This window comes from Delphinus delphis, chromosome 10 (assembly GCF_949987515.2).
Source record: "Delphinus delphis chromosome 10, mDelDel1.2, whole genome shotgun sequence".
NCBI lineage: Eukaryota > Metazoa > Chordata > Mammalia > Artiodactyla > Delphinidae > Delphinus > Delphinus delphis.
This window is the reverse complement of record NC_082692.2, coordinates 67,774,381-68,269,800: the sequence shown is the minus strand read 5'-3', so window position 1 is coordinate 68,269,800 and position 495,420 is coordinate 67,774,381. Positions and strand designations below refer to the sequence as shown.

Genomic DNA, 495,420 nt, shown 5'->3' with positions numbered 1-495,420 from the left:
CCCAGCAGGGAGGAGTTCAAGAAGGGTCCATTGTTCCAGCTTTGAATTTCTCCCAGAGTGGCGGGTGTGGGGAGGGGAGCCGTTTGCCTTCTCCACGTCCCTCTTCTGGGGTGGGTCCCAGAGCCATGGGTGTGGGGACCCATGGCACTGCTTGAGAAAAGACTGCATGTGTCAACTTTTCCAAAACTGGAGTTTTCGATAAACTGTACAATTTCCCCACGAGATTAGGACCACCTGGACCTCTTCATCCTCCTCATCTTCCTTATCCACCCCACCGTACGCCCTGGAGACCAACGCCACCAGACGTGATGCCACGTAAGCCGCTTTCTGACCCTCTGAGGGCCTAGTTTCCTCAAGATGAACCTGCCCATAGAGTTGGATAAGATAGAGCACCAAGCACAGGGCTAGGCACAGACCAGGGAGAGTTGCTGTAAGGTATGACATTACATAACGTGTCCTTTATATTTACTTAATTGGATTCATCACACTCTGGAGGCTGGCTCAGGATGGAACGTTCTAGAAAGGGAAGATTTCCTCCATTCCCAAAGCCAGGAGTAGTCCCTTGAGCTGTTTCTGATCTCCAAATCTGGACTCAGACACAGCCGCAGGGCCCGGCTGGACCCTGTCTCCTCAGCGTTTTCCCTAAAAGCATGCTCTTCTGGTTGAAAAATCTCTTTGCAAAGGCTCGTCCAGATTGGGTGTAGGTGTGGCAGGGGTTGTGGTATTGGAGCTTGGTGGGTGGCAGGTGGCAGTGATGGCTGGAGGGCTTGCCGATTGCTTTGAATCCTGACTGCCTTCTCCCTTTCTGTTCCTGGCTGTTCCTGCACTAATGCCTGCGTCAGGGCTATCAGCTACCTCATTTCTTGATGAACATGACATGGACTTAAGAATCAAAGGTACCTCCAGGCAGCAATAGATTCTGGCCCTATAGCAGGGAGAGCCTGGGAGGGGAGAGCCCGGGGAGCTCTGCCACCTGTCGCGTGGGCTTCTCGATGGAGAGGGAGCCCTGCCACACCCATCTGCTACTCCATTCCTCAGCCCACCCCTCCCCAGGAAGGGGCTGCCTAAACCCAGACTTTTTCTTCTTTCAGAAACAACCACGGCATCCTCACACCACGGTAAGTGCCAGCTCCCCTCAGCCCCCCTCACCGTCCTCACCCCCAGCCTGCTCTACCTGCCCCCAGAACCACACCTGCTGTCCCAGCCCCCATCCAGCCTCCTTCTGTCATCCTGCCGCTGCCTGGGCGGAGCGTGGACCGGCTCTGTGTGGACCTCAAGCGCTCTCAGGGACCGACAAACCTGCTCTCAGACCCTGGCCAAGGTGAGAGGTGCACACCCAGTCATACACCCAGAGAGACCCGGGCACCATGCACCCCCAACTTCCCACCCCAGAAAAAACGGTGGGAAACCTGCCCACAGAGACTCACGGGCAGTCCTCGTCCCAGGTAGTAACATGGCCAAGCCCCTGAGCACCGACACTTGTGCTCATACGTCTTCCCCACACACCTTTCACTGGTCACCACATATGCAGGTCTGAGTGGCCTGCACCCCAGGATGACCAGATGTGGGCTTACCCCCAGGCACTGCCATACTTCAGGGTTGGGGAGACAGGCCTGGGCACAGAGCAGCGCGGGGGCCTGTCGTCCGTGCCCAGAGCGCCGTGGAGACAAGCCCAGAGGAGGAGATGAGAGCTGTCCTAGGGTCAGGGGAGGCTGCACAAGGTCATATGGGGGTGACTGGGCCTTGGCAGAGAAATGGGGGGTCCACAAGGTAGAGGAAGGGGTAGGCAGAAGCACAGAGCCCTGAAGGAAGCTGGTGGGGCTGTAGGGGGTGTGGAGGAAACAAATGGGGGGAGGAGGTAGGTGCGCTGGCCAGACCTGCCCCCGAGTCCCCAGAAGGGTGGAGCTGAGCTGTCAGGTCAGACGTGGGGACACACAGCACTCGGGATGCTCAAATGCACACCTGCAGAGCCACTCACAGTCAACGAACATTTACGGCCCCCTCGTTTCCCCCAGACCTCACACACTGTCTCCCGCTTCATCACGCCAGGCCCAGAGTCTGTTTGCTCCCTGAGGCTAGGGAGCACTGATTTTCCCTCCCACTCTTGGCCACGGTGCCCAGCTCAGTGTCAGGTACTGCAGGGGCTTCACGCGCGTTTACCGACTTCACACGAGACCTCCCTCCTCAGAGGGCTCGTCTGAAGATGGCTGTCACCCAAGACTTGGGGGCCCCTCCAAAGCTATAGGGAACCAAGGGATGAGTGGAAAGACTGTGGGAAGCAGGCCCGTGGTGTGAGGGGAGGCTGGGGAAGGGGACCGGAGGTGAGTGGGTGAAGAGCGGCTCGGGGGGTTGTAGCCGGAGGGACCACCTGTTCAGGCCAGTGCCCAGCTGGGACCACAGCTTCGACCTCTCTGCTCCCGGCCCTCTCAGGGATTGAGGTGACTGGCCACTATGAGACAGAGAAGGGCCACTTCTCGTGGATTGAGGTGACCTTCGAGAAACCCCAGCTGCAGGTTCGTGCATCCCCTGAGCACGTGGTAGTGACTCGGAACCGAAGAAGCTCTGCATACAAGTGGAAGAAAACTCTGTACTCGATGATGCCAGGGTAAGCCACAGGCTGGGGCCCGGCGGTGACCCCTCACCCCATGTTAGCTGGTGATGGGACGCCACAGGCCTGGGGAGGGAGTGGCTGGGCATGAGTCCTCTGCAGTGGGCCGCACCCACAGGAGGGGCAGAGATGCACAGAGCCCTGTACCTACCCCTCCTGCTCTGGAGGGTGCCAAGGGGTTGTCCCGGGGGCCTGGCTACCCTCACACCTAACCCAGGTCACTGTCCTGTGCAGGGGATGGTGTGGTTTGGAGCTGCTCTGCTGAGTGACCCTAGGCAGGCTGCCTAGCCCCTCTCACTTCTAACTAGGGATAATCATCTGGCCCTGAGTCGGAGGGCTGAGGGGATGGTCCAGTGAGAGAATGTGGTCGGGGAGCACTTTGCCCACAGACAGTACGGTGCCCACTGGGCATGCGGGATGGTGCGCTCTCTATGTGGTGAGGTAACCCTGACAACGAGAGGTTGGAGAGCGCTGTCCATCAGGGGAGGTTATAATTGTCATCCTTAACTTTGAAGCTCTATTGAGGAGAGACAGGTCCCTCTGACATCAACACCGGGCAGCTGGGGGGTACTGGAGAAGGATGGCGACCTCTTCTTGTGGGGCTTCCCCTGTGTGGAGCCTTGCAGAGGTAGCTCTCCTGCTCTGGGAGTCACGAGGGGCCTGGGAGAGAGGCCAAGGACCCTGGCCCTCTTCGAGCCGTGTTCTCTGAGCCCCCAGCCTGTGCTGAGTATGTTGTCCGCTCCCTCTCACCCAGCCCCTCCGAAGAGACTGGTTCCCACTTGATACATGAGTGCACACCTGGCAAATCTGAGGGCCTCACCTGAAAAGCTCCCAGTTTCATAAAAGATCTTAGTTTCCTGCTATCTGGTAGACACACAAAGATCAATAGCATTTCTGTGCCTTGGACATACACACTAGAAGATGGAATAAAGGATTCCTATCAATCGTGGTGATTGAACGTCCACATACTTTCATGAGCTGCAGAAGATGCACATAAAGAAAAATAGACCACGGCTTGTACACTGAACTCTGTCAACAAGACGGTGTAAGTTTAGCGCGTTTCCATTGAAAATAACCTCCGAGTCACAGCAGGGTCTTACTCAACATGCTTAAAGGAATCTAACGTTCCTAAGAAAACAAAAGTGGTAATAATCTCAAAGATTATTTTACGTTAAAAAGGAAGGCATTCGAGAAGGACTTGCCCTTCTAGACCTTAAAACACATGATTAAACACTGATCATCAGAAGAAAGTGGCACTAGCCATAAAAACAAAAGGGACAGAGGAAATGTATCCTTGAACCCCTAAGTCATATTATTCATGAGAAACCAAATCTAAGAAAACCAGAGGGAGAGGAACCGTTATCTCATGTTATAAATAATCCTGGGATAGGGGACTTCCCTGGCAGTCCAGTGGTTAAGACTCCGCGCTGCCACTGCAGGGGGCATGGGTTTGATCCTTGGTCAGGGAACTAAGGTCCCGCATGCCGTGCAGCACGGCAAAAAAAAAAAAAAAAATATATATATATATATATATATAATGCTGGGATAACCAGGTATCAGTAAGTTAACCTTGGTCCCAGTTGACTGAGGAAACTGAAGCCCAGAAGACTGAAGGGACCTTCCACCAAAGGCCACACTAGGAGATCCTGAGGACAGGAGGGCAGCCCCTGCCCACTGCCATGCTGCTGCCCACGCCCCTGCGGGCACCTCCTTGCCTCCCTTCCTGCTCAGGACACAGGTTTCCCCACAGTCTCAAGATGACCATGGACAAGGCGGGGCTTCTGCTGCTCAGCAGCCCTGACAGAGTGACCATCGGCCTGCTGTCCTGGGACGGCCCTGGGGCGGGGCTCCGGCTCCTTCTGCGGGACACTGACCGCTTCTCCAGCCACATCAATGGGACCCTTGGTACGTGGCTCGGGACGTCATCAAAAACTGCCTCTGCCTGTGAACAGGCAATGCCATCACCTCTGCACGTCCCCCAGCCTCCCTCCGTCTTTATTCCTCGCTGACCCGCCCTTTGTGTCTCAGGCCAGTTTTACCAGGACGTGCTCTGGGAGCCCCTGGCAGCAGCAGATGACAGCAAGCGAACACTGAAGGTCCAGGGGCATAACCACTCTGCCACCAGGTGACTCAGCACAACAGGCCACTGAGCCCGGCCAGGGGTGGGGCTGGGAGCCGGGCTCTGAGACCCCCACTCCTCCTCTGTCCCTGCCTGGGAACTAGACAGTCAGGTGTCAGGTTAGACAAGTCTGACCCAGCTTTCAGTGGCCCCACAAAGGATGGTCAACTCAGACCCACAGAAAACATACCAGCCCAGAGATCACTAGAGTGAGTTGGGAGCAGTAGGAAACTCCCCCTGAATTCCTAGAGCCCTGGCCCCTGGAGACCACACACAGCTGGGTGCCCTTGGGTGGCCAGGCCTTGTCAGCCTGTGCTGGAGGGAACTCTGAGGGACCCCAAGACCCTCCACCTTCCACATTCCTATCCCTAGCTGTCTCCCTCTCTTCCCACCCAACCTGAGACATGCTGACCACCTGTCTGTCTGTCCATCCCAGAGAGCTCAAGCTGGACTACCAAGAGGGGCCCCCGGGAACAGAGATTTCCTGCTGGTCTGTGGAGCTGTAGTTCTGATGCAAGGAGTTATGCCCACCCGCCGTGCCGCCTGCTGGGTGCAGATGGCTGCCACCCTGCGACCACAGGGCCACCTGTGGGTCCTGTAACATCATGGGGAGAGGTATTTGTGCTCATTAAAATAAAGAGAGGTGGTGTGAACCCAGGGAGTGGGCATCTCTGGTCCCATCTGGCCAAATCCCAGAGCCTCAGGATCACGTCCTGCACGCGTAGAGTGTGTAACATTAGAATCATCCGCCATCAACCCTTCAAAGACCTGAGGCCAGTAAGGCCCATGGAGAGCTTTCAGTCTGGTCCCTTCATTTCTCAGGCAGGGAAACTAAGATTTAGAGAGATTTAAACCACCCAGTCAAAACGTTGCTCTTGCTGGGGGCCTAGGGCAGGAGAACACTCCTGGGAGCAGCGTTCACTCTGCTTTATGGTGACATGGTCCATGAAAACCAGTTTTGACTCAAAAGAAGAAAAGTGACCTGGGTAGAAGTTCGTCATTCTCAGCAAACTTTTGGGCCCTTTTGCAGTGGGATTTGCCAGACATAATTTGATTTTCACACCTGTGCTCAGGAACAGGCCTGTCTTACCACCTTGCAGAGAAGCTGGCAGTGGAAGACAGAGGAGACAGAGATGAGGCCCCAGTCCCAGGAGGGAAGCAAGGGTCTGTTCCCAGGAGCTTGGGCTGTTGAGGGTCTCCTCTCCTGTTTGTGCCCCAGGGTTAGGCACCCCAAAGATTGCATCCAATTCTTGCACAGGCAAAGCATACTTTCAAAACATTTATAATTATTTCACCTACTTCTTCAAAAATGACACAAGTCTTTGGCTTGCAAATAAAAAACATAAAGAGAATAAAACCAAAAAACAAGAGAATGAAAATAATAGAAAAGAGCCAAGCAGGAGGAGAGTTAAATCAGAGACACCAGGGTAGGGGAAGCTGTAGCAGCAAAAAAGCTTTGCTCTGAGCTTCCTGGTAGCCAGGGTAAAGCAGAAAACGAGTTCATTTGCTTGCTGAGAGGGAGCAAGCCAGAGCAGGGAGAACATTCTTTTCCCAGCTCTTGAGCTATACAGGGTGTTTGCTGAGTAAGTCTTTCTAGAAGGGTAGAAGAGAGGCCGGTGGGAGGGAGGGGTCTTCAGCAGCAAGTTTGCCCAACACTCAGGAACACTCTTTCCTGCACTACTGCCTCCCCATCAAGCCTGGGTGGCAGGCAGGGGTCTCAGGCAGAGTCACTTTGTGAAGGTCACTCAGAGGGGCTCAGACAAGAGCTCAGCGAGACAAGGGAGCAGCTTCGGGGGCTCCGCTGGACTTGCTGTGGGGCTGGCCCTGACATAGCGGAGCGAGACGCCGCCACCTGGGCTGGGCTGTGGCATTTGTGCCACAACAGCGGGGTCCTGGGTGACTTTCTGGCCCAACCAGCACCTGAAGTGCGTGAGTTCTCTGTGAGCAATTGGAAGCAGGTCCATGCATGTCACCGTTTTGTTCACTGCATGCTTTCCAGCACCTGCTTGGTCCAGGCCCTGGGCCGAGTGCTGCAGGTACATTGGGCACCTGACAGACACAGCTGCCACCCAGAGGACAACCAGGTGCCACAAGGAGCCCAGAGGGAGGCATCTTGCCCAACCTGAGGAATATCAGGGGAGGCTTCCTGGTAGTGTCATGGTTGGGATTGGACTGGAGTTGAGTTTTGAAGAATAAAGAAAAGTTAGCCCAGTGGAAAAGGAGGGCAGGGACACCAGGGCCAGAGCCAGGACACTGCACTGAGTCCAGGAAGGTAAAGGGAAGCGGTGCTGTGGGGTGAGGTGGAAGGGATGCTGGCGAGGTGGGGAAGCAGCCCCAGGCCAGCACCAGTTGCGTACACCTTGCCATGGAGCTTGGCTTCTATCCTGAAAGCCCAGGGAGCCTTCACAGGCTGTAGGCAGGGACAGGCACAGCCAGGACGAGGTGGGACTGGGCAGAGGACAGACCTCCCTGACCGTGTGTTGGGGGAGGGGGCAGCATTTGGGCTGGGCACATCCTGCTGCCCCTCTCCCAGCCCGCTGGGTTTGGTTGCTAGCTGGAGTAGCAGGACCTTTAGATAGGCACCTCAGGAGGACCAGAAACCACCATGCCGATGCCTTTCACACGCTCCATCTGGCAGGATCCTTCTCCCCGTTTCATAAGTGTCAAAACTGACCTCAAGATGACTGGTTTAAAGCTACATGGCTCCTCAGCCGACCTGGGACTGCCCACTTTAGGGTGTCCCATCCCAGGCCCGGGCCCTTTCTGCCCGCCCAGCCTGGACCTCTGCCGCTTTCAGTCCAGGGCACTGTCTCATGTGGCCCTCTCTCTAGAGCGGTAACAGCGCCTCGGGGGCTCTTCTGGTGACAGATGTTCCCTCCTGGATTGCCCTTCTCCAGCCCTCTCCAGGCCCCCAAGCCAGTGTGGGCCCTGGGCAACCCTGTCCTGGCTCAGACAGAGGGGCCCCTCGAGTGGGAGGTAGCAGAACTTCCTGGTGAGCCATGGCCAGACCCCACTCCACCCCACCCCGCTGGCATTCGAGACCCTTCCCAATCTGACTGCAACCTCCTCCGGTCTTACTGTGTCCCCCGCTCTGCCATAAGCGAAGCCACCCAATACTTCCTTCAGCCGGGTACCTTCCGCCCAGCGTGCCGTCAGCCCCTGAGGCAGAGAGAACAGCAGAGGCAAAGGATCTGGGGAAGGAGGGGTTGTGTTTGCAGAACTGGAAGCAGTTTGTGTGCCTGGAACGCAGACAGTGAGAGGGAGAGACCGCAGGAAGGACTTTTGTCTTTGTCCCAAGAACCCTGGGTGGGAGATGTCATTTATAGGGTTTCAGACAGGGAATGATGACCAGGTCTGCACAGCAAAAAAGCTGTCTCTGGAAGCAGGAGGGCTGGGGAGGGGCAGTTGCTGTTGTCCGGGTGGGAGAGGGTTGTCCAGGCTGAGAGCCCTCAGAGCCCCTTCCCTAGGAACCTCTGGCTGACCCCCACCCCACCCAGGAATTACTGAGTGTGCAGCAGGTGGTCACCGTGAGGAGTGATTGGAGGATCCCAGGGGTCCCCAGCCCAGCTGAAGGGAAACTTGGGTACCCAAGCAAGCAGGACCTGGGTTATTAAACTATGTGCTCCCAGATCCTACCCCCGAATGTTGGGTTTACCTGCTGAATAGATGGGTTGTTGGGGGGAGCGGGGGATGGGCGGGCAGATGGATGGCGAGATGATTAGAGTGGAAGGGTGGGTGGCGTGCACAATTAGCTGCAGGCTGGGTCTGCCCTGGAGCACTCTTTGCTCCTGCGTCATAGAAGGAGCTTCAGGCCTAAAGGTCCTGGTAAGAGCTTGTGAGCCACGACCCTGACTTTTCCTCTGACCCTCCTGAACTCTGAAATGTAGTCAGTCCTTCCCGACTTCTCAGAGCCTCTTTGCTCTCGAGTCAATTCTTGATTTTTTCCTTCCCCAACCATCACGTGTTTAACTCCCCATAGTACCACCCCAACCAACTGTGTCTTTCAGCCGCATCGGTGGAGAGGCCCAGGAAGTTGCCTTCCTAGCAGCCAGCCCTTCCTTCGAGCTGCCTGTCCCCTGGAGCAGGGGCTCATGGAAGCATGCAGACACTGGTAGCCATCCGGTTTCTCCTTGGCCTTTACTGTCACAGCCCTCCATCAGGCCCCACTCTGTGCCTCTGTTCCAGATGCCATGCAAGCCCTGCCAGCCGCCTCAGTAGGAGCTGGCATGTCCACTCAGAACAGGCTGGGGACAATGTAGTCGCTGTGGACGCCGTCAATCAGCCCTTGCCCATTGTTGTGGACGAACCAGCAGGCAACTTTTGTGCCAACGCTGACATCCTTCCTGTAGTCCTTCTGGGAGCCCCTGGGAGAAAGGAGAGAGATGCTGTGATACACGGGGTAGGCAAGATGGCTGCTGCGCCCAAGGACCTAAGGTTGAAAAGGGGTGTGAAGTTGCCAATTCTAGGAGTCCAGACTCCGGTCAAGAATGAGGCCTTGTGGTCACTCCTTCTAGGGGGTCAGATTTGGCCTTTTCCCAGTTAGAGGGGGCCAAGACCCCAGAGGGAAACAAGGATGCCCCACAGACGACAAGAGCCAGCTGGGCTGATGTGCGTGGGCAGAGAGAGCTCCTTCCTCCTGTCTTGTGACAGGGCAGGGTGAGGACGTCAGTAGAGTCTCCTCACCGGGTAACTGTCAGCCGATGGTTCTTCACCACCATTGTGGCATCTGGCTTTGTGGGGTCAGAGCCTGGGTGGACGTCAGACACTTTAAAGTCAAAGGGGTGGAAGAATTGTCCTGGGAATAAAAACATTCACACTGTCAGCCTGCCACCACCATATGTGACATGGCCACTGGTCTTCCAAGGTAGATGCAAAGGCTGGATGAGGTGTTGAGCCCTGGGTCCAGGGTGGTTAGGCTGGCCCTTTGCATGGCTTTTTCCCTCCACCATGTGGCCTGAACAACCTGAGGCTTGAACATTCCGTACCCAGCAGCCCATGTGTCTGTGCTGACATCCGATGACTGTCCACCACATAGAAGCCCAGGAAGTCATGGTGGATGGGCTGTTTCTTCCACACCTGATGCAAGACAACCACAAAAGTAACCCCATCTCCAAAGGAGACCACCATGTTCTTCCTGTCGATCGTCACAGACAGTCTAGGAGAGAAGAGGAGGTCAGCAGTGAGGCCCAGTGGCCATGACACCAGGCATCTGAATCAAGGGTATCTCAGCAGGAGACATGACACCTGAGAGCACACAGACTCCAGAAACTATGTCAGGGGTGCTGGAGAGAAGACGCTTATGCATGTTGACTGTGCACTCCACTGAGTGGGTCCCTGCTCCTCTGTAAGCAGGAGAAGGGGCTGTCCTGGGCGTCTGGAGGCCCGGGATCGAACCCCAGCTCCACCACTGGCTTCCTGTGCGACATTGGGCAGGTTCTGCCCCTCTCTGAGCCTCTGTGGAACTAACACTGCTGCCCTGCCCACCCAGCTTGGGGTGATCTGAAGACACACGAGAGGCCGAGGAGTTTGAGAACAAGCGAGTTCAGCCAGACACGATGCATGTAGGGATCTTGGTCACTCTCAGCTTGCTTGCCAGGTCCACCTAATGCTTTCGTCCACACAGCCCTTCCCTCAAGGTCAGTCCTGTGAACTGTCTAGCTACCAATACTGCCTCTGATGGGGGCCCCAGGGGTTGGTGGGGGGCCACCATGGTCACCCTCCCCTAGGCAGGGGCTGAACTCTGAGGCCACTGGTCTTTCCTGTGAGCCCTGTGGATCTTCTGTCCTGCGATTTGTTCAAATCCCTCCTTAGACCCTTGCACTATAGCGCCTCTCAGAGACCCAGTCGTGGGGCTTTACCCATCCTGTGTGACCGTGACCGTGTCCAGCCAGCTGAACGTGCTCTGTGCAGCCCCATGCCACAGGGTGATCCTCTCCGGCGTCACCTCAATCTGGAAGTCCATCTGAGCATTGGCAATGCCCAGCTTGCCAAAGTAAGTCTTTCTGGTCTGGGAGTCCAGGCTGCTTCTCTTCTCACCAATGATCTGCCCGTTAACTGTGAGGCCTGCCAGAGGGGCGGGGTAGCAAGAGACCAGCAAGACCTGAGTCCAGGCTGGTCTTTAGGGACACACCTTCCCCTTCAGCCAGACCTACTGAGGGGTAGCCCAGTGGGGGCCCCATTGAGAGACCAGGACTTCAGAGCCAACCCTGTCTGTTGTTAGACACATGGGGGTCACACTACTGGCTGAGGGCCCACACTGTGGATCTGCCCCTTGCCTGGGCCAGTGTTGTTCAGACAAAAATGATTCCCTACACACAGGCCGGGTCCTGCCTGCATGCCCAGGCTGCACTTAATTCTAACCATCTCCCCAACACCACTGGCCCCCGGGGGCACTAGGTGAGCCTGTGGCTCTGGTGGAATCTGTAATCCCTACAGGATGTAATCTGCGTATAAGATGGGTGACTTATAGGCAGAGTGAGGAGCTAGTCCATGTGCCTATCCTAGGGACTCCAGGCCCTCCCAGGAAGAGACCCTGGCCCCAGCCCGCAGTCCCCACCTGTGACAGGGTCCTGAATGAGGCGCAGCACTGTGCCTGGGTCTTCGTCGATGTTGAAGCAGATGGCATCGTCCTTCTCTGGAACTTGGATGATGAAGTGGGGGTCCCCATCCACTGAGTGCACATAGAGAAAGGGCTGGCTTCCAGGGTCTCTCACTGTTCCGGGGCCCTCCCCTTGCCTCCTAGTCCCCGTGGGATGGACTCCTAGACAGGTAGGAGGCGCTTGGCCCTGGGCCCTGGGCCACGCCCCAGGAGCTGGGGAACTCACCGTAGTAGGGTGTCTGGGGAGGCTGGTAGTTGGCTGTGGACGCAAAGGGAGAGAGGGCTGAGCTAAACAAGCAGGCGGGGAGGGTCCAGGACCCCCACCCAGAGTTCGGTTCATGCCTCTCCCCTTCCCGCTCCCTAATGCTCTTAAACCCTCGTCTCCTCAGGACCCCCCAGCCATCTGCCTGACCCAGAGAGCTGATTCAGGAAAGACTCCGGAGGGGGATGGCACAGGGCCACGCTCTGCGGCAGCGGGCACATACTCACTCAGGTAAGCCATGGAGGGGATCACTGAAAAAAGAAGCCCAAGGGCAGGCGTGAGCAAGGTCTAGGGGTTCCCTCCACCCAACCCCATGCCTTCTACCTGTCTCGGAGCTGCTGGTCCCCAGTGGGGCCCCAACGCTGACAGATAGAGGGTGGGAATATGACCCCCTAAGTTTAGGCTTTAGAAATGGGACATGCCTAGGGAACTCCTTTCTAGGGCTGGTGGATAATATGGGTGTAGTGTTAATACCGCGGCTCAGCGCTTCCACGCAGCTAAAATGCAAGCCGTCAGTCAGTTTCTGTGTCAGGAGCAATGCCGTCCCCGACCCCTGAACTCCCACCCCCAGGGTGGGATGAGGCTCACAGGTGATTGTTGTCTTTGGTAGTAAAACACCCACCCAGACGCAGGCGGGCGCGCGCGCACACACACACACACACACACACACACGCACAGTGACTACATTTCACAGGGCTGTTCAGAGGGCAAAGCCATGACCCATTCCAAATATACTGCTTGGTTAGGACAGCCTGTATGGATAGAGACAAGGCAGGCCGGTAGGGGCTGGGGAGGCCCTGACTGGTGGTGCTGGGCTTGTGGGGCGGGTGATGGTCAAATTTTACAATGAGAGAAACGCAAAGTGCTGTGAATTCCAGCGCAGGCGCTGGAACCAGGCTGCCTGGGCCAAAGTCCCGGCTTGGCCTCCTGTTGACTGAGTCATTGAGCAAATAGATTTAACCTCTCTGTGCCTCAGTTTCCTCACTGTAAAATGGAACCATGAGAGGACTCCCTTAAAGGATTGCTGTGGGATTAGTCGACTGCTAATTGAGTTGCTAAGTTTTTGTAGGTCACAGAATACTTTCATACTGATTGTCCTTCCTTGGGCAGGGGAAGCTACCGTCAGTCAACTGACAAGAACCCTTAGGCTCAGAGTGGAACAGAGCCCAGCCCCAGGCCCCTGGTGAGTTCACAGCAGAGCTGGGAGCTGAGCCCAGGTGTCCTGAGGGCCCCTCCCCAGGCAGTACATCCCCAGCATGATTGAAAAGGCCTCCTTGGTCCTCTCTTGTCGTCCTCCTGGGACACCCACCCAGCTGTGGCTAAAGCTCACCTTCTGCATCCACAGGCCCTGGGAGGGAGGAAGAGGAGAAATGCATTAGAGGCCCCAGACTCCTGGTGTCAGGGCCAATGTGACCGGCTTACTGCCTGGCCAGCCAGCCCCAGGCCTCGTGTGGCCCCTGCAGGAACCAAGAGCTCCTGGAGGCAGAGGCCTGGCCCAGACCGGCTCTTTACCTCCCAGCCCCAACCCCCATGGCCTGTGCCAGTTGCAGGGACACTCAGGACCCCCCTCTTGGGGTCTGGTTGAGCAGGCCTGGTCCCAGCCTCCAGCTCTCAGGGCCGCTTCCTCTCACAGTCCCCAGGCACCTGCTCCAGGCCTAACTTTTAGGTCAGAAGTGCTTCTTCTTGTCTAACTGAACCCTTCCATGCTGCAGCCTAAGTCCTTTTCCTGGAAATGACCCTGGGCACTGTGCCCTTTTAGAAACTTCGAGGCTCCTATTCACACTAATGGCTTCGCTCCCTCTACAACACCCTCCCCATCCCTTGGCCAGTTTTCCTTCGATGCCCCCAGGACCTGCGCTTCTCAGAAGGTCTGGTCTCCTCAGCCTGGCCCTCTTCTCTTCAGGGCACCTAAGGCCAGGGGCCTGGAAGAAGGCCTCTGAGTTCCGGCCCCTACCCTCCGTGCCCACCTTCCCCAGGCTTGTCGGCAATGGCTGTCTTGTTCTCGTTGTCCTCAGGCTTGGTCACCACCATGGAGGTCAGTGGAGTCACGAAGTGGTACTTGAGGGACAGGTCCAAGGCCTGGGCTGTGAGGTTCTCCTTCTCCTCGCCATGGGCATTCTTGCTGTGGGGAGGGGCGGGGTGGGAGGGTCAGCCCAGGACCCTCCTCCACCCTTCCCAGTGGGGTCCCCCAGGATAGAGCCCACTAGCACTCAGAAAAAAACTGGTTCACCAGCTCCCTGGGACAGACGGACATGCCCTGATTCCTCTCTGGACCTCAGTTTCCCCACCTGAAAAATACAAGGGGCTCGAGATGGCCACTGCAACCATCAGTCATGATAGTGTTCACATGTTGAGCGCCAGCGGCTTTCCTGGCCGAGCCCACTTAACAGAAGGCTGACACGGCCCTCTCGCATGGGCCCGAGCTCTGCTCCCTGTGGCTGAGGGCTGGGGTCCCAGCCTTTGGTTGTGTTCAGCATCAACATCTCTGTGGGCCCATGCTGGGTGCTTGGAACAGGATGCTAAGGCCCACCCCTGCCCTCGAGGTGCTCCCAGCCTGCTGCTTGAGCCCCAGATGATGGACCCGGCTCTACTCCAGGGAAAACGGGCCATGGGGCCTGGCCAAGAAGAGGGCAGGGCAGCTGGAGTGGGCGTGGAGGTGCACTTCCTGGGGTGTAAGTTTCCTCCTCGTGGGCTCCCCCCGGAGCATAGCCAGCACAGGGGGCTTCACAGGTAGGTGCTGGGGCAGTGCCAGGGGCTGAGTGTGGGGCCCGGCCGTGTGAGAGGTGGGCCAGGGTCACCATTTCTCCAGCAGCTGCTCGATAGTGAGGTAGGCCCAGAGCCGCTCAATGTAGTTCCCAAAAATGTAGTCCCGCTCCTTCAGGGCCTTCTCCATCTCCTTCATGTCCAGCTCCTCAGTGAATGTCAGGTCGTTGATGGCCTGGGGCAGGGGTGGGAGAAGGTGAGAGGCTGGAGGCCTGGAGCCAGGAGCCAGGTGGGCCTTGTTCAGGAGCTGCTACTGCTGGGCCGTCAGCCAGGAGGCTGGAGCCCTATCCGTGCGGATCCCCCATCCCCAGCGCACAGCCGGGCCCCGGCCCAGCTTACCCCGTGGCCCTTCACGTCCGCCTTAAAGCTGTTCATGTCCTCATCTGCCAGGCGCCCAGCCACCACAATCTCAGAGCCGTCGTAGAAGTGCTGGTAACTGTTCTGGGTGAGGTCCAGGATGGCGTTCTCAGGGTACTCCATCTCCACATCTGTCAGCAGCGGGTTGGCCACCTCCTCATAGAAGCCCTGGAGTCCAGATAGGGGACCTGCTCATCTCAGGCCACCAGGGCGGGCAGAGAGAGGACAGGGTGGGCAGGCTCCCACTGGCGCCTCCGCGGGTTGTTGAGTCTCCCGGGCTGGGCCAGTCCTGGCTCCTGATCTCTACTTCCATGTGGCCCTGACTGTGCCCTTCAGTTTGGGGGTGCCCTTCCTCACCGTGTTCCCCCCTCCCCCCAGGTAGAGACTGGGAGGAATAGAAAAGGAAAGGACAGAGTTCTTGGCACATAGAAAGGACTCAAGAAATGTTTGTTGGAACGAAAGTAAGAAGGAAGGGTGGAAGCCGACTAAAGAAGGCGATGTGGGGTGAGAGCATGGAGACCCGGAGACTGACAGGAGGAAGGCCGGGGGTGTCCACTGCAGAGGTGGAGAAGCAGTCACCTGTGCCAGGGAGGAGGGGGAGGGTACCAGATTTAGCAAATGAAAATACAGGACATGAGTTAAACTTGAATATCAGGTAAATGACAAGTGACTTTTTAGTATAAATACAGCTGTCATGGGATGAATTGTGTACCCTCAAAATACATAGGTTAAAATCCTTACCCCCAGTACCTCAGGGCATGACCTTATTTGGGGAAAGGGCCTTTACAGAGGTAATCAAGTTAAAATGAAGTGTTCAGGATGGACTCCAATCCAATCCGACTGGTGTCCCTATGAAAGGGGGAAATTTGGACCCAGAGACAGACATGCACACAGAGAAGATGATGTGAAGATACAGGGAGAAAATGGCCATCTACAGGCCAAGGAGAGAGGCCTGGAACAGATCCTTCCCTCGCAGCTCTCAGAAGGAGCCAGCCCTGCCGACACCTTGATTTTGGAGTTCTAGCCTCCAGAACTGTGAGACGATAAATTTCTGTTGTGGAAGCCACCCAGTTTATGGTAATTTGTTAAGGCAGCACTAGTAAACTAATACAGTGTCCTATGCAATATCTGGAGCATGCTTGCTAAAAAATTATTTGCTGTTTATGAGAAATTCATATTTAACTGGATGTCTTGTATTTGATCTGGCAATCCTACAGAGGAAGCAGGTCTGTTCTGTGTAGCCCACAGACAAAATCAGAACCAGTATGGATGGGTAAGAGATAACCAGAGGTAGATTTCAACCCAAGAGGAAGTTCTTTCTAATAACCGAAATTGTCACACAGTGGAACAGTTTCCTGAGGAAGTAGTGAGCTCCTTATTCCCAGAGGTGTGCAAGACAAGGCATACCTGCAACTGCACGTTGGCATCGGAATCCTCATAAATGCGGCGGGCAAGCCCGTGGTTCTCCAGGGCCATACGCTCCAGGAAGTTATAATTCAGATTGTTGCCAAAGCCCAGGTTATATAAGGGGAACTTGCCACCAATGGCATTCCTCACATTCTCTTGGATTTTTTCAGGTCTGCTTTCACCTACAGGAGAAGGAGGTGTTCACGCTCCAGCCACAGCCCCGGCGGCTGTCAGGAGAAGCTGTCTGGACAGATCTGACTCCTACACGTGCAGTTGGCGGAGTCATGGCCACCAGCCCTTGTAGAGGCAGACGTGGGAAGGCCTGGCAGGGAGGCAGGGCCCTGCCCTTGAGGGGCTCACAGACCATGGGGGACCCTGGAGAGAGCTGCCCAAGGTCTTGCAGCACGCCAGCTACAGAGCCAGGAGCGGCAGCCAGAGTTACACCCGCTGCCTCACCCACATTGGCGTCCCCGTCGGTCAACATGATGACGATGGAGGTGCTCCTCTCCAGGACTCTGTACTCCTCCCGGGCCTTGTTCAGCATACTGATGCCCTTCAGCAGCGCGTCGTTGATGTTGGTCACTGGCACACAGACAGACAGACGGCACCGTGGGAGCGTGTCCTCAGGGTGTCAGGGTGGAGGAGGTCGAGACAGCAGGCCCTGCTCACGTGCCCAGGGACCCTGCCTGCCCATATGTGGTGGTACTCAGTAAATATCGACTGAATGACTCAGTGAGTGATGAATGAATGACTTAGTCTTTCAAATGAGTAAAAAGACCAGCCTCTCAGGGCTGCCGGAAGGATAGATGCACACAGTGATTGTAAGAGCATTTGGAGAACAGTCAAATGGACTCCCAGCCCCTCTCACAGGGAGGAGTGGGGAACAGTATAGACATCACTTGTCATCTTTCATACAAAACTGCCATGGATAAGGGTATCTTGCTGGGGCTAGTGGGGCACCAGGATCACAGGTTAGAAACAGAAAGAATGGCTTTCCCTAGACCACAAAGAAGACACCCCAGTATCTAGCCTCAGGACTCCCCACCCCCACCTCTACCCCCAGCCAGGGTCTGCCGGGCCTGGACCAGCAGAGACTCTGCCCCAAGGCAGGAGGGAGATAGGCTGCTCAGGCAGACAGGAGTGGCAGGATGTGGCTCCCTCCCCTCTGTTCTTACTTCCTTGGTCACGAATATTCATCACAAATTTCCTGGCCTCCTGGATGTTCTCAGGAGTGGCTTGAACTAAAGTGTCTTTCCAAGTGGTCACACCTCCACTGAACAGGATGAAATTCAGGTAGTCATCCTCTTTCACATCCTGCAGAATTTTGAGGAGGGCATCCTTTGTCTGGGAAGGAGAAAGACAAGCAGACAAGAAGATGTCTTCCCAGCCTGGGCTGGCGGTGAGGCCCATGCCATCTGCAAGAAAAGGGGCAGATGATTTGTGCCTTTTTAGAATCCTGTCCCCCTTTCCCATCTTTCACTGGAAATATTGGCTTCGTCCACTTTTTAAAAATCTCTCTCTCCCTCCCACACGTCCCACCCCCACCCCCTTTGCCCCAAGGAGAGTACCTGCTCCATTTTCCGACCGTGCATGGAGCCACTGACGTCAATCACGAAGACCACGTTCTTGGGCACCACCGGAAGGCCTTGAGGTGCAAAGAAGTGCACGAAGTAGCCATTGACGATCTGGAAAGGGGAGAGAGAGAGAGGAGGCCAGTATCCCTTCAGCAACCTCACGTTGGCTGCCCTTGCAAATAGGACGCAGCCGTTAACCAGCCCAAAATAAAGATGTCCTTTCCACCCCTCCAGGGGTGCCACACGAAGGCTCTGGACTACCTATCGTCCCCACACCTTGCAGGAAACTCATCCTTGGGCTGAGGATCAAGGGTGTCTCACTAGATGAAGCTGCAGCCCCTCCCCGCATCAGCCCTCACTCCACCATGGTGGGGAATCTACCAGCCTGGCAGAGCCAGTCGGCGGGCACCTACCTGCACATTGGCTGGAGACTCTCTGTTCACGTCATAGGTGATGATAAAATCTCCTTTGAGGAGGGAGTCCGTGCAGGTTGGGCATGAACGTTGTTGATCCAAGCTGGGCTTGAAGGACACGTGGCCCTGAGGGAGGGTGATGGCCAGCCTTGCTCAGCTTGGCCAGGGCCTGCCCTCTGCAGACCTCAGCCCGGGGCTGCCCTGGGGAGCACGGTGCAGTCCTCATGGCGAGGAGCCTGTAGGTAGGTGCCTGGGCAGTCCTGCCACCCTCTGGCGTGCTCAGCCTTTCTGAGCACCTCTCTTCCCTTCGGAGATCTGGAGCTCCTTGCAGGCCAGGGGCCTTATCTGAGCCAGCCTTTCACTCTTCCTGCTCACTGGGCCCACAAGTCCCTCAGCTCTGCCTGCACTAAGGAGCCACTTTGGGAGGGGAATTCTGCACCATGAAAAGGAATTTCATGTTGGGTGGTATTGTGTGTGTTGTTGCCAAGAGGAGGGGGAAGGGAGCAGAGTAGGGAATGGGGAGGGGGCCCTGGGTGAGGGCACCGCCTGCAGAGGCCAGCAGCCCTCTGAGCGTATGCTCCTTGGGCCTCACCCTGGGAGTCCTGACTGAGGTTTGCTGTCCATATAAACATTTATTCATCCACTGCCCATGATCAGCAAGGCCCCTGGAATTGCTGGGGACCTTGGGGACCAGAGCCAACCACCAGTACCAAGAATAAAGTTCCCTTTTTTCTTTCACCCCTCATGTGGAATCAGATCTAAAAAACTCCCTCTGGCCTCGGTCTCCTTATCTGTAAAACAGGGACCAGTAACCTGCCCTGCCTGCTTCCCAAAGTAGAATGGGACCAGGCTATATAAATGGCTTCCCTGTCCCCCAGTGCAGTTGAGACCCCAGTTCCTCCGGCAGGTCATCATCAGCAAGCAGCCCCCTGCCTCCAGCATCCTCACTCCTGACCCAGGGGGCCTAGGAGAAAGGGGATGTTGCAGACTTAGCCCCCCGCCACACACACACATGCACTCTCTCTCTCTCTCTCTCTCTCTCTCTCTCCCTCCCTCTCTCTCTCTCTCTCTGTCTCTATCTCTCTCCCTTGCATCAGTCAATCCCCGGGTTCAGACTCGCCCTGCTAGGGTCAGTGTTCCTGCACCTGCCCCCAGGCCCGAGGGGCATCTACACCACCTTTTTCCCTGAGAAGGACTTGGTGAGAGCGCTGCTCAAGAGGTCATTGGTGATGAATGAGGCTTCAGCATCCAGCGTACTGATGCCCTGGGGCTCGAAGATGTCTGCTGTGATCTGAAATGGCGAAAGGTAAGGAGATGTCACTCAGTGACAGTGCAGAGCCCAGCCTCCAGGACAACAAGGGCAAGGAGATGGGTCAGTGATGTACAAGGAGCAGCCTCTAGGACAACTCTGTGACAGCCAAGCCTGCTGTCTCCCACCAAGAAAATGACCACAAGGGCTTTTAAGTGGGTACTCTGACCCCAGAACTCTTCTACTACCTGCCATATGGTGCCCCAGATTCTACCACTAAAGCATTTCCTTTGACTTTCCACTCTGATGTAGGTAAAATGCCCATGTAAGCAGTTAGAAGCATTACAGAGACACTTTGTGATGTTGCCCCCAAGGGCCCAGCACCCAACCTGGATCTGCCAGGTGCCGCCTAGCCTCCTCCCCTTGGCCCAGGTGCTGTAGCCAGCGCCACTGTAATTCCCCCACGCCTCCTCAACCAAGTGGTGGGGGCTGGGTTTCTGTGTTCTTGACCCTGCTGTGAGGTCTGCCCAGGGACCCTTCCCAGCACCCTGCCCCCAGCAGTTTCAGCAGGGGCTGCAGGAGAGCAGCTGATTACCTCAAAGTGCTTGACCAGTTGCTTGGGCTGGACCTTGAGGTACATCTCGTACTTGCCCTTGTGCCTCTTCAGCAGCTCCTCGTAGGTTAGCTCAAAGGTGACCTTGCTGCCTGCAGCCACATTGACTGAGACGGTGAATTTCTCCAGCTTCCTCCCAGAGGCCCTGGATGGGGGTGCAAGACAATGACTGCCCCAAAGACAGCACCAGCCCATCCTTCCTGGGCTTTGGGTTCAAGTCCCTTACCCTTGGGGGAGACCCCTACCCACTCTGAGCCTCGGTTGCCTCAAATTCAAAATGAGATAACGTTGTAAGAATAACGGCGCATTTTGCCAAATAATGATAATAATAGCTGCTGTTCTGTTGTTTGTGTCTCTGAGGGCCCTTACAGCCCTGAGTTCTCCCCAAGGCCTGGGGGCCCACACTTACTTGACCAAGCCAGCTGTCTTGCCCTGGGACACGGCCTTTTCATACTGCTTCTTGGCAACTTCCTTCTCTTTGACATTCCCAGGGTAGGTAACACCATCAATGGTCCTGCAGGGATAGAGAGCTGCTGGGGGACTCATGCTGAGCCAGACTCCGCTCCCAGCCCAGAGCCAGCAGTCGTGATGACACCCACAAGGTGAAGTTGGTGATGAAGGCTGTCTTGGGCAGCTCCACATTGAAAGAAACCTCCTTGGCAGTGTCTGCGTGGTTGACGGCCCTGGTGGTGACGACATTGTGAGCGAAGCGGGAGGTCACCTTGCAGTGGACCTTGGTGCCGTAGACTTCGATGCCATCGACCACCTGCGGGAGAGGAACAGTGTTCAGCAGATGGTGACCAGCCAGCCTGAGGCACCCGGAAACCAGGACTTCCTCCTGGCCTCTCCCCTTCAAGCTCCCCTTTGTGGGCTCCAAAGCTCCTGCCTGGTAAGTGGCCCCTCCAGTCTCCCAGTCACCCATGTCAGAAGCCTGGGCAGCATCCTTGGTTGCCACCTTTAATTGGCCACCACTGTTCTGATGGTCACTCTGCATCCTTAGCTCTATCATCTGTTTACATACAGCTGTAGCCAGTGAGATGGTATAAAAACCCAAATCTGACCCTGTCCTTCTGCCACTTGAAGCGCTCCCGTTCTCACCACTGCCCTCAGGACAGTCTTCCCCCTGGCTCTGGGGGCCTCCAGGCAGGTGCTGCCTCTGCTCATCCCGTGCTCCAGCCATGCCAGGTCCTAGCTCTTCCTGCTCATCTTCCACACCTCAGCTTGGAAAGAGCGTGTCCACACACACACCCCAGCCCGCCCCCTGTGTCCTTTGGTAATTGCCTGCTTCTGTCTCCCAAATAGGCCCTTGTTTCCTATCTGAGGGCAGTGCATGGGGATGGCCTTCGTGCCCCCCAAAACCCTCTTTCCAACGGGGTGATGGACCAAGGGACGCTCTACGGAGACGTCTGGGTTAAACATGGATATAAAGATGCTTCGTGAAGGTGTGACGGGGCCATTCACTGTGTGTCTCCTGCCCTGTGCATGGGGCCTGACAAGTGCTCGGTAAGTGTTTGTGGGAAGATGGGCTCGTGGAAGGGTGGTCCTCTGCTCTATCAGCGGGTCCGAGGGCCATGGTTCCGTGGTGCTCTTTCCCAGGGCTCTGGAGTCACGGCGGGGGTCTGCGAGGGCAGGGGGCCATAGGCTGTTTGCCAGCTGGAGGGACCAGCCATTGTGGCCCACTCCTTCTGCTGTTGGGCAACTAGCTCCGTCCTGCCCTGCCCTGCCCCATCCCTGGTGAAAGTTCTCACCCCTTCCGGGAGGCTCCGTTTCTGCAAAAACAGACAAACACAGGGGTCAGGCCAAGTCCAAGGCCACAGTGGCTTGGCAATAGGCTCTGGGCTGAGGCCAAGGTTCAGCAGTGACCCCCACACACACACCTCGAGGGGCCTCTGGACATGGACCCACCCAGAGCCACATGTCGGAGTAGGAAGGGCTCTGAACAGATGGGGAAACTGAGGTGCAGGGAGGGAAGATCTCCAGTTCACCGGGGGGATCAGGGCAAGGAGGACCAAAGCCAGAGCTCTTCCCCTGCCCCATATACCCTGACTCACTCTGCCCTTCCCTGGGCCCCAGGCCCCTGAGGCCTCATCCAGACCCCACCACCACTGTACCCCACACGGCTCAGCTCGGCCATTCCTAGAGGCCTCTACCCTTGTCTCAGACGTGGACCTTCACAGCCCCTCAGTGAGGTGAGCTGATCGTGCAGCATCACCCACCTGACGGGTAGGGAAACAGAGGCCCAGGAGATTTAAGAGCCTTGCCCAGGATTAGGGAGCAGGTCTGGAGCCCAGTTCCCCGCATACCAGCTCTGTTCCCTGCAGCTCACCGCCCAGCCTCTGCCTCCTCCGCACCCTACACACAGGACTGCCGGCCTGGCCCCTCTGCCTGCCAGATGGTGAAGAGGGGGCAGATTTACCCCGAGTAGCCGGCATAATCTTCTAGGGAAGCCAGAGACCGCCACACCGGAGAGCAGAGCCAAGATGAGGCAGGGCCACCGAGCAGACGCCATCGCTGAGCACACTGGCGGCACCTGGTCTCCTTATATGAGCAAGCCTAGTGTTTCCCAAGTGGGGTCATCGACCTGCAGTGTGGGCGGGAGGAGCGGGAGGCGGGAGGATCCCCCAGGAAGCTGGACACGGGTGGAGTAATGGGCCTGGATCTGACTGTACCAAGGAGGCCCGGTGGGTATCGTCAGCAGTGTTAGGACTTCACTCCCGGGGGCTGTGGGACAAGGAGGCCCCCGGAGAAAGCAGAAGCTCTGTGTTGGCAAATGGGCCCCGAGACCCCCTGGGAGGGGGCAATGGGAGTCACAAACGGCATCTCGGCATTGTCGCCGCACCGCAGACGTGCCTCCTGGCCTCCTGGATCACAGTCACCCCCCTCTTCTTGAGGCAGCCAGGGCACCAAACCAGACCCATCCCTCTAAGGCTCAGATCTCCATGGCTGACCCCTTGCTCATTACTCTCTCTGTCTCCCGCGACCCCTTGAAAAGGACAACTCCCAAGTCCTGTGGTCCAGCTCCAACTTGCTTTCTGAACTTAACTCTCTTCTCACTGGCGTACCTCCCCCTTCTCTGCACATCACATCTCTTATCTCTGCCAGCCTGTGTCCCTCCTTCAGAAGTCTTCCTCTTTTGTCCCCTAGCTGACCACAGACAGCCCTGCTGCAGGCTCCAAGCTCCCGAAGGGCCTACATTCTGTCATTACCTTTGGTTGAGGTTCTCAGGTTTGGATCTGATCACTCTCTCTAGACTCTGAGCACCTGGAGGGCCAGGCCACGTGTCACATTCATCCCTGTGTTCCCAGTCTGGCCAGGAACTCAGCTGCCCTCGGCCTCTTGGAGAGTCGTTCTCCTGAAAGTCTCCAGTGAGCCTGGAATTCTGCTATCCAGGACAATGGGAGCCTCAGAGGCAGGGTCTTATCCCCTCCTAGTGGGGGCTGGGTCCTTCTGGGCCATCCCAGGGCCCTGCCAGCCCCTAGACCTTCCAGAGTGGCTACCATGTGCCGGCCATACCCATGTTCTTCTGAGCAAAGTGACCCAGTGACCCTCCTACTCGGCCACTAGTGAACAGTGTTGATGAGGATGCCTGAGCACAGGACAGCTAATTTATGGATCGTACCATGGTCTTGACTGAAAGCCACGAGTGTACTTGACTGTGAGATGTACAGAGAGAGTTGACTGCTGAGGGCAGAGAAACAGAGTGAGAAGACAGAAAGCAGAAGCTCTGAGGCAGCAGAAGCCACAAGGAAGGAGTGGACTAGTGACTGGAAGTCGCAGGAGCCACAGAAGTAATGACAGAGAGCTGCAAAGTCAGCAAAACAATACTGAATCAACAAAGGGAGCTGCTGAGGCCCGGCTGGGGGTCCCTGCTCTCCTCAGGCCTCCTGAACCCTGACCCACACTGCTGGCGGGCACCGAGTTCAGGGCTGACACCTGGGAGCAGAGAGAAGGGCCCTGCAGTCTAGCTCCCAGGACGTCTAGTTCATGAGGTCATCTTCAGCGTCGATGGTCGCTGACCACTGGGCTCTTGGGGCTGTGGCAGGGGTAGCAGAACTATTGTCCTGCCAGCATTGCCCAGTGGCTCCTGCTCACGGCCCTGCAGCCGCCTGAGGAGCTTTCCCCAGCCCCTCTCCTCCAGGCTACCGCCTCATCCCCCAATACTTGGAGTTTTGTGGGAGGGACAACTCAAAGTACGAAATTCTGAGGTTGCTCAAGAGGCCCCTGAGGGACAGCTGGGGACTTGGAGGGACCCAGAGTCATCATACAGAATTTCGAATTAAAGGAATCTAGGAAATCTTCAGGTCCACCCCATTTCCACTCTAGAGGGCGGGAAAAGGAGGCCCCAGTTGGGCAGACTTTGCTGAGGGTGACCAGCCAGCTGGCAGCCCGTGACTCTCCCTTGAGAAGCCCAGGATACGTCAGACGGTGGGCTGGGCTCTGAAATTCCACTGGCTGCCCCTCAGGGCTCTGTGTCCCTGGGCTTGGGGCAGCTCTGGACCTCAGCATTCGTGTTGTTGATCTGAGCCCCCATGGGCCTCATCTGGAATGGGAACTGGACAGACGCCAGAAAAAGCAGAAACCCTTTGGAAAGGAGTGGGTGGAGGCCCATCAACCTTCGCCAAAAGGGCCAGTGTCTCCCCAAAGTACAAGTTCATCTCCACACACCCTGTAACGTCACATTTTAACTGGGCCCCTAGACAAGGCCCAGGGAAGGCATTCTGAAGGGATATCAGGCATCAGTGTGAGGAGTCAGTGGACTGCTATTCCTGGCCCCTGAAATCACAGCTTCTGGGCAGTGGCCGTCTCTGCTTTGGGGAAATATGCCTGCCCTCAGAGGTTCCAAATCCCCAGCTGGGAAATCAGTGGAGGATGGAGGCCTGGGAACTGCCTCCTGAGGCCCTGACCCCAATAGGTGACCCTCAGCTCCTGGCAGGACTTCTTCAGGACCCCAAGTCCATATATATTTCATGTATTTCTTTCACATGTTCGTGTTAAGTGATACTTTGGGATATCCAGAACCAAATCCCAGCAGGCTTTGGCCATCAGCCACCCAGCCTGATGGGAATATTTACATGGGGTGGTTAAGCACATAGATGCTGACTCCAGATAGCATGGGTTCAAATCCCAGCTCCGCCACTTAAAAGATGAGTGATTTTGGACAAATTACCTAACCTCAGCTGAAAGTAGTCATGATAAAAGTATCCCCCAGGGCTGTTGAGAGTATACAGTTAATTAATTCAACAAAGGCACTTAGAACAGTTCCTGGCTACAGGAAGCACTGGGGCAGCTGCAGCTGTTACGGGTTGTTCCTATACGTGCTGCCAGAGTGTCCTTTGGTCTCTGGACCTGTAGGGGAGGCTGTGTGCATGGGACACCCAGGACACTCAGAGGGCACGGGGCCAGGCAGCTGCAGAGAACAGGGTGGGGTGGGGGCAGAGTTGGTGCCGGCTCCCGCCCAGCCTCCTGGTCTGCTGTGACTCCTGAGCCCTTCTGAGAAGCAACATCTTGGGTTGCCTCCCTGCCACACCCCCCTCCCGCAAAGCAGCCAACCTGGGCTGGACATAGCCTCTCTTTAATGGAAGTCATGAGTGCTTCGACATAGGAGACCAGCTTGGACAGGGAGGTGTGGCCTGGGCAGCGGGTCAGGCTCCTCCTCTGCCATGGTCCCAAGGGAGGATTGGTGTGCTGGCTGGGGGCTCAGAAGATGTCGGGGACGATATAGTCAGTGTGAACACCGTCGATCAGCCCATCCCCGTTGTTGTGGATGAACCAGCAGGTCACCTCAGCCCCATGCCGGGGGTCTTTGCTGTAGTCTTTTTGCAAGCCCCTGAGGAGACACAAGCCAGCTGGGGTCACCTTTTGGAGCTGGCAGGGCTGCACCGCCCCAGGAAGCCCACCTCAACCCTGTGACACCTGGAGGAAGGCCTGGCGCAACGATGGGGAAGACCAAGGGCAGAGATGCTGGGAGAGCAGCCCACCCACCTGGTGACCGTCAGCCGGCGTTTCTTCACCACCATTGTGGCGTCTGTCTTTGTGGGGTCAGAGCCTGGGTGGAGGTCGAACACTTTATAATCAAAGGGGTGGAAGAATTGTCCTGGAAAGGCATATGGGAGACAGCAGTTACCATCGGGGGCCTTGCTGCCTTGTACTCAGTAGGTGCTCACTGGAGGCTTAGAGAGTTGCCTAAACAATTGTTTTTCAAGGGGTTGACTGTTTCTATAAATGTTGGCATCAAAAGCCACCTTTAGTTCACTTGCTATAAAGAAGCAGATATATTGCCTGGTGGTTGTACCTCCTGTCTTTTTGGACCAATTCCAAAGGAATCTGGCTGGGGAGAGAGGGTTGAGGGGTAGCAAACAGGGTCTGCAGGAAGGCCACAAGGAGAAGCAGTGTGGTCGATGACCCATCCCACTCAGGAGGTCTCTGGGTGTCCACTGGACCTTTCCATTTGCTAATCGGACCTCTCCTTACTCGCTCCCAGGCTCACTTAACCTTTAAATTCATTGCGTTTGATTGCAGCCTTTTTGTGGGACAAGCCTTCACCGGGACCCTCTTTGGAACTCTGAGCCTTGTAGGCCACGTTGGAGGTGGGCCTATCCTGGTGACCCGCTGCAAAGCTCACCCAGGGTAAGTCCTCTGGTTTCAACACCCCACCCCACAGCTCTGCCCGCCTAGCCAGCCGTACCCAGCAGCCCGTGTGTCCGTGCCGACATCCGGTGACTATCCAGCACGTAGAAGCCCAGGAAGTCCTGGCAGATGGCACTCCCCTTCCATACCCGGTGCAGGACGACCTCGAAGGTGCCCCCATCCTCCACGGACACCACTAGGTTCCTCTTCCTGTTGATGGTCACCACCACCCTGTGGGGCCAGGTGCCATGAGGGCAGGTGAGGCTGCACTGCACCCCCTCCATTCAGCTGCTCTTGTCCTTGAGACCCAGCTCTTATGAACCCCTCTCCCCGCAGGGGGTTGACGGTTACGTGCTCCATGCTCCTTCCCACTTGTTGCTATTGTGTATGGGGCCCTTACAATGTGCTAGGCTCTGTGCTAAGCCCTCCACGCAAACTGCGTCATTCAGTTCCCACTCTGATCCTGTGAGGACTGAGGCTCAGAGAGGTTAAAAAACTTGCTCAAGGTCACACAGCTGGCGAGTGGCAGAGCCAGGACTTGGACTCCAGCCTGTCTGTTATGAGTCTGTGTTCTTTGACTCCCACTTATCATCTGTGTCCTCCATACCGGACTCTGCCCACCTCTTCCTATAGCTCTGCTGCCCAGCATTGGGCTCTGGTGCTCAGCAGTTTATTGAACGAATGAATGAGTGAAGGAAGGAACAAACACTAAACAAGGCATACTAAGACAGGGGCTGAAAGAGAAACGTAGAGAACGCTGGAGTTCAGCAGAGGAAGGGACTAGGATGGCTTCAGGGAAGAGGTGGCCAATGCGCTGGGCCTGGGAGGAAGAGTTGGCTTGGTTTGGTGGAGACAGGGGTGGACTGCAGGGTGAGGGTGCCACGGGAGCACAGGCATCCAGGCAGCTGAGCCCGGAGCACGTGTCCAGCAATCCAGGGAAATTGGGAGTCAGGGGTGGGGAATGGTCCACGGGGCCTGACATGTCTGCACAGCCTACGCGGAGGCCACATGGATGTCACTCACTGACACAGCTCGGGGAATGAGGGCCCAGCAGGCTCGGACAGCAGAGCTGGCTCTGGGGCTTCGTGCCTTGGTCTTCACCACACCCACCCCCGCCTCCCCTCCCAGGCCCCGGCCCCAGCCCGGTTACTCATTCTGCCGCAGTGAGGCCTGGTCCCTCCAGGAGAATATGGATCCGCCAGAGCCAGGGTTCAGCGTAATGTTCTGAGGAGTCACTTCCAGCTGGAAGCCTGTTGCGGGGTTTGCGATCCCCAGCCGCCCGAAGTACGTGCCCTCGTGCTTCCCAGGGCCACTGGCCTCGTTGCCGATGAGCTGGCCATTCACTGAGAAGCCTGCAGTGGGGTGAGGGGCCATCCGGGTCAGGGCGGCCCAGCTCTCCCTAGAACCCCACCAGCCGGTCCTTGCTCCTGCCGCCCCCAATGCCCACCCTCTTTGGGCTCTGAGGGCCTCACCACCCAAGGGGAGGGGCCTTCAGGACAGGTGCAGGCCGCTCGCAGCACCGCCTCCCTTCCCTCCCGCCACACTAACTCTCTGAGACTTAGCCCTCGGTTCTGGGCCCTGAAGGAGGTGTCACCTCCCCGAGGACAGGCCTTGGGCCTGCTCCTTCTCTGTGGACCCAGGCCCTGACACAGGGCAGGTCACAGTAGGTGCTGCAGGTGGGCCTCTCCACAGAAGCCTCCTCTGAACTGAGCAGCCAAAAGCCCCCTCCCCGTCTTCACTATCCCAACACAGCACGTCTCATGCTCGGAAATTGTCAGCTAAGAATTTGTTCACCTGTTTATCTCCCTTCCCTAAACTCCACGAGAGCAAGGACTTTGTTTCGGTTCCCACTGTGTCCCCAGACCTTAGGATGTGCTCAACAAATATTAGCAGATGGCCTGACTGGACTGGGAGGGTGGGAGAAGTGGCCAATAGATGGAGAGGGCATTGTTCCCATCACCTGAGCCCTGCTGGGGAGGTGGGCTCCAAGACCCCTGCAGCCATGCGGGGGATGGGGGAGGGGGGTGTGGCAGGGCCACTGCATCATTTATAGGATTCAGTACAAAATGAAAACGAGGGGCCCCTCATTCAAAACTTGTTAAGAATTTCAAGATGCAACAGCAGAACATTCAATCAAGCATGGAGTCCTTCCAAGGGCAGGGTCCTGTGCACCTGCACAGGTCACATGCCCATGAAGCAGGCCCTGTATAGGGCCCAGGCAGGCGGATGGGGCATGAAGGAGGCCGGCTGAGCCCAGCCAGGTGGCGGGTACACAGGGTGAGGGGAGTGGAGGCCACAGCCACTGTCCTTCCTGTTCATGGCTGAACGTTGAGGACAGAGGAGCCCAGTCCCCACCCTCTCTGGCAGAGGGCGTAATGTCACCCGTACCTGTGTCAGGGTCCTGCACCAGGCTCAGGACCACACCAGGCTCCTCGTTGATATTGAAGCACAGAGTGTCCTCTTTCTGGGGCACGTGGATGAGGAAGTGGGGGTCAGTGTCCACTGGGGGCACAGCATGGAGTCTATTAGATTGAGTATTAGGCACATGGGGCCGGCTGGGGAGAAGGGTTCAGTCAGGCAGGTGTGTCCCTCAGACCCTCCCAAGGACTCACCGCCAGTCACTTGGTTTGGCAACTGCTGGACCCCGGAGCTAGGGCGCGTCGGAGAAGGCTGCGAGGCCAGCAGCACGAAGGCTGACGGGCAAAAGTAAACAGCGCTTAGAAGGGAAGCAGCTGCGCCTTCCCTGGAGCTGCTGCCTCCTTTTCTGAGGCCCCTCCCACCCAGGCGGGCTGGCCTGAGGCCACAGGGGCCGGAGTGGACACAGAGCCTTTGACCCCCCTCGGGATGTGGGAATGGAAATTTGGCCCAGCACAGTGGCGTGGCCCCCTCTCGGTCTCCTTTCCTGGGAACTGGGAGGTGCTGGTGGCATAGGGGTGGGGAGGCCAGGCCAGGTCAGGGGGAGCGTTCTGACGGTTCCCAGTGAGAGGCAGCGAGGAACGCTGGAGCAGAGGAAGAAAACCTTAGGCTATCATTTCCTCATCAGGCAGATAGGTGATGACCCAGGCTTTGCTCAGGACTGAACTCACAGCCTGAGAGGTGGCCATGTGTGGAGTAGAGGGTAGAGACCTGCGTCATCAGGATGGCTGCCACTTACTCTTTCTGGGCCCCACCATCTCTGTAGAGGACAACAGTAGAGGACAGCGTCACTCTCCCCACTCCACACGACAGGCACGCGCCTCATTCCCCAAGTGCAGCTGGGCCCGGAGGTCAATCAGGCCTGGGCCCACCCTCCTCCCGGGGGTCCCAGCCCTCTTCCTGGGGGTCCCAGCCCTCCTGGTAGATGGATGCTCACACGTAGGGCCCCTAAGGAGTCCGGGGAGTGGAGGGGTTCAGGCTGAGCGAGAGCTCCCCGAGCACACAGGAGGCAGCAACTAGTTTGCAGCAAAGTAGGGAAGGGCATCTTGGGGAAGGAAAAGACCAAGAAAGGGTGGAGCAGAGCAGGGGGAGCGGGTGCTGTGTCCCTGGCGGCTGGAGCATGTGCCACTTGCCCAGCCACCCGGAGCCCCTTGCGGAAATCAACGTGATTTAAAAACTCACCCAAGGGCAGAGAATCTGGAAAGGAGAGAAAGGAAAGAGAATTAGCGCCCAGGAGATTTTTGGCTCTCAGAAGCCTCCCCATGCCCACAGCCTCCCCTCTGCCAGCCCATACCCTCCAGGGCCTTGTCAATGAGGGGCTCCAGGCCGTCTTGGTCCGCCATGCCCCTGACGGTCATGGAGGTCAGCGGGGTCACAAACTGATAGGCCAGCGACATCTTCAGGGCCTCGGCTGACACGTTGGCCTTCTCTGCCCCCTCCAACTTCATCCTGCCAGACAGACACCGGCTCTAAGCCCACAGCTTGGATGACAATGGACTTGCACTCCCTCGTCCTTTCCTTCCTTTGTTCACTCTTTCAGCAAATGTTTACAAGGCCCCTGCAGTGCCCCTGCCCAGGGGCTGTCTTCAAGGACCTCATGATTTAAAGGCCTCCCTCAGAGAAAACCTGGAGGTCTGGCAGGGCTGGGGGACGTGCCTCAGAAACACACGGAGAATTCAATAGCTGTGAGATCCTGGCAAGTGGTCTAACCTCTCTGAACCTCGGTTTGCTCGGCACGTTGTGAGGATTAAATGAGTGTGTCTGGACACAGCAGCCCCGCAGTAAAGGGAAGCCTCCCCCGCAGCAGCTCAGTGGGGGCAAAAGGGGCTGCCCTGTGCCCCCAGCGGGCCCTGACCACACTACTGACTGCCTGGTTGATATTAACTCAGCGAGCAAAGTCAGAGGCCAGTAAATCTGACCTGCTTGCAACCTCCAAGGCCTAGAACCGCCCCTCTGTAGTCCAAAGGCCCAGGGCGGGGGGCGTGCTCTGGGGTGGTCATGCCCCTCCACCCCCCAGGCAGCCGCAGGGCTGGTACTACTTGGCCAGCAGCTCCTGGATGGTGAGGTAGGCCCACAGGCGTTCGACGTGGTTCTCCAGCATGTGGCCCCGCTCTCGGAGCAGTTTCTTCATCTCTTCCTCGTCCACCAGGCAGGTCGTCTTGAATTCTTGGCCCTCCTGAGGGAGGCGAGGGAGAGAGAGGTTGTGCGCCATGAGGGGTTCTGGGGGAGCCTGATGTTGTCTGGTCTCTGCAGCTCCGTTCTGAGCATGCTACCCCCTGCCTTTCCTGAGCCTGCTCTCCTCGTCCTCTTCCATCCGTTCCTTCCACAAAAGTTGCTAAGCACCCTCTGTTAGCCAAGTTGGGCCAGGCCCTGGGGATCCCAGGGATGGAGGATCAGGCCCTGCCCTCATGGAGCTACTCTCTCTGGGGGATGCCAGCAGGCACCCAGCCGATCCACCATGTAGCTGTTTCCACCACGCCCCGCTCCTCCGGATGCCCACCGCGGCCCCGTGCACCATTCAGCTTGCCACAGCTCACAAATGCGCCTTCTCTCCTCAGCTACAGTAACGGGGGCACCTCTTCCCAAGGGCATCCCATGTACCAGGCACTGTATAAGCCTATCATGTGGATTATTTCGTTTACTCCACACAACTCTCTAGTACATTGTTACCCCCACGGTACAGAAAGGCCTAGAGAACTGGACCCATTTGATCAACGTCACCCAGCTGCAGCCAGGGTCTAGCTCAGCTTTCCTCACTCTAAGCCCGAGTCCTGAACCCTCAACTACACTGCACGGCTAGAGTCCAGGTCTCTGTGACACCCCCCCCCCCCACACGCACCGCAGTGTGCACATACACACAGGCACTGCACCGTGGTGCAAACCTGCATGTGCAGTCGGTGCTCAGGAAATAGTGGTCACTTGAGAAGAAGGAGGCTGGCCTCTCACACTCTCACGCCTTGGGAGGAATGATGTGAGGAATAACAGGTGGACCAGTTGGATACAAGGGACTACAGCTAATCAAGGCCATGTTGGCCCCACTCTAGCCTGCCCTCTGGATGCCTTCATTGGAAGAATGCTCAGCCCTGGGGTGTGTGTGGCCCGCTGGGGTGAGGCACCGCTCTGGGGAAAGAGAGGCTGCTGGGGGCATAGGGGTGGGGAGCAGTGTAGGCTTGGAGTCTCTGGGTGCCTCTCCACCCTCCGCAGCCCTCTGTTTACACCATAGGCTTGCACATCCGCCTTGAAGCTGCTCCGTTTGTGGTCAGCGATGCGCCCGGCCACTATGATCTCCGAGCCTTCGTAGTACTGTTTATGGTGGTGCTGGGTCAGGGCCGAGACGGCATCCCTGGGGTACAGCAACTCCACATCCCTCAGCAGAGGGTTGGCTACCTGCTCGTAGAAGCCCTGTGGGGATGGGGGGTGCAGCCTCAGAGCTGGTGGGTCGTCCTAGGCATCCAACAGGAAACCCACTCACAAAGTGGGGTGTCGGGATCCCTACTTTATAGAAGGAATTGAAGGCTCAGGGCTTAAGTAACTGGTTTGAGGTCACACAGCTAATTCGAACCCCACACCAGAGCTTTATCTGCTCTGGGCTGATGAGTACGTGGCTGCCAAGGCCATGCTCCCCATGGCGTGACTTTGGGAGCAGGGGGAGGAGGAGACCTGCAGCTGCTGGGTGGCATCGTGGTCCTCGTAGATTCTCTGGACACGTCCGTTGTTCTCCAGGGACATGACCTCCAGGAATTTCAAGTCCACATCATGGCCGAAGCCCAAGTTGTAGAGTGGGAACTTGCCCCTGATGGCATCTCGGACGTTCTTGAGGATTTGGGTATGATCCGTCACCCCTGCAGCCACACAGCCAGGTAGGGACGGGATGCTGGCTCACAGGTGTGTGGGGCACGAGGGGACTTTGGGGCACCCTCCCTGGGGGCCAAGACTCCCATCTCAGACCATCTCCAGTCCCCACTGGCATCTTGAGGCAACGCCTCTTGCTGGCTCACCTGGGTGACTGCAACAGCTACTCACAGAGCTCCTCGAAGACGTTGCCCATCTACATGGATCCGCCATGAGCAGATCTGATTCTGCTGTAAACTCACGGCTCCTCGCGTGGCCTGTGAGGTCCTGCTGACCCTTCCACCCTGTTTCACCTACTCTGCATATGCCTACGCTTCCCAGGCAGGCCCTGCCGGTGCACAAACCTTGTTTTGCTCAAGCTGCCCCTTCTGCCAGGGATCCCTTCCTGCTTCTCCTCCCCTCCTTCCAGATTGAGCTCGGGGGTCACCTCTTCCAAGACGCCTTCTGAGACCCTGCCTGGGCCAGGTGCCCCTTGTCTGTGCTCCTTCGGCCTTCTGGCACCCTTCAGGTCCCTTGACAGAGCATCTGCTCCTGGGGCTGCCTCCCCCAGTGGACCCTGGGCTCCTTAAGGGCAAAGATGTGTCTTGTTCTCTTAGTGTCTCTCCTTGGTCCCTAGTCCTGTGCTTGGCACTCAGTGCTGAATCCATAGTTCATTAAACTCAGCCTAGGGTCCTGCCCATCCTCCTGGGCCCTGTGCAACCCCGTGTCATGCAGAAACTTCCCCAGCTTCCCAATTCAGGACAGAACACCTTGGAGCTCCTTCAGACTCTGTGATCTGAACTCTGCTTTTAAACCAGTGCTTGGCTTTGCCCTTAGCCTTTCTGCCCCCTGACAGCATCCCCATTGGTTGTATTTCCAAGTTCAGCTTGAATGCCTTTGGTAATGAAGGTAACCCTCGGGGCGTTTACCCTCTGTGGGCTCGCCATCTGTCAGCATGATGAGAATAGAGGCATGGTTGCTGAGCTCTGGGAGGCTTCCCTGAGCTTTGTTCAAAATCTCAATTCCCTGGAGCAAACCTCCGTTCAGGTTTGTAGCTGCAAAAAAGAGAAAGCAGATCAGTGTATGCTCTGAATCTGAGGGGACAGAGGTGACATCGAGGTGGCCCCAGACCCCTGCCCTTACACCCGGCCAGAGAGAAGTGCTGCACAAAGTTCCGAGCTGCGTCCAGATTGGCGGCAGATGCCTGCACCAGCGAGCCCCTCCAGGACTGCACTGCAGACCCAAAGAGGACCAGGTCGAAGTAGTCCCCTGGCCGCAAGTCCCCCAGGATTTTAAGGAGCGCCTCCTTGGTCTGTAAGGACAGGACAGTCAGTGGAGGGGCAGGGCCCCAGGATAGTGCCTTCTGTCATCTCCAGATACCCAGTTCAGAGATCCACAGGGTAGAAGTACATGGTGGGCAAGCAGAAGGGGATGGACAGGACAGCCAGGTGGTGCCAGGAGAGGAGCATCCTACTGAGCTCTGGGATGTCTTGAGGGGGGTGGAGAAGACAAAGGGACCCAGTATGGGGAGGGGAAATGACCAGGAGTTCAAGGGGGTCAGGATTAAGACAGAGGACCCCAGGGGGCTGAGTTTCTAAAACTCTGATTGTCCAGCCATGCTTTCACTGCGCTATGGAGAGGACACCCAGAGCGCGGTGGGAGTGGGCTGTGCCCTGCTGCAAGCCATCTCCCGGGAGCACTGTAATCATCCCTGCACACCTAAGGTACAGGTCTCATCTTCCAAGCATCCCCCATTGGTAAACCCCACAACCGTATGGGCGCTGCATTTTATTCCCATTTTTGCCATTGAGGAGAAGTGAATGCACTTGCCCACGGTTGCACAGTGAGAAAGTGGCTGATTCCAGAGCCCCTGACCACTGGCATATCCTGTTAAATTACCCTGCCTCTGACCAGGAGCAGAAGTCCCAAACCCAGACTCTGGAGGCAAAACCAGGGTGGGATGGGTGATGGGGCTAAAGAAGCTCCTGCTGGCCAGCTGGTTAGAGCCACAGTTTACCTGCTTCACTTTCTGGCCTTCCATGGAGAAGCTGATGTCAGTCACAAAAACCACATTCTTGTTCAGTTTTGTCAGGTTTTGGGGAGCAAAGAAGTGGGCAAAGTGGTTATCAGCAACCTGAGACACAAAGGGACAAGTGAGGCCTCTCTCTCAAGCACCCTGCCCACCCTCTGAGTCTTGGGCAAGAAGCTTCCAGCTCACCAGGAGGTCACAGGCCTTGTCCCGATTGACATCGTAGGTCACCTTGAAGTCCCCATTCAGCAAGGTCGTAGAGCATGTGGGGCAGGATTGCTGCTGGCCCACCGTGGGACGGAAAAGCACATGACCCTGGAACCGTTGAAGGTGTGAGGCATTACTGGTTTACAACGACAACGTAAGGTGTGTGTGTGTGTGTGAGTGCGTGTGTGGTGCACAGGCATAGGAATGAGTCTAGTGGGCCCCTCGCCCTGCTGCTGAGAATACACACCTCTGGGTGGTAGGAGAGAAGACCTGTTTCTTTGCTCACATGCTTCTGAATCATTGGGATTTTCTACAAGTATCGTCACTTTGGATACACAATAAAAACAAAATAATAGCAGCATGAGAGGCACCGGTCAACTCACACTATCTAGTGAAAAAAGCAACACTGTGCTGGAAAATGAAACCTGCCTGGATAGACAAAGAGAAGGAAGAGCTCCCAGAGTGGGAGCTGCGGTCTGTTTGGACTTGGTGCTGGTGTTCCGGGAAATTGGTGGTGGTTTCTACTCGATACATTTCTACACTTTTGTACTTTCCACATTTTCTTTAAAGATGCTTTTCTTTTTACTTTTTGTTTGTTTGTTATAAAAGCAAAATATGCTTATTAAAATTTTTTTTGAAAATTATTAGGAAGACAAAGACCATCCCCTTGGTCCCCTGCTGAAAGCAAGCATGTTTGCTAACACTCTGGGATATCATATTTTGTTTCAAAGGAACCCCTTCAAAACTGTAGGAAACATTTCTTTTAAGTGAATTGTTATGGGCTCACTACCAAAGGTGGGTGGGGAATAAACAGTTTGCTCCTGGCTCCAGTTGAGGGCAAGTTAGGAAGCAGGGCACTAGTTGGGTATCACCCACTCATATGCCACACTCCTCAGGACCTGGGGTAGGGGCAAGCAGGGGGCTTCTGGGATTCCCACAGACGGGTGGGAAGTGACAAGTGGCAAGTGGCTGGGTAGGCCAAAGGCCTTTCCAAACTTCATCCTGTTTCCAAGAACACTGGGGCTTGGAATCCTGAGGTTTGCACATGTGCCCTATATTTCCATGAATGCTTTCCTGTTGGGATGAGACAGGCAAAGAGGAAACTGAGGCTTAAGCAAGCCAGCAACTCACCCCAGACCAGGCAGCCGTTGTAGGCACCCTCCCCAGCCTCAGCACACAGGCTTTTGCCAAGCGGCTCTGAGAATCAGGAGTGCAAAGTTCCTCTCTCTCTCTCCCCTAGGGTGGCCTGCAGCCCTTGTCTGCAGCCACGCTGAGAAGTCTCTGAGGGCTCAGCCATGCCACGCACCTCTTTTCCTGAGAAGGACTTCTTGATGAGTTGGGCGGCCCGTTCCTTGGGGAGGAAGGAGGCCTGGGCATCCAGCTTGCTGATCCCCCGAGGCTCAAAGATGTCCACGTCGATCTGTGGCATTGAAGCAGTTCCTGTACCAAGGCTCCCACTGGGGAGCCTTCATCAAGCCCCAGCCAAGAGCCAGCGTATATCCTGACCACCTACTGTGTGCAGCACCCGCCCAGCTCTCAGCACAGGGCCTGGCATGTTGTAGGCACTCCAAAAATAGTGGCCAAATGAAAGTGTGCATGCCTGAGCCCCTCAACTCGGCCACCACTAAGGTGCCAGTGACAATTACAGCCCCTCAGGCTGCCCAGGACTAACTGGTTTACAGACTCCCTGGGCATTCAATATCTCTCATGATCCTTGCGGCAGTTCTGGGACACACAAAACCCCCATTGGACAGATGAGCAAGCCAAGGCTCAGAAGAAGGAGGAGGTTGGAGGGTTCAGGGAGCTCCCTGCCCACGAACAGCCATCAGAGCCCACCCTGAGGAGTGAGTCCCCTCCCTGTGTGCTCAGGCCCAGGGCTGCACGTGGTGGGTGCCGAACCAGCGCTCAGAGCCGCAGAGAGGGAGAGGCAGGATCCCAGCTCTTGAGACCTTGCCCCTGCACGTGGTCACCAGCGATCTACCTCAAAATGCTGCACCAGCTGCTTGGGCTTGACCTTGATGACAATGTCATACTGCATAAGCTTTCGCCTCAGCACCTCCTCGTAGGTCAGCCGGAACGTGGCCTTGCTCCGGGGACCAATGGTGACCTGGATGGCAAACTGCTCCATCGTTCTCCCTGAGGCCCTGGATGTGCCACCAGTGGCAACAACAAACAGACAAATGGTAAGTGATGTGGAGGTCCTTGTCACCTAAAGCATGGCCCTCAGAGTCAGTTTCTCTTATTTTCGTGCTGCTCCCAGCTTTCCTTGACCCTCACTCTTAGCTGGCTGGCCAGGGTCAGAGCCCCACTTCTCCAGAGGCCTCGTCCAGTGCACCTGTGCCAGCAGTGGATCTGGGCAGTTTGCTCCCTTCCCATCAGCCTGGGCTGCCCTCCACCCAAGGCATGCATCCTGGCAGGGGAGGGCAGCACCAGGGCAGCACCCAGAGCTCACCTGACAAGGCCGGCGTTCTCTCCTGAGATGGCCGCTTTCCGGTACTGCTTCCATGCAGTCACTTTGTCCTTTATGTTCCCGAGGAATGCATTTTCACCTGCTGTGCTACAGGGAGGAAGATGCCCTCAGGGAGGTGCCCCTCTCCAACCACACAGGGCCTCCGTATTGGAGGTGCTCCCAGCCCAGGCACTAAGGAGGCCCTGTCCAGGTGAGCACTTGTGAGAAGGCATCTCCTGCTGGCCTCCCACTGCCCCCAGAGCTGCTCAAGGAGGTGGGCAGCCACGGCCACAGAGTCCAGCAAGAAACTGTGGGTGCCAGCCTGTGCTCCTTGGGCCCTAGGCTGAAAACACACTGTCAGAGGCTCTAGTTTGCTGTCTAAGATGGGAGCCCAGAGCAGACCTAAAGGGCTTTTCAGTCCTTCAGAGCTGGGGCTGGCCTGGGGCCCTTGGGGACGAGGGGATGGGCTGCACTGTTGGGCCACTCAGAGCCATGGTTTTGGGCTGGGCCTCGTGAACCAGGCGGGCACGCACATGGCAAAGTCGCTGATGAAGGCCCTCCTGGGGATTTCCACATCAAAGGCCACCTCCTTGGCTTCGTCGGCATTGTTGACCACTTGGCTGGTGATGACACAGTGGGAAAAGCGAGAGGTGACTTTGCAGTTGACTTTCAAACTCTGGATGACCACGCCATCGACAGCCTAAAGTGGGACGTGCGGGAGGTGGCTGGGATGGGGGCTCAGCCACGGGAGACCTCGGCACCCAGCTCTGACACAGGTGCTGTTCTCTATGCCTGAGGCCATGCCGTGGGGCATGAGGGGGGTGAGCGAGCCCTTATTTGGAGGAGACGGGAGTCCCTCTGCCCAGGGGCACACCTCGAAGCCCAGGGGAAACAGACTGTAATAAAGGCCCACCACAGACCCCTGTGCTGAGATCCTCACTCACTGTGTGCAAAGCCAGTCGCTTCTGTAAAACAAAACCGGCACAAGTGTGAGTGCGAGCACTCAGGGGACCAGGGCCTATCTGTTAACGGACGGGAGTAGGACACAGCCTGTGTCCTCGACGCCTTGGCCTCACTTCCCCCGTGCTGCTGGGAGGTCCTCTCCATTCAGAGGAGGTCGAGGTGGGTGGGGAGAGCCCTGGTCTCTGTAGCCCCTTCCAGGTTCAGCTGCCTGTTTCTGGCCCAGGGGTTTACTCACATACCTTGCCGCCTTCGGGACTGCGTGCGGGTGAACCCTGAGCGGGCATGGCCTGCAGGGTGAGCAGGGACGCCAGGCACACACAGAGCAGCCCCCGAAGCCCCATCGTGCCGCGCATGGTCTCAAGGCTCCTGCTGCCTGTCACTTCACTCAGACCACTAATCAATAAAATGCTGGATAAACATGGATTAAACATTAGACAAGGTGAAAGCTAATATTACAATTTGAGGGATGAAAAATAAACAGTGAAAGCTTTCTCCTTAGGGGGACTCCCAGCTGTGCAAACTCCTGACCAGACTCAGACTGTGCCCCTTGGTTAGAGCTACACTCAGCTGGCGTGAATTGTGAAGACCCAGACAGCTCATTTAATCCAGGCTCCGTGGACAGGGCCAGCATCAGCGATACTGGGGCAGGTATCAAGAAGCCACAGTTAAAAATGAATTTCTCAACTTCATTAGGTGTTCCTTTCAAAATTCTTTAAGCATCAACAAACTTTTCAGACAGTCCCGCTTTGGCCAGGGAGGCAGGTACGGTGGCTTACAAAGCGTCTGCCCATGTCCTTGTTTCTGACGGCACCACCTCTAGCAGCTCTGCCAGAGGTGGTCTGGACAGTTCTGGGGATACGTAATGGGTGACACACCCTTTAGGCCAGTCAGCTTTGTAAAGAAGAGCAGAAGTAAGCCTCATCGTTCCAGGATATAGTGGAGACAAAAGATGAAAGCCATGCTTTCACGATGAAGGACAGACTACAAGCCATGCGTCGCTCTCAGCCCTTTATGATCTAATTTTATCCTCAGGGTGTCCCTGGGACGTTGGTCCCACAGCAAATGAAAGAGCATGTATTCAAACCCAAATCTTTCAGACTCCAAAGCCCAGGCCTATCATGTAATGATAGAAATGTCCTCTGCGTTATTAGGAAGAAAGAAGCAGCAGTCAAAGATCCCAGAGACCCATCTTGTAGCTGCAGTTTCTTAAGTTTTATGCACAAACCCTGTCTGTCCCCCACAAGCCACACACACTGGAGAGACATGGCCCCTGGTCAACCTACTCCATGGCCCTGGTTGGGAGGTACTGGCTGCTGTGACCCTGATATGGTGAGGGGGCCCAGAGGCTTCTTTGATCTCTGTTTGCTTGTCCTGGACTTTGTCTCACAGAGCAGCTTCTGGGAAAGGGCTTATTGTCCCCAGGCCAGAATACACTTCTTGCCTGTCTTCTGGCCTTTGCGGGAGATGAGATGGATCTACGTGAAACTGTACATTACGGATTCTGTTGATTTTCTGCACCAGTATCAACCAAGCCCTATGTTGGGTTGGGTACAGTGCCAGGCACTAGGACACCACAGTGATGAAGCCTATGTGCCTTCCTGTGTTCAGTGAGCTGATGCCTTGGGAAAAGGAGTCAGACAAGTCAAAGGAAGCCCAGTGAATCCCAAGAGTGGCCAGAAGCTAAAGAGGAGCCTGAGGAAGCTGTAGAAATCTGGAAGGGGTGGAGCTCATCCCCTGCAGGGCCTTGGAGAAGCCTCCCAGAGGAGGTGCCTAGCAAATAGAGCGGCACTTGGGAAGGACAGGTGGGAAGGGGAGAAAGAGAAAAGCAGATGGGTAAGTGTGTAACATGATTGGGGAAGGTGCAGGTGTCTGTGATGGGAGCAGCACCTGATGAAGAGGGTGGGGAAAGAGGCTGGGAAATGGCTTGGGACAAGCTGGCACAGGGGTCCCGTCTTTTGAGTAGGAAACACTAACAATATTTTGAGCAGGTGCATGGCAAGATCAAGACTGGGCTGTTGGGAGATGGCTAGTTCCAAGCCTGTGCCGTAGAGGTGATAGAAATGCACTTGTGTTGCATGGCCGGGAGAAAGGGCATGGGCGGTGCTAACAGTGACTAGCACCTGGCCCACTTCTCAGCATCTTTTGTGCCTTAGTTTGCTTACTGCTTACAGCTACCCCCAGGAAATGGATACTGTTTTTGTCCCATATGACAGATGAAGAAGATTGGTTGACTCACTCTGTGGATGTGTGTGTGTGTGGAGGGGGAGGGTGATGGTGGACAGGAAGCAGCTGAAGTTGCTAAAGATTGAGCCTGGGGTGCTTCCCTAGTGGCGCAGTGGTTGAGAGTCCGCCTGCCGATGCAGGTGACACGGGTTTGTGCCCCGATCCGGGAAGATCCCACATGCCGCGGAGCGGCTGGGCCCGTGAGCCATGGCCGCTGAGCCTGCGCATCCGGAGCCTGTGCTCTGCAACGGGAGAGGCCACAACAGTGAGAGGCTTGCGTACCGCAAAAAAAAAAAAAAAAAGATTGAGCCTGGGGGTTTGAGAGGGTGGCCATGCTGCTGGTGCCTGTGGGACAGCAGGTAGGCCCAGACCTGCTCAGACCCCTCGATCTGATATGTCCAAACTGAATTCATGACCTTTCTTGCCCCCCACCCCAAGCCTGGTCTTCTTCTTGTTGTCCATCCCAGTGAAGGCCACCACCATCCATCCATGCATCCAAGCCAGAAAGCTGGGTGGCATCCTGGGTGGCTCCCTCCCCTACACTCTCAACCTCCTCCCCACCCCATCTCCAACCCTCGAAATATCTTTTTGGTCCATTCACTTTTCTCCAAATCCCCAGTCACCACCGAGTCTACCACCCTCATCTCTCACCTAGATGGCTGCTTCCCCTACTTCTACTCCGCTCCCACAGTCTACCCTCTGGCAGCAGCCAGAGTCATTATTTTAAAAGACTGATCCGCTCTAGGCCTTTCCCTGTCTAACATACTTCCAGGTTTTGAGTGGTCTGACCCCTGCTGACCTCCATCTCACCCAGCCCATGGCCCTTTGGGTCTCACAGCTTCAACTATAGATACTGTTTCCTGATCCATGCCACAACCAATCCACTTTTTGCTAGTATAACTTCCTTGTTCCTGCTCCCTTCAGCCTATAAACATCTTTCGTTTTGTACAGCTCCTTGGAGCTCCTTTCTGTCAGCTAGATGGGATATGTTGCCCAATTCGTGAATCATTGAATGAAGCCAGTAAGATCTTTAAAATTTACTCAGTTGAAATTTGTTTTTTAACAGATTTGGTGGCAGTGGTGGGATCCAGAGGAAACTTCTGAGGGCTTTGAGGACAAGAAACACAAGCACTGGTACCCTCAAATCCTTTGAGTTCTCTTTCTCGCCACTTCCAAAGGCCATGGGTAAGTTCCTCCTGATTCTGAGCTCCATTCTCTTTGTGTCAAACTTCTGATTTAATTGGCTTTCCAGTCCGGGGCAGGTCAGCTTTAGCTAGCAGCTGGTTCCACCCAGAACCCAAGCCTCTAGCTCTTGGTTTCGTCCACTGTTGTTTATTTGATTGGAATCCCAGTCCATAGTCCCCTTTGTTGGGGGGTCTTCTGGTTCAGTCCTTTCCCTAGTCCCCAGTTCCACATTGGGAATTGCTGGTGGTGCACACAAGGCCTTCTCTTGGCCAGGTTACTGTTAGTTTCTGTTAATGTGCACATGAGGTCAAGGCTGTTGCTAATAGGAATCTTGGAAGCCAAAAGCCACAAAACTGGTGGGCACAGGTGGAGCACTTAAAAGCTGTTAGAGCACTCACCACCTAACTCTAAGACCCTAGTAATTATAATAAATTGGTCTCGGAAAGGGTTAGGTTGACACTAGGTCACCTGCCAACCGCAAGAAAATTTCTGTGCAACAAGATCCACTGTAAAACACCACACGAACTCCAACCTGGCAGCACATCCCTCTCAGGTATTAATTTGGCTCCAAGAGACCCAAGACAGCTAAAGAAATGGGATTGAGTTTCAAATAATTGAGTGTGTCGCCTTCTGGCACAACTGCTTATTTTATAGCCAAGAACTGTGGTCCTGGAAGCTGTAAATATCTACAAAAATGGCAAAATCTTACAAAGACAATCTAGACTTACAATAGCTGTTATGAGAAAGGTTCCAGTTAGACAAGAGCATTTATTTAAGAAGTGCATTTGAAAGCAAGGGTTCCCAAATCAAACACACAGAATGGAACACCTATTTTTTTTTTTTGCGGTACGCGGGCCTCTCACTGCTGTGGCCTCTCCCACTGCGGAGCACAGGCTCCGGACGCGCAGGCTCAGTGGCCATGGTTCACAGGCCCAGCCGCTCCGCGGCATGTGGGATCTTCCCAGACCGGGGCACGAACCCATGTGCCCTGCATCAGCAGGCGAACTCTCAACCACTGTGCCACCAGGGAAGCCCCTGGGACACCTATTTTAATTGGCATACAGAAACCTCCAAAAGCCTTCAGAATTCCATAATAGCTTCATTGAGCGATTCATTGCAAAAGGCTAATGAAAAATTAAAGACACACAGGCATGTAAAAGAAAAGACTATATGAGACTGATGCAACTCCTATTGCTCCCCTCTATCCTCCTTTACTTGAGTGCTCATTCTAGTAATCCTCTGTCTAAATTGTCTTTCCACTCTGAAGAGACTACAAGACCATAAACAAAAGTCCACCAAGTTAGTGGCCTTACAGATGTCCCCATATCTACCCTCAAAGGAGGGCCCTGATGTGGGCCCCTCCCAGTGTTGACGGCCTCCTGAAGGATTTTCTGGTAAACAGCTATTTTATTTCCTTAAGCAGCCTAGGGAAATTAAAATTAAAATTAATGAATAACCTTGAGCAATTCTGGTAGATATTAGAGCCTGAATATGGGATCCTCGGAAAACTGATAAAGTCAGTGAAGAGTGAGAATTCTAACCAGCTTCAGCTCTCCTGAATCTATGTCTGTAGTGCCCAGTCAAGAGGAGAATAAAACTTGTTATTGTACCTACCTTTACTGTTTGTCCTGGCTGAAAATTAACAAGATTTTTTTGAAAGGACTTTTTTTTTTTCCCCCAAGGTAGCTCTTTGGCCAGAAATTGGCCAAATTGTAAGCTGATATTCAGAGCCTGGTAAGAATTTTTTTTTAGGCCTTCTCTAAGCTAAATGTACCCAGAGGGAAAGAAAAAAACAAACAAGCAAAAAAACCTTCTGAAGCCTTTGTGGAAGGATTTACTAAAACATTTCAAAGACATATAGCTCTAAATCTAGAACATAGGACTCTTTTAGATTTCCATCTTAGTTGAAGATCTTCTCCCTGTTACAAAGAAGCAAATTGAGAAAAATGTAGTTGGATGGGTGGATCAATCTATAATGTCATTTAAGTTGCAACCTAATCCCCTGAGGAATTAAAAGCAACTGTCCTTACCTTACAAATCTTTGCAAAGCCAGAAATGCAGCTCCAGAAACAATTCAAAGTCCACCTGTCCTTTTTACCAACCCCCAAACCTCCCCTATTTATCTTAAAAGGCTTGTGAGTATTGTAAAAATTCTGGCCTTAGAAAACAAAAGTCCTTGGAGGAATTTGCCTTTTTTCCCTGTGCCTTTGAGATGTAAATATTCTTACTTGGTCTTCTCCAGAATTCTTATCTAGGTCATCTCTTTGAAATGCAAACTTCAGAGAGACCATTCTTATCCGAAGGAAAACAAAAGGGGGAAAGGTTGTTTGGAACTTAGACAAGTAAAAGTCTTAAATGTCTTCTCCACAAATATTAGTAAAAAGTTTTAGCCATCTGAGCAGGTAACCTTAACTTATTCCATCTGCCAAAACCATTTGGATCCAGCTTATTCTACAGCTAGTTAATTTTGTACCGAATTCATGGCTAAAATTTTAGAACAAAAGCTATGAGCTCTTGGGACTTCCCTGGTGGCGCAGTGGTTAAGAATCTGCCTGCCAATGCAGGGGACACGGGTTCGAGCCCTGCTCTGGGAAGATCCCACAGGCCGCGGAGCAACTAAGCCTGTGCACCACAACTACTGAGCCTGTGCTCTAGAGCCTGCGAGCCACAACTACTGAGCTCACATGTCACAACTACTGAAGCCTGCGCGCCTAGAGCCCATGCTCCGCAACGAGAAAAGCCACCGCAGTGAGAAACCCACGCACCACAACAAAGAGTAGCCCCCGCTCACCGAGAAAGCACACACAGCAACGAAGACCCAATGCAACCAAAAACAAAAAAAAAAGCTATGAGTTCTCTGTTTGCATCAGTCTGTATGTTTATATGTGTCTACATACATATGTTGTAGATGTGTGGTATTTTTCTACCTTAAGGAGGTATTGCCAAAATTAATTTGTAAAAAAATTCTATTTAATTGGCTTAAAGAAACTTAAGCACATTGAAGAAAAATGCACAACCTGGACCTTCGTTGCAGGCTTTCTCTAGTTGCGGCGAGCAGGGCCTACTCTTTGTTGTGGAGCGAGGGCTTCTCATTGTGGTGGCTTCTCTTGTTGAGGAGCATGGGCTCTAGGCACGCAGCCTTCAGCAGTTGTGGCATGCAGGCTCAGTAGTTGTGGCTTGCGGGCTTAAGTTGTTCCATGGCATCTGGGATCTTCTCAGACTAGAGATCGAACCCGTGTCCCCTGCATTGGCAGGCGGATTCTTAACCACTGCGCCAGCAGGGAAGTGCTTTGGTTTAAGATTTATTTGAGGAATCTTATTGAGGACCATAGCCTGGGAGACAGCCTCTCAGCTCTGAGGAACTGTTCTGAAGAGGTAAGGGAGGAGCCAGGATACACTGACATATTCTGCTGGAAAAAAGACATGTAGTCGAACTGATCTCTGGTGGCCTCGGCCAGCAGCGGCTTGAAGCAGGGTCTTGGTTCCCCAGCCAGAGATTGAAGTCAGGCCACGGCAGTGAAAGAGCTGAATCCTAGCCACTAGACCATGAGGTCCAGTGGCCAGTGAAAATGCCCTGGCCCACTGGCTTTGTAGAAATGAATTTCCACAAGGAGATGGAAAGTAGTGAAACAAGTAGTGTTTATTAGGAGGAAAAAGAGCACATGTGAATAGACACACATGGGCAGGCTCAGAGAGGGAGAGTCCTGCCCCCATGGTAGTTTGGGGCATTTCTTCCAGGTTTCCTCTGGTCAATCATCTTGCTTTGCCCCGCTCTGAGTCCATATTTGGTTTATCTCAGGATCCTCCCCTGTGTGCGTTTGCATCTCTTAGCCAAGATGGAGTCTAGTGAAGAGGTAGGTTGACATCGTAACAGGGAAGAGCAAATCCTGACTCCATGTTGCATCTGTTTCTTTTACTTTAACCTTTGCTTTTTGTTACTTTACTTCCTCACCTCTTCCCCTTCTCTGTTCTATAACAGAACCTGGCATCCAGACCCAGATAAGATGGTTTTTTTGGGTACACTTGTCTGCCATCTTCTCAGTCCTCCAGCTTTCCGAATAAAGTCGCTATTCCTTGCCTCAACACCTCATCTCCCGATTTATTGGCCTGTTGTCTGGTGAGCAGAGCGAGCTTGGACTCAGTAACAACATCATCTACTATGGGGCGGTGCCCCCTCCCTTTTTTTTTTTTTTTTCTTTGCACTACACAGGCCTCTTACTGTTGTGGCCTCTCCCGTTGCGGAGCACAGGCTCCGGATGTGCAGGCTCAGCGGCCATGGCTCACGGGCCTAGCTGCTCTGCGGCACGTGGGATCTTCCCGGACCGGGACACGAACCCGTGTTCCCCACATCAGCAGGCGGACTCTCAACCACTGCGCCACCAGGGAAGCCCCCCCCACCACCCTGTCCCTTTTTAATCCCTGAGGAGCCTTTCTGCGCATGTGTAGTCAGGGAGGTCTCCTTGACCTTGAGAATGAGAAATATGTGGACTTTTTTTTTTTTTATTTTGGCTGCGCTGGGTCTTAGTTGTGGTGCAGGATCTTTGTTGAGTTCTGAGGGATCTTTAGTTGTGGCACGTGGACTCTTAGTTGTGGCATGCAGGCTTCTTAGTTGCAGCATGTGGACTTCTTAGTTGCCACATGTGAACTCTCAGTAGCGGCATGTATGCGGGATCTAGTTCCCGGACCAGGGATTGAACCCAGGCCCCCGGCATTGGGAGTGCAGAGTCTTACCCACTGGACCACCAGGGAAGTCCCTCTTTATCTTTTATCTGGGCAAGACTCACTCTTCTCTGGCCCTGCCATTACTGTTTTGTTTTGTTTTTTAATTTTTATTGGAGTATAGTTGATTTACAATGTTGTGTTAGTTTCAGGTGTACAGCAAAGAGCAAAATGAATCAGTTATACATATGCATATATGAACTCTTTTTTTTTTTTTTACATTCTTTTCCCGTATAGGCCATTACAGAGTATTGAGTAGAGTTCTCTGTGCTATACAGCAGGTTCTTATTAATTATCTATTTTATATATAGTAGTGTGTATATGTCAGTCCCAATCTCTAAATTTATCCCTCCCCTCCCCCCTTATCCCCTGGTAACCATAAGTTTGTTTTCTACATCCATGACTCTGCTTCTGTTTTGTAAGTAAGTTCATTTATACCCTTTTTTTTTAGATTCCACATATAAGCAATATCATATGATATTTGTCTTTCTGTGTCTGACTTACTTCACTCAGCATGACAATCTCTAGGTCACTAGAGGCAAAGTCCAGCTATTTACCCTGTTCCTGTTGTTATTTCTATCTGGAAGTGTAAACAGGAGGCTGGCTGTAAATGTCTAACCTGGAGCCCATCTATCTCCTGCCTCAGAACATCAAAAGATTATTGCTAATCACAAGGAACAGATGCCTCAGGTCAATGATTGGAGTGCTTTCCTACGTATGGGAAGGTGCAAGAATCTGGGTTCATAGAAATTATGTCTTAGAAATGCACCTTAACTATCTAATGCCAATATCCAAAGTGCAGAATGCCTCCTGTTTTTCCCCATCCTGAATTACCCTCAGGGAGCACTGTGGGCTGCTGTAGCTAACGGCTGGATCCTTGTAGAACTGGGATGGTGGGCAACATTGTTCACTGGAATGGCAGGCAAAATTCCCTGTCCACAAGCACTTATATGAATTAAGGATTCCTAAAACTCTCAGAAATATAAAAACTAAACCAAATGTTTTTCAAGTTCATGTGATCTGAGGTAATCTTTGGTAAATAAAAGCTAGTTTAAGTTTGTTGGTTTAATTAAAATAGGTATGTCTTCAGAGTTATCATTAAAAATAATGCAGACATACAACTTTTCTTTTTTTTTTTTGCGGTACGCGGGCCTCCCACCGCTGTGGCCCCTCCCGCCGTGGAGCACAGGCTCGGGACACGCAGGCTCAGCGGCCATGGCCCACGGGCCCAGCCACTCCGTGGCACGTGGGATCCTCCCGAACCGGGGCACGAACCCGCGTCCCCCCCATCGGCAGGCGGACTCCCAACCACTGCGCCACGAGGGAAGCCCAAGACATACAACTTTTATTCCACCTGAGTACACTAGCTAAATAAGTTCATGTTGTTTCTGTTACCAAATTTGTTAGCAAGAAAAACAACTTGGTATGATGACATTTTCATGTTAAGAACAAGTGAATTGGGACTTCCCTGGTGGTCCAGTGGTTAAGAATCTGTCTTGCAATGCAGGGGATGCTGGTTCGATCCCTGGTTGGAGAACTAAGATCCCACATGCCGCGGGGCAACTAAGCCTGCGTGCTGCAACTACAGAGCCTGTGTGCTCTGGAGCCTGTGCGCCACAAGTAGAGAGAAGCCTGCACCCCACAATGAAAGATCCCATTTGCCGCAACTAAGATCCAACGCAGCCAAATAAATAAATAGTTTTTTTTTAAAAAAAAGAACAAGTGAATTAAATAGACGTAAATGGGATAGGAGTGTTTAGGTAGGGCTTCCCTGGTGGCGCAGTGGTTGAGAGTTCGCCTGCCGATGCAGGGGACACGGGTTCGTGCCCCGGTCTGCGAAGATCCCACATGCCGCGGAGTGGCTGGGCCTGTGCGCCATGGCCGCTGAGCCTGCGCGTACGGAGCCTGTGCTCTGCAACGGGAGAGGCCACAACAGTGAGAGGCCCGCGTATCACACACACACACAAAAGAGTCTTTAGGTAAAACACTTCAGCAATTATTTTATTTTATGGCATGTCTACTTAAATAGTTTCCATTATTTAACTTAAATAAGTTAAAGTTAATAATGGACATTTATTAAATATTTAGATCATATAAATATTTTATTTTATTTCAAATAAAATAAAATACTGAAACATTAATCACTGAACATAAGTTAATCCACTTTTGGTTTCCTTATACAAAAAAAAAAAAAGACCCTAAATATATTTAGGTCTATTAGTAAAAATCTTTTCTGCTACATTGGAAAATTTACTATGAGGAAGATGTACTCCTAGAAATTATGGAATGTATTTATCTCTGCCAATCCATAGAATGCTAGTGTAAGAGACTGTCCACGATTACTCACTTCTTAGTTTTCACTAGAAATTAAGGATTCTAAGGGTTAAGAATTCTAATTTAGATATGTAATTGAAACTACTTAGAAATAATAAGGGTGAAAGGAAACAACTGTGTATGAAAAGTAGGTAGAGAAAGTAGATGGATTTCCCTGGTGGTGCAGTGGTTAAGAATCCACCTGCCACTGCAGGGGACACAGGTTCGATCCCTGGTCTGGTAAGATCCCACATGCCGCAGAGCAACTAAGCCCATGTGCCACAGCTACTGAGCCTGCACTCTAGACCCCGTGAGCCACAGTGACTGAGCCCGTGTGCCACAAGTACTGAAGCCCACGCACCTAGAGCCCGTGCTCCGCAACAAGAGAAGCTACTACAATGAGAAGCCCCTGCTTGCCGTAACTAGAGAAAGCCCGCGTAGCAACAAAGACCCAATGCAGCCAAAAATAAATAAATAAAAATAAATTTATATTTAAAAAACCCCAATAGTATGCTCTATATTATGCATTCTCAACAGGGGCAATATCAACTCCACCCCCCCCCCCAAACTGGGCAAAAATTGGTTCTTGGATATAGGCCAAGAAACCTTACATTTCAATGGGATGGATTTCATGACCTTAAGAAAGACATTCTGGGGTTGTAGGAATACAACCCCCCCAACCCCGTCCCATTGGATTTATAATTTTAAGCTTTTTAGGTATATGTCCTAGGAAAGGGAGGTGTTGGCTGGATCAAACGATAAATCTTTTGGCAGTTTTGAGCTTTCACAGGCAGGCCATTTAAGGTGGGCAGGTTCTCCGGGGACACTGCCTTAAGCTGTTAAAAACCATGCCAAAATTTGGTCAAGTCACTTAGTGCAGGGGTTTGAATGGAGTCCTTCTGAGAGTTTTTGCAGTTCTCAATATGCAAGCTGAATTGTTTAGGGGTGAAGGGCACTGATATCTTCAGTTCGTCTTGCAATGCATGAAAAATAAGATGGATTGCTGCATGCATACATTAACCACCATATGATAAAGTAAATATAACAAATGTTACTTGTAGAATCTAGTCTGTCCCCAGTCCCCCATTAGAATGTGAGCTCCCGGAGGGCAGGGACTTTTTCGGCCAGGCACAGGGTAAGCAGTCAGTAAATATTTGGGAAGCGAATACGTGCGAAGCACTAAGAACAAGTAAGCGCTCAGTAAGTGGAAGCGTTCATTAGTCTATTGTTGCGGGAAACCCGCAAGTTCCGGCCTTGGAAGTGAGGCCGAGGGTGCGCGCGCAGGCCCGGCGTGGTCGCTCTGGCCGCCTGTCGCCTCGGCTCTGTGGTGGGTCCTCCGGACCACGGAGCATGCGCAGGGCAGCCCCTGTGGGGATCGCTATGGCAGCGGCGTCGCTCTGGGTCGGGCCTCTGCGCTGGCGCCGTGGCAGGGCCGCCTCAGCCGCCGCCGGCACCACTTCCTCTCTGGAATGAGCGGGGTCTCCCGCCGCCGCTCGCCGCGGCCCCCGCCGCTGCCGCCGCATCCCGACTGTGGGCCTGCTCCGGGATCATGCCCCTGACCGCCTACTGCTACCTGCGTGTCGTGGGCAGGGGCAGCTACGGGGAGGTGACGCTCGTGAGGCACCGACGGGACGGCAGGCAGGTCGGCGGAGCTGGGGCCCGGCAGGGGATGGGAGCAGGCAGGGGTTCGCCGAGGGCGCCGTCCAAGGGCTGGGCCCAGATATTCTGAAGGGGACGCGCCTCAGATGGCACTTCTTCTGGGAAATCGTCCCAGACCATCAAGACTAGGCCAGGCCTTCCTGTCATATGCGCCCAGAACTCCCTGGCATTCTCTTTGTAGTCGTAATCGGTGTGCTTAATCTGCACACTTTCCCCCAACTCTCGACCGTTCCATGAGAGCGTACACTCCCAGGACCTAACGGCGGCGCCTGGCAAGTATTCCTCCTTCAGTGAAGGGCCCCATACCCCGTCTGACCTGGAGACCTCTGGAGTCGCTCAAAACTCAGCTCGTCACCTTCCCTCCAAACCTCCTCTCACGGTCCCCATTTCAGGGAGTAGCACCACCAACCAGCCAGTTGCCCAAGCTGGACACCTGGGAGTCGTTCTGGGCTCCCCCCCTTACCTTCCCCCACTCCCACCCCTTTATTCGTCTGTCCACTAAGCCAACTGGCCTCTTCTTCATCTCCATGGGTACCTCCCCCATCCAGGACACCATTGTCTCTAGCTAAGCTGTGGCCATGGCCTCCCGCTTGTCCTCCCTGCCACATGACTTGCCCTTCTCCAATTCATCACTTTCATTGCAGTCTCAGTGATCTTTCTAAAACGTGCCTCTAATGTTGCACTTTATCCCATTAGCCTCAGGATAATGAACCATTTCGTAAATATGGTTTATAAACCATATAATGTACAAACTGGGACAATTTGGAAACTGAAAGGAGACACTATTTATAATTACACCAGGACAATGGGACTGCCCCAGACAAACTGAGAGGAGATGGCCCCATAAGTATAAGGTCCTCTCGCCTCTTCTGCCTTGTCTCAGGTGCTGGTCACTGCCTGGAACACAAGCTCAGACATAAGAGATTTATTCAGTGGTCAATGGGGAGGGGGGATTTTTTTGAGCTGAGGATGGGGTACTCGCTGTAATAATAACCCCTCACATTTCAGCAGTAGTTTGTTTACATTTTACAAAGCACATTTATGCTTTGTTACAAAATACATTTATGATTGTGTTTGTTGAATAATGAATTGTTTGGTGTGTCAGTTGATTGAGGGCAATGTATTAGGTGTTGGAGGACGTTGTTTTGTTTTTCTTTTAAGTGAGAATAATTTTGGATGTTGAGGATAGGTGATGTTTAGCCTTATTGGGCCTTGGATCCCTTTGAGTATGTAATGGAATCCACAGACCCATTCTGTCTGCAGATGTATATTCAAGTCATATTGTATGCACCTTTGTAGGGGGAGCTTAGAGGTTAAAGAATTTCTACCACAGATTTTTTGGTTAATTCAGTGGTATGTTAACATTGACTCATTTTTAGCCATTAATGAAATTGTAAAATGCAGATGGAAAGTATAATTTTTTTGTGACCCCCTACCCTGCTATAAATCTAACTTGTAAAAAGTATCATTAGTGGTAACAAGTCTTTTTCCCAGTTTTGTGCTTTGTGAATAACAAAATGAATAGGTTATGTGGCAGTCTCCAGAAGGTTGGTTTTGAGGACACTCAGGATAATCCTTAAATACTTTTGGATCTATAATACTGTATGTTTGTTTGCATATTGTAAAAACATGTGTTTTTTTTGTAGTATGTCATCAAAAAGCTGAACCTCCGAAATGCCTCCAGCCGAGAGCGGCAAGCTGCTGAACAGGAAGCTCAGCTCTTGTCTCAGTTGAAGCATCCCAATATTGTCACCTACAAGGAGTCGTGGGAGGGAGGGGATGGTCTGCTGTACATCGTCATGGGCTTCTGCGAAGGAGGTGATCTGTACCGAAAGCTCAAAGAGCAGAAGGGGAGGCTTCTGTCTGAGAGTCAGGTGGTGGAATGGTTTGTTCAGATCGCTATGGCTCTGCAGGTACTGTCAGGACTCCTAGCATCCCACTTGCTCCAAGGTGACAGAGAGATGCTTGGTGGATTTTAGGAAAATGCTTCCCCAAATGCTTAATGAAAAGAAAAATTCTTTTAAAAATCCATTTATGAAGTGGACCTAGTTCCTCTTGCTGTAGCACTGAAGTGTTTCTGAATGAGTGATATCTGTATTGAAGCAGACATGGATTTTGTCTGATTGCTGGGAAAGACAATTCTCTATTCATTTAATATTTATAGCAAAATCCATTTTAAGGGCCCTGAATTGACAAAGAGCAAAGAATGTCCACGTTTGTTATCAGTTGGTCAGCTGCATCATACTGAAAGGTGGTTGGGCTAATTAATCTGCCTAAACTGTGGGGCTTTGGGCTTTAACGCTGCTGTGGCAGAGTGAGTAGAAATGTGAAACATGTTTGTGTTTTAATATACACATATTCAAAAGTGAGACTGTTTATGGAATATCACTCTGATATTAGAGAATGTATCTTAGGATTTAAACAATAAAAGTGATATTGTTATAGTTGAAAATATTATTAAGCTGAAGATTTCATGAGTCTGAGAGGAATGTGCATCTGACCTTGTATAAGTTGTCTTTCTACCTTCAGTGAAAGTTTGTAAGCACATTTTTTAACTGGGTCCATATAATTCTAGACGGTATGATTGTCAAGTCACCAGGGAACAATTGTGAAGGAAGCTGGGCAAATTAATGCATGGAACTTCATTTCTTACTTTGGAAAGTTGTAAATTAGACTTTTTATTTAGAGATTATAAAACAATAGTGTTTTGATGTGTAGGTAAGGCTCATCTAAGAGTATAAGGCTCTTTAACTTATACAGTTGTTGATGGTATATAAGAAGTCAGGTATAAATAAGTCAGGTATTAAATATTTATATTTAATAAAATTTTATTTCTCTTCAGTATTTACATGAAAAACACATCCTTCACCGAGATCTAAAAACTCAAAATGTCTTCCTAACAAGAAAAAACATCATCAAAGTGGGTGACCTAGGAATTGCCCGAGTCCTTGAGAACCACTGTGACATGGCTAGCACCCTCATTGGCACACCCTATTACATGAGCCCTGAATTGTTCTCAAACAAACCCTACAACTATAAGGTAGGATTCGGCTGTGTTTGCCAGCTCACCTTGTCTCTACAGCAATATAATTTTAGAACCCATTAGAATAGTAAGTTAGAAGAATTCTCTGTGAATTGGTTTAAGGAAAATGTTTTTTTTTTTTAAGAGGAAAACTAAATAAGGCATTCTGACATTTAACCATTTACTATTTTTTTTTCCTAGTCTGATGTTTGGGCTCTGGGATGCTGTGTTTATGAAATGGCCACCCTGAAGCATGCTTTCAATGCAAAAGACATGAATTCTTTAGTTTATCGGATTATTGAAGGAAAGGTAAAGAATATTCTGGAATTAATTGTTTTTAATATTTGGAGTAAGGTTACTTTAGTGCAGCTTTGAAAGTAGCTACTGAGAAAAGGGAGTAATCATATTGGGTGGATAGTTAAGAATGGTGGGTCCTGTCTGTGGGGAGGGTTGAACTGGAGGAGAAGGGATTGATCGTTTCTTAATATTAATTTATAAGGGTGGCTTAATGGCTCTGAAGAACTGGCTTCTTGAAAACCAGTACCTTATAGACACAGGATGTGCAGGTGCCCTGAGGCTACTGGTAGCTTCACCTAAGCGGTTAAATGAGCCCTGTTTAAAAGGAGTCTACTCTGTTTGGGCTTCCCTGGTGGCGCAGTGGTTAAGAATCCGCCTGTCAATGCAAGGGACACGGGTTTGAGCCCTGGTCTGGGAAGATCCCACATGCCACGGAGCAACTAAGCCCGTGCGCCACAACTACTGAGCCTGTGCTCTAGAGCCCGCGAGCCACAGCTACTGAGGCCCGCGCACCTAGAGCCCGTGCTCTGCAACAAGAGAAGCCACAACAGAGAAGCCCGCGCACCACAACGAAGAGTAGCCCCCACTCACTGCAACTAGAGAAGGCCCACGTGCAGCAACGAAGACCCAACACAGCCAAAAATAAATAAATAAAATAAATTAAAGATTTATTTTAAAAAAAAGAGTCTACTCTGTTTGAACTTCTTGCTCCTTTGATAATCATCACAATCACTAGTAACCAGTTAAAAATTGCAGAAAGCATTATGTATGATAGATGCTAGAGTGACCAACTTTATGTGTCAATTTCATGAGGCTAGTTACCCCCTGCAGTGTCAGGCATCCTCACACCTTTAAGTTTTAAGGCTGTAAATCACCTACTGATTTTAACATTATACCAAGACTCATTTATTTTTTTAATTTGAAAAAAACACAGAAAAAGTAAAATTTGCTCATAATTCCACTTCTTAAAGAATCAAACAAGAAAGAGGTGAAATTCCCCTGTTTCCATACATTTCCATCCCTTGGAGATAACCATTGGTAATGATTTGGTGCATAGCCTTCCTGGCTTTTCCCTGTCTTTATAACTCTGGGTGTGTATGTTAAAAAAGTAACTGAAATGGAATCAGGCTATACACACTGGTACACAACGTGCTTTTTTGACTTAATAAATGAGGGACATCTTTCCAGGTCAGTACCTGTAAGTCTTGTATTTTTTTAAAGGCTGCCTGGTATTTTATTAGAAGGGTATACCATACTCTATTCCACAAGTACCCTATGAATGGCCATTTACATTGTTTCCAGTTGTTCACTATTATAAGAAAAATACTGCAGTGAATATCCTGATACATAAATCTTTAGGAACTCATGCTCTTATTTATGAAGGAGAGGGTCCTCAAATGGGACTGCTGGTTTGAAGGATATATTTTATAATTTTACAACTTGCTATTATAACCAGGATGCCAGATATGCTTCCTGTAGACTAATATGCTGGTTATTTTCTGCTGTGGATAATGATTTAAAAAATATATCTTGGGAAACCTCTACCTTCTTTTACTTTTCACAAGACTGTTAGTCATACTTATGGTATAATTTCTCTTTGTAGCTGCCACCAATGCCGAAAGATTACAGCCCAGAGCTGGCAGAAATAATAAGAACCATGCTGAGCAAAAGGCCTGAAGAAAGACCTTCTGTGAGGAGCATCCTAAGGCAGCCTTACATAAAGCGCCAAATATCCTTGTTTTTGGAGGCCACGAAGGCGTAAGATATTTCCCTTGCAAATAGGTCAGCTAAATAGATGGAATAAAAGAGGGTGACTTTTATAATTTTCGTGTATGAGAGTTTATGGTGAGTTTTTTAAAAACACGAAGTAGAATTGCATGATTAGAACAAGTGTTGAGATTTGTTTAATTGCTAAAATCAAAAATCTAGAGAACCATTGGAGTAATCACTTTCACATTCCTCTGGGAGTTCCAAGACATATTGAGTACGATCCTTTTAAAAGGATGTATGCTTTATTATTTATTTATTTATTTATTTGCGGTACGCGGGCCTCTCACTGTTGTGGCCGCTCCCGTTGCGGAGCACAGGCTCTGGACGCGCAGGGTTAGCGGCCGTGGCTCACGGGCCTAGCCACTCTGCAGCATGTGGGATCTTCCCGGACCGGGGCATGAACCCCTGTCCCCTGCATCAGCAGGCGAACTCTCAACCACTGTGCCACCAGGGAAGCCCAAGGATGTAGGTTTTAGAAATCATATTAAAATGAGAGATCATCTAAGAAGCCTATTATTACATTATGTACTATGTAAGATAATAGTCACATTTAAAAAATAAAGAGGTTCCTTCTTTACTCATATAACTTCTCAAGGGGATAGAATTCCTTCTTTGACTTTCAGGTCCTACCTTCATAAATAGCTGTTCTAGGATCTGAGACTTAGAGCTGGACAAGACCTTCACAGTCCTTGTCTTTGGCATGTTAAATTTGGGAGGCAATGCTAGAGAGGCCCTGGGGGATAAAGAAGGGTCGTATTTTTGTTTACATTGCTTATAATTTCCTACCTACAGACCTTTGGCTTTCTGCAGCTCTGGTCTTCATGCTCCCCTTGAATTCTCCAGAGGTTTAGCTCCTTTGGAAAATGTCACACTTAAACAGTTGGGGATATTATTCCTGTATACATTTATTCTACAAGTCAAGGCCAAGTATACCAATCATTTTTACTTTCAAATTTGGCAAAGCAGTTGTGGTATTATTACAAATGTGAAATTTGAAGATGAAAATTATCCTGGCACTTCTAATTGTGAGGCAAGTTTTCATAGCTTTTAAATTTTAGAATAATATTGTATTTACAGAAGAGTTGCAGAGATAGAACAGAGTTTCTGTATAACCCTCACCCAGTTTCTCCTATCAGCATCTTATGTTACCATGGTACATTTGTCAGAGCTAAGAAAACAACATCAGTATCTTATGTTGACTGAATCCAGACTTCACTTGGCTTACACCAGTTTTTCTACTAGTGTCCTTTTTCTGCTTCAGGATCCAGTCCAGCATACCATATTACTCCTCATTTCTCCTTAGTCAACTTGGGTCTCTGACAGTTTCTCACTTTCTTTGTTTTTCATGACCTTGATTGTTTTTGGAGATTACTGGTCAAATGTTTTGTAGAACACCCACTGGTTTTTAGAAGACTCCTATCTATAAAAGGAGCAGTTCTATGGGAATTCCCTGGCAGTCCAGTGGTTAGGACTCCACGCTTCCACTGCAGGGGACCCGGGTTCAATCCCTGGTCAGGGAACTAAGATCCCACAAGCCACATGGCACAGCCAAAAAAGAAAAAAAAAAAGAAAAGAAAAGAAAGAAAGAAATAAAACAAGCCGTTCTAAGAGGGAGTGTAACATGTATGCACATTTCCTCATATATATAGAAACCTTTAACCTTCACTGTACTGATAATAACTTTTTCTTCTTTTCTTCCTCATAAAGAAAAAACTCCAAAAATAATATTAAAAATGACGACTCTAAATCCAAGCCTGTGGCTACAGTGGTTTCTGGAAAGGCTGAATTAAGTCATGAAGCCGTTCCCCCTCAACCACACTCTTCTGAGGGCTCCAAGACATATGTAATGGTATGTCTCATTCTAAAGGATATGTGTTCTAGAAACTGTATTAAAATGATAGGTTACCTAAGCTAGTTATTCTATGTGAAATGACTAAGCTTCATTAGATTTCTGTTGTGTAAGTAGTTTTGTATTGTAAAGAAGGAATACTGGTGAAGTATTCAAAGTGCCTATTAAAATGTTCATGAAGTCAGTGCTGTAATAACTTTAAGAAGTTTTTTTTAATTGAGGTGGAATTTATATAACATAAAGTTAACCATTTTAAAGTGAACAATTAATTGCATTTAGTATATTCACAGTATTGTGCGACTGTCACCTCTATCTCATTCCAAAACATTTTCATCACCCCAAAAGGAAACCTCATACCCATTAGGTCGTCACTCCTCCTCCATCCAGCCCCTGTAAAACACCAGTGTTCTCTGTTTGTATGGGTTTGCCTATTCTGAATATTTGATATAAATGGAATCATACAATATGTAACCTTTTGTGTCTGGCTTCTTTCACTTAGCATGTTCTTGAGGTTCATCCAGGTAGTATATATCAATACTTCATTTATTTTTATGTCTAAATAATACTCCATTGTATGTATATACCACAGTTTGTTTATCCATTCATTCATTGGTAGATATTGGGTTGTTTTCACCTTTTGGCTTTTGCTATGAACATTTATGTACAATGTTTGAGTATCTGTCTTCAGTTTTCTTGGGTATAATATCTAGGAGAGTAATTGCTGAGTCATATGGTAATTCTATGTTTAACTTTTTGAGGAATGACCACATTGTTTTTCCTTTGTGGTTGCACCATTTCATGTTTTTATCAGCAATCCCTGAGAATTCCAGTTTCTCTACAACTTCACCAACTCTTGTTATTTTCTGTTTTTCTGATTCTAGCCATCCTAGTGGATGTGCAGTGGTATGTTATTGTAGTTCTGATTTGCATTTGACTAATGACAGAACTTGTTGGCCATTTGAATGCCTTCTTTGGAGAAATATCTATTAAGCCTGTTGCCCATTTTTTAATTGGGTTTTTTATTTTTTATTATTGAGTTCTAAGAGTTCTTTCTATATTATAGATACTAGACCCTCATCAGATATATTACTTACAAATATTTCCTCCTGTTCTTTAGGTTGTCCTTTCACTTTCTTGATAACGTCCTTTTATGCACAAATGTTTTTAATTTTGATGAAGTGTAATTTATTTGTTTTTTACTTTTGTTGCCCATGCTCATATCTAAGAATCCCTTGCCAAATCCAAGATCATGAAGATGTATGCCTATGTTTTCTCCTAGGATTTTTATAGTTTTAGCTCTTATATTTAGGTTATTGATCATTAAAAAAATTTTGTTATGGTAAAATATAAGTAATATAAAATTTGCCATTTTGTACCATTTTTAAATTAATTAATTAATTATTTATTTTCATTTTGTACCGTTTTTAAGCATACAATTCAGTGGTCTTAATTACATTCACAATGTTGTGCAGCCATCACCATATCTTCCAAAACCTTTTCATCATTCCAAACAGAAACTCTGTACCCATTAAGGTCTAACTCCCCATTGCCTCTACTCCCAGACCCTGGTAACCTCTGATCTACTTTCTCTGAATTTTCCTGTTCTAGATACCTCATATAAATGGAATCATACAACATTTGTTCTTTTGTGTCTAGCTTATTTCACTTAGCAAGTTTTCAAACGTTATCCATATTGTAGCATGTATCAGAATTTCATTCCTTTCTATGGCTTTATAATATTCCGCTGTATGTATATACCACATTTTGTTTATCCATTCATCTGCTGATGGACATTTGGGTTGTTTCCATCCTCTGGCCGTTGTGAATAATGCTGCTATAAACATTAGTGTACAAATATCTGAGTCCCTACTTTTAGTTCTTGGGACAAATACCTGGGAGTGGGATTGTTGGGTCTTATGATTATTCCATGTTTAACTTTCTGAGGAAACTGCTATTCCATTTTGAGTTGGTTTTTTTTTTTTTTTTTTTGCGGTATGCGGGCCTCTCACTGCTGTGGCCTCTCCCGTTGCTGAGCACAGGCTCCGGACGCACAGGCTCAGCGGCCATGGCTCATGGGCCTAGCCGCTCTGCGGCATGTGGGATCCTTCCGGACCGGGGCACGAACCCATGTCCCCTGCATCGGCAGGCGGACTCCCAACCACTGCGCCACCAGGGAAGCCCCTTGAGTTAATTTTCTAATATGGTGTGAGGAGTGCTATAATAACTTGGAAGCATGTTTTCATTCAGGGTGAAGACAAATATTTGTCCCAGGAGAAACCCATAGTCATTGGCCCCTTGAAGACACCCCCACGTCTGAAAGGCCACACCTACAAACCAGACATAAGCAATACTGCAGAATCGCTAGCCACGATCAGTAGGGTGAATATTGACATCTTACCTGCAGAAAGGAGGAACTCAGTGAACAACAGCTTGGTTCAAGAGAATCAACGAAGACACTTAGATGCCTCTAATGAGCTAGAAGGTAAATGTATTATTTCTCAAGTGAAAGAGAGGCTGCAGGATAACACTAAATCCAGTGCTCAACCTGGAAACCGAATTTCCACATGGTCCATTGACTATGTCACTGGAGAAAGGAATGACCCAGTGAAGCCTCTGCAGCCCCTAAACAAAGACCAAAATTTATCGAAGGACCAGGTGAGTGATATTGGTTTCAGAAAGAAGACTGGAAAGTGTGGTTACAAAGGTGTGGGTTGTGCTCTTTGGTTGTGCTTTTAGTTGTGGTTTTAGGAAAATCAGTTGTTCCCATATAACAGTTTAAACATGACAGAACCAAAGGATAGGACCCAAGGAATTCTTAGATCCTTTCTGTGCCCTGGTGTAGGGTACTTGCCATTTGCCATTAGTGTGTTTTTTCCTATTTCTACATCATTCTTTTGTAAGTTCTCCAAGTCAATGGACAGTTCCAACAATTAGGTAATATCACATTCCTTCTTGCTTTTAAAAGTTAGTGGATTTGTCTGATTTTTTAAGTTAAGGAATTAAAAAAACATATTTTATGTGTTGGAACCAAAGGAGAAGGAAGAAGAGAAGAAAAGGAACAGAACAAAAGGATTTTGATACTGAGAGACTATTCTGAGTAAATTTAAAGGGTATCTTCTACTTGAACATGGAAAGAAGCCTAAATTAGATGAAGCATGGTAATAGCTAAGGATTAGAAAGAAAGCCAGAACATTTGATTAACTTCACATTTTTATTTGTAAAATATTTAAAGAATATATTTAATGTATATATTGACTATATTTTTATAATCTATATATATTTAAACTTTATATATTACATACATTTTCATATTTAACACTTTTATATAAATGTATATAACTATTTTATATGTCTATAGTCAAATGTTCTTATCTATTTTATTTATGGCTGTTTGGGTCTTTGTTGCTGCGTGTGGGCTTTCTCTAGTTGCAGTGAGCAGGGGCTACTCTTCATTGTGTTGCACAGGCTTCTCATTGTGGTGGCTTCTCTTGTTGCGGAGCACGGGCTCTAGGCATGTAGGTTTCAGTAGTTGTGGTACGTGGGCTCAGTAGTTGTGGCTCGTGGGCTCTAGTGCACAGGCTCAGTAGTTGTGGCACACGGGCTTAGTTGCTCCACGGCGTGTGGGATCTTCTCAGACCAGGGCTCGAACCTGTGTCCCCTGCATTGGCAGGCGGATTCTTAACCACTGTGCCACCAGGGAAGTCCCTCAAGTGTTTTTAATAAGGTTTTGTTTTTATAGAAAAGTACAAGTATGATGCTCTTTTCATTTAAACTCATTGAATTGAAACCAAAATTTAGTCTTAAACATTCTCTGGACACTGGAATCCTTAGTACTTTATAGATAAAATTATATATGTCCTGCTTGTTCTGCTTGACTGTCAAATTATATTCAAGTTCGCTTCTTTTATTTTTTCCATAATTATTTAAAAAATTTTTAAAGTGCCAATTCAGTGGTTTTTAGTATATTTATAAAGTTGTACATTCACTGCTATTATCTGTTTCCAGAACATTTCCATCACCTCAAAAAGAAACCCCATACTCAATACTAGTCACTCTCCATTCCTCCTTGTCTCTAGCCCTTGGCAACCATTGTCTGTATGAATTTGCCTATTCTCAATATTTCATATAAATGGAATCATACAGATATGGCCTTTTGTATCTGGCTTCTTTTATTTAGCATAATGCTTTCAAGGTTATATCCATGTTGTAGCCTGTACCAGTATTTCATTTCTTTTTATTGCCAAATAAATTCTACCATATGTATATTTCATATTTTATTTATCTATTCATCAGTTGATGAACATTTGAGTTTTTTTCACTTTTCACTGTGGATAAAGTTGCTTTGAACATTCGTACAAGTTTTTGTGTGGACATATGTTTTCAGTTCTCTTGGGTATATACCTAGGAGTGGAATTGCTGGATCATATGGTGACTCTATGTTTAACTTTTTTTTTTTTTTTTTTTTTTTGCGGTATGCAGGCCTTTCACTGTTGTGGCCTCTCCCGTTGCGGAGCACAGGCTCCGGACGCGCAGGCTCAGCAGCCATGGCTCACTGGCCCAGCCGCTCCACGGCATGTGGGATGTTCCTAGACCAGGGCACGAACCCGTGTCCCCTGCATCGGCAGGCGGACTCTCAACCACTGCGCCACCAGGGAAGCCCTATGTTTAACTTTCTGAGGAACTGCAGAACTGTTTTCCAAAGCAACTATATCATTTTACTTCCCATCAGCAATGTATGAGAGTTGTAATTTCTCCACATCCTCACCAACACTTATTTTCTGTGTTTTTTGTTTTGTTTTGTTTAGCCATCCTGGAAGTGGTATCTTATTGTGGTTTTGGTTTGCACCTCCCTAATGACTAATGTTGTTGAGCATCTTTTCATGGCTTATTGGCCATTTTTATACCTACTTTGGAGAAATATCTATTCAAATCCTTTGCCCATTTTTAAATTGGTTTATTTATCTTTTTATTGTTGAGTAGTAGGAGTTCTTTATCAGTTATAAATGTCAGTCCCCTATCAGATATAAGATTCAAAAATATTGTCTCCCATTCTGTGGATTGTCTTCACTTTCTTTTTAAAGTATATTTTATTTTATTTTATTTTGACTGCGCCATGCAGCATGTGGGATCTTAGTTCCCTGACCAGGGATCAAACCTGTGCCCCCTGCAGTGGAAGTGCAGAGTCTTAACCACTGGACCACCAGGGAAGTCCCATCTTCACTTTCATTTTTTTTATTATTTATTTATTTTTTCTTTATTACTTTTTTGGCTGCGTTGGGTCTTAGTTGCAGCATGCGGGGCTTTCGTTGAGGCGTGCGGCATCTTTCGTTGTGGCGCGCAGTCTTCTCTCTAGTTGTGGCACATGGGCTTCAGGGTGTGTAGGCTCCAGAAAGCGTGGGCTCTGTAGTTTGCAGCATGTGGGCTCTCTCGTTGAGGCGTGCGAGCTCAGTAGTTGTGGCGCGCAGGTGTAGTTGCGCCACAGCATGTGGGATCTTAGTTCCCCAACCAGGGATTGAACCTGCGTCCCCTGCATTGGAAGGCGGATTCTTTACCACTGGACCCCCAGGGAAGTCCCCCATCTTCACTTTCTTGATGGTGTCCTTTGGAGCATAAAAGTTTTAAAATTTGATGAAATCTAGTTTTGTCTATTTTTTCTTTTGTTGCTTCTGCTTTTAGTATCATGAAGATTTCTCCCATAATTTCTTTTAAGAGTTCATAATTTTAACTCTTACATTTAGGTCTGAGATCTATTTTGAATTAATTTTTGTGTGTGATGTGAAGAAAGGGTTCTACTTCATTCTTTTGTATGTAGATATCCACTTGTCCCAGTACCATTTGTTAAAAGATTATTCTTTTCCCATTGAATTTTCTTGGGACCCTCATTGAAAATCAGTAGACCCTAAATATGATCATTTAATTTTATACTCTCAATTCTGTACCACTGATTTTTCTATCTGTATGTCAGTAACACAATTACTGTAGGTTTATAGTAAGTGTTTTTTTTTTTTTTTTGGCCATGCTGCGCGGCTTACAGGATCTCAGTTCCCTGACTAGGGATTGCATCCGGGCCACAGCAGTGAAAATCCGAAATCCTAACCACTAGGCCACCAGGGAATTCACTGTAGTAAGTTTTGAAATTGGAAAGGTTAAGTCTTCCAACTTTATTCTTAATTTTCAATACTGTTTTGGCTATATGGGGTCCTTTGCATTTCCATATGAATTTTAAGATTAGCTTGTCAATTTCTGCAAAAAAGCCTGGGGTTTTGACATGGATTTTATTGAATCTGTAGATTATTTGCAGATTATTGCTATCTCAATATGTATCTTCCAACTCATGAACATAGGATATCTTTCTATTTTCTTTAGGTCTTCTTCAGTTTCTTACAATGATGTTTTGTTGTTTTAAGTGTATAAGTCTTGCACTTCTTTTGTTAAATTCATTTCTAAGCATTTTGTTCCATTGGCTTCCCTTGTGGCGCAGTGGTTAAGAATCCGCCTACCAGTGCAGGGGACATGGGTTTGAGCCCTGGGCAGGGAAGGTCCCACATGCCGTGGAGCAACTAAGCCCGTGCACCACAGCTACGGAAGCCTGCGTGCCTAGAACCCATGCTCCACAACAAAAGAAGCCACTGCAGTGAGAAGCCTGCACACTGCAACAAAGAGTAGCCCCTGCTCGCCACAACAAGAGAAAGTGTGCGCAGCAACGAAGACCGAACGCAGCCAAAAGTAAAGAAATAAATTTAAGTATTTTGTTCTGATACTATTGTAAATGGAATGATTTTCATAGTGTTCATTGCTTGTGTATAGAAATACAATTAATTTTTATATATTGTCTTTATATCCTACAGCCTTACTTAACTCATTTATTGGTCCTAATAACTTTTTAATAATGGACTCCTTAGAATTTTCTGAATACAGTATCACATCATCTGCAAATAGAGATTTTTCCTTTTCAATCTGGATTTCTTTTATTTATTTATTTTTTCTTGTCTGATTGCCCTGGCTAGAACCTCTAGTACAGTGTTGAATAGGAGTGATAAGAATGGACATCCCTGTCTTGTACCTGATCAAATATGTTTCTTACATCAGGCTTTTAGAGTAGATTTTTTTGTTTTTTTGATAGAATTTCATGTCCAGCATTTCTTTGTTGTTGTTGTCGTTATTTTGTTGTTGATAAAAGTGGAAGAACTTTTTTTAGGACCAATTGGATTTCATGGAGAAACTCCTTAAGTCATTTGTTCAGGTACTCTTATATGTATAAGCTTTATTTTGAATATTCTATACTTAATACCAGCAGAGAAACATTTATTTCACTCTTCAGAATTAAATCAGTTACTGTTTATTATCTGGGTATCCTTGCATAGCTAGCATATGACACTGTTCCTTTTTCTAAAATGTACCACATAGTGGGCTCTTGATAAAAATGTGTTGATTGGGCTTCCCTGGTGGCGCAGTGGTTGAGAGTCCACCTGCCGATGCAGGGGACACAGGTTCGTGCCCTGGTCTGGAAGATCCCACATGCTGCGGAGCGGCTGGGCCTGTGAGCCATGGCTGCTGAGCCTGCGCGTCCGGAGCCTGTGCTCCGCAACGGGAGAGGCTACAACAGTGAGAGGCCTGCGTACCGCAAAAAAAAAAAAAAAAAAAAAAAAAAAAATTAATGTAAGAAGCTATTTTATTTTAATGTTTGGTGTGCATTAGTTTCTAAAACCAGTTATCCAAATAAAACACTAAGTCCTTGGTGATCTTCATAATTTAAAAGTTAACTTATTTTATCTTTACTACTGCTAGTAATAGCTCCTGGTTTCTGAGCATCTAATATGTGTTAGATGTGATCTTAAGTACTATAGTGCACAATCTCCTCTAATCCTCCAGTAGTCACATGATGTGTGTGACGCATTATACCCATTTATAGATAAGGAAACAGAGGTTCAGGGAGATATGACTCCATCTGAATCCAAGCTCGTGATCTTTTCATGGTGCTTTTTAGAGGGCATCCAAATAACTAATGTTTACTTGGGAAGTATGTGTATATTAAATTGGATTTCATTTAAAACATTTGTTAGTTTTCTGAATTGCAAACCTATTAAAAGTTATAAAAAGATTTTTAAAAAACTAAATGAACATTGGTAGTTTCAGGTTAATAACAATCTGAGTAATTTAATTAAAATAATTATTTTTATTTGGGAAAAGAGAAGAAAACCCAGAATATGTAGATAACTGATGCCATCATTCTGTCTTTGCCTGTCAACACTGAAAATAAGCATTCATTTTGAAAAAGACAGCTCCTCCTTCTTTCATTTATAATTTTAGAAGTAGATATGGCAGGTTTGGCTATTTGGAAGTTCAAAAGACTGTTTCATTATTCTATTTTGTTTTTTTGTTTGTTTCATTTTATTATTTTTAAGGATCAAGTTGCTGGTGAATGTGTTATAGAAAAACAGGACAGAATCCACCCAACTTTACAGCCACACAGCTCTGGGTCTGAACCTTTCCTGTCTCAACAGCGGCGGCAGAAGAAAAGAGAACATACTGAGCATAGTGAGGAAGAGAGACAGGTCAGCAGAGATCTCTTTGGAATAAGTCATTGTGCTGCTGCTTGGGAAACAGACTTTAGGAAACTTCATTTCTATTTAGAATGATGTGCTAAAAAGGCACATACATAATGCAAGGAACATATAAGGAAGGGTAGAAGTGCTAAATATTGGTTATCAAATGTCAGTGAGTTGGAAGCAGAGTAAGGATTTTATCTTCTCCAGCAAGGATGGACAGCTTATTTTGAGAGTTAAAGGAACAGGCCAAAAAAGGTAAATCTCTGATTCCTCTTATGTCATATTAATGAACAGTTTCTCCCTCAACTTCTGCATAAGATCGTGGCAACCCCTCATTTCTGGAAGTAACTTTCACAGGCACCCTCTCTATAAGCTTCTTAAGTGGTCATTCACTTTTGGCAGAGTTTCTTCCCCTCTGCCCCCTGCCCCCCCCCAAATGCAATGTTTTAAAGTTTTTGGGAGGGAATCACTGACAAATACATAGATTTACCGATGGGGGACCTTTGGAGGTAGATGTATATGACACTGATAATCTCCCTCTCTTTGTTAATTATGGAAGTTCCAAGAGACTCCTCCTCGTCTTTTGCCTTCTCTTTCTACTGTTGGAAAAGTGGATGTCACATCAACACAAAAAGATGCTGAAAACCAAAGTAGAGTGATCACTGGGTCTGTGAGCAGGTCGAGGAACAGTGAGATATCATCATCAAAGGTTTGTAGGAGTCTATGTTGGATTTTTTTAAGCTTTATTATAAAACTTTTTGGTTGTAAATCCTGCATATATTGTGAAGTTTTATATTAAAACATCTTAGCCCTGCTTTTTGCCAAACACTGGAAAGCGCAAATTTGTGATTCTCAACAGAAGCTTTGATTGAAATGGACAGATTCTGTTGTTTCAGGGCTGGTCACTTCCAGTTAATTAAGGAGACCAAGTGGATTCTGAATGTAGGAAATGCAGAAATACCTATTTGCCCTTCCAAAGATGAGCTCTTCCTAGAAATGAGGGCTGTGATCATCCTAGCTAGGAGTTGTAAGCCTGATGTGAACTGGTTTCAAATGGACACTCCCTTAAAGACCTGTGCAGGGCCTTTCCTGTAGTGCTGGATGATATGTCATGCATTGTAGGTATTGTAAGAACAGTGAATAGGAATGGAAGTAACTGACTTTCTTTAAAAGGACCGCCCATTATCAGCAAGAGAGAGGAGGCGACTAAAGCAGTCACAGGAAGAGATCTTCCCCTCAGGTAAAGTTTTTCTCTTTCCTTCATCTATTGGAGGTTATTGGTATGGCTCATGGACATAGCATTGGTACTGATTGTGAGGTGTTAAGAATTTCCAGCATCAGTAATCCATTTGGGAAACCAATTTAGAAGAATTTTTGAAATTTCCTAGTTAAGCCTTTTAAAAAATTGGCATAGTATTGGATCTGGAACTTGTGTTATTAGAGAAAGAGGACTCTAAAAAGAGAGCAAGAGAGCTTTGAGTGACAGTAACTCCTGGGAGATTTCAGACAGGAAAGCAGTCAGGCGAGTGTTTACTTTGTTTCCATGTTCAGAGTCTGTTGGTCAGAGAAGTGCTCTCTTCTCAGGAACAGAGAGAGGAAGCCAGGAGAATGGTACTGCCCTGGGCTGAGGGCTGTGATCATTCCTATTACTATTATCTAAAGACAACATATTCTAGCAGTTTCCATTTGTTGAATGCTGACAATGTCTCAAACATTATGCTAAGTATTTTAAGGGCATTATCTCATTTCATATTTTGCAGCGGAGGAGACTGAGGGTCTGAGGGGTTAAGTAACTTACCCAAGGTCACAGGGCTGGTAGACCTAGACCTGAGATTTGAACTGAGGTGTCAGACACCAGAGTGATGATGAATATGCTGTCTGAGTTCCTTCTAGGCTGGCCCTTGCTGGGGTATCTTCCATAAACAGTGCAAAGCCCTCTTCTATCGAGGCCAGCCCACCATAAACAACTGCTGGGGGTTGTCACTTTTTCAGGCCCTTCAGTGAGGAGAGTTTCTCTGAGTCCAGCGGGGTCAGAGAAACCACAAGAGGAAGGCCACCCTACCCCTGCTCAATGGTTGTCTTCTGACTACAGCGTTGCTCAGGTACATTACATAGTCCTAAGGTAAAAGGTAGACATGTCTACATCTGGCAAGCCTAATAACGGTAAACCTCATAAATGCCAGCTCTATTTATTCCTGGGACAGTGCTGACTTAAGTTACACTTTTCACACTTCTCTGATAAGAAAAAGAACTGGTCAATAATAATTAAAAGGATTTTGTTTCCTTCATTAAGGGAATGGACTTTTCAGGCGCTCTTGTAAACAACTGGCAGCCTAGTTAATAACTTTCTTAGGCAGTCTTTTAAACAAGACTTCCAAAGGGCTTCCACTAGGCAACACTTTGCTTATTCTGCTGTGTTAATAATATAACAAACGACCTGGCCAGATTTTAGTCTCACTTGCTGATCCTTCCTTTGTTTCCTGTTTGTGTCAAAGTACCTTACCTTTCCACCCAGGGATAATGTAGGGGCACCATTTGGTGGCTAAATGGATAATTGCAAGTTTTTAACCACGTTCACTTTTTTGTGTAATAATACCCTGGGAATGATTATTCAGTTTTCTGTATTCCAGATTTTGACATCATTTCTAGGAGCACATAATTACTTTTTTTAAAAAAGAAACTTCCTGCCCTTGAAAGTAATGAAGAGTTTTTTCCTTTAACAATAGTGTGTGATTTAGTTGCTTCACTAATTAAAATGATCCTCTTTATTTTCAAAAGTTGTAACATTTGTGTGTAATTATATCAGGTAATCCTTTAAAGCATTTAACAATGAGTATCATGGGTGAGCAAACTGAGGTTACTTTTTATTTAGGTGGCATTCTGTCTAGTTTAAAATGCCAACATTCCTTATGGTACCAGCCCTCTGCTTAGAAGTTCAAACACCAGAACTGTTTGTCTGCTCTCCTCTGGAAAGGAAATTTCTTCATAGCTGAGACTTTCCAGGACCTTATAAAACTTCACCTTGGTGTTCCTCAGGCTTCACTTATGAACTTCATGGGTGAACTGGGACATTATTTGGTAAAGTAACTTCAATTTTTATATCCATAGTTCTCCTGTTAAATTGGACCTAGGTGCACATTGTGTCTAGGCATTGCATCTAAGATTGTTTCATGTATTACATTCTGGTTGTGTTGTCATGTGGAATTTTGTATTTCCAAACATTAATAGGAAAGGAAACTCACCCATTGTCTCTCTGAGGATGAGTTAAGTTCTTCTACAAGTTCAACTGATAAATCAAATGGGGATTCCAAGGAAGGGTAAGTTCTTATTTTTCTATCTCCTTTCATAAGCTATTTCTGTTTGAATTAATTTTATTCTAATTTAATTTTATTTTTTTACTTTAAAAAATTTTATTGAAGTATAGTTGATTTACAATGTTGTATTAATTTCTGCTGTACAGCAAACTGACTCAGTTATACATATATTCTTTTTCATATTCTCTTCCATTATGGTTTATCACAGGATATTGAATAGAGTTCTCTGTGCTATACAGTTAAGACCTTGCTGTTTATCTGTCATATAAATAATAGTTTGCATCTGCTGATCCCACACTCCCAGTTACTTCCCTCCCCCACCCCCAACCCCCTTGGAAACCACAAGTCTGTTCCCATGTCTTTGAGTCTCTTTCTGTTTCACAGATATGTTTGTTTGTGTCATACTTTAGATTTCACAAATAAGTGGTATCATATGGTATTTGTCTTTCTCTTTCTGACTTACTTTGCTTAGTATGATAACCTCTGGGTCCATCCATGTTGCTGCGAATGGCATGATTTCATTTTTTTTAGTGGCTGAGTAATAGTCCATTGTATGTATGTGTATATATATGTATGTGTGTGTATGTGTATCTATCTATCTGTCTATCTCACATCTTTATCCATTCATCTGTCAATGGACATTTAGGTTGTTTCCATGTCTTAGTTATTGTAGATAGTGCTGCTATGAACATAGGGGTGCATGTATCTTTTCGAATTATAGTTTTGTCTGGGTATATGCCTAGGAGTGGAATTGCTGGATCACATGGCAACTCTGTTTTTAGTTTTCTGAGGAACCTCCATACTGTTTTCCATAATGGCTGCACCAATTTACATTCCCACCAACAGTGTAAGAGGGTTCCCTTTTCTCCACATCCTCTCCAGCATTTTTTTTTTTTTTTTGCTGTTTCTCCATTTATGTTGCTAACACAATTTTCCTTTTTTTTTTTTTAAATCTTTATTGGAGTATAATTACTTTACATTGGTGTGTTAGTTTCTGCTTTCACACACACTAACGTTGGTGTGTTAGTTCCCCCGCTCCCTGTCCCACCCCTGTAGGTGGTCACAAAGCACCAAGCTGATCTCCCTGTGCTATGCGGCTGCTTCCCACTAGCTATCTGTTTTACGTTTGGTAGTGTATATATGTCCATGCCACTCTCTTGCTTTGTCACAGCTTACCCTTCCCCCTCCCCATATCCTCAAGTCCATTCTCTAGTAGGTCTGTGTCTTTATTCCTGTCTTACCCGAAGGTTCTTCATGACATTTTTTTTTCTTAAATTCCATATATATGTGTTAGCATACGGTATTTGTCTTTCTCTTTCTGACTTACTTCACTCTGTATGACAGACTCTAGGTCCATCCACCTCATTACAAATAGCTCAATTTTGTTTCTTTTTATGGCTGAGGAATATTCCATTGTATATATGTGCCACATCTTCTTTATCCATTCATCCGATGATGGATGCTTAGGTTGTTTCCATCTCCTGGCTATTGTAAATAGAGCCGCAATAAACATTTTGGTACATGACTCTTTTTGAATTATGGTTTTCTCAGGGTGTATGCCCAGTAGTGGGATTGCTGGGTCATATAGTAGTTCTATTTTTAGTTTTTTAAGGAACCTCCATACTGTTCTCCATAGTGGCTGTACCAATTCACATTCCCACCAGCAGTGCAAGAGTGTTCCCTTTTCTCCACACCCTCTCCAGCATTAATTGTTTCTAGATTGTTTGATGATGGCCATTCTGACTGGTGTGAGATGATATCTCATTGTAGTTTTGATTTGCATTTCTCTAATGATTAATGATGTTGAGCGTTCTTTCATGTGTTTGTTGGCAGTCTGTATATCTTCTTTGGAGAAATGTCTGTTTAGGTCTTCTGCCCACTTTTGGATTGGGTTGTTTGTTTTTCTGTTATTGAGCTGCATGAGCTGCTTGTAAATTTTGGAGATTAATCCTTTGTCAGTTGCTTCATTTGCAAATATTTTCTCCCATTCTGAGGGTTGTCTGTTGGTCTTGTTTATGGTTTCCTTTGCTGTGCAAAAGCTTTTGAGTTTCATTAGGTCCCATTTGTTTATTTTTGTTTTTATTTCCATTTCTCTAGGAGGTGGGTCAAAAAGGATCTTGCTGTGATTTATGTCATAGAGTGTTCTGCCTGTGTTTTCCTCTAAGAGTTTGATAGTTTCTGGCCTTACATTTAGGTCTTTAATGCATTTTGAGCTTATTTTTGTGTATGGTGTTAGGGAGTGATCTAATCTCATACTTTTACATGTACCTGTCCAGTTTTCCCAGCACCACTTATTGAAGAGGCTGTCCTTTTTCCACTGTACATTCCTGCCTCCTTTATCAAAGATAAGGTGACCATATGTGTGTGGGTTTATCTCTGGGCTTTCTATCCTGTTCCATTGATCTATCTTTCTGTTTTTGTGCCAGTACCATACTGTCTTGATTACTGTAGCTTTGTGGTATAGTCTGAAGTCAGGGAGCCTGATTCCTCCAGCTCCGTTTTTCATTCTCAAGATTGCTTTGGCCAGGGCTTCCCTGGTGGCACACTGGTTGAGAGTCCGCCTGCTGATGCAGGGGACACGGGTTCGTGCCCCAGTCCAGGAAGATCCCACATGCCACGGAGCGGCTGGGCCCGTGAGCCATGACCACTGAGCCTGCGCGTCCAGAGCCTGCGCGTCTGGAGCCTGTGCTCCGCAATGGGAGAGGCCACAACAGTGAGAGGCCCGCATACCGCAAAAAAAAAAAAAAAAAAAAAAAAGATTGCTTTGGCTATTCGGGGTCTTTTGTGTTTCCATACAAATTGTGAAATTTTTTGTTATAGTTCTGTGAAAAATGCCATTGGTAGTTTGATAGGGGTTGCATTGAATCTGTAGATTGCTTTGGGTAGCAGAGTCATTTTCACAATGTTGATTTTTCCAATTCAAGAACATGGTATATCTCTCCATCTATTTGTATCATCTTTAATTTCTTTCATCAGTGTCTTATAGTTTTCTGCATACAGGTCTTTTGTCTCCTTAGGTAGGTTTATTCCTAGATATTTTATTCTTTTTGTTGCAACGGTAAATGGGAGTGTTGTCTTGATTTCACTTTCAGATTTTTCATCGTTAGTGTATAGGAATGCCAGAGATCTCTGTGCATTAATTTTGTATCCTGCTACTTTACCAAATTCATTGATTGGCTCTAGTAGTTTTCTGGTGGCATCTTTAGGATTCTCTGTGTATAGTATCATGTCATCTGCAAACAGTGACAGCTTTACTTCTTTTCCGATTTGTATTCCTTTTATTTCCTTTTCTTCTCTGATTGCTGTGGCTAAAACTTCCAAAACTATGTTGAATAAGAGTGGTGAGAGTGGGCAACCTTGTCTTGTTCCTGATCTTAGTGGAAATGCTTTCAGTTTTTCACCATTGAGGACGATGTTGGCTGTGGGTTTGTCATATATGGCCTTTATTATGTTGAGGAAAGTTCCCTCTATGCCTACTTTCTTCAGGGTTTTTATCATAAATGGGTGTTGAATTTTGTCAAAAGCTTTCTCTGCATCTGTTGAGGTGATCATATGGTTTTTCTCCTTTAGTTTGTTAATATGGTGTATCACGTTGATTGATTTGCATATATTGAAGAATCCTTGCATTCCTGGAATAAACCCCACTTTATCATGGTGTATGATCCTTTTACTATGCTGTTGGATTCTGTTTGCTAGTATTTTGTTGAGGATTTTTGCATCTATGTTCATCAGTGATATTGGCCTGCAGTTTTCTTTCTTTGTGACATCCTTGTCTGGTTTTGGTATCAGGGTGATGGTGGCCTTGTAGAATGAGTTTGGGAGTGTTCCTCCCTCTGCTATATTTTGGAAGAGTTTGAGAAGGATAGGTGTTAGCTCTTCTCTAAATGTTTGATAGAATTCGCCTGTGAAGCCATCTGGTCCTGGGCTTTTGTTTGTTGGAAGATTTTTAATCACAGTTTCAATTTCAGTGCTTGTGATTGGTCTGTTCATATTTTCTATTTCTTCCTGATTCAGTCTTGGCAGGTTGTGCATTTCTAAAGATTTGTCCATTTCTTCCAGGTTGTCCATTTTATTGGCATAGAGTTGCTTGTAGTAATCTCTCATGAACTTTTGTATTTCTGCAGTGTCAGTTGTTACTTCTCCTTTTTCATTTCTAATTCTATTGATTTGAGTCTTCTCCCTTTTTTTCTTGATGGGTCTGGCTAATGGTGTATCAATTTTGTTTATCTTCTCAAAGAACCAACTTTTAGTTTTATTGATCTTTGCTATCGTTTCCTTCATTTCATTTTCATTTATTTCTGATCTGATTTTTATGATTTCTTTCCTTCTGCTAACTTTGGGGTTTTTTTGTTCTTCTTTCTCTGATTGCTTTAGGTGCAAGGTTAGGTTGTTTATTCGAGATGTTTCCTGTTTCTTAAGGTAGGATTGTATTGCTATAAACTTCCCTCTTAGAACTGCTTTTATTGCATCCCATAGGTTTTGGGTCGTCGTGTCTCCATTGTCATTTGTTTCTAGGTATTTTTTAATTTCCTCTTTGATTTCTTCAGTGATCACTTCGTTATTAAGTAGTGTATTGTTTAGCCTCCATGTGTTTGTATTTTTTACAGGTCTTTTCCTGTAATTGATATCTAGTCTCATAGCATTGTGGTCGGAAAAGATACTTGATACAATTTCAATTTTCTTAAATTTACCAAGGCTTGATCTGTGACCCAAGATATGATCTATCCTGGAGAATGTTCCATGAGCACTTGAGAAAAATGTGTATTCTGTTGTTTTTGGATGGAATGTCCTATAAATATCAATTAAGTCCATCTTGTTTAATGTATCATTTAAAGCTTGTGTTTCCTTATGTATTTTCATTTTGGATGATCTGTCCATTGGTGAAAGTGGGGTGTTAAAGTCCCCTACTATGAATGTGTTACTGTCGATTTCCTCTTTTATAGTTGTTAGCAGTTGCCTTATGTATTGAGGTGCTCCTAGGTTGGGTGCATAAATATTTACAATTGTTATATCTTCTTCTTAGATGGATCCGTTGATCATTATGTGTAGTGTCCTTCTTTGTCTCTTGTAATAGTCTTTATTTTAAAGTCTATTTTGTCTGATATGAGAATTGCTACTCCAGCCTTCTTTTGATTTCCATTTGCATGGAATATGTTTTTACATCCCCTCACTTTCAGTCTGTATGTGTCCCTAGGTCTGAAGTGGGTCTCTTGTAGACAGCATATATATGGGTCTTGTTTTTGTATCCATTCAGCGAGCCTGTGTCTTTTGGTTGGAGCATTTAATCCATTTATGTTTAAGGTAATTATCGATATGTATGTTCCTATGACCATTTTCTTAATTGTTTTGGGTTTGTTATTGTCAGTCTTTTCCTTCTCTTGTGTTTCTTGCCTAGAGAAGATCCTTTAGCATTTGTTGTAAAGCTGGTTTGGTGGTGCTGAACTCTCTCAGCTTTTGCTTGTCTGTAAAGGTTTTAATTTCTCCATCAAATCTGAATGAGATCCTTGCTGGGTAGAGTAATCTTGGTTGTAGGTTTTTCTCCTTCATCACTTTAAATATGTCCTGCCATTCCCTTCTGGCTTGCAGAGTTTCTGCTGAAAGATCAGCTGTTAACCTTATGGGGATTCCCTTGTGTGTTATTTGTTGTTTTTCCCTTGCTGCTTTTAATATGTTTTCTTTGTATTTAATTTTTGACAGTTTGATTAATATGTGTCTTGGCGTGTTTCTCTTTGGATTTCCAGCATTTATTATTTGTAGACTTTTTAATGATGGCCATTCTGACCCGTGTGAGGTGGTACCTCATTGTAGTTTTGATTTGCATTTCTCTAATAATTAGTGATGTTGAACATCTTTTCTTGTGCCTATTGGCCATCTTTATGTCTTCTTTGGAGAAATGTCTATTTAGGTCTTCTGCCCATTTTTTGATTGGGTTGTTTGTTGTTGTTGTTATTGAATTGTATGAGCTGTTTTTATACTTTGGAAATTAATCCCTTGTCAGTTGCATTGTTTGCAAATATTTTCTCCCAGTCTGTAGGTTATCTTTTCATTTTTTTTTATGGTTTCTGTTGCTGTGCAAAAGCTTATAAGCTTGATTAGGTCCCATTTGTTTATGAATTAATTTTAAATGTACATTTATCGTACCATTCAGACCTGTAGTACTGTCATTGATAACATTGTAAATGGTTTTTGGTATATGCAAGAGCTAAAATTCTCTTTTAATGGACACATCTGATTTTCATTCAGAATTCTTATAAAATGTCTTCTTAGATCTGTGGGTTTATAGTTTTCATTGGTGGAAACAGTTTCGCCATTATTTCTTCAAGTATTTTTTTGGACCCCCTCCTGCCCTCCTAAGGATTCTGATTACATGTATATTAGATTGCTTAAAGTTATCCCACAGGTCACTAATCATATTCTATTTTTTCTTTAGTCTTTTTTTCTCTGTTCCTTTTTTTTTTTTTCTGGCCACACGTTGTGGCTTGTGGGATCTTAGTTCCCTGACCAGGGATTGAACCCATGCCCTCGGCAGTGAAAGCATGGAGTCCTAACCACAAGACTGCCAGGGAATTCCCATCTGTTCCATTTTTTGTAGATTCTATTGCTGTATCTTTGAGTTCACTAATCTTTTCTCCTGCAGTATCTAATTTGTTAATCCCATCCCACATATTCAACACATTGTACTTATCATTTGTAGTTCAATTTGGGTCCTTTTTATATCTTCATTGCCTCTCCTTAACATGTTGGTGTTTCCCCTACCTTGGTCATTGGAATATATGTTTAATAACCATTTTAATGTCCTTATTTACTAATTCTGTCACTTGTATTGCTTCTGGATCTATTTCTATTAACTTATTTTTTTCTCTTCATAATTGTGTGCTATTTTCCTGCTTTGCATGTCTGGTATTTTTTTTTTTTTTTTTACGGTACGCGGGCCTCTCACTGTTATGGCCTCTCCCGTTGCGGAGTACAGGCTCCGGACGCGCAGGCCCAGCAGCCATGGCTCACGGGCCCAGCCGCTCCGTGGCATGTGGGATCTTCCCGGACCGGGTCACGAACCCGCGCCCCTGCATCAGCAGGCGGACTCTCAACCACTGCGCCACCAGGGAAGCCCTCATGTCTGGTATTTTTGACATGATGCCAGACATTGTCAATTTTATCCCATTAATTGCTGATATTTTTATATTTCTTTAAATATTCTTGAACTTTGTACTTGGATATAGTTAAGTTACTTAGAAATAGTTGGGTGGAATTTATACGCAAAATCTGGGACCTTGTCTTTCTCACTCTCTCCTTTCCAAGATTCTTCTCTCACTTTCTAGTGGCAGTGGTGGTCTCGAACTCTGTCCTTTGGTTTTGCAGGCAAGAAAGACTGGGTTTTCTGTTGTACTTTAGCTGCCTATGGCTTGCCTTTAGGCTAAAGGTGTTGACTCTCCTCCAGAATCTGCTTGCAAATTTTGTACATTCTTCATTGCCCTCACATAGTTGATTTTTGTATTTTGTCCAAAGTTTATACTTATTTGTGGAAGGGTTCTGTCTGTCGGAACTTACTTGCTTACTAGAAAGCAGAACCCTAAAGGTTGTTTTGTATCTAATTTCTAATGAAAAATTTTCATGAAGCCAATTAATAACAAGAGAATTTTTTCTTTTCCAGGAAAGGTCATACAAATGAAATGAGTGACTTGGTACAATTGATGACACAGACCCTGAATTTGGACTCTAAAGAGAGCTATGAAGATCTCCCGGTACCAGAGCCAGTGTCAGAATTTAAACTTCTTCGGAAGTATCGGGACACACTGATACTTCATGGGAAAGTTGCAGAGGAGGCGGAGGAACTCCGTTTTAAAGAGCTACCTTCAGGTGGTCAGTTTATTGTTTTACACCAAGCTGGAGAGCATATGTTTACTGGAGAAATGTATCAAACTAAGGAGCTTAATGCTTGCAAATATTTTTGGTTTTTTAAATTATTTCATTTGGATATCTTCATAAAAAAATATATCTTATTTTATGTAACAGTTGTATTCCTGAAAAGTTGAATGAAAATTGATTTTTAAAAATAAATGTAAATAAATACATGTTTGGAATTTTTCACGTGGACTTTCTTCAAATTAGACAATTTGTAGTTTTTAGATTTAGGAGATGGTGATGAGACATGAAGCGTAAGTTCATATATACATTTTAGTCATCAAAAATACATGAACTCTTGGGCTTCCCTGATGGCACAGTGGTTGAAAGTCTGCCTGCCGATGCAGGGGACACGGGTTCGTGCCCCGGTCCGGGAAGATCCCACATGCCGCGGAGTGGCTGGGCCCGTGAGCCATGGCTGCTGAGCCTGCGCGTCTGGAGCCTGTGCTCTGCAACGGGAGAGACCACAGCAGTGAGAGGCCCGCGTACCGCAAAAAAAAAAAAAAAAAACATGAACTCTTAAACTAAACTCTTGTCAAAGTGAAAAGAATCTTAACATGACAAGATTACCAGGAAAAAAAAAAGAAAAAAAAATGTGTTCTTGCTGCAGTGGTGAAAGTGTTTACTTTTTCCCTGTTGTTGTTATTGCTTTTTAGCTATCGTGCCAGGTTCTGAAAAAATCAGAAGAATAGTTGAAGTCTTGAGAGCTGATGTAATTCGGGGCCTGGGGATTCAGCTTTTAGAGCAGGTGTATGATATTTTGGAAGAGGAGGATGAATTGGAAAGAGAGGTGAGTGTCCTATTAGCTGTGTCAGCTGCTTATGCTATGGAATTTTTTTAATGGCCTTTTGAAATATAATTAACATACCATACATTTTACCCATTTTAAGTATACAATTCAGTGGTTTTTAATATGTTCACAGAGTTGTACAACCATCACCACATCGATGTTAGAACATTTAATTATCCCCAAAAGAAACCCTGTACTCACTGTCACTCCCCATTGTCCTATAGGCCTTTCACCCCTAAGCAACCACTAATAGTTCTGTCTCTATATCTGCCTATTCTGAACATTTCATTTAAATAGAGTTGTACAGAACTATGTGGTCTTTTGTGACTGATATCTTTCATTTAGCGTATGTTTTCAAGATTCATCCATGTTGTAGGGCACGTCATGTACTTCATTCTTTTATTAGACTGAATAGTATTCCATTGTATGGCTATACCACATATTGTTTATCTATTCACCACCTGATAGGTTGTTTCTACTTTTTAAAAAATTTATTTATTTATTTATTTTTGGCCGCATTGGGTGTTCATTGCTGCGCGCGGGCTTTCTCTAGTTGCGGAGAGCGGGGGCTACTCTTCGTTGCAGTGCACAGGCTTCTCATTGCGGTGGCTTCTCTTATTGTGGGGCGTGGGCTCTAGGCACGCAGGCTTCAGTAGGTGTGGCGTGTGGACTCAGTAGTTGTGGCTCGCGGGCTCTAGAGCGCAGGCTCAGTAGTTGTGGTACACACGCTTAGTTGCTCTGTGGCTTGTGGGATCTTCCTGGATCAGGGCTCAAACCTGTGTCCCCTGCATTGACAGGCGGATTCTTAAGCACTGCGCCAGCAGGGAAGCCCTGCTAAGTGTTCTTATCATGAAAAGGTGTTGGGTTTGTCAAATGCTTTATATTTAGATGATCATGTAGTTTTCGTTTTTTATTCTGTGGATATGGTGTGTTGCATTAATTGGTTTTTGGATGTTAAATCATCCTTGTATTCCTGAGATAAATCCCACTTGGTCATGGTGTTTACTGCATCTTATATGTTGCTAGAGTCATGTTTCTAGTATTTTGTTGAGCGTTTTTGTGTCTGTGTTCACATGAGATATTGGTCTTCAGTTTTCTTTTCTTGTGATACTTTTATTGGTTTTGTTATCAGGGTAATACTGGCCTCAGAATGAGTTGGGGAGTTTCCCTCATCTTTCTTGGGAAGAATTAGTGAAGAACTGGTGTTAATTCTTCTTGAAATGTTTGCTAGAATTCACCAATGAAGGCATCTGGGTGGGCCTTAGCTTTTCTTTGTGGGTAGTTTTTTGATAATAAATTCCGTGTCTTTACTTACTATATTCAGATTATTTGTTCTTCTCTTTCTAAAATTTCTGTCTTTCTAGGAATTGTCCTTTTCAACTAAGTTATCTAATTGGCATATAATTTTTTTTAAATTTTTTAATTTTATTTTATTTTTGTAATACAGCATGTTCTTATTAGTCATCAATTTTATACACATCAGAGTATACATGTCAATCCCAATCACCCAATTCATCACACCACCACCCCCACCCCCCTGCCGCTTTCCCCCCTTGGTGTCCATACGTTTGTTCTCTACATCTATATCTCAATTTCTGCCCTGCAAACCAGTTCATCTGTACCATTTTTCTAGGTTCCACATATATGCGTTAATATACAATATTTGTTTTTCTCTTTCTGACTTACTTCACTCTGTATGACAGTCTCTAGATCCATCCATGGCTCAACAAATTACCCAGTTTTGTTCCTTTTTATGGCTGAGTAATATTCCATTGTATATATATACCACATCTTCTTTATCCATTCGTCTGTCGATGGGCATTTAGGTTGCTTCCATGACCTGGCTATTGTAAATAGTGCTGCAATGAACACTGAGGTGCATGTGTCTTTTTGAATTATGGTTTTCCCTGGGTATATGCCCAGTAGTGGGATTGCTGGATAATATGGTAATTCTATTTTTAGTTTTTTTTTTTTTTTTTTTTTTTTTGCGGTATGCGGGCCTCTCACTGTTGTGGCCTCTCCTGTTGTGGAGCACAGGCTCCAGACGCGCAGGCTTAGCGGCCATGGCTCATGGGCCTAGCCGCTCCACGGCATGTGGGATCTTCCCAGACCGGGGCACGAACCCGTGTCCCCTGCATCGGCAGGCGGACTCTCAACCATTGCACCACCAGGGAAGCCCTGTTTATATATTTTGGAGATTAATCCTTTGTCCGTTGGTTTGTTTGCAAATATTTTCTCCCATTCTGAAGGCTGTCTTTTTGTCTTGTTTACGGTTTCCTTTGCTGTGCAAAAACTTTGTAGTATCATTAGGTTCCATTTGTTTATTTTTATTTTTATATCCATTACTCTAGGAGGTGGATCAAAAAAGATCTTGCTGTGATTTATGTCAAAGAGTGTTCTTCCTGTGTTTTCCTCTAAGAGTTTTATAGTGTCCGGTCTTACATTTAGGTCTCTAATCCATTTTGAGTTTATTTTTGTGCATGGTGTTAGGGAGTGTTCTAATTTCATTCTTTTACATGTAGCTGTCCAGTTTTCCCAGCACCACTTATTGAAGAGGCTGTCTTTTCTCCATTGTATATCCTTGCCTCCTTTGTCATAGATTAGTTGACTATAGGTGTGTGGGTTTCTCTCTGGGCTTTCTATCTTGTTCCATTGATCTGTATTTCTGATTTTGTGCCAGTACCATATTGTCTTGATTACTGTAGCTTTGTAGTGTAGTCTGAAGTCAGGGAGTCTGATTCCTCCAGCTCCGTTTTTTTCCCTCAAGACTGCTTTGGCTATTTGGAGTCTTTTGTGTCTCCATACAAATTTTAAGATATTTTTGTTCTAGTTCCATAAAAAATGCCATTGGTAATTTGATAGGGATTGCATTGAACCTGCAGATTGCTTTGGGTAATATAGTCATTTTCACAATGTTGATTCTTCCAATCCAAGAACATGGTATATCTCTCCATCTGTTGGTATCATCTTTAATTTCTTTCATCAGTGTCTAATAGTTTTCTGCATAGAGGTCTTTTGTCTCCCTAGGTAGGTTTATTCCTAGGTGTTTTATGCTTTTTGTTGCAGTGGTAAATGGGAGTGTTTCCTTAATTTCTCTTTCAGATTTTTCATCATTAGTGTATAGGAATGCAAAAGATTTCTGTGCATTAATTTTGTATCCTGCAACTTTACCAAATTCATTGATTAGCTCTAGTAGTTTTCTGGTGGCATCTTTAGGATTCTCTATGTATAGTATCGTGTCATCTGCAAACAGTAACAGTTTTACTTCTTCTTTTCCAATTTGTATTCCTTTTATTTCTTTTTCTTCTCTGATTGCCGACACTAGGACTTCCAAAACTATGTTGAATAATAGCGGTGAGAGTGGACATCCTCGTCTTGTTCCTGATCTTAGAGGAAATGCTTTCAGTTTTTCACCATTGAGAATGATGTTTGCTGTGGGTTTGTCGTATATGGCCTTTATTATGTTGAAGTAGGTTCCCTCTGTGCCCATTTTCTGGAGAGTTTTTATCACAGATGAGTGTTGAATTTTGTCAAAAGCTTTTTCTGCATCTATTGAGGTGATCATATGGTTTTTCTCCTTCAATTTGTTAATATGGTGTATCACATTGACTGATTTACATATATTGAAGAATCCTTGCATCCCTGGGATAAATCCCACTTGAACATGGTGTATGATCCTTTTAATGTGTTGTTGGATTCTGTTTGCTGGTATTTTGTTGAGGATTTTTGCATCTATATTCATCAGTGATATTGGTCTGTAATTTTCTTTTTTTTGTAGTATCTTTGTCTGGTTTTGGTATCAGGGTGATGGTGGCCTCATAGAATGAATTTAGGAGTGTTCCTTCCTCTGCAACTTTTTGGAAGAGTTTGAGAAGGATGGGTGTTAGCTCTTCTCTAAATGTTTGATAGAATTCACCTGTGAAGCCATCTGGTCCTGGACTTTTGCTTGTTGGAAGATTTTTAATCACAGTTTCAATTTCAGTGCCTGTGATTGGTCTGTTTATATTTTCTATTTCTTCTTGGTTCAGTCTTGGAAGGTTATACCTTTCTAAGAATTTGCCCATTTCTTCCAGGTTGTCCATGTTATTGTCATAGAGTTGCTTGTAGTAGTCTCTTAGGATGCTTTGTATTTCTTTGGTGTCTGTTGTAACTTCTCCTTTTTCATTTCTAATTTTATTGATTTGAGTTCTCTCCCTCTTTTTCTTGATGAGTCTGGCTAATGGTTTATCAATTTTGTTTATCTTCTCAAAGAACCAGCTTTTAGTTTTATTGATCTTTGCTATTGTTTTCTTTGTTTCTATTTCATTTATTTCTGATCTGATTTTTATGATTTCTTTCCTTCTGCTAACTTTGGGTTTTGTTTGTTCTTCTTTCTCTAGTTTCTTTAGGTGTAAGGTTAGATTGTTTATTTGAGATTTTTCTTGTTTCTTGAGGTAGGCTTTAGCTATAAACTTCCCTCTTAGAACTGCTTTTGCTGCATCCCATAGGTTTTGGATCATTGTGTTTTCATTATCATTTGTCTCTAGGTATTTTTTGATTTCCTTTTTGATTTCTTCAGTGATCTGTTGGTTATTTAGTAACGTATTGTTCAGCCTCCATGTTTGTGTTTTTTACGACTTTTTCCCTGTAATTCATTTCTAATCTCATAGCGTTGTGGTCAGAAAAGATGCTTGATATGATTTCAATTTTCTTAAATTTACTGAGGCTTTATTTGTGACCCAAGATGTGATCTATCCTGGAGAATGTTCTATGCACACTTGAGAAGAAAGTGTAATCTGCTGTTTTTGGATGGAATGTCCTATAAATAGCAATTAAATCTATCTGGTCTATTGTGTCATTTAAAGCATGTGTTTCCTTATTTATTTTCATTTTGGATGATCTGTCCATTGGTTTAAGTGAGGTGTTAAAGTCCCCCACTATTATTGTGTTACTGTCGATTTCCTCTTTTATAGTTGTTAGCAGTTGCCTTATGTATTGAGGTGCTCCTATGTTGGGTGCATGTATACTTATAATTGTTATATCTTCTTCTTGGATTGATCCCTTGGTCATTATGTAGTGTCTTTCCTTGTCTCTTGTAACATTCTTTATTTTAAAGTCTATTTTATCTGATATGAGTATTGCTACTCCAGCCTTCTTTTGATTTCCATTTGCATGGAATATGTTTTTACATCCCCTCACTTTCAGTCTGTATGTGTCCCTAGGTCTGAAGTGGGTCTCTTGTAGACAGCATATATATGGGTCTTGTTTTTGTATCCATTCAGCGAGCCTGTGTCTTTTGGTTGGAGCATTTAATCCATTTATGTTTAAGGTAATTATCGATATGTATGTTCCTATGACCATTTTCTTAATTGTTTTGGGTTTGTTTTTGTAGGTCCTTTTCTTCTCTTGTGTTTCCCACTTAGAGAAGTTCCTTTAGCATTTGCTGTAGAGCTGGTTTGGTGGTGCAGAATTCTCTTAGCTTTTGCTTGTCTTGTCTGTAAAACTTTTGATTTCTTGTCTGTAAAACTTTTGATTTCTCCATCGAATCTGAATGAGATCCTTGCCAGGTAGAGTAATCTTGGTTGTAGATTCTTCCCTTTCATCTCTTTAAGTATATCATGCCACTCCCTTCTGGCTTGTAGAGTTTCTGCTGAGAAATCAGCTGTTAACCATATGGGAGTTCCCTTGTATGTTATTTGTCATTTTTCCCTTGTTGCTTTCAATAATTTTTCTTTGTCTTTAATTTTTGCCAATTTGATTACTATGTGTCTCAGTGTTTCTCCTTGGGTTTATCCTTTATGGGACTCTCTGTGCTTCCTGGACTTGGGTGACTATTTCCTTTCCCATGTTAGGGAAGTTTCTGACTGTAATCTCTTCAAATATTTTCTCAGGTCCTTTCTCTCTCTCTTCTCCTTCTGGGACCCCTATAATTCAAATCTTGTTGCATTTAATGTTGTCCCAGAGGTCTCTTAGGCTGTCTTTATTTCTTTTCATTCTTTTCTCTTGTTTTTTTTTTTTTTTGCAGTATGCGGGCCTCTCACTGTTGTGGCCTCTCCCGTTGTGGAGCACAGGCTCCAGACGCGCAGGCCCAGCAGCTGTGGCTCACGGGCCCAGCCACTCCGCGGCATGTGGGATCCTCCCGGACCAGGGCACGAACCCGTGTCCCCTGCATCGGCAGGCGGACTCACAATCACTGCACCGCCAGGGAAGCCCTCATTCTTTTTTCTTTATTCAGTTCCGCTGCAGTGAATTCCATCATTCTGTCTTCCAGGTCACTTATGTGTTCTGCCTCAGTTATTCTGCTATTGATTCCTTCTAGTGTATTTTTCATTTCAGATATTATGTTGTTAATCTCTGTTTGTTTGTTCTTTAATTCTTCTTGCTTATTGTTAAACATTTCTTGCATCTTCTTGATCTTTGCCTCCATTCTTTTTCCGAGGTCCTGGATCATCTTCACTGTCATTATTCTGAATTCTTTTTCTGGAAGGTTGCCTATCTCCACTTCATTTAGTTGTTTTTCTGGGGTTTTATCTTGTTCCTTCATGTGGTACATAGCCCTCTGCCTTTTCATCTTGTCTGTCTTTCTGTGAATGTGGTTTTTGTTCCACAGGCTGCAGCATTGTAGTTCTTCTTGCTTCTGCTGTCTGCCCTCTGGTGGATGAGGCTATCTAAGAGGCTTGTGCAAGTTTCCTGATGGGAGGGACTTGTGCTGGGTAGAGCTGGCTGTTGCTTTTGTGGGAAGAGGTCAGTAAAACTTTAATTCACTTGTCTGCTCATGGGTGGGGCTGGGTTCCCTCCCAGTTCGTTGTTTGGCCTGAGGCGACCCAAGACTGGAACCTATCTGGGCTCTTCGGTGGGGCTAATGGCAGACTCTGGGAGGGCTCATGCCAAGGAGTACTTCCCAGAACTTCTGCTGCCAGTGTCCTTGTCCTCACAGTGAGACACAGCCACCCCCTGCCTCTGCAGGAGACCCTCCAACACTAGCAGGTAGGTCTGGTTCAGTCTCCTATGGGGTCACTGCTCCTTCCCCTGTGTCCCGATGCACACACTACTTTGTGTGTGCCCTCCAAGAGTGGAGGCTCTGTTTCCCCCAGTGCTGTCGAAGTCCTGCAATCAATTCCCAGTAGCCTTCAAAGTCTGATTCTCTAGGAATTCCTCCTCCCAGTGCCGGACCCCCATGTTGGGAAGCCTGACGTGGGGTTCAGAACCTTCACTCCAGTGGGTGGACTTCTGTGGTATAAGTGTTCTCCTGTTTGTGAGTCACCCACCCAGCAGTTATGGGATTTGATTTTACTGTGATTGCGCCCCTCCTACCATCTCACTGTGTCTTCTCCTTTGTCTTTGGATGTGGGGTATCTTTTTTGGTGAGTTCCAGTGTCTTCCTGTCAATGATTGTCCAGCAGCTAGTTGTGATTCTGGTGTTCTCACAAGAGGGAGTGAGAGCACGGCCTTCTACTCAGCCATCTTGGTTCAGGGCCCACACACCGGCATACAATTATTAATAAAAATTCTTTTTAATATTTTTTATTTCTGTAAGGTTGGTTGTTTAGGAGTGTATTGTTTAATTTCCACATATATTTGCACAAATATATTACATTTTTCTATTTTATAGGTTCAACAGTGTATTATATACATGCTGGATTTTTAAATTATAGTAAAATACACATAACTTCAAATTTAGCATTTTAACCATTTTTAAGTATTTGGTTCAGTGGCCTTAAGTATGTTTACATTATTGTGCAAACATCACCACCATCCATCTCCAGAACTTTTTGCATTTTGCAAAACTGAAACTCTGTACCAATTAAACAAAAACTCCCCACTTACCCCTCCTACCAGCTCCTGGCAACTACCATTCTAATTTCTGTGTCTATGAATTTAACTACACTAAGCCTTGATATAAAGCCTAAACACAGCATCTAGAAAAAGTAAAACTCGCCTGTAAAGAAAACTTCAGGCCCAGATGGCTTTGCTGTGAATTCTTCCAATCATCTAAGGAAGAAATAACACAAATCCTACACAAATTCTTTAGAAAACAGAAAAAGAAGGGACATTTCCCATTTCTCCCCATAAGCCCAGAACAACTGTGATACCAAAACCCAACAAGGACACTACATGAAAAAAACATGAGACCAGTATCTCTCATGAACATCTTAATCATCTAGTATTTTGCTGAAGATTTTTGCATCAGTGGTCAAAAGGGATATTAGTGTATATTTTTCTTTTCCTATAGTGTCCCTGTTTGGCCCTAGCACCAGGGCAATGCTGGCCTCATAAATGAGCCAGGAAGTGCTCCTTCCTCATTAACTCTCTGAAGAGTTTGAGAAGGATTGGTATCAGTTCCTGTCCAAATGTTTGGCAGAATTCACCAGCAAAGGTCCAGGGCCTTTCCTTGTTAGGAGGTTTAGGTTACTGATTCAGTCTCCTTGCTAGTTATGGGGTATTCAGATTTTCTATTTCTTCATGATTCAGTTTTGGTAGGTTTTATGTTTCTTGGAATTTGTCCATTTATGCAACTTGTTGGTGTACAATTGTTCATAGTACTTTCTTTCTTTTTCTTTCTTTTTTTTTTTTTTTTTTGCGTACGCGGGCCTCTCACTGCTGTGGCCTCTCCCGTTGCGGAGCACAGGCTCCAGATGCGCAGGCTCAGCGGCCATGGCTCACGGGCCCAGCCGCTCCGCGGCATGTGGGATCCTCCGAGACCGGGGCACGAACCCGCGTCCCCTGCATCGGCAGGTGGACTCTCAACCACTGCGCCACCAGGGAAGCCCCATTGTACTTTCTTAGAATCCTTTTTATTTCTTTTTATTAGAGTGGTAGTAACGTCCCAAATCCATTTCAGATTTTAGTAATTTGAGTCTTTTTTTTCTAAGTATAGCTAAAGGTTTGTCAATTTTGTTCATCTTTCTGAAGAACCAACTTTTGCTTATTTTGATTTTTTTCTATTTTTCTGTTCTCAATTATATTCATCTCAGCTCTAATCTTATTATTTCCTTCCTTCTGCTACTTTTAGGTTTAATTTGTTCTTTTTTCTATTTCTTTAGGCTGCAAAGTTAGGTTGTTGACTTGAAATCTTTTTTTTTTTTTTAAATATTTATTTATTTATTTGGTTGTATCAGGTCTTAGCTGCCTGCTGGTGGGATATTCACTGCCACATGTGGAATCTTTCTTGTGGCATGCGGGATATTTAGCTGCAGCATGTGAACACTTAGTTGCAACATGTGAGATCTAGTTTCCTGACCAGGGATTGAACCCAGGCCCCCTGCATTGGGAGCGCGGAGTCTTAGCCACTGGACTACCAGGGAAGTCCCCAAATCTTTTTTCTTTTTTAACATAAGCATTTACAGCTATAAATTACCCCCTTAGCACTGCTTTTGCTGCATCTCATAAGTTTTGGTTATATTGTTCTCATTTTCATTTGTCTCTCAATATCTTAAATTTCCCTTGTGATTTCTTCTTTGGTGCATTGGAGTGTGTTATTTAATTTCCGTAAATGTGTGAATATTCTAGTTTCCTTCTGTCATTGATTTCTAACTTCATCCTGTTGTGGTCAGAGAAGATACTTTATATGTTCTTTTTAATCTATTGAGACTTAGTTTGTGGCCTAACATATATATCTCTTCTGGAAAATGTTTCATGTACACTTGAGAAGGGTGTGTATCCTATTATTGTTGGGTAGAGTATTCCCTATATGTCTGTTAGATCTAGTTAGTTTTTGCATTGTTCAACTCCTCTGTTTTCGTATCTTCTGTCTGGTTGTCTTATCCATTATTGGGAGTGTGAAGTTTCCAACTATTATTTGTAGAACTATTTTTTCCTTTAATTCTGTCAAATTTGGCGTCAAATATTTTGATGGTCTGTTATTAGGTGCATAAACGTTTATAATTATTATATCTTCCTGCCGTATTGATCCTTTTGTTAATGTATGTCATTGTGTCTTGTAACCTTTTTTGTCTTCAAGTCTGTTTTGTCTGATATTAGTATAGTCACCCCTGCTCTCTTTTGGTTACTATTTGCATGGGATATCTTTTTCAGTCCTTTCATTTTCAATCTGTTTTGGATCTAAAGTCTCTTGTAGAAAGCATATAGTTCTTTAAAAAATTAATTAATTAATTAATTATATTTTTGGCTGCATTGGGTCTTCGTTGCTATGCACGAGCTTTCTCTAGTTGCGACGAGTGGGGGCTGCTCTTCGTTGCGGTGCGTGGGCTTCTCATTGTGGTGGCTTTTCTTGTTGTGGAGCACAGGCTTTAGGTGCGTGGGCTTCAGTAGTTGTGGCACACGGGCTCAGTAGTTGCAGCTCACAGGCTCTAGAGCCCCGGCTCAGTAGTTGTGGCACACAGGCTTTGTTGCTCCGCAGCATGTGGGATCTGCCCAGACCAGGGCTCGAACCATGTCCCCTGCATTGGCAGGCGGATTCTTAACTACTGCGCCACCAGGGAAGCCCCAGAAAGCATATAGTTTTGTTAACAATTCTGCCAATTTCCGTCTTTGTGATTGGAGAGTTTAATTCATTTACACTTAAGCAATTACTGATAAGGAGGAACTTCCATTATTTTGCTGTTTGTTTTCTATATGCTTTATAGCTTTTTCTGTCCCTAATGCCCTGTATTACTGCCTTCTTTTATGTTTAGTACTTCTTTTTTTTTGTAGTGAAACATTTTAATTCCCTTTTCATTTCCTTTAGTGTATATTCTATAACTATTTTCTTTGAGGTTATCATGGAGATTACATTTAACATCCTAGTTTTAATACTCAAATCTGAATTTATACCAGCTTAACTTAAAAAATCTGCTGCTTTAAAGCTCTGTCTTCACCCCTTTTGGCTATTGATGTCACAGAATTACATCTTTATGTATTGTGTAACCAAAAACATAAACTAGTAATTGGTTTTTTTTTTAATGCATTAGTCTCTTAAATTTTGAAGAAAACAAAATGTGGAACAAACCAAAGTTATATTAGTATTAGACTAATAACTTTTTAGACTAATAATTTTTTTTAGTGTATTAGTGTCTTAAATCATGTAGAAAATAAAAAATGGAATTACAAACCATTGTTATAACACCAGCTTTGATAATTGCCCATGTATTTACCTTTACTGAGATCTTTATTTCTTCATACAGCTTTGAGTTACTGTCTAGTATGCTTTCATATCTGCCTGCATGACTTCCTTTGGTATTTCTTGCAGGGCAGGTCTAGTGGTAATAAACTTCTTCATCATTTATCTGGAAATGTCTTAAGTTCTCCCCCACACAGTTTTATTGAGAAATAATTGATATGTAACACTGTGTTAGTTTAAGGTATACAGCATAATGATTTGGTATATGTATATACTTTGAAATGATTACCACAATAAGTTTAGTTAGCATCTATCATCTGTCATAAATTTTTTTTCTTGTGATGAGAACTTTTAAGATCTACTATTAGCAACTTCCAAATGTACAATAAAGTACAATTAACTATAGTTACCATGCTGTATATTATATCCCCAAAACTCACCAGAAGTTTCTACGTTTTCACCACCTTTACCCATTTCCTTCACCCCCACTCCCCGCCTCTGGCAACCACCAGTCTGTTGTCTCTTTCTATGAGTTTGGTTTTTTTCAGATTCTGCATGTAAATGAGCTCATACAGTATTTGGCTTTCTCTTTCTGACTTATTTCACTTAGCATAATATCTTCAAGGTCCATCCATGTTGTTGCAGATGGCAAGATTTCCTTCTTTTTTATTTCACTTTTGCAGGACATTTTTGCCAGATACAGGATTCTTGGTTGACAGTTTTTTTCACTTTGAAAATATCATCCAACTGCCTTTTGGCTTCCAAAGTTTCTCATAAGAAATCTGCTTATTATCTTACGTGAGGAATCCCTTGCATGTGAAGAGTTGCTCCTTTCTTGTTGCTTTCAAGATTGTCTTTGGCATTTGACAGTTTGATTATAATGTGTCTGAATGTGAACTCTTTGTGTTCATCCTACTTGGAGTTTGTTGAGATTCTTTGATGTTTATATTCATGTCTTTCATCAAACTTGGGAAGTTTCTGGCTATTATTTCTTTAAATAATTTCAGTTCCTCTTTCTGTCTTCTTCTGGGACTCCCACAATACCTGTTAGTCCCTTTAAATCCCTTGGAAGTTGCTTCAGCTGAAGGCTGTGGTGTTTGTAACAATGTCAATGAGCGTTGCAGCAGTGGTTGCCTGCCTCTGTGTCTGCCCCTCTGTGATGAGAAGCAGCAATCAGCTGTCAGTACAGAGATCCCTAGTACTTGGAAGACAAGATTCTTATTGCCTACCCTGGCTCCTACAAGCTATCTACAGGCTGCTCCAGGAATGTTGGACAGCTACCTGCTCTTGGTGGAGGGGGTGCTAAGAGCTGAAATTGACTGGAATTAACCAAAATTTACCATCCAAGCCTTCCCCTGAATGTTTCAAGCCTTTAATAGACTCCAGAGTTCCAAAATAGTTACATCTGGCAGATTCTGACAGTGCAATTTTTGTCCATGTGAGGAGATAGATTCCTGGTGCTTCTTCCTCCTCCAGCATCTTCTATACATATTGTATTATACAATTGCTTTTTTTTTTTTTGCGTTACGCGGGCCTCTCACTGTTGTGGCCTCTCCCGTTGCGGAGCACAGGCTCCGGACGCGCAGGCTCAGCGGCCACGGCCCACGGGCCCAGCCATTCCGCAGCACGTGGGATCCTCCGGGACCGGGGCACGAACCCGCGTCCCCTGCATTGGCAGGCGGACTCTCAACCACTGCGCCACCAGGGAAGCCCTATACAATTGCTTTTTAAATCAGTTCAGAGAAGAAAAGGAGAAGCAATTTGTATTTATATTGTTTTTATTTACATAATTACCTTCATCAGTGCTTTTCCTGTTTTCATGTAAATTGAAATTATTGCCTGGGGTCTCTTGCTTTCAGCCTGATGAGATTCCTCTGGTAGTTCTTGCAAGGCAAGTCTGCTAGTCACAAATTCTGTTTTTGTTTATCTGGGAATATCTTTATTTTGCCTTCTTTTTTTTTTTTTTTTGCGGTACGAGGGCCTCTCACTGCTGTGGCCTCTCCGGTTGCGGAGCACAGGCGTTGGACTCGCAGGCTCAGCGGCCATGGCTCACGGGCCCAGCCGCTACACAGCATGTGGGATCTTCCCGGACCAGGGCACAAACCTGTGTCCCCTGCACCGGCAGGTGGACTCTCAACCACTGCGCCACCAGGGAAGCCCCTTGCCTTCATTTTTGAAAGATAGCCTTACTGGATATGCGATTCTTAGTTGACAGTTTTTTCTTTGAGTTCTTTGAATATGTTATCCCACTGCCTTCTGGCCTTCATTGTTTATGATAAGTCAGCTGTTAATGTTATTGGGGTTCTCTTGTAAGTACTGAGTCATTTTTCTCTTGCTGCTTTCAAGATTTTCTTCTTGCCTTTGGCTTTCAGCACTTTTACTTTGTTGTTGTAATATTGCTTTTTGTTATTTTTTTAAATTTATTTTTTCTTATTGAGATAACATTGGTTTATAACATTATATAAGTTGCATGTGTACAACCTTACATTTTGACTTCTGTATACATTACAGCATCAGGACTTTTACTTTAATGTGTCCATGTGTGGATCTCTTTGAGATGATCCTGCTTAGAGTTCATTGAGATTCCTGGATGTGTAGATTGTTTTTTTAAAAATTTGGGAAATTTTCAGCCAATATTCTTCAAATATTTTTTCTGCTCCTTTTCTCTCTCCTCTTCTTCTGGTACTCCCATTATACATGTGCTGTTGTGCTTAATGGTGTCTTACATTTCTCTGAAACTGTTCATTTTTCTTCATTTTCTTTTCTCTCTGTTCTTTGGATTGCATAATCTCTGTTGATCTATCTCCAAGCTCACTTATTCTCTCTGCCAGTTCAAATATACTGTTTAGCCTCCCAGGTGAATTTTTTCATTTGTTATTGCACTTTTCAACTCCAGAATTTCAATTTGGTTTTTTAAATGCCTTCTTTCTCTTGTCAGTATTCTCTGTTTGATGTGTCATTGTCATCATACCTTTCTTTACTTCTGTAATCATGATTTCCTTTAGTTCTGTGAACATGCTCATAATCCCTACTTTGATGTTTTTGTATGTTAAATCCAACATCTGGTTGCTCTCACAGGCAGTTTATCTTGCCTGCTTTTATTCTAGTGTATGTGTCATACTATTCTGTTTCTTTGCATGTCTCATAACTTTTTGTTGGAAACTAGACATTTTAGATAATAAATGGTTACAAGTCTGAGTATTGGCCTCCAGTGGTGGGGGGTTGTTATTGTTATTTGCTTGTTTATTTGTTTAGTGATTGGCTGGATTATATTAGTAAAGTCTATGAACCCCTTACCCTAGTCCCCACAATGTAAAGCCTCTGATATTGCCCCTTAGGGTACAGCCTTGGGTATGTTCACAGCTACCTTGGAATGACAGTGGGTTTGGCAGAGCGCTCTTTCTTTATTTAGTTATTTATTTTGGCTGCACTGGGTCTTAGTTGCAGCATGCGGGATCTTTTAGTTGCAGCATGTGGACTTCTTAGTTGCGGCATGCGAATTCTTATTTGCGGCACGCATGCGGGATCTAGTTCCGGACCCCGGGGATCAAACCCAGACCCCCTGCCTTGGGAGCATGGAGTCTTACCCACCGGACCATCAAGGAAGTCCCTGGCAGAGCTCTCTTGATGCTCCCTTTCCCAGACTTCACCCAGATGTTTTTTGGTTGCCAGCTGATGGCTTTTATTGTTCTCAGTAATGCCCTGGGGCTACATTGCTCCAAAGGCAGATCCAATCAAAGCTGAGCTCCTTTGAAGAGGTAGTTCCCAAACTTAGTGTTTGAGATTTTTTTCTGAACCCAGGGCCCCTCCAGCTTCTTGGTTCTTTTAAAGTAGCTGGCGTACAGTTTAGCCTATATCCAATGTACCTAGTACTAATCTCCTGCCAGTTGCCTTTCACCACTACCTCCAGTTTTTGAGAGCACCCTTAGGCTTGAATTCTCCACACTCTGTTCCAAATGAAGTCAGTTCATTAAAGACTTGGTGCTTATTTTATGTCTTGCTTCTACCCCCAGGCAAAATCTGGGAGCACAGCTCCGGAGCTGAGAGTGGGAACAGTAGCTTGCTTGTCTCTCTGAGTGATACCCCCACTTTGGAAGCTCAGAGAAGGTGAGAGGCAGTAGCATCTGGTCTTCTTGGCATGCTTCACCCAGCATGGAAACTTCACTTTATGGTCTGGGGCAAAGGTGATTGGGGTCCCCGTATTTTCAGTGGCCCTGTACCCAAGATAGAGCCTCTATCCTACATGTCTGAGCTGGGCATAAAAAGGAAGCTCCCACCTCTTGGCTGCACTCTCCCAAAGCTTACTGTCACCATCAGGTATTGGGGGCAGGATGAAATATGCTGATGTCCTGCCCCTCCCAGGAAGATTGCCTTCCAACTAGGAGTTAGGGGGAAAGAAGTTTCTTGACTTCACCAGTGTAGTGAAGTTTTTGTCTCACCGAGCTGGAGTGGGGAAGGAGACATTTCATTTTAATTCAGTTCACTGACCCTCATTGTTCTTAGTAGCTTTACTGTTTTTAACTGAGTTTTAGTAGATTTTCTTGAAAAAAAAAAAGGGTCCCTATTTGCTGTATGCCCTAATGACCATTTCCAGAGACTTTAAATGGTTGGTTTTTTAAATATTTTCACCAGTTTCACTGAAGAGGGGTCTGCAGAGCTTCTCACGCTGTCATGCTGGATGTGGAACCAATTAGGATTACATTTTATTTTTATTTATTATTATTTTAAAATTTATTTATTTTATTTATTTATTTTTGGCTGCATGGGGTCTTCATTGCTGTGTGCGGACTTTCTCTAGTTGCAGTGAGCAGGGGCTATTCTTCGTTGTGGTGCGTGGGCTTCTCATTGTGGTGGCTTCTCTTGTTGTGGAGCACGGGCTCTAGGTGCACAGTCTTCAGTAGTTGTGGCTCACAGGCTCTAGAGTGCAGGTTCAGTAGTTGTGGCACATGGGCTTAGTTGCTCCACGGCATGTGGGATCTTCCCGGACCAGGGCTCGAACCTGTGTCCCCTGTATTGGCAAGCGGATTCTTAACCACTGTGCCACCAGGGAAGCCCCAGGATTACATTTTAGGTTTAGTTGTTATGTCTCCTTTAATCTGGAACAGTTACTGAGTCTGTTTTTCTTGACCTTGACGTTTTTGAAGAGTATAGGCCATGTGTTTTATAAAATGCCCCTCAGATTGGGTGTGTTTGATGTTTCCTCATGAATAGATCCAGATTATGCATTTTTGGTAGGAATACCACAAAGGTGATGTTGTGTCCTTCTCAGTTCATTGTATCAGGAAGTGCATGACATCTGTTTAACATATTATTAAATGTTATTTCAATTTCAGGCATTTCTTTCAACAGACATACTTTGAGTATCAAATAGTCCGTTTTTTTTTTATTACTAGTCAGTTTGAATTTTATGTTAATTGGTTGTATTATTTTTTAAATGCCTTTACTGAGTTATCTATGGGATTGATTTTGTTTTATCAATTCTAATATTCTGTTTTTTTCCCCTTTAATTAATTTATTTTCTCCATTTCATGTGTGTGATATGAAACGGAATGTCTAGGTTTCTAATAAGGATAACAAGTGTTTGGTGGCTTTTTTTTTAATTACTTTTTATTAGAGTATAGTTACTTTACAATCTAATATTGCTGTGTTTTATTGATTTTAAGAGCTCTTTATACATTAATGGTATTAATTCTTTGGCATGTAGCAAATATTTTCCTTAGTTTATTGTTTGCTCTTTAATTTCTTATGACTATTTTTTGGTATGTTGACATTTAAAATTTTTATGTAAACAGAACTATTAGTATTGTCCCATAAGGTTTCTGCTCTTGGTATCATGCTTAGAATAGCCCTTTTAAGGTTACAGAAATATTTTTTTCTACTATATACTGATTTTTTTTTTTTTTATGTTTCCCAAATAGGTACGTTTGCGGGAGCACATGGGTGAAAAGTATGTGACTTACAATGTGAAAGCTCACCAGTTAAAATTTTTTGAAGATAATGTAAAATTTTGAGAATTTACCTAATCTGCTGCCAGAATGAAACTATTTTCAAACGTTTTTGGCTTAAACAAAAACAAACAAACCTGTAATAATGACTGGAGTCCATTCACCATCCTTATATTTTGTTGGGCCTTTTTTTACTAGAAAAAAATTGGACAGAGTAATATGAAGCAAGCTTATTACAAAAGAAAAAAACCTTTGGCTATCTTATTCTCTTTATGAGGGAAAATCTGTTGTACGACGTTTATTTGGTTACTGTTTACTGAGCCTTAAACCAACTTGATATCTAGAACTATTTTTTTTAAGGTACTTATTAGCTTGAATACAGGGATATAACATACTGGATTGGAAGTTTTATATTATACTAGAGTGACGAAAGCAATAGGAGAAATAAATGACATATATCCAGTGACACTACTTTTTACTGTTAATAACCTTAAGTAGAAGTTGATAAATTATTTTTTTTATTATTCTGGGAGTAGATTTAAAGATATGGCATTATATATAGTACTTGAGCATTGAATTCCTTTTTTTGCATATTGATGGATGTTTTAACATTTTATTTCCATTTAATATGGACCTCATTCAGGGTATACAAGAAATGAAACTAGGAGTTATTTTGGGCTAGTAAATCAATATGTTTTTACATACTGGATTTTTTTTTTTCTTTTTAAGATTTATTTTTCCATCAGCAAAAACATTCCTTAAACGCTAATTCCTTTTCTAATTCAGCAGGTGTTAAGTAAAGTCCAGATCCTTTTAGTTATGTTGGACATATTTGTCTCCTGAAATTTGTTTTCTTATACATCAAGATATTGTCTTCCCATGTTTTAAATGTAGAATTGTATATCACATATTTTATTAGTTGTTTAATAAGGGGCAACACCCATCTAGCAAATAGTTTTTAAAAAATAAAAGTTTTGATTAGTAAATTTTAACTTCTGCATTTGAGGGACTCTAAACATGAATATGACTCCAGAAATATTTTCATTTTTTACAGTTAAAAATGTCTTACCTTTTATGAAAATTATACACACACATAAAATAATAAAATGTTCTCTTTCTAGTCCACATAAAAGACTTTTATTTAGTTTTTACTATGTGCCAGGTGCTAGGCCTGGGTTCATGGCCTAATTTCTGAAATTTCTTTATTTTGAAGGGTTTTTAACAACTTAACTCTAAAAACATCTAGTCCTAGTGCTCAGCTGAGGACAAATTTTTGGCAAACCATCGGTCTTCCTGAGCTATTTACCATTTCTTGCATGTTTTATAAATCCACATCTTTCCGCAAAGTCATCAGTTCTACTAAAGTTTTCTAACTTACTGGTATAAAGTTATACATATTATTTTCTTAGAATAAAAAAAAAATCTCCTCCATACCTTTTTTATTAACATTCTGTGTGTATATATATATATATATATATATATATATATATATATATATATATATATATATATTTTTTTTTTTTTTTTTTGCGGTACGCGGGCTTCTCACTGTTGTGGCCTCTCCCGTTGTGGAGCACAGGCTCTGGACGTGCAGGCTCAGCGGCCGTGTCTCACGGGCCCAGCCGCTCCGCGGCATGTGGGATCTTCCCAGACCGGGGCACGAACCCGTGTCGCCTGCATCGGCAGGCGGACTCTCAACAACTGCGCCACCAGGGAAGCCCATTGGGGTGTCATTTTGAGAACATGAGATGACATGATTTTTAACCCTATTGGGAGCTCTTAACTTTATAATCACATTTATTATACTTATTGATATGCTTGTTCTTGTTTCTGCCATCTTTTATTTTTCTTCCCCTTTTTTAAGAATCCTTTCCTGACTTTTGCTATATTAAGGTCTTTGCTCCCTTTTTTTTAAACTCATAGTTTGGAAGTCCTATATCCTGGTATTGAGAAACAGAATATTACCTGTAATAACCCTTCCACTCCCATCCCTCCCACAAGGCCTTTAGAACATTTTTCTCTTCGGCCCTCTGGAAAATTTTAAAGGAATTTACAGTTTTATGGTTTCCACTTTGAACCACCTTAGGTAAAGCCTGGATTAAATGTTTTCTGCTTGGCAATAGCCTTATTTTAGTGGTACCAAGATACTACTTTACCACAAATTTACATTTGTGGTAAATTTCACAGCTGTAAGATATCACATATGAATCATGCATTGAATAAGATGTTAAATGTATAAAGCAAAAGTTTTTTTATAGGTGCTTTTGCTGTTGTTAAAGAAAAAAAAAAAAGTATGTTAGGAACTTGTAGCTTCAGAAAAGAGAAATGGTTCTTACACTTTCAGAACCACAAACTTCTAACTTTGGCTTTTACTAGTAGTCATGCTGCAGAACAATAAACAAAAGACTCTTTAGACATTGAGTTGCACTGTGAGTTTTATTTGAAAACATTAAAACAGCCTGATGACTCATAATGAATTATAAAACTTTGATAGTTAAACTGTACTATCATTTATGAGGCTTTTATTCTTCATTATTTTGTAGACCTGAAAGAAACTTTGCATACTTGTGTTTTCTGTTCTCCATTTCAGAGGAAGATTGTGAAGAGAAGGTCTAAAATATTTATAAATCAAAACCCAACATAAAAGTGAAATATAGAGAGAACAAAATCTGTACACAGCTGAGCACAGGTGTTTTTAGCTCATGTTTTGGATATGAAAACAATTTAGCTCATGTCACACGAAACAAAAGCAGGTGCAGTAGTAAAGCTCAATCATGAAAACCCCAATCAATTATTTTTAGCATGCCTCTTAATTTTTCTTTCCCCTGGTTTCTTGTCTTCTGTGCCTGAGTCTTGAACAGGTAACCACTTGAGGGGGTGCCGGCGATAAATGGGCCACGGAGGAAGTGTCAGCTGGGTCAGAACAGAGAAAATGCATCATTTATGGCCATTAAAAGTTTAAAAGAGCATTATGGATAATGCCTGGTTCCCAAATGACTCCTATGCTAAAGGTAAAAAAAATGAAACTGACATTCCTATGAAAACTATGTGCCACCACCCAGACAAGATACTGTAAGTGAGAACAAGCCTCATTGTTTACACATGGCTTTAAGAGCTAAAAGAAAGGTGAGGAGGGAGCAGTATGAAGACCGTAAGGTCTTAAGGTCTAGTGTGACTTTAAGATTACTGCTTGGATCGCCTGCCAGAAGAAATGAGCTTTATGTAACTTAACCTTATCTGATGCTATTTGGCATTTACTTTTCCAGTGATAGCAAGGGAAGGACGAGGTAAACGATGGTGCCGGTTCTCACTACTAGGGCCAACCAAAACAACCCAATTCAGAAAACCTAAGTTGCCACCAACATCCAAGCACCCATAAATTTCTTACCAAACACGAAAAGGCAAATCCCGCCATAACTATATAGACAGTCCACCCGAACTGTTCAGCCACGTACCCGTAGATAAATCCAACTATCTAGAGACAAAGCAAGTATATTAAATACAGTCAAGCTGGGGTGGGGGTGGGGAGAGACGACTATGCAAAACCAATACTTACTGCAGAAAAAAGAATAATTCCCTGAAACATCTGTTCAGCTAGCTTCTGGCCCTTGTAATCCTAGAGGTGAAGGAGAGCAAAGCAGAAATTGGTTCCACCACTGGAGAGGTACATTCCTGCCCTGGCCTCACAGCTTTGGCACAGGGCGATCCCAATATATGGGACTTCCCCAAGAACTTAAGCAAGGAATGACATTCTGGGTTTCCCGGGGGAATTAAAGCAAACTCACGGAACCCGGGCTGGGGTATCCTCGCGGGGGAAGAGAGAAGGGGACCCAGGAGATTCATTTCGGGGAAGAAAGTAGCCATCCGGGGTAGGAACCGCGCTGCACCGGGTGGGTCTCGGACAAGGGTTGCGGAGCTGCCAGGCTCGCGAGCGGCGTGTAGGAATCTTGGGGCCGAGGCGGGCAGCGCCCTCACCATTTGCGTGGGCAGGGAACTCAGATACTCCAACATGACTGGCTCAGGAGGCGGGCGGCGGAGCGAAGGCGGCCGGGACTCAGGGACAGTAGGGGCCGGAGTCACCTCCTGCGTACAGCTCTACCGTCCTGTCGAGCCGAGGGTCGCGATGGCCGCGGCCCCGGAAGCGGATGTCTCCCACAAACCCGGTCGGCCCGAGGCCCCTCCCCGTGCCCTCGCTAGGCGACCCGCGCTTTCGGAGCTGGCTGTAGGCCGGCGCCCTCTCTGCAAGGGCCGAGATGCTGACGGTGGCGGCCGAGCCGAGGCATCACGCGCCCGTGAAGGGTTCGCCGTCAGTGCTGTTGGGTGCCGAGGGCCGCGGTCCAGGTCCGCCAAACTGTACTTGGCTGTGCCTTCGCGGCTTAACGGCGGCCTGCGCGCGCCCCGTCTCCATGGCGACGGACATTTCTCGGCGAGGACCCCAGCGGTGGGGCTGCCCGGCGGCGCCTGCTCTGCGCGACGGTCTTGAGGACCGAGCGGCTAACGGCGGGGGGCTGCGGGACTGCGCGGCGGCCGCGGAGCTAGCGGGCAGGCGGGCTCGGTCCGGAGTGCAGGGGACGCGGGCGGCCCGGCAGCGGGCTGGGCCCCGGGGCCTGCGGTGGGGACGCTGAGCTGGCGGGGCGGGCCGGGGCGTGGGCAGCGGCCCCTCCTCCTCGGGCTGCAGGTAAGGGAGGCCGTGGGGAGCGTCCGAGGGAAACGGCTGGCCTCGGGGCCGCGGGGTGGGGAGAACCCCTGGAGCGTCACCCATTGCGAAACACTCCTAAACGTTATTGACCCCCAGAATTTAGAGGGGAGTACCCCAGAACCCATCATCCAGAGAAAGGGAATGCCCTCGGAGAAGGACGGGTCCTGGCCCGTCTCTTCGCACGAGTTGGAGAGAGTTCCCACCCGGGGAGTCTCCAGTTTGTCCCTCCAGGCTGCTTGGCGGCTTCACTGGCGTCCTCACAGACTCAGGCCTCCCGAAAGAGGCCAGCAAAGGTTTCGCACTGCCTCTCAAGGCCGGCGTCTATCTCAGAAGCTTAGGCCCTGCCCCGTTACTCTGAGCAAGGTGGAAGACCCACGTTCCGGAGAGAAACTTCTGGGAAACCTGGGCCTGTGGGTCCCAACTGGCTGTCTGGCCTCTGTGCTGTGTTGCGCCTCAGGGTCACAGGCGGTGGGATTCTAGGCACTCCAGGGCAGGCGGTGTGCGGCTGCCGACCTCATGCAGTCAACAAACATTCCCGGCAGCTTTTTTTGTGCCATGAATTGGGCCAAGGACATGGCCGTGACCAACACCAGGTCCTTGCCTTCCTAGAGTCCAGAGTGTGTCAAGGGAGACAGCCACGTAACCCCACAAATACAAGCCGGATTTACTCTGGGGGAGCGAAGCCTGGGAGATGTGAGAGCTCAGGGGAGATGCAGCTGAATGTGAGGTTTGGGGGAGGCTCCCCTGACTCCTGAAAGCCAAGTAGGAGCTAGGCAGAGAAGAGGTAGAGAAAGTGGATGTATATCCTTAGTGCCTTTTCCACCTTTCAGTCTGGCAGAGACTAAACGGACTTTCCCTCGTATGCAGAAATAGATGAATCCCTCTGTGTTATCCCTCTTTAAATGCATTTCACAGGGTGGCAGTTGCTGCAGAGCCTTTATGGTATTTGAGCTATAAAGATAATCATGGGAAAAGGAGATTGCGTGTCAGGTTCAATTTCAGATCTCCATTGGAATCCATGTCTTGCCTTGTGTTTGAATTTGTTTTCATGATTATTATCAAAGATCGTGTTCCCTTTCAGAGCTGAGAACCAGCCTTGCTCCTGGATTAACAAGACCAACAAATATCACATACCTATTACCATTTACCAGACATGGTTTTAGATGGCAAGGATACACGAATAAACACTTTTCACTGGGATCACTGTTTTCATAGAGCAGGGAAGACACAAAGAAACAAATCAAATAAATGAGATAATTTCATAATTGAAGAGAGGGAGCGGTGAACTTTCTTGATGGCCTCTGAGGGGATGGGTAAGAGGACAGAAAGATGACCTTGGTCTTTTGTGACCTCGACAAAGCCACTTTGAATGGAGAAGTAGGGCCAGAAGTCTGGTTGTAGTAGGATAGAGGACAGAAAAATGACCTTGGTCTTTTGTGACCTCGACAAAGCCACTTTGAATGGAGAAGTAGGGCCAGAAGTCTGGTTGAAGTAGGATAGAGGACAAGAGAGAAAGTGGAGCTGGGAACTTTAAATCCTTTCAAGCTTTTAGAGTGAGAGTGAACAGAGAAACGGGTCTGTGGGTCTGCTGGGATATGGGAAGTGGTGTCTTTTTTATTTTTTAATTAACTGGAAGATACCAGAGCATGATAATTAATGCTGCTAAGTGTGTGATCCAGCAGAGAGGGAAAGAGTTTGTTGATGCTGCGCCAAGGAAACAATTATAGGATAGGTTGCAGAGCATGAGTGGAATGGCCTTCCTTGGGAATATAGAGCAGTAGAAAGAAAAGCAGAAAAGGCCACTGAGATGTGGGTACTATTGCAGGTAGCTAGCAAGTTAAAAACATAAAGTATTCTTGCCCCGTAAGGTTTCTTCACCCATATTTCTGGGAATGCCTGCTATGTGTGTGTATTGTGAATGATTTGGGAATGTGAAGGTCTTGTAATTTATAGACAAAATGCTACTTTTCATAGTGAACAATTGAATATTACTGATCAAATTGTACACAGTTGTGTACTCTTGCAAAAATACAGCCAATATTGCACATCCGGGATGTACATACAGTTTTGTTTTGAGAATTCTTTCTAACCAGATCAGTGAATTCCATTACCAGGAATTGCACCAGGAAAGGAAATATGGATCAGACACACTCCATAATAATCGGCATTTTGCATGTAGATAACTGTGGAAGAGTTTTAGGAGTAGGTGGTTTCTGCCATGTGAATCTACTTAAGTACATCAAATACCTGCTGGGATTGTGTTTTTCTTCTGTCTAGCTAGCTACAATAGCACAAATACTTGTGCCTCTCAATTAACATACCACCTGTAAGTAATTGTTAGTGGACATTGTTGAGCTAAACCATTGGCCCTTATACCATTAACTAAATGAGATTTATTAAAGTGAGATAGTTTTCTCCAGTCTTGGTGGAAGTTGACTCCAAGCAGGCAGATGTTAGAACTCTGTCTGAGCAGCCCCCAGTCTGCCACCTTCTATAGGTAAGGCTCAGTCCTCAAGAGGAGATAGAGACACATGGCTCAGGGTATATAACGATTTGTAGTCTTTAGAGAGTAAGCTTGTTGGTATAATATACTTTACATATACTGTTCTAGAAAGAAATGAGAGTGAGCGAGAAAGAATGTGTGTATTTTAGATTGTTCTTTGGGAGTCTGAATTATGTTCTCCCAAATTTGTAATCTGGCCTGTGATCCCAGTTTTTAAACAGCACTTCAATATATTTCTCTTCTTTTCAAAGGCCTTGAGAAATCAAGTGCCTGATAGGCACGCACTTCATTTAAGATGAAATTAATTCAAACTAACTTTGATTTTAGAAATATGCTATATTTGAAAGTGCTTTGTAAAATTAATAGCCTTTATGTAAATGTTAGGTACTCCCATGGGGGAAGATGAAGTAGAAAGGGGTAAAGTTCTCAAATGTAGGATCACAATATCCAGGTTGTATAAAATGTTTTTAATGAAACATTACCCAGAGATTGTTGTAGAAACCTAATTGTTTAATTTAGCCCCACTTACAGTCTTGTTTCCATTGAATTGTTTTGAAAAAGTGAAGGCTTCAGATGAGCTGGGGAGCACAAACCACCGGAGTGACAGTATTAGACACCACTTTCATAAGAGATGGGTAGTTAACCAACAGATAGGAAGCCCCAGAAGAAGCTAATTTTTTCTTTTAGCAGATTTTTAATTTTTGAGACTAGAGCTCTAAACTTTTGATAGCAAGATTGGATTTTGTGAATTTTTGTAATTCTGTTTCCCTGCTATAGTTTTTTTTTTTTATAAGTTTATTTATTTTTGGCTGCGTTCGGTCTTTGTTGCTGCGCGCGGGCTTTCTCTAGTTGCCACGAGTGGGGGTTAGCGGTGTGCGGGCTTCTCATTGCGGTGGCTTCTCTTGTCGCGGAGCACGGGCTCTAGGTGTGCAGTCTTAAGTAGTTTTGGCTCGCGGGCTCTAGTGCGCAGGCTCAGTAGTTGCGGCGCACGGGCTTAGTTGCTCAGCGGCATGTGGGATCTTCCTGGACCAGGGCTCGAACCCGTGTCCCCTGCATTGGCAGGCAGATTCTTAACCACTGCGCCACCAGGGAAGTCCCTCTGCTATAGTTTTAAATGAATTTGGGAACTGTTCTTTTTTCTCTTTTCTTTAATTCCAGTTAAAGATGAATGGAATACATCTTGGAGCAGGGATATTTGTACCAACGAGGCTGACCTTGGTTTACTGGATCATAGACAACTGAAGTCCATGTCTAATTAGGAATTTTAAGTAGAAATTCATTCAGAAAACATTTCCATAGTGGTTAGACTCCAAGTATTCCTCCTGGTAGAACTTCTTTTGCTTTTCATCTAGTGGCATATGGTATACAAGGCTATAAGTTACTGGAAGTATTTTATTATTATGACTACCATAAAAAATTCAGATCCCAAATTGGGTCCTTGGAAACTGTTAATTCAAAACGAGTTTCTTGCAGAAAATACCGTATGCATTTCTTGTTTCTACCTGAATAAAAGTGTGTAGGTGGGACTTCTCTGGTGGCACAGTGGTTAAGAATCCGCCTGCCAATTCAGGGGACCCAGTTCGAGCCCTGGTCCAGGAAGAATCCCCATGCTGCAGAGCAACTAAGCCTGTGCACCGAAACTACCGAGCCTGCACTCTAAGGCCCACGTGCCTAGAGCCCATGCTCTGCAACAAGACAAGCCACTGCAATGAGAAGCCTGCGCAGCGCAACGAAGAGTAGCCTGGCTCACCACAGCTAGAGAAAGCCCGCACGCAGCCAGAAAAAAAACCAAAAAGCATGTAGGCATTTTGATGGCCATTCTAATGTACCTACTGACTTTGGGGGCTTGTTTTTGTTTTGTAGGGTTAATAACTAATATTTATATAAGACAGAAGAAAAAGATGTCATTCCGTAAAGGTATGTCCTTTCTACAGTTCTGTTGTTTTATACCAGGTCAAAAGGTGAAGAGATGTAACATGGGCATTCTCCTCTGTTTCAGTAAACATTATCATCCTGGTCCTGGCTGTTGCTCTCTTCTTACTGGTTTTGCACCATAACTTCCTCGGCCTGAGCAGTTTGCTGAGGAACGAGGTTTCAGGTATGGGAACCCTGACTAATGCCTTGGCATGTGTTGAGGACCTGGAATTCCCTGTGTCCCACATTCTGAGTTACATCACTAGATTCAAAGAAAAGGCGGCTTTTTTCTTGGCCTTATAGAAGTACTAAAGACTTTCAGAAAGGCAGGTGGCACTCATTGTGCTCTTGCAGCCTGTCCCCTTCTCCTTGCCGGGCAGTTGTTTGCTGAGGGTTTGATCTCACAGAAGATTCCTTTTTACCAAATCAGAGGCCTTGGAGAAAGGAGCCACTGTGGGCTGTTATCTACAGACATTTCAGTAGGGCAGGGCTTCAGAATGTGGGGACAGGTGAGTGTTGCTGGTGTTTGATGCCTCCTCTGTTCACTGGAGTGTCAGTCTGGTTACTTTCCTTTACCTGTTACTCTGCTTTAACACATGAAACCATATCAGCAGGTCTTTAGTAGTAAAACAAAACCACAAAGCCTTGTCACCTGATTTAAAAGACCACTATTGTATAATTCCGCTGCCAGTTATTTTAGATTAGTTGTTCATACTGCTCTGCCTTGGTATTGAGGGATGTTTGAGGCTTCAGAGTGTTTGTCAAAAATCATTTTTGGATTGTCGCCCACTGTACTTGACCAGAGCAGGAAAAGACTAATAGCTTTTCCTTAACTTTCACTGAGTGCTCTGATAGCATGTTTTTATAATAGTGTATATATGTGTGTGTATTTTTATATATACATATATATTTACATAAAGTAATGCATGCTTCTGGTGGGAACATATATAAAAAAGAAAACAGCATTCAAGCTCCATGAGGACAGTTGTGTCTGGTACATAGGAGGTGGTTCTAAATATTCATTGAATAAATGATTTCACTGCCTAGAGATAATTATTAAAATTTTGTGTTAGTACCTTCCAGGTTTTTTTTCTCTGTATTTTTTTCTATACAGTTGAGATTATACTATATATAAACTACACATGACATGGTTTTTCACATAATTATATCCCAAGTACGTCACCATGACAAAACTCTTCATATGTAAATTTAATGTCACATAGTTTACTTTTTGCCATAGGAAAAAGTCTTTTGGTACAATGACTTTCAGATTTTTTTGATGGCAACCCCACAATAATGAATGTGTTACATACAGCAGACACATACATGTATTTATTGTCTATCTGCCCTACACAATGGTAAAGACTTGACCATCTTATTCATGGCTGTAACCCTGGTGCCTAGATATTGCTTGGCACATAGTAGGCATTCAGTGTTCAATGCATGATGAATGAGTAAATGAACAAACATTATAAAAAGCAAGGTTTACAAAACAATACTAGCATTTGCTGTATGTGATGCATTCTGATATTTTCTAAGTCACTGTTCTATTCCAATTCAGGAACTGTTTTCCTACTCATGTTCTGATTGCGATCCACTTATACTGATTTCATGCCTACTTGTGGGATACAATTCACAGTTTGAAAAACAACTGTTTTTTAGTCTGTTTCTAGGTTTTTCACAATTGTAAATAAAATTGTGACTTTTGGTTACCTCTCAGATGTCCTTAAGAGACACAAGGGGAATTATTGGGTCAAAGGCCATGTACCTGTTTAAGGCTCTTGATACAAATTGCCCAAATAAGGTCTAAAAAGATTGTTATATTCCTACCAGTAATGTATCAGAATTGTCTGCCTGTTTTTTAAAAAATGCTTTTCCAAAGGCCTGGTTACATACAGGAAAACACAATTTCTGGGCTATATGCTTCACATTACAATGAGGCAGAATGAGGTGTATCATAATTCTCAGCTTACCTCTTTTCATGCCTTGGGCTCTGTATCAAAAGCTCTTGAGATTGTGTTTGTATCACAGTACCTTCTTTGTGTTCTTTGCAGATTCAGGAATTGTGGGGCTTCAGCCTGTAGACTTTGTCCCAAATGCTCCCCAACATGCGGTAGATGGGAGACAAGAGGAGATTCCTGTGGTCATTGCTGCATCTGAAGATAGGCTTGGGGGGGCCATTGCAGCCATAAACAGTATTCAGCACAACACTCGCTCCAATGTGATTTTCTACATTGTTACACTCAACGGTACAGGAGACCATCTCCGGTGAGCTCCGCTTCCCTGATGATTCTGCTTCTAGGGGATGCTCTAAGAGCAGGCCAGCTGCCAATCCAGTAATATGTTTTTCAATGTTTACATTTTTCCTATACAATTATACCACATGTAAACTGCACATTGTTCTTCCATGTGATTGTACCATAAACATGTCTCCATGATAGCAAAAACATGTAAGAAAACTGTGCCAAGATGTAAATCAACTGCGTTACTATGCATAGTTAAGTGGATTTTTTTTTTGGTAATAAGACTTTCTCAATGAAGGAAGTAAGGTGTTGATTTACATTCTCTTACGAGTTCCTTATTTCAAGAACATGCTCTTGAGTAGTTCTGGTCTAGAGTGGGAAGGGACATGGGAGCAATGGCAAGGTAGTATGGTGAAGTGAGCATAGACACTGATCCAAATTTTAGCCCATAGTGGGGAACATTACCTAACTCTTTGGAACCCATTTACTCATCTGTAAGTACGGGGTATAAATATCCAGATTAGAGGATTGTTGTGTCAAGTAAATGAAAAAATAGATGAAAACACCTACAACATAATAATCGCTCAGCAAATGATCCTTACTATTGTAACCTGTGATTAATAGAAACTCAATCTGATGGATAGTCTTAACTGTGTTTTGAAAGATGCTTTGAATTAAGATTTACAAAGTTTATTCCAAGAAACATTTTATCTAACAGGTTAATAGTGGTCAAAGTTCTAAAACATATCTGTCCTTGTGCCTTTCTCCATGGTTGTTCATCAAAGTTGTTAAGAATTATTTTTCCGTATTTTAAAAACTCAAGAAATCATCTAAAATAATGTAGAAAGAAATATTGCATTAAAATAGACTATAGAAATAACATTATATCCACAAAACGCTGATGTGAAATGGGCCTAGGAAAAATGTGCAACACCTCTTTAGGGAATACTGACGTTTCTTACAGGCAGTACCTTAGACTCAGGTAGAAATCACTCAGCCAACACAGTGAATTAATGAGTGTAGATTAACAGACTGATTTACCAGCTTTGTTGATAACTTAGCTTTCACTACCATCATATTTTGACTCATTTTCTTCACTGATGTATTTGGAGGGACAAATGTTAAATGATCCATGTGGTGAAAGGATCTTCTCAATTCCATAATGAATTTTTTTTACAGCAGTTTTAGTGTCAGAAGAGTGATCAAAAGTATGAGCCTTTGGGTGCACTATCACCATGGAATCTTGGTTCAGGACGGGTCTTTAGTGGGTAAATTCACTGCAGATGAGGAAACCAATGCTCAGAGGTGAAGGGGCTTGAAGACACCTATTTTGTCCTCAGGATTTCTCTTGCATTATGGTCTTATTGGAAAGCAGAGATATGGCTGTGGTTTAGGACATGATTACTTAAAACTGATATTTAGTGGTTTATTTTCATCAGGTCCTGGCTCAGCAGCAGTACCCTGAAAAGCATTAGGTACAAAATTGTGAATTTTGACACTAAACTTTTGGAAGGGAAAGTAAAGGAGGATCCTGACCAGGGGGATTCCATGAAACCAGTGAGTTCCATGCATCCTTGTTTGTACTTGGTAGTATTATGAAATGATTGGAATACCTGGGTAACTGTGGGTACAGTACTAGTACTTCCCTGGGGACCAAACCTGGAAGTTCAGAGACCTTTGGCTGTCTTCTCCTGCATGGATACTGAGAGCATTCTGGGAGTTTCTAATAAACAAAAGCACAGCCACTGACAAATCTTGTGCCAATGCCTCTTTCCTTTTCCAGTTAACCTTTGCAAGGTTCTACTTGCCAATTCTGGTCCCCAGCGCAAAGAAGGCCATATATATGGACGATGATGTAATTGTGCAAGGTACTAAAGAATGTCACCATCAGTGCTGCTCTCTGTCCAGCGTGGGCGATAGTGGTTGTCTTATTTTTTATATCCTATAAAAGGCCATCCTAAGTGGGAGGAATAGGGAATCTTGGGGCAACTTCCAGTGTAAATCTTAAACCTTGTCTGTTTCAGGTGATATTCTTGCCCTGTACAATACACCACTGAAGCCAGGACATGCAGCTGCATTTTCAGAAGATTGTGATTCATCCTCTACTAAAGTTGTCATCCGTGGAGCAGGGAACCAGGTAAATTACTTATTAGACCTTGTAAATAGACACTCCACTCCCTATAATTCATGTCAATGGGGAGAGGCAGCAAAATCAGGGAATTCTAAATCTTTAGCTACATTTTATTCACCAATTATTTCATCCCAAAACTCAAGGCTGCTTTCCTAGATTGGTTCACGGATTAGACACCCTAATTCTCCTTGAACATCTGGCTTAATGTTTAGGTTCCTGTTGTCTAACTTGCAATCCCAAGTGTCACTTTTATTTGCTTTATGTAGAGCCCTTTGTTAATAATCTGAGAAGTCATAAGTAAGCAGAACAGTTATCAAATTACTGTTTGAAGCATTAAACATACTATATATCCCAATTGTGTTTTTAGTACAATTACATTGGATATCTTGACTATAAAAAGGAAAGAATTCGTAAGCTTTCCATGAAAGCCAGCACCTGCTCATTTAACCCTGGAGTTTTTGTTGCAAACTTGACAGAATGGAAAAGACAGAATATAACTAGCCAGCTGGAAAAATGGATGAAACTCAATGTAGAGTAAGTATGTAACTGGCCTAGCTGTGAAAACTCTTGTTATTTCAACCCTGGTGGTCTTCACTAACAGGAATTAGGATTCTTTACTAACAGCTTTCATTTGTTATTTGTCCCACCAAGAGAAGGGCTGTACAGTAGAACACTGGCTGGCAGCATCACAACACCACCTCTGCTGATCGTATTTTATCAACAGCACTCCACCATCGACCCTATGTGGAATGTTCGCCACCTTGGTAAGTAGATAATTAACCAAGGGCCTAAGCTAATGAAGTGTCTAAAGGACCACCCTCAGGGATGGAATATATTGTTTCCCTTAAGTTTCCTGCAGTCTTGTGTCTGATTAGTACAGTCATTTGGCTCTTCTTTCCTAAATGTAAGGTTCCAGTGCTGGAAAACGATATTCACCCCAGTTTGTTAAGGCTGCCAAGCTACTCCACTGGAATGGGCACTTTAAGCCATGGGGAAGAACTGCTTCATATACTGATGTCTGGGAAAAATGGTATATTCCGGACCCAACAGGCAAATTCAGCCTAATCCGAAGACATGTGGAGATCTCAAATATAAAGTAAATAAATATGCTATAAGCATTTCTCAGGAAGTCCTGGAAGACAGTATGTGTGGGAAGTAACACTTGCTAGGCTTCAATGCCTGTTTGCAGCAACAAAGGGACAAGGGACATTTCAGCTGGGTAAAGAGGACAAACTGCCCCATCTGGCAGTCAGCTTCCCAGACAGACTATAAATATGCCTCCATCTGCCTTACCAAGAGTTTGCTTACTGACAGTGCTGAACGACCAGAGGTGAATGTACTTAGATACGGCTGGTACAGCTAGTTCAACACTGCTGCTTGGTTTTAATTTTGTGACCTGTGGCCGAATCTGTAAATAAAGTAAAAGTACATGTTTCAATAAGGTATGTTTTAACTTTACTTCTATCCACTCACTGTTTAAGAGATATCTTTTTATAGAATTTAGACACTTTCTAAAGTTGCCTGATTTTTTAAAATGAATATATCATTACATACACATTCACAAAATTTACACAGCTTATGTCATACTGTAACAAACTGGTACATCACACGCAGAGAACAGCTTAGCAGTCTGCTCACAATGTTAAAAACCAACAACAAAACACCATTATATAAGGACAAAGTTCTATTATACATAATCTGTACTGAAATCATAAGCATCATCTTCCTCTTCAGACATTTTATCCAAGATGAAAGATGGTGCAGACTGCTTATCTATATTGGAAAGAAAAAGGAGGTGTTTAAAAACAAAAATAAAAGCTACTGTACTGCTTTGTTAGAAGATCCCTCCACCCAACTCACCTGATTGACAGTCCTCAGGCAGTGCCTCGCAGGCCTCTTCTTCAGGGGACATGTCTGAGCTCTTTTTGTGTGGGACAGAGAAACAGTGTTAGTAAGCCCTTGTGTGCTCATTAATCCAATTTAATTACATACCCAGAAAACGTCTCTGGAGTTACACATTAATGGATGCACAAAATCAAGACTAATGATTGCAAGCCTTAAACTTCTAAATTGTACGAGGCTTTTTAAAGTCATGAAATATTTAATTTCTATTTCTTCCTTCGGCCCCTTCCCCTCTGTTGTACACTGTAATGCTAGAAAACTTACTTCAGCTTAAACAACTCACGCACAACATACTTACATCACCTTCGTCAACACATTCCTGGTCAGTGTTGACATCTTCATAGTCCCCCCCCTCCTCCTGCTTCCATTCTTTCTGTTTCGGCAATTCTTCAGGTATGTCCTTTTCCTCTATCACTCCATTTGTCAGACCCGATGACTGGAAAAGGATGCTACTGGCTAAACGAGGGCCCCTGATGGCTAGAAAAGGTAAACAGCCCGTGTAAACAGATGAGACCTTTATTGGCCTGTCAGCTTATGAAGACAGTATTTAAACACAAGCCGTGCTTACCTTGTATGCTGTGTGCATTGTTCTTTTCCAGTTCTTCCAGATTAAAGCCCCATTTCATGTCTGTCACAATGCTCTCATTAAAATGTGGAGGAGTCCAGGATGTAGGGGGATGGCAAAAGTAACCTAAGGAGGCACTGGTATTAAAAATAAAGTGTGTCAAAAATCAGTTCCTTTATTCTATGTGGCCATCAAAAAGCCAACAGAAAGAAGCCTTACCCTGTCCACTCAGACCACAGCAGTTTGGCAGCACCTTCTACATTTGGGCTTCCACCTTTTTGGTGCAGTCCTCTTCTCTGAGCAAGTGAAGTAAAAAATTCCAGAGAATTCTTAAAGTCTGGGACAGTAAATTTCAGTACTACCTTATTAAAAAAAGAAAAACAAACTGTCATCTATCTGATATAGTACAGATGTTAAAAAAAATGCTTATAATGAAAGACAAGATGGAGCTCAAGGGAAGGGGATTCTTTTTACCTGTCGAGCATCAGCATGGGACAGAATGGCGCTAGCAGCCTCCATTGGTTTTACTACCTCAATACTTGCTGGACTTCTCAGAGCGAGTGCAATAGCAGAGTTAAGTGGAGACACGATGAAACTTGGACTATCTATGATTGTGATTTGTTTGTCCAAGGGGACAACCTGCATGTACCTGAGACAAGAAAGATGGTAACTGACAGGCACTGGTTTTCCTGAAGGTCAAGAGACACAACGAAGCTCAGGGTTGGATTGAACAAACTCAGCACAGTCTGTCAGATCCATTTTATCATCATTTGCTTCATGTTTATCTAAAACCGTAACAGCACACCCTCCTCTTCTAAAGACAAAACACTACGTGTTATAGCTTACATACATATTGACCTAAACACATGCTGTTTCCTCTGTAGTATCTCCCCCCTCTTCTACCTGGCAGACTTCTATTCATTTCAAGTTCAGGTTCAAACATCACTTCCTCTAAGGCAGCTTTTCCTTCTATGAATCTATTTGCTCGTCTTTCAAACTAGATTGTGGGCAGCTATTCTAATCAATTCTTCCCAAGCCTAACACTGGCTTAACCCTGTTCCTTTCACTAAATAGAAAGTTGAGTAAATAGAAATAGAAAACTGTCTCCCTTAAAATAAACAAAATCATACTTACCTATAATGAAATATTGCAATTATGGAACTCAATTTACCTTGTAAGTCCCATGGATACACCAACATTGCATATCCGTTCTTGTTTTAAGCTATTGATGATGCTGCTTTTCCCCACATTTGGGAAACCTACAAATGGGAAATCCACAGATACAAAAGGCATTATGTGCTGGTAATTATAAAATCTCCACTCCCTTATTTTATGCTTGCCTGTTTAGAGCAAGACCAGAGTTGGATCTGAGCATCTTCACTTCAACACTAAAACTACTCTTAGCATCTTCATTTCTTGCACAGGTAATGAAAGAGCAGGAAACGATTATTAATTCAAATAAACCAGAGCTCTTAGAGGCTAACATTACCTATAGTGCCGAGTTGCACTTACTGAGATAAGACATAAAATATGTTGAACTGAAACTCACCAATTACCCCAACGTGAATGGCTTTGCCATAAGTCTCCTGGAAACCTTCAAGAAGCTTCCAAAGGCCTTCTTTTCCAACACAGACTTCACTTTTGAATGGAGCAGCTTTCTTCTTTATCTTCACAAGTTAAAATTCTAAATAATTAGTTTAACTACTTCTGACAATCCACCAGACAAAACCCAAGCCATCTGGCTCCAGAGCCCATCTATTAAAATCACCACATTCCATTGCCTTTCAGATTATCTCTGGATGAAATCAGAGTTGGATCTTAAAAGTTATCATTTTTTAATCAAGATTTTGTACACTCATCATATTTCACCCATCTGAAAGATGAAAGAACCACATTTCCCACCACTAAATTAAGGGTACCTTGATTCTCTTCCCTTTGTCCTTCAGATTTGTTGAGGCTTTGAACACCACTGTTGGCAATTCCTTTGTCAAATAACTTAGCCAGTTCTCCAAATTCTCCTTTGGTACCAAATCTGATCGGGATTAGGAATAAAACATTGTTCCAATTTGGTCATTTTGTTGAGATAAATTTGCAAAGTCTAGTAAACTATGGATTTCATTCAGGTTTGCCTTTTCCCAGTTTTTTCAAAAGTATCTGAACTAGAAGATGGGAAGAGGGTCAGCTGCCTACCATGCTTCTGGTTAACAGAGTTCAGTATGTACACCTCTGTATTTCTTTAATTCCCCTCTGCATTGCTCATCCTTTCAGGATTAAGTCATCCTCTAGAATATTACCATACTAACCTTAGGGCTATGTTTCCAGAATTTACTATCAGGTAGGAGCCATGTTTACTGACCCCAACTGTAATTTTAGATCCCATCCTTACTTTCTGTTTCACAGGTTTCTGTTTCTGGGTGTTTCTGTCCCTGCTGCTCAAACCCAGATACATAATCATGTCTCATCGACATTGCGCAGGTGTGAAGAATGTGGCACTCTGTCATCATTTCCTACGTGAAATATACTACACAGTAAGCTGAGCATAAAAGCTTACACTGTTAAATAAGACAAGGTGAAGTACTGAATAGCGAAAGAACAGTACAAACCAGTTAATTCGCTTCTAGAAAACATCTCCAGGACCTCCCTGGTGGTGCAGTGGTTAAGAATCCGCCTGCCAATGCAGGGGACACGGGTTTGAGCCCTGGTCTGGGAAGATCCCACGTGCCACAGAGCAACTGAGCTCGTGCACCACAACTACTAAGCCCACGTGCCACAACTACTAAAGCCCACATGCCTAGAGCCCGTGCTCCACAACAAGAGAAGCCTGCACACTGCAATGAAGAGCAGCCCCTGCTCGCCGCAACTAGAGAAAGCCCACACACAGCAAAGAAGACCCAACATAACAATAAATAAATGAATAAATAAGTAAATAAAGTATAATATAGTAATTAAGGGGAAAAAAAAATTTCCACCCCACTGCCCAGCACTGTCTTTGGCGACAAGAGCTCATGCATATGCATTGGTTTTGTTGAGGTCAGAGTTGGATCTTATCAGTCTTCAGAGACAATCAAGACTGTTCAGATGTTTTCCTCATACCTCACTAGTGTATATGGAACATAAAGAGCAATGTTTTCGCCTACCTGATTTATTTAATACAAGTACCAGCTTTTTCTGTCCACCCTTGACGATGGCTTCTTCTACCTGGGGACACCGGCAACCAAGAGGATCTCTGGCATCCAACACCTCCAGCACAACATCTGAGGCTTCAATCACCTGTCAAAGCAGAAGCTATCAGAACACCATCCCTTGCTCTGGCACCACCCTCCACATAAGTACACTGGCGTTGTCTACTTTGCAACAGGGTGAGCTCAGAGTTGAATCTCTTAAAATTTTTTTTAATTTATTCTTTTTTTTGGCTGCATTGGGTCTTCGTTGCTGCACGTGGGCTTTCTCTAGTTGCAGGGAGCAGGGGCTAGTCTTCATTGCAGTGCACGGGCTTCCCACCGCGGTGGCTTCTCTAGTTGCGGAGCGTGGGCTGTAGGCGCACGGGCTTCAGTAGTTGTGGCACACAGGCTCAGTATTTGTGGCTCACGGGCTTAGATGCTCCCTGGCATGTGGGATCTTCCAGGACCAGGGCTCAAACCTGTGTCCCCTGCATTGGCAGGCGATTCCTAACCACTGTGCCACCAGGGAAGCCCCAGAGTTGAATCTCTTATCTTCACTTTGGTGTGAATGATGTTCACATGTTTATTTCTTACATGACAGTAAGACATAAGTTTGTTCAGTGGCCTCTGATCAAAGTGGATTTCAAGAGTGGAAACATTCCCAACTATCTAAATGTATAATCTTCCCATTCTGAGTTATGTAGTTTGAAAGACCTTTGTGGCCCTACCAAGAGCTGCTGAGAAACACAGTCAGGGTCTATTCACAGGAGGGAGTGACCTTAGGAAAATAGGTGTAGGGGATGGCAGTGCTACACCAAGACATCCCCTTGACCTCCTTCACTTAGGTTTCAGCAAAGTACTTTAGAGATTCTTACTTTTGTACTGCTCCTCTAAAGTATTTCCTTCTATTTAAAAAGCCACTGTGTCATAATGTTATTTTATCACAAAATGCCACTTCTGTAAATCATGCTTATGGGGAACTGTTCCCATGCAAAAAAATTAAAACCATAACAATATTTCCTTCAGTGAAACATATCAGTAAGCCAACTTGCTGAAGAATTCTTCCTGCTCAAGAGAACTCTACTTCCACCTCTACAAGGTTGGTGTCAGGAGAGAAAGAAAAAAAAAAAAAAATTCTAGTCTTTTAAACCTCATTACCACTTTTAGACACTAACCTAGACTATGATACCTTTTTAAGTTCCTGACAATACAGCCTCTTCGGATTCTGTTTGCTTGACTTGGCTTTCTTAGCTTTGCATTGCCCAAATTCCTAGGTGATAAAGACAAGGGGAAAGGACACAAAATTAGTAGGTCAGTAGATGTAACCTATTTCTCCATTTTTCATGACTGTAATCATTACCTCTTTCACAGGTTCCATGTTACATAGCTCAACAGCAGGGTCAGTTCCAAGTCTTCTTTTCTTGTCCTGTTCCTTCTGCCTGTCAAGTTTCTGCTGCTGTTTCAGTTCTTCAAGCTGTGTTCAAGCCACAAGAGAAATGGGAGAGCCAAAGTGACCTGATATTGTAACTTTACTTTGAAAAAAATACACACACCCACACATCACTTGTTGAACATTTTAGATGCATTTTACCCGCTGTTTCCTTAGCTCAGCTTCCCGAAGAAGAGCCTCCTTAAAAGGAGCACTGTTTGGAACTCCCGGGTCTTTCCTAGGCTTCTTTCGACCCCGTTTTTTAGCCTCTTTCCTCAATTTTCTATGGTGTTCTCGAACCTATCGTAATAAAATTTTATTAGTTAACAAAAATACTAAACAAAATTCATGTGACTAACCAATCTGGCTGCAGTTTACTTATATCTGTAAAATGACCTAGAAACATAGAACTTTAACTGTAACAATGCAGAGAACACATGCTTATGTATGAAACAGCAAGAAAAAGTCACCAGGAGATTCTTTTTGCAGCAATTGTTACCATATTGATCAAAATTTAGACTCTTATCACTGAATTACTTCTGATGCTTAAGAGCTTGTGTCATAGTCTATCCAACCTCCGTTTCTTGAGGTGAAATCATACTAATATTAATCCAGACCTCTTTGTGGAGAAGGGGTGGGGCAGAAATAAGTTTAGCATTATACTTGGTATAACTCTTTCAAGAACAAGACTTACCTTTTTTTGGATTTTATACCGCTTATGGCAGGTCATGCGTTTACTTGCTTTCTTTAACTCTGCAAAGCAACATATCACAAAAGGGTTAATTTATTTACTGTTTTCTTTTTAATTTATTTATTTTTGGCTGCGTTGGGTCCTCATTGCTGCGCATGGGCTTTCTCTAGTTGTGGTGAACGCGGGCTTCTCATTCTGGTGGCTGCTCTTGAGCCACCGGGGAAGCCCTATTTACAGTTTTTTAAAGTCCACTTTATCCACAAATGATCAGTTTTAGTTTTTGATGACTGCGCTCTAGGGTCACATCTATGTTTGCGTTAAGTAATTAACTGGCTCTGAAACCTAATTTAAGAATCTTGTGGGGAAGTTCCCTGATGGCACAGTGGTTAAGAATCCGCCTGCCATTGCAGGGGACACGGGTTTGAGCCCTGGTCCGGGAAGATCCCACATGCCGCTGAGCAACTAAGCCCGTGCGCCACAACTGCTGAGCACGCGCTCTAGAGCCCGCGAGCCACAACTACTGAAGCCCGCATGCCTAGAGCCCGTGCTCCGCAACAAGAGAAGCCACCGCACCGCAATGAAGAGTAGCCCCCACTCGCCACAACTAGAGAAAGCCCGCGCGCAGCAACGAAGACCCAACGCAGCCAAAAATAAAAATAAATGAATTTTTAAAAATCTTGTGGGTGTGTGGTAAAGATAAAACACGGACCACTCAAGTCCCAAAGACGGATTCAACAGATCCGTTGTAGAGCCCAACTTCCCCGCTCCCACTCTTCCCAGATTATACTGGGATAGCACACAGAAGCGTATAAGATCCAAAAATAGAGCCACTTATCAAATAGCACGAATCACAAAGGAGGAGCTAACAGTGGGGTCGAGAGGCGGCTCTCAGATCTCACCAGGGCCGGATCAAACGTGGCCGCACAAGGGAAAACGCTGCGCCTGAAACCTGGCTCAGACACTGGGTCCTCACGAGACTCTGGCCCGACCTTCACCCTTGGGGCCCAGCCTTCTTTCTGCACCACAGGCCCGCGACTCACGTGGAGCCTTCCAACCCCCCAGTGCTAGGCGGGATCAGAGCTACGGCCTCCCCGCCGGCCCTCCATTCCCCAGAGACCAAGCCGCAGACGAGCGCCCTGGTGGGTCCGTCGACCATCAGACACAGAGGCCCCTCCAAGCCCGCCCCCTGACCACACTCACTCGGCCGCTTCATACTGTAAGTCGGAAGGGCTGCGCCCGCTGTTGCACCAGCGCTCACAGCCACAAGCGCCTCCGCAGGCGCCACGTGCGAACAAAGACCACGGGCGAGCGTCACGCACTCACGCTGCCGCCGTAAAGCGCGCCGCGGCCTGCCCGCGTGCGCGCGCACGCAGTGTCGCGCGGAGCCAGGTTCGCTTGGCGGCCGCGGGGCTGGTTTTGCGGCGGCACCGGGAGGGGTGAGGGCGGTGAGGGCGGCGGGTGCTGGAGCGACGGCAGCGGCTGGAGGAGCAATAGCAGCAGCCGTGGCGGCCACGGGGCGGGGCGCGGCGGTCGGTGACCGCGGCCGGGGCTGCAGGCGGCGGAGCGGCTGGGTAAGGCCGGGCCCGGGGCGGGCGGGGCCGCTTCCTCTCAGCCGGCTGCCGGGCCTTTGTGTGGGCCCGGGCGGGCGGGAGCAGCGGCGGAGGCCCCGCCCCGGCCGTCGGGATGCGCCGGTCGGGCCGGGCGCGCGGGGCGGGGCATGGCGGCGGGCTTCGGGAAGCGCCTGGCAGCCTTGCCGCACCTGCCTGCCGGGACAAAGGCGCGCAGCGGCCCGGAAACTACCCGCGCCCCGCTTTCCCGCCCCCCGCGGCTGGCCGAGCTCTCGTCGCGGGCAGCTTCAAAACTGTCAACGTTTCCCTTAGTTCCCCGTACCGGTGACAGGTTGGGAAAGTCTTTCATTTTCTCCGCAGCTCAGGGCCTCCTTTTTTTGTTGTCGTTTCTTGACGGTTCAGACACAAACTCTCCTAGTAAATTTTTTTTTTTAGTACTTTCTGGATGACTCTGTTCAGACTGAGTATTTTTATCAATGGGACTTGTATTTGTCGTGGAGCCCAGGTATAGTTTCTTATATGCAACACCACAAAGAATCGAGATTTTCAAATTGTGTGTGTTTCTGGTTATTTTTTCGTCTCTTAAAATTTTTTTACTGAGAAAGAAGCATAGTTTTGTTATTGTAGGGTAGAAATTGGTGACTTAAAGAGGAAGAAAGATTGGCAAAAATGTAGAAGAGATCCTGAAAAGCAAATGACAAATACACGGTATAGTGGATATAGAAATTATTACTACAATTATAGAAACATATGTTGGAGTAAAGCATTTTTATTAACTTATTTTCCAGCAAACTAAGACTCCTCAAAAATGATTTCAAGGTATTTTTTTTCCATTTAGTAGTGAACTCTTTTCCCAAGTACAATTCAAAAGCAAATTGGACTCAATACGAAAGAGTAGTATAATTTCTGCCATATCACCTGTTAACAGATTGCCCATATTTTAGATCCAAAGGAAGATTGGAAGGTATCTTTTGAAGAAGTATGTCAAATCAGTAATAAATATGTGTGGATAAATAGAAGGGCTTTGACCACTTTCTTTGGCTTTGGGAGTGTACAGAAAATCTTAAGTATTGATATTCTATGCAGATCGCCAAGATTAGTAAATTGCTATCTGTATGATAGACTACTCTCAAGGCATCCAGCATCATGTGAGAGAACACTGAATTGGGAGAATATTCCCTAAGTTAAAACACAGGCTGCAACATAATACATGTGGTTTGTTCATGCTTTTTAAAAAAAAAAAAAAAAAAAAGGCAACCAGGGCATAGAATAAATACTGAAAGCTGTGAATGCCAACGTTAAGGGTTCTTTTTCTCTGGGAAGTTGGTTTATAAGCGATTTTTTCCCATTTTTGAATCTTCTCTTTTCCAAGATTTTTGTTTTAAACCTGTATTACAGTACTAAGAAATACTAGAAATACAGGAGAGTACTAAAAGTCTATAAACTGTCAAAATATACCATTAGGCTATACTGAGTAAATATTTTCCCAGTTGCACATTGTAAAGTTATTCTTTACTGTCCACTGTAATTTATCATTGGTTGTTAGAGTTTTGGACATCTGACTGTAATCAGTGCCATTTAAAAACTTGTAACTAAGTTTCAGAATCTTTTCTCTTTATAGGAAAAGAATTACTGAATGGATGCTCACAGTCCTTTGAAACTATGCAAACTTTTTTTTTAATGTCTCACTTAAGTGCACTTTTAATATGTCTTATTAAATAGATAAGTTGATCACTGAAACTATGCTATAAGTCAGGCTACAAAAATGGATAAAGTGCTGTTCCTGTGCCCAAGACAGCGTACAATCCTAGAGTTAAAACTTAACATTTTTTTTGTGTTTTGACATTTCAAAGTGATTTCACATACATTTTTCACTGTCATAACAATCCAAGGGAGATATGTACACTGCTGTTCTCATTTTAGAAATAAAGAAACAGATCTGAAAGGTTGTGACTCAAGCAACATCAAACAGAGATGGAAGACCTGGGTCTCTTATCCTGGTCTTCTGAGCTCAGGTCCTATTGCCCCTCCCACCCACCTGGCCACATTGCCTTTGTAGCCAAACTTCCAAAATACATGTTAAAATGTGTTCCTTGGATGAGAAAATATTCGAAAATTATCCTTAAGTTGAATCTTTTTTTTTCTTATCAAAGTAAATTAATGAGTCAAGGAGTTTTGAATATTGTGTGGTCTAAACACCCCCCCCAATGATTTACATTTTTTGTCATTTGATTTTAGGCGGATTACTTATAAAAGTAATTTTGGCCTCCTGCCAAATGGTCGAAGGCTTTTTTTTTTTTTTAACCTTTCTAAAGTTGTATGTGATATCTTTTCAGTGCTGATAGGACTTTTGGAAAGAAATGTCTCTCTGAATTTTTTTGACGAGGAGGAGTTTTCCATACTCTGCTCACATGAGCCATTCTTGGTTTGTTCCAGCTTGCTAACACTTGGTGTCACATGTAAGCCTTCCACATGTGTTCACTCTCCATTCCAGCTCTGTGATTGAACTCTGCTCTTATTGACTAGGGTGCAGTTGGGCAGGCATGCTTCGTTCCTGGAATTGACAGTCATTCCGTGTGAGTAAAGGGGAACCTCAGTGAGGCATCTTTATGTATGTGAAAAGCATTTGGTTTTAAAATGGAAGAAATATCAGATACTGTTAGTGCCTGAGCCTTTGCAGCTGTTTGATTGGTGCAAGAAAACTGATATGCCTATTTTCTCCAGATCTCGTATCTTTAGCAGTTCTGCTTGAATGTTTTCTGTCTATTCGTACTCATTTTTACTCCTTTGACCCTTCTTTTTATTTCCCCTGTCTCTGCCTTTTTCTTCTCTTTCAGTTTTGAATATATTAACACTGAATCAGCACTTCTAAAGCCCTGCCTTCTCCCACTGGCTTCACTTGGCCTTCAGACATAATGAGGAGACTGGCTTTTCGAGGAGCTGGTTGTGCTCTGGTAAAGCTGGTAAATTACTGATCATCTACACCCTTTCCCTTTTCTGTCCTTCCTTGCCTTTTCCCTTCCACCTTTCTTAAATTTTGTTATCCTTTTCATAAAGATTCTTGCCTTATGTTCATCAAATTCACTTGTGTCCTTGTCATAGATTGTTTACAAAAGCTTGGTCCTTAGTTTCTTCATTTTAATGGATTGACACCAGTTTATCAGCCTTTTATAAAACAAACAAAAATCAACAAAAGTTGGCTGGCCTTGGCCTACGCCCTTTGAAGCTTTAGCCAGTTGTGGCCGATTGCAAACTAATACACTGTATAACAAACCAAGTCCTAGAGGAAGGAACATCATCATATTAGGCTCTGTTTTTAAACACCATGTGGACTGTAATTCAGAGGAAGAGATAAGAGACTTAGTTTGTTAGTTGGTTACCAGAATTTTTTATTTATTGGTTTGTTTTGCTCCTGCTTTCTGTTCTCTGGAGATCCCCAGTTTTTCTCTCCATACTACTGGCAACCCATTCTTTCAGCTACTAGTGTCTTAGTGTCCTGAAATTGAATGTTGATGAGTGACACTGGGATCAGTTTTTTCTTTTTGCTTTAGAGAAAGGCCTGTGAAATCACAATATGTTATTTGATACTGTTTTTAAATTTTATAAGCATTGTAGGACTTTCTCAGGTATGCACCCTTACCTTCTTCTAGCTGTAGCAGGTCATTTCAGTGGTTGCATTTCTTGTGTTATAGTCAAATATATATATATATATATTTGTGTATATATATATTTACACATATATATATATATTTGTAAAGCTGTGTTAAGATTACTTAGCAGCCTGCCTAAAACTTAGAGCAAATATTTACATGTTTCTGGGAGCCCGAGGAGGGCCTAAAACCTCACTTCTGGGGTGCTCTTCAAGATCATCTACTGAAATGTAAAGCTGTGAATTCATGGGGATAGGGTACCTCATATAACTGAAAAGGAGGTTAGTCTGGATTGACAGAAAAGTTTCAAAATGCAATTTTGCTACTTTAGCATAGGTATGGCAAGTATGTTGAGTGTTTTCTGGGGTATGTCTTGTGGATCTTACTTTAATGAATGGAGAAAATTCATTTTCAGTGTGTTAATTTTAGGGTACATCTAAAATGCCAGAAGGTTAATCCTCTGTCCCCTTATCCTTTTGCACTAATTTGCCTCAGGGTCTGCTTCCTGTTTTTTGGTTTTTGTTTTTTTCCAACATGCTGGCCCACCTGGAAAGTGATCATAATCATAAGAAACACTGGGGAAAACAGATGAGGCTTCTGACTCCAGAGGTGACCACCTTAGGGACTCTGTCCCTGAGGCCTGCCTGACTCCCTCAGGGGCTGAGGGATCAGTACCTCCAACACACCATTATATGTGGGTGTACCCACATATATAATTATGTGGGTTTCCAAATTCCAGTCCAGGGTAAATTTGGGGCCCGAAGTGGTTGAGTCATTCAAAATTGGTAAATACAAATGAGTATACTGTTGCTGAATTTGTCCCATCCAAGTTGAAAGTGTAGCATTCTGGTAAGTGAAGGGGCTAAAGCAAGGGCCAGGACTTGCATTGAAGAAAACATAGTTAAGCTTCTTTGCAACAGTGAAAATATTCTCCTAAGTGAACCAGAAGCTTTGTGGCAAGTGGCCAACTGAGGGCTTGGTGGCAGAGTATAAAATTCAGTGTAAGAACATGGCTAATTATTTCTTATAGAAGAAGTTGGATTCCATGGGTTCCAAGAGAAGAAGAGCTACCTCCCCTTCCAGTAGTGTCAGCGGAGACTTTGATGATGGGCACCATTCTGTGTCCACGCCAGGCCCAAGCAGGAAAAGGAGGAGACTTTCCAATCTTCCGACTGTAGACCCTGTAAGTAACTCAGATCACAGTTTCTGCCTTCTGCACAATTCCCTACCTTTCCTTTAATGATAAGCAGTTAAGATGCAAGGCCTCTCAGCTTCTTTTTCCTCTGGCTTGATATTCTTAACCTTTCTTTTATGAAAAGTATACACTTAGCCAGAAGTCTTACAGTAATAGTGTAATTTAATATTATGAAATAATAAAGAATATCATTTTTGTCACATTATATAGTCATTCAAGTGAGTGTGTGCTGTCATGTGCCAGGCACTGTTGTGGTGATTGGGAAAGAACTATGTGTAAGACGAGCTAGTTTTTTACATGGAGCTTAGATGCTAGTGTTGGGGAAGCAGAATATAAACAGATGAACAAATAAATAATAAAGTATCCTCAGCTAGTGATGAGTGCTAAGAAGAAAAGTTGGGATGATATGGGCTGTTTTGGCCCATACCTTCAGGAAAGATTTCTTTGTGATCAGAAGGCAGCAGCCCTGCAGAGCACTGGGGAAGGGTGTTCCAGGCAGAGGGGCTGGATCAGGAATGGATTTGATGGGTTGTGATTACAGAGAGATGGTCAAGAGGGAGAAGGAAACTGGCAAAGTCTGCCCAGCCAGAGTATACCCTACATACTCTGTGTTAGGAGTTTAGATTTTATTCTCTGATTGGTAAGAAGCCCTCTATTGGATGATTTTTAAACAAGAGTGATATGAACTAATTTTGTTTAAAGGAAAAGAAAATCACCAGTAACATATTCTGATGAAAGATTTAATCATTTAAATGATTTTAAATAAGGAGAGGTACTGTCAGCATACTTTAGACTTGGGTTCCCATGTGGGAATTTGGGGATTCATCGTTCTCTACTGGCATTTTATGTTTTGTTGTTTTTTTTTTAAGAACCCCTACACTGACTTTCTGTTCACTTTTCTGGTGATTTTTCTCCTTTTCCTATGTGTAGATTGCCGTGTGCCATGAACTCTACAACACCATCCGAGACTATAAGGATGAGCAGGGCAGGCTCCTCTGTGAGCTCTTCATTAGGGCACCAAAGCGAAGGTGAGTGGGAGGGGTTTGGTCCCGGATCCAAGTTGAAAGTGTTTAATAATTGAGTTTTCCTTTGGAAGGAATGGCTTAGATGATACAGGGGTCTAGATTTTAGTTTCAGTTGTCAAGGTGTAGCAAAGCGCATTTAAAAAAATTTTTGTCTTAATTAAAGAAAAAAATTTTAGTTGTAAAAAATATACAACATGAAATTTACAGTCTTGATTGTTTTTAAAAAACTTTTAGAAGTAATAGGTGAATTCAGCAAAGTTGCAAGATACAAAACCAACATATACAAAAATCAGTTGCATTTCTGTACCTTAACAGTGAACAATCCAAAAAGGAGATTAAAGAATAAACCTAACCAACGAGGTGACAGACTTTACACTGAAAACTACACACTTCTGTAAGAAATTAAAACACCAAAAAATGGAAAGATATCCCATGTTCTTGGATTGGAAAACTTAATATTGTTAAGATACCAATATTACCCAAAGCAGTCCACAGAGTCAATGCAAAACATAACAAAATCCCAACAGAATTTTTTTCAGAAACAAAAAAAACCATCCTGAAAAAGAAGAATGAAATTGGAAGACCATATTAGTCAGGGTTCTCCAGAGAATCAGAACCACTAGGATCTATCTATCTACCTACCTATCTAAAATAAATTTGTGTTGTTTTAAGCCATTAATTTTGTGGTAATTTGTTAGAGCAACAATTGGAAACTAATACAATGAGTTAATTAAAGATTTAGATCCATTCATGAATGTTGATGCCACAGTGGGTAGCCAACAAGCTCTAGGTTGATCTGAAGGCAAACCTCTCACTCCAAAGAGCAGAGCCACCAAGGATGCAGTATCATCATCCTGAATGAGGAGAGCTCTGTAAATTAGTCATGCCAAAAAAGAAGAGTTTTTTTTTTTAATGAAATCCCTCTCCAGATTGCAGTTAATCAGTAACAATCTTTTGAAAGTTGTCATTTAATTAGCATATGTTACTAAAAGCCCATATTTATTGCTTACTACATGCTAGACACAGTACTAAGTGCTTTCCAGGCCTCATCTTGTTTAAACCTGAGCAGTATTGTTATCACAGTTTATAGATGACAACTTGTACAAGTTCTCAGAACTATTGAGGATAACCAGAATTCAGACTCAGGTTTTTCTGATTCTAAAGCCTGTGGTCTTAACCAGTATGTTGTATAGGGAAGCAGCATCATATTGTAGTACACAAGCACCTCATGGAAAAGGACTGCCCCTCTGCTGCCTGCTTTCCACCAGCTGAGGGGCAGAAAATACAGGCCTTTGGTGCTAGAGCACTGTCTTCTAGCCTCCATGACGCAGTACTTTAGGAGCACTGCTGCCTTCCCCCCAGTGCTGTGCCTGCCTGCGTCTCTGCTCCTCCTCTGTGGAATGCATGTTTTCTCAAGAGCTTGTGGGAAGAAGTACTGCTCAGAGCCATGCATTTGTGAATCTCTTTTTGAGACTTTGTTTTGATTAGTATGTTAGGCTGCTTGTACTAGGACATCCAAATTAACAATGGCTGAAACAAGAACAATTGCTTTCTCTCATGTACAACGCCTATTCTGTGAGGTCTTCAGGGCCGAGATACTGTCTGTCTTTTTATTCTGCTGTGCTTGGGGTATCGCCCTTGTCTGCATGGTCTGAGACGGCTCACCACCACAACTACCTTCTGGCCCATAGGAAAAAAGAAACATGTTAGGATGTGACCTGGACGTGGTACATTTCAGCTCTTGCATTGGTCAGAACTTAGCTGCAACGTGGCTAAGAATTTGGCCTTTAGTACCCAGGCAGGAGCTTAGAATGCTGTCATCTTGGGAAGGAGGCAAAATAGGTTTAGGGGTAGCCAGCAGGCTCTGCACATCAGGCAGAGTGTTTCTCACTTTTCTGGTTAAAACTCTTAGTTGTGCTTTGACTATTCTGTGGCCATATTATGGCAGGGTGCCCTCACCTATTGTTGAAAGAGAAAAGCTCTTAAGACATGTACTTCACAATCCTATGTGTGTGTGTATGTGTGCACAGAGTCTGGAAGAATATTAATAGTGCTTTTAACTCTGGATGAATAGGGACAGTTTTTACTTTTCTATACTTTTCCGTATGTTGATTTAAGTGGGAAAAACCAGTTAGAGCTATTTCATTTTCAAAGTGAGGGGACCTTGTTTTGATCACATTATATAGAGTGGAATGTTGGATCCTGACCTTTTTTTCTATATGGCAATTCTGAAAATGTTTGTGAGGAACCCCCTAGCAGAGCTTCTGGGAGATAATGTCCTTTCTAGGTATGTGTCCTCATTGCATTGTCAGTTGTCTACAGATAATCCCCCAAGCCTGAGAGGCTGCCGAGGCCCAGCTTTAGTAAGGAGCAGTGGACTATGGCCCATCAGGCCCAGGCGGGGAGAGCCATCTAGCATAGCAAGTTAACAAAGCCCTAATGTTCACTCTGAGAAAGTCCCTTGGTACCACTGACAACACTGATGTTAGGCCTGGGTGGGCCTTTGTTGTTACTCACTGAGACCTTTATGTTCTTACACTTTCTTTGAATAGCAGATTGAATACTCCTTTTATCCCCTCGTACTTAATTTTGTAGTTCACTGAAATCATAAGTAGTTGATAAGGGTTTAAAAACTTAATTTACTCTTCTTCCTTTCCCTTCCTGGAGAATTCAAAGTCATTAGGTGAGGCTGAGCAAGGTAGGAATCTGCAAGGGAGACAAGCGGTGGGGGTATGGGGTAGGGGTTGTGGACAGTAGCCGTGTCACAGGCTGTTACATAGCCTGGAGTTACCTTTCCATAAAGTACAAGGGGTAAAAGAGTAACTTGGTCAGTTGAGAAGCTTGGCAGACCATAATCAAGTGACCAAAATCAACCTCATCTAAGTAGTGGCATGAGTTGAAATTAAGCGCCACCTGATAGAATACAGTGAGATGAATATAGCATCATCAGAATTTATTCCTCAGGAGAAGAGACAACTCCAGATTAAGGGACACTCTACAAAATAACTGGCCTATAATTTTCAAAAGTATTAAGATCATCAAAGTCAAGGAAAGACTAAGGAACTGTTTCAGAATGAAGGAAACTGAGGAAACATAACTGAATGCAGCATGATTCACATTGATCCTTTTTCTATAAAGGACAATTTTGCAACAGTTGGCAAAATATAAATGGGTTCTGAGGATTAGATGATGAGACTGTATCAAAGTGAATTTTCTGATTTTGATGATTGAACTGTGGTCCTTTTTTGTAGGAAAAACACACAACTCTTCAGCAGCTTACTCTCAAATGGTTCAGAAAAAACATTCTGTGTACTATTCTTGCAATTTTTATGTTAAAGCAAAAAGTTTTAAAAAATTAAATATATCATACATACATGGCTAAAACATGTCAGCCAGTGAGTGTCCCAGGAGAAATTAAAGCCTTAATGACAACATTCTTCATATGTAGTAACTTACCCTCTTACACATCTAGGATGAGTTTTATCTACCCCTGAGGGAGAATTGTGAAAAACAATTGCTTAGATAATTTTGCAGAAGGTTTACTTGTCTCATGGAACTCCATTTGAAAAAAAGCCAGAAGGAATAATAATAAACATCCATGAACCAAAACCCAACTTAAGAAATTATTGTAACTACCTTTAAAGTGTCCCCTCCTCTCCAAGAGATAACCACTATCCTTAATTTTCTGTGTATCATTCCCATGCCTTTTTTGTTTTGTCATGTTTGTTCATGTCTTATGCCCTTTTATCTTTGGTAAGCTCCTTGTGCCAAGGGCCTCATCTTTCTCTTTTGTCACTTTAGTACTTGATGTTAGAGCAGCATATATACTGGGCACTTGATAGCACTTGGTAGAGAAAGTTCTGTGGTCACTACCTGAAGAAAGATAATCCATTTCGTAAGTTTATAAAGAGCTTTGGAACATACCTGTTTTCAGCCATTATTGAACCCCATGAAAGGTAAGTCATTTTCATTTACAGGAGATACCATTGACATGGTTTTAGTGTTGGTGCCTTAAATCTTAAATATTTTGCATATAAAAGACTATCACAGATGTTAATTTAGGTTTCTATATCACCAATATGTATTTTGAAAAGGGCGTGCATATTCGTCTTGCTTTTGTTATTCCTTCTCAGTTCCAATAATGAGAGTACATCTAGTATGTTCTGTCACTTGGCGTGTTGGACATTACCACAGAGTTTTGAGACATAACTTTTTATGGGCTTTTGATTAATAAATATCTTTTTAAAAAACATTAAATTATTGACAGAAATCAACCAGACTATTATGAAGTGGTTTCTCAGCCCATTGACTTGATGAAAATCCAACAGAAACTAAAAATGGAAGAGTATGATGATGTTAATCTGCTGACTGCTGACTTCCAGTTGCTTTTTAACAATGCAAAGGCCTATTATAAGGTAAGAAAGCATCAAATTTGGAAGATATCCAATTTGGTAATTGTGTGGCTTTTTAATATTTATCAGGCTGGTAGATAAGTAGTGGTTTTTCATTTGGTAGTTTGAGTTTGCATTTCTCTTGTTAGTAAAGAAAACTGAAGATTAATATGATTATGACCCATTCTTGTTTCTTCTGTGTCTGCTCAAATCTTTTGCCCGTTTCTTGGGTTGTTTGTCATTTTCATATTTACTTTCAGAAATTTTTTTGTTCTAGATACTAATCCTTTTTTTGGTTATGTGTGTTGCAAATATCTTCTCCCACTGTTTGACTATTTTTTCACTCTTTGTGGTGTCTTTTTTTTTTTAATATTTATATATTTATTTTGGCTGCACCAGGTCTTAGTTGCGGCATGTTTGGTTGCAGCATGCAGGATCTTTAGTTGTGGCATGCGGACTTCTTAGTTGCGGCATGCATGTGGGATCTAGTTCCCCGACCAAGGATCAAACCCGGGCCCCCTGCATTGGGAGCGTGGAGTCCCACCCACTGGACCACCAGGGAAGTCCCTGTGGTGTCTTTTGATGAACAGAAGGTTTTTTATTTTAATATAGTTAGATTTATTAGTCTTTAACTTTGTGGTTTATCCTTCTTTGTATCTTGTTTCAGAAAACTCTCCTGCCCAAAGATTATAAAGATATTCTCTTATTTTCTTCTGAAAGTTTAATAGTCTTGTCTTTCGTGTATAAGCCTTTAGTGCAGCTGGGATTGATTGTTGTGTCTTCTCTGAGGTAGCGATCTATTTTTTTTCCACAGGTATAAGCAGCACCTTGAAATGGCCATCCGCTTCACATTTGTCTGTGGTGGTAATGCTGGCATTGATTCCATGTGCTCATGGGTCTCTTTGTGGCCCTTTATTCTGTTCCTTTTGTTCTGGCCAGCTTATCTAAAACTGAGCTATTCTATTTCTACCTTAATTTCTGTGGCTTTATAATTCTTTATCTGGCAAAGAAACTGTTTTGATTATTTTTATACATTTTAATATTAGTGTGTTAAGTCAACAAGGACCAAAAAGATTGTTTGAATTTGTATTGGAATTGCATGGGCTGTGTAGATTGTATTTTGGAGAATTGACATAATTGTGATGTTGATTATTCCAGTCTGTGAATTTGGTACGTCTTCATTTGTCTTTTTAGCATAGCTTTAAATGTTTTTTCATCAAGATTCTGCAGAAATGTTAGATTTATTCTTAATGCTGTGTGTATATATTTTTTCTTTAATTAAGATATAATTCACACACTCTTTTAAAGTGTAGAGTTTGGGGCTTCCCTGGTGGCGCAGTGGTTAAGAATCTGCCTACCAATGCAGGGGACACGGGTTCGAGCCCTGGCCTGGGAAGATCCCACATGCCACAGAGCAACTAAGCCCATGTGCCACAACTACTGAGCCTGTGCTCTAGAGCCTGCGAGCCACACTACTGAGCCTACGTGCCACAACTACTAAAGCCCGTGCACCTAGAGCCCATGCTTCACAAGAGAAGCCACCGCAATGAGAAGCCTACACACCACAGCGAAGAGTAGCCCCTGCTCGCTGCAACTAGAGAAAGCCTGCGTGCAGCAATGAAGACCCAATGCAGCCAAATAAATAAATAAATAAATTGGTATCTTAAATGCCCTTCTAAATAATGCAAAACCTTAGAATAATGTAACTCTGATCTTTTTATTTATGCTATTGATGTTTTGTATTTTATTTCTATTGTGATAAATTTTTAATCCCATAAAATAATGTTACTGTTTTATATAGTCACTTTTTTTACTTACAAATATATTACTGTCTTTATTCTTCATTCTTATATTGCTATTGAGAACTATCTGTCAGTATAACTGTATTTCCTTTGAAGGTTACCTGTCTTTTCTTTCTAGCTATCTTTAGTATTTTCTTTATGTCTCTTATATTCTGCAGTTGCACTGTGATATGTCTAGATACGAATATCTTATTATTATAGAATTTGGGAGTTGTAGATCTTTCTAAATCTTTGGGTTGGTATTTTTCATCAGTTCTGGAAAGTTTTCAGCCATTGTGTCTTTGTATATTGCCCTTTCCCCATTCTCTCTTCTTGTAGAACTGTGACTGGCTGTTATATTAGAACTCTCTTAGGTTTCCATTTCTCTTAACTTTTTGTAGTCCCCTTTTTTGTGTTACTATTGCTTTTTAGGTCATATTTTTAGTTCTTATGTTTTTCTTTTTTTTTAATGTATATATATTTTTAATTAATTTATTTATATTTGGCTGCATTGGATCTTCATTGCAGTACACGGGCTTCTCATTGCAGTGGCTTCTCTTGTTGCAGAGCACGGGCTGTAGGCACACGGGCTTCAGTAGTTGTGGTGCACGGGCTTCAGTAGTTGTGGCTCACGGGGTCTAGAGCACAGGCTCAGTAGTTGTGGCGCACGGGCTTAGTTGCTCAGCAGCATGTGGGATCTTCCTGGACCAGGGCTCAAACCTGTGTCCCCTCCATTGGGAGGCGGATTCTTAAACACTGTGCCACGAGGGAAGCCCCCAGTTCTTATATTTTTCTTTGAAATCTGCTCTTAAACCAATCTATTGAGTTCTTACATTTTAATGTTTATATTTTTCTTATTTTCGAAGTAGTTTCTATTTTGGGGATTGCTTATGTCTTCAGTCCTATTCTTTAAACGTTTTCAACATATTTTTTATTCTGTAGCAGATAATTCAATATCTGAATTATTTGCATGTGTTTTTGCTGTCATTTCTGCTAGCTTTCTCTTGTGACTCTTTTCTTATTTTTTCCCTTTGATATTTGGCTGCACTGGGTCTTTGTTGCTGTGCATGGGCTTTCTCTGGTTGTGGCAAGCGGGGGCTACTCTTCGTTGCGGTGCGTGGGCTTCTCATTGCGGTGGCTTCTCATTGTGGAGCATGGGCTCTAGGCGTGCAGGCTTCAGTAGCTGCAGCACGTGGGCTCTGTAGTCGTGGTGCGTAGGCTCTAGAGTGCAGGCTCAGTAGTTGTGGTGGATGGGCTTGTTGCTCCTCGGCATGTGGGATCTTCCCAGACCAGGGATTGAACCCATGTCCCCTGCATTAGCAGACAGATTCTCTACCACTGCACCACCAGGGAAGTCCTCTTGTGATTCTTATTCTTGTGTGTTTCATGAATTTTGACTATGAACTTATATTTCTTGGAACTTTATCTATAGGGAGACTTAGGCTTAGATTGAAGTTGGGTTCATCTAGAGAAGATTTGTTGCTTATCCCAGGCACCTGGCCTCTCTTCGTTAGGGCTAGCTTATGTTGAAGAGTTCTCAGAGGAGATTCCTCTCATGCCTCTCTTCTCTCCAAAGTGCCATGGGTTTAGCTGGGTGGAGGTTGAGGTCGGTAGTCTTCCTTTTCCCTGGCAGCAGAGAAACTGAATTGTTTTGAATTCCCAGTTACACTGCATCCATGGCCTTTGGATTCCCAGCTTTGGGCAGACCCTGGCCTTTATCTCTTGTCCTTGCAGCCTCAAGGAGGCTTGAAAACTAAAGGTTAGGTTATCTTGTCTTATAGGTGCCTTCAGGTGAAGGCAGTGTTCTTGTTCATCCGGGTTCCTGCTTTTACTCTATTCTTGCTTTTATGAACATTGCTTACTCCTTATTGGCAGCACACGGATACATTTTTAAAGCTTTACTCTTAGTTTAACATTGCATCCAGCATTATTCTTTTTCTTTTTTAAAAATATTTATTTATTTATTTGGCTGTACCGGGTCTTAGTTGTGGCGTGGGGGGTCTTTGTTGTAGCACAAGGGATCTTTAACTGTGGCATGTGGGATCTAGTTCTCTGACCAGGGATCAAACCCGGGCCCCCTGCATTAGGAGCACAGAGTCTTAGCCACTGGACCACCAGGGAAGTCCCCCAGCATTGTTCTTACTGGAAAGTTTCAGTTAGTTTATCCCCACCATACTTCAGGAAAAGAAAATATTCAAATAAGGTGTTAAATAGTTTAAAAATAGAAGTGGTAATCAGGACAATCATTAGCTTCTGTCCTTTAGTCTTGTATCCCTTAAGCTGGGTCTTATCCTTTAAATTGCCTTTCTTAGTGTATTAGTAATAATTAGCCTTTATTTAGCAAATCATTTATTTTTTTCTTCAAGTCTTTCTGTAATGAGATAGGGCATAAATAAATAAAATAATTTCATTCCAGAATGCCTTTAAAACATACACTTAGTTCTTCAGAAGAGGAATTGAGGCCCATGTATCTTTTTTTTTTTTTTCCATGTATCTTTTACTCGTAAGAATTTTTAAATTTGTAATAGAGTTTTCAAAGTTGTGTCTTAGAATACCAATCTGCTGGAACAGGATGCTTTAAAAGTAGTAACTGATTTACAATAAAATACTAAAGTGATATTTTTTTTCTCTTCTCCTTGCTAATGTACAGCCAGATTCTCCTGAATATAAAGCTGCTTGCAAACTCTGGGATTTGTACCTTCGAACAAGAAATGAGTTTGTTCAGAAAGGAGAAGCAGATGATGAAGATGATGATGAAGATGGGCAAGACAATCAAGGCACAGTGACTGAAGGAGTAAGTGTGCCACTGGAATAGGTGATAGATAGGCTACTGGGAGGTGGATGAGGCCCCTGCCTGTGATTTCTCTTGGCCACTGTGGGCAGGTGGGCTTTCTGTGCAGTTGTGTTGGTAAGTGGGAGGGTAAAGGAACACGCAGCCAGCGAGCCCCATTCCAGTTACAAGGGATTCTAGGACATCCTGCACTACATGTAACATGCATGGTTGCTTTCATGAATTGCTCTTACATTAATGCATATTTCCTGCTCAGTTTTAAAGAGAATCTTCATATTATCAAGGACTGGTCCAGTATTGCTATATTGAGATATTTTGTAAGGGTAGGCAGTGTTGTGATTGAAAGTTGGAAAGTTGATGAAGTCACTTTAGTTAGGAATATTTTTGTGGGTTAGGCTGGTTCCTAGAACATGCCAGGTGTGTTCCTGCCTCTGGAATTTTGCAGTTGCTCTTACTTCTGCTTCCTTTGACTCTGCCTGTGACTATGTCTTCTGCATTATTCTAACATCACTTAAAGTAATGTAAACTGGGAGAAGGGGCTTCCCTCGTGGCGCAGTGGTTGAGAGTCCACCTGCCGACGCAGGGGACGTGGGTTCGTGCCCTGGTCCGGGAGGATCCCACGTGCCGCGGAGCGGCTGGGCCCGTGAGCCATGGCCGCTGAGCCTGCGTGTCCGGAGCCTGTGCTCCGCAACGGGAGAGGCCACAACAGTGAGAGGCCCCCGTACCACAAAAAAAAAAAAAAAAAAAAAACTGAGAGAAGACTTTCCTAACCACTCTGTCAAATTGTTTGCTCTGTGCTCCTCCTTTCCCATCATCACATCACTCTGTTCTGTGATCTATAGTTTTTATCACTATATGTGAAATAACATATTTAGAATTAGTTTATGTGTTTACTTTCTGTCTTCCTCAAGTAAAATGATAGCTCCACAAAAGATATCACCTTGTTTACCTATTCTGGCATCTAGACTCTGCCCGACATGTAGGTACTGAAAAATACTTGCTGAATGAACACACATGTTTAAAAAGAGGAAAAAGAACAGTAAAAGGAATTGCATCTCTCTTCTGCAACTAAATAGTAAGACACCCAAAGAATAAGTTATGTGAATGCATTCATACTCCCTGCTCCCTTTGTCATCTGCAACATTTTTCCAAAGTAGCTGGTTGGGTTGGGAGAAGAGGAATCTTGGCTGCAGGACATAACTCACCTCTTTGAAGCTTACTCTGTAGTGTCATGTTTTAACTAGTAAGTAAATGACTTAAACACGAATATTTTCGTCTGCTTTCATCAGTGTTATCTTGGTTCTTCTCTAAGCTTAGGTGGTTGGTGAGTCTCAGCTAATCACATATCTTATATGTTAAATATTTATTGCGTGTCTGTTTGCCAGGTGTTGTGCTGGTAGGCTCAAGAGATGTCAGTACCCTGTCTCTGGGCTTAATGTTGGACTTTAAAATTGAGGCTTTACTAAATAAGACTTCTGTTGGATTAGGACAAAAATACTAGTGCTTTTATGATTTAAACCAGAATTAACCATTAATCTTTACTTTATATGCCCAAAACATGGTTTGGACTTAAAATACTATTTAATATAAACCTTGACTGAGACATCCCATTTCTGACTGTAGAACAGGGGTCCATGGCCTGTTAGGAACCAGGCTGCACAACAGGAGGTGAACGGCAGGCGAGCGAGCGACGCTTCCATCTGCCGCTCCCCATTGCTCTCGTTACCACCTGAACCATCCTCTGCATTGCTCGCATTACCACCTGACCACCCACCCTCCCCATCCGTGGAAAAATTTTCTTCCACGAAACCAGTCCCTGAGGCCAAAAAGCTTGGGGACTGCTGCTCTAGAAACTGGCTTCAGACTTAGACCCTCCCTGTCCACCTACTCTTTGGGACATATCTTTTCCCATATTGAAACAGTGACTAAGGTAGGAGTAAGCCAGCCAGTGTGGAGAGCAGAAGTGATTGCATCAATTGGCTTAATCTCCATTCAATTTTGATATAACTTGAATTCGGTTGTTAGATCTGGCAGAGCACCCCATAGTTAAAAGTATGTAGTTCCAGAAGTATTTAGTTGTTCCACCAGAATACCAAGATTTCAGTAGACGTGAACAGCAGATACAGAAATGGGCAGGTATCATGGGGCACGTTTTCTCCATCTCAGTTACTCAGACCCTTGAAAGGTATGCATTTCCATCATTTCACACATATGGCACTTTAACTTCACTGTTGCAGTGTTTGCTGTGAATAGAGTTCAGTAAAAGGACCTGATTCAAAGGATTTAGTTACTGAAATAATATGAGTGGCCTCATTAGTTTCAAATATGCTGTCCTGGGAGTGTAACCCCTCATGACCAGCATCAGAGAATTTCTGTGGTATTCTTGAAAATTGTACTTAAAATTTTAAGTATTGTTTAGAAGTTGCTCTTTTGAATTAGCTGTAAAATTTTAGAAGCTGTTTAATATCAGCATTTATTTTTGGATTTCTCTCACCAAGGTACATATTTCTTCCCTCTCTCATTCCTTACAACCGCCTCTCCCCAGTCTTCTCCAAGTTACTTGAAGGAGATCCTGGAGCAGCTTCTTGAAGCCATAGTTGTAGCCACAAATCCATCAGGACGTCTCATTAGCGAACTTTTTCAGAAACTGCCTTCTAAAGTGGTAAGTGATGCAGTTGAAGACAGGTGGATTAAAGTGTTTTTTGTTTTTGTTTTTTAAGTACTTCAGAAATTCTGTTAGTTCTTAGTAAATAAGGTAAGGCTAATGCAAGGCATTGGAGATAGCCAACAGATCCTCCTCATGGCCTCAGCAGTAAGCACATAGGATATGTTCTGTCATTTTACTTCAGCAAAAGGTTGTGGATTTTTTTTTAAATTGTGTTTTTGTTTTTTTGATTGGTAATTCATTTTGTTTTTTGTTTCTGTGATCGTAAAATATACAATAACATAAGATTTACCTTTTAACCATTTTAAGTGTACAGTTCAGTGGCATTAAGTACATTCATATTGTTGTGCAATTATCACTACCATCCATCTCCAGAACTTTTTCATTTTCCTACCCATTAAACAATAACTCTCCACTTTTCCCTCCTGCCAGTCCCTGGAAACCACAGTTCTGCTTCTATGAATTTGACTACTCTAAGTACCTCATTTAAGAGGAATCATACAGTATTTGTTCTTTTGTGTCTGGCTTATTTCACTTAGTGTAGTTTATCCACGTTGTAGTATGTGTCAGGATTTCCTTCCTCTTTAAGACTGAATCCATTGTATGTATATACCATATATTACTACTTTTTGTTTATCCATTCATTTGTTGGTGGACATTTGGGTTGTTTCTAAGATTAGTAATTCTTAAATGATCAAATAGGGGAGGGGGGAGAAAAAGATAAAATAAGCAGCTAAACTAAACCTTTTATTTATAAAAGAGAAGCCACATTCTCTACTCAGGAGACAGAATGAGAGGAAGATAAATGAGTTCTTCCTCTCTTAGTTCTCTTTGATCGTCTGGTGATAAAGAAGAGAGAGAGACCTAATAAGTACTCTTCTACCCCAAAGAGGAAGAGGGTTTCTAGACCAATGAAACCCTTTAAAAGTGTTAGAACCCCTTGTGGCTTCACATCCAAGAAGCAATTAGCATAGCTAAAGTTCCACTTTAGCCTTTGGAACTACAAAAATTTCTGTGGCCTCTGCATTCTTATATTTCTAGATAAAGATATACTTTTAGAAGTACTCTACTGTAATGCTTAACTCCATTGTGACCATTCTCTTTTTTTTTATCTAACTCTTAAGGACAAGGACTGACATATTTTCGTTTGTGTCCCTGCCACGTAATTGGAACCCAGCATGTCAGAGGTTTGCTAGAAGTGCTTGTTGACTGCTGGGTAGCATGCAACTTTACCCATCAGTCATCAACAAGACTAGTTATTTACAATGTGACTAGTTGTAGGACAATTACAACATTAGAAATAAAGCATATCTGACCACTGCTGTCCTAAGCATGGATCTGATTAGAAAAATATAATGATTATATTGGTTATACATTTAAAATTTCAAGGAAAGAAAAAACCAGTAAGACAGTTCTTCAAAAATGAAACATAGAATTATCATATGATACAGCAATTCTACTTTGGATATATACCAAAAGAGTGTAAGCAAGGTCTCAAAGAGGTATTTGTACAACCATGTTCATAGCAGTATTAGTCACAATAGCTGAAACATGGAAGCAACCCAGGTGTTCCTCTACATGTGAATGAATAAATAAAATGTATATACAGACAATGGAGTATTATTCAGCCTTTAAGAAGAATGAAATTCTGACCCATGCTGCAGTAAGAATGAACCCTGAACACATTATGCTAAGTGAAATAAGCCTGTCACAAAAGAACAAATATTGTATGATTCCTGTTTCAAGGAGGTACTTAGAGTAGCCAAATTCATAGAGAGAAAAAGTAAAATTGTGGTTTCCAGGGGATGACAGGAGGGGAAGGTGGATAGCTGTTGTTTAATGGGTATGGAGTTTCAGTTTGGGAAGGTGAAAAGTTCTGGAGATGGATGATGGTGATGGTTGCACAATAATGTGAATGTATTTAAAGCCACTGAACTGTATACTTAAAAGGTTTAAATGGTAAATTTTATGTATTTTTTACCACAATAAAGAAATAAGAAAAGAGTACAGTCTTTACTCAGGATTTATTCTTACTCTGCATGATACAGTCAGTAGTGATCAAGCCATCAAGGGTGAGTTGGGTGACTAAAACATTACTACCCAGTTCCCCCATTCTGGGAGGGTTTTCAGGGACACCATGCAGCAGGAATTGATATGGGAAAGCAGATTCCCATTGGTCCCTTGGGGTGTGACAGTTTGAAAGACAACAAGGACTGAGACCTGGAAGGTCTTTCCTTTCCTTTCCTTTCCTTTATAAATCTTTCCTGAGTGAGACTGGCTAAGTGGGAGAGGTAGATTGGGAACACCTGGGCCAACAACTTGGTTTATGCTGTACCCTAGCCTGGGCGTCTCTGCCATAATTTGTCTTCTGAATTGTTTCTCAGAAGTAGAATTGTTGAAGAGAAGGGGCAGGCAAGGGGTTTGATCTAAGGAAGAAAAGGAGTAGGGTTAAGAAAATAGAGAGGGGTAAGCTGAGGGATCAGATGAAATGAGATCATCCCTTTAGCCCAGTAATTGAGTGAACGCTGTGGTCTCTCATTGTTGTTGTTGTTTTTGTTTTTTTGGGCTCCAAGGATTTGAACAGGTAGGAAGAGCCTGGAGAGCACAGTCTGACTTTCCTCGACACTTGTCCCCCACTGAAGAGACCAACTTTTGATTTTTGGTTGACTTCAATTATTTTCTCCAAGGAATAAAACCTGTAGGAAAGACTCAGGGCAGTGAATGAACTCCAGGCTTTGTGAAACCCTTCGAGTATATTCTTCTAACATGTTTAACTCTTTTTCTTTTGTTGAGCTAATATTTGATAAGAAATCAGAAATTGTTTATAATTTTGCTTTGATTCTTTAATGTATTTTCATTGAAAATGTGTTTTATTTTGACTGAGATAAGGAGAAGCATTAAGGTAGACCTGAAGCTAACAAATCTTGCAACCTGACTTCTTGTAGATCCTTAGTATTTTATATGAAATAGGATATAATTGTGCTATTTAGATTGCTAAATTAAAAGAGTTTATAATAAGCCCTTCAAAAACGTTCATTTGCTTCATTTCCTGGCATAGATATCTTGGGATCTTAAATTTAAAATTGTGTGATCTGTGAATTTAGAAAATTTAAAAACATTAAGTTGTGGTGTATTAGTTATATAATGATAATTACCCAATACTACCTGTAAAGTCCTACAACATGCTGTTGGGTATCTCATGAAGCTTGTAAAAATCAAATGCTTTCTGCTTCAAATATAACAAACAATATGCTGTATAACTGTGTCTTTAGCCTTAATCTCACAAAGCTGCTCAATTGATTAGCAGATAGTCAGTATACTTCCTTGTTTTCTCATTAGCTGGATACTTTTACTTATTAAGCATGCTTGGGTTTTGTCTTCCAGCAATATCCAGACTATTATGCAATAATTAAGGAGCCTATAGACCTCAAGACCATTGCCCAGAGGATACAGGTATGAAGGTGACCATATGTAAAAATAACATCATTTAGGGCAGATTGGCCTGTGGTCATTTTTTAGGGCCTTTTAGAAAAACAGAGAAGCAGGTATCTCTGTAAGGAGTTACTAGCAATATAATGTAAATAAATTAGAGACGTTACTGAGTATAGCGTTGGAGGAGTAAACACCACGTCCCTTTTGCATTTTTTTCTGTAGGAAGGAAAGGAAAATTTTCATTGGCATAGTAAATCTTGACCTTAGGACAAAAATTAAAGTGCATTGGTCATCGCCATTTCTGATTGTGAAAGGTACATTGGGAACAAAAGCTTTGTTGTTTATTTTTATTTGCTTTCAAATAGTTTTAGTATATCTCAGAGTAAAAGTTACCTACAACAGACATTAAGAGTGTAAGGTTAGTGAAAATAGAGACTTTGTTCTCTTTGAGTGCCCCCCTCCCTGTGTCTCCAGCAGTAATAGCAGCAAGTAACACTCACCTAGATAGAATTCCTATGTGTTAGCTAATTAATTCTTATAACACCTCTATGAGGTAGATACTGTTATTATTCCCATTTTAAAGATAAGAAAACTGAAGCACAGAGATGGTAAGTCACTTGCCTGAGTCATCAACTAATGAGAAAAGTTAGGATTTGAATCCAGACAGTCTGGCTCCAAAGTCTATACTCTTTAATGAATTAGTATTCATGAAGCATTTAGAACAGTGGTTGGCACAGTAAACACTATATGTTTGCTAAATAAAACAACTTTTACCTTTTTTGATTTCTTAAAAAGTATAAGTTGTTTTTATGAGAATAGTGTAGCTCTGGTTTTGTTACCTATCTCAAAAACTGTTTTGTAAGTGGACCATAGTAATAGTTTATAAAAGAGAAGATGACTTTATATATTGTTCACATGTGTACTTTCCAATGAAGTCTTAGAATATGGTGACAGTTTAAAATTACGTAGAGTTTTTTTTTTTTTAAAGTTCATGTTGCTTAAGAGGAACTGCTATATTTTGTTGTTTACTATAGAATGGAAGCTACAAGAGTGTTCATGCAATGGCCAAAGATATAGATCTCCTAGCAAAAAATGCCAAAACTTATAATGAGCCTGGTTCTCAAGTATTCAAGGTCAGTTTTGTTGTTGTTGCTTTCATTGATAAGAGTAGAGACCAATATTTTTGTTTTTGTTTTTTTTTGTGGTACGCGGGCCTCTCACTGTTGTGGCCTCTCCCGTTGCGGAGCACAGGCTCCGGACACGCAGGCTCAGTGGCCATGGCTCACGGGCCCAGCCGCTCCGCGGCATGTGGGATCTTCCCGGACTGGGGCACAAACCCATTTCCCCTGCATTGGCAGGTGGACTCTCAACCACTGTGCCACCAGGGAAGCCTGAGACCAATATTTTTATATAACAACTTTATTGAGACAAAATTCACATACTATACATTTTACCCAAGGTGTATAATTTAATGGCTTTTAGTATATTCACCAAGTTGTGTAGCCATCACTACAATGAATTAGCAGTCACTCTCCATCTCCTCCCAACCTCCCTAACCTTAGGCAACCACCAGTCTACTTTCTGTCTCTGTGAATTTGCCTATTCTCAACATTTCATATAAATGGAATTATTCAATTTGTGGTCCTTTGTGACTGGTTTCTTTCACTTAGCATCATGTTTTCAAGGTATTCATTTTGTAGCATGTATTTCTTTTTATTCCCAAATAGTATTCAATTAAATGTATATATCATGTTTCATTTACCCGTTCATCAGTTGCTAGGCATTGGGTTGCTTCCACTTTGGGACTATTATAAATAATGCTGCTATGAGCATTCATGTATAAGTTTTTTTTTTTTTTTATAAATTTATTTATTTATTTATTTTTGGCTGTGTTGGGTCTTTGTTGCTGCGCATGGGCTTTCTCTAATTGTGGTGAGCAGGGGCTACTCTTCATTGTGGTGCGCGGGCTTCTCATTGTGGTGGCTTCTCTTGTTGCAGAGCACGGGCTCTACGCACGCGGGCTTCAGTAGTTGTGACTTGCAGGCTCCAGTAGTTGTGGCTCGCGGGCTCTAGAGCACAGGCTCAGTGGTTGTGGCGCATGGGCTTAGTTGCTCCGCGGCATGTGGGATCTTCCTGGACCAGGGCTTGAACCCGTGTCCCCTGCATTAGCAGGTGGATTCTCCACCAGTGTGCCACCAGGGAAGCCCAGTGTATAAGTTTTTATGCAGACATATATTTTTATTTTTCTTGAATACATACCTAGGAATGGAATTGCTGGGCCACATGGTAACTATATTTTTAATTTTTTTGAGGAACCACCAAATTGTTGTGTTTTTGGTTTTTTTGTTTGTTTTGTTTTGTTTTGGCTGCATTGGGTCTTCGTTGCTGCACTCAGGCTTTCTCCAGTTGTGGCAAGTGGGGGCTACTCTTCATTGCAGTGTGTGGGCTTCTCTTGTTGTGGAGCATGGGCTCTAGGCACGTGGGCTTCAGTAGTTGAGGCATGCAGGCTCAGTAGTTGCGGCACGTGGGCTCTAGGGTGCGTGGGCTCAGTAGTTGTGGCTCACGGGGTCTAGAGCACAGGCTCAGTAGTTGTGGTGCATGGGCCTAGTTGCTCCGCGGCATGTGGGATCTTCCCAGACCAGGGCTCAAACCCGTGTCCCCTGCATTGGCAGGCGGATCCTTAACCACTGCACCACCAGGGAAGTCGCCACCAAATTGTTTTTCAAGCCACTGCACCAACATTCCCACTAGCAATGTGCAAGTGTAATTTCTCTACATCCTCACCAATGCTTGTTTCTATTTTTGGTTTTATTATAGCCATTCTAGTGGGTATGAAGTACTATCTCATTATGGGTTTTTTTGTCGTTGTTGTTGTTTTGTGGTATGCAGGCCTCTCACTGTTGTGGCCTCTCCCATTGCGGAGCACAGGCTCCGGATGCGCAGGCTCAGCGGCCATGGCTCACGGGCCCAGCCACTCCGCGGCATGTAGGATCCTCCCGGACCGGGGCACGATCCCGTGTCCCCTGCATCAGCAGGCGGACTCTCAACCACTGCGCCACCAGGGAAGCCCCCTCATTATGGTTTTGATTAGCATTTTTTTTTTTTTGGCTGTGCCATGCAGCTTGCATGACCTCAGTTCCCCCACCAGGGAATGAACTCAAGCCATGGCAGTAAAAGCCCGGAATCCTAACCACTAGGCCACCAGGGAACTCCCTGATTAGCATTTTCTAATGATTAGTGATGTTGAGTATCTTTTCATGTGCATATTGGCCATTCATATGTCTTCTTTAAAAAAAAAAAGTCTGTTCAGATCTTCAGCCCATTTTTTAATTGGGTTATCTGTCTTTTAATAAAAAGTTGAGTTGTTAGAGTCCTTTGCATAGTCTGGACATTAGACCAGACATGATTTACAAGTATTTTCTCCCATTCTATGGATTGTCTTTTCATTTTCGCGATAGTATCCTTTGCTGCACAAAAGTTTTTAATTTTGGGAATTCCCTGGCAGTCCAGTGGTTAGGACACTGTGCTTCCACTGCAGGGGGCACGGGTTTCATCCCTGGTCGGGAAACTTAAGATCCCTCATGCTGAGTGGTGCTGCAAAAAAAAAAAAAAGTCTTTAATTTTAATAAAGTATTTAATTTTGGTTCAGTCCAGTTTGTCTGTTATTTTCTTAGGTTGCTTGTGCTTTTAGTGTCTTATCTAAGAAACCATTACCTAATCCAAGGCTGCAAAGATTTACACCTACGTTTTCTTCTAAGAATTTTATAGTTTAGCTCTTACATTTAGATCTTTGAGCCATTTTGAATTAATTTTTATATACATGAGGTAGGCGTGAGTTAGGAGTCCACATTCCTTTGCCATGGAGTATTCATTTGTCCCAGCGCCTTATGTTGAAAAGACTATTCTTTCCCCATTGAATTGTCTTGGCAACCCTGTTGAAAATCAGTTGACTCTAGATGTGTGGGTTTATTTCTGGATTCTTGGTTCTAATCCATTCATCTGTATGTCTTTCTCTGTGCCAGACAAGGTTTATTTTTGATCCACTTTGTAGTTAAATATTGATGTAGTCCCTGCATTTAAACCCCACTGATATAAAAATCAATCTATGTAGTATAGTACACAAAGTAAAATGACTATTTCATTGCTTTGCAGTTCTCTCCTGGAAGTTTTGTAGTCCTTCTACATAATGAACTGTAATGACAGTTGCTTGTAGAAATTTCTAGAATTAGTAATATATCATTGGGAACTTAGCAAAGGATGGTCAGAAAATCTTTTGGGAGTAAAATCATTTAGATTTACAGAATGCTGATTCAGTTTCTTTTGGTAGTTAATTTTAACTTTTATCTTGTATCTTTTTAAGAAACTTTGAGTGGAAATCAGGAATGAAATCCTCGTATTCTTAATCCTTGATAGGACATTTTAATAGTGTAGTACTAATTGTTTGTTGATGCAGTTAAGAATTTTACTTCTTGGTCTGATTAATTTTCCTAAACTAAATTTTGGAGTGAAGGGAAACTTGGATTTGATATATGCTGTTAATTTAAGCAAGTATATTCATCCTAAATTTACATGCCTAATCTTTAATCTTAGAAGTGGACCTTTGTTTCAGTTTTAAGGTTAGTGTACACAGGTAGAGTTCATTGTATTTTCACCCCTGCTTTTCCCTGTTCAGCATTAGGTCTTTGTCTCTTTCCTGAATAATTGTGAAAGAGCTAGGTGGCTTTTCAACTTGTATTTAATTATGGAGATGTTTTGGAGGCTTGTGGAAAGGTTAGAGGATGCAGCTTTCTGGATATTGAATGGAAGTCTACTCCAGATGGAAGGAGTGCCGTAGAAAGTGTCCAGTACATGATTGCGGGCATTTTAAACTGCCCGTTTTCTCTATACTTTTTCTAAGCCAAGTAATTTTATCTTAACAGGATGCAAATTCTATTAAGAAAATATTTTACATGAAAAAGGCAGAAATTGAACATCATGAAATGACTAAGTCAAGCCTTCGGATGAGGTAGGTTAAAAAAATGTCTAAAATCCTTGTACCTTTATTATTTGCCAAATTTTCTCAGTATAGTGGAAAGCAAGATGCATGTTGCATTTCAAGATTACATTTACAGTTGATAATGTGATTCTGAAGAGAGTAGTGTTAACTCTTACCCAGTCCCTTCATTGCAGCTGAAGGGCTTTATTTAAAAAGAAACAATTTTTAAGACTTAACACTGCTATATACTTCTATTGCCTTATACAAATACATATATATTATATATCACATTGTGTGTAATGTATATTAAAGATATAACGTGTACTATATAAATATATGTACAGGCATACCTTGGAGATACTGCAGGTTCATTTCCAGACTATTGCAATTAAAATGAATATCACACTAAAGTGAGTCACACAATTTTTTGGTTTCCCAGTGCATATAAAAGTTATATGCAAAAAAAAAAAGTTATATGCACAGTATACTGTAGTTAAATGTGCAGTAGCATTAGGTCTAAAAAACCAGTGTATATGCCTTAATTTAAAAACACTTTATTGCTTAAAAATGCTAACCATCGTCTGAGCCTTCAGCAAGTTGTACTCTTTGTGCTGGTGGAGGGTGTTGCCTCTGTTAATTTTGCTGGCTGGTCAGGGTGGTGGTTGCTGAAGGCTGGGGTGGCTGTGGCGGTTTCCTAAAACAAGACAGCAGTGTCGTTTGCCCCATCAGTTCTCTCTTCTTTTCACTAATGATTTCTCTGTAGCATGCGATGCTGTTTGATGGCGTTTTACCCACAGAACTTCTTTCAAAATTGGAGTCAGTCCTCTCAAATCCTGACGCTGCTTTATCAGCTAAGTTTATGTAATATTCTAAATCCTTTGTTGTTGTTTCAACAATCTTCATAGCATCTTCACCAGGAGTAGATTCCGTCTAAAGAAACTACTTTCTCTACTCATCCATATGAAGCAATGTCCTCAACTGTTGAAGTTTTATCATGAGATTGTAGCAGTTCAGTCACATCTTCAGGCTCTATTTCTAATTCTAGTTCTCTTGCGGTTTCCACCCCATCTGTAGTTTAAAGTCTTAAACCCCTCAAAGTCACCCATGAGGGTTGGAACCCACTTTTTCTAAACTTCTGTTAATGTTCATGTTCTTTCCATGAATCACAGATGTACTTAATGGCATCTGGAATAAATGAATCCTTTCCAGAAAGTTTTCAATTGAATTTGCCCAGATTCATCAGAGGAATCACCGTCTGTGGCAGCTGTAGCCTTACGAAATGTATTTCTTAAATAATAAGACTTGAAAGTTGAAATTACTCCTTGGTCCCCGAGCTACAGAATGGATGTTGTGTCAGCAGACATGAAAACAACACAAATCTCGTGCATCTCCATTAGAGCTCTTGGGTGACCGGGTACATTTTCAGTGAGCAGTACTGTTTTCCAGATCTTTCTTTCTGAGCAGTAGGTCTCAACGGCAGGCTTAAAATATTCAGTAAACCATGTTGTAAACAGATGTGCTGTCATCCAGGCTTTGTTGCTCCATTTGTTGAGCACAGGCAGAGTAGATTTAGCATAATTCTTAAGGGCCCTAGGATTTTTCAGAATAGTAAATGAGCACTGGCTTCAGCTTAAAGTCATCAGCTACATTAGCCCTAACAAGAGAGTCAGCCTGTCCTTTGAAACTTTGAAACCAGACATTGACTTCTCCTCTCTAGGTGTGAAAGCCTTGGATGGCATCTTCCATGATAAGTATGTTTCGTCTACACTGAAAATCTGTTGTTTAGTTATAGCTACTTTTATTAATAATCTTAGCTAAATCTTCTGGATAACTTGCTGCAGCTTCTATATCAGTACTTGCTGCTTCACCTTGCACTTTTATAGAGATGACTTCTTTCCTTAAACCTCATGAACCAAACTCTGCTAGCTTCAGACTTTGATTCTGCAGCTTCCTCACCTCTCTGAAGAGAGTTAGGGCCTTGCTCTGGATTAGGCATTGGCTTAAGGGAATGTTGTAGGTGGTTTGACCTTCTATCTAACAGTTTCTTCGTATCAGCAATAAGGCTGTTTTACTGTGTTATCATTCCTGTGTTCACTGGAGTAGCACTTTTAATTTCCTTCAAGAACTTTTCCTTTGCTTTCGTAACTTGGCTAACTGGTGCAAGAGGCCTAGTTTCCAGCCTGTCTCAACTTTCAGCATGCCTTCCTCACTGAGCTTAATCATTTGTAGCTTTTGATTGAAACCGAGAAACATGCAACTCTTCCTTTCCCTTGAATGCTTAGAGGCCAGTGTAGGGTTATTAATAGGCCTAATTTCAGCATTGTTGTGTCCCAGGAAATAGGGAGGCCTGAGGAGAGGGAGAAAGACGAGGGAATAGCTGGTCGGTGGAGCAGTCAGAACACACACAACGTTTATTAAGTTTGCTGTCTCATATGGGTGTGGTTCATGGTACCCCCAAATAATTACAATAATAACAACAGAGATCACTGATCACAGATCACCACAACAAATATAATAATAATGGAAAGGTTTGAGATATTGCAAGAATTACCAAAATGTGACACAGAGATGCGAAGTGAGCAAATGCTGTTGTAAAAATGGTGCCGAAAGACTTGCTTGATTCAGAGTTGCCACAAACCTTTAATTTGTAAAAAATGCAGTATCTGCGAAGTTTAATAAAGCAAAGCGAGATAAAACAATGTATGCCTGTAATATTACATTTGTATATGATGTATAGTAGTATATATTTATATTTGCAGTAAGAATATTTAGCCAGGTATCAGGAGATCTGAAGTCTCACCCTAGCTTACCTTGTGCTAGGACTGTGACTTTGAACAAGTCTTTTACTTCTGGGATTCCATTTCCTCCTACCTGAAATGGAAAGATTGATTGGCTACTTTTGAAGCTTTCTTCTGACCCAGACATTTGCTGTGTTACTAAATCCTATGGTCACTGTGGTGACCATAAGCTGTCTGGGATCAGCCCTGGTTTATGCTTTTCCACAGAGTCCCAGATTTTGGAGCAAAGCCTCCTGCACAGTAGAGACTCAGAAATATTTGTGTTGTTTTGTTTGTTTTTTCTGCCACGCCGTGTGGCATGTGGGATCTTAGTTCCCTGACCAGGGATGGAACCCGGGGTCCCTGCAGTGGAAGCGTGAAGTATTAACCACTGGACCACCAGGGAAGTCCCTGAGTGTTTCTTTTTAAGAAAAGAAAAAGAAAATGGTTGTTTCCTTTTTGTTATTCAGCATTCTGATTTCAGCTGTCAGTTTTCTGAGTTTTTTTTAACCTTGTCTCTGGATAGGACTCCATCAAATTTGGCTGCAGCCAGGCTGACAGGTCCTTCGCACAGTAAAGGCAGCCTTGGTGAAGAGAGAAATCCCACTAACAAGTACTACCGGTGAGAGAGAGTGTGTTTAGTCTGAGAGCTGACCCATGTTTATGAGGATAAGCATGCTAGCATTTTCTTGATGACTATCTTGAAGTAATATTTTTGGGTGTAGTTGGGTTATTATGAGAATTTGTTGTCAGATATCTTACTTAAAAGGTATAGTAGGCCTGACCTCACCTCTGAGAAAACACTTAAGCAGAAGTTGTTTGTCAGGTAGAGTTTAATATTACCAGTAAATCGTGAGGTAAAATGCTGAAAGATTTTGTGTTCATAATAGAATTTGTTTTCATTGTAAAATCTGAGCATATTTAACCAGCAATTATGAATGAATCTTTATTTTTCATTAAAAAAGGAGTAGTGCTGCATTTAAGTAAAAAACAAATTGCAAGTAGCCTGCTTTAGGCTTTCTACCACCACTCCCTCTTTTCTAAGAGAAAAAAATTAGTCATCTTGGTTAAGATTGATTGTGGGGAATATAAAAAGTACAAAGTAAATTGAGGAGGCAGTTGAATAGAAACTCTTTCTTTGATGTGAATGCCTTGTTAACAGTCCCTACTTCCTATAAAGTAGCCAAATTATAACATCTTTCCCTGCCTTCTAATTGCTTGTTTTTCTTTGTAGTAATAAACGAGCAGTCCAAGGGGGTCGTTTATCAGCAATTACCATGGCACTTCAGTATGGCTCAGAAAGTGAAGAGGATGCTGCTTTAGCTGGTAGGCATTAAGTTGTGACTAGTTAAGTGGCGTCTCAGTGGATCCTTCTGGTTAAGGAAAATTATAGTTATTTTGGTCTGCCCGGGAGTTTGTCTGTTTTTGGAGTACATACCTGTTTTGTTACATTTTAATTGAACTCTTGGTTGGCAAACTTATCGAGAGCTTATTACTACTTTATTTCGTGTTAAAGCATGTATCAAAGTAAATAAATATTTGTGCAAAATCAATTAGTTTGATAGCCTTAGCAGATTCTGGTTTCAAACCTATGATGATAGTGAGTGCTAGTGACACCATCAGGAAATCCCAGGGAGACATTCACATCATCTTAGATTTCCAGGCTTATATTTTCAGTAGACTATAATTTTTTCTCACCTAGAGCTTATGATTTAAAGATAGCTGTAAATTATGATCAGAGCAGAATTCTCATTTAAACAAGTGAAACAAAGGGCATTGGGCACTAGGAATCCGTGTAGAAGTACACAGTTTGTAAAAAATAACAGCTGTAGAGGTATATTTGATTTCATTGTCTTTCTCCTAAGCGTGATATAATATTTTTTTATTTTACTGTAAATACTTTTTATATGTAGATATACAATTCATTTTATGAAATTACTCTTTTGATTTTATAATCAGGTGTGACACGAGAGATTTTTCTAGCTATGTCTTATTTTCTACTAAGTCTATGGAATTTCCTTTTTTAAAAACAATTTATTTATTTATTTATTTTTGGCTGTGTTGGGTCTTTGTTGCTGCATGTGGGCTTTCTCTAGTTGTGGCGAGTGGGGGCTACTCTTCATTGCGGTGCTCGGACTTCTCATTGCGGTGGCTTCTCTTGTGGAGCACGGGCTCTAGGCGTGTGGGGGCTCAGTAGTTGTGGCTCGTAGGCTGTAGAGTGTAGCCTCAGTAGTTGTGGCGCACAGGCTTAGTTGCTCCACGGCATGTGAGATCTTCCTGGACCAGGGCTCGAACTTGTGTCCCCTGCATTGGCAGGCGGATTCTTAACCACTGTGCCACCAGGGAAGTCCCCAGTCTATAGAATTTCATAATTACTCTAGACTGCTGGAGTACGAATTTAATTTTTTGACACTCATCTACAGAATTAAATTTTTTTTAACTTAAATTGGGCCTTATCAAAAATTGAAAGAAAATTTATCTCTTCATTATCTTTGTTTTGTGCTAACTGTAAAAGTGACACGTATGTTATGTTTAGGTTTCCTTCTAACATTTGGTTACTTCATTAACCTTATAGTAGTATAACAAATAGAAGGAAGACTATACCACTTACAAAATTCTTAAAAAGCATTTATTGTTCTTTTTTTCCTAATAAATAGTACCTTTGTCACAAGAGGATTCTTAATTTAGTAACCTCAGGTATTAAGAAAACAAAGTAGATGCCAACCAACTTTGTATGTAGTAGATTCTTCAGGCTGTTATTCAGAACCTGTTTATCCTTAATTTAGTTGAGGTTTTAATATATTTGGTTTTCTACTTCCTGCTCCTGGAAACAACTTAGGGGGAGGTACAGTGAAAATAGCAAAGAAAGGATAACTCATGATCTTGGAGCAACAAGAAAGAGCTGATGGAAAGAAGGCAAAAGAATTCAAAGTGTGGCCTGGCTTCTTGAGGTGATTTGTTTTAGAGGCAAACCACACTGCATGTCCCTAAGCGGGTGGAGAAGGAGGTGGAGAAGAGCACCCATCCACAGTCACTATAAGAAGAGGAACGAAGTGAGCAATAGAAAAAGAAAAAACAGATAAAGCTTACAGTCTTCTCCCACCAACACAAAATAAGGCAAGAAGGCAAAAGGAAACATAGAAAAAGTGGGATAAATAGAAACAACTCCAAAAATTATATCAGAAATCAGTGTTAGTGGCCTAAATTTTCCAATTAAGACAGTTCCAGATTGTATATTTAAAAAATCAGATTATATGCTAGTTACAAGAGATACATCTTCAATATAAAACTGTGTACTGGAAAGTTGAATGTCAAAGGATGGAAAAAGATATACCTGGCAAATAATAACCAAAGGGTAGTTATGTTGATTTCTCTTAAAATGGACTTTCAAACAATGCATTTCCAAAGATAAAATGGATTCACCTCATAATGATAAAAGGTTTATTGTATGAGGAAGATAAATTATAAAAGGGCTCAAAATACATGAAACAAACAGATGGAACTTCTTGGAGAAAGTGAAAACATTGCCCTTAGAGTGGGAGCCTGCTTCTCTCAATTGCTAGATAAACAGCCAAAACAGTGAAGACAGAAGACATGAATACACTTCCTCACAAGTGTATTTGTTCCCTATTGCTGCTAAAACAAAACAAATTACCACAAACTTAACTGGCTTAAGACCACACAAATTTATTCTCTTCAGTTCTGGATGTCAGAAGTCTAAAATCAGGTTGTTGGCAGGCTAGTGTTCCTTCTGGAGGCTTTAGGGGATAATACACTTCCTTGCCTTTTCCAGTTTCTAGAGCTACCTGTATTCCACGGCCCTTTCCTCTCCATTCAGGACACAGCACTCCAGTCTGCATCTGTCACCCCGTCTCCTTCCTCCTTTGGCCTTCTTGCCTGCCTTTCGTAAAGACCCTTGTGATTATGTTTAGTGCCCAGCGATTAATCCAGGATAATCTCCCACACTCAAAATTCCTCTCAATCATATCTGCAAAGTTTCTTTTGCCATATAAGGTAATATTCACAGGTTCTGTGGATTAGGACATGGTTGTATGTGGGGACCTATCGTTCAGCCTACCACAACAAGATGGTTATAACAGACAAGTATTCTACAATTAGAGAATACATGTTCTTCCCTGGTTCACATGGAATATTACAAAAATTGACCATGTACTTAGCCATGAAACAAATTTCAACAAATTTGAAAGATCGGGTATTATAGAGACCATGTTTCTGAGCACAATGCAGCTATGATAGCAACTAATAATGAAAAGATATTAATTTTTTTTAATAGGTATTTATTTATTTTGGCTGCTCTGGGTCTTAGTTGCAGCACACAGATTTTCGCTACAGCATGCAGGCTCTTAATTGTGGGATGCAGGCTCTTAGTTGTGGCCTGCATGCATGCTAGTTCCCTGACCAGGGGTCGAACCCGGGCCCCTGCATTGGAAGCACAGAGTCTTACCGACTGGACCACCAGGGAAGTCCCAAAGATACAATTTTTAAAAGGAGTAATTATAATAGAAGTTTAATTACTTGAAACTGAACAATAACAATGAAAATAATGCGTATCAAAACAGTGGAGGTGCAGTTACAGTGATACTTCAGAAGGAAATTTACAGGTCTGACTGCTTCTGTTTAGAAAGAAAAGCAGCTGAAAGTCAGTGAACTAATAAGTATCCAACATAAGTAAATAATAAGAAGAGCAGAGATGTTAGAAAAAAGAAGATAAAGAGCAGAAGTTAATTCATTAGAAAGGAAATCTATAATGGAAAAGATCAATAAAGTCCAAGTTTTTCTGTTACAGCAGTTAATAAAATAGGTAAATCTGTAGTGAGATTATCAAGAAACAGAAGGCACAAACAAAAAATATTAGGGGAAAGGGGGAGCATACAGAGAATAAAAAAAGAATGTAAGAACAGCATAATGCAAACAAATTTGAAAATTTAGATGAATGGATAAATTCCTAGAAAATGATAAATGCCTAAAAACTGATTCAAGAATAAAAAGGCTGATTAGTTATATCACCATTAAAGAAATTAAATTACTACTTACAAATATTCCTGCATAGAAAACACCAGGCCAGACATTCAAGGAACAGAATTATACATAAACCCCAGCAGTGAATAAAAAAGAGCTCCCCAATTCATTCTTTTTTTTTTTTTTTTTTTTTTTTTTTTGCGGTACGCAGGCCTCTCACTGTTGTGGCCTCTCCCGTTGCAGAGCACAGGCTCTGGACGCGCAGGCTCAGCGGCCATGGCTCACAGGCCCAGCCACTCCACGGCATGTGGGATCTTCCCAGACCGGGGCACGAACCCGTGTCCCCTGCATCGGCAGGCGGACTCTCAACCACTGCGCCACCAGGGAAGCCCCTCCCAATTCATTCTTTGAATCTGATATAAAACCAAAACTAAACAAAATATAAACACACTGTATCTAGCAGTATATATGAAAGATAATACATGATAACACAATTGGGTTTATTCCAGGAATAAATGTAATGTAATGTAATGTAATGTGAATGTAATGTTAGTTCAACATTAGAAAAAAGTATTATTCACTACATTGGTAGATTAAAGGAGCAAAACCGTACTATTGGCTTAGCAAATGCATTTGATTAATGCTTCAGTTCCCATTCATGATAAAAGCTTAGCAAACTAAGAATAGAAAGGGATCTTTCCTAACTTGATACAGGGCACCTCCATTTTCATTGGAGAAGTATTTGTAGCATTCCCCCTACCATAAGAAACAAAGTTAAGAATGTTGTTACCTCTTGGTCAAAGTACTAGCCAGCATACACTGATAACAGTGAAGTTATAAGGATCAGAAAAGAAGGATTTATAAGGATTGCAGTTGATAGATTATTTTTTGAGTTTTCTAGTTAAAAAACTACAGACGGGGCTTCCCTGGTGGCGCAATGGTTGAGAATCTGCCTGCCAATGCAGGGGACACGGGTTCGAGCCCTGGTCTGGGAAGATCCCACATGCCACAGAGCAACTAGACCCGTGAGCCACAACTACTGAGCCTGCGCGTCTGGAGCCTATGCTCCACAACAAGAGAGGCCGCAACAGTGAGAGGCCCGCGCACCGCGATGAAGAGTGGCCCCTGCTCGCCGCAACTAGAGAAAGCCCTCGCACAGAAACGAAGACCCAACACAGCTAAAAATAATAAATAAAAATTTAAAAAAATACTACAGATAAATTATTAGAATTAATAAGAATAATAAAATGCTAATGTAAGATTATTATACAGAAATCTACTTCGGACTTCCCTGGTGGTCCAGAGGTTAAGAATCCGTCTCCCAATGTAGGAGACACAGGTTCAATCCCTGGTCCAGGAAGATCCCACATGCTGCAGGGCAACCAAGCCTGTGCGCCACAACTACTGAGCCCGTGCGCCACAACTACCTAGCCCGCGTGCTCTAGAGCCCACACGACACAACTACTAAGCCTGCACGCCACAGCTACTGAAGCCCACGTGCTCTGGGGCCCGCGTGCCGCAGCTACTGAACCCGCGTGCTGCAACTGAAGCTCGCGCGCCTAGAGCCCTGCTCCACAAGAGAAGCCACCGCAATGAGAAGCCCGCGCATCGTGATGAAGAGTAGCTCCAGCTCACCGTTACTAGAGAAAAGCCCGCGTGCAGCAACGAAGACCCAGCACAGCCACAAAAAAAAGGAGAGAAAAGAAAAAAAAAATCTTCATTTCCGGAATCAGCCATAAAAAGAAAATGTAATTTTTTAAGAAGATACAGTTTATAGTAGCAATAAAACATATACCTAGGTTTAAATTCAATAAAAGATGTGCAAGAGCTTTATGAAAAGATTCTAGGTAATGGAGTCAGAAAAGACTACATAGTTTCAAATTCTGTCTTCTAGCTCCATGACTTAAATCCAAATCCCTTCTCAACTGCTCTACAGGCTAGCTGACTTTGGCCAGTCATCAGCTCCTCATACCCAGTTTTCTCATTTGGAAAAGAAATGACAATACCTGTTCTGTGTGGTGATGTTAGGATTTCCTGAGGGTGGTGCTTATCAAGCTCTTAATAAATAACTAAGTACTTAATAAGTGATTATCATACTTAACATGGGAACACATAGTGATTTTGGTTATCCTGATCCCTTAAGAAAACATTTTAATCAGGTCGTTATATACTGTTTAAGAGTTCAGAGAAATAAGCAATATATTTTGTATTTCTGTAGAAGTGATTACATGTTTTGTTTTGGTGTTCTTATGATTAGCTTCTACCTGAAAATTTTCTCAATAAAGGAAAACATCATTCCTAAGGGATGCTATAGATCAGTGGGGCAAAGTCAAAGAGACTTAAAGCTAAATCACATCTGTCAGTATCAGCCCCGTCTATATTTATACTATCCTAAGCTACATGCTGTCACTTTAGTTCTGAGATCTGAGAATGGCTACTTGCTCCTTTTCTTGTCCAAGCACACATAAGCAAGGAGTCTCAGAAGATGGCAGAGAAACTATTTTGTAATCTTTTAAAGATGGTATAACTTTTACCATGTAACATTCTATTCTATTTCTGTGTAACATTTCTCTGAGTAAACATAACAATTTTACTAAGCATTACTAACAGCATCTTTATGAAGCCTAGAGACTATTCTTTTAAAACAAGTATTCTCAAACATACAAAACAGTATTCTCAAACATACATATAGCATAATCTGGAAGGTTGTTAAACGAGCTTAAAAAAATGTTTGTTTCTTCCCCTTATAAATATCTTTTTTTTTAACATCTTTATTGGAGTATAATTGCTTTACAGTGTTGTGTTAGTTTCTGCTGTCCCTTATAAATATCTTTTATGTCTTTGTAGCTGCACGTTATGAAGAAGGAGAGTCGGAAGCAGAGAGCATTACTTCATTTATGGATGTTTCAAATCCTTTTTATCAGCTTTACGACACAGTTAGGAGCTGTCGGAATAACCAAGGGCAGCTAATAGCTGAACCTTTTTTCCATTTGCCTTCAAAGAAAAAATACCCTGATTATTATCAGCAAATTAAAATGCCCATATCACTACAACAGATCAGGTAAGATATCTTCTACATTACTCAGTATAAATCTATTTTCTTGTGATTGAGCCTGCACATGTATCTTCCTTTCTAAAATGGATAAAGATAATAAAGGTAAAAATGTTTTTCACATGTCTAAAGTGTGCTTAACTATCACTCTTATGTAAAAATGAGAAATAAATTTGATTAACTACAAATGATGTTCTTTGTACTGCAGTAGAGTCAAGAGGCAAATAAAAGATATCCCAGCTAGGCATTTTTGTGTCAGATTATGAATTATAAAAAGTCATGCAGGGCTTCCCTGGTGGCGCAGTGGTTGAGAGTCTGCCTGCCGATGCAGGGGACACGGGTTCGTGCCCCAGTCCAGGAAGATCCCACATGCCACAGAGCGGCTAGGCCCGCGAGCCATGGCCGCTGAGCCTGTGCGTCTGAAGCCTGTGCTCCACAACGGGAGAGGCCACAACAGTGAGAGGCCCGCGTACCACAAAAAAAAAAAAAAAAAAAGTCATGCAGCTCAGAATTTAACTGTTTGTTTTCTTATAACTGTGCAAGAATTTCTCTTCTTACACCTTTTATTAATATTTTAATTACAACAGTTTATCTGCATTTAAATTTTGTATCTGGAGTTAAATCTCCAGAATAAGCATTGTCAGCTCTTAGAGAACTCATTAGCTGAAACAATACCTGAGAGATGGTTCATCATGGTTTCCCTTTTCTGTTTAGAAAATGTTAAAATGATCATTGGGAATTCAGCCAGACAAAATACTTGAACCACCACAATATCATTAACAATAGTAGGAAATAAATTAGTGTTATAAAATATTTTGTTTTGTGACTCTTACAATGTGGGTTAGGTTTTGTAGTATACCCAGATAGAGGCAAGACGCAAGTAAAATTACCTTAGATGGGCAAGGTCAGAGTAAGCTGGTGTTTAAATAATGTTTTCATGGCAGATAACTAGCTTTCCTTACAGTAGGAATTAAAATCCTTGTACTTGCTGGATTCTAGGAATAAGGTTGCCTAACGTATGTTTTGTGGTTTTGCATTTGTAACGTCTGTTTTCCTTATTTGATCAGTAAAGTTTATGGTGTTTTTAATTTAATCCAAACTTCAGAGGTTTTGGACACGAGTAGATTATAGAAAATTAGTTTATTTGGCCTTCTTAAAAATAACATGGAGGGACTTCCCTGGCGGTCCAGTGATTAAGAGTTGGCACTTCCATTGCAGGGGCATGGGTTCGAACCCTGGTTGGGGAACTAAAGATCCCACATGCCATGTGGCATGGCCAAAAAATAAAATAAAAATGAACAATAACATGGAAATTAAGGCTGCCTTTCATTAAGAAAACGGACTAGAAATTTGTTTTTTGTACTCTTTGCCTTGGAAAGGATGGTGACAGTCTTGTAGATGTTAAGAGGTTCCTTTTTAATTGATTTTTGTCCTTAGTTTCTTTTCTCCCTCAGTCTTTTAAAATTCAGTCTAATTAAGTAGATTAGTTCAAAAGAAGGCAAATCCTCAGCCAGCCCAGTCACCTGCCTGCAGCCGTCTTCCAAGTTAGACTTTTCTAACATAAGCCTTACTTTGTATAGCGACTTTATGAGAGTTGGTGTTAGTAATAGCCTTAGTGTCTGAGACAGCTATTGGAATTCTTAAGACTTAGGGTAAGTAAAAACCTCAATATTAAGCTATCGTAATTAATTACAAATGTTTGTATTGGAGGAGGAGGAGTGAAGGGACTCTGACATATCTGCCTCTCATTTATCATCTTAAGACTGCTCTTCAGGGAATTCCTCGGCGGTCCAGTGGTTAGGACTCAGCGCTTTCACTGCCGGGACCGGGTTCAATCCCTGGTTGGGGAACTAAGATCCCGCAAGCTGCACAGCGCAGCCAAAAAACAAAAAGGACCGCTCTTCATTGCCCATATGCAGCTCGCCTGGAGGTTAAATGTGTATTATTCTAAACGCTCCTTCATGGAGTTGCCAGTACTTTCTCTTTTCTTTAACCCTCATCAAGTGGAATGGCCTCTTATTTTCTAAAATGTGTAGATCACCATGATTCTTCATTAAGGTAGCTTAAAACCTCCCTGATTTTTATCTCTTCCTAGGGTTTGCATGTTAGCCACTAACAGGATTTTTGCTAATATGTTTGCTTTGTAATTGACCACCTTACTAGGTTCTCTTATTACTTCTTGTAATGTTTTATTCTTTTGGATTTTCAGTTAAATTGTCATATTGTCTAAACGGTGCTTTTGCCTCTTCACTCTGTATTTTGAAATTGTCACTTCTAGGCCTCTAATCAGTATCACTGGTAAAGATACCTTGTAGTGCTTGTCAGGATTTTTGCACTGGACTTTCAGGAAGTGTGTTTCATAATTTTCATAATGGAAGATTCTAGCCATGTGTTTGTCTTTCACAGAACAAAGCTAAAGAATCAAGAATATGAAACTTTAGATCATTTGGAGTGTGATCTGAATTTAATGTTTGAAAATGCCAAACGCTATAATGTTCCCAACTCAGCCATCTACAAGCGAGTTCTAAAACTGCAACAAGTCATGCAGGTATGATTTCTTGGTTTTGCTAAGTTGTTGTATGTATAATTGAAATAATCTTGCACATTTTGAGTGTGTTTTTTTAAGATACGTGATTTCCCTCCAGCAATATCACATCATTCATTTCAGCCACAAGTACTGCTGAATATGTTTTTAAGAGTTTTCAGGACCATGTAGAGTAGAAATAATAGTTTAGACTGGTTTAGCTTTGTGAGTGGAAGAAGCAGGGATTTGTCCCTGGGGAGTAATTTTAGGGATGTCAGGAAGTTTCCCTCTAATCACAGATGATATTCTGTCATTTAGGTTTTATTTCTTTGGTTCTAGACTGTTTCTGTTATGGTAGGGTTGGTCCTAGGAGAAGGGACATCTTAAGGCTAATTAATCATTATACAGTGTCCATGAGTTTATTGAATCCTTTCGGAGAGCACACCTTGGAGTGCATCTGAGGCCATGGGTCTTTTAATATTTATATATTCTAGAAGTGTTCAGCAGAGTGAGCTTGACTCCCAGGGTCTGCTCTGTTTTAGGCAAAGAAGAAGGAGCTTGCCAGGAGAGATGACATTGAGGATGGAGACAGCATGATTTCTTCAGCAACCTCTGATACTGGTAGTGCCAAAAGAAAAAGGTAGATACTCTTCTTATAGCTGGAGACATCTTCTCAGTTTCTTTTTATTTTGTTTTAGATTTAAGTGCAGAAAAATGTTTCTTTAAGCTGTCAAGTATGAATTATCTTATAAGCTTTAACTATTTTATAACATTTAAAAATTCATTTGTAAATTGTATGATTAGTGCTTTTTTTTGTACTATATTGGCTTTAGATAACATAGATAAAAATAACTACTTATGTAGCTTGGCAAAACATGTTATTCTTTTTGCTGTCCAGGTTATTTTGTTTTAACGTGGCATTTAAGAATGCCCCTTAAATCTAATTTAGGTAACTTCTACATGGTGAATTACAAAAAAAAAAAAAAATCAGTACTACCACTGTAGTGAAGTAAGTCATTATTCTTACCCGTTTCTTTTTCCTTGTTAATCTGATCTTTATTTGCCATTTTAAGAATGTCAGATTGTAAAATACCAAGTCATAACTGCTTGTAGTTCATAAAAGGTTAAGCTAGATATTTGGTTTTCTTTTCTTTCTAACCTTTCTGTCAACTTCCCTAACCCTTTCTTTTTCTCATGGGTTTTATGGAGGGGGGCCTTACTGTGAGATTCTGAAGCTGGACTCCTGTAAAGAATCATGCAAGACCATCTCTTGTCTGTGCCTCCCACATGGAGTTTCTCTGGCCTGATCTTTGTGGAACACCATATTCTTCTTCAGCCTTAACTGTCTCACCATCTTTGTAACAGCAGGGAGGATACCTTAAACAAGGAATAAGGTCCATCACTAATAGCAGGGCTTGACAGGTTCAAAATTGAGTGAAGAAATCATTAGTAACTATTAATACAGTTCTGTTCATGTATTAGTAGATCCACTGAGACCTGAGGATTTTAAAAGGTGGTTTAGAAAAGACAAGCTGTCTTGTCTTTCCCTATAAATAGCATTTGGGAAATTTTTTCTAGCTTTGAAAATAACTTTGCTATGCTATACCAAGGTAACTAAATTGATTGGTGTGCCCTGAGATGTGAGTCTCCTCCATTACTGGCCTATGAATTTCATCCTTCCAAGTTCTTAATTCCTTGTTATACCAGGGACAACGGAGGAAAAATGTGAAACCAGATCAGAGGCATCAAATCAAGAACATCTTTGAGTGTAATTATATAACTACTACAGCATCACCTGTGTTTTCCAGATCAGTCACCAATCAAAGATAAAAACTTCTCAGGCAAAAGAAGGTAATGGAGGCAAAAGTGATGGTACAGTTAGTGCCAACACTGAATGAAGAGAGAGATCTTAAACTAGTTGAGTGTTAAGAAAACAGTTCCAAGGACGCATTAGCCCAGGTCAGAGCCTTAAAAAAATATCTGTGGCTTGTACTTTGTGGGACAGCCCAAATAGATTAAATGAAAGTTATTATTCTAAAACCTCCCATAAAAAGAAAAGCATTATGTTCTTGAAATAATAAAATCCTACTTTAGACCAAAAGTCTTTTTGTGCACAGGTTTCTTAGGAAGTGTTTTGTTTAATGAAGTGAAAAATACAAGTAAGAGAAGAACAAATATAAATCATAGCTAAAGCAATAAAATAACATATCTGGGTTTGAAATACAGGTATGAGCACACATTAAGAGGTTGACAGAAGCAAGTCCTATACTTTGGACTGTGACAAAGGAAATAACATAACCAGCCTTTTAGAAGGTAGTTATGTTAAAAGGTTTTGGTAATAAGAAACAGACTTCTCCAGAATTCAGGCAAACATGACAGCCTAGTAGGTTAAGTTAAGCTTATCCAGAGAAGTCAGGGCCAAGTTTTCAAGTACCACTTGACTTGACTCCTAAGTATTGTGTATGATTCTGTCTTTGCCTTATTTTTTTCATATCAAAGATTGTGAGAAAAATTACTGCAGGTATGTTCTCTTCATTCCGGGAATGTATTCTTCTCCCCAAACCCTCTACCCCAAAATCCACCTGCTATCTTCCATGTTGAAATGTTCCAAGTATTCTTAAAACCTTTTATCCTTTGGATTGAATAATCCTCTTTTTTCTCAACCATATTTGGTTTGTACATGACCTCCAATGTTGCTTGTTTTGTTTCTCTTCACATGTAATGTTTGTTTCTGCTTTCCCAGGAACACTCTTGACAGTGAGATGTTGGGTCTCAGGAGGCTATCCAGGTGTGCAGTCCTTTTTTATGCATAAACATATTTTTTAAAGTGTAACTTTTATGGCGTGGTCAGTACTGATTAGGTGAAAAGTGCAGCCTTAAGCATGTGAATAATGGTTTTTATTTGGATGCCAGTTTATTTTATGAGTAAAGAAAGCAGTACAGTTTAGAAGTGTAGTTAGTAAAATGAGAATTAGCCTAGGTATATTCAGGAGCTGTAACTTGTTGCCAGCTTTGCCAGGGGCAGTAAGCCCCCACAGCAGTCATTGTGGCTGTGCTTCTGCAGCAGAGGTGGAGAGGCTGAGAATATGGTAGCATTGCCAGTGTCCAGGGGCTGGCGGGTGCTGATTGTCTTTTACAGATTGGGGGATGGTGGAGGGATTATAATCAGTGTTGACAATCCAAGTGATGTCAGTCTATGTTGGCACCATTGCGTTGGGTTACTGCTTCTTGAGCATAAATACATTCTTCAGTCTCTGATCTTGTCCATGTTTTATTTCTTTAAAAGCATCCATTCTTTTGCATGTTACTTACGATTTTTAAAAACAGCCCATAAGTTGCCATGTTATGGTCCTAGTAATCATTGTGTGGTGCTTTTATTTTCACCTTTGCCATCTGGCATTCATGGAGGGTCAGTTGTTTGCAGAACACCAGACTCTGCTCACAGGTCATAAAGGAGAACGTTTAGTCATCACCTCTACCTTCCAGGAATTTATTGGCCAGGAAAAGAGGCAGGCTAAAAACAAATGAACTTATGTGTTATCTCTGTAGTAAAATAATTGTTTAAGGTACACAGTTGTATAATTGTATGGAAGTGTTGTGTGATTGCCCAAATAGCTTTAGGAAATGTGATTTCCCTATCATGCTTTTTCTTAAAAGTTAGATGTTTTAAAGTTATCTTTATGTTGCTACCATATGCAGTCCACTCTACAAAATTACTGTATTATTATCTTCTTCCTAATATTTTCCTTAAGAAAAGTTTTCTTAGATAGTAAATTTAACGAAAAGACAATGGATTGTATTTCTTTTATATCATTCATAGTATATGGCACTGGTTCTGGGTAGTAGTAGAAGAAATAGAAATGTGGGGCATGGTGGAGTAGTGTTACAACCCCGAGCACTAGAGCCTTAACTGCCCAAGTTCAAATCCCAGTTGTTCTTATCAGCTGTGTTCTGAGCCTCATCTCAATTTCCTCATCTGAAAAAGGAGTTGATGACATTACCTGCATAGGATTGCTGTGAAGACCTGATTGCTTAGTATGTTTAAAGCCCATGGAACTGGGCCTGGATGCAGTGAATACTCACTAAATGTACTCACTCTGATTATTTTCTGCCAGTATTTCCTGCTGGCATCAAGACATGGTAGATTTCATTTTGTTTTTAGTCAGATGTTACTAGTCTGGGAAACTCCTTAAAAAGGTGAGTAAAAAAGTCCTTGAAGACTTGAAGATGAAATATAGAAAGCCTTGTAAAAGAAAGAACCTTTGGGTTTACTTAGCTTCACAGCAGGCACCACTGAAGGTCTAGGGCCAGGGAGTTAAATTAAATGCTGGGAGACTTTGAAGCCTATGAGCAGGGTTGACTTTGATTAGAGAGGCCCTTGGTAAGAGCTAAGTTTTTATCATCCACTTGCATGATAAAAGCAGTCTGGTGATTATCAGCTGATTCAAGTCTCAGTTCTGATTAGTCACTTTATGGCCTTAGGTATTCACCTGAGTCTCTAAGCCTCTGTTTTTATATCTGCAAAGTTGGGATAATAATTGTACCTGGTTCTCAGAGTTTGAAGTTTAAATGATAGTGCTTAGCACAGTCCCTGGCATGTGGTAGAAGTGTTAGCTGTAACTATAAATAGGAATCTTGTGTGTATATCCAAATACAAATACATAATAAATAATAGCTTCATAGGAAGAATAATGATAAGGACATTTGAGAAAGTGGTCAGCCACAAACTATGAAGGTTAGGACTAACACCATGGCATGAAAAATTAAAAGGAAAGATTAGATCTAGAAGCGCTATGGAGGTCCTCTAGGACTTAGTGATAAACTAAGAGAAGCAAAAAGTGACATTGATTTCAGTGTTTTAGGCTGGGTTTAAGGGTCAGGTGGTGGTCCTGGAAAATCAGGGATTCAGAGCGAAGCCCCTACTAGCTCATAATCTTCATGCAAATTAGAAAAAGCACCCATTTCTCTTGACTTTCATTTATTGGAAAATTGCTGTAATATACTGATTTTGTTAGCACAGAACCAGTTATGGCCCATCTCCTGTAAACTTCTAAAACTGTATATTTATTATGTGTCTGTGACCTGAATTGACATCCCCTTAAGTGTGGCACCCTTAAGTGCATAATGACAAACAACCTTGGTTTTGAACCCCCTTAAGATGTATTTTATCGAAGTATCTTCACAGGTGCTGATTAAAAAAGAATGAGTATGCCAGTTACAAGGTCTGGGATTTAATTTTATGCACCTTTCCCAAAATAGGGAAGAGTGAACAAACTTTATAGTTACTAGTCTGCGGGAGGAAGAGAGGATGAATAGAGGGGTTTAAAGAAGAATCTAAAAATCAAAGTGACATTGAAAACAGTAACCAGAAAGTATCACATAGGGAAATATGGTAGCTGTCTTTCAAAGTTACTTTCAAAAGTGTGGATATAATAAGGTTCAACATCATATTGGAAAAGGATAAAATAAATATACCAGCCACCCAAGCTAATACAGTTATAAAAGAATATGAAGTTTAGCTCTGAGTTTTTTCTGGCAGTCAGATTAAAAGTAATGGGCCTGTGGGTCTTGGTCTCAAAGGCAATATAAGGATCTGGAAAAATGTAAACAAAATAACAAAACTGGATTAGTTCAGAGAAGATTGTTTGACCCTAATGACAAAAGTTTTGCTTGCCTTTGAGGATGGAAACCAGTTACATATCACTCTCTTGAAGTGAATGATACAAATGGAGAAAGGATACTATAAGTGTTACAAGTCCTAAAGCAGTAAATTTCAGTTATTAGACCAGTTACCAAATTCTGTGATATCAAATTCAGGTTCTGAAATTTTTCTTAATAGGCTTCTTGAAGGCTAAAGTCATCTGTGTTCTAATCTCTGCTCAGATGTGGAGCTCTGTAATGTTGGAACTTTGTCCTGCATTCCCCTTTTATTATTTACTTGCTAAAGTCCTGGACTGAGAGAGTTCTTCCTCTCACATCATCCCCTCAGGATATGCAGGTGTTCAGGAGTGGTTGTCATAGGAGATGGGACACTTCTCTTTGTGTTTGTTTGTTTGTTTAAGGGAGAACTGTTAGTAGGGAATCAGCAGTTTTATTCCACTTCTGCTCTGTTCTTAAAAAATATATTTCAGTTGATAACAGAATTTCATTTTCTTTGACATTAGACAAGATCTTTTTTCAAGCATTGCATTTCATATATATTCGAAACACGTTTGCCTGGTGTTCTTGGGGGGTGCTCCTGCCAGAGTCAGTATGTTTTAACTATTTTGAAAATTTTCCTAATATTTGCTTATAGCTTCCAGCATGTTTACTGTGTTTGTGCCATACATAATCAATACATTATAATCATGAAGCACCTGCCCACAAGATTAATTTGTTTTATTTCGTGTTCATCCTTGTATCAAGAAAACTGAACCTGTTCTCATTTTCCCCCTTTTCTCCCTTCCCTCTCAACAGTAAAAAGAACATTCGAAAGCAGCGAATGAAAATCTTGTTCAATGTTGTTCTTGAAGCTCGTGAGCCAGGTTCAGGCAGAAGACTTTGTGATCTATTTATGGTTAAACCATCCAAAAAGGACTATCCTGATTATTATAAAATCATCTTGGAGCCAATGGACTTGAAAATAATTGAACATAACATCCGCAATGACAAATATGCAGGGGAAGAGGGAATGATAGAAGACATGAAGCTGATGTTCCGGAATGCCAGGCACTACAACGAGGAGGGCTCCCAGGTGAGGATGTGTGGGAATCCTGGAGTAGGTACATTTTCTTTTGATCTTGAGAGACCAGGTCTAGAGGCCTAACTTAGGTTGCCCTTCTCAGTGACTAGCTTAATATTTTGTCTTTTCTTAATTATTTAAAATGGGAGGCAGGACACTGTAAAGGTTAAAAGTTTATACCCTGTACAGTTGTCCCTCAGTATCAGGGGTGGGGAGTTGGTTCCGGGACCCCTGCGGATACCAAAATCCACAGATGCTCAAGTCTCTTATATAAAATGGCATAGTACAGTCAACCCTGCGAATCCCATGGATTCCATATCCATGGATCCAGAGCGTCAAGTGTAATCTGACATTTGAATTTGAATCCTGCTCTGCCAATCCCTGTGTAAGTAACTTATCTTTTCTGAGCCTCATCTGTAAAGTGGAGATAATAGCAGTACTTGCATCAGGGTTATTATAGGATTTAAATGAGATAATATTTACAGAGCATGTAGCACAGTGCCTGGTATTCAAACACTCAAATGAAAGCCAAGGACAATAAAATCTTTCATCATAATTTTATTATTACTATCCGCAGTAGCCATACTTCTCTAAGGATAGTCTAGAAAATTGTATAATTATATAAATATCAGGGTATTCCCAGTAATGCACCTTTGAATAATTGAGTTTGTTATGAAGCATCTTGATTTTCAGTTCTTTGTCAGTAAAGCTAAGATACATTCTTCCTTTCATATTTTTTTCTATTTCATGTCCTTTACTTAATTTTTTTTTTTTTTGCGGTACGCGGGCCTCTCACTGTTGTGGCCTCTCCCGCTGCGGAGCACAGGCTCCGGACACGCAGGCTCAGCGGCCGTGACTCACGGGCCCAGCCGCTCCGCGGCATGTGGGATCTTCCCGGACTGGGGCACGAACCCGTGTCCCCTGCATCGGCAGGCGGACTCTCAACCACTGCGCCACCAGGGAAGCCCTACTTAATTTTTTAAATTGAGGTATAAGTGACATGTTTCAAGTGTACAACATAGAGATTTGATATTTATATATTGCAAAATGATCACTGCAGTAAGTCTAGTTAACATCCATCACCATATGTAGTTACAAATTTTTTTTCTTGTGATAAGAACTTTTGAGATCTATTCTCTTAGCAACTTTCAAATATGCAATACAGTATTATTAACTATAGTTACCATACATTACATCCCCATGACTTATTTATTTTATAACTGGAAGTTTGTACCTTTTATCTCCTTCATTCGTTTTGCCCGTCCCCCACCCCCACCTCAGGCAGCCGCCAATCTGTTCTCCATATCTATGAGCTTGGGGTTTTTTTTTGGAGGGGGCTGTTTTTAGATTCCATATAAGTGAGATCATACAGTATTTGTCTTTCTCCATCTTAACTTATTTCACTTAGCATAATGCCGTCAATATTCATCCACGTTGTCTCAAATGGCAAGATTTCATTTTTTTTATGGCTGAATAATACTCCTGTGTGCGTGTGACATTTTCTTTATCCATTCATCCATTGATGGATGCTTAGATTGTTTCCTTATCTTGGCTATTGTAAATAATGCTGCAGTGAACATGTATTGGGGTACATAGATCTTTTCTGAGTTTTCTTTATCTACTTTAAATCTCCCAGAAATAAAAGTACATTTTCAAATTGTTTATTTCCTTTCTTATACTATTACATTTCAATATAAAATGAAGTAGGCACTGAGGGTGCTTGTGATCAAAGAAATGGTTCTCTCTGTCATAGGAGTTTACACTGTCCTCAGTGTCATTGGCCAATGTGCCACTTGTCTGCCACTGATAAAGAAAAAAGCCACCCTTACGAGAGGTTGCCAAAGAAGAGAGGTCAGTTATTCCCTCAGCCCCTCTGCTCTGGGGCAGTCAGGGAGGAGAGCCTTTGTGGGGGGAGTGGGAGGAGGCAGCTGTGGGAGCAAAACAGTTGGGTGCGTAACCTTGTCCTTGGCTCTGTGTTACCACCTTTGGCCCAGTCTTCATAGAGAGAGAGCCTCAGCAGGGATTGTTGCTTTTCACAAATCAGATTCCAGGCTGTGAACGCACACTGGTGTTAAATCCCTTCTAATGTTTGAGATGGTTCTCTCCAACTATCAGATGTTTTTAATTTTTAATTTCCATTGAGCTAAGTCTGGCTACCTTGAGGGTCCAGTGCAAGAGAGATTTATGAAGAAACAACACACGTAAATATATTTCAGAACTTCTGCAAAAACTTGCAATGATTCTAGTACAGTAGTTCTCAAACTTTAGCCTGCATGGGTGTACATTAGAGTCACCTGGAAAACTTTAAACAACAAACCAGTTGAGGCTGAGGCTCACCCCACGGAGGTGTGATTTTGTTGCTCTGTAGTGATCTCAGGCTTTATTTCTTTAGTTCTCAACTATCCTATGTTTTTAAAACTTCTTTATGGATGTATATTATACTTCAGTGGAAAGCTTCTTAAAAAATAATTTTAATTATATTTGTAATTAAATATAGGTGTACAATGATGCGCACATCCTGGAGAAGTTACTCAAGGATAAAAGGAAAGAGCTGGGCCCACTGCCTGATGATGATGACATGGCTTCTCCCAAACTCAAACTGAGTAAGGCAGCCTCACACTTCATTGTTCAGTTCAGTCCATCAAGGATAAATTGCTGATTTACTGAAATAATATTTAATTAATTGGTGAATATAATTGAACTTGTACTACAGCATGGAGTTTCTTGCTTCCTTTTAAGCACTGTCTTCTGTATTTTAAGTAAACATAAAAGCATGTGAGGAATAGAAGAATATAATGTCAAAGGTTTTGCTTTCTTGAATGCAGTGGACATTTTGTAAATGTTAAATAGTAAGAATAGATATTTTTTCTACATGTGATGCCTGGAAGAGTATAGTGGCAGATTTTATTCTATTTTATTTTTTTTGTATGTTTGTTTGCTGATTATTAGAATTAAAGATTAGTCCCAGTAGTTCCTCCTAGACAGAATTTGAGAGGTTAGAGATGTCTAGCCACTGTACTGTAAGTTAACTTGGCTGTCTTTTTTTTTTTTTTTTTTTTTTGCGGTTCGTGGGCCTCTCACTGTCGTGGCCTCTCCCGTTGCGGAGCACAGGCTCCGGACACGCAGGCTCAGCGGCCATGTCTCACGGGCCCAGCCGCTCCATGGCATGTGGGATCTTCCCGGACCGGGGCACCAACCTGTGTCCCCTGCATCAGCAGGCGGACTCTCAACCACTGCGCCACCAGGGAAGCCCTTGGCTGTCTTTTGAGCGTAGTCTGTGGATGGTTGTTTGGTTGAAAACTGTGAGAGAGAAGAGAGACAGCAAAAACAATTAGTACCATTGGGCTAAAGAAGAGGTTTCTGCCTTATTTAAAATATATAAGTAAAATAAATACCAAGCAAATGACAGTGGTGGTGTCAAATATTCTTTAGAGTCGTATTTGCTGAAAAGGGAAAAAACAAACAGACCCTGATTTTTTATATGAAATGACTGTAAACTGAATTTACAATAGCTTTGGGTATGATTTATTGCTAAGTGATCATTCCTTTTTGTCATGCCATTCATTTCTCTCTTCATGGAATTGTAAAAGCAGAAGGTTTGCAGAAACGAAAACCTTCTAATTTATAGGGATATAATGCCTTTTAAAACTAGAATTCATTATACAAGTTGAGTTAGGAAACTAATGACAGATAGATACTTTAACAATAACTATCTAAATATATATAAATACATTTTTCTTTAAGTTCAGGGAAAGGAGATTTTAACATGCAATGTTAATTTTTTCATTTCTCAATTTTATGAAAAATTCAAAACATATATAAGTATAAAGAACAGTACAGTGAATCCCTGTATATACCTGTTACTCAGCATTTATCAAGATTCTGCCATACTTATTTCCTATCTTCCCTTTTTTCCTTCTTTTTTCTTTGTTCTGAATTATTTTAAGCCAAATCCAATCATGTGATTTTATTTCTACATAGTTCATTATGCATCTCTAAAATACGCAGATATTTTCTTAAATAGCCATGAAGTCATTGTCATACCTAACAAAATTAGGAGTTTCTTGGTTTCATCTAATACCTGAAAAATTTTCAGATTTTACTGATTGTCTCACAAATGTATATTTATAGTTGGTTTCTTCAAATCAGGATCTAATTAAGTTCTATATATTACATTTGATTATTTTGTCCTTAAACTCATAGTTTAGAGGAGTCCCCCTCCTTTTTTTATCCTCATGCCATTAACTCTAGAAACCTGGTCACTTTATTGTGCAGTCCAAGGTTCTGGATTAGTTAGTTCACTTCCTTGTGATGTCAGTTAACTTTTTCCTTTATTTCCCTTATTTCTCATAAATGGAAGTTAACTTTAAAGGCTTGATTAGATTCAGTTTCAACTTGGCAAATAAGGTCCACACATTGCATTTGATTGATAGTTCTTTTAATCTATAAATTCCTCTCCCTCTCTTTTTTTCCCTTGCAGTTTGTTGAAGAAATTATTTGTACTATAGTTTCCCACAGTCTAGGTTTTGCTAATTGTGTCCCTTTGCTGTAGTTTCACGTGTTCTTTTGTCCTTTTTAGTTCCTATAAATTGGTAGTCGATCAGATTTAGATTTAAATTTGATTCTCCCCTCCCTTTGACACAGAAACTGACTTCAGAGGTGATATAGTGTCTTCCATCAGGTGGCACGTAATATCTGGTTGTTTCTTTAAATTATGTTAATAGCTATTGATGCTTAATTCATTGAAGAGCTGTTAGATAGTGATAGTTTAGTTTTATCATTCCTTGCTCATTTACTAACTGGAATACTTCTATATAAATAAACTTTGCCTCATCCAGTGTTTGGTTACCCAGTGGTATGGTTTTTTTGTTTGTTTGTATATATTGTTTGGTTTTTGAAAGGATAAAAGCTAGATTTTTTTTCCCCTTTTATTTACCAGTTTTCAAAATAATGAAATACAAAGAAAATAATGCATTGGTTTACTAAAGTCCTGCAACATCTACCCTATTGTTTGTTTGTTTGTTTTTATTTATCATTAAGAACTACTAGATTTAAACATATTGCTGAGTTTTATAACCCATTGCAATTATGGTTCTTGTTGATATTTACGTTGTCCCAGACTGGCTGCTATGATCTTTTTTTTTTTTTTTTTTTTTCCTGCTATGGTCTTTTGACCTGACCATGGTAAGAAGTCATTGGTAGATTCTTTACTGTCTAGTGTTTCAAGCTATACCAGGCTCATCTTGTATAGACTAGGAATTAGCCATTTGCCAAAGAGCTACTAACATTAGTATTTGAAATCAGTATTCCAGAGCTATAGTCTTTATAGTCAAAATTATATAGGGGTATACTGCAACTGGGTTGGTCACTGTTTCTAGAATTTTCAGTGGACAGAGCTAAGAAATTTTGTGTGTGTGTATTTTATATTTAAAGAGAAAATACATCTTAAGTTCATACTGATACTCCCAGTTGAGATTCAAGGCCACAAGGTTTTTATTCAGTGTCCTCTGTTTTAACATCTTGATCTCTTTTTCTCCCTTGATGAAAATCTCAGTTCTCAAGGATACCATAGGAGATGGAGTTAGAGTGTCACATAGCTACTCATTTCCTTTATTCTACCTTATTCACAACTATCTCAACATAATAGTACTTACTCTCCCACCAAAAATATGAGTAGTGAAAACAGTTTTTCTAGTTCTTTCTTTGTTGATAGGGTATGTTTCACTAGAAATATACTAATTACTGTGTTTTAGAAATCACTTGGAATAGTCCCTTCCTTGTGGTTATGCTACCAACTTTTTACAAATTTAGGTTCATATAGTTTATTTTATCCATTTAATATAAATCTTTCTTTAGGTAGGAAGAGCGGTATTTCTCCTAAAAAATCAAAATATATGACTCCAATGCAGCAGAAACTAAATGAAGTCTATGAAGCTGTAAAGAACTATACTGATAAGAGGGGTCGCCGCCTCAGTGCCATATTTCTGAGGCTTCCCTCCAGATCTGAGCTGCCTGACTACTATTTGACCATTAAAAAACCCATGGACATGGAAAAAATTCGAAGCCACATGATGGCCAACAAATACCAAGATATAGACTCCATGGTTGAGGACTTCGTCATGATGTTTAACAATGCCTGTACATACAATGAGCCCGAGTCTTTGATCTACAAAGATGCCCTTGTCCTACACAAAGTCCTACTTGAAACTCGGAGAGACCTAGAAGGAGATGAGGACTCTCATGTCCCAAATGTAACCTTGCTGATTCAGGAGCTTATCCATAATCTTTTTGTGTCAGTCATGAGTCATCAGGATGATGAAGGAAGATGCTACAGTGATTCCCTAGCAGAAATTCCTGCTGTGGATCCCAGTTTTCCAAACAAACCTCCTCTTACTTTTGACATAATTAGGAAGAATGTTGAAAATAATCGCTACCGGCGGCTCGATTTATTTCAAGAGCATATGTTTGAAGTATTGGAGAGGGCAAGAAGGATGAATCGGTATGTTTTCAAAACCATTTCCTTTTGAGAAGGTGTGACATTTACTGTAAAACAGAAGAAAGAATTTTGCTTTGATGTGCTATTTCAGCATAGGTACATGATTACAGTTGATGGGGTGCTATTTTGAATTTTAATTAGCCAAAACTTATAGAGAGCAAGTATAAGTATAGTCTGTGAAGGAGAGAAGGCACACTACTAAATTGTCTAGAGTAGGGCCAATGAGGGGAAGGAATGAGACAAAATTGAAGATCTGTTGAAAAACATAAACTTTTAAAATATAGCCTTTTGTAGAACATGTATTTTTAATGGATAAAATGCTTTCAATTAGAAATTGTAATATGATTTCCTTTTAAAGTTTGAGTTCAATGCAAGCATGCTTTAAATAAATTAAAATAGCTCTAAGATACTGATCTGAGGTTAGACTGAGTTAAATTTGATTGTCATTTCAGATATCTAAAAGGGCTTCTTTTTAATCTCAGATTCGTCACTTTTAAGTTCATTCTGTAGACATTAAATGTTCTAAAAGAAGAAGAAATCAAATTTAAATTTCCATCAAACTTAAATTCCCTTCTAATTTTGATCTGTGCTGTATATTTGCCACACAACAAAAGTATATACTCAGCTGTGAAAACAGTTTCAGTTCAGCAATTACAGTGTGTCTTCTATATGCTCTTGAGGTCACTTGGGGGGAATATAAAAAGTTAAAAATACAAACCCTACCTTCCTGGAGCTTATAGTCTATCATGCTGAGAGCTAGACCTTTAGTCACTGAGCATGGGGTGATTCCAGCTGAGGAATCTGTGAAGCCTGGGTTTGCTCTGGATCTTGAAAGAAAAATTAAAAGTAATGTAATGTTTGATGTTCCTGTTGAGCGCCTGCCCTTTGTAAAGCACCATGCTAAGTACTTCATGTACATAATCTCTAACCCTTATAATAGCCATTCTAGGTAGGTGATAATCTTCCTAATTTTTATACGAAGATGTACACGACAGAGAGAAATACATTGCCAAAGTCACACAACTAGTAAGTGGCTTGGCTCATCTTGTTCCCCACTGTAGAGAGCCACTGCTGAGCCAGTCACCAAGACGCCAGTCATCCCTTATCACAGCCAGGGATGATAAGACTTGAGCTGTGTGCTCTAAGCGCTTGAAGTCTGACAATTGGGATAGCTCCTATGCTTAGGGAAAAATAATTCCAGGCATGAGATAACGTTTAACAACTTGATATTTAGTAAAAGATGGTGGAGTAAAGGAACTGCGTTAGAGTTCTAAAAAGGCATGAGATGTCAGAGAAGAATGGGAAAATGGGTGGGATTCAGATAAGGTAAGTGGTATGAGTAAAGGTATAGGGTTAGGAAATGAATATAGTGTGTTCAAGAGACACGTGGAGTTGGGGTCAGATTGGAGAGGCCCTTGAGTGACACATTTAGTAAATGGTCCTTATTCTTCAACAGTGCAGATAGAAATAAAGAGAAATATGGAGGGACATATTGTAGTCAAAATCTGCATTCATTTATTTGTTTTCATTTATTCAACAAATGTTTATTGAGTGACTACCAGTTATGAGAATGTTCTGGATACTTGGTATATACCAGTAGACAAAACAGACGAACCCTGCTCTCATGGAGCTTAGAGTTCCACTCTTATTCACAGTTTACTTAAATAGTCCTTAAGTCTAAAGTCACTCCTCTCCTCCCTGCCCCCCTACCTTACCCCCAGTATATCTTGGGGTTAGTTCTGTGAGTCTTCCAAAATAGACTTGTCTCTTAGATTATTAGCAACTTTTGTTTCTTATATAGATGACTAGCAACTTTGTCTCTTGTATAGATGACATGATTATTTTAAGAATTAAGCAGATTTGTATCTCTAGGCAATGAGCTCTTTTGCTTCTAGCATTGTTGACATGGTTAGTTTTTGCTTTTGAGGCCTAGGAGGTAGAGTCCAAGGTGACTTTACAGTATTCCCCTTTTTACCAACGGTTTCACTTTCTGCAGTTTGTTACTCGAGGTCAACCAAGGTCTGAAAATATTAAATGGAAAAACCCAGAACTAAACAATTTGTAAGTTTTATAAATTACACACTGTTCTGAGCACATGATGGAATTATGAATCTGCCCTTTCATTGTAATGTGGATTATCAAAAGTGTTTTCAGTTTTAATTTTATACTTAAAATTGTAAGCTCTTGTAAAATTAATTTCAAGCGAACAGTCTTCAGAAGTCTCTGTTCAGAAAACAGGCATCAAAATAGTGCCCTAGGAGTTTTTTTCCCTTGGCCAGTTTTATTTTTATTGCTTTCCTACAAGTGTTAGCATTTCTATAACCTGAAAAGATTTTAGAATCTTTCTTGAAACATCCATTTAGGTTGTTATTGGCAGTGTTTTAGATTGCCAGTTCACCTTTGCTGGTGAGAAGCATTCTGGAGGCTTCATTCAAGTTTGATGCTCTGGTGATCCGTATCAGCAAACAGCTGACTGGGCTTGCTACACCATCCACACTAGCCTGACCAGAATGTCTCCATGACTGCTGCTAATAAGTCTTTGTCTCTGGTTACCTTTGTGCATAATTTTTTAGACCCTGATATTCTTAGTTAATAGAATTATCTTCCTTCCTCAGACCAACAGTGGATTAGAAATAGGAATAGTAATAGAATTTCTATTACTAGAATAGTAATATTAATAGAAATAGTAATAGAATTTCTCTGAGTCTAAATTCTGAAGTTCATTTTGCCCAATCCTCTCATTTTATAAATGGTGAAAGAATCTTTTAAAAGTTTTCAGTATGACACAGATAATTTTTTTTCTATCTTTCACTATGTTGCCTCTGGTGATTCCCCAGAATTATGTAGTTATTTCTGGGAAACTAACATGAACGCTGACTCTGAGGCCTGTAACCATTTTACGATGCCCTTAGGATTTGGCAGTTTAGGTTCAAATATTCATGGAGTCCTACCAGCCTAAGCAACCATGATATAGATCCAAAAAGAAGAAAATGGGCTAAATCTTTTGTTAATACCTTATACAGTGTGTTGGTCCCTTAACTAAGAGAAAGTAAAACTTAATTCAAAGATTAGATGCAAGTAAGTGCTGCACATGGTGTGGAGCCTTAGTATAGTCCCTGACTGTGGCAACCCCCTTCTGTTGCCAAAATCAGCTAATGAACATGCTATGTTTCTCCCCAGGAAGCTGTATGAGGCCTTTCCTTTTACATGCGCTGTACAAGGAGTGAGCCTTAAGGAAAAGGAAACTGGTGAGCATGAGGCTCACCAAGGTAAAATTACACTTCAGATTCTGTTCTAACAAATTTTAAGGAGATAGCCTTATTAGAACTGCACAGAAGTTACCATTATATCAATTAATGCATTAAAGAAGCATTTCATAGAATGCTTTAACATATAAGCAGGGTGCTTAAAAGAAGCAGCTTGTGTGTCAGTGAATACTCTTAATGCTATTATAGGACAGATTCTGAAATATATGAGGATGCGGTAGAACTTCAGCAGTTTTTTATTAAAATTCGTGATGAACTCTGCAAAAATGGAGAGATCCTTCTTTCACCAGCACTCAGCTATACCACAAAACATTTACATAATGATGTGGAGAAAGAGAAAAAGGAAAAACTACCGAAAGAAATAGAGGAAGATAAACTAAAACGAGAAGAAGAAAAAAGAGGTTAGTTTCTTTCATTTTATTAAATATGAAGAAACATTATTATGATCTGTCCTAGCTGGTCTTATAATTACCTGTGGAGCAGAGTCCTGTTTGTGTAAATGAAGACTCAGGGTGTTGGCTCTTTCAAAACAGACGTGGTAAGATGGGAAATGTTTTTGTCACTATCAATTTGTTCATCAGACTGGAAATGGTTGGAAGTTATACGTGACACAGCTGTTATTCTAGTATTTCAAGAACAGAGTTAATTAATTCACAAGTGTGGAAGCTAAATACCTCTTAATACTATTGGTAGATAAAAACCTAAGGGGCACAGCTGGGCCTAGAGAGCATTCTCAGCAGTGCATAAAGTTTCTGCCCCATTGTTCAACAGCATGGCTGTCCTCATATGGACTCAGCCAGGTAAGTAGATTATATTTTGTTTTTGTTTCAAATTATTTATTTATTTATTTATTTATGGCTGTGTTGGGTCTTAGTTGCGGCACGCAGGATCTTTTGTTGCGGTGCGTGGGCTTTTCTCTAGTTGGGGTACGCAGGCTCCAGAGCACGTGGGCTCTGTAGCTGCCGCATGCAAGCTTAGTTGCCCCACAGCATGTGCAATCTTAGTTCCCCGATGAGAGATCGAACCCGTGTTCCCTGCATTGGAAGGCGGATTCTTAACCACTGGACCACCAGGGAAGTCCCCAAGTAGATGATATTTTGGTTGAACCACATAACTAGGAGGAAATTTTTATTTTAATTGTATCAACCTAAAAATGTTACTTTGAGTCACTTGCCAGAATTTAGAAATATTTGAAAGTAGGAACTTTTATTTGAAATTTAATCGTTTCTGAAAAAGTTAGAATTCACATAAATACCTAGAATATATAACTTTCCAAACATTAGATTGAGTAAAGGAATAATAACACTATTGTTAACTTTATAACATTTATGGAAGTATATATGTGACACAACTAGCACAAAGGAATGGAGCTGTATTGGAGCAAAGTTGCAATATTGAATGAAACTAAATCACTGTTAACCTGAAATAGATGGTGACAAGTTAAAGATGCATATTGTAATACCAGTAATAACAAAGAGAAAAAGTCAATACAGGAATTAAAATGATATGCCAGAAATACTTGCTTAACACAAAAGAGGGTAGTAAAGGAGGAAAAAAGGAACAAAAAAATAAGACAAAAAAAATAGCAAAATGGCAGACTTGAATTCAATCATATCAGTAATTACATACTGTGAATAGACTAAACACTCCATTCAAAATGCATTGGTTATCAGACTGAATTTTAAAAGTAAGATCCAACTGTATACTGTCTATAAGAGATTCATTTAGATTTGGACACAAATAGGTTGAAAGGAAAATGAAGGGAAAAGATATACCATGGAAATAGTAACCATAGTGAGTTGGAGTGACTATATTAATCAGACAAATAGACTTTAAGAAATATTACTAGAGTTGAAGGGGGACATTTTATAATGTTAAAAGGGTCAAGAACGTATAATACTTATAAATGTGTATGCACCTAACAGTGGAGCCCCAAAATACATGAAGCAAAAACTGACAGAATTGAAGAGAAATAGTTAACAGTTATAGTCTCAATACACCTTTCTCAGCAAATGACAGACTAACTAGACCAAAAATTGGCAAAAGTATGACTTAAATAAGATTGCTGTAGACTGAATGTTGTGTCTCCCACCAAAATTTGTATGTTGTAGCCTCCAGTATGTTGGTATTTGGAGATGGGGCCTTTAGGATGTAATTAGGTTTGGATGCAGTCATGGGAGTGGAGCCACTACAGTGGAATTGGTGCTGTTGTAAGGGGATGAAGAGTGAGAAGACAACTGTTTATGAACCAGGAAGTGGACCCTCACCAGACACCAAATCTGCCTCCAGAACTGTGAGAAATGGATGTTTATTGTTTAAGCCACCCCATTTATGGTGGGTGTTCTTACGGCAACCTGAGCTCTAGGACAAGGACTGTCAACTAGCTTGACTTGACTGACGTGTAAAACACTATACCCAATGACTGCAGAATACACATTCTTTTAGAGTGTACATGGAACATTGTCTAGAATGGACCATGTGCTGGGTCATAAAAGTTTAAAAAATTTTAAAGGATTGAAATCATACCAAGTTCTTTTTTTTTTTTTTTTTTTTTTTGGCTGTGTTGGGTCTTGTTGCATGCGGGCTTTCTCTAGTTGTGGCAAGCGGGGGCAACTCTTTGTTGCTGTGCATGGGCTTCTCATTGCGTTGGCTTTTCTTGTTGCAGAGCGCGGGCTCTAGGTGTGCGGCCTTCAGTAGTTGCGGCACGTGGGCTCAATAGCTGTGGCTTGCAGGCTCTAGAGTGCAGGCTCAGTAGCTGTGGCACACGGGCTTAGTTGCTCTGCGGCATGTGGGATCTTCCCAGACCAGGGCTCGAACCCGTGTCCCCTGCATTGGCAGGCGGATTCTCCACCACTGTGCCACCAGGAAAGTCCCAGGTTTTCAATTTTGAGACAGAAGATTCTTCTCTTGAGAAATGGACCAGGCAGTGGGGATCTAAAGATAACATCTGGTCCTCAGTGAAATCCATCCAGCTCTATGTATGCATGGAGAGCTTCCAGTCAGCTTTTTAAAGCGTTTTACTTTTGTTTCTTTTTTTTTTTTTCTTGGCTGCACCACACAGCATGTGGGATCTTAGTTCCCAGACCAGGGTCAGACCCACGCCCCCTGCACTGGAAGCACAGCATCTTAATCACTGGACCACCAGGGAAGTCCCTAAAGTGTTTTACTTTTTTTTTTTTTTTGCAGTATGCGGGCCTCTCACTGTTGTGGCCTCTCCCGTTGCGGAGCACAGGCTCCGGATGCGCAGGCTCAGCGGCCATGGCTCACGGGCCCAGCCGCTCCACGGCACGTGGGATCTTCCCGGACCCGGGCACGAACCCGTGTCCCCTGCATCGGCAGGCAGACTCTTAACCACTGCGCCACCAGGGAAGCCCAAGTGTTTTACTTTTAAATAGAAGCAGATGTTTATTTAAATGCGACCAAATATTTAAGGGAAAACTCTCTAAGATGTTAAAATAGAGAGCAAAACAAAAAATGGAACTTGGAAGAAACAAAGAAATTGAAGGTAGCAGGAGAAAATTTTTTTTAAAAACCAACTAACTGGACCTTCAGAGAGATGACAAGCTACTGTATCCATAAAACAAGAACAGAAAGCCATAAAAAGTGAACATTTGCAGAACAGAAAATTTCTTGGAAATTAAAAATATGGCATACCCACAGTTAAAGAAAATATTCACAAATCATTATATCTGATAACGGTCTAGTATCCAGAATATGCAAAGGACTCCTACAGTTCAACAACAACCAAACAACACAATTCAAATGTGGGCAAAAGATTTGAATAGATATATCCTCAAAGAAATTATAGAAATGGCCATAAGCACATGAAAATTAATGTTCAACGTCATTAGGGGAATGAAAATGAAAATTACTGTGAGATACCACTTCACACCCTTTAGGATAACTGTTATGCAACAAAAAAAAAAGATACAAGTGTTGGTGAACATGTGGAGAAATTGGAACCCTCATAAATTGCTGGTGGAAATGTAAAGTGGTGCAGCCACTATGGAAAACAGTTTGGCAATTTGTTTAAAAGCTAAACATTTCATTACTATATGATCAATAAGTTCTGCTCCTAGGTATGTATCCAAAAGAACTGAAACCAGGGACTCAAGCAGATACTTGTATACCAATGTTCATAGCAGCATTATTCATAATAGTCAGAAGACAGAAACAACCCAAGTATCCATCACAGATGAATGGATAAACAAAATGCAGTATTTACATACAGTGGAATATTATTCAGCCATAAAAGTAAAGAAGTTCTAATACATACTACAAGGTGGATGAACCTTGAAAATATTATGCTATCTGAAATAAGCCAGGCACAAAAGGACAGATGCTGTGTGATTTCATGTATATGAGGTACGTAGAATACCAAATTCATGGAGAGACAAAGTAGATTAAAGGTTACCAGGCTGTGCGTAAGAAAGATAAGGAGTTATTATTATTTAATGGTTACAGAGTTTCTGTTTGGATTAAAGAAAAAGTTTTGGAAATAGTGGTTATGGTTACACAACATTGTGAGTATAATTAATGCCACTGAATTATACACTTAAAAATAGTCCAGAGCTTCCCTGATGGCGCAGTGGTTAAGAATCCGCCTGCCAGTGCAGGGGGCACGGGTTTGAGCCCTGGTCAGTGAAGATCCCACATGCCGCGGAGCAACTAAGCCCGTGTGCCACAACTACTGAGCCTGTGCTCTAGAGCCCACGAGCCACAATTACTGAAGCCCAACGTGCCTAGAGCCCGTGCTCCACACAAGAGAAGCCACCACAATAAGAAGCCCACGCACCGCAACGAAGAGTAGCCCCTGCTCGCTGCAACTAGAGAAAGCCCACGTGCAGCAACAAAGACCCCACGCAGCCAAAAATAAAATAAGTAAATTTATTTTTTAAAAATCGTCGAAAAATGGTGAATTTTATGTGATATATATCTTAACCACAATTTTTAAAAATTAATGTAGTATACCAAAAACCATTGAATTTTGCACTTTTAAAAAAATTAGTTAATTTTTGGCTGTGTTGGGTCTTTGCTGCTGCACACGGGCTTTCTCTGATTGCGGCGAGCGGGGACTACTCTTCGTTGTGGTGTGCGGACTTCTCATCGTGGGGGATTCTGTTTGTTGTGGAGCATGGGCTCTAGGCACACAGGCTTCAGTAGTTGTGGCACATGGGCTCAGTAGTTGCGGCACACGGGCTTAGTTGCTCCGTGGCATGTGGGATCTTCCCGGATGAGGGATTGAATCTGTGTACCCTGCATTGGCAGGTGCATTCTTAACCACTGCACCACTATGGAAGTGCCGAAGTGTGCACTTTATTTATTTATTTATTTATTTTGCTGTACGCGGGCCTCTCACTGTTGTGGCCTCTCCCGTTGCGGAGCACAGGCTCCTGACGCGCAGGCTCAGCAGCCATGGCTCACGGGCCCAGCCGCTCCGTGGCATGTGGGATCTTCCCACACCGGGGCACGAACCCGTGTCCCCTGCATCAGCAGGCAGACCCTCACCCACTGCGCCACCAGAGAAGCCCGAACTGTGCACTGTAAATAGATGAATTGTATGGTGTATTAATTATATCTCAAGCTTTTAAAAAAAAATGATAGCAGAGTGGGGTTGGGGGATGAGATGAATGTTGTTTAACAGAACAAACTTGCAAAGAGTAGTAAATAAGCTATAGAGATCTAATGCAGAGTACGTAGATATAGACAACAATATTGTCCTATGTAGTGTGGTAAACTGCTGCAGTGGCAACAGTATATAAATAGATCAAAGTAACATGTTGTACACCTTAAATTTACACAATGTGGGATTTCCCTGGTGGTCCAGTGGGTAAGACTCCGCACCGCCAGTGCAGGGGGCCCGGGTTCGATCCCTGGTCAGGGAACTAGATCCTGCATGCATGCCACAACTAAGAAGTCCACATGCCGCAATGAAGATCCATGTGCCTCAACTAAGACCCAGCATAGCCTGCCTAAATAAATAAATAAATAAATAAATAAATTTACACAATGTTATATATCAATTTATTCACTTAAAAAATTGTTTTAAAGATAGCAGAAGGGAAACAGAGAAGGATTAGAAGATAAAGTTGAAGAAATCTCCAAGAAAATAGAACAACAAATAAACAAAGAAAAAGATATCTAAAAGATCAGCTCAGGTGGCCTAGAATCCACATAACTGCAGAACACAGTTCTGCTAGGCTTTCTTCCACTATATAACAAGGACCCCTTTCCTCCACATTTTAATAACTTTTTCTTCTGAGCCTTCAATGCCAAGTCTTTAATATCCATTTCTCTACTAACAGTGTATTCAAGGCAACCTAGGCTTTTTCTGTCATGTTCCTCAAAATTCTTCCAGTCTCTGCTTATTATTCAATTCCAGAGTCACTTTCATATTTTTTTAGGTACTTGTTACTGTAACAACCCCTCTACCGGCTACCAAAATCTAATCTAAATACCATCAACTCGAAAGTCCCAAATCTCATTATTTAAATCGTCTAAACTAGGTGTATGGGTGAGGCTCTGGGTATGGTCCATCCTGAGACACAATTTCTCTTCATCTGTGAACCTGTGAAAGTGAAAAAATAAGTTCTCTGCTCCTACAGTATAGTGATGGAACATGCATAGGATAATAGGGACGTTCCCATTCAAAAAGGGAGAAATGGAAAAAAAAAAGAGTCATCAATTCCAAGCAGTTTCAAGATCTGGGCAGGCAGACTGCATTAGGCTTCCGGGCATGGAATTAGTTCTCTGTGGCGCCACACTTTGCCCTCTGAATCATCTTTTTTCATGAAAGGTAACACATATTTGCAGCTGAGTTTTATCAGCCTGTTTCCTGTCTCTGGAATTTGGGAGGTTTAACAGCCTTCTTTTTTTTTGTACTCTTTCTCCGTTTCAGGCCTGTTGACAGTGTTCCTGCTGGTATAAAATTCTCAAGAACCTTGTGAATATGCTTCCTATGTCACAGGGATTCATTTGATTAATCAACTGCTAGATAACATTTTCCACCCAAAATGGCAAAACTTAAAAAAAAATTATAATACCAGTATTGGAGAGGGAATGGAGAAACAGACCCCCCCCACACTTGTAGCCAAAGAGTGAAGGACTTAAGTTGGTATAGACTTTTGGGGGTCAGTTTGGAATATGCATTTTAAAAACGTTTAACATGCTTATTTCCAGCTCTTCCATGTATGGAAAATTATCCTAAGGAAGTAATCAAAGAAGTGGGCAAAGCTTTTTCCTGAAAAAAACCTATGCTGTTTGCAAATAATGGCTTATATGGGAGCCATTAAAAAGTTTTGGGGCTTTCCTGGTGGCGCAGTGGTTGAGAGTCCGCCTGCCGGTGCAGGGGACGTGGGTTTGTGCCCTGGTCCGGGAAGATCCCACATGCCGCAGAGCAGCTGGGCCCGTGAGCCATGGCCGCTGAGCCTGCGCGTCCGGAGCCTGTGCTCCGCAACGGGAGAGGCCACAACAGTGAGAGGCCCGCGAACCGCAGGAAAAAAAAAAAAAAAAAAAAAAAAAGTTTTGTTTAGGGACTTCCCTGGTCCAGGTCCAGTGGCTAAGACTCTGCACTCCGAATGCTGGGAGCCTGGGTTCAATCCCTAGTCAGAGAACTAGATCCCACATGCCACAACTAAGAGTTCACATGCCGCAACTAAAAGATCCCACATGCTGCAACTAAAAAGATGCCCCAACTAACGGTTCTGCGCGCTGCAACTAAAGGATCCCACGTGCTGCAACTTCTGCCGCAACTAAAGATCCCGCGTGCCGCAACTGAGACCCAACACAGCCAAATAAATAAATTTTTTTTTAAGTTTTGTTAACAAAAATAAAAATCTTGTTGAAAAGCATTTAATCTCAAGGGAAATGTTCATGATATATTAAGTGTATGCATATATAGTTTACAGTATATTGTATGAAATACATATTCCATATCTCCTCAATTCTAAGATTCCATTATCCTAGGATTACATGATTATCTCTAGGATTACATGATTTACAAGTGACCTGTTTTCTTCTTTATATGTTTGTGTATCATCCAGAATGACTCTAGTGAGCATATATTATTAAGGTGATTATTTTTATTCTGTAGATGTTTTATTTATGTATTTATTTAAATTAATGGCAGTTGGCTGTAATTCACAACGACAGTTTTGAATAGAGGCTATTGGGAATGTGGATGTCATACTATTTGTCCTGAATCCTGCCTTTGAGTATCTAGAAAAGAAGTAAATGTATTAGTATGTGTTGTTTCAATCCTGCATCTGTTCCAACATCCCTTTCATGAGAACATTTTTCTCTTTTTTACCGAAGAAGCTGAAAAGAGTGAAGATTCCTCTGGAGCTGCAGGCCTCTCAGGCTTACATCGCACATACAGCCAGGACTGCAGCTTTAAGAACAGTATGTACCATGTTGGAGATTATGTCTATGTGGAGCCTGCAGAGGCCAATCTACAACCACATATAGTCTGTATTGAGAGACTGTGGGAAGATTCTGCTGGTAAGTTCATTTTAAATTGGAGGGCAGATTGGTGAGATGTGACTGTTGTACTCCTCCTTGGTTCCCAGGGAAGGAAATTGTAACTCCGACATTTTATGTGTTCCAACAATAGTTCTACACTGTCAGTAAATGCAGTTAAGTACCCACTATATGAGAAACATAGGATCAAGCACTGTTGGGCAGTGGCCCAGCTGAGTCGAAAGAAATACAACTTTCTGAAGTCTAGTTGAGATTCATTCATTCAACTGATATTTATTAAAAACATACCATGAGCCAAACTCTGTAGGATGGCAGAGATTCAGAAGAACAAAAGGCCTGTGTTTTGTCCCTGGCAAAACCACTCTGGTAAAAATCACAAATAAAGAAGAAATTGTTATAGACAGACATTGCCTTAGCTTAGAATTTGATTTCAAAAAGGCTTCCTAGAACAATCGCCTTTAACTTGAGACATAGAGAATGAATAGGAGTTAATGAAACCAAAAGCAAGCAGAAGTGTGATCCAGGCAATCCAATTCTTTCAGCTGTTTATCATGTAAAATACCTTTGTATTCCTTCAGCCAAGAGCTAAATATGTCTTTTAGTATATCTTACATCCTTATAAAAGCACACAGCTTTATGTGTGTCCTGACCCAGCAGAGTAGAGTAGGTCTCATCACCTTCCTTATTCTATTTATTATACATCTTTTAATAGGAGGGGGAAAGTAGCATTTTTTAGGTCTCATTACATTTCATTATTTTAAAGTATTGTTTCTTCTAAGATAATTGTATTAAGGAACCGTGGCCTAAAAGCACCTTGCTAGGTTTAGGCCATGGCAGAATGGATGGAGTATTTGTTCATTTTACAAAGAATATGTTATTTTTGTTAATGGTAATTCTCTTTCTTTCTCTCTCTCTTTGTTTTTGAGGTGAAAAATGGTTGTATGGCTGTTGGTTTTATCGGCCAAATGAAACATTCCATTTGGCTACACGAAAATTTCTAGAAAAAGAAGTTTTTAAGAGTGACTATTACAATAAAGTTCCTGTTAGTAAAATTCTAGGAAAATGTGTGGTCATGTTTGTTAAGGTAAGAAACTCATTAGTCCCAAAACAATAAATTATTCCATGGGAATAAAATTCACAAACACAAAAAATTGATCTTTACAAAATTGATAGCTCTATTTTAAACTGTTGAATTTTTTTTAAGCTGTGTCTCTAGCTTCTGTAAAGATTTGGGGAGAAATTAACCTGAACATGATGGTGAAAGACCATTTGCTGCCTACACTATATAGCTATATGCAGTTAGCTTAAATTTTTTTATATCAGCAGACAAATTTTTAAGGGTGACATTTTCTGAAGGATGATTATAAATTGTTAGTGTGGTTTTAGGTAATAAGGTGCACTTTTTTTTTGTCTTTGTAGTATAGGCACATGCCCATAGCTTTAAGGAATATAATAGCTGTATGAAATATTAGTATACTGTCAGAGGAGCAGTTGGTAAGCTAAATAAGCTAAACAGTATGTGGTGAGTAAGGCCATTGAGTATAAGGAAATACTCCTAGATCTCTAGCCATTTACCATTTGTTGTTCACTGTCAAAAAGTCTTAATACTTTAGCTTTTATTTCTTTGCTTGTTTGGTGATTTTATTTGCTTTTTAGTTGATTGGTTTTCAGAAAATTCACCTAATTGATTTTATTCTTATATCCACCAGGAATACTTTAAATTATGCCCAGAAAACTTTCGAGATGAGGATGTTTTTGTCTGTGAATCACGGTATTCTGCCAAAACCAAATCTTTTAAGAAAATTAAACTATGGACCATGCCCATCAGCTCAGTTAGATTTGTCCCTCGAGATGTGCCCTTGCCTGTGGTCCGAGTGGCCTCTGTATTTGCAAATGCGGATAAAGGGGATGATGAAAAGAACACAGACAACTCAGAGGACAGTCGAACTGAAGACAGTTTTAACTTGGAAAAGGTATGTAGATAATAGCCACGTAGAAAAGAATTTTACATTTCAGAATACCTAGTCTCAAAAATAAATGAATAAAGTACTCAAATTCAGAATTAGAAAAAGAGCAACAATATAAAACCTTAGCCTAGGGACTTCCCTGGTGGCGCGGTGGTTGAGAATCCGCCTGCCATTGCAGGGGACATGGGTTCGATCCCTGGTCCGGGAAGATCCCACATGCCACAGAGCAGCTAAGCCTGTGCGCCACAACTACTGAGCCTGTGTGCCACAGCTACTGAAGCCTGCGTGCCTAGAGCCTGTGCTCCACAACGAAGAGTAGCCCCTGCTCACTGCAACTAAAGCCCGCATGCAGCAACAAAGACCCAACACAGCCAAAAATAAATAAAAAACAAAACAAAACAAAAACAGCCTAATAGAAGGAACTCTAAAAGAAAGAAAGAAATTAATACTTAAAAAACAGAGCAGCAGGGCTTCCCTGGTGGCGCAGTGGTTAAGATTCTGCCTGCCAATGCAGGGGACATGGGTTTGAGCCCTGGTCCGGGAAGATCCCACGTGCCACAACTACTGAGGCCCACACGCCTAGAACCCGTGCTCTGCAACAGGAGAAGCCACTGCAGTGAGAAGCATGCGCACTGCAACAAAGAGTAGCCCCCGCTCACTGCAACTAGAGAAAGCCCGTGTGCAGCAACGAAGACCCAACACAGCCATAAATAAATAAATAAATAAATGAATAAATAGAGCAGCAGAATTAAAAAGGAGACTTCAACAAGTTCAATGAGATAAACTACCAACTATCCTAATAAAGGAAAAAGAAGGGAATTAAGCTTAATATACAAAATACAGAGGAAATTTAAAGACTTGTACATTTCTGTTAATAAGTTTGAAAACCTGAATGAGGGAATTCCCTGGCAGTCCAGTGGTTAGGACTCCATGCTTTCACTGCCAAGGGCCTGGGTTAGATCCCTGGTCAGGGGACTAAGATCCCACAAGCCGCATGGTGTGGCCAAAAAATAAATAAAACAAAACCAAAAAATAATAATAATTTTAAAAACCTGAATGAAGTGAATAATTTTCTAGGGTAATACCAGTTAGTAAAGTGGAATCAAGAAGAGATAACACATGTAAGTGGACAACAACGTGAAGAAATTTTTTTAATGTCAAAGAGCTCACTTCAAAGAGTACTCAGGCCAGATAATTCCATAGGTAAATTCTTTTAAGCCTTTAAATTATTGAAGGACTTCCCTGGCGGTCCAGTGGTTAAGACTCTGCGCTTCTACTGCAGGGGGCATGGTTTGATCCCTGGTTGGGGAACTAAGATCCCACATGCCGTGTGGGTCGGCCAAAAGAAAAAAAAATTATTGCAGAGCATGGAGAGCAAAGAAAACTTCCCAGTTTGTTTTACCAAGCTGGAATAATCTTGATTCCAAAGTCTGACAAAGTAAAAACAGAAAACTGCAGTTCAGTCTCACTGTATGAATATTGATACAAAAAAATACTTGGGAAAAAAGTATTGTTACAAGTGAAATCAAGTTAGTTGTTTGAGAACAACATGACCAAGTAGGCGGGAGTTCATTCTAGGAATGCAAGGATTGTTCAAAATTAGGAAAATTCAGTAATACCTGTCATTATAATTAGTAGATAAAAGGAGAAATTATCTGATAAGGTATAGTACCAATCTTGATTGAAGTCTTCAGATGGATATTTCCTCAAAGTGATTTTTAAAAATTGTCTTCGTATCTCAAGCCTAGAGTAAAAGAAATTCCTTTTAAAGTTATACACGTGACAGAGGTGCTTTCTGTACCATTATCTGTATTTTTCTGAGAGTAGCCAATGTAGTGAGACAAACAAAACTATTGACAATAAGAGGCAAAATTATTTTTTTGCAGATAATGGAGAGAAATTAACTGAAAAGTTTTTGGAAACAATTCAACAAGTAGAAATTTCAAAATCTATATACAAGTCATTAGCTTTCTTACATAAACAGAACAATAATTCATAAGACTTTTGAAAGTAAAATGAAAATGTTGAATACACTTTAACAACTGTTAGAAAAATCATATGGAAGAAAATATCCAATTCATATGAACAAAAAACATACATTAAGAAATTATCGTAAAAGGAGTATATGGAACCTATGGGAAGAAAGATAGTCTACTGCAGGACATTAAAGACTTGAATAAGTTGTTTTGGAACTTGACAAAATTATTCTAGCATCCTTTTTTTTTTTTTTTAATTCTAGCATTCTTAGGAAAGAATAAATACATGACAGTCACCAGAAAAAGAAAAACTGAAAGAGTAGTCAAGAGTGCTTTACCCTGCCAAATAGTATTACATTTTACAAAAATACATTTAAAAAAATATTAAGATATTAGCTCAGGGTTGGTCAGTGGAGGGAATAGGCTTTTCACAATTAAATCCAGAATATAAAGATATTCATTCATTTTAGTTTATATATATATATAAAATTTTTTTTAAGTAATTTATTTTTTGGCTGTGTCGGGTCTTTATTGCTGCGCGCAGGCTTTCTCTCTAGTTGCGGCAAGCGGGGGCTACCATTCTTTGTGGTGCACAGGCTTCTCGTTGCGGTGGCTTCTCTTGTTAAAGAGCACAGGCTCTAGGCATGTGGGCTTCAGTAGTTGGCACACGGGCTCAGTAGTTGTGGCTTGTGGGCTCTAGAGCGCAGGCTCAGTAGTTGTGGTGCATGGGTTTAGTTGCTGTCCGGCATGTGGGATCTTCCCGGACCAGGGATTGAACCCGTGTCTCCTGCATTGGCAGGCAGGTTCTTAACCACTGCGCCACCAGGGAAGTCTCTAATTTTATATATTTTAACTTTTATTTTGAAGTGATTTTAGACTTAACAAATGTGCCAGGTGCTTAACAAAGATAGTACAAAGACATTTCCTTATACTCTTCATTCAGCTTCTGCTAATGTTAACACCTTGTAAAGCATGGTACAAGGATCTAAACCAGAAAATTAACTTTAATACTATTTACTAATCTAGAGACTTGATTCATACTTTCCCTTTTGTCCCACAATCGCCTTTTTTTCCTTCTAGTTTTATTGAGATATAATTGACATATAGCACTGTATAAGTTTAAGGTGTACAGCATAATGATTTGACTTACATATATCATGAAATGATTACCACAGTAAGTTTGGTGAACATCCATCATCTCAATATAGATACAACATTAAAGAAATAGAAAAGAAAATTTTTTTTTCCTTGTGATGAGTACTGTTAGAATTTACTCTCTTAACATCTTTCATATATAACGTACAGCAGTGTTAATTATATTTATCATGTTGTACATTACATCCTTAATACTTATTTATCTTATAACTGGAAGTTTGTACTTTTTGACCACCTTCATCCAATCCCCCTCTCCCCCTATCCCCTGCCTGGTGTACAACATAATGATTCAGTATTTCTGTATGTTTCAAAATGATCACCATGGTAAGTCTAGTCATCATTTGTCACCATACAAAGATGTTATGTAATTATTCCCCACACTGTACATTTCATACCTGTGATTCATTTATTTTATAACTGAAAGTTTGTATAAAGGTAGTATTTCAGATCAGCAAGAGAGGATGGAATCAAATGATACTGGAAAAACTGGTAGCCATTTGAAAAAAGAAGAAAATAAAACCCACCTGAACTCTACCTCATTTCATATTCCAAAATAAGATATAAACATTAAAAAAGAAACATAAGTTGCTGACATAAGTACATTTACTATTATTTACCTGTAATCTTTTATTCATTTATAAGCTTGGAATGGATCCTTTTATATACATGATATAAAACCCAGTAGCCATAAAAGAAAAAAAAAAGATCATTTTCTTGATACAATTGACAATATCAATTAGTTTAATGAAACAGTCTAAGGACTGCTGTTTCTAATGTACAAAGAGCTCTTTGAAGTCTAGGGAAAAAATAATACTGGAAAAATGGGCAAAGGACCAAATAGATCATTTATAGAAGGTCATTCAAAAATGTAAGAAAACGTATTAATCTAATAACTTTTAAAATGCCCAACAAATTGACAAGAGGTCTGAAGCCTGATAATACATGCAGCCTGGTGTCAGTGTGGGGTAACACACTCTCATCTCCCATCAGTGGCATTCCCTTTGGCCCTGCTGTTTGATGGCAGGGAATGTGTTCCAACATAGTACTCAACTAGGTATGCCAAAGGGTGACGTAAGTGTTGTTTGTAAAAGCAAAACCCTAGGCCAAACCCAAATGCCTGTGAATGGGAATTAAGTTGTTATACATCCATTCATATAATGCAAACTGTGCAGCCAGCAAAAGGAATTAACAGGTTGCAGAATGGGATGTGGTTCCATCATTACTCAAAAAAATCAAAATGTATGTTTACATATATGTATGTGTAAATAACATGGAAAACTATAAACTGAACTGGATGATTATCTCTAGGGTTAGATCACAGAAGACTTGTTTTTTAAATTTTACATACTCTAATGTTTGAATTATTTCCAACAAATACACTTTTTATATAAAGGAGAAAAATAAAGTTTTTAAATTGTTAATGTAAAAACTGGAAAAACTGAATTTTTAGTATCCTAGAAAAAATATCCATTTTAGTGTCCTTACAGTGTTTTTAAGAGAAAAGGAGCTTGGGAAAAAACATGTTATTTTTTACATTTTACCAATATGTCTGGGAATCATAGAGACATTAATTTTAAAAGAAGAAATGTCAGTGGAAGTCAATGTGGGAAATGAATTTGTTATTATTGTCATTAGAATTCATAAGTCCCCAGTGTCCTCTCTATGTATGAGTTACTTTTCTTAGTCTCATATATTTATTTTAATATTGCATGGCCAAAACATGTCATGCTAAGAAATTTTTAGATGAATAACTAGAACAGAACCCATTCCTGAAATAAAAATGTATTCTTAATCTCAGGGCTTTCTTTTTCATAGCTTCCATTCCTTCAGGTGCTCCTCACCCAGCATATATGTGGGACCTCTCTCATTCTTAAGGATTTTCCAGGAAGTCCATTTCAGTACCACATTTGAAATCATAAAGATCAAAACATTAAATTATTTTGGACAGTCTAAAGGAGATTTTTTTTCCCTTAAGTTTGAAGTTTCAGATATTCTCAGGGAGATATTCTCAGTAGAAAATTTGGGAGGTGTTCTGCCATTTCCTCAGCTTTTATGTGTTTTAGAGCTTTTATATTTAAAACACCTAGTGCTGTGCTCAGTATCTGCTAGGTTCTCAGTAAATTATGTTTCTTATTTTCATTAGTCAGAATTATCTTTTATTTTTCTTCTGAGTCAGGCATTATTCTGTGTACGTAACATGAATTGTGTCATTTAAGCTTCCTAACAGCCCCACCTGATGGGCACAATATCTTCATTTTACAGATGATGAACCTAAGGCATAAGAGGTCAAGTAATTTACCCATGTCACAGCAGCCAGTAGGTGACAGACCCTGTTATTTATTCAAAAACAGAGTATGTGTGTTTATGTCATAGAGGCTATGCTGTTCCTTTCCATGTTGGAATAAATCAAAATGATAAAATTTTTAAATCAGTCAGTTGTTAATGTGAAGAAATGTGGTGAAGAGGAAGCTTGTGTAGAATTTGCTCCTTATCTTTTTAACAGTTGCGTGAGGCTGTTTTCTGTATGCTGATAAGTCTTCTCCATTGCTTTTTTTTCCCTAAAGTCTGTGAGAATGGGGGAAGAAAAGAGAGGGGAATAAAACAGTCTTGGAGTAACTTTATTTTATGAAAATTAACTAGAAATTTAAAATAGATACAATATTTGATAAGACTTAGTTTGATTTCAGTAACCTATTCCTTTGGTTTCCTATCTTTATCAGAGCCTCTGTTTATGGTTATTTTTTCTTTTAAGTTAAAATGAAGGAAGTCTGCTCTCCCTTCTTACCTTCTCTGCCAACTCCTTGATTGTCAGCAGCCTGTCTTCAACCAGTTCCCTTTACCACAGGAGAAAGAAGATGTCCCTGTGGAAATGTCTAACGGTGAACCAGGTTGCCACTACTTTGAGCAGCTCCGGTATAATGACATGTGGCTGAAGGTTGGCGACTGTGTCTTCATCAAGTCCCATGGCCTGGTGCGCCCTCGTGTGGGCAGGTGAGCGTTTTTGAGGTAGAGAAGACGAGGTTTGGTTTGAGAGATTCGGAGCCAGTAGAAATTCATCACTGTTTAGAATGAAGGCTAAAGTCACTCTTTTGGCAACTTTTCCAACTTCCTCTCACACCACACTCTCCCTGCTTACGCCTCTAGCCACACTTTAAATTCTTTAAATTGCTTCCATGAATCCCTTTTTTTTTTTTTTTTGGCTTTTTCTTCTCCTACCATTTACTGAACTCTCAACCCAGAAATCTCCCTGCCAGCTTCATATGGTGAACTCCTTTAGCTTAAATTTGAAATGGCTCTTCCTTAAGGAAGCCTTTCCTGTCTCCTCCAGACTAGGTTAGGTCTCCCTATTACACATTCTCAGAGCACCGTGTATTTCCTTCTTCTCAGAGCACATATCATTTATATTATCAGGCTTCCATACCAGACTGCAAATGCCCTGAGAGTTAGAGACCCTCTCTTTTTGAGCAAAAAAGCGATAGATATACCTTTATATCCCCTGCTCCAAGCATAGTGCGTGAGGCTCAGATATTTGATGAACAAGTAAATGGGTGGAAGTATGGTTGGATGGCATAGAATAGCATTAAAGGAGTCAGGGCGCAGGGCTGGGCAGTAGAGGATAGTAGTTAAGGAAAGTAGTTGGTTCCAAGAGATCTTGGTTTAAGTCCCAGCCCTGCTAGTTTAATGTCCATAGGCAAATGACTTAACTCTCTGAGCTTGTTTCCTCATTGTATTTGTTCATCATTCAGTAATTGTTTATTACACACCTACTATTTGCCAGGCTCTGTAGATACATTAGTGAATAAAACAAACAAGTATCCTTAGTCCCGCGGATCTTTTTTCTAGTGGGAAGACAAACTATAAGCATCATGAATAAGTAAAGTGTATAGTGCATTACATTATGATATGTGCTGTGGAAAAAAATAGAGCTGGGTATAGGGAATCAGGAGTGCCATAGTCAAAGTTAGGGTGTTCAAAACTTTGAATAGGATGGTATGTAAAGCCTCACTGAGGGCTGACAGTTGAGCCAACAATTGAAGAAACCAAGGAAGTGAGTAATGTGAATATCCAGGGAGAAAGCTTTCCAGGGACGGAGAACAGCCTGTGTAAAGACCGGAAGAGAGGCATTCCTGGCCTATTCAAATCATCAGAGTTTGTTACAGGCGGAGTGAGCTGTACATGAGTTAGATAGGAGATACGAGAGCCAAGGGATATAGTGCAAATCTTGTGGGACTCAGAAACCATTGTAGGGACTTGGGCCTTTACTGAGTTAAATGAAATATCATGGATTATTTTCAGCACAAAAGTGACCTTTTTTGGGCGACACTGCGAGGCATGTGGGATCTTAGTTCCCCGACCAGGCATCGAACCCGTGCCCCCTGCAGTGGAAGCACAGAGTCTTAACCACTGGACCACCAGGGAAGTCCCCAGAAGTGACATCTGACTTAGGTCTTAGCAGGATTGCTCTGTCTACTGATTGTTAAGAATAGACTGTAAAGAGTCAAAGGTAGAACAGCTAGATCTGCTAGGAGGCTATTGCAATAATCCAGGCAAGAATGATGGTGGTTCAGGCCAGTAGTCAGATCCAATTCTGTAAATTAGTCAGATCCTGTTTTGAAAGATTGAGTTAAAAGAATGTAGTGTCCAAGAGAGAGGAATCAAAGGTGGCCCCTGCATTTTGGCCTGAGGAACTGGAAGGGTGGAGTTACCATTAACTGCAATGAGGATGCTGCTTCATGTCTGGAACCATGAGGCTATTGGGACAATAATAATAGCAACTTTATGGTGTGGTTGTGAGGAATGGTACAGTATCTGCACTGAACAGTCAGATGTTAATTTTTCTTTTTCCTAGGGAGATGGTCTGTGACTTTCATCAGATTCTCATGGGGTAAAGGGGTATTAAATCTTGACCTTCAAAAAGGTCATGAACCATGGCCTTAAAGGAATATGTGCCACTAATGTGATCTGACCCCAAATATTGATGTGTTTATTCAGCTCACAAATCCAATGATAGATGCTTAGCATCTCAGGAAGAAAACCTGAGAGTCAGCTTAAACTATTAAGTTGTATGCCTTAGTATTATGTTAAAAAAAAAATTTTCCCCTGAGATGAGTAGCCAAATGTTCACTTCTCTTTTTTCCAAGTATCTTCTCACATGCTTAAAGGGGAAAAAAACCAAGGAAATTGTCTTATTATCAAAACAGCCAATGAAACTCCTCTAAATAGTGCATATCATTAAGTTTTTGGTTAACAGAATTTTTGTTAGACTAAGCCTTTAGGAATGAAACCTGTAAGAACTCTATTTTAATGGAATTTCTCCATTTTTTTTCTCCCAAGAATTGAAAAGGTATGGGTCCGAGACGGAGCTGCATATTTTTACGGCCCCATCTTTATTCACCCAGAAGAGACGGAACACGAGCCCACAAAAATGTTCTACAAGAAAGAAGTGTTTCTGAGTAATCTGGAAGAAACCTGCCCCATGACATGTATTCTAGGTAGGTATTCATGCTTTCAATTGTAGGTATTCATGTTTTTAATTTTATCTTATTCATTCCACAGTTGGTTGAATAGTTCTTCTGTCCTGGGTACTCTTCTAGGTGCTAGGTATACAGCAATAAAAAAACCAAAATTTCAGCTGTCTCAGAGACTTACAGTGGGGCAGAGGCTGGGGAGTAAATAAATTAAAATTAAATATATAGAACATCAGGTAGTAATTAGGGCTATGAATGAGAACAAAGCAGAGGAAGAGAATAGAGAGTAATGTTAAGGGGAGGTCCTATTTCAGGTAATGTGGTCAGCAAAAGCCCCTCTGATAGGTGACATGAGAGTAGAGCCCTGAAGGAAGTGAGGAAGAAAACCATTGAAAACTGAGATTTTACTCCTTTTAGGCACAGCAAACACCAAACACAAAGACCTTGCGGCAGAGTATCTGGGCATGTTTGAGTCACAATAAGAAAGCCGGGTGGCTGGAGCAGCCAGGGGGTGTGGTAAGGAATGAGCCCTCTAGGTGGCTGGGCACTCGGTCATGGTAGGTCTTACAGACAGTGCAGGGATTGATCTAGAACAGATGAGAGGTCCTGTGAGGAGTCTGAGCAGAGAGGCCATGTGAGCCGATGTATAAGCATTAGAGGAATCACTGTGGCTGCAGTTTGGAGGACGTGTTGTAAGAATAAGGAAGCAGGGAGAGCAATTAAAAAACTTTTACAGTCTCTGTTGGATTAACCCTAGTAGTGTTATTGTTCCCATTCCAAAAATGTGAAAGACTCTTGTTTTGGTTTCTGTTGTGTCATCCTACTGAGTGTTCACAGTGGCATTCTGCTTCTCAGATCTAGTTATATGCACCATATACTGTTATTGTTTTCAGCTGTTGTATTTATTCTGGCCCTGAATTAACTCGTTAGCTTACTTACACCAACTACTGTTTACATCTTTTGGAGTGGTTTTCCAAAAGGTTACTAGTCACAAGCTTTATGTTGATTACATATGGTTATAAAGTTAAAGGAGCCACCATGCTTACGACCAAAAGGAAATTTGCAGATTAAAAAGTATTTTACACTTAGACTTTGGTCACTTTACTGTTTACCTACATTGTTTTTGGTGCTTTGAATTTTTTCAGAATTGGATATGGTAAAAATGTCTGAATGGCCAGTAATTCAGTACATTTTCCTCTTCCCCTCTGGGGAGAGGCAACAAAATCTAGTGAAGTTATTAAATCTTCTTGAGTTTCTGCAGCAGAGAAAGTCTTCCTTTTAACTTGTGCCCTAGAGCTTTACTCCCTAGTGTAAACCTAGTTGGGAGCCTCAAAGGAAACATAACATGGGCTTCCCTGGTGGCGCAGTGGTTGAGAGTCCGCCTGCCAATGCAAGGGACATGGGTTCGTGCCCCGGTCTGGGAGGATCCCACATGCCGCGGAGCGGCTGGGCCCGTGAGCCATGGCCGCTGAGCCTGCACGTCCGGAGCCTGTGCTCCACAACGGGAGAGGCCACAGCAGCTACAGGCCCGCGTACCGCAAAAAAAAAAAAAAAAAAAAAAAAAAAAGGAAACATAACAAAGGTGAGACTGAAGTCTTCTTTGGTTAGGACAACTGTATCATTGATTCTTTTTTAGTTATTTTCTTTGTGGTTACCCTGGGGATTACGTCTTAAATTTATGGCAATCTGGTTTCATATTCTATACAAAAAAACTCTGTTCCTCTATAGCTCCATCCCTCCCCCTTTATTTGTAAGAAATTACCTCTTTATACTTTGTGTGCCCATTATCATAGATTTATAATTATTGCTTTGTGTATTTGTCTTTAAAATCATATAGGTGAAAAAGAGGATTTACAAACCAAAAATATAATATTGTCTTTTATATTTACCTGTGTAGTTACCTTTACTAGTGGTTTTTATTTCTTTGTATGACTTCAGGTTATTGTCTAATGTCCTTTCATTTCAGCCTAAAGAACTCCCTTTAGCATTTCTTGTAGGACAGGTCTGCTAGCAACAATCTCCCTCATCTTTTGTTTATCTGGATGTCTTGATTCCTCCATTTTTTGTTTCCTTTTGTTTTTTTGTGGTACGCGGGCCTCTCACTGTTGTGGCCTCTCCCGTTGCGGAGCACAGGCTCCGGACGCGCAGGCTCAGCGGCCATGGCTCACGGGCCCAGCCGCTCCGCGGCATGTGGGATCTTCCCAGACCAGGCCACGAACCCGCGTCCCCTGCATCGGCAGGCAGACTCTCAACCACTGCGCCACCAGGGAAGCCCGATTCCTCCATTTTTGAAGGCTACTTTTGCTGGATATAGAATTCCTCCATTGGCAGTTTTTTCTTTCATGTCTTTCATCAAATTTGGGAAGTTTTTGGCCACTGTTTCTTCACATATTTTTTCTGCCCCTTTCTCTTTCTCTTCTTCTTCCAGGACTCCTATTATGCCTATGTTGGTTATGCTTAATGGTGTGCCACGGGTCTCTAAGATATTGTTCATTTTTCTGTATTCTTTTTTCTTTCTTTTCCTCAAACTTTTCATTTTAATTGACCTGTCTTCAAGTTCGTTGATTCTTCTCTGTGTTCAGATCATCTGTTGAACCCTTCTAATGAATTTTTCTTTTTTTTCCATATTTATTTATTTGTCTGTGATGGGTCTTAGTTGCAGCATGTGGGATCTTCAGTTGAGGCCTGCAGGATCCTTAGTTGCAGCATGCAGGATCTTTAGTTGTGGCATGCAAACTCTTAGTTGTGGCATGTGAACTGCTAGTTGCGGCAGGTGGGATCCGGTTCCCTGACTAGAGATGGAGCCCGGGCCCCCTGCATTGGGAGCACAGAGTCGTAGCCACTGGACCACTGGGGAAGTTCCTCTAATGAATTTTTCAATTCAGTTATTATACTTTTCAGCTTCAGAATATCTATTTAGTGTTTACATTTTCTCTCTATTGATATTCTCTATTTAGTGAGACATCATTCTGGTTTCTTTTAGTTCTTTGTCCATGGTTTCCTTTAGCTCTTTGGGTGTATTGAAGGCAGTTGATTTAAATTCTTTGTCTAGTAAGTTCAGTATCTGAGCTTCCTCAAGGACAGTTTCTGTTCATTTCTTTCTAATCCTGTGAATAAGCCACACTTACTTGTCTCATGCATGCCTCATAATTTTTTTGTTGAAAACTGGATGTTGAAACTATATTTTGAATATTATGATGTGATAACTCTAGAAATCAGATTCTCCCCCCTCCTCAAGTTTTGTTGTTATTGCTTATTGTGGGTTGTCGTTGCTTGTTCAGTGACTTTTCTAAGCTAAAGGCTGTGTTCTTTGTGCTGTCACTGAAGTCTCTGTTCTAGCTTTGTGGTCAGCTAGTGACTTAACAGGATTTTCTTAAATGCTTGGATCCAGAAAACCCCAAAAATTCCCAGTCTTTGCATTGCATACTGCATCTTTGTTGGAGCACACCTTTAACACTCAGTGCAAAAGTTTACAACTCTGCCTTTGCCTTTACTACCTGCTCATGCAGGGCTTGATAGTCAGCTAAAGGTGAGAGCTTAGGGCCTTCTCAGGTCTTTGCTGAGCATGCACCCTGCCCATGGCATGTGCATGGCTTTCTAGATTTTCAGGACTATGTGGAAGCTTTTCAAAACTCTTATTCCCCAAAGAATAAGAGTTGGGGTGGGTGGGGGGGATGGATGAGGTAGATTAAAATGCCACAATGCTCTCCTGCTAGCTTTCAGTCACTTTTTTCCTTAAGTAAGGATTCATTTGGTTGTTGTAAACTTTTAGCTGTTTTCCAGGATTCCAGTACTGTTGATTCTCACAGTTTTTGCTAGCTTTTAGTGTTTCTGTGAAGGAACACGTGGATTCCCCAGCTGCCATTTTCACTGACATCAGTTGAAGTAATTCCTTTTTACAGTTGCCTGTTAGAATGTGTTGCATTCTGTAGTTTATAAACTGTTTTTTTTTTTAATCTAGGATTTCATTTATTTCAAACCATAACCCAGTGTAAAAGATGCTGATATTCTCAGAAAGGTCATGTTACGGTCCAAGAAATGGACCAGAACTGAAACTTAGGTCTTCTCGTTTATACTCCTGTACTGATGTTTGGATTGTTGGTTGGTTTACAGCCAACTGGGACACCTTTGAGAGTGAAAGTGGGTGCCAATAATATTAGGCAGGAAAACAGGCATACAGTGAGATGTTAATCTTGAGATAAACCCCTAAAGAAAATGCATCTAGTGGTCACAAAATGGGTTTTCAGTCCAGCTTGTGGATTTCAATATCCACCCTCCCCTTGGGAGAGAAGTGTTTCTTTGTTACATTTTATATTGACTTAAGTGCAAGGAGGCAGATCTTTTTTTAAATTAATTTGTTTTTGTAGACTAATAATTTAAAGTGTTTAAACTTAAGCTTTAGAGGATTTATAATTTCATTGTGTTAAATATACACACTGTTGAATGTAAATCTCATTTTTGTCTCTCTGAAACAAAAGTTTTAAGGATAATTAGGTGTAATTTTTTCATCTTCTATGATATAGACCTAGTGGGCCTATTTCACTTAGGAAATAATACTGTTTTCCTAACTATTATGTATATGTTCTTTGTTCAGTTTCTGTTAAGAGTTGTCCTCACTAACTTGAATGGTAATCAAATGGCCACCAAGAAGTTGCTTTTGGGAATGAACGTGGCCTCACCTGGCAGAGAGTACCTTTACCCTTAGGCCACTTGAGTGATAAAATTTCCAGGAACCTCAGCTCCTCAAACATGCCAGTTCCTAATTTATTGCAAGTTCTGTTTTCTTCATAGTAGATTTTTTTTAATGATTCTTTAATTGAAAAACTATTCTTAGTAAGACAAGAAAAATAAAAAGGTTTTAAAGATTAGAAAGGAAAAATAAAATTATCAATTTTTGCAAAGGTACAAAGAAAATCCAAGAAATGTTCAGATAAATTATTAGAATTAGTGAAAATATCAACATCATCTGTATTTCTATTTACCATCACTGAGCAGTTAGAAAACCAAAATTTTTAAATATGCAATTTACATTAAATATCTAGGAATAAATCTTTTAAAAGATATATAAGACTCATACATACACGTGCTAAAAAAAAAAACTGTCAGGAAATTATCAAGAGAAATTAAAGAAGACCTAAATAAATGAAGTGATCTGTCATGTTTATAGCTGAAGGACTCAGTATTATAAAGATGTCAGTTCTTCCCAAATTGACATATAGATTCATTGCAGTTCCAGTTGAAATCCAGCAGGTTTTTATAAATTTTTTATCCATTAATAAATGAAGCTTCCTAAACTCTTGTCTTTTCCCTATCTTTTGAGGGCCTGGTGGAAACCCCAAGTCAGGACAGGGACAACACATCCATTCCAAGGCCACCAGTCATTTTTACTCTTTAGCTGTGAGCAGAATTTTTACCTTTTCCAAATCTCTATTTTTACTCTATGAAGTATGGAAAATACTAACTGTACCTTCTCCGAATTGAAAAGCCTTTGGATTATGTAAGTAAAGTGCTATGTAAATCCAAGGCAGTGATAATAATTATAGCTATTTTAAGCTTGTAATATGGGGACTTCCCTGGTGCTTCAGCAGTTAAGACGCCATGCTTCTACTACAGGGGCACTGGTTTGATCCCTGCTCAGGGAACTAAGACCCTGCAAGCCACACAGTGTAGCCAAAAAAAAAAAAGAGTTATAAAGTGTTTCTGACCTGTTTTTACATGTTTTGCTTGTAAATGTTTAGTGAGTTGTTAGCTATGAACACTCCTGTTAAGTTCAAGAGCAAAATAGGAATGTCCTTGTCACTCATGTTTAACATTGTTCTGAAGGTATTAGCCAGTGCAGATGGAAGTAAGAAACAGACATTTCAAATAAGGAAGTTAAGGAGATGAAAATTCAAGAGAATCAACCAAGAAGTCATGGCACAAAATAAGAGAAGTAAGATGGTTGAATATAAAATTAATAACAAACTAATTGCCTTGAAAGATTAAATAATAGGACTTCCCTAGTGGTGCAGTGGTTAGGAATCCACCTGCCAATGCAGGGGACACAGGTTCGAGCCCTGGTCTGGGAAAATCCCACATGCCGCAGAGCAGCTAAGCCCATAAGACACAACTACTGAGCCTGTGCTCTGGAGCCCGTGAGCCACAGCTACTGAGCCCACGTGTCACAACTACTGAAACCCACGCGCCTAGAGCCCATGCTCTTTAACAAGAGAAGCCACCGCAATGAGAAGCCCGTGCACCACAACAAAGAGTAGCCCCTGCTTGCTGCAACTAGAGAAAGCCTGCGCGCAGCAACAAAGACCCAAGGCAGCCAAAATATTAATTAATTAATTTTTAAAAATGCACTTTAAAAAAGATTAAATAATAATAAGAATTACTTTAGGATAAATTTAACAAGGTATTGCCACAGTTGTATAAAGAAAGTTTTTTAGTGCTACTTTTAATGCATTTAAAAGGGAATGCTTGGACTTCCCTGGTGACACAGTGGTTAAGAATCCGCTTGCCAATGCAGGGGACACGGGTTCAAGCCCTGGTCCGGGGAGATCCCACATGCCGCAGAGCAACTAAACCCATCCACCACAAATACTGAGCCTGTGTTCTAGAGCCCGTGAGCCACAACTACTGAAGCCTGTGCACCTAGATCCCGTGCTCCACAATAAGAGAAGCCACCGCAATGAGAAGCCTGCGCACTGCAACGAAGAGTAGCCCCTGCTCACCGTAACTAGAGGAAGCCCACGCGCAGCAACAAAGACCCAACACACCCAATCAATCAATCAATCAGTCAGTCAGTGGAATGCTTGAACAAATTGCAGAGCATATACCATGTGCTTGAATAAGAATTTTCAACATAGAGATGTTCATTCTCCCTAAATTAATCTTTAATGTGAGCCCAATAGACATACCAATGGGAATTTTCTGTGAGAAAGTTGGGACTAAATAAACTGATTTTTTAACATCATGTCAAAAAAGAAACAAAAATCAGGAAAATTCTGAAAAGCATGGTGAAGGGGAGAGTGTCTATCCTTATAGATACTAAAACGTAACACTATAATAATTTAAATTATTTATATGATATATGAATAAACATTATTTGAACAGAATAGAAACTTTAGCAGTAGACTCAAATATAATTTAATTTGTGATAAAAGTGACATCCCAGGTAAGTGGGAAAAGATGGATTTTTCTCTAAGTAATATTTGGAAATTAGGTAGCCATTTGGAAAAAGTAAAATTGTATCCATCTCTCGCATCAACTTCAAAATAAATTCCCAGATAAATCACAGGCTTAAATGAACCTAAAATGAAGTAGCAAAGATACCAAAAGAAGTGATGGGAAAGAAATTCTTATAACCTTTGACATAAAACCCAGAACTCTTATAAGAAAGATGGATAAATTCAACTATATAAAAGTTTAAAATGTTTGGCAGAAGTAAAGACAGATGACAACTTTGGGAAGATATTTGCAATGTATATCATAGAAAAAGATCAAATTTCCCTCATATATGAAGAGCTCCTATAAACAATTAGAAAAAAAGATCAACATCCAATAGGAAAATGGGCAAAGATTAAGAGAGAGCAGAGAGGTTTATCAGTGGTTCTTAAAAGAAAATACGAACTTCAGCCAGTAGAGAAATGCAAATTAAAATTACCCAGATGCTGCTTTTTTTTAAATTACCTATGTTTACTAGTTGATAAGAATACAGGGAAGTGGCATTTGCCCACTTTGTGGTGGGTTTATGAATTAGCATAACCTCTATGGAAGGTAATTTGATAATACCTATAAAAATTAAAGTGTACATACCCTTTGACCCAGGTTTTATACTTCTAGAAATTTATTCCTCAAATGTATTCATCCATGTGCAAATTGATATGTGTCTTTTTTGTGGGGGGAGGCTGCGTAGGGTCTTTGTTGCTGAGTGCGGTCTTTCTCGAGTTGCATCGAGTGGGGGCTACTCTTCGTTGTGGTGCGCGGGCTTCTCATTGTGGTGGCTTGTCTTGTTGCGGAGCGCAGGCTCTAGGCGTGTGGGCTTCAGTAGTTATGGCACGCAGGATCAGTAGTTGTGGCTTGTGGGCTCTAGAGCACAGGCTCAGTAGTTGTGGCACACAGGCTTAGTTGCTCTGCGGCACGTGGGATCTTCCTGGACCAGGGCTCAAACCCGTGTCCCCTGCGTTGGCAGGCGGATTCCTAACCACTGCACCACCAGGGAAGTCCGATATATGTCTTAAATTATTTATGTCGATATTGTTTTGCTTCAGTAGGAGAGCAAAAATTTGGAAACAACCTAAATATCTGTCAGTAGGGAGCTAGTTGAATAAATATATTAATACCAGCAGTGATCCTCAATATATATTATTTTGGAGCAAAATTTAGGTGTAAAACAATATAAGTGATATGCTACCATCTGTAAGTTTGTATGTGTGGTAAAATATACGTAACATAAAGTGCAACATTTTAACCATTTTTAACTGGACAATTCACTGACATTAAATCCATTGACAGTATTGTACAACCATCACTAGAACACATCTAGAACTTTTCATCACCCCAATTAGAAACTCTGTACCCATTAAGCAATAACTACCCATTTCCGCCTCTCCCAGCCCCTGGTAAGCACTGTTTTACTTTATTTCTCTATGAATTTTGCCTATTCTGGGTACCTTATGTAAGTGGAATCATGCAAAATTTGTCCTTTTGTGTCTGACTTATATTACTTAGCATAAATAAAAAATTCTCAAGCTTCATCCATAGTGTAGCATGTATCAGAATTTTATTCCTTTTTAAGGCGGAGTAGTATTTTATTGTATGTGTATATAACATTTTGTTTATTCATTCATCTGTTGATGGACATTTGGGTGGTTTCTACCTTTTGGCCAATTGTGTATAATGCTGCTATGAACATTGGTGTATGAGTATCTGTTTGAGTCCCTGCTTTCAGTTCTTTTGGATATTTACCTAGAAGTAGAATTGCTGGATGAACTGTGTTTAACTTTTTGAGAAACTGCCAAACTGTTTTCCACAGGAGCTGTACCATTTTACATTACCACCAGTGATATACAAGGGTTCCAATTTCTCCACATCTTTACCAACACTTGTTACTTTCTGGAGGTTTTGTTTGTTTGGCTTTTTTCCCTTTATAATAGCCATCCTAATGAATGTGAAGTGGTATTTCATTTCAGTTTTGATTTGTATTTCCCTAATGAGTAATGATGTGAGCATCTTTTCATGAGCTTATTGGCTATCTGTGTATCTTCTTTGGGGAAATGTCTGTTCAGATCCTTTGCCTACTTTTTGAGTTGTCTTATTATTGCTGAGTTGTAGGAGTTCTTTATATATTCTGGATATTAGATTCTTACCAGAGATATAATTTGCAAATATATTCTGCTGTTCTATGTGTTGTCTTTCCACTTTGTATCCTTTGAAAAACAGAAGTTTTTAATTTTGATGAAGTCCAGTTTATCTTTATTTTCTTTGGTTGTTTGTGATGTTGATGTCACATTTATGAAACCATCGCCTAATAGAGGGTCACAAAGATTTACACCTATGTTTTTCTTCTAAGAGTTTTATAGTTGTAGCTCTTACATTAAGGTCTTTGATCCATTTTGAATTATTTTGTGTATATGGTATATGGTAGGCTTCTAGCTCCATGCTTTTGTGTGTGGAAATCCAGTTGTTCCATCACTACTTGTTAAAGAGACTATTCTTTCCCCATTGAATTGTCTTGGCACCCTTGTCGAAAATTGGTTACCCATAAAAACTCAATTGTATGGGTTTATTTTTAGACTTTTAATTCTATTCCATTGACCTACATATCTATTCTTAGACCTGTGTATACCCTTTAAATCTTCTAACTTGAATCATGTGAATATATTAATTCAAAAATAATACAAATTTAAAGTAACTGTTAGCTATGACCACAGTTTACTCCTTTAATTTCTCTCCAATTTTCTCTTTCAGGAAAGTGTGCTGTATTGTCATTCAAGGACTTCCTCTCCTGCAGGCCAACTGAAATTCCAGAAAATGACATTCTGCTTTGTGAGAGCCGCTACAATGAAAGTGACAAGCAGATGAAGAAATTCAAGGGACTGAAGAGGTTTTCACTCTCTGCTAAAGTGGTAGATGATGAAATTTATTACTTCAGGTAAACTTGAAAAACTAAGGAAGAAAGAGCACTTCAGCTCCTAATAGTAAAACTGATATCAAAATAGCATAGTCCAGGGTGGGTTTTTTGGTTGTGTTTTTTATTAGGTCTTAAACCAGAGCAGTCGACATTTCAAATAGAAAATATTAATTCATTCAATTAAATATTAAAGGAAAATCCTCATAAAATGCTGAGATGTGATAACTGGTATAACAGTCCTCTTGGCGTAGACTTCAGTAATTGTAATATGGAGGCAGAAATCATTGGTTCTGGTTCATAGCCTGTCTATTAAAAGGTTGCACAGTTCTGTAGACTACGAAAATTCTTTTCACTATATATTGGCAACTAGATCTCAACTTTGCACCCAGTGCTTTTGTGGGTATTCAGCAGAATCCCTTAAAAACAAGCATCTGTAAGTAGGTGTGACTATAAATATACGTTTTAATTCTTTCCCTTGCTGACTTAGAGTAGACATTGCAGATTGCAGGACGTTGCTTCTAGATATTAAGGCAGAACATTGCTTTCTGATCAATCCTGGAGTAGTGTTAGGTGATTTCATTTTATTTATTTGTTCTTATGTCACTTCTTTTAGAAAACCGACTGTTCCTCAGAAGGAGCCCTCACCTTTATTGGAAAAGAAGATCCAGTTGCTAGAAGCTAAATTTGCTGAGTTAGAAGGTGGAGATGATGATATTGAAGAGATGGGAGAAGAGGATAGTGAGGTCATTGAGCCTCCTTCTCTACCTCAACTTCAGACTCCCCTGGCCAGTGAGCTGGATCTCATGCCCTACACACCCCCACAGGTGAAGGTGACAAGTTCCTGTTACTTGTCTTATTTCCAGCTCTGGTTTGCAGCAAATTCAAACCCAAAAGGAAGGAGACATCCAACCCCTATATTATGGGAGCTTCAACCTAGAATGCTACAGGAAGGAACAGGTTTTTTTTTTTTTTTTTTTTTTTCATGATGCCACTAATAACTTAAAATTTAATACTATTTTTTTTAATTTCATAGACAGCTGGTTTTAGTGGCAGGTTTAGTTAGAAAGTTCTTCTTGCCTTGTATTGAAGGAAAGCCATGAGGAACTGCATCATTCTGTTACTCTGTCTTTTATTGCTTATATCTTTTTAGTCTCTCTTTCTTTAGGACCTCATCTTTCAGTTAAGGTGATCCCTATTGGTATATTTTTTTCATTTAGAATTTTCTGAAGACTTGATTGTGAGGTCACTATTACAGATTGCAGTCATGGAATTCAGTGAAACTTTCATTTTTCTTATATGGTAAGAGACAAGGAAGAGCTGTGTTTTGAACACGAAAATGGCCAGCTATAAACTGAACATGTCTATAAAACAGTAGCTGTTGAGTCGCATGTTCCTGGCTTCCAGAAACCTTTAACAATTGACCAGATGCAATGTTCCGATGCACTATAAGAGCTTTCTGTCTTACAGTCTACCCCAAAGTCTGCCAAAGGCAGTGCAAAGAAGGAAGGCTCCAAACGGAAAATCAACATGAGTGGCTACATCCTGTTCAGCAGTGAGATGAGAGCTGTGATTAAGGCCCAGCACCCAGACTACTCTTTTGGTGAGCTCAGCCGACTGGTGGGGACAGAATGGAGAAACCTTGAGACAGCCAAGAAAGCAGAATATGAAGGTAAATAGAGCGTAGGCACAATTGTCTGAGCTTTCTAAGCAAGGGGGTGTTTTCAGCAATGCACGTGCATAGACAGGTTGAATCTCTTGTTCTTACCACTTGCACGTGAACTTTGTGTTGGGGACTGTCTCAAATGGCTCCCATCCAGCAGTTTAAGTGTCAGCCTTGTCCTGACTGAGGAAGTGCTGTCTCTGACTTGGCCTCTGATCCTGGTGTGGTTTTTTTCCCCCTCAGATTTCTCAAACAAATATTTAGCTATTAAAAATTGCATGATTTTTTTTCTTTCATTAAGTCCTGTAAGCACACATGTGTTGAGCTGGGGAATGAGTATACAAGGATGTTAAATATAATTTTGGTTAAAATTCATCTGAAATGGGGCTTTCAAAATCAGTGATCTTCTATTACGGCTCTCGATAAGCCATATGTATAAACTCCAGGCTGAGGCTTGGCTGAAGCGCTTGGTTTCCTAGGCCAGTCCTGGCCTGTGCTGCATTCATAGCTACTTTTAAGGTACTTGGGTTCTCTTTGATAAAGCTCAACTGCCTTCATTTTCCTTTTACTCTATAATTAAATCATTTGGGGCTATGAGCTATCATTCAAGGATATGGTGGTTCTTAGCCGTTAAGGACAAATATTTAAGAGAGGTTTTTGGTTTTTTAATATCAGGCATGACTTTAATAAAGAAATGAGTAATAAACATTAGATTAGGCAGGACTGTTGCCGTTAGAGCTGTATTTTTTTTCCATTTGGAATTGTATATAATGCTTCATTTTGCCAGTTTAAAGCCCTCTCTTGATTGACCATAGTGATCACCATTACTCTTCTTGGCCAGGTCCAAATCCAGCAAGCATAAACAAATTAATTATCAAGGCTGCCTCCTTTATTACAGTTTATGGAGTTTCCAAAGAAACTCCTTTTTTAAAAAAAATAGTTTACTCCTTTCATTTATTACAGTTGATTTATTATTATAAAATTATCTGACAGGCTTCCCCAAGGATCTTCTGCAGAACCCTAGTCCTACAAGATGTTCATTCAGAAAACATTTGTGGCAAAACCAGTTTGAGAAGCACTCCAAAAACTTTCTCTCTTAGAAACTTAACAGTGCATATTGCCATATGAAAGTCTTTAAACCTGTAGTAAATAACCTACTTTTTTCACCTGGCATTTTCTGAAACTTGATCAGGTATTCATGTAATATCAGCTAATATCCCGAAGAACTAATATTTGACAGAATATTCTTTGAGAAACCATAGTCAGTTCTGTAAGAACCTAGAACTTTGGAGAGCTTTGGTATTTCTAACCTTAGTGGAAGTTAAGACCAGATATATCACTCAGTTGGAGAAGTGTTAGAAATGAAGCTCACATGGCTGTAAAGCCTGGTCCAGGACAAATGAAGCCAGTACTGCATGGCTGGTTATTCAGAGTGTGAACAAGAGCAAGAAATGTGTCTGGAGATGATGTAAAAGTAAAAATGCTGGAGCAGAACTGAAGAGAAGGAGAAATGATGGCTTCTGGGAAATTCTTCCAAATTCAAAGGGGGATCTGAAATTTCAGTGAGAACTTAGTGAGAGGAGCTATATGACTCAGCAGTGTCTGCCTGAGACACAAAATCTGAACTTTTGGTGTTCAGGCCCATTGAATTCAAAACCCAAAGTTTGGAGGTTGGCTGACTTCATTTAATAATTCTCTTTTCTAAGACAGCCCAAAAAGAACCAACAGGTAGCCAGTCCAATTCCATCCACAGCCCTGAAATTTTCTTTTTTCAACTTCATTTTTTTGCTCTCCCATTTTACTGTGTCATTTGTGTAATGAAAATATGAGAACTTAATGTGGGAGTCTAGGTCATCAGTGTTTTTTTTACTGCTAGTTCAAGGAAATAGGTTGTTAAAATGGCCTTTGTCCCTCACGCTCATTGTACAGAGGATCTGTAAACTGGGACAGTGTAGTGAGTGATGACAAGTCTCTGCAGGTAACACTGTCGCAGCCGAGGAAGCTTTGACTTGGTTGACTTTCACATTATCACACAAAGGAGGACTGGAGCCGTTGCTTCTCGAAGCTCTTTAAAGCCATGTGACCTAAGCTGTTTTCCCCTTCCTTAGATCAGCCAGCAGTAGCCTTTTGAATTCCTTGTTGGAGGGTTAATGTGTGGCAGTTGGAGTTTGATACCAGGAATCAGAGCCGCAGGTTGCTGGTTCTCTCTATATCCTTGGACAAGTCACTACCTGTCTCCAGTCTCAGTTTGCCCATGTGAAGAGTGGAGAGGAGTTCCTATTTATGAACGGTGAAGCAAAATAAACCCTGTATTGTGGGAGCTTTGGGAATGCACATTTCTAGAGTTCTCTAGTAAGGGTCCAGCCTGCTAGCTCCCAAAAAGACTGGGAATGTGATTGTTGGGGCCACTGGCTATGGAGAAGCAGAAAGAGTAGCTCAAAGGAGTGAGCGGTGTAGCAGGGATGTTCCACAGCCCAGAACTGGCACAAGCTAATGCTCCTCTTGCATTTTGCATGAAATAAGTATGAATTCTGGAACTTTTGCTGATTTAGTATGATTTATGGTCAGTATTGAACTCAGCTTCAGGAAACCTGGTTCTGTCAGTACATTGTCCATTGCTTCATATGTGTATATATATTATTCCCTGCTTCTGATGACTGTAGCCTGGAGTATCATGCATTTTTTTCCCTTGGGGTTTATTAAACATGACCTCTTTGCTTCATTAGAATGTACAAATTAGCGTTTATTTTCCCTAAAACCTTGTGGAGGAGGCAGTAAGCTACTTTTCCCTTACAGAGTTAATTTTCTTCAGCTGCTAAACCTCATGACACTAATGACAAGAGTCCTCAAATCTTAGTAAAATTGGGTGCCAGGAATCAGGAAAATATAGTAAGTAACAGTTGTGCCAAAAATTACAATGGGCCATGGAATTGCTTCATGTTGAAATTATAAATAATTTGTAATGCTATTAATACTAGAATAATGGTAGCGCTTCTCATCTTCAGGGTGCCTTGTGAGATTAACCACGTTGGTTATGCTGGTGACGTTTTTAAATAAAATCTGTGCTTTCTGAATGTGTGTTGCAGTCTTAACATTCTTGAAATCTTTGCAGACCAGTTCTCAAGATGGGATAGGAAAGCTGGACTCTAGGTTACCAAGTGAAATCGGCCTGACTCCTCCTGTGTTGAGACTAGTCATCTACTGTTCCTTCCATTGAGACAGAACTGTTGCCTGTGTTTTTACTAGTCCTGTTGAATGCAATGGATGGTATTTTGAATTCCTGGGTTAAAAACAGAATTGAAAATCTGAAATGCCTTTACAGAGCGGGCAGCTAAAGTTGCTGAGCAGCAGGAGAGAGAGCGAGCAGCACAGCAACAGCAGCCGAGTGCTTCTCCCCGAGCAGGCACCCCTGTGGGGGCTCTCATGGGGGTGGTGCCACCACCAACACCAATGGGGATGCTCAATCAGCAGTTGACACCTGTTGCAGGTAAAAACAGGAGCTAAGACCATTTTTTTCCACTTTAAGAAATTCCTTCATTTTTTTTTTTCCTCCAACAAGGAGTAAGCCACAGTCTCTAGGCTTTTCTCATGACAGATTCAAAGTTTGAAGTCATCCATGTTGTCCTTATATCGCCTTTCCCTTATGGGCAATGCCTCCCCTCTGCCCCAGAAATGGGCCCTGGGCCCAATCCTGGGAATTGGTAGGGAGCAGCTCTTCCCTGGCTGTGGGCATGGTCTGGCGATATTCTCCACCGCAGACTGCTCTTGATAGAGTTCTACAGCAGAAAATATAAACAGACCCTGAATTCTGTTCCGGAGGGACTACCAAGAGAAAACACAAAACTAGTCTTTAGGTGGTGATGATTTTCCCATCTCATTCCAGTATTCAGTTTGCCTTGTTCTGCTGCAGCCATCCTTAAAAGACTGACCATTTAAAAGGATTTTTGACAATGAATTGTAAATCCTTTCTTGGTCACCAATGTGCATGACTGCTAAGTAGAATACAAAGTCCTTAATCAATTCATTGTGCCCACTCTGTAATGCTTTTCTATTTAATTACATTAAACTGCATTTTCTGTTAGTATCCCAGTCACATATTTTTAAAAAAAGAAAAGAAAAGATGAATGTGGTTTGCTTGTGTGTGTTGTCTCTGGTTCTGGTAGCCATAGCAAATTTGGCTGTTCTTGAATATTCTTGTCTGACGTGTCTCCAATGAGAAACCTGCAGACCACTTCTCGGGTCCCTCCTTCGTGATCTTTCTAAGCCTGGTGAGGTCCATTCAAGCTGTGTTTCTTCTTAAGCAAGCAGTCTGACCTCTTTTTTCAGGGAGTCCAAGATAGTGTTGCTCAAGACAGGCTCATTGGGATGCTGTTTTTGTTTTCACTTTTTTTTTTTTTTTTTGCTTTTTAAGGCAGAGTAGCAGAAGATAACTTTTCCATTGTTGCTCCTACCTTTTGTGATGGCAAGTTCTCAAATGCACTATCGCTGAACTCAGCAGTTGCACTCGCCAAAGCACATCTGAATCATGGCTTTCAGTACTTTCAGTGTAACTGATGTTGATCTAACAAATCTCATAATCGCCTGCTCTATTCCATGGCCCATTTTGGTTAATGGGGTGCCAGAGGTTTTTAGAAATCAGACCTTGAACATGGGGACTTTGAAAGTTAGAATTCCCTCATTGACATTCTCTTTTGTTCTATTTGATGTGTGATATTATAGCACTGTGCCCTTGACTAAAAAGCCCAGGGACACATTAACAAAACCAATTCAAACAGCTAAAAACATTGAAAAACAGCAGCTGCAGCATTTTAGCTCCCTGTTGGGGAATAACATCACAGAGCTCTGATGGGTAAGGAGGGTGGCCCCCTTCCAGAAAGCCCCTGCTCCATTATTAAACCTTTTGCTGCCCAGACTTCTGGGCTGTGGGAGTGCAGGGCAAGCATTCTCTACAGTAAGCAGTCTTTGGTCCACAGTGGGGACTTTGCAGCTTAAGAGAGTGATTTCTTATGGGTTTACAGGTTGCATAGGGCCTAAGTCTTAGCCTTGTTGCTGTCTGAGACCAGCTTTGCTTACAAGCATTGAAGCTCATTTGAACACATGTGACTGGGATAATAAATGCCAAAGTACAGTTTAATGAAGACAAGTGTCATGTCTTTCGATTCTTAGTAATTTCTTCAACCACAGCCCATGAAGGCTGCGTTCAGATGGGCTTTTGTAATTGAAAGCAAAGCCTCCTAACGTTCTTGAATTCCCACCTACTTATCCCTAAAAGCTCTGTCTGGTGGTATGGTTAAAAGACAGTTTGGTAGCATTGGATCTCCTCATGTTTAAGATGGTGGTGTCTGTTCAAAAGTAGTTTTTATCTCTGAACTCTCATTTTAAGAAAATGAAACTGATAATCCTATTTTATGTACAGAGGTGATTATTATTTAAAATTTGTTTTATTGGTTTGTGTAATTGTAAGTTTCTTAGTCAGCTTAGATATGATCGATGAGGCAAGCTGAATCAATCTCAGAACTTGCAGTAATTTTATAGCTTCAAAAGACTAAACTTTTATAAATAAATACCTTTCAAACAATTCTTCAGGGAAAATCAAAGAGTATAATTCTTAGAACCGGGAGTCTTGCACTGTTTCCAGAACCCCTCTACAAAGAGTATTATATAAAAATGAGGTTTTGCACCAATTCCTCAACCCCTCCCTTTGTGCAAGAAGCTGTGACCAAAGGTGATTGCATTTCGTGGGGAGCCTTGTGTTTTGTTCATTATGATCATTTCAAATCCCAGAAAAATCAAGTTGTTTTCCTTGCTTAAAAAAATGTCATATGGCTTTAAAGTTCTTTTGATAGGTGAGTCTTTGACATTCTGAAATTATCTTCTTCCTTTCACTCTTTTTGCCAAAAATACTTGTTTTTTGAAATTCTTCCCTAGCCAGCAGGAAGTGTTTTGTGTTGTGAAGATGCACTTTGAAAATAAAGGAATAAAAACCTCTGTTCACAGAAATTCTCTACCTCATTTAAAATGTTCCCTGTTAACTGAAGGTCTTTGTGAGGACATTTGTGTGCTTGGGGACAATGATGACAACTGGCCTTTTCTCATGTCAACAGAGCCTGATTCTCCAGCCATTCCTCCTAAGATCTGCGTGCAGGCTACTGAGTGACCTGGGCTTAGGTTGGCTGGTGGCCGGGGTGGGGGTGGGGAGTTAGGTTTTATCTTTATTTTATCATGTTTTGAGATCTAAAGATGAAACATCATTCATTGTGATGACTCTTAGCTGTTCCCCATCTCAAGCTCAAGCATGATCCATTCTTACCAGCAGTGGTGGGGCTAAAAGGGAGGAGGAATGGACATAGAAGTCTTGAAAAAGTCTTGCCGCCTCCGCCATGCTGGAGAACCATGCTTTGTGATCAGGGCTGTGTGCCTCATTTTCCTCCATTCCAGTTTCCCCTCATGTGTACCCGTGATAGGCATATGAGTGTGGGCATAGTGGAATGATGGGGTTTATACTCTTCAGTAGAATCGCAGTAGGCAGAACGGGTCTCTGAACACCTTGCAATAATCATGACCTTGGGAAGGCTGTTACTGGAACTCCTCTTTATTATTATTTAACTGAAAACATGCAGCGTATTTATCACAGGGAAAATAACTACAAATAATAATGTACTAAGTACTAATTCATCCAGAAATGTATTTCATATTTGTAACTTTATATTTTGTTCATTATTGCAACAAAATAATTACACTAATTGCCGTTATATCATGCAGTACTAAGGGTGCTTTATTCATTAGTAGTGCATGGGGGGGGTTGTTATTACTTACTTCATGTTGCATGTTAATGATGCATGTCTGAAATTTGTTGTGTCCTTCAAGGCATGATGGGTGGCTATCCGCCAGGCCTTCCACCTTTGCAGGGCCCAGTTGATGGCCTTGTTAGCATGGGCAGCATGCAGCCACTTCACCCCGGGGGGCCTCCACCCCACCATCTTCCGCCAGGTGTGCCCGGCCTCCCGGGCATACCACCACCGGGTAAGAACTTCATCCTCATTCACTCATTAATCTCATCTTCATATTCTCTTTTTCCTCCTTCAGCCATTTGTTCCAGGAGGTACCTGCTGCCCATGTGGGCAGGCCTTCCCTCACTGAGAATCCCAGGGATGTCAGCAGTAGGACCTGTCCTGTGTATTGAGCAGGTGGCTCAGCACCTGTGCCCTTGAGCACCTGGCTGCCTAGCAGCAGCACAGGACACATGACAGAAACTAGACTCAGCAGATCAAGGGGCAGGAGGCATACTCTAAAATCACTCAAACAACTTGACACGTGCTCAGAAAGCCAAACACAGCCTAGGAGGTCATGCTCTGCTCTCTTTATCAGTGAATGAAGTTTCCCAAATTGCCAGTTGATATAAAAAGCACTTTTTGCTCCTGAGTACATTTCTTCTTCTGGTTCAATTCTTATCTCAAAGGGTCTTCTGTGTAGAGTCCCTGCTCCATCTTTTGCTTTTCAAGCAGCCCCTCCCCTCTAAGGGAATTACAGAGTCGCTAATGTAGAACTCTGTAGAAATCCTTCAGTCAGTCCTTCTAGCAACAGAAAGGAGGGAGAGAACGAATTTGTCCTGAACGAGTTTTCTATTTCTGAGTCCCCAAAGAAGGATGACATAACATTTAAAGAACAGCATAGCCCACCTTGCTACCTGGAGACACTGGTTTGTCTGTCAACAAGCTCAGAAGTTATGTCATATAGAAACATATAAGTGGAGCCCAGAAATAGGTACAGTTTTCCTTTACAATTAATTAGCAAATTTGAAAGATTATTATGAAAGGAAAATCACAAGTTCCCATATTAATTGCCATCATATGCAAAAAAACTGACCCTTAGGTATCTATTTGGAGGGAATGTGACCTTAAGATGACTTGGAATAGTATTTGATCCATTATCCAAAATATTAGCTAAAGGCCTGGCCCAGATGACAAAATGTAGAAACCCTTAGATTTGCTTACAACAGCATTGGATCTACCGATCCCGTGGCTATAAAGAGTTCCAAACAAAGCTTCAGAGGGTGTGCCCAGCAGTATGTAGGGTGAGCTAACCTGGTGGCTCGGCCTAGAGCCTTCAGTAACACTCTTTGTGATGTGAGTGTTGCTTAGAGAATGGCCATAACGCCACAGAAGTATTTGATCTAGACACACCCAGAGGAGGAAATGTTCGTGGGTGTGGGTGCTTCATTATGGAAGTGGTGGACTATGTGTGAGTTGCTCTTGCAGCAGGTGTCAGTCATAAAATGGGTGTGTTCCTGTGGCAGGTGGAGTTGTCCTTAATTCTGTGCCCTCTCCCCTTGGCAAGAGTATCTGACTGAGCAGTGAGACTAAGCTGGACTTAACTCCCAGGTGCGTGTGCTACTCAGCGGGAGTCACACCGAAGGCCAGTACCCTCTAGGTAGCTGGTCTTTTGGCGGGTATTGGGGGGTAGATGTCTCCCTTTGCCCCTTTTTCAGATTCTAAATGCATTTGAAGAAAGCACAACACACCTGATGATAAGGAGACAGGGAAGAACCCTTCTTAGTATCTACACACGCACGTCTGATCAGGCTTTGAGAAGAGGGAGATTCAGTGAGCTCCTCTGGTGACTCAGCCTGCATTCTCACCAGCTGCCCCCTGGCATGGCATTTGTAAACAGAGGGCACATAGGGGGTTGGTTGCTGATTTTTTTGTGCTGCCCTGCAGAGATTGATACAGGCAGCTCAGGGAGGCCCACTGTGTTTTGAAATCTAAGGTGGGTGAGTGTCCTAGGGGAACAGGGGTTAATAATATGTTGCTGGAGCAGCAACTTACCCACTGCAGCCTCTTCACTCACTCACAAATAATCACTAAGATTCTATTCTTGTGGTTCAGTACCCTTCTGGGTTCTTGGAATATAAAAATCCCTGCTTTGTAAACAGAAAGCTTGTTTTCACTTAGTGTGTTCTCTCTTACAAACGTCTAATACTTCTTGGAAGTGGTATTTAGCAATTCTGAACCTTAGAATAGTGGGTTGGTTCTGCCTGGTTAAAATACCAACATTTTGAATCCAGAGAAACTATAGAATATGAAGTTAGCGCCTGTTGATCCTTCCGTGCAGCCAGCTGGACTTGTTTAAGGTTTAAGCAGTAGCTCACCAGGGTTTTGATTGTAGTTTGTTAGTTTTTAATGAACTGGGTCCTTTACCTATTGCTCTGTTTTATGAGACTAGGAAGTGGACGGTCCTGAGATTAAAATAGCCCCAGATGCTAAATTTAAGACATCATGTTATTATCAACTAGGACCTATGAGACAGAACTTGCTTGTGTGACAGAAATTGCTTGTGAGGAGTCACCAAGGGAAGTTTATACAAAGTCCAAATATAGTAGGACCATGGAATCTTTCTCTTTCCCTTTGTCATTTTGCATTTGAAGTGATAGCACCAAGGCTGCTCTGTTTCCGGATGATTCCTTTTCAAAGTGCTGGTCTATCAAATGGCAGTGTCCCCTCTCTGCCAACATTAGTGACTCCAGTTAGAACCAGAGGTGCTGGTGGCCTGTGAGAGGACAGCAAGAATGTGCCTCCAGCCTCCACAAAGGTCATTTAATGTGCACTTGCACAAACCTCTTCCCTTATGTCCCTGCTGTCCTAACACATTGCATACAGCTGAGCCTGGTTGCAATGCCATTACTGCTGAAATTAAACACGGGCTTCAGTTGCAGGAAACTGTGTTGTCAAAAGAAAAATACCTTGAAAATATAGTTGTATTCTGACTGTAGCTTACCTAGGGAAATACTAGAATTTTATGCAGGGTTCAAATTATTTCTAAGCCATGAATAATTAATGTACATCTGACAAGTTGTCCTAGCTTTGTATTTAAAGTACCTAGAAAACAAAAGAACATGCATTTTCTATATGAATGCTACATCCTGTTTTGGGTGCTTAGGGTTCCTATCCATAAAGACTCAGGGCAGAGATCATAGGCTTGCATTATAAATGGCCTTTCTTATCAGACAGTAGTTTTCAGTCTTCTCAACCCAGAGCCTCTAATTGTGCCTGTAATTCTGAATTATAGGTGTGATGAACCAAGGAGTGGCCCCTATGGTAGGGACTCCAGCACCAGGTGGAAGTCCATATGGACAGCAGGTGAGCCTCCAAGTTGGATCTTCTAGGACTCAACAGAATTCAAGTTACCCTCTTTCTCAGAGCATGCACTGAGTATTTTTTTTCCCTCACCATGTGTCTGTGCTCTTTCAGGTAGGTGTTTTGGGGCCTCCAGGGCAGCAGGCACCACCTCCATATCCTGGCCCACATCCACCCGGCCCCCCTGTCATACAGCAGCCAACAACACCCATGTTTGTGGCTCCCCCACCGAAGACTCAACGGCTTCTCCACTCAGAGGCCTACCTAAAATATATTGAAGGACTCAGTGCTGAGTCCAACAGCATTAGCAAGTGGGACCAGACCCTAGCAGGTAAGGAGAGTCCTCAAGAAGCCTTTGCTTTATCAAAGTCCTCTCGCTGCTATGGACCTATTATATCAGGATAAATATCCATGATTCTTATACAGGCATACCTTGTTTTGTTGCACTTTGCTTTGTTACTCTTCTCAGATACTGCATTTTTTTACAAATTGAAGGTTTGTGGCAATGTGTCAAGCAAGTCTTTCGGCACCGTTTTTACAGTAGTATGTGCTCACTTCGTTTTTCTGTGTCACATTTTGGTAATTTTCACAATATTTCCAACTTTTTCATTATTATTATATTTGTTTTGGTGACCTGTGATCAACAGTCTTTGATATTACCATTATAAAAAGATTACGACTTGCTGAGGGTTCAGATGATGGTTAATATTTTTTTAGCAGTGTAGTCTTTTTTAATTAAGGTATGTACATAGTTGTTTTAGACATGATGCTATATTGCATACTTAATAGACTACAGTATAGTGTAAACGTAACCAAAAAATTCATGCAACTCACTTTATTGTGGTGATTTGGAACCAAACCTGAGGTATGCCTTTATAAGTAAAATAAATTGTATACTTAGTAGAAGGGTTTGGAGCTTCTTTGTATATTGACATTACATACTGAAAATGTTTTTTTGCTGAGTTTCAAAGCTTAGTTTTGTCAGAAATATCTATGCTATCTTCTTAAGTATATTCTGAATTTTTTCAATTATTTTTCAGGCATTTGGGGATAGCATAGATGGATTTGGGTAAATTAAAAATTATTTCAGGGCTTCCCTGGTGGTGCAGTGGTTGAGAGTCCACCTGCCATTACAGGGGACACGGGTTCATGCCCCGATCCGGGAAGATCCCACATGCCGCGGAGCAGCTGGGTCCGTGAGCCATGACCGCTGGGACTGCGCGTCCAGAGCCTGTGCTCCGCAATGGGAGAGGCCACAGCAGTGAGAGGCCCGCGTACTGCAAAAAAAAAAAAAAAAAAAAAAATTATTTCACCTCAATTTTTAAAAAAGAAAAATAATATTGGAAGACATGTTTCTATTAACCTATGAAGTTTATTCATTTAGTTCAGCAGGCTCAGCATATTTTCAGTACTTACTAAAATAACTTGCCTAGTTTCTGGAAAGAACTTTGGAAGTTTCTGTTCATTTTTCATTTCTAAGCCAAATTTGATCATTTGATTGCTTTAAGGTAGTAGGTGGTTTTCCCTTTCTTCACATTTACCTTTTTAGGAATTTTTGTTAATATTGGAGTAACTATTAAATATTAATGATCAGATCTTTTAGGTGTTTGTACAACTTTTATATTCCCATTCTAGTAATTATGTTATCTTGTGCAGCTGTTTTGTGAAGTAATTGTTAGAAATTAGATAATTTCTAGGACTTCACCGGTGGCACAGTGGTTAAGAATCCGCCTGCCAACGCAGGAGACACGGGTTCGAGCGCTGATCTGGGAAGATCCCACATGCTGCGGAGCAGCTAAGCCCGTGCGCCACAACTACTGAGCCTGTGCTCCAGAGCCCGTGAGCCACAACTACTGAGCCCGCGAGCCACTACTGAAGACTGCTGAAGCCTGTGTGCCTAGAGCCCATGCTCCACAACAAGAGAAGCCACCACAATGAGAAGCGCGCGCACCACAACGAAGAGTAGCCCCCACTCACCGCAACTAGAGAAAGTCCGCACGCAGCAACGAAGACCCAACGCAGCCAAAAATTAATTAATTAATTAATTAAAAAAAGAAGACATTAGATAATTTATAAACTGCAAAGTGTAAAACGAGACATCCTTGGCTAGGTAGTCTCATACCTAAGTAAAATAGCTTTCTAAAAACCAAGATGCCTAATAAAACAATGTAAGAAATTTGCTTGGAAGTATTCTGCAGAGTTAAAATTCATAATATTCAATAAATAATAAATGTTTCATGTTTTAATCTGTCAGACCTTAGGACTGATATTTGTATTTCTCTGTCTGCACTTTAATTTTCAGCCCGAAGACGCGATGTCCATTTGTCAAAAGAACAGGAGAGCCGACTCCCCTCTCACTGGCTGAAAAGTAAAGGGGCCCACACCACCATGGCAGACGCCCTCTGGCGCCTTCGGGATCTGATGCTCCGAGACACCCTCAATATTCGCCAAGCATACAATCTAGAAAACCTTTAATCACATCAATTACGATTCTTTTATAGAAGCATAAAGAGTTTTGTGGAACAGTAGCCATTTTAGTTACTGGGGGTGGGGGGAGGAACAAAGGATGATCATTTTTATTGCATTTTATTGTACATCACAAGGCCATTTTTATATAAGGACACTTTTAATAAGCTATTTCAATTTGTTTTTGTTATATTAAGTTGACTTTATCAAATACACAAAGTTTTTTTTTGCATATGTTTCCTTCGTTTAAAACCAGTTTCATAATTGGTTGTATTTAGACTTGGAGTTTTATCTTTTTACTTGTTGCCATAGAGCTGAAACCATCAAAGGTTTTTTGTCTTGGCTTGGGGTTTCTGTTTCTTGTTTTTTTTGGTTGGTTTTTTGTTTTTGTTTTTTTTAAATAACAAACAAAATGAAAAAAAACACACACAAGAGTTTACAGATTAGTTTAAGTTGTCAATGAAATGTGAAGTTGGCCCTAGTTTACATCTTAGAGAGGGGAGTGTACTTGTGTCTGTTTCACGTGCCTAAATATCTTAAGCCACTTTTGCAAGAACTGTTTCTTCCAGGTAGAGTGAAAGGTTGTTAGTTGGATTGTAGATGTTTGGCAGACATGGCACATTTGCTCTAGTAACTCAGAAATCTGAAGTCAGCACTGTGCACTCTTCTGCAGCTAATGCAGCTCCCGGACGCCTGGAGGGAGAAAGCACTTTTTCTTGTGCTGAGTTAGACATCTATGGTGTCAGTTATTTTTGCAGAACATGTGCACAACCCTGAATTATATTTAGTCTTGACAGGTAAGTTTAAGGGTACTTTTGATCTTTTTGTAATGAATTCACAATTTATGCCTATACATGTTAGGTGATTTAAAACTTTAAATCTCTACATTGCAAATTATTGAAGTTCATCTTGAAGAAAGTATTGAGGTGTGCTGGAGGTGATTTATTTTTAAACATAACACCCAACCTAACTTAGGGAAGGGAGTGCATTAACCAGATATGGGCTGTGTCAGAAGCATAATTGTAAAAGGCTGGATTGCCTGCATATGCAAGTATGTTTTAGTATTCTTTATTTCCTCATCAGATCTGGCTTTTTTTTTTTCTTTTTCTCCTAAGTTTCAGGGTTGTAATTCTCAACCAGAAATTTAAGACTTTATAAAATAATTTTAAAATTCAGCTTGTGCTTTTGAATTTCAGGAGAAGGAAATCATAATTTAAGAAAATGCTCACTAAAAAGACCATTAAAGATCCCAAACACTTAGGTTTGATGACCCTGTCTCTCTTATATGACTCTGGAAAAAAACATTTGGAGGCAGTATATAATGCTCAGACAAGTGGAAAGCATCAAACATGGTTCAGTATTTCACTCAGCGTTTTTGAAACCTGCTTTATTGTAACAAGGTGGTTGCCATTGTGGTGGAGCTTCCACTGCTGTTTGTAAATTGAGAGTGACTCTCAGAGGATACTTTTTTCTTTTAATCTGGTATGAGTCAATACCTGGATATTTAATTACCATTCTTACTAAATCATGGGGACAGAAGAAGAGTTTAGAATGGAAAAAAGTCTCTTGTATCTAGATACTTTAATTACAGGAGGTCCTTATAACTTAATTGCCTATAAGTCAACCACTGGATCTCAATTTGCATCAAGTATTTTAAACAGTTCTGAATTTTAAAAAATGTTTTGCAGTACTATGTCAGTACCTTATTGTTAAACTGAATCAGATAAAGAAATCTTCAGTTCTTGGTTATTTGGGCCATTGAATCATCATGGACTGTATAATACAATCAGATTATTTTATTTCTAGACATCCTTGAATTACACCAAAGAACCTGAAATTTAATTTTGGTTAAGTTATTTATTTATTTCATGCACCCGTCTTATTTCCCTTTTTAAGGTCTGGAAGAGACTTCTTTGGGAAGACTCTAAAAACTCTTCACTGTGGTCTATGTGGGGCATTAGAAGCCAGAGCACTCCTCCTCCAGGCTCCTTCTCAGTGTCTGGAGGTGCTGTAGGAACCATAGATCCAGCCAGGGGCTTCCCTAAGGCAGTGCAGAGCCGGGCCAGGGGGCCATTAGGCAGGCCCTAATTACCTTTAAAAAAAAAAAAAGCTCTATGTATTTATTTTAGAATCATGTCTTTCTGTATATTAACTTGGAGAATGTCAATTAATATTTTAGGATATAAGATTTGAGGTCAGCCATCTTCCAAAAAAGAAAAGAAAAAGAAAAAAAAAAAAAGCCCTGACTTTAAAAGGTACATGTGAACTATACATCTTTTTTTTCCATGAGTTTTAGGAACTGTAGTGATATGGCTTAGAAAGTATAATGGCCTAAATGTTTTCAAAATGTAAGTTCATGTGGAAAAGAATTTTGTTTATGTGCGGAAAAAGACCTATAGGTTTAAAATAGTATGTCAGCCAACTGATTTAAAAGGCCTTGAATTACTTTGTTTTTGAACCCACCCTTTTCTTCCTATGAGGAAGAATTAAGAGGGGACTCTTCTTTGTGTAAAATCTCCAAATTGGTGTTGTTGATTTTTGAACTTAAACATTTTCAGACTTGATTAAAACTTGGTTTATTCTAATTTCTGTATCAAAAGAGGTTTAAGTGATAACTAGTCTTATAATATGTATGTATCATATCTTTGTTCATCTAAAGCTTTTTAATCCAAATAAAAATGGAGTTTGCAAAGTGATTTGGATTAACCAGGTTTGGTTGTTTTGTTAAAGCTGTGTCAGATGTTAGTTTCAAGTAGGTTTAATTTCTGCAAGCCTTGATTTTATGTTGACAGGGATATGGCTGCCAATTTAAAGGAAGAGAGCTCCTTGGGTAGAGGCAAAAGTCAGTGTCCAGACACTGATCCAAGGCTTAGGCTGCATTAACACAGAAGCCGAATGTAGTCACACTGCAGCCTGACATGCCCATGCCAAGCCTCTCAGACTGGCAGTCAAGGATTCCTAACATGTCTTCAGCATGGGCAGAAATGCAGGTTGAAGTTAAAATTGCAGAGGGAGTTGTTACTGATGATGGAAGGTAAGGCAAGCATGTCCTGTATCATAAATCAGTGTAATCCATTTCAAATAGCTGTGTGTGGCCAGAAGAGAGAAGTGGCCCGGGTATGTTTTTATCATGCTTATAATCTCTTAAAACATGACAACACTTTTAATAGAAGGTGTTGGTAAAATCAACCAACTGTTTTCCTCTAATATCACTTTGCAAATCCCTGTGGTTCTGTTCTCCTAAGAGTTTAGGGCTGTACTTCCATCTCTGCTCATAAACATATTTTGAATGATCGTTGATGTATAGTTAAACATTCCAGCTGAACACTCTGAGCAATAGTGCTAAGTATTACTCTGTTCCTTTTGCATTTGGAAGTGTGCGAGGTCAGCTGAATGAAAGTTCATACCTGAACAAATTAATAGACTATTTCTATCCCCCAGATAGATGTGGAATGCACGTCTTGTGGATTTTACATATAAATGTGGCAAGAAATTCCAAATTTAATACACGTGTGTGAAAACTAAGAACTGATGCTGCTTTACTAGGAGAGAAGTTGTTTTGGAAAACACCATGGTCCAAGTGTATATTTTTTTTTAAGAGAAGTAACTCAGCGTGAGAGATCCAAACTTCTAAAAGAGATTAATTTGATTGAGTTATAACTTCAGAGATGTAGGCAAGATTTCCAAAAGAGGACTACTAGATGAACAAAGATAGCCCTTCCTTATTGAGTATTTACTCTGTGCTTAGGTATTGGGTTGGCCAAAAAGTTCCTTGAGTTTTTAAGTAAAAATAAAAGACATTTTTCATTTTCACCAAGAACTTTATTGAACAACATATTCACATTCTGCCATTTTTCAGGCAACTTCATAATTCCATCTTCCCAAAACTTTTTATCTTTTTGAGCAAAGAACTGTTCCAGGTGCCTTTTACAGTCTTCCAGAGAATTGGCATTTTTTTCCATGAAGAGAATTTTGTAAAGACCGAAATAAATGGAAATACGCAGGTGCAATATCTGGTGAATACGACGGATGAATTAGAATTTCCCAGCCAAGCTGTAACAGTTTTTTGCCTGGTCATTGAAACGTGCGGTCTTGCGTCATCCTGATGGAAGATTATGCGTTTTCTGTTGACTAATTCCGGATGCTTTTCGTCGAGTGCTGCTTTCAGTTGGTCTAACTGGGAGCAGTACTTGTTGGAATTAATCGTTTTGTTTTCTGGAAGGAGCTCATAATAGAGGACTCCCTCCCAATCCCACCGTATATACAACATCACCTTCTTTGGATGAAGACCGGCCTTTGGTTGGTTGGTGGTGGTTCATTTAGCTTGCCCCACGATCTCTTCTGTTCCACATTATAGTACAGTATCCACTTTTCATCGCCTGTCACAATTTGTTTTAAAAATAGAATGTTCTCGTTACATTTAAGTAGAGAATTGCATGCGGAAATACAGTCAAGAAGGCTTTTTTCACTTAAATTATGGAACCCAAACATCAAAGCAATTAACATAACCAAGCGGTGATTTTCAATGCTTGATTTGGATATTTTTGAGTATGTCGGCTCTCTCACGCATGGTATAACGTTGATTGTTCTGTGTCTCGATTTGATCACTATCAACTTCAGTAGGTCTACCTGACCGTGGAGCATTGTCCAGCGGGAAATCTCCAGCACAAAACTTCACTAACCGCTTTTGACATGTTCGATCAGTCACAGCACCTTCTCCATACACTGCACAAATCTTCTTATGTGTTTCAGTTGCATTTTTACCTTTCTTGAAATAATAAAGCACAGGGACTTCCCTGGTGGCCCAGTGGTTGGGAATCCACCTGCCAATGCAGGGGACACGGGTTCTATTCCTGCTCCGGGAAGATCCCACATGCCTCGGGGCAACTAAGCCCATGCACCACAACTACTGAGCCTGCGCTCTAGAGCCCATGAGCCACAACTAACTGAAGCCCATGCACCTAGAGCCCGTGCTCTGCAACATGAGAAGCCACTGCAAGGAGAAGCCCTCACATCGCAACGAAGAGTAGCCCCCACTGTCCACAGCTAGAGAGAGCCCATGTGCAGGAACAAAGACCCAACGCAGCCAAAAATAAAATTTATATTAAAAAAATAAAGCATAATACGCAGAAAATGTTGCTTCCATCTTCAATATTAAAATGGCTGCACAAAAATTCAATTTTGATTTTTTTTTTTTTAATGCACGCTGATATGAGACCTGTCACAATACAGTCTAGCAAAATTGTTGCGAATGAAGTTAAAGACAGCTAAGTGCTACTAGAGCCATCTTACGGGAAAAACCGAATGAACTTTTTGGTCAACCCAATACTTTCCCTATCCATTCAGATGATAAAATGAAGCTCCAAAGCCCATGTTCTTTGTCTAACACCCCAGTGGAGGTAGACTTCTAGCAATAAATGCTAATTAGGTTTTTGTCATTCTGAAGTATTGTGGTTTTTGAAATTCAAGTTATTAAATTGTTTGCCTTGTAGTTCACAGTAGGGGGCACTGCAGTTCTGTAAGCAGCTTATGAGAGCATTGCTGTTTAAATTATTTAAGTTCCCTTAAATAATCCTAGTGTCTGATAAGTGGGATAGAGTTATATTCCTTAGTAGAACTGTTAAAAAATTGAGGTAAAGTTAAAAAGCTTGCACCTTGGTTAACAAAAATTAGTTCTGCAGCATCCAAATTAATATGCTTTGAAAGTATCTTCAATTTTAATTGCTTTGCTAGTCTGCTTGCCTTGAAGTCAGACATTGTTGTGTTGTCTTCAAAGCTTCGTTGTCTTAAATAAATTGGCACTCCAATACATATATTTTAGAAAGATGAAGAAAACTCTAGGGAAGTTTAGCACAAATTTCAGACTAGAGATTCTCCCTGGGATGGAGACAGCAGGATAGGCCAGGGAAGGAAACCACAGCAGACAACAGAAGTTAGCTGATGGTTTTAGTAGCATTTACAACTATTCTTTGTAAAAGGTATGTATGTTACATATGCTCTTTACATAGGTACAAAATATTAAACTTCTAAAACAGGTTGGGGGAACAAATGGGAGTTAAGGCCACAATTTAAATTCATTATGCAGCAGTCTAGTCACTAAAATTAACTATGAGGTTTAGGGTCACCAGGAATGCCTGAGGTAACAAAAGCGCACATGAGAACTACCTTCCTCTCCCTGGTGCTGTTGGTCATCACTGGTCTTCATACTCAAGCCACCTCTGAGCAGTGACTCATTAGTGCTTTAATGAGATCTGAGTAGTCAGTGGCTCCTTAATTATACTGGATTGGTTCTAACATAAATGGACTGACTTAAATTAGAAAAAAAAAAATCCCTTAGAACAATTTGTGGCAGATATCATTAACTTGAGGATACCCTGTGGCCTTAAGCATCTGCTTCTTTATTCATGAGCAATAGTTAGAAACTATTTTGAAACTTAGTCTTATTTAATATGTATATATTTTCTTGTTTGAAAAGATGTTGGATATGGTTATCCAAACATGGAAAGATGCCTTTGCTTTTTCTACCAACTGATCCAAACTTATTCTGGGTCAGATTGGAAAATCTCTCCCTATAGACTGAGCCTCTGATTTAGCTCAAGTCTATGGTTGCTTTATGCTGTGAAGATTCACTTTCTTTGGGAAGGAGCAGTGTCTTTATCTTTAGCAGCTGGATGAAAGCAACATCTTCATCTCAGAGGGGAGTGAAACGTGTTGCTCCCCAGTCCTCATGGAGGTCCAGCCCTTGTATGTTAGTGGAGCCAAGCAAGGAAAGGGGTTGTCTGTGTTCACAAGAGCACTTAACATGAATAACATATGGTCACATTCTAACAAAATGTTTACAAATTGGTAGCTAGCAGAAATGTAGTCTGCATAATAATCCTCGTTTAAATGATCCTACAGTAGATAACTTTTATTCATAGTAAGTCTGAATTCTGCAAAAAACTAAATAAGGTTATCCCTTGTTGCCTAAAACAAAGGACTTCACAAACAATTCAGGCTACACTGAAAAGCATCCTGATTGATCCTTGAATTGTTTAGAAATATTTCATGGACTAGATTCAATGGGTAGGTGTGTTTTAGTAGGAAATAATTTTCCCACAAGTGCTGTCCATCAGTGACTTGGGAAGTATTCAAGCAGAGACAGGAAAACTATAAAAGTTCTTTGTAAAGGCAGTTCTATGTAAGAACAAGAGACCCGAAAAGTACATCTTTAAAGGAGTTGAAACCAGTAGTAAAGTTTCATATTCACTTTATTGACTGCTGAAGTTCAGTCTCTGATGCATCTTCCAGCCTTCTCTGATACTGCCTTTCTGAGGCTTTTCTACGGTAGACATCGTCTGTATCAAACAAAGATTTTATTTAGATTTTCAAGAGACTAAGGAATTAAAAATACATATCTGAGTAATTTAACCAATAGTCTAGATCTGTCACCTGAATATCAACATTAAGGCTTAACTCAATGCCAGAATAAACTTAAAAGAAGATTTGATTTAAATGAGCACTATGTTAAAGGAACTCTCAATATCAATAGCAGGGTCAGAGTCAGTGTCTTCAAAGATAGTGTCATGTCCCAGCACAGCCCTTAGCAATTTCACTTCTCTCTGAAATCATCCTTCTTAACTGGCCCTGCAGAGGCACTTCTGGCCCTATAGCTCTCTGCTGGTCCCTCTGCCACACCCAGGAACTGAGGGCTGGGAGATGAGGGCAGTCTCCTTGTTCTCAGCTGCTGCTTTTCCAGACTACTACTGATTCTCCACCTTCTTCCTCTGGGTCCTATGCCATTTGCCACCATCTTCTCTGCACTGGTACCTGCTGTCCATCACTCCCCTTCAGTCTCTGAAAATGCTGGCATCTAGTTCAGGTTCCTTGACCCTGTCCTGTGCCATCTTCCCAGGCAACACCACCCCCAACAGAGATGAAGCACCAGCCCCCTTCATCTTCCTTACTTCTCAACTTCTACCATCTGCTTGCAGTGTTCCTCTGAAGCAATAAGTTCATTCTGCTCTGACCACAACCTCTACTACCTTTCTGTCCTTGGACCTTCACCAACTTCCTCAGGCCCTTGTCCTCTCTTCCTGCCCAGATCAGCTGAAATTCCCTCTCATCAATATCAACTTCTTGATATACCTTCAAAACCCAAACTACAGATTAATCCAACTTACTTCTCCATGCCTCATTCTGCTTGCTTTGCACTGTGGGCCCAACTGTTGCATCTAACTGGGTCCACTGTGATGCCTGGCAGTCCTGTTTCTTCAGCCATGGCCCTGACCCTACTTTACCCACCCCGAAATGGCCATGAACTCTTTCTTCGCAGAGAAAAGTCATCAGTAAAGAACTCTTCCAGCTGACTTCCAAGGGCTACTCCTTGCCCTGCTCTGGTCCCATCCTCTCCCACCTTCTCAAGGGCCAAGGTATCTCCAGCCTCTCTCCACCCTCTCTTTTCTGATCAGTACTTGCATATTTCAAGTCTCTCCTGGTAGGGGAGAGGGGGCTTACCTCCCATTCACTTAGTTGAACTTCCTGAACCTCCTGTCTTCTGTGATAACAAGCCCTTCATGTTTCCCTTCTTGCCTCTCTGGTCACTCTCAGTCACCCTTAAAATGTTGGGGTTTAAACTCTTTCATCACAATCAGCTTGTGAATGACCCACAAACCTAGATCTGAGGCCCAGATCTGCCTTCTGAGCTTCAGTTCTGTATAACCATCTCCCGCCTCAGCACGTCCAAAATGGAGCCCAGGACTGTCCTGCCTGTGTTCCCCCTGCCCCAGCTGCCCTACCAAAAGCCGCCACTCCTCATTTCCTGAGTCCAGTCAATCACCAAGCCCTTGTCAGTACTACCTCTGGGGTGTCTCTCAACTCCGCCCACTTCTTGGCATCTCACCCTAGTCCAGGCCACCATCTCAAATCTGGACAACCACACAGCCTAAGTGTTCCTGTCAATCCGCCCTCCACAAGAAAGCATTCTCCACATATGTTCACCAGCTGCGGCTTAAAACTCTTCAGCCCTTTGGGATACACTGTTGGTTCTCCAGTCCCTTTGTGGCCCTGCCCAGGCACCTTTCTAACCACGTCATCCCTCACTCTGCTCACCTGCTTCAGTCCCTGAAACACAGCAGCATACTTTCACACCAAGGCCCCAAGGTTTGCTCTTACCACTGGCAGAAGACACTTTCAAGTCCATAAACGTTTCCCTCATCTGGCTGACACCTACTCAATCTTCGGACCCTACCTGACATGGTAACTCCTCCAGGAAGCCTTCCCTGCACCACCTAGTCCAATTCAGGTGCCCCACCCAGGACTCCCATGCTCCCCCAACTTTCCCCCCACAGCAGTGATCACACTTAATAGTAACTGTATGATCTGTCTCTCCCATTAGTGCTCTTCTGGTGTGGGGGCCCTCCGCCTTATATCCTCTCATCAGTGCTCATTAAATATGAAGGAATGGGTGAACACAGGAGGATTAAATATCTTTAGAAAGCACTTTTTTTAAAAAAATGAGGGTTGGTGATTCACAAGTGATTGTGTTTCTGGAGAGGGAGAAAGCAGAAAGGGCCTAGGGGTTAGGGAAGTCTTCCTGGAAGAGGAACTAGCCTGTCCAGGCTAGTGCTCAGCAAAGCAATGCCAGACACACTTTTTGTAGTGCTGGGCATTGGTACCAATGACTCTGGCCAGTAAAGACAGTAGTATTTAGCTAAGCCGGGCCAACCAAGTTCTCTCTAGGGTTTGGACTGGCCAGTTAGGAACTTCCATGAATCCTCAAGATCCCACCCGCCTCTAGGTGCTGTGAGAAGTCTATTCCTTAGGCCCGAAAAGTGTCACCGGCATGGCCGAAGGGCAGGCTTGAAAGGAGGGCGTCCTGAGTGGAGTCACGTGCCCTCCTCTCAAAGTGCAGGGACGGTCTCAAGATCGGATACCAATGTGCCTTTGTCGCCCCGCTTACAGGAGAGCCCAGGCGGATCTCCACCGCCCAACGAAGGGAACCGCACTCGCCCTTCTGACCAGGGTAAAAGCAGCTCAGCGCTGAGCGGAATGAGAGGTCTACAAGCTGAGAACAGCCCCCAGGAAAACGGCTCCCTCGCCGCCTCCCGCCTGCCTGAAATGAAACAGAGGCTGCTGCACCCCCACTTACAGAAGGTCTCCTGGCCCACGCGCACTTTAATCATGATCCACTCCATCGTTCCTCCCAGGACAAAAAAGAAGGGCAGGAACCTGTAGACGCCGAGTCGCTGCTTCCCGGGCACCCGCTGCAGAACCCGCCTCACCTGGGCCCTGGAAAACATGCCGGACCGCTGTCGTGGAGAAGGGTACGGCGGAACGAAGAGCGACGGGAGCTGTCCCAGCCCCTGGACTGGAGCTCCCGGATGAAGCCGAAGCCGTCCTGCCGTCCTTGCTGAGTCCGGCGGCCAGGTGGCCGTGCGATCCCGGCCCTGGGCCACCTCCAAGGAGGTGAGGAGCGGAACGGGTAAGGAGCAGCGCTGAGCTCGGGACCCAGAATGTGGAGCGGCTCCACCAATCTGAGTGCGGTGGGCTGCGTGGGTCCGCCAATCAGAATGCGGCGGAGTGCGCGTGCTCAGTGAGGCCTAAACCAGCTGGCGCAGACTCCTCTGCTCCAGAGGCAGGGCGGCGCAAGGGGCGGGGCCTCCCACGTGGCGTCGGTCCGGCCCCGCCTCCCGGCCTCCCCTTTTCAAGCTGGTATTCGGAGTTGGCGGCCGCGCCCCCTACTCTGCCACCGCCATCTTTTTTCTTAAAGTCCTAGTAGAAGTGATGACCCTCTATGATGGACTACTAAACGGGTAGTGCACCATGCTCTAAAATGCAATTACGCAACGCCTTTCATTTATTTCGAGATCGAGACTGATGCCTAGGCTTCTAAAAATAAGGTGCATTGTTGAAAGCTAACTATCATTATCACAAGAAAAGTCTAAGTAAGCATCTGAGACAAACAACCATAAAATTAAGAAAAGCTATCCTGTATGGGGCACTTTCCGTTATTCCCGGACTATTAGACAATCTAAGAAAGTCAAATGAAAACTTAGAACCAATAAGAGAGTTTGGTAATGTGGACACAAAATGTACAAAAAGAAAGAAGAGAGATCAAGCAGCGCCTCTGAAAAGGGTAGGAGGGTCCGCCGCTGAGCTGCCAGGCCCAAGCTGCAGCTTGGATAACCTGGATAACCTGCCTTCTCCCGGAGCCAACCCCACCCAACCACGCACACACAACTGGCTTGGTGCTCACTCTGGCTTCTCTTGGTGGCTCTGCGGGCTGGACACCACAGAGCACCCATCTCCCGCCCAGACAAGGCTTACATATGGCTAAGCCCCCAGCGCACACTTAGCTCACTGGGGCCCTGGGAGTGGGGAGGGCAGCCACCCACCCACGGGCCCACCTATGGCCTCCATCCTGTGCCAGCACTTGGCCCAGGGGTTGGCACACTGTAGGTCCTCAGCCAAGGTGCAGTGAATATTGGAATGTACACCCTTAGACCCGGCGAGGACACCGCGGGGAGCATCCCACAGAAACAGTGTCTAGCTAGCCAGCTCTCCACCGACAAGGCCCACGGGTGCAGGGTCGGCCTGCTGAAGGCCCAGAGCACATGCGCATGTGGACTTAGAAAATGGATCTGTGTGGAATACACGCGGGTGGAGAGTGGTTCCCAGCAGGAAAGAGGAATTTCGTTGTAAATCCTGGTGATATTGCTAGAAGAGCTAGAGAGTCCTGCGTGGGGAAGCGAAGAATGGAGCGGTTCGGTGCGGCCATTTGCTGAGGTAGGAACCAGGCAAGCACAGTGACCCCTGGCCCACCACCTCGCTCCAAGTTAACAGAGGTCATCTGTGTAAGGCACAAAGAGGGAGCAACGTCTGCTTCAGCGGACGTCGGCTGCGCTGCGGTCCCGAGGTCTCACCCAGCGTGGGGCTGGCAGCGCGGAGCGCGCGGGAAGGACTCTATCCGCCAGAGACGTGAGTGAAACGGGCCGGTCTCTGGTCCGCGGGCAGAACCGGCAGGGGCGAGGGGCGGGGAACAGGACCCCCGCTGCAGGACTGGGGGAAGGGGCAGAGGATCTGAGGTCAGAAGGACAGGAGGTGGGGGAAGGGGCGGGAGGCCCCGGGAGCAGAGGGGGAGACAGGGCCGGGGGGCCGGGGTGGACCCGCCGCGCTCTGGCCCTTTCCCCTCCGAGCCCTGGCCGTCCGGAGCCTCGCGGGGACGGCCTTTCTTAGGCCCGCCTGCCTCCCTAGGGGAGGAAAGAAGGAGCCGCCATCGCCACCGTAGATTCCGAAGGGGCGCAGAGTCCTCCTGGGCCGCTCCGGAGACTGGAGGAGGGGGTCGGGGAGCCCGCCCCGCCCCGTCCGGGACCTCCCGCCCCCCGGACATAGGGACGCTCCCATTGGCGGTCGGGCTCCGCGCGCCGCGCCCATTGGCCGGCCGCTGTGAGGAGCACGCGGCCACGGTGGCGGGCGCGCAGTAGGAGGGCGGCGGACGGGCTGGAGGGCTGAGGGCTGCGCGGGCGGCGCGCAGCGGGCATGGCGGGTGTGGGGCTGCGGGCGGCCGCTCGGCGCTGCCTGCCGCGCCGAGACCACGGCGGGCCGCGAGCCGCCTCGTCCTCGCCCTCCTGTCCTGGTTGCGGCCCTCCGGGTCCCGGCGCCCACTGCCCCGGCGCCCCGCGCTCGGCGCCCGCCGGCGGCGCCGAGCCCAGCGCACACCTGTGGGCTCGATACCAGGACATGCGGAGACTGGTGCACGGTAGGTGAGCCCGAGCGGGAGGAGCGCCGGGCGTGTAGCACTCTCGGCGGCACACGCGAGCCTGGCCGACGGACCGACGGACCGAGTTCCAGGGTACCGCTCCCGAGTCGTCCCGGGCGCCGCTCCTCGGGGGGAGCGCCGTGGTGGGGCTCGCCAGGGCCCCAGAGCCCTAAGGCCGGGCAACCCTTCAGGAGGGACTCCGGCGGAGGGTCCTGGGGGCTTCTGGGGACTCCCGGAGGCGAGCGGGTGCGCGGTTTGTTCCTCCGCTCAGTATTCAGGAGCTCGGGGTTCCTGTAGCGGCCGCCGGAAGGCGGGCCCCGCCGTCTTTCCTCAGGGTCCCGCCTGTTGGGAGGCCGAAGCGGAAACGCCCCCAACCCCTTGTTCTCTTCGGGGCCTTTAGTTGGGGCGGGAGTACTGGGGACAAAGCCAGCCAGCCGGCGGCGCTGGCCGAAGCGGGCTCCTAGAGATTCCTGACTCAAAAGATGCCGACTAGACTCTTCGGACGCCTCTAGATTCCGCCCTGGAATCTCGCGCTCTCAGCTCAGGAGGGGAAGGCGTTGTTTGGAGAAACGACACCAAGTCGCCCAAGTCCCCTGGAATCCAGAAGGGTTGCTGCTTCCTTGGCCAGGGCACTTACTCCTCTATCCTCTCTCCCTCTGCAAAACTGGCAGATGAGGCCCCAGAGCACCCTGGTGAGGCCAGAGGGCTGGATATTTGTTCTGGTCTCTGGGGCCCTGCCTCTTTAGCAGACAGATGTGGTTGGGGCTTGGCCCTATCACTGACCAGCTGGGTGGCACTCAGCAAGCCTCTTCCTCTCGGACCCTCAGTGTCTTACATCGGAAAACACAGTCCTGGGGCCTCTGTCACAGGGTTGTGGTGCTGACTCGGAAAGAGTCCAGGAATGGATGGGGCAACTTCAGGAGGAGCCCCTCTGGGAGTGATATAGCTTTTGCCATCTTATAAGACAAAGTGGTCCTGTCTGGAAGATTCCAACTGCCTGAACGAGGGCTTCCACTCCAGCTGTGTAGAGACCTGGGAGTAGTATGGGTGGACAGGACTCACATTTTGAGGAGCTGAAGGCAGAATAAGCCCTGAGGACTGGTGATTTTGAAGCCCTTGGGCCTCTATCAGGACCCTCCCTGCCTCCCCCCACCACCCAGTGGACTGGGCATACATGGGGTGCCGTTTAAGGACCTGTCTTTGTTCTGGGCCTCGAGAAGACCCTCAGTAGAGCAGCCTGAGAAGCCTGCATTGTAGGTGTGGGGGAGAGACATAGGGAAGTCTAGTGGGCTTTATCACTCAGGGCCCACTTGGATTTTCAGATCTTCACAGAGACACCCCCCCCCCAAGCTCCTCTTGATGTGATAAGGGCAAGGTCATTTCCAAGATGCCATAGTGAGTGCCGGGATGGACCAGCCTTGCACCCCTGGGTCCTAACTATCCCCTTCTGGCTGGGTTTCCTTGGGGGAGATTCTGGACATTGAGACATGCTGATGCCTGTGGGCAAAACTTTGCTGGGGAGCCAGGCCCCAGGCCAGCCCCTCCCCCCCCCAGCCTCATTGTGGTGACACTGGAAGGCTAGGCGGAGGGACAAAGTGATTGAGGCAGTTAGGGTGACCTGAATTCAAATCTCAGTTCCATGGCCTGTTGCTAGATAGTTTGGAGCAAGTGACTTTACCTCCCTGCACTCCAGTTTCTTCCTCTGGATGATGGAGGAATAAATGTGATCACCTCATGGGATTGGAGTGAGCTCTAAGGCACCTGCAGCAGCTGGGAGGATGGCACCCACAAGTCTCATGGCTGCCATTGAGAGGAGTTGCCCTGGAAGGTGGGGGCTGGACAGTGAGACCAGTGAATTTGGGAGGCTGGTGCAGGTGGGGGGCATATCTCCTCACCTGGCCCCATGCACCACCACAGCCCTATGGAAGAAACTGGGGCCTTCTGGCCCCCAGAGCTATGGTTTTCTCAGTCTAGAAGCTGGGTCAGGAGGCCAGGCCTGTGGGCTGCTTCCCCATCCTGCTTTGTTCCTGGGAGGGTTGTCCATCCCTCGGAATATCCTCAAGGGCAGAGGCGAAAGCCTGGATTTGGCCAGAACTCAGTGCCAGGAAGGGGCTGCACAGCCAAGCAGACCCCTGCCCTCCTGGGGAACTACTGGGCTTTGTGCTGAGAGTCACAGATGGCACCCAGGAACTCAGGACCGTGGGAAGGGACATCTCAGAAGCAGCTGCATAAGAGAGCTGATGTCAGCTGTGTCTCATGTGCACCCAGGTGAGGAGTGTTCCATCTGCACCCACGAATCTGAAGCAGCTGCTCTTCCAGGCCTAAGGGCCACCAGAGGAACCAGCCACACCTGTTCCCCCACCCACATTCTGTACTTGTCTCCAAAGGAAAGGGGATGGGTGTGGAGCCTGTGTTCCAAAGGGACCTCTGAGGCAAATGTCTGCTCCATGGCCAAGGGCTTCTGCTTCAAGATCACAACTTGTGTCTGAGACAAAAATTAATTCACTGGAGGCTTGGGCTCTTTGGGCCTCAGCCACAGGCTAGAGGTCTCAGGAACGGGGCCACCTGGAGCCCCTGCAAGGCAGTGTGCTGTGTGTGCACCTAGTCCTGCCTGCTCCCCTCTGATTCCCTGCAACCCGTTTCTTTGAGGGAAACTGGGGACAGGGAAATGTGGGCTCCAGAGGTGCATTGCCCATTTAATCCTACATTTGCCACGGGTCCAGGTGGGAATGCTGCCCAGAGCACGTTCTGTATGACCCTCTTTTTAATTTTGTAGGTTGGTACAATTTTTATTCCTCCTTTAGAGACAAGGAAACTGAGCCCCAAAAGGTAAGGTGTGGTAATTTTCCTGAGGTCATAGCCATGTGAGGGAGGGCTCGGTCTGCTCTCTCTGACCTCAAAGCCCGTGCCCTTTCCCCGTCCACCTCCCCCACTGCACAGATGGGGAAACAAAGGCAGATAAGCCTGGGAACCCTCAGCCCCCTAGGGAGCAGCCAGGGGATTGGGGTGGCTATGACTGTATCCTCAGAGGAGAGCAGCCTGGGTAATGACCCAGAACCTACCACATGTCCCACCTGTCATAATTAGCAATGTTCCCTGCCTAGAGGTGATGCTGAAAACTCGGCCTCTGTACACCAGTGCTGAATCAAGTCTCGGAGACAGAGTTTTAGGTGAAGTAGAAGAGAATAGCTTTCCTGCTTTGCCAGGCAAAGGGGGACGCAGCAGGCTCCTGCCCCAAAACACTATCTCCCAACCCAGGAGGAGTTGGTAAGTTTTTCTAGCAATGGTGCAAGGGTGGGGTTGTTGAGAAGATTAGGGTGTGAGCAGGGTCTGCACTCCTTTAATCTCATCTCAGGTGGTCTCCTAATCTTGATGAGCTTCTCTGGTTCCTCAGATCTTGCCTCAGGTGGTTTCTCGGCTGTTGCTCCGTTGTCTCCCCATCCTTTCCCTTCTCGACTAACAGCTGTTCAAATCTGCCCTTTGGAACCCAGGGAAGGTCATGGAGGCTGGAGTCCGTTCCCTACAAACAAGAAATGAGGGACAGAAAGGCTTCTGTGCCCAGGAGCCCCACAGGGTCTTGCTTGGTTTCACTCCCCCCTTTTCTTTGATACTCCTCAGTCTTGAGGAGAACAGATGTTGGACAAGATAAGGAATAATTGTTTTGGATAGAAATGTTAATCATAAACTTGGCAGAGGGACTCGGTTTTAATCCCTGCTTCAATTTTATCTTTCCCCAAATCTTACTTCCTGCTGAAACGGGGCATAGATACCGAATTAGAAATATTAGAGGGCTTCCCTGGTGGTGCAGTGGTTAAGAATCCGCCTGCCAATGCCGGGGACACAGGTTCAAGCCCTGGCCTGGGAAGATCCCACATGCCACGGAGCAACTAAGCCCGTGCGCCACAACTACTGAGCCTGAGCTCTAGAGCCTGTGCTCCGCAACAAGAGAAGCCACCACAATGAGAAGCCTGTGCATTGCAATGAAGAGTAGACCCCACTCGCTGCAAGGAGAGAACGCCTGCACACTGCAACGAAGACCCAACACAGCCAAAAATAAATAAATAAATTTATTAAAGAAACAGAAAGAAAGGATATTAGAAATACTTGAACTCCTAGTCCTGGATCCGAGGAGTCCTGTATGATTAAGATCTCAATCCCTTAGTCTGCCATTTTGGTGCAACAGACCCAAGTTAAAGGTAAAACGAGTGACAACTGGATCTTTAGTAGATGGTGTAGATCTCACTTCCTTAGAAATTCAGGAGAATAAATCGGAAACCCAGTCTGGAACTGGGCTGTTGTAGCCAGTTGTTTCCAAACAATTCCCTGTAAGGGGGAAAACTCACCAAGTCAACCCTGAAGACTCGGAAATAGGAAGCTCACCACATATCCAGCAGTTATGAATTATCAAGAGAATCAGCATATGAATCTATAGTTTTGTGGGGAAAAGTAAAAGGTATGAGAAAGAATAAGAAAACAAAACTTCATTACACTTGTCGGAACAAATACTTAAGGTTTCCCAAAGAGTGAGATGTCCACTTCTTAGGAGTCTTGTTCGCTGGCTGTAGGCAGGTGTGGCTGGTCAGTCTCTGGTGATCATCTTACTCTAGTGTGATGTACCCATGGTTTTACTCCATCCAGTTTCAGAGAGGTATGAGTGGTAAGAACATCATAGGCTCCCTTCCATTTCTCTTCAAGCTGCTGCTCAGGTTCTTGTTCTTTCCACACTTTCAGCAGCACCCTGTCTCCTGCTTTGAAGGGATGAAAGGGAGCTTCCAGGCGAGGGGGAGACCTGTGAGACACAAACTCATGCTTAGCGGTTAACAATTGACCAGTCTGTTGTACATACTGCTTAACTTATTTATTTGAAGTATAGTTGATTTACCATGTGCTAATTTCTGTTATATAAAAGTGACTCAGTTATACACATATATACTTTTTTTTTTTTTAGGCTGCATTGGGTCTTCGCTGCTGTGCGCGGTCTTTCTCTAGTTGCAGCGAGCAGGGGCTACTCTTTGTTGTGGCATGCAGGCTTCTCATTGTGGTGGCTTCTCTTGTTGCGGAGCATGGGCTCTAGGCGTGTGGGCTTCAGTAGTTGTGGCTCATGGGCTCTAGAGCACAGGCTCAGTAGTTGTGGTGCACGGGCTTAGTTGCTCCGTGGCACGTGGGATCTTTCCAGACCAGGGCTCGAACCTGTGTCCCCTGCATTGGCAGGCGGATTCTTAACCACGGTGCCACCGGGGAAGCCCTACATTATTTTTTTATAGTCTTTCCATTATGGTTTATCCCAGGAGATTGACTATAGTTCCTTGTGCTATACAGTAGGACCTTGTTGTTTATCCATTCTTTTTGTTTTTTTAAGATTTTTTTTTTAAATGGACCATTTTTTTTTTAAGTCTTTATTGAATTTGTTACAGTATTGCTTCTGTTTTATGTTTTGGTTTTTGGCCACGACCAGGGATCAAACCCACACCCTCTGCATTGAAAGGCAAAGTCTTAACCACTGGACTGCTAGGGAAGTCCCTGTTCATCCATTCGAAATGTAACAGTTGCATCCAGTAACCCCCAACTCCTAGTCCATCCCTCTGCCTCCCCACCTCCCCACCTCTCCCCTGGCAACCAAAAGTCTGTTCTCTATGTCTGTGAATCTGTTTGTTTTGTAGATAGGTTCATTTGTGCCCTATTTTAGATTCCACATGTAAGTGAGATATATGGTATTTGTCTTTCGGACTTAGTTCACTTAGTATGATAATCTCTCGTTGCATCCATGCTTGCTGCAAATGGCATTATTTCATTCTTTTTTATGGCTGAGTAGTATTCCATTTTTTATGTGTACCACATCTTCTTTATCCATTCATCTGTTGAACATTTAGGTTGTTTCCATGACTTGGCTATTGTGAATAGTCCTGCTGTGAACATAGGGTGCATGTATCTTTTTGAATTATAGTTTTGTCTGGGTATATGCCCAGGATCAGGATTCCTGGATCATATGGTAGTTCTATTTTTAGTTTTCTGAGGAACCTCCACACTGTTTTCCATAGTGGCTGCACCAACTTGTATTCCCACCAAGAGTGGAATTCCCTTTTTTCCACACCCTCTCCAGCATTTGTTATTTGTAGACTTTTTAATGATGGGGATTCTGACTGGTATGAAGTGGTACCTCATTGTAGTTTTGATTTGCATTTCTCTAATAATTAGTGATGTTGAGCATCTTTTCACATGCCTACTGGCCATCTAAATGTTTTCTTTGGAGAAATGTCTATTATGGTCTTCTGCCTGTTTTTTGATTGGTGTTTTTATTTCTTTTTTTTGTTTTGTTTTGTTTTTTGTTGTTGTTTGTTTTTTTGGCCGCACTGTGCAGCTTGCAGGATCTTAGTTCCTCAACCAGGGATGAAACCCGCACCCTCAGCAGTGAAAGTACACAGTCCTAACCACTGGACCTCCAGGGAATTCCCTGGGTTGTTTGTTTTTTCGTTGTTGAGTTGTATGAGCTGTTAGTATATTTTGGAGATTAACTCTTGTCTGTCTCATCATTTGCAAATATTTTCTCCCATTCCATACGTAGGTTGTCTTTTCATTTTTTGAGTGGTTTCCTTTGCTGTGCAAAAGCTTGTAAGTTTCATTAGGTTCCATTGTTTATTTTTGTTTTGGGAGACTGACCTAAGAAAACATTGGTACGATTTATGTCAGAGAATGTTTTGCCTGTGCTCTTCTAGGAGTTTTATGGTGTCATGTCTTACGTTTCAGTCTTTAAGCCATTTTTAGTTTATTTTTGTGCATGGTATGAGGGTGTGTTCTAACTTCATTGATTTACATGCAGCTGTCCAACTTTCCCAGAACCATGAACTGTTTTTCTTTCTTTACTCTTAGGAGCCAAGAATGGTCGCCTGTATATAATTTCTTAAGGGCTCAACCCTCGCCTGCTTCTAGGGGCCACCCACATATGGAGGAGAGCAATTGGCAAGCCCTTGTTCTATTTTAGATGAGTTTCCTGGCATAGCTTAGCAAAAGTTCTTCATGGTGTGATTCATCTTCTTAGCCTTTCTCATAGATCGGTGTCTCCATGCTGAGCGAAGTTTCCATTATATACCTAAAGCTTTATTTACTGTTTGTGTTATTTCTGCTATGAAAGCAGATCCATGGTCACTCTGAATAGTAGAGGGAGGGCTGTACCTAGGAATAATGTCCTTAAGAAGAGCTTTTGTCACTTCTAATACTTTTTCTGTTCTGGCTGGGAAGGCCTCTACTCAACCTTGATCCACGTGCAATCCTTGTAAATCTTCAGCCAAAATCTCGTTGAAGAGGGTGGGGGAATTTTTAAATCCTTGTGGCATCCCAAGTCTGATGTAGCTCAGAAAATTCAAGTTTGCAACAATACAGAAATATGTCCGAAATCACATACACAACGGTCAGTTCGTTTTACCATAGTTACTCCATTTTGACTTTCAAATGCACTCCCCTCCTCAGTGTCAAAGCAGATGTACAATGCGTGTCTGAAAGGCCACAAAACAGGCCTTTTTTTAAAGTTAAACCATGTATAAGCCAGTGACTTCCCCACACCTCAATACATGCAGATGTTTTTCATCATTTTCCCTCTGATTGCAAATCTTTCAATAGAAAGCATTGATAATCAAAATAGCTGTCCCTCAATGCCGGGGTGATACAGCTGTTTGACCTGGTTGTAGATCATGTCCCTCCATGCTAGGCCTCTTTTATATTTGCCTAGTTAATCAGGTATCGTGAACAAGCTCAGAGGTATGTTAGTGAGGAAACATTTTATAGGACATACATTTTATCATTTATACCCAATTGTCACACGAGCATTGTACATGTGCTTTAAGCAGTAGACCCAGCTCAGTGGTATGATATGACATTTATGAGAGACCTGTATTTGTCTGAAGGTCCTTCGCATAAATCTTGAAGATGAAGCACTTCTGCAAAAGCATCAGAGTACAATAACTGTCTATAAATGACAGAAGGACTTAAAGGATGCAGTTAAACATCTGATTACAATGTAATCGATAAAGAAACTTGGTTACAATAACCAGAATTACAACTGATTACATTTGATTTAACGTACCAAATCTTAATTAAATGTTTCTTTCTGAAATGCCTCAGGGGCCCTCTGAAGCATCTCAACGTTAGCTGGAGGTCAAAAGAACTTTTAGAAACTGCCAAACAATGCTATTTACTTAACCAAAGTGAAAAGATTTTAAAGGTGAATACAGATCACTTAAAGGCAAAGGAACTCACAAGCTGTTATCAAAAGCAGTATTTCAAGAAAACTTTAGAGGAAGAAACCAAATCCAGTCTTGTCCCAGCCCACTCCCAACAAAATTCATTTACCCAACTAAATTTCCTTTTCCTTTTCTGCAGACCTTCTACAACTTTCTGTAAACATTTTGCCCCTTTTCCATTCAAAATCAACCAGCTCTAGGGCAAAAATCACTTTTTTTTTTCCTTAGGAAAATGCAGTGCCATTCCTCATACCATCTTTTGTTCAAAACACACAACCTACTTTCCTTAAGCAACCGTGAATTGTCTTCAGCACTCTGTAGATTTATAAACATAAATACCAATAATTTCTAAAGACATGTGCTTTCTTTTTTTTTTAATATTCTTCATTCATTTATTTATGGCTGCGTCGGGTCTTAGTTGTGGCATGCGTGCTCTTTTTTGCGGCGTGCGGGGCTTCTCTCTAGTTGTGGCATGCGGGCTCCAGAGCGTGTGGGCTTAGTTGGTTGCCCCACAGCATGTGGGATCTTAGTTCCCCGACCAGGGATCAAACCCACATCTCCTGCATTGGAAGGTAGACTCTTAACCACTGGACCACCAGGGAAGTCCCAGACATGTGCTTTCTTATAAAGAATCACAGGGTGGCACCAAATACCTTTAGTTCCTACATACCTTTAGTCTCTCTGCAAAGGGAAGCCAGTATTCAGTAATTAATGTTTCAGTATCTTATTTTACTTGGAAATGGCCTACCTATTCAATAAACTTCCATCATTTAACTTAATTTAGCACAACTCTACAATTTTAAGTTACCAAGCATCTGGAGAGATTATTCTTAAGTAGACATTCCTAAAATACTTATTCATAAAGAGTTTACCTAAAAACTCTTAACCTCGTTTGCTTTACTTAACACTGATGATTCTAAATACATGTCTATATTAATTAAACCAACAAGCTTAAACTACCTTCAGTAACAGATATCAATTCAGTACTGAGTATTTCCCAGATCGTGTGGTCCAAAATTTATATTGGCCAATTTTTTAGACATTTAGATTTAACTTGTAAGCTCTTACTTTTAAGTCAATTAAACAGAGCTCATTTACAAGTTAGCTCCTACATAAAGACAGAACCAGAGATCTCACAGTTTTTCCACTTGAGTTTAATAAGGCCTTCTTTCCCCTGCCCTTTTTCTTCAGTCTCAGGAACTAGAGATGGTCTAGATAACATGTGTTCCTGAGGACCTAGGCACAGGGGGAAAGAAATACCAATTCCTTTTCATGGGAGCATAGCTGAAGAGCTCCTAGTTTTGTAAAAATACCCTAGGGGGTGTACAGAGATTGAACAGAGCTCTGGTCACCTATAACAAGGCTAGTCCAAAAGGGAAAATTCCAACCAACATTCCTCCACAGGCAAAGCCCCACGCAATAGGGAAGGATACACTGATGTTGTCACACGTGAGCTCTGTTATTCACAAAAGATGTCTCAACCAGTCAGTGCAAGTACTGACACACACACACATACAAACAACAAACATGGTCCCACAAACAAAAGATCAGACAAGGCGTAGCCCAAAGATTCCATTTCCACTCCCGGACAGAGAATTCAAAGTGGCCCACAATGAGCAGGTAGAATTTTCCCACCCTGCGCAAGCCAGAGTGGCTCACCCCAAAACAATACACATAAAAGCACAGACGACAGATAAGCTATGGCCACACAGATAATTAGAGGAGGTGTAGTTTAAAAATTCTGCTTCCACTCCCAGACAAAGGTTTCCAAACAGATTGGCTCAGTTCTTGAAAAAGAACAAACCCAGAGTTGGCTCTTGGAGAGCCCAGAGTGGCTAGCCCAGATGGAGTGGAGAGAATTCCCAGCCTTTCCATTCCTGTGACAAAAGGATTCTAGCTGAAGAATAGAATAATAATTTAGGCTACCACACAAAGGCCACTTCTCCTTACTTTTAAGAATGTACATTGGCCAAACAGAATTACAATAGAATCTCATTCTTTTTAGCCATAGATTGATAGCTATAGGTTGACCAGTCTGCCAGAATTTTCCCCAGGGGACTATCAGATGGACTCGAAGAAGAAGCACTTCCCATGTTTGATTGAAAGAACACTCAGGCTCAGACCAAGAACAAACCAAAATCCTAGCCAGCAACAGAAGCCTCAAACCAAAGAAACCAAAAACCCAAACAGAAACCAAAACGAAATGGGCTTCCAAGTCCCACTTAGCCCGTGATCTCTGCCCAAGTGGCACACCTCTCAAATGGGATTTCCTGGAATGGAGAATCCCCCAAATGGGAACCAAGGTTCCCCCAAACGGACAGGGTCAAAGTGGCCACAGAGTACACGCTGGGGGACTTCCCCAAATGCTAGCCGAGGTGTTGTGACATCCCAAATGCTACTTTTATGCTTCCCCAAAATAATTCCTTGGAGTAGGAAGTCCAGGGTGGTCCAGGCAGGAGGAAGAGAGGAACATCCTCAAGGCGAAGATGACCTCGGCAGCTGGGCAGCTGCTAGGGTGGTCCCTAGCAGGACCACTCTTCCACTGTCTCGTCCCGCCTCGGAGTTCCAGCTGCCAGGATGGCTGATGGGGTATGACTGGGGCTCAGCCTTCCCAGACAAGGGTCCCAGGTGATCTGGTCTCTAAAGGAATTCTTCAGCCCTCCACTCTTGAATGAGGCTGGCATGGAGAAAATCTTGGAGCATCCAATCAAGCCAGGGAACCACCCCCCCCGCCCCGCACCCGCCCCAGGACTGCCCACGAGTCAGCCCCATGTTGGGTGCCAAATCGAATCTTGGAGACAGAGTTTTGGGTGAAGTAGAAGAGAATAGCTTTATTGCTTTCGCAGGCAAAGGGGGACAGGCTTCTGCGCCAAAAAACTATCTGCCAACCAGGGAGGAATTGGTGAGGAGTTTTTATAGCAGTCGTTCAAGGGTGGGGTTGCTGATAAGATTAGGGTGTGTGCAGGGTCCGCACTCCTTTAATCTTGTGGTCTCCTAATCTTTTTTTTTTTCTTTTTTTAATTTATTTATTTTGGGCTGCACTGGGTCTTCATTGCTGCGCGTGGGCTTTCTTTAGTTGCCTCGAGCTGGGGCTACTCTTCGTTGTGGTGCGCAGGCTTCTCATTGCAGTGGCTTCTCTTGTTGTGGAGCACAGGCTCTAGGCACGTGGGCTTCAGTAGTTGTGGCGCACGGGCTTAGTTGCTCCATGGCATGTGGGATCTTCCCGGACCAGGGCTCAAACCCGTATCCCCTGCATTGGCAGGCATTCTTTTTTTTTTTTTTGGCTGCGTTGGGTCTTCGTTACTGTGCGCGGGCTTTCTCTAGTCGTGGTGAGCAGGGGGGCTACTCTTTGTTGCAGTGCGCTGGGCTTCTCATTGTGGTGGCTTCTCTTGTGGAGCAAGGGCTCCAGGCACGCAGGCTTCAGTAGTTGTGGTGCATGGGCTTAGTTGCTCCGTGGCATGTGGGATCTTCCCAGACCAGGGATCGAAGTCGTGTCTCCTGCATTGGCGGGTGGATTCTTAACCACTGCACCACCAGGGAAGTCCCAAGAGGCAGGTTTTTTTTTTTTGCGGTACGTGGGCCTCTCACTGTTGTGGCCTCTCCCATTGCGGAGCACAGGCTCCGGACGCGCAGGCCCAGCAGCCATGGCTCACGGGCCCAGCTGCTCCGCGGCATGTGGGATCTTCCCGGACCAGGGCATGAATCCATGTCCCCTGCATCGGCAGGCGAATTCTTAACCACTGTGCCACCAGGGAAGCCCTGGTCTAATCTTGATGAGCTTCTCTGGTTCCTCAAATCTTGCCTCAGGTTGTTTCTTGGCTGCTCCTCCCTTGTCTCCCCATCCTTTCCCTTCCCTACTAGCAGCTGTTCAAATCTGCCCTTTGGAACCCAGGGAAGGTCATGAAGGCTGGAGTGGGGGACAGAAATGGGGGACAGAAAGGCTTCTGTACCCAGGAGCCCCACAGGGTCCTGCTTGGTCCCAGGGGCAGTGAATGTCATTACGTGGACTGGTGGGCAGCTGAAATCCGATTAGAGGGGCCTCACTGTGAGACCTGTGGCAGGTGCACAGAGCTGGGGCCCTGAGCAGCAGCGGAGCTACCCAGTACCCCTCACCTTGATAATGTTCCTAAGTCCCAACCCCAGCTTCAGGCAAGGTGGAAAGTGTCAGAGCATAGCCAGGTGTCCCATGGGGCTTATGAGAGTCTGAAGGAGGCATGGCTTAGAGCAACTGGTAGGCTGCAGGCGGTGGTATAATCCAGGACCCATAGGGTCCTTACCCCACCCATGTGACCCTGGGCGAGTGACTTTTCTCTGAGCCTCAGTTTGACCTAATGCTGCATTGAGCTAAGAGTACCATTTTAGGGTGTTTCCTGATCATCCTCATTATACTTATACCTCCTTCCTCTAGACCTCCTGCCTCCTGAGGTCTGCAGTCTCCTGAACCCAGCGGCCATCTATGCCAACAACGAGATCAGCCTGCGTGATGTCGAGGTCTATGGCTTCGACTATGACTACACCCTGGCCCAGTATGCGGACACGCTGCACCCAGAGATCTTCACTGCCGCCCGTGACATCCTGATTGAGCACTACAAGGTGAGGCCAGACAGGTAGGGGTCCCAGGCCGGATCATGGGGCGCCCCTGGATGGGTGGCTGAATTGATCCCCTGAGGCAGCTGCCCAGCCAGCAGGTCTGTCAGTACTGCTGGCTCAGGCCTGACCTGATTTCCCCTGACAGTACCCGGAGGGGATTCGAAAGTATGACTACAACCCCAGCTTTGCCATCCGTGGCCTCCACTATGATATTCAGAAGGTGAGTGGCTAGACCACTGACTCCCTGGCCCCTCCTGACTGGATGTATATCAGAACTACTTCCTTAGCTGCCCGTCTCCTATGCGGGCGGGGGCGGTGCTTATCTTTCTACTCCCTTGGCCTCAAAGCTGTAGCTTCCTCTTGGCGTGCACATGATACCCTTGGTACCATCCAACTGGGGCTTCGGCATGGGGGCTAGCAAAGGCTGGCTCAGAGCTAATGGCAAACTCCTTCATTGCCCCTCTTACTCCCTTGGTGCCCTCAGAGTCTTCTGATGAAGATTGACGCCTTCCATTATGTGCAACTGGGGACAGCCTACAGGTCAGTGCTAACCTTGCCCTGACCGCACCCCAGCCTGCTGCTCCAGGTCCACACTGTCCTGCATCACCCCACGGTCCCCCACCCTACACCGTGGCCAGGGTTCAGGACACTTCGGACTGGTGATCTCTGCATCCACCCAGGGGCCTTCAGCCTGTACCAGACGAAGAGGTGATCGACCTATATGGGGGCACCCAGCACATCCCACTGTACCAGATGAGTGGCTTCTATGGCAAGGTACTCGCTCCGTCTGCCACTGCCCAGGGCAGCCAGCTCCATGACCTCACAGTGGGTGCTGGCTCCCGGGGAGGCAGTGCCCACACCCTGGTGTGCCAGCCCTGACCCACAGGCTGTGCCCCTCCACCAGTGTCCCAAGACATATTTGGAGCTCTTGGGTCTCCGGAGCTGGGGCTTGCTGAGTCAGTGGTCCTTCCTCAGGGTCCTTCCATCAAGCAGTTCATGGACATCTTCTCGCTGCCAGAGATGGCACTGCTCTCCTGCGTGGTGGACCACTTCCTGGGCCATGGCCTGGAGTTTGACCAAGCACACCTCTATAAGGATGTGACGGTGAGGGCGCTAGGCCTGCCTCCCAGTGTGGCAGGGAAGGTGAAGTCCAGCCACAGCAGGGCAGGTCCTCCTGGGCTCCACTGTGGCCTCACTGTCCCTCCACTGCCCCCAGGACGCCATTCGAGATGTGCACGTGAAGGGCCTTATGTACCAGTGGATCGAGCGGGACATGGGTAAGGGGGGATGGTTGCCCTGCTGCGGCCTGTCCGGGCAGGGTGCAGGGCTGGCCCTCACAAGCTCCCATCTCCCCCCATTAGAGAAGTACATCCTGCGAGGGGATGAGACATTCGCCGTCCTGAGCCGCCTGGTGGCGCACGGGAAACAGCTGTTCCTCATCACCAACAGTCCTTTCAGCTTCGTGTGAGCACCCCCGTGTCCCCCAACCCGTGGGAGGAGGGAGCAGGGCAGGGGCCTGAGTTGGGATGGGCAGGCCTGGAGCCTCCCTCAGACACCTGCCACCTGTCCCACTCTGTCCCACCAGGGACAAGGGGATGCGGCACATGGTGGGTGCCGACTGGCGCCAACTCTTCGACGTGGTCATCGTCCAGGCAGACAAGCCCAGCTTCTTCACCGACCGGCGCAAGTATGGGCCTGGCAGGGGCGATGGGCCCAGGGAGCGGGGACTGGCCTCTGCTTGCCGCCCTGTGTGCCTGGGGTGGGGGCACCCCCTTGCTGATGGGCAGGTGAGCAGGTGGGCCTTTGCAGAGTGGGAGGTGTCCAGCCTGTGGTCCTGCCACAGACTGGAAATCAGGCCCTTTAACCCCACCCTAGGCCTTTCAACCCACCCTAGGCCTTTCAGAAAACTTGATGAGAAGGGCTCACTGCATTGGGACCGTATCACCCGCCTGGAAAAGGGCAAGATCTATCGTCAGGTGAGAGCCATCTAGGTGGGAATTGTACCTGGTAGGGACCCCAGGGCCCAGCCACGGCCCCAGGCTGTGGCGGGGCTGCCGCACGGCCTCTTGGGCCCTGACCAGCCACCACACCTTCTGTTGTGGCTCTGTCCCCTCACAGGAAGTGGCTCCCAGGGCCTGGCCCAATTGCTTGGCCTCTCTGTGCTGTGCTTTCCTCGTCTGTAAAAGAGGTATAATACTCTACTTGAGTGGTGGTGTAAAGCTCTTAGGTTGTTGGGGCATTTGCCAAGTGCCCAATAAATGGCCCTGCTTTTGCCTCGGGCTGAGCACTCTGCTGCAGCCAGATGAGCCTGGTTGGGGCCCCCGAGTTGGGCTGGTGGGGGTGCTGGCACAGGCCTCGGAGGAAACCCCTTTTCTGGCTGGCTAGGAGGGTGAGAAGGGCCTTGTGCTTGGTGGGGAAGTGTCAGGTGGCTGTGAGCAGGAGGTGATTAAGGCACTTGGCTCTGGGTGGAATGCGGAAATCCTGGCTGAGCTGGGCTTCTTGGAGATGGAGGTTCCAGAAGCTGGGGGCAGGGAAGAAGCCAGCAGTCGGGCCAGTGACAGGCACAGGGAGCAGCCTCGGGCCGCCCAGTGCCAAGGTCCCAGCCCTTCACCCCTGCCGACCGCTCGGCCTTCCACCCTGCTGGCCCCCAACTGTCGGTGGCCCCCTTGGGCACGAGCTTTACCCCTCGGCTCTGAGGCTGATGCTCCCTGTTGTCTTGCCATCCTGGCTGAGCCTGAGGAGGGTCACGCGTCTTTGTGGGGAACACTGATTTTTCTTCTCTGGCAGGCTTTAGACTTCTGTATGCCTGGTGTTCTGAAATTTCATTGTGTGCGTGGTTCTCCTCGTCTTGGCACGTCCTCAGCGCCCCGCCCGCTCGTACTTCCCTCCTGCTCCTCACCTTCTCTGCTTGAGCTTATTTCAACCATTAAGCCCTTCACAGCTACCTGTTTCCCCCACGGCTGTCACCTCCCCAGGCCTCTCACGCCCGCAGACTGCCTCTAGTAACTCCTTTTTGCTGGGTGTATATTCTCACTTCTGGGCTGTGGGTGCCTGCCCTGTGGAGGCTGCTGCCCCTGCCCCGGTTTCTGCTCCCCTGCCAGCTTCCTCTGCTGTGCTTGAGCCTGGCTGTTTTCATCTCTCCAGCTTTGGCGCAGGAGGGGCAGGCGGCCTCACAGTGAGGACTGCCATTGGTCTGCTGGGTCCCTCTGGGCTCAGGCTGAGGTGGCCTGCTTGCTTCAGGGCCATGGGGTCACTGCTGCAGTTTGTTTCCCACAAAGAGTGAACTCAATTCCTAGCTTGGGTGGGTGTGAGGGCACGGGGAGGGGAGGCCCAGGGCACCAGGCCAGGCCTATAGGAGACCTTCCTGCCCCAGGCAGACCCCCTTCCGGAGCCTGGAGGGGACAGCGAGGCCACGGGAAAGGGCAGCCCAGCATCCGGCTAGAGGGGCCTTGCTGCCTCTGGGGATTAGGGATTTGGGAAGACTGGTGGAGAATTACCCGGGGGAGCCCCTTCAGCACACTGGGCTTAGCCCGGTCTCCCCCGCCCACCCCCAATCTCTTCCCAGGGAAACCTGTTTGACTTCCTGCGTCTGACGGAATGGCGAGGCCCCCGTGTGCTCTACTTCGGAGACCACCTCTACAGTGACCTGGCGGTGAGGGCGGGAGGCGGGGATGGGTCGCAGTGGGGAGGGGAGGGGGACCTCCTGGCCGGCACTGAGCCCTGCCTACCCTGCACCCTGCCCCCCAGGATCTCATGCTGCGTCACGGCTGGCGCACAGGTGCCATTATCCCTGAGCTGGAGCGAGAGATCCGCATCATCAACACGGAGCAGTACATGCACTCGCTGACGTGGCAGCAGGCGCTCACGGGGCTACTGGAGCGTATGCAGGTGCGGGGGCAGCTGGACGTCTGCAGGGAGGTGGGGGGCCGCTGCCTGGCCGCACACACCCAGAGCACCCCTTGTCTCCCCCAGACCTACCAGGATGCCGAGTCTCGGCAGGTGCTGGCCGCCTGGATGAAGGAGCGGCAGGAGCTGAGGTGAGTGGTGGGGCCTGGGCAGGAGCCCCAGCCCAGCCCCCTCAGGAGCACCCCCATGAGTGCCCACATCTCCCTCCCCAGGTGCATCACCAAGGCCCTGTTCAATGCGCAGTTCGGGAGCATCTTTCGCACCTTCCACAACCCCACCTACTTCTCGCGGCGCCTGGTGCGCTTCTCCGACCTCTACATGGCCTCCCTCAGCTGTCTGCTCAACTACCGCGTGGACTTCACCTTCTACCCGCGCCGCACGCCCCTGCAGCACGAGGCACCGCTCTGGATGGATCAGCTCTGCACCGGATGCATGAAGACACCCTTCCTTGGCGACATGGCCCACATCCGCTGAGGGTACCTTTATTGTGTGGACCAGGCCCAGCCCCTGCTGTCCCCACCCACTCTGGGCAATAAAAGCCGCCTCCCTCCTGCTCGTGCCTCTGCTTCAGCACCGGCTGCGTCACTTGACCTCGAGGATCCTCTGGGTGTCAGGGAAGTCGTCCTCCAGGAGCGCGTCCTGAGGGGAGGACTGTATGTTTGTTAGTGGCTGGACTGAGACCAGGCCCTGGGTCCCCTTTCCCAAGCCCCCAGCCCCCGCACTCACGTCAAAGGGCTCACAAAAGGCATCATGACTACCAAAGACCGGGTTGGGGACAGAGACCAGGGTTGGGCTCGTCCCTTCCTGCCATGGGGAGAAGTCATCAGCAGCATCATCTTCCGCCTGGGAAGGGAGGTGAGTAGTGAGAAGCCTCAAGCAAGCTCGTTGGGCCCAGACCCCACCAACCCCATCAGTCTCCAGCCCAGCCTACCTGGAAGGCAGAGAAGCCAAAGCCTGCGGACCTGCTTCGGGCACGAAGGTAGAGGGCTCCGGCCGCAAGGCCAAGGAGCGCTCCAGCAGCTACCACAGCCCCTGCGCCTGCTGCCACAGGTGGGGCCTCCGGGGCCAACACTGCCCGCTGCCAACGAGGAGAGCATCAAGAGACCTGGCCAGAGCGGTCTCCTCACCCCTTGCCCACCCCTGGCCAACTCACAGGCTGTGGGGGTGCCAGGAGGGGGCTGGCCAGAGTGTGGATGATGCCGTTGAAGGCCACGATGTCCCACACAATGACGTGGCTAACCACAACTGCTCCTGGGACCTGTAGGGAGACCAGGTCAGGCCCAGTGGGTGAGTGAGGGCTGGGGCCAGTAGGGGAGGGGCAGCCTCCAGACTCACCACAGGGGCCTGAGAACTGTTGTCAGGGCCCATGTCACTGATGATGAGGCTGAGGCCTGAGTGGGCGGGAAGCAAGGTACCCTGGCTGGCGTTGGTGCTCAGGAAGGTGGTATTGGAGGCGTGTAGCTCCAGGTCTGGGCCGCTCAGTGTCTGTGGGCAAAGCAGGGCCTGTTGGCCTGGGCCAGCTAGAGGGAGCAGAGTTGGGCCCTGCTCTCCCCACATCCCCTGCTACTTACCAGGTTGTCCAAAAAGCCTTCGTTGACAGGGACGAAGAGTGTCTTGTAGGTGAGCTCGTCGTCCAGGAAGTCCAGGAAGTCGAGACCCCTCGGGGTGGCATTGGCATAACCCAGTAGCATCTGGGATGGTGCGGACAGGGTTGTGGGTAGGCTCTCTCCACAGGGATCCCAGCTGTACCACCCCCCGGTCCTAAGCCTGGGCCCCTGCACACCCCGTAGAAGGTGGAGAAGTTGGCAGTGGTGGCCAGTACATCAAGCAGCTTCCCATTGCACACGCTGGCCCCATCACCCACGAAGCCATCGCGGCATCGGCAGGCCACGTCTGCAGGAAAGGCAGTGAGTTAGTGGGTCAGTGGGAAAAGGCAGGGCAGAGAATGGGGTGTGGTGGGTGGCTGTACCTTGCATGCGGTAGCAGTAGGCGTCCCAGCACTCCGACAGGTTCTCCCGGGCACCCAGACTGACCACGCCCACCTGACCATCGCCACAGTCTGCTGCCGGGAAAACGACGGGATGGGCAGCCGAGCCATTGGCCAGCCAGCCCACAAGGCAGAGGTGGAAGCCCAGCTGTAGGGGTACAAACAGATGCTGAGACCCAAGACCCAACTCAAGGGGCCCCCACAGGCTTGGCTCCAGACTCCTGGGCCCCGCGCACCTGCTGGGCAGCAGAGAGCTGAGGGAGAGAAGCAAGCACAGCTCCTTGGGCCCCACAGGCTGCCTCGGCCTGTGAGAAATTCAGGCTGTAGGAGCCACTGGGGGCCTGGAGGTGGAAGACACCAGCTCGTTTTTCTGTGGAAGGCAGGGATGCATGGTCAGAGGGCCAGCACCGAGGTAAAGCCGGGGTGCTGGGAGAGGGCAGGGAAGCACACCCTGGAAGTGCAGGTCAGTGCACACAGCGTCCACGTGACAGGGTGGTGGCTGGTCCAGGCAGCGGTCCACGGGCGGCTCAGGCTCCTCCAGACACTGCAGTCCATCACCCACGTAGCCGGCGTGGCACGCACAGCGCCGTGTGTTCTGGACAGCAGAGCAGGTGGGCGCCCTTCAGGGACTGGGGCAGCCGCTCATCGGGGGGCCCCCGCCCAGCTGCTTGGCTGCCCGCCTGCTCACCGGTCCAGTGCTCAGGCAGTCAGCGTGCTCGCTGCAGCCCCCGCGGTGGCCATCCTCACAGGGGTTGCGGGCCCGGCAGCTCCAGCCATCACCCTCGTAGTCGGGCAGGCAGGTGCAGGTGACCACTGTGCCTACCTGGCTGCAGTTGGCATGCTCGCTGCACCCGCCACGCCCATGCTGGCACAGGTCTACCACTGGAGGCAGCGAGAGAGTGGTTGGACCAGGCGACAGGAGGGGAGGGGAGTGGGGCCTCCCACCTCACATTCCTGCTCACCTGTGCACGTGTGGCCATCCCCTTCGTAGCCCAGGCTGCACTCACAGCTGTGGCCAGCGCGGCACACGGCCTGGGATGCGCAAGGTGGAGCACACACAGGCTGCAGCTCTGTCCCCCAGGGCCCACCCCACACATCCAGGTTAGTGGCTGCCCTCCTAGACCCCCTTCCACCTCACTGTGCAGTTGGGGCATGCACTGGCGTGTGCAGGTATACAGGTGTGCAGGGCCGGCACAAGCACAGGGCCCACTCACCCAGCTGCACCTCACAGTGTGGCCCAGTCCAGCCCTCATCACAGAAGCAGGAGCCGGAGCCCCCCAGGCCCTCATCGCAGTGGCCATGGGAGGTACAGTTGCAGGCTGGGGAGAGGGACAGGCAGGATGGTGGCGGCACATGGGCCATGTGGATTAGGGAGCAGGATAGGGCAGGGTCGGGCAGGACAGCCTACCTTGGCAAAGGGGCCCAAAGGCACCTGGGGCACAGAGTTCACATGCCATCCCGGCAAACCTCGAATGGCACCTACAGTTCCCGCTGCCGCTCATGCCGTCCATGCACGTGCCATGGCCATTACAGGGGCTGCTGGCACCCCCAGGGCAAGCTAGGGGTTAGGGTGGGAGAAGAGAGGTGGGGCCAGGGACGCTCATCAGGAGCCGCAGACACGCATCCCCAGCCTAGCCACACAGTCCGTCCGCCACCCAGCAGCAGCAGAGGCTCTTGCAGAAGCAGCAATCCACCCAACTCCCCACGCCCTGGAGAACACCCGGACCCCCAACACACCCCACCGGGTCCTGTACCATCTACACACCCACCCCAGCTCTTAGAGCGTTCTCACCTGGTAAGATCCACTCCCCGCCCCCAGCCCCTGACCACCCTGACACCCTTTCTGAGGCACAACAGCCAGAACTACGCCCTTGGCCACCTTGGGAGCTGGAGAAGCCAGCCAGCAGCCTCCACAGCCTCAGGACACTCACCTCGGCACTCACTGCCATAGTGACCAGGGCAGCAGCTGGGCTTCCAGGTGGTGGTGACACAGTTGCGGTAGCAGCCCCTGCCCAGGCCTTGGGGCTGACCCCAGTGGCTGGGCCGGGCCCAAACACTGCGCAGTGCCAGGGAGTGCAGCGGAGGAGACGTCCAGAACTTTGAGAAGTAGCGCCAGCAGCCCTCAGGGCTGCCCTGGGCCAAGAGGAATCGGGCTGCAAACCTGAGCTTGGTAGGCCCCGGGCCCTTCCCCCACCCCCACCTGGCTCCCAGCCCCTTACCTGCTCCTGTGAGCCCTCAGGACAGGGTGGTTCCAGCCCACAAACGCTGCAAACCTTCTGCAAGGAAGGGAGACCAACAAAGCAAGCTCAAGTGAGTGGACAAGCTCAAGTGAGTGGACAGGACAGGTGGGCTTAGGCCCCTGCCTATCCATCCACCTCTGGCCTGTGGCCTCCCTCACCAGCCACAGAGGCCGAGTCTCAAAGCGGTCACACCGGGCACCAAGGCCAGGTGGCTCCAGCAGCTGGTCGATGCCGTAAGCCAGGCCCCCCTCAAAGGGCAGGTGTCGCTGCACAATCCGGGCGTCCTCCTCTCCCACCGTGAGCTCACCCTGCAGGCGGAAGATGTGGAGTACGTGGTGGATCACAGATGTACTGCAGCCGCCCCCCGCCCCCGCCCCGCCCTGCCAGTGCCAGGGCCCCTGCCTCCTGCTTCCCTCGTTCAAGCTTCCTCCCCAGACTCACCGGCCGGGCACGGCTGCAGGAGAAGGAGATGGGGGTCCCATGCATGGTGCGCAGTGGGCCCAGGTTGGGCAGGTCAGATGCCAAGGCCTGAGCAGATGGAGCACAGTTGGAGCTGGGAGGGCAGGCTCAGTGGCAGGCAGTGGGGACCAAGGTCTGGGAGTGCACCCACCTCGATGTTGCGGATCACGTGGCCCCGCACAATAGCCGCCAGCTTGTCACGGTGGTCTTTATGGTATAGCCAGACCTGGCGATCGGGAGGCAAGGCTTGCAGGGCGGAGTCTGTGGGCCACAGCATTGTGAAGGGCCTATGGAATGAATCTCGAAGCAGGGGCAGCAGGCCAGCCATCTGGTAGGATAGAGGTGTGACAGTCCCGTCAGAGGATGGTGGGCAGATGGAGGGGCTCCAGGGACCCAGGTGACCTTCCCACCAGCCACATGCCTCTGTAGCCATCCCAGGCCAATAGACATGGACAATACATACAAGTTGTCAAGTATGTGGGCACAAATAAGCACACTCTTGTGCTCACTGGGACGCTCATGCCCACAAATATGTCCCTGTGCACAGAAAGGTGAGCGCACACGTTGACAGTCGCCCGCATATACACACTTAAACGTGCACACATACACATACTGAAAGGGTCACACACAGGAGCAGTACCGTCACAAGGCCACTGAAGATCTTGTAACCGAAGCTCTCCGCAGCGGCAGTGAAGTTTCTCTGGGGACAGGCGCTCAGTGAACAGTGAGGTCAGGAGGGGAGGGAGGATCCCAGGCCCCTGGGCGCCTGCCTTCCAGCTCCCCGCCCGCACCCAGGTCATACCTGCGGAATCGGGGCAGCGTCAGGCTCCCAGTGCAGCGCTTCAGGTGGCAGCAGGACACGGTCGATGAAATGCAAGACACCGTTCACAGCCTCGTGGTCGCTGCTCACCAGGCGCGCGAAGTCATTGATGTATATGTTGCCCTGGGGGTGGGGCCGGGATTGAATAAAGCCAATTAGTGGGGTGCTCAGGGAGCTGTGGGTGGGGCCTGAGGTGGGAGCAGACCCTGGGTTGGGTGAGTCTTGGGGCAGGAAGTGGGCGGGGTCAAGGCTGAGGGTGGGTCTTGCCTCCAGCCCAGGGAAACAGCCACCCAGGGAAACCACCACTGGACTTGGCTGGTGGGAGCCGTGCAGACACAGGGCCAAGCTCAGAAGTCCTGAGCCCAGGACTGGCCCCTGGTAGTGGGTGGGGTCCGGGGACAGACTCATCTCCCTCTCATTAAAGCCGCCCTGGCCCTGGGAAGGTGAGACGGTCTTAAAAGCATGGGGACAGGGCATAGATGCGGGGCTTGAGAGCAGCTGAGTCTTTGGTCTGTGGACAGTCCATGTCGGGGACCAGGACCTGGGCTCACCTCCCTCTCACTGAAGCGCAGCGGGTGCCCGGAGAGTGTGGTGGCATAGCCCTCCTCTAGCAGCTCCTGGCTTCGCAGCTGCCGGCAACCAGCCACGTGATAGCGGAACACAAGCTGGCGATTGGCACGAATCCGGGCCAGCTCATCCTGGAGTGGGAGTCATGAGGGCACAAGGGTGCCCTGACTTCCACCTCTGCCCAGGCAGCGCCCACCCCCCAGAATCCCCAGCCTTGCTCCAGGGGCTGAGTTACCTGCGACAGGTTGGTCATTAGATCTGCATGCGGCACAAAGATTGTGAAAGGCCCATCCCCCTTGAGCTCCTTGTATTCCTGGGGGGAGAGGGAAACAGCTTAAGTGGAAGAAGGGCGACCTGGGACCAACTCGAGGTTTCCACTGATTTTCTGGGAGAGACACAGACTCAGAAACCAAACCAGCCAGCCCTCTGACCAAATGAGAATATCATGGCCCAGAGACAGGTGGGATTTGCAGGTCAGAGAGGCCCAGGCTGGACCAAGGATGTGCAGGCCAGCTGGTTACTCACCAGGAGATGGAGGCTGAAGAATGAGGCATGCTTGTCCCGAAGGAGCTCCTGGATCAGGGGAGACAAGGATCAGCTCAGATTGTGGTTGGCCTCCATTCAGGGCTGGTGCCTGTCCCAGCACCTAGAGCCCAAGGTCTGGCCAAGATAGAGATGAGGAAAGGAAAGCCAGGGTGGTCTGTGTGGGGATCAGGATTGGTTTCATGGATCATAACTGGGTCATGCCTAGGTGGAGTCAGGGGTCAGGCTCAAGTCCTGGTCAGGGCCAGGATCAGGATCAAATTTGGGGTCTTAACCAATATCACGGGTCAGGCCCATGGGCGGCATTGCCAAGGCTCGGTCAGGGGTCCTACTTGGGCATCATTACCAGGCCGACTCGGGCACGGCAGGTGAAGCCATCACCCACAGTGTGGACTGCATCGCAGGTACACATCCTCTGGCCATCCCCTGTGCTTTTGCACACAGCATAGGGGCTGCAGCCTCCATTGTTCTGAGGCAGGGACAGGAAAGAGGCATCAGTGACTCCCAGGACTGCTGCCCCAACCAGCTGTGGGGAAGGGGCCATGAAGTTCCCTCCCCAACACCCAAGGCCCTGTTTCCTACTAATCAGTCAGACTTGACCTTGACCCCTCAGTCAGAGCGCAGGTGGCTCACCCTTCAGAAGAACTCAGGACCCTGCTGGGGGTGAGGAAGGCTGGTTCCCACCCCAGTCCCCCCCCCCCACTGTGGAACTGGGTGCGACTTGGGGGCCTGACCTGGGAGCAGGGGTCCAGGAGCACACAAGTCCGGATGCCGTCCCCACTGTAACCCTCGCGGCAGCTGCAGGAGACCTGTCCCAAATCCTAATCAGTGGGGCTGCTGGTACCCTAGAGTGGGCCAGCGCCCTGGACAGAAGGAGCACCCCTCCCTGGGCCTGGTCTGAGGAGGGCCACACCCTATGAGGGAATGGCACAGCCCCAGTGTCCAGCTCTGCTGTGCTGACCTGCTGGGGGCCGGTGGGGATACATTCGGCGTGCATGTGGCAGCCCCCGTGGTGGATGAGACAGCCGTTAACTTCTGGGGGAAAAGACATTGGGATGAGGGCTGGCCCTAGGCAGCCCCTCCATTCATCTGTCTGTTGAGGTGCTCATCCCCTACTCTCTCAGCACCCTCAGGCTCACACCTGTGTGTGCCCCTCAGCCCTTCCTAGTCTCACTCATGCCACTGAAACCACACCCCTGGGGGCAGACCCCAGCCTCACCCTGGCACAGCTCCCCATCACCCGTGTAGCCATCCAGGCAGGTGCATGTCCGCTGACCAGGTGCCACATTGGTGCAGTTGGCGTGGGGGGAGCAGCCCCCATGGTCATGGGCACAAGGGTCCACCACTAGGGGTAGATGATCCCAGAGTTGTGAGCAGTGGGCATGGGACAGAGTGGGGACAGGGGAGGAGGGCATGAGAGAAAGGAAAAGGTCGGAGGGAGGGGTGAGACCCAAGAGGTGACAGGGGTAGAGACTGGACCTAAAGGGCATGGAAAGGGCTCTGTGGGGAAATCCACCCCCAAATTTCAGGGGCCTCAGGGCATTGGTGTGCCTGGACCTGCACAGTAGATGCCGTCGCCCGAGTACCCCGCGGCACAGACACAGGCAGGGGCTGCAGCCAAGTCCTGGACGCAGCTGGGAGGGATGGCAACAGCTTAGTCTATGTCTGCCCGGCCCCTGCCCTGACCCTAGCCACCCCCCCCCCACTTGCCCACCTGCCCCAGGCTGAGCTCACTCACTTGGCATTGGGGTCACACTTCTGTGGGCACTGAGGGCCAGTGATTTCTGGGGGGTAGGAGGATGGTTCTGATCATGCTGACCCAGGAACCGCCTCCCCAGGAGTCACCCGCCTCTCCCCCTTGGGGCCACTCCTCACTCTGGTCACAGCGGAGGCCCTGCCAACCCACGTTACAGACACAGCTTCCGTCCCCTCGGAGCCCCTCCTGGCACAGCCCGTGGGCACAGTCACACACTGGGAGCGGAACGAGGCAGGACAGAAGTTACCCAGTGCCTGTTCTGTCCCTGCTGCGGCGTCTCCATGACCGCTGTCCTTGGCCGCCTTTCCCACCATTCCTGCCCGCCCCCGGGGCCTCACCTCCAGTGCAGTTGGGCCCGTAGCGGCCCAGCTCACACATCTCACAGGCCGTTCCGTGGAAGCCCTCGTGGCAGCGGCACTCCCCACTGCCCAGGAGCCTGTCCTGACACTGCCCGTGGCCCGAGCACACACCACCCAGACCCCCCGGGCACGGCTCACACAGTGTGCCGAAGAAGCCAGGGCAGCAGTCAGGCACCTGTGGGAGGGGCACAAGGAGAGGCCCGGCACAGGCCAGGACAGACGTCAGGGGGCAGGGAAACGGCGGGGGTCGGGGGAAGGGCATCTTGGGGCCACAGAGCCACAGAACAAAGCAAGTCAGACCCAGAGAAATGGAGACTGCCTTCTACAAGCCTCTCCATGGCAGGGGTGAGGAAACGGACTCCACGGAGAGGGGCAGAGCTCGCCCCATTGCTGCCCCCAGGGCTTGGTTGCTGGTGTCAGTTCTAGGCTGAGCCTCTTTCTCTCTCTCCCCATCCCCACTCCCTGGAGGCACAGCTACAGAGACAAACACTGGCCCCTCTGACCTCAGACCTCTCTCCCCCTTCCGCCAGGCCTTTGCTTCCCTGGCTTCGTCATAGTCCTAGCCCTGCCTCTGCCTTTGAAGCCTAATCCCAGCTCCTGCCCTGGGCCCCCACTCCCACCTCCTCCTCTCTGGTCAAAGGCTTGGGGCTGGGGGTTGCTTCAGGGCAAACCTGGATCTTCTTGGCACACGTGTAAGAACAGCCCCGGGAGAAGGAGTAGCCAGACCGGTAGACACAGCTCTTCTTGGGGGTGTCCTGGAAATAGGGACAGGCAGGAGGACTCAGGCAGTGGCTTAGGTAGGGGCAAGGCAGTGAATGGGGAGACAGATTACAGGTGTCAGTGGGTGAGACAGGTAAGCAGGATAGCAAAAGGGTCAAGGAAGGACCACGACAGATAGACCTGAGGAGGAGAAGGTAGGCAGGACTGGCAGCCCGAGGGTCACTGGCCTCAGGTTGCCAGTCTGAGTGAGGCCTCCTCTGGGCAGACCTGGACCCAGGCCTCCTGGCCGCTGGCAGGAGAGCCAAGCGGCCCACGCTGCTCCAGGTTCCCATGCCTGGGTGAGCAGAGCTGGGCCCGGGGAGCTCGGACACCTTGGGCACAGTGAGAGCAGGTGAAGCAGGGACGGAATGTGCTGGGCCCTGCCTCACCTCCAGCTGGTAGCCTTGAGTGCAGCGGAATTTCCGGGTGCAATTTACACATTTCTCCTGAAGGGAAGGAGGGCAGAGTGTCAGGCAGTCCCGAGGCGGGGGCTCCAAACCCACCTTCCCTCCTCTGGGGCGGCCTAACAGCTCTCCCACCCCTGACCAAGTGTCCCTCCCGCCGGCCAGGCCAGCCAGAGCCTCCGGCTCTTGACCGCCCCTCTGCGCCCCCCAGGCCCCAGCCTCTTACCCGCAGGGCCTCTGCGTGGCTGTGCAGGCAGCGGCTTGAGCCCACCGTCAGGACCCCGGACAGGCCAAACAGTGAGCGGCCAGGGGCCTCCAGCACAGGGCCTTCCAGCGGCACATGGTTCACCTCGGGCTGGGGGTTAGGGCAGGAGGCTGAACACCCCCCCCCACCCCATCCCCACCCTCCCCTCAGGGGCTGCAGGCCACGGAGGCGCTCCAGGGCTGGGGTATCTCTGTGGACTGGGGGTCTCCCAGGATGGGAAGTCTCTGGACCAGAGGCTGAGGTGCCCAGGTGGGGGAACTCCAAAGAAAAGGGGTGTTCAAGAGCAGGGTGCCCGGGGCAGGGCCTCCTGTGCTCCCCCACCCCACCACCAACCTGGCCGCTATGGTTGTAGAAGACAAGCCAGTGCGTGGGGCCCAGGAGGGAGTTGCGGTGTCCGCCCCTGCGCAGGGCCTCTGTGGAAAGCGCCTCCCCCAGGATCACATGGTGTCGCACTACGTCCAAGTCCTGGAGGGGGAAGGAGAGGCTCAGAGGCTCCAGGACTCCAGAGTGCCCGGGACGGTGCGTCCCGCCCGCTGTGTCCTTGTCGTGGGATGGGAGGCTCACCCACCCCCCTCAGTGGCCCCTGTCCCGGTGATCTTACCAGGCCGCTGCTGTTGGCCTGGGCCTCCAGAGAGTGGTTGGTTGGCACGAAGATGGTGTAGGCGGTGGCAGCCTCAATCTGGGGTACCAGCCTGTGGCGCTAGGGGCGGGTGCAGGCATCAGGGGTGGGCCTTCTTGCCCTCAATCCTGACCCTGGGGGAGGGTGCCCCCATCCAGGACTCCCCACTCCTGCCGCCCTTACCTGCAGCAGCTCCCGGAAGAGGCGGAAGGCAGGCACTGAGTCCAGCTGCTGCAGCAACCCCTGCCCCCCCAGCACATCCCCTCTCGGAGGCAGTAAGACCTGGCACAGAGCATGGGAGCTGGTCAGTACATCCTTGCCTCTTGGCATGACTAGAAGGTTCCCTGCACACACACCCCTCCAGCCATACCTGACTGACGACATGTAGGACACCATTGGTGGCAAGGAGGTCAGCCACGTCCACGCTGGCATTCTGCACCCAGACCCTCTGGAAGGCAGCAGGCAGAGCTCAGGGAGACACAGGTAGACACTTAAGAGTGCGTGTAGCACCAACAGAGAGGCTGCTGGGCACAAGGCACCCAACCTGGCCTGGACACCCTCAGACTCAGGACCTACCAGATGGGCACACAGACCCTCACCAGGGCCCATACATGAGGGGGCCAGGTGTGCACATGCAGACAAAGATGAACAGACAAGCCCTGGCAGGGCAGTCACTCTGGCCCAAAGACACCACCCAGCAGCAAATGTGTTCTGAGCACATCCTCTGAGCTCAGCCCTGGGCCGGGCAAGGGGACCCAATCGCATCGCCGGGGACCCTGGGCTGGGAAGCCTATAGCCACTCGAGGCCCCCCTTCCCTGTATGGTCCCCTCTTCTGCCCAAAGTTCACCACGTACCCCACTGATGTTGTGAATCTCCCAGCGTGCGGTGGGGCTCAGGGTGGCTATACTCTGCCCGTCCAGCCGGGCCAGCTCCTCCTCAGACAGGGCGCCCTGGAGAAAATGGGCCCTGAGAGGGCACAGTTCAGGGGGGCCATGGAACCGGGTTAGTGTAACCTACAGAGACCCCTGGAACCGGGCTCCACCCCGAAGTGTGGACACATGCCAGGTTGAGGACCTCTGGGGAGGGGCTGGGTCTCACCCAAAAGCCCCCTCCCGGAGCCCAGCCGTGGCAGCCCACCTGACCAGTTGCGGTAGCATCCTCGGCTGCAGCCAGAAGGCCTGGTCCTCAGGGCTCAGCCTACGGATGGCAGACTCCGAGGGCACCAGGGCTGTGACTCGGCTGTCAGCAGGAAGAGTGATGCCGGCCCCCTGTGCACATGGTGTGGGGGGGGACAGGGGGAGTGATGCAGGCAGCCACCACCTGAGATCACTTCCCCCAGCCTCCAGGCCTGCCCCCCACCTCCAGCTCTTAGAGCTGTTATGTGGCCTCCTGGATCTGAGTCCCCAAGCCCAGCATTCCATCCGATCCTACCTTGATCCACTGGTAGAAGATGGAGAAGTGGGCATTTGCCTCCAGCTCCTGAGGGGAGGGAAAAAGCTGAAGTCACCAGTCTAGGGATAGACTTGAGCTCCCTCCCTCCATGACCCTGAGTGCAGCCCCACCCCCGGATTACACAAGAGGACTCCTCCCCAAGCACAGGAAACCACTCACCTGGAAGATGTCTCCGTAGCAGCTGAAGCCATCACCCCCGTAGCCAGGGGGGCATGTGCAGACCCGCTGACCTCCTCCCACTGCCCGGCAGGTGGCCTGGGGTTGGAGGGCAGAGAGACATGGCCTCCACTCAGCACCCATAGGGCAAGCTGGACAGCACCCACCCTCCATCTCTCCGCTCACTCTGGCCCATCCTCCTGCTGTCCTCCTGTCCAGCTACCCATCCCTACCATCTGTCTCTCCCTCTATCCAGTCTGTATTCAAGCTGCTCCTTTGGTGTGCCCGGCCCTGCTCTCCAAGCCAGTGAGCATGTGACGTGAGCTACCCCAACCCATCCTGGCAGATGGGTCAGGGAAGTCCAGGGCTGTGGGAGCATCGGGGAGGCCCCGGACCTCCAGGCGAGGCCTGAGCTGAGGGCAGGAGGAGCTAGCCAGGCCGAAGGTGTGGCGCTGGGAGCACGGGACAAGGGTGGTGAGGGCAGGGGCTGGGATCTTTATAAGGAGGGTGAAAGCTCTGTCCCGTGGGCAAGCAGGTGACAGGGTTTGGATTTCAGGTTGAGAAAGATCCCAATCCTGACCAGAGACAGGGACACTGCTGCGGCCAAGGCCTACCCCTGAAGCCTCCCCTGGGCCTGGAGCCCTCACCAGATCATGGCAGCCACCGTTGCCTGCCCGGCAGGGGTCAATGGGACTGCACACGTAGCCGTCCCCCGCGAATCCCAGCTTGCAGGTGCACTGGCTCTGGAGAGGTTGGGGAGCAGAGAGCCTCATCTCACCAGAAGCATGAAACCCTTTCCTCCTCCACAGCTCAGCTCAGCTCCCGATGGGCACTCCCCTGGGGTGGTCTGCTCAGACCCCAGAGGAGCTTTTCCCAGCCCCACCCTTGGAGGTCCATGTTCTAGATGCAGAGGTTGAGGCCCTGAGGGGAGACTGGCTCTCAGGAAGAATCTGAGGAAGTGATGGCATTGGCAGGGGGGCATCCAGGAGCCTCGGGGCCTCTTTGCTCTCAGGCCTGGGCCCAGCCAGACTGTTGATGTCTGCAGTGTGTGATGAGTGGGCAGGTTTTACCAAGACCAGCCCCAGGGATGGCCGCTCGGATCCCCCTCCAACCCCGCCACTCTGCTTGGCTGCTCTGATCCTTCCCGCTAAATGCCAGTGTCCTTGGGCTTGTCCACACCTCAGGTGAGTGACTAGTAAGACTCTCCAGATCTCAGTTGCCCTTCTTTGCACGATGGGGGCATCTGCAACCGCTTATTCCACCCTCAGTTCTGAACTTTAAAGCTGCTGATGGAGTTCGCAGCTCCAGCTCTCAGGCCCATCTGAGTGTCACTGCTGAGGTCCCACGGCTGGTGGTCCAGACAATCATGGGGCAGGAGTCAGGGAGCCCCACGGATCCCTACATAAGCCTGGGCCACACAGAGGCTGACCCTGAAGCAGCCAGGCCTGGCCTCCCAACTTGCGTATTAGATTCTTCAACGCCAGCCAGTCCTCGGGCTCACCAGGCCTGACGTGCTTCACGTGGAAGATTCCAGATTCTGAGATCCTGTGACTGGAGTCTGAGACTCCAAAATTCCAAGAGCTGGATTTCCATGAGTCTAAAAATTTGGGGATGTCACTCTCTTTGGGCAGCTGTCTCTTCTTGCTTTGCTCAATACTGAATTCCTAAATCTAGAACAGCAACTAGCATGTAACAAGTGCCTGGTGACATGTGGGAAACCAGTGAGTGGGTGAATGAGCTAACTATCAGAAGGCAATGGCCCCAGTGGCCCGTAAGAGCAGAGAACTCATTGATTCTCAGTTATGAGAGTCCTCATCCCTGAGACACAGGAGCCACAGTCTTCTGACTTGGAAAAAATGCTGCCTTAACCCGGCACTCGAACACGCCTTCCTTTAAAACTACTGCAACCTTCGCATTGCTTCCAGCACCCGTCCACTGCTTCCAGATTGTACAACTCAACATTTCAGAACTGGATTCTCATTTGTGTCTGAGGTTTGAGACCCTGAGCTTGAGTTCTTAGACACTGCTAGAGTCACATGGGCTAGCGGGAAGAGCCCCCCAGGATGGAGACCCCCACCCTGCTCTCTCGAGGCCGGCCAAGCCTCACCTGCCCGGGTCCCACATAGCTGCAGAGGGCGTCAGCATGGCAGCCACCTCGTACATCCAGCTCACACTCGTCGATGGCCACGCAGACACGACCGTCCCCACTCCAGCCCTTGTGGCACGTGCAGTGGTGGGTGCCTGGGGCCCCAGGGACACACTCAGCCTGTGAGAGCCGCGGATAAATGACTCAGGGCTGCAGGGTGGCAGGCTGAGGGCAAGGGAGTCCCACCTCGAGCCCGTGGGTCAGGACTTCAAGGAAAGGGCCAGACTCACATTCTCCGAGCATCCGCCACGGTCTGGGCGAGAGCAGGGGTTGCTGGGTGTGCAGGAGAAGCCGTCACCCTCAAAGCCATCGAGACAGAGACACCTGCGGGTGGGAGATGGTGAATGAGGAGCCTCCAGTAAGCCTCTGAAAGCTGTGAGCAAACTGACAAGTGCAGTCACAGACGCAGCAGAGAGGAAGCGCACGTCCTCACCTGGCAACATCCCCCTGGTTAACGCAGCGGGCATGCGGGTGGCACTGCTGGGCCTGTTCTGTGGGCCCACAGATCCCTGTGGACTCGTTGCAGAAGCGGCCACTGAAGCCCGGGGCACATGTGCCACGCTGGCACACCCCCCCACTGCCCGGACGGTTGTCACATAGACCGTGGACACAGCCGCAGTCTGCAGGGAGGAGATGGAGCAGGGAAACTGAGGCTGAGGCAGGGCTGGCTGGGAGCCAGGATGCAGTTGGGCAATGCTGGGAATGGGGCAGCCAGAATAGATTTGACTGCAGGGTCAAAATCAGGTCATCCCAGACTCGGGAGGGAGGAAGAAATGAGAGGGGGGCATTCATTGCTTTCAGTCACCCTATTCTAGCTGCCCTGCTCCCAACACCACCATCGGAAAGTTCTTCTGTATGTCTGATCTAAATCCTGCATGCTGTAGGTTAAACTGTGGCTCTCTTCCAGGCGTGGGTAAAAGAGACATCTACTCTTGTGTTTCCAAAACCTTCTCCATAACCTCTGGACTGAACCCTTCTTCCTGAGGTTCTATTTCCCTTCTTGGGAGTCCCCAGCCCCACTTCCAAGTGACCCTTTTTCTCCCTGGCAGGTGGCCTAGGCCAGGATCACCCACCTTGCCGGCACTGGTCTCCATGCTTGTTTGGGTTGGAGCAGATGTGGCAGGCGATGCCCTTGTAGTCTGGGAAGCAGAGGCAGGCCCCACTGCCCTGGACCCCGTCACTGCACTGGGGGTGGGCAGGAGGCAAGAGCAGTCACGGGGAGGGGATTATCCACATTCTCTTCCCTAACATCCCTTCTCTCCACAGGCTGTGAGCTCCTGCTCCCCCTAGAAGACCTCCTGCTGGAAGAGACCTTCCAACTCACTGATGCTGCCAAAGAACTAGCCCCTAAAAGGCACCTGGCCCTGGAAGCTTCATGGGTGACTTCTGCTTAACCTAGAAACACATAACTCCTGTGCTCCTCCACAGCCAGGTGCTAAAGCAATCGTGATATTACAAAATGGCAAAAATACAACACACACAAAAAGCTACTGACAAACAGCCCTTATGAAAATAGATGTAACAATCTAATTAATTGATTCTAATTAAAATAAACATAATTTGGTCCAACTTCCACTGCCTCGATGTGAAGAACCCAATACCAGAGAGAGGCAGGCTTTGCTCAGACATACAGTCAGTCACCGGCCAACTCAGAAAGGAGCCCCTATCTCCCCCACCCCTCACTCCAGGGCAGGAGGGGACTCACGTTGCCTTTGCCATAGCAGGGGTTGGAGAAGCCCCCAGGACACTGCACACAGTCAGGCCCAAAAAACCCTTTGCAGCAGCCAGGTTTCTGTAAGAGAGAACACATCTGAGGGTCCATCAGGAGCCACGTCGACCCCCTGGCCCAGGTTGCTTCTGCTCCCTGGTGCCATGTCTAGAGCAAGGGGGTGGGCGAGGCCCCTCTGCGACACCTTTTCCACCATTAGGATGCAGCACAGCTCTCTGAGGATGGCAGACCACCCAGCCCCAGCCTGGGGGCTCCAGAGGAGAAGCAAGTGCCCCAGATCCCTAGGGAGCAAGTGCCCCATGCCCAGGCTCACCAGGATGGTCTGATTGCAGTAGTGGGCGCAGCCCTTCTTCAGGACGTTCAGCCCAGTAGGGTCATGGATGTAGACACACTCCTCAGGGGAGATGTCCTGGGTGGGCCGTGCCAGGCTGGTCAGCAGGCAGGGGTTTTGGGCCGGCCCCCTTCACCAGGCAGCCCTGGTCAAGGGACCTTGGCCCCCTGGGCCCGGCACCTCCCCTGTCAGTGGGGCTGAGCCTCCAGGTCCAGCTGAGCCTCCCAGCCCCACTTCCCCACCCTGACCCAGGGCAGAAACCTCACGGGGCAGTCAGGAGTCAGCCCTGAGAGCTGGGCCAAGGGATGCTCACCAGCTTCACGCTGTTGGGGGGGCACATGCTGGTGTTCAGGGCTTGGCAGTCCACACAGGAGCCCTGGGCAGGGTAGGGGGAGGAAGGGAGAAGGGTTAGTCATGGTTTATTTATTTAGCAAACCCTAAGAAAGAGGCACTCAGCCAAGGCCTGAGGTATGAGAAAGAGTCACCACAGGAGGGCCAGAGGATGGTGTTCCAGGCAGAGGGAAGAGCAAGGGCAAAGGCCCCGCGGCGGGAGAGCTCAGTGTGAGAGCATCACAGATTTGGGCAGGGAGGCTGGGAATAGGGCTGTAGATGCGTGAGTGACAGCAAAGGGACCATCAGGAGGACTGCTGAGGGCTGGGTGTGGGGTGTCCAGGTGAAAACTGGGGCCTGCGCCCGAGCCCCAAAGCCACCCATTCATTTGAGGAGACCTAGAAAACGGTACCTCTCCCTTGGAAGATGACCCCGACCCAAGCAGCGCTGGGGTCCCGTGCGCTTACCGCCACGACCTTGTGCTGCTCTTCGTTGCAAAGCTTGGGCAGGATGGGCAGGATGGTCGGGGGCAGCAGGATGCCTTCCAGCATGTGGATGACGCCGTTGGCAGCCAGCACGTCCACTCTCCGTAGGGGTACCCCCTCAGGTCCCAGCAGGATGCGCCCCTGTGGCGGAGCCCAGCATGCACCCTTGGCCCAGTCCCCTCCCCTGCACTCAGCACACTGTCAGAAGCCCAGCCTGTCAGCCACCTCTTCACCCGCTCCCTGGCAACATCTCTTGCTCTGGCAGAACCGCTCCAGCCTCTGCACCCTGACCCACATGGTTTCTGTCACGTGGAGCCCCTCCCCCTGCCCATGTGCTCACTCTCCTCCTCTTTGGAGCCCTCCCAGCTTGTTGGGCCCCAGGAGAGGGATTTGATCTGTGCCTGCTCCCATATGACCCTCCACCAGGGCATGCCCACCGCAGGGCTCAGAGCACGAAGCCGGGTCCAAAAGAGGCTCGACACCTGGCTGGTCATCACCAGCCCCTCCACCGGTCCATCCCTGGTGCTCATGGAGCTCACCTCCTCCGAGATATTCACAGCCAGGACCTGATTTGCCATGGTGAGGACCCGGCCCTTGGAGATGAGCTTCTCAACAGTCAGCTGGGGTGGAGAAGAGAGTGGCCTTAGGCCAGGCACTAGCCACCCCTTGGGGCCACACCCAGTCCTGCCCAGGTGACTCGCAGCTACCACCTTGGTCCCCAGGCTCTCCTCTGTCCTGTAGAGTCCAGATGGGCGGGGAGGGGAGAAGGGGCCCCCCGGAAGACCGGAATCTGCAGACAAACCCTCTGACAGCCCACTGGCAGGTGTAAGCCAGCCACTCTCCCAGAGGACCTCTCACCTGGCCGTGGCTATAGACATGGTACCTCACCAGCTCCTGCAGTTTGGAGAGACCCTGGCAGGAAAGAGAGGGCTTGGATGCTAGAGGCTCTGAGCCTGTATCCCTGGCCCCTTCTCCCCGACAAGCTTACCGCTGTGAAGAGGTAGACCAGGCGGCCGTCCCGCAAGCCATCCACTGCCTCATTGCTGGGGGCAAAGACTGTGAAGGGCCCAGGGCCATCCAGGAAGGAGGGCAGCCCACAGTTCTGTGGCGGTGAGAAGGAGTCTCAGGGGGTTCTGTGGCCAACCCTTACCTCTAAATCCTGCCTGGGCCCTGCTGCCCTTGGTCTGCAGGGAACACCCACCAAAAGTAAGTGGGTGACATTGGCAATGGGTTCATGCTACCACAGAGCCTCAGGATTCTGATGGGCAGGTTCCAGGATCGGGGTGTGGGCAAAGGCCCGTCCTACTCCAGAAGCCCAGATCACTGTGGGGCAGATTCTGGGTAGTGAGGGGTCCTGGGACAAAAGATCAGATGGGCGAGGACCTTTTGCCCAGACTCACCTCCAGTATGGTTTCAAACCGGGTGAAGGCCTCAGTGGAGGCAAGGATCTGGCCGATTGTCCTCTGTAGGAAGGGATGAGCATGAGGGCCCCAGAGGGGAAGGAGCTCTGCTCCAGCCCTGCCCAGAACTGCCCCGCCCCCCTCTCCGAACTCAGTGCGGGTCAGAGGCCACGCAGGGGCACAGGGCGGTGGGAGGGGAAGGCACTAGCTTACCTTGGGGTCCTCCGGGAGCTCTGGTGGGGGCTGCCACCGCAGGGCAGTGACCACGTGGAAGATGCCATTGGCTGCTGGGTAGTTGGCCTTGTGGATGGTGAATGTCTGCTGGGGCTGGTCTTTGTACTTGTAGATGTATTTCTGCTGAGACATGAGACCTCTGGCTCAGACTCCAAACACCCACTCCTTGTCCTGAGGCTCTATCCCACCTCCACACCTTTTCCCGGGCTGTTTCCCACCTATGACTCCTCTGGTCCCCGGGCTGAGGTCCCTGCTTACCCTGAAGCGGCCGAAAGTGACCGTGATCTCCTGTCCAGCCAGTGTCCACCACCTGCGTGTAGGCTGGGTTCCTGACTCCTCCAGCATGTGCTGCCCTGCGATGATGTGCTGTCTGCAGAGCTGCTGGGCAAGGGATGCCTGTGGGCACAAGGGGACAGGGGTGCCGAGTGGGCCCAGGGCAGGGCAGGCAGTCCTCTTCAGGGACCGTTGCCCAAGCAACGGAGGGGACAGGAGGCCTCCCAGGCCTCAGACCCCTAGAGTGTGCACTGGGGACACTCTCAGGGCCCTGAAGCCTAGGGCAGGGTCCAGGGAGGAGGCCCACTCCTCAATAGGCAGGGGCTCACGTTCATGGTCCTAGAGGATATGGACGGTGCCAGCACGGTGAATGGGCCCGATGTGCTGAGGATCTCCCGGCAGCCCTGGTCTGGGGGCAGGAGAGGGTGTATCAGAATGGGTCTGGGAGGCCCTCAGCCATCAGTCCTGGGTTTTGGAGAGTTGAGGTTGGGGGGTGGGGGTGGCGTTGGGTCTAGATCTAGGGTAAATGGGGACATCAGGATCTGGGGGGGTAGCTCCCACCTCCATCATGCACCCCACCACAGTCCATTCTCTGCTTCCACAGCTCTTGGGCAGAGAAATAAGGCATCTCTGGAGAGTCTGCCAAGGATGCTGGGTGCAAGGGGCGGGGTCTCAGGCGAGTGACGGGGGTCACACACCCAGCATGGCAAAGGCGACTCTCAGCCGCAGTAACGTCATGCTCGTCTGGCTGGCCTTCTGCACCTCGTGGAGTAGGTGTCCGTAGCAGGCACGCCCGTCTCCCACCTCGCCGTCCTTGCACACACAGCTGGGGGCATGGGTAGAACTGGTCAGGGCGGGGGCGTGGCCAGGTCCCCCTCCTGGCCCTCACCCACCAACCCCACAGAGCCCTTGAGGTGCACACGGGCACAAACTTGCCCCTGCCAAGCCCACCCTCTCTGCTCTGGCCCTGGTGCCCAGCCCAAGGCGCCTGTGCTCACCTGGTCTTTCCATCAGGGGTCACCTGGCAGGTGGCTGACCGGTCACAGGAGTAGGGGAAGCAGTAGGCAAAGCAGCCCGCGGAGGCATTGCGGTTGGTGCTGACCAGGCCTGGCTTACATGAGCAGGAAGCCTGGCCCACCCGGAGGGGAGGGAGGACGACACCACATCCGTGAGAACCGTGGCATCTGCCACACCCACAGAGCTCTGCTGGGTCCTCACAGCCACCGGCCCAGAAGCGGGTTGTCATGCTCTTCCCATTTAACAAATGGGACAGCTTAGGCTCCTAGGAGGCCCGCGACTGTCCCACAGCCCATGCGAGCTGGGGGACCGCAGGGCAGGCCCAGCCCAGGGCCCCAGCTCACCTGGCCTGGCCTCTTGTACAGACATAAGGTGGAGTTGCTGGGGCAGCCGCCGTTGTTGGTGGTGCATGGGTCCTGGGGCAGACACACCGTTCCGTCCCCATGGTAGTTTTCAGGGCAGCGACACTGTGCCTGCCCCCTGGGGCTCACGGAGCACTGGGCAACTGGGGAGCAGGGTGACGGCTGGCAGGGGTCAGGGGCTGCCGGGGCAGTGGAAAGAGCCCAAGTGAGACGAGCACCCAGGAGGCCCATCTCCTCCACAGCCTCTATCCAGGCTGGCCCAGGGATGGGGTGAACAGGCTGATCTAGACCTTGGGGACAGGCCCTATTTCCCTCCCTCAGGGAGAGTTCTCCCTCCCTGTAAAAGGCCAGATCGTACTTGCTGGTTTAAAAGGATGCTCACCCTAAGCTGGGGCTCCTAGCCTCTAGATCCCAGACTTACCTAGGCATTCGCCGCCCTGCTGGGTGTGGCCAGGCAGGCAGCTGCAGGTAGGGGTCTCTGCAGAGCACTGGGAGTTCTGAGGACAGTTCAGGGCCTGGCAGACCGGGAGCTCTGAGTGGAGAAAGGAGAGTTATCACAGCAGCTCAAAGTCCCAGGTTGGGAAGGAACACCGGAGTGAAGATGCTATGTCAAATTTGCTGTGTGACCCTGGCCAGGGCCCCATCCTCTCTGGGCCTCTGGGCAGTGAAGGTTTCAGATGACACCCCCTCCCCTGAGAGAGGCTGCAGGCAGAGGTCCTGCTGAGGCTCAGGCCCCATCCTTCACCCAGTCAGCCTTTCCTGCTCTGGCCACTAAAGACTGGCTACCCCAGCAGCTGCTCACCTTGGTCACAGTGGGGTCCAGTGAATCCAGCAAAGCACAGGCAGCTTCCATCCCCGAGTGGCCCATGGCGGCACACGCCATGCACACAGCTGCAGACTGGGAGGGATACACATGGACAGGTGGGACCCCAGCCTCAGCCAGGGGCACACAGGGACGTCGAGTCCCTGCCCTCTGCATCTCCAGAACTCAGCTCCAGCAGGCACAACCTCAAAAATACAGAATTGTGGTGCAGGACCAGAGGGGTGGTGGGAGCCCAGGGCAGGCACCTGTGCTAGGTAGAAGGTTCAAGGAAGGCTTCCTGGAGGAGGCCTTCAAGAACAGCATGGGCAGGGGCTAGAGGTATGATAAAGCAAAGCTCATGTTCCTAGAAGGGATGTGTGAGGCTGAGCAGCTGGGAGGGAGTCTGGTAGGGGCTGGCTGTAGGGACCAGGTCCCCACTGGCCCCCAAGTGGACATCGGCCCCGCCCCCTGCCTGGCCAGCACTCACCTGACTGGCAGTCAGGGCCGAAGCGGTTGGGGTCTCTACACTCCTGGCAGGCTGAGCCACTGAAGTTTTCCTGGCAGAGGGAGACACCAAGTCAGTGCAGCCCCTCCACTGCCCCCACCCCAGCCCCACCAGGCTCTTACCTGGCACACGCAGGTCCCGTTCCTGTCTATGCCATCCAGGCAGGTCCCGTGGCTGTTACATGGGGTCTCAGCACCCCCAGGGCACTCTGTGGACCCCCCCGCCACACAGAACTCAGCTCTGCCCCAAGAACTCTCAATTTACCTGACCCCAGCAGCTCTGGGCAGCCCCAGACTTGGTCCCTCCCCTGGGGCAGCCAGAGCCAAGAGGCCCAGCTGTCCATTAAATGAGCCAGTGGAAGGGGAAGGCAGGTGGGTTGAGGCATGAGGAGCAAGGCTGGGACCCTCCCCCATACCATAGCACTGGGACCCCCAGTAGCCAGGGCAGCAGGCCTTCTGCACCACGTCCTTCGAGCACTCCACGCTGCAGCCGCTCACAGACAACAAAGAGTCCCCCAGCTGGACCTCGTATCTGGGGACCAAGGATGGGCAGGGTGATGGGAGGGGCTCCCCCAGCAGCCTCCAGCCCAGCCTCCCCACACTGGGTTCTGTTACTCTTGGTCCCCCGACCCCTTCCCGCCTGGCCCTGAGCTGAACACAGGGCCTGGTCCATAGTAGATGCTCAATAAACAGCACTTGCCCTGCATTCTTACTCCTTCCTCCCTGCTTATCTCTGTCCCAATGGAGGGGCCAACAGACATGTGGATGAATGAGTCCCTGCCCTCAATCCCCAGGCCTGCCAGGCCCTCCTGGTCCCCTGCCATCCCACAGGATACCCCTGGAAGCAAGCAAGGGTGGAGTGGGGGTCCGCACCGGCAGTCCTGTGAGATCTTCTCCGGGAACTCCCGAAGCCAGCCCGAGGGACACACCCGCTTCTTGATGGCAGGGCACGGGGTGCAGGGTATGTGAGTGACAAACCTGGTCTTCATGTCGCAGCGTCTGGACTGTACCTGGGCATGGGGAGGGTTTGGAGTGAGGGACCTGAACCCTGCACACAGCCCTGACCCTTGATCGCAGTGAGGCCTAGCACCCCTCTCCAGGTCCTGGTTTCCCATCTGTTCATTGGGGAGGCAGTGAGAACAGGGAAGGCCCTGAGTCTGGGGGAAACCGGCCTGTCACAGGCTGTCCCTGCCACAGTGTGTCTCTATGTCCACAGCCATACACCTCTGCCCGGGGGCCTGGAGGCACACCCAGAAGCCTCAGAGTCTCTGCCTTCTGACACAGAGCATCTGGCCCTCTTGTTCCACCCTGGGTGATTCAAAGGAGGAAACTGAACCCCATCAGGGTGGCCCTCGCCTGTAGCCACCCAGGAACTTTAACCTAGACTCTCAAGCTAGTGCTCATTCACCCCTTTCATTTAAACATAAACACTAAATGACAGGCTGACACTGTTGGGGAGGAGAACACAGTTGACGCCATCCTCCATCCCCTGGGCACAGGTAGGATGAGAGCTTCAGCCATGCGCCATGGGGCTGGCCCTCCAGTTGTCACTCTGCTCTGAGCACGTCCCCACCTCACTCCCAAATGACCCCCTCGGCCAGCCCAGGGCCCTCTCTGGTGCCCTGCGGTCAGAGACCCAGCAGCCAGCCCCATGCCCGAGGCCAGCCCGTGTGAGCAGGCGTGTGGGAGGGGGTCTGAGTTTGGGCCAAGCAGTCACATTCCCTGAGCCCTGGTCCAGGCCTGGCCCACAGCCCCACATGCCAGCCGGGACCCAGGGGTCCACTGCCCATCACTGGATGGGCAGTGCTGGGAGTGAGAGAACTGAGAAGACCCAGGCTGGAGGCCCAGGTGGCTTCCTGGGGAGGTGACAATTGAGTTGGGACCTGAAGGATGCATGAAAATTGGTCAGGGTCACTGCTCCTAGCAGAGGGGACAGGAGAGGCAAAAGTCACGAAGTGGGAGGAAGCAAACGGCCATGTGTGATGAGGCAGAGATAGGTAGAGAGGAGGCTGGAGAGGGGCTGGGGCCAGGCCAGGCCAGTGAGGGGAGGTGGAGTCCGGAGCAGACCCAGGACTCGTTTATGTTTTAAATGGGCCCTCTGGCTGCTGCATGGAGAACAGAGGTGGGGGCAGGAGAAGAGATGGTCACCTGAGAGCCAAGAAAGCCCTAGGCCTGCAGTCCACTCGCTGGCCTGTCACAGCTCCCCCAAGTCCACCATCAGTGGGGCTACCATTATGGCAACAAAGTCCCAATAACCTACAGCACTGGCCCTGGAGGAATGGAAGCTAAACTCTTGGTTGCCAGTGGGAGAAAAGACCACAGCAAAGTGCATTTTGATGAGGAGAGCTTTCAGGGGCTTGGGGCATGGCCTGGAGAAGCTGAGAAGTTCTCAGCTTAAAGAGTGCTGAAATGTATAACTGATTCACTTTGTTATAAAGCAGAAACTAACACACCATTGTAAAGCAATTATACCCCAATAAAGATGTTAAAAAAAAAAGAAAAAAAAAGTGCTGAACACAATGTGCTCCAAAAGGGAGTAAACCCAGAACATCTCTTTCCTAGAACACATCACAGATGTGTGGCTCTCAAAGCCAGAGAAAAGGAGAAATAGTGCCTCAATACTTTCTGGTGTACATGAAGGTCCCAGGGCCTCTCCCAGCTGCTGTGATTTGGCCTTTTCCGCTCCTGCCTCTGTGGTCTGCAAAGAGGGAAGTTGCTGCGGGCGGCCTCAGCCCGAGCTGTGGGGCTGGATGTTGTGGTCTCATTCCCCAGCCTGAGGCTCGGTCTTTGCTGAGCCAGGGAGCGACTAGGAAGTTGGGTAATTTCAAGGCCAGGCAGCTGCTGGCTCAGGGCAAAGGCTCTGCAGGTGGTGGGCTCCCCTGAGGGCCACCTGGCCAGCCAGACACAGCTGCCAGCGTCAGCGCAATGGCCCAGGGACCAGTTCTCAGAGCAGCCCTGGATAAGGGCTCAGGGGCAGTGAGAGAGCACTGTCCTCACTCTTGGGCAGAGGGGGAGGTCCTGTCAAGTGGCGGGTGAGTCACAAGCACGGGAGGAAGCTGGAGCCTTGTGGCTGGTGGTGGGGTGGACACTCATTCACGAGCTGTTGCATCTGTAACTGTGTGATGGATGGATAAACCAGCGGACAAGTCACACTTCTCTCTGGGACCTCACCGGAAGTGGGCATGCAGGCCCCCTCTGCCTGGTGGCGTGGAAGGAGCATCAGCCCCAGCCGACAATCTCGCCACTGGTCCCGTTGGGTGGAGTGAGGCTGGATTCCAGCCGAGTGCTGAATCAGATTCCCTTCTTCCCTAGGGCACCTCGGGACCCGTCTGAGCCAGGCGGGTGCTGCTCCCCTCCCTGCCCTAATCCAGAACTGATTTTGCAATGTTTGCATCCCATAGAGACACTGCTGGGGAAGTTGAGGAGACACGAGGTGTTAGCCTGTTGTGAGAAGGTGGAAGAAGTTCCCTCAAGCTGGGGTCCAGGGCCCAGAACCCAAACTCCCTCAGATGGGAAGGGACCTCCCAAACTACTTCCCCCTGCCCAAGATCAATGCTCCTCTCCCTTCAAACCCCAGCTTGAGACCACAGGCTTCACCTGCACCAGCATACACCTAGCAGAGGAGGCACTTGTGAAAGACTTGAATAGACAGGTGCTAAGCCCCCTCCTCCAGGAAGTCTTCTCTGCCTCTACTGCCTGAATCTTCCTGTGTTTGAGTTCTGCTCCTCACTAGCTATGTGACCCAGAAGTCATCCCTTCCCCTTAGAGCCTCGGTTTCCTAATGTTTACAGTGGATCTCGTGCTACACAAGGTGCCGGTAGTGCTGAGGGACTGAGGGTGAGTGAGAGGCCAGCGTCGCTGCGTCCCTGACAAGAACCCCCAGGGCCCTCTTCCCTGGCCCAGGAGGTCTGAGCCCCAGCCCCAGAAGGCAGACTTAGAGGTGGTCTGTGACAAGGAAAAACTCCCAGGCTGAGGCCCCTCATAGACCCCTGTCACAAGAACATAAGGAGGTGGCCTTCGAAATTCCCTTGCATTGTACACATGGGGAAACCGAGGCAGGGAGGGAGCAGGAACCACCTGCAGGGCTCAGCACAGCCTGAAACCCTTGGCTCTTCCACCATCACTGTCACTTTTTCAACCTCAGATCTTCCCGTTCCCAACCCTGACTTGGCCCTGAAGCTGGTGAGGCCCCTCACCAGACCACAAGGCCGATGAGAGCAAGCCCCAGGGTAGCACAGGGCCTGGGTCCCTGTCCTGGCTCTGCCTGGCAGTGGGATCCTGGGCAAGTCCTTTTCCTCTCGGGACCTCAGTCTGCCTGTTAGTGATTTGGGGACAGTAGCAGCTGCCCCAAGAGAACTTGGCCTCACAGGAGAGGGTCCTTCACCTGGAGGCAGGCCCCAGCCAGGTGACTGTCTCCAGGCCTAGGGTGGGAGGCTCTCACAGAAACTCCAGTTGGGAAAATGTCCCTACTATAGGGCTTGGGTGGATCTGCAGACAGGCATCCCAAAGGGGGCTTGTGCACGTGGACCTGACAGCCACACACTGGGACCATCGGCTCCTCTCCCATGGCCAGATGGGGAACCGCAGATGGCGGTCTGGAGCGTGGCTCTGGAGTTGGACCAACCTGTCTCTATCATCCTTGGGTTTTGGCTTCCTCAAGCGGAGAATAACAGGGCCCACTGCTCAGGGGCTGGGATGGCTTGAGGGGATGATGCTGGGTGTGCCCAGGGCTGTGCACTTGAACACCAGCTCTTAGGCTTGAGGGCATTACTGTTGGCTGCTGTTTGCCCAGAGGGACTGGGGGTGAGTAGACCTCATTCTGCCTCTGGGCACACACACATGCACACACACCCAGCACGCCTACACATGGTCCACGTGAGCCTCTCAGTTTGTCAGCCCTGCGAGGGTTGGGGGTGATCACATCTCCCATCCCCAAGCCAGGGCCACAGAGACATCGGGCCTCAGTCCGGGCAGGGGGATGGGCCCGGCTCTGTATACCCTACCCTCAGGCTGGGGAGACCTGGGACGGCTGCCCACACCCCCCGGCTGGCTAGCCGGACACAGAGGGGCAGGCTGACACATCCCTGCCACCCCAAGCAGCGAGACACAGACCTCAGCCTGGGGAGGTGGGCACAAGAGCCCAGCCCTCTGTCCAGCTCAGAGAAGGTCAGACAAGAACCAGCTGCCCTGTGTCCCCAGCCCCGTGCCTGATCCATGAGCGCTCCCTCCCTGCTCCTACTACTGGCTGGGAGGGCCTGGATGTCATGCCCCCCACGACCGGCTCACACTCACCTTCTGCCCCCCGATGAAGCTGAAGCCTGCCAGGCAGAGGACCAGCAGGCAGAGCAGGAGGTGGTCCCGGGGCCCTGCCATGGCTGGTGGTGGCTGGCGGGCACGCTGTCCAGGACAGAACTGGGGCAGCCGGCGCGGAGAATGAGCTCTAGGAGGCAGGCACAGGGCGGGCAGGCAGGACAGGGAGGGCGGGCGCTTTAAAAGCAGCCGGGAGGCCCCGCCAGCTCACCCCCACAGGAACCCGCCAGGATTTCCTCCTGCGTATCAGCAGCCTGCAGGCGGAAGGGAAGGTGCTGGCCACTGACCCCTGCATGGACGCCTGGGCCCAGCTTGGGGCTTCCTGGCCCAGGACCCTCCTCCTGGCATCAGCCTCCAAGCCCACCATTAGCCACAAGCCTGGGGTGTTTCAGAGGTTGTGAAGCACACTCAGGAGCAGATGCAAACAACTCCCCAACCCCAAGCACCTGCAAGCCCAGCATGTTTCATTCAGAAGCTCTGGGGGGTTCTGGTGCCTGGGGGAGAGGGCAGCCTCTGAATCAGGTTCGTCTGCCTCTACCTTTCCAGCTGCTGAGGGCACGTGCAGGCCTCCGACTCCCTGCTAAGTGGACAGTCATCAGGCTGCTCCCCCGCACCTGCCCTGCTCGGCCTCCACTGCCCAGGATCCCCATCCCCCATGTGTCCCTGCGCCACCCTTCTCGCCCAGAGAGGCCTCCCTGCTGCCAGTAGCCCTCCCTTCCCAATCCATTCTCCACTCAGCCCTGAGGCTTGCCCCCTGTGCCCCGCATCCCTGTCCACAGCAGGCCAGACTCTCTGACCCGGCTGCCTGCTCTCCACACCCCCAACTCTGTTCCACCACAGGCTTTTCTACTCCATAACTACAGAGCGAGCTCCCTGGGTGCTGCCGTTACCCCAGATCCTCACAGGACTCACCACAAGGTTCAGCCTCAGGTCAAAGGTCTCCCGCCTTCACCTCCTCGTAGCACTGGCCACCAGCTGACACTAGTTTATTTTCTGTCCCCCACTGGAATGCCAGCTATGGGAGAGCAGGGAAGGGGCCGGGCTGGTTCACGCGTGGATGCTCACTTCAGATTTGTGGGCTGAATGAATGCAGGCACTTTTATTATCCTGTTACTGGTGGGGAAACGGACGCTCAAAGGGGCTAGGGAATTTGTCTAAGATCACTCAGCTAACCAGTGTGAAGATCCAACCCCAGGTCTGCTGCCTGTGGGGCACCCTTCCCCCCACTACATTGCATGGACTCCCCCCATTAGGTCCTGTCCTCACGGATCCAGGCTGGGGTCGGCTGCTAACTGTTGGGCTGTGGGACCTGGGAACAGCAGTCTAGGTGGTAAGGCCTATGCATGGTGGACCCTGCCTCTGGTCTATAAATCCCCATTTATGTATGACATAACCGATGGAGACAGGCAGGTGGCCCATCTGTACGGGCTTTTGATAAAGGTCTGGTTGGGGGCAGTCCCTCCCCCATCAGCTGAGGGGCCATGGGGCTGGTCTTTGAGATTTGGCTGGGGGGAGATGAATGCAGAGACCCTCCCCTCCCCTTGGTGGCTCCTCCCATCCACCACAGCCTTCCTGATGGTGATGGGTCCTCCAGGCACGGATCCCCACTCTGCTGGCACAAAGGGAAAAATGAGGAGAAGCAGGCCTGGGAACCCGGCTGGCCCCTCCCCCATCCCCAATACTGCTGGACCAAAACGGTCCTGCAGCCTTAGGGCCGAAGGCTCCTGACTGGCCAGGATGAGAGAAAGTAAGTGGGCCTCAGGGGCCCTGCTATGGGGTAGAAATGGGTTGAGGAGGGACTGGGCACAGGGGCTGGCTCCCAAAGAAATCCCACGTCCTACCTCAGCAGAGCTCCCTGAAGCAATCATCTCTCAGGACATGAACCCAGACACGGACGGCACAGAGCCCTCCTCCCCACTATCCACCGCTGGGGCCACCTCCTCTGCAGGCCATGCTGGTGAGACCCCTAGACCCCACAGAGTAAGCCGTCCCAGACGCCAGGCCTAACCCTCACAACAGGTCGGGTGTGACATTCCTGACCTGAGGGCTGGCAGGGCAGCAGCCGGTGTGCCAGGGGCACCTGAGGAGCTTCATTCCTCTCATTTGCCCTGAGGCTCCTGGTTTAGCCACAGCCCAGCACGGCCCTGTCCAAAGATGCCCTCACACCTCCCCTGTCCCAGGCTCCACAGACACCCATCCAGCATCTGGCCCTGGGAGAGCAGCTCCCTTTGCCCTTCACAGGCTCCTCCCCTCTTCCTTTACCCCAAGACCTTCTTGCATCTCTAGGCACCCTCTCCCCCTCAGGCCAACCACGCCCTGAACCAATGCCCTGCTGGGACCCCAGTGGCCCTTGAAATAAAAGACCCAGACTGTGTCAAACTTGGCTTTACTGGAATAGAGAAAATAGGCAACAGGAATCACACTTGATGCTGGCAGCTCTAGGTCCCCTGCTCCCAGCCCTCTCAGCCCCAAGGCCTGGGGGACTCCTGCCCCCATGGGGCTCTCCCACTTGTCTGGACCGGGAGAGGCCTCCCCTTTGGAAAACTGCATGGAGCGGGAGCTTTCAATGTGCATTTCTCTGCCAGCTTCATAATTAGCAGCAAGTGCCCACAATGACAGCAACAGCAACAAGACTGAACTTAACATCTCGGGAAAGGACGCGTAAAAGAGTAAACCAGACCCACGGCGCCACATGTTAACAACGGTCCCACGAAAGAAGACACGAAACTGGTGTGCCTGGCCACGCGGCACCAGGGGCAGGCAGCAGATCCGCGGGAGGCTGAGAACCAACTGAACACACATGTTCACATTCTCTGGGAGGACAATCAACCAAAGGTACCGAAAGAGAAAACATTTTAAAAAAGCAAAGAAAGCCTGCTTCCCGGCCCTGAGTGGACACCAGGCCAGACACGGCGGGTGGCAAGGGCCAGCTACTACCCGGGCTAGCCAGTGAGCTCCACGGGCAGCTCCCGGCCACAAAGGGCCTCCCACTGGCGGGCCAACAGCGAGATGAGCTTCTCTCGGCTCTCAGCGCTGGGGACAAACACCTGCCACTGGACCTCACGGCCCTGGCCGCCTCTAGCTGGGCCACCTGGCACCTCCCCAAAGTGGTCCAGGGTGACGCTACCCATGAGGTCGTGGCCCTGCACGTCGTCAAAGACCAGGGTGAGGGCCTGTGGGTATGTCTGATAGCCCATGAGCACGCGGTCCAGGTCCCGGATGCGGCGGCCGTCGTCCAGCCGGTACCGGTCCCTCTGTGGCGGCTCTTTGGCAAACTCGGGCAGCGGGTAGTGGACGAAGTCCTCGTCCAGGAGGAAGATCTCGGCGCTGGTGAGCAGGAGCGTTTTGGGGCGCAACATGCCCCTGCAGCGCCCAGATAGTGGTGTGCCCACCTGGAAGGCCTGCACATACAGCAGGATGCTGAGGGATGGCGCCTTCTCTGGGTCAGCCACCTTCTGGGCCACAGTGAATGTCAGGTCCCCAACCTCCTCCTCACTGGGGTAGGTGAACTTGACACGGCTTGAGTGGATCAGCTCATAGTTCTCCATCTTCCCTGCAGAGAGAGACGCCACCGGGGCTGCAGCCTGGAACTGGCCTGTGGTGGTTCACCAGCAGCCCCAAGCCACCCAGAGACGGCAGCATGAGTCACGTGTCTGTCAGAAGTGGGAGAGAGCACTCCAAGCCCCCACCCTCAGGCAGAGACCCTCAGGCCAGCAGCTCAGAGAAGAGCAGACACTGAGATGCTGAACGGTTGTGGATTTGCCAGGCCAGAGACTCTGCCATGGAAAAGCCATGGAAAACCCTAGCTGACTAAGCAGAAAAAGAGAGAGAGAGAGAGAGAGAGAGAGAGAGAGAGAGAGAGAGAGAGAGAGAGAGAGAGAGCTAGAAGCAGAGAGGGTGCTGCGGCACAGAGAGGTTGTTCCGGGGCCTGCTGCAGCCCTTGGGGTTGGCGAGGAGACCCGAGCTGGGTGGGGATACCTGTGGTCTTGTTTCCAAACTCAGAGTAGAAGTCTTTGTCGACAGGCTCAGGTGAGGGTGTGCGTTCCAGCAAGGAGAGCACGGCCATGAGGTGCTGGAGGAAGCAGTGTGTCAGGTAGCTGTCCCGTGTCAAGCATGTAACCACCTGCGCCGGAGAGGAGCCTGCGGGAGAAGGGGCCGGGCACGGTTGCAGGCTGCTACTCCCCCCAGCCCCATCCCCACCCCTGGAGCCGTCTCTAGTCTCTAGCAGGTTAGCCTGGACCTGAGGACCACAGAGCCAGGGTCAGGAGGACCCACTTGAGGAAGCATCACGGGGCCTGGGGAGACGGCCATTTCTCAGGCCGGAAGGGCTGTAACATTTTTCTGGAAGGGGATACAGAGGCATTAGGGAAAGAGCTTAGCTTTCTCTCTTCAGGAAGTATGAGTCAGAAACATCCTGCCCGTGAGCCCAGGGCCCACTCTGCCCGCCCACCCAGCACTTTGCCGCCTCTGTCCCCAGCCTCTCGCTCCAAGTCCTGAGGGGTGAGTTCTGCCCTCTCAGCAGTTCCTGAAGCTGCTTCCTCCCGCTCCGGTGAACTGGCTTTTGAGCAGATAAACTCTGCCTGCGATAATGCACCCACATATGAAGGTGGAAGCCCACTGGTGACACTGGCCTTCACCCAAAATAGGACAAAAGCACAGTGGCCACTCACCCGTCAGCCGGAAATACTGGTCAAAGAGTCCAACGTTGACTACATGCAGGTCGCTGAGTTTTAAAACAAAGCACTGAGAGATGTGGAAGGGACTGTTGTTGTAGTCGGCGTTTTTCTGATGCCAGAAATCTGTGGCAGACAGAAAGGGCGCGAACATGGTGGTGGGCGTGCTGGGTGAGCACAAGGTTCCCAGGTGTGCAGCTGCGTGGAGCAGGAACGGGCCCCCTTGATGGCCTGGCCCACTGAGGCCTGGCAAGGAGCCCCCGCCACCTCTGAGCACACATGGCCTCGGGGAAACGTGTTTTACAGTCTGAGCCTTGCCTGGTACGCTGGAGACACCAGGAGCCCTAGGACAGGGCACTGGCTAAGGCACCCACCAAGGCCCCAAGGGGCAGAGGCTGCCCAACACCCCCCCAGCACGCCTGGGTCCCGGGCACTCACAGGGCCTTACTGGGCGCTTTCACGCCTGGCCTCGCATCCCATGTGGCAGCTCCAGGAGGAAAGTGCTGTCATCGCCCCCCTTCCTCAGAAAAGAGATTCTTGGCCCAGTGCAGCCAAATCGCTGCTGCCTGACGTGGCACAGGGGCTCTAGAGACAGAACCCCGCCCATCCCCTCAGGCCCCAGTGCCCACCCTGCAGCGGCTCCGAGAAGTAGCGGCGGAGGCCATCGTGCAGCACAAAGTACACGGCCTTGGTGGAGAGCAGCACGCAGGCGGTCACCTCTAGCCCCGGGGTCTGGTAGAACACCACCGACGACCACAGGAGGTGCCGCAGCTCCTCGTTTTCCACCTGGACACAGAGGGGCCGGGTTGGGGCCTGCAGGAGAGCAGGGCGGCCGGGGCACACAGCTCCTCCTCCAGGCCTCTGCGGAGGGTGGCCTCCGCCAGCCCCACTACCCAGTGACCTGCCGTCCCAGGGACGGGCCCACAGCCTTGGATGGGGAGGCATGGGACCTCTACTGTGTCTCGTCAACGTATTTATAAACTCCGAAGCAGAGAGGTGGTGAGGGATGGGAGACGGTGTGCCGTGGGGTCTGCCCGGGGCCCGAGGCTAGGAATGGCCACAGGAGGAGGCGGTGATGGAGGGAACAACTGGCCAGGGAAGGGCACCCCAGGTTCTCCCTACTCAGGCCCTCAAAGCTGTGAACAGCTGAAGCTGGGGGAAAAGCCAGCACACATAAGTCTGGGAACCTGAGGCTAACCCCAAGATGAGCCTGCTGGGGCCCCAGGACGACAGTGCCGCCTTCCTCCACAGGTGCGCTGGCCCTACCTCGGCAACGCTGCTGTGGAAGAACTCGACGATGGCGCTCCCCTGCAGGCTGGCGATGTGCCGGAGCGACGGGCAGGCGGGCAGGTGCGAAGGGATCTGATTCTCCTCCGACGTGGACCGGATCAAGTGCTCACTTGGGTACTGGGCGGGGGCCTCCACTTGTGCTGGGGCCTCCGCTGCCGGGGCTGAGGCCCCCACTGAGGCCTCCAAAGGGGTCTCTGCTGAGGCTGGGGCCTCCACTGGGACCAAAGCTGGCACTGAGGGCTCTGCCGGAGCTGGGGTCTTTGCTGGGGTTAGAGCTGGGACCTCCGCTGGGGCTGGGGCTGGAGCTGGAGCCTCTGCCGGGACCTCCTGGAGATGCTGCTCATTGCTGCATCTCCCAATCCCCCAAGAAAAACCATATTAACACATGAGTCCCAAATACAGATTCACATCCCACGTGTAACCTCAGTGTGAGGGAAACGCATGTACCACACACTACCTCTGGGGTCATCTGGGGATTTCATCTTGGCTCCTTATGGGAAGACCAAAGAGCAGAGAGAAAGTGCCGGGGCCCTTTCTCTTCGGGGGGAGATGGGAAGATAGGGCAGGGCTGAGAAAGACAGATGTGGCTCATGGACTGAAAAATCATTTTGAGAAGGTGGTAAAGGTGTCAGAAATGCCACTACAAAGTCCAGAGCACAGACCAAGGTGCCCAGGGCTGGGACCTTGGGGAACATGGAGTTGAGAACCAAATACTCAAACCGCTCCTCAGTTTGCCTTCGAGGCCTCCTCAGGTAGCCCGGGATCTCCCCCCACTCGGCCACCACTGCATGTGGCCACACTGGGTTTTCTCTGGTCTGTTCCAAGCATGAGATCAAACAAGCTCAGAAAGAACCCTCACAGAAGTCTGGAGCTCCCTGCCACCAGCCTACATGCCCAAGCTCATGCTGGTGGGGAGTCCTGGATGGCATCCTCTCAACTGGACAGTCCAGCTGTTGAAAGAGGTCCCTGGGGCCCTGATCTTGCACTGGGCCAAATGCCCCCAAGCCCTCTGGGCTGTCCTCCTGCTGTCTTGGAGCAGAGATGCATCTGCTGGGGTGAAGCAGAGCGCCTGCTTTCTGCATGCAGTCCCTACTGTGGGCAGGGTCCAGCCAGGCTTGAGGGTGGCAGGGAAACTGAGACAAAGTGTCACCATCTGAAGCCTCATCATAGGGGCAGGGAGACGGAGAGATGGCCATGCAAGGCCGCCTCTGGCATAAGGGGCTCTCCAGTACCTGGAGGCATCAAGGGTCTCTATGGAGAGCATGGAACTTGAGCTGGGCATAAGATGGGGTCCCTGATTCAGCCAGGAAGATGCTGGATGACCTTTGGGAGCATCAGTTGAGGGGCTGGGTTGGAGAGAGAAGGCGTGAGATGTTGGGGTGAGGGCAGGGTCTCCACTGTCCACCAGGATGGAAGAGAAAGTGAGCTACACCGTGTCTCATGGGACAGGAAGGCCAAAAAACAAAGGGCTTTCTTGCCCAGGTAGGGAAGCCCCAGCATACATGAAGTTGGGAGCAGTAATAGGAGAAAGGGGCACCCTGAAGGGCACAGGGTGCCTCTTGAGCCCCAGGCAGGGGTGAACCTGTGGGTGTGACCATGGCCCCACACAAGCCATTATATGCCAACCCCAGGCGGCCCTGAGAGAAGCCAGGCTCGGGGGCAGAAGCAGGGGAAGGAGAGTAAGGAAGAGGACAGGGCTGGGCTTTCCTGGTGGAGCAGTGGTTAAGAATCCACCTGCCAATGCAGGGGACACGGGTTCGAGCCCTGGTCTGGGAAGATCCCACATGACGCAGAGCAACTAAGCCTGTGCGCCACAACTACTCAGCCTGCACTCTAGAGCCCACGAGCCGCAACTACTGAGCCCGCGTGCCGCAACTACTGAAGCCTACGTGCCTAGAGCCTGTGCTCTGCAACAAGAGAAGCCACCACAATGAGAAACCTGCGCACCGCAGTGAAGAGTAGCCCCCGCTCACCACAACTAGAAAAAGCCCGCATGCAGCAACGAAGACCCAATGCAGCCAAAAATAAATTAAAAAAAAAAAAAAAGAAGAGGACAGGGCTGCCAACTCCTCCCCTCTCTGCACTTCACTCTCCCTCCAGAAGAAAAGGAGCTTTGCACAAAGTGACCACCCAGCTCACACACTCAAACCTTGCTGCTCTCAGCCAACAGCTTCCTTTGGAACGGACTCACAAAATTACACACAGAGAGGGCCCCTGAGCAACCCAGGTCTTCCTGAGAAGGCGTGTGTGGCTCACCAAAGGGTACGCGCTTGGAGCTGGGGGTCAGAGGCAGGTGGTGCCTGAAGCAGCCCCCTGGCTCACAGAGCCAGCCACGGGACTGCGAGCCTGGAGGCGAGGAGGCATGGGTGATGCCTAGAGGCCATGCTTGGACCCAGTGGAGAGGGCCAGGCAAGGTGGGAGCAGGAGCCTGGGGACCCAGCCACACAGGACTCTAAATGGCAGAGAACTGGGCCAGCCTGGCTTTGTGGAAGGACAGCTTTCCTGGGCCTCTTCTGAAGCCTTGGGAGATAAGGAGCAGCCCAGCACCAAGCCCCAAGCCCGAGGGAGCCAAAGGCAATGCTGAGGGGTGCTGGAGATCTGGGTGAAGTGATTGGTCTCAGCCAGCCTCCCGCCCCCTGGCCCCCAAAAGCCCATGCTCGGTCTTACCGGGCCCCGTCCTCGGCAGCCTGGCCATCCACAGGGGGGCTCTGAGGCCTGCCCCCAGTTGCAGGGGTCTTGGCGATGACTACAGTCTTCAGGTCCTGCAGTGAGGCCCGCAGCTGGTTGTAGATGCGCAGGAAGTGGAACTTCTCATGGGGCAGCACGAAGATGGCGGTGACAAAGCGGTAGCCCACAAGCAGCTCAAGCACGTGGCCATCTGCGAAGGCGCCCCTCGGCTGAGTGCAACTGCGTGTGGGGTCCAGAAGCACAGTGGAGAGCGGCACACGGCTAAGCTTGAAGCTGTTGCGGTTGCGGCAGTTGTGGGTGCCACGATTGGGCATGGGGTTGAAGTCGGCCTTGATGACGTTGAGGTGCTGGGGTGTGAGCAGCAGCCAGTAGGGGATGGCAGCAGACTTGACAGCCTCGGAGGGTGCACAGCAGGAGCGCCGCACGGCAGAGCACAGCGTGCAGCTGGCCCACTCGATGTTGCCCGAGTAGTCCCCGGCGGCTGTCTGCACCATGCGCTTGTCACTGTAGACCAGGTACACAGGGAAGCAGCCCTGGCTGCGCTCCTGGCAGCCGCCCGCCACCTTGTAGAAGGTGAGCAGCTGGCGCAGGAACTCCTGCAGGCTGGTGTGGCTGCCATAGAGCACGGGGCTGCACAGCATGGCCATGTGCTGCGGGGCGAAGCAAGAGCGCAGGTCAGCGTGGAACTCGTGCAGGTTGGCGGCGTCTGAGATGATGAAGAGCGTGTTCTCGCTGTGCCGCACCTTGAGCACCAGGCACAGCTCCGGCATGAGGAAGCCAAACTCGGTGAGGTCGCCGTGCGGGAAGCAGAACACAAAGCGCAGGGAGGAGAGGATGTGCTGGCTGCTGCCCCGCGACTCCTGGTGCGGGATCTCAAAGACGGCGACGCCAAAGTCTGTGAGCACAAGGCAGGCAGCAAACTGGCGGATGCTGCCCTGCACGTGGATCAAGAAGCACCAGAGCACCTTGAGGATGCGGATGTGCTCCAGCAGGAAGTCCTCATCTGCGCCCAGGGCCCACTCCAGAGCCAGGCGCTCCTCCTCGCCCTCCTCCTCCTCCTCTTCTTCTTCCTCTTCTTCCTCTTCCTCTCCTGGCCCACCCTCTTCCTCTTCCTCCACATCCGGGGGCCCCATTTCAAAGTAGCGGTTCTCAGTAACATCCTCCTCCTCCTCCTCATCATCCTCGCCCTGCTCGCCCTGGCCCTCCTCTCGCTGGTTGGCAGCCTCAATCCAAGCAGGCAGCTGCCGCTCGATGGCCTGCCGGATGAGCGTGCTCAGGCGCTGGATGAAGTCCTGGTTGGTGGCGGTGTAGCCAATGCAGGTGAAGGGCAGGAAGATGATCTGGCCGGACCCTGGCACCACCTGGACCTCTGGCTCCGCGTGCTCTGGGCTGTGTGGGGAGAAGCCAGGTCAGTGACATGCTGGGCTGGGATGCCCCCACCTCCCATGTCCGGTCCTGCTGCTGTCCCCTGGCCCTGAAGAAGCAACCCATGAGTCTCCCAAGCCTCCTAAACAGCTGAGCCTGGTCCTAGCAAGCACCCTGGTGGGGAGCCGAGGTGCTGGAAGGCTGGGGCCACCACACTTCCAGGGTCCAGACCACAGGCATCCAACACAATCCTGCGCACATCATGAAGACTTCTCAGTCCTTCAGACGCTGGCCACAAGCCCCAAGGGCAATGAGTGCTCATGGGTATGGACTAACTTGACAACAGTCCCCTGCAGGGGCACCCAGTCGCCTTCACAGGTGAGAGGCTTGGGGAGTGGGCTGGGGGTCTTAGGACCTTCACATTTAAATTCAAGCTCCTTTAGAGACAGGTAATCTACCTGAAAAAGAATTCAGAGTAATGATGATTCAAAATCTCAGAAAAAGAATGTAGGCACAGACCAAGAAGATACAAGAAACGTTTAACAAAGAGACAAAAGATTTAAAGAACAGAGATGAACAACACAGTAAGTGAAATGAAAAACACACCATAAGGAATCAGTAGCAGAATAACTGAGGCAGAAGAACAAATAAGTGAGCTGGAAGACAGAGTGGTGGAAATCACTGCCACAGAACAGAATAAAGAAAAAAGAATGAAAAGAAATGAGGACAGTCTCAGAGACTTCTGGGACATTAAATGCACCAACGTTCACATTATAGGGGTCCCAGAAGAAGAAGAGAAAGGGAAAGGGCCTGAGAAAGTATTTGAAGAGATTACAGCTGAAAACTTCCCTAACATGGGAAAGGAAACAGTCACCCAAGTCCAGAAAGCACAGAGTCCCATACAGGATAAACCCAAGGAGGAACACACCGAGACACATATTAATCAAACTGACAAAAATTAAATACAAAGAAAAAATATTAAAAGCAACAAGGGAAAAGCAACAAATAACATACAAGGGAATCCCTATAAGGTCATCAGCTGATTTTTCAGCAGAAACTCTTGAAGGCCAGAAGAGAGTGTCACGAGATATACATACATACATACATATATATATATACACACACACATATATATATGTGTCTTTTAAATATCTTTATTGGAGTATAAGTGATGAAAAGGAAAAACCTACAACCAAGACTACTCTAACAAGCAAGGCTCTCATTCAGATTCGACGGAGAAATCAAAAGCTTTACAGACAAGCAAAAGCTAAGAGAATTCAGCATCACCAAATTAGCGTTACAACAAATGCTAAAGGAACTTCTCTAGGCAGGGGGGTAAAAAAAGAGGCCACAATTAGAAATAAGAAAATCACAAATGGGAAAGCTCACTGGTAAATGCAAACATAAAGTAATTAAGTAGGAAATCACCCATACACAAATATGATGTCAAAACCAGCAACCATGAGGAGACTACAAATGCAGAATATGGGAACTGCATTTGAAATCAAGAGACCAGCAACTTAAAACAACCTTGTATGCAGACTGCTACATCAAAACCTCATGGGAACTGCAAACCAAAACACTAAAATAGATACACACACAAAAAAGAAAAAGCAACCCAAACACAACACTAAAGATAGTCATCAAACCATAAGAGAAGAGTACAAAAGAAAAAGGGAAGAAAGAAGACCAACAAAAACAAATCCAAAACAATTTAAAAAACGGCAATAGGAACAAACGTATCGATAATTACCTTAAATGTAAATGGATTAAATGCTCCAACCAAAAGATGCAGACTGGCTGAATGGATACAAAAACAAGACCAGTATATATGCTGTCTACAAGAGACCCACTTCAGACCAAGAGACATACATAGACTGAAAGTGAGGGGATGGAAAAAGAGATTCCATGCGATGGAAATCAAAAGAAAGCTGGAGTAGCAATACTTGTATCAGAGATAAGAAAGGACACTATATAATGATCAAGGGATCAATCCAAGAAGAAGATATAACAATTGTAAATATATATGCACCCAACATAGGAGCACCTCAATATATAAAGCAAATGCCAACAGCCATAAAAGGGGAAATCGACGGTAACACAATAACAGTGGAGGACTTTAACACCCCACTTACACCAATGGACAGATCATCCAGACAGAAAATCAACAGGGAAACACAAGCCTTAAATGATACATCAGACCAGATGGATTTAATTGATATTTATAGGGCATTCCATCCGAAAACAGCAGAATACACTTTCTTCACAAGTGCACACTGAACATTCTGCAGGACAGATCACATCTTGGGAAACAAATCAAGCCTCGGTAAATTTAAGAAAACTGAAATCATATCAAGCATCCTTTCCGACCACAATGCTATGAGATTAGAAATCAATTACAGGGAAAAAAAATTATAAAAAACACAAACACATGGAGGCTAAACAATATGTTACTAAACGACCAATGCATCACTGAAGAAATCAAAGAGGAAATCAAAAAATACCTAGAGACAAATGACGAAAACATGACGATCCAAAACCTATGGGATGCAGCAAAGGCAGTTCTAAGAGGGAAGTTTACAGCATACAATCTTACCTCAGGAAACAAGAAAAATCTCAAATAAACAACCTAACCTTAGACCTAAAGGAACTAGAGAAAGAAGAACAAACAAAACCCAAAGTGAGTCGAAGAAATCATAAAGATCAGAGCAGAAACAAATGAAATAGAGACAAAGAAAACAATAAAAAAGATCAATGAAACTAAAAGCTGGTTCTCTGAAAAGATAAACAAAACTGATAAACCTTTAGCTAGAGACTCATCAAGGAAAAAAGGGAGAGGGCTCAAATCAATAAAATTAGACATGAAAAAGGGTAAGTAACAAATGACACCACAGAAGTACGAAGGATAATAACAGACTATTACAAGCAACTATACACCAATAAAATGGACAACCTGGAAGAAATGGACAAATTCTTAGAAAGGTACAACCTTCCAAGGCTGAACCAGGAAGAAATAGAAAATAGGAACAGACCAATCACAAGTATTGAAATTGAAACTGTGATTAAAAAACTTCCAACAAACAAAAGTCCAGGACCAGATGGCTTCACAGGTGAATTATAGCAAACATTTAGAGAGGAGTTAACACCTCTCCTTCTCAGACTCTTCCAAAAAGTTGCAGAGGAAGGAACACTCCCAAGCTCATTCTATGAGGCCACTGTCACCCTGATACCAAAACCAGACAAAAATACCACACAAAAAGAAAATTACAGGCCAATATCACTGATGAACACAGACACAAAAATTCTCACCAAAATACTAGCAAACAGAATCCAACAGCACATTAAAAGGATCATACACCATGATCGTGGGGTTTATCCCAGGAATGCAAGGATTCTTCAATATATGCAAATCAATCAATGTGATACACCATATTAACAAACTGAAGGAGAAAAACCATATGATCATCTCAATAGATGCAGAAAAAGCTTTCGATAAAATTCAACACCCATTTATGATAAAAAACCCTCCAGAAAGTAGGCAGAGGGAACTTACCTCAACATAATAAAGGCCATATATGACAAACCCACAGCCAACATCTTTCTTAATGGTGAAAAACTGAAACCATTTCCTCTAAGATCAGGAACAAGACAAGGTTGTCCACGCTCACCACTATTATTCCACATAGTTATGGAAGTTTTAGCCACAGCAATCAGAGAAGAAAAAGAAATAAAAGGAATCCAAATTGGAAAGAAGAAGTAAAGCTGTCACTGTTTGCAGATGACATGATACTATGCACAGAGAATCCTATGAGAAAACTACTAGAACTAATCAATGAATTTGGTAAAGTAGCAGGATACAAAATTAATGCACAGAAATCTCTGGCATTCCTATACATTAATGATAAAAAATCTGAAAGAGAAATTAAGGAAACACTCCCATTTACGATTTCAACAAAAAGAATAAAATACCTAGAAATAAACCTACATAAGGAGACAAAAGACCCGCATGCAGAAAACTATAAGACACTGATAAAAGAAATCAAGGGTGACACAAACAGATGGAGAGATATACCATGTTCTTGGATTGGAAGAATCAACACTGTGAAAATGACTGTACTACCCAAAGCAATCTACAGATTCAATGCAATCCTTATCAAACTACCAATGTCATTTTTCACAGAACTAGAACAAAAAATTTCACAATTTGTATGGAAACACAAAAGACCCCAAATAGCCAAAGCAATCTTGAGAAAGAAAAATGGAGCTGGAGGAATCAGGCTCCCCGACTTCAGACTACACTACAAAGCTACAGTAATCAAGACAGTATTGTACCGGCACAAAAACAGACATACAGATCAATGGAACAGGACAGAATGCCCAGAGATAAGCCCACTCACATATGGTCACCTTTTTTTTGATAAAGGAGGCAAGAATATACAATGGAGAAAAGACAGCCTCTTCAATAAGTGGTGCTGGGAAAACTGGACAGCTACATGTAAAAGAATGAAATTAGAACACTCCCTAACACCATACACAAAAGTAAATTCAAAATGGATTAAAGACCTAAATGTAAGACCAGACACTATAAAACTTTTATAGGAAAACACAGGCAGAACACTCTATGACATAAATCACAGCAAGATCCTTTTTGATCCACCTCCTAGACAAATGGAAATAAAAATAAACAAATGGGACCTAATGAACCTCAAAAGCTTTTACACAGCAAAGGAAAACATAAACAAGACAAAAAGACGACCCTCAGAATGGGAGAAAATATTTGTAAATGAAGCAACTGACAAAGGATTAATCTCCAGAATTTACAAGCAGCTCATGCAGCTCATTATCAAAAAAAACAAACAACCCAATCCAAAAATGGGCAGAAGACCTAAACAGACATTTCTCCAAAGAAGATATACAGATTGCCAACAAACACATGAAAGGATGCTCAACATCACTAATCACCAGAGAAAGGCAAATCAAAACTACAGTGAGGTATCACCTCACACCAGTCAGAATGACCATCATCAAAAAATCTACACACAATAAATGCTGGAGAGGGTGTGGAGAAAAGGGAATCCTCTTGCACTGTTGGTGGAATGTAACTTGATACAGCCACTATGGAGAACAGTATGGAGGTTCCTTAAAAAACTAAAAATAGAACTACCATACAACCCAGCAATCCCACTACTGGGCATATACCCTGAGAACACCATAATTCAAAAAGAGTCATGTACCACGATGTTCGTTGCAGCTCTATTTACAATAGCCAGGACATGGAAGCAACCTAAGTATCCATCGACAGATGAATGGATAAAGAAGACGTGGCACATATATACAATGGAATATGATAAAGAAAATGTGGCAAATATATACAATGGAATATTATTCGGCCATAAAAAGAAACGAAATTGAGTTATCTGCAGTGAGGTGGATGGAACTAGAGTCTGTCATACAGAGTGAAGTAAGTCAGAAAGAGAAAAACAGATACCATGCGCTAACACATATATATGGAATCTAAAAACAAAAAAAAGGTTCTGAAGAACCTAGAAGCAGGACAGGAATAAAGATGCAGATGTATAAAGCAATTATACCCCAATAAAGATGTTAAAAAAAAAAGATGCAGATGTAGAGAATGGACTTGAGGACACAGGGAGGAGGAAGGGTAAGCTGGGAGGAAGTGAGAGAGTGGCATGGACATATATACACTACCAAATGTAAAACAGATAGCTAGTGGGAAGCAGCTGCATAGCACAGGGAGATTAGCTCGGTGCTTTGTGACCACCTAGAGGGGTGGGATAGGGAGAGTGGGAGGGAGACACAAGAGGGAGGAGATATAGGGATATATGTATAGCAGATTCACTTTGTTATAAAGCAGAAACTACCACACCACTGTAAAGCAATTATACGCTAATAAAGATGTTAAAAAAAATATACTAGCAAACAGAATCCAACAACACCTTAAAAGGATCATATACCATGATCAAGTGGGATTTATCCCAGGATGAAAGGATTCTTCAATATGTGATACACCACATTAACAAACTGAAGAATAAAAATTATATGATCATCTCAATAGATGCAGAAAAAGCTTTTGACAAAATCCAACACCCATTTATGATAAAAACTCCCTAGAGAGCGGGCACAGAGGGAACCTAGCTCAACATAATAAAGGCCATATAAGACAAACCCACAGCCAATATCATTCTCAATGGTGAAAAACTGAAAGCATTTCCTCTAAGATCAGGAACAAGACAAGGATGTCCACTCTTGCCACTTTTATTCAACACAGTTTTGGAATTTCTAGCCACGGCAATCAGAGAAGAAATAAAAGGAATCCGAATTGGAAAAGAAGAAGTAAAACTGTCACTGTTTGCAAATGACATTATACTATACACAGAGAATCCTAAAGACACTACCAGAAAACTACTAGAGCTCATCAGTGAATTTGCAGGATACAAAATTAATACACAGAAATCTCTTGCATTCCTATACACTAACAACAAAAGATCAGAAAGAGAAATTAAGGGAACACTCTCATTTACCATTGCAACAAAAAGAATAAAATACCTAGGAATAAACCTACCTAAGGAGGCAAAAGACCTGTACTCAGAAAACTATAAGATGCTGATGAAAGAAATCAAAGATGACACAAACAGATGGAGAGATGTACTATGTTCTTGGATTGGAAGAATCAATATTGTCAAAATGACAATCAATATTGTCAAAATGACCCAAAGCAATCTACAGATTCAATGCGATCCCTATCAAATTACTAATGGCATTTTTCACAGAATTACAACAAAAAATTTTACAATTTGTATGGAAACACAAAAGACAAATTGCTTTGAATAGCCAAAGCAATTTTGAGAAAGAAAAACGGAGCTGGAGGCATCAGCCTCCCTGACTTCAGACTATACTACAAAGCTACAGTAATCAAAACAGTTTGGTACTGGCATTAAAAACAGAAATATAGATCAATGGAACAGGAGAGAAAGCCCAGAGATAAACCCACACATCTATGGTCAACTAATCTATGACAAAGGAGGCAAGAATATGCAATGGAGAGAAGACAGTCTCTTCAATAAGTGGTGCTGGGAAAACTGGACAGCTACATGTGAAAGAGTGAAATTAGAACCCTCCCTAACACCATACACAAAAATAAACTCAAAATGGATTAAAGACCTAAATGTAAGGCCGAATACTATACAACTCTTAGAGGAAAATATAGGCAGCACTCAACAGGCACATGAAAAGATGCTGAACATCACTAATCATCAGGGAAATGCACACCAAAACCACAATGAGCTATCACCTCACACGTGTCAGAATGGCTATCATCAAAAAGAATGCAAATAATGTTGGCAAGGATGTGGGGAAAAGGGAATTCTTATATACTGTTGGTGGAAATATAAATATAACTTGGTGCAGCCACTGTGGAAAACAGTATGGAGGTTTCTCAAAAAACTAAAAATAGGGCTTCCCCGGTGGCGCAGTGGTTGAGAGTCCGCCTGCCAATGCAGGGGACATGGGTTCGTGCCCCGGTCTGGGAAGGTCCCATATGCCGCGGAGCAGCTGGGCCCGTGAGCCATGGCCGCTGAGCCTGCGCGTCCAGAGCCTGTGCTCCGCAACGGGAGAGGCCACAACAGTGAGAGGCCCGCGTACCGCCAAAAAAAAAAAAAAAACAGAACTACCATATGACCCAGCAATTCCATTCCTGGGTATATACCCCCAAAAAACCAAAACACTAATTCAAAAAGACAGATGTGCCCCAATGTTCATAGCACCATTATTTACAATTGCCAAGATATGGAAGCAACCTAAGTGTCCATCAACAGATGACTGGATAAAGAAGATGTGGTACGTATGTACAATGGAATACCACTCAGCCATAAAAATAATGAAATTTTGCCATTTGAAACAACATGGATGGACTTGGAGGGTATTATGATAAGTGAAATAAGTCAAACAGATAAATATTGTATGATATCACTTTTATGTGGAATCTAAAAAATAAAACAAACTGGTGACTATAACAAAACAGATATAGAGAACTAGTGTTTATCAATGGGGAGAGGGAAGGAAGGATGGGCCAGATAGGGGTACAGGATTAAGAAGTATGAACTATTATGTATAAAAAACGGTACAAGGATATATTGTACAACACAGGGAATACAGTCAATATTTTATAATAACTATAACTGGATTATAACCTTTAAAAATTGAATCACTATATTGTACACCTGTAACATATAATATTATACATCAACTATACTTCAATTAAAAAAAACAAGCAAACTAAAATATATGTATATGTATATATATGTATATAAATATATATATGTGTACATTGTATATATATACATTCCATATGTATATAAATATATGTATATGTATATACATATATCGCTGACATAAATCACAGCAATATCTTTTTTGATCCACCTCCTAGAGTAATGAAAATAAAAACAAAAATAAACAAATGGGACCTAATTTAACTTAAAAGGTTTTGCACAGCAAAGGAAACCATAAACAAAATGAAAAGACAACCCACATGTGGAGAAAAGGGAACCCTCTTGCACTGTTGGTGGGAATGTAAATTGATATAGCCACTATGCAGAACAGTATGGAGGTTCCTTAAAAAACTAAAAATAGAATTACCGTATAACCCAGCAATCCCACTATTGGGCATATACCCAGAGAAAACCATAATTCAAAAAGACACATGCACCCCAATGTTCACTGCAGCACTATTTACAATAGCCACGTCATGAAAGCAACCTAAATGCCCATCGATTGACAAATGGATAAAGAAGATGTGGCACATATATAAACTGGAGAATTACTCAGCCACAAAAAAAAGGACGAAATTGGGTCATTTGTAGAGACGTAATGGATCTAGAGACTGTCCTACAGGGTGAAGTCAGAAAGAGAAAAACAAATATCATATATTAATACATATATGTGGGACCTAGAAAGATGGTACAGATGAACCGGTCTGCAGGGCAGAAATAGAGACACAGATGTCACACCGGTCAGAATGGCCAACATCAAAAAATCTACAAACAGTAAATGCTGGAGACGGTGTGGAGAAAAAGGAACCCTCTTGCACTGTTGGTGGGAATGTAAATCGGTACAACCATTATGGAGAACGGTATAGAGGTTCCTTAAAAAACTAAATATAGAACTACCATATGATCCAGCAATCCCACTCCTGGCCATATATCCGGAGAAAACCGTAATTCGAAAAGCTACATGCACCCCAATGTTCACTGCAGCACTGTTTACAATAGCCAAGACATGGAAGCAACCTAAATATCCATCAACAGGTGAATGGAAAAGGAAGATCGGGTACATATATACAATGGAATACCACTCAACCATAAAAAAGAATGAAATAATGTCATTTACAGCAACATGGATGGACCTAGGAATTGTCATACTAAGTGAAGTTAGACAAAAACAAATATCATATGATATCGCTTATATGTGGAATCTAAAAAAAGTGATACAAATAAACTTATTTACAAAACAGAAATAGAGTCACAGATGTAGAAAACAAGCTTATGATTACCGGGGGGAATTGGAGGAGTAAAATGGGAGATTGTGATTCGTATGTACACACTACTATATATAAAATAGATAATAAGGACCTACTGTATAGCACAGGGAACTCTACTCAACACTCTGTAATGATCTATATGGGAAAAGACCTTAAAAAGAGTGGATATATGCATAACTGATTCACTTTGCTGTACACCTGAAACTAACACAACATTGTAAATCAACTATACTCCAATAAAAATTAAAAAAAATTCAAGCGCCTCTTGGCCTCTACTGGCCCTGGTGAAAAAGGGTATGTAGAATGGGTTGGGGAACCTCTTCTGTAAAGACAGTAAACACTTGAGGCTTTGGGGGCTACCCCACCCACATCGTTTATTTTAAAAAAAACAGCTCCTTAAGAATGGAACAATCATTTTTAGCTCACAGACTGTACAAAACAGGCAGTGGACTAAATTGGCTTTGACCTGCTGACCCCTAGCGTAGGATAACGTGTCAATGCAAAGTTTAGGGATTAGAACTTGGAAACAGACCAGAGCCCATTTCAGCTGTGTTTATTTATTTAAAGGAAGAAATAGTTCTATAGGACTTCTGCAAACAGCCTTTTAAGAAAATCTTGGTTACTACTGGCCCACAGAGTATGTGCAGAAGGCCCAGAATGCCTTCCATGATAGCCTCTTCCTTACCTTGCACCGCCAACAGCTCCTGGCACGTCTCTTAAATCATCAGAAGGTGCCTGCCAGGAAAGGAAACGCGGTCAGCGCCCACCTGCCGCAGCCATGGCCTGGCATTCACCGGGCGGCAGGCCCTGAGCACTCCTTCATGACCCAGCAGGAGGCTCCTTGCTATCCCCACACTCCACCCTAGGGTGGATCTTGGGGCTCAGAGAGGCAGAGAGACTCACTCAGTCATCCTGCCAGTGCACAGCAGAGCTAAGATTCCCAACCGTGTCGGTCTGACCCCAGCCCACACTCCCAACCCCTGGGCCAAAGCCTCTCGCCCTCCGCAAGCTCAGCTTGTGCCTCCAGGTCTGGCATCTGAATGTTCCCTGTGCCATCCCACAGGGTCCATGTGGACCATCTACCAACTTGGTACCGGGCCAGCAGAGGACATGGTGAGCGGAGGCTGTGCAGCGCCTGGCAAGGCCCTCCCAATGGTCTCTGGGCAGCGGGGAAGACCTAGGGCTCAGGAGCCTCCTGCTGTGACCCTGGGGAGGGTGAAGGGAGAGTGCAGTGGAGTGCTGGGACAGAGCGAGGACTCTGCCCACTGCCCCAGTGCCACACGGCCGTGACACTGTGTTGGTGAAGAGAGACAGGGCTGGGCAGGCCCAGCTACCAAGCACACTACTCCCCACGCACACAGCAAATGAGCCCCTCGCACCACACCTGCCGTCCTCTTTCTTTCCAAGACACAGGAAGCAGCCCAGGGACCCTCAGGAGCAGCCACGGAAGAAGGAACAGAGTCACAGCGTGTCCCAGATTACCAGGGTGGGTGACGTGCAGAAACAGGCAAAATGGCGCAGGGGTGCCAGACAGCAGGGGGAGAAACTTCCTGATGGGTGCGGAGCCCAAACAAGCCACCCCTGACCAGGGCCTTCTGAACTTTCCCCAGGGAGTCTGCTCACATGCACTAAGGGTTATGTGGCTTTGCCCCCCCAGGGTCCAGTAAGAGAAAACTGCCTATTCCCATCAGTCCAAAGAAAGAGACAGACGACAGACGCTAACTGAACAGACCCTTAACCACAAAGCAGAGCACACCAAGCACTGGCAGCATCTGCTACAACTCCAGCCAGGCCACCTCATACTTCCAGACAGCTTCAGGCAGAAGAGCTGGCCGCAGAGGAAACCAACCCCCAGAAGCAGGAGGAGGATGTTACCTGTCCCGCAGGGATGGACTCCAAGGAATCAGAGCATCCCCGCGCAATGGGCCGGTCCTCAGGAGTCAGACTGTCGGTGGATGACAGGCTGCTGGCCAGGGCCTCTTCTTGCACAAACATGATTCCTGGAGAGACCAGGGGCAGGCGGGTGGGGCAGGCGGGGCAGGGAGAGCAGCCATTCAACAAATGGGGCTGGGCCCTCGGGCTACTGGCATGGCTGGGGGCTAATCAGACCCCAAACCTAGCCACGTGGATTATAGAAGAAAATGTTGAAACTGAAATCTTAAAATAACTAGAAGAACAAATGACTGCTTATCTCATCTCACGGTAGGGAGAGATTTTCTGAGCCTAAATCCAAAGGAAGAAATTGAGGTGTGACTGCGTAAAAGCTAAACTTCTGTAAGTAAAGAGAGAAACCTAAACGCAACGAGAAAAAAGTGCTCACAACATTTGTCAAAGGCTTGTATCTTTAATCTATAAAACGCTCTTACAGATAACAAAAAATGGGGGGAGAAAATTAGAAATCCCATTAGGAGACTGCAAAGAATGAACAGACATTCCACAAAAGATCGGCCAACAGGCTTAACACAAGATAAAAGCTCACCCTCGCGAGCCATCAAAGAAGGGCAAGTTTGGCCTCTCACTTTGGCAAAGGTCAGGCTGTTTGGCCTAACTGGCAGAGGCAGGCACTGGGGTGCAAGCTGCCCCACCCATTTGGAGAGCAGTCTGGCGATATGTCCACCAAGAGCCTTAAACGTGTTTGCTCCTAGAGCGTCTTCACGGGGAAATGGTTCAAGTCCCCCCACCCGCCACTCCAGCATCCCTGTGGAGTTTTGCAGACACAGGAGCACAAGACCCCTCATCGGAAGGCCAGGCGTTCTTGCAGGCTCGGGTTTCCTCCAGGGCTGGCGAGGACAACCGATGCCCACCTTCCCACAGGACACATCCCACTGACCCTCCCCTGGGCCACCGCCCGTGGACAGCACGCTCTGACTCACTTGGGCTGCTTTTGAAGCCTGCTGATGCTATTGTATTATTATTACAGCTTGTCTGGGCCCATTACTTCACTCCAGACATTTTCCACACTGGTTGAGGGTAAAATCTTTTCTAACTTTCTCCTAAATGCAGCTGATTGGATGAATGCTGGGCATCAACTCCCAAGTTTCGCAGAAACCTGGAGGAGCCCAGGGCTTGCCTCCATAGCCTGGCTTTACCACCAGTCACCACGGCCCAACAAAATGCCTCAGAGAACTCAGAGCCCCAGAGGTCACAGGCCCTCGTCCAGCTCAGCTGCTAGCTGGGGTCAGGACAACTCACAATGGCCCAGGTCCTCTGCCCATGGGCTAGGCAGGCAGATGGCCCAAGCCCAGACACCCCCCAGGGCAAAGCAGCAGGGGCTGTGCACAGGCAGGAAGGGCAGCAGGCACACTGCCAGGCATGAAGCGTGCTGCTCTCTCCTGGAATCCACCCCCTCCTCCCTCACATGCTCAGGTCCTACCATCCTTTGACATTCACCTCACATACAACTCCACTGCAAAGTCCTCTCTGCTCTAGACAGACTTCTGTCTTCCACAAATGACCCAAATCATTCTGCCCTGTTCTCCCTTCGGGGTACAGCTCATCTTCCCAAGAGGCTCCAAGTTCCTCAGGGGCACTGTCCTGGTCATCTTGAAACCCTCCGAAAAGGACGTAGGTAGGAAGCCCCTACTGACCCCTTCTGATGGACCAGAAGCAGTGCTAAGTGTTTCCCCAGGATTAGCTCATGCACGCCTCCCGTTATTTACCACAGCTCATCAAATCTAAGATGCGTAGATGTGGCGCCATCTTGGTCTCAGCAGGTGTCCACGGGTTTTCACACAACTCCATCACGAATACCAGCTGGCTGACAGCAACTATGAGACGCCACTGACTGAAAGATGCATCTCAATTTCAAAGAAGTCACAAGGTGGAAATGTGTGCATCTTAGAATCGATGAAGTAGGGTAGAGAAAACAGAGCTTCGGGAGGCAACAAGTTGCTTGAGGGACCACAGCCAGAAAGCTGGGATGCAAACTCAGGTGACCCCGCCCAGGTGCCTGCTCCTAACCCCTTCTCTGCGGCCTCCGCGCAGCCCCTGCACCTGGCTGGAGAATCAACTCGGTCATTTTGCACATCAGTCCCTGTGGCCACAACCCTCCATGGCTCCAACAAGCCGGCTAACAGCTCCTGAGATGACCAGAGGCCTGGTGTTTACTGGACAGCGCCCATCCAGGCAGGCCCCCGGGGGCCCAGTTTATTCACAAGTATATTCACTGCTACAGAACTGGGCTGGGAACAAAGCTGCTCCCCCACCTAGGGAGAAATCCTCGCCCACGCAGGCCAAGTCCAACAGCATGTGGCTGAACACAAACTTCTGCGGATTCCTCCACGTTAGCAAGAAAAAGAACATTTTCCTGTCACTACCCACCCAAGCCCTGTTTGCAACTGAGGAAATGTGGATAGGGACAGTCTTTCTGCTTCCTTCCTGGACTGTGGTCTGTACAAACAAGTGGTCAGAAAGGGCCACTCAGAGAATGGGACAGGGGACATTAGAATGCTTAGACGGGGCCCAACCTTTGTTGTTTCTCACCAAAAGGAAAGAGATGTGCACACAGAGACATCCACTGCAGTTTTATTTATAAGAGGTGCAGATCTGGAGACAACGTCTAAAGGTCCAGTAGCGGGAAAGGGGAAGACTACAGTGAGCCACTGTGTGGCGTGTCCCCAGGAGCGGGGGCAGGGAGGAAAGGGGCTGAGGCCTGGGCCTGGCTGGTGCAGAGGCTTTGCCACCAAAGGGGGCACTGCCCGCAGCTACGGCTGTAGGGGCAGACGCCTCCCTCGCCGCCTGCGGCTCACTCATTCCCCGTCTCAACAAACGCTGACTGAGAACAGGATGGGCCCTGGCCCCAGAGCCTAGCCATGCGGTCCCCCCACAGGCACGCAGGGCTGTGACAGGCAGCTCGGGGCGGGGGGCCTGAGGAGGGCTCTGACCCCTTGGCAGGAGACACGGTCAGGAAAGCATCTTCACAGTGATACAAACCCCCTCCCCTTTTACGTAAAAAAATAAAACCGAAATTTCTCAGTCAAGAGTGTTACAAAAGCAAACGGACGACTGCTCCAGCACCAACGTCCCCATCCACTCTCTGGCTCACGTCCACGGCTGTGACCTCGGTGCGCTGCCCTGCGCAGGCTCTCTGACTCAACCCAGCACTTCTCCTTTCTTATCCAGCCTTCCCCTCGGCTGTGATGGCTGCAGGGTATTCTGGAGGACCACAGCTTAATCTCCCTCTCACTCTGACGTCCATCACGGCCCATGTTTAGCTAGCATAAACAGTGCTGCAGTGAGCATCTCACCTCCCACTTCCCTGTTATCTTATCCCGCTAAGATAAAATCCCCACCAGCGGGGTTACCAGGTCAAGGGGTGGAAACGTTTTTCTGGCTCTTGAAACATAGGGTCAAACTGTTTTCCCAAGACCTCACACCAAGTTCTCCGTCTCCAGGAGCCCGGGTGGGCGGCGTTCTTTCCTGTGTGCCCCGAGCCTCGGCTCCACTCGGGACGGCACACCCTCCCCTCTTCCGTGGGGGCCGGGCCAGCAGACACTCATGGGACCTGCTTCACTCACTCATCTCCGAGGATGCCTGGGTTCAGAGGTGAAAGCCCTTTGAAAACGCTAAGACAGTGGGTGGATGAAAGGGATTGGTCTTCCATGGGTTCACAGACAGCCCATCTGGGCCCCACCAACACAGCGTTTGGGGCTGGGTCATACCACCAGGGCCATGGCAATGAGGCACGCTCCCCACGCAGGTATCGGGGTGCCCGACTTAGGGAAGTAACCAGGCCTGGGTTCCCATGAACAAGGAGCCAGTCTGCCCCCACTGCCTGTGGGCCAGTGGGGTCCTTATGGGCCAGGAGCCAGTTCAAAGAGCACACCCCGTGGTACCCTAGAGGATCTGGATGTGTGTGTCAGAGCAATTGGGAGTCCTCACTAAGCAAACCTCAGCCAGGCACCCCCCCCCCCAGCCATGCGCCACCCCGAGAGGGGCTGGTGTGGAGACAGCACCACGCCCTCCCTGCATCTGAGCCATGTAGGGAACAGGTGCCGGCATCTCTCCCCCAACGCCAGCCCAGCTGGGGGCCCAGGCAGGGCACGTGCAGCTCTACCAGGGAGAAAGATACACAGGCGATTACCTTGGTTGGAGAGGATGGGCTGGGGCAGGGAGGCAGAGGTGGGAGCCACGGTAGGAGGGGAGCTGCTGGGCCTGACGCACGGGGCAGCAGACAGCCTAGAATCCTCACTGACCTGAGGAGAAGTGCTGAGTCAGTCGGGGAGAGGAGATAGATCCAGAAGAAGAGAACAGAGCCTGGCAGAGCCTGGGATGTGAGAAGCTCATGGCTCTCACAAACATCAGTGACAGGGAAAGAGATCTTAACCAACCCTCAGCAACCCCATGCAGCAAGTCCTATCGTGACCCCCCATCTCACAGACGAGAACAGAGGGGGCGTGAAAGCCCAGGGTCATGCAGCCTGGGGTGCGGGGGGTGCAGCCAGGACTCCCTGGCCTGGAGTGCTCCCTGGCCCAGTTCCACTGCAAGCCAGCTCCTTCCCCGGCTGGCTCCTCACCACCCCTCCTCCCAGCTCCCACACAAAGACTCACCTTCTTCTCGGGGTTGCTTAATTTGGACCTGACCTCCTTGGCTTTCTGAATTGCTTTTAGCACTTCCACCGTGTCCAACTCCTTCTCTGTGGTCACTGTGTTGTCCAGACAGACCTACAGTGTCCAGAAAATGGCTATCAGCATAGGTGCTGGCAAGCATGGAGGGAGCAGAATGGCAGGGTCCCACCGAGGGGTGGGCCAGGCCCCGTGAGGACACAGGAGGCTGCAGAGGCTCAGCCTGTTGGGAGGTGAGCTCCTCGCCACCCATGGAAGCGACCTGGGAACTCCTTGGAGTGGCCCAGGGAGGTCCCACACTGCCTAGCCCAGTTCTGGGAGTCCCTCTCCAAGAAAGGAAGGAAGGGCTGCAGGGGCCACTGTGAAGGCCTCTGAGGTGGCTGGGAGAGGGGGGAAGTTGGTGCCTTGAACTAAGCCTCCAATTATGGCGGAACTCAGATCTGCAAAGAGCAAGGGGAGGGCCTTCTGGGCTGGGGAACTGGGAGGGCAAAGGCATGGGAAGCAGGCAGAAGGGCAGGGACGCCACCTGCAAGTGTAGGAGGGAGCTGTGGCCCGGCAGGCAGGCAGCGGGGAGCAGCAGTGTGGTCAAATGAGGGAAGGTCCCAAGGGCCTGGGAGCCAGGGAGGGGAGGAGGTGACATCTTGTGAATGTTGTCTTGGTGACAATGTGGAGAAAGGTGCACTTGGGGCTGAAAAGAGATGGGAGGGGTTGGGGGGAGGATGCAAATAGACTCCCAGGTATCTTCCAGCCTGGGATTTGGGGAGAGCGGAGGGAGCCTGCTTGAGGCTGAGGAGGCAGGTGAACCTGGAGGCGGACCTGTTGGGCTAGCGGGGCAGCAGGCGGCCACTTGGCAGACAGCAGATGGGCTGGGTGACACTGGCCAAGGTGGGCAATCCCTTCAGGTTTATGGTCAGACTTTATGGCCAGAGGTTGTCCAGGAAATATAATTATTTCAGATATCTTATTCCTGACCCTTGTCTACAATAAACATTACTTTTTAACAAATTGAAGACAGTCCCTCCACATTCAGGCTGTGCCTGTTGGTTCCTGGGGAGCACCCCAACCTGAAGCTCTGACAGAGGTGAGGGGAAGCCCACTGAGGAAGCACGGCAGCCAGTGGCCCCCAAGAGGAGATGCATGAGGGAACCTTTTCCTGGGGAGGCAGCGGACTGCCCAGATCTGAAAGGCCCCTCAGGGTCAGGACGTCCTTCTGAATCAGGCAAGTATACGTAAGCGGATGTCACCTCCAGCTGACCCCTCCCCAAGCAGCTTACCTCCGAGGCCCGCTCTCCAAACTGAGCCAGCACCTTGGTCCGGTAGTCAGGGATGATGCTCAGAGGGTTGTTCAGCAGAGCCACATGCTCCAGACACGGGAGGCTGCCGATGCTCCTGATCTCCTCCATCTGCAAGGCATTCCCGTGTCCCTTCTTTAGCACTTCAGCAAGGTGACCACACACTTGACAGTCAAAGAAAGGAAGCCCACTATTCTCGCTAAAGTGATCAACGCCAAGGCACAGCGACTCCAGAACCCCAAGACCCTTCTGGGGCACAGCTCACCTGTTCGATTCTATTGTCACTGAGATCCAGGTTGACCAGGGAGTAGAGCTTGTGCAGGCCACTCAGACTCCCCAGGAGGTTGCCTGCCAGGTTCAGGGTCTTGATGTTCCCCAATTTGGTGTGAACCCCTTCCAAGAAGGAGAGCTTGTTGTAGGACAGGTCCAGGTGCACGAGGTTGTACAGGTGCTACGGCAGCATTGAGAACAGAGTAAGGTGGTTAAGGTCAAGGCTCCAAAGAAAGGGGACTGACATTAAGGGTGTGATGGGCCTTCCAACCTAAAATGACCAGTTCCTCTGACAGTTATTCCGAAGGGAAATCCCTCTTCCCTGCACAGGTTACAGCCCAGCTGCATCCCCCGCACGGGCTTTGAAAATGAGACTGTCCGTCTTCACAATGGAGGCACATCATCTTCATCTCACTCGATTTGTATTTACACATCTTTTCTAATTTGGGGGAACTAGAGCAACAAACGCTCAGTGTGCATCATTGGGACCCAAAGGGAAGGGCAGCAGCCCCTGCCTTTACAAACCTCTGGTGCATGCAGACACCTTTCGAGGACCCATGAGAGAAACCCCAGAGTACGGCCAAACTCCCAAGGCTGCATCTCAGGAGAATGGGACCTTGTGAGAAGCCTGCAGGCAATAATGGTCTCCAAAGACACAAATTACCTGCAGATTGTCCACGACCAGCACTCCATTGTGACTCAGGTCCAGGAACTCAATCTTTGGAATCAGTTTCTTGTGAAAGAAAAGATAACACATGACGTTATCCTAGGAAGCTGGACCCCACATGGCCCCTGGACATGGTGGACAGACAACCTGGGAGGCTTCCTCCTGACCACAGACTCCTGGGCTGGCCATCTGTGCGGGGCCCCTGACGTGACACCTCCCAGTGCCCACCCAGAAACACGTCCTCAGGAACACAGAACACAGGGACTCCAGTGCTGAGCACGACCCACTGTTTTTACGGAACACTTGGCTTGTAAAAATGACAAATGGGGCTTCCCTGGTGGCGCAGTGGTTGAGAGTCTGCCTGCCGATGCAGGGGACACGGGTTCGTGCCCCAGTCTGGGAAGATCCCACATGCCGCGGAGCGGCTGGACCCGTGAGCCACGGCCGCTGAGCCTGCGAGTCCGGAGCCTGTGCTCCACTACGGGAGAGGCCACAACAGTGAGAGGCCCGCGTACAGCAAAAAAAAAAAAAAAAAGACAAATGGCAAGGTTGCAGACAGAAGGAGGTGCGTCCTTCAACTCTACCCACACCCACTGAGAGGCACAAGTACAGGAATCACAGTCCTACTGCCCAAGTACCATCTGGATGTCACTCTTACATGGGCACATCTAGAACCTTTCTTTTTTTTGGCTGTGCCACGCGGCATGCAGGATCTTAGTTCCCTGACCAGGGATCAAACCCGTGCTCCCTGCAGTGAAAGTGCAGATTCTTAACCACTGGACCACCAGGGAAGTCCCTGGAACCTATAGACTGATTTTTCTGCTACACTCCTTGGGAATAAATTTCACCACTTACTGTGTTTCTGTTCTATCAAATGTACATGCAATTAGTACACTTCATTTGGTTCTAAGCACTCCTCACCTCGTTTAAATAACCCAATTTTGAAATTAACTTAAAAATTACAGGCAATGTACAGAGTGCTGGGTACAGGTTTTCAGTGGTCCTTCTAGAAAAAGCCAGGTTAAATATCCAACCCCAGGGTCTGGTCAGGCCGTGGAGAGCGTACCACAGACTCATCGATCTCAGAGATGCTGTTGTGACTCAAGTCCAGAGCGGTCAGCGCCTGCCACATGGGGATGATGGCAGTCACAGTGCCCTCCAGGGCTGCTCCTGCTGGTTCCCACTCATCAAATTCTGAGGCTTCAGGAACGAGGACTTCCTGTGTAAGAACATCTGGTGAGCACCACACGTGGGCCCTCATGCAACACTGACTGGGAACACAATCGTTGCAAAATTTCAGGAAGGGCTGGAGCATATTTAGTATGTGGAAGTGAACTTGCATTAAAATGGGGCTTTTGGTTCATATGCCTTGAAATGATTGTGAAATAACTGAAGAGTTCAGAAACATAACAGCCACTTGGAATATGTTCTGGCCCTACTTGAGCAAATGCTTTTCCAGCTCGCAAGAGCCTCGTTATACGGTGATGCCTTTTCTGGCTTAAATCTCAGAGACTGAAGGTCAGAATTTGCAGTGTTCCCAGGCAGCTGTGCTTTACAAGCTGGCACTGTGGTCCCCGTGGTGGACAGTAGGCCCTTTAACCATAACTTTACAAGGTAAAATCCAGCAGACCTGAGACAGGGGAGCAGCACAGAGCACAGGGGCACCATCCGAGGGGAGGGAGGCAGGCAGGCCTCCTTGTTTCGATTTCTGGTGCCCTTTGATAAGACCTCTCCTCTTGCAATGGATCATCTTGGGCTCCTTGAGCCAGGCAGCAGGGAGTGCCTCCCAGAGGGGCAAGGCTGCCTGACACAAGCCTCCTCCTTTCAGCCAGTAGCCTCAAGACAAAGACTTTTCACCAAACCAAATCTTGATCAGACACTCTAAGTTCTAAAAGTGCCACAATGTTTCTTTCTAGAAGAATTTTAACATTACTAAGATGCAACTCGTAAAGAGAGAGATCTCTTACACTCTCAGTTTGCATATTTGTGTCACTCACATACAAACAACAGGGCCCAGCATACACAACTTGGCCTGTCTACTCAAGTCCACTGAGAACAAGATACGAACGAGTGCCACACCAAGGCTTTTTATGTTTAGAGAAACATTTTTATCAGTCCACGTAATAATTGTTCTGACACTCGCCGCTGCTAAACAATTTGGTTATTAAAAAAACAGTGGCTTTTTCCATGGGAAGGGGTTACCCAGTTCCTTAAAATCTCTCGTTTAACAGCGTTGATTTTGGACTGAAGCGTCCGAGGGACCGTCGAGCACTGGGAGGTGAGTGTGCGGCTGACCACAGGAAGTCTGGCTTCTGGCTCCTGATAGATGGCAGCAGAGTTCGCATGATCCTCCATGGGAAGACCACAGTGCAGGACTCTGCCCCTCAGACAGCACCCTGGGCGGTAACAGGTTGCACTTACCTTCATGGAAGTTGCTGAGAAGCGGACACTCATCGTGGCCAAGGTGGGCTTGGACGCGACCAGCCCCCGGATGCGCTTGGCATCACAGTGACTTATCTGGAACAAGAACAGCTACGTCTCAGAAACGGCATCACTGCTCCACCAGAAGTCCCGGGAAGTGGGTGTTCATCACCCACACTCAAAAGGAGCACAACCATCGGTGACCCCGAATCCTTCGAGACAGGCGGTGACTTAAACCTTAAGTCTCTCCTTTCCTCAATTTTTAGTGTTAACTAAACATTCTCTGAAGTAGCTTATGAGATAATGAACCATGAACTCCATTTTCTCTGAAGGGCTGCTTGGGGCTTGGCAGCTGGACACAAAGTGAGGGCCAGGGACAGCAGAGCTGGAGAGCCGATGACTTCACCAGCCTCACTTCACTGGCCTCAGCGGCCCTGCAGGAGGAGGGAGGGGTACAGGCCAAAGCACCCTCCCTCAAGCCTGCCCAAGTGCTACACACCCCGCCCGGCGGAGCCTCAGCCTGCCCAGCCAGCCAGCCAGGCACTCCTCTCACTTCCCAGCCCCACTCACCTGTGCTGATCGAGGCACAAATGCCCATCAAGGGAATGGCCCTCAAGGTCTCTGAGACAATTGCAGCACATTGCAGAGTCAGACTCAGCTGCACTCAGATCCCAGCTTCCCCCTCGTTAACTGTGTGATCCTGGCCAAACTTCCTTACCTCCCTAAGCCTCAGTTTTCTCAACTGTAAAATGGGAATACAAGTGCCCACTTCACATGGTTGAGAAGATTCCATCAAGGAGTGAACATCAGACATGGGGCACAGGGCTGAACACAAAAGCATTGATTTCTCATTGCTGAGATGAGAAAATTTTTATTATTCATTACTGAGTCCCCTCTCATTTATTTAAAAAGTGGTAACAAAATTGGCATTGTGAACCCAGGAGTTTAGCAGTGAGTAATGCGAAGTATTTCTTGTTAGGTGTAGGCATGCCAGAGAGCAGAGGACCCTCCAAACCCTCTGCTGATCTGCCTTGGGAGACAAAGACTTGGAATTGGCTCTGCCTGACCCTCAGGATGGCTTCCCAGCACCTCAACTCGCACAATGAGGAAGCCCAGAAGGAGCTGGGCACTAGTGCTCCATCCTGTCCAAATGCTGCAGGGGTGGGGACATGCAGACCAGCCAAGAATAGCAGAAGCCCCTCTTTCTCCGCCTTCAGATGGGCCTAACTTACCTAAATGGAATTTGCCACATACTGACAAACACAAAAGCAACAGTGCCTGACAATTAAATCCAGACACCCAACATTGGGAACACTCCGTAGCCAAAGATAGGATGGTCAGAATGCAAGACCATCCTGCACAGGGCTCAGCCCCGCCTGCATTCCAGGGGCCCTGGGCCTTACCTCCACCTGATGAAGAGACTTGAATATTGACAGATCAAAAGGCAGAAGCTGCTCCTGAATGTTGCTGGTCCCAAAAGGTCCTTCTGTGCCAGAAACCTACAGCCAAATAAATGGCTTGAATTAGAGTTGCTGCTGTAACAACCACTTCCCATCCATGTTCACAGGGCGGTGCTACAGCAACTACCAAACCGCACTCGAAGCTTCGCCTGGCTGTGAGAGGCAGGCTGGGCATGTACTCCCACTCACCACTTCCACGGTCAACAAAGCAGGCTAAAGCGGACGTTTAAAGCGAGGGGCCATTGGTTCACGACTGCCCCCTGGTGCTCACAGCTGAAAGCACAGTGCCAAGATCACCAAATGCAGCCTTCCTTCCCTCAGGGCCCACGGAGTCTCCACACACACATACTGCCAGGCTAGGAGGTGCATGCCCACGACTGAGTAGCTCTCCCCGACCGAGCTGCCCCATCTTTACCTTAAGGTACTTAAGGCGACAGGTGAAGTCCAGGATGTGCCCCAGGTCAGTCTTGGCATCCCCGCTGGCGCACGTGGGCTTTCCCTGCTGCAGCTGCTCGGTGACCGCGTACAGCTGCAGGGGCCTCATGGCAAAGACCTCGCCGGCCCCCAGGAGCTGTTCTCCTGCAACAGCCATAGCCCGTGGGGTAAGCACTGAGCCCCAGCCCCATCCCCACTGTGTGGCCAGGGCACCGGCACACCTGGCCAACAGTGGACAAGCACTTGGCCAGCACCCATTAGATGCACCGAGTCGGGAGGAAGCCATGGTCCTGAGAATGCAGGAGCGGCCCCCCTCCTGAACTGACTGCATGCAGGGGAGACCCAGGACACGTGATTACAAAGGAGGGAAGAGCCACGGGAATTTGCAGCTGGGGAACCTCCCTGAGTTAAAAATCTGAGGCACTGGGCCAGGAGAAAGCTGATGCAGGCAGCACTGTGGGCATCGGGCCCATGCTGCAACCTCCAAGATGCAGACGTCTTAAGGTTAGGTGAGGCCTAAGGTGCCAGCACAGTACAGGGCCTGAGAGCAGGAGGGGGTTCTGAGCCAAGCCAGACAGACTGGCATTTGGTCCTCGTTTTGCTCCTTCCAACCATGTACCTTCCAACCACGTTACCTGCCTTCAGGCAGGTAACTGGGCCTCTTATCCTCAATGCCCTTCTCTGGCCCTCCTGGGGGGAGGCAGTAAGATACAAACACAAGGCTACACCACAAGCACTCTTTACATCTTAGCTACCATTACTGTGCTCTCTGGCAGGGCCGCGACCCTAAGTTAGCTTCTGTTTGCCATCGGAATCTTTTTAGGTAAGGACAGACCCGGTGCAAAGGGCAGCATGCCACCCACCTTCCAGAACTCCACCATAAGGCCCTGGAATAGATCCTGAGCCTGGGATTGGCCCCCGACACAGGGACCCGGGGGTCCTAAGGTGAAGAATACAGCTCCTCAGACCTGCAGAACAGGTAGGTGGGCAGGCCTGGCTGTGGACGAGGTCCAGGGATTTGGGCAACCCCAGGGAGGTGGGCCCTGGTTAGGACTCACTTGGCACAGAGCAACTGATGGAGTTCTGTGCCACCCAGGGCCCCTGGCTGCCTAACAGGGCTGGGCAAGTTGCACCCAGTATTTCAAGGACCCCTGGCCATGTACCTTTTTCAAAGAGCTCCTCAGCCAGTGCTGCAGTGATGCCATTAATCTCCTGCAGAGAAAACAAAACCCACAGTCAGGAAATGCACCTGCTCCCAGTCACTGGGACTTGCACATTCCCTGCTATCGACCCCCTCTGCTGTTGCAATGCCAGCTTTCCATAAAGTAAAACAAAATGGAGAGAACAAACTAAAATGAATCAAAGAGCTCAGAAAGGTAAACAATATTTCCAGCTAAAGGGACATTTGAAATGTCTCCTCCAAAGGAGAACCGAATAGACTAACACTGCAACTCCAAGGCCACTCAGGCACTGGCTGAGAACACCAGGCCCGGGAGGCTGCAAAGCTTGGCCATGTCAAGAGCTGGCTGGGAAGCCAGCAGCTCCCCAGACTGGCCCTGGGGGATTCCTAGGAGACGCATGGTAGAGAGACAGTCCTGTTTCTTCTCGAAAAGAGGCTCCCATCACCCTGCTGGGAAAAAGGGCCTCCCAGAGCTAACCCTGCCTGAGAGGGACCATTTCTACTGACATTCATGCCCCACACGTATCTTAGGAAAGAGCAAGCGCCCGCTCTCTTCCTGTGCCCATCCCTTCAAGCCCTGCAACAGCACCACTCAGCCCAGGGTCATGAGAAAGAGGCATGAAAGGATTTCCTTTTAGAGTGATGGGATAAAGGAGGCACGACAAGGACCAGCCTTCAGTCATAGTAAACGGCTAACATGCTGGGGTCCTAATTCACACCAGGCGATGGCCTGAGCACTCCCCACCCAGAGGTTTGCTCAGTCCTCCCAATGCCCTAGGCCAGGAGGCCCTTATTTTGAATCCTGTTTCCCAGGTAAGCAAACTGAGATGGACAGGTGCTGTAGTTCTCCATTTTACATGGCTAGAAACTAGCAAAGCCCCACTCCCAAGCACTTGGTCTTGAATCCTCTCTGTTCACAACCAATTGCCTCAGCATTTCAGTGGTGTAGCCGTGGGGTTGGCAGGGCCCTGGGGCCCGCAGCCCCACATCCTGCAGGTAAGAACTGTAACTAATTGACAGATGGCAGCGAAACGGACTTTCATAAACAGGTCCAGATGGAGGCTGCACAATCGCCTTTGTAACTCACAGGAACACCTCTGCCACCAGGACAAGCAATTCACATGTTTACCGGACTCAAAAGGTACCAGGTTGCAGGAGACATGATGTCCTTTTCCTGTTTTTCTCTTGGTTGCTCGTCTCTTCCTTGCCTTTTATACATAGAGGATACTTTACATGTTGTTTATGTGCTACAAATATCTTCTTCCTGTCTGTGTATGCCTTTTACCTACACTCACCCTGTTTCTCCTGACAGAGAGAGGTTTGTCAAGTTCATGTTTTTAAACCTGTGATTCTTTTTCTTTGTCATTTCTGGAACCTCTTCCCCCACCTCAAGATTATAAACATTCCCCTAATTTCTCCTTTTAGTATTTTAAGGTATTTGTTAAAAATAAAATGTGTTTATTTCATCTGCTTAAAATTCAATTTATATATAATATGAGAATAACTTCCCCTTATTCTCACACATGAACAAAAAGCCAAAGGGAGAAAAATGAGCAAACACAGCTCCAGCGTTAAGGAGCTCAGAGTCTGGCAAGACGCAGGGTCAAATGTAAAATGGCCACCAGAGGGGCAGAGCAGGCTCTGAGCAGGAGAGGCTCCAGCCAGTGAGAGGAGAAGGCATCAGTTCACTCCAAAGTTCAACTTCACTCTCTCGCAACAACTCAGTTACCTTTTCCTTGGCTGCTGTGAAGAACCGAAAATCAGTAAGACCTAGGAACGACCTAAAGGCTCATTTCTCTACCTCCACCTTTGAGAACCAAGCCCTGTCTTCAGATCAGCACCTCCCCATCCTGCCGGTAGTCAGAACGCCTGGACAGCCTTAAAAGATACAGATTCCTGGGCTTCCCTGGTGGCGCAGTGGTTGAGAGTCCGCCTGCCGATGCAGGGGACACGGGTTCGTGCCCCGGCCCTGGAAGATCCCACATGCCGCGGAGCGGCTGGGCCCATGAGCCATGGCCACTGAGCCTGCGCGTCCGGAGCCTGTGCTCCCGCAACGGGAGAGGCCACAACAGTGAGAGGCCCACGTACCGCAAAAATAAAAAAGATACAGATTCCTGAGCGGCTCCCAGAGGCCTGATCTGCACCCACCTCCAACCCCCAAGAGCAGCTGCCCAGCCTCTCCAGCCCCTTACTGACACTGGGCTCCTAGAAGGTCTCCCGTGGGGAAAAGTGTTCCCTGTCCACCCTTAGTGCCCAACAACCCTCACCCTCAAAGTTACACTTCTCCAGGCAGCTGCCGTCAACACCAGCCCTGCTGGGATTTCCAGAAGACACAGAAAGCCCAGAGACAGTGAGAGCCAAGGGCTCATGCTAAGCAAAGAGCATGTTTCCACTTACAATCTAAAAAGCAGACTATGTAACAATTTCTTTCCCTGCTCTTGGGCCAGAGGAACTGTGCCCTGTGGCAACACTACCTACTTAGTTTCCCAGGCTGAGCTTCTTCACCTTGGGAGACCCTTAATCAAAAAGGAACAAAGAAATGCCTCAGCCCACAAATCTAGAGCACAGGTCTCTTCAGAGAAGCACGTTCTCTGCCTCCTCAGGGTGCTCTGGCTGAACTGTGGCCTTGTGTGCAAAGGTGAGCAGCCCCTTGCCAGGAGGAAATGGGGGGGGGGGGACAGTGGGCCCCAGTCTAAGCTCCTGTAGATTCTGCTCAGAGGTCACCTGTGGGAACAGGTAACCCCACCCACACACCACCCAATCCTGCTGAAGGGACTTGAAGTGCTTCAGTGTCCCACAAATGTCTGAACTGAAATGCATTTTAAAAAAAAAGACATTCTTTATAGTTCAATTTTTTTTTCAATTAAAAAAAATTAGCTATGTTTAAAAACTATAATACCCACCTCCAAACGTGTTACAGACCAATCAATCAGCCACCTGCCAGGTCACATGCTGGTTTGCAACCTTGGGCAACAGTGTGAGCTGCACACAAACGCACCATGGACTATCAGGCTGCTGCTCAGCGACTACCGCTCTGACTGAGCATGTCTGTGCATGCAGAACCCCATGATCCACTGCCCCCCGAAGCGCAGACCCTACTCAATGAATAACCCCAGTCCAGCCCGACACTCCTACCTGACACAGGCTGGAGCACAGAGTGCGTGTCAGTGGGACATTAACAGGGGACTCAATTACACATCACTGTGTGGTTTACACACACACACTAAGGGCTGGGAGTCCTTTTATAATTTATTTCACTCCTGTGAGGCATGCTAGCAAAAGTCAGGTATACTAGGTGCGTAAAAATTCCTGATGGATAGATTCAAGCCTAAGCTTTGGCTGAGGAGAGTTCCAAGACTGTAACTAAGTTGCAAAAATATCTGTTATCACTTACAGCCTCTGTATTTTGCAAGTAAAACAAATCACCAAAGGCTGCCTTTAGGTTGGTAACAGTTTTATCCTATCTCCTGATTTCAAATTTCAAAAAGTGGCTTTGTTCTAGCCAACTGGTTTTATTTATGTATTTATTTTTTTGCAGTATGCAGGCCTCTCACTGTTGTGGCCTCTCCCGTTGCGGAGCGCAGGCTCCGGATGCGCAGGCTCGGCGGCCATGGCCCACGGGTGCAGCCGTTCCGCGGCATGTGGGATCTTCCCGGACCGGGGCACGAACCCGTGTCCCCTGCATCGGCAGGCGGATTCCCAACCACCGCGCCACCAGGGAAGCCCTAGCCAACGGGTTTTAAAGTAAGAAAATGATATAAATACCACCGTTGACAAGCAGTGAGTGCCTTTCCTAACTAGGAGAGCTGGCACTGGCTGGGACCCGGTGAGCCCCTGCCACGGGCCCATCGCTCTTCTCGGTCATTCACCTTCACCTCATGTTCTCCTGCAATCCTCAAGAGCCCGGGATCATCACTCTCCAGCTCACAAGAGGAACTGGGACACAGGGGTTAAAATGACTGCCTTGGAATAAACTGTCAGGAAGCAGCAGGGCTGGGAGACAAACTCAACTCTGCCTGCCTGTCAGACATCCTGCCCCAAAGAGGTGTGTGCTGAAATTCTCCGTGGGATTCCACTTTACTGAATTTGAAGCCCTCTGCTCTAAGGGCTCTGGGATGAGGTCTGTCCCTGAGGGTGCAGGAACACTAGGGCAGAGTTATCTGGAGGGAGACAGCCCAGCAGTAGGCCAGGGCTGAGGTGTGCCCTCTCACTGCAACCCAGGGCTGCACTGGCCTCTGGACACCCCATCTCAGTTGGCTGGGGAGAGAAGTAGTGCTTTCCTTCCTTGACATTAAAATTCGCACTACCAACCTCACACCACACCCCAACCTCACAGCATGTACAAAAATTCACTCAAAATGGTTAAAAGACCTAAATACAAGAGCTGAAACTATAAAACTCTTAGAAGAAAAACACAGTTGTAACTCTTTGTGACCTTGGATTAGGCAATGGTTTCTTAGATATGATACCAAAACCACAAGCGACCAGAGGGGAAAAATGGATAAACTTCATCAAAATCTAAAACTTTTGTGTTTCAAAGAATACTATCAGGAAAATGAAGACAAACCACACAATGAGAGGAAATATTTGCATATCATATTTCTGATAAGGGTCTAATATCCATCCAGAATATGTAAAGAACTCCTACAACTCAACAAAAATAACCTAATTTTTTGAAGTGCAAAGAATTTAAGTACATTTCTCCAAAGGAGATATGCAAATAACCAATAAGCATATGAAAAGAAGCTCAATATTATTAGTTATTAGCCAAATGCAAATCAAAACCACCATGAGATACCACTTTAAACCCATGAGGATGGCTACCAAAAAAGTGGACAAGTAACAAGTGTTGGCAGGGGTGTGGGGACATAAGAACCTACACATTGCTGGTGGAAATGTAAAATGGTGCAGCCACTACGGAAGAAAATTTGGCAGTTCCTCAAACAGTTAAAGTTACCATAGAATCCAACAATTCTACTCCTAGTATATACCTGAGAAAAATAAAAATATAGGTCTATACAGAAGCATATATGAATGCTCATAGCAGCCTTACTCACAAAAGCTAAAAAGTGGAAACCAGCTAAATGTCCATTAACTGATAAATGGACAAACTGTGGTGTCTCCAAGCAATAGAATATTACTCAGCCATAAAAGGACTGATGTACTGATTTATGCTACAATATGAATGGACCTTGAGAACACTATGCTAAGTGAAAGAAGCCAGTCACAAAGTCACATATTGTATGATTCCATTTATATGAAACGTCCAGAATATGCAAATCCATACATTACGAAAGTACATTAGTGATTGCTGATGGGTACATGGTTTCTTTTTGGGGTGATGAATGTTCTGCAATTAGATAGTAGTGACAGATGCACAACTCTGTTAATATACTAAGAACCAGGGACTTGAACACTTTAAAAGAGTGAATTTTATGGTATGTGAATTATATCTCAAATTTTTAAATCCACACCTCAGCCAAACAGGGTTCCCTGGGTCCACCCTGTCCACTGTCAGCCCCACAAGAGGTGGAGCACATTGGGAACAATTTCAGAGAGAACATTGATGGGGCAAAGGTTATCAGAAACACTCCCTAAGGGCTTCCAGCCTATAAAAAAGGCTGACAAATCTTTTGGACCCTGTTTGTTCAAAGTCATTTGAAGATCTAATCTAGTGATTCTCAATCAGGTGCAATTTGCCCCTCAGGCAGTACTTGGCAACCAGTGGAGACATTTTTGGTTGTTACAACTTGGTGGGTGGGGGGAGGGGACGCTACTGGCATCTAGTGGGCAGAGACCAGAGATGCTGCTCAACAATGCACAGAGGAGCTGCCACAACAATCGTCCAGCCCAAAATGTCAACAGTGCCACAGCTGAGAAACCTTGATTCAGTTTAATGATGGACCAATCACTTTTTAAAACCTTGGATTTATATAACCAAGTGGCCCTTTTGATAACTGTTATTTCAAATACATTCGAACTGCTCCAAGCAGTAGAGCATGCCTCAAACCAGAACCACAGATGTGGGGCAAGGTCCCAGGCCTATCTCAGGCAAACCTATCTCAAAAGAGCAGTCCAGGCCTTTCCATGCTCAGAGGTATCCAGGAGACCTCCTCAAAGGCCCACGTCTTAAGCAATGAATTATATTTTCAAAGGGCTGCTTATCAAGTTTTAAACCTAAATAGCCAAACAAAGCTTTCTTAAATTACAGCATTTCTTAAAATACTAACCAGTTAAGTTTATCTGAAAGACTCACATAAGGAATGGACATTTCTTTTCACATAAGGAAAGAAAATGCAAAAAAAAAAAAAAAAAAAGGCTATAACAGGAAACTACTGCTAACCACATACATTACTGGTATATGCCAAACAAAATCCAAAGATATATATACATATATATCTTCCATCTATAAATGCCACCCTTTTTTCCACATGGCCCCTCCAAGCCGAGAGGCCCATTGCTAGTGCTATCACCAAATTCCCAGGCTCTAACACTTCAAGAAAGGTTCAGCTGTCTTACTCTGAAAATAGCTCAAGACAGTTATTGTTTAAATAAGTTTGGGCCTTTAAGACCACAACCCACAGGTCCCTTCCTAAAAGGCAAGCCTGAAAAGGAAAAGGGAGTTTTTTCCCCCTATCTTCATCACACAGAGAAAACAATTAAATGTAAATTATCCAAAAATCTATCACCCAAAGACTCCTAGCATTTTGATGTATAACCTTCTAGAATTTTCCTAGACATATTCATACAAGCTTTTTTTTTTAATGAAAATGGGACCATACCCTAATACCGTTTTCTGGCCTCTTTTCATACAGTAATATATTTGTTTTCCTACAAATCCACAGCTACACCATCATTTTTCTAGCAGCATAATATCCAATTACATGGTTGCACTCTTTAATTTTTTTTTTTTTATGTAGCCTTCTGTTGGGCTTTTGACTGTCTTCAATATTTCGTTATAATCCTGGAATGACTATCTTTGTACCCATATCCTTTTCTCAATAGCCCAGTATTTTCCCTTAGAATAAATTTTCAGAAATGAAGTTGCTAGCTTTTTAACATTTTGGTTTCATACTGCACCAAACTTCCCTCCTTGAATTCTGACAACTCATCCTGTCACCAGCAGCCCATGACAGTTGTTCCTCCATCCAGAAGGGGGTACAGAGCTGCTCTGAGACATACAGTCCCACTGGAGGAAGCCACCTACTCTCACTCGGCATCCTGGACTCTGACGATGCCCTAAGATGGCAATATTCTGCCAACACAGACTGATCCCTTAATTAGTTTTGAGCTGGGAACCAACAACTCAACAACAGTCGATGCCGAGTGTCAGCTGTTTCTAATCTAACCCCATCCATTTGGACGGAATGTAGCTCAAAATCCCAAAGGCCATTTATGCTAAACAGAACGCCTTGTGGTGGAGAAAAACCGCTCCGTGGCCACAGCCAATAGTCTAATTTAAGGCAAATCCGTTGATGCACATGCTTCTGTCCGTACCCCAACCCCACCAGGACGCTCCTCCATCTTCTAACCTCAGGCTCCAGCTCCAGCCCACCTCTCCTCAAAGCTGAGGTCTACAAGGGTTTGCTGCCTGGAGTTTTGGTGGCTGTGGGCTTGTAGGCAAAGGAGAAAACCCAAGAGGAACTTACGTAGAAGTGAAAATGCAAGAAGTGGGCCAGCACTCCGGGGGCCACGTCAGGGAAGGTGGCCAGAAGTGTCTGGAGGTAGACCTCCAGATCCTTCTCCCTCTTTTCCACCAAGCTCCTGGAGTTTTTCCCAATTATCTTTTTGGGCGGAAGCAAACTTTTATCGATCTTCCTCTCTGCGACGAGCTGTAAGCAAACATAATGTCAACCACAGACCAAGAGGTTCTGTAAGTGTGCAAGGCCAAGGCAACCAGCCTGAGGGCAGGTGCTTATTATGACTTCCACAGCCCCTCCTGGCAGTAGTACCAGAATTAATGATCAAACTGCTGCACCTGGGATTTGGCCTCAAGTTTAATTAGCACTAGAAATACCAATACAATTTCAGATGAGAAGTTCCATCTGGAGGCTTTGGAGACATTTAGGAAAATAATACCTCAAGGTCCCTAAAACCACCATCTTCTCCAAACCAGAACAAAATACTTGTGCTGCAAATGACCCAGAGAAAGGCAGCTCTCTCCAAACGCAAAGGAAGAAATGGAATCACAGTCAGATATTAAAGCATAGGTTCTGGAATAGGTATAGTCAGATGGAACAAGTTCAAGCCTGTTCTCTCCCCGGGAAACTGTCCCGGCATCTCACATCCAAGCTACAACTGATAATCTTAAAACTAAAGTTCAAATATGCTCCTTGCACACTATCTTATGCAAGGGTTGAACTCCCAGAATCCACCAGTTTTTTTTGCCAGTTACATTAGCAAACCAGTTTATTAATGTAACTGGCACAGAGCCTGTTTTGCCCTAAAACAGGCACACTGGGAGCTTGGCCTAAAAGCCCCCAAGCCCTGAGACACAGGACCCCAGCTCTCAAGGGTTACCTTTTCATGTAGGTCATGGAAATCGCTGTAGCGGTGCTTGACTGTCCACTCATGGCCGCCATCAGTGACCTGGATGATGTAAACCTAAAAGGAAAAACCGACAGCCCTTGCCCAGCCGGCAGTAAGGAAAGTGCCACCCTACCCTTAACGATAGCTGTAGCACACCCAGACCCCCCCCAACCCCCAAGCCAAAGTTAAGCTGCTCTTCCCCACCAGCTTCTGCACCTGACCCTTACGAGCAGCAAGGCCCCCTCTCCTCCATGGCCCTAGCACTGGATCTGGCAGGCACATGGGATAAGTCTGAGCTCTATCCAACAGTGAGAAACAGAAAAGGTGGCTATCATATCAAGCCATCTCTTTAGTTTTTTAACTCCAGCCTCATGTAAGTCAAAGCCCAATCCAACCTGAGCTGCAGGAAAGGAAGGCCATTCCTTCTAAGAGAGGCAAAACAGGGTCAGGTTTGGCAGGACCAGCTTTTCTGCTGTAATTCTTTCCCAGGTGCCCTGACTGTAGCCTAGAATCAAGTCCTTTTCCAACGCTTTCAGCTGCTTCAGAGCTGTGATTTCTGCTGCTGAGCCAGGAGTCAAGGCACTAAGAAGCTGATGGGGGGGGTGGCGGGGGGGAAGCAGTGATGGACAATTAAGCCCTATCAGAAGGGAACAGGCCGTAGAGTCAAGGAAGACCTGTGTTCAAAATCTGGTTCTGCCATTTCCTGGCTATGGGTTATTTATGTCACTTATATAAGTGACTGGGAGCCTTAAGTTGTCTGAGCCTCAGTTCCTCCAGCTTAAAATCTGCTAGGTTTAAGAATCAAAGGTAATGCACGCAAAATGCTTTGTAAAGGGCCTGACATATAGCAAGCGTTCAACCAAAGGTAGGTGTGTTAATAATACTCAAATCAGCATACCCGGACAAAAGGACACGAAAAGGTACCGTCCAGTCCGCCTGGATCACCACCTCCCCCCACACCCATTCACAGGAGGGACTCAGCCCTGTGCAATGAGGAGGCTTTTTGGAGCAACCCTCCAGCTACATGCAGTGCACGCGTGACGGCCAACCAGCCAACAGCTCAGAGACCTCAACCCTCACCTGGATGAGGCCCCCTGGTCCTAAGGTCCCGCCCCTCTCTGAAGGACGCAGGGAAGGGGGAGGAGAAAATAATCAACTCTGCTGAAGCCTCCCTGGAGGAGCAGCCATTTCTCCAGGGCCGGCCTGTTGCTCCAGGATCCGCCCCCAGCCCCTCTCCACAGCCGGGCAGCTTCCCTCCCCCTCTTCCCGCCCAGAAAAGGAGAAAGAGCCAGAAAAATGACCCTCAGGAGGAGGGTTAGGATGAGGGCCAAGGAGGTGGGGTGAAGGCAGGGCCAAAGCCCCCCCCCCCACCCTCCGAGAACAAAGGACAGGAGGCTGGGAGGTGCTCAGGATGCCCGCACCTTGGGGCCAATCCCTGCTAGGCAGCCTCCGAGGCCCACAGGCCTGGTGCCCAACCCCATCCAGACCCCGGAGGGCCTCCAACTCCTTCACAGTCCGCAACTGCCCCCATTTTCTGTCCTCCATCTCCCCAACAGCCTTGAAGCGTGCGTGGGCGGTACGCTGCCCCAACTCTCCCGCACACTCTAAAGCCACGAAGAGCCCTACGGTTCCTGGGTCTCGGCCTTTCAGCCCTGAGCCACCCCCTCAGTTCCCGGTGTCTGCGCCCCACCCCTCCCCCATTCTTGTCTCTGCCTCAGCGCGAAGGCCCCAGATCCCTCCTTTACTTTTTGAGCAAATCTCAACTGCAACCCCTAGGCTCCCCCAAATCAAGGCCCCGCCCCCTCTACTTCTTCACAGCCTGCAGCGCCCTGACCCTTTCCCCTGATTCCATCCATCAAATCCCCCACTCCTTAATCCCCCTCCTCCGGGACACCCTGTCACGTCCTCCCAGGCCGGCGCCCCTCCAGGCCTAGAGGATCTAGAGGGGCCTCCGCCTCAACCTGACTCCCCTCTTCCGCAGACCCCCTTTTTCCCCTGATTCTCCTCAACCCTAGCCTCCTTTTCTAAACGCGTACCCTTCCCAAGCCCCCTCCCTGGGCCCCACCCAAAGACCCTCTTTCCGGAGCTGCGCGGCCCAGGCCCCTTCCCCAGATTCCGCCATCCCAGGCCCCCTCCTCAAACTCGCAGCCCGCCTACCCCCAGCTCCCCAGTTGCGGGGCTCAGACGCCCTCCCCAACACCCCCGACTCAGGCTCCGGGTTCCAGCCGCCACCCCCAGTTCGGGCGCCCAAGCCCCCAGCACACCGTATACGTGTCCACGAGCTCAGAGCCCACGACGCGCGCCTCCTTGGCCGGCTCGGCCTCCCGCTCGGGACCAAAGCTGCGCGCCGCCGCCGCCGCCATGTTCCGGGCTCGGTCGCCGCCGCCGCCCGGTGCAGACTGGCAGCAGCAGGGGGCGGGGTCAGCGTCCCACCGCCCCCAGGCCCCCGCCGCCCCCCGCCCCCGCCGAGCGCCGTGCAGCCATCTTGGCCCCGCCGCCTTCTCGCGCCCCCGCCCCACTCCCCCCTTCGCGCGTAATTGACAGCAGCCGCCAGCGGCGCGCGTGCGCAGGACGCCGGGGACTGTCCTCTTGCGTAACCGGCACCTGCGTGGCGCCGCCTGCCGCGCTCTTTGCAGCGTGGGAGAAACTGAGGGCCTATGCAGGGACTGCTCTGGGCACTGCCGCTAGGTGCCCAGGAAGGGAGGTGCGATGGCCCCGCACCTTCCGGGCTACCCGAAGCAAGTCACTGCCACGCCTGGCCTCAGTTTCCCTCTCCAGATAAGAGACAGTAACCACATCTCACCTGGCTCTTGGGCTTATTCCCTGGAGGGCACGAGAGGGTTGAGAGAGAAGGAAGATCTGATCTGTGCCTGGAGCCCGAGCAGGACAGAATAACTGGGCTATTTCTTAACCTCTCCGAGACTCGGAGATCTCTGTCACATGGGTTTCTAGAGAATTGAGTGGGTTAATCCATGCAATGCATGTCAGGCAGGGCAGGGAACTGGCGTAGGCTCTGTGTGAAGGAGGTGAAGGGTTAGGTGGAAGGAAGGGATATGTGCTGGCCATCTGGCACAAGACCCCCAGATGGTGTCCTACCAGAGCTCAAAATGAGGGGGCAACAGCCTGGTCCTGGACCCAGGAACTACAGTACTGGAAAGGGGAAGCACAGAGAAGCAGCCCTAACTCAGGGGAAGACCCAGGTCTAGAAAAGAGAGGTGGTAACGGAACTGGAGGGGGAGAGTCTTACACAGATGGGGCATCTGTTGGTGTATCAATATTTGTTGAATGACTGATTGAGTGCAGTCAAGCCTAGAGCTAGTACTTTTCTCCCTGGGGAGATGAGAGGTCTTGGGCATGGCTCCTCTGGCACCCTTGGCAGAAGGGCTCCAGACCACACTCTCCTGAGGTAGGTCAGTGCCTTCCTTCTCCACCAGTTCCACAGCACCATACTCTGAGCTTGGCATTCGAGGCTTCTCTTGGCCCGGTCCTACACTCCCAGCCTCTTCTTGTATACTGCTGCCCCTACTCCAGAGAGGTTTAACTTAAGGCAGGAGCTACCAAGTCAGACAGACCTTGAGCAAGTCGCCACCCCCCCAGGAGCGTCACCCACCCCCCTGGTTGGATAGGAGTTGAGCTAATGTGTATAGGGGCCTGGCCTGAGGCCCACGACACTGGAGCTCCTGTCCTGTCCTGGGCTCACGTTTTCACTCATTAAAACCTTTCCAGAGAGTCCCCTGGAGGAATGGGGGACAGAAGAAAAGAGAACTGGTCCTTGTAGCCCTTCATCGGCTCCTTGCCCTGGGCAGAGGACACAGGACTCAGGCCAGTGTGAGATCACCAGAGCCGGGGGGAGGGAGTGGAGGATACTGCAGGCAGGGGTGGGCTGGGCGGGGAATGAGATGGGGCAGGGCTATTTAAGCCCAGGGCTGCTGGCAACACCAGCAGCCTGCCCTGTGAGCCGCCAGTATGGATGACATCTACAAGGCTGCGGTGAGGGATGGGTCTGGGCAGGGCTGGGGTGGGTTGGCCCACTGGGGGCTCATTCAGCTCGGGATGGGGTGCAAGGTCACCCCCAGGAGGTGGTGGGGACCCAGGAGAGGACCCACATACTTTCAGCCCAGACCTTCAAGGGGATGGTGGGTCTGGTGTTCCCGGGTGTGGAAGGGGTGAGTTTAGGGTCTGTGGGAGCTGTGCAGGGTGGTGGAAGAGGATGTCGAAGCTTTTGCAACAAGTCTAGACCTGTCTCCAGACATCTATAGTCTGTGTCATTGTCTCCTGGCCACATCTCTCTGCGTTTGTGTCTCTGGTCACTTTCCCAGTCTCTTTCTGTCTCTTTGTTCCTCCCAGGCTCTTCCTCTGAGGCTCTGTCGCTGTTTCCCTGCCCCCCATCTCTGTCCCTCACATTCTGCTTCTCACACACTCCCAATCCCCCACCCCCTCCAGTCCCTTGACTGGCTGAAGATGCTGTGGAGGGTGGGACAGGGGTTGTGAGAAGGGGGCTGCAGAGCCAGAATCCTGAGCTGAAGAAGGGGCTTTGAAGTTTGAGGCAGGCAGGGAGTGACTGGGAAGAAGGAGCAGAGCACTGGGGCCCCAGCCCCCATCTGGCCTGGCAGGCTCAGGGCTCAGTGGCTTAGCCAGGGGTAAGGGCTAGCGGGTGGTCAGGTCACCCCAAGTCCCTGCTGGGGCCGCTGAGGGGCTTCAGATGCTATATTCTATCTCGGGATGGGGCGTGTTGCTGACCTACCCCCAGCGCAGAGACAAGGACATCTGACACAGACAGCTGTCCAAAAGGGAACCCCTCCCTCAGCCCTGGGAAATGTGGCCCCATTCCTGGGCAGGGAAGGGCTATGGCTGGCTATGGGGGTGCCCCTGCCTATCCTGCAGGAGTCCGTGGAGCTGGGAGGGGGACACCAGCCCTCCACCCTGTGCCCATACAAGGCCTGGCAGAGCCAGGGACTAATTTTGGCTCCTGAGGCACCAGCAGGCCAGGGGGCCAGATAACGCTGCCCTACCCCTGCATGCCAGAGTCCCCAGAACAATCACCAGGTTTAACTTTGTCCCCTGTTAAAAATAGCCCAGTGGCCACCCCGGTCAGGTTACAGTGGGTGGCTTTGCCCACCCCCACACTGGTTTTATTGTCCCAACCTGAGGGACAGCTGTCTCTCAGGCCACCCAGCTTGGGTTTCGGTGGGGGGTGGGGGCGAAAGGGCGTTGAGTGGTCACTGACTATTGTTACTCAGGGTCACCTTAGTCCTGGAGGGGGTGCCCACCTGTCACCCTGGCCCTGAGCCCAGTCTCAGTGAGGCCAGCTGGGTCACCTCAGGATTCTGGGGGCTAGGAGGGAGAACTGAGGCCTCTGCTCTGTGACCTGGGAATGGCCTGCTTCTTCCGGGTTTCAGTCTTCCCACCTGTGGAATGGGTTGGTTTCCTCGACAGCAGTTAAGGCCTGAGCCTGGGTCCTGAGACCTCTTTTCCTCTCTAGGTAGAGCAGCTGACAGAAGAGCAGAAAAATGGTGAGTACCCCAACACGCATGTGGGGGAACAGCAGAGCCGGGCTGGGGGAGCATGAGGACCCCAGGCTGGAGGCCAGAGGCTGGGGTCCCTCTCCCTGTGACCTCAGAGGTCTCAGAGGGAAGTGGGCAGGTTAGCAGGTGGCCCTAGGGGTCTGGCCTTCCAGGTTCTTGGCTGCTGAGCCCTGGCTGCTCTGTTTCCCCTCCCCTCCTATTGGACACAGAGTTCAAGGCAGCCTTTGACATCTTCGTGCTGGGCGCTGAGGATGGCTGCATCAGCACCAAGGAGCTGGGCAAAGTGATGAGGATGCTGGGGCAGAACCCCACACCTGAGGAGTTACAGGAGATGATTGACGAGGTGGATGAGGATGGTGAGCCCCTTTGCCCCCCTGCCCTGCCCCGGACTCATAGTGCCCCCAACTCTCTGGGGACCTGCATCCTGGCTCTGCCACTTATTACTCTGTGCCCTTAAAGGAGCTGTTTAGCCTCTCTGAGCCTTGGCCATATCATCTATAAAATGGGCACACTGACCACACTTGTCTCACAGAGTTGCTATGAGGATGCAGTGAGAACAGTGGGGTCTAGTGTCAAGGGCAGTGCCAGCCATTCTGACCGTTGCTCTCCAACGGCTGTGCTGCCCACCCCCCCAGGCAGCGGCACAGTGGACTTTGATGAGTTCTTGGTCATGATGGTTCGGTGCATGAAGGATGACAGCAAAGGAAAGTCTGAGGAGGAGCTTTCTGACCTCTTCCGCATGTTTGACAAGTGAGTGTGTGACCCTTGACCTCTGCCCCTGACCCTAGTGGAACTGGGCAGAGGGGGACAGTCTTGTGACCTCGAGGCCTCAGTCTCCCGTTCTGTGCAATGCGGGATGGGATGCCCCATCTCCCAGTGGCTCTTCCTTACTTCCTGGGGTCTTGAGCAGGGCTGCTTCTTCCCCTCCCCCTGCCCCTACCATGGGCTCTGAGGCCCCCCTCACCCAACTGGCAGAAACACTGACGGCTACATCGACCTGGAGGAGCTGAAGATCATGCTTCAGGCTACGGGTGAGACCATCACAGAGGACGACATTGAGGAGCTCATGAAGGATGGTGACAAGAACAACGATGGCCGCATTGACTATGACGGTGAGTAAGGGTGTGCTGAGTCCCCAGTGCCCATGCCCTGCCCAGCCCCGACCTCTGACCTATGCCTGCCCCTCTCTCACAGAGTTCCTGGAATTCATGAAGGGGGTGGAGTAGACACCGACCTTCTCCCAGAGTTGCCTGTGCCAACTTCCAACTCCAGCTGGGCCCTGGGGTTAGGGGCAGGGGGCTAGGGTCCCCAGGATGTGAACTTGGGTGTGTCCTTGACCACGGGCCCTCCCTGACTACCTCCCCCAGCCCTGTCCTAGGGAATTCAAATAAAGCCCTGCTCCCTGGAGGCCTGGTGTCTGGCTTTCATTCCCTAATCTTCACTAGGGTGGATTCCTGCCCTGACCATTTCTGTCCCTGTCCCAGAACCTGTGCTCTAACCACCCTTGCACACCACCTTCTGCAGGAGGGGTTAGGTTAGATCAGAGACTACCACGCTCCATACCCACCCGGCTCCTTTCTATAACTGCTGGTACCCAGGCCCCATCTCCAGCAATTCCACACCTGGAGTCTGTCGTGGCCCAGGAATCTGCATTTCACAGGCTCCTGGGGGCCATGGCTTTAGTCAGCCAGTTGGCAGCTGAGGGGTCCTATACTTGGAGAGGGCAATCACTCAGCACCAGGCTAGGCCCTGGATGCCACTTGGCACGGCTGCCATGGCTCCCTCTCGCTTCTGGTTGGGGAGAAGCAGGGCTCTGTGGGGGCTCTGCGGGCCTGTAGCTCCAGTCCATCTGCCCGCTCACCTGGATTTCCTGCCAGCGACGTTGACTCCCCGGGACCGAGGGGCATATCGTCTACTCCCCTTGCCCATTTGACAGGTAAGGACCCTGGGGCCCAGAGAGACTCAGGGGCCTGTCAAGTTCATACAGTGAGTCTGGGAGAGAGCAGAGCCACCTGGCTCCCAGCCGAGGACTCTGTCTGATGGAACAGATTCTGATGGGCATGATTTCCAGTTCCTGCAAACCTCACGGCTCCAGCAACCCACTTTCCCTCCCTGGCAGGGAATAGAGGCATGGGGCCTTGTGGCTCTCAGCTTACTGGGGGCACCCAGGCCAGAGCTACAGCCAGAACAGTGAAACTGGCTTTGGGTAGATGGGGGGCTGCAAGGAAGTGGAGGTGTCAGCAGTGGTGCTTGCAAGAGGGACAGCTGCCACAGCACTTAGGCTCCAGCCAGAAGGTCAGCAGCTGTCCATACTCCGCCCAGCCACTCCACAGGCTCCCCACCTGTGCCCCAGACTGGGCGCTCCCCAGAGAGGCCCAGCATTCCGGAGACAGTCTTGGAATTCTGAAGATGCCTCAGTGGAGGCCAGAGCTGCCTGGTTCCTGGAGAGATCTGGGGTCGGAGAGAGGAGAGGGGTCCCCTCAGTCCTGCCCTCGGGAGCTGGAAAACTCAAGGACCTACATGTACACCCAGGAATGACGTCTCAAGAGAGGAGGCAAGGCTACATTGGGTGGCACCACAAGCCAGTGTACCATTCCAGGGTTTAGTCACACCCCTACTATGTGTCCAGTGCTGGCTGAATGCTGGGACCCTTCAGAGCGAGACCCAGTCCCTAATTTTGTGGAATTTATAGTCAACTCAGGAAGACAAAGAGGGAGATGAGTGCAGTGAGGAAACCAACATAGTGCTAGAATGGGGACTGGAGAGGAGATGAGGCTGGTGAGGTAGGAGAGAACCTGAGTGAGCAAAGGGCCCAAGGACCTAGGAGGGAAGGAAAGAGGCATTGAAGACAGCTGATGGCCCTGAAGCTGGGGAAATTGGAGGCCCCAAGGCCTTGGCCACCTGGACACAAGGGTTTCACTGGAACGGTGGAATGGGAGCTCAACTAAAAAGGGCCAAAGGAGTGAGGCAAGGTAAAGGGGAGATGGCAAATGTGGACAATACTGGTGAAGTTTTGCAAGGGCTCAGGGAACAGAGAGTTGAGCTGGAGAGGGGAGATGTGGAGTTCAAGGAAGTTCATTTAAGAAGGTGGGTCAGGGAGTGGCCTGTATGCTGATGGGCACAACCTAGTGAAGCTGGAGAAGGGTTAAAGCAAGATGTGGGGTAGAGCTGCACAGGGTGAGCAGCTAGGGTCTCCAGGAGTGTGTCAAGGGCCTGGTTATAGCTCTGGGACTGGACCCAAACTGGGCAAGGAGAAAGGAGGTCTTGAGGCAGGGAGGGAAGAATTGTGGCAGGGGAGATGCTGAGCACAAGGTGCTATAAGAGGAGGAACGTTCTGAATGGAGATGATGAAGGTCACGTCTTCATTGGTGGTGACTTGGAAGATGGGTGGCTGAGGTGGGGGGAGGAGGACAAGGACTGCAGAGGCCAGGGGTTCCCAGGGGGTATGGGATGCTGACGGGATCAGGGAAGGAGAAAAGGAAAGCCCCAAGAGTCAAGCCCTCTGTGAACAAAACAGGAGGATGACTGGGCCAGCTACAAAGTATAAGGGGGGCGGCTGGCTGGTGCCTTAAAGAAGGGGTCTACAGGTGGGAAGTCCTGTGAGATTTTCCCAATATCTCTGTTCCAGAATTAGGTTGGTGGAGGAGGGACTGAGGACATCCATTCCTTCCAGGCATTTCTACCCCAGAATTCTAGCTGGGAGAGGCTGGGCTGTGTCCCTTTCTTTATATGTCCACCTGGGGGCACATGGTGCATGACAGTACACATCACATAGGTATACAGCCAAGGGCTGACAAGTTCCCACTAGCACATGCCATTGCGCTCCCCCCACATGCATCACCCAGTTCTGACTGTTTTGCTCTGTTCAGTCCTCTCCATTTCTTCTGGGCTGTGTCATCCTTTGCCTAGATAGTGCTTCCTCCATGAAGCCCCCCTTGATTTCCTCCACCAGAAGCAAGCACTAGATGCATGTAAATCAATGAAGTTAGAACACTCCCTCACACCAAACACAACAATAAACTCAAAATGGCTTAAAGACATAAAAATAAGACATGACACCATGAAACTCCTAGAAGAGAACATAGGCAAAACATTCTCTGACATAAGTAGTAGCAATATTTTCTCAAATCAGTCTCCCAGGGCAAAAGAAATAAAAGCAAAAATAAACAAATGGGGGGACTTCCCTGGTGGTCCAGTGGTTAAGAATCTACGCTCCCAGTGCAGGGGGCCTGGGTTTGATCCCTGGTCAGGAAATCGCAGACTGCGACTAAGAGCCCACATGCCGCAACTAAGACCTGGCGCAGCCAAATAAATAAATAAATAAACATTTAAAAAAAATAAACAAATGGGACCTAATCAAATTTATAAGCTTTTGCACAGCAAAGGAAACCATAAATAAAACAAAAAGACAACCTACAGACTGGGAGAAAAAATTTGCAAACGACACGACCAACAAGGGCTTAATTTCCAAAGTATACAAATAGCCTTTACGACTCAATATTTTAAAAAAATCAAAAAATGGGCAGTTCCTAGAGTGTCTTCCAGCAAACGATGGCAAACATAATATAAACACCACTTGCAGAAGAGATGGTTTTTTATTAGTTCTTAGAAAGGCCTTCATTTCCCTCCAGGCTCATCACTCTAAGTGGGAACCCGCTGATGGTTGGGAGTGAAGCAAATAGATCAGAACAGTAAACACCAGGTTTTCGAAATATGGTTATGCTTCTAATGGTAAAATAATTATAAGCTGGGACCTTAAAGCATGCTTCCATTTACCCCCAGGAAGAATTGTTCTATTACAGCGTGATGCTAGATTAAGACTGGAGTTTTAAAGGATTGAATTGTGTCTCTCTTGAAGTGGTGCCACTTTATCTCTAGAGATCGGGAGAAAATAAAATTTCATTTCATATTAAAAAAAAAATGGGCAGAGGGGGCTTCCCTGGTGGCACAGCAGTTAAGAATCTGCCTGCCAATGCAGGGGTCATGGGTTTGAGCCCTGGTCCGGGAAGATCCCACATGCCACGGAGCAACTAAGCCCACACGCCACAACTACTGAGCCTGCGAGCCACAACTACTGAGCCCACGTGCCACAACTACTGAAGCCCACATGCCTAGAGGCCATACTCCGCAACAAGAGAAGCCACCGCAATTAGAAGCCTGCGCACCACGGTGAAGAGTAGCCCCCACTCGCCACAGCTAGAGAAAGCCTGTGCACTATAAAAACCCAAAGCAGCCTAAAATAAATAAATTAAATGAATAAATTTTAAAAATAATAATAAAATAATTTTTTTTTAAAAAAAATGAGCAGGAGACCTAAATAGAAATTTCTCTGAGGAAGACATACAGATGGCCAACAGGCACATGAAAAGATGTGAAACATCACTATATTAGAGAAATGAAAATCAAAACTACAATGAGTTACCACCGCACACTGGTCAGAATGGCCATCATCAAAAAGTCTACAGGAAAAAAAAAAAGTCTACAGGGCTTCCCTGGTGGCGCAGTGGTTGAGAGTCCGCCTGCCAATGCAGGGGACACAGGTTCGTGCCCTGGTCCGGGAAGATCCCACGTGCCGCGGAGTGGCTGGGCCCGTGAGCCATGGCCGCTGAGCCTGCATGGCCGGAGCCTGTGCTCCACAACGGGAGAGGCCACGACAGTGAGAGGCCCGTGTACCGGGAAAAAAAAAAAAAAAAAAAAGTCTACAAATAGTGCTGCATGTATACAATGGAATATTACTTAGCCATAAAAAAGAACGAAATAATGCCATTTGCAGCAACATGGGTGAACCTAGTGATTGTCATAGTTAAGTAAGTCAGACAGAGAAAGACAAATATCATATGATATCACTTATAGGGGGAATCTAAAAAAATGATACAAATGAACTTATTTACAAAACAGAAATAGAGCCACAGATGTAGAAAACAAACTTATGGTTACTGGGGGAAAAGTGGGATGGGGGACGGATAAACTGGAAGATTGGGGTTGACATATACACACTACTATATATAAAATAGATAACTAATGAGGACCTACTGTATAGCAAAGAGAACTCTTCTTCTTTTTTTTTTTTTTGCAGTTCGCGGGCCTCTCACTGTTGTGGCCTCTCCCGTTGCAGAGCACAGGCTCCGGATGAGCAGGCCCAGCGGCACAAACCCGCGTCCCCTGCATCGGCAGGCGGACTCTCAACCACTGTGCCACCAGGGAAGCCCAAAGAGAACTCTTCTTAATACTCTGTAATGACCTATATGGGAAAAGAATCTAAAAAAGAGTGGATATATGTATAAGTGGTAGTTTCTGTACAGCAGAAACTAACACAACATTGTAAATCAGCTATACTCCAACCACAAAAAAAATTTTTTTAAGTCTACAAATAATAAATGCTGGAGAGGGTGTGAAGAAAAGGGAACTCTTCTACACTGTTGGTGGAAATGTAAAATGGTGCAGCCACTATGGAAAATAGTATGGAAGTTCCTTAGAAAACTAAAAATAGTTACCATATGATCCAGCAATCCCAATCCTGGGCACATATCTGGAAAAGATGGAAAACTCTAATTTGAAAACATACATGCAGATAGCTTCATCTACCAAAGGGCAGACAACAGAAGCAAGAAGAACTACAATCCAGCAGCCTGTGGAACAAAAACCACATTCACAGAAAGATAGACAAGATGAAAAGGCAGAGGGCTATGTACCAGATGAAGGAACAAGATGAAACCCCAGAAAAACAGCTAAATGAAGTGGAGATAGGCAATCTTCCAGAAAAAGCATTCAGAATAATGATAGTTAAGGTGATCCAGGACCTCTGGAAAAGAATGGAAGCAAAGATCGAGAAGATGCAAGAAATGTTTAACAAAGATCTAGAAGAATTGAAGAACAAACAAACAGAGATGAACAATACAATAATGAAATGAAAAATACACTAGAAGGAATCAATAGCAGAATAACTGAGGCAGAAGAACGGATAAGTGATCTGGAAGACAGAATGGTGGAATTCACTACTGTGGAACAGGATAAAGAAAAAAGAATGAAAAGAAATGAAGACAGCCTAAGAGACCTCTGGGACAACATTAAACACAACACCATTCACATTATAGGGGTCCCAGAAGAAGAAGAGAGAGAGAAAGGACCTGAGAAAATATTTGAGAAGATTACAGTCAGAAACTTCCCTAACATGGGAAAGGAAACAGCCACCCAAGTCCAGGAAGTGCAGAGAGTCCCATACAGGATAAACCCAAGGAGAAACGTGCCAAGACACATAGTAATCAAACTGGCAAAAATTAAAGACAAAGAAAAATTATTGAAAGCAGCAACAGAAAAATGACAAAAAACATACAAGGGAACTCCCATAAGGGTAACAGCTGATTTCTTAGCAGAAACTCTACAAGCCAGAAGGGAGTGGCATGATATACTTAAAGTGATGAAAAGGAAGAACCTGCAACCAAGATTACTCTACCCTGCAAGGATCTCATTCAGATTCAATGGAGAAATCAGAAGCTTTACAGACAAGCAAAAGCTAACAGAATTCAGCTTTACAACAAATGCTAAAAGAACTTCTCTAAGTGGGAAACACAAGAGAAGAAAAGGACCTACAAAACAAACCCAAAACAATTAAGAAAATGGTCATAGGAACATACATATTGATAATTACCTTAAACGTGAATGGATTAAATGCTCCAACCAGAAGACACAGGCTTGCTGAATGGATACAAAAACAAGAACCATATATATGCTGTCTACCAGAGACCCACTTCAGACCTAGGGACACATACAGACTGAAAATGAGGGGATGGAAAAAGATATTCCATGCAAATGGAAATCAAAAGAAAGCTGGAGTAGCAATACTCATATCAGATAAAATAGACTTTAAAATAAAGAATGTTACAAAAGACAAGGAAGGACACTACATAATGATCAAGGGATCAATCCAAGAAGAAGATATAACAATTATAAATATATATATGCACCCAACATAGGAGCACCTCAATACATAAGGCAACTTCTAACAGCTATAAAAGAGGAAATCGACAGTAACAGAATAATAGTGGGGGACTTTAACACCTCACTTACACCATTGGACAGATCAACCAAACAGAAAATTAATAAGGAAACGCAAGCTTTAAATGACACAATAGACCAGATAGGTTTAATGGATATTTATAGGACACTCCACCCAAAAACAGCAGATTACACTTTCTTCTCAAGTACACACAGAACATTCTACAGGATAGATCACATCTTGGGTCACAAATCAAGCCTCAGTAAATTTAAGAAAAGTTAAATCATATCAAGCATCTTTTCTGACCACAACGCTATGAGATTACACATGAATTACAGGGAAAAAAACGTAAAAAACACAAACACATGGAGGCTAAACAATACATTACTAAATAACCAAGATATCACTGAAGAAATCAAAGAGGAAATCAAAAAATACCCAGAGACAAATGACAATGAAAACACGACGATCCAAAACCTATGGGATGCAGCAAAAGCAGTTCTAAGAGGGAAGTTTATAGCTATACAAGCCTACCTCAAGAACAATCTCAAATAAACAATCTAACCTTACACCTAAAGGAACTAGGGACAGAAGAACAAACAAAACCCAAAGTTAGCAGAAGGAAAGAAATCATAAAGATCAGAGCAGAAATAAATGAAATAGAAACAAAGAAAACAATAGCAAAGATCAATAAAACTAAAAGCTGGTTCTTTGAGAAGATAAACAAAATTGATAAGCCATTAGCCAGACTCATCAAGAAAAAGAGGGAGAGGACTCAAATCAATAAAATTAGAAATGTAAAAGGAGAAGTTACAACAGACACCACAGAAATACAAAGCATCCTAAGAGACTACTACAAGCAACTCTACGCCAATAAAATGGACAACCTGGAAGAAATGGACAAATTCTTAGAAAGGTATAACTTTCCAAGGCTGAACCAGGAAGATACAGAAAATATGAACAGACCAATCACAAGTAATGAAACTGAAACTGTGATTAAAAATCTTCCAACAAACAAAAGTCCAGGACCAGATGGCTTCACAGGTGAATTCTATCAAACATTTAGAGAAGAGCTAACACCCATCCTTCTCAAACTCTTCCAAAAAATGGCAGAGGAAGGAACGCTCCCAAGCTCATTCTATGAGGCCACCATCACCCTGATACCAAAACCAGACAAAGATACTACAAAGAAAGAAAATTACAGACCAATATCACTGATGAATATAGATGCAAAAATCCTCAACAAAATACTAGCAAACAGAATCCAACAACACATTAAAAGGATCACACACCATGATCAAGTGGGATTTATCCCAGAGATGCAAGCATTCTTCAATATACGCAAATCAATGGATGTGATATACCATATTAACAAACTGAAGAATAAAATCCATATGATCATCTCAATAGATGCAGAAAAAGCTTTTGACAAAATTCAACACCGATTTATGATAAAAACTCTCCAGAAAGTGGGCATAGAGGGAACCTACCTCAACATAATAAAGGCCATATACGACAAACCCACAGCAAACATCATTCTCAATGGTGAAAAACTGAAAGCATTTCCTCTAAGATCAGGAACAAGACGAGGATGTCCACTCTCACCGCTATTATTCAACATAGTTTTGGAAGTCCTAGTGTCGGCAATCAGAGAAGAAAAAGAAATAAAAGAAATAAAAATTGGAAAAGAAGTAAAGCTGTCACTGTTTGCAGATGACATGTTATTATACATAGAGAAACCTAAAGATGCTACCAGAAAACTACTAGAGCTCATCAATGAATTTGGTAAAGTTGCAGGATACAAAATTAATGCACAGAAATCTCTTGCATTCCTATACACTAACGATGAAAAATCTGAAAGAGAAATTAAGGAAACACTCCCATTTACATTGCAACAAAAAGAATAAAATACCTAGGAATAAACCTACCTAGGGAGAAAAAACACTTGTATGCAGAAAACTATAAGACACTGTTGAAAGAAATTAAAGATGATACCAACAGATGGAGAGATATACCATGTTTTTGGATTGGAAGAATCAATATTGTGAAAACGACTATACTACCCAAAGCAATCTACAGATTCAATGCAATCCCTATCAAATTACCAATGGCATTTTTTACAGAACTAGAACAAAAAATCTTAAAATTTGTATGGAGACACAAAAGACCCCGAATAGCCAAAGCAGTCTTGAGGGAAAAAAACGGAGCTGGAGGAATCAGGCTCCCTGACTTAAGACTATACTACAAAGCCACAGTAATCAAGATAATATGGTACTGGCACAAAAACAAAAATATAGATCAATGGAACAGGATAGAAAGCCCAGAAATAAACCCATGCACCTATGCTCAACTAATCTATGACAGCTACATGTAAAAGAATGAAATTAGAACAGTCCCCAACACCATACACAAAAATAAACTCAAAATCGATTAGAGACCTAAATGTAACACCGGACACCCTAGAACTCTTAGAGGAAAACATAGGAAGAACACTCTGACATAAATCACACATAAAAACAAAAATAAACAAATGGGACCTAATGAAACGTAAAAGCTTTTGCAAAGCAAAGGAAACTACAAACAAGACGAAAAGACAACCCTCAGAATGGGAGAAAATATTTGCAAATGAATCAACGGACAAAGAATTAATCTCCAAAATATATAAACAGCTCATGCAGCTCAATATTAAAAAAACAAACAACCCAATCAAAAAATGGGCAGAAGGGCTTCCCTGGTGGCGCAGTGGTTGAGAGTCTGCCTGCCGATGCAGGGGACACGGGTTCGTGCCCTGGTCCAGGAGCATCCCACATGCCGTGGAGTGGCTGGGCCCGTGAGCCATGGCCGCTGAGTCTGCGCGTCCGCAGCCTCTGCTCCGCAGCGGGAGAGGCCACAACAGCGAGAGGCCCGCGTACCGCAAAAAAAAAAAAAAAAAAAAAAGGGCAGAAGACCTAAATAGACATTTCTCCAAAGAGGACATACAGATGGCCAAGAAGCACATGAAAAGCTGCTCAACATCACTAATTATTAGAGAAATGCAAATCAAAACTACAATGAGGTATCACCTCGCACCAGTTAGAATGGGCATCATCAGAAAATCTACAAACAACAAATGCTGGAGAGGGTGTGGAGAAAAGGGAACACTCTTGCACTGTTGGTGGGAATGTAAATGGTTACAGCCACTATGGAGAACAGTTCCTTAAAGAACTAAAAATAGAATTAACATATGACCCAGCAATCCCACTACTGGGCATATACCCAGAGAAAACCATAATTCAAAAAGACACATGCGGGGGCTTCCCTGGTGGCGCAGTGGTTGAGAGTCCGCCTGCCGATGCGGGGGACACGGGTTCGTACCCCGGTCCGGGAAGATCCCACCTGCCGCGGAGCGGCTAGGCCCGTGAGCCATGGCCGCTGAACCTGCACATCCGGAGCCTGTGCTCCGCAAAGGGAGAGGCCACACAGTGAGAGGCCCGCGTACCACAAAAAAAAAAAAAAAAAAGACACATGCACCCCAATGTTCATTGCAGCACTATTTACAATAGCCAGGTCATGGAAGCAACCTAAATGCCCATCGACAGGTGAACGGATAAAGAAGATGTGGTACATATATACAATGGAATATTACTCAGCCATAAAAGGGAATGAAATTGGGTCATTTGTAGAGACGTGAATGCATCTAGAGACTGTCATACAGAGTGAAGTAAGTCAGAAAGAGAAAAACAAATATCGTATATTAACGCAAATAGGTGGAACCTAGAAAATGGTACAGGTGAACCGGTTTGCAGAGCAGAAATTGAGACACAGAAGTAGAGAAAAAAACGTATGGACACCAAGGGGGGAAAGCGGCGGGGGGTGGTGGGGGTGGTGGGATGAATTGGGAGATTGTGATTGACATGTATACACTGATGTGTATAAAATGGATGACTAATAAGAAAAAATATATAAATAAAAAATAAACATTAAAAAAATGAAAAAATAAAAGAAAACATACATGCACCCCAATGTTCATAGCAGCACTGCTTACAATAACCAAGACATGGAAGCAACCTAAATGTCCATTGACAGATGAATGGATAAAGAAAATGTGGCATATATATATATACATATATATGCACAATGGAGTATTACTCAGCCATAAAAAAGAGTGAAATATTGCCATTAGCAGCAACATGGATGGACCTAGAGATGATCATACTGAGGGAAGTAAGTCAGACAGAGCAGGACAAACAATAATGATATTACTTATATGTGGAATGTAAAAAATAATACAGAGGAACTTATTTACAAAAGAGAAACAGACTCACAGACATAGAAAACAAAATTATGGTTACCAAAGGGGAAAGGGGGAGGGATAAATTAGGAGTATGGGATACACATTACTATATATAAAATAAACAAAAAGGATTTACTGTATAGCACAGGGAACTATATTCAATATCTTGTAGTAACCTACAATGGAAAAGGATCTGAAAAAGGATATATATATATATATATATATATATATATATATATATATATATGTATGTATATCTCCAAATCACTTTGCTGTACATCTGAAACTAACACAACATTGTAAATCAACTATACTTAGGAAAAAATAATTAATAAATTTTACAAATTTTTAAAAAGAAGCAATCACTGGAGCATCTCCCACTGTCCCTGCCTCTTTCTATTGAGGTTGCCTGGTTACTGCCTGCTGTCCTAAGAGGGTGTGGTTTCTGCTGGGTGGCCCTGCTGCCCATCACTTGGCCTGAGACAGCCGGCAGCTGTGGGACCTCCTGCAGTTCCTACTTTGTCCATTAGATGGCACAAGATGCCTTTGGCTGGGTCCATTGATCCAAGACACCAAGGGCACACATGGGGTCTTTTTCCCACCTGCAACCAGCAAGCAGAGATCTTAATTTTTTTTTTTTTTTTTTTTTGGTTGTGCCACGCGGCTCATGGAATCTTAGTTCCCCAGCCAGGGATGGAACCCAGGCCCTTGGCAGTGAAAGCACGGAGTCCTGCAGAGTCCTAACCACTGGACTGCCAGGGAATTCCCTGCAAGCAGAGATCTTCACAGAAGATTCTTATCCCCTTCCCAGACTGGGAACCAGACACAGAGAGGAAGAGCACCTGCTCGAGGCCACACAACAAGTTTAGCCCCTGCCACAGGCTGCTTTTCTGCGGTGTGGAACGGGCTGCCCCCACATCCTGTTCCAGTAGACCCAGGCCTCCCCTGCAGTCACAGCTGGGGGCTGGCTGAGCTTAGATCCCCAGGGTGAGCTGGCAGGTTGAGGAGTTGTTGGGCCTCCCACCCACAGCTGGTGGCCACATGCTGGTTGAGGGTCTGTCTGGCTCAATCTCTAGCCAGACATTGGCCCCCAGCCCGGGCTACTAGGCTGAAACATCTCCCCAGGGAGATGGACGCAGAGGGCCTCCACCCCTCCAAGGGCCTAGGATATGATCATCATCATGGCAGCTGCTGCACAAGCACCCCTCACCAGTTTATAGAGCCTGTTACACCTAAGGTGGCTGGTCCCTGGCTCTGGAAGGAGGAGACTGAGACCCAGAGAGGGAAAGGCCTTGGCCAAGTTTCTTCAGGGAATCCAGAGGCAAGGTGGCCTCCCTGAGTAGCACTTTGCCCAATCCCAGGTCAAGAGGCATGTATATTTTGAGGGGAGATGGGGACAGGGAGACAGGGTCCCAGGTCCCTGGGCCCTTCTCATGCTGATTCAGAGACTGAGCTGTTTCTCTTTCAGGAATGAGATAGGAAGGGAGGTGGAGTCCCAGTACCCTCAGGAGCCTGAGAAGCAAGAGAGGGTCCCAGGAAGGGGCAGGACTGAGCAAGACCTGTTCTCAGGCTGCTGTGTGGCCTGGGCCACGTCCTTCATTCTCTGATGCCCCCAAGTTTCCTGACCACCATCTGAGGACCTGGGCTGGTAACTTGCAGGAGTTTCTAGAATCCTGGGAGTACCAGGATTCTTGCTCAAGGTGGAAATCTTAGCACCCAAGGCCTCAGATTCTGAGTGTAGGGGTCTGGAATGGGGTGGGGTGGCAGCTGTGGAGGGTGGAGACAGGGGCTGCTGTTGAGGGGGGGGAGGTCTCCCCACTTGCCCTACTCAACCCCTCAGCTCCATCTCCCACCTTGTGCCTCTTCTGTGACTCTCCTGTCCCCTGGATCAGAGCTCAGAGCAGAGGGAGTTGGGGCATGAGCACCCACCCTTCACCCTTGGGAAGAACCCACCACTTCCCTGGTGACGCTCTGGGCCCTGAGGCTCAGTGAGGACTAGAGACTGAGGGAAGCAGGGCAATAAGGGCTTCTCTGGCACAGGGTGAATCCTGTTCCCTGCCCCAGTGGGCTGGGATGGGGCCTGGAGGCCAGACACGGACAGGCCTGAACAGCCGGCAGCCGTGGGACCTCCTGCAGTTCCTACTTTGTCCATTAGATGGCACAAGATGCCTTTGGCTGGGCCCATTGATCCAAGACACCAAGGGTGGAGAAGTCTGGGCATTCATCTATTGCCAATTGCAGATCTGTGAAGTGTGGCCAGACCTCAAGCCCCCATCCAGCCCCTTGGGCTGGAACGACTCCCCCCAGGCAATCGGGCCCTGCCTGGGGAACTGGGGAGCCTGACCAAGACTTCAGGGGGCTGGGCCCTTGGTGTCAGGGACCAGGGCCCAGAATCAGTCTGTAGGGGTCTCTTTCATGGGCACCAGAGGGGCAAGGAGCAAAAGAGAGCCCAGCTAGACCCCCCTACCCAGCCCATCAACCTCTGATTTCCCTTCCAAGCTATTTCCCCCCTTGACATTTTGCTAGAGCTTAGGGACTTGGGTTTGTGGACATTTCTGTATAAACCACCCACAGCGCAGCTGGGAAGGAGTCTCCCAAAATGGGGAACTAGCTATTGTGACACAGAGGCATCAGCTGGGCCAGCCGAGGTGGAATGAGAGGCTGCAGGTAGATGGCAGGGCACTTGCTCCCTCCCTCTTCCTCCCCGCCTTCCTGGCCTGGGACGGGGTGGAGCTGTTGCCTTATAAGTGGCAGGCCTGGCGGCAACGGAGCAAACTACAACCAGCAGCAGCGGCAGTGGCAGGACCCAGGGCAGCTCTACAAGCAGCTTGGTGCCCCAGTTCCCCAGCATGGCCCCCTCAGCCTGGGCCATCTGCTGCCTCCTGTGGGGCCTCCTGCTCCGCGGTGGCAGCCTCAGCCCTGGCCCCAGCGTGCCCCGCCTGCGGCTCTCCTACCGAGGTAGGGCAGTGCGTACCCTGTTTGTGTGTGTGTTCCTGGGAGCCCCAGACCCTGCCATACCCCAGCTATGGGACCCCAGCCAGCCCAGGGCAGTCTGTTCTGACAGCAGGAGGGATGCATTCACTCCCAGCACAGGCTGTGGGAAGGACTTTACAGTCACTCCCTGGCATGTGCTCCCCGCTGGCCGCCAGAGGCAGGAGCCTGGGAGAAAGGCAGGGGGAGGGGGACAGGTCCTGGACGACATGGCCAGGGTGGAGGTGGGAGAGACAGAGACACACTGGAGGAGAAACTGAGGGGACTGCTGAGAAAAGGAGAGAGACCTCAGCAGAGATGGGCAGAGAGAGATGGGGAGGGGGCAGAGAGGGCAGGTCTGGAGCATCTGTCTGCTCTCAGCTGGGCCCCTTGCCCAGGGCAGACAGTGGAGAAGAGGGCAGCATCCTGTCCCTCTCGTCCGCCCTGAAGTGGGGTCCCTCACCCTATGCCCCAGCCCTGTTCCCCCTCCTGCCTCTTGCAGCCCACTTTGCAATGCTGGCCTTTCCTCTTCCCCTCCATCCACGAGGCTCTTTGTAGCCTCCCTTCTTTGCCCATCCTGGCCCAGGAGGTTCCTCTGCAGATCTAACCTGATATGTTGTGCTGCAGCTGGCACAGGCCTCTTCTGAATCAGATGAGACAAAGGCTCTCCACAGATTCTTCTTCCTGGGGAAACCAGAGGGGTGATCACCTTCCCCCAGGAACCCCAGTCCAAGGAGGGAGACCCAGGCCTTCTCTGGAGAGTCGGAGGCAGGAGACATGGCTCCACTCTGGAAGAGTCTGAAGGGAGTCACGGCGGGGGTGAGGGGGCTGGCGGTTGTGGAATGTGGTCCTGCCCTGGGGCTGTGGCTTTGGGCTAAGTCTGGCTACAAGAAAAGGTTCAAATAGGGCAAATCTCCTCCAAAGTACTGTCAGGCATGGAGGGCTTCCTGGAAGAGGCTGTTAATGAGTTTGGGGATAGAGTGAGTGTTTGGGGATAGAGAGGATGACCTTTTGGGCTTGGATACCTCACCTTCCCAGTGGTGGCCATCGCCCCTTCCCACCACATCCTGCTGCTCTGCCCTTGCCCACCCATCATCTCCAGCTACCTAGCTGGACCCCAAGGACCTACTTCAGAATCCCCACCTCCTGGGGTCACCATACGCAGAGAGAGCCACTCCCATCCCTGGGGCCTGGTGGGCAGCGTCTATGGAAGAGAAAACCCTCTTTAGCCATATCGCTGGACCAGAGCCTAGAGATCCACCTGGCCATACCTGGCCTCTCCCACACCCAGGCCTTAGCCAGGTGCTCCCTCTGATGGAACGCTCTCCCCTGTCCATCTGCTTGTCCCACTGAGTCAGCCTTGTACGCTTCTCAGACCACCCACCCTTGCTCCAGGCTCTCCCAGTACTTCACCCAGCTTGCTGCCATAAGTTCTGCCAGTGGGGCCATCTTCCCTAGGGACTGGGTAGAGCACAGATGGGCCAGGGGGAAGGAGATGTTAACTGAATCCCTGGGGGCCACGGAGTGAAGGTGTAGGGGGCAGGCCCCTGGGTAGTCTGGGCTGGGTGAGGGGCTCAGAGCCCCCTGTCCCACCCACCCCCAGGAGTCATTTCCCTGAAGCCCTCCAGCACCCCTTGCATGGAAACATTTTCCAGATGTGAGTGGGGGCGGGGATGGTGAATGCACAGCTGGGACACTCCACCTCCACAGATTGGCTAGAGAAGTGGGCTGAGCAGCAGGCCCTGACCCCCTCCCTCCCTCCCTCCTAGACCTCCTTTCTGCCAACCGCTCTGCCGTCTTTCTCGGTCCCCGGGGCTCTCTGGACCTTCGGGCCCTCTACTTGGATGAGTACCGGGACCGCCTGTTTCTGGGCGGCCGCGATGCCATCTACTCACTGCGGCTGGACCAGGCATGGCTGGATCCCCGGGAGGTGAGCTGGACTGACTGGGAAGCGGCTCTGTCTGAGAGCTGGGCAACTCCAGATGGGAGGCCAGCTGGGTCAACTGAGGCTATGAGGTCAGGGGTCATACAGGCTGTGTTTCAGGTGCTGTGGCCACCGCAGCCCGGACAAAGGGAGGAGTGTGTTCGCAAGGGAAGAGATCCTTCGGTGAGTGATGTCGGGAGTGACTGCCCCCCACCATGACCAACACCCAGCCCCTGATCCCCAGGAGAGCCTGGGGCTGCTCCCCAGGTGCCTGTTCTGGGGCCACTTTAAGCAGATCTTGAAGGCTCCTGATGGTGCTGAAGAATCTACCCCCCACCCCGCCCTAGATCATCCTCCCACCCCCCTCCTCCCCCTAGGTGGAGTGTGCCAACTTTGTGCGGGTGCTGCAGCCCCACAACCGGACCCACCTGCTGGCGTGTGGCACTGGTGCCTTCCAGCCAACCTGCGCCCTCATTGCCGTTGGGCATCGTGGAGAGGTGAGCCGGCGCGGCCCCGCAAGGGACTGGGAAGCAGTGACATTTCCTCCCTGTTGTCTGAACGCTCCCCATTGAGCCTGGGTCAGGGCAGAGGGGTCAGAGCCTGAAAGGCACCTTTGTGCCAGGGAGCTGACCCTGCCGGCAAGGTCCTGAATGAGGGCGCCTTCCGCCCACCCCCACTCTCCAGCCGCAAGCGATGGGCGATGGGCAGCAGCCGGGTTGGGGCTGGCTCTGCTTTCCTAGGTGACGCCTCTTCTCCCTCCCTCCCTCCCTCTCTCCAGCATGTCCTCCGTCTGGAGCCCCGCAGTGTGGAAAGTGGGCGGGGGAGGTGCCCACACGAGCCCAGCCGTCCCTTCGCCAGCACCTTTGTAGGTGGGTGATGCCCAGGTCAGGGCGGGCATGACAAGGGTGGGAGCCGGCCAATGTCACTGGGATGAGATGGGGTCTGGGTACAGGGCCTGGCCCTCCTCTCCTGACCCTACCCTCACCCTAGGAGGGGAGCTGTACACGGGCCTCAATGCCGACTTCCTGGGGCGTGAAGCCATGATCTTCCGGAGTGGGGGTCCCCGACCGGCCTTGCGTTCTGACTCTGACCAGAACCTCCTGCACGGTGAGCCCAGGGGTCTGCTGAGGGCAAGGCTGGCTGGGGTCTGCCCCTGGCACTGGCAGGGAGGTGGGAGAGCTGACGCTGGAGTGGGGACCAGAGGGGCAGCCCATCCCCACTCACTGCCTGGGACTCCGGCCTCCAGTGGGGTCCCTGCACCTCTTCCCCTCCTCACTGGCTCACCCCCCACCCTGTTCCTCCTCTGTGAGGCCCCCACCAGCTTCACCGTGTTAACTCACAGAGCCCAGGTTTGTGATGGCCACCCGGATCCCTGACAACTCCGACCAGGACGATGACAAGGTGTACTTCTTCTTCTCGGAGACAGTCCCTTCACCTGATGGAGGCCCGGGCCGTGTCACTGTCAGCCGCGTGGGCCGCGTCTGTGTGGTGAGAGCTGTGGCAGGGACAGTGAGGTTCACATCCTGGCCGTATGTGCCTTCCCAGACCTGTCCCAAACTGCAGCAGTAGGCAAACTGAGGCGAGGGTGTAGAGCCGACATCCATGCCTCCCCCACAAGGGTGAGGGTGGAGGAACAGGAGGAGGGGCCTGTCCTTGGGACACAAGGCTGACTGGTCCCCACTCCCCAGAATGACGCAGGCGGCCAGCGGGTGCTGGTGAGCAAATGGAGCACCTTCCTCAAGGCCAGGCTGCTCTGCTCCGTGCCTGGCCCTGGAGGTGCCGAGACCCACTTTGACCAGCTGGGTAAGGGCATGGCCAGGACAGCCTGGGTGAGGGCTGGGGAGGGCTCAGAGCCAGTGAGTGGCGGGCATTGGTCGTGGCCTTCTGTCTTCAGAGGACGTGTTCCTGCTGTGGCCCAATTCAGGGAAGAGCCTGGAGGTGTACGCTCTGTTCAGCACAGTCAGGTGGGCACACGGCCTCCCCTCCCCTCCACCCCGGCCCCGTCTCTGCACTGCAGCCTCCCCTGTTGAGCCCCTGCCTTCACGTCCGGCCTCGCCATGGGTCCCCGTCTCTGTCCCTGACTCGGTGACTCCGTGGCTGTACTCTCTGCCTGGGGGTCCTCGTTTTCTGGTCTCTGCTGACTGCAGGCACCATCATCCTCTGTCCTACCTATGGAACCAGGCTGCCCCCTTCCCGCCTCTGACAGCCTCCCTGGCCTGACTGTCCCTGTCCACCCTTGGCAGTGCTGTGTTCCAGGGCTTTGCCGTCTGCGTGTACCACATGGCTGATATCTGGGAGGTCTTCAAGGGGCCCTTTGCCCACCAAGATGGTCCCCAGCACCAGTGGGGGGCCTATGCGGGCAAGGTACCCTTTCCCCGTCCTGGTGTGGTAAGTATCTGCCTGGGACCAGGGCAGGGAAGAGGGCTGAGTAGATGCCAGGAGGGGCTCTGCCTGAGGACAGGCCTGTGTCTGCATGCAGCCCCAAGGCAGCGGCTGAGCTGGGGCTCCAGAGCAGCTGGGCTGGGTGGGGTGAGGATGGGAGCAGAGCCCAGACCACACTAAGGAGTCTCTCCTACAGCATGAAGGGTCCACAAGTGGTCCCTCTGAGGTTGGCGTGCCCAGCCAGTGGAGCCTAGAAACAGACTGGGGTGGGGAATGTGACATCACAGGAAGCTTCAGGCACTCCCTTTGCTGCTGCCCACAGTGCCCCAGCAAGATGACCGCACAGCCAGGACGACCCTTTGGCAGCACCAAGGACTACCCGGATGAGGTGCTGCAGTTTGCCCGAGCCCACCCACTTATGTTCCGGCCAGTGCGTCCTCGGCGGGGTCGCCCCGTCCTCGTCAAAACCCACCTGGCCCAGCAGCTGCGTCAGATCGTGGTGGACCGCGTGGAGGCAGAGGACGGGTCCTATGACGTCATCTTCCTGGGGACGGGTGGGTGGGCTGAGTGGGGTGGCCGGGCAGGGGAGGTGTGTGAGGACCTATGCTGCCCCTTCCTCTCCCACTGACACCTCCTCCCCTGCCCCAGACTCAGGCTCCGTGCTCAAGGTCATTGCCCTCCAGGTGGGGGACCCTGATGAACCTGAGGAGGTGGTTCTGGAGGAGCTCCAGGTGTTTAAGGTGAGTGGGGGCAACTGATGGGAAGGGTCCCCTCAAGCCCCGTCCCTGCATCTAGGCCTGGCTACGAGAAAGCAGGAGCAAAGTACAGGAGGGAGATGGGCCTGCTGTACTGAACCTGTGGCCAGTGGGGAGTGAAAGTGATGACGCTCACTACTGCAGAGGCCTTGCCGATGCTTCCAAATGACTGCAGGGCCTGGAGACGCAGTCTGTGAGCTGAGAGCTGGGGGGCCCAGTGAGGGATGGCCAAGGCGATCACCCCTTGACAAAGCCCTGCCAGGGGCTGCCAAGTTGCACTGAGGGGCAGCTGACACCCCAAGTCCCCAAGGGGTTCTGTTGACCCCTCTATAGAGTCAGACAGGGGATCATCTGTGTTTGGGGAACTGTTGTGCTTTCCCGCATGGGATGGGTGATTTGGGACAGCTGCCTCATTGCTGGGGAACAGGACTGTGGGAGGGGACGCCAGAGCTTTGTGCTTGTAGCCAAGCCTTGGAGGCCAGCCAGGGAGAGAGGACCTTTCTAACGTAGGAGAGACTGTCTGGCCTTAGTTGCCAGGGAGTGCACTGACCTGGGAAAAAGATGGTTTCCACCCAGAGTCTGGAAGAGGCTGAAAACAGGGACGCAGGGGAGGTCTTCCTTCTTTCCCAGGTGCCAACACCCATCACTGAGATGGAGATCTCCGTCAAAAGGGTAAGAGTAGCTGACATCTCTCCCCACTCCTCCTTCCTCTCCACCTGTCTCCTGAAGTTTCCCTGAGCACTGCTGTTGTCTGATGGAAAGCTGAGTCACAGCAGGCCCTGGGCTGCCTGATTAAGCCCTGCAATGAGGGTTGAGAGTTCAGCTGGGAGCTGAGATTCCCACGCATGAAACCAGTGGGAGTGGGAGGCCCGGAGTAAGTGAGCATGTGTTCAGATAAGGGGAGATCCACAAAGGCCGTTTCCTCAGGGGAGACAAAAACGTGCTTGAAAACAAGATGCAGATTTTAAATCAAATAAACTTTAGAGGCCTGCTGTGTGTCCTTTTGCAAGTGGCAAAATCTCCCCAAGTTCATCTGCCCCAGTTCATCTTTGGGTAAATCTCGACTTTTGTACTGGGATTGCTTAAAGCAGAGCTCACCTCCAAAGTCAGGGGCAAGACAGGATAAAGGCCATTGGGGTAGAGGGCAAAGGTCTGCTGCCGGGAGGGTCTGGAGAAGCCCCTTAGAAAAAAGACCCCAGGTGTGCCCCATTCCCTCCACGTCCTAACATAGGATCTGATGTAGATCAGGCGGGTGATAAACATTTTTTCTTCTGGGAATGCACTCGGGAGGTTCTGGAAGACTCTTGCAAATGTCAGGGGTCTCAGGAAAGCCAAGAGAGCTGAGAGCCTAGCTGCTTGCAGGCAGAGCACAGGCTCACCTTGGGCTCTGCCTATGTTCCTCCCAGCAAATGCTGTATGTGGGCTCGAGGCTGGGCGTGGCCCGGCTGCAGCTGCACCAGTGTGAGACTTACGGCAGTGCCTGTGCAGAGTGCTGCCTGGCCCGGGACCCGTACTGTGCCTGGGATGGTGCCTCCTGTACCCGCTACCGGCCCGGCACCAGCAAGCGCCGGTTCCGCCGGCAGGACATCCGGCATGGCAACCCTGCCCTGCAGTGCCTGGGCCAGAGCCAGGAGGGTGAGTGGCAGCGGGCATGGGGGCACCAGCTGGGCTCTCACAGGGCCCCCACTCACCCCTGTGGCCTGGGCTTGACCCCTGTGAAGTATGGCCTCAGGCCGTTCTTGTAGTAACAGGCAGTCCTCAGTTTCCCTATGTGGGCAGCTCCTGTCAGCATATAGGTTAGGGTCTTTGGGCAGAGTGAGCGGCTTAGGGATCAGTAGACACCTAGGTCCCTGTCGCATTCATGGGGGCTCCTGGACTGAGGGAGTCAGTGGGTGGTCCCAGGGGTCCTATAGTTCCTGAGCTGAGCCCACCTCCAAATCCTTCCAGAGGAGACTGCGGGACTCGTGGCGACCACCACAATCTACGGCACAGAGCACAACAGCACCTTCCTGGAGTGCCTGCCCAAGTCCCCCCAGGCCGCCGTGCGCTGGTTCTTACAGAGGCCAGGGAACGAGAGGCCTGACCAGGTGAGCAAGGACCCTGGCTCCAGCCTGCCTGTGTCCTGAGGTCATACCCCTCCATGAACTCTGGGGGGAACTTGCCAAGATCAACTTAAGAAAAGTATGTATTAAAGCCCCTGGGGTGCCTAGAAGGAGGTGCCCCTGTTCCTGCCATCTGGGAACACCCAGGCCAGATGTGGTAGAACTTCTCCAGTGACAGGGAGCCCACAAACTCCTGGGCACTGAGCTAGGCTCTGTCTGAGAGCTGGGTAGCAGAGATAGAAGAGAGGGAAGGGGTCTAGGCTGGTCAGGAAGGCCCCCATGCTTACACATATGGCTCATCTTCGAAGGGGTCTCTTCCGCAGGGGTTCTTGGTCCTCCTCTGCCTTAGGCCTGGGCCCCTGATCACTGGCCGTTGCACACACACCTCTACCACACACACACACTCACACACTGCCTGGCCCCACACGTCCTCCCTGGAGTCCAGCTGTCTGCCTAGGCCCTCTCCTCCCCCATCCAGAAAAGTCTGTCAAGCCCAGAGATGGCTTCAGTCTGGGGCCTGAGGCTGGGTGTGGGTGGGGGCAGGGTGAAGAACCATTCACAAGCCACTCCCACGGGTAGGGAAGAGGAGGGAGTGGGTTGATTACAGGAGGGGCTCTCCTTCCAGCTTGAGAACTGGAGGAGGCCAGCCTTGGGCCAGCTGTTGGGCTGGGCACTGAGAAGTCTCCCCCAGTGGGGAAGGGGCAGGGGAGCGATGAGATGGAGTTACACAACACTCACCACCCAAGCAGTGCTGCCTCAAAGTACACATGTGCGGACTAAAGCCCAGACAGGGTCCAGGCCAGAGACAGGGCTGGATCGGAACCGTGTTCCACCTGTGATGGGGCTGTGGGCCCTGCACTGTGGGGGCAGTGGGCAATGCAGACCAAGACAGGGAGGGCTGTGTGTGTGTGTGTGTGTGTGTGTGTAGAATGGAGGGGAGCTCTTGTCCTTGGTCTGGGGGTATAGCCCCCCTGAGTAAAAGCCCATAAATACTCTTTAACACTCTGTTCCCTGGGAATATGTGCCAGGGCCCCCCAAGGCCAAGACAGGGGATCCAGAGCTCTGAGTAGGGGAGAAACCAGTCAGTCAAATCTTTGAGAAGGCCCTATCCTGGATTATGGGAAGGTGAGTCCCTGCCTGCAATTAGCTCACGGTCGAGGATGCTGAGCCAGCCAAGCTGCTGGGAAGGGGAGAATGAGCCCTGAGATGGCAAATTTGGAAAAGCAGGGGCAGAGGAGCTGATGGTGCAGGCCCTGCTCCAGGCGCCCTCACGCCCTCCCACACCCCCAGCAGGTGAAGACAGATGAGCGCGTCCTGCAAACGGAACAGGGGCTGCTGTTCCGCAGGCTCAACCGCCTGGATGCGGGCACCTACACCTGCATGACGCTGGAGCACGGCTTCTCCCAGGTGGTGGTCCGCCTGGCTCTGGAGGTGATCATGGCTGCACAGCTTGACACTCTGTTCCCCGGGGAGCCGAGGCCAGAGGAGCCTGCAGCCCAAGGAGGCCCGGCCTCCACCCCCTCCAAGGCCTGGTATAAGGACATCCTGCAGCTCATCGGCTTCGCCAACCTGCCCCGGGTGGATGAGTACTGTGAGCGTGTGTGGTGCCCCTCCCGCAGCCGAGGCCGCAGCAAACAGGCCAAGGGCAAGAGCTGGGTGGGGCTGGAACTAGGCAAGAAGGTAAAGAGCCGGGTGCAAGCCGAGCGTAATCGGACACCCCGGGAGGTGGAGGCCACATAGAAGAGTGAGGAGGAGGGCGTGGTCGGGATGGGCCAAGCGGCCAGCAGCAGCCCCCAGCCTCTCCCACCCACCCAGCTAGGGCAGAGGGGGCCAACATGCCTGATTGCCTCTTAGAGATGGGAATCTCTGCCCCCAGACCCCTACCAGGCAACCCACAGGATAGGCTGGGGCCTGATGGAGGGCCTTATGTCCTGGGCCTGTTCCCTGCCGCTCTCTGTGCTCTCAGTCCCAGGCTGGAGCCAGCACCCTCGGGCTGCTGGCAACTCCAGTGGGCCTGCTATTTGTTCTTGAACGAGGCCCCCAGAGCACATTTCCACTTGTGCCGGAGGCGAGAGGGCTGGGTGATTTTTACCCAGCCTGCAGAACAATGGCCATTCTGAGTGACCCTTAGACTGGGTGTGTGGGTGCAGCTGAGGAGGTGTCTGGGCAGGGGGCCCTCAGGCAGCTGAGGAGGGTGGAAATTGCCTCTAAGCTAGTACCTGCTAAGAAGACCTACCCTGACTGAGGTGGGGAGGGAAAGTGGAGGCGCTGAGAAGGTGGAACAGCAAGACCCCCTCACACTTTGTGCCCTGATATCTTGGTAGTTCCCTGCCACTCCACAACCCCTCTTCTGCATCTCAGAATCACAGAAGCATAGACTACTAGAGCTCCCTGGGACCTGGGGATGGTCTGGACCTCCCAGCCTGACATCCCTTCATCGGGTCTCGGAGCAGCCAGGCCAGGTTTCCTGGGATGCCCACACCCCCTGATGGGATTGCCCCTCCCCACCATCAGGGTCTCCATGTTGATGAGCAGGGAGGGGGTGAATTCTAGGAGAATGTTATCCCCCAACTCTGTGGACTAGAGATAGGGAGAGGGGAGCTGGGGAAGTGTGGGGTGTTTCGAGGAGTGGGCTCTCTTTCCCAGGGCAATGCAAGCTGACCCACAGCCTGGGAGGGTGGGGACGTGGCAGCTCTAGGAGCAAGCTGTAGCTGGTGGTCAGGACAAGGGGCAGGGCTTTGCCTGGGAGGCCACAGAAGACTGAGGCTTTTGAGATGGGGAGAGGGTGGGAGACCCTAGGACCGCCTATGGGACCCAGGGGCGGGCATTCTCAAGGACTCCAGAAGGCATCAATTAGCCCAGGAGCCAGATGTTTCCCACCCTGGGATCTTTGGTTTCTGCTAAATAAGGGTTTGTCACGGATGGTTCATTTATGAAGCCTTTTTTTCTTTTAAGGGAAAAAAAATGTAGGGGGAAGCTTCTAAGTCCTGCTGGTTCTTGGGGGGTGCTGCTGGCTCAGGTGGCCAGGACGCAATCTGTCTGGGCGTGTAGGGAGGTGTTTTTGCCATCAGCAGTAATGTGTTTCTTGGGCTGGGGAGCATGGAGGAGGAGGAGGAAGAGGACTAAATGAAAAGTTGTTCCCAGCCTGCATGTGAACAAGTCAGTGACGCACAAAACCGACAGGAGGGAGACAAGAGCATCAGGTTTGAGATTCCCTCCATTAAAAACCAAGATGAAGGAAGGAGGAAAAAACAGATAAAAAGCAAGACAGGGCTTCCTGCCCCACTGAACTCAAACCCAGACTCTGTCTGCCTTGGATTTTATCCGAGCCACCCCCGCACTCCTTCCCCCCACCCCCCCAGCCCCTACCACCTCTAGAGAACTGGAGTCCGAAAAAGGCCCCTCTTCCCATCTTTGCAGAGTGAGTGAACCAGAAGCACTGAGGTTAACCTGACAGCACTTTGGGAAGCCTCTGGCCTGGGGTAGCTGTGGCTGGGATGTCAGCACGTAAAAGCAGAGGAGGAGGACCGTGGCGGGGAGGAGGAGAGAGAGGCCATGGAAGAGGGTGGGGAGACAGCACAGAGCCCCAGGAATGGGTGTCAGAGCTGCAGCCAGCTCTGCCCCTCTATCCCAGGCTCTGCACTGGCCGCTAGGCTGGGTCCCCTGGGGAAGTTACTCTGGAAAACAGAGGGAGAAGGAGTTAAAAATCCTGAACAAGGAACACCTCCGCTTGGAAAATTGTGGACAGCTTCTACTGGTCCATACCCCACCCCCGCCCCGCTTCCACGGTACCGTGTGTTATTCACTCCTGGAAATGCTTCTATGTGTGAATTCTATTTTTGTATTCATATGTTGAGATGAGCCTTGTGGTTTCTCTGTCTTCAAAGCACGCTTCTCATAATTACGATTCTTTTTATCGTCACTACCCCTGAGAGCTGGTGAGGATAGCACAGGGGTTTTCCACACATCCTGCAAGGAAAGGAATGAAGTTAATACTTACATCACATAATTATTACCATTATTGTATCTGTGTATTTCTGTACTAAATTAACTGATGCCATTTGTGTGAGCTGGAAATGAGGGGCTTTCCCTGTCCTTTCCAGGAGGGAGAAACCACCCTGGGTGGCATTTTCTAGACGGGAAGGAGATGGGTATCAGAGGAAGGAAGGAGTCAGAGGGCTTTGCCTATGAAGCTGAGATTGCTTATTAAATTAGGAAAATCCTGTCCCGCGGGCTTCTGAGACTTCTTGGAACTTCAGGAAAACCTTGAGCCAGGGGTAAAAAATGCTGGCGAAGGGCAGCTGGGCACGTAGGCAGCACTGCTCCTTTTTCACAATAACACTTGACTTTGTGATAGCGACACTTGGCCTGGTGCCTGTCTTCATCAGCCACATACCAACGTATATTAAGACCACTGTGCTCTTGCCTGGGGGGCCAGGCTGTGCTGTGGGAGCTGCAGCTTTGGCAGAGGAGGGGGAACCCCAGAGTCTGGCCTGCGGGGCAGGATGCAGGAGACGCCTCTCCCCCAGCCCCACTCCCCCAGTGACATCATGATCCTGCCCAAAGAGCAGACTCCACTGGTGCTGGAGGGAGATGGGTAAAGGCAGGGATGCTTTAAAGATGGGAGGGACATCACCCCACCTCACCACAGAGATTAGCCTCTTGCTTGGATGGCCTCCTCAATCTGTGCTATGGACTAGGGGGCTTAACAGTCATCAGTCCCATCTTGCAGCCCAGGCCCTGGAGCAGGACCCCTGCTTTCACCTCCTGGACCCTGCACAAGCACCCAGGCCTCACAGAAAGTGAAACCCTGTTGCCCGGCCTCGGGCAATCACCACCCATCTGAGAAGCATCATCAGAGCACCATTTGGTATGGAGTGCTGGCCTGGGAGGCTGTGTGAATGCAACCTCAGAGCCCCCTTCTCTCCTCGGGTGCACGGTGCCTCTGCTCCCACATCACCACCCCCCACACCCTGAAGACCCCTTGGGCATGGACTTCCCCAGCCCCTCACCACCACCCTCATCTCCAGCCCTATTTCCTGCCTCAGGCATTTCACTCTATCTTCCTCTCCCAGCTTTTTCCTCTAAGTCTCATACTTCCCCTGGTCTTTGGTCCTGTTTCATGATTTCCCAAACAGGTTTAGAACTGGAAAGGGGCTTCGAGAAAGGGGCTAGTCAAAAGTTGTCCTTTGGAACAACTGTCTCATGAGATCCTCGACAATGGTCAAATAAACATGGGATTTCTCTCCCCTTAGCCCCTACAGAGCTGTGCACTGCCTGCTTGCTTGCCCTGTGAAAGCCCTGAGGAGCTCACAATGATTTCTCATTAATTGGCATGCCTACTATGTGCTACATGATCCTCCAAAACATGTGGCCCTCTATCCTTTTTTTTTTCCCATGGAGCAGTTACCACCTCATGTTTCTAATGTTTTGAAGAGCATACTTTGGGAAAATGCTGGTTAGATTAATTCCCTCCCTTTACATTTGAGATTAATTTATTAATCTCTGCCTTCTAAGCCTGTAAACTCTGGAGCCCCTGACTTCGCAGATGGAATAGCCACATCTTGGTTTCCCATGGCTGGCACCAGAGCAGGACCTGCCACCCCAGGACCAGGGCTGCCAAGCTGCCAGTCTGCTGTCCCTTGGGCCTGGACTCTGCCCTGCCTCTGGCTCCTGTTCTCCCACAGCCAGCCTGCCTCCCCAGCCCATTTCCTACTCCTCCTGTGTCTGGCATCATCCACTGTGGAGGGCTGGGATTTACCCCAAGCTTGTGGCTGTCCTGCAGTCCAAAAGACTAGTTTCTAAAGAAAGGTGAGGGGCAGGGTAGGGGCAGAATAAGGGCGGAAAACAGCCCTTTTCACTTTCTCAAATGGCTTCTGTGCTTCCCTTTCATTCAGCTAAACCTGGGTCAGGTCCCAGACACCCATAGAATCCTCCAGCTTCAGGAGTGGGCAGGCAGCAGCCATCAGGAGGCAGGTCTGTCTCCTGCCAGGTTATCTTCTCTGTGGGCTCACAATGGCCCCAGATGCAGCTAGAGCCAGGTAGGTCGCAGAGAACTCTCTCGTGCCTCTGCAGTCCAGCAAACTGAGGTGTCTCCAGCTAGCCACATCTCCTTATAAGTAGCAGACAGTTGCTCAGAAACAGACCAATTTCCACCCAAGTTAAGGATTAACCCCAGTACTAGTCTGCAGGGGCTCTGGCAAGGAGAAAAGTTCAATACACACCAGGACTAGTCTGCAGGGGCTCTGGCAAGTACTAGTCTGCAGGGGCTCTGGCAAGGAGAAAAGTTCAATACACACCAGGATCAAATCCCCAGGGATTTCTGAGATCATAAACTTGGCCCTGGTGTGCAGAAAGAAGGAATGAGTGGGGCTAGGTTTGGATATAATACCTGCTAAAGAGCTCAAGGATTGTTGGACCCCCACCCTGGCTCCTCTTCCAGACTCACCCACCCTCCTGGTGCACAGGAGATGAAGTAACAGCAGCTGTGGCCCTGTGTCCACTTCCCACTGCCCAGCCCCAGCCTGCCTTTGTGTGAGTACCACTGCTGGCCCCCTCTTCCTTAGAGGCTGTGTCCTAATGAAGCCTTTCACTTTCCCTGCTGGATTTTCATTAAGGAAACTCCTGGTTCCTCAATGATGCCTTTAAAAAAATCATTCTCCACTGAGGATTGGAAATGCTGCACAGTCTCTAGGGAGGCCTTGAAAGGGATGCCCACCTTCACCCTCACACCAGGCCCCCAGCAGTCAAATAGTAGCTTGTACTCAGGGATTCTGCTATGAGGAGGACTCAGGTGACCAGTCTTGACCCCTTTCCCCCAGGGACAAAGATGACTGGAGCACACCCTTATCCATCCCAATGGGGTGTGTTTCACCGCCAAGAACATCCCATTGGGCAGAGAGGGAAGACCAGGGCAAGGGGACAGTTGTGGGCTGGAGAGGATTCCGAAGTGAATCAAGAGACCTAAAGCAGAGTCCAAGTGTCTGCCATCAAATGGAGGAGACAGTATTAAGAGACACTTAAAGCCCAGATTTGCCTGTTAGAAGGACAAGGGGTCTCTGCTCTCACAGATAAAGGTATAGAAGAATGACATGGCAGACCAGCAGCTTGCTTTATGGGCATGACCTCATCTGTTCACTCTGCCCCCTCCCCACCCCACCCCCCCAGCTGATAAGAATCTGGTGCTGTTTCCTGTAGTCCAAGGGTCTCAGACAATGGTGTGAACGGCTGGCCCTACTGGAAAGGACCATTGTTCAGGGAAGAAAAAACAACACACTAGCACAAAGCCAGGGCAGGACCTGCCTAAATATAAGGGCCTGTTAACATATCTATGATTTCCAAGTGAGGGGACACAATGGGGAATTGTTTCTGGAGAGACTAGGTTCCCCTCCAGAATGCTCCTGGGGGCTGGGGATGGCTTTGATGGCCCAGACAGGTCTCAGATGCTCTGTGAGGGACAGACATTGATGGCGCAGATGTCTTCCTGTTTATTAGAGGTGCACTTCAGGGCAGGCCCAAGGAACAAGTTTATACCAAAGACAAGGGGGAGAAGCTCCTGGGCTTCACTCCCTCTGTGGAGGCCTCATGCTGTCACACTGCTCAGAGACCCCAGGGCTAGAGGTGGTTTGCTAGGGAAAAGTGAGATTATTTTCTGAAAAACATCAACTCTTTGGTTTATGGCCTGCAATTGCCATGTTGCTTTTTGGAAAAAATGTACAACGCATGAGACCCTTGCAAATAGCCAACGCCTCTGGAATGGGGCTCCCTGGCTTAGTCTGTTAGGGAGCCTTCTCATACCTAGGAGCCCTTGTGATACTGCAATTCACCTCCAGTCAGCCTGGAAGCACACAGGGAGCTGACGCTGTGTCCCTGGGGTCAGGGCCAATGGAGGTGCTGTTTCTCATAGCAACCTCCTGCCCTGCCAACAAGAAGTTAGAGCCTTTGAACCACCAACCAAAGTCCCTGATGTCAGAGAGAGAGAGAAAGAGAAAGAGAGAGAGAGAGAGAGAGAGAGAGAGAGAGAGAGTGTGTGTGTGTGTGTGTGTGTGTGTGTGTGTAGCAGGAGAGTAGGGCAGAAGAGGAACAGAATCATATTACCCATTCCCCTTGGGACTGGCAGTCCCCATTTTTAGGGGTGAGAGGAGGGCAGCTGGGGTTAGGAGGATCACTTTGGGTCTGGGAGACCATGAAGGCAGTCCTATCTGAGGACCTGACCTATGATAGAAGCGTCATTAGTAACATCTATACTAACCTCTAGATATAACAGGAGCACAACTCATGGATAAACTTGAATGGATGTGTTTAGAACAAGTGAATAGCAGTAAGTCCTGTGCAATCCCCAAATAGAAGCAAGTTTTCATAAGCCCTTCACAACCTTCCACACCTAAAGGGTTATAATCTTCTTCCTCAACATGCTCACAGTGCCCTCTGGTGTTTGACAGTAAAACATCAGGCTTATGAACGCAGGGTTTGAGCACATCCAACAATTCAGTAGACATCAGACTGCCTCTGCATGTGGGGTCCCGAGCCAGACACCATGAGGGGGAGAAAGGTTAATAAGACAGAAAGGTCCCTTCCCATAAGGGGCTTCCAATCTAGAGGGAGAGACAATTATGGGACCAGATGGAGAATGACATAGGCTATAATAGGGGTATAAGCAGAGCTCAGGGAGAGTGCCTAGGGATGAAGAAGTGGCCCTTATGCTGGATCCATCAGGCTGAGGATAGAGGTTATGGCTCTCCAGACTGCAAAGCTCATGCTCAGGGCCCAGTATTTCAGGGTAGCCATGGCAGAGTGCCCATGGAAGGGCTTAGATGTCCATCTCAGCGGGAGCCATCCTAAGTAAAGAGCTAGCAGATGTTTTATGGCAATTAACAGAAGAGTTAAGGATGGATATGCCAAGCAAAGCAAGTGGATATAGGAAACCATGCAGAGAGAAGGCTTTTGCTGCAGTTCTGTGAGGCACAGGGGTCTGAGCTCAACACTGGCAGTGGGATGGAGAGGAAGGCAAACATTTGAAAAATAGTCAAATTGACAAGAAAGAGGGTGGTTGAGCAGAAAAGGAAACATAAGGAGATTCTGAGGTTTCTGGCCCTAGTTCATGGTTCCCACAAAGGTAAGAATTAGAGGAAGCGGAGCAGGTGCTTTGGGGAATTTTTATTTGATGTCTATTCCTACCCTCCCCAAGTGAACTATATGTTCTAGGTCCTAGGTTATAAAATGGTAATTAATTCTAATAGACACATCATTTGTGAAAACAGGTACTTAAAATATACAAGATGAGGGCTTCCCTGGTGGCGCCGTGGTTGAGAGTCCGCCTGCCGATGCAGGAGACACAGGTTCGTGCCCCGGTCCGGGAAGATCCCATATGCCGCGGAGCGGCTGGGCCTGTGAGCCATGGCTGCTGAGCCTGCGCGTCCGGAGCCTGTGCTCTGCAACGGGAGAGGCCACAACAGTGAGAGGCCTGCATACCGCAAAAATTAATAAATAAATAAATAAATAAAATAAAATATACAAGATGAGCCTGGGGCATCTTGTAGTGCCAAAAAGTAAAGAAGTGCTCAAAACCAAACCAAACCAAACAAAAATGAAACACACAATAATGGCAGTATGTGAAAAGGAATAGGAGTCCCAATGGCCAAAGCTAGAACAATCTGAGCAACAAAATAAAGTAGTATTGGATTATAAACCAAAGTATAATATACATATCCATGAGTCCACACTGATATACATGGTTGAATAAATAAATACGTGGGAGAGGATAGGTAAATCTCCCATGCTGAAGAATTCCAAATAATACATGTAGATAATCTGTCCTTAAAAAGGGAGGGGGCATAAATCCCCACTCATTAATTGTGGGCTGAACAGAGTGCCTTCTTTCCAAAATTTACAGTACATAAAGAGGGAAAAGGAGTAACTTTTTCTGGAAAAACTTGGCAAACACTAACTTGGCCAGATGACCAAGATCAACATCAACAGTGATAAGTCATGTTGATCGTATGTAACTTCAATTTGATGCGATGAAAATGGCACTTTACCTGTGTGGTCTTCCTCCCTCAAACCCAGAACTCCAGTCTAATCATAAGAAAAACATCAAGGACTTCCCTGGTGGCCCAGTGGTTAAGAATCCGCCTGCCAATGCAGGGGACACGGGTTCGAGCCCTGGTCCGGGAAGATCCCACATGCCACGGAGCAACTAAGCCTGTGTGCCACAACTACTGAGCCTGTGCTCTAGAGCCCATGAGGCACAACCACTGAAGTCCGCGCGCCTAGAGCCCGTGCTCAGCAACAAGAGAAGCCACTGCAATGAGAAGCCCGTGCACCTCAACAAAGAGTAGCCCCTGCTCTCCGCAACTAGAGAAAGCCAGCATGCAGCAACAAAGACCCAATGCAGCCAAAAATAAATTTTAAAAAGAAAAGAAAAGAAAAACATCAGACAAATCCCAATTGAGGGGCACTCTACAAAACACCTGACCAGGGCTTTCCTGGTGGCGCAGTGGTTAAGAATCTGCCTGCCAATACAGGGGACACGGGTTTGAGCCCTGGTCTGGGAAGATCCCACATGTCGCGGAGCAACTAAGCCCGTGCACCACAACTACGGAGCCTGTGCACTACAGCCCGTGAACCACAACTACTGAGCCCACGTGCCACAACTACTGAAGCCCGTGTGCCTAGAGCCTGTGCTCCACAACAAGAGAAACCACCGCAATGAGAAGGCCGCGCACTGCAATGAAGAGTAGCCCCCACTCGCCGCAACTAGAGAAAGCCTGCGTGCAGCAATGAAGACCCAACGCAGCCAAAAATAAAGTAAATGAATTTATTTTTTAAAAAAGGGAATAAACAATGAACAGGAGGACTTCCCTGGTGGCACAGTGGTTAAGAATCAGCCTCCCGATGCGGGGGACACGGATTTGAGCCCTGGTCTGGGAAGATCCCACATGCCGCGGAGCAACTAAGCCCGTGTGCCACAACTACTGAGCCTCCGCTCTAGAGCCCGTGAGCCACAACTACTGAGCCTGAGTGCCACAACTACTGAAGCCCGCGCACCCTAGAGCCCATGCTCTGCAACAAGAGAAGCCACCGCAATGAGAAGCCCATGCACTGCAATGAAGAGTAGCCCCCACTCGTCACAACTAGAGAAAGCCCACGTGCAGCAATGAAGACCCAACGCAGCAAAAATAAGTAAATTTTAAAAAAAATGTACAGGTGAGGAAAAATAGTCATAGTGTACCACTTGACTCAGCACTGAAGGTTAATTTAACAAAAATTGTGATGCAATTATAAAAGATGGAAGGAATGGACATGGGAAGGTTTTAAAGGTGCTAGACCTTTATGTAATATGATAGTACGTCAAAAATGTCTAAGATTAATATATCAAGAAATGGCTAAAAAATGTGCAGAGTAGTTGCCTTTAGGGAATAGGACTGGGGGTAGTGAAGGATGAATCAAGAGAGTATTTTTCCTTATAATCCCTTTAGTATTTCTTGATTTCTTTTTAAAGTATTATTTTGACCCCCACCGCCTCCTTGTGATTCCAAATAAATCTGGTCAAATCCAAATCACTGTGCACATTCAGATGTAAGTCTCCGGGGGTCAGCAACATTTAAACCAAGTTCGCAGTGAGACCCTGCGAACTCGGCACCTGGCAATGGTCCTGAGTTTCCCCCACTAATCCAAATCCCACAAAATCATTAAAAACAAACAAATGTTCTATTCAATTTATCCCAAGACCTTCTGCCAGGTTTCTGTCCTAGCTGTCTTGCTTAATGTCCTGGCATGGCCCCCTTACCTGAGCTAGAAATGCCCGAGCCACCAGACAGGAGGGTTTGAGTGGAGGTGTGTTAGGGTTAGGAAGGTATGCTAAAGACCAGGCTGCCTGGAGTGAGTGGAGCCCCTTCTGTCTCACGTGAGCACGGCAGTCCCTGGCCTTTGAGTCCAGGGCGCCAAGCCTTGCAATAGTGGTCTATTCTCAGTCCAGTGTGTTCTCCTTTGCTGGCTCACTTTCCTGATGAGATCCTGTGTGTTTATTTGCACAACGATGAAATTTCTGTCCCCGCAAAGTCGATTTATCTGCAAAATACTTCCCTCCAAAGCAACATGTCTAATTGAAAGTTCTACACTTAATTCACTGAATTTTATAGAGTAGAAAGGTGCATTTTCCTATTCCTTCACTCTAACCTCCAGATTCCTTAGTATGCTAGATAAATTCCAGAGTGAATGCTTAAGGAGACACCAATGGAGAGAAAACGTTTATTTGTATAATAACAAACGTGGGTGAAGTCAGAAGAGGTATATGAGAACAAGATCAAGGTGGAATAATCTTGCTGGAAAAAGAAGAGTAGAAAAGGCCCTCTGGGAATCAGGCAGAAAGAGCAGAGGTGCTCTCAAAGCCACAAATGCATCCTGTGGTTGGCATCAGGACTCTGCTCTGAACTCAAGTTCCCCTGGGACTTCTCTTTCTTTGGTTCAGAGTCTCACTGCTAGCCCCCTTTCCTTGGCTCACAGTGCCAAAGTGTTCCCTCCCTCAAACCTGATGGAGGAACACAGCTTTGTACTCAAATGTGCTTGGCAGCGACTAATCAGAAACTGTTACTTGGACTTTTTGCAGCTCTTAGTGATCTTGACACCCTTGGATCGCCAGGAGTGGCCCCTCGTCCTGCAACCAGAGGACTCTGGTTTTTCTAATGAGGAAGAGCCTGGTCAGTCAGTCGAAGAAGGGCCCGGATTCTCTTCCAGGCTGGTGTCTCTGCAAAAATGCCCCCTGGAGTGGAAAGTGCTGTTGCAACAGGGGATGTCACCTGAGTTTTCAGGTGTGTAGTCTGTGGTGAAAGAAAGGTGGGAGAGGCAAACTCGACCCTCTGTCTCTCTCCCAGGCACAGGTCCTTATGCCCCTCCCTAGCCGCTTTCCTCCCCAAACTGAAGTACCAACTAAAAGTCCCCATCTGATAGCACACCCTCCTCCTTTCCCAGGCACCATAAGTCCCCCGGACCCCTGACCCCCACCCCAGTTCTGAGACCAGACCACCCCTCCAGTCCCACCTGTGGCTTCAGCAGCAGGCGCACACTCCTCGCACTCCCATTTCTTACAGCTGGATATGAGAGAGGAGCAGTCCCTATGGGTTCCGTGGGATCCACATGTAGCACACAGAATGAGGCTCCACCTCCTATAGGAAGAGCCAAGGGAGGGTTGTGGGACAAATTTAACACTCACTACCACTCTTGGAATGTTCGCTGCAGGCCAGGCCTTTGATGAGGGCTCCCTGGGTATCTTTACTATACATTTTACCCGTGACAGAGATGTGGCTGAGTGCTGATCCCAAGACCTGCCGTCAGGCACAGCCACTCGCAAGGTAGATCGTGGAAGGAACTGGCCCTGAGTGTCTCTCCATGGGGCACAAGGAGAGTAGACCCTGCAGAGAGACCTGTTCACTTGTACATGAGTGAGTCCTGAGCTGATTAAGGATGGGACTCAGCAGCTATGTTCATCCTGAGGTCTGTAGACAAAAGTAAATTTCTTGCGCTTGATAACTGTGCAAGATCTAAGATGGCCCTGATGAGAGATCTTTCTGGCTATGAGGCTTTTCCTACCCTTCATCCTCAAAGCTGTCTCTGCCTTGTTCATACACACAGATGGGGGCATCACAATGCTGATAGCGCTCATACAACTCCGAGAAAGCCCCTGGCTCAAGTTCCCAGGCAGCGTCTCTGCAGTGGGAGAAGAAACAGTGAGTAAGGGACATATAATCAGGTGGTAAAACTTTTGTTCAACAGAACAAAGAAGTTCAACAGATTGCCTGAATACTTTCAGCAAGGCGGGGCTAGTGGCCTGGCAGTGGGAGAGGGGTGAAGCAGATAAGTGGAACACAGGTGTTCCTTAGTTCCACACTGGAATTCAAGAACTCAAGGAATTCTGACCCACAAAGCACCTTTTTCAGAAACACGCCCACCACCCCTGCTTCACCCTCCCCCCATTTCTTTTTATAATTGAAAAGCTCTCCCTCCACCCTTCCCTCTTCACTGTACATCAGTGCTTCTGCTGCTTCCTCATTCTCTGAACTATCTTCACACTCACCTTCTCTCTAGAAACCTAGGCAACCCACTTCCTGGCTCAATTCCTGCTGTAAAGTTTCTACTACCTGTCTGGAATATGAATTCCCATTCTTAGCATTTCTTGAGGAAATTCTTCTCGATTGTTGCAATGTGGACATTTGAAGAAATGCTTTGCTGATGTGTGGGCATATTTCTGTAAGATAAACATGGAAGATAGTGTTTGTAAAAACACTATCTTTGCACACATTCTTCCCACCCCGCACCCTCGTCTCACAAAGAGGATGTTGCTAGGAGAGCTTGACTAAGGGTTACAGGACAAGGAATATGGATGGGCTGAGGAGAGGGCTGCAAATCCAGGCGTCAGACCAGGGACCAAAAGCTCAAGAGAGTGCCCAGGAGTGCCTCAGCTGTCATCTCCAGTCATGGGGCCTGGCAGTGCTCGACCCAGTAGGGGTCAGGTACCAAGAATACACATTTCCCTTTCCTTCAATCCCAGGAAGCATGGCTGATTTTGAGGCTACTTGACTCATTCTAGGATAAACTCATTCGCTCCAGCCATCCTGAGGATTTTGTTCAGTCTAAATCTTATGATAAAGTCCTACAGGTCAAGGATACCCAGAGACCAGGCTAACTTTCCTCTGGAATCAGTCCTGTATACAGGCCTGCAGCACAGAGCACAAAAGCTGAGATTGCCTGTGCATTCCCAGGGTGCTCAGAACTGGGCCATTGTGGAGGGTCCCCAGTCCAGGGAAAGCCCCACCTGTATGCACTTGCGGTGGTAGATAGTTTGGCTACAGCACGGACTCTGGATGTTTTCAACACTTGCTTGGGCTAAGTCTTCGCAGCACAAGACACAGCTTTCCTCCCCCACATTCTCCCATCGGATGTCCTGTGTTGGGCGATGTTTCCCACAAAATGATCTGTGGTAGAGTAAATAGACTTGGTTTCTGGTTTGTCACTGATGCAGTTTTCCAGCTGCCCGGCCTAGGAAGGGCAATCAACCACCCAGGCCAGTGTCCACTGAACCTCCACGCTAATGGGGGAGGAGGAGAAGCAGGGCGAAGAACAGCCACATTCCTTCTCATAGCTGCTTTCCCACTGAGCAAAGCTCCCGGGACTGTCTCCACAGCCTCCTGCTCCTGAAAGCCCCACTTAGTTCTGAGCAGCTAAGAACCCCAGCTGTTTGTAATTTAAGGAGGGGATGGGAAGCAAGAAGCAACCCCTGTGAAATCGCCAAGTCAAGATACTGTTTCTCATTATTGAATGGAGGAACAGATTCTCTGGTGAATCAAAACATGAGAACTGGACTCTGATTTCATTAGATGCTAAATAACAAATAGCAAAAGGGCAGCCCAACTTTCCTCCTTCATCACTCACTTGTACTCTCCAAAAAATTGTGAAAGGCAACCCCTTTCCTGGCCACAAGGAAAATGGAAGTTCCTGAGGCACTGATCCTTCTGGCAGTTGATGGCAGCTCCCTTTTTCTTGCACACAAAGCAGATCTGCAAATGAGATCCCAGGCAGTGCTCAGGGCCCTAAAACAGACAGACATTCTGTGGCACATCATTCTACGGAACGGAAATTTTTTGAAGCAACAGCCATTCTTCTTCCTCAGTGGACCTAGAAGCTCTAGGGTATGCCGAAGCTGAGCTCCAAGCAGCACTGAATTCTTTTTGGCTTTCTCAGGATGTTGCTCCCTCTCCTCACTTAGGATACTACACCCTAGAGAAGCATGGAACTTAAGAGAAGGACCAGTGGGAAATTCAAGAGTCCTCTGACTTTTAAACTAGCAACTAGGGAAAAGAATAGAAACAGGGATGATGAGAGGAGTATGAGAAGAGGCCTACCCCAAGGCCCCCATTTCAGGGGATTCTAACCTTCTTAGAGGCCCGGGATGCCTCCTTTTTGATGTCCTCAGGCAGGAATCCATAGAAACCTCTATTGGACTGGCCCCTCTGAGGCAGCTTGCTAGATAGGATCTAGAAGGTCAGCAGAACCAGGCTGTCAACACTGATGATCAGTGAAACAGTGCAGTGAGTGATGACAGGGTAAGAGAGCTGAGAAACAGAGCTTGGTGGAATATATATGCATTTACAGGGTAATTTATTTACTTAACAAGCCCTTACATAGCATAAGTGTTGGGTGCTCTAAGTGCTTTTCAAGTATGAACTCATTTAATCCTTGTAACAACCTTAAGAGGTAAGTACTATCATCATCCCCATTTTATAGGAGAAATAACGTGACAGGATCAAGAGCCCAGAACCTGGGCTCTTACCCACCTTTGTGCTACTCTGCCTTTCATTCACTGAGCACTACTTTTGTGTGCTGAGCACTTTGGAGAAACATTCCCTGGGTAGTGACTCATTGTCTGCTCACCACAACCCTGTGATACAGATGCCATTGTGATCCTCATCTTAGAGCCCACTGAGGTGTAGCGCAGCAAGTGACCCGGCTGGGGTCACCCAGAAAGGAGGCAGCAGAGTCGCCTTCACATGTGAGCCCACAGAACCCACACTCTCACTCTCCCGCTGTACTGCCCCTCAGTACAGAATAAATACTCTTCTCAGAGTGTATTCTCCACAGAAAGGGAAACAGGGCTTTCAAATCTCCTGACTGTAGTCATTCTGCCTTATAGGGGAAGGGGAGGAATTGAACTTTTCTTTAAAAACATACTTTAAAGGACCTTTTGTTTCTGAAAAGCCCCCAAAGCAGAGTCTAGAATGGGAAATCAAGGGAAAAGAAGCTAAACTGTTAGGTACCCATGAACAATGAATGTGTACATACTTTGGAAGAATGTCATACCTGAGCCCCACCCCAAGAAGCTTCCAAAAATATTAAGGAGGGTGCTGGACCTACTGCAGCAGTTACATGTAATATGTAATGGGGGCTGAGGTTATCTTAACATTATAGAAAAAGTGAGCCTACGAGGTTATCTTATTTTAACATTATAGAAAAAGTGAGCCTACAAGGTTGGATGACTTGAGGATGCTTGAATTATATCCCAATTAGGCTTAAAACATATCTATGTTAACAGTCTCTCAAGGCTTTAGGACTATATGAGTCCTTTTAAGTGTTATTAATATTTTCTACAATGAACATGTATAATTTCTACAAACAGAGAAATCAGTAGTGAAAGATTAAAAATAATCTAAATGTCCTTTAACAGGAGTTTAATACTTTTCGGTACACCTGTACCATGGAATACCAATTAGCTATTAAAAAAGTGTTCTATATGGAAACAGCTCCATAAATATATGAGGTAAAAAAAAGTAAAATACAAAACACTGTGTATAGTATGTTGAAAATTATATGCTTATAAATGCATTGAAATTAAACAAGACCTGACACCAAAACAAGACAGAACTTACAGGAGTGTAAAAGCACACACCAATTTTTCTTATGAGCATAGATACAAAAATGAAACAAAATATTGAATCCAGCACCATATAAAAAGGATTATACATCATGACCAGGCAGAATTTGTACCAGAAATGCAAGATTAGTTTAACATTGAAGTATTCAATCAATGTAACAAACCACATTCACAAAATAAAGAAGAAAAATCATGATCATCTCAACAGATGCAGAAAAAGCATCTGACAAATTCAGCACACATTCATAATACCCTCAGCAAACCAGAAATAAAAGGGAACTTCTCCAATCTGATAAAAAGCATCTAAGAAAAACCTACAGCTGACATCATATTTAATGGTGAAAAATTGGATGCTGTCCTCTAATGTTAGGAACAAGACACAATATTCACTCATACAACTTCTTTTCAATACTAGATTGAAGTTCCCAGCTATTACAATAAGGCAAGAAGAAGAATTAAAAGACATAAAGATTGGAAAGAAAGAACTGCCTTTATTCACACGTGATTGTATACACAGGAAATCCTAAGGCATTTACAAAAAAATTAAAAAATAAAAACTACTGAACTAATAAGTGAATTTAACAAGATTGCAGATACAAAATCAATGTACAAAAATAAACTGCATTTCTGTACACCAGCAACAAACTTGAAATGAAATTTTAAAATACCATTTATAATAGCATAGAAATCACAAAATATTTAGGAATACATTTAACAAAATATGTGCAAGACTTCTTCACTAAAAAAAAAAATTGCTGAGATAAATTTTAAAAGACACAAATTAATGGGGAAATATATCATGTCCATGGACTGGAAGATTCAATATTGTTTGTCAATTCTTCCCAAATTGATCCATAAATTCAATGCAATCCCTATCACTATCCCAACAGGCTTTTTTTCAAACGAAAAATTGACAAACTAAATATAAAATGTATATGGAAAAGGAAAGCACCCGATAGCCAAAGCAATCTTGGAAAAGACTGCAGAACAAGACTTAATTTCAAGATGCTGTAAAGCCACAATAATCAAAACAGTGTGGTATTGGTAAGGATCAACACACAGATCTATGACATAAAATAAATCATCCAGATCCACAGATACATGGTCAACTGATTTTGACAAAGGCACTGAGGTAATTCAATGGGTAGGCAAAGATTTCTTGGGACACACAAACAAGCACTAACCATAAAAGGAAAAATAGATAAACTGGACTTCATCAAAATTAAAAACTTTTGTTCTTCGAAAGACATCATTAAGAAAATAAAAAGGCAGGGGGAAGGGGCAGCAGGCACCATGTTGGGCCATGAAGGTGGCAAGAAGAAGTCCTTGAAGCAGCCCAAGAAGCAAGCCAAGGAGATGGGGAAGGAAGATAAGGCACTCAAGCAGAAAAAGGAGGAGGAGCAGAAGAAACTCGAGGAGCTAAAAGGGAAGGGTGCGGGTAAAGGCCCCCTGGCCACAGGTGGAATTAAGAAATCTGGCAAAAAGTAAGCTGTTCCTGGAATTCCTTGGTGGTCCAGTGGTTAAGACTTGGCGCTTTCACTGCCACGGGCCCGGGTTCGATGCCTGGCCAGGGAACTAAGATCCCACAAGCTGCACAGCGTGGCCAAAAAATAAGTAAAATAAAATTTTTAAAAAGTAAGCTGTTCCTTGTGCCTGAGGCAATGATGATTCCATTCCTGTTTAAACATCTGGATTCCCTGCCATAACATCTGTCACCACCTATAGCTATAGCTTGGAACCTTTTGTACATTTAAGAATAAATTTTTGTAAAAAAAAAAAGAAAATCATACAGTGGCTCATCTTGTCTATAGTTTTTCTCAGCCATTTTCTACCTTAGCTATGAGATCCGCATAAACCCAGCGCAGAATCCTGCCAAAGTGTGTTCCTAAGTCCTTGTTCTATCCTGAATTCTGCATCACCTGGAATGAAACCAACTCATTTGAAAAATAAAAAGAAAATTAAAAGGCAAATCACAGACTGGGAGAAAACAGTAAAAACACACATCTCTGAAAAAGGATTTGTAGCCAGAATATACCTGTGCCCCCGGCAATGGAAGTGCGGAGTCTTGACCACTGGACTGCCAGGGAAATCCCAAAACAACTCAACTTCTAAAATGGACAAAATATTTGTACCTACACTTCACAAACGGAAATATGTGAATGGCCAATAAGCACACAAAAAGAAGCTCAACATTTTAGGTCATCAGAAAAATGCAAATTAAAACAGCAATGAGATACCAAAACACACTTAGTAGAATGGCTAAAATTAAAAAGACTAACAACAACAAGTTGGGACAAGAATATTGTGCAAACAGAAATCTCATAAATTGCTAGTGGGATTGTAAACTGGTACAACCACTTTGGAAAGTGATCTGTCAACTTCACACAAAGTTAAACATAGTTAGTAATTTCACTCCTAGACATTTGCCCAAGAGAAGTGAAAACATGTTTTCACACAAAAAATTGTACGTGAATATGCGTAGCAGCTTTATTCATAATAGCCCCCAAATGAAAACAATTCAAATGTCCATCAGCAGGTGGATAAATAAGCAAATTATAATATATTCATACAACAGAATATAACTACACAATAAAAAGGCACAAGCTACCAACGCATGCAACATGGATCAGTCTTCAAAACACTGTGTTGAGTGAAAGAAGCCAGACACAAAAGAGTACAAATTGGTTTCACTTATATGAAGTATAAGAATAGGCAAAAGTAACCTATGGATCAGAACAGTGATCACCTCTGAGGGAACTGACTGGAAGAGGGTAGGAGGGAATTTCTGGCCTGATAGAAATAATTATTTTGATGGGGGTAGTGTTTACATGGGGACATACTTTATATCCCCATGATATATGAGTTTATCAAAACTCATCAAACTGTATTCTTAAATGGGTACATTCTATAGCATACAAACTATATGTAATTTTAAAAGAATATCAGGAAAAAATAGCTGGAAGAACTGTTGGTAGAATTTGCTGCTGGGGAGAGGGAGAAGGACTGGGAATACTACTAGGGGAAGAGACTTTCTATTGTACATACTTTATACTGTTAGGATTTTACACCAGGTACACACATTACTTTTTAAAAATTAGATTTTAAAAGAAAAAAGCCATTAAGAAAAACAAGCAAACAGGGCAATGGATCTGAGGCTGGATGCAAAAACAGAGCACAGACTGTACAGCAAAGCCATAGGACATTCAAAGCAAAGGGGGCCTTATACTCACAAGACAGAAATAATGCACACTGAGATTGTCTTTCTGAAGAAATTCCCCTAATTTTTCGGGATCCCCAGGTTCTTGAAGGCATAGCCGGCAAACTGGAAGAAAGGATGTTAGGAATTCATTTTGGGAGCATAACGATCTAAGTATAAGGAGGAGTACAGTACTGGGAAGAGGGTCATTTTGACAAGGAGGAAGTTGGGATGAAGTGTTATTTGATATCAGTTAGGTTTTCATATAATTTTAGCCACATCTGAGGGAGTTGGCTGCAACTGCTCACTGAGATAAAAGATATACTTTTATCTCAAGTGGCTTTAATTAACTTGTTCCTTGAACTTTGGACATGACATTTAAAAATTACAGTCTCTGAGTTCTTCAGGATCTTAGAGATTCTGGGAAGGAACTGACAGTGAGAAGAGCAAGTTTGCTGCCCTACACAAATGGCCTTTGCTGAGGTCGGGAGGCAGCAGCCAAACAGAACCTCCAGTCTTTCTTACCAGGCCCTGAAGAAGGCTTCCTCTGGGTTACTCTCCTTGTCTTGGCAGATTTTCTATACAAGAGATGGAAAAAGTACAAGGTAGTCTTTGAGGATCCTGTTGGCATCTCTTGTAACATTTCCCTCAAAATGCTATCCATGGGTCTGATGAAGGACCAAAATAGCTAAAGACTAAGACATCAGTTTTCTTCTTCCCTTTCATATTTTTTGAAAGCACAAAACATGCCCATGGAATTATGTGAATTAAGTGAGATCATAGCCATCTTTCTGTTCTAGTGCCTCTATTGCCTGTGTTGACTGAATGAATGCAAGAACAAACCCCCTTTTATTCTTTTACTGTTTCTCCTGTCACCTACCCTGAATCTCAGGTGGTACCATGTTCACAAGGCATAATAAAATGATACTAAAATTGATTAAGAATTTCCTATTGCCAATATTCTTGGCTCTTTATATGTATTAGCTCAGTGAATCTACAGAATGTTCTAAAAAGTGGGTGCTATTATTATGCATTTTCCAGATGAGGAAACTGAGGCCTAAAGAAATGAAATAACCTGTCCCAGGTCACCTAGTTAGCAAGTGTTAGAGCCAGGATATGACTCTAGGCAGAAGGGCTCCACAGCCAGGACTTTGCCAGTAGGGACATCCCTGGGAGGATAGGTTACTGGGCAGCTTCCCAGGGACCACTGGTGTATGCTTCAACACTAACCAACCTTAGCCTCCAAGACCAAGCAAAGGGGACAAAAAATGAAGCATATACTACAGGCCATTGGACAATTTCTCCCAAACTCTCTTAAGTTGCCTACTCTACCTCAATCTTTGATGTTGCTTCTTCTTTGCTTTAATAGGCTTCATTTGCTGCTGCCTATCTTGAATTCTTCTATACTATAATGAGAACAATACCGGCTCTTCCAGCTATAAGTATAAACAAGTCAGCAATTAATTCTACATTTGGTTATCAAGTTCCACAGGGTCAAAGAAACAGTGCGCTTCACCTCCCCATCCATGTGACAGAATAAAAGCGACACGCCCAGTATCAATGCCAGTAATAGCCAATAATTATTAAATCATGCCCAGAACTGTTCTGGGCATTTTACATTCAACTCGAAAACCCCCCTGGCAATAGGTACCATTTTATCCCTATTTTCAAGATGAGACTGAGGCACAGAGAGGTCACACAGAGGCATTTGCTCAAGATCACAGTTACTGATACACCACAGCGGTATGAGAACTTCGAACTATTGCTTGAACTGGCTAACTTGTTCTTTGTTCTCTTTGTGCCTACTAAATGTATGAGGTAGCACTCAGGAAAAATGCCTCCTTCTGCCCCCAAGTTTAAGTTCCTTAATTCCACCCAGGAAAAGCTAGATTAGGTAGCTCTTTCCTAGGAAAAGGAGCCTGTGAGATTCTGGCTGCCTAAAGCGAGAACTCCCTCTAGTGAGAGCCAAGATATAACCCTGACAAATCACCCCTTGGCTCCTATTGTTTCTTTTCACCAGGCTCAGATGATCACTGAGGTCTGGCCTGTTCTCAGCCTTCCTCTAGATGTGAACCAAGGTTAAAAGGCCCAGAAGTGGAAAAGACACCCTGCCACTCCTCCCCCGACCAATGTCAGCTGGCTATAAATTCAGTTTTCATTGGTTAAGGGGGAAATCCCTGAATGGGAAGGGGGACAAAAGAAATAAAAAGCACTCCTCTGAAAGAAGGACTGTGTCAAGTCAGGGGAGAGGAGAAGGATAGCATTTCTTAGGAGAATTGAGTGAATTAAGTCAGTCCAGGGACACACACTCCAGTACCCATGTCCTCAGGCCACAGCTGGAGAGCATGAACATCTTTAGGGACTGTCAACTATTCTGCATGAACGTAACTACTCTGGCAACTAGCTGTTCTGCAAACTAAGGCTCCATCTCCTCTTCTAACCCATGAGTTGCACTTGCATTGGTAATGACACTTGATGGCTTTTTACTCAACAAAAGCACTTGGACAGGCTGGAAGAGGAGAGAGAAGGGCGTGCACCAGGGGATCCACTTTAGCTGGCTACTGAACAGTTCCGAGTCATTGGGGAAATCCAGATCTAGCAATAGAAATAAAACCTTGAAACGTCAGTTCTTTGAATCGCTGGACCAAGACGTTCCTTGAGCGGGATCCTACACACAGTGGTAGTTACAGGAAGACGCAAGGATCTTCAAAGCATGCGAGGAGGACGTTGCAAATGCTGGCTTCCACAAGCTGCTCAGTCTGAGATTTCCTAACCGAGCGGATGCTCCCTTGAAACGATTACCGAGTTGTTTCACTGGGTAAGTGCTGGGTAAAACTTGTTGAGAAAGTTAAAAATAAATAAGCGTGTTCGGCCCCGCCACCGCAAGAATAAACAATGATTTATTTGGAAAATACGAGTCGGTGTGGCCACAACCATCCCCCAGAGGTAACAGCCGAAGAAGGGGCTCAAGGAGCATCCCGCAGATGCCAGACCAGGCTCATGTCGCGCCTGCCGGGCTGCTGGTGCGAGGCCGGGCCGGAGGTCGCCTCGGCCGCTCACTCCTCACGGTAGCGCACGGGCGGCCGCTCCCGGCCAGGGCCGCCCGCCCAGCTATCGCCCAGGGCGCCGCTGTCCCGGAGCTTTATTCGTTGCCGCAAGCCGTGGTAGCTACCTCACGGGCCGCCGCCCCGCGCGGTGACTGCGCCGGCAAAGGGAGTGACAACGCAAACGGACACTGGGTCACGCGGACTGCGACCCACAGAGCCTGCAGCCGCGGGGAGCACAGAGACGCTGACAGTTGCGTAGAGTGGGACCGCCAACGGTAGCGCGGTAACGGCCGCGCGCCTGCCCCGCCCCTTCTCGCGCCACCGGCGCTCTAGCTCCGCCCCGACCTCTCGCCCTGCACTCCCGCGCGAGTTCGCCGGCGTCTGGAGTCGAAACTGCAGAAGACGAGGCCAGAGGCGGGGCGGCGATCGTCGCGCAGAGGTGACGTAGTGCCGCCGGCGCGGGCGGGTGACGCGCGGGGCCCGTTGTCTGTGTGTGGGGCTAGGGGCCCCGGGGGCGGCGGGGGCTCCCGGCGGGGGGCGGCGGTGGGTCGGGAGGGCCTGGACATGGCGCTGAGGGGCTGCCCCGCGGGAAGATGAATAAGGGCTGGCTGGAGCTGGAGAGCGACCCTGGTGAGGAGGGGACCGGGCAGGCCCGGAGCTGGGGAGGCCGGGTGGGTCCGAGACGCGCCTTTCTGACCACTACCCGCTCCTCTTGTCGCCCCACCCAGGCCTCTTCACCCTCCTGGTGGAAGATTTCGGTAAGAGCCTCTCCTACGCGCCGGAACCAGGCTGTGGGGGCCCACTCCTGGGCCCTCGCTCCACAGCCAGAGGCTACCCTTCCCGACTTCTTTCCTTACCTGATCGCAGGTGTCAAAGGGGTGCAGGTGGAGGAGATCTATGACCTTCAGAGCAAATGCCAGGGGTGAGTGGCTTGGCACGCGGCGTGGCTTCGGTCGCCCCTTACACCCCGAGGGCTAGGGAGGGACCCGGGAGAGAGTGCTCCTCAAGGGAGGAAGTATCAGAGGCTCCAAATTGTAAAATCTCGTATAAGGAAGCATCCCTCCTCTTTGGGTGCCTTCCTGATGAAGCTGGTGCTGTGCTTTTGTTTCTCCCAGTTTTCCCTCAACACTTCCCTTTATGTGGTAGCCTCTTCCCCTCAATACAAATTCTAACCATCTCTTGGATTAAATTCATCTGCTTTCTGGGGCCTTCCAGCCAGAAACCCCCTGCTCTTGACTCGGGTCACACTGTGCCTTTTGTGCAGCTGTAATTTATTAATGACTGCTTTACTGTGCCCATGTGCCAGTGGTTTTAATCCCCATACAGGGGTCTCATATTGATTGGTTGGTTTGTGGCATCTGACAAGGACTCTCCTGGGTGACCAAGGTCAGGGTCTTGTCTTGGTGGTCCTACAGAATAGAGGTGTGGAGGAACTGCTACAGTGACTAAACGGAGAAGTCTGCTTCTTTCCCTTCAGGAAAGAACAGACTGATATGGGTGTTCATTAACTTCCCTGATTGCACTGGGGCCCAGGCCCTGGGCTTCACAAGTGAGAATTAGTGTTTAAATTCCTCATCACATTTATTGTTCTCGCCTTACCTTCTGTTCCTACCCGGTCCTGAGCCATCGTTCCAGCTTTTCTTATCCCAGAACCATAGACTTCATAAGGATACTGGGTGACTCCTGGAGCATCACAGCCAGAGGCTGATGCTTGACTCTGCCTGCAGTGGGCTTCTGGGGTGCGAGGGCGCAGGGCCACTTTGGGCAGCGTTGGGAAGAAGCCAAGGGAGAGGTGGGATCACAGGAAGGGCACCTGAGTGGTAACACAGTGCAAAGGAATAGGGGAGAGGAAAGGGAATGCAGATTGCCTACCCCCACTTGACTGGTCTAGCTCTGTCCCTTACTTTCCCCAGCCCCGTGTATGGATTCATCTTCCTGTTCAAATGGATCGAAGAGCGCCGATCCCGTCGCAAGGTCTCTACCTTGGTGGATGATACATCTGTGATTGATGATGATATTGTGAATAACATGTTCTTTGCCCACCAGGTCTGCTGGGCTCTGTGTTCTTTCTGGAGGGTGGGATGCTGCCGTTTTCTTCGCTTGGAAAGTGGAAGTGGGGAAAGGCAGAAGGAACTGAGCTCTTATTCACTAAAAAAGGGAGTCTCTTTAGAGCAGGGTGATGTCTGAGTCCATTCTCCATGTCCCCAGACTCCTGATGGGTACATAGTTGAGTGAACAAATGTTGGGTAAAGATGAGGGGAGTTGATGAGGATTGTCCAGACATGACTGTCCCTCTCTGAGTCCCCATTCCTGATGAGTATGGGCTTGGGGTGAGGGATGCTGTGGATGGGTGACTGTTCTTTGTTTCACAGCTGATCCCCAACTCTTGTGCCACTCATGCCCTGCTGAGCGTGCTCCTGAACTGCAGCAATGTGGACCTGGGGCCCACCCTGAGTCGCATGAAGGACTTCACCAAAGGCTTCAGCCCTGAGGTAGGCCACAGTGCCTTAATCCTGACAGCTGACTAGGCAGATGTGACCACCAGATCTACCACTGATAATGCCACTACACGGCATTTGGCACTATGAGGCTTTTTCAAATGATATTTACATTATATTCGACCTGTAAATTAATTGTGTAAGTCAACTTTTTTTTAAGGCCCAATTGTCAGAAAAGGAGATAGACCTAGGGAAGAGAGGAACGTTCCTTAAGTGACACCTTATTAGGACTTTATCAGGCAATGTTGTTCTCCAGTGTCCACTGATTACTGTGCAAGGCCAGTACAGCCCATCTTTTGGGGGCTCCAGAGCTCTTTTCTGCCCCCACTAGGCCTTCAGGAGAGGCCACCTGTGCTTCTTCAAGTTCCTGGAATGCCCCCAGGCCTGCTCTCCTGAGCTCTGTTTCCCACCCGAGGCCTGCCTGAGAAGTTGCTCTGATGTGGCCTTATTTTCTTCCCTCTAGAGCAAAGGATATGCGATTGGCAATGCTCCAGAGTTGGCCAAGGCACATAATAGCCATGCCAGGTGTGTGGGAGCTGTGGGAACTGATGGGGGTGGGGGCAAGGAAGGGGGTTGTACCATCCTGGGCACTGACTGTGTCCTTCCGCAGGCCTGAGCCACGCCATCTCCCCGAGAAGCAGAATGGCCTTAGTGCTGTGCGGACCATGGAGGCATTCCACTTTGTCAGCTATGTGCCTATCACAGGCCGGCTTTTTGAGCTGGATGGGCTGAAGGTTTACCCCATTGACCATGGTAGGCACTCTGAGCTGGGGGCCCATTGGATTTCTCTGCTTACCTCCTAAGGAGGTGGGGCTCAAGGTCCTCAAGCACTTGGGACCCAGTGGTGGGGCGTGGCGGGGGTGTCTTGAAGACGTGGTTCTGGCAGGATGGCACCCTGTACTGCATTGTCCAACTAGCCCCTGATTCTCTGGGTCACCTTCTCTCCATCATCCTTCCAACTCCTGGCCTGCCCGAGCTCCGGGCTTCCTACCTACTGACTCCTTGTCTTGGTTTCCCCAGGGCCTTGGGGGGAGGATGAGGAGTGGACAGACAAGGCCCGGAGGGTCATCATGGAGCGTATCGGCCTCGCCACTGCAGGGTAAGGGCCCTGAGCCTGCCCTAACTTCTGGAGCTGTGCCCCCATTGGGAGGGACACAGAAGAGGGAACCAAGGCAGAGAGAGGCCAGATGGCTTGTGCAAGGCCACGTGATGAATCTGGCAAGATCAGGATTAGATCTTGTGCTCCCAACTCTTTGCCCTATTTCCCACTCAGGCTGCGTGTGGCCTGCTTCAGGATAGCCTGGGAAGGGGCAGGCCCTGGTGGAGCCCCGGGTGGCCCACGTGTGCTGGCTCACTTCCTGACAGGCCCCTCAGGCAGCTTGTTGGAAGGCACCAGCTCAGGTGCCTGGTGTGCATGGCCAGCTACTGCCCGCCTGTTGGGGTGGGGCCTGTACCTGTGGCTGCAGGTGTGACTTCAGGGAGCCCTGCCAGGAGATCTGCCTCAACCTGATGGCGGGGCCAGGGTGAGAGCTGCTCTCACGGCCACGGCTGTGACTGCAGGGAGCCCTACCATGACATCCGCTTCAACCTGATGGCGGTGGTGCCCGACCGCAGGATCAAGTATGAGGCCAGGCTGCACGTTCTGAAGGTGAACCGTCAGACAGTACTGGAGGCCCTGCAGCAGGTGGGTACCCCTCCTGCCCAGGCCCTGCCTAGCCCAGCCACCCACTCCTTCCCTCCACTGGGTCATCGGTGTCTGATTCCTACATTACTCTGTATTGTGGATCTGGGCTTCAATTAACCACTCCTTTCCTTTGCTCCCTTTGTGGGAAAGGTGATGGGACTTGGCATGGGGAGGGGGAGAATAGCCTCTGAAAGGAGGTTTGACTGTTGTTATTTCCCTTTAAGTGAGTGAGTAGAGCCAAGACCCTTAGCTGTCCAAGGTAGAAGCTAGGGTCTGTCTTCACTCCTCCGCACCTTGGATTTTGATTTCAGCTGATTAGGGTAACGCAGCCAGAGCTGATTCAGACCCACAAGTCTCAAGAGTCACAGTTGCCTGAAGAGACCAAAGCAGTCAGCAGCAAGTCCCCTCTGGCCCTGGAAGCAAGCAGGGCCCCAGCGGCCTCTGAGGGCACCCACACAGGTATTGGAGCCTCTCATGGGCCTCAGAGCCACCCCAAGCAGAGCAAGTCTTTTTCTGTGGAGGCACTTGGGCAGTGGTTCAGAGGCTCCTGCAGGAGGTCTGAAGCCTGGTACCTACAGCCCTCTCCCCTCGGAACATGGAGGAAGAGCAGTCCCTCCCTAAACAAAGGCACCTGGAAAGGGCTGCCATTACCACAGTCCCCAAAGCCTTCTCCTTAATGTATATTCCCTTTCTAGCCTCTCTAGAAGTTTTTTTCTTTCTGCCTCCTTTTTTTCATCTCATCCTTTTCCTTTCTCACTGTGGCCCCATGACTTAGAGCTTGCTGACTCCACCCATCAGCTGTCTCTGCTGTTCTTCTCTGAGAAGGGAAGGGGAGCAGTACTGTGCCCCAGGACTGGGGAGACGGTGGGCTGAGGACAGCTTTTCTTGAGGGTCTGGCTGAAAGTCCTGCCCATGCCCCTTGCCCTCTCAGATGGTGTGGAGGAGGTAGCTGGTTCGTGCCCACAAGCCCCGACCCACAGCCCTCCCAGCAAACCCAAGCTGGTGGTGAAGCCTCCAGGGAGCAGCATCAATGGGGTTCCCCCAAACCCCACTCCTATCGTCCAGCGGCTGCCAGCCTTTCTGGACAATCACAACTATGCCAAGTCCCCCATGCAGGTAAGCTGGGAGGATTCCCTCCAGGATTCTTTTGAGAGGTTGCAACAGGCACTTTCCTCAGGTGATTCATTGGTGTTTGCCTTCTGTCGGGGCCTAGGTAACCACGTTCCTCTGTCTGATTCTCAGAAGCCCCTATGATGGCAGGGGTTGAGGGAGGCAGAGAGAGCTCCTCTGACTTTAAACTCAGTCTCATGGCTGTGGGGCTAAATGTTTAGGGCATGGGGTTGGATTCAGCTCTGTGGGTTGGGTTCTACTGGCAAAATAAATGCAGGTGTTTCAGGGCACTCTGTTTCTCTTAGAAGCCCTATGTAGGCAGGTAGTGTGGGTGGGCTCTGGAGCACCTGGAGGGAGTCAGTGGACTGAACCCGGAGAGCCATGTTGGCTTCCTGGCTGTGGCTGCTGTGTCCAGCCTGGCTCATGGCCGCCCTGGGTCTCTGCCCCAGGAGGAGGAAGACCTGGCAGCAGGTGTGGGCCGCAGCCGAGTTCCAGTCCGCCCACCCCAGCAGTACTCAGATGACGAGGACGACTACGAGGATGACGAGGAGGATGACGTGCAGAACACCAACTCCGCCATCAGGTTAGCCCCAGCTCTGTAAGGCTGGAGGCTGAGTGCTGCAGATCCTATCTTGAATCTTCCAGCCCAGAAAATGCCCTTCAGCAGATAATGCTGAATGCCTGCTGAGTGCAGGGCCCCGGGGAGGCTGACGTGAAGGGGCCGACTCCAGGTCCCAAGAAATTTTTGGAGGGCTTGGGCGAGGGCCGTGCACATTTAACCAGACATCAAGGCCTTTTGTCTAGGCCTTGGGAGATGGGGTGGGGGATATCTTTGCTGGAAGAACTGGCATTGGCAAAAGGCCAGAAGTGAGACAGCTGGAATAGAGGAGGTGTCCTTTGAGGACACCTGGCTGCAGCTGTCGAAGCTCAGTGTGCCAGCCTTGGCATGGCCAGGTCAGGCTGCTGGAGCTTCAGGGTCAGTCCCTGGAGGCCAAGATGTGTTCAGGTCATTCTGGGCGTTGCTGAACGTGGTCACCTGGCCCATTCCCTTGGCTTACCTTTCCTTGGGCCCCACAGGTATAAGCGAAAGGGGCCGGGGAAACCAGGGCCATTGAGTGGCTCTGGGGATGGGCAGCTGTCGGTGCTGCAGCCCAACACCATCAACGTCTTGGCCGAGAAGCTCAAAGAGTCCCAGAAAGACCTCTCAATTCCTCTGTCCATCAAGACGAGCAGCGGGGCCGGGAGTCCAGCTGTGGCAGTGCCCACGCACTCACAGCCCTCGCCCACCCCCAGCAATGAGAGCACTGACACAGCCTCTGAGATCGGCAGCGCTTTCAATTCGCCACTACGCTCGCCTATCCGCTCGGCCAACCCCACGCGGCCCTCTAGCCCCGTCACCTCCCACATCTCCAAGGTGCTTTTTGGAGAGGACGACAGCCTGCTGCGTGTTGACTGCATACGCTACAATCGTGCTGTACGCGACCTGGGTCCTGTCATCAGCACGGGCCTGCTGCACCTGGCTGAGGACGGTGTGCTGAGTCCTCTGGCACTGACAGGTGGGCCTTGGGCTGGCTCACTGGCCTCCCAGTGGCGTACTGAGGAGGGAGGTGGCCAAGTGACCACCACGTGTCCTGCACTCTGATGGGTCTTCTCGTGCCTTCTCTTCCCAGAGAGTGGGAAGGGTTCCTCACCTTCCATCAGACCGAGCCAAGGCAGCCAGGGGTCTGGTAGCCCAGAGGAGAAAGAGGTGGTGGAGGCTGTGGATAGCAGAGAGAAGCCTGGGCTGGTCAGGCCTAGTGAGCCCTTGAGCGGGGAGAAGTACTCACCCAAGGTGAGCCCCTCTGAAGCTTTCTCTTCTAATACTGACAAGGGAAGGGCCTAGGGCACTGCTGCCCAGGTGCTGGGTTCCTAGTTGGTATTTTGGTGTGAAGGGTGGTGGCTGAAGCCAGGTGCCAGGAAGCCTGTCTGGGTTGGGTGGTGGCTGGGGCCTCAGTAGGCTCCCGGGACTCTGGCTGCTCGTCCTTGCCTCTAGCTGCCTGCTGGTAGTGGGGCTTTGGTGCTGGCCAGCCCCTGCACCACGGGTGCAATTGTTGGGTTTTGGCAGGAGCTGCTGGCACTGCTGAAGTGTGTGGAGGCTGAGATTGCAAACTACGAGGCCTGCCTCAAGGAAGAGGTGGAGAAGAGGAAGAAGTTCAAGGTGGGCCCTCTCTCCAGCTGCCTGGTCCTCTGCCCACCTGTCTTCCCAGAGGTGCGACCTGCTGGGGTCAGCTGGTGGCTGCTCTGGGGAGATGGCTGCAGCGTCCTCATGTCCTCACTCTTCTCTCCCACAGATCGACGACCAGAGAAGAACACACAACTACGATGAGTTCATCTGCACCTTCATCTCCATGCTGGCTCAGGAAGGTGAGGGGTCTCGCTGCTGCACCTTACCTGGCATGCCCTGCTCAGAGCCCTGGCCCTCAGGCCCCCTCCTTCAGGCCTCTGCTGGGGCTTGAGCAGACTGTAGTCTCAGGGAGGGCCGAGAGACCCTCAGCTTCTGACCGGAGGCTGTGGCCCGTTGAGCGAGTGGCTGCTGGGCATCCAGCCACCCGCTCAAGGGCCTGCGCCTCTCCACAGGCATGCTGGCCAACCTGGTGGAGCAGAACATCTCGGTGCGGCGGCGCCAGGGAGTCAGCATTGGCCGACTCCACAAGCAGCGGAAGCCTGACCGGCGGAAACGCTCACGCCCCTACAAGGCCAAGCGCCAGTGAGGACTGCTGGCCCTGACCCTGCCGCTCACTCTTGCCACATGGCCCTCACCAGGGCCCTCCCCTGCCCCACTCTCCCTCTTCCCAGTATTACCGAATAGTTCCAGTCAGAGAGCCCAGACCCTGGGAATAGGAGCCAGGCCAGGATTCTCTGCACGGTACCCCAGTGCCTGCCAGGGCAGGGCTGCCCCGTCATGCTCTGGAAGCAGGAGCTGGGGCACAGGGAGGTGCTGCAGCTTCCTCCACAGCCGGCTGTGGAGTGGCAGGACCTGGCCTTTCTGCCTGGGCAGCAGAATATATATTTTACCTACAGAGACGTCTATTTTTCTGGGCTCTAACCCATCTTGCCACCACTGTGTTGACATAGTCAGCTTCCTGACTCTGAGTTCTCTCCTAACAGCTGTCATCCTGGAGGGCCGGGGTCACTCCTGCAGGGTCACAGCTGGGGGCCCTGCTGCTCTGGCCCCAGTTGTCCCTGTTGCGAGAAAGCCAGGTCTGCTCTCCGTTCCTCCTGGGAGAGCTCCAAACTCAGGGACCTGGCTGCTGGGCTAGACTGGGAGTGGGGTATTCCAGCGGGGGCAGGGTGAGCAGCCTGCTTGGGTCCCATGGCCTGAGCAGAGAGGAGTGTTTGAGCTGTTTGGTGGCCTGGCTTTGGCCAGGCTTGGTAAGACTGCTCTCTGTGGCAAGGCCCTGGGCTCTTTGTCTTCAGTGTTGTGGCCCTGGCAAGGGGCCTGCTTTGGGCTCCTGGGCTCAGAGGAGCCTCTGCCCGCCCCTCAGTATTACCACGTCTCCCTCTTCTTAGAGACAGCAGAGACAGGGCTGCTTGCAGGAAGCTGGCACCACTCAGCTCTCCCTGCCATGCCAGCTTTCTCAGCTTCTGCAAGGCACTCAGGGTGGGGGACAATAGGACCAAGACAACCAGTTGGAGCCCCATGTTCCCAGAGGGCCTGATGCCAATGGCTGATGGGCCCAGCACTGCCTCTGGAGCTCAGGCCCCAAACAGCCCCATGGCCTCTTCTAGGTGGCTTTGAAGGTGATCCAGGCGGGCCCCTTATGTGTACATAGTGACCAGGGTGGGGGCCAGCTGCCTCTGCGCTAAGCATAGCCCGACCCCTCTGGCCCCTGTAAATATTGGACTAATGAATGAATAAAACTCTCCTAAAAAATTAGCCCTCCTGTACTTGCTGGCCTGAGGTTTGTAGGCCAGGGCTGTGGTGGGAGTGAGGACCTAACCAGACCTGGGCCCAGCGCCCTGTGTGTGACCAAAGAGGTAAGGGGAGTGCATTCTCGGGCATTCAGCCTTCTGGGGCAGAGGTTCTTGGGACCCTAGGCCTGGGACTTAGGGTGGTCTGTGGAACCTGAGGAGTTGTGTGCAAGGTGTAGTGTGGGAGGAGAGGGCCATGGCTTTCACCAGATCTGACAGCTTTGCAACCTGGAGAGGTGTTGGGACTCAGTGGAGGTGGCACCTCTGTCTCTAGTCCTGCCTGGTGTGTAGTCCCTGGAGGGGCCCTGGGACCTTGCAAGGCTCACCTCTCTTCCCTTGTTGCAGGTAAAAGCTGCCAACTGTGCCACTCTTCCCCCTGCTAACCACATTTTCTCTTGAGGCCCCTGTAGCCTCTCACCCGCACCGTTTCCCTGGCAGTGGGTTCTACAGAGGGGGCCTGGTGTAAGCAGCTAAGGCTCAGCTGGACTGTTTAGGAAATGCAGCTTTAATGGCCCCAGCCCTTCTGTCTGGGTCTAGTAGTCCAGGGCACAGATGAGGGCCACACCACGCTTTACCCAGTGTCGCTGGGGCTGGTCGGTGGGGATCTCCACAGCAATGACGTAGTTTGTGGAGTGGCCTGTGGTTGATAGTGTTCCTAGAGCAGGCAAGAAGGGGGAAGGTTAAGTTGTCTGCTTCAGCTAGGGCAGGAACAGGGTATAAAGAAAGGCAGTGGACTTGGCAAACTGAGCTTGGGACAAGGAAGGGGACCTGACCCAAGAGGAAGCCTGTCTGGGGAGTGTGGCCAAGGCTCAGGCCTGCCCTAAGTTACTGCACTGACAATTGAGGATGGGAATGGGAGAGTTGACGCCCCTGCTCATTCCCTGTGGACCCAGCCCAGGCCCACCCCACCTCTCCAGGCCTCAGTTACCCCCTCTGAACCTCCATTGGCAGGCTGGGCCTCCCAGGACCCAAGGTGGGTCTGCTAAGGGAAGCAAGAGGATGGTGAGCTCAGGGGCCACTCCCCACAGACTGGGCCCAGCCCCTGGGCATCACCTTGCCTACTACTGGCCCAGCTCTGTCCTGGCCCAGTCAGTCTCAGGAGTGAGTGCTGACTGACCTCTGTCAGCCATCCTGTTCAGCTAACCTGGGTCAGCCTAACTGGCCCAACCCTGGGCCCTCACCTGTGGTGTAGGCTCCCCGCCCTGGGCCCCATACCAGCACGGGTCAGTGTCTTGTAGATGGGGCACAGGTAGAAGTCCTGGTTCTGGACCTTGCGGTTGGGCGTTGGCAGGAGCCAGATAACGGCCATCTCTGTGTATAGCTCCTTGGGCCGAGACTCAGCCAGCTGGAAGGCCAGAGGGTCCCATCGGGCACCTTCCAGGAACAGTCCATGGATGAAGCACCCCTCTTTGGGTCTTGTCTTGAGCTCTGATACCGACTGGCGCATCACCTGTGGTCGGGCACACAGATGCCCCCTCACATATAAACACCCAGAATCTCGGTTAGGATTTGGGTCAGGATGCACAAGCTCCCTCCTGAGGGCTCTGCCTGCCTCCCCCCTTCACCTGCTGTTTCAGCTGGTAGCCTACAGTCTGTGCTCTGCCCCTAGGGATTTCCCTGGGGCTTATGGTCTCTTCTGGCTCTCCCTGTCCCCCAACCCCCTCTCAGGGGCTCCCCTGATTCTGCCAGCCAGCTGTGGCCTCCGTGCTCCTCCTACCTGGGCCACACCCCAGCCTGTCACCTGACCTGGCCCTGGCTGAGTCCAGACCTTGAAATCGAAGGAGATGGTGTCGATGGAGATGATAGACTTGCGGGCATAGTTTTGCAGGGTGCCTGTCAGGAAAGCCTGGGGGAAGAAGAAGCCGCTGATCCAGAAGACGGCTGGGATGCCCTTGGAGATCCAGGTCTGCAGGAAGTCCAGGCGCTGCAGCAGGTCCATGACCCATAAGGACAGTGGCTTGAGTGATGGGTAGGCCTTGGCATTCCAGAGCTCGGGCACAGTGTTGTTGTATAGGCTGGCAGCCATCAGCTCCAGCTGCAAGGACATCACCACCAGCCCTTTGAGTGCTGTGAGCAGGTCTCTCAGCGTCTGTGTGATCACTTGCAGCAGCCGGTTGTACCTATGGAGGCAGTGGCAAGGAGGAAGGCAGTGGTCTGGGGCCGTGTGGCCATATCCGCACTCCCCAGTTGTAGGCAGTAGACAAAAAACCAATGGCAGAACATAGGGGCTAAGAGCATAGAGTGGGGTCGAGTGGCCTGAGTACCAGTTCCAGCTCTGGCTGTTAGTAAATGTATGACCTTAGACAAGTCATGTAACCTTTTTGGGCCTTGGTTTACTCATCTGTAAAATGGAATAAAAATATGGCTGAGTTAGAGAATGGGTTTATAGCACTTGGTGTAGCTTTTACTGTCATTACTCTACAGCCCAGTGGCCTGCTGACTCAGGGCTGGGGGTGGCAGGGGATTACCGAGTGACCTCCTGTACTAGCACCGTGTTCATTGACTCCTCATACAGCACAGGGTACTTGGTCATCACCCGCTGCAAGCTGATGGGCTCAGGCACCTTGAGCAGAATGTTCTGGGCCACATCCTCCACTATCTGTGGGCGCAAAGAATTCTATATGCACAGAGTTCCTTCCCACAGGGGAACAGGCATGATGGTGGATAGGAGACTGGTCCTGCTCAACCACTGGGCCCTTTCCCCTGCTGCCACTAACCTCCTCCCGGTGCTGGCCGCCTGCAGAGGATGATTTGGGTTGCAGCTGGACAATGGTGCCAAGCAGGGTGTAGGTCTCATTCTGGGCACAGGTGATATTGGCATTGTCATGCAGGCCAAAGATCTCAGGCATGTCGTTGAGTGGAAGGCTCTTGATGTAGGAGAGGTAGCCCTGGAGGGTAGGAGTGCTGCGACTGAAGCCCCTGCCCTGCTCTACCTCCAGCCTGCGGGACAGCCCTCCAACTGAGCACATCCACTACTCGTCTCCCCTGGTCGCAAGCTTTACGCATGTCCCTCTTACCCTCAGGACTCCATGGCCTCTGCTCCCTCCTAGCCCACTTCTCCCTGCTGCCTAGCTCCCTGCTTCTTCATTCAGCTGCTCAAACCTGTCACAGCCCCTCCTGCCACAGGCCCTTTACACTGTTGACCCACACTCTGGGGTGCTCCACCCAGCACCTGCCTGCTCCTCACATATCTTAGCTGAAGCATCATTTCCTCAGGGAGCCCTCTCTGACTGTGGTCTGGGCTGCTTCCCGCCTCACCGCCTCACCTGGCAGCCTCAGAGGAGCCGCCCGGCCCCTCCCAGCCTCACAAAGTCCTCTCGGGCAGGGGCTGAGAGGCGGGAGTTGGCCTCTGCCCACAGAACCTGAGCTCCAGGGCTATCTTTGTGGGATGGATCAATCAATGAAAAGGAACTACTGGCCGGTTGGGGCCAAGTCTTCCAGCACCCAGGTGTTCACGGCACCCCAGGACCCCAGCCTGGCAGGCTGCCTAAAGCATAGCCCCGGTGTGTGCTCACGTTGAGGTCGTAGGTGGGTTGGATCTGGTGGTAGACGCCCGAGGCACTGTAGCTGTGCTCGGGGAAGAGCACGGCGGGGCTGTAGAAGTCCTCCAGGATGTTCATGACGCAGCGGCGGTCCCAGTCGTCAGTGACGCGGCCCCCGTAGTTGATCTCCCCTGCCGTGTACTTGAGGACCTACGGGGTGGGTAGGTCAGGCCCCCACAGGCGCCCAGCTCCCCGCCCTCAGCCCATCCCCAGCCCACCTTGTAGGGGATGTGGTCATACTCGTCCAGGAACATCTTGAGCTGGCTGATGCAGATGCGTAGGTCCCCGTCCGTGAACTCGTAGGGTATGTTGAAGCCCAGGGGCCCAAACTTACGACGCTCCAGGGCATTCCCATGGAACAAACACAGAGACAGCAGCAAGGACTTGAACTCCATCACCTGCCAGAGGTGGGGGCGGGGCGGAGGGGTGTGAAGGGTGGTGATGGAGATGGGGCAGGTTGGGGGTGCATGTGCCAAGTGTGTCTCACCTTGTGACAGGAGTTGAGGAAGTCATCGCTGAGGCTGCTGTAAGACTTGAGCAGGTTGGCCTTGACCCCGCGTGGCGGCTCAATGGTCACCTTGGAGCCATTCTGTAGGATGGACGCTGGGAACTTGTTGCTGGGCAGGCTGGTGAGCCACAGGCGGAAGTCCCGGTGCACCTGGTGGCCACGCTCCACGTGAGCATTGAGACCCGTACCTGGTGGCTGCCCCAACACCAGGCTCCTTCCTACCCAAGGACCTTGAGCCACCCTCAGCCTGACTCCACCCCTGGGTTGGGCTGGGCCAGACCAGGCTGCAGGGACCACTGGTAAAGAACATGGGCTTCGGCAAGTTCCAGGGTCACCCGTCTGTGCTGGGTGGCCTTGGGCGAGTCACTGGTAGCAGTTACTTGAGGGGGCCACTGGGAAGATTAATCTAGTTGATACGTGTTACATATGTCACTTCCTGAGCGCCCACTGTGTGCTGGTAGCTGGGCTGAGTGCTCTGTGGGACGATCTCATTTAGCCTTGTCAGTCCTGGATGGATGTACTGTATTCCCTTGGTGTACCTTGTCGGGATTGATGTGCTCAATGAGGCGCTCCAGGACTGGCATCCAGCTCGGTGCCAGGTGGCAGTTCTGAAAGAAGACCCACTTGCCCCTCTCTATGGAGCTGCGCATCATGGCTTCCGCCCGAGGGCCCTGTGGGGACAGGAGTGCTGAGTGGTGGGGGACCAGCTGGCCCAGCCCACCAGCTCCCTTCTCCCCCACCCCCTCGCCCTTACCTGGCCCTGGCCCAGGGAGATGGCAGAGAGCTTCTTGGAGAACTTCATTTCTTCGGCAAACTTGTAGAGGTCAGCAGCCGGGTCAGTGCCAGGCGATAGCACAAAGATGAGGGGCGTGGTGGAGTTGGAGTCTTTGAACACCAATGACAGATTGGCTGTCTGCAGGGCAGGGAGAGATGCTGGGGCCACCTAGAGCTTCTCCTCAGGGACAGGCGACCAGGGCAAGGTAGGGGGGTCCTGGGGCCCCCAGAGTAGTCCCAGAGGGGCTTCCTGGTGGGACCTGGAACCTCTCAGAGCTTTTTGGGGTGGTTAGGGGTCCTGGCCTGACCAAGGCTGCAAAGTGGTCTGTCCAGGTACAGCTAGGATCCTGGGACCCAGGGTGGGGATTAGCCCAGGTGCTGGCTGACAGCACTTGCCTGGGGCTCAATGAAGCGTGGCTCCAGGTTGGTGGCCACGAAGTCCTGCATGGCATTGGTAACCTTGTCCCCACGTAGGCAGCGGAGGACCAGCAGCTTCTGGAACTGGTCCAGGTACTGGTCCCAGATGCCAGGCAAGGGCTCCCTGCAACAGTGCCCACGTCCCCCTGAGAGCCAACCTGTGGGAGGGCACTGGCCACAGGGTCTCTGCTTGCTGGACAGCAGGGGAGAATGGGGTGTCCAGGGGTACATGGCCGGGGGCATGGAAGAGATGTAGTCACAGCTGCAGGGCAACCCTGTGTGGCCCCTCAGAGAAGGCTCCAGGGCAAGCCTGTTCCTGGGTCTCAGCCCCTGGATGTGCCCACCCTGCTGTGCCCCGGGTCCCAGCTCACCGGTGGGGCTCAGGGCTATCAAAGATGGCCTGGAATTCCGACAGATGCTTCGTGAAGTCAAGGGCGAAGGAGGAGAAGGCCGGCAGGTTGGAGAGTGCCAGGATGTCTCGCCAGGCCCGGTCTGACAGCCAGTCCGGGGCAGGGTTCTCACTCATGACAGGGACAGAGCCCCCAGACAGGAGGTAGCGCCACTCGCTCTGGCAAGGGACAGGGGAGGCTAGTGCCCAGGCCCTGAGGCCTGTCTCCAGCGCCCCACCTAGCAGTGCCTCCCCTACCATCCTCAGCCAGAGAAATGGAGTTCCCCTTAGGGGTGGCAGTTGCACAGGTCTGGGTTAGTGTCACCTCTTTCCCTTTCCCTGGCTGTGTGACCTTAGGCAAAGGATTTGACCTCTGAGCCTCTGTTTCCTCACTTGGAAAGTAGGAAGAATCAGAACTCTGCTTCCCAGGGGTTTTGTGGGGGTAGGTCAGAGGGTAGCTGTGATCCCAGCACCCGGCACACAGTGAAGGCTCAAGCAGTGGTGGCTGTGACTTTCAGTGCTTTCCAACGCACCAGGAAATACCTGGGGCTCATGAGACCATGAGCCGGGAGGCTCAGGACTGTCTGTGCTCACCAGCACTCTCAAGGCTCTGAGAAGACATGTGCACAGGAGCTGCTGGGCCATAGTTAACCCAGAGCCTCCTGGATGTTTTCAAGAAAGGACCTGGCCGCCCCTCCATCACGCACCTGGTCAATCTTGCCCTGGTTCATCATGATGCGGGCACACAATAGGAAGGCGAACATCAGCTTGTGCTTCTCGAAGAGGCTGCGGCAGACATTGCTGTAGAGGTTGTAGGTCAGGTAGCGGTTGATGTTGGCGATGCGCTTCTTTAGGTTGTCTGCAGGGCAGAGGGGTGATGGCAGTGCAGGGAGAAGGGAGGGAAGCAAGATCCCTGGGGCCCAGCCCAGCCCATCTCCCCAGTAGCCAAAGGGGCAGTCTGGGCACCCGCTTGGGGTATTTGCTCCGAGGAGGGTAGGAGGGGCGTGTGTTCTTACGTAGTGTAAGCCTGACGAGGATGTGTATGAGTGGACATGGGTGTGAGTCTACGTGTGTGTGCCCGCTGTGGAAATGCATCCAGGTGTGTCACACCTGTGCCAGGGTAGAGCCTGGCGTTTATGTCAACATGTGCATCTGTGCCAGGGCTACCTGCCCTCTCTGAGTTGGCGATGCCTGAGAGGAAGATGTTGAGAAACCACTCGAGGGAGTACTGGTACATGGGGTCCACGTTGGCCAAGTCAGACATGCAGAAGAAGAGGATCTGGGTGCGGACGGCCACGGGAATGTACTCCATGCGCGTGAGGTCAATGTCCTTCTCTGTCTGCTCTGCAATCCTGACCTTGGCCTGGGGGTGCAGTACAGGGGGTGCTGGTCAGGCCCAGGTAGGTTGTCAAAGGGCACCAGGCAGAGGTGGGTGGCGATAGGGGGCAGGCCTGGGGCAGGTGGGGAGAGGCAGGCAGGGGTGGGCCGGCAGTTGCTGACCTGGATCTCAGCAGCCTTCAACTTGGAAGCCTCCAGCACCTTGATGAGCTCCACGTCATCCACAGGGTTGCCCTCAGAGGAGCTGAGCCGGTACAGGATCTGGTCTTCAATGTCCTTCAGCTCCTGGCGCATCTTGGCATTATTGACAATCAGCTGGTTCTTGGCTTCCTCAAGGTCAGGCCGCTCCTCAGCCACTACCTGGCCCAGCAGCTGGTCCTCTAGGCCACTGCCAGGGGTAGGGGACATTATGTCTGTGACACCTGGTGGGCCCTGGAGGGCCAGCCTTGAGCCTGCTGACCTATGTACCTGTGCTCCTGGGGCTCCAAAGAGCCTAGCATCCCTGTTGGTGTCAGCCTGGGAGGCCTGGCCTCTGTCTCAGGCTGCAGGGCTAAGGCAGAGCCTGGCTTCAAAGTGACCAGTTCTCAGCGAGACCTCAGGTGGCAGCTTGGAATCCCAGCAGGGGCCAGGCAGTTGAACATGTGAGTTGCTGGGGTCTGAAAAACTCCCTCTCAGCAGGAGGGGGCTGGGGGTGATGGGGAGGGACAGGACTTAAGGATGTTTTCACCCCCTTGTCTGTGGAGAGGTTCGTAGTGGCCACTGGCATGGAGGCCTTAGCACTCTCTGTGGGTGGTCAGCAAAAGCTATAGTGCCTGGGCTTAGGGCAGCAAGGGCAGGAAATGGCTTGGGTGCAGGGAGCCAGAGTATGCCCCCCACAGGGCTCCAGGACAGCTCTGGGGGTGAGTACACAAGGGCTCAGCAAGGGCTGTGGGGAAAGGGTATCCGGATGAGGTGGGGCTAGTGCTGGCCAGGCAGGCTGGGGGAGGGGTTCCTGACCAGGGATCAGGATGATCTGAGGGTGGGGTTTCTCAGGTGGAAACAGTGGCAAGTAAAGGGAGTTCGTGGAGGGGCTAGAAAGACCTGAAATGCAGAGTGCCTGGGAGGAAGCTGGCGGGGCCTCAGGGGGAAACCCACTGAGTCTCTGCCTGGGGGTGGGAGGAGGCGGCCAGGCAGGCTGAGGCAGAGCTGATGCTGGGGGTCCCAGGGACCAAGGGCTTACCTGGGAGACAGGGTGAAGTTGATGAGGGTGAGCTTGGTGGAGATCTCGGGCGTGTAGTGTGGGTTGGGCAGCTTGGTGGTGATGTACATCCTGAAGTCCTCGTGGTAGGGGATCACCGTGTCTCCCAGCTTCAGCACCTTGTTCCCCTGCTGCTTGTATGTCTGTGGCAGGTGGGATGGGCAAGCGCTGTGGCTTGGGCTTCACCAGTGAGGCAGGGGAAGGGGGCCGCCCCCACCCCCACTGCTGCAGGCCCACCTGCTTGAGCAGCACGGGCTCCAGGGCGGGATCCAGCTCCTCGCCCACGTTCTCTAGAAGGCAGGGCTTGCCAAAGCGGATGGCATTCTCCATGCTGCGCAGGAAGTCGCGGTCGCTCAGCTTGAACACGTCCAGCCCGCTGTCCTTCTCCTGTGGGCACAGGGGGCGGGTGGGGGCCGCGGGAGCTGAGAACCAGCCTGAGGCTCAGCTACTCCCCCTACACCTGCTAAGCCCCGCTGGGTGGGGTGGTGGCACCCGGTGGGTAGGCTCACCATGTTCTTGATCCATTTGTTAGCCTGGCTCTGAGGGTCAATGAAGTGGGTCCAGCGCTGGGAGAACTGGTTGATGACCCCATTCTCCACTGACAGTGTGTCGTTGGGGAGGCCAGCAACCTGTGGGGGACCGGGCTGGGTCGGGGGTCTCACACAGCAGGCTCAGCTGGGACATCAGCCACTCCCAACCTTGTGCTTTGGCTGTGTTTCCCTTCTCCTTACTGCACCCTCTTGAGGGTGAAGGGCAGTCCTGAGGTCTCAGCCCCCAGGACTGGTCTCCCTCCTATTGGCTGGCTCCCGACACCCTCCTTCGCTGGGCCAGTCGTTCCTCATGCCTGTTGAGTCCTTGCTCAGTCAGACCATCTTCACGGAGCCAGTAAAGCCCATCAGCCCTCCCGGACTGTGTTCACGCTTAGCCTCTGCCTGAGCCTCTTGGTTCTCTCCTTGCGCCAACTCTACCTGTCCTCCAGGGTCTAGCTCGGACACGATCTCGTAACCCTCGCTCTGGACACTGCTCTCCCACCCCACCCCCACTCTCATAAGCACCCCTTGACCTCTCTGCCCACAGTTAGCCAGCATCTGTACCACTCGCTCGGCTTTCTCCTCTCCTACCCACCAGCCTCTGACTGGCCCCGGGCGGGCTCAGGAGACGCATCTCTAAGCAGACCCAGGAAAGAGGGTGGGAGGGAGGCAGGAGGCTCCTGGCCCAGCCCGACCACACTGCAGGCCCAGCCCAGTTGCTCCAGCCCCCCAGGGTGGGCACCTGCCACGAGCGGATCTTCACGGGGTTCCCCAGAGTCCCGATTAGCGTGGGCTCGGAGGTGTGTGGGACATGGTGAGTCGTGAGCTGCTTGACCCAGCTGTCGTAGAGCACCGTGCGGTACTGGCCCTGGGGAGATGCCAGGCTCAGGGCCACCCCACTGAGACAGCCGCGATGCCCTCCCACTTCCCCCTGCACCCCAACGCTCAGCAGTTGTGCAGAGGTCAGAGCTCAGACATGGAGACAGAGGCCTGAGCTCTAGCCCCACTTTGGGGAACATCCTTGGCCCCCACAATCCTCAGCCCCTTATCTGTGGAACCAGCATAAGAACAACAATGCCCACCCATCAGGGCAGCTGTGAGGACTGAATGAGAGGCGCACAGCAAGCACGGCAGCGTGAACTCACACTTCCCTCTAGAAGGCCAGCCCCACCGGAGCAGGTTTTCTGGCTGTTTTGTGAGCTGCCATATCCCCAGTGCCTGGAACAGCACCTGGCTCAGACGGGGCGCCTGAGAAGTGCTTGTTGAATGAGTGAGAGAAGAGCCGCCCCTCAGGCCACCCCTCATGGAGGTGAGGCCTCAAGGCGGGGCCGGGGGTTCCTTACCGTGAAGGGGCCCAGATAGGCTACAAAGCCTGCAGCCACCAGCACGTCCCCGAAGATGTTGTCGAGCGTGTGTTCCAGGTTCTCCACCGTATCCTGCCAGCGCACCCTCTCGTCCGACAGCCCGTTGATGAGCTGCAAGGACAGCCCATGGGGTGGGTTCTGGGAGGCTGGGCCAGGGGCCTGGGTGTCCCTGCCTGGCGCAGTCCCCGAGGTGGCCGGTGTCGGGGGTGTGGACAGCCACCCTGGGACCCCCCCCCTACCACCCGGGCCCTTCCAGCCTGTCGGGGGCAGGCCACACCACAGGCCCTCACACCTTGTCGGCGCGGCCCAGCCGCTGCTCGCACTGCTCACACTTCAGCTCCAGTTCCTCCTTCTTGGCAATGCAGTCTCGGTACTTGGCCTGCATCGTGGCAATGCCATCCTCCACCTTGTGCAGGCGCTGCTTCGCCTCCTCCAGGATCCTCTGTGTCACCTCCAGGTCGTCCTGGGCCTCCCGCAGGGCTTGCTGCGGGCAGAGGGCGCAGGACCAGCTTTCCTGGTGCCCAGAGGAGCCCACACCCTCTCCCCTGCCCCCTAGGTCTACCCAGCCCTCACCCGCTTGGGCTCCACGGCCTTGGCCACGAAGTGGTACTTGTGCATGGCGCGCACCCACTGGCAGATGGAGGTGCAGGCCTTGGACACCTTGGCGATGGCGGCCGGCTGGAACTCTTCATTGTCGATGTATGGCTGGATGGCTTTGATCACCGCCTCCCCAATGTTGTCCTGGGGATGGGAACCATGGGCTCAGGGGGCTGCTTCCCAGGGAGGACAGAGAAGGCTCTGCAGGGCTGAGGGGCATCCTGCTCCTGCCGCTATGCCCCGTGTAGGCCTCAGTACAGGTGTCCTCCCTAGGGAATAGACACAACCCACAAAAGCTGGCCAGAAGAGGATCTTCTGTATTCTAAGATTTCAAATAACATGATCAGAGATTTTTCTTTCTCAAGAAATGACACAACCTCAAGATCTGATAATACAGGGACTTCCCTGGTGGTCCAGAGGGTAAGACTCCGCGCTCCCAATGCAGGGGGCCCGGGTTTAATCCCTGGTCAGGGAATCAGATCCCGCATGCATGCCGCAACTAAGAAGTCCACACGCCACAACTAAAAAGATCCCGCATGCCGCAACGAAGGTCCCACGTGCCGCAACTAAGACCCGGCGCAGCCTAAATAAATAAATAAATATTAAAAATTTTAAAAATGAAGACCTGATAATATGCAGGCCCCATTTAAAACCCATTTAGAGACAAGGGCTCCTTCTTGGCTGATGTGGAGACGAGTGAGTGGTTCTGATGCCCAACCCGGCTCACGTTCAAATGTAATAATCCCTACCCCAAGAGCTCACCATACTCTTGGAGCACTTGTCCTACCCTGGGAGAATCCAGCTCTGTAATTCAGGATGAGCCCAGGAATCTGTACTGTTCATGAGCTCCCAGAGGTCAGAGCTTGGGACCAGGGGAACCTGAGTGCTGGCCGTGAGCCTCCTGATTTGGGCTCAGTTAGAGGGATGGGGAAGCCCATAGAGTCCAGCTGTCACTGAGATGGGCCATTGCCTCTGCCCTCCCAGTGCAGTCTGGGACGTGCCCAGGGCTCCAACACTGACACATGGTGGGGGAGGGGGGGAGCGGCCCGCGTGGGACTAATTTCTGGGCTGGAAAGGGGCCCTCCAAGAGGGCTGCAGGCTCCAGGCTGACCTAACCCTAAGCAGCCCCATGAGAGAGCATGCCCATGGATACTGAGAACCCCAGATAGACAGGAAGGCAGAGAAATCCAGAGACAGACAGGCACTAAACCTCAGGTGTTAAGGCTGAGGGAGAGGCGATGATTGAGCAGCCAGGGAAGGTCTTGGCCAGCGCCATGGGGGTTTCAGGAAAAAAAGAGCAGGAGAGAGAATCTCCAGGCTGCGGAGCCTTGGAGTGACTGTGGGTGATGTCCTATGGGCATAGGAGCCTTCCCAGGTCCTGATTTCCTCAACACCCATCTGTTGGTCGGTCCGTCTGTTTCCCCCACCAGCTGGAGAGCTCCTCTGTGCCAGGATCTGGTCCCATCAGCTCTGTGGCCACAGGGCTGTGTGTGTTGCAGGCAGAGTGAGATAGGATGGAGGCCCCAGCGCTGGTGGCGGGGAGGGGGCCGGTTCCTCTCCTCACTTCTCTGCCCAGCTGGGTCCTGCCCTCACTCACTCCCAGCTGGCTGGGTGCCTGGCACGCTCACCTTGTCAAACTTGAGGAGGCTCTCCAGGAAGCGGCCGGGGTCTTGCAGCAGCCCCTTGCCTGGCTCCCAGTAGTCATCCACCTTGGAGCCAGGCTTCTCTCCAGGGACCTTCTTGGGCTTGATGCCCTTCATGATGCACACAGCTTCTATGACCAGCTTCACACCTGGGGGTGGCCGCTGCATGGCACGCACCTGTGGGCCAGGCCAAGAGTGGGGAAGGGGGAGGTCCATCACGGAGTGGTACGGTACCTCCAGGCAGGGACAGCCACCAGACAGGGTGGGCCCCACCAGCCAAGTCCCTACCACTACAGACCAAGGGCACACCCGGGGATCCCCCAAGGTCTGCCTTAGCCTATGGCAACTACTGCTCCCCCATATACCCAGGCCTGGCCACGAGGTCCTGTACGCTCATTTCTCAAGGCCCAAAGCCCTCCTCATGCACCTGCCCGGGCCCTGGGGGCTGATACAAGGAGGTAAGGGCAGGCAGCTGGATTCAAGCCCTAGTTCTGCCCTCATCTCTTGACATATGACCCTCAAGGGATGTGTAGAGGGAGGGCCTAGGGGCCAGGACCCAAGAGGGCTCCAGGGAGGGATGTCAAGAAAAGCCTGGGAGGTGCCTAGCCACCCACCTCGGTCACATCATTCTTGTTGAGGTTGCGCAAACTGGCCAGGGCTGCATCCAGGGTGGGCAGAGCCTCATCCAGATCCTTCTGGGCATCGTCAGCAATACCTTGTGCCTTCCTGGCCTTCTCATTGGCCTTGATCTCCTCTGCTTGCACTGAATTCCGGGACTCCTCAGCAATGGTTGTGTCCACCTAGGGACCAGAAGTAGGGAGGGCCCAGGGATGGCCCGTGTCAGGGACAGGTGTGCCCTCCTCCCCTTTCTCCTCTCTGTGTCTCAGTCTCCCCAGGTGGAAGGAAATGAGGGTTGGGATGCCCCATTCTCTAAGGACCATCTCGGCTGTGACAGCCCACGGAGACCTGGGAGTGCTAGGAACTCCTTCCAATCCTGAGTGCTCATCATGGGCCTGGCATGGGGCTCAGGGCTTTACATGCTTGAGCATAACTACCCCATGGGCAGGACCCCCTAAACCCACAGGGCACCTCCATGCAGAACAGAGAAAGGCACTCTCCTCCCACAAGTCACTTTCTTTCCATCTGCTGGAAAAATTTTCAATACCACTGCCTTTGTAGAGCAGGACATGATTGCTTCTGCCAGAAAGCTGCCATCGTGAATATGCAAACCTGCGGAGGCTGCTGTGATGACCGGCCCTCAAATGTGGGCCCTCTTGTAGACTCAGAGGATCTTAGAGGGAGACTCAGGCAGACTCTGCACCGCTACCTGTGGCTGCCCTGCTGCTCAGTCCGTGTTGTGATTATTGGGTTTGGATTTGTCTGTCTTGCTCATCACCATATCCTCTGCCCAGTGCAGCGCTTGGCATAGAATAGGTTCTGAGCAAGCATTTGTTGAATGAACACGACTGAACGAGGGAACTGGGCACCAAGAGGCTAAGCAACCTGTGAGGCCAGGCAGCTAGGGATCTTGTGGCTGCATGGGGGTGCCGAGCATCCTCAGACACGGTCAGCCGTCAGGGAGGGGGCCAGGAGCACTCCCAACCTTGATCTGCTCCATGGTGAGCGTGGTCTCCTTGGCAGCCTCCTCCAGCAAGGGGCGCATAATCTCCAGCTCTTCCTGCATCTTGGCCACGTCCTCCGAAGTGCGCAGCAGCTGCGGGGTGGGAGGTGTGGGGCACAGAGAGGAAATCCGGTGTGACAGTGTGATGGGGACCAGAGAGTGAGTTAGGCCTGGAGGGGGCAGGGGAGAGGTCCCTGCAGGGCCGCCCTCATTCACGAGAGGCTGTGGCCAGCAGCTTCAGTGGCCCCCAGGTTGCCCAGTGGACCCCAGAGGAAGGGAGCAGTCCCCTAAAAACATTTGGGGTGACCTGCTTTGGCCTTGCCCTTGGCCAGCAGCTCTTTTGGTGAGGGAGGAAGCCACCCATTTAAACACTGTGGGCTGCCAACTGAAAGGCCAGGCTGGGCCTCCGGGGTCAGGACTGAAACTGCATGGGCAGAACCACGGGCAGCTATACGTTGCCCATAAGGCCCCACCCCAGCCCACCTTGTCGAGGCCACTCTTCATGCGGTTCCTAGCAGTTTTCAGCTCCTGTTTCTTCTGCCCGATGAGGATGGAGAAAATATTGAGCAGCTCCAGGTAGCTCTTGGGGGTCACATAGTTGTGGCGGGCCAGCTCGGCCAGATACTCGACACACTTCTTGGCCACCGACTGGTGGATATACACACAAACCTGAATCTGTGAGGGAGCAGACCACTGATGCCAGTCTTGTAGAGCCCCCAGCAAAGATGGGGCACCAGGGTGCCCTTGAAGCCACTGAAGCCTGGTTCTGCGGAGGGAGCCACGTGCAGGAACCTCAACGGCCCTCACACTCACTCTCTCCTATGATCCTCACGACCTCCAGGTAAAGGTCACCTATTCTGCAGATGAAAAATCCCACGACCCAGAGAAATCAAGGGGCTTTTTCAAGTTCACACAGTTGTCAAGGGCAGAGTTCACTTTGAACTTGGACCCAGGTGTGTCCCAGCTCTTGGCCCAGTGCTCTTATCACAGCCCCTATGACCTGCCTCTCTCAGAAAGCCCTAAGGTGGGGCCCCTCTCGGAGGCTGTAGATGTGGGGAGGGAGGGCCCAAGGCCTCAGCACAGCTGGGCAGAAATGGGCGCACCCTAGCTCTTGGCCCCCAGGTGACCATCACTGTCTCAGGCTGGACCAGACAAATCTACCCCCCACCCCATCTGTAGTCTCTGGGTTGTATCAGGGGGCTCTTTGTTTGTTAATGTAAACCATGTTTTAAAAAAAACTCTTTACTGAATTTGTTACAATATTGCTTCTGTTTTACGTTTTGGTTTTTTGTCGCCAAGGCATGTGAGATCTTAGCTCCCCGACCAGGGATTGAACCCTCACCCCCTGCAGTGGAAGGTGAAATCTTCCCTGGACTGCCAGGGAAGTCCCTATATCAGGCGACTCTTTAAAGAAAGTTTCCGTGGAGCCCTCAGAGAATAAGATAAACAGTGACTGTGTAACTGTGTGCCCAGCCTCCTGCGTCACCGTGACAACCTTGTGGCATTCCCATTATACAGGTGAGGAAACTGAGGCTTAGACAGATAAATCTGTCTGCCCAAAGGCTTCCCATCAGTGGTGGGCCTGGGAATCTTACCCAGGCCTTGGTGACCCCAAGCCCAAACCTACACAGTCCCCCTCAAGGTCTTGCTCCTCACCAAGATACCTACCAGTCCTTCAATTACTTTGGGAGTGGCGTCCAGCTCTGGGATCTCGTTCAGGAACATGGTGGCCACAGACTCCAGGGCTTCTGCCGGCCACTCATTAAACCAGTCGATGGTACAGCAGTTGACCAGGGAGGGGAACTGCCTTAGGTGAGCTCGGAAGACCTCTCCAATGGGGCTGGGGAGGTGGGGGTCCAAATGAGGCCCTGAGACACTGACTTACACCCCCCAGGAACCCAGGACCCAGGGTCATTTCACAGCCCTGTGGCATGGCAGCCTGGACCCAATGGCACGGTGGCCAGGCCCAGGCCACTTCCCCTTGTGGCAGGCCCAGGTGCTCCCCCACCTAAAACCCCTGTCCCTGGGAGGTTGCAGTGGCCACCTGTACCTCATGCACAGCACCAGGTGGATGCTGCTGCGCACACGCCCAGTGTAGGCAGCCATGAGGTTGGTCTTGGTGGGCTGCAGGCCCTGCTCCTGGACGTAGGGCCGCATGGTGTTGACAATCTGGTCCTGCTCATCCGTGTTGTAGAGGTTGGGAACGTCGCCTGAGTTCAGGACATTGTTAATGTCCTCTAGGAAGGACTCGTTCTTGATCTGGGGGGAAGATGGGGATGGAGGAGCTGAGTCTTGATGATGGCCCCTGGGTGTTGGGCTCCATGACCATGGTCTCACTGGACCTTCACAGGAGCCCCATTCCACAGACCATGCCACTAAGGCTCAGAGAAGCCCAGGGTCACACAAGTGACCTCACAAGTTGTGGTCCAGGACTCACACCCAGGCCTGCCCTACAGCAGAGACTCTGAACATCACTGCTGGGCTGTGGAAGGGCCCTGGGTCCTGGGTGGGAGATGTGGTGTCTTCCTCCTCTCTTGCCAGGCCTCTCTACATCTCAGTTTACTCACAGGAGAAAACCAGGCCACAGGCAGAAACGGGTCCTTGCCCATCTCATATGGCCAGGGCCTAGTCAGTGCCAGAGGGCACCCTCACTTGCCTATGTAAGGGGAGCCTGGGGGATAGGAGTAGGGCTGGAAGCCTTCCAGGGCTTCAGCTTCGGCCCAGTCCTGACCACCAGTCAGGTTTAAGCACTGCCCTGTTTGTCTTGAGACCCTGGACCCACGACCTCTCCTTCTCTCAGTCCTGGGGCGAGGCCTCATCTAGGGAGCTCCAGACGGAGCAGCCCCAAGAAGGGGGCCATAGTCACAGCACCTCAGGCACAAGTCCTGTGGTCCTTGAGGTAGGAAGCCGTTGGCCAGTGAGTGTGGTGCTGCTTGTGGTCAGCCATGGTGCCAGGGGCCTTCTTTACCCTCGGGGCATAGTAATGATCTATGCCCCCCACCAGCCCTGACAGGCTAGGTTTGGCCCCCTCCCGCTGGTCCCAGCCATTCCTCCCAAGATCCACCCCAACTGACAGTGACGTGGGCATGAAGGACTGACCACCTTCCAGGATGCCACACTGGGGTGGGTTGTACCCAACCCACCCTAGATCCCCCTCACTGCCCGTGTGGTGGTACCTGGGTATCTGAGAACAGGAAGGTGATGGGCAGGCTGTGCAGGCCAGCCTTGAGCAAGACCTTCTTGACATCATCACGCCACTCGGTCATGCCATAGTTCTTGGACAGCTCAATCTGGAAGCACTCATACTCGGCCCTGGAGACAGGTGGTTGGGTGGAGGCATGCCAGAGCTTGAGGCCAAGCGCCCCACCCCAGCCATCTGCTCCCATCCTGGGCAGACCTGCTGACTCCCCCAACCCTGAACCTGCTCTCTTGCCTCCAGACATTTGCTGAGGCTGCTCCCTCGGCCTGGAATGCCCTTCCCTTCCATCCTCCCAGCCTTGATTAGAAGAGAAGGTCCATGGCCACCTCCTCTAGGAATCTCTCCTGGATGCCTGCAGCTACCCCTCCCCCATCCCTGCAGCATCACAGGGCACTGCTGCTGTCTCTCCTTGGACCCCAGGTTACCCTCCCAGGTTTAGAAGCCCATGGGCCAGGTGCGTCTGCCTCAGCATAGAACATGTGGAAGAACACGAATGGAACTGAGTCTGCCACCGGCCGCCCACTGCCCACCACGCCTGGGGGCCCTCACATGTGCGAGGCCAGTCTCGTGAGGGACCTGCGGCCACTGCCGCCCACACCCAGCAGGAGCGCGTTGCCCAGCGCCTGGCGCAGGGTGCGGCTGATGCGGCAGACGTGGCTCACGGCGTCCATGAAGAGGACCAGCCTCAGCTTGGCTGTGCTGATCTGGTTGTAGTCCTCCATGTACTCCTCAATCACCTGCATCATCTGGCAGCGGGGGGTGGGGGGGCACGGGGAGAGCTGGGTCCTCCCTCTGTCCCCGTGCACTGTGCCCCCCCGCAAGGGAGCACAACACCCCATCCCCCCAGCCAGCCCTGCTCCTCTGTGCACAGAGGGATGTTGGCCTTAAGATGCCAGGTCTGCCTGGATGAGGCCTGACCTGCTGGACACGCCAAGGCCTGAGGGTCGGGTCAGAGACCTGCCTGCTGCCTTGAGGGCTCAACAGGATGTACCGACCTGGGGCCCCGTGGGAGCTCCTGGGAGCTAGGAGAGGGTCTGTGTGAAGAAACCAACAGGAGGCCCCCGCACTCCAGCTTCATCCTGCCACCCTGGGGTCTTGACTCAAGACTCGCGGTGCCCAGGGCCCTGCCGTGGCTCTGTGGGTGGGATACTAGTCCCTCAAATGGGCATAGCGTGTTCCTGCTTACAGAGCCTGTCTCAGTTGAACGTTAGGCTTGTCCTCAGGAAAGGGCCAAGGGGGGCCTACTGTGCCCACTTGACAGGCGAGGAGATGGGACTCAGAGAGGCAACTTCTGGCCTGAAGTCCCTGAGCTGGCCTTCCAGACCAGTGTCCGACCCTCTGGTCAGAGCATGGTGGTCTCTTAGCAGTGGCTGCAGAGGGCTGGGGTCTCGGGGGTCAGGGGTTGTGGGTCAGGGGTAGGGCCCCAGCAGGCCCCTTCACCTTCTTCTTGCTGGTGATGAGCTCATAGGACTTGACGTCGGAGCCTGGTGACATGAAGTCCCCGTAGAGGATGGGCTGGAAGGGGCAGACCTCTTCGAAGGCCACCTCCCACTGCTCCATGCAGCTCTCCAGGAGCTTGTCAAACCAACTGCGGTCCTCCTCGTTCACCAGGCGGTCGCGGAACACACGGCAGCTCTCGTGGTACCACAGGCGCAGCAGTTGCACCTTGTCCTGCGGCCGCCCCAGCGTCAGGGCCCGGTCTCGGCCCCGCACCCTCAGCCACCTCTCAAAGCACCTGGGCCTGGCTCTCCTACCAAGACCCTGCCAGGGCCCTGGGTGTCTGCTAGCAGTCTCCACAGAGCGTGGAGTCCACACGCTGACGCCTGGGCCTCTCCACCCCCAGCTCCAGGCGCAGCTGTGCCTGCAGGGCTCCCAGCTCAATTAGCTTCTCCCCTCTTAGGGTCCCCACAGCTCCCCAAACCCCAAGCCCGAGAGGAATGCCCGATTCTCCTTATACCTTCCTGACACCTCACATCTAACCACTCACTTGACCCCAAAGCTCCCTCTGACTCTACCCCCATCCTGCTGCCACCTCCATGCTGACCTCCCTGCCTCTCCCTGGGTGACAGGACCGCCCTCAGGAAGCCCCAAAGCTCTTCTCTCGACTCCTTTGGCAGGGCCCTAGGCAGGGCCAGGGCTGGCATCTGTCCTATTCACACTATGCCCTTGACGCTGGGCCCACACACTGACCCATCCGTTCCCCATCCCAAAGTGCAAATGTGCCCCCTACCCACCCCCCAGCTCCCATCACCTTCAGGACTCTCTGCCCCTGCAGCCCCCAGAGCCTGCCCAGCACAGCTGACACTGCTCCGTGCTGCACTCCTGCTCCTTCCACCTGGTACCATTCACTCTTCCCCTCAATCTTCTCACACACAGGGCTTCCACCAGGAACCCTCCCTCCCTTGCCATGCCCCGGCTCCTGCTTTTGTGTGATCCCATCACAGCCAGCATTCTAGGTGTGGATTTCACCTGCAAGATAGGGCTCAGCTGCATGAAGGCAGGGCTCCTGGGGGCTTGGTACCTGTTGCCGTGTCCCCAGCTCCACCCCCTGCCCGAGGGCCTGGCCAGATGAAGGCTGAGGAGTGTTTGGGTAGGAAGGCCTAAAACCAGGGAGGACTGTGAGGGCAGTGTGGGCACTCCACTGCTGGACACTGGGGAGGGGGCCCACCGGTCCTCACCTCAACCTTGGCCGGGTCGGCCATGAGCATGCCCTGGAAGACCTTGGAGAGATCCCTCAGGTTGAAAGTGTAGTGGGATTTGGCTGGGGTGGGCAGCAGCTGGGAGGTGATGGTGGAGTACACCATGATGGTGGCTTCCACGAGGGGATCCGTGAAGTGGGAAATGTTGGGGGCACCGGCTGTGGGAACAGGAGAGTGGCCCTGGGTCACAGCCCTTGCAGATCCGGTGCTGTGTTCTCTGCACATACCTTTCCCCAGCCTGCATGCTTGGATTCTGCCCACTCTGCAGCCCTCTCGGATGCTACTTCCCCAGCAAGGTTTTCCTGGTATCCCCCACCATGGGGTGAGGAATCTCTCACCCGGAGCTCCCCCCTTTTACATCCTTATCACTGATATAGCCTGTCCATATATTGGGGCACTGGGACACATTCATGGAATTGAGAACACTAATGGGGCCAGACCTGAAACATGCCACTCTGAGCTGTGCATGGGGAGGGTTGCATGGCCCACACGGGGTTCAGGAGTGCACCACAGTGGACGTGGAGGCCTGGGACTCAGCCATGACCTTGGGGGCTTATCACCCCCTTGCATTTTCACCATTAACATAACCTATTTGCTTGTGCTTTGAAAACAATGCAATTCTTTGCTGGGAACCAAAATTCTGTCAGTGGGAATTTGGGGCAGAGGGAGCCCCCAGAAGAGGGAAAAAAGCAAAGAAGGGGCAGGACAACTCACTAGCCCCAAAGCGGGCTCATCCATTAACACAAGGACTGTTCTAGGTGCTGGGCACAGAGGGTAGCCCCAGCAGACACGCTCCTCACCCCCAACAAGTTGACTTTCTTTGGGGGACTGACAGTAAACTGGGGATGGAAAATGTGTGGAGAGAGGTTTGGGGAGAGCCAGCGTTGGGGGATTTGACATAAATGCTGGGGAGGCCTTGCGGAGGAGGGCACTTGAGCAGAGACCCAAAGCCTTGAGGTGCCAAGCAGGTTCAGAACTGGAGAAGGTGTTCCAGAGAGGGCGTGGCCAGGGCGAAGGCCCTGAGGCAGGCATGTCTGGGGGGGTTAAGGACTTAGCAAGGGGGTGGTGAGAGCAGACAGTGATGAGGGGTGCCCACCACTGCCAGGACCTGGGCTCTAGTCTGCATGAGATGGTTGAGCAGAGGAGGAATGTGATCTGATTCAGCGTTTGAATGGGTCCCTCTGGCTGCAAGTGCAGGATGGATAGACCTCCAGACAGACAGACAGATGCAGGGGGTGAAGACAGAATCAGGGAGACCGGCGTGGGGGGGGGCTGCTGCAGTGGCCTATGAGTGAGGGCTGGGGTGCTAAGCAGCGCAATTCAGGGGGGGTTCTGGAGGGAGAGGCAGCAGGACCTCCTGAGAGAGAGACAAAGAGAGCGAGCAAGTCCGGATGGTGCCAAGGCCCTTGTCCTGAGCGAGTGGAAGGACACAGTGGCCATCAGCTGAGAAGAATGGAGGGCCAGGTGCTGGTGGGTCAGGGGCTCGGGTTTGGACATGTTCAGCCTGAGACGCCCAGTGGACATTCAAGAGGAGACATCGGTCCGAGGTTCAGGCAAGAGGTCTGGACTGAACACACAGACTCAGCGGCATCCGCACTAAGGGGTTTATCGCCAGGGCAGGATGATGATGTCCCAGAAGAGTGTGTTTAGAGGGAGTAGAGGCTGAGAGTAAGCCCTCCGTCCACCTAGGAAGGCGACTGGGAGGAGGAGGGGTGACCCCCACAGACAGCTGACAGCCCGGGAAAGGTGAAGACCCAGCTGACCTTTGGTCTGGACGCTGCGAGGCTGCTGGTGACAAGAGCCCTCTCCGGGGACTGGTGGGGCTCAAGAGAAAGTGGGAGGGAGGGCTGGTGCCCGCAGGAGGAGAAAACGCTCTTGGAGCGTTTTGGTCTCAAGGTGACAGAGAAATGGCACCAAGGCTGGGGGGGGGGGGGTAGGGAGGGGAGAAAAGAGGGGCTTGTTTTGTGTTTTGTTCTTCAGATGGGAGAAATCGGGGCGTGTCTTCGCTGATGGAATGGCCCAGTGGAGAAGAGAACACTGATGTCGGTGGCTGTCAAGCAGACAATAGGGGATGGGACTCAGGCCTAAGAGGAGGGCTTGGCCTCATACGGGAGCAGGGAAATCTGTTCCCAGGAACAGGAGAGAAGACAGGGCCCAGGGAGGCCTGGGTGCAGGTCAGCAGTGGACACGGAGGCCTGAGGAGGTCTGGAGCGGCCAGTCACCCTGCTGCAATGAGCAGCAGATCCGCTGCCACACGGGGGATGCCCGACACGAACTCAGGTTGCTCCTGGCTCCAGGCTCATGCCCTCTCCTCAGAGCCTCTGCTTCTTCACACAGGGTGGGACTTTGTTGGATTCCTTATTCATTCATTCAACGTGCATTCACCTTGCTTCTACTATGGGTCGGACACTCACCCGGGCACTGAAAGACTGACTGGCCATGTAACGGTGAGTGAGCCATGCAGACCGTCGGTGCTGGGCAACCTTTGCTCTAGCAGTGGCCCGAGGTCCCCTCAGGAGTCTGAGGATGGTTCACTGTGGCCCCTGGGACCCGGCCTCAACGACATCCAACTGGAGTCCAGGGCTCCCCCTGGAACCAGTGCCCCTGCCCCATCCAGGCCTTCCCAGGCCCTGCCCAGGCCTGCACTTACGAACGGGCTCCCGGTAACTCTTTTCTCCAAGGAGTCCATCTAGAAGGTTGAGGGAGAGACACGGGGCTCAGAGTTAGGTGGGTCCCTTGCTGCCCACCTTGACCGGCTGTGCTCAGCTGGGCAGCCCCAGAGCAGCCACTGACCATCACCCCCCTCCTCAGAGCCACATGGCCCCCACCTCCAAGCTGGGCATGGGGGCAAGTTCTGGTCTATAGCCCCTGGGGGCAGGGCAGGCCAGGCCAGAGGAAGGAAGGCCTGACTCCCATCACCCACCACCTGGCACAGTGCCAAGTGGAGTTTAAAGGTCAGAGTGTGTGTTATGTAAGAAGTGGACTGGTTGGGGAAAACTGCATCCTGGAACAGACTTTTCTTCAAGCTCCATGGAAAATCAGGGCCATTTTGTCCATTCTATCTTGGTGGCACTTCCTGATTTACAAAAGTAACATCCTTTCACTAGCCTTTCTACCATATATGCGCGTACTTATACGGATGAAAATACATGTATACATATGTATAAATCATATATTCCACAGTTACCACATGCCGGGCTTCTTGCTAGATGCTCTACATGCAGTGTCTTATTTAACCTTCACAACTCGGGGTGTTGGGCACTGATATTATCACCCATTTCAGATGAAGAAACTGAGGCTCAGAGAGGTTCATGAATTGGCCAAAGGTAACATAGCTGAGTAAGGGGTGAAGCCAGGGCTGATGTCAGTGGTTCAGCCACTCGGCCCTTCCCAGTGCTGCCCAGCTGTCCTTGGTGTGGCTTACCTGGCCGGGGCTTCTGCCCTAGCCCGTGGCCTCCTACCCCACTCCTGCCCGATACTCACCCATCCAACTGCCCAGGATGGTGGAGAAGATGCGCTTCTTGCTGACCTCATCCATCTCAGCAAAGGACAGGTAGTTGAAGTGGCGGGTCAGCCGTGGAGTGATAGCATTCCTGCCTCCACCGGGGGGGCCCATGGCACAGACAAAGTTGATGTCCACCAGGCTCTTGAAGGCTCCTGGAGTCAGGGCAGGAAGTCAGAAGGCCCTGCCCAGGGCTACATTAAGACTTCTGTAGGCCCTGGGCACTTTTGCTTTCTTGGGCCTCCTCCTCCATTAAAAAATATATATATTAAAAATTATAATTTACCACAGTATTGGTACATAGACAAATATATTAATATTATGCATTTTAAATGTTCTTTGACCTAGAAGTTCATTTTCCCCTTGATTTTAAAAGACATTAAAACACTTCCATGGACTCTCTGTGAGTCCTGTGGGCCCAGGCCCTGTGCCTACTGTGCCTAACGGGTGAGGCCCTGGCCCTGCCCAGCACACCCAGCCCTGCCCCGCTGCCCCAGGCGGCCAGCACGCACCGATGATCTTGCGGTCATACCAGCCGCCGTGGTCCATCCACTGGCGCAAAAGCTCGATGGGCGGCTGGGCGCCATATGTCTCCAAGGCCGGCATGTTCAAGTCATCGATGAAGAAGATGAAGTTGCGCCCCAGGGGCGGCCCGAACACGCCCTTCCGCCTGTGGGATGGGGCTGTGTAAGCCCAGCACCCACGGGTACCAGGTCCTCAGGGAATCCAGGGTGGCAGGATGGCAGCTTCACCTCTGGGAAGCCCTCACTAACTTCAGGCTCCCCCGAATTGCTGAGCCTCTTGAGCAACTCCTTGTCCCATTCTGAGCGTCCTGGGACATCACACCTGGCTGCTCTGAGCCTTGCCTCTAGGCAGATAGATAACAAGCCCCTCCCGAGTGCTCAGCCCAGGGAGAGCACCCACAGAAGGGCTCGGTGGGAATTCCTGATGGAAGAAGGCTCCAGAGCAGTTTGCAAGGGAGCCCAAGGGCCACCCGGGAGGGGAGGGGGGACAGCAGCTGGCCGGGCCAGGCTGGGGGACAGCGGACCCAGGAAGGAGCCAGGGTGCCCGCCTCTTATCCAGCTTGCTGTCGATGAGGTCCTGGGTTTGGTTGGCTGAGGTGCGGGCAGAGAAGGTGAGGAAGTGGCTGATGTATTCCAGCGGCAGGTTCTTGAGAAGCTTGTTGGAGATGGTGAGGGTCTTCCCTGTGCCCGTCGGCCCGATGCACAGCACCTAGGAGAGCAGGGGACACAGGGTCAGAGCGCTCTCACAGGGCCCAGCATGCAGCACGAGCTGCCGCCCTGTCAGTGTGGGAGCCAGCCACTCCTGACCTAGGCCTTGGAAGTGTGGGGCACTTGGAAGCAGGGCATGGCAGGGGCACTCACGGGCTTGCGGTTGGTGAGTAGCATGTCTAGCAGGTAGGACATCTGGATGGTGTCCATGGTTGGCACGATGATGTTGCAGTAGTTGGTATCTGGCATCATGGTGAACGAAGCTGAGGAGTCCATCCACTTCACCCAGGCAACCTGGAACCACAGGTGGCACAGGGTGGGCCTGGAACCTTCTCCCCGTCTCACCCTTGGCCAAGTGCACCAGGAGGGCAAGGAGCGGCACTGCTGGGACTCAGCAAGAGGGTCCAGGTGAAGGGCTGCTTCTGACAGAAACAGGAATCCCTGTGCCCACTCTCCACACAGGGTGGGGGACTCCCAGAACAAACCTCCAGGAATGGGGGGCTCTCTGCACACAGCTGCCCAAGTGAAGGCTTCCCTGCATCCAGCTACCTCAGTGGGGCCAGTCTCTGGGCCTCTGCATGAAGGAAGTACTCTGGGAACTGGACAACCCAGAATGCAAAGGTCTCTGCTGTTTAGTTTAGGCTACCCAAGCATGTGAGGGCCAGAACCATGGGGCTGGCATCGCCTAGACACTGAGAGGTCACCTGGCCCGCTCTCCCCCACCATCCCCACCTGCATGCACCCCTTCACCCACAGCCCTGACTCAACTTGCAGACCTCCCTTGATGGGGGTGTTCACTGTGGTCAAACCCACATGTCCCACTGGGAACGGTACTGATGTTTAGACTCAAACATGCCCCGTGAGACCCCCAGCAGGACCCTGTGCAGTAACCATCTCTATAGATGCCTCTCTGGCCCCTCCTCCTTCTGGGCTAGAGTCCTGATCCCATGAGGGTAGGCTAATGGGACCCTCGCTGGCTAAGAGGAGAAATGGGGACATCAAGACAGGCCATGGGGGCTTACTCCCCCACCCCTGAGGAGCCCAGCCCCTGGGCAAATGGGGCTTTTAAGTAGAACCGAGTTGATTAATACCTGGGCTCAGCATCAACACAGGGGAGGCAGTGTGTATGGTTGGGAAGGGAGGCACTCTGACATCTCCCAGTCCCAGGTTCAAGTCCAGCTCTGCCACCGACTACCTGGGCGCGACAGTTCTGAGCCTCAATTTCCTTGTTTGGGAAATGGGCACAATAATAACCACGCTGTGGGTCTGTGAGGATTCAGGAGATGATGCAAATAACCCCAGTCTGAGACCTGTGACCGTCAATGCAGCCTCTTCTCTGCAGTCACTATTCATCGAGGAGGACAGCCGCCACCCAGTGGGGCCCTCCCTGGGCAGGTCTGCAGTCACCTGCTTGCCCTCATCATCGTCCTCATCGTCAGTGGTGCTGCTGATGCCGCCGTCCTCTAGCCTGTAATCAAACACCAGCCCCTCCTCCGGAAAGAGCAAGGTCAGCTGTGAAGGACCAGGGGGAAAACCAGGCGGTGAGACCCGGTGGCTTGTGTGGCTACTTGTTTCTGGGGGCCGGGGCCTGGGGGACGGCCCCAAAACACCCAGCATTCAGCGTATGCATCCCAGACCTTGGACCCCAGCCCAGGAGCTGCCGCCTCTCACGTTTTCTGTCTTCATCTTGATCCTGAGCCAGTGGCTAAAGCTGATGCGACTGGCGCTGTCCCCTGTGGCACCCACACTCCAGATCAGGGAGAAGATGAACCAGGGCTCGATCAGCTCTGGGATGCGACTCAGCTTTTTGGGAGGTATTTTCTTGAGGCCCTGGGGACAGAGGCGGGGACAGAACTAAGTGGCCTGAGGAAGCCAGGGGGTGGGGGCCATCCCTTGGCCTCTGCCGTAGTTTTGTGTCTGCAGCAGACTGGACAGGGTGTCCCATGACCCATGTGAGACAATCTGATTCTCTCTTCCAGAAAGCTGGACTTGGGATTCAGGGCCCTCAGATGAGGAGAGAAGGCCCCCAGCCCACTGCTCAGAGCCGTACCTCTTTAGGCAGGAAGGGCTTGAAGAAGCAGTCCAGCAGCTTGAGGAGACTCATGGTCAGGTTGCTGTTGGTTGAGGTGATCACCTCCTTCACTGAGGACCGGACGAAAGTGATGGACCCCTACAGGGGATGGACACCCAGCTCTTGTGGCTGGTGGCCATAGCACCCGGCTGCCCCACCTGGGCCGGCACACCGTAGTCTCACTCACCTCCAGGAAGCTGACAAAGAGGGCCTTGAACTGCTCCGCAAAGGGCTTGAGTAAAGCAGGGAGATGCCTCAGCCAGCACTCGACAAAGGGCATGAGCCCCAGGATGCTGGGCTCCAGGTACACCATACCGCAGCGGGATACTGTGGCTGGGGAGGCCACTGCCAGGTCCTGCACCTCAAACATCATGGTCATCGCCTGGTGCCAAGATGAACTGCGTGAGTGGGCCAGCCGCCAGCCTCCACGGCAGGGGAAAGGGCTGCGGGGCCATGGGGAGGTGTTGCCCATCCTGCAACTCTGGGCAGGCCACGGGGCAGGCGCTGGGCCAGGAACAGGGCTGGGGTGGGGGCAAATGCAGGAACCTTTTGGCCCTCAGCTGATAACACAGCCCTCCCCAGAGGCCAAGAAGGAGTCTAAGGAGATTCCTGGGAGCCCTCTGGCCAGCCTCGGGTCAGGGCATTTTGGGGTCCCTAGAGCCCTGGGGATATCCGATGGGAGCTGTGTGCTCTGCTCCAAAGCCCCGCACCTGTGTACATGGACACAGGGTCACACTGACATCCAGGTGTTCTCAGAAGGACTCAAGAGACTGGCTGCTCTTAGGCTCAGGCAATACCCCTCCTTCTCTAAGAACTGCCCCACACTTCCCACCAGGCAGCTGTTCCCATGTTCTCCAGACTCCAGGCACATTGCCAGTATGCCTAACCCAGAATGGGCCGATATGACTGCAAATAGGCCTGGGAGGCACAGCATCAACCAGGAGCTGGGGTAGTTGTCCTGGCCCTAGGCTCGGAGCATCACAGAAAGTGGGTCTGCCGAAAGGGCAGCACTGAGCAGCTGTGTAGGACGTGCCTGCGGTACAGGAGCCTGGGGATGGGGATGGCGCTGTGGCCCCAAGAGGGAAGGGTGGAGGGGGATGAGGCTTGGCTAGCGTGGTGTGCCCTGGGCCACCTGGCTGCGAAGGAGAGCAGAGTGAGCAGACAGGCGGACACACCTCTGTGAGCTTGATTATCTCCCCGGAGCTGAGGCACAGCTTCTTGTTGTCGTCCAGCACCGTGTTCATGTTCTCAATCCAGATGGCGTCTACCGGCCCATCGAACACGTACCACTTCTTGTTGGTGTCAGAGGTGATGGCCCCCACCCGGATGAGGGAGGAGAAAATCCCATCTGTCCTGCAGCCACCAGGGTGGAAAGGGCTGTAGGTGCAGGGGAGGCAGGGCGGCAAGCACAGCTGGCTCCCAGGGAAACCTGGATCCATGCTGGCCCTGCTCTGCTTTTGTTTTTTTCTTAAATAGCTTCATTCATTTAAAAATTATAGCAGGGAAAATGGGACTTTTTGGTATAATAAATATAATGAAAATGTGTGCTTATATTCTCTCCCTGCTGAGTCCTCACTAAAGTTCTATTAAAGGAGAATGAAAAGTAATATCCCCAAAAGAAAAGGAAGATGAGGGGACTTTCCCAGTGGCGCAGTGGTTGAGAATCTGCCTGCCAATGCAGGCGACACAGGTTCGAGCCCTGGTCTGGGAAAATCCCACATGCCTCGGAGCAACTAAGCCCGTGCGCCACAGCTACGGAGCCTGCACACTACAGTCCATGAGCCACAACTACTGAGCCTGCGTGCCACAACTACTGAAGCCCACACGCCTAGAATCCACGCTCCACAACAAGAGAAGCCACCACAATGAGAAGCCCGCACACTGCAACGAAGACCCAACACAACCAAAAATAAATAAATTTACAACAAACAAACAAACAACAACAAAAAAAACTATAGTGTCCTGGAATTTAAGAAAAAAAAGAAAGAAAAGGAAGATGGGGGAGGAGGCAACACAGAAACAGAGGTCCACACAGTCCCGGAAGATGGACAGAGGTGGAGAAGGGGTAAATGACCTCGTAGAGAAAGCAGGGTCATGAGATATATCTAGTCCCTGCCAGAGAACCCAAGAAGCCTCAGACTTCAGAGGCACCAAATGCCAGGGAAGGGGGTGAGTAGGAGGGCATTTTTCTGGTCTGATCCCCAGGCCGCCACCTAACCACACAAGAGCCTGGAGTAGGCATGGGTGAGGCCCTTTACCAGAAATGGGGGAAGCTGGACAGGCCCACATTCAGAAAGATGGGTGACTGCCCCTCTCCAGTGCCCATCCTCCATTGGGTTCCTGAACACTGGGACCAAGAAGACACCCCAGCAGGAGACTGGAGACTTCTCTGGAGAGACAGAATAGCCCTGGAGAAAACCCTCAGGTGCTGACATCTCTCCCAGTTTGGTGCACTTCCCCTAAAATGCACATCTCAGCCCAGGAGCAGAGGCTCCAAGAGAGACCACCAGCCTCTCGTGGGTACTAACAAAAGTCAACATGTACTGAGAGCTCAGCATGTGCTACACTGTCCCAGCCATCTTCCATAATAATGGTGTCATTTTTTTCCCCACTTTGCAGATGAGGGACAAAGGCCCAGGGGGTGAGGTGGGTCACTCAGTGAGGAAGTGCAGTGGTGGGTAGAGTCCCAGGTATTTGGGCTTCAAAGCCAGAGCTCCCGACCTTCCACTTGGCTCAGGGAGGGAGGCGGCCCACGGCCCATAGCCTGCAAAGGTCTGGGAGCAGGGCAGTCGCTGGAGGGGTCCCGGGCCACTCACCACTCATGGGTGAGCAGGTCAAACTCCCCGTACAGCTGGCCCATTGTGATGGACTTGGGGTTGAGCACATAGTAGTTGACGGCCTCGTACACACCGCCGCTGATGGATGGCTGCCCTTTCAGCGACGTCATGGCAGCTGCCAGGACTCTGTAACACTGTGGAGAAGGGCCAGCCAAGAGTGAGCCTCCAAGCTCGCTGGAGAGAAGGGCTGAAGTGGGCTGTGGGCCACGGCGGGCAGGACGGTATTCTAAAGGCCAAGGAGGCACAAGTGGGGGCCAAGACCCCTGTTGAGGCTGCTCTACCCTCAGGTCCACTGTCTGGGTACTGGGCTGCCCAGCTAGGCTCCACTTATATTAGTCTTTTTTTTTTTTAATTTTTATTTTATACTGGAGTATAGAGAACAAACTTATGGTTGCCAGGGGGAAAGGGTGGGGGGAGGGATAGATTGGGAGTTTGGAACTGACATGTACACACTGCTGTATTTAAAATAGATAACCAACAGGGACCTACTGTATAGCACAGGGAACACTTACGTTACTCTTGCCAGAGCCTGTGGGCCCAACGAGCATGAGGCCGTGCCGCACCACCGTGGTCTCATACAGCTGGATACACTTGGTCAGGAATCCTGGAAGGACATGGCAGGGAGCCCAGGGATCAGAGTGGGGGCTTAGATCCTGGTCCTGACACTAGCTTGCTGTGTGACCTGTGATGGGTTACCTCACTCCCTGCACCTCAGTTTCCTTATCTGTAAAATGGGGATGGTGGGGATGGCAGTAGTACCTACCTCATAGGTAGAGGCAGGTGAAGCCCTGAGCACACAGCCTGGCACAGAGCAGGAATTCTCTGCTAATGGCCAGCCATTATTTACATTGTGACTATTACTCCCTAACATCCACTAGTCGGGTGTCCAGCTGGCACAGGCTTGCTCAGTGAGGAACTGTCACAGGTCTCAAAATCAACTTCAGCTCCAAAGCTACCACCCAGCTTACTGAGAGCATGGCCCCAGGGAAGTGCTGGCCAACATGAGGCAAAATCCCAGGGACAAGATCCAGGGTCAGGGGCTTCCCTAGTGGCACAGTGATTAAGAATCCGCCTGCCAGACTCCCCTGGTGGTGCAGTGGTTGAGAATCTGCCTGCCAACGCAGGGGACACGGGTTCGAGCGATGAAGAGTGGCCCCTGCTCGCCGCAACTAGAGAAAGTCCTCGCACAGAAACGAAGACCCAACACAGCCAAAAATAAATAAATAAATTTAAAAAAGAAAGAAATCCTGAATGCTAAAAATAACTTAAAAAAAAAAAAAGAATCTGCCTGCCAATGCAGGGGACACGGGTTCGAGCCCTGGCACCACAACTACTGAGCCTGTGCTCCAGAGCCCGTGAGCCACAACTACTGAGCCTGCATGCCACAACTACTGAAGCCCACGTGCCTAGAGCCCATGCTCTGCAACAAGAGAAGCCACAGCAGTGAGAAGCCCGCACACCCAAAAGAGTAGCCCCCGCTCACCACAACTAGAGAAAGCCCACGCGCAGCAACAAAGACCTAATGCAGCCAAAAATAAATAATAAATAAATAAATAAAAGATCCAGTGTCGGTCAGGGTCTCTGACTGACCAAGACCAGAGCTGTAGGGGCAGCTGCCTGCTGCAGTGGCAGGCCAGACCCACACAGGTAGGGAATGAGCACATCACTTTAGCCCAAGAAGAGGGGTCCAGGAGAGCGATGCAGGTCTGGGGGCCCCTGCCAAAGGGACAAGATCCAGTTATTTGGTGCTGGCAAAGCTGCCCCAAGGCCGTGAGGGAGAGAAGAGTTTGAGGCTTCATTCAACTCGCCTGCTGGGGCCTCAGCAGGCCAGGGGGGTGCTTAGGGCCGCATATTTAATGAAGAACGGTGAAGGGCAGGGGTGTGGATAGGCTCACCATCTTCCCCCATCCCAGACATCAAACCCCATTCCCACCCCAAGCAGGTGAGGATGAGGCAGAGGAGAGCCTCTGTCAAGGAGTAACAAGGCCAAGGGTGTGGTCCAAGCTGTGACTGCTCCTCCACGGGGAGGAAGGGCAGCACCTGCTTCCCCACTGTGAAATAATAGGCAATCTCTGTATCGTCTCTGTTCCTGGTTCCTGATGCATAGCTCCTCAAACCCTTGTAAATAGGGGTGCTTGGAGAACCTTCAAGTTCCAATATTTAGTCTCTGGTTCCTGACACAGAACTCCTAACTGTGTAATTTCCCAAGTGTTAGGAACATCTTATGTTCTAATGAGGCAACTCTTGGTGGTGAACTCCTGGGAGGGGACTGGTCACCGGAAGAAGCTTGGAACTTTCAGGCCCACCCTCATTCTCCGGAGATGGGAGAGGGTCTGAAAGTGGAGTTAATAAGTGACCATGCCTGCATGATGAATCCCAGAAAAAGATCCCAAAAGTAAGGGTTTGGAGAACTTCTGGATTGGTAAACACATCCACGGGCTGGGAAGGTGACCCACCCCCACTCCACAGGGACAGACCTCGCCCTATGTATCTCTTCATCCCGCTGTTCATCTGTATCCTTTTTATCACATCCTTTATTATATAATAAATCAGCAAGCGTTCGTGTTTCCCTGAGTTCTTTGAGCTGTTCTAGCAAATGATCAAGCCAGAGGGGGGCGGGGTCATGGGAACCTCTGATTTGTAGCCAAATAGGACAGAGGTTGTGGGTAACCTGGGGACCCAGTACTTGTGACTAGTATCTGAAGTGGGGGCAGTCTTGTGGGACTGAGCCCGTAACCTGTGGGGTCTATGCTAACTCTGATTAATGTCAGGATTGAATTGAATTGTAGAACACAGCTGTGTTCGAGAATTGATGAGCGTGGGTAAAACCCCATACATCTGGTGTCAGAAGTGTTGATGTGAGAGTGAAGGAGAGTTTTTCCCTAGACTCCCACCACCTGAAGTGTCCCAGCGGAGATAGGGGCAGAGAGCCCCAGCCTGCAGCATGCCTGGCCAGGCGGGAGGGACCCTGAGGCTGGACTGCAACCTGGGGTGGCTGCACCCAGCCCTCCTCTGGCACCACAGGACGGTAGGGCCAGGGGCTCACCATCCACATCCTTGAGGTTGTTCTTCTCACAGGCCTTGCGTATGGCCTCATCTAGGTTGCCGTAGTCAGTCACCTCCTCCTTGATGGTGGGGAACAGGTCAGACACGATCCCGGAGAAGAGCTTGAGGTCCTCCTGCAGGAACTTGGGCACATTCACGTCTCGGATGGCCCGGAGGCAAATCAGCTCCTGCAGCAGAGGCCCAGGTCAGACACCCCTCTAGCTGCTCCAGAGCCTCCCTAGAGCCCCACTCCCCAGACACCTCTTTGGATGCAGCTCACCTCATCCATGCTGGGGTTTTCTCGCTTAAGGTTCCCGGCAGCTGAGATCACAGTCTTCACAGCTCTCATCCCAAAGTCATAGTGATCCTGTCACCACCATACAGGAGGAGGGGTGGGTGAGCATTGTCCCTCTCGGGTCTTTTGTCTGGAACACTGTCTCCCACCTGACACCTGGCCGTGCCTCATCGCCTAGCTCATAGCTGAAGTGTCACTTCCCCTGCAGGCCATCCGCACCCACCTGCATTCCCCAGCCTGGGCCAGGTGCCCCACTTTGGGTTCCTGTGGTGCCCTCTACTTCACTGCCCCAGTGGCCCACTCCCCTTACCAGGTTACCTATCCTGCACCCCTGCTTGCCTCTTGGCCCCTGAGGGTGAGGAGTCTGCCTTGGTCATGGCTCAATCCCTGTGGTCCCAGCACAGCGCCAAGGGCAGGGAGGCACTCAAGTTTTGTTCAAAAAGGGGATGAAGGAGTTTCCCATCTGTGCCACAAGCAGACTTGCCTCGATGGCCTTTAAGCTTCCTTCTAACATTCATCACATCTCTCCAGACCCACCCTTTCGGCCGTACTACCTTGGCTTTCCCCGCTTTTGCCTCTGGTTCTGTTTCTCTCCATTATATAGCAGGTGTGTTGGAAATAGTTAAACTTATCATTTTGCCTCATGGTGCCAGACCCGGAAGCTACATCTGGACCTGACCCACAGACCAGCACATTTCCCAGAAATCTTGGACTTGGAGCTGGATGAAGAGACTGGGCTTGGCTTTGGGTCATCAGCACTTGGGAAGGGTTGATTGCATTTCCAGAACAATGTGGGGATAGCTGCTCTATTGAGGGGGTACATTGTTGAAAGTGGATGGTTAGAAAGAAGGGTGTGTGGAAGCGCTGGCACCTATGGTGCACTCTGTGGACAGCTGCCGTTTTCCCCAGTAACAGAATGCTCCTCTAGCCCATGGGTTTCGGTGGGCCCCACCTGGTCAAAGGCAGTATGGTCTCCCAAGCCACAGTGATGGGTGTTCATGCATGAGCAGGTCACCTAAAGAGGGCCCATTAGGGTGACACCAGGGACCTTTTAGGAACCATTAAGAAACTAAGCTGGGGGGCTTCCCTGGTGGCGCAGTGGTTGAGAGTCTGCCTGCCGATGCAGGGGATGCGGCTTCGTGCCCCGGCCCAGGAAGATCCCACATGCCGCGGAGCAGCTAGGCCCGTGAGCCATGGCCGCTGAGCCTGCGCGTCCGGAGCCTGTGCTCCGCAACGGGAGAGGCCACAACAGTGAGAGGCCCACGTACCGCAAAAAAAAAAAAAAAAAAAAAAGAAACTAAGCTGGCAGCATGTAAGCCCAGAGCTAGGGCTCATCTCTGCCACTGCAAAGGGGGAGCCTGCCTGAGACTGGAGCCAAACAGGAAAGCTCATCCGCCAGTGCTGGTGCCTATACCAACAGCATATGCCCTAGAACCTGGGCTCAGCTCACTGAGGGGAAGGCCCTGGTGTTGGGAGGTTCGGGTGGAGCGGGTGCTGGTTGTCCCACTCTGGTCCCACGAGACCTAGGTGCACTTGCTATCCAGCCTTGGATTGTGTGGCTCTTGGTCTCTTACTGGCTGACCCTCATTTGCACCTGAACTGGCCCAGGTGGGCATCTGTTCCCAGCTCCTGTTCCAGCTCCCCTGTGCACCACATGAGCCTGGCCAGGCTCCTGCCTACTTAGGACCTCAGTGACCTCAGCTGAGAAATGGGGATGTAATACCTATCTCCTAGGGTTGCTAGGGGAAGGCAGCAGCTCTCAGACCCTGGAACCTGGTTAGGGCATGACCTCACCTGGGAACTGAGCTGCTCGGAGGATAGCTTGAAGGTGGTCGTGATCTTCTTGGCCAGCACATTGGCCTCGTTGAAGCCAAAGGAGTAGAGGGAGATCTCAGCGATCATGGCGTAATCTGGAACCATCATGGCTACAGGCCGGAACAGTGCCTGGGGCACATGGTGTACGTGTGAATGGAGAGGCCAACCTCCCCTCCCAGAGCACCACCTGCTCTCTGGACTGTCTGGTCCTCTGAAGGAAGCTTCACTGCCCTCCTCCCCCACCGACGCTTGGATCCTCCCTCCACTGCGCCTACCACAGCTGAGGCTTATACGCCCCTATGAGTGGATCCCTCTGCCCGTTAGAAACCAGTCCTTTGTGTTGACTTGAACCTGCCCCTTACCTTCTGCCAAGCCCTGAGGACAAGCCTGGGCCCTCCTCTCCATGGCTGGGGGTGGGCTTCAGGGCCCCTGGGCAGGAGGGCTGCCATGGGGAAGCACAGTCCCTGATGTCCAGCAGCTGTGTGTACTTGCATAAGTGCTTTAGCATCTCTGAGCCCAGGCCACAGCTCTGGTGTTTCCCAATACCCTGAGCAGCCTCCTGGACAAACCTAGGTCCGAACTCACCTTCAGGTTATCGGGCAACTCCGTGCGACCAGCGTATCCCGGGTTCATGGTGATAAACACAGCGCAGGACTGCACAAGTGGGATCTCAACACCTTCAAACATGAAGCGGTCCACCTACAGGGGTAGGGAGGGATTGGCTCACCTGCCGCATCCTCTGGATGTTCCCCCTCATCCCCTCTTGATGTCCCTGTCCTGACTATAACCGGTCAGCCTGGACTGGACCCCTGACCATGGGTTGGCTCCTCTCTCAGGATCTGCCCTAAGACCTCTGGTCCCACTGGCTACCCGTGGCCTCCCAGGTCCCGGCTCCCCTTCCCTTCACATATCTTCTTCCACCCCCATTTCCCAACACTGATTCTCCTTAGACCTGGGCAAACTCAGCCCTTACTAGGACCCAGGGCCTTACTGGGGTTGGGACACCTGCCAGCCTCCCAGCTCTTATCCCCAGGAGAAGACCTCTGACCACCCTGAACAAAACTAGAAGGACAAATGGCTGGGACTTTCCATAACGGTCAGGATGTGGGGAGGGACCGCTTCATCTACTGCAGCTTGGCCTAGGAGCTGTACCCAGAGTGGGGTAAGGATATGGGGCTCCCCGACTGGCTTCAGAAGTCCCCCAGAGACAGCTCTTCTGGGGTGGGGGGGACTGCCCAGTCCCCTGTGAGATGAGAGAGGCTGGGCTTAGGGCAGGCCTGAGCACCTGGCTTCTCACCCCACCAGTGTGGGGGGCTGCAAGGCGGCATGGGCGGGACGGGTATAGCTGAAGGGAAAACGTGGTCAGTTGCGGGAGGCGTGGACGGGGGTGGCCCCCGGGAGGCTCACCCGCTGTTGCTGCGCCTTCTGGATGGTGGTGATCTGCTGCGCCACCACAGACAGCACCTCGATATCGATGCGATTGAACTCATCGAAGCAGGCCCAGGCCCCAGCACTGAGGGGAGAATGTTGAGGGGGGATATGAGTTCAGAGCCCCCTGGCACCTCCAAGGGCCCCCGCTGACTCTGCTGGGGAGGAAGCCCTCAGTGGCGCTGTCAGCTCAGCCACAATCCCACCGCCCACCACCCCGTCCCAGTGGCCGCCAGGGGCCGAGCCTTTGACTCCTGTTATCCCATCCCCTCCCCTCCACCAAACCGTGAGGCTCCTCTCGGCAGTGTCCCGGGAGAGTCCAGCCTTCTTGCCCTGTCTGTGCCACCTGCACACCCAGCCTTACCTGGCCAGGCCCTTGAAGAACTTGCCCATGGCCATGACGTCGAGCTGGTCGGAGCAGTTGAACACAACGGTCTGGATGGCCAAGGCCTTGCCCAGGTCTTTTGTGGTCTCAGTTTTCCCTGTGCCAGCTGGGCCAGCTGGGGCACCCCCAAACTTGAGGTGCAGGGCCCCAGTCAGGGTCAGGTAGCACCTGCGGGAGTGAGAGGAGATGGGTGTGGGCCGTGCACCTTCCTCAGGAGTCCCACAGGCACGAGGAGAGACAGCCCCCATCCCCCACCGTCTTGGACCCTGTGGAGGGGCAGCTCCTGCTCCTCCCCGTTCTCAGGGCCCCAGGCGGGCCCAGCCCTGGCTGCCAGGGTCAGGACTGGAGCCCTCAGCCACCTGGCCAGTGCTCCCCCACCCCATGGCCCTGCAGCGCTTGGCTCAGGGACCTGCCAGGATGGCTGACCTGTGGCCACTCTTCCCTTCCTTTCCTCAAAACCCAATTTGAAAATCCAGCTGCTACTAAATACAGACAGCCAGAGGAGACAACTGATTGCTTTAGAAGAGAAGTGTTCACTTTGTAAAGGGACTCGCCCATTGTTTCTCTCAAGATCAATTCCTCTCTCGTGTTGAAAGGAGGATCTGACTGATAAAATCAGTAAAGCCCACACCCATTAGATGCTTACTGAGCACCACACAGGTGCTAAGAGCTCACAAAACTCTCATAACCACCCTGAGGAAGCTGCAGAGGAAACTGAGGCATAGGGGGCGTTGAGCCACCTGCCCAAGGTCGCCCAGCCCATGACAGGCAGAGCCAGTTTTAAACCCGAAAGCTGAGCTACTAACCTTTGATGGACTGACTGCGCCTTGTGGGCCCTGGACTCCTGGGCCAGTCAGAACTGGAGGGAGGGGCCCAGTGTGGGAGGGTACGTGGGGAGGGGGGCACTCACCTGTCTGTGAGGGGCGTGATCACCAGCCTCCCACTGTTGCCTAGGTACTCGTAGCCATAGATGAACTTGGCATTCACAGCCCGGGTGTACAGGTTGTTATTCATCCAGTAGTACCTGGTTTTGCAGGGAGATAGGTTCCCAGGCCATGTGGACCACGGGCCATTGTGCAGGGTATGTGGTAGGGGAGAGGCGGTTATTTTGGGGAGTGAAGTCATCTAGGCGCTCAACTTGCCCCAGGGCCCCGAGGGCTGGGACCACCCTATTGTAGTTGACTCCCCACGTCCCTTGACCCCTCCTGCTGCTGCTCTGGCCCTGGACGTGGCCACACCACCTGCCTCCTCACCTCAGCTGTGAGATCCACTCGAAGTCATTCACACTGACCACGTTCTCCTGAATCAGCTTGTTCACCACATCCTTGGCGTGGACCTCGATGACGATTAGTGCTGACAGCACAGCTCGCTGCATGGGGGACAGCTTCCCCCGCACCAGTGCCACCAGGTCACTGAGCTGCAGGAGTCAGGGGACACCATCAGGAATGGGCAGGGCCACACTGCAGGCAGGCTTCCCCTCCCTTGTTGAGAGGGTGGGCTTCCGCCAGGAACAACCCCTCTATTCTGGGGGCTTCTGATGGTCTGGGATGGGTGGGGTGCAGTGACCAGGCAGGGGGAAGGCAGGCAGGGCACTGGTCACATGGGAAGTCTGGCAGGGAAGTGATAAAAACGGAGGCACATGCATGGCATCTGCCTCCCTGCAGCTTATGGTGTCAAGGGCCAGGTGAGGTGGTGGGGCCTGGCGAGGAGCTTGAGGAAGGAGTGTGGTGAGGAGCTAGTGCACAGAGTGAGCGCAGGCTGCGGGGTAGCCCAGGAGGGCTCCAGGAGGAGGCTCCCACCGTGACCTTCGGGAGAGGGGCATCTGCCTGTCCTCAGAGCTCCCCTCAGAGCCCCAATACCTCCCACTTGTGGCTGGTCATGAGACACTCATTTCAAGGGTGTCTAACTTTCTACTCTTTGGCTCCAACCACAGGCCTCTTCCAGGATCAGTACACAACAAAGCTCCTGGAGGGCCTGGGCTCTCCCAGGGTGTGGGGTGTTTGTGGGGAGCAGATGGTGACCCCCTTGAGTCTCACCTGCCGGGCAAGCTGGGGGAACAGCTGGGTACTGAGGTTGCTGGCCTCCAGAGCCTCTTCCACCTCCATGGTCCAGTAGGTCTGGCACCCAGCTATGGTCACCTGGCCAGGCCAGTTGAGAACCCACTGAGTCCTGAGTATCTGGGACGATAACACAGACGGGGCTGACCCAGGAAGCTGCCAGCCCCGACCCTGCACACTGTTTTTCCCTTAAATGTCATCTGTGCTTCTGGTCTCAGGTTGTTAATTCCACCTCGAAAGCAGAGAAGCCATTAAGCTCTGGGCCTCTCAGGGCTGGGCAGAGTCATTACTTCCTCTGCAGAGGAGACCTGGAAGCAGAGGGGTGGGAGCCCAGGACTGGGGAACACACAGTCCTGGGTTCAAATCCTGACTGTCACCTATGAACCACATGCCCTTTGGGCAGGAAACATCTCTCGGCTACTTTGTAGGATAAGGCTTAACACCCAGGCTAGCCACTGATTGTGGGGCTGAGAGAGGTAATGGGGGTGAAGTTCCACCCCAGGGCCTGGCACACAGTGAGTGCATGAAACATAACCATAGCAACTGATTATCACTAGGAGCCAGTCTCACTTTTTAGAGGTTGTTTTCAGATTCCTCCCTGAGTGGGCCCCAAGGACCCTTTGCCCCCAGAGACACTCTGGCTGACTGAGGATGAGGTAGACAGGTAGCCCAGCCCCCGTGATAGAGCACAGAGGCACTGAGAAAGGAGCAAACGGAAGAACGAGTAGGTTGGGAGACTGTGCTGGGAGGGGAGGCATGGCTCACTGTGGGGTAGGCCTTGATGGCTCTCTCGATGATGTCCCGCACACTGGCCTTCATGCTGTGTTCCACCTCCCGCAGCCAGTCCTCCACGTTGCTGGATGGGTAGATGGAGAAGGACAACTGCACCTCCTCACCCTCTGCCGAGTACATATGTGTGATCTCCAGGTCCTCCTGGAAGAGCAGCTGTGGGCAGGGGGCAGTTAAGAGTGGGGTTACCCTCAGTGTGCCCAGAAGCCCTGCCCACCAGAGCCCCAGTGCTGACCCCGCCTGTGCCCTCCACCTTCAGAAGGTGGCTCTCACATTTGGAAGAGAGCTCCACCTTGGCTGGGCCTTCCCTGACTGCTTGTGGGCAAGATGGGACTGCCTTGTCCCCAGCTGTGGCACAGCCCACTTGGGGAAGGAGACTAAGCCTGCCCTGCATGTCCCCCTCCTGCGCAAGCCTGTGTGGCCTCCCTCGTAGACGAAGATGAGGGCAAGGAGAGTCAGGAGCCTCTGGCCTCATGGGTTTCTCAGCCTAGCCAGAACCTCAGTGTATGGCAGGGGCCAGGGATCCCCTGGGTGAGCTGGGAGCAAGGGTCCCCCAACCCTGAGCCAAGGGCTCTGCAGCTGACCTTCCTCCCACAGGCCCCAGGTATGTCTCTAAGAGCCAGGAATCTCACTTGCCACCTCATTTCCTGCTAAAGAGACTTGAGGTGAGAGAAGAGGTGTGCTCCCTGGGAAGGTGCCCCAGTGCTCCTGGCCCTGAGCCCTTGGCCCAGTTACCCACCTGGGCGATGTTCTCAAAGCACTTGCGCAGGTGGGGCTGCACAGCTGTGGGGTCCTTCGTCTGGGACAAGATCTCGAGTAGCTCATCGTCAGACAGGAAATAGAATCTGCCAGGGGAACAGGGGTGAGGGAGTGGGTCAGGCAGCCACTGGGTCCCAGCTGCCCCAGTACCACTGACATCCCCTGCACCCCAGCCTGGAGGGGCACTGGGGCCCCAGCCTCGTGGGCAGGCACTGACACAGTGGGCATGGGCCAGTGGTGCCCACCTGGGGAAGGCGCTCCTCTTGGTCTCCAAGTACTTGCTGAGGCCCTTCTGCACCATGTCCAGCAGCTTGTTGCAGTCCCGCAGGCTGTCCAACAGCCTCTGGTCAGAGCACACATTGATCACCTGGATGGCCCGGGTCAGAGAGAAACTGGAAGTAAGAGCGGTCTGACTGGGAAACAGCAAGGTGGGCTCAGAGAGGACCCATGCCTGCCACGTAGAGACCTTCAGTGGGGCCCGTGAAGAAATGGGGGCAGGAAAATTGCCCCGAGCCAGGGGCTGCCTCCATCACCCCTGTCAGCCCCACAGAAAAGAAGTCTATGATCAAAATAAATAGGGTTAACCAATACCAAGTAATTTGATTTGCTGTAGGACTTGTCAGGGTCTTTAAAAATACTAATGTGGGGCTTCCCTGGTGGCGCAGTGGTTGAGAGTCCGCCTGCCAATGCAGGGGACACGGGTTCATGCCCCGGTCCGGGAAGATCCCACATGCCGCAGAGCGGCTAGGCCCGTGAGCCATGGGCGCTGAGCCTGTGTGCCCGGAGCCTGTGCTCCGCAACGGGAGAGGCCACAACAGTGAGAGGCCCGCGTACCGCAAATAAAATTAATTAATTAATTTAATTAAATAATAAAAATACTACTGTGGACTGCAAATCTCCAAGGGGAAAATCATCAACTGCTGTGTTTCTGAAGAATGTCTCTCAAGACTGGGGAGCCCACCCAGGGGGACACGGGCCAAGACCAAAGCCCTGGACTTGTCCTCCAGTCTTTCTTGTTCAGTAGAGACAAGACCAGGAGGCTCCCCGGTAGTCCCAGCTTCCCCCTCCCATCCCCGGGTGAGCTCGCCTCCCGGTTCTCGTAGGCATTCTTCATGATCTTCCTCCAGATCCGCTCCATGGTCTGGTAGCGCTTGCTCTCTACCGGCAACTGCCGGTTGATGTCTTCAGAGCTGAAGATGGGTTCCAGGTAGAGCCAAGCCCGCTGACAGTTCAGCCACTCCTCTAGCACCTCCTGAACAGGGCATGGACTGTCAGGGCCTGGGGTCCAAGTTGGGTCCTGTCCTCCATGACATAGACATTCTATCCCACTAGAGTTCTAGGCAGAGCACTGGGCACCAGAGCCAGTGTCCATGGGAAAATTTCTAGATGGCGCTGTCAGCCACGGTACTCCAGGGAACAAAGAGGCTGCATGGATGTCTGCCCTCCAGAGAAACCGCAAATCCCCCACAGGATGCCCAACCCTCCAACAGAGCCAGGGGAGCCACTCTTCTTATGAGAGAACCACGCCCCAACCAGCAAACCCTAAAGTAACAAGGAAAGAGCCCAGTGCATGGAAGACCAAACCAGTCTTCTCTCCTGGGAGGACTTTGGGTCTATGACCCCTCGATTCTTTGAGGTGTACTGGGACTTGAGCTTGAGATCCCCTAAAATACTCTGTGAAACATCAGTCCAAGAGTGAGACCTCTTCAAGCCACTTTCCCCTCTGCCTCCAGATTCCCCTTTCCAAATTTATCTCTTGCCATTTCCTATCAGTGCAAACCCATTCATTCATTCGTTCATTCTTTTCTTCATGAGACAGTGTGCTGTGGCCAGCCTGTGTCAGGCCCAGGTCAAGTCCATGTGGGCTCCAGAGGAAACAGAGGAGGGTGTGGTCCCTGCCCTTGAGGAGCCCACAATCCTCTAAACAGCCAGTTCTGCCTCTGAATCACCAAGGGCCCAGTGTGTGTGATGGGTTCTGTAAGAGGCACCGACCAAGGGCCTCGATGGGAATACCTTGCAGGCAGGTGTGGGGGAATCAATGAGGGCCGCTCGATGCTGAGCCCTGGAGGAGATGGAACTCCAGGTAGAGAGGACAGTGTGAGCAAAGGACGGAGACCCAGGGACAATGCTGATGAGCTCAGGCCTCTCTGGGTGACCCAAGGAACATACAGGCAGGCCCTGCTCGCTCAGCTTCTGGTCTTCACTGGAAGTTTCTGAACAGCTCCCAGAAAAGGGGCTGTCAGAATCATACCAGTAGGCCTGGCCCTGGCACTGACCTCAGGGTGCTGCAGATAGTGCCGGCCACTGGCCTTGAGAGCCCCAAAGAGCAGCGGTCCCTAGTGCCCTGGCTCTCTTACCCCAAGCCAGCTCCAAGTGAGAAGCTGCGAGTGAGAAGCTCAGGGCCGAGTAGGAGGGGACTTTGAGGAGCCTCAGGGCCTTGTGGTGTCCAGCCCAGAAAGTCCTGAGACTGGAGGTCCTAGCTGTCCCAAGCCTAGGCATCACTTTGGGGGTCTGCTGGCAGCTCTCACACCCCTCCTCAGCTGCAGCTTTGGACCAAACACTGGCCCCACCAGCACGTTCTGAATTGCCTCCTCCAGCAGCCGAACCTGAGACGGAGAGCGCCATTCTAGTCCCCCTCCTCTTTGTGAGGGGACTGGCAGAGACCCAGGAGCTGTGCAAACCTTCAGCAAGGCACTCCAGCACTTCCAGCCCCACCCAGACACCATAAAGAGCAGCCTTGGGACAGGGTGCTGCGAGGGTGGGGGGATGGGGGAGGGGAGGACAGGAAGGGCCCACCTGGGTCAGCTTCAGCTTGTTCTCCCAGGAGTTGATGCGTTGCTCGAAGGGCTTCTTGTAGGGCGAGAAGGTCATGCTCTGGGTCATGACGATGTGGTCATCAAGCAGTTGAGAGGCCTCATCTGGGCTCTTGAGGATGTAGGTCTCTGTCTCCTTGTAGGGCATCACGTTGAACAGGATGGTGGACCACTCCTTCTCCATCTTGTCCAGCGCCTGGAGTAGGAACGAGTCAAGGCTGGGTCCCGGGAAAGAGCCGGCCCACACTGAGCAGCACTGGGTGGGGAAGGGCAGGTTCTACCCGGCCATGATCTTCACTCAGGCCCCCTCAACAAACCCTCAGCTTGTCTGGTCAACAAATCCCCCATGGACCCTCATTGGAATCCAAGGCTGACTCGCTCTCACATGTGGTGTATGTGTACAACATGCATGAACAAGCATGTTGGGAGGCAGCTAAGGCACTGGTTAGGAGCTCTGGTCCCAGTTCCAGCCCTTATTGGCTATGCCACCTTGGCCAATTGCTGAACCTCTCTGAGCCTTAATTTGCTCATCTGTTAAATGAGGTAATGCTATCAGCACCTTCCTGAGAGAGGAATAACTTGAGAGGAATAACTGAATAATAATAGGGGTGGTAGACACCATGCCAAGCACTTCATATGCATTATTAACGCACTTAATAGGATGCACCTCAACCTCTTGGCCTGGTGAATGGGGCCCCAGGGATGGGGCCCAGTACTGTCACATTCCCACACCATTGGGCAGCATGTGGGTGGGGCAGGGCGGGCCTGCTGGTGGTTGCCCACCTGCTCGATGGCATACTCCTTGCCAGCCACCTTGGCCACCTTGCTGATGCTCTCAGTGTGGTCCTGCAGGTTCATCTCAAGGCAGCGGGCGAAGGTCAGGTTGGCCTTGGGCCTGACATTAATGTTGATCTCATTGGACAGCATGTCCCAGTGGTGGGTCCTCATGCCAGGGTTGCGTAGCCCCTGGATCAGCGGGATGTACGGCTTGAACTCCTCAATGCGGGCCTGGATGTCTAAGGCCACATCCTGGCAGGCTGCCGGGCAGGGCAGGCAGGGGTGAGAGGCAGCTGGCACAGGCAGGGAAGGAGGGGACGGGCTGGCTGGGCTGCCTACCTGGGATGTCCTTGAACTGCTTCACGCACTTGTGCATGGTCTTGAACGACTCGATGACGTTCTTCTCCAGCTGCTCTGCGTCGATGGCTGACAGGGGGTCGTTCATCCAGCTCTCTGACCAGCGCAGCCAGTCGGAGGCTGTGGTCCAGAGGTCCAGGTAGGGCTGGAACTCCTTCACCATCCTGGAGAGCTTGTCATACTGCAGGGGCAGAAAAGCTGGGGCTGTGTCGGGGTGCTCCCCAGTCTCTCTCCACGCTGCTCCTTCTGGGGCCCCTCCTTGCTCCTGGCTGCTGTCCCTGATCCTGTCCCCATGGACTCAGGCCTGGCCTCCCTTCTTCCTTCCCCCCATGGGCTCTGGGCTCTGAGTGGCTGAGCAAGGCCTGCACTGAGCCTCCCGCCTCCTGCTTGGGTCCAGGCAGCCTCCTCGCCCTAGGGGCCAGGAGACGGGGGTAAGCTCTTCTCTGCAGCCTGCTCAGTCCTGCACCCCCCCCAAATGCCAGGGCCCTGCTACTTGGCAGCTGGCTCCAGATGTGGCCGCAAATGCCATGGGCTCCTCCTCAAGCCCTTCTCAGGGCTGGGGGGCAGTGCACCCGGAGGAGGCCTACGTTGGTGATGGGCAAGCCAAAGATGTGCTCGCGGTTGTTGTAGAGCATCGCCAGCTGCTGGCAGTCCTTCAGCTGCTTCTTGACCCGGCGCACCTCGTTGGCAATCTCATGCGCTCGCGCAATCTCCACGTGGCTGGAGAAGCCAGCTACCACCAGCTGCAGGCCAAGGAGCAAGGGATCAGAGGCCTCTGTGGGCCCACCTATGCTCGTGCATCCCTGTGCACACCCAGGGAAACTGAGGTCCCCAGAGCATCAACATCTCCCAGTTCTGAGGGGACTTTCTCCTGGAGTGAGAGGTTCCTGGCCTATCACAGGCAGCTGACCACCCCAAGGTAACACAGCAAGGTCCGATGGAGACACAGTGCCCATGAGGACACAACAGAGGGGTTGGGGCTCTTTGCTACTCTGAAATTTCCTGGAACTTGCTGCCCAGGCACCTCTCTGGCCTTTCAGTTCATTCTTTTAGCTACTTGTTCACTCGCCCAGCAAACATTGACACAGCACCTCCTGACTGCAAGGGGCAAGTCCTGGCCCTGGAGAGCTGTGTGGTGTGTGTGTGTGTGTGTGTGTGGTGTGTGTGTGTGTGTGGTGTGTGTGTGTGTGTGGTGTGTGTGTGTGTGTGGTGTGTGTGTGTGTGTGTATGGTGTGTGTGTGGTGTGTGTGTGTATGGTGTGTGTGTGTGTGTGTGTGTGTGTGTGTGTGTGTGTGTTCTCAACCCAGCGCCACCTGCAGCCCTTCCAGCTTCTCCTGGAAGTTGTTCTGATCCATGATGTGGATTTTGCGGAACTTCTCCTCATCTTCCATGTGTTGCTGCCGTACCATCTCTATCTGCCCGAGGATCTTAGCAGGCCAGTTGCTGGCAGCCCATCTGGATGGGGAAGGGATGGGTTATGGGGGGGAATGTCACACTGAAATCATGGGGTGTGCAGGCCAGGGTGAAGGGGAGAATGGGGGATCCAGGCGGCAGCTGGAGCAGCCGGGGCTGGGCAACCGGGAGGTAGAAGTGAGCCTGGAGGCAGCCACTGCCACCACTGCAGTGTGGGGCTGCCTGGCAGGGAAAGCAGTCCCCGCCCTGGGATTGTGGACAGCTTCCAAGGAGATGCACACCCAATGTGCCCAGCGCAGTGACAGGACAAGAAGGGAATGGTGTCCAAAATGAGAGAAGCGATCCTGAGTTCCCCAGGTCTGTAAAGGGCCTCAGCTCAGATGAGGCAAAGTGACAGCCTCTGGCCTGCATTTCCTTGGTGACCAGACAGGGCCACCAGACCAGCTTCCTTCATATCAACTCCCTCTGCCTGGCTGACCTGGTGACCCTGTGGGCTTCAGAGATTCTGCTTGCAGTTGGCCTTGGGCTGCAGATCGTGGGGGAGGCCACCCTGAGCACCAGGATGTCCCATAAAGCAGGTGACTTAGGGCTCCTGGGCAGGGTTCCCAGGAGACAGTGCTAGTCTCTGCCAGACGCTGGCAACCTGGAGCCAGCCCCAGGCTATAAGACAGGCTGGGCAAGGGGTCTCTTGGCCTCAGTAAGGCAGTCCCAACCTGAGGCTATTTCCTATGAGGCTCTCGAGCTGGGTGGGGACAAGTGCTCCTCCCCAGGGACCGCCCACCACGCTGGGCTTTGCCTTCTCGCCATGCTCCCAAGGACCCCCAAGGGCCTCAACCACAAACAAGGGGATCCCAGGCCCGGTGAACATGTGTGTGTCAGGCCAATGATGGGATAGAGAATGGAGACAGAGTGGGGGGCAGCAGGGTCCCTAGACCAAGAGGGCCAAATGATTTCCTTCTGCCCCACTGGCCACGTGGCCCTGGCCCACGTGGAGACGTGTGACTGCACAGCCTGCAGCCGCCATGGCTCAGCACCTCCTCCCCCACCTCCCGCTATCCACCACCTGCCTGGAGTGAGGACCGACCTCACACTCACTTGTCATTGAAGTCATCTGTGCTGAGGTTGTAAAAGAACTCGTCCATGACTTGGTAGTCATCCATGACCTTCGCAATCCGATCCTGCATGTATAGGCATTGATGAGAACTATGTGTACCTGGGAGGTGGGAGGGTAACTGGGACCAGGCTCCCCAAAGTGGTTGGGTGTTAGGGAGAGGGTGCCCTCTTCCAGAGAGGGGAGGCCTGGGGTGGTGGAGGAGGTGCTGGCATTGGGCTCAGGGCTCCAAGGGCCTGGGCCACCACACCTCCAAACTCCAGCCCCCCACTCATGCCCTCCTGACAGCCCAAACAGCATAGCTCTGAATCTGCATCGTGCACCCAGCCTCATAACCCTCCGAGGCCAACTGTCCTCTGTGTGTCTACCTCACTCCCAGCCTCCCGGCTCCTGCTCTCCCAGCCCCTGCCTGTCCCCAGCCCCCAGCCCCCCATGTACCCGCCTCACCTCCAGCCCCACCAGCTTCTCGGGGATGCCCTTCATCCACTCACGAAGCTCAGCCAGCTCCTCAATGCTGTTGGGCTTCTCGTAGATCTTGCGGCTGATGCTGCGGAACTCTTCACAGATCTGGCAGGAGGGGGAGGGTGCTGGGGAGGCCGTGTGCCCCTCCCTTGCCTTCCCAGGGGCCTGCTCCTCCTTCTTGGTCCCAGTATCTCCCAACAGGGAACTGCCCCCACCCCACCACATCCTACGGTGCATTCTGAAAAGAGGTGCTCCCTTCCAGCACACTGGGGAGCTGAAGGTCACCCAGTGCGTTTCCCCCTCCCCAGCCGCCTGCACCTGCACACCCTCAGCTCTGCGAAATGATCATCTCAGGGTGTTCTTTGTGAGGGGTTCCCAGCTCTTTACAAGTCCAGGGGAAAAGATAGAAGCCCCCACTTCCTGGGACCTCCCATATGACCCCAGGCAGGGTCGAGGCAGGGTGACTTCCAGACCCTTCCATTGGCCTGGATGTCTGCAGACACCTCTGAGCCTCACTCATGGGAGTTCACTACATATGCACGGTGTGTGTGCTGGTGCGGTCTCTAGGGCCGGGCAGGTGGGCACCTACATCATCCACCTCCTTGTGCAGGTTCTTAGCCAGGATGTCCAGCATGGAAGTGGCCAGGGCCTTGCACTTCTTGGACAGGCTCTGTTTGACGTTGTTGACGTTGACGTAGAAGGGACCAATGATGATGATGCTGGGCAATGAGCTGTCCAGGATCTCTTTCTCCTGCAGGTGGGTGAGCACCACCTCCCGCACCTCCTTGGCCGACGGGCATTGCGTCTGGAAGGCCCTGTGGACAGCGGGCACCCACGAGGGGCAGAGGGTGGTGAGAGGGTGAGTGGGGGTCACACAGACAGGCAGACACACTCTGACGCACCCACGCACTTGAGGAAGGTGCCAACATCATTGTTGTTCAGTTCCAGGTACTTTCTGTACTCCTTGGCGTAGGCCTGCAGTGGGATTATGGCCTTGCACACAGCATTGGCGATGACGGCCCGCAGCTCCTCCACCAGCAGCTCATGAAGCCCCACCGACTCCAGCAGGGGGTCACCGCTGATGAAGATGTCCTCCATCACCAGCTGTGGGGCAAGGTGGGGAGGCGCACAGAGCTGGATGAGCCACAGGGCAGGCGGGCAGAAGGGTTGGAGTGTGGTCCAAAGACTGAGTGAGCGGCAGCGTGGCCGAGCATAGACAGCATGGTGGGGGCAGGGCAGAGGGTCTGCTGCCACGTCTCTTAGATGAGGCTGTGGACTAATACAAGGCGGGAGGCCCAGGTGGCCCACCAAGGGACAGCATCTTCCTCTGCCTTGCCTGGCTCAGCTCAAGGCCAATGGGACAACCAGGTCACTGATGTCTCCGACTGACCAGCAAGGGACAGAAGAGGGGACTAGAGTTACAGCAGCTGTGGGGCCTGGGGTAGCAGGCTGTGCTGTGGTGACGAATGAGGACCTTTGAGAAGGGGTCCCGAGAGTGGAGGTCAGTCTCTGTCTACATCTTGAGTGGAAGAGAGAGGTCAGGAGCTGGATGGGATCTGGGTCAGACATGGCTGTGGCAGGAGTGGGTGAGCAAGCCTAGTTCCAATCGCAGGTCTGACCCTTAGCAGCTATGTGACTTTGGGCAAAACTTCTCCAAGCCTCATCTACAAAATGGGGATGTTAATGGTACCCAGTTCAGCTTGTGGTGAGGACTAAATGAGCTATTCAAGAATTAAAGGGCTGAGCACACTGCCAGCCATGATGAAGTTGAACTGCTCTGACACTGTGGCAGCACCCTGGCATAAGTGCCACTGTACCTTCTCCAGCTGGGGCACCGTGTGGGTGGCCAGGATGCCCTTGTCAAAGAGGTTGAGCAGAGAAGTCTCGAACTGCTCCAACGGCGTGCTGTAGTGCACCCCTGAGCTGTCCAGCACCAGGTCCACGATGAACAGGGGATTCTTGCGGGGCCTGCGGGGACAGTGGTCGGGCGGATTGTGGGCAGGGGCCTGAAGAGGGCTGCGCACGGGAAGCCCAGTCCCTGCCCTTGCTGCCGGCATTATGGCTCTGGAGCTTCTTCATGCACGAGACTTGCCTCTGCCCTCTTCCCAGAAACCTCCAAGTTACCAGAGAGAAAGACCCACACCAACCAGACAGGCTCCTCCATTCCTGCCACTTGCCCAGAGGCCCATGGGCACCAGGGAGAGGGAGAACAACCTCCACGCGGTCCTGAGGTCATCAGGGAAGGTTGGAGAGGCCCTGGGCACTTGTGGCGTCCATGCTCTCCCTGGGAGCCCACCATCCTTGGCTCCAGACACCCACTACATGCAACGACCTTCAAGCCTAGATCCCAGCCGAGCCTCCTCCGCACTCTGGATTGCCAACCACCCTGACCTCAAATGAGCATTTCAGACATTCCATGTTCCCTGACTCCCGCCAGGGCTCAGTGGACCCCAGGAGTCAGCCTGGTCTCCTCCCCTGCCCTCTTCCTCCTACACATCCTCTCCCCAGCACTACAGCCTACTCACTGCCCCAAATCTGCCCTACCCAGCCCCATCACCCCTTTTCTAGACAATGGTAAGAGCCTTGGTCTCACGTCTCTTCTGCCTCACTCATCCTCACAAACCCAGAGCATGGTTTTGGAATATAATTTGGATTGTTACTCCCCTCTGATGGCTGCTGACCACAATCGGAATAAATCCAGCCCCCAACCATGACCGCAGGAGGCTCTACATGGTCTGGCCTGGTCCTCGCAACCTCTCCCGAGTCATCCTGACCAACCCCCCCTGCCTTTCCCTCTCCAGCCATAGCCACTGGCCTTTCCTTCCATGACGGCCCCAACTTTTCTCTTCCCTCCGTGCCTCCAGGCCCTCCAGCTGGTGCCCCCTCCCCACCATCCCCTCATGGCTGGTTTCCTCTGTCTCAGTTCTTGGTTCAGATGCCACCTCATCCCTGACCCCCTTGGCAACGTCCCCTCTCCTGGATATGTCAGAGCCCCTGCCGAGATCAGCAATGACTGTATCTGTTTATTTCTTTGATTGCTGTCTGTGCTCATGTGAGAGCAGGGGCCGCACCCCTCTTGTTCCCCTAGAACCCCACCTGGTTCATGGCAAGTGCTCAAAAAACATTTCTCAACTGAGGAACTCAGTGACAGAGATGGAAGTCACCAGAAGATATGCCAGGCAGAGCTGCTGGGACATTCCCCAGCAACCAGGGCAGGAGCCAGGCCCACCCTTGTGTCCAGGACCCAGCAGTGCTGGGCACCCTGCCCCTGGCTGCCCTGGCCCCCTGACCCTGTACCGCCCTAGCCGTCAGCGCCTGACAAGGAACAGCTCTGGTGTCGACAGGTGCCTCTGCCCAGCCGAGCCCCACCTATAGGGGCTGTTTATGAAGTCTTCGCCCCAGACCATGTCATCGGTGCAGTCGAGCACGCTGCAGCAGGCATCGCTGATGAACTGCGCGAAGCTGGCGAGAGAGTTTTGCACCAGGAAGCGCAGTGTGTCCTGCAGCATGTACTTGAGCAGCTCCATCAGCCTGCGCAGCTTCGACATGAGGTACACCTCCCAGTTGGTCTCGTAGAGGTTGTACCAGCCCTTGCTCATGTCACGCAGGCTGCTGCGCATGACCACCTTGAGCGTGGTGATCCAGCTGTCCTTGAGGAACATCTGCACCTGCGGTGGCCACAAGTGGCATCATGTGGCTGCCTGCGGGGCGCACTGCCCACAGCCACCATGCTCGGGCACTCTCCAGACTCAGATGACCATGAAGGGATCTCCCCACAACCCCAACTTACTGCCAAGCCCTGCCAACCAACACCCCCTATGACCCCCAGGGACCAGGGCTTCTGGAGGTGGGGGGATGAGAGAGGGAGGGGCAGCAAAAGCAGGGCTTTCCCTCCAGCCAAGGGAGAGACACAGAGATACAGAGAATGAGGCAGAGAGAGAGAGATCGAGGCACAGAGTGGAGCAGAAAGGAGCTTTCCTCCTGGGCCCACTGGTGCCTGTCTCCCATGAGGCTACACCTCTCCCCCTCACACTCCCATGCTCAGGTAGATATGGGGGTGCATGGGGTTCCTGCTCCCCTTTCCAAGACTGGGAGTCTGCTTCAGAGGCCACCAGTGTTGGGATGGAAAAGGACTAGAAAGGGAGCCCAGCCTGGTTTTCCTTTTCTCTCTAAGATGAAACACCCGGTTGGCACCCGCCCCAGCTTCCCGCAAGGTCTAGGAAGAGGCAAGGCCTGGTTTTAAGGAAAGCAGGGGCTCTCGGCTGATCAACTCCGGGCTTCCCAGGGCCCCTGTCTGTGCCCATCAGCTCCGAGGCCCTGGCCCGCTATCACCCTCTGTGCCCTGGATGCCCACGCACCTGGGAGTAGGTCTGTGACTGGATTTGTTCGAACTCCTCTAAGCGGCTGTACTTGGAGAGGCTTGAGTGGAAGAGGGACATAGCGGTCACCTTGCTGCACTCGGCCCGCACTTTGCTGAGGGCCGTGATGACCTCCGACCGTGTGAGCAAGGACACGAAGGTGAAGTCTGCCTTCTGTTCCTGGAATGGGTACTGGGGGACACTCACCAGTCCTGCAGGGATGGGGGTCAAGGGCCAGTGTCAGATGGGCCTTGGATGTACCAGGGGTCAGGGCAGATCTACCAGGTATTGATGGAGGGAACAACTCCTGCCTCCTCCCTGGAAGAGACACCCATGTCCCTGGAACCCCTCTTTCCCCATGGCCTACCTGGGTGACCCCAAGGCTCCACAGTGAAGTGCCCACTCTGGGGTGGGTAAACCAATTCCCTCCAGGTCACTCTGGATCACAGGCCCCTTGAAGGTGGGTGAGAACCATGGGCTCCCTCCTCACTCCCTCCCAGCCAACCTGCACACAACCCCTGGGGCCCATCTGGGGCCTGCCCTGGAGCACCAAGAAAGGAAGACGTGGGCATCAGGCCCCTGGGAGTGCCCATGGTCTGCACCCCACCCCAGTTTCCTGGGTACCTCACACACATGGAAGCTGGGGCAGGGATCAGAGAGCTCCAAGCAAGGAGCTCTGAGACTCGGTCTGCCACATATCAAATGGAGCTGCAGCAGTGCCAACCTACTCTTGCTACTGGAGGAAGAAAAGGACTGCATGTCCCTAGGTCAGAAAATCAGAGCACTTTTCATCCACTTCTGGACAATTGCTTTCCTAGTCCATGTTTACCTTGCCACTTCTGCACTGTTCAGACTACTATTTTTAAAAGAGCCTTCGGGGACTTCCCTGGTGGTCCAGTGGGTAAGATTCTGCGCTCCCACTGCAGGGGGCCCAAGTTCGACACCTGGTCGGGGAACTAGATCCCACATGCGTGCCACAACTAAGAAGTCCACATGCCGCGACTAAAAAGATCCCACATGCTACAACTAAGACCGGGCACAGGGCTTCCCTGGTGGCACAGTGGTTGAGAGTCCACCTGCTGATGCAGGGGACATGGGTTCGTGCCCCGGTCCGGGAAGATCCCACATGCTGCGGAGCGGCTGGGCCCGTGAGCCATGGCTGCTGAGCCTGCACGTCCAGAGCCTGTGCTCCACAACTGGAGAGGCCACACCAGTGAGAGGCCCGCGTACCGCCAAAAAAAAAAAAAAAAAAAAAAAAGACCGGGCACAGCCCATATAAATAAATAAATAATAAATATTTTAAAATTAAAATTAAAAAAATAATAAATCAAAGAGCCTTCTTCTACCCCACCCCCACAACCCCAACCCCCAGCTCTCCAGACAGGTAGGAAAAGAAGGTGATGAATGCTGGGGACAGGGGAGGTCCCAGAGGGAGGGGCAGGAGGGGCTCTGGCCGTGGGTGGCCGTGGGCCTGCCTCTGTCTAGCCAGCGTCACCTTGCTTGGGCACCTTCTCCTCCTCTTCCTCAGGCAGGGTCACATAGAAGAACGTCTTGGGCTTGGAGGAGACGATTTTGTCAAAGCTGATCTTGTTCATGCTGCGCTCGTAGTCCAGGTTCACTTCTCTCGAAAGATTGCTGAAGTGCTCCAGAACCCTGCCCATGTGGAGCAGAGAAGGCGGAATCAGGAGGGCTCCACCCCCCCGCCACAACACTGTGGGCCAGCTGGGCCCCAGGCTCTGGGGACATGAGTTTGGGGCATCCCTTCTGCATTTCTGGGCACACCTCCTACCTGGCCCCCAGCCACCAGCACCCGTCGTGCCTCTTCTATGCCACCCCCGCCCCCAGGATCACATCAGTCCCTGAGTCTGCCCATTTTGCTTCCCACTCTTCACTGACCTCTCTGCCTCCCCCTCTTGCCCCCTTAAAACCCATTTTCCACTTGGCAGGAAAAAAAAAGATATTTTAAACATGTAAATGGTCAAGCCGGTCCTCTGCTCAAAGCCCTTCCCTGACTCCTCTCACACTGCAGGCCCGTGAACGCGTTCCTTCTTAACACCTGTGCCTGCCTCATGGCGTCCGGCCTCCGTCTCCAGTGTCTCCCAGGCTACAGCACCCTCCCTGGTCCACTCCGGCTGCATTAACCCCCTACTGCTCCTCACATCCCCCAGACGTGTCTCCACCTCTCAGCTTCGACACCGTTGTTCCCTCAACCAGAATTCTCTTCTCCCCTTGCACTGCAGGCCTCAGCTCAAATGTTCACCCCAGCGAGGCCTTTCCTCACCACCTGATGTAAAGCAGCCCCTCCAAGACATCTCTATTCCCTTACCTTGCTCTGTCATCACAGTACCCATCAGAACCCAGACACCCAGCTTTCTCACTGCCTGTCTTCCTGGCTAGACCGAGAGCCCTTTGTTGGGGGCGCTCACCACTGTGCCCCAGTCCTGGCACAAGATAGGTACCTGCCACACACGTGGCTGGCCGCCTGAGGGATATCCATTGCCTCCTAACTGCACCTCACTTTTGCTCCAGATTTATTCCTTTCTCACATGACTCAGGGGAAGATGAACCATCCCCAGCTCCAGGGGTATATCTCAACTAGTCTACGTCAATCCTGGTGGGGCTGGGTCCCGACTGTAATTGTTTAGGAGTGGCTACAGGACCCAGTTGTGACTGACCAGTGACTGATGCAGAGATATAGAATCAAGCCCCCTTGTCCTGTCTCCCTCAAGACAAACTCTGTGTTGTCATTCATGCTCCAGAATTCCCTGTGGGATCAGAGGCTAGCTTCTCCTAAAACCCCACCTCTGCCTAGATGCTTCCTCCATCTTATCCTGCCTCCTTCACTTGCTTGTAGATTCTCCTGAGAGGACTGCATCAAAAAATCACTTGTACGTGAATCCCTGAAACAGGCTCTATTTCTAGGGAATCTAATCCACAGCAGGAGTCAATGGACTCTGGACCTTGTGCTTCTGAAACTGCTGCTGCCATCTTCCCTGAGAACAAAGCCAGCAGACACCAGACAGAGCCCTGAGGTCCAAGCCTGAGATGTCCTGCATCAGATTTCTTGTTACATGTAAAGAAATGAATTTCCCTGTTTTCTAAGCCAATCTCAGCCAAGCATCTTTGTAATTTATAGCCAAAGATACTCTAAATGATATAAAACTCAAGAAATGGAATTCTGGACAACCATGATAACAATGGCCACATCAATTCAACTCTCCCAGCACACTTTTTAAAAAAAGAGAAGAGGAAAAGAAAAGCAAGAAAAACAAATAGCACTACCCAAAACGTACACCTTTAGCATAACTAGAATAAAGAGAATGTCCAAACTCACATTATCTTCAAGTAGAAAAATAAACATCAACTCCCAGTGCACTCTCACTCACACTGCAGCTGCAAGCCTTCATGGAGAACAAGGGCAGTCTGGGAAAAACTGTGCAGAAGAGTGGTGTATGGTAGCCCCCATATGGACCTAAAATCCTTCCAGAAAGAGAAAGTCTCTCCTAACTGCAAAAACAAGAGTCCTGGTAAATCACAGCACTTACTGAAAGGAAGGGATTTAGCTGCATGCGTTCAAGGTAGGATTCTCTGAAAGGCATGACTTATGAGGGGGGAAGGTAAAAGGAAAGAATAGGAATCCTTTGGAGATTGGAGGGTGAGGGAGAAAGAAACAAAAGTGAAAAGTAGAGTCCTGCAAGAGAGAACAAAAAATTTGGAGGACACATGACCCTTCTCCCCAACACCCGCCCCCCTACATGGCCATTTATTAAAAAATAAATAAATAAATAAAAACAGTTTGCTATACTAACAGAGGAGGGCGCCCTGGGACTAGAAATCTTGTAAATCTTTACAAATCAATGAAATAGGTAGGTGAAAGGCTACATTTATATAAAGCTACTATAAGAAAAAGAAAGAAAACACCTTAATTGATGAAAATTCTCACACCCCGCAAAAAAAGACAAAGGAGAAGAAAACTAACACAACACTTCAAACTAAAGTAAATCTCTTCAAAGTATTTGGGCATATGAAAAATAAAACATAGAAATAGGCAAATAACAGGAAGAAAAGAAAGGATATTTAATTGGACTCGGGAAAAAAATGGAAGAAACTAAATTATCTTATGAAGGAAAGCTAAATTACAAGTTGGCCATAGAATAATACAGTCAAATTAAAAAGTTAATAAAATACATTTAAGAAAGTCACGAATAAAACCAAGAGAATGAAAATTAGAAGAAGAAAGAACAGAAAAGGATCAGAAAGTAGTTGAATTAGAAACAAAGAAGAAGCAACACAACAGATAGATAAATGGATAGATAGATAGTATGGAGTCTCTGAGGAAGAGAAACAAAACAATGGAACAGAACTAATATTTAAAACTACAATTCAAGAATATTTTCCAGAAATAAAAGAATATCTGAATTTATACATTTAAAAGGCCCATTGTGTACTTGGGAAAAAATATCAGAATGATCAACTCTAGGACATACCCTAGTAAAATGATTAGACTTTAAAGACGAAAAAAAAAAAATCTCCAAGGTCTCCAAGAAAAAAAAAAATCAAACAACTTACAAGAGAAGGGGACTTTGACATCAGATGTCTCAAAAGCAACATACAAAGCAAGACAACAAGAGTTGTCTATGCAAATATATTTTTAAAACTAGGTAACATGGATAATTTTCTAGAGAAACAAAGTATACCAAAATTGACTCCATTAGAAAAAAGAAAGCTTAAAAAGATCAAATACCTGTAGAAAAATAAAGTTATAGAAAAACTAGAAAAGCCCCATGTCCAAATGGTTTTACAAAAGAATGACCACACAGCCCCAATGCAACATAAATTGCTCCAGAGTACTGAAAAAGATGGAAAATGTCAAAATTCTTTATATGAAGCAAGTATAACTTTGCTTCAAACCTGTATAAAGAAATACAAAAAAAAATTGCAAGCCAGTATCACATATCAATGATAAAGTTCTAAATAGCATATTAATGGACAAAATCTAATACCACATTAAAAATGATACACTAGAGGGGTGGGATAGGGAGGGTGGGAGGGAGACGCAAGAGGGAAGAGATATGGGAACATATGTATATGTATAACTGATTCGCTTTGTTATAAAACAGAAACTAACACACCATTGTAAAGCAATTATACTCCAATAAAGATGTTAAAAAAAATGATACACCATGGCTAAGTGGGATTTATTAAAGGATTGCAAGGTTGTCTCAATATTAGCAAATCAATTAATATAATTCACCATGTGAATAGATCTAAGGAGACAAACATATGATTATCTCCACGGGTACTTAAATAGCCTGTGACAAAAAAAAAATTTAAGAAAATAGAAATCAACAGCTACATTATTAAATAAACAAAACCCTAAAGCTAGCATTTTTCTTAAGGCATAAACACTAGAGGTATTTCCACTAATTTTAGGAACAAGGTAATGAAGCCTACTGTCTCCACTACTATTCAATATTGTACTGGAGGTATTAGAAAATGCAATTAGACAAGAGAAAGTAATTAGAGGAATAAGAATTGGAAAATAATAAGTAAAACTATCTCTATTTACAGATAGTGTGCACTTAGAAAGTCCCAGAGAATCAATGATAAACTCAAACATTAAATGATTTTAGGAAGGTAACAGGATGTAAATTGGCATAAAGAAATCAATCAATAGATGTAAAAGTAGAGAAAGCCCATTTATAATAGCAACAAAGAAGATAAAATACTTAGAAATATGCAAAACCTATATGAAAAAATCTTTAAAGCACTACTGAAAGATACAGAAGTAGACTTGAACAAATGGACAAACATTCCTTGTTCTTGGATAGTACAATTCAGGATCCCAAAGATGTCAGCTATACCTAAGGTAATTTAAAAATATAATGCTATCACAATAAAAATACCAAGCGTTTTAAAAATACAGCTAGACAAGTTGATACTAAAGCTCACATGAGGAAATAAGCGTGCAAAATCCCTATCAAAATCCCAACAACTTTTTTTGCAGAAAGAGAAAAATTCATCCTAAAATTCATATGGAATCTCAAGGGACCCCCTAAATAGCCAAAACAAACTTGAAAAAGAACAAAGTGGGAAGACTCACACTTTTCAGTTTCAAAACTAATTACAAACCTACAGTAATCAAAATATGTGGTACTGGAATAAAGACAGACTGAGAGACCAATGGAATAGAAAAGACAACCCAAAAATAAAACCTCATATATATATAGTCAAATTATTTTCAACAAGGGTGCCAACATCATTCAATGGGGAAAAAGACAGCCTTTTCAACACATTGTCCTGGGAAAACTGCATATTCACATGCAAAAGAATGAACTTGGACCCTTACCTAAGACCATATGCAAAATTTAACTCAAAATGGATCAAAGATCTGAACATAAGATCTAACACTGTAAAATTCTTAAAAGAACACATGGAAGAAAGCTTCACGACATTGGATTTGGTAATGATTTCTTATACATGACACAAAGTCACAAGCAATAAGGAAAAATAGACAAATTGGATGTCACCAAAATGAAAACCTTTGTGTCCTAGTTACACAAAGGACACTATCAACAGAATAAAAAGGCAACCCATGGAATGGGAGAAAATATCTTCAAATCACATATCTGATAAGGGATTAATATCCAAAGTATATAAAGAACTAAAATGCAACAACAAAAAAACAACTGGGGACTTCCCTGGGGGTCCAGTGCTTAAGAATCCACCTTCCAAAGCAGGGGACATGGGTTAGATCCCTGGTCAGGGAACTAAGATCCCACATGCCACAGGGCAACTAAGCCCGTGCGCCACAACTAGAGAGGCCGTGTGCCACAACTAAAAAGAAGCCCATGCGCTGCAACGAAAGATCCCACGTGCCAAAACTAAGACCCAACACAGCCATAACTAAATAACTAAATAAATAAATAAATAAATAAATACAACTAGATTTGAATATAGGCAAAAGAATTTGAATACACATTTCTCCAAAGAAGAATATACAAATAGCCGATAAGCGCATGAAAAGAAGTGCTTAACATCACTAATCATTAGGAAAATGCAAATAAAAATCACAAGGAGATACCACTTCACATCCTTTAGGATGGCTACTCTAAGGAAAAAAAAAAAACAGAAAATAGAAAGTGTCAGTGAGGATATGGAGAAATTTGAACCCTTGTGCCCTGCTGCTAGGAATGTAAAATGGTACAGCTGCTATGGAAAACATGTTGGTGGTTTCTCAAAAAATTAAAAATAGGGCTTTGCCGATGCCACCCGAAGCCACCCTGCACTACCCCACCACGGTCAACCCCACAGTGTTCTTTGACATTCACTGTTGATGTCACCTTGGACCATGTCTCATTTGAACTGTTTGCAGACAAAGTTCCATAGACAGCAGAAAACTTGAGTGTTCTGAGCACTGAGGAGAAAGGATTTGGTTATAAAGGTCCCTACTTTCACAGAACTATTCCAGGGTTTATGTACCAGGGTGGTGACTTCACATGCCATAATGGCACTGGCAGCAAGTTATCTACAAGGGGAAATTTGATAATAAGCATCACTCTGAAGCATATGGGTCTTCACATCTTGTACATGGCAAATTGTGGACCCACATAAATGGTTCCCAGTTTTTCATTTACACTACCAAGACTGGGTGGTTGGGTGGCAAGCACGTGGTCTTTAGCAAGGTGAAAGAGGGCATGAATATTGTGAAAACCATGGAGTGCTTTGGGTCCAGGTTTGGCAAGACCAGCAAGAAGCTCACCATTTCTGACTGTGGATAACTAATAAATTTGACTTGTATTGTATTTTAACTACCAGACCATTCCTTCTCTCATTTGCTCATGATAGCCTATAATCTTTGTGTTCTCACTGCAGTTTTTTGGGTTCCAAGTTTTCCTTATCCCCTTCCAAGTCTAGCTGGATTACGGAGTTAAGTTTATGATTATGAAACAAAAACTAAACAACAACAAATAGAATTACCATATGATCTAATAATTCTGCTTCTGGGTTTATACCCAGAAGAACAGAAAGCAGGGACATGAAGTTATCTTTGTATATCCATGTTCACAGCAGTATTATTCATAATAGCCAAAAGATGGGAGCAATCAAGTGTCTATCAACAGATGAATGGATAAACAAAATGTGGTATATATGTACAATGGAATATTATTCAGCCTTAAAAAGGAAGAGAATTCTGACACGTGCTACAACATGGATGATACTGAAAGACATTATGCTAAGTGAAGAAAGGATTCGCAAAAGGATAAGTATATATGATTCTACTCATATGAGGTACTTAGGGTAGTCAAATTCAGAAAGTACAATAGAATGGTGGTTGCCAGGAGCTGGGGGAGAGGGGAATGGGTCTTATAGTTTAATTGGTACAAAGTTTCACTTTGGGATGATGAATATTCTATGGATAGATGGTAGCGATGGTTGGACAACAATATGGATGTACTTAATGCCACTGAGCTGTACACTTAAAAATAGTTAAAATGGTGAATTTTATATTATGTATATTTTACCATATACATAATGGCCCTACAAGAGATTAAAATATACTGTAAAATATCTATAATTAAAACTGTAGGAGAAAAAAAAAAAAAAAAAAAAAAAAAAAAACTGTAGGGGCTTCCCTGGTGGCGCAGTGGTTGAGAGTCCGCCAGCCGATGCAGGGGACGAGGGTTCGTGCCCTGGTCCGGGAAGATCCCACATGCCACGGAGCGGCTGGGCCCGTGAGCCATGGCCACTGAGCCTGCACGTCCAGAGCCTGTGCTCCGCAACGGGAGAGGCCACAACAGTGAGAGGCCCGCGTACCGCAAAAAAATAAAAATAAAAAAACTGTAGTGGACGTCCCTGGTGGAGCAGTGGTTAAGAATCCGCCTGCCAATGCAGGGGACACGAGTTCGAACCCTGGTCTGGAAAGATCCCACATACCACGGAGCAACTAAGCCCGTGCACCACAACTACTGAGCCTGCGGTCTAGAGCCCACGCACCACAACTACTGAGCCCGCGTACTACAGTACTGAAGCCTGCGTGTCTAGAGCCTGTGCTCCACAACAAGAGAAGCCACCGCAATGAGAAGCCCTCACACCGTAATGAAGAGTAGCCCCCGCTCACCGCAAATAGAGAAAGCCCGCGTGCAGCCATAAATAAATAAATAAAAACTGTAGTACGAGGACTTCCCTGGCAGCGCAGTGGTTAAGAATCCACCTGCCAAAAAAAAAAAAAAAAAAGAATCCGCCTGCCAATGCAGGCAACACGGGTTCAATCCCTGGTCTGGGAAGATCCCACATGCCACAGAGCAGCTAAGCCAGTGCACCACAACTACTGAGACCGTGAGCCACAACTACTGAAGCCTGCGTGCCTAGAGCCCGTGCTCCACAAGCCACTGTAATGAGAAGCACGCACACTGCAAGAGTAGCCCCCACTCACTGCAACTAGAGAAAGCCCGCACACAGCAACGAAGACCCAATGCAGCCAAAAATAAATAAATAAAAATAAATAAATCTATTTAAAAAATTATAGAAAAGAAAACTGTAGTACGAGTGCATAAATGGACAAACAGAACAATGGAATAGAACAGAAAATCCAGAAATAGACCCAAGTACACATGGAAATTAGTGTATGATAAAGGTGGCCTCTCAAATCTCTGTGTCATAGATGGAGGTTTCAATAAATGTTGATGGGTAATAATAAACCATTTAATAAATGTTAGTTAGCCATTTGGAAAAAGATAAAATTGGATCCATACCACATACCATACATAAGGATGAATCAAGGATATAAAAGGCAAAAACATGAAACCATACAAGTTCTAGAAGAAAACCTCAATATAGGGAAGGACTTTCTAACTATGACTCAAAATCCAGATGCAATAGAAGAAATGATTAATAAAACTGTTTACGTACTTTTAAAGTTATATTGCAAAGATTACTATAAGAAAAGTCAATATACAACTGACAAACCAGGAGAAAACATTTACAACATACATCACAGATAATGAACCAATATCCTTGGGACTTCCCTGGTTGTGCAGTGGTTAAGAATCTACCTGCCAATGCAAGGAACATGGTTCAATCCCTGGTCTGGGAAGATCCCACATGCCGCAGAGCGACTAAGCCTGTGCGCCACAACTACTGAGCCTGTGCTCTAGGGCCCGTGAGCCACAACTACTGATCCCATATGCCACAACTACTGAGGCCCACGCACCTAGAGCCTGTGCTCCACAAGAGAAGCCACCACAGTGAGAAGCCTACACACCGCAACAAAGAGTAGACCCCGCTCGCCACAACTAGAGAAAGCCTGCGGGCAGTAACGAAGACCCAACGGAGCCCAAAATTAATTAATTAATTAATTAATTTTTAAAAGAACCAATATCCTTAATATATAAAGAACTCATAACATTAGAGGGAAAATACCCCAAAAACCTAAGAGAAAAAAATGGGCAAAAAATATGGACAGGTCACAAAAAGATATAAAACTTGTCCTTAATCATATGAAAAGATTGAAAAGACATTCAGCCTCATTTATAATACTTACAGACTTACCTTCCAGACTGGCAAAAAATTAAATTGTATAACAACGCACTCTTGGCAAGGGGGTAGGGAAACAGGCACTCTCACACATTGCTGGTGGGCATGCAAAATCCTTATGGAGGAAAATGTGGTGATACCTAACAAAAGTACAGTGAGTACTCATCTTTTGACCTTGCAATTCCACTTCTCAGAATATACACTATATAAAGCTATACCTCCATCAATATGAATATACAAGTGCACAAAATTATTCATTGTAGCATTGTTTGTAATTGCAAACTACTGGAAATTACCTAAATGCCTATGTATTAGAGAATGGTTGAATAAACCATGATACATGGTACATCCACACAATAGATTACTATGCAGCTATAAAAAAGAATGAAGACTCAATGAACTGATAAGGATTGATTCCCAGGATGTATTGTAAATGAAAAAGGCAAAATAAAAAGAATATCTAGGGCTTCCCTGGTGGCGCAGTGGTTGAGAGTCCGCCTGCCGATGCAGGGGACACGGGTTCGTGCCCCGGTCCGGGAAGATCCCACATGCCGCGGAGCGACTGGGCCCGTGAGCCATGGCCGCTGGGCCTGCACGTCCGGAGCTTGTGCTCCGCAACGGGAGAGGCCACAACAGTGAGAGGCCCGCGTACCGCAAAAAACAAAAACAAAAACAAAAACAAAAAAAAAAGAATATCTATAGTGTACTACCCTGCATGTAAGAAGGGGGATAAGAAAATATACATGAAAATATCATTTGTGCAAAAAGAAACACAGAAAAAATAAACCAGAAACTAGTGATATTGGTTACCTATGAGTGGGAACAGAGTGGAAAAGATGGGAGATGTGGATAGGATAGAATGAATGAGAGTGAAGAGGGACAAATCTCTGAGTATACCTTTTTGAGTAACATATATTAGTGAGTATGTTTTATATATGTGTGTATATATTATACACATAGAGAAATATTTACATATGTATATGTATTCTCTCTAAATTTTATACATACATATTATATATAATGTAATATATAACAATATATATGTATATATTACAATATAATACACATATTATATGTATATTTTACATGTATTTTCTATATATATACACATATATTTATAAAACAAACAGACCAAGCTATATATATATTCATCAAATGAATATATCCCACTGAGCAGGGTGGGAAGAATTAAACCAAGTAACTTTTGAACATAGTATTTGGACTACATACTCCCTCTCTTTTTTTTTTTTTTTTTTTCTTTTTTGCGGTACGCGGGCCTCTCACTGTTGTGGCCTCTCCCATTGCAGAGTACAGGCTCCGGACGCGCAGGCTCAGTGGCCATGGCTCATGGGCCTAGCCGCTCCGTGGCATGTGGGATCTTCCCGGACCGGGGCACGAACCCGTGTCCCCTGCATCGGCAGGCGGACTCTCAACCACTGCACCACCAGGGAAGCACCCCCTCTCTTTTTAAAGAGAAAAAGAAAACTAAACAAATATCAAAGATTACTTTGTAGAGTTTTTCCTCCAAAGGGTATGGATTAAGCAATTGAAACTACTTTCTGTGTATTCCAGGACTGAGCAAATAAGTAAATATACTATGAGGAATAAAAGCCAATTTTCTTTTAGAAAAAGAAGTACCAAATATGTACAAGTGAGAATGAGCCCTGTGGTTTGAAGTCAATATGAAGATATCAGTATGAACTCATGTTTTTTAACAGATAGATATATAATAGATAAAGACATGTGCATGGAGGTTATATGTAACATAATGTAATATAAGAATATATGGTATGAGGGGCTTCCCTGGTGATGCAGTGGTTAAGAATCCGCCTGCCAATGCAGGGGACAGGGGTTCAAGCCCTGGTCCAGGAAAATCCCACATGCAGCGGAGCAACTAAGCCCGTGTGCCACAACTACTGAGCCTGCTCTCTATGGCCCGCAAGCCACAACGACTAAGCCCATGTGCCGCAACTACTGAAGCCTGTGTGCCTAGAGCCCGTGCTCTGCAACAAGAAAAACCACTGCAGTGAGAAGCCCGCGCACTGCAACTACTGAAGCCTGAGAGCCTAGAGCCTGTGCTCCGCAATGAAGAGTAGCCCCTGCTAGCCATAACTAGAGAAAGCCTGCGCACAGCAGCAAAGACCCAACGCAGTCAAAAATAAAGTTTTTTTTTTTTTTTTTTTTTTTTTTGCGGTACGCGGGCCTCTCACTGTTGTGGCCTCTCCCATTGTGGAGCACAGGCTCCGGACGCACAGGCTCAGCGGCCATGGCTCACGGGCTTAGCCGCTCCGCGGCATGTGGGATCCTCCTGGACTGGGGCTGGAACCCGTGTCCCCTGCATCGGCAGGCAGACCCTCAACCACTGTGCCACCAGGGAAGCCCCAAAAATAAATTTTAAAAAAAGTTTAAAGAATATATGATATGATATAAAATAAATAAATAACGTATATATCTTAGATCTATCTGCTCTAAGGACTTCAAAGTGTTGATTTCCCAGTAGCAATGAGCACATCTTAATGTCAAAATCTTAGCTTCTAAATACCATTCCCCACCAAGAGGAACCAGGGTTCCTTGGGAAAACAGCTGATTTCAGGGCTGGGTCTGGGAAAGTAAGATGAGCCTGGAACTTCTTGCTGTGCCAGAAAGTAAAAGCATACTCAATGAACAATAAGAACATATCAAATGGACACAGGAATCAGCCTGAAGAGGCTCCCACTGGCCAAAGCTGGGACAATTTGATCATCAAAATTAAAAATGGTAGTAACAGATTATAACCCTTGGAATAAAATTAAGAATCCATGAGTCCATATTGATATGAGAGATCTGGAGATGAACAAGAAATTGTTTGGGGCCCAAGAAATCCATAATGCAGTGGGCAAGACAGCCCCAAACAGATGAGCATGGAGGGAGCATCCCCCCTCCCCCACTGGGCAGCACTACTTTTCCACTGGACAGCTCCCTGGAGGAGGTGCTGCTCTGGTGTGGGAAAGGGTCTGGGGGAGGTACTCACGAGGGCCCTTTGCGCATCCGAGGTGTGCTCATGGCCCACTGCTTGATCTTGCTCAGGCTCTGCTCACTGATGAGCCGCTGGCCCTCGGAGGGCATACAGTCCACATACAGGTTGTATAGCAGCAGCGCCTCTGTGTTCTTGCGCAGGGCGTTGGCCTGGACCACACGTTGTGTGAACACACGTGGGTCCTCAGCACAGAAGAGAAGCTGGATCCTTGGCACCCAGTACTGGCAGATCAGGAGGGGCGGCCTTCCTGGGGTCGGGTGGAGGGAGAAAGGAACATGCAGTGGGGCCCTCTGGGCAGGAGCACTGGGTTCCAGGCTGGCTCTGCCACTGATGCATGGTGGCTCTGAGCAAGTGACCCCATCACATCTGTGAAATGGGTATGACAACACTCCCTGAACTGCCCACGTCACAGGTTGTCATGGATGGATGTGAAAGTTCTTTGTAAACTGTAAAAAGCTGTGTACAAACAAGGAGTTATACAGGGGTGGCCATTCAATTGCCCATTCCTGATGCGACACCCAGGGCAGACATCTTTAATTGTTGGGCCTCAGGCTCCTTCTCAAGATGACACTGAAAGCAGCACTGCCAGCTGCTCAGAGTTGGCATATCAAATAATGGCCAATTGCCCTTCCTGGGCTCTCTGAGTGATGCGTCCTCTGGTTCTCACTGGTTGGGGGACAGACAGCCCCAGGACAACAGAGCAAGGGGGCATTCAGACCCGAGCTGGCTATACCCTGCGCAGGGGTTGGCCTCAGTCACAGGCCAGGCCGGGCCTGAGCTGGGGGTCTGCCTGAGGCAGGGGCAGAGACCTCGTACCTTCGGCCGTTACCCCTCCATTCAGGATGGGCTTCCCCATCTCATCTCGCACCAAACCATCCTTATTCGTCTTGTGCACTAGGTACAGCTTCTTCTCCTTGTCATAGTCCAGGACGCCGACATCGCACCATTTGTACGTCAGCTTCTGACTCTTGGGGTCCTCTGAAACAGGAGGGGTGCCCATCAGTGCTCCCTGCCATAGGGTGGGAAAAGGCCCCTGCATGTGGGCAGTGGATGCTAGGAAAGGTCTCAGTGGTCACTAGTCTGGCCTCTCTCCCACCATGCTGACCCCCACCCTCTGGCTGCAGCAGAGTGGGGAGCCTACTTCCTTCCAGCTGAGCTTGACTCTTGGGAACCAGGCAGGTCTCTCTGCCCTGATGCTCTGCATGACTCCATCAGGGCAGAGAGAGACACAGGCCAGCAGGGCTGGGACAGGAGGCAGGAAAGCCCCAAGCAAACAGGGGCTTGTTTGCTTAGTCCTTGTTTGCCTAGCCCTGTTGAGGATCTAGGTGTAGAGCTCATCACGTCTGAACTGGACCTCTTCAAGGCCTGAGGGAAGCCCTTAGGCTGCATGTGGCAGCTGAGCCCCCGGGCTGCTCCCATCAGGGCAGGGCAGGGTAGAAGACTGCTTCCCTGCAATGGCCTCAAAGTGGGCCTCAGGGGCTGTTTGGCCAGGATGGGCCTCCCACCCTCTCCCTGGGCTGAAAGCCTTTGACTACTCCAGCTCACCTCTTGCCACTGCCTCCCTCACTCATTCCTCTCCAGCCACACTGGATGTCTGGCTATTCCTATGACTTTGTAGCTTGCTCCTGCCTCAGGGCCCTAGCATTGGCTGTGCCCTCTGCCTGGAACAGTCTTCATCCAGGTCACCTCGATGCTGGCTTGTTCCCTGCTCAAGCGGCTTCTCCTTGTAGAAGCATCTCTGCCTAAAATAGCACCTTTGCCCCAGGCACTTTCTGATTTGTTACCTTGCTTGTGTGTCTCACAGAGCTTAAAGTCATATTGTGTATGCATCTTCTCCAGGCTGGAATTCCAAAGAAATGCTCCCACTGACTGATGCCAGGTAGATAAGTAAAGGAGGCTGCTGTGGGATATACCTCACCAGCTTTGGCTCTGTTTCGCTTTTCCCTCCTCTTCCTAATCAGTTTCCTTTTTGAAAATGCTGACCTTGTCTTGACTCAGCTTAAAGGAAAAGATGTCACAAGAAGCCCCTAGCAGAAAGCAGAGTGTGGCAGAAACGCTCCACCATTAGTGCTGCCACCCAGGGCCAGGGCCCATATGAAGCAGTGCAAGCAGAAGCACTTCAGGGAAGCCACTACCTGGTACATTTAAGGTTAATACAGCCCCAAACCTTCTGGTTTTATCACCAGGAATTGGAGATCTGGGAACAATTGAGTTAAATTATTTTTGTAATTAAGTCCAAAGTAAAGGGAACATTCTGGGTTTCTTATCTAGTTCAAAGAAATTGATTCTAGCATTTACATGTTTTTAAACTGAAACATAAACTTACAGCTTGCACAACGGACTCGCTGTGGGCCCCCTGGAGGCTGAGCAGTCTGAAAACCAGCATGGCTCTCACAATCCTATCTCCCGCCTGGGCGCTGGCCCACTGGGCCCACTCCCCACTCCACAGCGGCATATCCATGCACTGGGCAGGGAGCAGAGAGGCCTTCGCCCTGCACATGGGGACAGCCACCTCCAATCTCATAACCCAGACCTTCCTAGGATGCCTACATAGAGAGTAGTCATGCCAGCCATGGTGGCAGGCCAGGGTGGTGACCGTGGAAGGTCAGCCTGGCAGACAGCAACAAACTGGAGAGAGCTTCCACAGCCCCCAGGGCAGACCTGGGGCCAAAGGAGGGGCAGACACAGACAAGGGCAAGATTTGGCAAGTCTGTGCAACATCAGTGTGAGGATGTGTATGTGGGTGTGATAGCGGTTGTGAATGGGTGACAGTAGGCATGTGTGTTTGTGTGCTTAAAATTTGCATATGAGTACAGCTGTGTGTGTGTGTGAGGGATGGTGGGTGAGTGTGACAGTGGACTTATGAACGTGTGTGTTTGAAAGCAAGTATGTGAGTGTGAGTGTGTGACAGTGTGTGTGTTGTCCACGCAGAGGTGAAAGCCAAGAGGCCACAGTTATAGGTGGAGCAATGCGGTTTCTGGGGCACGGGATGGAACCGCTTGAATTGTGCCCCTTATACACATTTGAACATGTCTAATAAGCTTGCATATTTTTCATTGCCAATAAATCAAAGCATTTTTTTTTAACATTAGACACCATCCAGCTGTTCCTTCCTCAGCCCACCCACCCATGTCATCCCTGGTCCCTGCATTTCCTTCTATGCGGCCAGCCCGCTGGCCTGTATCCCAGCTGCGAGGCCTCAAAAGGTGGGGCCCCCACCTCCCATGGTTGAGGCCCCAGGGCAGTCTAGGAGTCTATGGCTGGGCTGCCAGGACAGGATGGTGCAGACAAGATCCTGTCCCCCTGCCCTTGCTAGCCCTGCTCACCGTGCCCCAGGAAGTCATTGATGGGCAGGAGGGCTTTTCCGGGGACAGGTTTCCTGTTCTGAGACCCTGGCTCCAAGCCCATGTTGATCCACTCACTGGGAGTCCGGCAGTCAAACTCCTCATTGTCAAATACCTGGAAGAAAACAGTAGATGCTGGGAGCAGGCGGCTCACCCCTGGTGGACCCAAGTAGGCTGGGCATGCCAGAGGGTAGGGGTGCCTGAGTAGGCTCCTCCCCAGATGCAGAAGCTGAAGACTGGGGCCCAGGGGCCTGAGTGCCTCCTCTGCTGTTCACAGGGGTCTGTGGAGTCTGGCTCTATGAAACCCTGTCCAACCAAGCCACACTGAGGTTCAGGCAGAGGGGTATCTGGGGACTCAGAGCAGGATATGGGCTCTCCCCCACCACTGGCCAGGATCACCCAGCTCAGGTCCAAGGGAAGTGGTGGCCCTTGGATTTTCCTGAGCACCCACCCAGACTCAGAAACAATGCAAGTTCAGGTTGTCAGAAGGCCATCTTTAGTAGGGTGATATGCAACTCTGTCTCCCCATAGGGACCACCAGGCAAGAGATACTCAGGACCATGGAGAGGAAGGGCAGGGAAGTGGGTGAAAACCAGGGCAGGCTATGCTCCCTCTTTCTCCTCTGGACTCAGTTTCCCCATTGGTACCCTAAAGGGGCTACAATGGTGCCTTCCTCCACCACAGGTCTCCCCATCCCAGTGACACCAGACGCAGTAGTCAGGGAGGCCTGAACACTACTCCACAGTCCAACTGGGCTGCTTCTTGGTGCCCGTGGGTGGGGTGGGGACAGAGCTCATGTACACAGGGTTCCCAGGCTCCCAGGGAAGAAGCAGGGAATCAGCGTCCCAGGGGTCCTGGGGCCCCTCCTGCCCCAGCCTAGGATGCCTGAAACCCCAGGAGTGGGGGTAGCACCCTGACTATGCAGTTGTCCTGTCTGACAAGTGAGTGCTTGTGATTGCCATGGGATCCCCTTTTGAGTCTGATCCCTCTGCTGGAGTCCTGCACCCCCATCTCCTGACCACTGGCCCTCTGTGGAAGCTGGACTCACCTTCAGTGGGAGATAGATGGGGAACAGCGGGTCATGACCCTGCTCAATGGTCTGGGGGTGGTGGGGGTCTGGGTGCCTGGGCATGAGCTTGTCGGAGTCAATGCCCTCGCTGGCCAGCAGCTGCTCAATGTCCAGGCTCAGGTACAGCCGCTTCCTCCTGGCCGAGGGAGACAAGGAAATCTCACGACAGCTCGGCGCATGTGAGGTGTCTCCATGGGGGTCAGCAAGGGCCCAGGGAGTTAAGGCAGTAGGGGTGTGGCCCAGTGACCCCCTCCAGGGCCCTCTGCCCTTCTGGGACTTATCAGGAAGTGGAATGGTGGCTGGGGCTGGTGTCCTGGGCTCCAACTGCCCTTGCATCCTGCCTGTCAGTTTCACCACGTTGACTTAAATGCCACCCTCCCTGATTCCACAGCAAGGAAAGTAACTCGTTCCTATTAAGAAACCAAAGGGCTAGAAGATTTGAACACTTGCACACAGACCCATCTTAGTAACCTCTGCCATGAGGATGATCACCTAGTTGTCTACTATCCCTCACTCTTTGAGGTGGGTGGATGCCACCTCCCAGAGGGCAGGCCCTCCCACTGCTCACGCAACCATACCTACCTCTCAATCTCAATCTTTCGGGGGCACTGGCCCGGCAGCACCAGGTAGGGCACCTGCACCTTGGGCTCGTAGGCCTGCAGCGGGAAGTCAGTCTGGGTGAGCAGCTTGGTAGTACACCCGATGTGCTGATGCTCCAGGCGCTCCTCGAAGTCCTCAGGAACCTCAAAGGTTCTGACTGTGGGCAGGGGCAGGGGCAGGAGCTGCAGGGGCTCAGGCTGGGGCCCAACACCCCCAAAACACAGTGCTAGGCAGGTACCAGGCATGCAGCTTTGGGGCATGGGAAGCTCAGAGCTGGCCTGTGGCAGTGAGAAGCCAGATGTGCACCGGGCTCCCAAGGGGTCACAAGCCTGGAGGACAAGGGCCGCCAGAAGGTCTGTTTTGGTCCTGCTCGCCCTGCCCAGAGCCAGCATGCTCGACCATTCCCCTCCTTTCTGCCCACAGCCCCGGTGCCAGCGGCTTTTGCTCAAGCCAGATGCTGAATCAAACTACCAGTGAGGATTACAGCTGGATAGGAAGGTGAAGTGGTAGCTCCCTGCATGTCTGGGATGGGTTCCTGCCATCCCTACCCCAGAGGCCCTCCCAAGCATCTCGGGGTCTGAATGCCATTCACTCACTGGGACTGTTTCCAGACTCAAGACATCCTGGATACTTTAGGAGTGGGTGGCACCACCACCCCACCCCCAGGGGACCCTCAAGTCACGAAATGGCCACACCTCCTTAGACAGGCTTCCATTCCAGGTCTGAGGGCAAGGGAACTGGTGAAGAGAGGCCCATTGATAGGGTGACATTCCAGTTTCCTGGGACTCAGGATGTTAAATGGGAAGGAAAGTCTCAGACAAGCCAAGACCATAGTGGTGGGGACGGGAGTGCAGGAAAGTGCTTCGGGGATGAGCCACCTTTCCCAGGGCCTGGGTGGGCTCTGGACAGCTCAGTGATGGCTCCGAACAACTCCCCTGGGAGGCCCTAGTAACCCCCTCCTTGGGCCTCACGTCTCTGGGGTCAAGATGCAGTCACACCAGAGGAGGGTCTACCTTGGGGGTACCCACTGGGGCTCTACAGAAGCTTCCAGAGGCTGAGCAGAGGCCATCCACCTGCCGCTAAGTCGGCTCTCTTACCAGAGCTGTCAGGTGCTCGGGGAACCCCACGCTACCAGAACGGTCTGGCCCAGGGGCAGTTTTCAGATCCCTAATCATCTGCTCTTGAGCCTATGGATCCATAACACATTCCACACCCAGGATCATGAATTCCTGGGCCTGGCCCTGTGTCTCAGGAGCCAAGAAGGAGCCAGGGTGAGGACAGCAAAGCCTGGCCCCCGCCCCTGCTGGTCCAGGAGCCCTAGGCAGGCTTCCCAGGCCTTCACGTAGCCTTCTGCCAAGAGCTCTGACGGCCATGAGTCCTGACTGCCGCCACCCTGTGACCCTGCCGGGGTGTTCTTCCTCACTTGGGTGGGGCCGCAGAGCTGCTGACCAGCCCTGCCCCCCGCCCCTGCCATGGATAGCAGGAGCCCCATTCCCAGCTCCCCCGCAGCCCTTGATCTGTGGTTTGTAACCATTTTCTGGGCCACAGATACTTGTGAAACTGCTGACCACAATAGGCTGGATCCTCAGGTCACTGCACAGAGGCATGTACATGTGATGTTTCCTGTGCCACTTTTGGGGATTCACAGGCCCCCAGGAGGACTGTGGGTCTCAAGAAGACAAATCTGGACAGTGCCAGCACAGAGCCAGGCCTCTCCTGGGGGTAGAGTGGAAAGGCAGACAGCTGGGACCATGGAGCTTCTGGACCTGATCGAAAGGGCGTCCTGTCCACTGGCCAGCCAGGAGGGCCCCCAAGGTCTCACTGCCTCTCAGGGCCCCAACCAGCTCGCTGCCTTTCTTGGAGCCACCCTCTCCTCCCCTCTGCCACTGGGGACTGGTCTGTGCCATGCAGACCTGCCCCACACCTTACAAGACTCATCATGGAGCCTGAGAGGAGCGTCTTCCTTCCCCTCTTTGGCAATGAAATCCTGGGTACCTTCCTGCTCCAAGCCCTGTTCTAGGTGCTGCAGCCCGAGCCAGGTAACAACAGTCCTGACCTCCTCCAAGCCCACGTTCCACGTACCAGAAAACACACATGTCAATGTCCTACTGTCCCCAGCCAGGCAGAGGGAACTGGGGACCTGGCCCTCAGCAGCCCCACCACACCACAGTGCCCTTGTCACACACAGCTCTGCCGAGAGTCACAATTAAGCAGCTGTGCTTCACCAAGCACTCACCATGAGCTGGGGCCCTGCAAAGCACCTTGTTTCTTGTTATCCCCATTTCACAGTTGAGGAGATTGAAACCCTCAGCCAAGAGGAGACAATCTCCCTAAGGCCAGAGGCCCTGCTTCTAAAGGCACCCTCCCACCCAGCCCCCTGGGCACTGACCTCTTGGGGTGAACTTGTCAAGGTTGGCCTGCCGCAGGAGGTCCTGGTTCGTGCAGGGGCCACGACACACCTCCTGAAACCAAACCCCATAGCCCTGAGGGAGCGTAAACATCCCAAGGACAGGCAGGATCTGGTAGGGCCCCCAAGGCCAGGTGTCTCCCCCATGCCCACCAGAGAGCATCCCAGGGGTGCACAGGGACAGGGATGAGGAAGAATCAGTGAAGAGGAATTTGCACAATTCCTCATTCAGAGGCCACAGTAGGTGACAAGCTGTGGCCACCTGGGACACCCCTGGCCCAACCCCATTCTGGTCGTGCACAGTCCCCCTCCTCACTCTGAGAACACTCTTGGTGTGTGTCCAGGGGCTGAGCCACAAGACAGAGGTACTGTAAGGCCTGCAGGTGCCTCTGTGTATTCCTCCACTGCCAAGGGCACTCTGGGACCTCTGGCACAGTGGGTATCAATGGGTCCTCGCCCTATCTCTATTGGCCCCTCCCCTGCCTAAAACCATCCTAAGGCTGTCCAGGATGCACAGGGCTCTTTGAACTCTCCCCTAGTTATATCCCTTCTCCGTCTTCCCCTGCCCTCCATCTCTCTCCTCTTATTTCTACTCTCCTCCTCCATGTGGGCCATGGCCTCTGTCAGGGATCTCAAGGCTCTGTATCTTCTGTTCCCCCTGCCTGGAACACTCCCCCCAGCCCCTATCTTACCCAGCAAATTCATACCTATCTTGTAAATCTCAGCAGTACACCACCTTGTCCCAGCACCCCCTCCCCAACCAAAGCTGGGGCCGGGGGAGGGAGTATTTCCCCACCAAAGCCATTGCCCCATGACAATAGGCATATGGATGACAATCCTGGTGTATTGTCACCGGGGCTTAGCCCAGGGCCTGTCACATAGCAGGTGCTCAGTAATGAATTTTTGAATGAATGGACAGAGATGGATGGGCAGAAGGATGGGCAGATGGGTGAGTGGGTGGAAAATTGCTAGACAGATTGGTGGATGGATGGATGGATAAAAGGAAGAAAGGGCAAAAAGAACCCACAAGGAAGGCTCAGGCTTGGTAGGGTATGGCTGCCACACTCACCCCAAGTTTATCCAAGCTTCCAGGGCTGAGGATGTCAGAGTAGAACCCACGCTGCTTCATCAGCGGGTACTTCTTATCAGTGCCCGTCAGGGGCAACTTCCGGGGCTGCCCCAAGTCTGAGGACGTGGATGGGGCTGCAGTCAGGTGCAAAGGTGGGGTCTTGGGGTCAGGGCTTGGAGGAAGCTTCTCCGACCCAGAATCTGGTCCCTGAAGAATGCTCCCCAGGTTATGCTCCAGGTCTCTCAGACTACACTCTTGGCCCACAGGAGTACTGCTGCACTCTGGGCCCTGAGGGGTCCTTCCTGGGCTGTGGCCTTCTCTGTTAGGCTGCTGCTCCATGCTGCTTCTCAGGGTGATGTCCCAGCCAGAGCTCCTAGAAGATACTGGTGTCACTGGGCCCTTGCCAACCTCTGCTCATCCCCCAGGGCCACCAGGATACAGGGATGCCTAGTCTGCCACCCCACAACAAGCCCCAGCCCCCAGGCATGGATAACGGAGGGAGGGAGTACTCTTCTAATATGAACAGACACAGAGTGCCAGGAAGGTCCTGCCAGGAGACAGCAGGGCCTTCCCTAGAAGCTATGTGAGAAATGAGACCCCAGAGTCAGAGGTTGAACACTCTATAGATGCCCCCAACCCCGTGCATCCTTCTGTACTTTCCCACCCTTCTCCCCTGTGTTACAGAGTAAGGCCTGGCTTCTCACAAGGGGAGATAAAGAGGGAGGCCCAGAGTTCACTCACTCAGTGAAGAGCTCTGTTTGGTTTTCTCCAAAATAACTTTCATCCAGTTGCAGCCTCAGTGCCCCTTACCCCCATTCCCCCAACCCCAGCCCCACCCCACCCAGTCCTGCCGGACTGCCCTGACTCTTTTTTTTTTTTTTTGTGGTACACGGGCCTCTCACTGTTGTGGCTTCTCCCGTTGCGGAGCACAGGCTCCAGAAGTGCAGGCTCCGGACGCTCAGGCTCAACGGCCATGGCTCACGGGCCCAGCCGCTCCGCAGCATGTGGGATCTTCCCGGACCGGGGCACGAACCCGTGTCCCCTGCATCGGCAGGCGGACTCTCAACCACTGCGCCACCAGGGAAGCCCTGCCCTGACTCTTCCCAGTGTGGGGCTGGGGATTCCAGAAGGAGAAGAAAGAGAAAGGAGATTGAAAATGTATTTGAAGGAACTTCCCTGGTGTTGCAACAGTTAAGAATCCACCTTCCAATGCAGGGGACATGGGTTCGATCCCTGGTCTGTGAAGATCCCACATGCCACGGAGCAACTAAGCCCATGAGCCACAACTACTGAGCCTGCACTCTAGAGCCTGCAAGACACAACTACTGAATCCATGTGACACAACTCCTGAAGCCATGCCCTGCATCCCCCATGCCCATCTACCCATGCCCATCTCCCTTACCTTACCCCAGGAGCCAGAGGACTAAATCACCTCCCGAGAGGGACCCTGACCTTCTGTTGGCCCACAGATACCTCTGCCAGCAAAGGAACTATTCATCCACACCCTGGCTCTCAGGATCAACTCAGCTAATGAAACTGACACCCTCTTGTCTCCCCACAGGGAAAAACAGATGCACCACTGGATTGCATGCACATCCCGAGGATGAGGGTTTGCCGAGTTTTTATTGTGCAGCAAGCAAGCCCTTGCCAAGCCACTGCTGCTTTTGGCCACCTCAAAATGCACCACCAGGGGAAACCCTTGGTCAGGGGAGCACTATAAGAAACTAGAAAAGGGTATGAGGAAGAAGAGGTTTGTGTGTAATGCTGGTGCAAAAATAAAAAAGTTAAGTCAGGGAGATCAGATCAAGATGGCAGAGCAGTAGGATGTAGAGCTCACCTTCTCCCACAAATGCATCAAAAATATATCTACATGTGGAATGTTCCTCACAGAATATCTACTGAATGCTGGCAGACCTCAGACTTCCAAAAGAGCAAGAAAATCTCCACATAACTGGGAAGGACAAAAGAAAAAATGAGAGAAAGGAAACAGGACAGGACCTGCACCCCTGGGAGGGAGCTGTGAAAAAGGAAAGATTTCCACACTCTGGGAAGTCCCCTCACTGGTGAGGAGATCAGCCTGGACAGAGGGGGAGCTTTGGGGGAGAACGCAGCAAGCAACGGGTTTTTGGAGGACACAGCAGAGAGAGATCTGCATAGACGGTCAGGGCCATCACCTGGCACTCCCCAGCCTGAGATGCTCATCCACTGAGGCGGGCCGGAGCGGGGGCTGGGTGCTGAGGCTTGTGCTTTGGAGGTCAGACCAGGGAGAGGACTGGGATTGGCTGTGTCAGGAAAGCCTGAGGGGGCCAGGGTGTGGTTGCCACAACCGAGGGAGCCCGGGGACGAAGCCTGGGCCCGACGGAGAGGCAAGGCTGCGGGCTGCCCCCGTGAGGAGACGGGGCGGGCCGCCATAGGAGCTTCTTTCTCCCAGGCTCACTATGTGGTGGCAGGGCACCGCCTACACGAACTCCAGGGTTAGGTGGAGGGTCCTCCTTCCAGGGAGCACATGGCCTGCTGCGGCCACCACCAATGAGGGTCCTGCCACTGGGAGCCAACCTCTGTCCCCACCCTTCTGGGAGCGTGCACGGGGGCTGTGCATCTGCATACCCCCTATCAAGGGGATAACGACCAGCACACCCTGAGGAAAGAGACGGCAAGCATCCAAACCAAAAACAACCTTCATGCCAAAAAAATATTAAACCCACACAAGCTATCAGGGACGCTCCCATATATAAATAGCCCTCCAAGACTATAGCAGATAATTGTTTCTCCTAAACACACAGAGTAAGGGAAATATAAGCAAAATGAAGAAGCAGAGGAACCACCACCAGTTAAAAGACCAAGAGAATTCCCCTGAAGGAATAAACAATGAAACAGACCTCTTCAGTCTTATAGACACCGAGTTTAAAAAGGAGGTAATGAAAATACTGAAGGAATTAAGAAAGGCTATCAACAGAAATGCAGATTACTGTAAAAAAGGGACTAGAAAACTAGAAACTATAAGGAGGAGCCAAGAAAAATTAGAGAATTCATTTGCCAAGACAAAAGCTGACCTAAAGGCAATGAATAGCAGAATAAATAATGCAGAAGAAAGAATAAGTGATCTGGAAGATAGAATAATGGAAATGAATGGGATGAATTGGGAGATTGGGATTGACGTATATATACCAATATGTATAAAATAGATAACTAAAAAAAAAAGTCTCAAGAAAAACAGTAGACACAAAGCCAATGAAAAACATATATAAGATAATATAAATATAATATATATAATATATATATTATAATATATATTTTATATATATATAATAAATATATATATAAATATATATATTTATATATATATATAAATATATATAATATATATATAATAAATATATATTTATTATATATAATATATATAATAAATATAATATAATATAATATATATATAATATAATATAATATAATATAATATAAAGCTACGCATAATAGGGATTCCAGAAGGAAAAGAAAGGAGATTGAAAGTGTATTTGAAAGGACTTCCCTGGTGTTGCAATGGCTAAGAATCCACCTTCCAATGCAGGGGACATGGGTTCGATCCCTGGTCTGTGAAGATCCCACATGCCACGGAGCAACTAAGCCCATGAGCCACAACTACTGAGCCTGCACTCTAGAGTCTGCAAGACACAACTACTGAGCCCATGTGACACAACTACTGAAGCCTGCACACCACAACTACTGAGTCCATGTGCCACAACTACTGAAGTCCACGTACTGTAAGTCCTGCCTGCCACAACTACTGAGTCTGCACACTGCAACTACTGAAGCCCATGCAGCTAGAGCCCATGCTCTGCAACAAGAGAAGCCACTGCAATGAGAAGTCCATGCACCACAACAAAGAGTAGCCCCTGCTCACTGCAACTAGAGAAAGCCCGTGCACAGCAACGAAGACCCAACGCAGCAAAAAATATAAAAAATAAATAATTTTTTTTAAAAAAGGCAACAGAGATCCTAAATGATACAATAGAACAGTTAGACTTGATATTTTCAGGACATTACATAAAAAAAAAAAATACACATTCTTTTCAAGTGCACATGGAACATTCTCTAGGACTGACCACATACTAGGGCACAAAACTAACCTCAACAAATTTAAGAGTATAGAAAGTATTTCAAGCATCTTCTTTGATCACAAGGGCATGAAATTAGAAATCAATCATAGGAAAAGAAATGAGGAAAAATGATTACATGAAGACTAAACAACATGTTACTAAAAAAGACAATGGGACGGGCTTCCCTGGTGGCGCAGTGGTTGAGAGTCTGCCTGCCGATGCAGGTGACACGGGTTCGTGCCCCGGTCCAGGAAGATCCCACATGCCGCGGAGCGGCTGGGCCCGTGAGCCATGGCCACTGAGCCTGCGCGTCTGGAGCCTGTGCTCCGCAGCGGGAGCAGCTACAACAGTGAGAGGCCCGCGTACCGCAAAAAAAAAAAAAAAAACCTTGAGACAAACAAAAATGAAAACACAGCCATACTAAATCTATGGGATGCAGCAAAAGCAGTTCTTAGAGGGAAGTTCATAGAGATACAGGCCTTCCTCAAAAAACAAGAAAAATCTCAAATAAACAGCCTAATCTACCACCTACAAGAATTAGTAAAAGACGAACAAACAAAACCTCAAGTCAGCAGAAGGAAAGAAATATTAAAGATAGGGAGAAAATAAATAAAACAGATTTTTAAAATATAGGAAGAAATCAATAAAACCAAGAGCTGGTTCTTTGAAAGGGTAAACAAAAGAGACAAACCTCTGGCCAGGTTTACCAAGAAGAAAAAAGAGAGAACCCAAATAAACAAAATAAGAAATGAAAAAGAAAAATATCAACTGATACCGCAGAAATACAAAAAACCATAAGAGAATACTATGAATAATTATATGCTAACAAATTTGGCAACCTAGAAGAAATGGACAATTTTCTAGAAACATACAGACCACCAAAATTGAATTGAAAAGAAATAGATAATTTGAACAGACTGATCATTAGAAATGAAATAGAATCTGTAACTAAAAACAAAAAACAAAAAAACTTCCTACAAACAAAAGTCCAGGACCAGATGGCTTCACAGGCGAATTCCACCAAACATACAAAGAAGAACTTATACTGATTCTTCTCAAACTCTTCCAAAAGAGGAGGGAACACTCCCAAAAGACATTCTATGAAGCCACCATCACCCTGATACCAAAACCAGACAAAGACACCACCAAAAAAAGAAAATTACAGGCAATTTCTGATGAATATAGATGCAAAAATTCTCAACAAAATATTAGCAAACTGAATCCAAGAACACATAAAGAAGATCGTACACCGTGACCCAGTTAGATCACCTGGTAGCCATTTTGGTTTGCATCAGAGGAAGCTTCAGGTTGGATTCACTGACATTCAACCCCATGTGACCTGACCACCCACGAGGCACTGGGCTGGATGGACAGATTAACAAGGGTATTTGATCCTCACTACAGGTACTACTAGAATCACCAATCCACAAACAAGGAAACTAAGATCCAGAGACGTCAAGAAACTTGGAAAAGACACACAGCCAAGAAGTGGCAGAACCAGAATAGAAACTGAGGTGTCCACCTCTGGCTGACCCAAAGATCGGTCCTTAGCACCACAACAGTGGTTCTCAAACTGTGTGCCAAGGAGCCCTGAGGTTCTGCAAGGTGAGTGCCTAAGCAGAAGGGCTTCTGAGCCACCCACCCCTGATTCAACAAGGATCCTGCACCCTTATCTGTTTCACATATTCCGTTCGTGCTCAAATGCAGCAATTTTCAAGTAACACTGATCTCTGGAACCTCGACACCTAGCACGGGACTGGCATGGGCTTGGCACATGGTAGGTGCCTAGAAAGTGGTGAATGATTGTGAGAATGAATGAATGGGGTAAGTAAAGGAAGGAAGTTGATCTCTGTAAGCCCTGTGAGACAGATGCAGCAGTACTCTGCCAATTTACAGATGGGGACCCTGAGGACTAAGAAGATTGGATATGGTCGGGCTCAGGGGAGGCACTGGTGGCTGATGAGGACCAGAATCCTGGCTTTTTCCCTGCATGGGAAAGGACAGGGAGAGGGCTACACTCTCAGCATGGGGTGTGGTCAGTATGGGACTTATCTGCAAAGTTGTTTAAAAGTGCACCCCACTCCCTTCCCACAGGCCAAGGCAGAGAAACGGCACGGGGGCTCGCGGACAGGGATGTGGACCCGGCGCCGGGAGGACGTCCTCCTTTCTGTGCATTTGCCCTCTGAGACTTATGGAGGTCCCCCTGCAGGCGCTTGCCCCGCCAGCCCTTGGGCCCACCGACCTACCGGCTCCACCGCACACGTTGTGGGGTCCGGCTGCCCGTTTCTAGGGAGGGACGCTGGGCCCGTTGCTAGGGGGCGGGACCATCCGGCAAGGCTGGCGGGAGCTTCCGCCAGTGAACCTCCGCAGGTCTGCACTAGCCTCCCTACACACTCCTGACTTGGCTCCTCCCGCCCCTACTCACCCACGCGGCTTGCCCCACCCAGGGCTGGGCCACCTCCGAGCGGCGGGTTGGAGGCCAGCGGGAAAGTGTCAGCCGTCTAGGCTTTCAAATCCAGGCTCCATTATCCATCTCCCCTCCCAGAGTTTTCTAGAGAAAGAGACAAAGCAGTCAAATGCTGTTTTCAAAGTGCGACAACTCTGATTGAATCCTGTTTTTAAAAAAACAAAGCTATGTAAACAACGTGGGAAGAAAACTTGGGGAAATTTACCGGAAAGGGTCGTTTCTGTTCCCCCGGAGGCTCAGCTTAAACACACACACATACATACATAGCCGGGCTGCAACTCCACCTCAGGCCTCCGCCGGGTGGGCAGTGGATGAACCTCCCCCGCCCCCGCCAGGTGCCCATCTGCTCCAAGACCTGGCATGAGTTCAGGCTTAGATACTCCTTCCTGCCCTGGATATTACTGTTAATTTTCTCAGATGTGATAATGTTACTGTGGTTATACAGAAGACTGTCCTTGTTTTAGCTGATGTGCAGTAAGGAATTTAAGGACCAATGTCAGGATGTCTGCTGCTGGGACTTCCTTTCACATGGTTCAGCAAAATTTATACATAGATAACTATATATAGAGAGGAGATAAAGCAAAAGTGGTCCAATACTGATAATTAGGGGATCTGAAGGTATACAGATGCCCACTCTACCCACCAGTCTTTCCATTTTTCTATAAGGAAAAGAGGTGGGTTACAAACCAAAGAAAATGTAAAAATCACTCCACCTTAACCTGAGAATCCCTGCCCAGAGCCTTCTCAAAATTGGCCTCATTTCATAGATGGGGAAAATGAGGCTTGGTAACACAGGTTAGTGTTGGGGGAGGTGGTAGGACCTGATGCTCATTATGCAAATGCCCGATTTTATTTGACATTTTAGTAATGCTGACATGGTGCCAGCCCTGTGCTGGGGACTAAGTGTCCAGATTTGAACTGGACGCTGTCCCTACCATAAAATGTCTACTAAGTGGGAGAGAGCCAGAGAGACCAGGCCACAAAGAAACCAGAGGCAGGGTATAAGCTGTGACTAGAGATAATGATTCAGCCTTTGCACTGACTTCTGCTTCCTCTGTCCAGAACATCTCTCTCCACCAACTCCCACTCCTGGCCAACTCCTATTCATCCTTCAAGACCCAATGCTGATAAAACCTTTCCTGAGCCTGAACCATAGTTTACTTTGCTTTTCTTGTTGGCATTCACACAATAGGTACTTGGTGACCATAGCAGAAGGAAGGAAAGAGTATGAGGGGGATTGAAGGCAAGAATGGCCACAGCTCTTCGAGGGGATAGAGACCCCCAAAGCCCTGTTTTGGGCAGCTTGGCTCCTCTATAGGTCTGGAGATAGGCTGTGTACCCCAATCAGCCTGTGGAGAGGCACCTGCTTCCCCTCTTTTGCCTGCCACTTCCCACACTGGGTACAGCTGTCCAAACAGCTGCAGTACCCATCCAGTTGCCAAGGCAACGTCAGCCCATGGCGGGACGTCAGGGATGACAGGGGCAGAGCACTAATCCTGGAAAGTTGCCAAGCAACACAGCGGGTTAGTGACATCACAGGCACCATGGCTTCTGGACAGATGGACAGGCCACTGTGGAAAGGGTCCACTCTCAGGAGATCTAGCTTACAGAGTCACTCATCCTCTACTTCGCAATGGTTACTGCTGTGTCCCTCAACTGGAGGTGGGCTTGAGTGGCAGGGACCAGTGGGTGCTGCTTTCCCCAGCAGCCCTGCCAGCTCCACCTTGCCCCTCTACAGGTGTGACAGTGGATGTGACTGCCTCCTTCCTCAGCAGGGGACTGTGGGTCAGTCCCCACTCTCCTGAGTCTCAAGTGCCTACTTTCAAATGCCATCTTCTGCAATGGCAGGGCATGCAGGCTTTGATCTTCCTGCCCTGCCCTAGAAGTCACCATGCCTACCTGTTCCCTGGGAGAGGAACAAGGGGGCTGAGCCATGACCTCACCATGGGCTCCTACCCCTCCTGTGGTGGGAGGGCAGTCTTTTGCCCTATATGAGCTGGGAGGCCAGTCTTGCTCTTGTTGAAATGGGGAGAAACTGGCTTCCTGAAAGAGTTGGCGGCGGGGTGGGGGGTGGGGTGGGGGACGACTTGGGCAGACAGGCTGCTTAGGGCACCCTGGCCCAGGCCCATGCCTTTGGACCAGGGGTCTGAGGGGCATGGCAGGCCTGGGCTCCCCTCTCCCCTGTGCCTTCCTGCTGGCAGCACTGAGGCCCGGAGGAATGCTTTACTAGCTGCAGAGATGAAAGCCTTGTGTGAACAGGCAGCAGAATGGGCCCTTCACGTGGCCGACAAGCCAGAATGGAGGGCGACAGGCATTCAGACAGGGTGGCTGGAGCTACCCGCTCTCCACCTGCCCCCAGTTGGCCTCTTGAACCCCAGGATCTCTCTCTGGTTTGCTAGGCCAGGAGCTCTGAGCTGCTGCCTAGAGAAACCAAGTCACAGGCATGGAGGGTATCAGAGAGAGCCGGGCAAGGTCTGAGGCACGCCTTCTCCCCAGGCCTCCCCTGATCCTCCCCTTCTCTGCCATTGGCCAGCTGGCCTCAGCAGCTCTGACAGCATTTTCTCTGATGAATAAAAATGGAGACAAATTAATTCTCCTTTCATCCACACGGTCAGCTTGACAGACAATACCTTGAAAGCCCAGAGCTCAGGGAGGAAGAGTGGAAAGGAGTTCCTGGGGGGTTGGAGGATTGAGGACCAGTCACCCATGAATGCTCAGCCCCCAGTCCAATCCCACTCCCACCTACATCCATGTGGAGCTTCGCAGACAGAATCTCCTCCCTCTTTTGGTTTATCTACCACTTTCCATCTCATCTCAAGCTACACCTCCTCAGGAAGCCCTCCCTGATTGCCTCAATCCACAGAATATGCTCACATTCTCCTCAGGGGACCATAGTCAGTACCACTCAGCAGGCAATCATGCAATGGTCACTGCTGCATCCCCCCAACTGAAAGATGAGCTTGTGTGGTAGGGACCAGGGGTGCTGCTTTTCCCAACAGTCCTGCCAGCTCCATCACTCCTGCAAGAAACCATAGGAAATGCTGAGGAGACAGAGCAATCACACCAGGCTATCACCCTGAAGATGGTGGCCACCAACATCTGCCCAGCTGCACATGATCACACTTTACACCCTCTTTCCCAGCCTACCTCCTCCCTCTGACCTGCAATTCCAGACCACGCCAGTGAACAAGGTCCAGGATGCTAAGGTCTGCTCACCGGGAGTGGCAGCCAGGAGGAGTTCCTACCGGTCCCTAAATGCCTGGGCCAAAGCTCCAGATGACAAGCCCCAAGACAGTGATATCTTGCACAAGACATTTCTGTGGGGCCTGAGGAGCTGCAGAAAGCTGCTTATTGTAATTAGGCTCTGAGCGCCTCTGATTTCCCCTTGGCCCCAAGCAGCTCATTGAGCATCGGTGGAATGATCTTTTTGCAGGGTGGGTGGCCTCATCATCTCAGCCTTGTGACCCACTAGGTACCCCCATCCCACCCTTCCTGGGAGCCTGAGTTTGCTGAGTCTGGGGACCAGACTGCCATTCTGACTTTTTCCCCACCTCTAAAAAGGTCTATGAACAGGGCAGGAGGCCTGGGTTCTGCAGCTGACTCACTGGGCAAGTCTCTTTTCTTGCCAGGCCTTAGTTTTTCCATCTGCATATTGAAGAACACAAATCTTGCCCAGCCCTGAACCTGGGCCTCCTGTACAGAATGGTCTGAGGTACACCAGGACTGTTACCCTACCCCAAATACCTCCATTCTTGGCAAGAGCTTTGCCTTTGCCAGACCTCTGGGAGGAAGTGTGTAAGAAATTCCAACAGTCATAGCAGCACTATTCACAATAGGCAAAACATGGAAACAACCTAAATGTCCATCAACAGATGAATGGACAGATAAGATGTGGTACATATACACAATGGAATACTACTCAGCCATAAAAAAAATGAAATAATGCCATTTGCAGCAACATGGATGGAACTAGAGATTATCATACTAAGTGAAGTAAGTCAGAAAGAGAAGGACAAATACCATATGATATCACTTATATGTGAACTCTGAAATAGGGCACAGGGACTTCCCTGGTGGTCCGCTGGTTGAGAATCCATTTTGCAATTCAGGGGATGCCAGTTCAATCCCTAGTCGGGAAACTAAGATGCCACATGCTGCGGGGCAACTAAGCCCACGTGCCACAACTAGAGAGCCTATGCACCGCAACAAAGAGCCCACGCGCTGCAACTAAGACCTGACATAGCCTATAAATAAGTAAATAAATAAATTAGTGTTATAATAAAATAAAATAAGGCACAAATGAACCTATCTACAAAACAGAAACAGACTCACAGACATAGAGAACAGACTTGTGGTTGCCAAGGGGAAGATGGGGAGGGAAGGACTAGGGAGTTTGGGATAAGCAGATGTAAACTATTATACATAGGATGGATAAACAACAAGGTCCTACTGTATGGCACAGGAAACTATATTCAATATTCTGTGATAGCAACTAGAGAAGCCCACATGTCGCAATGAAGATCCCGCATGCTGCAACTAAGACCCAATGCAGCCAAATAAATAAATATTTTAAAAAATATACATTCTGTGATAAAACAATGGAAAAGAATATTTAAAGAAAGAATGTCTATATGTATATAACTGAGTCACTTTGCTGTACAGCAGAGATTGGCACAACACTATAAATCAACTATACTTCAGTTTTAAAAAATTAAAAAAAAAAAAAAAAGAAAAAGAAACTCTGACCGGTCAGCAAAAATAAGTTTGTTCAAGAGAGGGAGTTCCTCATTATCAGAGAGGTGGGGCCACAGTTAGTGGCGAAGGCCTGGGGGTGTTCAAAAACCCAGGGCGGCAGCTGGAGCTGGCAGCCTCCTCGGCAACCTGCTCCCACACTCCAGGTCGGCAAACTGAGGTGGCAAGAGGGGAGAGGGCCTCACCCAAGGTCACAGCAGAGTAGGATGGGAACCTGGGGCTGGCCTGCAGGGTGTAGGGAGACACTAGAAGGGGGAGACGACACAAAGACCAGTGACCACAGGCATCTCCTTCCCTCTCCAGGATGGGGAGGGGCATCCTCCGGAGCTTCCCACTTCTCCTGTCCCCTTGTCCCTCCTCCATTCCACCATCCGGTTGCAGGGGAGGTGGTATCAGACAGCCAGATACAGATCGTTCCTAGGATCTCAGTGTCCCCACCTGAACTGGCTGTTGGATCACCAGGGACCCCCAGGCCATCCTTTCCTCATGGAGGGTCCCTGCCCCAGTGTCCTCTTTCCCTGATACTCCTAACAAGCCACTCAAGAACCTGGCACTGGGCCCAAAAGACCCAAGATGGACAAAATATTGGAATCAAGCACATTCCTGCAACCCAGTGTGGCATCTGGGTTCGAACCAGCAACAGAGGTCATTTTGCTTCACCAAATTATCCTGACTCATATCCACCAAACAAGGAATGCATCTACATTTTGGAAGCTGCTCCACGTCAAAGAATAGAGTTGACCTTTGATAAACATTATTATATAGAACCATCATTTGAATGTCGGTTTGATCACTTGGGAGTTCAAGATGGGCCATTTGGTTTCTCTCCACTTATGTATATAGATTGTTACTGTGGTGTGAAAAGCCCTCCATTAATTAGATCAACAGGGAGATTCATGTGGATTAAGTTTAGTTCTGATGAAGAACTTGAAGGACTGGGATTTTGAGCAAAATATTCGTTTATTCCAGATCCAGACTTTACTTACCGAGGTATTTTAAATCCCATCCCAGATTGCCAGTTTGAGCTGTCAGGAGCTGACAGAATAGTGTGTTCTACTCAGGTAGAACAAGAGGAAAAAACAAAACCCAGCCAAGCAGTTGACTGCATATGGACGATTAAAGCTACTCCAAAAGCTAAGTTGACGTGGAAAGCTGATCAAGGGACTTCCCTGGTGGCACAGTGGTTAAGAATCCGCCTGCAAATGCAGGGGACACGGGTTCGAGCCCTGGCCTGGGAAGATCCCACACGCCGTAGAGCAACTAAACCCGTGCGCCACAACTACTGAAGCCCACGCGCCTAGAGCCCGTGCTCCGCAACAAGAGAAGCCACCACAATGAGAAGCCCACGCACCACAAGGAAGAGTAGCCGCCACTTGCCACAACTAGAGAAAGCCCATGTACAGCAACAAAGACCCAGTGCAGCCCAAAATAAGTAAATAAATAAATATATTAAAAAAAAAAAAAAGAACCTGGCACTGATAGGTCCCTTGCCCAGTTCCCCTGTACCCATGATGGGCCTCTGGGAAATGTCATCTCCACCTCTAAACAGTGACTCTTAGGAGGCTTTCAGGTCTCCACATGGTCTAACAGAGGTGGCCCTGAGAGTGTGACCCAAGACAACCCCCTTCCCTCTTCTCTCTCCAACTGTCCACCCTGACCCAGCTCTGGGGACATCCTGGCCTCAGATCTCCTTGCAAGCAGAAGGAAACTTACTCTTGGAGACCCTGAGGGCAGGAATGGTTGCTCCCATTTAATAGGTAAGCAGACTGAGGTCCTGGAGTGGAGGTCTTGTCGTGGACACACATGCTACTGGTAAGGCAGAGCTGGCTTGTCAGCTGGACCCCCTGCCCTTGACCAGGGCCGTCCGTCCCTGCTACCCCTCCCGGTTGCACAGGCCCTCTTGAGTGGCCCTCAGAGCAGGCAGCTGGGCCTGGGGATGGGCAGGGAGTGCCTTGGGGAGGACGCCTGGGCTGGGGAGCAGGTGTGGTGGGGGGCAGCAGGTGCAGGATAATGGGGCCACCAAGGGAGGCCCAGGGAGCAGGTGCCACCGTGGGGGGTGAGGTTGTCATTGTTCACCCGGCTCTTGTGGGCCCCGAGCAGGAGGGGCATCTCTGTGAGCCCCTGGGCCACCTTGGCTCATGCTCAGAGGTTGTCCAGATGCCTGGGCTCAGGCACACAGCCAAGCCCCTCCCCTGGGTCCCAGCAACCCACCAGGTTGCCATGACAACCAGCACTTTCATCCTTGTCCCTTTGTCTGGTCATGGTCCAGCTTTTGTGACCAAGCCATAATTCGGGGGTGGAGAGAAAGGGGCCTTGCCTCCAGACACACTCAGCTGGGGTAGAGCTGTGAACCCGAGGCAGAGGGGACTGGAGGGCACGTTAAAGGAAACTGGAAAAGCTGGGTTTGCTGGCCATCAACCCCTGCAGCTTCCTCCCTTGGCTACTGACCACACTCTCATGGCTGAGTCTGTAGGCCTGGGAGTGACCAGGGCCCCAGGCTCTCCTGTCCCCTCCCTGTGCCTCATTTTCCCATCTATAAATGGACCACCCCTCTCCACTGATGCACCATGGCTGAACAATTTGATGACTTCCCTGTATAACTGAGGAAACCAAGGTACAGAGCCAAGCTGGGCCTTGGCCTGGATCACGCCACAGAGAGCAAGAGGAAGAGCCAGGCCTACTGGGGATCCAGGACCTCAAGCCATTAGGCCCCCACGCCAAACGACAAATCAAGCCCCACAGTCGTCCCTTCTCCTGACACCCCCATCGGGAGGAGCCTAGCCACCAGGATTGGACAGGGCTGGGAGCAGGCTGTGGCCGCCCTGGCCCCACCAGCTGTGTGACCGTGAGCAAGCCCTTTCTCCTCCTGGAGCCCCAGTCTGTAAAATCAAGGGGTGTTGAGAGTAATGGAGAGCCCTCCCACCCACAGCTGGGGTGAGAATGAAGCAAGGCGCACTCTGCACAAAGCAGGCTCCATGCCCACCCCACAAACATCACACATCCTCCACTCCCAGCACCACCTTGGCCTGCCCAGAGGACTTGGCATCCCCATGTGTCCACCCTGCCACCCTGCTCCAGGCCTTTGCACCTGTGGTCCCTCCCCTGTGGCGCACTCTCCGCCTCACACAGGAATCTGGAAGTCCCAGGTCACCAAGAGTTGGAGAGCATGACCACTGCTTAAATCTACAGGAATCCCCTAGAGACAAGTTGTGATGTTCAACAGGGAACCCCCGAGCAGAAGCAGAGCGTGCTCCTGGGATGTGGACCTGGCTCCGGGGATGGGATGGCACAGAAGGGGAGCAGGATGGCTTTAGAGACTAGGCTGTAGCAACTTTTGTCCTTTCTTCCTTTTGTCCTCCTCTTTGAGAGGAGCCAGGAGTTCCTACAAGCCCCTGCCCCAGGCTTACCACCCCAGTCTCGTGGGAGGAGTCTGGGCACCCCAACAATGATCAGCACAACCTTGAGGGTTTGGTGTGAGCTTCTGTAGGGTCTTCCACCTTCCATGGGATTCAGGGCTCTCTCTGCAGGCCCCTTAGGCTCAGGACAGACACCCACCACCAGGGCAGCTCCACAGACATGACAGGGTCTGGGGATGTGCCCCAGAGACACCTCCAGGCAGACACCTCAGTCAGGGTGGGTCTGCACCCCCCCTTCTCAGCCACCACTGGTCCCCCTGAATGAGACTTGACGAGCAGAGGGCCACAGGGGAGGGTCTTGGGCTCTCCTGCAGTGCAGTGAACACTGAGCAGAGAACCGATTCCAAACAGCAGGGCCCCGACCCCATGTCTCAACACGGCACGGCCATCTCAAGAAAATGTCACTTCCTCTTCCCGTGAACATCTTCCTCTGGGATTAGCTCTGCATCTGTGCTGGATGTGCTGGGGTGGTAGCAGAGTCTGCTACCTGAGGCCATCAGGTGGGTGTTGGGGCCTGGGCTGACGCTGCACCACTGGCGGCCCATGCCAGCAGGAGGACCATGTCCGCCTCTGTAGTTATTTATTATCACTATGGGTTAGGAAGCTGTTACTGAGGAACTAGAATGTGTCATGAGGTTTATACATCATGTCATTTAATCCTCACACCAGCCCTGGAAGATGGTGGCTATTATTGTTTCCCCTTTTACAGGTGAGGACACCGAAGCTCAGAAATGTTAAGCTTGGGAAAGGGGATCAGCAGACCCACCTGAGGGGTGGGAGAGGGTAGGAGGGCATAGCTGAGGCCACTGTTAGGTAGAACACGGTGCAAGGCAGATCTGGGCTCAGGGTAAAACATTCTGTGCAATGGCCTGAGCCAAGGGACTGGGCTATCCAGGTCGCAGGGAGCACCTGTCATGAGAGGCATGCAAGGAGAAGCTGGATGGGATACCTGTTATTGAGGCATCAGGATGGAAACAGAGTCCCTGTCCAAAGCATGTGAGAACCTAAGGTATCCATCCTAGCCTCACCCCAGTCCTGGAGGGTGCAGAGAAGGCAGCACCTCCCACGTAGGGGTTGAAGGATGGAGGGGGACACACTGCCCAGACCATCCCCCTGTTTTCTCATCTCCAGGAGTGGCTTCCACTTTCCAAAGTATGTTTTAGTGAGAAGTTTCAGGGACAAGGCACAGGTGGAAACACAAGACTGGGAGTGAGTACCCCAAATTTTGCATCCCATGCACTTGACTTGCCTCATCCTAGTGCCAGCCCTATGGGGACATTTCAGAGCTCAGTCCCACTCCCACGTCCCCTCCCTAGGGAACTGACAGCTCTTCCTTCCCTACCCCTCATACCAAGCCCCATCAGTTCTACTCCTAAACATCCCTCAAATCCCCTCTTCTCCAGATCCACAGCCATGGCCCTGGGCACCACCTCCCTGACCTCCCAGCCAGCAGTTACCAGTTCCTCCTACCCAGAAGCCCTTCTTAGACCCCTCCATGGCCCCTCCCTCTCCCTACTTGGCACCTTGTGCTGCCCTCTGGCCAGAGAGAGGCCCTTTTAGTTCCTGGTAAAAATCAGGTGCCTGCCCACTTCTCACCTGGATCATATTCACTGCAGCTCAGGCATCTTTCCTCCCAGGTCTGGGTTAAGCACCCCCGTGCTCCTACAGCCATGACAAAACTGTGTAGCCATGACCATTAATATGTCTGCCTTGGGAATTCCCTGGCAGTCCAGTAGTTAGGACTCTGTGCTTTCACTGCCAAGGGCCCGGGATCAATCCCACAAGCCATGCAGTGCAACCAAAAGAAAAAACATATATACATATATATGTGTGTGTCTGCCTCCTCAGAGAGACCAAAGGCACCATGGGGCAGGGTCCAACCTGTCTCACCCAGCCTTGCATCCCCAGCCCTGCTGCCTGACACAGAGGAGATGCTCAGTGACCGAGAGACAAATGGATGAATGAATGAGAGTGTGGCCAAGGCTGGGAGGGCTGTCCTATACAGGCAGGTCCCCGGGGTCAGCTGGGTGTAGAAGCCAGAGCAGGAAGTGGGCTCGGGGAGATGTCCAGGGCAGGAGACTGACTGAGCCAGCAGGTCCTCTGCAGAGGCCCCAGATTTGTGTGCCCCCCCTACCCTGAACTGCAGAGAGGGGGCATCTCTAACAGCTACACATCTGCCAGAAAGGGACAGGAATTGGTGCCTTATGCCGAAGGGAGAGGGTGATTTAGGTGGATTCCTAGAGGTCTCACCCACTGCCTCTGAGCCACATCTTCGCTTTCAGCAAAGCCATTTTACAGTCTTCCTAGGGACCACCACGGGTGTGAGGAAATCCAAAGGTCCAGCCGCGGTGCACCCACGCTGCTCAGCTGGAGGGGGGATGCCTGTTGGTGGCTTTGTACAGCCCCCAACCCCAACCCCAACCCCAACCCCTGGGCAGAGAACAAGCAAGTTTGAGAGGGCAGAAGGTTTCCCTGGGCTTGGCTGACCTTGAAACTCCAGCTACTGCTCTCTGTGGGTGGTCCCGGGCCAGCCTTCTGCTGCTTCATACTCCTCTCAGCTCAGTGGCAGCCTCCTGGACTTCCTGGCAGGCTTCCAGGCCTCAGAGGAAGCCACCGCCTCTGCCACCACTGCTACCGCTGCCACCACTGCGGCTGTGAAAATGCAATTACAGCAAATAGCCGCTGCCTCACTTGAGCCTCACCACCCACACCTGGAACTAATTAACTTAATTAGGCCTTAATGAGCTACACTGGTCAGAAGGCCTATTTTTACTTAATTATCCCCTAATGTGCTTGGCATGGAGGAGCCCGGGACCAGGAGGATGGCTTTGGTGGTGGCAGCCACCTCTTCTCCCTGCAGAAGGGACACCCAGGAGTTATGCCTGCAGGCCAGGAGTGAACCTCAAAGCTGAAAGTTGGCGAGTGGGGGTGAGCCAGGGGACACAAGCCAGACCCGCGGGAACAGCGCCCCTCTCCCAGCCCCATCATTCTGGCCACCCTGCCTCAGCTGGGCTGAGGGCCCCCCTAGCCCTAGCACATCGCCCTGTTAGGATCTTCTGCATCGCCCGTGCATCACACTATTCTCATTTTCCTGACTCCCACTAGAGTATAGGTTCCACGAGGGTAAGGATTTCATCTTGGTCGCTACTGAATCTCCAGCCTAGAACATGTGCCTGGCACATAGTAAGGACTTTTTGTTGAATGGATGTTGAGGGAATGCCTTGACCCTCCCACAAACAGCCAGAGTCCCCAGCCCCTTCCTCGAGCTCCCCAGAACCCACCCAAACACCTCACACCTGAAGATGACATCCCCACATCCTACTCTGGCCTCCCAGCCTCTGCTCACACTGGTCCTACCATCTGAAGTACATCCTCTGTGAACTGAAATTCTTGCCTGTCCCAGGCCCTGCAGGTGCCGTGTCTCCTGACCAGTGAGGGAAAGGGTTGGGACCTCTGCTTGTTTGAACTTGGCTCTTCCTGGCACTTATCTCTGCCTACCCTTTGGAGGACACTCCTTGGGGCTGGGTCTGTCTGAACCCTGAGACCATGAGCCCCTGGAGGTAGTGACCCTCATCTTTGCCTGCCCATCGCTCCCCATTTAACCCCAGTAACCAGGCCCAAGGTGGCTGGCCCATAGTCAGCAATTAGCAAACAAGTTGGCCTCACCTTGATCATATGCCTCCAGACCCAGAGAGGGGCTTGGATGAAAGCCAAGTCCAGCCAGTTGCGGGTATTGCCTATAAGAGGGGGCACCACTGAGTGGGAAGGTTTGGGATGGCCCCCAGAGCCCATGCCTCCCATACAAGATTCCCCAGTTCAGAAGGGCAGGGGGCCCAGCCTGGGGCAGTTGGAATTGCCAGTCAGAGCTGTCTCCCCAGGGGCCTGACCCGCATGCAGGGCACAGGTGGGACAGAAAGAGGAGGGACAACTATGACGACATAATTTGGAGAAAGGGAAGAAAGATGTCACATTCCTTAGGTACCTCCCTGGGGACTCTGGACAGTGTCAGGATGTCTGAAATCATAGACTCTCCCTTCACACAGGGATATGGAGGCCTGAGAGAGAGAATCCGCCCAGGTGACCCAGCCAGACAGAAAGTAGAGTTGCTGGGACCTGATTTTGGCTCTAACAGCACCTCTTGGAGGCCCTGGAGCCTCGGCTTGCCCATCTTTACAATGGTAGCACTGATTCCCATCTTCCCTCACTTCCTTCCCCCTGCCGCCACTCCCCCGACCCCTGCCCAGGAAAGCTGTGAGACTCACTGAGGGGAAGGCTGTGGATGGTCTCAGGCAGGTCAGGGCCCCACCTCCTGGCCTTGTGGAAGGAGGCAGGGGGTGGGGAGTGCAGAGGAGGCTGAGGGAGCAGGACTCTGGGGGCCCCCCAGTGATTCCCTGCCCCCTCCTAGGGGAAAGAGCCATGGGGCAGGAGACCTTCCTGAAGCTGAGGGGGAGCTGCCTGGGCTCGAGGAGTGTCTGGCCATGTTGGGCTGCCTCTTGGGTCAGCAGCACTGCCACCATCAGATCTAACACCTTCCTTGCCCCAAGCCTCAGTTTACCACAAGTCCAATGAGGATAGCAGTAATCAATCCAGTCCTTCCAGTCTGTGGCCTCGAAGAGCCACCCTGAGGGGCCAATAAGCTAGTGGCTGGTGTGAGCATCAAAACCCTGAAGAGAGAAGAGACAGCCTGCAAATGGTAGTATTTCAGGCAGAGAACCTGGGGGCAGAGGGGCCTAGACTGCCCGGGCCCCTGATCTCAGCCAGACCAGCCTAGCCAGGGCCCTGGCTGTGGGGACGGCAGTGCCCATCTGTGATGGGAGAGGCTTGGTCAGGGATGCCATCAGCCCTGGAAACTGCCTTTCTGCTCCTGCTGACTCTTCTGTCCTCGCCTGTCTGTCAGCTTCTGACAGTCACCGCGCCTCACGCACACAGCGGCCACTGCCTCCAAAGCAGAGGCAGCTGCTGCGGCCTCCATGCTGGAACCAAAACTGAATGAGCATTTTCACAATGTTGCCTCCCGCTGAGGGCTCATAATTGCATGTTGAAGCCATGTGATGGAGCCCAACTTACACTAATTATGTCATTACCCTAATTAAGTAAATACTGTATGTGCTAATTGGCTGAAATCTCTTCGGGGGGGATGGGCAGGGTGAGAGGAAGCCCGTGTCCCCTAGGCTTTCACATGGATGGGCTGGGGCTAATAAATTCGGGGCGGGGGGCATTCTTCCCTCAGTTTTGCAGGTTCTGCCGTCACCCAGGTGGGATGCAGGGAGGACCCTCGGCCGCTGCCCTGGACAGGCTTGCCCATGCTCCAGGGGAGAAAGCAGAAGGTGCTGGACAGGTGGTCAGAGATCCAGGCTGGAGGCCTGCCTTTGCCCTGACAGGCCAGTGGTCTTAAACAACCTTCTACCTCTCTCCAGTGGGTCCTCTTGCCCACCCCCCACCTCAGCCAGCCCAGAGCTTGTGGAATCTCAGATGTACGGGGCACAGTGGCATCAGAGGGACTCAATGTCCAGGAAGGACTAACCAAGCCACTGTCATCCACCTATATAGGACAATAGTTACATGCCCGGCCTGGGACAGCAGGAGGGAGAAAGGCTGATGACCGAGCAAAGCCCTAGGCCCAGGGGACAGCACCAGTGTGAGCCAGCAAAGGAATAAACAGAGCTGGCATGTAAGGTGGAAGACAGCCTGAGGAAGTCAGGAAGGCTTCCTGGAGGAGGAGGACCTCAACTGTGAGAGAGGACATAAGGGCCTCAGAGATCAGATAATCTTTCAAGGTGTGATTTTTTTTTTAATGCCAAACTTTTTAACCATAACCCTCAGGTTGGGGTTACGAGAGAGAAGAGAGCAGCCATCTGGAGGACGGTCCCAGATGGGAGTCCAACCCATTTGGGGGTACTGAGGGACCAGAAGGAATGCCAGCCCTGTGTCAGGGACAGTTGTGTCCAGAATGACCAGAGCCCTCATCCTTCCCTCTCTAAGTCTATCACCATGGACCAGCTGTCAAGCGAGGGCCCCCATCCCTGCCCTGTCTCTCATGAGGCTGTGGGGAGGGTCCCAAAGGCAAGAGTTTGAGGCCTCAGCACTGCAGCTGGGGCCTCCAAGAGCTGAGTCTTCTCAAACCCAACAGAGCCAATCAGTGCCCAGTCTGGCGAGTGTGCCCAGGTGCCTCAGTGTGGGCATCCCTGTTCTCCCAGCTCCACCCCACCCGCCTGCTGCCACCTCCATAGACATATGCTGCAGCTCCACACCCGGCAAACACCACATGCTCACTTTGGTGGGCAATGGCTCCCTGCCTCCCAGGCTGGAGGAAAGAAAAAACAAGAGGAACGTGAGGCCTAGCCCTGGACAGGCCCAACTCCCAAGGCAGCCTCGGCCAAGTCTCTCCAGCTCCCAGGCCTCATGCTCCCAATAGATGATACACACTCATTCATTGCCTGTCCCAGGCCTCCATTCATTCCACACAACATGGTCTGGGCTCCCCTACACTGACTCCAGGAGACAGAAACAGATAAGAAACCATCCTTTTATCCATGACATCTGCAACTTACTCTCAAATGGCTCAGGAAAAAAAATACATATAACTATGCACACATACAGAGCAAATACATATATAGAGAGGGAGAGCAAGTGAGGAAAAATATTAACAGTAGTCGACGTGGCTAGAGGGTATATGGGTGTCTTACACTATTCTTATTGACAATTCTTCTGTAAATTTGCATTTATTTAGAAGTAAATGGAATGAAGGAAGGGAGGGAGGGAGGGAGGGAAGAAGGGAGGGAGGGAGGAAGGGAGGAAGGGAGGGAGGAAGGGAGGGAGGAAGGGAGGGAAGAAGGGAGAAAGGAAGGAAGAGAGGGAGGGAGGGAAGAAGGGAGGGAGGGAGGAAGGGAGGAAGGGAGGGAGGGAGGGAGGAAGGGAGGGAAGAAGGGAGAAAGGAAGGAAGAGAGGGAGGGAGGGAAGAAGGGAGGGAGGGAGGAAGGGAGGAAGGGAGGAAGGGAGGGAGGGAGGGAGGGAGGGAGGGAGGAAGGGAGGGAGGGAGGGAGGGAGGAAGGGAGGAAGGGAGGGAGGAAGGGAGGGAGGAAGGGAGGGAAGAAGGGAGGGAGGGAGGAAGGGAGAAAGGGAGGAAGGGAGGAAGGGAGGAACGGAGGGAGGAAGGGAGGGAGGAAGGGAGGAAGGGAGGGAGAAAGGGAGGGAGGAAGGGAGGAAGGGAGGGAGGAAGAGAGGGAGGGAGGGAGGAAGGGAGGGAGGGAGGGATGTCCTTTCCTTTTATGGGATTCCAGGCTATGAGAGGAGGTAGCTGGAACGGTGGCAGCCCGGTTGATGTGGCCCTCCTTGGTGGCGCTGGGACAGCTTCCCTGAGGAGGTGGAGGGAGTTGGGCTAGGCAGAGTCTAAGGGCATCTAGCTCTTACCCTTCCACGCAGGGTGGGATGGAGGCTGACTCCTCCTCTCCCTGTCACAGCTTTAGGCAAGCCCACAGCTCCCTCCCCTCTTCCTGCTCTCCAAAGCATGTTGGTGTGCTGGACTTTCTATAAGGAGTCTCCAGTGGGATGAGAAGGGGAACTTCCCTTGGTCGTAAGCTTAGGATGGCCTCCTGTGCCTCTGAGCATGGGAGGAGACTGGACCAGCCCGGGGTGCTGTGCCTGGGACTAGAGAGGGATAGGATGGTTCTGATCAAGGCCACCCTACCTCCCCTGCCCCTCACAACACTAACACAGACTTGTGCCGCAGCGGCCCAAGCCCAAGTGGAATTCCCTCGTGCCCTTGCCTGTCACAGCAGCACTTAGCAGCAGGAGGGAGCAGCAGGAAGTGGTTCATTATTCCATCCTTCATTAGGTCTGCATTAGGCAGCCCAAGAATCGTGGGATGTGCAGGAGGCCTCTGCTTTAGATGGGCCTGTTAAGGGGCTGCAGCTCTGGACACGCCCCCTGCAGCCTCCTTCCCAACTCACACCCCCCATCCCCTGCTTCCCCACTCCCTTCATTCTTCCCCATTGTGCCTACCATCCTCCCCACCTCCCTTGGGGCCCCAAATGCTCTTCCCTAAAAGGGGACTTCCCCTACCCAGTTCTCAGTCCAGGCTTTGGACCCCATCCACCATCCCCTCCCCCAAAGACACAGTGACAGTGGCATCCCGATGTGTGGTCAGTCTCAGCAGAATGAAGGGGACCCCTGGCCGCTTTCACAGCCCATCCCCTCTCCCCTTGACCTCAGGCTGACACTTCAGAGCCTAGACCGCCCCAGAGTGGACCTGCCCTCCATTCAGGAGACTCTGTCCAGGACGCTCCAGACTGCGGCACCCAGAGGTCAGCAGGGGCCCATTCCTCCATTCGGACACCTTTGTTCTTCTCCCGCCTTTGTCCCTGGCCCATCCTCCTAGCCAGCCCACAGCCCAGAGCCTTACCCCTCGCCTGGCGGCTCGCCTCTCCCTCCCATTCCCCTTCGTGGCCTTTTGCCCACTCAAGTAGCAGAGCCTGGCATGGGATGGGGTGGAGCCTCTCTGCCCACCCTGCCCAGCCCCCAGCCCGCCCGCCCCCTAGAGCCCTTCTCTCCACTACTCCCTCTCCTGCCCACGCCCCCTCACTTGCCCCACGTCCCGCCCCTCTAACAACCTCCCCTCTCTAGGTCTGGCCCCCTCACCTCCTCCGCCCCCTCCCCATTTCCTCTTCCCTCTTTCCTTGGCCCTTCGGTCCCTGGAAGTCAGGCCTCCTCCCCTCCCCTCTTCTCTCTCATCCTCTCCCTTCTTTCTTCCCCCTCCAGTCTCCACTCCTTCGCCTGCTCACTCACCCTCTCCCTCTCCTGCTGCCCCCCTCTCTCTCCCCCACCTCTTTGTTTCAGCTGAGAACCGGCTCCTCGGGACAGTTCCCACACCGCAGTGCCTCTGGTGAGGAGACAGCGCCGCCGAGGTGAGCTGAGCGATCGGGCACCGGCAGGCGCGGGCAGCCGGAGCTCCGGGGGCAGGTGGGTGGGGAGACGGGGCAGTCCAGCCCGCCGCTTCTCTGCCCGGACCAGTGGGAGCAGCAGTCGGACTGCCAGCTTCGGATTCCCCGGTGGTTAGCAGGAGCCAAGGACAGAGGGGCAGCCAGTTGGCCACGGGGGGGGGGGGGGGCGGCAAAGCTTGTCAGGAGCTGGCAGGCTCTGTCCCAGCCCTGGTGCCTGGCTTCTGTGGGTGGCCCTGGGTGGAGGGAGACCCTCAGGGGGTACCCGACTGGGTGGGCGGGGGGCTGGGCTGCCAAGAACAGCCATCCCTGACGGTCTGAATGTATGCCCTGTCCTAGAGTCCAGAGCTCAGGACCCAGCCTCTGGCTGGGCTGCGGCTGCGAGGTTGCCGGGTGGCAGCAGCGGAGCTGTCCGTGGGGCTGTGACCCCTACAAGTGTCCATTCCTGGGGGGCTGTGGTTGCTGGTCAGGTATGTGCTGGACCACTCCCATTGCCCAGGTGGGGGGTGTGGGCGAAGGAGAGCTCTGCCCCATGCTACAGGCTGGCTGCTTTCACCCCAAGCTACTGACCACCAGACCCAGAGAGCCACATGGAGGGGCACTTCTCCCTGCCCTATGGGTCTCTGACCAGCTCCCCCAAGATGGGGTCCCCAGGACAGCTTTACCCAGAGTTGCAATCAGTAGGGATTCAGGTCCAAGCTCACATGTTCCTGCGGTCAGCTTCCTGGGGTGAACTGAACAGGACAGGGAGGAATGCCTTGATGGGGGTGGTGGGCAGCTGGGAGAGAACAGGTGGAAACGGAGCCCTGGCTCTTGAGTAAGGCTTAAGTGTGAGTACTGGACATGACCCAGGGCTACACAGTGATCCAGAGACCCTGACGCTGGGTAGGTGGGTGGGAGTGGATGGAAGGGGCAGGAGCCAGTGCCATGGGCCCCACCCCCTTCTCAGCTGGAGCTGGGGATAGAGAGACAGCACTGGATGAGGACAGAGGGTGCCTCTCACACTTCCCCAAAGAGGCGAGCAGGGAGGCTCTGCAGGCTGCCAGAGGAGGGGCAGGAAAGGCCAGGAGTATGAGGGAAAGGGTGGGGGGATTCCCACTGGGGTGCATCTTGGGGGCCAGACCCTGGCTATCTGGCTAGGGCAGGGCCAGATCCTACAGCTCCTTGAACCCCCAGGAGGCAGCAGTGGACAAGATCATGGTGGGTAGTGATCCCATGAGGCAGAGCTGTGAGGGGCATTTTTCCCACTAGGACTGGGTAGATGGGGCACTTGTTTCTGGGGGCAAACTCTCCCTGGACAGAGCCTCCTTAACTGAGCTGGCAACAGCCCCTCCCAGACGGAGCAACCTGTAGAGAGAGGGGGCATCAGAGCCGGGGGCCCCGAGCCCACCCCACACAGCCTCTCCAGAACAGGGCAGCCTGAGCCAGGGAAGCAGGACGGCAAAGCTTCACGACTGGCCTTCAGGTTGCCTAGGGAGGGGTTGACCGTCAGACATCCCTGTCTCAGGGAGAAAGGCCAACCCTCCCAGCCTGGGCAGAGCTCACCCCAGCTCTGTGGCCCTATCTCTCAAGCGACAGCCCACCTAGGCCACTGGCTTCCCCACCACTCAGGGCGTGTCAGTGTTCCCCCCGCCCCTACTCAACCCCTGTCCTCCCCTAGCACACAGGATTCCTCTCACCCAGCTAGGGACTCCTGGCCTGGGGTCAAGCCAGTTCTCCCCCACGCAGCCTGGACCTCATCAGGTCCCTCACACGTGATCCAGACCCAGAGGGATCAGGCTGCCCCACCTGTTTTTCTAAACCCTGAGGGGCTCTCTCTCGAAGGCTGAGTCAGCTTACTCTAGCTCCAGCTGATCCCCCCCACTGGCTCTGTGATCTCGCATGGCACTGTGCACCCCAGCAGCCATTAAAGACTCAAATACCACATCCTGCCAGTGCCAGTCCAGTGCCAGAGGGCAGTAGTCACTCGCTCGGCCTCAGTCAGTGAGCACCAAGACCTCGCCGGCTCAACCCCGACCCTGTCTGGAAGAAGGGGCCTCCCTGAGCCAAGAACTCCCTGAGCTTCTCCTTGGAAGAGGCCAATACCTCTCCCTTCTCTCCCTCTGTCCCTGACCCCCTTCCACAGAGCATTCTTACCTACATCCATCTGCTGCCGACACCTCCCCAGAGAGGTAAGCAAGATAAGGATGTTGTCCCATTAAACAGAGGGGAAAACCAAGGCCTGGAGAAAGGAGGCTGGCATGGCCAAGACAAGGACCTAGGACCCGACTCCCACTCCAGTGCTCCTTCCAGGTCTTTTAACTGTCACCTTGGTGAGACCCTACATGCGGTGGGGTGCCTATGCTCACCAAAGTCCACTCGCTGCCCAGGCTCTCTGCCCCACAAATCCTCATGCCCTGAAGGCATTCCAAGCAACAGAGGGGCTAGGTTACTCCCAGGGGTGTTTGAGCCAGGGCTTCCAACCTTAGTTCCAAAGTGGGCATCCAAAGGGATGCCTGGCCTGGCTGAAGGCTGCCGGAATGAGGCTGCAGAGGAGTGGGCAGGGCGGAGGTGGGAGGCGGTTGCTGGGCCTGGTGATGCACCTCCCTCCTACATGCCGCACCTCTTCCACCCACCCCCCACCCCCATGATAAGGATGGCCTCAGCATCAAAGTCCTAAGACAGCCTCCTGGCATCACTCCTTGCCAAAAACTCCTTGTGGGGCCTGCCACCACTGTCAGTGTGAAGTGCAACCCCTTCAGCCAGGCACACGAGGCCTTTTGCCAATTGGCCTCTGCCAGCCTTTATGGCCTCCTTGCGTTTCTTGCATCACCGTCTCCCCAACATTCTAACCACACCAAACTGTGTGTGTCCCCCACCCCACTCAGAGCATGGCTCTGAGGCCCACTCAGTGACCGTGGGTTGAACTGGACACACACGCCAACACGTCTCAGAGCACACACACAGGTGTGCACACAGATGCAGGCACACACCTTTGTGTGGAAACCCACCACACGTGGCTTTTTGCCAAATCACACACACAATGGAGCTGTGAAATCTAAGCCAAGAGGGACTGACAAATCTGTTCTAAGGACCCCTAAAGAGACCAGTCATGGTCACGTCACCATCCCCAAGCCCTTGGCAGGGCAGCAGGGAAGCAGGAGTGGATCTCTGGCTCTGGCTGAGCCCTTGACAGGCCCCAGGGTCTCTAAGCCCCAGAGGGTAGGAAGAGGATAGTCAAGCAGGTCCCAACCAGGCTCTCATTCTGGTTCTGTGGCAGACTTGCCATGCAGCCCCAGACAAGCCACCTTCCCTCTCTGCTTCACCAGCTATAAAACAAATGGATTTGGATTGGCAGACACCTAAAGGCTGGCCAGGCCCATTGCCCAGCTGCTCTCAGTTCATGTTAAGTGCAGAGAATGGAAGGGCCTGTGAAGGCAGCAGCCAGGGAAAGCTGCTGGGGATGGAGATGAGGTGGGAACGAGGGCAGCAGGAACCCAAGTGGGGACAGACGGAAGCCAAGAGCCACAGGACGGGAGCAGTTATTGTGACACATAATTGACATTTATGGAGCAAACAATAAGTCCTACAGAACACTCACTATGTAGGCTTTATCTCATATTTTCATCTAGATTGCAGCCAAATATATCCTTTCTCATCTTGGGGTTACCAAATGGGCAAATCTAATGGGTTAGGCCCAATCCAGCCTCTGGCCTCCAGCCCCCACAAACACAGGCCCAGGGCAGGGGCCAAGGTGGCAGGGGAAGACTCTGGCAAGACCCCACTCTCTCACCCCTCAGCAGGTGTGTAAGCAGCAATGCGCACAGGAAGCAGCACAGCACACCCCGTGCTGAGGATCTCCGTGTACACACACAGATGCGTTCCCCCTCCTGCGATGCCAACACCAACACCTGCATGCTCACATGCCACCACACATACACATGCACATGCTGGGGACATGGCAGACAGGCCCTCTGCCACAGCCCCAACCCTCTTATCCTGCTGTTGCTGGGAACTTGACACCCAGTGCTAATCCTCATGCCCCAGAGGGCAAGGACTGAAGCAGGAACAGGGCATATCTAGAGGGTGCCAGAGGAGCACCGGGGCACAGGCACAGCCATGCGGGGACAGTAGCCCCTAAGACTATGACATCCCCACCCCTGCCGGAAGAAACCTCCCACCAGGACAGAAGGAAATGGAGCCCCTGCATCACAAAGGGGTATGAATTCCCCTCTCCCCTAAATCTCCCTGGACCCCAGCACCCGGCTCACCTGCTCACCTCCCTCCCCATCCCCAGCCCCCCAGGAACCATCTGCAAGCTGCATCATCTGGAGCCCAAGTAGAGAAGGGAGGCTCTTCCCAGGAGCAGGGCACGCCAGCCCTGGCCCAGAGCCCCTCACACCCTCAGAGAGGAGGGCACGGCTGGGATGGAGGAGGAGGCCAGCAGGAACAGCCCCAGGCCTCGCTGTTCTCTATGGCTTTTTATTCCTATGTGATTCTACTGCTCACTCATATAGGGATTGGAGCCGTGGCGCACGGTGGGGGCAGCCAGCGGAGGGCTCGAACACTGAACAAGGGGGCCCAAGGAGAGCCGGGACAGTGGCCCCACCCTCTCCCAGGGCAGTCTGCTAGCCTGGCTAAGGAAGCCCTTCCTCTGTTGCTCCCCTCCCCACTGGCCTCTTCCCAGGCAGCCATAACAGGAGAAGGGGAGAGGGGCTGCTGGACCCCACCACTGCTCTGACCCACCATCCCAGCACTGGAGACCCCCACTGCAGGCTGGCACCAGGAACTGGACTGTGTTCCCAGAGAAACAGCTAAAGGCTCTGAGGGTAGGGAGTGGTTCAGCCTGGGAAAATGGGTCTGACACAAGGAAACAACACCCAGTGTCCTGTGTGGCTGGGGGTAACCCCTGGATAAATAGGGGTTTATCAACCAAAGAAAGTACAGTCTGGCTAAGGGCTGTCCAAAGACAGAAGGAAGTCCTTGGTGGCAGGCAGTAAGCATGTGCCCAGAGAGGCACTCCATCACAGGGTGGAGAGACCTCAGCAGGGATGCCACAGGGGAGAGTGACAGTTGGATGGGTGGCCAGTCCCTCCCAGACCTCACAGACTAAAGTTCTTAGGCCTGTCCTCCCTGGGGTCTCTGCTCACCCACATCAAGCATGTTGGGAGCCACGCTCAACCCTCCCAAGCTCCTGTTTAAGTGAAACAAGTGCCCTGCAGAGATGGGTACGGAGAACTCCTGCAGGGCCCTGGCACAGGGGCTGCTGCCCAACACCATCCCCTTCCCGGCAGCTCCCCGCTAACCTTTGCTGTGAGGGAAGAAGCACTGAGAACCCATAGTGTGGTCCTTTTTATTTTCAGTCCTTCCTGTTTCACCCCACAGAAGAAACATGCTCAGGAGCTGTGCAGAGGGGCTGCCTGGGGTAAAACAATGGGAGCAGCAAATTGGCCTAGGGGCTGGTCCTGGTCCTCAGGGGTAACTGCTGCCACAGCTGAAAAAGTAGGGGTGGAAGAGAACCCCCATCTGCCTGTCTGGTTGAGGAGTTGGACACAAAGCAGAGGCCCTGGTTGGGAGGTGTGAGGGACAACCATGTAGCTAGGGCCAAGGAGAGGAGAGGCCCTAAAGCCTGGGGAGGCCCTGGGGACCAAACCTGGTCTGCTCCAGGACGCTGCCCTGCAGGTCTCCTCTAGGTTCCCAAAACATGACCTACAATATCACCGCGGCTGCAGGAACAGGAGGTGGGCGTCCATGACATTGGTGCCAGTCAGCCCTGTGTGCAGCAGGTGTGCCCCACCCTGGAAGCGACAGAAGAAGGTATGTGAGTCATTGTGGGCTAGGAAGGCAGCCACGTCCAGACCCTGGGCGGCGGCCTGGCTGGTAAGCTCAGGCCTGACCCAGGCCCCGGCTGCCTCTGTGGGCCCATCCTGCCCATCAGTGCCACCGCTCAAAAACAGCACATCAGCAGGCCCCAACGGCCACCGTCCCAGCTCTGCTCCAACACGCAGGGCCAGTTCCTGGTTCCGGCCACCCTTGCCTGAGCCCTGCAACTGCACTGTGGGCTCACCACCAGCCAGCAAGCAGACCGGGCCCCGAGTGCCCACCATGGCCTCCAGAGCCTCCTTCAGCTGCAGGTCTGGGAGCTGGAGCTCAGCCGCCAGTTCATAGAGTTGTTCATCCTCCTCCACAGAGGCTCCAGCCCCAGGCATGGTGAGGCGGGTTCCAGCCACTCGGGCCAGCAGTGCATAGAACTGGGCTACACTTTTCACATCTCCCTGCATAGCTGTGCTCAGCACCACAGCCCTATATCCCAGCGCCTCGGCCTGCTTCTGAGCCTCAGCCAGTGCCAGTGCATTGGAGCCAATGATCACATTGAGGACATGACCACAGGTGTGTGGCCCATGGGGGTCAGAGTCAGCCCGTGCCAGCACAGTCTTCACAGAACGTGGCAGGGCAGCACGAAGGCCATAGCGATTGAGGATGTGCAGGCAATCTTGCACACTGTGGATGCTGGCCACGGTGGGGCCGCTGGCAATCACCTCCACAGGGTCCCCCACCACGTCTGACAGAATCAGGCTCACCACCTGGGGAGGGGTCGCAGAGGCAAGGCTCAGTCCCACCTGATCCTTGCCCCAGGGCCCATGAGATCAAACTGCCTCCACCTATCCACACGTCCTCACACCACCCAGTGCACTTCCTCACCCACTTCTAACCCCTCTCAAGTGGGTGTGCAAAACACCTAGCCCTGTGGACTCCTGTACCAGGCCTCTGCCCTTCATCTCCCTGGCACACGTGGGCCTGGCTCCACCAGCCCAGAGCTGCCTGGGGAAGAAGAGACCCACGCACCTGGGCAGGGTAGGCCGCCTGAGCCAGCCCCCCACCCTTGAGCTGGGACAGGGCCTTCCGGATGGTGTTCAGCTCCTGGATGGTGGCTCCACGGGCCGCCAGCAGCTTGGTGAGTGTCTGCTTCTCCTCCAGTGTTACAGGTGGAATGGGGGCGGGCAGCAGGGCCGAGCCCCCACCTGCAGATACAATGAAGACACTGGGCAGAGGGGATGGATGACAAAGGGATTTCCCTACCCGGGGTGGGGGGTGGGGGTCAGGCAGTCAGTGCTCACATTAGGCTAGAAAAGAGGAGGCTAGAAAGAGGGGTTAGGGTGCCCCCGTGTGGACATACAGTGAATGTGTGCACAGTCACCACACCCAGGTTGAACCCTGCTTTGGGGTAGCCCAGGTCCCAACAGACACTGGAAGAACTATTCCTTAACAGCTTGGAAAAGAAAGCAGACCTAGAGGAGACAGCGGAGAACGAGGGTGGAGACTCTGAGAGAGCTGGAAACCAGGGTTCTAGCCCCAGGTGACAATGGTACAGACAGCAGCAACAGAGACATTTTCCTGGCAAGGCCTGAGTGAGGTGCTCCCTGGGTGCCCTCTCACGGTTATCCAACAAGGTCAGTCAAGCGGAGGACTCCACAGCTCACAGGAGGCCACCAAGGACTAAGCCATCCAGGCTCTTTACTGCTCCCTTGTCCTGTGACCTTGAGAGCTCAGACCAACAGCTTCTTGCAGGGCTGATATTTGGAAACCCCCACCCCCCATCAACACACTGTCCTGAGCCAATCTGGCACCCACACCTGAGATGAGCACGAGCAGCAGGTCATCAGCTGTGAGGCCTTCAGCCAGCTGCCGGATGGCCAGAGCAGCCCGCAGGGCATCTCGGTCCGGCAGGTTGTTCTCCGCGCCCTCGAATACCTGGACACGGCTGTGTGGCTTCAACAGCATCTCCCTCAGGGGAGAGAGAACAGAGAGCAAGATATGGGGTGGGTTCCTCTTCCCACCTGATTTCCCAGATGTACAGGTGAAGGGGACATTAAAAAGGACACCCACTGACACCCACCCTGGAGCCAGGCCAGTCCCAGAAGAAAATGGAAGCTGGTGAAGGAAGGAAGCCCCGATCCAGCCTGAGTCTGGGCCCAGGTTCCCCTCCACATAGGAGCAGCCCCCCAAGGCTCCTTACTGCTTGCCAGCACTCTCCATGGCAGCACGGATCCCCTTGGGAACGCTGATCACGCCCTGCACAAGATGCTGGCCCAAGAGCTCCTCAGCTGCAGTTGCCATGCCCAGGACAGCCTTGCCAAAGCCCACCAGGTAGAGGTTTTGCTGCAGCTGAAAGCTCCGGTCCCTCACCTTCAGCTGCCCACTGTCAGGATCCAAAGACAGTGCCCGCTGCAGCATGGGGCCCGGCAGCACGGCACCCACAGTGCTCTCAAACAGCTGCTGTGCCTGCTCTGCCAGGGCCATGCTACTGGCCAGCCGGGCCAATGGGCCCCCCCAGAGGAGCGGGCTCAAAGGGGCTCGGGCCAAGTGACGCAGGACCTGCAGGGCTGCAGCCATGCCCCACTGCTCTCAGCACCACCTGGCATCCATGGCTGCCTAGGGGGAAGAAAGCACTAGTTACACCGTTGCAAGGCCAGACAGGAGGCTCCCCACAGCCACGGCTCTGAGGGCTCAGGGCCAGTGGACCCCACAGCTGCTGCTGCAAGAATAGGCCATCTGCCAGTCCAAGGAGATTTCCTAAGGCCCACAGCTGCCTGATCTCACTCCAGTCCAGTCTTCTGAGCCCAGGCCTGCCACCCAACCATGTCCTCCTCTTCCACAGGCCACATGCCAGCCCTCTGGACACTCTGCCCAGAGTCCAGAGGTCCTGTTAGCTGAGCCCTCCTCCTAGATCACCCCCTTCAGCTGAGAGCTAATCATTCACAGAAGAAGAAATTACTATCAGTAGGCTCCCACCCCACCCCTTTTCCACCCCCTGCACTTCTGAGCCTTGCCCGGGGAACACCCCTTTCTGGCACTCCTTCCTTGCCTCTTTACCACTTCTGTTGCTACAAAGCTGCTGGCTGTCCCACCAACTGACCTTGAGCCCAGTGACCTCCAGCCTGCCCTTTTTTTTTTAAAATTAATTAATTTATTTTTGGCTGTGTTGGGTCTTTGTTGCTGCGCATGGTCTTTGTTGCGGCGACCACATACATGGTCTTTGTTGCAGCGAGCGGGGGCTACTCTTTGTTGCAGTGCGCGGGCTTCTCATTGCAGTGGCTTCCCTTGTTGCGGAGCATGGGCTCTAGGCACGCAGGCTTCAGTAGTTGTGGCTCGCGGGCTCTAGAGCGCACAGCCTGCTCTATTTCATTAGCTCATGGGTCTGGGCTGAGGAGCCTGGAAAGGCTAGGTCTGTGTAGGGAGGCTGTAGGTTTGCTGGGACACCGACAGGCAGGTCCAGGCACATCCTCGGGGCACACAGCCCAAAGAATCCCAGCACTCAGGGTGAGTCCAGCAGCAGGTTCAGGTTCAAATCAGAAGTGGCAGCAAAGCCTGGCCCATAGTAGAACCCTGAAGAAGTCCTTAGACGCCACATGACCCCACATACCATTGGGCCCAATCTGCAAGACAGAAAATGACGCCCTTCCACCTACACGGTCAGACCCACCCATGCCAAGAACATGCCTTTGGCTCTGCATAACAAGTCTTGGCTCACACCACCCACAGGGGTGAGAGCAGCATGGCTGGAGTAGGCAAAGGGCAGGCTTCCCCAGCTGAGGCCAAATAGTCATTTTCCCTACTGGGCACAGTAAAGGCTAAAAAAGCTTTAAGGTGAAGGTCAAGAGGCTGTAGCGGAGTTTAGGGACAATAAAGCCCCCAAGAGCTCATCTGTAAAAAGGCATTACTTTAATAAATGCCCACCATAAATGCTGCCAGCTGACTGCAGCAGCAAGTATGGACAGAGCAGGGGAAGGAGGCTGGGAATCAGGCTCCAGCTCTACCACAGGGACAACTCCATTTCTCTCACTGGGTCTCATGAGCAAAACGAGAGGTGAGATGAGACTAATGCTCTCCCCTTGACATCACTGGGCTCTCTGAAGCTGTCCACTGTTAACACTGAAAATCTGGACTCCAAACATCACTTTATCCCACACTCAAAAAACCTGGCAACTTCTAGCCTCTGGCCACTTAGCCTACATGGAGCTCAGCTTTCCCACAAGAGAAGACAAACCGCGCCTCACTCCAGCCGTGAAAGGGAACACAGGGGCCGCTGCCATGGGGACTCAAAATGGGCCCAGCTGTTGCCGGGGTGTCGAGAGGCTGGCCCATTAGGATTGGCGCTAAAAGCGGCATAGGTAGCGATAGCTGATTCTGACAGTCTGGGCGAAATTTGTTACCTGTTTCCCTGATGGATACAGGCCTAGAGGATACCAGCTTTGCCACTGGATATTAGAGCCCAGGGCAGGGGGCGCCCAAGAGTAAGGTAGCCAGATAAGATACCGGACGTCCAGTTAAATTTGAATTTCAGATAAATTAGGAATTTTTTTAATGTAAATACGTTCCGTACAATATTTGGGGAATACCTATACTAAAAAATTATTTGTTGTCTATCTAAAAATTCAAGTTTAACTGGACGCCCTGCATTTTTTTTTTTTTTTTTTTTTTTTTGCCAAATCCAGCAACTCTACTCGTGACACCGCCTCTCCTAAGCTCCCCGGCACTCCAACAAGAAACCCGGAAATACCGAGCGGGCCCTCCTTGACTCCTGCCACCCACAAAGCGAGGCTGGAGTCCTTTCCGGCCTTCGCCTGCTCGCCCAGCCCCGGAAATGGCGTCACCCTCAAGCCGGAACCCTGGCTTTCGTGAGGTAAGTGGCGGCCGCGTAACGTCCGGTGTAATGTCCGAGAAATAAGGGCCCGCTGACGCCTGGGCCCGCTGTTGCCGGGCCCAGTAGTTCTAAGGGCCCTCGCTGCGCGGACTTACCGCAACACCGTTCAGGGCCGCGTCTTCCAGCCTCGGGAACCGGAACTGCTTTGAGGGGGCGGAGCGGAATCCGGAAGTATGGGGTGGGTGGGGCGCCTGTGGCGGGAGGCCGGTGAGAGCGGGGGCGGATGGCAGCGGGAGCCAGGACGGCGACTAGGGCATTGACTCTGCCCTGACCGCCAAGAGGCCTGGTTAGAGTCACCTTCAGGACTCGGTGTCTTCATCTCTACAATGGGATAATAATCGCCGATTTCTGTAATCCGTCCCCTCCTTTATTCTGTAGGATTCAACCAGTCGCAGATACATTCCGACCTCTTGTTAGGTGCCAGGCACTGGACTAAGCAAACAGGCTGAGAATCACTACTTACCCACAACACACCCCTCCTGGGGCCAAAGGAAGTCATCCCCGTCCCTCCTCACCGCTGTAATTCTACAATTCATTCGTGTTCCCCGCCTTCTGTCTTGAGCGACCAAATCACAGCTCTGACTCAGCAAGAGAGTTCTAGTCCGTGATTCTCGAACACGCAAGGTGCATGTAAACACAAAGGACCCTAGGCCTCCCACACTGTCCCTGCTCTCACGCTGGGCCCGGCTTGATACCTTCCCACATTCAAAAGACAAGTCCTGGGCTTCCCTGGTGACCCAGTGGTTGGGAGTCCGCCTGCTGATGCAGGGGACACGGGCTCGTGCCCCGGTCCGGGAAGATCCCACATGCCGCGGAGCGGCTGGGCCCGTGAGACATGGCCGCTGAGCCTGCGCGTCCGGAGCCTGTGCTCCGCAGCGGGAGAGGCCACAGCAGTGAGAGGCCCGCGTACCGCAAAAAAAAAGACGAGTCCTGACCAGACACAGAAGAGTACATTGTTTTTACTGATGTCTTCTTGGGAAGATCACAAATAACACAACAGATCTGCTAAAAGTCTTAAAACATATTTCTCCCCACCTGCTCTTTTTAGTAGCTGCCACATCTCCCCTTTCCTCTCCAAACCATGCTCTGCTCTTGTCAAGAACTCCTCCTCCCCCCTTCCTAGCTGTCTCCCCGGATTTTTCTTTCCTGTTGTAATAGAGGACCTTTCATTCCCTATCAGTTTCTCCCAAGTGCTTCCCCACCCCATCATCAAAACAAAGGCAACTTCAGGAGGATCTGCCCTCTTTAGGCATGGGGAGATTGTAAATACTTTAAATTGCCGTTTTTCCTTGCTTATAGTAAGCTGTCTTCATCCATCCATGCATTTATTAATTTCTCCAACATTCAACAGATATTTCCTGAGTGCCTTCTAGGTGGGCCAAATGCTCTAGCTGCTGGGATGAGTAAGCAGTGGTACTTTTAGTTGGGAAACTTACTCTGCTTTTGTAATTACATTCCCACGCTTGGGAGGGTGGGGAGTGTAAATTTGAGCACCTCTCATTATTAGTCCCAGGGACTCATACACAGACACCATTTACTGTGCCGGTGCTGTTCTGTCCGATTGTTAACAGGAGAATAATTATATCCATTTTTTAAATCCCACCCCACATCCCACCCCACAGCTACTCACAATATGCATTTAACAACAAGGTTTAGATGCCCACTGGACTGTGAGCTCCTGGAAGGTGGTAATTTGGTCTAATTAATATTTGTATTTCCACTGACTTGCATAGGACCAGGCACAAATACAAGCTGGAGTTTTTTTTTTTTTTTTTGGATGAATTAACGGTGGGAATTCCCTGGCAGCCTAGTGGTTAGTACTGAGCGCTTTCACTGCCAGGGCCCAGGTTTGATCCCTGGTTGGGGAACTGGGATCCTGCAAGCCAAGTCCCTTGGCCAAAAAAAATAATAATTTTTTTTCAAGAAAACAGTGAAATGCTCAGCTACAAAGTGCTTCAGACCCTAGGTGGAAAGGATTGCACAAAAGGGAAAGAGATGCTGGTGCGTGGGAGTAGAAGACTTCATGAGGCAGTGGGATTTGGGTCTAAGAAAACAATTAGGCACATTAGAATGCTTAAACATACTTTGATAGTAGGCATGAATATGTCTACACTCTTTGTACACTTGGCAATAAGTATCAATGTCAAATGTGACAGACATTTTCAGTCCAAGGAAATAATTGATTATGTGGACAAAGATGGTATAAAGGAGGAAAAAACATTTTCCTCTAATCTCTTAGGTTTATTGACTGAGGCCCTACAAATTAAACTGACACATGACAGATTAACAACAGAAAAAGGTTTATTTCATATGGATAGGAGAGGCCTCACAGAAATGACATGAAAACCCCAAAGAAGCCATTAGGCCTGAGAGCTTATGTACTATTTTTAACAAAGAGTGATATTTTTTGGAGATGTGATGAGACAAAAGGGGTTTGAGCTTCTCAGGGCAGTAAATTACGTGAAGGTAAATATGTGAGGGAAACTAATGGAAGATAAGGATTGCTGAAGTGATATTTGTCTGTGAATATTCACCTCAGCGATAGCTCCCCACCTCCTAGTATGGGGAGGGTGCCTTTCTCATGAAACTGAGCCCCCCAACAGTGGGTTCCCTTTACCAAGTTTATGATTAATCTCTCTATCCAAAACTTTATTCCCTTTCTTGTCCCTTCTGACCTCTATCCCTCTTTTGTCCCCTTTGACCATAATCTTTTGCTAACTGAACGCTAATCAACCAGAGTCAGATGACTAAACTGTTGTAGATAACATAGTTGTAGATAACATAGTTGATGTAGATATGTAGATAACATAGTTGATGTACAAAAATTGCTGTTGTAAATATCATCATTAACATACAAACTCAGGTTGTTTCTCCAGGGCAAGATGAGCTAATAGGCCCCTGAGCCATGAACCACCGGGCCAGAGAATTGTAACCCAGAGATATCTTGTCTCCCAAAATATGCTTACAAAATGTCATAGAAATGTCCCAAGACGATAATTAATCCCAGATGATAATTAATCCCAGCTTCTTTGTTCTTTCCCTTTAAAAACACCCCCAACTCAGAGACCAAGATGGACTGGATCTGAGACTTGTTTCCCACTCCCTTGCTTGGCGCCCTGCAATAACCCCTTACTTTGCTGTAAACATCCTCTGTCAGAGTTTGGCTTTCTGTGCCATGGACACAGGAGCCATTGCTCCATAACACTCACAGGAAATTTGTCCTGCTTTTAGGTAAAAAGGAGGAGGGCACAGAGCCCTTCCTGCATCTGCTGTTTCTCATATTCTTTCAACTCAAAATAATTCTTATGCCAAAGTGGCATATTTGGGGGTGGCATACTCTGATCCCCTTCAATGGACATGAAGAGATATTCAGCCCAGAGATTTTATGAGTATAAAGCAATCTGAACATCCATTGATAAGAGAATTTATACAAATAAGTTATAGTACTTCTAAACAGACATTAAAAATAATATAAATTCTAATATTATTAAGGCTATGTACATGCTACTTTTTGTAGCATGACTATTTTATGACTAAAAAGACTGTTGAAAAGGCCATTTAGGTAGAATTTAAGCCTTCCTCATTATTCAGGCAAGCCAAAGGAAAGAAGGCTATGGATTGGGGTACATTACTTGTACCCTATTAGGGGATGGTTTACTGAATTGATTAATTCAGGGTAAACTTTAATTTAAAGGTTCCCTTTTAGAAAAAAGGAGGAGGTCATGTCTGGGTGATGTTGGGTAGTCAATGACCAGGAAAAGGTGGTGTGAATGAAAAATATTGCCTGTCATATTAGTAAACAAAGGATGTTGCAGCCATCAAGCCATCACATTACAGGTGCCCCAGCCGTGAGCCCTGAGGGAACTCAGGATAGAAAAATAATGCCCACCATCAAATCATCAGACACTGCAGCCCCCCCACCCCCCACCCCATGGTGCACCTTGAGGAAATTCAGGATGAGAAGACACAGGATACTGGCCCCAGGTAGCTGAGGTGCATATCAAAGGAATGATTTCAGTGACCCCAGACTCTTGCATCTTCCCATACATAGAAAAATGCTAAATTCCTTAACTTGAGATATCTGGGTTTCTTTAATTAACAGCACTCTTTTAATGTTCCAACTACCTGGTCTTTGTTGCAAAAACTCTAACATCCTGGCTCCGCCCCTGCCTTTTCGGAGCAGTCTCTCAGATTTATCTGAGATGCTGTGTCCTGGGCTTAAGTCCTCAGTTTTGTCCACCGAATAAAACATAACACTCAATTTCAACTTTTAGGTTGTGCATTTTTTGTTAGTCAACGGTGGCAATAATGGCACCCACCCGCACTAACAGTGATGAATCTCAGGAATTCATCGTGGATAAAGTACTAGGTCCCTGTAAGTCTGAAATATCCCCCTACCCCTCACACAAGCTCAAGGGGGTCACCAGGATTAGTGAAGGGTGCAAATTTAGGAGAATGGTGCTAAATCTTGGGCTTTCTGACCTGGAACTTTGCCATAAATAAATCCTGCTCATTAAGGAAGATGATCACAGATGATGTGCTGCCATTTGAGGTTTCAGATGCCTGTGGAGGTTTGAGGTGTTAGTCCATGTCATCAGCACAGCAGAGCCAGCAGTCATACCCCGAAAGCACCCACTTCTCTATCGAAATTTGTCCTGTTGTCCTCCAACCTCAAACCATGGTGGTGGCTAATAGTGTGAACTAAGAATGCCACTACCATATCAGTAAACAGGATGTTGCAGCCATCAAACCACCACATTACAGCGACCCCCTATAGTGCAACCTGAGGAGACTCAGGATGAGAAGACATAGGATACTGGCCCCAGATAGCTGAGGTGCATATCAAAGGAATGATTTCAATGAGCCAGACTTTGCATCTTCCCATACATAGAAAAGCACTAAATTCCTTAACTTGAGATGTCTGTTTTTCTTTAATTAACAGCAATCTTTTGATGTTCCCACTACCTGGTCTTTGTTGCAAAAACTATAAATCCTGGCTCCTCCCTTACCTCTTAGGAATGGTCCTTGAGAGCTGTCTGAGAGCCTGTCTCCCACGTTTAAGTTCTCAGTATGTCCACCAAATAAAACAACTCTCGACTTCTAGGTTGTGCATTTTTTTTCAGTTGACAGGTATATAACAACATTGAAGAGGTCAAGAACATTTTGCTGTGCGTATTGACAAACTCAGGAGAGTGTTGTGCACTAATCAATACCGTGAAGCAGGAGCACGAAGCAGAAAGCAGCTTCCACAAGAAATTCTTTGCATTGTTGCAAAAATCTTGGCTCCCTGTGCACTGATGCCGAATAAAAATATAGAGACAGAGATTTGGAAGATAAGAAATAGAGAGGGGACTTTCCTGGTGGCGCAGTGGTTCAGAATCCATCGCCGATGCAGGGAAAACGGGTTCAAGCCCTTTTCTGGGAAGTTCCCACGTGCCACAGTGCAACTAAGCCCGTGTGCCACAACTACTAAGCCTGTGCTCTAGAGCCCGCGAGCCACAACTACTGAGCCCACGTGCCACAACTACTGAAGCCCGCACACCTAGAGCCCGTGCTCCGCAACAAGAGAAGCCACCACAATGAGAAGCCCGTGCTCCGCAATGAAGAGTAGCCCCCGCTCGATGCAACTAGGGAAAGCCCGTGCGCAGCAACGAACACCCAATGCAGCCAAAAATAAATAAATAAATTTATTAATTAAAAAATCAATCAATAAATTTATTTAAAAAGATAAATAGGCTTTTTTATTTTCTTTGCCAGGCAAAAGAAAGACACAGTAGGCTAGTGCCTCAAGAACTGTGCCTCCCTTCCCTAGGGAATTACAGGGATTCTTATACGGGAAGTTCTCAGTCCGAAGTGAGTGATAAGATCAAAATGGTGAAGGTCTTGCATTCTTCTTGCATTATTTCAAAACAGTCACTGCTGGCGTCAGGCAACCCGGTAATTTGGTCCATTAGTCTCTGGGTTATCAACCTTCGACCTCCTTTCTGAAATGCAAACAGCTACAAGGGGTGATTTGCTACAAGGGAGTGCAGGATGTAATTCACACAATGTTAAAGAGTGATAGGTTAGCTTTGTGAAGTACAAATCTAGTTACAGACACTACAAGATTAGCAACAGTTAAAACTAGGAGTGATTAACTCTTTCAGGCCAGGTTATGTTTCTTTTCTAGCCTGTTCACTGTTCCCTTCATTTTCTTTGTTCTTAGGAGAGGGAAACTTCATTTCTATTTTTGCTGCAACAGCATCCGTCTTGGGTTTCTGTGGCGGGGCAGATTTTTCTTCCATCAGTTCACGTGTCTTCTGGCTAGGGTCTCCCTCCTTTACTGCATTTTAATTATGACTGGACAGAGACAAATGATAGTAAGAATTCAGGACCAGCAGGGGATGTAATATTGATATAAAACCAAAAATAAAAATAGTGAATATTGGGGCTTCCCTGGTGGCACCGTTGTTGAGAGTCCGCCTGCAGATGCAGGGGACGCGGGTTCGTGCCCCGGTCCGGGAGGATCCCACATGCCGCGGAGCGGCTGGGCCCGTGAGCCATGGCCGCTGAGCCTGTGCGTCTGGAGCCTGCGCTCCGCAACGGGAGAGGCCACAACAGTGAGAGGCCCGCGTACCGCAAAAAAAAAAAAAAAAAAAATAGTGAATATGAATGTGTTCAGACTTTTCTTCAGTAAGGTGAACTCAGTTTGGTTACTTTAATCTGAAAAGTATTGTGAGTTGTTATAGTGCCTTCATAACAGAACCTGCAAAAAGTTCTGCCACCTTAAAATCCACTGTGAAAATTACAAAGTGATTTTTAAAAAATGTTTTTTAAATTTATTTATGGCATGCGGGAACCTTAGTTCCCCATCCAGGGATCGAACCCATGCACCCTGCAGTGGATGTGCGGCGTCTTAACCGCTGGACCACCAGGCAAGTCCCTGATTTTTTTTTTTTTTTTTTTTTTTTTTAATGAAAAACCTGAGATAAGTCAGAGGATGTCAGTCATCAACTCCAAACTGGAGACAGTGGCCTTCCCGGGGCGGGGTGCTCCTGGTCTCCGTGGCCTCCCTCCCCTTGTCCTTGACATCCTGGACCTGGGGACTCAGTGCTCTCTTCCTTACCATTCAGCCCCTGATGGCTCACAGAGGCATGGAAGAACTCCCTTGGGGGGCTGCCAGAGTCATCTCTGAAGTGAGCTTTTAGGAGCCCCCTCTCTCACCTCCCACTCCCCCACCCCACCTTTGTCTCTGTAAGCCTGGACGCTTTTCCAGGACAGGCCCAAGGTGGGGTGCTCAGGGGACCCAGAGCTCTAGTGAAGGAAGATGTCGGTGGAGGGTTGCTCAGCGGGAGGGAGAAGGTCAGGCAGTCTGGAGGCGGGGTGGAGTGAAGCTGTCCTAAGTAAAGGCTTTAAAACACCCTAGAGCTATTTTTCTTGGGAGGAGGGGTGGAGGAGAATACAAACAAGCACCAGGAAGCCGCTCAGCTGTGACTGATGAGGGTTAGAAAGCAAGGGAGGTCGGAGTGGCAGAAAGGGTTTTTAAGCCTTTTGAAACAGTTTTATAGTATTAGAGGCAGTGGCTTTAGGCAGTTCTTCCTGGCTGTGGGCAGTCCAGGCTTATCAGGGAAGATTCCATCCCGTCCTACCAGAACAAGAAGGCATTGTTTACCAACAATGGACTTTGTTAAATGTGAAGATTGTCTACCCTTTGCCCTGGAAACAGAGCTGGCGCTTTCCAGTTTAGAAGCAGAGTGTGAATCCAGACTCAAATCGCTTCCTAACTGCATGACCTTGGGAAAGTTACTTAACCTCTCAGTCTTCATCATTAAAATGGGGTTAAGAACATTAAATAAATGATGTGTTTAAAGCACACATAAAGGGACTTCCCTGGCGGTCCAGTGGATAAGACTCCACGCTTCCACTGAAGGGGACCCGGGTTTGATCCCTGGTCGGGGAGCTGAGATTCCCACAAGCTGTGTGGTGTGGCCAAAAATAAAAATAATAATAAAAATAAAATAAAGTACACGTAGAAAGGCTCACAGTTGTGGCTGGGCCAGCTTCACAGGTGTGTGAACTGCGCAGTCACACAGAGAACCAAGGTCAGAAAGGTCCTGCACTTGGCTGAATATTCTGCTGTTGCTGTCTTGCAATTCTTAACAATTTGTTGAGGAGGAATTTGTAAATTCTTAAGAATTTGTTTTATTTTGTACTGGGTCTGCAAATTATGTAGTTGGTCCTGCTACCAGGGAAAGATGCTGTCCTTTCAACCAGGCCTCCTGGTCCTGGAGTTTCAGGACCTCTCTGAGAAATTCCAGACACTAGGAGAGCCGTGCTACACCCTGGGAGAGGCAGAGGTGGCACTGTAGTTCCCGGGCAGGACTGAGGCTGTAATGAGAAAGTTTGAGGCCCCTTCTATGACAGGCATGTCCTGGTCGCTTGGCCCAGAAGAGCTCTTTATCAAGGGGCGTCGAAACCCTAGGCTTGGCTGGCTAACTCAGTATCTTAAGGACACACTTTGAGTCCTACACAGGCTGATTCCTTGGGGAAAGTGAGCACAGTATGTAATTCAGGAGTGGTACAGGCTGCATGAATTAGATGAAATCAGCCACGGGTTCCTTGCAAAAAAAAAATAATTTTTTTAATTAAAAAAATCAAATGTTCTAATCTTTTAAAATTCTTTTGGGACTTCCCTGGTGGCGCAGTGGTTAAGAATGCACCTGCCAATGCAGTGGACACAGGTGAGAGCCCTTGTCTGGGAAAATCCCATAGGCCTCAGAGCAACTAAGCCCGTGTGCCACAACTACTGAGCCTGCGTTCTAGAGCCCCTGAGCCACAACTGCTGAGCCCGCATGCCACAACTACTGAAGCCCGCGCACCCAGAGCACATGCTCCGCAACAAGAGAAGCCACCACAATGAGAAGCCCACGCACCACAATGAAGAGTAGTCCCCGCACTCGCCACAACTAGAGAAAGTCCATGCACAGCAATGAAGACCTAACACAGCCAAAAATAAGTTAATTAATAAATTAATATTTTTAATTTTTTTTTTTTTTTTTTTTTTTTTTTGCTGTACGCGGGCCTCTCACTGTCGCGGCCTCTCCTGTCGCGGAGCACAGGCTCTGGATGCACAGGCCCAGAGGCCACGGCTCACGGGCCCAGCTGCTCCGCAGCACGTGGGATCCTCCCGGACCAGGGCACGAACCCACGTCCCCTGCGTCGGCAGGCGGACTCTCAACCACTGCACCACCAGGGAAGCCCTAATTTTTTTAATTTTTAAAAAAATTTTTTTTAATTTTAATCCTTTTATGCATATATTAATTCCATCATCAGAAGGAAAAAAAACAGAAACCAAAAAAGCCAAGAAACTAACAAAAAAAATAGAAATATGTTTCAATAAATAAAACCTTGCTGAGGATGCCTATAACTCCATAGAAGAGGTTTTTGTAACTTCCGTTTGATGTAAAATGTTACCTCTGCTCATGGCCACCGTTTATTTCCTCTTGGTGGTAAGTGAAATGAAGCATTCATTTAGCAAGTCAAGCAATTTGTCAGGTAAGGAGTGATTACATGTGAACTGGCAATTGAAACATGCTATACAAAATTACCAAGGGTTGGGATTGTGTTCCCACATTCTGTTTTCCCACTTCGGCAATTAAGCTCACACACACACAGCCTTCCCAAAGAAAAGAGTCATCTGACTCTGGTTACTGTGAGGGCTTGTGTAAAAAGTTGAGGGGGTAGCAGAAAACCACCCCAAAATGTGCTACTTTCACATGTGGATTGTTCTGAGTTGAAGGCAATTAAGACCCAGCAGACTCAAGAAAAGCTTTTTACCTCTCCCTTAACTGCCTAAGAGAATTTAGATAGGGAACCTGTACCAGAAAGAGAGAGATAATTTTTTATATCAGAAAGACTTACCTGTGTGGCATGACAAGCTTTGTTTACCAGACATTTGCTCTTCTCATCTTCCTGTGAATTGTCTTCCTCCCCTTTGAAGCCCCAGACCACTTCCCCCTTCTTAGCTCAGGATGGTATATAAGCCTTAATTACCTGACTGCCTTTGAGTCTGTCTTTGTGGGGCTGCTGTACATACTTAGGTAATTGAATGTGATACTTACTTACTCTGTCTTATGTCAATGTAATTATTAGACCAGCCGATGAACCTAGAAGGGAGGAAGGGAAAATTTTTCCTCCCAAACAAATTTATTCAACCTCCAGGGAAGCCCCACTGGGCATTCTAACTCAGAAATTTATCTCAAAGAATTGGAATTCGTAAGGAGTTCTCAGTTTTGGAAAGAAGATATATTGTTTAGGTCACTTTAAACTGCAGCATGAAATGTAGAAATTTAACAAATGGGCCAATCTCTATTCTATTATGGTAATCAGTTCACATTTTTGTATAAGTGTATCAGATCATTCTGTTGTACACCTTAAACTTGACACAATGTTATGTCAATTATCTCAATAAAGCTGGAAATAAAAAGAAAACAAAAACCCTATCCAACTAGCTTAAACAATAAGGAAAAATTGTTATTTTACATAACAAGTGATATCAAGGTAGAATGGCTGTATGGTTAGCTGTATAGATCACAAGGACCCTGTGTTAGTGTCCTAGGGCTGTCATAACAAAGTCACACAAACTGGGTGGCTTAAAACAATGGAATTGGGCTTCC

At 48.6% G+C, this 495,420-nt stretch overlaps 19 protein-coding genes, 3 non-coding genes and 2 pseudogenes across 51 annotated transcripts in view; 11 read left to right on the top strand and 13 right to left on the bottom strand.

The window, feature by feature from the left end:
• ITIH4 (inter-alpha-trypsin inhibitor heavy chain 4) overlaps positions 1-5,380 on the top strand; it is a 14,210-nt gene extending 8,830 nt beyond the window's left edge. The window contains exons 13-20 of the mRNA XM_060023781.1: positions 162-315; positions 843-896; positions 1,092-1,118; positions 1,205-1,321; positions 2,431-2,605; positions 4,359-4,513; positions 4,637-4,733; positions 5,164-5,380. Of these exons, the coding sequence (XP_059879764.1) occupies positions 162-315; positions 843-896; positions 1,092-1,118; positions 1,205-1,321; positions 2,431-2,605; positions 4,359-4,513; positions 4,637-4,733; positions 5,164-5,233 (849 nt within the window). The 3' untranslated portion in view covers positions 5,234-5,380. The remainder of the gene's footprint in view (positions 1-161; positions 316-842; positions 897-1,091; positions 1,119-1,204; positions 1,322-2,430; positions 2,606-4,358; positions 4,514-4,636; positions 4,734-5,163) is intronic.
• Positions 5,381-8,845: 3,465 nt separating this feature from the next.
• Positions 8,846-22,511, bottom strand: ITIH3 (inter-alpha-trypsin inhibitor heavy chain 3). Of its 2 annotated transcripts, none has more exons than XM_060022667.1 (22): positions 22,380-22,511; positions 21,712-21,732; positions 20,563-20,729; positions 20,373-20,477; positions 19,946-20,108; positions 19,279-19,392; positions 18,102-18,227; positions 17,683-17,799; positions 17,290-17,458; positions 16,571-16,696; positions 16,115-16,296; positions 14,690-14,875; positions 14,386-14,525; positions 13,555-13,709; positions 12,918-12,935; positions 11,815-11,838; positions 11,552-11,584; positions 11,284-11,397; positions 10,586-10,790; positions 9,713-9,882; positions 9,411-9,522; positions 8,846-9,091 (listed from the first exon to the last, which is right to left on the bottom strand). In XM_060022667.1, the coding sequence occupies exons 1-22, from the start codon at positions 22,470-22,472 to the stop codon at positions 8,962-8,964; spliced, it is 2,670 nt and encodes an 889-aa protein (XP_059878650.1). In that variant the 5' UTR covers positions 22,473-22,511; the 3' UTR covers positions 8,846-8,961. The 2 variants fall into 2 exon arrangements, with proteins under 2 accessions (XP_059878650.1, XP_059878651.1); XM_060022668.1 differs by having other exon boundaries at positions 20,373-20,493; positions 22,380-22,471.
• Positions 22,512-25,171: 2,660 nt separating this feature from the next.
• Positions 25,172-38,888, bottom strand: ITIH1 (inter-alpha-trypsin inhibitor heavy chain 1). 3 transcript variants are annotated; one of them, XM_060022664.2, is made up of 22 exons: positions 38,724-38,888; positions 38,466-38,486; positions 38,055-38,221; positions 37,525-37,629; positions 37,054-37,216; positions 36,379-36,492; positions 35,055-35,180; positions 34,854-34,970; positions 33,980-34,148; positions 33,766-33,891; positions 32,666-32,847; positions 32,222-32,407; positions 31,045-31,181; positions 30,300-30,454; positions 30,188-30,202; positions 29,745-29,765; positions 29,203-29,283; positions 28,979-29,092; positions 27,741-27,942; positions 26,649-26,821; positions 25,946-26,057; positions 25,173-25,790 (listed from the first exon to the last, which is right to left on the bottom strand). In XM_060022664.2, the coding sequence occupies exons 1-22, from the start codon at positions 38,835-38,837 to the stop codon at positions 25,661-25,663; spliced, it is 2,730 nt and encodes a 909-aa protein (XP_059878647.1). In that variant the 5' UTR covers positions 38,838-38,888; the 3' UTR covers positions 25,173-25,660. The 3 variants fall into 3 exon arrangements, with proteins under 3 accessions (XP_059878649.1, XP_059878647.1, XP_059878648.1); XM_060022666.2 differs by lacking the exon at positions 32,222-32,407 and having other exon boundaries at positions 25,172-25,790; XM_060022665.1 differs by lacking the exon at positions 38,466-38,486.
• Positions 37,205-96,501, top strand: NEK4 (NIMA related kinase 4). 8 transcript variants are annotated; one of them, XM_060022675.1, is made up of 16 exons: positions 37,205-37,255; positions 41,774-41,892; positions 52,230-52,496; positions 53,426-53,623; positions 53,807-53,914; positions 55,506-55,660; positions 57,380-57,521; positions 59,769-60,176; positions 65,927-66,076; positions 66,630-66,779; positions 67,244-67,310; positions 68,063-68,172; positions 69,299-69,387; positions 77,036-77,244; positions 77,943-78,076; positions 95,033-96,501. In XM_060022675.1, the coding sequence occupies exons 3-16, from the start codon at positions 52,383-52,385 to the stop codon at positions 95,123-95,125; spliced, it is 2,127 nt and encodes a 708-aa protein (XP_059878658.1). In that variant the 5' UTR covers positions 37,205-37,255; positions 41,774-41,892; positions 52,230-52,382; the 3' UTR covers positions 95,126-96,501. The 8 variants fall into 8 exon arrangements, with proteins under 8 accessions (XP_059878658.1, XP_059878659.1, XP_059878657.1 ...); XM_060022676.1 differs by lacking the exon at positions 37,205-37,255 and adding an exon at positions 39,940-40,317 and having other exon boundaries at positions 52,230-52,401; XM_060022674.1 differs by lacking the exon at positions 37,205-37,255 and adding an exon at positions 39,940-40,317.
• Positions 96,502-97,476: 975 nt separating this feature from the next.
• Positions 97,477-99,207, bottom strand: SPCS1 (signal peptidase complex subunit 1). Its single transcript, XM_060022661.1, has 4 exons — positions 99,035-99,207; positions 98,616-98,675; positions 98,448-98,534; positions 97,477-97,972 (listed from the first exon to the last, which is right to left on the bottom strand). The coding sequence occupies exons 1-4, from the start codon at positions 99,068-99,070 to the stop codon at positions 97,847-97,849; spliced, it is 309 nt and encodes a 102-aa protein (XP_059878644.1). The 5' UTR covers positions 99,071-99,207; the 3' UTR covers positions 97,477-97,846.
• GLT8D1 (glycosyltransferase 8 domain containing 1) lies at positions 97,972-109,990 on the top strand. 3 transcript variants are annotated; one of them, XM_060022658.1, is made up of 10 exons: positions 97,972-98,070; positions 104,125-104,178; positions 104,261-104,359; positions 106,230-106,443; positions 107,858-107,975; positions 108,202-108,286; positions 108,443-108,555; positions 108,917-109,083; positions 109,201-109,313; positions 109,459-109,990. In XM_060022658.1, exons 1-10 carry the CDS (start codon positions 98,031-98,033, stop codon positions 109,647-109,649), a joined length of 1,194 nt encoding a protein of 397 aa, XP_059878641.1. In that variant the 5' UTR covers positions 97,972-98,030; the 3' UTR covers positions 109,650-109,990. The 3 variants fall into 3 exon arrangements, with proteins under 3 accessions (XP_059878641.1, XP_059878640.1, XP_059878642.1); XM_060022657.2 differs by lacking the exon at positions 97,972-98,070 and adding an exon at positions 99,313-99,400; XM_060022659.2 differs by lacking the exon at positions 97,972-98,070 and adding an exon at positions 99,314-99,737.
• Position 109,991: 1 nt separating this feature from the next.
• GNL3 (G protein nucleolar 3) lies at positions 109,992-117,616 on the bottom strand. Of its 2 annotated transcripts, none has more exons than XM_060022655.1 (15): positions 117,498-117,616; positions 116,301-116,359; positions 115,769-115,906; positions 115,538-115,651; positions 115,367-115,447; positions 114,154-114,286; positions 112,936-113,048; positions 112,566-112,683; positions 112,188-112,275; positions 111,491-111,665; positions 111,236-111,378; positions 111,020-111,153; positions 110,750-110,928; positions 110,410-110,470; positions 109,992-110,322 (listed from the first exon to the last, which is right to left on the bottom strand). In XM_060022655.1, the coding sequence occupies exons 1-15, from the start codon at positions 117,508-117,510 to the stop codon at positions 110,237-110,239; spliced, it is 1,635 nt and encodes a 544-aa protein (XP_059878638.1). In that variant the 5' UTR covers positions 117,511-117,616; the 3' UTR covers positions 109,992-110,236. The 2 variants fall into 2 exon arrangements, with proteins under 2 accessions (XP_059878638.1, XP_059878639.1); XM_060022656.1 differs by lacking the exon at positions 117,498-117,616 and adding an exon at positions 117,197-117,215.
• LOC132433009 (small nucleolar RNA SNORD69) lies at positions 111,722-111,798 on the bottom strand. The gene has a single exon (XR_009521057.1). It is a non-coding gene; the product is annotated as a small nucleolar RNA SNORD69 (small nucleolar RNA).
• On the bottom strand, positions 112,810-112,891 carry LOC132433013 (small nucleolar RNA SNORD19B). The gene has a single exon (XR_009521059.1). It is a non-coding gene; the product is annotated as a small nucleolar RNA SNORD19B (small nucleolar RNA).
• On the bottom strand, positions 114,035-114,112 carry LOC132433008 (small nucleolar RNA SNORD19). The gene has a single exon (XR_009521056.1). It is a non-coding gene; the product is annotated as a small nucleolar RNA SNORD19 (small nucleolar RNA).
• A 98-nt stretch (positions 117,617-117,714) lies between the features above and the next one.
• Positions 117,715-220,368, top strand: PBRM1 (polybromo 1). 5 transcript variants are annotated; one of them, XM_060022650.1, is made up of 32 exons: positions 117,715-117,868; positions 122,546-122,698; positions 123,641-123,738; positions 128,003-128,150; positions 132,558-132,701; positions 135,244-135,360; positions 138,748-138,816; positions 139,830-139,928; positions 143,715-143,800; positions 147,074-147,169; positions 147,782-147,873; positions 154,375-154,588; positions 156,986-157,127; positions 157,646-157,743; positions 159,847-159,891; positions 163,560-163,836; positions 166,322-166,427; positions 169,681-170,323; positions 173,776-173,987; positions 181,900-182,085; positions 182,991-183,148; positions 183,774-184,037; positions 190,008-190,153; positions 192,497-192,654; positions 202,585-202,768; positions 203,361-203,571; positions 204,215-204,416; positions 207,730-207,894; positions 211,275-211,430; positions 214,473-214,543; positions 214,655-214,871; positions 216,843-220,368. In XM_060022650.1, exons 2-32 carry the CDS (start codon positions 122,561-122,563, stop codon positions 217,013-217,015), a joined length of 5,115 nt encoding a protein of 1,704 aa, XP_059878633.1. In that variant the 5' UTR covers positions 117,715-117,868; positions 122,546-122,560; the 3' UTR covers positions 217,016-220,368. The 5 variants fall into 5 exon arrangements, with proteins under 5 accessions (XP_059878633.1, XP_059878634.1, XP_059878635.1 ...); XM_060022651.1 differs by lacking the exons at positions 117,715-117,868; positions 207,730-207,894 and adding an exon at positions 120,522-120,819; XM_060022652.1 differs by lacking the exons at positions 117,715-117,868; positions 159,847-159,891; positions 207,730-207,894 and adding an exon at positions 120,523-120,819 and having other exon boundaries at positions 216,843-220,367.
• On the bottom strand, positions 215,688-227,539 carry UQCC5 (ubiquinol-cytochrome c reductase complex assembly factor 5). Of its 2 annotated transcripts, none has more exons than XM_060022663.1 (3): positions 227,136-227,539; positions 224,256-224,343; positions 215,688-215,817 (listed from the first exon to the last, which is right to left on the bottom strand). In XM_060022663.1, exons 1-3 carry the CDS (start codon positions 227,284-227,286, stop codon positions 215,688-215,690), a joined length of 369 nt encoding a protein of 122 aa, XP_059878646.1. In that variant the 5' UTR covers positions 227,287-227,539. The 2 variants fall into 2 exon arrangements, with proteins under 2 accessions (XP_059878646.1, XP_059878645.1); XM_060022662.1 differs by lacking the exon at positions 215,688-215,817 and adding an exon at positions 220,477-221,385 and having other exon boundaries at positions 227,136-227,437.
• Positions 227,540-229,466: 1,927 nt separating this feature from the next.
• Positions 229,467-246,949, top strand: NT5DC2 (5'-nucleotidase domain containing 2). 2 transcript variants are annotated; one of them, XM_060022648.2, is made up of 14 exons: positions 229,467-229,745; positions 242,388-242,572; positions 242,715-242,789; positions 243,054-243,109; positions 243,250-243,343; positions 243,545-243,673; positions 243,786-243,846; positions 243,931-244,033; positions 244,155-244,256; positions 244,464-244,545; positions 246,135-246,221; positions 246,317-246,457; positions 246,542-246,606; positions 246,688-246,949. In XM_060022648.2, exons 1-14 carry the CDS (start codon positions 229,526-229,528, stop codon positions 246,947-246,949), a joined length of 1,662 nt encoding a protein of 553 aa, XP_059878631.1. In that variant the 5' UTR covers positions 229,467-229,525. The 2 variants fall into 2 exon arrangements, with proteins under 2 accessions (XP_059878631.1, XP_059878632.1); XM_060022649.2 differs by lacking the exon at positions 229,467-229,745 and adding an exon at positions 231,519-232,013.
• Positions 246,950-246,977: 28 nt separating this feature from the next.
• STAB1 (stabilin 1) lies at positions 246,978-273,918 on the bottom strand. Of its 4 annotated transcripts, none has more exons than XM_060022645.1 (69): positions 273,768-273,913; positions 269,349-269,485; positions 268,892-269,007; positions 268,599-268,684; positions 268,459-268,528; positions 267,972-268,067; positions 267,591-267,701; positions 267,152-267,348; positions 266,789-266,919; positions 266,489-266,616; positions 266,120-266,199; positions 265,776-265,913; positions 265,497-265,637; positions 265,284-265,346; positions 264,872-264,985; positions 264,742-264,795; positions 264,423-264,503; positions 263,866-264,024; positions 263,382-263,444; positions 263,051-263,146; positions 262,714-262,800; positions 262,082-262,193; positions 261,442-261,628; positions 261,239-261,332; positions 260,970-261,128; positions 259,510-259,605; positions 258,866-258,961; positions 258,686-258,733; positions 258,392-258,522; positions 258,109-258,220; positions 257,624-257,701; positions 257,437-257,535; positions 257,236-257,334; positions 256,968-257,099; positions 256,596-256,724; positions 256,355-256,411; positions 255,878-255,961; positions 255,186-255,381; positions 254,967-255,062; positions 254,830-254,875; positions 254,649-254,725; positions 254,311-254,436; positions 254,053-254,126; positions 253,826-253,900; positions 253,438-253,560; positions 253,074-253,121; positions 252,784-252,861; positions 252,533-252,679; positions 251,964-252,104; positions 251,802-251,861; positions 251,313-251,489; positions 251,144-251,230; positions 250,861-251,010; positions 250,682-250,738; positions 250,394-250,595; positions 249,871-250,020; positions 249,677-249,781; positions 249,425-249,532; positions 249,151-249,344; positions 248,913-249,057; positions 248,699-248,832; positions 248,445-248,610; positions 248,259-248,368; positions 248,047-248,166; positions 247,811-247,960; positions 247,629-247,733; positions 247,407-247,553; positions 247,202-247,318; positions 246,978-247,114 (listed from the first exon to the last, which is right to left on the bottom strand). In XM_060022645.1, exons 1-69 carry the CDS (start codon positions 273,846-273,848, stop codon positions 247,058-247,060), a joined length of 7,710 nt encoding a protein of 2,569 aa, XP_059878628.1. In that variant the 5' UTR covers positions 273,849-273,913; the 3' UTR covers positions 246,978-247,057. The 4 variants fall into 4 exon arrangements, 3 of the variants coding, with proteins under 3 accessions (XP_059878628.1, XP_059878627.1, XP_059878629.1); XM_060022644.1 differs by having other exon boundaries at positions 246,988-247,126; positions 265,497-265,640; XM_060022646.1 differs by lacking the exons at positions 246,978-247,114; positions 247,202-247,318; positions 247,407-247,553; positions 247,629-247,733 and having other exon boundaries at positions 247,822-247,960; positions 248,445-248,534; positions 265,497-265,640; positions 273,768-273,917.
• Positions 273,919-276,154: 2,236 nt separating this feature from the next.
• On the bottom strand, positions 276,155-318,670 carry NISCH (nischarin). Of its 4 annotated transcripts, XM_060022643.1 has the most exons (22): positions 318,442-318,670; positions 316,169-316,252; positions 315,298-315,480; positions 307,632-307,680; positions 306,449-306,612; positions 305,977-306,072; positions 304,574-304,669; positions 303,219-303,371; positions 302,150-302,218; positions 301,481-301,666; positions 301,198-301,326; positions 299,909-300,022; positions 299,443-299,554; positions 295,236-295,360; positions 294,046-294,095; positions 282,416-283,825; positions 280,981-281,094; positions 279,725-280,094; positions 279,088-279,244; positions 278,456-278,584; positions 277,764-277,925; positions 276,155-277,338 (listed from the first exon to the last, which is right to left on the bottom strand). In XM_060022643.1, exons 1-22 carry the CDS (start codon positions 318,538-318,540, stop codon positions 276,728-276,730), a joined length of 4,662 nt encoding a protein of 1,553 aa, XP_059878626.1. In that variant the 5' UTR covers positions 318,541-318,670; the 3' UTR covers positions 276,155-276,727. The 4 variants fall into 4 exon arrangements, with proteins under 4 accessions (XP_059878626.1, XP_059878623.1, XP_059878624.1 ...); XM_060022640.1 differs by lacking the exon at positions 280,981-281,094 and having other exon boundaries at positions 279,725-280,100; XM_060022641.1 differs by lacking the exon at positions 280,981-281,094.
• A 1,455-nt stretch (positions 318,671-320,125) lies between these two features.
• TNNC1 (troponin C1, slow skeletal and cardiac type) lies at positions 320,126-323,109 on the top strand. Its single transcript, XM_060021472.1, has 6 exons — positions 320,126-320,167; positions 321,660-321,690; positions 321,912-322,058; positions 322,338-322,452; positions 322,678-322,814; positions 322,897-323,109. Exons 1-6 carry the CDS (start codon positions 320,144-320,146, stop codon positions 322,926-322,928), a joined length of 486 nt encoding a protein of 161 aa, XP_059877455.1. The 5' UTR covers positions 320,126-320,143; the 3' UTR covers positions 322,929-323,109.
• A 13,711-nt stretch (positions 323,110-336,820) lies between these two features.
• Positions 336,821-348,233, top strand: SEMA3G (semaphorin 3G). Its single transcript, XM_060023780.1, has 17 exons — positions 336,821-336,929; positions 337,641-337,760; positions 338,711-338,871; positions 338,986-339,048; positions 339,243-339,362; positions 339,644-339,734; positions 339,856-339,972; positions 340,208-340,353; positions 340,554-340,668; positions 340,760-340,829; positions 341,109-341,253; positions 341,570-341,801; positions 341,896-341,987; positions 342,633-342,674; positions 343,409-343,637; positions 343,950-344,089; positions 345,395-348,233. Exons 1-17 carry the CDS (start codon positions 336,821-336,823, stop codon positions 345,842-345,844), a joined length of 2,442 nt encoding a protein of 813 aa, XP_059879763.1. The 3' UTR covers positions 345,845-348,233.
• Positions 348,234-356,543: 8,310 nt separating this feature from the next.
• PHF7 (PHD finger protein 7) lies at positions 356,544-366,098 on the bottom strand. 2 transcript variants are annotated; one of them, XM_060021470.1, is made up of 10 exons: positions 366,055-366,098; positions 365,248-365,300; positions 364,757-364,848; positions 360,031-360,132; positions 359,531-359,655; positions 358,914-359,073; positions 358,240-358,346; positions 357,692-357,808; positions 357,143-357,267; positions 356,544-356,922 (listed from the first exon to the last, which is right to left on the bottom strand). In XM_060021470.1, the coding sequence occupies exons 1-10, from the start codon at positions 366,096-366,098 to the stop codon at positions 356,804-356,806; spliced, it is 1,044 nt and encodes a 347-aa protein (XP_059877453.1). In that variant the 3' UTR covers positions 356,544-356,803. The 2 variants fall into 2 exon arrangements, with proteins under 2 accessions (XP_059877453.1, XP_059877454.1); XM_060021471.1 differs by lacking the exon at positions 357,692-357,808.
• On the top strand, positions 362,820-363,177 carry LOC132431699 (translation machinery-associated protein 7-like). Its single transcript, XM_060021468.1, has one exon. It carries the CDS (start codon positions 362,820-362,822, stop codon positions 363,012-363,014), a length of 195 nt encoding a protein of 64 aa, XP_059877451.1. The 3' UTR covers positions 363,015-363,177.
• Positions 366,099-368,313: 2,215 nt separating the features above from the next.
• On the top strand, positions 368,314-376,467 carry BAP1 (BRCA1 associated deubiquitinase 1). The gene is made up of 17 exons (XM_060022639.1): positions 368,314-368,399; positions 368,498-368,527; positions 368,637-368,691; positions 369,683-369,815; positions 370,142-370,261; positions 370,731-370,792; positions 370,878-371,020; positions 371,288-371,366; positions 371,828-371,951; positions 372,263-372,410; positions 372,883-373,067; positions 373,511-373,644; positions 374,139-374,617; positions 374,732-374,892; positions 375,166-375,258; positions 375,392-375,464; positions 375,678-376,467. The coding sequence occupies exons 1-17, from the start codon at positions 368,363-368,365 to the stop codon at positions 375,809-375,811; spliced, it is 2,190 nt and encodes a 729-aa protein (XP_059878622.1). The 5' UTR covers positions 368,314-368,362; the 3' UTR covers positions 375,812-376,467.
• A 1,050-nt stretch (positions 376,468-377,517) lies between these two features.
• DNAH1 (dynein axonemal heavy chain 1) lies at positions 377,518-457,035 on the bottom strand. The gene is made up of 78 exons (XM_060021467.1): positions 456,936-457,035; positions 450,417-450,789; positions 449,330-449,402; positions 446,923-447,097; positions 446,320-446,476; positions 445,254-445,386; positions 442,744-442,905; positions 441,922-442,174; positions 429,871-430,028; positions 428,376-428,587; positions 427,387-427,685; positions 425,835-425,985; positions 424,928-425,121; positions 424,607-424,832; positions 424,003-424,122; positions 423,540-423,622; positions 422,345-422,486; positions 421,619-421,774; positions 421,014-421,212; positions 420,681-420,934; positions 419,881-420,093; positions 418,172-418,336; positions 417,330-417,451; positions 417,065-417,170; positions 416,302-416,481; positions 415,516-415,656; positions 414,733-414,896; positions 414,390-414,503; positions 413,459-413,647; positions 413,074-413,179; positions 412,252-412,365; positions 411,646-411,795; positions 409,837-409,923; positions 409,558-409,744; positions 407,024-407,115; positions 406,491-406,645; positions 404,850-405,027; positions 403,862-404,056; positions 403,654-403,773; positions 403,275-403,433; positions 403,011-403,115; positions 401,757-401,897; positions 401,444-401,604; positions 400,884-401,041; positions 400,353-400,526; positions 399,520-399,558; positions 396,849-397,027; positions 395,611-395,841; positions 394,720-394,916; positions 394,148-394,283; positions 393,022-393,230; positions 392,640-392,811; positions 391,455-391,646; positions 390,954-391,064; positions 389,965-390,150; positions 389,336-389,527; positions 387,684-387,851; positions 387,403-387,594; positions 387,090-387,221; positions 386,489-386,614; positions 385,726-385,845; positions 385,454-385,603; positions 385,199-385,359; positions 384,142-384,367; positions 383,809-384,004; positions 383,349-383,500; positions 382,625-382,821; positions 382,233-382,377; positions 381,817-381,975; positions 381,602-381,733; positions 381,042-381,212; positions 380,773-380,952; positions 380,528-380,704; positions 379,730-379,900; positions 379,481-379,611; positions 378,781-379,132; positions 378,228-378,462; positions 377,518-377,667 (listed from the first exon to the last, which is right to left on the bottom strand). The coding sequence occupies exons 2-78, from the start codon at positions 450,753-450,755 to the stop codon at positions 377,546-377,548; spliced, it is 12,801 nt and encodes a 4,266-aa protein (XP_059877450.1). The 5' UTR covers positions 450,756-450,789; positions 456,936-457,035; the 3' UTR covers positions 377,518-377,545.
• On the top strand, positions 435,852-436,156 carry LOC132431856 (peptidyl-prolyl cis-trans isomerase A-like; annotated as a pseudogene).
• A 1,575-nt stretch (positions 457,036-458,610) lies between the features above and the next one.
• LOC132432907 (neuropilin and tolloid-like protein 2 pseudogene) lies at positions 458,611-474,507 on the top strand (annotated as a pseudogene).
• A 4,892-nt stretch (positions 474,508-479,399) lies between these two features.
• GLYCTK (glycerate kinase) lies at positions 479,400-484,929 on the bottom strand. Of its 4 annotated transcripts, XM_060022636.1 has the most exons (6): positions 484,861-484,892; positions 482,978-483,497; positions 482,078-482,493; positions 481,695-481,846; positions 480,907-481,082; positions 479,400-480,644 (listed from the first exon to the last, which is right to left on the bottom strand). In XM_060022636.1, the coding sequence occupies exons 3-6, from the start codon at positions 482,452-482,454 to the stop codon at positions 479,778-479,780; spliced, it is 1,572 nt and encodes a 523-aa protein (XP_059878619.1). In that variant the 5' UTR covers positions 482,455-482,493; positions 482,978-483,497; positions 484,861-484,892; the 3' UTR covers positions 479,400-479,777. The 4 variants fall into 4 exon arrangements, with proteins under 4 accessions (XP_059878619.1, XP_059878618.1, XP_069397263.1 ...); XM_060022635.1 differs by lacking the exon at positions 482,978-483,497 and having other exon boundaries at positions 484,861-484,929; XM_069541162.1 differs by lacking the exons at positions 482,978-483,497; positions 484,861-484,892 and having other exon boundaries at positions 479,400-479,858; positions 482,078-482,798.
• Positions 484,930-495,420: the final 10,491 nt, after the last annotated feature.

Coding starts and splice junctions, on each gene's coding strand:
- ITIH3 (XM_060022667.1), bottom strand. CDS start 22,472: ATGGCGTCTGCTCGGTGGCCCTGCCTCATCTTGGCTCTGCTCTCCGGT. Junction 21,733..22,379: donor GATTATGCCGGCTACTCGGG/GTAAATCTGCCC, acceptor CTGTTTTTGCAG/AAACGGAGCCTCCCGGAAGG. Junction 16,697..17,289: donor GAATATTCGTGACCAAGGAA/GTAAGAACAGAG, acceptor TCTGTGTGCCAG/TGACCAACATCAACGACGCG.
- ITIH1 (XM_060022664.2), bottom strand. CDS start 38,837: ATGCGCGGCACGATGGGGCTTCGGGGGCTGCTCTGTGTGTGCCTGGCG. Junction 32,848..33,765: donor AGATGGCGAGCCCACAGAGG/GTAAACGCCCCG, acceptor GTGTGGCTGCAG/GGGTGACGGATCATACCCAA. Junction 32,408..32,665: donor ATGCCACCCAGCAGCTGCAG/GTCTCCTCCTCC, acceptor CCATCCCCACAG/GGCTTCTACGAGCAGGTAGC.
- NEK4 (XM_060022670.1), top strand. CDS start 50,474: ATGCCCCTGACCGCCTACTGCTACCTGCGTGTCGTGGGCAGGGGCAGC. Junction 53,624..53,806: donor ACAAACCCTACAACTATAAG/GTAGGATTCGGC, acceptor TTTTTTTCCTAG/TCTGATGTTTGGGCTCTGGG. Junction 55,661..57,379: donor TTTTTGGAGGCCACGAAGGC/GTAAGATATTTC, acceptor TTCCTCATAAAG/AAAAAACTCCAAAAATAATA.
- SPCS1 (XM_060022661.1), bottom strand. CDS start 99,070: ATGTTGGAGTATCTGAGTTCCCTGCCCACGCAAATG. Junction 98,676..99,034: donor GTTCCCTGCCCACGCAAATG/GTGAGGGCGCTG, acceptor CTTCACCTCTAG/GATTACAAGGGCCAGAAGCT. Junction 97,973..98,447: donor GATTTGCCTTTTCGTGTTTG/GTAAGAAATTTA, acceptor GTTCTGACCCAG/CTGACACTTCCTCCGTGGCC.
- GLT8D1 (XM_060022657.2), top strand. CDS start 99,313: ATGCTGACGGTGGCGGCCGAGCCGAGGCATCACGCGCCCGTGAAGGGT. Junction 99,401..104,124: donor TGCCGAGGGCCGCGGTCCAG/GTCCGCCAAACT, acceptor TTTGTTTTGTAG/GGTTAATAACTAATATTTAT. Junction 106,444..107,857: donor GGTACAGGAGACCATCTCCG/GTGAGCTCCGCT, acceptor TATTTTCATCAG/GTCCTGGCTCAGCAGCAGTA.
- GNL3 (XM_060022655.1), bottom strand. Junction 115,907..116,300: donor GGTATAAAATCCAAAAAAAG/GTAAGTCTTGTT, acceptor TTATTACGATAG/GTTCGAGAACACCATAGAAA. Junction 112,276..112,565: donor CATTCACGTTGGGGTAATTG/GTGAGTTTCAGT, acceptor TCCCATTTGTAG/GTTTCCCAAATGTGGGGAAA.
- PBRM1 (XM_060022650.1), top strand. CDS start 122,561: ATGGGTTCCAAGAGAAGAAGAGCTACCTCCCCTTCCAGTAGTGTCAGC. Junction 192,655..202,584: donor CCCCATGACATGTATTCTAG/GTAGGTATTCAT, acceptor TTTCTCTTTCAG/GAAAGTGTGCTGTATTGTCA. Junction 204,417..207,729: donor CAAGAAAGCAGAATATGAAG/GTAAATAGAGCG, acceptor ATGCCTTTACAG/AGCGGGCAGCTAAAGTTGCT.
- UQCC5 (XM_060022663.1), bottom strand. CDS start 227,286: ATGTTTTCCAGGGCCCAGGTGAGGCGGGTTCTGCAGCGGGTGCCCGGG. Junction 224,344..227,135: donor CGTGGGCCAGGAGACCTTCT/GTAAGTGGGGGT, acceptor TGTTTGATACAG/ACGATGTCTACCGTAGAAAA. Junction 215,818..224,255: donor GAACTTCAGCAGTCAATAAA/GTGAATATGAAA, acceptor TTTTTTTTGCAG/TACGCGGGCCTCTCACTGCT.
- NT5DC2 (XM_060022649.2), top strand. CDS start 231,524: ATGGCACCCACAAGTCTCATGGCTGCCATTGAGAGGAGTTGCCCTGGA. Junction 246,458..246,541: donor GGCTACTGGAGCGTATGCAG/GTGCGGGGGCAG, acceptor TGTCTCCCCCAG/ACCTACCAGGATGCCGAGTC. Junction 246,607..246,687: donor AAGGAGCGGCAGGAGCTGAG/GTGAGTGGTGGG, acceptor CTCCCTCCCCAG/GTGCATCACCAAGGCCCTGT.
- STAB1 (XM_060022644.1), bottom strand. CDS start 273,848: ATGGCAGGGCCCCGGGACCACCTCCTGCTCTGCCTGCTGGTCCTCTGC. Junction 264,796..264,871: donor TGGTCTACCTCTTCACAGCG/GTAAGCTTGTCG, acceptor CTTTCCTGCCAG/GGTCTCTCCAAACTGCAGGA. Junction 247,554..247,628: donor TCCTGGCACCCCCACAGCCT/GTGAGTTGGCCA, acceptor CCTCGTTGGCAG/CGGGCAGTGTTGGCCCCGGA.
- NISCH (XM_060022643.1), bottom strand. CDS start 318,540: ATGGCGGCGGCGGCGGCGCGCAGCTTTGGTCCCGAGCGGGAGGCCGAG. Junction 307,681..315,297: donor TCTTGCATTTTCACTTCTAC/GTAAGTTCCTCT, acceptor TTTTCTCTGCAG/GAGATTAATGGCATCACTGC. Junction 301,667..302,149: donor TGGTCGTGGACAATCTGCAG/GTAATTTGTGTC, acceptor ATGCTGCCGTAG/CACCTGTACAACCTCGTGCA.
- TNNC1 (XM_060021472.1), top strand. CDS start 320,144: ATGGATGACATCTACAAGGCTGCG. Junction 321,691..321,911: donor GACAGAAGAGCAGAAAAATG/GTGAGTACCCCA, acceptor TATTGGACACAG/AGTTCAAGGCAGCCTTTGAC. Junction 322,815..322,896: donor TGGCCGCATTGACTATGACG/GTGAGTAAGGGT, acceptor CCTCTCTCACAG/AGTTCCTGGAATTCATGAAG.
- SEMA3G (XM_060023780.1), top strand. CDS start 336,821: ATGGCCCCCTCAGCCTGGGCCATCTGCTGCCTCCTGTGGGGCCTCCTG. Junction 339,735..339,855: donor CTTCGCCAGCACCTTTGTAG/GTGGGTGATGCC, acceptor CCCTCACCCTAG/GAGGGGAGCTGTACACGGGC. Junction 341,988..342,632: donor AGGAGCTCCAGGTGTTTAAG/GTGAGTGGGGGC, acceptor CTTCTTTCCCAG/GTGCCAACACCCATCACTGA.
- LOC132431699 (XM_060021468.1), top strand. CDS start 362,820: ATGTTGGGCCATGAAGGTGGCAAGAAGAAGTCCTTGAAGCAGCCCAAG.
- PHF7 (XM_060021470.1), bottom strand. CDS start 366,098: ATGAAGCCTATTAAAGCAAAGAAGAAGCAACATCAAAGATTGAG. Junction 364,849..365,247: donor GAAGCCTTCTTCAGGGCCTG/GTAAGAAAGACT, acceptor CCTTTCTTCCAG/TTTGCCGGCTATGCCTTCAA. Junction 359,074..359,530: donor CAATTTTTTGGAGAGTACAA/GTGAGTGATGAA, acceptor ACTCTACCACAG/ATCATTTTGTGGGAAACATC.
- BAP1 (XM_060022639.1), top strand. CDS start 368,363: ATGAATAAGGGCTGGCTGGAGCTGGAGAGCGACCCTG. Junction 368,400..368,497: donor GGAGCTGGAGAGCGACCCTG/GTGAGGAGGGGA, acceptor CGCCCCACCCAG/GCCTCTTCACCCTCCTGGTG. Junction 374,893..375,165: donor GGGAGAAGTACTCACCCAAG/GTGAGCCCCTCT, acceptor GGGTTTTGGCAG/GAGCTGCTGGCACTGCTGAA.
- DNAH1 (XM_060021467.1), bottom strand. CDS start 450,755: ATGGAGCAGCAGCCTAACAGAGAAGGCCACAGCCCAGGAAGGACCCCT. Junction 387,852..389,335: donor GCCTCCTCAAGTTTGACAAG/GTGAGCGTGCCA, acceptor TCCCATCCCCAG/GACAACATTGGGGAGGCGGT. Junction 385,604..385,725: donor ACAAATGGATCAAGAACATG/GTGAGCCTACCC, acceptor CTGTGCCCACAG/GAGAAGGACAGCGGGCTGGA.
- GLYCTK (XM_060022635.1), bottom strand. CDS start 482,454: ATGGCTGCAGCCCTGCAGGTCCTGCGTCACTTGGCCCGAGCCCCTTTG. Junction 481,847..482,077: donor ATGGAGAGTGCTGGCAAGCA/GTAAGGAGCCTT, acceptor CTCTCCCCTGAG/GGAGATGCTGTTGAAGCCAC. Junction 480,645..480,906: donor AGGCGGCCTACCCTGCCCAG/GTGCGTGGGTCT, acceptor ACCCCTCCCCAG/GTGGTGAGCCTGATTCTGTC.